A 502,544-nucleotide genomic window follows, 5' to 3' on the forward strand; every position below is an offset into this window, starting at 1 on the left:
GTAAAAAAGAGAAAAGAGGAAAAAGCAGAAGTCAATCTAACTACTGTTTCTTGGAACAGCAGTGTTAAAGCTGTAGCCCTTGCGCTGGGCTTTACCTGCTATATGGTCTGGTTGAATGAGGTTAATGATCTACTGCTGGGCTGCCTGTCTTTGCAGGCCAATCTGGGGGTCAAACACTCCAGTCAGTTTGGGTTGATTTGGGGTGGCCTCTGGGACTGTTGCGCCGGGAGAGCAGCGAATTCTCCCATTCCCTCCTCTCTGCTCTAATTCAGGCACGCCCGGTTGCCCTGGCACCGAAGGTCTGTCTTCCTGAGTTTCGTCTCTTCCGAGTACAGCTTCTACTCCTCCATTCTTCACTGTCAACTCAGGTCTTCCCAGGTTGCAATACCACACTGAAGGATTACTGAAAAGACCAACCCATGTTCAAACCCTACCTGAGGACCAGGTGGAGGCACTTAATCTTTGAGTCTCGCTTTTCCTCAACTATGAAAAGTGTACATGTATATGTAATGCCATAGTAACACATTATTACTTATACACATTGTAATAGTACTGTTGTGAGGAGTAAATCAAGATTTAAACACAGTACTAGGTTTTCAAGAAATATTTGTTCTTTCCATCTCTCAGTCCTAGAGTTAACATGGCCGTCCATTTAGTAGTAAGAGCTACCACCTGGTTGCTTTCTCGTGGGTGGGGCCTGTTTTCTTTGCCTTTGTTTATGAAAGAGCTTGAAGTAGGGTGAGCAGGTGTTGTTGATATTGGTGTCAGCAAACTATGGCCCCTGATCAAATCTGGTCCATAGATCATTTTTATAGTCCACAAGTTAAGAATAGCTGCTGCAGTTTTAATTGGTTGAAGAAACCAAAGAGAATTTTATATCAGACACTTTTAAAAGTGAAGTCACTCAGTCGTGTCTGACTCTTTGTGACCCCGTGGACTGCAGCCTACCAAGCTCCTCTGTCCATGGGACTCTCCAGGCAAGAATACTGGAGTGGGTTGCCATTTCCTTCTCCAGGGGATCTTCCCGACCCAGGGATCGAACCCGGGTTTCCCACATTGGAGGCAGACACTTTAACCTCTGAGCCACCAGGGAAGCCCCTTGAAAATGATATAAAATTCAAATTTCAGTGTTTGTAAATTTTCATTGGAACACAAGTACTCACTTATTTGCATGTTGTCTATGACTGCTGGCATCCAATGTCTGTTGAGTATGCATAACAGAGATTCTACAGCCTACAAAGCCATGTTTACCATCTGATTCTTTGCAGAAAAAAAAATCTACTGACCTCTACCCTAGGCTCTTTCTTTCTTTTGTTCTTTTTTTAAAAAGTAATGTTTCCTTATTTTGGCTGCGCTGGGTCTTCGCTGCAGCTATGCTTTCCTCTAGTTGTGGTGCTCGGACTTCTCATTGCAGTGGCTTCTCTTCTTGCAGAGGCTCTAGGGTTCATGGGCACAGTAGTTGTGGCTCCTGAGCTCTAGAGCACAGGCTCAGAAGTTGTGGCTCACAGGCTTAGTGCTCCACAGCATGTGGGGTCTTCCCAGATCAGGGACCAAACCCATGTCTCCTCCATCAGCAGGCAATTTCTTTACCACTGAGCTAGTGGGTCCTTAGGCTGCTTCTTATCTTAAGTATTTCTAAAAGACAAGCTTTAAGAGACATGGTACTCATTCAGTTCAGTTCAGTCGTGTCTGACTCTTTGTGACCCCATGGACTGCAGCACACCAGGCCTCCCTGTCCATCACCAACTCTCGGAGCTGGCTCACTCATGTCCATTGAGTTGGTGACACCATCCAACCATCTCATCCTCTGTCGTCCCCTTCTCTTCCCGCCTTCAATCTTTCCCAGCATCAGGGTCTTTTGAAATGAGTCAGCTCTTCGCATCAGGTGGCCAAAGTATTGGAGTTTCAGCTTCAGCATCAGTCCTTCCAATGAATATTCAGGACCAATCTCCTTTAGGATAGACTGGTTGGATCTCCTTGCAGTTCAAGGGACTCTCAAGAGTCTTCTCCAATACCACAGTTCAAAAGCATCAATTCTTTCATTCGTTCAGCTTTCTTTATAGTCCAACTCTCATATCCATACATGACTACTGGATTGGATTGCATTTATTAATTAAAAGAAATGTCTCTTGAAGGCTTGAGTTTTGAAGTTTCCATGTCCACCCCTTTTCTTGAACTTCATGCAGTATGTGATAAGTTTGGGTTTGCAGGCCTGGCACAGATAAGAATGCATGTCTGTTTCTAGATACTCTGCCCATCTGTTGGCTAAGAGCCACCAGTTTAGTGGTAAAGACTAGCTTTTAAGGTGTATGTATATAGGTTCAGTTCAGTCGCTCACTCGTGTCCGACTCTGTGCTACGCCATGGACTGCAGCATGCCAGGCCTCCGTGTCCATCACCAACTCCCAGAGTTTACCCAAACTCATGTCCGTTGAGTCAGTGATGCTATCCAACCATCTCATCCTCTGTCATCCCCTTCTCTTACAACTTTCAATCTTTCCCAGAATCAGGCTCTTTTCAAATGAGACAGCTCTTTGCATCAGGTGGCCAAAGTATTGGGGTTTCAGCTTCAGCATCAGTCCTTCCAATGAACACCCAGGACTGATCTCCTTTAGGATGGACTGATTGTATCTCCTTGTAGTCCAAGGTGCTCTCAAGAGTCTTCTCCAACACCACAGTTCAAAAGCATCAATTCTTTGGTGCTCAGCTTTCTTCACAGTCCAACTCTCACATCCATACATGACTACTGGAAAAACCATAGCCTTGTCCAGACAGACCTTTGTTGACAAAGTAATGTCTCTGCTTTTTAATATGCTATCTAGGTTAGTCATAACTTTTCTTCCAGGGAGTAAGGGTCTTTTTATTTCATGGCTGCAGTCACCATCTGCAGTGATTTTGGAGCCCAAGAAAATTAAGTCTGCCACTGTTTCCACTGTTTCCCATCTATTTCCCATGAAGTGATGGGACCAGATGCCATGATCTTTGTTTTCTGAATGTTGACCTTTAAGTCAACTTTTTGACTCTCCTCCTTCACTTTCATCAAGAGGCTCTTTAGTTCTTCTTTACTTTCTGCCATAAGGGTGGTATCATCTGCATATCTGAGGTTATTGATATTTCTCCCAGCAATCTTGATTCCAGCTTGTGCTTCCTCCAGTCCAGCATTTCTCATGATGTACTCTGCATAGAAGTTAAATAAGCAGGGTGACAATACACCGCCTTGATGTACTCCTTTTCCTATTTGGAACCGGTCTGTTGTTTCATGTCCAGTTCTAACTGTTGCTTCCTGACCTGCATACAGGTTTCTCAAGAGGCAGGTCAGGTGGTCTGGTATTCCCATCTCTTTCAGAATTTTCCACAGTTTATTGTGATCCACACAGTCAAAGGCTTTGGCATAGTCAATAAAGCAGAAATAGACGTTTTTCTGGAACTCTCTTGCTTTTTCCATGATCCAGCGGATGTTGGCCATTTGATCTCTGGTTCCTCTGCCTTTTCTAAAACCAGCTTGAATATCTGGAAGTTCATGGTTCACGTATTGCTGAAGCCTGGCTTGGAGAATTTTCAATATTACTTTACTAGCATGTGAGATGAGTGCAATTGTGTGGTAGTTTTAGCATTCTTTGGCATTGCTTTACTTTGAGATTGGAATGAAAACAGACCTTTTCTAGTCCTGTGGCCACTGCTGAGTGTTCCAAATTTGCTGGCATATTGGGTGCAGCACTTTCACAGCATCATCTTTTAGGATTTGAAATAGCTCAACTGGAATTCCATTCCATCACCTCCACTAGATTTGTTCATAGTGATGCTTCCTAAGGCCCACTTGACTTCACATTCCAGGATGTCTGGCTCTAGGTCAGTGATCACACCATCGTGATTATCTGGGTCATGAAGATCTTTTTTGTACAGTTCTTCTGTGTATTCTTGCCACCTCTTCTTAATATCTTCTGCTTCTGTTACATTTCCTTCTCCAGGGGATCTTCCCAACCCAGGGATCGAACCCGGGTCTCCTGCATTGCAGACAGACGCTTTACCGTCTGAGCCACTCGGGAAGCCCCTGTCTCCTGTATAATGTCATGAACCTCCATCCACAGTTCATCAGGCAATCTGTCTATCAAATCTAGTCCCTTAAATCTATTTCTCACTTCCACTGTATAGTCATAAGAGATTTGATTTAGGTCATACCTGAGTGGTCTAGTGGTTTTTCCTACTTCTTCAATTTAAGTCTGAATTTGGTAATAAGGAGTTCATGATCTGAGCCACAGTCAGCTCCTGGTCTTGTTTTTGCTGACTGTATAGAGCTTCTCCATCTTTGGCTGCAAAGAATATAATCAGTCTGATTTTGATGTTGGCCATCTGGTGATGTCCATGTGTAGAGTCTTCTCTTGTGTTGTTGGAAGAGGATGTTTGCTGTGACTAGCGCAGTCTCTTAGCAGAACTCTATTAGCCTTTGCCCTCCTCCATTCTGTACTCCAAGGCCAAATTTGCCTGTTACTCCAGGTGTTTCTTGACTTCCTACTTTTGCATTCCAGTCTGCTATAATGAAAAGGACATCTTTTTTGGGGTGTTAATTCTAGAAGGTCTTGTAGTTCTTTGTAGAACTGGTCAACTTCAGCTTCTTCAGCATTACTGGTGGGGACATAGACTTGGATTACTGTGATATTGAATGGTTTGCCTTGGAAACGAACAGAGATCATTCTGTCATTTTTGAGTCTGCATCCAAGTATTGCATTTTGGACTCTTTTGTTGACCATGATGGCTACTCCATTTCTTCGAAGGGATTCTTGCCCATGGTCATCTGAGTTGAATTCACCCATTCCAGTCCATTTAAGTTCGCCAATTCCTACAATGTTGACATTTACTCTTGCCATCTCCTGTTTGATCACTTCCAATTTGCCTTGATTCATGGACCTGGCATTCCAGGTTCCTATCCAGTATTGCTCTTTATAGCATCAGACCTTGTTTCCATCACCAGTCACATCCACCACTGGATGTTGTTTTTGCTTTGGCTCCTTCTCTTCATTCTTTCTGGAGTTATTTCTCCACTGACCTCCAGTAGCATATTGGGCACCTACCCACCTGGGGAGTTCCTCTTTCAGTGTCCTATCTTTTTGCCTTTTCGTACTGTTCATGGGGTTCTCAAGGCAGGAATACTAAAATGGTTTGCCATTCCCTTCTCCAGTGGACCACATTTTGTCAGAACTCTTTACCATGACCCATCCGTCTTGGGTGGCCCTACATGGCATGGCCCATAGATTCATTGAGTTATGTATATATATACACCCTTATATATATATATATATATATATATATATATATATATAAAATTGAGTTATGTATATATATACACCCTTATATATATATATATATATATATAAGGGTGTTTCTAGCTAAATACTACAGATTTGTTTATCATTGGTTTTAATTGGTAGTTAACATGCAGTGCCTTAGAAGACTGTCTTTGTCATTGCCCTCCCCCCATTATTTAATTTATAAACAAGCATCTGAGAAGATGCTGCTTCAAAAAGACCCTGTGATCCATTTGTCATTTGAGGGTTCCTGTGCAGTACAGCCGCTGTCACCTCCATGTTCCTCTGTAGGAGAGATGTTCAGATGCTAATAGTAAGTATTCTGTTGCATAGTGCAAAGGGCAGTCTCCTAACAGGGACAGTAGAGTATTTTAGGTAGAGCCTTTGCAGATTATTTTTTCTTTTTTTTCTCCTTCTCTGAGAATGGGTATTTTGGTAGAGATTCTGCAACCAATGCAGAAGACGTGGGTTTGATCCCTTGCTTGGGAAGATCCCCTGGAGAAGGAAATGGCAACCCACTCCAATATTCTTGCCTGGAAAACTCCATAGGCAGAGGAGCCTGGCAGGCTACAGTCCGTGGAGTCACAAGGAGTTGGACATGACTTAGCAACTGAACAAAAACAACAAATCTGCAACCTGGGCAGCTCTGGCTGCATAAATTATAGCTGTTCTGGGCCTAAGTAATAGGAGGGTGAGTCCAGCATATTGTCCATTCTGTTTATAGTTCTATGAAAGTAAAAATCTGTTAAATGCAACTAACTCAAAGCAAAACAGTATACATATGAGCAGGATTGAAATGGCCATTGCCTATTTTTGAGTGATAATAAAGCCAAACTGAATTCAATTTGCTTATTCTAAAAGAGACCTTTCTGTTGTTTTCAGACAGAGAAAACCACACGCAGAGCATGCAGGTTTCTTCTGATGCTAGCTCTCAACAACCATATTTGCCCAGCTTTAGAATATGTTTGCTTTCTGTTAGCATTTTCTGTTTCTCTAGTTGCGGTGAATGGGGGCTATTCTTTGTGCTGTGCCGGGGCTTCCCGTTGTGGTGGCCTCTCTTGCTGTGGAGCAGGGGCTCTAGGCGCATCGGCTTCAGTAGTTGCGGCTTGTGGGCCCTGGAGCATGCAGGCTGCAGTGTTGTGGCTCACAGACTTAGTGGCTTTGCAGTGTGTGGGATCTTCCCAGACCAGGGATGGAACCCGTGTCTTCTGCATTACCAGGCAGATTTTTTTTTTTTAACCACTGAGCCACCATGGAAACCCCCTTCTTTGCATTTTTACCAGCTGCAAACCAACAGTGTTATGCGGAATTTCCTCATCTTCCTAAAACATCAGGATACCAGTCCTTCCTGACTCCCTTCAGCTGCTTGATTTCAGTGTTTGTCTCTCCTGGTCTGTTCCCTTAGTATCCCCCTGCCTAGGTCAGACTTTGCATAAAAGTTCTAAATAGACAGGCATCTCCCACAGAGGAAGTGCTGAGTTGTCTGTAGCTTCTCCAAGCTTTCATTATTTTCTAGGATCAGTTCAGTTGCTCAGTCGTGTCTGACTGTGGCTCCACAGACTGTGGCATGCCAGGCTTCCCTGTCCATCACCAACTCCCGGAGCTTGCTCAAACTCATGTCCATTGAGTCAGTAATGCCGTCAACTCTAGGATACGTTCAGTAATTTTTCTAGGATACATTCATTATATAGCATTAATGGTGCCCAAGATTCCAGCTAACTTTCCAACTAACTTTAAGGGAGCCATGGATAAAGGCATTGTAAATGGCTTGTTTATCTTTCTGGGTCGAGATCAGCATCATGCAATGTATTGTTCCTAAGCACCTCTGGCAATGTCTAAAAATGTTTTCTTTTCCTATGGAAATCAAAGTCACTTTTTAAAAGCCTACCATCACTTTCTAAGTTTCTCTGCTGGTCTTAGGAAATCAGCTTTGGGCATCCTAAAAACTAATTTTGTTATCATCACCCATGGAAATGCCAGTTGGGCTCTGAGGAATTTACCTAAATGAGTCAACCTTTAGGCATGCTTCAGTTCTGCTTATTTTTATTATCAAATTTTATCATTTATATTTTGTTTTCTCTTCAGAATCCTATGAAGAAATGTCTCAACATTTAAATATTGACTTTTAACGTGTCCTTCAATTTAAATATCTGAGACTTTATATGTATTCCAAAAGGCATTTCCGAATGAGGCTGCCTGAAGTTTACTTTTTTGTTGTTCAGTTGCTGGGTCATGTCTCACTTTCTGCAACCCCATGGACTGCAGCACACCAGGCTTCTCTGACCTCCACCTCCCGGAGTTTGCTGAAATTCATGTCCATTGAGCTATCTAACCATCTCATCCTCTGCCTCCCCCTTCTCCTTTTTCCTTCAGTCTTTTCCCAGCATTAGGGTCTTTTCCAGTGAGTCAGTTCTTTGCATCAAGTAGCCAAAGTATTGGACCTTCAGCCTCAGCATCAGTCCTTCCAACAAATATTCAGGGTTGGTTTCCTTTAGGGTTCACTGGTTTGATCTCCTTGCAGTCCAAGGGATTCTCAAGAGTCTTTTCCAGCATCATAATTTGAAAGCATCAATTACTTTCACCACTAGACACATCCACAACTGAGTGTCGTTTCTGTGTTGGCCCAACTGTTTCATTCTTTCTGGAGCTATTAGTAATTGCCGTCCATTCTTCCCTGGTAGCATATTGGACACCTTCCAATCTAGGAGGGGCTATCTCCCAGGGTTATATTTTTATTTTTTGCTTTTCATACTGTTCATGTGGTTCTCCAGGCAAGAATACTGAATTAGGTTGCCATTTCCTTCTCCAGGGACCACATTTTATCAGAACTCTTCACTATGACCCATCTGTCCTGAGTGGCCCTACAGAGCAATGCTCACAGCTTCATGGAGTTACACAAGCCCCTTTGCCACAACAAGGTTATGATCCATGAAAGGGGAAGCTTACTTTAGAAACTGGCGTTTATTTACTTTTTCTCACGCTTCTGTGCTCCCTTGTTCCCCCTCCCCCCCAAATACTATTTGAAATCTTAATGGATGATAATGTATACAGAAACACCTGAAAAAAATAAGCTTGACATATCTGGGGAAATAGACTAGAAAACATTGCTCATTTGAAAGTCAGAATAAGCTTCTTTTATCTTCTTGAGATTAGGGGCGTGGTGGATGGGAGGAAGGTAGGGGAGGAGGGTTGAGTAAGCTACAATACAGTTTTGCATGAGAAAATGTTGTACTTAAGAGAAATGAAGTATAAAGGTCAAGTACTATGCATGTACTCAGATGAGGCAACGTAGATATTAACCATGGAAGTTGGGTCCATTTTTAAAAACAAAGATTTGGGTGCTCACTCTTCTGGTCTTCCGAGCACACAGTGTCACAAAACTACAGTTTTCTGTTTACTCTTGTCTTTATTGTGTAACTTCAGTTCAGTTGCTCAGTCATGTCTGACTCTTTGTGACCCCATGAACAGCAGCATGCCAGGCCTCCCTGTCCATCACCAAACTTAGCTTTATATATATATCATCCCTCCAACCCCGTCCTTTGGGGGCTCCCATACCCTGTGTCTCTGAAATACTCTGGCCCAACCAAAACTGAGAAGGAGAAGTAATTTTATCTGCTGCATTTGCTAAGTTGGACTATATGAATCTGGTCCTACAAAGGGCCGTCTTTCCTGGCTGCATGAAAAAACTGCAGGGAAAAAGAGGTAACATATCAAGGCAGGAGAGCTCAGAAGTCAAACCGGAGTGAGCCCCGAGAACACATGAAACCTTGAATACAGCTGAGCCAGTTTCACACTGTACTTCCTAGCTGTGTGTGAGTGAATTTCCTGATTTGTCTCAGCTGGTTTAAATTTGGCAACTGTAACTTTGTTAACGGAGGTAAACTAAGGCAAGCATGAATTATCAGAAATTGAGTCAGGAATAGCAGAGGAACAGTGATTTGGAAAACAAGTGCTCAGCAAGCTGCAGGCCAATCTACTGAGGGCTATTTTTATTGGCAGGGAGTGCAAAGAGGGGGATGGCCAACCACCATCCAAGCAGTGAGTTCATTGCCTTGAGGATGGAGAGAAATTCTTGGCGGATATTCATTGGTCAGGAGATAAATCTTGGTTCTGTGAATCAAGTATTTATGGGAAACCAATCTCCCAGTTCTTCGGAGGGCACATTCATGAGATTCTCTGTTCTCTATTTTTCCAGGTATATTTCACATTTTCTTAGACTGTGATATTTAGTTATCTTTTATAAATCAAATAACAATTCAGTGTTCAATTGACCAGTGGTTCTTTGGGGACTGTTCTTTTCAGAATGAGAGGAGGTATGGGACCCAGGTGATAATTTTAATGAACCAAGGATTCTTCCTAGATGTTTTTGCTCCTCTCAATCTGAAATATTTGAGTTGTTTTAAATTGTTTATACTTATTCTGCTATGTAAGCAATACTTTCATTGTTTAAAATTTTTCATCTTTTAATTCCTAGTAAATTGTCCAAGAGCAAATGGTGAACAAGCACAGCTTCCTACAGTCAATTCACAGATAACATCTGTTCATTCCTGGGAGATGTGACAAATTTAAAAAAAATTAAGTGACCACTGTGTTCTAAAATACTTATTTTTTTTTTCAGTCAGGGATGCCACTTTGGCTGTTTGTCAATGAGTGCCACACTTTTTACTGGTTATTTCATGTTTAAACAACTTTAATAGGTTTTCTTCAAAATAGAAAACCCCAAACCTGTAATAGGATGATCAACTTTTATGGCATATTCCTAAAAAAAATAAATTGCAAGCATCAGAGTGTAAAAGCAACATGTGAGAAGCATTGTGTTATTCTCATTAATTTAGTCTGCTAAGAGAAAAGGTCAGAAAGAACCTAAATATTCATCACACAGCCTCAATTAAATACATTATGACAAATTTAGAAAATGGAGTAAAATTTGCTGTTAAAAAGAATGAGGTAGAATGTATATGTGATATGGGACACTTCTCAGGATAGATGTTGTGAAATAGCATTTTTCATTCATTCAAAAATTATTGAGCACTTTCTAAATGCCAGATAGTGTCCGAGCACTAGGGACATAGAATTTAAGATAGACAAGGTCTCTGACATTCTCATGTCCACATTAAGATCACATATTTCTATTTGTGAAGTTTATAAAAGTGTTTCTCTAAGTATATATAAAAGTATAATTTTAAAATATGCTTGGGCTTCCCCGGTGGCTCAGCAGTTAAGAATTTGCCTGCCAAGGCGGGAGACACAGGTTCGATATTTGAGGAACAGCTAAGCCTGAGTGCCACAGTTATTGAACCTGTGCTCTAAAGAGGCCAGGGACCAAAACTACTGAGCCCATGAGCTGTAACTACTGGAGCCCATGCCTCGAGCCTGTGCTTCACTATAAGAGAAGGAAGCCACCACAGTGAGAAGCCCGCCCACTGCAACTAGAGAGTAGCCCCTGCTCTCTCTGAAACTAGAGAAAAGCCCGCGCAGCAAGAAGACCCAACACAGCCAAAAATAAAACCTTAATTTAAAAAAATTTAATGCTTATGTATGTATATGTACATATTACACATATATATACACATTTATAAACACTCATTTATATGTGTATATATAAAATGTTTGCTTTACACTCTTCTTGAAGTATACCTAATAAAGCGTTATAGTGATTGCCTCTGGGGAAGGGGAGGGGAGTCTGAAGTAAGAGGGAGCCTTCCTTGTCTACCATTTGTGTACCATACATATATATTATCTTTTCTTCCAAAATAAATTAGTTTTCACTAAAAATAAGTTACTTTAAAAATAACTTTCCAATAATTACAGCCAGTATTTGTAACTGTCAGTAAATATATAATCACTGTTAAGATAGAACAATCATCGCTGGTTGCAGAATTGTGGAACCATGACTAGAAATACTCATTTCTCAATAAATCTGCTTTCTTCTGTATGATCGTATCTGGCATTTGATAATACTCAAAGTGAATAATTGTGTGGTAGTTTGAGCATTCTTTGGCATTGCCTTTCTTTGGGATTGGATTGAAAACAGACCTTTTCCAGTCCTGTGGCCACTGCTGAGTTTTCCAAATTTGCTGGCATAATGAGTGCAGCACTTTCACAGCATCGTCTTTCAGGATTTGAAATAGCTCAGCTGGAATTCCATCACCTCCACTAGCTTTGTAGTGATGCTTTCTAAGGCCCACTTGACTTCACATTCCAGGATGTCTGGCTCTGGGTGAGTGTGAGTGATCACACCATCGTGATTATCTTGGTCATGAAGATCTTGTTTGTACAGTTCTGTGTACTCTTGCCACCTCTTCTTAATATCTTCTGCTTCTGTTAGGTCCATACCATTTCTGTCCGAGCACATCTTTGCATGAAATGTTCCCTTGGTATCTCTAATTTTCTTGAAGAGATCTCTAGTCTTTCCCATTCTGTTGTTTTCCTCTATTTCTTTGCATTGATCACTGAGGAAGGCTTTCTTATCTCTTGCTATTCTTTGGAACTCTGCATTCAGATGCTTGTATCTTTCCTTTTCTCCTTTGCTTTTCACTTCACTTCTTTTCACAGCTATTTGTAAGGCCTCCCTAGACAGCCATTTTGCTTTTTTGCATTTCTTTTCCATGGGGATGGTCTTGATCCCTGTCTCCTGTACAATGTCATCAACCTCAGTCCATAGTTCATCAGGCACTCTATCTATCAGGTCTGGTCCCTTAAATCTATTTCTCACTTCCACTGTATAATCATAAGGGATTTGATTTAGGTCGTACCTGAATGGTCTATTGGTTTTCCTTATTTTCTTCAGCTTAAGTCTGAATTTGACAATATATCATGATCTGAGCCATAGTCAGCTCCTGGTCTTGTTTTTGTTGACTGTATAGAGCTTCTCCATCTTTGGCTGCAAAGACTATAACCAATCTGATTTTGGTGTTGGCCATCTGGTGACGTCCATGTGTAGAGTCTTCTCTTGTGTTGTTGGAAGAGGATGTTTGCTATGACCAGTGCATTCAAGCTGGTTTTAGAAAAGGCAGAGGAACCAGAGATCAAATGGCCAACATCCGCTGGATCATGGAAAAAGCAAGAGAGTTCCAGAAAAACATCTATTTCTGCTTTATTGACTATGCCAAAGCCTTTGACTATGTGGATCACCATAAACTGTGGAAAATTCTGAAAGAGATGGGAATACCAGACCACCTGACCTGCCTCTTGAGAAACCTGTATGCAGGTCAGGAATCAACTGTTAGAACTGGACATGGAACAACAGACTGGTTCCAAATAGGAAAAGGAGTACGTCAAGGCTGTATATCATCACCCTGCTTATTTAACGTATATGCATCATGAGAAACGCTGGGCTGGAAGAAACACAAGCTGGAATCAAGATTGCTGGGAGAAATATCAATAACCTCAGATATGCAGATGACACTATCTTTATGGCAGAAAATGAAGAGGAGCTAAAAAGGCTCTTGATGAAAGTGAAAGAGGAGAGTGAAAATTTGGCTTAAAGCTCAACATTCAGAAAATGAAGATCATGGCATCTGGTCCCATCACTTCAATGCAAATAGATGGGGAAACAGTGGCTGACTTAATTTTCTTGGGCTCCAAAATCACTGCAGATGGTGACTGCAGCCATAGAATTAAAAGATGCTTACTCCTTGGAAGGAAAGTTATGACCAACCTAGATAGCATATTCAAAAGCAGAGACATTACTTTGCCAACAAAGGTCCATCTAGTTAAGGCTATGGTTTTGCTAGTGGTCATGTATGGATGTGAGAGTTGGACTGTGAAGAAAGCTGAGCACCAAAGAATTGATGCTTTTGAACTGTGGTGTTGGAGAAGACTCTTGAGAGTCCCATGGACTGCAAGGAGATCCAACCAGTCCATTCTAAAGGAGATGAGTCCTGGGTATTCTTTGGAAGGACTGATGCTAAAGCTGAAACTCCGGTACTTTGGCCACCTCATGTGAAGAGTTGACTCATTGGAAAAGACTCTGATGCTAGGAGGGATTAGGGGCAGGAGGAGAAGGGGACGACAGAGGATGAGATGGCTGGATGGCATCACTGACTCGATGGACGCGAGTCTGAGTGAACTCTGGGAGTTGGTGATGGACAGGGAGGCCTGGCGTGCTGCGATTCATGGGCTCGCAGAGTTGGACATGACTGAGCGACTGAACTAAACTGAACTGAAAGTGAATAAAGAATGCACTGTAGAAACTGGAGCAAGAAGCAACCCAAATTAAAATCATAAACACAGAAGAAAGGCAAATGTTAATAATATTAAAGAAGTACAAATAAAGAATAGGTGGGTGAGAAGTTTTGGTCCACACCAATAAAGCACCCCCTGCCCCCCCCAAAAAAAAATGAGATACAGGGAGTTCAAGGGAGATTTAGGAGTCAGCATTAGAACAGTGGTCAGATAGTCGAGCAATTTCTGGTAACAAACGTTATAAGATCACAAACTCAGAAGGCAATTTATGAGAGGAAGAAGAACAAGGCTTCCTTTAGTACAAGGTGCTATGGAGCCTCTACAGGAACAGAATGGACCCTCCACCCCAAGTTTAGTTCTGATGTCAAGATTAATGCTGCGTCCATGACACCAAAAGGTATGAAAGGTTTATTATTCTTCTAACAAGACTTTCTGGAGAGAGCAGAGGAGGCTCCTGAGTCAATTCAAAATGGCTTGAGAATGAGGAGAGGAGTGGTGTGGGTTTTATCATGGTTAGGGGTGAGGTCAGGGTGAAGCTAAGAAGTGAGATTTGAACTACCTGCTGGCACCGAGGAGGGAACGACTGAGCTGCCCATCAGCTTGCCCAAGTGTGGGACACAGGAGTAGGCTTACAAGCCTCAGAAGTCAAACATCATCAACCGAGTCAGGCTACTGCACAAGGTCCAAAGAATTTAGCATCATTTTCCATTATTCCATTTTCATGTGGCAAAGATGGAATGGGACAGAAAATTCTGAATTTCTACTGCCTTATGTTTTAAGATTGGTAAAAAGGAAGTATGGTGCTGGAGAGAAAAAAGATACCCAATGGACAGTGTGAAAAAGGCATGGGAAAAAATGAGACAATTTGAAATGCCAGGCACTCTCAAACATGACGTAAGGGGTCTATGAATATGCAAGCAAGGTTACTACTATGTCAAAAAGTGGCTACAGAATTTGAAGTTTGAGACAAAGATGGAAACTCATGGAAAAGGTTTTATACCAAAAAATAAAGCACCCTGTTCATTTCAGTATTAAATTTGTTAATTTATATCCATTTTGCTTGCTAAATATTTGAGACAATAAAACCATTATAAAATCAAAGCTAGAAAATGTGTCTTGAACAAGATGGAAAACATGCTCTCTCCAGAAGAAAAGTAGGGAGGTCAGAGGTCAGTCAGATACAGAAATTCAGCAAGAAGGCAGTCAGTACACCAGGGCTCAGGCTCTGAAACAAGACAAGGCACGTGTGGATCTCGACTTGCCACTTATCCTCTGAGTAACTTTGAATCAACACGTAACTTGATTTTTTTTTTTTTCTTTTTTAAGTCTTAGTTACCTCCTCTGCAAACTGGACACAATACTAGGACTTATGCAGTGGTTGTAAGGATTAAATAAGATAGTATATATAACCTACTGAGCACAGGGTGTGGAGTTCAACCAGTGCTGGTATTAAGGTTAATATAAAAAGATTTTGAAAGTACTTGGCAAAAAGTGGAGAGTGAGGGTGGTTCTGTTTTGGAACATACATCATCTCATTTAATCCCCAAGACAACACTACAAGGTGGATACCATTACTATCTCCACTTTACAGAGGCTGAAAGAGAAACAGAAGTGTTCTATCACTGCTCCAAGATAGGTACCGGTGCCAGCATCCAAGTACAGGTCTTCATGGCTCCAAAGCCCCCAGGCTGTCCCATACTAAGATGCTTTTCTTTGCTACTCATTAATGGATATGTTTCAAGTGAAACAGAAGAAGAAGAACAATGGCCCTTCGAAAGAATAGAAACGTGAAAGTTTACAAATGTGTATGAGTCAGAAGAATGGAACCAGAATATAAAATACATTCAAGAATGTTTTTTTAAATAAAAAGGATGGGAAAATAATGGCCATATGTATATTGTGTTTTTTAAAAAATCTGCAATGCTTTTGGAAAATTTCTTGGCTAGGTGATGGAGGAAACTGTATGTAAATGTGTAAAATGTTAAGGACAGCTTTTATAATTAAAACCTGTGAGAAAGAGATACAAAATGGCTTTAATAAAATTAAAGGTACTTTACCAATAAGGTAGCATTAGAAATGAAGTATCCTTTAAATGCTTCTTGATAAAGTTCTAACTAAAGCGGGTTATAATGGCTATAATCTTTTAACTGTTTGTTTGTTTGTTTGTTTGTTTGTTTTTAAGGAGAGGTTGGTACACAATAAATGGAAAGAAGGCATTTACCCAAACAACTCCACTTACCTCATTTCCACATTCTTGTTTTTGTTGATTTGGTTGGTGGAGGAGGGGGTGGTCTCTTCAAATGACTTTTCCAAGACAATCTCAAAAGACATCATTGTTATTTGAATATACATACAAAATTTATACCAATAGCAACTAATCTTGGTCCTAGTTTTTAATATTCCATGCATCTCACAGCTTGCTCCTCATTTTAATTCCTCAACATTTAGTTTCTAAAGAGCCGCCATATTTGGAATTGAGCTGCAGAAAGAATGTGATGAGAATACAAGATGAAAACAGTAATTGTGTACTACAATTCCAGAATATTATAAAGGTGGGTCAAATAGCAAAGTCCAAGCAAGAGAGCAAGTCTTGGTGTCCTGTCCTGTGGTCCACCTGCTTTTCATGATGCTCCCTGAGCCATAACCCAGCCCTCTCTCCATATTCCACCCCTGTGTTCTTAGACTCAAATCCAACAGACAACTGTATTCATGGTAATGGAGGCTCTCTGTGTTGGGCAGGAGGATAGGTAAAGAAGAGGATTTTTCCACCTGACCTCCGTGGATGCTGGAGGCTTCCTGCTTATTTCTGTAAAATGAATCCAGACTTATACAGAGTAGTTTTATATTGGGTTGGCCAAAAGGTTTGTTTGGGTTTTTCCATAACATCTTACAGAAAAACACAAATGAACCTTTTGGCCAATCTAGTATTTCCACATTAGAATATAAAAGTAGAATAGACTTAGTCTCCTCAGAGACACAATGTAATCAACTTATCAAGCTGGGTATCCTGCTTGTTTACGTACTATTCAGTTTGGCCGCTCAGTTGTGTCTGACTCTTTGCAACCCCAAGGATTGCAGAATGCCCAGGCTTCCCTGTCCATCACCAACTCCTGGAGCCTACTCTAACTCCTGTCCATCACGTCAGTGATGCCATCCAACCATCTCATCCCCTGTCATCCCCTTCTCCTCCTGCCCTCAATCTTTCCCAGCATCAGGGTCTTTTCAAATGAGTCAGCTCTTCACATCAGGTGGCCAGAGTATTGGAGTTTCGGCTTCAGCATCAGTCCTTCCAATGAACATCCAGGACTGATTTCCTTTAGGATGGACTCCAATACTGAAACTCCGATACTCTGGTCATCTGATGCAAAGAGCTAACTCATTTGAAAAGACCTTGATGCTGGGAAAGGTTGAAGGCAGGAGGAGAAGGGGATGAGAGAGGATAAGATGTTTGGATGGCATCACTGATGTGATAGACATGAGTTTGAGTAGGCTCCAGGAGTTGGTGATGGACAGGGAAGCCTGGCGTGCTGCAGTCCATGGGATTGCAAAGAGTCAGACACAACTGAGTGACTGAACTGAACACAGTCAAAGGCTTTTGCATAGTCAATGAAGCATAAGTAGATTATTTTTGGAATTCCCTTGCTTTTTGTGTGATCCAGCGGATGTTGGCAATTTGATTTCTGGTTCTTCTGCCTTTTCTAAATCCAGCTTGTACATCTGGAAGTTCTGGGTTCACGTACTGCTGAAGCCTAGCTTGAAGGATTTTGAGCATAATCTTGCTAGCATGTGAAATGAATGCAATTGTATGGTCATTTGGACATTCTTTGGCATTGCCTTTTTTTGGGATTGGAATGAAAATTTACCTTTTCCAGTCCTGTGGCCACTGCTGAGTTCTCCAAATTTGCTGGCATATCAAGTGCAGCGCTTTAATAGCATCATTGGAAGGACTGATGCTGAAGCTCCAATACTTTGGCCACCTGATGCGAAAAGCCAGCCCACTGCAAAAGACCCTGATGCCAGGAAAAGTTGAGGGCAGGAGGAGAAAGGGGTGACAGAGGATGAGATGGTTGAATTGCATCGCTGACTCAATGGACATGTGTTTGAGCAAACTCTGGGAGATAGTGAAGGACATGGAAGCCTGCCACGCTGCAGTTCATGGGGTTGCAGAGTCAGAAAGGACTTGGTGACTGAACAACAAAAACAGCCATGTTGATTTTAACCATTTCAGTGAGTGTGTAGTTGTATCCAGTTATAGTTTAATTCATTTCCCTAATGACTAATGATGTTGAGCACTTTGTAATATGTTCATTTGTTTGCATATCTTCTTTAATGAATTTTCTGTTAAAGCTTTTTGCTTATTTTAAAAAATTAAGTTATTTTCTAAGACACATATGTACCCCAGTGTTCACTGCGGCACTGTTTACAATAGCGGGGACATGGGAGCAACCTAGATGTCCATTGACAGATGAATGGATAAATAAGCTATAGTACATATATACAATGGGATATTATTCAGCCAGAAAAAGAAACACATTTGAGTCAGTGCTATGGAATGAGGTGGCTCAACCTAGAGCCTATTATGCAGAGTGAAGTAAGTCAGAAAGAGAAAGATAAATATCGTATTCTAACCCATATATAGAGAATCTAGAAAAATGGTACTAATAACCTATTTGCAGGGCAGCAGTGGGGATGCAGACATAGAGAACAGATTTGTGGACACTAGGGGGAAGGAGAGGGTGGGGAAAATGGGGAGAGTAGCATGAAAACATACATACTACCATATGTAAAATAGCCGGTGGGAATTTGCTACATGACTCAGGGAACACAAGCCAGGGCTCTGTGATAACCTAGAGGGGTGGGATGGGATGGGAGGTGGGAAGGAGGTTCAGAAGGGGAGGGTATATATGTATGCTTATGTCTGATTCGTGTTGTTGTGTTGCAGAAACCAACATAATATTGTAAAGCAATTATCTGTCAATTATAAATATATATTTTAAAAATTAGATTTAAAAAAAATTGAAAGTACTTTATATACTCTGGATATAAGCCCTGTATCAGATGTAAGCCCTGTATCAGATGTAGGCCCTGAAATTGTTTTGTAGCAGTTTGTGGCTTTTTTTTTTTTTTTTCTTTTTTGCAAATGTCAGATAGTTGTTTTTTTAATTCAAATACAGTTGACTTACATTGTTGTGTTAATTTCTGCTGTAAAGCAAAGTGATTCAGCCACATATATATACACATTCTTTATATGATATTCCATTGTGATTTATCACAGATATTAAATACATCAGTTTCCTGTGCTATACAGTAGAACCTTGTTTATCCATTCTATATATTAATATAATAGTTTGCATTCGCTAAGCGCAAATTTGCGTTCCATCCCTCTCCTACCCCCTCCCTTTGGCAACCATAAGTCTGCTTTCTATGTCTGTGGGTCTGTTTCTGTTTTGTGGATAGGTTCATTTGGGCCATATTTTAGTCCATATATAAGTGATATCATGTGGTATTTGTCTTTTTTTATTTACCTCACTTAGTATGATAATATCTAGTTCCATCCATGTTGCTACAAATGGCATTATTTCGTTCTTTTTTATGGCTTAGGTAGTATTCCATTGGACACACATACCACATCTTCGCACATTCATCTGCTGATGAATGTTTAGACCGTGTCCATGTGTTGGCTCTTGTGAATAGTGCTGCTATGAACAGAGGGGTGCATGTGTATGTTCATATTATAGTGTTGTCTGGATATATGTCCAGGAGTGGGATTACTAGATCATATGGTAATTCTATTTTTAGTTTTCTGAGGGACCTCCATACTGTTTTTTGTAGTGGCTGTACCAGTTGACATTCCCACCAACAGTGTAAGAGGATACCCTTTTCTCCAATATTCATCACTTGCAGACTTTTTTTCAGTGCTGTCCATTCTGACTGATATGAGGTGGTAACTCACTATAGCTTTGGTTTGCATTTCTCTAATAATTAGTGAAGTCGAACATCTTTTCATGCTATGGCCATCTGTATTTCTTTTTTGGAAAAATGTCTACTTAGGTCTTAAGTCCATTTTTTGATTGGGTTGTCTTTTATCGTTGTTGAATTGTATGCACTGTTTGTATATTTTGGAAAGTAAATCCTTGTCAATTATATCATTTGCAAATATTTTCTCCCCTGTTTTGTAGGTTGTCTTTTTGTTTTTGATTTCCTTTGATGTATAAAACTTGTAAATTTGATTAGGTCCTATTTGTTTATTTTTGCTTTTATTTCTATTGCCTTGGGAGACTGACCTAAAGAAAATATTGCTACAATTGATGTCAGAGATATTTTGCCTATGTTCTCTTCTAGGAGTTTTATGGTGTCATGTGTTATGTTTAAGTCTTTAAGCCATTTTGAGTTTATTTTTGGGTATGGGGTGAGGGTATTCTAATTTCACTGATGTACATGTAGCCGTCCAGCTTTCCCAACACCACTTGCTGCAGAGACTTTATTCATCGTATATTCTTGCCTCCTTTGTCAAAGATTAAGTACCTTTAGGCGTGTGGGTCTATTTCCCTGCTCTCTGTTCTGTTCCATTGATCCAATTTTGTGCCAGTGCCACATTGTTTTCATTACTGTAACTTTGTGGTATTGTCTGAAATCTGACACAGGGCTATGCCTCCTGCTCTGTTCTTTTTTTTTTTTTTTTTTTTCAGTTTTGCTTTGGCAATTCTGGGTGCTTTATAGTTCCATAGAAAGTTTAGGATTATTTTATTTGTGTGAAAAATGTCATGGGTAATTTGACAGGGATGCTTTGGGTAGTATGACCATCTTCACAATATTGACTCTTCCCGTCCAAGAGCATGGGCTCTCTCCATTTTTTTGAATCCTCTTCAATTTCCTTAGGGTTTCCCTGGTGGCTCAGATGGTAAAGCATCTGCCTGCAATGCAGGAGACCTGGGATCCATCCCTGGGTCCAGAAGATCCTCTGGAGGAGGTAATGGCAACCCACTCCAGTACTCTTGCCTGGAAAATTCCATGGACAGAGGACCTGGTAGGCTACAGTCCATGGGGTTGCAAAGAGTCAGACAAGACTGAGCGACTTCACTTTCAATTTCCTTTATTAATGTTTTATAGTTGTCAGCATATAAGTCTTCTACCTCCTTGATTACATTTTTCAGCCCAGTGTATCTCGGGTCTGGCTCTTCAGGGCACTGCCGTAGCAACCCCCAGTGGTTCCACGGCCAGACTTTGGGCCTAACCATGGTTTCCATTGTTTCTTGTCTGAACAACACAAGAGAAGACTCTACACATGGACATCACAAGATGACCGACACCAAAATCAGATTGATTATATTCTTTGCAGCTAAAGATGGAGAAGCTCTATGCAGTCAGCAAAAACAAGACCAGGAGCTGACTGTGGCTCAGATCATTAACTCCTTATTGCCAAATTCAGACTTAATTTAAGAAAGTGGGGAAAACCACTATACCATTCAGTTATGACCTAAATCAAATCCCTTATGATTATACAGTGGAAGTGAGAAATAGACTTAAGGGACTAGATTTGATAGATGGATTGCCTGATGAACTGTGGGTGGAGGTTCGTGACATTGTACAGGAGGCAGAAATCAAGATCATCCCCAAGAAAAAGAAATGGAAAAAGGCAAAATGACTGTCTGAGGAGGCCTTACAAATAGCTGTGAAAAGAAGAGAAGCAAAGGAGAAAAGGAAAGATATAAGCATCTGAATGCAGACTTGCAAAGAATATCAAGGAGAAATAAGAAAGCCTTCCTCAGCAATCAATGCAAAGAAATAGAGGAAGATAATAGAATGGGAAAGACTAGAGATCTCTTCAAGAAAATTAGAGATGCCAAGGGAATATTTCATGCAAAGATGGGCTCAAAAAAGGACAGAAATAGTATGGACATAACAGAAGCAGAAGATATTAAGAAGAGGTGGCAAGAATACACAGAAGAACTGTACAAAAAAGATCTTCATAACCCCCAGATAATCACGATGGTGTGGTCACTCACCTAGAGCCAGACGTCCTGAAATATGAAGTCAAGTGGGCCTTAGGAAGCATCACTATGAGCAAAGCTAGTGGAGGTGATGGAATTCCAGTTGAGCTATTTCAAATCCTAAAAACTGATGCTGTGAAAGTGCTGCGCTCAATATGGCAGCAAATTTGGAAAACTCAGCAGTGGCCACAGGACTGGAAAAGGTCTGTTTTCATTCCAATCCCAAAGAAAAGCAATGCCAAAGAATGTTCAAACTACCACACAATTGCACTCATCTCACACACTAGTAAAGTAATGCTCAAAATTCTCCAAGCCAGGCTTCAGCAATATGTGAACCGTGAACTTCCAGGTGTTCAAGCTGGTTTTAGAAAAGGCAGAGGAACCAGAGATCAAATTGCCAGCAACTGCTGGGTCATCGAAAAAGCAAGAGAGTTCCAGAAAAACATCTATTTCTGCTTTATTGACTATGCCAAAGCCTTTGACTATATGGATCACCATAAACTGTGGAAAATTCTGAAAGAGATGGGAATACCAGACCACCTGACCTGCCTCTTGAGAAACCTGTATGCAGGTCAGGAATACTGTTAGAACTGGACATGGAACAACAGACTGGTTCCAAATAGGAAAAGGGGTACGTCAAGGCTGTGTATTGTCGCCCTGCTTATTTAACTTATATGCAGAGTACATCATGAGAAACACTGGGCTGGAAGAAACACAAGCTGGAATCAAGATAGCTGGGAGAAATATCAATAGCCTCAGATATGCAAGTGACACCACCCTTATGGCAGAAAGTGAAGAAGAACTAAAGAGCCTCTTGATGAAAGTGAAAGAGGAGAGTGAAAAAGTTGACTTAAAGCTCAACATTCAGAAAACTAAGATCATGGCATCTGGTCCCACCACTTCATGGCAAATAGATGGGGAAACAGTGGCAGACTTTATTTTGGGGGCTCCAAAATCACTGCAGATGGTGATTGCAGCCATGAAATTAAAAGACGCTTACTCTTTGGAAGAAAAGTTATGACCAACCTAGATAGCATATTAAAAAGCAGAGACATTTCTTTGCCAACAAAGGTCCGTCTAGACAAGGCTATGGTTTTTCCAGTAGTCATGTATGGATGTGAGAGTTGGACTGTGAAGAAAGCTGAGCGCTGAAGAATTGATGCTTTTGAACTGTGGTGTTGGAGGAGACTCTTGTGAGTCCCTTGGGCTGCAAGGAGGTCCAACCAGTCCATCCTAAAGGAGGTCAGGCCTGGGTGTTCGTTGGAAGGACTGATGTTGAAGCTGAAACCCCAATACTTTGGCCCACCTGATGCAAAGAGCTGACTCATTTGAAAAGACCCTGATGCTGGGAAAGATTGAGGGCAGGAGGAGAAGGGGACGACAGAGGATGAGATGGCTGGATGGTATCACTGACTCGATGGACATGCGTTTGGGTGAACTCCGGGAGTTGGTGACGGACAGGGAGGCCTGGCATACTGCAGTTCATGGGGTTGCAAAGAGTCAGACACGACTGAGTGTCTGAACTGAACTGTCTGTTTAAAGGAATATTATCACATCTATTAGTCAACCTGTCATAGTGTGATCAAATCACTCATACTGGTAATGGACTAGGACTTTATCAGGCTGTTAAAACAAGTTGTATGGACAGTTTTGTGCTTGCTTATAATAACACGTTTCTTTTTTTTTTCCTGGAAAGATGTATTGTGCACAGAGGGGAAGGGCTCGATCCTTCTTGGCTGCCCCTTTCCTCATGGCTACCAGAATGTTGCTCAGCTCCTCTCTCTTCCTCTTGGCGCGGATGTGTGTCCCCACCCTTTATTTGATGAACTTGAGTGCCCACTTGTCCCTGGAGACCTTGAGCAGCTCCTTGTCCTGTTGCTCATAAGGGCTGAAGCTGCACACCTCCCAGATCATGTCCCACATGCACTTGGTGTGTTCGGTGAGGTGCCCACCAGCAACGGCTGTGCCTCGGCTTGCTCATGCTCTCGGTCACAGAGGCCCTTGTTGAGGCCCACAGCCATTTGGTAGTGCAGAGCCATGGCTGCTGTTCTTCAGTGGCTGATGCAGCAGAAGTTGTAATAATGCTTAACAAATATATGTGCTAGGCAGAATTTGATCTAAGACTTACTTTCATTGTATCCTTTTAAACAAGGTTATGGGGAAATAGCTAACTCTCATCCATGCTAAACTTAGTTTTTCTCGCCAGTAGAATCACTAAGAGCTGTACATGAAATCATTGTCTTGAATCAGCTGGAAATAATTGGATGTATATTTTTAACAGCATGAACATCTTTCCATTTCCTATAAAACACCTTAAAACACATGTTCTTCTTCCACCTTTTGAAAGGTCCACAGTGATTATCCAGATTCTTTGTCTTCCTGAAGCTTTCCCAGTCCTCTAGCAGATCCTATCTCCTCTCAGTTCTGATACTATTAAATCTGCATATCACTGCATTTCAAAATTTGTCTTTGTGGTTCACTTCATACCACTTGATTGACTAAGTTTCTTTAAAAAAAATTGTTTTTTTAATTTTTTAACCTTTTTTGCCCTTTCCCCTATTTATGTCACCTCCCCCACTCTACCACCACTGGAACCATCAATTCAGTCTCTATGAGGTCATTTTTTTTGGTTTTTAGTTGTTATTTTGTTAGATTCATGATTTAAGAGAGACCATGCAGTATTTGTCTGGCATATCTCACTTGGGATAATGCCCTCAAGGTCCATCATGTTATCACAAATGGCAAGATTTCAATCTTCTTTTATAACTGGATAATATTCCATTATATATATATATATATTTTTTTTTCATCTTTTCTTCATCCATACAACTGTTGCTGGACACTTAGGCGACTTCTGTATTTTAGATATTGGAAATAATGCTGCAGTGCATTTGGGGATACATGTATCTGTTTGAGCTAGTGTTTTTATTTTCTTCAGATAAATACCCAAAAGTGGAATTGCTATATCATATAGTAGTTCTATTGTTAGTTTTTTGAGAAACCTCAATACTGTTTTTAATAATGGCTGCACGAATTGACATTCCCACCAACAGTGTACGTGTTCCCTGTAATCCACATCCTTGCTAATAACACTTGCTATTTTTTTGGATTTTTGACAACAGCCTTTTTGACATGTTTGAGATAATAACTCTGTGGTTTTGACTTGAATTTCCCAGATCATTAGTGATGTTGACATTCTTTTTTAAACAAGTTATTTTTAATTTAAATTTATTTTAATTGGAGGCTAATTACTTTACAATGTTGTATTGGTTTTGCCATACATCAACATGAATCTACCACGGGTGTACATATGTTCCCCATCCTGAACCCCCCTCCCTCCTCCTTCCCTGTACCATCCCTCTGGGTCATCCCAGTGCACCAGCCCCAAGCATCCTGTATCCTGCATCGAACCTGGACTGGCGATTCGTTTCTTATATGATATTATACATGTTTCAATGCCATTCTCCCAAATCATCCCACCCTCTCCATCTCCCACAGAGTCCAAAAGACTGTTCTATACATCTGTGTCTCTTTTGCTGTCTCGCATACAGGGTTATCATTACCATCTTTCTAAATTCCATATATACACATTTGTATACTGTATTGGTGTTTTTCTTTCTGGCTTACTTCACTCTGTATAATCGGCTCCAGTTTCATCCACCTCATTAGAACTGATTCAAATGTATTCTATTTAATGGCTGAGTAATACTCTATTGTGTATACGTACCACAGCTTTCTTATCCATTCGTCTGCTGATGCACATCTAGGTTGCTTCCGTGTCCTGGCTATTATAAACAGTGCTACGATGAACATTGGGGTACATGTGTCTCTTTCAATTCTGATTTCCTCAGTGTATATGTCCAGCAGTGGGATTGCTGGGTCATAAGGCAGTTCTATTTCCAGTTTTTAAAGGAATCTCCACACTGTTCTCCATAGTGGCTGTACTAGTTTGCATTCCCACTAACAGTGTAAGAGGGTTCCCTTTTCTCCACACCCTCTCCAGCATTTATTGCTTGTAGACTTTTGGATTGCAGCCATTCTGACTGGCGTGAAATGGTACCTCATTGTGGTTTTGATTTGCATTTCTCTGATTATGAGTGATGTTGAGCATCTTTTCATGTGTTTGTTAGCCATCTGTATGTCTTCTTTGGAGAAATGTCTATTTAGTTCTTTGGCCCATTTTTTGATTGGGTTGTTTATTTTTCTGGAATTGAGCTGCAGGAGTTGCTTGTATATTTTTGAGATTAGTTGTTTAAACAATTTTTTAAACTGAAATGTTGATTTATGATGATGTGCTAGTTTGAGGTGTATAGCAAAGTAATACATATATGTGTGTGTATTTCTCTTTTTATCCCCATTCTCTTCAATTGTAAGTTATTACAGATATTGAGTATAATTCTCTTTGCTATACAGTAGGTCCCTTTAGGTTATCTATTTTATATATAGTAGTGTGTATATTTTAATCCAAACTTAATTTATCCCTCCCCTTGCTTTTGGTAACCATAGTTTGTTTTCTAGGTCTGTGAGTCTATTTCTGTTTTGTAAATAAGTTCATTTTGTGTGATATTTTATAGCCCACATATAAGTGATATTATATGATATTTGTTTTTCTGACTTTCCACTTAGTATAATAATCTCTAGGTCCATGCATGTTGCTGCAAATGGCATTATTTCATTTTTTTATGACTAATACTCTATCGTGTATATATACCATATATTCCTTATCCACTAATCTGTTCATGGACACCTGTTTCCATGTCTTGGCTATTATAAATAGTGCTGCAATGAATAATGGGGCACATGTATCTTTTTGAATTATGATTTTCTCCAGATATATGCCCAGGAGTGGGAAAGCAGGTTATATGGTAACTGTCTTTTCTAAATTAATTAATTAAAAAAAAACATACACACACTGCATGGCATGCAGGATCCCAGTTCCCCAAAAAAGAATCAAACCTGTGCCCGCTGCAGTGGACTGCCAGGGAAGTCCCAGTAGCTGTATTTTTAGTTTTTAAGGGAACTTCCATTTTGTTTTTCGTAGTGGCTGTATCAATTTACATTCCTACTGATAGTGTAGGAGGGTTCCCTTTTCTCCACACCCTCTCCAGCATTTATTGTAGATGTTTTGATGATGGCCATACTGACCCATGTGAGGTGATAGTTCACTGCAGTTTTGATTTGTACTTCTCTAATAACTAGGGAATTATTCTAGTTCTATGCTCTAGAACTAGAAATATGAGCAAATATGAGCATATTTTCATGTACTTTTTGGCCATCTGTACATCTTTGGAGAAATGTCTATTACATCGTTTGCCTGTTTAATGATTTGGTCATTTGGTTTTTGTATATTGTATGAGCTGTGTGTATTGCATATTTGGGAGATTAATCTCTTATTGGTCACATCATTTGCAAATATTTTCTCCCAAGCTCTAGGTTCTCTTTTCATTTTTAAAAAAATGATTTCTTTTGCTATGTTGTTGTTCCTCAGTCACTAAGTCATGTCCACCTCTTTGTGACCCCTTGGACTGCAGCACACCAGGCTTCCCTGTCCTTCACTATCTCCCAGAGGTTGCTCAAACTCATGTCCATTGAGTTGCTGATGCTATCCAAGCATCTCATCTTCTGCCATCCCCTTCTCCTGTCATCAATGTTTTCCAAGATCAAAGTCTTTCCCAATGATTGGCTCTTTGCATCAGGTGGCCAAAGTATTGGAGCTTCAATTTCAGGATCAGTCCTTCCATTGAATATTCAGGGTTGATTTCTTTTAGGTTTAACTGGTTTGATGTCCCTGCACTCCAAGGGACTCTCAAGAGTCTTCTCCAACACCACAGTTTGAAAGCATCAGTTCTTTGGCACTCAGCCTTCTTGATGGTTGAACTCTAACATTCGTACAAGACTACTGGAAAAACCATAGCTTTGATTATTCAGACCTTTGTCAGCAAAAGCTTTTAGGCTGAATTAGGTCCCACTTTTTTATTTTTGTTTTTACCTTCATTACTCTGAGAGATGGATCCAAAAAGATATTTCTGTGATTTATTTCAAGGAGTAATCTGCCTATGTTTTCGTCTAGGAGCTTTATAGTAGCTGGTTTTACATTTAGGTCTTTAAACCATTTTGACTTTATTTTTTTATGTGTGCTACAGTGTTTTAATTTCATTTTTTTTCTACATGTAACGGTCCAGTTTTCCCAGCATCACTTATTGAAGAGACTGTCTTTCCTCCATTGTATATTCCTGCCTCTCTTGTCTTAGATTAAGTGGCCATAGGTGTGTGGGTTTATTTCTGGGCTTTCTCTTCCATTCTATTGATCTACATTTCTGTGTTTGCACCAGTACCAAACTGTTTTGATGACTAAAGCTTTGTAATATGGTCTGAAGCCAGGGAACCTGATTCCTCCAGCTCCATTTTTCTTTTTCAAGATTGCTTTGGCTATTCAGGGGCTTTTGAGTTTCCATATAGATTAAGGGGAAAAAAATTGTTCTAGTTCTGCCAAAAATGCCATTGATAATTTGCTAGGAATTTCATTAAATCTGTGGATTTCCTTTGATAGTATACTAATTTCTAATACTGATTATTTCAATCCAGTAACATAGCATATCTTTCCATTGGTTTGTGTCATCCTCAGTATTCTCATCAACAACTTACAGGTTTTGGAGTACAGGTCTTTTGCCTCATTCAGTTCAGTTCAGTTGCTCAGTCGTGTCTGACTCTTTGCGATCCCATGAATCGCAGCACGCCAGGCCTCCTTGTACATCACCAACTCCCAGAGTTCACTCAGACTTATGTCCATCGAGTCAGTGACGCCATCTAGCCATCTCATCTTCGGTCATCCTCTTCTCCTCCTGCCCCCAATCCCTCCAAGCATCAGAGTCTTTTCCAATGAGTCAACTCTTCACATGAGGTGGCCAAAGTACTGGAGTTTCAGCTTTAGCATCATTCCTTCCAAAGAAATCCCAGGGCTGATCTCCTTCAGAATGGACTGGTTGGATCTCCTTGCAAGCCCAAGGGACTCTCAACAGTCTTCTCCAACACCACAGTTCAAAAGCATCAATTCTTCAGCACTCAACCTTCTTCACAGTCCAACACTCACATCCATACATGACTACTGGAAAAACCATAGCCTTGACTAGACGGACCTTAGTCGGCAAAGTAATGTCTCTGCTTTTGAATATGCTATCTAAGTTGGTCATAACTTTTCTTCCAAGGAGTAAGCGTCTTTTAATTTCATGGCTGCAGTCACCATCTGCAGTGATTTTGGAGCCCCCCAAAATAAAGTCTGACACTGTTTCTACTGTTTCCCCATCTATTTCCCATGAAGTGATGGGACCGGATGCCATGATCTTCATTTTCTGAATGTTGAGCTTTAAGCCAACTTTTTCGCTCTCCTCTTTCGCTTTCATCAAGAGGCTTTTTAGCTCCTCTTCACTTTCTGCCATAAGAGTGGTGTCATCTGCATATCTGAGGCTATTGATATTTCTCCCGGCAATCTTGATTCCAGCTTGTGTATCTTCCAGTCCATTAGGTAGGTTTATTCCTAGGTATTTTATTCTTCTGATGTAGCAGTAAATGTGATTGTTTTCTTAATTAATATTTCTGATCTTTTGTTAATATATAGGATGCAAGAGATTTTTGTAGTATTGATTCTGTATCCTGCAGCTTTACTGAGTTCACTGATGAGTTCTGGTAGTTTTCTGCGAGAATATTTAGGATTTTCTGTGCATAGTATCATGTCATCTGCAAATAATAGTAGTTTTGCTTCTTTTTCAATTTGTATTCCTTTTATTGCTTTTCCTTCTCTGATTGGTAGGAATTCCAAAATTATGTTTAATGTGGCAAGAGTAGGGCAACCTTGTCTTGTTCCTGATCTCAGAGGAAATACTTTTATCTTTTCACTGTTGAGAATGATGTTTCTATGGATTTGTCATGTATCTTCTGGTCAGTTCACTAGCTCAGTGGTGTCCGACTCTTTGTGACCCTATGAACCACAGCACACCAGGCCTCCCTGTCCATCATCAACTCCTGGAGTTCACCCAAACTCATGTCCATTGAGTCAGTGATGCCATCCAACCATCTCATCCTCTGTCATCCCCTTCTTCTCCTGCCCTCAATCTTTCCCAGCATCAGGGTCTTTTCAAATGAGTCAGCTCTTTGTGTCAGGTGGCCAAAGTATCGGAGTTTCAGCTTCAGCATCAGTCCTTCCAGTGAACAACCAGGACTGATCTCCTTTAGGATGGACTGATTGGATCTCCTTGCAAGCCCAAGAGACTCTCAAGAGTCTTCTCCAACACCATAGTTTAAAAGCATCAATTCTTCAGCACTCAGTTTTCTTCACAGTCCAACTCTCACATCCATACATGACCACTGGAAAAACCATAGCCTTGACTAGGTAGACCTTTGTTGACAAAGTAATGTCTCTGCTTTTTAATATGCTGTCTGGGTTGGTCATAACTTTTCTTCCAAGGAGTAAGCGTCTTTTAATTTCATGGCTGCAATCACCATCTGCAGTGATTTTGGAGCCCCCAAAATAAAGTCTGCCACCGTTTCCACTGTTTCCCCATCTATTTGCCATGAAGTGGTGGGACCGGATGCCATGATCTTAGTTTTCTGAATGTTGAGCTTTAAGCCAACTTTTTCGCTCTCGTCTTTCACTTTCATCAAGAGGCTCTTTAGTTCTTCACTTTCTGCCATAAGGGTGGTGTCATCTGCATATCTGAGTTTATTGATCTTTCTCCCAGCAATCTAGGTTCCAGTTTGTGTTTCTTCCAGTCCAGTGTTTCTCATGATGTACTCTGCATATAGGTTAAATAAGCAGGGTGACAATATACAGCCTTGACGTACTCCTTTTCCTATTTGGAACCAGTCTGTTGATTGGTTCAACAGTTGATTCCTGACCTGCATACAGGTTTCTCAAGAGGCAGGTCAGGTGGTCTGGTATTCCCATCTTTTCAGAATTTTCCACAGTTTATGGTGATCCACACTGTCACAAAGACTTTGGCACAGTCAATGAAGCAGAAATAGATGTTTTTCTGGAACTCTCTTGCTTTTTCGATGACCCAGCAGATGTTGGCAATTTGATCTCTGGTTTCTCTGCCTTTTCTAAAACCAACTTGAACACCAGGAAGTTCACAGTTCACATATTGCTGAAGCCTGGCTTGGAGAATTTACTTTGAGCATTACTTTACTAGCATGTAAGATGAATGCAATTGTGTGGTAGTTTGAACATTCTTTGGCATTGCCTTTCTTTGGGATTGGAATGGAAACAGACCTTTTCCAGCCCCGTGGCCACTGCTGAGTGTTCCAAATTTGCTGCCATATTGAGTGCAACACTTTCACAGCATCATCTTTTAGGATTTGAAATAGCTAAGCTGGAATTCCATCACTTCCACTAGCTTTGTTCGTAGTGATGTTTCCTAAGGCCCACTTGACTTCACATTCCAGGATGTCTGGCTCTAGGTCAGTATGAGTGATCACATCATCGTGATTATCTGGGGGTTATGAAGATCTTTTTTGTATGGTTCTTCTGTGTATTCTTGCCATCTCTTCTTCATATCTTCTGCTTCTGTTAGGTCCATACCATTTCTGTCCTTTATCGAGCCCATCTTTGCATGAAATATTCCCTTGGCATCTCCAATTTTCTTGAAGAGATCTCTAGTTTTTCCCATTCTATTGTTTTCCTCCATTTCTTTGCACTGATGACCTTTATTATATTGAGGTAGGTTCCCTGTATTCCTACTTTGTAAAGTTTTTTTTTTTTTTTTTAATTATAAATGGATGCAAGGAGATCCAACTAGTCCATCCTAAAGGAGATCAGTTCTGGTGTTCACTGGAAGGACTGATTTTGAAGCTGAAACTCCAATATTTTGGCCACCTGATGCAAAGAGCTGATTCATCTGAAAAGATCCTGATTCTGGGAAAGATTGAGGGCAGGAGAAGGGGATGACAGAGGATGAGATGGTTGGATGGCATCACTGACTCAATGGACATGAGTGTGAGTAAACTCCAGGAGTTGGTGATGGACAGGGAGGCCTGGCATGCTGCAGTCCATGGGGTCGCAAAGAGTCAGACATGACTGAGCAACTGAACTTAAATTGATGTTGAATTTTATCAGAAATTTTTTCTGCATTTCTTGAGATGATCCTATAGTTTTTATTCTTTAGTTACTATGGTGATTGATTTTTTGACACTGAAGAATCCTTGCATTCCTGGGATAAATCCCACTTGATCATGGTTTAGCCACTAAGTAGGGCCTAACTTTTTACAATCCCATGACTACAGCTTACCAGGCTCCTCTGTCGTCCACTATCTCACAGAGTTTGCTCAAACTCATGTCCATTGAGTCAGTGATGCTATCTAACCATTGTATCCTCTGCTGCCCCCTTCTCCTTTTGCCTGCAATCTTCCAGCACCAGGGTCTTTTCCAGTGAGTTGACTTTTCACATCAGGTGGCCAAAGTATTATTGCTTCAGCTTCAGTATCAGTGCTTCCAATGAAATGAATATTCAGGATTGAGTGCCTTTAGGATTGATTGGTTTGGTATCCTTGAAGTCCAAGGGACTCTCAAGAGGATTCTTCAGCACCACAATTGGAAAGCATCAATTCTTGTACGCTCAGCCTTCTTGATGGTCTGACTCTCACATCCATACATGACTACCGGAAAAATTATAGCTTTGACTATACAGACCTTTGTCAGCGAAGTGATATCTCTGCTTTTAAATATGCTGTCTAGTTTTGTCACAACTTTCCTTCCAAGGAGCCAGCATTTTTTAATTTAATGGCTGTAGTCACTGTCCACAGTGATTCTGGAGCCCAAGAAAATCTGTCACTGCTTCCATGTTTTCCCCTTCTCTTTGCCATGAAGTGATGGAGCAGATACCATGATCTTAGTCTTTTGAATGTTGAGTTTTAAGCCAGCTTTTTCACTCTTTTTCACTTTCATCAAGAGGCTCTTTAATTCCTCTTCACTTTCTGCCGTTAGTATGGTATCATCTGCATAACTGAGGTTGATTTATCTCTCAGCCGTCTTGATTCCCGCCTGTGATTCATCCAGTTCAGCATTTTGCATGTTGTACTCTACGTTTAAGTTACATAAGCAGAGTGACAATATACAGCCTTATCTTACTCCTTTCCCAATTTTGAATCAGTCCATTGTTTCATGTAAGGTTCTAGCTGTTGCTTCTTGTCCTGCATACAGGTTTCTCAGAGGACAGGTAAGGTGGTCTGGTATTCCCATCTCTTTCAGAATTTTTCACAGTTTGTTGTAACCACACAGTCAAAGGCTTTCACATAGTCAATGAAGCAGAAGTAGATGTTTTTCTGGAATTCCCTTGCTTTTTCTATGATCCACTGGATGTTGGCAGTTTGATCTCTGGTTCCTCTACCTTTTTTAAACCCAGATTATACATCTGGAAGTTCTCAGTTCACATACCACTGAAGCCTAGCTGGAAGGATTTTGACCCTAACCTAGCCTGTGAAATGACTGCAATTGTGTGGTAGTTTGAATATTCTTTGGCATTGCCCTTCTTTAGGATTAGAATGAAAACTGACCTTTTCCAGTTCTGTGGCCACTGCTGAGTTTTCTAAATTTGCTGACAAACTGAGCACAGCACTTTAACAGCATCATCTTTTAGGATTTTAAATTGCTCAACTGGAATTTCATCACCTTCATTAGCCTTATTTGTAGTAAAGCTTCCTTAGGCCCACTTGACTTCAGAATCCAGGATATCTGGCTCTAGGTGAGTGACCACACCATCATGGTTATCTGGATTTTTAAGACCTTCCTTGTATAGTTCTGTGTATTCTTGCTATGTCTTAATCTTTTCTGCTTCTTTTATGTCCTTGTCATTTTTTGTCCTTTATCATGCCCTTCCTTGCATGAAATGTTTCTGTGATATTTCCAATCTTTGAAGAGATCTCTAGTCTTTCCCATTCTATTGTTTTCCTGAATCTCTTTGCATTGTTTATTTAAGGAGACCTTTTTATCTCTCCTTGCTATTCTCTGAAACTCTTCATTCAGTTAGTTATATCTTTCCCTTTCTCTCTTGCCTTTCGCTTCTCTTCTTTCCTCTGCTATGTTTAAAGCCTCTTCAGACAACCACTTTGCCTTCTTGCATTTCTTTTTCTTTGAAATGGTTTTGGTCACTGACTTCTGTACGATGTTCCAAACCTCTGTCCATAGTTCTTCAGGCAATCTGTCAGATCTATTCCCTTGAATCTGTTCACCACCTTCACTGTATAATCATAAGGGATTTGATTTAGGTCATACCTGAATGGCCTAGTGGTTTTCCCTGCTTGCTTTGATTTAAGCCTGAGTTTTACAATAAAGAGCTCATGATCTGAGCTACAGTCAGCTCCAGGTCTTGTTTTTGCTAACTATATAGAGCTTCTCCATCTTTGGCTGCAAAAATAATATTCAATCTGATTTCGGTATTGATGTCCATGTGTTGAGTTGTTGCTTATGTTGTTGGGAAAGAGTGTTTGCTATGACCAGTGTGTTCTTTTGGCAAAACTCTTCTTAGTTTTTGCCCTGCTTCATTTTATACTCCAAGGCCAAATTTTCCTGTTATTCTGTGTATCTCTTGACATCCTACTTTTGCTTTCAAATCCCCTATGATGAAAAGGACATTTTTGGGGGGTTGTTAGTTCTAGAAGGTGTTCTAGAGAGTGCTGTAGGTCTTCATAGAACTGGTCAACTTCAGCTTCTTCAGGATCAGTGGTTAGGGCACATGGATTTGGGTTGGATTACCATGATATTGAATGGTTTGCTTTGGAAATGAACTGAGATCATTCTGTCATTTTTGGATTGCACCCAATTACTGCATTTTGGACTCTTGTTGACTGTGAGGGCTACTCCATTCCTTCTAAGGGATTCTTGCCTACAGTAGTAGATATAATAGTCATCTGAATTAAATTTGTCCATTCCTCTCCACTTTAGTTCACTGATTTCAAAGTGATGATATTTTCAATGCCATCTCTTGCTTGACCACATCCAATTTCTCTTGATTGATGGACCTAACATTCCGGGTCCTAATATTGTTCTTTAAAGCACTGGACTTTACTTTCACCAACAGACTCATCCACAGTGGAGCCTTGTTTCCACTTTGGCCCAGTTCCTTCATTTTTTCTGGCACTATTAGTAATTGTCCTCCACACTTCTCCAATAGCATATTGGACACCTTCCAACCTCGAGGGCTCATCTTCTGGTGTCATGTCTTTTTGCCTTTTCATATTGTCCATGGGGTTCGTCAGTCAAGAATACTGGAGTAGTTTGCCATTCCCTCCTCCAGTGGACCACATTTTGTCAGAACTCTTCACTCTGACTCATCTGTCTTTGGGTGGTCCTGCACTACATGACTCATAGCTTCATTGAGGTATGCAAGCCCCTTCACCATGTGAAGGCTGTGTCCTTCTAATGTATTGTTGAATATGGTTTGCTCGTCCTTTGTTGAGAATTTTTGTGTCTATATTCAGAAGTGGTATTGGCCTGTAATTTTCTTTTTCTTTTTGTTGTATCTTTGTCCAGTTTTGGTGGCCTCATAGAATAAGTTTGGGAGTATTCCTTCCTCTGTAATTCTGGGCAATAATTTCAGAGGATAGATGTTACATCTTCTCTATGTTTGATGTACTTCACCTGTGACGACATCTGCTCTTGAACATTGTTGGGAGTTTTCAAATCACAGTTTCAATTTAAGTACTTGTGATTGGTCTGTTCATATTTTCTATTTATTACTGGTTCAGTCTTGGGAGACTGTACCTTTCTAAGAATTTTTCCATTTCTGCTAGGTTGTCTTTTTATTGGCGTATAGTTGCTTTTATTGTTGTTCAGTTGCTATGTCATGTCTGACTCTTCGTGACCCCGTGAACTGCAGCACCCTAGTGTTCCCTGTCTTTCACTATCTCCCTGAGTTTGTTGAAACTCATGTCCATTGAGTCAGTCATGCCATCCAACCATCTCATCCTCTGTCACCCTTCTCTTCTTGCCCTCAAACCTCCCCAGCATCAGTCTTTTACAGTGAGTTGGCTGTTTCTATAAGGTAGCCAAGGATTTGGACCTTCAGCTTTAGCATCAATCTTTCCAGTGAATAGTCAGGGTTGATTTCCTTTAGGAGTGACTGGTTTGATCTTGCAGTCCAGAGGACTCTCAAGAGTCTTCTCCAGCACCACAATTGGAAAACACCGATTCTTCAGTGCTCAGGTTTCTTTATGGTCCACCTCTCACATTCGTATGTGACTACCTGAAAAACCAGTTTTGACTATACAAACCTTTGTTGGCTAAGTGTATCTCGACTTTTTAATACTCTCTCTAGGTGTGTCACAACTTTTCTTCCAAGGAGCAAAAGTCTGCAGTGATTTTGGAGCCCAAGAAAATAAAATCTGTCACTGTTTCCACTTTTCCCCCATCTATTTGTCATGAAATGATGGGACTGAATGCCATGATGTTTGTTTTTTGAATGTTGAGTGTTTTTTTTTTTTTTGAAACAAAGATGAATATTTTTAATGATAAAAGATAAAATTCACAAAGAAGATAGACATCATAAACCATTAGACACCTAACAACAAAGAAACAAAGATACAGAAAGCAAAAATTGGAAGAAATAGAAAAGAAAAAAATACATAATCATATTGAGACATATTAACATTTCTCTGAGAATATATTTCTCTGAGTACAGAAAAAATAAGAACAGGAGCATCTTGAATGATGCCATTAATAATTTAAATATTATATTTAATTATATTTAATTAATTTAATCATATCTCACAGAAACATATTTAAAATTTTTATCTCATATGTTGTTATTAGATGTCCATAGGGTCTTCCCTGGTAGCTCAGATGGTAAAGCGTCTGCCTACAATGCAGGAGACCCAGGTTCGATCCCTGGGTCAGGAAGATCCCCTGGAGAAGGGAATGGCAACCCACTCCAGTATTCCTGAATGGAAAATCCCATGGACTGAGGAGCCTGGTAGGCTACAGTCCATGGGGTCGCAAAGAGTCGGACACAACTGAGCGACTTCACTTCACTTCATAGGATATTTAGAAAAACTGGCATAAAGATAAGTAATACTAAATTTCAAAAAGTAGAATTCTTTGTGTGTGATTCAGTTATATCTATATACATATAATACTTTTGAAATTATTTTCCATAACAGATTATTACAAGATATTGACTATAGTTCCCTGTTTTAGACAGTAAACCTTTGTTGTTTGTTGCATATCTATTTTTCTTAAATTAGAGATCTAGCATTCTATTCATACTAAGTCAAAAAGTAAAATCAAAATGTCATAAATTTTTTAGTTAGGCAAAAATTCATATTCTATACATATTATACATATTATCTATATATATGTATAGAAAAGCCCCTCTAGTACTCTTAATAAAGGCTTGAGAAAGGATGTAAAAAGAGATGGAGAGATTGGAAAACATAAATGAAATGGGAGCATTGAATATGAAATAGAAAAAGTGAAAGTAGATAAAAGTAAAAGATCCTCATATAGTCCAGTTGTTTTTAAACATGGCTGCTGATTAGAAACATATCTGGCATTCTGGCAAAAAGGAAGCAAGCAATACCTGGGCATTTGTATAATTCAGAAAATTCCAAGATAATTCTGCTATCTGGATTTTAAAACTTGATTACAGGCTTTTCTATTAAATGGTAGTTTTGGTGACATAGAATTCTATTATTTTTCTGTTGACCAATCATGATACAATGGTATTGAGTAATACATAATCACAATAGTACAAGATGTTTATCAGTTTTCACAATTTATAGCCAGACAAAAAATTAAAGATAATTAACCATTGCAAGCCATAATGGGAGCATGAGTAACCTAACAATATAAAATAATTACATACAATCTGGGGGGTCAAGCAGAGTGATGTGGTAAGTGAAAGTCATACATGCACACATTCTCATCTGCTCAGCCAGTCTGTCTTTTGGTTGGTGCATTTAATCCATTTACATTTAAGGTAATTATCAATATGTGTGATCCTATTACCATCTTCTTAATTGTTTGGGGTTTATTTTCTGTAGGTAGGTCTTTTCTTTCTCTTGTTTCTTGCCTAGAGATGTTCCTTTAGCATTTGTTGTAAAGTTGGTTTGGTGGTGCTGTATTCTCTTAATTTTTGCTTGTCTGGAAAGCTTTATTTCTCCATTAAATCTAAAGGAGAATTTTTCTGGGTAGAGTATTCTTAGTTGTAGGTTCTTCCCTTTCATTACTTTAAATATACCATGCCATTCCCTTGTGGTCTGTCAAGTTTCTGTTGAGAAATCAGCTGATAGCCTGATGGGACTTCCCTTGTATGTTGTCATTTTTCCCTTGTTGCTTTTAATATTTTATCTCTTTAATTTTTGTCAGTTTGATTACTATGTGTCTTGGTGTGTTCTTCCTTGAGTTTATCCTGCCTGGGACTCTATGCCTGCCGGACTTGGTTGATTACTTCCTTTTCCATGTTAGGGAAGTTTTCAGCTAGTATGTCCTCAAATATTTTCTCAGGTCCCCTTTCTCTCTCCTCATGCTGGGACCTCTGTAATATGAAAGCTTGTGCATTTATTGTTGTCCCAGGGGTCTTTTAGGCTGTTTTCATTTCTTTTCATTCCTTTTCCTATGTTCTGTTCTGTGGCAGTGATTTCTACCATTCTGTCCTCCAGGTCATTTATCCATTGTTCTGCCTCAGTTATTCTGGTATTGATTCCTTCTAGTGATTCATCTCTGTTTGTTCTTTAGTTCTTCTAGGTCTTTGGTAAACATTTCTTGCATCTTCTCAATCTTTGTCTCCATTCTTTTTCTGAGATCCTGAATCATCTTCACTATCATTCTGAATTCTTTTTCTGAAAGGTTGCCTATCTCTAATTTAATTGTTTCTCTGGGGTTCTATCTTGTCCCTTCAACTGGAACATAACTTTCTGCTTTTTCATGCTGATTAACTTTCTGTAATTTTGTCACTGTGGGGTTGTGGTTGTTCTTGATTCTTCTGTCTGACATCTGATGGAGGAGGCTAAGAGGCTTGTGTGGGTTTCCCTGGTGGCTCAGCTGGTAAAGAATCCACCTGTAATGCACAAGACCCCGGGTTCAATTCCGGGGTCAGGAAGATCCCCTGGAGAAGGGATAGGCTACCCACTCCAGTATTCTTGGGCTTCCCTGGTGGCTGAGACAGTAAAGAATCCACCTGCAAGGTGGGAGACTTGGGTTTGATCCCTGGGTTGGGAAAATCCTCTTGAGAAGGGAAAGGTTACCAACTCCAGTATTCTGGCCTGGAGAATTCCATGGCTTACATAGTCCATGGGGTAGCAAAGAGTTGGACATGACTGAGTGACTTAAAATATAATGTAAGCTTCCTGATGGAAGGGAGTGGTGATGAGAAGCACTGAGTCTTGCTCTGGTGGTCAGGGCCTTGCTCAGTAAAGCTTTAATCCAGTTGAGGAGGGTTGTGCTTTCTCCCTGGTAGTTTTTTGGCCTGAGGCGACCCAGCCCTCTGGTCTTCGAGGGCAATGGTTGGATTACTGGAGACCTCCAAGAGGGTTTACACCAAAGGGGACCTTCCCAGACTGCTGTTGTCAGTCCCTCCTCCATCCCTGTGGTGAGCCCCTAGTGACCCAAGCCTCTACAGAGACCCTCCAACACTAGTAAACTAGTAGTTTTGGTTCAGTCTCTTGTAGAGTCACTGCTCCTTTCCTCTGAGCCTTGGTGTACACAAGGTTTTGTTTGTGTCCTCTAAGACTGGAGTCTCTGTTTCTCCCAGTTCTGTGGAAGCCTTGTAATCAAATCTGCTGGCCTTCAAGGTCAGATTCACTGTCACTTTGTTGCGTCCCCAGGCTGGGAAGCCTGATATGGGGTTCTGAACCTTCACAACAGTGGGAGAACTTCTTTGCTATTATTGTTCTCCACTTTGGTATTATTTGTTCTCCATTTGGTGGGTATTGGATTTGATTTTATTGTGATTGTGCCCCTCCTGCTGTCTTGCTGTGGCTTCTACTTTGTCTTTGGACACGAGGTATCTGTTTTTCATCAGTTCCAGCACCATTCTGTTGATGATTATTCAACAGCTAGTTGTGATTTTGGTGCTCTTGCAGGAGGAAAGGAGCCCATGTCCTTTTACCCTGCCATCTTTGAAGGTTGAGTTTTAAGCCAGCTTTTTCGCTCTCCTCTTTCTCCTTCATCAAGAGGCTCTTTTAATTCCTCTTTGTTTTCTGCCAATAGAGTGATATCATCTGCATATCTGAGATTATTAATATTTCTCCCAGCAATCTTGATTCCAGTTTGTGTTTCATCTAGCCTGGCATTTTGCATGTCTTCTGCATATAAATTAAATAAACAGGGTGACACTATACAGCCTTGATGTACTCTTTCCCCAGTTTTGAACCAGTCTCTTATTCCATGTCTGGTTCTAACTGTTGCTTCTTGACCTACATACAGGTTTCTCAGTGGGCAGGTAAGGTAATCTAGTATTCCCATCTCTTTCAGAATTTTCCACAGTTTGTTGTGATGCACAGTCAGAGGTTTTAGCATAGTCAATGAAGCAGAGTAGATGTTTTTTCTGGAATTCCCTTTTTCTATGATCCAGCAGATGTTGGCAATTTGATCTCTGGTTTCTCTGCCTTTTCTAAATGCTATTTGTACATCTGGAAATTCTTGATTCATGTACTGCTAAATCCTAGCTTTTGAAGGATTTTAAGCAAAACCTTGCTAGCATGTGAAACAAGTGCAATTGTGTGGTAGTTTGAACATTCTTTGGCATTGCTCTTCTTTGGGATTAGAATGGAAACTGACCTTTTCCGGTCCAGTGGCCACTGCTGAGTTTTCCAAATTCGCTTACATGAGTGCAACACTTTCACAGTATCATTTTTTAGGATTAGAAATAGCTCAGCTGGAATTCCGTCACCTCCACTAGCTCTGTTTGTACTAATGCTTCCTAAGGCCCACTCAACTTCACATTCCAGGATGTCTGGCTCTTGGTGAGTGACCACACCATCATTGTTGTCCTGGTCATTAAGATCTTTTTTGTGTAATTCTTCTGTTCTTGCCACCTCTTCTTAATGTCTTCTGTGTCTGTTAGTTCTTTACCATTTGTGTCCTTTATTGTGCTCATCTTTGCATGAAATGTTCCCTTGGTATCTCTAATTTTCTCAAAGAGATCCCTCTGGTCTTTCCCATTGTATTGTTTTCCTCTATTTCTTTGGATTGTTCACTTATGGCTTTCTTATCTCTCCTTGCTATTCAGTTGGGTAGATCTTTTTCTTTCTCCTTTGCCTTTTGCTTCTCTTCTTTTTCTCAGGTATTTGTAAGGCCTCCTCAGACAACCATTCTCCTTCTTGCATTTCTTTTTCTTGGGGACAGTTTCCATCACCACTTCCTGTAGAAAGATATGAACCTCCATCCATAGTTCTTCAGGCACTGTCTACCAGATATAGTCCCTTGAACCTTATTCGTCACCTCCACTATATAATCATATGGGATTTGATTTAGGTCATATCTGAATGGCCTAGTGGTTTTTCCCTACTATCTTCAATTTAAGCCTGAAGTTTGCAGTAAGGAGCTGATCATCTGAGCCAGTTAGCTCCAGGTCTTGTTTTTGCTGATTATATAGAGCTTCTCCATCATAATCCATCTGATTTCTGTATTGACCATCTGGTGATGTCCACATGAAGAGTTATCTCGTGTTGTTGGAAAAGAGTGTTTGCTATCACCAGTGCATTCTCTTGGCAAAACTGTGTTAGTCTTTTCCCTCTTTCATTTTGCACTCCACGGCCAAACTTGCCTGTTACTCCAGGTATCTCTTGACTTCCTACTTTTGCATTCCAGTCCCCTATGTTGAAAAAGACATCTTTTTTTTGGTGTTAATTTTAGGAGGTCTTTTACGTCTTCAGAGAATCATTCGACTCCAGCTTCTTCAGCATTAGTTGTTGGGGCATAGATTTGGATAATCATAGTGTTGAATGGTTTGCCTTAGAAACAAACCAAGATCATTCTGTCATTTTTGAGACTGCACCCAAGTACTACATTTTGGACTCTGGTTGACTGTGAGGGCTACTCCATTCCTTCTAAGGTATTCTTGCCCACAGTAGTAGATATAATGGTCATCTAAATTAAATTTGCTCATTCCCATCCATTTTAGTTCACTGATTCCTAAAACACTGTCTTGCTATCTCTTGCTTGACCACATCCAATTTCCCTTGATTGATGAACCTAACATTCCAGGTTCCTATGCAATACTGTTTTTTACAGCATCAGAGTTTACTTTCACCACCAGATACCCACAACTGGGCATTGTTTCTGCTTTGGCACAATCTCTTCATTCTTTCTAGAGCTGTTTCTCTGCTCTTCCCCAGTAGCATATTGGACACCTACCAACCTAGGGAGCTCATCTTTCAGTGTTGTATCTTTTTGCCTTTCCATATTGTTCGTAGAGTTCTCAAGGCAAGAATACTGGTTTGCCATTCTCTTCTCCAGTGGACCATATCTTGTCAAGCCCTGACTAGCAGGGATATCTGCTTCAGCTTCTACATAGCTGGATGACATGCCCGGTGCCCTAGTTGTCCCACTGCTGGTCCTCATTAAGTGTGTAAACCTTTACCAGCCATTCATTGGATGTTGGTCATTGTGCTGTCCTGGTGCTGAGGCAGAAGCCCTGCAGGGGTCGTTGGGAAGGGGGTCTGGGTAAGGCTGGAGTTGATGGTGGATGATGCCCAGGAGCAGAGGGTGCCCCAGCTTTTCCACTGCCGTTGCCCACCCTGAGGTCAATCTGCTTGCCCAGGAGTGGAGGGCAGCCTGCGGTTATCCAGGTCATTAAGAACTTCTTTGTACAGTTAGTTCCAGAAAAACATCTATTTCTGCTTTATTGACTATGCCAAAGCCTTTGACTGTGTGGATCACAATAAACTGTGGAAAATTCTGAAAGAGATGGGAATACCAGACCACCTGACCTGCCTCGTAAGAAACCTGTATGCAGCTCAGGAAGCAAGAGTTAGAACTGGACATGGAACAACAGACTGGTTCCAAATAGGAAAAGGAGTACGTCAAGGCTGTATATTGTCACCCTGCTTATTTAACTTATATGCAGAATACATCATGAGAAACGCTGGACTGGAAGAAACACAAGCTGGAATCAAGATTGCCGGGAGAAATAACAATAACCTCAGATATGCAAATGACACCACCCTTATGGCAGAAAGTGAAGAGGAACTAAAATGCCTCTTGATGAAAGTTAAAGAGGAAAGCAAAAAAGTTGGCTTAAATCTCAACATTCAGAAAACTAAGATCATGGCATCCGGTCCCATCACTTCATGGGAAATAGATGGGGAAACAGTAGAAACAGTGGCAGACTTTATTTTGGGGTGCTCCAAAATCACTGCAGATGGTGACTACAGCCATGAAATTAAAAGACGCTTACTCCTTGGAAGAATAGTTCTGACCAACCTAGATAGTATATTCAAAAGCAGAGACATTACTTTGCCAACTAAGGTCCATCTAGTCAAGGCTATGGTTTCCCCTGTGGTCATGTATGGATGTGAGAGTTGGACTGTGAAGGCTGAGCGCCGAAGAATTGATGCTTTTGAACTGTGGTGTTGGAGAAGACTCCTGAGAGTCCCTTAGACTGCAAAGAGATCCAACCAGTCCATTCTGAAGATCAACCCTGGGATTTCTCTGGAAGGAATGATGCTAAAGCTGAAGCTCCAGTACTTTGGCCACCTCATGTGAAGAGCTGACTCATTGGAAAAGACTCTGATGCTGGGAGGGATTGGGGGCAGGAGAAGGGGACGACAGAGGATGAGATGGCTGGATGGCATCACGGACTCGATGGACGTGAGTCTGAGTGAACTCTGGGAGATGGTGATGGACAGGGAGGCCTGGCGTGCTGTGATTCATGGGCTCGCAAAGAGTCGGACACGACTGAGCGACTGAACTCTGTGTATTCTTGCCACTGCCTGTTAATCTCTTCTGCTTCTGTTAGGTCCTTGCTGTCTTTTTCTTTATTGTGCTCATCTTTTCATGAAATGTTCCCTGGGTATCTCTAGTGTTTTTGAAGAGATCTCTAGTTTTGCCCATTCTATTGTTTTCCTCTATTTCTTTGCATTGATCACTGAGGAAGGCTTTCTTACCTCTCCTTGCTATTCTTTGGAACTCTACATTCAGATGGATATATCTTTCCCTTTCTCCTTTGCCTTTCACTTCTCTTCTTTTCTTGGGTATTTGTAAGGACTCCTCAATCACTTTGCCTTGTATTTCTTTTCTTTGGGATAATTTTGTTCAGCACTTCCTGAATATTATGAACCTCTATCTATAGTTCTTTAGGCACTCTATCAGATCTAATCCCTTGAATCTGCCACTTCCACTGTATAATCATAAGGGATTTGACTTAGGTCATACCCAAATGGCCTAGTGGTTTTCCCTACTTTCTTTAATTTGAGCCTGAAATTTTCAATAAGGAGCTGATGATCTGAGCCACCCACAGCCAGCTCCAGGTCTTGTTTTTTGCTGACTGTATAGAGCTACTCCATCTTTGGGTGCAAAGAATAGAAACAGCCTGATTTCGGTATTGACCGTCTGGTGATGTCCATGTGTAGAGTCGTCTCTTGCGTTGTTGGAAGAGGGTGTTATCTATGACCGGTGCGTTCTCTTAGCAAAACTGTTAGCCTTTGCCCTGCTTTACTTTGTACTCCATGGCCAAACTTGCCTGTTAATCCAGGTATCTCTTGACTTATCACTTTTGCACTCCTGTCCCCTATGATGAAAAGGACCTCTTTTTTGGGGGGGGCAATTCTATTTAGATAGTTGCTTTTAGTAGTCTCTTAATGTCTTTTGTATTTCTGCGATGTTGGTAATAACCTATTTTAATTTCAGAATTCTACTGATTTGGACCCTTTTCTGTTTATTCTTGATAAGTCTGGCTAAAACTGTATCTTCTTTGGAAAAATGTCTATTCAGATCCTTCATCCACTTTTAAATAGGCAGACTTATTTTTTCATATTAAGCTATATGAGTTCTTTATATACTTTGAATGTTAATCCTTTATCAGATATATTATTTGCAGATATTTTCTCCCATTCATTAGGTTGCCTTTTCATTTTGTTACTGGTTTCCTTTCCTGTGCAGAAGCTTTTTAGTTTGTTGTCCAATCTGTTTACTTTTCCAATGTCATTTCTTAAAGAGATTGCCCCTTCCCTGCTGTATATTCTTAACTCTTTTGTCATAAATTAACTGATCACATACGTGTAGGTTTATTTCTGGGCTCTCATTTCTGTTCCACTGACCTGTGTAATTGTTTCTATGCCGATAAAGTTATATATACACACACACACAATAATTCTGTAATGTTAAGTGGACCCTTACAACATTGGTTTGATCTGCATGGATTTACTTATACCTGAAATTTTCACTGAATACATACTGCAGTACTACACAATCATTGAATCCTTGGGTATGGTACTGCAAATATGGAGGGCTGGCTGTTACATTATACACACAGATGACTGTGAGGAAGGTTGGTCCCCTTCAGTTCAGCTCAGTTCAGTTGCTTAGTCGTATCCGACTCTTTGCGAGCCCATGAATCACAGCACGCCAGGCCTCCCTGTCCATCACCAACTCCCAGAGTTCACTCAGACTCACGTCCATCGAGTCAGTGATGCCATCCAGCCATCTCACCCTCGGTCGTCCCCTTCTCCTCCTGCCCCCAATCCCTCCCAGCAACAGAGTCTTTTCCAATGAGTCAACTCTTCGCATGAGGTGTCCAAAGTACTGGAGCTTCAGCTTTAGCATCATTCCTTCCAAGGAAATCCCAGGGTTGATCTCCTTCAGAATGGACTGGTTGGATCTCCTTGCAGTCAAAGGGACCCTCAAGTCTTCTCCAACACCACAGTTCAAAAGCATCAATTCTTCGGCGCTCAGCCTTCTTCACAGTCCAACTCTCTCATCCACACACGACCACTGGAAAAACCATAGCCTTGACTAGATGGACCTTAGTCGGCAGGGTAATGTCTCTGCTCTTATTGAAGGGCCACCTGTAGTTTGAAATGAGGGTGTGTGATGCTCCAGCTTTCTCAAGAATGCTTTGGCTATTCAGTGTCTCTTTTGGTTCTGTATGAATTTTAGAATTGTTGCTTCTACTTCTGTGAAAAATGCCATTGGAATTTTGTTAGGAATTGCACTGAATTAGATTGCTTTGGGTAGTTTGGACATTTTAACAAAATCTTCCCATTAACAGAGAGTTATCTTTTTATTCAATTTCTTTCACTAATATCTTGTACTTTTCAATATACAGGCCTTTCACCTCCTTGGTTAATTCATTTCTAAGTATTTTATTCTTTTTTATATAACTGCAAGATTGTTTTTATTAGCATATAAAAATGCAACATTTTTTGCATTGATCCTGTATCCTGAAACATTTCTGAATTCATTTATTGTAAGTTTTTTTCTAGGGTCTTAAGGGCTTTCTGTATCATATCTTCTATAACTAGTGACAGTTTTAGTTTTTTCTTGCCAATTTGGATGTGCCTTTTATTCGTTTTTCTTGGTTAATTCCTCATTAGGGCTTTCAGTACTCTGTTGAATGTAAGTGGTGAAAGTAGGCATCCTTGTCTTGTTCCTGCTGTTCAGAGGAAAAGCTGTCAGCATTATACTGTTAAATATGATGTTAGTTCTGGGACTGTCATATATGGCCTTTGTTATGTTGAGGTATGTTACTTCTGTCCCTACTTTTGAGTGTTTTATTACGAATTGATGTTGAAGTCTAGATATTTTCTTGCATCTAATGAGATGCATATGATTTATATTCTTCATTTTGTTAATTTTTGTATCCCTGGAATAAATCCCACTTGATCTTGGTGTATGTGTGGCCCGCTTATTAGCATATTGTTGAATTTGGATTGCTAATATTTAGGTGAGGATTTTTACATTTGTGTTAACTAGGGATACTGGCCTTAAGATTTCTTGTGGCATCTTTGTCTGGTTTTGGTATCAGGATAATGCTGGCCCTGTAGACTGAGTTTGGAAGAGTTTCCTTTTTTTTTTTAAATTTTGGAAGAGTTTGAAAAGGTTGGGTGTTAATTCTCCTTAGAATGTTTGGTTGAATGCACCAATGAAGCCACTTAATTCTGAACTTTGTCTGTTGGGGAGTTTCTGATTACCAAATATAGTCTCATTATCAGCAATCAGTCTGTTCAGATTTTTCACAACTGACTTGATAGGCTGTTATGTCTCTAGGAATTTGTCCATTTCTTCTAGATCATCTAATCTCTTGGCATATTATTCATATTGGTCTTTTATGATTCTTAGTATTTCTGTGGTACCAACTATAAAATATCTTCTTTCATTTCTGATTTTATTTATGAGTCCTCCTTTTTTTTCTTGCCTCAGGATGCTGTTTCCTTACCTAGTTTAGGCAAGCTTTGAGCCATTTATCTTCAAATAATTTCTCTGCCCATTTCTGTCTTCTTTCTGGGAGCTCTAAAATGTGAATGTTAGCCTTATTTGATAAGTTTCCCATAAAACCCTTACCCTATCTTTTTTTCATTTTTTTTCCCTCTTGCTGCTCTGATTGGGTGAATTTCACTGCCTTGTCTTCGACTTGGTGATTAATTCTACTTAGTCTCCTGCTGAACTTTTCAATTTCATAGTGTACTTTTCATATTCAGTTCAATTATTATTTTTCAGCTCTGTGATTTATATTTGATACTTTGTCTTCCAACTCTTCACTGAAAGTTTCACTGTATTCATTTATTCTACTCGTTTGGTGAGCATCTTCATAATCATTTCTTTGAACATAAATTACTCATCTCCATTTTATTAAGTTTGCCTCTGCCCCAACCCCTGGAGCTTTTATCTTATTATTTATCTTATTGTTTATTCCTCTCTCTCTCCATTTCTTGACTCCCTGTGTTGGTTTCTTGCAGTAGATAAAACAATGACCTCTCTCAGTCTAAAAAGAATGGCTTTTTGTGGATGAAACTTATTCAACCCTGCCCTAGCCTCTTGTTCTCTCAAACTTTGGTGATTGTCCACACAGCCTATCATATTGTTAACAGCTCCTAGTAGTTGAGGGTGTGCCTAGGGAGGTTCTCATTACCTAGATTCAGGCTGATTAGAAGTCAGATCCTCAGGCAGCAACTTTTAAGAGTATGGACATGTATGCAGTCCTATGGGACTGCAAATGTAAACCTTGTTGGCCACCAGAATCAGGAAATTTGGAGGTGTGCCTGGGTGGCAGTCAAAAAAGCTGTGCCTCCAGACACATGTATAAGCTCTTTTCTGGGAAATACCAGCCATCTGGAGCAAGGCAGGAGTGCCAGGGTGGCATCTGTAGCCTATATGCCCTGAGAATAACTTTGGAGGCCTCAAAGTGTATGCCAGACCTGAAGCCTGCTTCTCAGGTCATAGCTCCAGGACAGATAGAAGCTACATCACAGAAAGACTAGGGTGAGAGGTTACTTCAGTCTGCTGTCTGTGGCCATGCTCTGCCTAGAACCATCTCTATGATAATCACAGTCCTGTGGGACCCAGGAATGTAAGCCCCCCCGGCCATCACAGCCAGGCATCCCCCGCTAGGCAGAAGCTGCAAAGAGTAAGGACTGGGTGGGAAAACGAGGATACCAAACATGTAAAGCTCCCCTCTGGGAGGCACTGGCACTCTAGAGCATGGCAAAGGGAGAGCCTGAAGATAGTACCTCTCTCCCAGACTTCTGCAAAATATTCAGACAGCCCCAGATGAGTGATTAATCGGAAGACTGTCCCTCAGGCTGCAGACATTATTTTTAATAGGCCCTCATTCTTCATAAAGACTGAGCTCCTGGGTCCAGTGCCTCTTGCTGTGCTCTGCAGATGGCAGCTTTTTAACAACTTTTTCTCCATTCACTACTGTTCCATGGGACCCGTTGTCATAAGTCCCATGGTTACCAGAACCAGGGAGTGTGGAGGTGCCCACTGGCAGCAGCCACAAAAATCAGAACACAGATTTTTCTGGTGACACTGATTGTTATAGTCCCAAGGGTCCAGGAACATAAGCTCTCCTGGCCTCCAGAGCTAGGTGGTCCAGAGGTGTCCTCTGGGCAGTAGCCAGCAAAACCAGGGCATCAGATGTGAACCCTCTTGTCCAGGAGATACTTGTATTCTGGGGCATGGGCATGAAAACAGCACTTGCCTGTTCTCTGTCCCCACCAACTAACTCCTACACGTGTATGTCAGAGTAGATGCTTTTTCTCAGGCAGACTGATGCTTCAGTTTAAGCAGGTGAGCCTCCTTCACTTTATGTCTGGGTGTGATCTGTTGCTTCTGAGCTGGGCCCTGGGCAGGAGAGAGTCTGAGAAGACTGAGAGTCTAGCCTCTGAAGAATCACTTCTCAGATCACTACAGTTTGGGTCTCAGGACACAAGCCTCAATGGTTATCAAAATCAGATGGGGGCTTCTCTTCCAGGTGCAAGTCTTAAAAGTTGGAGCGCCTGATGTGGGGTTCAAACTCCTCATTTTTCATCAAGAAGCTCTGGGTTTTCAGTTCTCTTCCAATTTGGGACCCACTGGGGGTGGCGGTTATGGTGAGTTTGTTCCAGCCTCTCCTACCTGCTTGCTTGATGTGTGATTGTCACTCAGCCAGTGATGAGGAATTTTCTATTATATAACTGTAGACACAGTTTGTCTGTGGTAAAAGGTAAGTTCAGGATCTTCAGGATGGGGTTTGACATCTTGAACTGGAATCACCACCCTGAACTAAGTTTCTTGACACTGTAGGCTGTATTTTTTATTCTTCAAAATATACATCATTGTGTTTTGCCAGTGATATATATTAGTGGCTTAGGGATGATACTTTAGATGAGGGCAGCGGGGGGAGATACATAGAAGTCTTGAAGGCTGTGACAACTGGATTTTTATGACTGTGATGAAAGCCTACCAAGTCTTTTCTCTGAAAACAGTCAGCAAACCACAGGGTGACTCTCTGGATCACGGCAGAGATGCCTCCTTGTCTCCACTATTCACCCTCTCCCTTTTGAGTAACACAGTGGCTCAAATTTGACTAAGTACACAGCCATATAGGTAAAGATGCCATATTCAAGGCTCTCTTCAGGCCATCTAAGGTTTCAATCTAAAAATATTTATACTTACCTTGTAATTGGTTTCTTTAGATGATTTAAATACCTTTTTGTCCTGGAATTTATGGCTTTATTTAGACTAAGATCACCTTGCAGCGAGACAAGGGACTAAATTTTCTAACCTTTTGAACATAGACTTCCAAACAGTATTCTGTAAATGGTAGGCATTCAATAGACTTTTTAGCAAATCTGAAAACCAAAATGACTCTTACAAAGATTCAAAGTATATAAAAAACAGTGCTCATTTAAAAAGACATACACTAAAAGAACATGAAAATACAGCATTTATTACCAACAAAGTAGCATTTCCCACAAAGAGTTTTTTTCCAGTTATACCTGCAGATACATACTAGCAGGACAAAATTACACCTTTTTTTTTTTTTTTTTTGGCCATGCTGCACAGCTTGCAGGATCTTAGTTCCCTGACCAGGGACTGAACCTGGGCCCTTGACAGTGAAAGCACAAAGTCCTAACCACTGGACCACCAGGAATTCCCCCAAATTACATTTTTTTAGACACTAAAGATTCATACTCCAAAGAAAATAAACACACGTCCAAAAGATAATTAGAAAACAGCAAGAAATCTTTCCTTTTAATGCAAAAACCTTAGGCAAATCAATTAAGATTTTGTCATTACAAATAATTGCTTGTCACCTTTTAGGGTTTTAAATATTTTATTCATCAAACAAGACTATTATATGAAGTTTTTACAATTTTTAATTAAAATCAACTTTTTCAGAAAATATGTGAAGTTTCAAGTGGCTGAGTTATTGTGCAGAACTTACTATTTTATTAATGTTAAAATACATAATTTATTCTTCGAAGCTCAACTTTCAGTGTAAAACCAAGTATTTGTCCACTAGAGATAAAAATGCTTATAAACAAGGTTTGGAATAATTACTGGCATATGTAAACTGAAAAAAATCTTCAAACTTTTCTCACATTGATGATCATTTTGTAGAAATAAGATGACTGGCACTTAGACAATAAATGAACTACACCAAGCACATATTAAGTAAAGGTACTTTGATGGAAAACAAAGTATTTAACAACAAAACATTTGGTAACATTCATTTACTAACATGTTACCAGCATTTTCAATGTTTACATGAGTTGTTTGCACTAGTAAAAATGTTATTTTAAAATATTTTCATAGTATATGCATTAGACTTAATTTAAGAGGGGAAGGTTCTTTTAAAATTTTTATAAAGAAAAAAATAGCTTTTTAAAGAGAAAATGTCCAAATAAGAGGATGAAGACTTTCATTACTTTTTGACTTAACAAGAATATAAATTTCAGTAGCTATTTAAGAACATATAAAACCCAAACTGAATGCAATCTTTCAATTTAGTCAAGCTACCAAGTCAAAAAAATAATTGTCATTACCTCTACAGATCCAATCCACCGTTTAAAGATATGTCCTTGCTCCAGTTCTTTATTTTACAAGATTTTAAAGAATAGAATGTTTTGGCACTGTTAATTAGTATAACTCAGAGATAAACAAATGATTTTCTAATCTGATTCTTCCATGCTCCAAGAACAGTTTAAATTAGATTTTCTAAGATACTGGGGTAGGATCAACACTGTAAATTAAAAGGACCTACATAAGCTTAAGGTCTAAAAATATTATGGTTTTAAACAAATCAATGCTTTTGCTCACTCTACGTAACACTGAGAAATTTTAAATATAAACTGTAGAAACCAGTGTAAGAAATGTTAAGAAAAACTTTACTAAAAATAATTATAAAAATGCTGTAGAAATTTAAGATGTAAAAATTGACTTTAAATTAAGAAAACAAAAATGATTAACCCTAAAAAGACCCACCCACATTTTATAGGGTTATTCTTTAAAAATTCTTGCCACTTTAGTCTCTGTCAATCTTTTGGTTGCATTCTGCATCATCTAGTGGCCATCTTGTGGCATTTCAAAGAAGTCCTGCTCCCAGTACTTCTCCCTCCTTTGAGATACCAATACAATTACAGTATCAAGTTTCATAAAACTTTTTTTTTAAAGGTCCCTAAAATCCCATTTCCTAGTGGAGATAAGGTAATCTTTTTAATAGGAAGAAATGAATAGATTTGTCATAAATTATTACTATACATTACACATTTCCATACCAAATTTTAAAAATTATAACACTGGGAGAAACTAGGACTTACGCTGTAGAGTCATCTTTAGACTCTAAAAGTAGTTAAAATTACTTTGCAAGTAAAGCTCAGGGTTCCCATATCAACTAAACTTCTTGTAACTGATAATCCCTTCCACTGTAGTTCTGATTTGAGTAGCAAATACTGTAAAAGTGGGGACCCAGTCACTTATTGTCAGAGTGCTAAGGACACAATATTTAAATTTTACTACCAGATGATGTTCCACAGAAAGAAGTTATTATGGTCTCTCTTCATCAACCCATTTGTATCTAATAGCAGGTTTCAAAAGTAACTGATCCTTTAGTCTTAATGAATCTAACTTTTATTCAGTTGAGCCACACTTACATATAGGATTTAACAGAAAAGTCCCAAAGTTCCTGCCCTTCACTTTCATTGAGAAGGCTGAGTGAATGTAATACGGCGCCGCCGCCTTTGGAAAGCCTTTAAATTCCATCTGTTTGGTTCCAGCATATGAGGACCATTGTAAACAAACAATACTGTCATCTTTTCAGAATAAGGAAGATTTTGAAGGAGCTGTGAAGTGTTAAAACAAACTGTCATAGAATGCTATATATTAAGCACAACTTTCTGAACTTGCATGTGTAGAGTCAAATATATTTTATTTGTAAAATTAATGAAACTCTTAATGACGTTCTCAACTCAACATACACCCTGCCAGATGGTGATTTTTATTTGAATTACCATATCTGAAACCTGGCCTAAGGATTCGTCAACATATCTTGGGAGCCCTCTATATTCACAGGCCAATGGGATCACACTGCTTCCTAGGCTGACCCTGGAAAAGTATATCCTCCAGAACTTTCCTAGGATAATTTCACTCTTTTATCCACAAAACACCTTTCAAGCAACTTCTATAGTCCAGGTACTGTAATAGATTGGTAGCCTGAAAAGTGTATTAACAGGGTGGTTTGATTTATAGGCCAACTAACAGATCTAGCTATTCCACACAGTATCTGCTGGAATAAGAAAAGATTATACTATTTGATAAAAACTGAATTTAAGATAGGATCTCCAATGAAATTTCTTTTAAAAAATCTGGTTACATTAATAAAAACATCTTTGATTGCTATACAGCAGTTTCATAATTGACCCATAGCACAAGAGGTAACAAAAGAAAATTTCCCATTGTAATGGTTCTGTAAAGGTAAGTCTGTTTTTTATGTGAACAGATGATTTTGAGGATACTTAGGATTTCCTCTGAGCCAGGACAGAGCAAAACAGGCCTTTCTGAGGAAATGAGGAGGACCAGTGCTTTCTGGCATTTTTCAGTGCTAAGAGAGGAAATTCCCTAGAGGAAGAATAAATGCCAAAAAAGCAGAGGCACTCTCAGCTCTAGAACATAATGCTATGCCTACTACTTTCTTCCTCTAATGATAAGGTTTCTGATTAAGTATGTTATTGGAACTTGTCCCCCTTTACTATAATCTATTTTGGGACTGTTCCTCCTCTTATTTATACATACTGGACCAAAATCTGCTACATGTTTTAGCCATAAGGGACTTCCAAGTAACGTGAGTATTTTTAGATTCCTTATTACCTACCTTTGGTGTAATAAAGAAATACTGAGATGTGTTTTCTTTACAAGCAGTATTTACAACCATTTCAAACACTCTTCGTTCATTAATTGGGTCCATTCCCTAAAGAAAGACAATAATAATGATTAGATTTAAATCTATTACAAGATACAGTGAAACCCAATAAAATAACCACCAATACCTGATTGATTTCATCAACTACTCGAAATGGACATCTATTAAGCTCCTGAAGTGCCATCAAGTATAACATAGTAGAAACACTTCTTTCACCTCCACTTTGATGATGAGGAGTTAATTCATGCAGTTGAGTACTACTGCGAAATTTAACTCTAATTCGAATTCCATATTTATCATAGTCTTCCTGCAAAACATTTAAAAAGTTGATGAAAGGTGAGAGTTTTCTCTGGCAATTTTATACTGTTTTTTGAAAATAAATTGAAGTTCTTTACTCTTATAAATTGACTTATTCATGATATCAGTTTTATCTAAATAGATCTTTGGAGACCTCTAGAGCTTGTAGAGAGCAAGTGGTTCTAATATTGTTTCAGTTTATTTATAACATAGTCAATAAAAAGTACCTGCTTTATAGAATGGTTCTGAAGATTAAAGAAGACAAACCTAGAAATGCTTGGCACAGTTTCTGGCACAAAGGAAATATATTATAAATTACAAGTTATTACAATACATTTCTTCCTTCTAGCAAGCCCAGAATATGTAGATGACAATTCTCTTGGCAGGTCTAATATTCTACTAAAACTTACAGTTACATGATGTTTGCAATCCTTATGTTTCATAATAAACAGATAAAGGAGTAATGGGACAAAATTCCTAAGGAGAAATAAAGGCACTACCTTGCTTCACATTTCTTCCTCCTTAAAAGAAATGCTTTATTAGGGAAAATTTTCAACATTTACAAAATTAGAACTCCCAAATAAGCTCAATCAACTGGTCTCAACTGTGATCCATACATGACCAATTTTGCTTCGTCTATAGCTCCACCCACTCCTCTTTCCCAATTATTCTGAAGGACATCCTTGTTCATCTCTTCATATAGTTCTTAATGGAAATCTTATTTTACCCACAATTGCAATGCATGAAACGTATATAGTTCAAGAAATCAGTACCAAATTTTTAAAGTATTTTTGTTCTTATGAACTCAAATTCTTGATCAAAAGGAAACCACTGATACTATTCTATATTTCAGTTATGTTTGCCAATTTGTATATGACTCTTCAAACTTGAGGAGTAGTGATTTCAAAAAGCAATGCATTTGTTCATCACAACTGAATAACCATTACTTAGACTGGATATGGAAAGAGTCTGTAAGGTATTAGTGGCTAATCTCAGATGTCACCAAGAAGAACATCCTCAAAACAACAAGTGACCCTGATGGAATCCTATATACGGTCTCTTCTTTCGTTTGGACATTTTTTTTTTTGTAAGAACAATTTTCAGATATAACTTTAGAGTAAATAAACAATTTAAATATACTTTTAGCATACAATTAAAATTCTTGTCAGGAAACATATCAAATGCAATTTTACCTCATTTTCTGTATGGAGGTCAACTTCACCAGCACACTGCATAGAACTAAAAAAATAGCTAAATTTTTCATTAATTTTTTCTACCAGCTCTTTTAAAGGATTAAGCCACCTTTCTTTTACCTGTAAGTAAAAGCAATATAAAAATACAAAGTAAAAGAAGTGTTATTACATTGATATAAAACTTTATATAAAAAAATTATATCAATCTAGTCCTGAGAACATACATTTTTTTCTTAGAAATGTTATCATTTCACTTTGCATTATTCTACATTCCCATATTATTAATGCACATGAGAAAAAGTTGAATAATTACCTGTGAAATGTTTTCTCTATATTTATCCAGTTCAACTTTCTTTATCTTTAGTTCCTCAGTTAATTGCTCTATTTCTTCTTCTCTTTTCGTGTATTCCTCAACAACCTGGCAGAAAAAAAATCTTTAAGAATAATCTACCAAAGGATAAAGGTACAAAAAATTTTGCATCAATTAAAACATTAATTGAAAATGCTACTGTTTGTATGCAGTTAATTTATGTTCTTACAACATACTAAAAATGTCATCTTTTTATTAAAAAAAAAAAAAAGACATCTCAGTATTTCAGGTTAGCCCAAGTATTCTTTTTATAAAGAAAAGGAACAGAACACTGTGTTCCTTAGGAAGAATCTATTTAAAATTCTAATAGATTCAGAATCTGGCATTTAAAAGTACATTGTACTAGAGTTCTTGGTAATAATAAGCTAGACAGCAGGAACAGAGTGGGAGGCAAGTACTGGAGGGAACTGTGTGTGTGTGGGGTGGGGGCAGTTGTGCTGGTGGTGGCGACTGCCGGAGGCATTAGGGAAAGAAGCATACTGTAGGATTGAGTCCTGTGAAGCAAGATGCTCTTGATCTTTCCTCAGTTAATAAAGCATCAATTTCATCCAAGGTGTTCGGAAGATCTTGGAAAGCCTAAAGAATGAAAAAACTGTCCATTATTATACGTGGTACAGTGAAAACAGTTCAATTCAAATAATTAAAATGAAAATATTCTGTTGAGTGTCTGCTGTATGTTGAACAGCATGCTAGCACAACACAGTAAGGAATCAAAGGAATTACAAACATGGCTTTTTGCTTTCAAAAAGGGGTTTATACTTTAGAAGAAAACAAAATGTATATACTTAATAACATGAGCTAACACCTTAAGGCAATGTATTGATGTTGAGTATTAAAATAAGCAGTACACATCATACTGGTTATGGAATTTGGAGAAAGGAATTATCAGTTCATGCTACAGGAGCTACAAGAAACAGAATTCAGAGGCCTAGAATTCATCTCTGGGCCTTAAAGCAAACAGCTAGGGAAAAGTAAGGCAAAGGAGAGATAGGAGCTTGGAGAAAAAGAAAAAGCACTGCATACCATGGGGGGTGAGGAGTTGTGTCCATTTGGAATGGTGGGTACTTGCTGAATTGGTAGAATGGGTCCAGAATATGTGGGGCATTGAAAGAGAGCAAGAAGTTAGAACTTTATACTGTACTTGTGAAGAACTATAAAAGCATCCTAAGAATCCAATTACTTTGACAGTAGAATTTCACCATAGTACTATCTTCTGAGACTATACAATAGTGACAAATTAGAGCAGTGTGGGGGCAGGCAAGCAGTACAATGTTTTGTCGGCACAACTTGCAAAAGTTTATGTACTACAATGTACAAAATGAATCTTAAAACTCTGTAAAAGATCCTAACATGCTACATTAATTCTTAACCTGTCTTTTTTCCCTCTAACCATCTGGAAAGCAGTTCAGCTTCTATAAGCTTTCAGATATTTATAGTTTATTTTGTTGAATCTAACTTGCCCTTTGAGCTTTGAACTCATGTGCCACACACTTATTTCATATCTTCATTTGATTCTAATAGACAAATTTAAGATGGTGAAACAAATCTGCAACTTAGCCACCTTCCCCACCAATTTAAGCAAACCTATCTGTCCTTCGATCTTTCCCATCTCAGTAATTAGCAAAATTTAGGGATTCTCTCTCTACCCTTCAATTCAAAACCATTAGTAAGTCATGCTGGTTCTGTCATTAAAAGATACCTCAAATCTGTAAACTGCTCTGTCTTTTGTGCTTCCACTCTAATCCACACCACAAGAGTCTCTTGCCTGGTCCAAAGCAATAATCCCCTAAATGGTCATCTTCCATTCTTGTATCCCTACTTTATTCTCCAGATTGCAGCTGGAGTGCTCTACAAACAGCTGTCCTACCTCTATTGATCTTCTGTTTAAAACTCCAGTGGACTTCATCTCAAAGTAGAGCCCAAATTCCTTCTATGGTCTATAAGGCCCTACAGGATCTGACTTCTGCCCTCCTTGGATAATAAATTTTAGCCTAAGATTCTTTCTATTCTGAAACAAGCCAAACATACTTCTGCCTCAAGAGCTTTGAATGAGCTGTTTTCTCTACCTGGAATGCTTTTCTCTCAAACGTTCACTTGACTGATTTCTTCTGTTCATTCAGGACTCATCTAAAATAGTATCTTCTCAAAGGAGCCTTCTCTGACACTGGCCTCTTACCTTGTACTATTCTTCTTCTTAGCACCTCCTGCTATTCCCAACATAATCTATTTGCTTTTTGATTTGTTCTCCCCACCCTCCAGACTAGAATATAAATTTCAAGACAGAACAAAGTATGTGTTTTGTTCAATGTGTGATAGAAGGTAATCAAGGCATTACCCCTACCTGTCAGATAAAGCTTCAGGTCAAGGGGCTACCTACTCAGTGTAGAACTGGCAGGAAAGGGCAGTATCTTCTCATTTTACTAACTAAATGATATGTCAGTATATAAAGTACACATAATGAGAAGAAGGAAAGGCTCTTTTCTTTACCAACAGATGTTAGTCATAAAGAATCCACTCCCAAAGAATGCTAAATAAACACCCCGATTTCCAGGAAAACATTTTCATTTTGTCTTTGTTTTTCTATTACCTCTATGTACTGTTTCTTATATATCAATTACTAGTACTACCTTTCCAGGAAAAATTATATCCCATCTCCCAAACCTCTCCTAAAACGGTGCTTGGAGAAAAAAGCTTTTTATTGGATGAATGTTTTGGTAGAAATAATTTTGCAAAATGGTACGCGTATCTGAATAACTTTAGTACTAAGCAATAAGACTAAATGGTGTCCATTTGAATATCATGAAGAAAAAATTTGTTGAGCAAAATTACATGCATACTCAGTTTAAAAATGGCGGCAGGGGGGAACTCTCACTTTTTATGGCAGATCATGTTTTACATGGCCCTGTACAATGCCTAACACACTTTAAGCTTAAAAATACTGTGTTAAATATATTAACTTATAGCATTATATATTTTTATACTTACTGTCTGATATTCTTGAGGAACAGTCTGCTCTGCACCCAGGTTACATACTTGCTTGGCTCTCTTCATAAGTTCCTTGCATTTCTGCAATAATCTCAGTCTATTTTCATCCAACTCAATGAAATGTTGCTATTTTAAGAAAAATAAGTATGTTGAAAATTTGTAAGTTACTGTTAAATCAGAGGGTTCTTTTATGAATAAATATCACCACACTATATCACATGTATTACTGAATTTTGATAACAGTGAGCAAATCATCCAAAAACCATATCTCAAATTATGACTGATTTTATTGCTAAAATTTGAACTTAACTTCAAAATATATTAGGACATTAATAATATGGCATTCTTGAATCCCTAACAGCTTTGAAATTTAAACTTAATTGCCTTTTTATGAACGTTTAACCTATGTATAATTATACTCTAGTAAAACAATACATACAATACATAGGCTTCCTATCAGAAAACTCAGCAGAACCTTTCAATGTTTTCCAAGTGCCTCTCATGTAGATCATTTATTCATGGACCCATTCATTCCTTCACCAAATAATTACTGAGAACCTATTAAATATCAGTATTTTATCATGTATTAAGCATAGAAAGTTGAATAATAAGATGCACAGTCATTTTCATAAAGACACAGCACAGCAACATTATCCTTTGTATTTTTGGAGATTAAATAAAAAAGGAACTAAACTTGTGTAATCTTATTCACATCCCTCACACAGTGTGTGTCTGGTCCTTCCTCCCTCCATTCCTTGTCAAATTTGGAGTTCAGACATCAGTGATCTTCACAACGTTTAATATACAAGCTTGCAAATTCTACTTCAATCAATCAAATAGTAAACAATGGTAGTGGAAATAATACTGTTTACTTGATAAAGGTCCCCCCACCCCACACTGCGAAATACATATATATCATCTAAATCGAAAAAGTCTTTCCTAAAGTTCAGTTTTTGTGGGAGAGTAGCAAGCAGCTAGGTAAACAACATTAGATGAAAGCACAGTTTCTAAATTTGATAGTAGGATAAAAAATAAATTTAACAACTTCCAATTTTTATAACATGAATCTTTATGTAAATCCATACATGCTTCATGCTAGGGAGCGCACTAAGCATCTTGATGTATTGTTAAACTTACTATCAGAATAGCCCTGCAAGTTAGGTATTGTAATATCTGTGGCTGAAAACAACAGGCTTGGAGTGGTCAGGAAACCTGTTCAAAGTTAAAAACTAAGTAACATGTTCATCCATCTGTCTACCTCCATATCTGGATTTAGGTGTAGTCAGTTTATTAACTTGTAAAAATATTCCAGATGATAGTGACATACCTCTGGAAATGTTTAATGGGTTTGGATCCCTTTTCCACTATTTGCCCTCCAATAATTTGAGGAAGTTATTAAACTCAATGGTGTTTTGTTACCCCTAAGTTCCTTCATGAACACAACTCTACTGAAATTCTGTGTCAATCTTTTTTGTGTGTGCATTTTCATGATCAGGGTAAAAGACAAATCCCAAAGTGGGGTGGGGGAAGAAAAGAAGGAAGGAAATGATCTCCCTTTGTTTCAAATGAAGACCAGCAAAAGAATAGCTAAGAGCAAGCGTGGGTAAGTGACAGAAAACATGAGAAGGAAAAAGAGCAAATGAAAGACAAAATGAACTACTAGAGACTTACTCTTCTCTGTATCTCTCACTTGTCATTCTTGACTATTTAAAATGCATAGTTGGTGACTATGATCAGTTAGTAACAAGCACTTACCAAAACACAGTACAAGAAAAGAGCCCTACAAAAGGGTTGGTAAGACAATTATAACTAAAAAGTATTTAATAACTTTCAGATTAACATATAAAAAAAAGAGAAACAATAATATAAAATATTGCCAAGGAAATAGAAAATAAAGTCAAGAAGATCAGTAATGGAAAAACCTGTCAGGGAGTTTGTGTGTATGTCCAGGTAAGAAAATCTAGTGTGACAAGTAGCTAATGAGATTATTTCCCTAGAGAGTACAATTAAGAACCTTTCTACTCTCCAGAGTAATCAGCTGAACTCAAAAATATTACTGCTTCTGCTGCTACTAACAATATGGACAGGAAGACTCCCCTGTCAGGTTAGGGAAGGCAGCAGGTGTAGAAGTCTTTATTTTGATTATGTATGTATGCTAAACATCCTGCCATTTTTATTTGAAAGATTATTTATGCACAAGTATCTTATATCCTTGTGGCCTGAGTATCTTTGACATACTCAGTTCAGTTCTACTATAAACAATATTGAAATTCTCCCTCATTTCCCTCTCCCAAAGCATCTAACCTGAGGTAGTATCCTTTTATTTCCTAATAGTACCTACAGGACAGTCAGCAAATATATTGTTTTACTTACTTGTCTCCCTTCTTCTGTGTTTAAGTGTGGTGCCTTTAGCTACCGTGTCAGCCTTCTGACCACATAACACATGCTTGCTGTCTCCTTAGCCTGCCCAGTAGTTCTAGTTCTCCTCAGTAAGCAACTTTGTTCTGCAAGGCAGTTTCACGTGAGTTGCTAGTTCACAGGACCTGAATCACCCCAGCACCACCTGACCTTTCTGCAATCTAAAAGTCACCTTCCAGTTTCAGCTGCTCTGAAATTGGTCTGCTGAGCTTTCTACACCAAATGGGGCCTCTTTTCTTAAAAGATGAGAACCTGCTGGTGACTTAGTTTTTGGGTTCTTTGAGCCTTCCCTCTGTTTCTTACCACATACTTTCTAATACCATACCAGTCTTGCTGCTGATTATCTCACCTACCGGTATTCTGGGGTTCATGGCTGTCGTAAAACACAGAACTTGACTGATGTTTGTCCCTGGTTCTTGGGAGGAAGACTAAAATCCTAGGAAGTTTCTGAGTGACAGAGGGTCTGAGTTTATGCTAAGGAGTGACTCAGGATGGGGGAAGTCAATGCCAGAAAGACAAATCATGTGACTAAAGGGTTGGGGCTTTGAGTCTTATTATTATCCCCACCCAGTCTCTTAAACTGCAGAGAGAAGGGCTAGAGACCGAGTTCAACCATATGGCCAATGATCCAATCAGTCATGCCTAGGTAATGCAACCCGGTAAAAATTCTAAACACTGATGTGCTAGGAGAGCAACAAATTATTTCACCAGAAAAGAGCATAGAAACTGTGTGCAGGACCCTCCCCGCCCTATAAGCCTTTTGACCAGTAGGGATTTGTATTGTTTATATAATAAAACTGTAATTGTTGAGAACAGCCTTTTCTTCAGTTCTGTGAGCCATTCCAGTAAATTAATGAACTTGGGGGAGCCATGAGAACCCTTGAATCAGTCACCAGTTGGTCAGAAGAGCAGGTGGCATCTGAAGGGCAATTTTATTAAGGACTAAGCCCTTAACCTAGCCTCATGCTAATCCTGGGTGATGAGTGTGAGAATATTCTGCAGTACACCTACAGGGACAACTTTAAGCTGAGTCTGTTGTATACATTGCCTGCGGGCTTGCTGTTACATCATCATAGTATCCCAGTTGCTCTTCTATTTTGGGGAACGGATTTGAAAGACTCAAAAACTATGTCACTCTTACGACCTCATTTTGTTGCTTGTTCTTCTCTGGAATTTATGTTAACTTAGTACATCACCCCCTGTCCTCCCCCATTTCAATATTTATCATTAACAGAAGATTAAATCACCGGGATCACTAAGGCCATTCTTAGTGTTGACCAGAACTCATCTGTAGTTTAGGGGACACAAGCTGCAATAAAAGCTACTAGTTGCTTCTTGGCAATAGTACTAACTATAATTTGTATCAGCTAAGAAAGCAAACATGGTAAGATTTTGGTTTTCAAATGACTAAATCAGGTACTCTTTGTTATTTAATTGGGGGAGGGTGGTAATAATCAAAAATGTACACAAAGGGTTTCAAATATTACTTCTTAATCAGCAGAGTACATGAAATCTGTAAACAGCATACCCAAAACTGCACACTGCAAGGCATGATATATACATACACGTGTATATATAGTTTTCAAACTGAAGTCCTCAAATAAAAAATAAAAGCAATAATTTTACCTCTGTGATACGTAGCTGTGATGAGGTTGCTATATAATCTGATTCCAATTTGTTCTTCTCAGAGATCACTGTAGTATTTTGAAGAATTAAATCTACTTTTTGTATGTGTAAAGCAGTACAATTCTAGGAATAAAAACCTCTATGAGTTTTATTTTACAACAATATAGTTTAACATTTTTCTAATGCGATTGATACTTCTCTCCAATCTTAAATAGTTCTCCTTTGAGTCATTTTGAATAAACCAATTTAGCTTAATGAGTACTTTTAATCAATTTACTGATCTGTAAATAGAAATGTCAAACAGAGAAAGTTGAAATTACCTATAAAAATCTCTTGCTAAGATTTTACTATCGACTTGCAACAACAAAAACATGACTAAAATGAAAATGTCTTATTTACCTTTATCAAGTTTGTTAATTCAGTAACAAGTTTTGCTTTTTGAACATTTATTTCTTTGATTTTGGTACTTGCTTTTCGTTCTTCCTCTTCAAGATTGCAAGTATCCTGTTCCATCAGCTTTAAACTGTATGAAAAGCATAATGATGTAGAAATCAGAGAAAACACAAGGATTGAGCCCAAATTCTCAGGTTTCTTGCTGCTTTATGGTCTATGTAGCAATACTATTCAGATGTTAACTGATAGCTTCCTGATTAAACATTTCATGTAATCACTCAGGATCAAAAACTATTTTTTGAGATGTATCAAGTGCCATAGGATCTAGAGTCAGAAACTTGGGTTTAAAATTCCTCTTTGCCACCAATGAGCAGTATAACTGAACAAGCTACTCTTCTAAGCTTTGATTTCCTCATCTATAAACTGTAAGTAATAATAGTACTTCTGCAGGGCTTTGGTGAAGACTAAAAGAAGGCGGCAAATCATGCAACACACTTAGTATAGTGTCTGGTCCATAAGTGATAAGCACTGTTTATAAAAACAGTCCCTTCCCTTAAGGAGCTTAACTGTGGCAATCTAATACATAAAATAATAATGATGAAAAGACAATACAACAATTCTAAAAGTTAATACTTTGCTTTTCAATATGGAGACACTAAGGCTGTAGAAGTTTACTTAAGTTACCTAACATTACATATACTAAGTTGTAAGGTGTGTTTGACATCAAGGGCCAAGTTCTTTCCACTACAGGGAAAAATCAAAGATGGAAGCAATGAAAATAAGAATAAACAAGTTCAGTGGATATTGTAGAGAGTGGACTGAATGGTGAGTGAAGAGTGTGTCGGGGCAGAGAGGGAGGAAATTAGAATGTGTGGAGTGCAAGAAGATTTTGAAAAACGTGAAGGACAATCTAAAGGAAAGCAGTATTTAAATTTCATACAGCAAAGGTAGGAAGCCACCACAGATATCTTGAAGGGGGCAGGAACATGAAAAGATGATAAACTTGATGACAGTATTCTGTATGCCCTGAATGGAGGAGATGAGTCATGGAGAGACCACCAACCATGTCACCACTGCAGTATTCCAGAGTAACTGTAGATATGAGACAGCCAGGATGACAATGGATATGAAAGGATATTTCACTACAAAATTCAACATTACCAGGAAAAAGTTTAGTTTCAGACAATGAGTTCAATACAGCAGTCCAACAGTAAAAGGTTGACTTGTGGATGACTGAAGATAAAAGTGAAGGGTTTATATAGAAAAGAATTCTAAGCAGTTAAGACTCAGCAGATATGTCTTCTTTTAAGCAACCAAGGTATATACGCTACTGACTTTTAAAAGTTAACAGGCAATTTGCTTTATTAAAAAAATTTTTTTAAAAAGCATTTAAAATATTCAACTTATGTGTTTAGAAACACTATTAAATCAAGGTAAATTTATACTGTACTCAAGGCAATGAGCTGTCATTTATTATGTCTTTAATACCTATATCTTTGTTCTTTTATGCTTCTTTCCTATAGAATAATCACCAAAAAAGGTCTGCATTGTGTCCTGAAATGGGCATGGAAAAACTTTGAAACTGGAACTCACTTTCCTCTCCCCTAGACTGAACACCCTAACAGCTTTTATCTGATCTTATATATCAGATATATAAGTTTCTACAAAACATCTAAGTTCAAAATAAAACTTACAATCAGTTCTGAGAACAACTGCCTGGGATTTCACAGTAAGCTAGCATAATGTAACAAGGTCATTCATGGGTAAAAGATGCACTTATGGTAATGTAAGAGTATATTCCTTCACTAATGATTTCAGATTCCATGTTGCAGTTAAACGTTAACAAACCACACTTTGGCAAGTTCTGATGTGACATTAAAGAATACATATGCTGACACGTCTATTAAAGCAGTCTTCCCTTTTCCAGTTACATATATATGTGGGGCCAGGTTTTCTTCATATACTTCTCACAACCAAGTGAATGCAGAAGCACTTATGAAAAAACAACTAACTTCATCTAAAGAGATTTACAAATGTAAAAATAATGTCCCTCTTGTTGCTAAATGCATTTTGTTTGGAAAATTGTTTCTCATAAATATTTTTTGTTAACATATAATGAACTTATCATGTTAATGTACTATTTAATTTCTAATTTGGTAAATATCAATAGATATAATCCATATAAACAAAACTTCCTCAAGGTCCTCAATAATTTTTAAGAATAGAATGAGTTCCAGGGATGAAAACAGCTGATCAAGGAACAGAAAAATTCATTACACTTAAGACTCCCCCTGCTTTGTCCTGTGTTTTGGGTAGAAGGGTTTGAGTTTGAGAGAGAAACTCTACACAGCATGCTGGTGGGAACTGTGTGGTCATGACAAGGTACATATAACTAATAATATCCTTATAGTACATTTGTATCGCCCTCCCAAACCCCCAGCCCAGAATGGGCTGAAAGTTACCTTCCTAGTTTGGAACTAATTTTTTGTTCCAGTTGTCTTTTCTTGGTTTTCCTTTCAAGAAGCTCCTTCTTCTTTTGTCTAAGTTCATTATCTTTGTGTTCCAGATGCTTGTTTGTCTCACGTAAGGCACTCAATCCTGATTCTACTGCTTGCAATTTTCTATTAATTTCCTATGGAATATGCAACATTGTTAGTATATTTTAAAGACTAAAGTATTATAAACTGAGTTAATATTCTTTTTAAATACTCAAATCAAAATAACAAATCTTTAACTTCAATAGAAGACGTAACACTATAATTCTCTGACATGAATCACACCAATGTTTTCTTAAATCAATCTCCCAAGACAACAGAAATAAAAGCAAAAAAACTACAAATGGACTTAATCAAACTTATAAGTTTTACACAGTAAAGGAAACCATAAACAAAAAGACAACCTATCGACTGGGAAAAAATATTTGCAAAGGATATGATGGACAAGGACTTAATTTCCAAAATATATAAAACAGCTCAGTAACATAAACACAAACAATCCAAACACTAAATGAGCAGAAGACTTAAACGGATATTTCTCCAAAGAAGAGAAACAAATGGCCAATAGGCACATGAAAAGATGCTCCACATTGCTAATAATATTAGAGAAATGCAAATCGAAACCACAACAGAGTACCACCTCATACCACTCAGAATGGCCATCATTTTAAAAAGTAAACAAATAATAAATGCTGGAGAGGGTGTACAGAAAAGAGAACTCTCCTACACTGTTGGTGAGAATGTAAATTGGTTCCGCCATCATGGAAAATAGTATGGAGGTTCCTCAAAAAACTTAGAATAGTTACCATATGGTCCAGCAATCCCACTCCTGGGCATATATCCAGACAAAACTATAATTTGAAAAGATACATGTACCCCAATGTTCACAGCAGCACTATTTACAATAGCCAAGACATGGATACAATCTAAATGCCCATCAACAGGTGAATGGATAAAGAACAGTACATTCAGTGTACCTTTGGTATATTCAATGAATGGTATATTCAATGAAATAATACTTAGCCATAAAAGAATGAAGTAATGCTATCTACAACAATATACTAGGTTAAGTAAGTCAGAAAAACAAATACCATATCACTTATATGTACAATCTAAAATGTGACACAAATTTCTTAATAAAACAGACTTGGATGCAGAGAATAGATTTGTAGTTGCCAAGGGAAAGGGTGAGGTGGGGTCGGATGGATTAGGGTTTGGGATTAACAGATGCAAACTATTATATACAGAATAGATATACAACAAGGTCATACTGTATAGCACAGGGAACTATATTCAATATCCTGGACCAAACCACAATGAAAAAGAATATAACTGACTCAGTTTGCTGTATACCAGAAACTAACACAACACTGTAGATCAACTGTAAAATAAAAAATGACCAACCTTCAGCTGTTCTTCTAAGTGTCGTCTTTGCTCTAGATCCACGGTGACTGTGAGAAACTGAGCTACTTTTAGGGATGTGTTACTTGAAATGAGTTTGTTTGAATAAAAAGAAGTTTTCACCACGTACTTTTCTTCTGCTGTATAAATTTGTTTTAATCGGGTTTCCTGTATTACCTATAATGTAAAATAAACATTTAGTAGACATTTAAGAATTATTGGATGGGGCTTCCCCAGTGGCTCAGATGTAAAGAATCTGCTTGCAGTGCGGGAGACCTGGGTTTGATCCCTGGATTGGGAAGATCTCCTGGAAGAGGGCATGCCAACCCACTCCAGTATTCTTGCCTGGAGAATCCCCATGAGAAGCCTAGTGAGTTACAGTATGTGGAGTCGCAAAGAGTCAGACATGACTGAGAGACTAAGCACAAGAATAATTATAACATTTAAAAAAAAGGACTAAAGAATTAAAAATACTGATCAAGTGAAATATAGATCAAAATATATTAGATTTATTTTCATTCTTTAAATGTAACCCAACATCTCTAAAAAAGTGAGTGATAAATTTCAGGTTATTATTTTGGAAAACAACACTAAGGAAGAGAACTGGGAGAAAACCAAAACAACTACCAAAGTTGGCTATACTTCTACTTCACTATACAATCTCTCCCAAGTAGGTGTACTTTTGGGGAGTCAGTTGCCCAGAAGAATGAAGTCTGTTATCTCAACTAATACATTTACTCCCCCTTCCCCTTAGTTATATTGTTCAAAGATACATAATCTTATATTTAATTCCTATATATTTGGGGAATACTTAATGCACATACTTTTTCAAGGATTTCAAAGACTTCTTTTTGCATTTTTGGGGAGAGTTGTTCTCTCAAGAATTTATTAAGGAGTTTCATAAACTAAGCACATTCTAAACACAACATTGTTGGATCTGTTTCTGCATAAAGAATAGGCTGCTGTAACGTATTTTTTTCCAGTCTCTAAAGGTTTATTACCAGTATTCTTGTGGCTTGTTTCTCTGCAGAAGTTTATAGTCTAGGTAATGAGATATGACATATTTAAGTATACTTAGCTTAACAGGGTATAAACTGGCATCCACAAATGCTCAGTAATTTGAAATGAAAGGAGATCCCACATGACGTTAGCCTACCCCCCACATGTCATGAAAATAATCATTTACAGAGTCTAAAATGTCAGAATTTGATAATAAAGCAAAACTTACACTAAAGAATGTTATTTTTTTCTAAGGGAGAAAATATGACCATTGTTGTCAGGAGGTAGACATGAAATGTTTAGATAGTAAATTTCCTCAGTGCAGGTTTGTATTTTCTGAAAGATGGCCAAGACTATGTTAAGGGCTTTACTAGGTGTCTGACTTTGCTTTTCTATATACCATGTTCTTTTTTCTAGTAGAGACAGTAGACTTAAAGTCTCTAGGTGACCTAAACAGAATGTTAAAAAGTAAAGCACACAAAAATATTTCAACTTGAAGAACTGTTCAAAAAGTGAAAGGATTTTCCAAGTGCATTACTATCCCTTTTTGCACCAGAGTAAAGCTATGAAAGCCCTTAGCAAATTTTCTAGTCTTCCTGCAATAGTAAAGCAATGCCTACTATCCTAAGCTTAAGAGGTAGCGCCCTACCTACCCCTGAAGTTATGACAGAAATTGGAAGATCTGTGCATATTGTCTTCTTTTTTTAAACTCCATCAATGAGTATTAGAGGTACACACACATGGAGAGTTCTATTTTTTTGGTTTCCCCAAATGATCACCATAATATGATACGCAACTTAATAATTTGCTTATCTTCGCAAAATGGGTTAGTAATGAGGCCCCATTTCTATCTTCTGTTAATGAGGTATACAAAAGCACCAGACTACAAATGAATATCCTAGGATACTTGTAGACTGGCTGTTAAAAACTTAAAACACATTCTCTAATAAATTCAGTATTATAAATAGCAGTTAGGTCTGTAAATGCATACCAACAGCACTAACATGGTAACTTAGTATTATGGAAAAATCTGTTCTAGAAAGACTTCTTCGCTGTTTCTGCCTATGATGAAAGCACTGAAGGTGGTTTGGAGTCTTGGAGACTACTGGTAAGGAGAAGAAAACTCGACGCAGCATCAGCAGAACACAGGAACCTACGAGTTCATGGGGCTCTGTCGGATAAGAAAGGAGATCCTCCTAAGAGTGGCCATTCACTTAAGAGATAACCTTACATGGAACTTTAAGGGGAGGGCTTACCAGAACAGTTCTATATCCTAGCCTATCATCCTAAAGTATAATCTGTCTGAAAAATAATCTAGAATACAAGAATTTAAATGAATAAACCATTAATGTTTGAACAAATGTTTGTTAAAGCAGAATTCAGTAAGAGAGTCAGGTGTCTCTTTTCAGGCTTTAATTTAGTTACCCTACAAGTATTAAGTATTTATTTAGGTAACTCCACATCCTTACTGTCATAAAGTATTAGTCAGCATTCATTGTCCTATGTAATATTAGAAATGTAAAATATCAAGGTAATTCCTGTTTAGTTAAAAACAATGACACGTTTCTTTAAATTTCTCACAAGTTTTCCTTGCCGTTAAGAAGTTTTAACAAAACTACATTTTTGGTACTGATTGATTCAGTGTTTTCTTACCCGTTCAATTTTTTCTCTGGTTCTTTCAGTTCCTACAGGAACTTCATGAATGTGATACTGGCAGCAAAGATAACTCATGACAGGGTCAGGGGCATCAAACAACTCTCGCAAATAAGAGAAAAATCCATATTGTCTGAAACGAAGAGCACCTTTTAGGATTTTCTTCTTAAAACAGCATTAAAAAAAAAAATCTCATAGTTGACAAGTGAATAAACAATAAATAAAATATAAATGAATGATGGTACAGGAAGTTAGTCACTTAAGTGATTTTATTTCCTGATCAGAAAAGTTTAATATTTATAATTACAAACTATTGATCTCTTCTTTTGTGGTTTCTACCATTGCTTTTATACAGAGTTAAGACTTTATTTACTTGTAGTAGTTTTATAATTGGAGGATTTCCATTTGATCCTTCTGGAAATTACTTTTACATTATGAAGCGATTTATCCTATTTCCCCAATAACTAACCAACTATTTCAGGAGCTCACTAAATAGTCCAATATCATTCCAATGATTCGAAAAATCACTATCATATACTAAGAATGCCACAGTCTATTCCTGGGCCTAGATTTTGCCTTTTTAGACTTAAGAAGAGATCCTAAAAGAGAATAATACAGCCTATAACAAATATATTTGTGTGACAAAGAGATAATTTAAATATATTTAAGAGATAAATGATGATTCAATATTCAAAAAACAGCTTAGTTCTAATACTATTTTCAAGACTTACTTCAGGTCATTCAAAGATCTTGAAGGCGCTTTGTCTGCATATGAATTCTTAGGAGCAATAACAGCATTTACTCTTAATTTTTTATTGTCACGAACCTTAATATCAGGAAAATAAAATACTACTTTAATTACCATATACTTTCAATGAAGATTTTTAAAATTATGATATTATTCTTACTGGCATTCATGGGATGATCAAAAAATTGAACAATGACTAGATATTTAATGGTACTCATAAAAAAAACTTTTTAGTGTGATGATATTAATAGCTATGTGTTTTCACAGAAAGTACATTTCTTTTATTATTTTCACTGATAAATTCTATCAAACAGATAAGGAAACAGTAACACCAAGACTCCTTTTCAGAACACAGAAGGACGGGACACTTCCCAAGTCATTTCATGATTCCAGTATAATCGTAACAAAAACATTACAATATCCCTCCTGAACACATATACAAAAATCCTTAACAAAGTATTAGTAAACAGAATCTAGCAATATATAAACACTATACATGACCCAGTCAAGTTTATCCCAGGAATGTGAGATTGGTTGACTTGGAATGCTACATGAGTCTAACTTACTGTATTGTCAGAATAAAGTACAAAAGCCATAAGATTATCTCAGAATTTTCAGCTAACTAGGAACAGAAGGAAACTTCCTCAATGTGATAAAGGGCATCTATGATAAGCATAGAGCAGACATAGTACTTAATTGTGGATTATTAAGTGCTTCCCCCCTAGGCTTGGGAACAAGTAGAGATATCAAATCTTAGCACTTTTTTTCAGCATTGTCCTAGAAGAGCTGGACAATGCAGTGAAGCACAATAAAGAGGTAAAAGATTGGAAAAGAACAAGTAAAAAGATCTGTCAACTGTTCTTCTGTTTGTAATTATGTACGTGGAGAGACTTTAAAAATATTCTGTTGTTCATGGAACTACCTAATAGGTTTAAGAACCATTAATGATTCTAATTGTTCTTTCTGTAGTTATTAGTTGGTAATCTACTGTATGAGGAAGTGCCTTTTCTTCATTTATCTGGACTTCACTGGTAGTTCATATGGCAAAGAATCTGCCTGCAATTCAGAAGACCCAGGTTCGATCTCTGGGTCAGGAAGATCCCCTAGAGAAAGGAATGGCAACCCACTCCAGTATCCTTACCTGGAGAATTCCGTGGACAGACCACGGCATTGCAAAGAGTCAGACACGACTGAGCAACTGACACTATATAGGTCATGACTGGTGGGGCTATGTTCCCTCCCTGTATTGCGGCCTGAGGCCAAACTATGGTAGGGGTAATGGCAGTTAATGGCAACCTCCTTCAAAAGGACTTATGCCAGCATGCCCTGCCTCCCAGGACTGTTGCAGTCAGAGCCCCCAACCTGGCAGTAGGCCACCATTGACCCACGTAAGTCTGCCTCAGTCTCTTGTGGCATCACCACTCCCTTTTTCCTGGGTCCTGGTATGCACAAGGTTTTGCTTGTCCTCCAAGTGTCTCTGTTTCCCAGTCCTATGGAAGTCTGTAATCAAATCCCACTGTCCTTCAAAGTCAAATTCCCTGGGGATTCTCAGTCCCTCTTTGCTGGATCCCCAGGTTGGGAAGTCTGTTGCGGGGCCTAGAACGTTTGCAGCAGTGACTCAGAACTTCTTTGGAATAGTTGTTCTCCAGTTTGGAGAAGAGGAGAGAAATAGCTTCAGAAGGAATGAAGAAGCTGAGCCAACGTGGAAACAATACCCAGTTGTGGATGTGTCTGGTGGTGAAAGCAAAGTCCACTGCTCTAAAGAACAGTATAATATAGAAACCTGGAATGTTAGTTCCATGAATCAAGGTAAATTGGAAGTGGTCAAACAGAAGATGGCAAGAATGAACATTGACATTTTAGAAATCTGAACTAAAACGGACAGGAATGGGCAAATTTAATTCAGATGACCATTATATCTACTACTGTGAACAAGAATCCCTTAGAAAGAACGGAGTGGCCCTCACAGTCAAAAAAAAAAAGAGACTGAAATGCAGTACTTGGGTGCAGTCTCAAAAATGACAAAATGATCTGTTTTTCTGCAAGGCAAACCATGCAATACCACAGTAATGCCAAGTCTATGCCCCAACCACTAATGAAGGCCGAAGAAGCCTAAGTTGAAGATCTACAAGACCTTCTAGAACTAACACCAAAAAAAAAAAAAAAAAAAAAAAATGACCTTTTCATCATAGGGGACTGGAATGCAAAAGTAGAAAGTTGAGAGATACCTGGAGTAACAGGCAAGTTTGGTCCTGGAGTACAAAATGAAGCAGGGCAAAAGCTAACAGTTTTACCAAGAGAACACACTGGTCATAGCAAACACCCTCTTCCAACAACACAAGAGAAGACCCTATACATGGACATCACCAGATGGTCAATATAGAAATCAGACTGTTTATATTCTTTGTGGCTGAGGATGGAGAAGCTCTATATCGTCAGCAAAAACAAAACAAGGAGCTAACTGTGGGTCACATCATGAACTCCTTATTGCAAAATTCAGACTTAAACTGAAGAACATAGGGAAACCACTAGGCTACTCAGGTATTTCCTAAATCAAATTCCTTATGATTATAGAGTAGAAGTGACAAACAGATTGAAGGGATTAGATCTTCAGGCAGGCAGTCTCCTGCCTGAAGAACTATAGATGGAGGTTCGTCACACTGTACAGAGGTGGTGACCAAAACCATCCCCAAGAAAAAGAAATGCAAGAAGGCAAATGGTTGTCTGAGGAGGCCTTACAAACAGCTGAGTAAAGAAGAGAAGTGAAAGGCAAAGGAGAAAGGGAAAGATATACCCATCTGAATGCAGAGTTCCAAAGAATAGTAGAGAGAGATAAGAAAGCCTTTTAAATGAACAATGCAAAGAAACAGAGGAAAACAACAGAATGGGGAAGATGAGAGATCTCTTCAAGAAAATCAGAGATACCAAGGGAACATTTCATGCAAAGATGGGCTCAATAAAGGACAGAAACAGTATAGACCTAACAGAAGCAGAAGATATTAAGAAGAGGTGGCAAGAACATGGGCTTCCCTTGTGGTTCAGCTGGTAAAGAATCTACTTGCAATGTGGGTAACCTGGGAAGATCCCCTGGAGAAGGGAATGGCTACTCACTCCAGTATTCTGGATCGGAGAATTCCATGGACTCTATAGTCCATGAGGTTGCAGAGTCAGACATACAGACAACAGTACAAACAAAAACTGTACAAAAAAGATCTTCATGACCCAGATAACCACGATGGTGTGATCATTCACCTAGAGCCAGACATCCTAGAGTGTGAAGTCAAATGTGCTTTAGGAAGCATCATTATGAACAAAGCTAGTGGAGGTGACGGAATTCCAGCTGCTGCTGCTGCTAAGTCGCTTCAGTCGTGTCCGACTCTGCGCGACCCCAGAGACGGCAGCCCACCAGGCTCCGCCGTCCCTGGGATTCTCCAGGCAAGAACACTGGAGTGGGTTGCTATTTCCTTCTCCAATGCATGAAAGTGAAAAGTGAAAGTGAAGTCGCTCAGTCGTGCCTGACTTTTGGCGACCCCGTGGACTGCAGCCTACCAGGCTCCTTCGTCCATGGGATTTTCCAGGCAAGAGTACTGGAGTGGGTTGCCACTGCCTTCTCCGGGAATTCCAGCTAAGCTATTTCAAATCCTAAAGGATGATGCTGTTAAAGTGCTGCACTCAATATGCCAGCAAATCTGGAAAACTCAGCAGTGGCCACAGGACTGGAAAAGGTCAGTTTTCGTTCCTATCCCAAAAAAAGGCAAGGCCAAAGAATGTTCAAACTACTGCACAATTGCACTCATTTCACATGCTTGCAAGATAATGCTCAAAATCCTTCAAGCTAGGCTTCAACAGTATGTGAACCAAGAACTTCCAGATGTACAACAAGCTGGATTTAGAAAAAGAGAAACCAGAGATCAAACTGCCAGCATCCACTGGATCATAGACAAAGCAAGAGAGTTCCAGAAAAATATCTACTGCTTCACCAACTTTGACTGTGTGGATCACAACAAACTGGAAAATTTTTCAAGAGACGGGAATACCAGACCGTCTTGCCTGACTCCTGTGAAACCTGTATGCAGGTCAAGCAATAGTGAGAACCAGATATGGAACAACAGAATGGTTCAAAATTGGGGAAGGAGTACATCAAGGCTGTATATTGTCACCCCACTTATATAACTCCTATGCAGAGTACATGATGTAAAACGTCAGACTGCATGAAACATAACCTGAAATCAAGATTGCTGGGAGAAATATCAATAAAGATACGAAGATGACACTACCTTAACGGCAGAAAGCTTAGAGGAATTAAAGAGCCTCTTGATGAAGGTGAAAGAGGAGAATGAAAAAGCTGGCTTAAAATTCAACATTCAAAAAACTAAGATCATGGCATCCAGTACCATGGCAAACAGATGGGGAAACAACAAAAACAGAGACAGACTTTATTTTCTTGGGCTCCAAAATCACTGAAAATGGTTGACTGCAGCCATAAAACTAAAAGACGCTTGCTCCTTGGTAGAAAAGCTATGACAAAGCTAGACAGTATACTGAAAAGCAAAGACATTACTTTGATGACAAAGGCCCATACAGTCAAAGCTCTGTGGTTTTTCCAGTAGCTATGTATGGACGTGAGAGCTGGACAATAAAAAAGGCTGAGTGCCAAAGAACTGATGCCTTTGAACTGTGGTGTTGGAGAAGACTCTTCAGAGTCCCTTGGACTGCAAGATCAAACCAGACAATCCTAAAGGAAATCAGTCCTGAACATTCATTGGAAGGACTGATGCTGAAGCTGAAACTCCAATACTCTGGCCACCTGACAGAAGAGCTGACTCACTGAAAAAACCCTGATGCTGGGAAAGATTGAAAGCAGTAGGAGAAAGGGACCACAGAGGATGACATGGCTGGATGGCATCACTGACTCAATGGACATGGGTTTAAGCGAACTCTGGGAAATAGTGAAGGACATGGAAGCCTGGCATACTGCAGTTCATGGGGTCACAAAGAGTCTGACACAACTGAGTGACTGAACAACAACACAGTTGAGCAACTGGTTTGTAAGTTACCAAAGGATGGGAAATGGTATTCCAGAAGACATAATTACAGGAGGAGATTACATACAATTAACTTCATAATTTAAAATATACACATAAAAAAATCACACATGCGAGCAGTTCTAGTCCTAATAATGAGATGCAATGGATAATTCTCATAATACAAGAAAAATAAAAGGTCAAATTTCCTGGAACCTATGTCATATTACTGGGGCTTCCCTGGTGGTTCAGTGGTAAAAGAATCTGCCTGCCAATGCAGGAGATGCAGGAGACACAGGTTTGATCCCTTGGTTGGGAAGATCCCCTAGAGAAGGGAATGGCAACCCACTCCAGTATTCTTGCCTGGGAAATCCCATGAACAGAGGAGCCTGGTAGCTACAGTCATGGGGTCACAAAAGAGGTGGACATGACCTAGTGACTAAATAACAAATGTCTTCTTATATGGTTCAAATTCTTAGCACAGATGAAGCATGAGTTTTTGAGGCAAATCTAGTTACTCAGTGTAGGCTAAGCTGGTCATTTACAAAACAGAAATCATCTAATTACACCTGACTCTAGGCCCTTCACACTGTGCCATGTCTCACAGACTTGTAAACCAAGTAAACTACTTTTTCAGTGACATCAGGTCAAGAACCCAACTGCTTAGACTTAAATAGCTCTGAACTACACAGATGCCTAACTTTTTGGAGTCCATTTTATACGTCTGTAGATTCAGCCTTTTTATCTGGTCATCATATATTCATATTCCCTGCCAACTCCCAAACCAGAAGGAGGTCAATATAGTGAAAGCCAAAGAAAGTAAAGATTTGTTCCAGTAATTTGTGTACCAGAGAAACAGAGGACCACTTAAGCTGATTCAGGGTCCTGTCCTTACTTAGACTTACTAGAAAAAGTTAAACCAAAACAAAATCTAAACTTTATCTTTCCAGGGTTTTTTAAAAAATAGAAGGCATATTGCAAAAGGAAAAGATAGTAACATACATAGCTCACAATATATATTATTATACAGTGAAAACTACAGTACCTAACACTGCTCTTAACTTTTTCATTTAATATTTAATCATCATGACCATATTTTGAAGTAGATATTATCTCCATTTTATAGTGAAGAAATTAAGATACAAAACACTGAGTTTTTTAAAACAGCAGTAAAGCCAGAATTCAAAGTCTGGTAGCCTGTCTGTTCAGTCTATGCTCTTAACTAAGTCATGCTGGTTTCTAGTGGCTTAGATTCTTGGTCAGTGGTATTTTTCTAGTCAGACATAGGATTCTCACTCTTTTTAAAGTTTTATTTATTTGGCTGCACCATGCAGCCCATAGGACCTCAATTCGCCAACCAGGGACTGAACCTGTACTCCCCGCACTGGAAGTGCAGTCTTATCCACTGGACCATCAGGGAAGTGCAGATGTTTTATTTATAAGAAGAAGCAATATTATATTATTTCCCTCTCCAAAGAAAAACTGAGTTCATTCCAATACATTTCCAAAAAGGATGTCCAAGACCAAAGGCTCATCATCAAGATGTTTCTCTTTCTTAATGTGACAGAACTACTTCATGTTAACTCCAAATCATAATTTCAAAATATGTTACAGATGGAATTATGGGTTGTTTGTCCTCTTGTAAAACAAATTCAATCCTCAATAATGGCACAAAAAAGAAATTAGTGAATCTGAATGATTTTACACAAGAGTTATTGCTGGTATAATAGGTCATTATCATTTTTTGCTCCAGATTGAAGTTAAAAACTCAAGCACTGGAAAATAAGTGTGAAGTAAGTTAAAATATTATGCTGGTTAGTACTTGCCTCTTTGAGGAAAACCTCCATATCTTCTTGATTTTCAAACACAAAAGCCCTCAGGTCATTCGATGGAATATGATTTTCAATGTATTTGGCATTTTTATTATCTTTCATATTTATCTAAACAAAACAAAAAGAAAAGCTGATTTTCATGAAACCCAAACTGATTACTAGAATGTAACTATATCTAACTTAGAATTATTTAATTAGGTTAAATTCAATCCTTGAGAAAAAAGTAGATTAAAAAAAGAACAGTTTGGTATTGAAGAGTCAACATCTGGAAATATCTGTTTAATTTACTGTCCATACATAGTAAAGCAAAAGCTAAGACTTTAACAGCACCTAATGCATACTGTCTTTAAGAGAAATTCATACTGTCCATTGCAAACACTAATTAGTATAAAAACACAAAGGCCTAAATAAAATTTTGAGACTAATGAAAAAAAACTGGCTATGGATGAATTATAACTCTGCCTACAATGCAGGAGACCTGGGTTCAATCCCTGGGTCGGGAAGATCTTCTGGAGAAGGAAATGGCAACCCACTCCAGTATTCTTGCCTGGAAAATCCCATGGACGGAGGAGCCTGGCAGGCTACAGTCCATAGGGTTGCAAAGAGTTGGACACGACTGAGTGACTTCATTCACTCACTCGTTAGTGCTTTCAAGAGAAACCTTAGGTTTATACTACAAGTGCATAAACTTAATCACTTATTTCAAAAATATTGACTAAGAGACACTTCTGCATGTGAGGCTCAGTGCTATGGAAAATACTAAGATATCAATAGTTCAAGAGCCAGGGCTCTAGGATCCAACAGATGTTACTTCAATTCCTATCCTGATCTTGATCAAGTACCACCTAAATCTCTGAAAGCTTTAGTTACTTCATCTGTAAAATGGGTAGAGTAAAACAGTTTATACTTCATGGGACTAAAAGCGGATTGAAAGAAATAATATAAAAAAAATTAGTACAGTGTTTGTCACATAAATTGTTGGTCAGTATTACTTGAAATGACAGAATATCAGTCAGTATAGAAACATGGGGAAACTGATACACAAGCAAACAGAAAAAAAAATCACAGCCATATAAAATATTGTTACACAGACATAAATGCTATAGACATTAGATGTCTACTGTTCCACAAATTTTTTGGTATCAAACTACTTTGCTGGAAGAATAAAGTAGATAAAGTAACTCCAATATCACCAAAGGAAATTTTTTTTTAAAATAGATAAGCCAACCTAGGACTTAGCTCTCATTATCATTCTCCCCCAGGATACACTTATCAGAGATTTTCTGCCATATGAGACTCTGGGGCCCACACATTCTGTAAAGTTGGTTACATGGACATCTAACTCTTAGATGAACTTCACCTGCTTGTTTAGGTAATGAATCTCAAAGAAGCCACATAAGTAGGGGTCATGTTTGTCACTGGTCAGTTTCTGCATTTCCTATAGTAATTGACAATTTTTTCCAAGTGTATACACACTCCATTGCTGATATCCTGAAGGAAGATTTGGCCACCATGTTGGTTTTGCACCTTGATCAGCTTTTTAGTGAGCTCTTATTCCTTATGAGATTAGTGAAGAAAATATTTGGCAAAGTTTTTCAAAGCAACATCTTCACAAAGTACTAAGACATCAACAGGTACCCAAAGAAGGTGTAGCACTCCAAGATGTTCTGGTAGTTAATGGCAGACTCCTGTTTTGCTATTTTAAAAAATGAAACCTTTCTAATATCTATCCTGTAATCTCTTTTAAAATTCATGAACGTATCATAAATGCACCCTTATATTAGTAAACAGAGACCTGTGGCAACACTTTAAGGCCTTTGAAGGTACAGTTAAGTGTGGGCAGGATACTGCTGGAAGGTGGTGGTAGGAAAGGTAAAAGGTTGTTCCAGGAAAGGATAAAATAACAAAAGTATCTCCCTTTATCTCAGACTCAAATGTAATTTAAGTAGTGAAAAAAAAAAAAAAAAAGAAGAAGTAAATACATGCCAGCTAGTAATCTAACTTGGTGACTGACTACTATCAGGAAATTAAGTGACAAGAAGATGACAGTATTTCGAGGTTGGCATTTTAATAAAAAATCTGTTGAAAATAACACTTGCATTATAATTTATTATACTAAGAGTCACGTATTTTTTTCTTGTGTTTTCTTTCAATTCTTACTAGATTAATAAAAACGATAATGCCTGCATCCAAAAGAGGTATTCCCTTCCTGATCTGGCAAAAATATTCTAATAATACATATTTGAGCAAAAAGAGAACACAGTATTACACCTACTAATTTTGCTAATACAATGCATGCTCTAATAAAAGACAAATAACTATATTAAATGATTTTGAATAAAGTGTATTATAAACAGGAGTTACAGAAAACAGAACTTGTCATGTAATCGTGCAAGGATCTACAATGAATTCTTTCCCAAAGTTAAGAAAGAATCATCTAGTAAAAATGATCCTTTTATCGTTTTGGGGTAAGTTTTAATGTCTGACATATCATTAGCAAAGAATGGTTTAAATTTTTTCATTCCTTCTCATAGCCCAACTTACTATTTTAAATATTTTAGATGGAAATCTTCCTATTAAATCCACACCCACACTTGATTAAATAATTTACCAAATACAGCTTGCCCCATTCTTGATGACCCATGGTCACCAATAAGACCTATCAAATGTTTATGAGGTCAATAAATTGTTGGTTTTGACTCTCAGAATCCTCAGAATGATTCATTTTTGTAGCAGATGATTTTCTTGTTTGTCCTGTCAGGTATCCCCTTATCAGTAGCCTGTATTTACAGAAGTTTTCTACCCCTTTGGCAGAATTTACTATATTGTTTATTATAACCGAAAAATAGCAATTGCCAAAGGAACCAGATAACCAAGTCTATACATGATTCTTGGTCAATAAGCTGCCAGTTTCATACTTCTATCAAGAAACAGTTCATAGGTTTATTATCAAAGACCCTTTAAAAAGGGTACAGATTCAGCAGCATACCAGATCTCATGTGCAGATTCAGCAGCATACCAGATGCCACAAGTCTACTAATAGAAAACTAGGGTGTTAATAAGACTAAGAATTCTTAAAACAACAAAATCTACAATAATTATAATAATAAAACTAACAGATATTACTAAGGTGAACAAATTTCTTACCGTGAGCATTATGGGCTCACAGACTCTTTGCTTAAATTTGTCTCTGTTATTTCTTAGCCACAGAACAGCATCATAGGTATCACGATACCTCTGTCTCAGTTTATCTTCTTTTTGATTCATAAGATTGTCAAAACGTATAATGTGATCATCTACACCTACAATTAGGGGAAAAAACAAAGGCATTATTTCTCTGAAAACTTTTAATTAGTAAAATAACCTATTAATAATACAAAAGAATATCTTAGATCTAAAAGCTATAAATACCACTCAGCAAGTATCCAGCCCAGTGAAAAAGACCCACCGTGGACAAAACATTCTCAAATTTCCAAACATCTGGGATAAAAGATGATCTTCAAGCTATCAAAAATAAACAGATCATGTACAAAATGATGAGAAAACACTAGACTTCTATCAAAAAACAATCACAATAGGTGTTTAAAATTCTGAGAAAAATTGTTTTCAAGCCAGATTTTTATATACAACAAAAAAGGGAGGGACAAAGTAAAGATTTTTCAGGGATGCAAAGACTCAATTCTCAAGTATCTCTTCCTAGGAGGTTACCTGAAGATGTACTCTTAGAAAATAAGGAATTAAGGAAAAAAAATGAAGACACAGAATTCAGCAATAGCTATTTATCCAACACAGAAAAAGTGTGAGACAAGTCCTAGGTATCATTCATGTAACAGACCTTGAGAACAATCAGTTTAGATGGGAGGGGGAGGATTCAAGTTTTCAGAACTTGAAGTTAATTTTTTTCCCAATTAAGGAAATGCCAAACTAAATGGCATTTCTAAAAAATGGTAAATTAAAATCTTTTAAAAAAAAATATCAATGAATGGAAATAAGGTCATAATATACTACTTGGCTCTGTTGTGAACAAGTTTTACTGTTGTAATAACATAAATAATATTTAATATTTCTAGCTGTTTGAATTAACCCATAAACAGAACATATAACATTTAATTATGGTTCTCAATAAAGTATATTTCAGCCTTTAAACTATAAAAACCAGAGTACACATTACAGAATTAGATTATGAGAAAGGAGGAAAGTAAAAAGAAAGGCTAGGAGTACCAATATTTTTAGCTTATAAATATGCATTCAAGCATTATCAACAAATGCTAAATGACAAAAAAAGAATAATAATATTTATAGTAAGTCACATTAATATATGTTATGATGACTAATATTAACAATAATAATCCCACTTGAGAATTACAACAATAGGTAAGGGAGGTGTCATAAGTTGAAATCCACATCTAAAGTAACAAACTATTAAAAGATGATATCTAAAGTTGATTAACCAAGACATGGAGAAACAAAAATATTAAGATATATGAAAAACCATTAGAAAAAAATTTGTTGAAATAGTTAAAGAGTGCTTACTCTTGACAGTGGATCAGGAAGCTGTCTCATCTAGTTTTGTCTTCTCTTAAAACCATACACCTAGGATTTTGCTAAATACTTTTTAAAATATTTTTTAACTGAGCTTAGTCATATATACTGAGAACATAGACTGTAAGATCTCCTCTGTCTGAATAATGATCTAGCCATATGATCTATAGGAAAAAAATAATTATGAAACTGGAGAGGCTTCTAGGAATAAAGCTAGTAGAAGGTTATGAAAGCTAGAATAAAGAGCTTAAATTTGACCTGAGAAGTAACAGAAAACTGAGTGACTGTACAGAAAACAAAGTATTTTTAGGGAATTTAATCAACTTAATCTGACCTAAGACAATGGTCTGCTAGAGGCAAATCATTACACAACAGATACAGGTATTAAATGAGCTTCCTCAACAAGCAGAGCTGAACATTTAGACATGATCAGGGAAAGAACAAAGTCCATCAACAGAGACATATCTCCCATTTTACAAACATGTCTTCACCCTAAGTTTAATAAAACTTACTCCTCTTCTCCTTCTCTAGAGTTTCCCTCTCTCTTCGCTTATCAATCATCTCGCTTTCGCATAGTGCCTTCTCATCTTGGACTCGTCTCAGATCATTTGTAACGGCATCAATTTGGGGTTGGAGGTTCTCACAGCTTTCTGTGGTCTTCAGCTCATTTTGCAAATCTTCTATCATTTTGCGGGTGTTACTTATTCTCCTCTGTCGGTCATGCTCTTCATTTTGTTTTACTGTTAAAGCCTGCTGAAGCTCCTCAATCTAATAAAACAAAAGCAGATTAGTATTAGAGATTGTTTTTTCCTTCTGGTTTATAACGTTTTTATAGTGATAATAGTTTTAAAAATGCAAACAGTCTAAGAATATGGGTTTTTTTCTCACTAAAAGGTATCCTGCTAGAATTAGACTGCTACTCCTACCAGACTACTTGTCTCTTTATTTGTTCAGTAATACATACCAAGTATCTAGGGCAGTGCGTAGTATATAGTAGCATTCATTATATATTTGCTGAATAAGCAAAATATTTATAAAGCCAATCTGCAGATCTCTAAATATTTACAGGAAGATTTCACATACATCATAATGCTGAAAATAGTTATATGGTACAACAGACATTCAGTAAAGCAGTAATAATAGAAACGATGATGAAGATTATATCCTACTAATTTTAAACCAAAATAAACCATTTTCTTTCAGTTACTTTCTACTAGCAATTCAAATTAGTATTTTAAGATTTCAATCCTCAACCTATACGCTTATGTTCAGGGTACATGCGTGCTAAGTTGCTTCAGTTGTGTCCTACTCTTTGCAACCTTATGGATTGCAACCTGTCAGGCTCCTCTGTCCACGGGATTCTCCAGGCAAGAATACTGGAGTGGGTTGTTGTGAACTTCTCCAGGGGATCTTTGGAAATTTGGGTTGGTATCAGTTTTCCTTTTTAAAAGTTTAGCTTTGACAGTATCAGACAATGAACTGAATATATGCCAAAATTCCCTCCCCTACAACAAACACACAGAAGTGAAGAAAAAATATTTGAAAAAAAAAAAAAGATATATGTATGTGTGTGTCTATGTGACTGAAAATAATTAACAATGTTCAACAGGCCTGAAAGAAGGAAGCAGACAAGAAGCCATAGTGTTCAGCCAGGAAACCCATGTTTTAGGAGACTAAACTGGCAGGTCATGGGAGACAAGGATGGAATTAAGAATACACCAAACACATGAGGAATTCCAAGTCAATCAAAAAGGGACAAGAAATTTAACAAATATAACTTTTGCAATCCCAGCAAAAGAGACCACCAAGCTACCAAAAATCACTGAGCTGCTGAAACAATTTTACACCAAGAAGTCTCTTGACACTGACCTGAGAAACTGAAAAGCAACCGGATGGTACCCTGTCCTTCTAGCTCAGTTCTGAGTTCTGTCTTTAACTCATTCAACACCTTCATCCAACAAACTCCCATAACTGACTAATTCTGTACACCCAAGTTCAGCTCAGGCACAGGAAGTCCAAGCCTCCATCCATGTTTGCTAGGACACTATCCACATACTGCTCTGAATGTCCTCTCTTCTTGTTCTAAGTAAAACTTGGTGATTGCTGGAAGACACTTCTCCCTGGAGCCCTTTCAAATGGGGACCTTTTCCTGCCATAATCCTTCAGGACACTTCAGGACTCAGGTGGGGAAGGTGTCCTCATTAATCTCCACTGTACTACTTTCTCTGTCAACTGAGCCCCACTTCAGATCCTTTGAAGACCATGTGATCAGACATTACCACCCATTATCTTTGTGATGTTAACTGCCTCCCTCAAAATCTTTCCTCACACCCTTCATTCAATCATGACTTTAGCATCTGACTACGACTACCTTTTCTCTCCATCATTATGCTGGCCATCATGGTATTTCAACATACATACAGAAAACCAGTTTAAGTCTTTGGCCTTTGTGTTCCTTGACATCTTCAACTTCAACCATCTTTTCCTAAACACCACCTCGGCCAACCTCTCCTATGGTTATATTTAACGATATCTATTCACCAAAAAAATCATACCACGTCCAAAAACTGTATTTCCACAATCCTGCTCTTTGATCACCCCCCTTTTTCCCTTCCATTTTACTTCCATGGTATTACAACTGTTGTTTGACTACAGAGTCCTGCAAACCACAGAGCCTACTATCTTTTCACCATCAACCATCCCCCTTCTCATTTCTTTCCTTCACCCGCTGAGGTTCCACAACTCAGCATGAGAATCACTCCCAAGCAGACCTCCTGACCCCGCACCATTCCTAACTTACATTAGCAAGGGAAAAGGTGAGTCCTTATCAAACCTAAATATATACCTTCTATTTATCTGGATCTAAACAACTGAACTAATTGGAGAAATTTTTGAAAACAGGTCTTACTTCAAATTTATGGCCACATAACTTCAACAGGCACTCAGAACTCCCCCCCAAAACTACTACGTTTGTCTAGTAAATGTACGCTCTCATTCTGAGATGAATTCACATCTTCTCCTCCTTCCTCAATCCAATATTGCTAAAGGCCATCTACTCACTCAGTTAATATGAGACTCTGTCTCATTAACAGCAGTGTTAAAAGCAGACTACTCTGATCAGAGTACTTTCCTCCTTTTAAAACCAACATCCTACCTCCAAGTGTAATCACTCTGCTTTATCTTATACAATATAAGAAGAGTTCTTATAGCTACCTGAATCTAACCCTCCAAGGCTACTCCAAGCAATGTTTCTCAAGTTATTCATGGTGAAAGAACAGTAAAAAAATTCTTGGCAACCACAAGTCACTTTTATCAATTGTTGTTCAGACGCTAAATTATGTCTAACTCTTTGTGACCCCATGGATAGCACTCCAGGCTTCCTTGTCCTTCACCATATCCTAGAGTTTGCTCAAACTCACGTCCACTGAGTCCGCGATGCCATCCAATCATCTCATCCTCTATCGTCCCCTTCTCCTCCTGCCTTCAATCTTTCCCAGCATCAGGGTCTTTTCCAATGAGTCAGTTCTTTACATCAGGTGGCCAAAGTATTGGAACTTCAGCTTCAGCATCAGTCATTACAATGAATACTCAGGATTGATTTCCTTTAGGATTGACTGGTTTAATTTCCTTGTTGTCCACGGGATTCTCAAGAGTCTTCTCCAATACCACAGTTAGAAAGCAACAACTTTTAGATGATCAGCCTTCTTTATGGTCCAACTCTCACATCTGTACGTAACTACTGGAAAAACCATAGCTTTAACTATACAGACCTTTGACAGCAAAGTAATGTCTCTGCTCTTTTGTACGCTGTCTAGGTCTGTCACAGCTTTTCCTCCAAGGAGCAAGCCATCTTTTAATTTCACAGCTGCAGTTACCATCCACAGTGATTTTGGACTGCCAAAAAATAAAGCCACTGTTTCCATTGTTTCCCCTTCTATTTGCCATGAAGTGGTGGGACTAGATGACACGATCTTAGTTTTTTGAATGCTGATTTTCAACCCAGCATTTTCACTCTCCTCTTTCACCTTCATCATGAGGCTCTTTAGTTCCTCTTTCACTTTCTGCCATAAGAGTGGTACCATCTGAATATCTCAGGTTATCAATATTTCTTGCGGCAATCTGGATTCCAGCTTCTGTTTCATCGAGCCTAGAGTTTCACATGATGTACTCTGCATATAAGTTAAATAAGCAGGGTGACGAAATACAGCCTTGACGTACTCCTTTCCCTTCTGAAACAAGTCCGTTGTTCCATGTACAGTTCTAATTATTGCTTCTTGACCTGCATACAGGTTTCTAGGGAGGCAGGTAAGATGGTCTGGTACTCCCATCTCTTTAAGAAGTTTCCACAGTTTGTTATGATCCATATAGTCAAAGGCTTTAGCATAGTCAATGAAGCAGAAGTAGATGTTTTTCTGGAATTTTCTTCCTTTCTCTATGATCCACTGGATGTCAGCAATTTGATTTCTGATTCTTACGTCTTTTCTAAATCCAGCTTATACATCTGGAAGTTTTCGGTTCACATACTGCTGAAGTCTAGCTTGAAGGATTTTGACGATTACTTTGCTAGCATGTGAAATATAAGGAACTGTGCATTAGTGTGAACATTTTTTGGCATTGCCCTTCTTTAGGATGGGAATGAAAACTGACTTTTTCTAGGTCAAAACCCTGTGGGCACCAGGTCCCAGGATAAACAAGCAGTGACCCCACAAGAGACTAAGCCTGACTTGCCTGTGAGTCTTCAGAAGTCTCTGGTGGAGGCGTGGTCAACAGTGGCCTGCAGCAGGGTCAGGGGCAGTGACTGCAGCAGTCCTGGGAGGTGTGGCAAGCTGGCATGAGTCCTTTTGGGAAGGCTGCCATTACCCCTACCATAGTTTGCCCTTTGGTCAAACTACAGGGAGGGAACATAGCTCCATCAGTTAGTAGAAAATTGGATTAAAGATTTACTGAGAACAGCCTTGCCCAGTTCAGTTCAGTTCAGTCACTCAGTCATATCAGAACCCTCTGCAACCCCAAAGACTGCAGCACGCCAGGCCTCCCAGTCCATCACCAACTCCTGGAGCTTGCTCAAACTCATGTCCATTGAGTCGGTGATGCCATCCAACTATCTCATCCTTTGTCGTCCCCTTCTCCCCCGCCCTCAATCTTTCCCAGCAACAGGGTCTTTTCCAATGAGTTAGTTCTTCACATCAGGTGGCCAAAGTATTGGAGCTTCAGCACCAGTCTTTCCAATGAATATGCAGGATTGATTTCCTTTAGGATGGACTGTTTGGATTTCCTTGCAATCCAAGGGACTCTCAAGAGTCTTCTCCAACACCACAGTTCAAAAGCATCAATTCTTCGGCATTCAGCTTTCTTTATAGTCCAACTCTCATATCCATACATGACTACTAGAAAAATGATAGCTTTGACTAGACGGACCTTTGTTGGCAAAGTAATGTCTCTGCTTTTTAATAAGCTGTCTAGGTTGGTTATAGCTTTTATTCCAAGGAGCAAAAAAAAAACAAAAAACAAAAAACCAACAACTCACTGCCCACCAGAGTAAGATGCAGTTTTTCCCACAGCCAGTCCCTCCTATCAGGAAGCTTCCACAAGCCTCTTATCCTCACTCATCAGAGGACAGATAGAATGAAAACCACAATCACATAAAACTAACCAAATTGATCACATGGATTACAGCCTTGTCTAACTCTATGAAACTATGAGCCACGTGATGTAGGGCCAGCCAAGAAAGATCATCTGCATATCTGAGGTTGTTGGTTTTTCTCCCAACAATATTGATTCAAGCTAATGATTCATCCAGCCTGGCATTTTGCATGACATATTCTGCATGTAATTTAAATAAGCAGGGTGATGGTATATAGCCTTGATGTACTCCTTTCCCAATCTGGAACCAGTCAGCTGTCCCACGTCTGTTTCTAACTACTGCTTCTTGACCCACATACAGGTTTCTCAGTAAACAGGTGCAGTGGTCTGGTACATGCATGTTGTTAAGAATTTTCCACAGTTTGGAGAGACAGAAAAAGATGGCAGAGGAGTAAGACGGTGAGATCACCAGCCTCCCCACAAATACATCAAAATCTCATCAAGATACAGAACAATTCCTACAAAGAACCTCTAGGTGACAGGCATTACTATGGCTTAGAGGAAAAAGCGTCTGCCTGCAATGCAGGAGACTCAGGTTCGATCCCTGGGTTGGGAAGATTCCCTGGAGAAGGAAATGGCAACCCACTCCAGTATTCTTGCCTGGAGAATCCCACGGATAGAGGAGACTGGCAGGCTATAGTCCACAGGGTCATAAAGAGTCAGACACAACTGAGCGACTACACACACACACACACACACACACACACACACACACACACACACACACACACACACAGAGTCAGACACAACTGAGCGACTACACACACACACAGAGTCAGACACAACTGAGCGACCACACACACACACACACACACACACACTCCAGAATGAGATAAGAGAGAGTACAAGGCCTCAAAAAGGGAAGAGACAGAGAACTTCTGGATCGGAGGGAGGGAGGGAACAGTGAAGGAGGAACAGTTCCCAAGCACAGGAACTCACAGGTGAGCCCAAGGGGAGCTGCAGAATCTTGGAAAGCCGGGCAAAGCAGGGACCTAGAGGCAGAAAACAGAGAAAGCTGCTGCACTTCTCAGCTCATAAACAGCTCATGGACTGTGGTCCCGACTAGACAGTGTGCCTGGGGAACCCAGAGAAGCCCACAGAAGCCCTGCAGGGAAGAGGGTGCTGAGAGAGGCGCAGCATACAAACCTCAGAAGTACAGACAAACCTTGCGGTGTAGAGGGTGAGGGGGGCATGGTGTGAGAGGCACAGGGCACATACAAACCTCTGTAGGGCACACAAACCTTGTGGCACAGAGGGTGGGCCCTGGGGGCTGAAAGAGGGGCACACAAAATCCCTTGCAGGGCACACAAACCATGTGGTACAGAGGGTGAGCTCAGAGGGCTGAGGAAAGCCCACACAACTCTCCACGATGCAGAGGGCAGGGGTAGGGAGCCAAAATATGATCCACACAAGTCCCTACCTAGAGAACAGGTAGGGGGCTGGTGGCAGTGAAGATATGCTGAGAGGGCCACTTCGAGGTGGCTGAAGAAACAGATGTATCTAACACTGCCAAGCCAGAAGGGCTGCCCAAAGACATACTGAACCCACAGACACCAGAAACCTACTACTGGACATGCGCTGCCCTTCAGAGACAAGACCCAGTTTGATCAACCGGAACACAGGCACAAGCTCCCCAACCATGAAAATATTACAGGACACTAACCCAACCCCATCCATGGGGGCAGACTCCACAACCAAGAACTATGATCTTGAGAACTTTTTCTTCTTTTTCAAATCATACTGTTTATTCCCCCTACATATTTCTACCTTTACATTAGACTTGTGGTGCTAGGGAGTTTTCCTCTTTTTCTTGTTAAAAAAAATAATAATAAAATTTTTTTCACCCTTGAGTGATTTTTCTGATTTTATTTTTTATATATTTGTTTATATATATAATATATATGTTTTTATGTATATATTAAAATATATTAAAAGTGTTTATATATTTTTATATATTTGATTGCTTTCTTATAGTTCTTTACCAGCTGTAGCTATTCCTGAATATATATAAATCTTTTTCACATATGTCTATTTATTTTTGTTTTTCTACTTTTCTCTCCCTTCTCCTTTTCCTTTTTCTTAGCCTTCACTCTTTCTTTTCACCAATTACACTGCTGTGCTCCTGGCTGTATTCCTCAGCTGGCACTCTGCTTGGCCTCAGTTTTCCAGACTGAGCATTAGTTAGCTCTGCTTTTAATTGGTTGATACCTTAGAATACTTTGGTTATAACTGTGCATGGAAGTATGTGTATATGTCCTCTTATTTCTGTAATCTTGATTTTGTATTTACCATCCACCTGGGTTCATCTTTTATTTCATGTCATGTTTTACTTTTTGTCTTGGTGTGTTTGCTGTAGCTCCCTTTAATCCCATAACAAGTGACTTATGGAGGCCCAATCCACTGACCAAGGATCACACCTGAACCGTGAGGCGGGAGCATTGAGTCCAAAATCCCAGACTGCCAGAGAACTCCTAACCCCAGGGGTATTAACTACTGAGAACTTTGACACCTGTACACAAAGCCTAGTATCATCCAGCTGTTGACAGCATCCACCCAGGACACTTTATCAAAACAACAAGCAAGAAAAAAACCAGAAAAACAATCAACAGACAGGAGTCCCACAGGCACTCCAAAATATACCATCCTTCCCACTGGGGGCAGGGGGGCCAACCTCCCCTCTTTCCACTAGAATGCAGGCACAAGTTACCCCTAATAAGAAGTCAACACACACCACTAAACCAACCTCTCCTCCAAGGACAAAAACCAAAAGCAAAAAGGTATACATCCCTAAAGGCTGGAAAAGGAGACCTCAATCAGAGCACATTAGAAAAAAATAAAAGGACAGAGAAATACAGTACAAATGAAAGAACAAAGGAGAAACTCACAACACCAAATAAAGAGGAAATAAGCAATCTGTCTGAAAGAGAATTCAGAATGATGATAGTAAAGATGTTCCAAAGACTTGAAAATAGAATGGAGAAAACACAAGAAACAACTGATACAGTTGCCAAGGACATAGAAGAAATAAAGAATCAGCAAACTGAGATGAATAACACAATTACGGAAATTAAAAATATTCTAGAAGGAACCAACAGCACAATAACTGAGGCAGAAGAACAGTTAAGTGAGCTGGAAGGTAGAATGGTGGAAATAACTGCTGAAGAGCACAATAAAGGAAAAGAATGAGAAGAACTGAGGATAGCCTCAGAGACCTCTGGGACAATATTAAACACACCAACATTCAAGTTACAGGGGTCCCAGAGGAAGAGGGAAAAAGACAGGCACTGAGAACATTTTAAAGAAATTATAGTTGAAAACTTCCCCAACATGGAAAGAAAACAGTCCATCAAGTCCAAGAAGCACAGAGAATCCCTTACAAGCTAAAACCAAGGAGAAACACATCAAGACTCATATCAAACAAGCTAACAGAGATTAAACAGAAAGAATGAATATTAAAAGCAGCAAGGGAAAAGCAACAAGTACCATAAAAGGGAAAACCCATATGATTAACAACAGATCTTTCAGCAAAAACTCTGTAGGCCAGAAGGGAATGGCAGGATATATTTAAAGCACTGAAAGAAAAAAAATCTACAACCAAGATTACTATACATGGCAAAGATCTCATTCAAAATTGATGGAGAAAATCAAATGCTTTATAGACAAATAAAAGTTAAGAGAATTTAGCACCACTAAACCAGCCTTACAACAAATATTAAGGGACTTACTTACATAGCCAGTAAACACAAGAGAAAGGAAAGATTACAAAAACAAACCCAAAACAATTTTTAAAAAGCCAATAGGAACATATATATCAATCATTTCTTTAAATGCAAATGGATTAACTGAACCATGTTGCCTACAAGAAATCCAAGAGACCTAGAGACACATACAGACTGAAAGTAAAAGGGTGGACAAAGATATTCCATGCAAATGCAACCCAAGAGAAGCCAGAGAGGCAATCTTTATTGCAGACAAAATAGATTTTACAATAAATAATGTTACAAGAGATAAAGAAGGGCACTACATAATGATCACGGGGTCAGTCAAAGAAGACACAGCAATTGTAAATATTTATGCACCCAACACAGGAACATCTCATATTGTTAGTGTTTGTACAAGGCAAACACTAACAGGCATAAAAGGGAAAATCACAGTAACACAATAATAGTAGGGTACTTTAAAACTGCACTTGCACCAAGGGACAGATCATCAAAACAGAATCAGTATGGAAACACAAGCCTTAAATGAAACATAAGATCAAATGGATCTAACTGTTATATTCAGGACTTTCCATACAAATGCAGAAGAACACAACTTCCTTTCAAGTGCACATGGAACATTCTCCAGGAGAGACTACATCTTGGGCCACAAGTCAAGCCTCAATAAATTTAAGAAAATTGAAATAGTATCAAGTATCTTCTCTGACCACAAAGCTATGAGACTACAGGGGAAAAAAAATGCAAAAAACACAAACCCGTGGAGATTAAACAATACATTACTAAATAACAAAGAGGTTACTTAAATAAGAAGGGAAATAAAAAAAATTCCTTGAAACAAATGACAATGAGAACACAACCCAAGACCTATGGGATTAAGCAAAAGCAGTTCTAAGAGGGAATTTTATACAGCAATACAATCCTACCTCAAGAAACAAGAAAAACATCAAATAGATAACCTAACTCCACATCTAAAGCAGCTGGAAAAATAAGAACAAAAATCCCCAGAGTCAGCAGAAGGAAATAAATCATAAAGATCAAAGCAGAAATAAATGAAAAAAGAAATGAAGGAAACAATAGCAAAGATTAATAAAACCAAGAAAGCTGGTTCTTTGAGAAGATAAACAAAACTGACAAACCACTAGCCAGACCATCAAGAAAAAAAAAAAGGGAAGAAAAATCAACAAAATTAGAAATTAAAAAGGAAAGGTTACAGCAAACACAGAAATACAAATGACCATAAGAGAAGTAACTATATGCTAATAAAATGGATAACCTAGAGGAAATGGACAGATTCTTAGAAAAGTTCAACCTCCCATGACTGAACCAGGAAGAAAGAGAAATTATGAACAAGACAATTGCAAACACTAAAACTGTGATCAAAAATCTCCCCCAAAACAAAAGCCCAGGGTCAGATGGCATCACAGGGCAATTCTATCAAACATTTAGAGAAGAGTTAATGCCTACTTTTCTGAAACTCTTCCAAAAAACTGCAGAAGAAGGCACACCTCTAAACTCATTCTAAGAGGCCACAATCATCCTGATAGGAATACCAGGCAAAGACAACACAAGAATAGAAAATTACAGGTCAATATCACTGATGAACATAGATGCAAAAATCCTCAACAAAATTCAAGCAAACAGAATTCAACAACACATTAAAAAGCTCACACACCAGTGACAGCTTATGGTGAACAGTGTTGGATTCGAGATTTCCAAAGGAGAGAACTTTGCTTTGGGACCAAAGACACGGCTGCAGTTACTCAAGACCTTCATAAGGCATAAGTTTCATTAAAGTGGAAATGGACAGACAGCTTCTGACAAAGACACCAGAAGGGGCTGAGAGGTGCCACTCACTAGGTTTATCAAGATCTTACACACTTCAACTGGTTATTACCAATAGAAAGGTCTTACCAGACCCACTCCCACAACATACATCTTTAGATAACAGGATTAGTCAGAAGTTCCTTAAGAAGAAAATGTCCTTCAGCAAGATACATTGTTGTTACATAATCATTAGTACAGAGTTTAAGGAAAAACATACACTTGAGCAACATGAGTTGCTTTGCTGACCATTAGCTCTGGGCTTAAAGAAAGTTAAGTCTTAGAAGAAATAGACTGTTGCCATAACAACTTAAGCTTCCCTGGTGGCTCAGACAGTAAAGTGTAAAGTGTATCTGCCCACAGAGCAGGAGACCCAGGTTAGATCTCTGGGTTGGGAAGATCCCCTGGAGAAGGAAATGGCAACCCCCTCCAGTACTCTTGCCTGGAAAATTCCATGGACTGAGAGGCTCCTCAGAGCCTGGTAGGGTACACAGTCCATGGGGTCGTGAAGAGTCGGACACAACTGAGTGACTTCACTTTACTTTAACAACTCAGAGCTTAAGAAAAAAATGTCTTAGGTGACTAAGACAAAGGAATGTAGGGAAAAAAGGTCTGTCTCTTTCTCCTCCTCCAGGGTCAAGGACCCCTTTCTCCTTGAGGGCCCCAGACTCCTTATCAACCTACCTAAGAATTAACTCCCTCACCACAACCAAGTCAGGTTTATTTCAGGGATGCAAGGATTCCTCAATATACGCAAATCAATCAATGCGAAACACCATATTAACAAATCGAAAGATAAAAAACATACGATCATCTTAATACACACAGAAAAAGCCTTTGACAAAACTCAGCACCCCTTTATGATAGAAACACTTCAAAAAATGGGCATAGAAGGAAACTACCACAACACAGTAAAGGCCATATATGATAAGCTCACAGCAAACATTATTCTCAATGGTGAAAAACTGAAAGCATTCCCTCTAATATGAGGAACAAGACAAGGGTGTCTACTCTCACCACAATTATTCAACATAGTTTTGGAAGTCTTCGCTATGGCAAGTAGAGAAGAAAAAGAAATAAAAGGAATCCAGATAAGAAAAGAAGAAGTAAAACTCTCACTGCAGATGACATGATACTATACACAGAAAACCAAAAAGAAACTATCAGAAAATTACTATAGCTAATGAGTGAATTTAGCATAGAGGCAAGATATAAAGTCAATACACAGAAATCACTTGCAGTCCTATGTACTAATGAAAAATCAGGAAGAGAAATTAAGGAAACAATCTCACTCACCACTGCAACAAAAAGAATAAAATATCTAGAAATAAACCTACCTAAGGAACAAACCTACCTACGGAGACAAAATAACTGTATATGGAAAATTATAAAACACTGATGAAAGAAATCAAAAATGACATAAACAGATGGAGAGATATTCCATGTTCCTAGGTAGGAAGAATCAATCAATATTGAGAAAATGAGTATACTAGCAAATGCAATCTGCAGATTCAATGTGATCCCTATCAAATTACCAATGGCATTTTTCACAGAACTAGAACAAAAAATTTCACAATTCATATGGAGACACAAAGACCCCTGAATAGCCACAGCAGTCTTGAGAAAGAAGAATGGAGCTGGAGGAATTAACCTTCCTGATTTTGGACTACAAAATACTACAAAAGCTACAGTCATCAAAACAGTACGGTACTGGCACAAAAAACAGACCAATGGAACAAGATAGAGAGCCCAGAGATAAACTCATGCACCTATGGATGTCTTATTTTTGACAAAGGAGGCAAGAATACACAATGGGGCAAAGATAGCCTCTTTAACAAGTGGTGCTGGGAAAACTGGACAGCTCCGTGTAAAAAAGGAAATTAGAACACCTCCTAAAGCCATACACAAAATAAGCTCAAAATGGTTAAAGACCTAAATGTAAGATAAGAGACTATAAAACTCTTGGAGGAAAACACAGACAAAACACTGGATGAAATAAATCAAACCAATATCCTCTATGACCCACTTTCTAGAGTAAAGGAAATAAAGCCAAAAATAAACCAGTGGGGCCTAATTAAACTTAAAAGCTTTTACACAGCAATGTGATGTGACGTGAAGTTGCTCAGTCGTGTCTGACTCTTTGCAACCCCATGGACTGTAGCCTACCAGGCTCCTCCACCCATGGGATTTTCCAGGCAAGAATACTGGAGTGGGTTGCCATTTCCTTCTTTACACAGCAAAGGAAACTACAAACAAGTTGAAAAGATAACCCTCAGAATAGGAGAAAATAATCACAAAGGAAATAAATAATAAAGAATTAATTTCCAAAATTTGCAAGCAGCTCAAGATCAGAAAAATAACCCAATCAAAAAGTGAGGAAAAAGACCTAACAGACATTTCTCCAAAGACATACAGATGGCTTACAAAAACATGAAAAGATGCTCAACATCACTGATTATTAGAGAAATGCTAATCAAAACTACAATGAGATACCACCTCACACCAGTCAGAATGGGCATCATCAAACAGTCTACAAACATTAAATGCTGCAGAGAGTGTGGAGAAAAGGGACCCCTCCTGCATTGCTGGTTAGAATGTAAACTGTCACAGCCACAATGGAAGATGGTACAGAGATTCCTAAAAAAACTAGAAATAAAAGCCACCGTATGACCCAGCAATCCCACTCTTAGGCATATAACCTGAGGAAACCAAAATTGAAAAAGACACATGTACACTGTTCTTTGTACACTGTACCCCAATGTTCACTGTAGCACTATTTACAACAGCTAGAACATGGAAGCAACCAAGATGTCGATCGAAAGATGAATGGATAAAGAAGCTGTGGTACATATATGATGGAATATTACTCAGCCAGAAGAAGGAACACATTTGGGTCAGTTCTAAAGAGGTGGACAAACCCTAGAGTCTATCGTACAGAGTGAAGCAAGTCAGATATATGGAAATCTAGAAAGATAGTACTGATGATAGGGCAGCAAAGGAGAAACAGACATACAAAACAGACTATGGACATGGAGGGAGAGGAGGAGGGAGAAGGTAAGATGTATGGAGAGAATAACATAGAAACTTACAATACCATATGTAAAATAGACAGCCAATGGGAATTTGCTGTATGACTCAGGAAACTCAAACAGGGGCTCTGTAACAATCTAGAGTGGTGGGATGGGGAGGGAGATGGGAAGAAGGTTTAAGAGGGAGGGGACATACGTATACCTATGATTGATTCTTGTTGATGTTTGACAGAAAACAACAAAATTCTGTAAAGCAATTATCCTTCAATTAAAAAAATAAGTTTTTAAAACAACTTTTCAGTTTGCTGTGATCCACACAGTCAAAGGCTTTAGCATAGTCAAACACAACAAAAAATTGTTAATCATTTTGGAAAACAGTTTGGCAAATCCTGCAAAAGTTACATGTATACCTATGATAGCTTACTTATAGGAAATTATCCAAAAGAAATGAAAGCACATCTTGTATTACATAAGAACTTCACAACAGTTTTAGTACTAGCACCAAACCAGAAACAAACTAAACATCTGTGAACAGATAAATGGATAAACAAATTGTGATCTCAAGAAAAGTGGAAAATAAAACCTGAACAAAAATAATACAACATATCAAAATCTGTGGGACACAGGGACAGCAGTGATGAGAAGAAAACATAGCATTAAGTGCATATACACAAGAAAAGGAGAAAATTCTCAAGTCAATAATCTGAGTATCAACCTCAGGAACCTAGAAAAAGAGCAAAACAAATCAACATCAAGCAGAAGAAAGGAAGTGATAAAAATATGAACAAACTTCAATGACATCAGAAAAACAACAGAGAAAAGTCAGTGAAACAAAGAGCTAGTTCATTGCAAAAAACAATAAAATTAACATACCTCTACCAAGACTGACCCCATCTTCACAATCCACCAAAAGAAAAAAAAAGGTAAGACACAAATTACCAATATCAGGAATCAAACAGGGATATCAATTATTACTACAGAACCCATTGAAATTGAAAGAATAGTAAGAAAATTTATGAATAGATAAATTTAACAACTTAGATAAAATGGACCAATGGGGGAGGGAATCACTAGCACAAGTAAACCAACTGAAAGATTTGAACTTCCCTATAACTTTACTAAATTCATAATTTTAAAACTCTAAAAACAAATTACCAGGCCCAGGTAAGTGTCATTTGAGAATTATTAAGAATATTTAAAGAAGAATTAACTCAAATTCTACAGTCTCTTCCAAAACTGGGGAAGAGGAGAGAACACTTCTGAATTAATTTAAAAAAACTAGCTATTATCCTGTTATCAAAAGCAGACAAGCATGAAAAGAAAACCAGAGTATGTGCCTCATGAATATAGATACAAAAATCCTTTAAATGTTATTTAACAGAATTTAACAGTGTGTAAAAGGAATTATAAATTTATATACCATAACCAAGCAGGGTTTACTTCAGAAATGTAAGATTGATTTGATATTCAGTAATCAATGAAATTCATAAATTTCGATTCATCAAGCTAAAATTGAACATGTGCATGACCATATCAATAGATGTGCAGAAAAAGCATCTGACAAAATCCAACACTCACTCATGATATTCTCAGAAACACAGAAATAGAGAACTTCCTGATCTATAAAAAATCTACATCTAGCATTATACTCCACAGTGAAAAAATGAATCCTTTCCTCCTAAGACCAGGAATAAGGCAGGATGTCCACTCTTACCATCTTTCGTCAACACAGTGCTGGAATTTCTAGCCAGTGAAGTAAGGAAATAAAGAGCATAAAAATCAGAAAGGAAGAAATAAAGTTGTCTCCATTTGTAGATGACAAGCTTGCCTCTGAAAAAAATTCCAAGTAAATTATTTCAAAAAAAGAGAAAAAAGAAAAATCAAAGGAAAAATTTAGGTGTAATCTAACAAACACAGAGAACTTATATGCTGAAAACTATGTAATGCTGATGGGAAAAAATCAAAGATCTAAATAAATGGCGACACGCTGTGTTTGTAGATTAGAAGATTCAACATGGTATTTTCTATTCTCCCCCAAACTGATATATATGTTTAATGCAGGTCCTATTAAAATCCTAGCAATGTTTTTCTGTAGATACAGAAAAGATTTGGATGTCAACAAGATGACAAAGTAAGGAACTCTGAAAATACTTTCCTCCAAAAGAGTAATGAAAACGTTAGCAAAAACTGTCAAAAAATCAACTCTTTCAGAACTCTGGAATTACTCTGCATGTAAGTTAAATAAGCAGGGTGACAATACAGAGCCTTGACACACTCTCCCAATTTGGAACCAGTCCATTGTCCATGTCCGGTTTTAACTGTTGCTTCTTGACCTGCACACGATTTCTCAGGATATAAGTAAGGTGGTCTGGTGTTCCCATCTCTTCAAGAACTTTCCAGTTTGTTGTGATCCACATAGTCAAAGGCTTTAGTGTAGTCGATGAAGCAGAAGTAGATGTTTTTCTTTTCTGGAATTCTCCTGCTTTTTCGATAATCCAATGGATGTTGGCAATTTGATCTCTGGTTCCTATGCCTTTTCTAAATCTAGTGTGAATATCTGGAAATTCTCAGTTCCTGTAATGTTGAAGGCTAGCTTGGAGAATTTAGAGTATTACTTTGCTAGCATGTGAAATGAGTGCAACTGTACAGTAGTTTGAACATTCTTTGGCATCGCCTTTCTTTGGGACTGGAATGAAAACTGACCTTTTCCAGTCCTGTGGCCACTGCTGAGTGTTCCAAATTTGCTGGCATATTGAGTGCAGCACTTTCACAGCATCATCTTTTAGGATTTGATATAGCTCAGCTGGAATTCCATCACCTCCACTAGCTTTGTTCATAGTGATGACTGTTTCATTTCCATTTCCAACTGTTGCTTCTTGACCTGCACACAGGTTTCTCAGGAGGCAGGTAAGGTGGTCCATTACTCCCATCTCTTTAAGAACTTTCCAGTTTATTATGATCCATACAGTGAAAAGGTAACTTGTCAGGGACTTTATACAGCTTCAGGATAGAGACTGATTGCCCAAAGAAACAACAACATGATTAAAAGCTGGATTACAATTTTCAGTCCAACTCCATGCCCTCCAGGAGGTGAAAGAGGCTGGAGACTGACTTCAATCACCAACAGCCAATAATTTAATCAATTACACCAAGTTAATGAAATTTCAATAAAATCTCTTGAACAACATGGCTACTGAGCTTCTGGGTTAGTGAGCGCGTCCATATGCTGGGAAGGTGATGCACCCAGAAAGGGAATAGAAACTTTGCAGCACACTACCTTGTCCTACACATCTTTTCATTTGGCTGTTCCTGAGTTGTATCCTTTATAGTAAACCCATAATTGTTATGTATAATGTTTTCCTGAGTTCTGTGAGTCGTTCTAGCACATACTGAACCTGAAGGCAGGGGTAGTTGTGTGAACCTCTGAATTTGTACCCAAGTCAGAGAGAAGAGTAGGAAAACTGAGATCTGGGGACTTGAGACTGGCATGAAGCCAGGGCTGTCTTGCGGGACTAAACCACGAATCTGTGGAATCTACTTAAATTCTAAACAGTATCAGAACTGAATTGAAGTGTATAGAACAGAGTTGGTGTCAAAGAATCAATAACTGCCACATAAAATGAAACTTCATAAAGAAATAATTATAAAACTATTTTGACAGGCTTATAATGCTTAAAAATGTAACTGGTATGACAATAACAGCACAAAGGAAGGAGAAGGGAATAGAGCTACACAGGAGGAAAGTTTTCTATACTACTCAAGTACATATTTATATGAACTAGACTATTATAAATTAAGATGTTATTTATATTTCTAAAGGCAGCCACTAAGAAAATAGTTCAAAAATATACAAAAAAAAAGACATGGGGATTTAAACGGTACATTAAAAAACAACACAAAAGAAGGCAATATTGGAGAAAGACAGGAGCAACAAAGTCCTAAGACATATGAAAACAAATCACAAAATGACTTACTAGTAATTACCTCAAATGCAAATGGTTTAAACACTCCAATTAAAAGGTAGATATAGGCAAAAAGGATTAAAAAACCATCACGACCAACTAAATACAGTTTTTAAGAAACACATTTTAGATTTGAGGATAGAAACAGGTATAAAGTAAAAAGATGGAACTCTTCTACACAGTCAAATAGAATTCTTTATTTTTCCTCTCCTGGTGGTGGTTTAGTCACTAAGTCAAGTCTGACTCTTTGGGATCCCATGGACTATGTAGCCTGCCAGGCTCCTCTGTCCATGGAACTCTCCAGGCAAGAATACTGGAGTGGGTTGCCATTTCCTTCTCCATTTCCCTCTCCTAGCAAATTTCATTTCAGTAAAAGGCACCACTATCAAAGGTCAAAAGGTTAGATCTGATCCTTGATTCTTTCACAATGTATTCTTATATTCACCTCCTGAGCAAATACTGTTGGTTCAATTTTCTAAATTATCAACTGCTACCACCTTAGATGAAACCACTATTATCTCTTGCCTTTATTACTGCAATGGCCTCCTAAATGAAACTCCCACGTGCGGGGCAAAAATGGACTATAGCCCATCTTCCATAACACAGTCCAAAGTATTTTAACATGTATGATATACTGTTTCTCTATGGCTTAAAAACTTTCAAACCAAAGCTTTCTTACAGTTTCTCACTGTAAGAAAGATTGTATAGTTCATTTACAATCGAGTTCAATTCACTTTTTCTTCAAGGGTCTACCTAATAGGGTCTCTGTCTACCTCTCATATCTGCTACTTCTTAGGAACAATACATTTGTCTCCTGGCATCCTTGGGGGATTTGCTCCAGCACCTCGCTATCCCTCCCCACTTGCTACAGCTACCAATATCCATAGATGCTTAAGTCCCTTATATAAAATGACATAGTATTTGCATATAACCTACACACATCACTATTATGGGGTGCAAAAGTACATCACTATTGTCTTTTAAATGTTGTCCACAAGACACACCTTGACTTGACTTTACGCTTTTACTAAATGATCTATTCCCTATCCCAAAGCAAACATGGATAAAATGAAATGTTAAATATATATATCATCTGTAGTACAAACTAAATGCTATGAATAGTTTCTGGTATACAACAAATTCAAGTTTTGCTTTTTGGAATTTTCTGGAATATTTTTTCCCAAATATTTTTGCTCCGTCTTTGGTTGAATCCACAAATACAGAATCCACAGATGTGGCAGGTCAACCATATTAGACCCAGGAAGACACTGAGACAGACTGCCAAAGTCCTAAAGAAAAACAATTTGTAATTTAGAGTTCAACATCCAGCCATTTTAATATTCCATAGTGACTGCAAAAAAGATATTTCCTAACATACAAGGACTCAAAAAATCTATCACCCAAATAAGCTCTCTAAAACACCTACAGAAGAGAGACAGTATGAAAAAAAACCTAAATTTCTATCTCTTCAAAGGAATCACAAAAAATGTGATGTAAGCAGTAACATGATAAAATAAGCCAATAAAATATATTAAAACATCTAAATATATTGAAACATTAATATGTAGTAAATATTAGTAAGTATTAATAAATATCAATATATTGAAATATCTAAAATACAGACAGTAGAAAATAATACCTTAAATAACAGACAAGTAAAACTTCTAATGACACTGGCACAGAGTGGAGGAAGAGGAAATAAAAGTTTGCTAAGATTCTGATCTTTCTCAAATAGAAGAATAAAAATACAAATTAACTTTTTCTACTAAGAAAAATATGTTATTTAAGCTTTTTAAGGGTAAGTAGAAAGCAGTGGTAAATGTGGACTGGTTAAACTCCTTTACTGTATGAGAAAGTGCGTCATACCAAATTTAAAAAATTACAAAGCAAAACCCAGTGTATGTTAGTTATAGCAGATAAAGAACAAACAATAAAGCCTTAATATCTAGAAAGCAAAAATACAATTACAAGAAAAACAGAAAAGTCTACATTCAAAGAAAAAGAATTGGCACTTTAAAGTGGATAAATCAGGGTAGTAAAAAAAAAAAAAAAGAGCAGAACATTTGTGTAATATAATTATAGTAAAAGTCCAAAAGAGGGTTCCAAAAATTTTAATATAAAGTCATAAAGGTCACATCTATTACCTGTAAAGCAATATAACTGGGACTAAACTTTTTTTATACAGATTAAAAATTCCATATCCAAGTAAATGAAATAGTAAGAACTCCTATATAAACTTAAATGAAAACATGTGAATGAGAATTATAAAATCTTGAACCAAAACAATACAAGCACATACCACACATGTTAAGATGTAACCAAACGATAATCAGAAAAAATTTATATGCTATAATGAATTATATTAAAAATTAAGAAAATCTAAAAATTCAAGAACTTACAGAAGTGATAAACTGACACAGGAAAAAAAAAGAAAACATTGGTTCTACGAGAACTACTTAAATGTTGGCTTAACACTGAAATAAACCAGTTAAGGATGGAACAAAAGAAAATTTTAGGTCAATCTTAGATGGTACAAAAAATGGTAATGATAAGATTTTCTATTTGAATCCACCAATGTATTAAAATATTAAGTGAGATTTATGTCAGAATGTAAGCTGTTCAGCTGCTCAGTCGGGTCCAACTATCTGCAACCCCATAGACTGCAGCATGCCAGGATTCCCTGTCCTTCACCATCTCCCTGAGCTTGCTCAAACTCATGCCCATTAGTTAGTGATGCCATCCAACCATCTCATCCTCTGCTGAACCCTTCTGCTTTTGCCTTCAATCTCTCCCTGCATCAGGGTCTTTTCCAATGAGTTGGCTCTTCCCATCAGGTAGCCAAAGTATTGGAATTTCAGCTTTAGCATCAGTTCTTCCGATGGACATTCAGAATTGATTTCCTTTGGGATTGACTGGTTTGATTTCCTTGATGTCCCAGGTATGCTCAAGAGTCTTCTCCAACACCACAGTTAGAAAGCATTAATTCTTCGACAACCAGCCTTCTTTATGATCCAAATTTCACATCCATACATGACTACTGGAAAAACCATAGCTTTGACTAGATGGACCTTTATTGGCAAAGTAATGTCTCTGCTTTTTTATATGTTGTCTAGGTTGGTCATAGCTTTTCTTCCAAGGAGCAAGCGACTTTTAATCTCAAGGCTGCAGTCAATATCTGCAATGATTCTGGAACCCAAAATAATAAAGTCTCACTGTTCCATTGTTTCCCCATCTATTTGCCATGAAGTGATGGGACTGGATGCCATGATCTTAGCTTTTTGAATGTCGAGTTTTAAGCCAGCTTTTTCACTCTCCTCTTTCACTTTCATCAAGAGGCTCTTTATTTCTTCGCTTTCTGCCATAAGGGTGGTGTAACCTGTGTTATCTGAGGTTACTGATATTTCTCCCAGCAATCTTGACTCCTGGGCTTCATCCAGTCAGGCGTTTGTCATGATGTACTCTTCATATAAGTTAAATAAGCCAGATGACAATATACAGCCTTGACCTACTCCTTTCCCAATCTGGAACCAATCCGTTGTTCCTTATCCAGTTCTAACTCTTGCTTCTTGACCTGCATACAGATTTCTCAGGAGGCAGTAAGGTGGCCTGGTATTCCCATCTCTTTCAGATTTTTTCAGTTTGTTGTGATCCACACAGTCAAAGACCTTAGGCACAGTCAATCAAACAGAAGTAGATCTTTTTCAGGAATTCTCTTGCTTTGCTATGATCCAAGGAATATTGGCAATTTGATCTCTGGTTCCTCTGACTTTTTAAAATCCAGCTAAATGTTAGACAACCTATCAACCTAGCAGTTCCTGTTTGGGGTTTTAAAGATGAATCTTTACGCCTTTTCCCTTCTAAACTCTAAATAAATAATACAAATGGAGCTAAAAGGGCTCGGTCCCACAAGGACAAAAGGAATAAAGGAACAACTGGAGAATTCAATAAATATTCAGAAGAGTAAAAGTAGTAGAAGGACAATTAATTTAGCACCCTATTATAGGAACCACAGTATAAGGAGTGAATGAAAGAGAAAAAAACAAGAACTGACTCTTCCTAAAAAAAAAAAAAATCCTAGAAGATTCTTATAGCTAGGAAATGTCAAATATAAAGACCTCATATATTAAGTAATATTTTTGTGGAAATTTTTATTTTATACTGTGGAAAATAAAGTGCAGCACTCGGAGCCACTTCTGAGTTCTCTAAGTCATTTAATTTTGTTGAGCCACTATTTCTCCACCAGGTATTTGGATATAATAGTGATTGCCCTGTGCATGCTTGAGAGAGATTTAGAGTAAGGAAATGATTGCTGAGCCTTCCGAAATGTTAAAAAAAAAAAAAAAACACACACACACACACACAGAGACATCACGTAGAAGAGAAAGATTCCTACCTACCCCACCTGGCTTCCCAGGTGGCACAGTGGTAAAGAATTTGCTTCCCAGTACAGGAGACAGAGGAGACGTGGGTTCAATCCCTGGGTCAGGAAGATCCCCTGGAGAAGGAAATGGCAACCCATCCAGTCTTCTTGCCTGGAAAATTCCATGGACGGAGGAGCCTGGCAGACTACAGTCCATGGCGTTGCAAAGAGTCGGACACAACTGAGCAACTATACATGCACACCACCCTACCTTTCCACTACAATGCATCCACACCCCCCATGCACACACCTTGAGCACTACTGCTATCAAGCAAGCTTCTGTCAAGAAAATGTAAGGTTTATCCTCTGAGAGAGGATTGGAATTTGAAGATAAAGATATAGGAAAAGGGATGAGGTTGAAATGGACAGATTTAATATAATGCTTTAAACACCAGAAATGCTTCAAGATGTGCATCCCTCTCTAAGAAAGGTAATTCAAGCTTTAGTTTCTGAATGGTTCTGGAGAACAGAACCCCAAAAATATCTGGGGATCTCTCTGAGCCATCAGAGCTACAGCATCTAAAAAGCCCACTTTCTTGCACAATTATCCTAAAATAATTTTGCTATCAAGCTCCATCCATGCACAATGAATTCATAATCAGCTCTGAAATATCCAACTCTTTAATATAAAGAAACAACAGAATCAATCCTTTGCAATTTAATTGCTGCTATGGAGACAACTAAATCCCATTTTACTATCACCCTATTAAATGCATATCTATGAGTACTTTTGAGCCATTCTCCCCAATTATCCTCTGTGCAACTGCTATACTTTCAAATTTTAGTTCTCCTCACAATTTAAGACAAGAAATAGAGAACAAGGAGGATCTCAGGAAATTCAAAAACAAGAAACTCTCTCATAACCCACACCTGAAGACAAAAGTTAGGGTAGATTAACATAAAAATTTCAAATTCAATGTAAGTCTTACTTGTTTATCTTTTCTTTCTATAACATCTTGCTTATATTTGCATTTTTGAGATGTCTCCGTAATAGCTGATGCCTGCAAGATTGAATCAGAAGGGAAGTTAGTTTTAAAAAAAGCAAGGCAATTATGTGACCCTGCTCATCCAAACATAAAATTGCTCTGTAAGTTTACCCACAATGCTCTTCTATGACTTCTTTCAAAGTAAATTCATTATCACCCAAAACACAAACAATTAAAGGTTATTTCTACAGATATTAAAAGTAGTTGCAGCTATATGCATACATATGTTTCTACATTTCTTCACATTTATTTCCTCATGTTATTTTATCTCAACAGCAATCATATACAATAGCAGGGTCCATAGTTTAAAACACTCTCAAAACAATTACGTGACTCCAAAATCTTCCCTAAAGGTTAAAAGCTATGATTGCAAAATTTTTTAGCTACGTTTTCAAGGTATAGAGAATATTCCATATAACATTATATTACTTATTCTGAAAAACATGAGGTTTTTTACATTATGTTCTACAAAGGGGAATGTAATTATATAACATGTATAAGAAATTCATAAAAGGAGATCAGTGTTTCTGGGAATATTGCTCTGAATCCTCCTGTAATTAGAACAATCACATTTCATTTTTTCTCTTTATATATCTTGGAATTTCTATAGAGTAGCAAGTTTCTATAAAGTAGCAAGTGATGATTAGGATCTTGAAAGATCTGTGGTAGTAGAATTCCTAATAAAAGAACTTAAAGAACTAAAGTTACAAGTAAATCCGCAAATTTAAAAACCTACAAAATATTTTTTGTATTTGCTAAAATAAATGACAAGAAACCCAAAACTGAGCCAGAAATATAACCTTCTCTTTGATTCGAGCCTCCAAAATGTGACGCTGCCTTTCCATTTCTTCAATGCGTTCTGTTATAGGAATCTGACTTTCTTTAAGTTTTCTGACCTCTTCCTTTGCTTGGTCCCGAGCTAGTTTTACTTCTTCATATTCCTGACGAACATTTTCATATTCCTTACAATGAATTTAAGAAAGAAAAGTTAATATACTCTTAACTTAAAGTAACACATATACTAAAATCAAGCTACAGGCAGAAACCAAAACTATGAAAAACACAATTTTGAATCCCTTTAGGAGGTCTATTAATTAAAAAAATATGCCCTCTGAAACAACTTCAGAAATAGTAAATATCAAATAATGATGAACTTAGTGATACTATACACTTATATCATTAGGCCAGATTCTGTCTTCCATCCCTTCCTGTTTCTGAGACATATATCCTAATGACTACTAAAGGGAGGATCTCGTTTAATCTCTGAATAATGAAGGGATTCAAAAACATATAAAGAACCAAAAGAAACTCACTCATGAAAAAATTTTAAAAACAAAAAAAGAAAATGGTCCAACAGAAAAACAAAATGAATCATCCAGGTGAAAATGAGGCTTTTCACATCACAGGAATAAATGAATATTTGCTAAAAAAAAGAAAAAGTGCTAAGAAAGCATATAGTAAGAATGAGTGGGATGAAGAAAGCTTAAAAAAAAAGAATACAAATAAACATTACAAATAACTGAGAAAACAAGAGCAGTAAGAGGCAAAGGAAAAAAGGAAAGATATACCCATCTGAATGCAGAGTTCCAAAGAATAGCAAGAAGTTAGAAAGCTTTCTTAAGTGAACAATGCAAAGAAATATAGGAAAACAACAAAATGGGAAAAACTAGAGATTTCGTCAAGAAAATTAGAAATACCAAGTGAACATTTCATGCAAAGATGGGCACAATAAAAGGGCAGAAAAAGTATGGACCTAACAGAAGTAGAAATATTAAGAGGTAGCAAGAATACAAAAAACTATACAAAAAAGGTCTTAATGACCCAGACAACCAAGACAGTGTGATCACTCACCTACCGTCAGAAATCTTGAAACATGAAGTCAAATGGGCCTTAGGAAGCATTACTAGGAACAAAGTTAGTGGAGGTGATGCAATTTCACTGAGCTATTTCAAATCCTATGATGCTGCATTCAAAAAAAGAGCTGCATTCAATATGTCAGCAAATTTGGAAAACTCAGCAGTGGCCATAGGACTGGAAAAGATCAGTTTTCATTCCAATCCCTAAGAAGGACAAGCCAAAGAATGTTCAAACTACCACACAATTGCACTCATTTCACATGCTAGCAAGGTAATGATCAAAATCCTTCAAACTAGGCTTCAACAATACGTGAACTGAGAACTTCCAGATGTACAAGCTGGATTTAGAAAAGGCAAAAGAACCAACATCAAATCGCCAACATCTGCTGGATCACAGAAAAAGCAAGGGAATTTCAGAAAGACATCTATTTCTGCTTCATTGACCACGCTAAAGCCTTGGACTGTGTGGATCACAACAAACTGGAAAATTCTGAGAGAGAAGGGAATACTAGACCACCTTACTTATATCCTGAGAAGTCTGTATGCAGGTCAAAAAGCAACAGTTAGAAACGGACATGGACAACGGATTGGTTCCAAACTGGGAGTACATCAAAGTTGTATATTGTCACCCTGCTTATTTAACTTATATGCAGAGTACATCATGTGAAATGTCACGCTGGATGAAGCACAAGCTGGAATCAAGATTGCCAGGAGAAATATCAATAACCTCAGATATGCAGGTGATACAACCCTTATGGCAGAAAGTGAAGAGGAACTAAAAAGCCCCTTGATGAAGGTGAAAGAGGAAAGTGATAAAGCTGTCTTAAAACTCACTGTTCAGAAAACTAAGATCATGGCATCCGGTCTTCATGGCAAATAGATGAGGAAAAAATGGAAACAGTGACAGAGTTTATTTTCTTGGGCTCCAAAATCACTGTGGACAGTGACTGCAGCCATGAAATTAAAAGATGCTTGCTCCTTTGAAGAAAAGCTATGACAAACCTAGAAAGTGTATTACAGAGCAGACGTACCACTTTGCCAACAAAGGTTCATAAAGTCATAGCTATGATTTTTCCACTAGGCATCTGGATGTAAGAGTTGGACTTAATGCTGACGCTTCAATACTTTGGCCACCTGAGGCAAAGAGTCAACTCACTGGAAAAGACCCGGATGCTATGAAAGAGCAAAGACAGTAGAAGGGGACAACAGAGGATGAGATGGTTGAATAGCATTACTGATTCAATGGAGATGAGCAAACTCTGGGAGATAGCGATAGACAGGGAAGCCTGGCATGCTGCAGTCCATGGGATCACAAAGAGTCGAGCATAACTAAGCGACTGAACAACAATAAACATTATAGGAAATCAAAAAAGGAAATACTGAAAAATCATTAAACTCAATCTTTAAAGAGAGAAATCAAAAGACTTCAAGATACAAAGATAAAGCAGGTGTCAGAATAATAATAAACATAGGAAAAAATTATGAAATTGAGCTGAAAAAAAAAAGAAAAAGTTTAAGAAAAATGGAATTACGGAAAAGGATAGGGTGAAACGGGTGGGACAGGCTGAATAAAGTCACAAATACAGCCACACATTTTTCCAATCTAATAATTATTTCCATCCTGGCATTAAAAATATTATTAAACTTCCTTATTTTGTTCCACCCACTGAAAAATAATGTACTGAAGGAAATGAATTTTTGGCCCAAACTGTGGTTCCAAATCATATACATCACAGTGATTAAAACAGTAAACTCAGTAAACTTATGAACCATAATGAGTAGAAGATTACAGTTAATATCCTTCAGCTTTGTCTGTAGCTGAAGTTGATACTAGTAGCCCACTCCAAGTAAATATTCAGTGACCCAAGGACATTTCATTCTTACATATGTAAATATTTTTAGCTCATTAATATTGTATAAAACAAAACTATCTGTTGACTCAATTCTGGAAGAATTAAGGACACAGACTAAATCAACTGTTACCTGTTATGCAATAACAATAACATAGCACACAGTTGCAAAATAACACAGAGACAGATAAATATTACTATGCACGATACACAAAGCAAAAATGAACAGTACCTAATTTGAGTATTTAGTGTCTCCTTTATAATTTTCCTGATACTTAATCACTATTTTACTTTAGCAACTCAGACTTACCACCCATGGCCTTTTTGCTTCAAGCATCTCAATCAAATCTAAATGTCGCTTACGTTCATAGAACCTGTCCACATCTTGTTTATATCTTTCATTCCTCTGAATCATTTTCTCTAGACATTCAGTTTTCTGTTTGCATGAGGTCTAAAATAAATATTAATTTAACAATTAGCTTAATCAAAGAAAGACAAAAGGTCAAATCTTTTTATAATGAAAAATGTATCATGCTAGCAAAATTTCACAACAGGAGTTCTTAAGAACTGTGTAAAACTAAAGTGCACACCTGACTTCTGGTCTAGGATCTACTATTTATCAATTATGGGACCATGAGGAAGCCCTGCCACATCTCTAAGCTTGGACTCTTCTTGCCTAAAGAGAAGAGAGATATCTGCCCCATTCACTTCACTGGAAGAAGGTGTTCCACTACTATAGGTGAAAGCTCAAAAGCTGTAACATGACATACAGAAAAGTGGTATTATTAGTAGTATGTTATGAATACCCATGCCTGAAGGATTTAGAAATGAGATAAAGGAAAGCTAAAATCTAGCCTTTATCCTGTGAATTAACAAACACGTAAATTGTACTCAGAACCTAGAAGAATATGTGCTTGTTTTCTTTCAGAAGTTGGTAGGTAGGTAGTATTTCAGAGGGGAGTATTAGACGATTTGATGTGCGGAAAAATAAAAGGACTAACAGGGGTATCTAAAGTAGGATTAAAATAATTACAACTTATTTTGCCATTCACTCTGAGTAAGTATAACAATAACAATAGCATTAAATCAGAACCTATCACATTATCAAGTACAGATAGTTCCAGTTTGTATGTGCTTAGTCACTTCAGTTGTGTACAACTCTCTGCAATCCCATGGACTGCAGCCCACCAGTCCCCTCTGTCCATAGGATGTTTCAGGCAAGAATACTGGGGTGGGTTGCCATGCCCTCCTCCAGGGGCTCTTTCCAACCCAGGGATCAAACCTGCACCTCCGGCACTGCAGGCAGATTCCTTACTACTGAGCCACTGGGAAGTGCCAGTTACAGTTTAAAAGAAAGCATTAGTTTACTAGATTTCTCATTACAAAAATTTACTGAATTGTAGCTGCTGAATTATGAAAAATGATTCATTAAATAAACATCTTTTAATGTGATATACTATAAAAGGACATTTAAATTTATTAAGGGTGAAGATAAAAATCAAACACTGCAACTAAATGTACAGTTCTTTTATAAAGTCTATCCTCACACAACTGAATAAAACATAAGAATGGGCTTAAAAGAGACACTAACTAAATGCTATATATATGCTGTATTACCCAAAACCCTATACAGCGCCTGAAATATCACAGGTGTTTAGAAAATACTCAATGAATAAAAGAATAACACTGAAACTTCCTGAGAGAAAAAAGTACTTTGTAATACTATTAATTGGCTCTTTAGAAATTCAATTAATAACACATATTTGATGACATGATAGTCAAAACTTTGTATCAAACCCATTCTTACTTTTTAGTAACCTAATTTAATTACTGAAAATCCTTGCTGAAAAAAAAAATCACAAATATATGAATTTACTCAATGAACTTATTATTCACTGAAAGACATTATCCAATGTCTTTCATTATCCAATGAAAGACAATAAAATGAGTTGACTATAAATTACCTCTAGTTGTTTTTCTTTCTCCCTGAAGTTTTTCAGTTCACAGTGGTATTTGTGCATTTCTGGAGGACCAATTGACTTCTCGGTAGCTTCAAGGAGTTCAATTTTACTGAGTTTAGCAAACTCTCCAACTTTATCCTAGAGCACAAAACTTAAATATCAACTAATATTATCATTTACAAATATCTTCAAAACATTTTTCACTCGATACTTGTCAAGAAGAAACTCATTCAAAAGAAAAAAAAAAAAAACCTTTGAGATATGAATCTTAAAATAAATCCTGTCCTTTGATATTATTCTTTACACTAATAAACTTAGGGTATAAACTACCACATTTTTGAGAACTTTAAAAAAATTTCAATGTCAGTATTTCCAGGTTGAAACTTTTATATACATTTAACACAGTTTGGAAATAAAAAATACTGCCCTGGATTGCAATGATCATTACCACATGTCAACTGGAATGAAATTATTAGAACCTTAAAAAGAAAACAAGGATGGCAATTTCAAACAACTATTAGTATTTCTGGAGACAGCTTTAAATCAGCTGATAAATGCTTTCAAATTTTAACTTTTACTTAACTTGGACACAGTAATCAAATCACCATTGTTTCTGAAGAAATAAACTAATTCAGTCACTAGAATAACATCCAAAGACAAGTCTAAAAGATATTTGACTTTAATATTTAACATGGAATATCAAGAGGTTTTATCGTTTTTGAACAAACTTAAAATATAAAACAGTTCTAGAAGGCATACGCATAGATTTAAGAGTCCTGGTATATAAAGCATTTTATACAAATACACTGATTAAGAAGTTGTTTATTAACACAATTTTAAAAGCCTATAAACTGAAGCACAGAACTATTCAAGCTACTTTCTGTACTTATAAATAATACCTTCATTATTTACAAGGAAATAAATAAGGGAGATAATAACCTCACTTCCTTATTTATTAACTGAGTATTTCCAAATTACTAAAAAGTAGTAAGATTCTACTATAAGAGATGAGATATTACCTTTTACAATACAAAGAACTGTTAACTATTAAGACCACTATGCTCCTTTTAAATAGTAATAGCTCTCAAAAAGTATTTATATTCTTATATAACTTAAAGAGGAAACATTATATAGAAATGTTTCCCACTTTTACATTTAATTTTCTCATACCTGAGGTAGAAACTGGCAAAGATTGCCCACTTGAATATTTAAGGCTGCAACTTGCTCTTCTACTATTTTTTGGTTTGCAGATTTTTTGTTGATGAACCAAAGGGACTGATTTTTTGCCACATCAATCTCGCGAGTGATTACAAGATTTCCAGAAGTCCTGAACCTATTTAAAAATTAAAAATCTTTATACTCAAAATACATACATTATTTTAAAAATTAAATTTCTAAAATTCTCTTGCACCAAAGGTTTCCACATAGGATTATTATTATAATTTTTATTTAACATTATAGCCCCTCCAAAGAAGGAAAGCCTGGCATTTTATCAGTGGTAATACATAACTGACCACATATAAGTTACTTCTTTCCACATCTGCAATTTAAACCATTGAAATAAAATTAAAACACACTGATATTAACTCCCAAACATTGCCTGAGGATTCACATATCTGGAGTTATTTATCTTTTAATCATTATGCTATTCTCTAATCACATGTGCTCACTGCAATTCAAACTGGGTTGATATATTACAGCATGAAGAGCTCAACCTTGAAACGCTCTCTACTTGGAAAATGTACAAATGCAAACCAACTACTGTGTATGTATTTCCAGATATCAAGTAGAAATGCATACGGGTGGCCCATGGCTTCCTCATCTTATACTCCACCACTCTGAATTCAGAAGAAACTGTATCACATGACTATAAAAGAACACTGAACAAAAGAAAACTCATCTGAAAGAAGGGTATTTACTTTTTGCTTTTAGAAGCACTACTGTGCCACACCTCCTACCTATTCACCCATCTTCACTGAAAATCAGCAGCATGTGGCATAAATATAACTTATTGATATCCAATGGCAAAATGACAATGTAAATACTGTATATATCTAGATTATACTGTAATCAAAACACTCCAAACCGTAAGATTTTAGGATGTTAAACGAGGTATTCTAAACTTTCATTTCCAGGAGCATAACTAACAAAGTATTTTCTGATTCTCTTAATGAACAACTACTAAAAAAAACTGGTCAAGTATCTTTATAAATGTATTTATAGGTTAGCATGAAAGTAAGGAATTCTGGCCAAAATACCAGTGCAGATGGGAAACCAGCAGTGGAAAAAAGAAACTGCCTTTCATTCGGAGGGCATCTGGCCAGCCAGGTAACCTGGTGTATTTATTTCTATGATCCCCTGAGAGAGGGGTGTTGAAGACAAAGCCCAGAGTTCTCTAAGGTAGAGTCTAACAGAAACCATCCCAAGGATCGGATCAAGAAGGCAGAGGAGAAGGACAAGGGGAACACCTTCTCAGACAAATACATCAAAAATACATCTACATGCAGAATTATTTACACAGAACATCTACTGAACATTGGAAGAAGACTTCAGACTTTCTAAAGGGCAAGAAAATCTTCATGTAACTAAGTAGGACAAAAGAAGAAAGGGAAAGAGAGAGAGAGGAACTGGGATGGAATCTGAGTCCCTGGGAGTAAGCTGTGAAAGAGGAAAGGTTTCTGCACATTGCGAAGTTCCCTCATTGGTGGTGAGATCAACTGGGACAAAGGGGTAGCTTTGGAGCCTCAGAGGAGAGTGCAGCAACTGCTTTGCAAGGGCAAAGTGGAAAGACACCTTCAGACAGTAGGTGCCACCTGGCAGACCCCAGCCTGAGACACTCATCTGCTGGGGCAGGTGGAGTGAGGCTTGGGCTTTGGAGGTCAGACCCCAGGAGAGGACCAGGGTTGGCTGTGTAGAGACAGTCTGAGGTGGGTAGGGTGTGGTGTGCCACTACATAGCGAGTATGGGAAGAAGCCTGGGACTGATAGAGAGGCAAGGTACCACTGTGGGTGGCACATGAAACGAGCAGCAAGACCATCAGAAAAACTTCCTTCTCTGAGTTCATGCTCTTAGGCAGCAGAGCACTGCCTACATGGGGTTCAAGGATGGGCATGGGCTACCACTGTCATCTTGGACTCCAGAGATGGGCATGGGCTGCTGTTGCTGAGGGTCCTGTGAGAGGCAGCTGCTCGTGGCCCCCACTTCCTGGGAGCATGTGTGGGCAGCACACCTGCACACTGCCCACCAATATCCAGTATACATTGAGGGAAGATATGACAAGCATCCAAACCAAAAGCAGCCCTCACACCAAAAAATATTAAAGCCACACAAGCTATGCAAGGACGCTCCCACATATTAGTAGCCCTCCGAGAGAGGAGAATGAAAAAGTTAGCTTAAAACACAACATTCAAAAAACTAAAATCATGGCATCCAGTCCCATCACTTCATGGCAAAATAGATGGGGAAACAGCAGAAACAGTGTCAGACTTTATTTTGGGGGGGCTCCAAAAGCACTGCAGATGGTGACTGCAGCCATTAAATTAAAAGACACTTACTCCTTGGAAAGAAAGTTATGACCAACCTAGACAGCATATTCAAAAGCAGAGACATTACTTTGCCAACAGAGGTCAGTCTAGTCAAGGCTATGGTTTTCCAGTGGTCATGTATGGATGTGAGAGTTGGACTGTGAAGAAGGCTGGGCACCAAAAAATTGATGCTTTTGAACTGTGGTGTTGGAGAAGACTCTTGAGAGTCCCTTGGACTGCAAGGAAATCCAAACAGTCCATCCTAAAGGAAATCAATGAAGGAGATCAGCCCTGGGATTTCTTTTGGAAGGAATGATGCTAAAGCTGAAACTCCAGTACTTTGGACACCTCATGCGAAGACTTGACTCGTTGGAAAAGACTCTGATGCTGGGAGGGATTGGGGGCAGGAGGAGAAGGGGATGACAGAGGATGAGATGGCTGGATGGCATCACGGACTCAATGGACGTGAGTCTGAGTGAACTCCGGGAGTTGGTGATGGACAGGGAGGCCTGGCATGCTGTGATTCATGGGGTCGCAAAGAGTTGGACACAACTGAACGACTGAACTGAACTGATGGCTAAAATCTTCCCAAACTTAAAAAGTGGAAACAGATATCCAGATACACGAAACACACAGGGTTCTAAACAAGATGAACCCAAACAGACCTACACCAAGATATATTATTTTTTAAAATGACAGAAGTTAAAGACAGTATTCTTAAGGCAGCAAGAGAAAAACAAAGAGTTAATGACAAGGGAACTCCCATAAGACTATCAGCTGATTTCTATATAGAAATGTTACAGCCCAGAAGGAAGTGGCAAAACATTCAAAGTCTCAAAAGGAAAACTCTGCAACCTAGAATACTCTACCCAGTTAAGATAACCATTTGGAATAGGAGTAGAGAGAAAAAATTTCTCGGACAAGCACAAACTAAAGGAATACAGCAATACTAAACCTATCCTAAAAGAAATATTGAAAGGTCTTCTCTAAATAGAAAAGAAGCAAACAGATATAGGTAGGAAGAAATCACAATTGAAAAGGAAATCACTTAAGCCAGTGTACATACACATTAAAAAAAAACCTATTTGTGAAAGCAATGATAAACATAATAAACAGCAAAAGGATAAACATGAAGATATAAAAAATATAAAATCATAAAATGTGTGGAAGAAGACTAAGAGAATGTAATACTTTTTTTCTAAGAATGTTTACCTATGTGACTATTAAAGCAAGCAGATATGGGAAAGGGTTAACATACTTGAAAAATAGAGCAACTACAAATTAAAAAACATACAAAAATTCACAAAAACCAAAAAGAGAACATAAGCATAAAATTTTCATCAAACCAGACAGAGGAAAAAAGAAGAAATATAGTCAACTGGAAAACAAAGTTTAAAATGGCAGTAAATACTTATGTATCAATAATTACCTTAAATGACAGTGGACTGAATATTCCAATCAAAAGACAGAGTAAAAGACAGGATAAAAGAAAAATAGAGCCTCCCACATTAGGACAAAGGACACACAGACTGAAAGTAAGGGGATGGAGAAAGTTATTTCATGCAAACAGAAACGACAAGAAGGCAGGAGTCACAATACTCATATCAAACAAAACAGACTTTAACAAAGGCCACAAAAAAAGATGAAAAAGGATACCATATGATGATAAAAGGATCAACGCAAGCAGAGGATTTTACACTCATTAACATATATACCCCCAATATAGGAGCACCCAAATATATAAGACAAATACTAACACGACACAAATGCAGAAACTGATAGGGACACAAGAGGAAGAGACTTTAATACCTCATTCACATCAGGGGACATATCCTCTATAAAGAAAACCAATAAGGCAGTAAGATCTCATATGATGCAATAAAACAGATTTAAGTGATATTTTCAGGATACTGTATGCAAAAAAACCCAGGATACACATTCTTTTCAACTGCACATGGAACATTCTTTCAGTTCAGTTCAGTCACTCAGTCATGTCCGACTCTTTGCGACCCCGTGAACCGCAACACGCCAGGCCTTCCTGTCCATCACCAACTCCCAGAGTTTACCCAAACTCATGTCCACTGACAGAGAAGGCAATGGCAACCCACTCCAGTACTCTTGCCTGGAAATTACCATGGATGGAGGAGCCTGGTAGGCTGCAGTCCATGGGGTCACTAAGAGTTGGACACGACTGAGCGACTTCACTTTCACTTTTCACTTTCATGCACTGGAGAAGGAAATGGCAACCCACTCCAGTGTTCTTGCCTGGAGAATCCCAAGGAAGGCGGAGCCTGGTGGGCTACCGTCTATTGGGTTGCACAGCATCAGACTCGACTGAAGTGACTTAGCAGCAGCAGCAGCAGCATATTCATTGAGTCAGTGATGCCATCTAACTATCTCATCTTCTGTCATCCCCTTCTCCTCCTGCCTTCAATCTTTCCCAACATCAGGGTCGTTTCAAATGAGTTAGCTCTTCGCATCAGATGGCCAAAATATTGGAGTTTCAGGTTCAACATCAGTCCTTTCAATGAACACCCAGGCCTGATCTCCTTTAGGATGGACTGGTTAGGACTAACCAAATACTAGGGCACAAAATTAACCCCAACAAATTTAAGAGTATAGAAATTATTTCAAGGATCTTCTCTAACCACAAAGGCATGAAACTAGAAATTAACCACAGGAAAAGAAATGAGAAAAAAACAATTACATGGAGACTAAACAACATGTTACTAAAAAACCAATGGATCAAAGTGAAAGTCGCCTCAGACTCTTTGCAACCCCACAGACTATTCCGTCCACGGAATTCTCCAGGCCAGAATACTGGAGTGTGTAGCCTTTCCCCTCTCCAGGGAATTTTCCCAACCCAGGGATCGAACCCAGGTCTTCCACATTGCAGGTGGATTCTTTACCAGCTGAGCCACAAGGGAAGCCCAAGAATACTGCAGTGGGTAGCTTATCCCTTCTCCAGCGGATCTTCCCAACCCAAGAATTGAACCAGGGTCTCCTGCACTGCAGCCAGATTCTTTACCAACTGAGCTATGAGGGAATAAGGAAATCAAAAAAGAAACAGAAAGTAAACAAAACTGACAAGCTGTTGGCCACACTCACCTAGAAAGGATAGAGAACCCAAGCAAATAAAGAAACAAAAAAGAAGTCTCAACTGATACCCCAGAAATACAAAACACTGTAAGAGAATACTATGAACGTTTATATGCCAACAAATTCAACAGCCCAGAAAAAAGGGATAAGTTTTTAGAAACATACAGTCCACCAAAATTCAATCAAGAAGAAGCTGATAATTTGGACAATCATTGTAAGTGAAATAGAATCTGTAAATAAATTGAAGAAAAACACTCCCTACAAACAAAAGGGCAAGACCTGATGGCTTCACCGGTTAATTCTACCAAACATACAAAGAAGAACTTAAACCCATCCTTCTCAAATTCTTCCATATGAATGAAGAGGAAGGAACACTCCCAAATACATTCCATGAAGCCACCATCACTGTGATACCAAAGCCAGACAAAGGCACCACCAAAAAAGAAAATTACAAGCCTGTATCTTTGATGAATACAGATGTAAAAATTCTCAACAAGGAATTAATAAACCAAACACAACACGTAAAATAAAAAATCATACACCACAAACAAGCTGGATTCATCCTAGGGTTACAAGAAGGGGTCAACATATGCAAACCAATTAATGTGATATAACGCATTAACAAAAGACAAAAACCATATTATCATCTCAATAGATGTAGAAAAAGCATCTGACAAAATTCAGTATCGATTCATGATAAAACTCTTACCAAAGCGGTATCGAGGGAACATGTGTGTTAGTTGCTCAGTCATGTCCAACTCTGCAACTCCATGGACTGTTGTCCACTAGGCTCCTCTGTCCATGGAATTCTCCAAGCAAGAATACTGGAGTGGGTTGCCATTGCCTTCTCCAGGGGGCCTTCCCGACCTCAGGATGGACCCAGGTCTACTGCACCGCAGGCAAAATCTCTACCATCTGAATCACCTGGGAAGCCCAGAGGGAACATATCTCAACACAATAAAAGCAATTTATGACAAACTCACACCGAATATAACACTCAAAGGCAAAAAACTGAAAGTCCTGTTAACATCTGAAACAAGACAAGGACGCCCACTCTTAGAAGTCCTAGCCAACAAACAAAATGAAAAACTCTACTCAGCTTATCCTTGCTTAAATGGGATACAAAAGATATTAAAAAAATGAAATAATTTTTTTAAAAACAGGAAAATATTTAAAGAGAAAGCTGCTAACTATATTCATTAATGACAAACAGATTTTAAGGCAGAAAGCCTCAAAAGATGAAGAATTCAGTACATAACAATAAAGAGTTCAATACTGTCCTATAAATATATAAAGGAAAGATGGGCAGAACAAAGGTAATTAATAAATCTACATAAAGAAAGGGATAGTGTAATACATTTTTCTCAGTAATAGTCAAAATAACTAGTAATCTTGCACTAATGGACAAATAAACAGTGCACACACAACAGCAGAATACTCATTCTTTCAACCAAACAGGTTAACAATCACAAGAGCTCAGTATGTAAGCCTCAACAAATTTCAAAGGATTGGGAACATAAACATCACCTTATTTATTTTTTACCACACTACTATCAAGGTGATGATCTATACTAAAATATAATAGGAAGATCACTACATTAGAATTTGAAACAGCTCTTAATTTGAGCTCAAAAACAAAATGAAGAAAACATTCACAACTGAAAAGTAGAAAAATACTGCACCAAAATTTGGGAGATGGAACTAAAGCAGTACTGATAGGCAGGTTTTCACCCTTCACTATTTACATTAGGGAAAAAACAAGACTGAAAAATGAGTACAATATCTATTTCAGGAAATGAGAAGAACAAAAGAAACCAAAAGTTTAAAGAAGAATTAGTACAGGGAAGAGTAAACATGAATGAAATACAAAACCATGACATAAGACAGAAACAACAATGCAAAAAGTTAAACTCATTTAAAAAGAGATGAATAAAACTGACAAATCAATTTTTTCCAAATCATGAAAAAAAATGAATGAAAGAGGGGAATACAACTACAGGAGATACTTAAACAATATATTTTATATATGAGAAGACATAATACAAATATAATAAAGTTACATAAGAACATATTATTTAGCCAAATAAAATTAGAAGCTAAGATGAAAATATTTTTTAGAAAACTATAAATTACCATGATGACTCAAGAATAGAAAAACTAAATAATTCATTACCATTAATTAAATCAATAGGCCCAGATGATTTTATCAGTAACTTTAATCAAATATCCAATCAACTAATATTTCACAAGCAAAATACAGATGTTAGAGAAGCAAGTCAACCAATGCAAAAACTATGACTGTTGAATTTATTCTAAGAATGCAAAATAGAGTGAACATTAGGAAATTAACTGAATTTAAATAATATGATTTTAAATTAAATAATTTAAATTAAATTAAAATAATATGATCAATTCAATACACGCTGATAAAATTCACTTGCTAGTTATAATTAAAAGAACATGAAATCAGGAACAACAAGGAATACCTCTAAACAAGTAAATCATATCTTTCAAAGTCCTACAACAAGTATCTCATTTCACTCCAGCCTCACTATCATTTTTCTGTTCCTCAGCAACAACAAATTTAATTTTGCCAGAGATCCTCAGCACAAACTATTCCATCTGCCTGGAATACTCTACTCCCAGTTATTATGGTTCTCATTCAGTTCTCACTTCCCAACAGGCCTTTCCTGAACATACAATAGGAATAAATAAAACACCACTTCCCCCAAACCCTACAATGAACTAAATCTGATGAAAGTTCTTTGTCTTTATTTTGCTCCACCTGTCAGAAGTACTGGACAGGTCAACAGCATCGGACTCCTCCTTGAGTGCTTTCCAGGTACTGCATTCTTCTCACTCACTAGCATTCTTCCCAGTTTCCTTTCCCCATGCTCAGCCTCTAAATGCAGCAGTACAACAGAATCTACTTCTTACAGACTTCCTTCCTACATCTGCATCTTCTCCCTTGGAGATTTCAACCACCCTATTTCAACAACTCCCTATGGCCCTTTGGCCCAGACTTCTCCTCTAATAAGAAGGGGGCGGGGGGGAACTAACTGCCCATTCCACATTTCAATTTACGTAAAATGAAGACACAAAACTGAATGAGATTTAGCTCATCACAGGCCTTGGCAACATTTTTGCCTGAATGTCTATATAAGCATTTCAAACTTTACTCTGTATTTTACTGACCCTTAAAAGCATCTATTTTTGTTGCTGTTCTTTTCCATCTTAAGAGTTCTGAAACTAGGTTGCATATTTCAAACTGTTTCATAGTTTAACTGGAAGTTGCATTTTACAATGGTGGCATCTTAATTCGATGAAATATGGTTTACTTCAAAATGACCTTCCTGATCTTACCCTAAAACCTCCAGATGCAGGTTTCGTTACCTCAGTTAAGAGAAACTCCACTCTTAAGGATGCCAGATACCCTATATTGGTATACTTCCTCTTCAATGCCCCTCTCTCTTTCATATTCTATATTCAATTTGTGAGCAAATTTTAGACTATTTTACTTTCTCTTAGAATTATTACATTAGAAGCTTCATTGATTTCCTTGCTTTTGCCTGTTTTCTTACAGTCTATTTTTCACAGAGCAACCTAAATGATCTGATTAAAATTTAAGCTATTAAATTATGTCACCTCTCTGCTCAAATTCTGATGGCTTCACAGCTTATTCAAAACAATTCCTTACATTAGTCTACAAAGCCTAATGAGCTGGCTCCCTTATATTTTCAGAACTTATCTCTTACTCCTCCTATTTAACAAAATCCAGTGACACTATGTACCACTTCAGGGTCTTAGCATTTACAGATTCCTCTACCTGAAATGCAGTACTTGGGTGCCATCTCAAAAATGACACAATGATCTCTGTTCGTTTACAAGGCAAACCATTCAACATCACAGTACCAAGTCTATGTCCCAGCCACTAATGCCAAAAAAGCTGAATGGTTCTAGGAAGACATACGAGACCTTCTAGTAGTAACACTAAAAGAAAACAAAGGTCCTTTTCATCATAGGGGTCTGGAATGCAAAAGTAGGAAGTCAAGAGACAACTGGAGTAAATGTATGGCAAAAACCACTACAATGTTTTAAAGTATTTAGCCTCCAATTAAAATAAATAAATTAATTTTTTAAAAAAGAGAGAGAGATACCTGGAGTAACAGGCAAGATTGGCATTAAGACTACAAAACGAAGCAGGGCAAAGGCTAACAGAGATTTGCCAAGAGAATGCACTGGTCATAGCAAACATCTCCTTCCAACGACACAAGAGATGACGCTACATGTGGACATCATCAGATGGTAAATACTGAAATCAGACTAATTATACTCTTTGCAACCAAAGATGGAGAAATTCTATACAGTCAGCAAAAACAAGACTGGGAGCTTGACTGTGGCTCAATTCATGAGCTCCTTATTGCAAAATTCAGACTTAAATTGAAGAAAGTAGGGAAAACGACTAGGCTATTCAGGTACAACTGACATCAAATCCCTTATGATTATACAGTGGAGGTGATGAATGGATTTGTGGGACTAGATCTGACAGACAAAGTGCCTGAAGAGCTACAGACATATATTCGTAATATTATACAGGAGGTAGTGACCAAAACCATCCCCAAGAAAAAGAAATGAAAAAGGCAAAATGGTTGTCTGAGGAGGGCTTACAAATAGCTGAGAAAAGAAGAAAAGCAAAAAGTAAAGGAGAAAAGGAAAGATATACCCATCTGAATGCAGAGTTCCAAAGAATAGCAGAGAGATAAGAAAGCCTTCCTTAGTGATCAAAGCAAAGAAATAAAAGATAACAATAGAAGGGGAAAGACCAGAGATCTCTTCAAGAAAATTACAGATACACCAAGGCAACATTTCATGCAAAGATGAGCACAATAAAGGACCGAAATGGTATAGATCTAACAGAAGCAGAAGATATTAAGAAGAGGTGACAAGAAAACACAGAAGAACTAAAGGTCTCAATGACACAGATAACCATGACAGTGTGATCACTCGTGTAGACAGAGCCAGACATACTGGAGTGTGAAGTCAAGTGGGCCTTTGGAAGCATTACTAAGAAAAGGCTAGTAAAGTCATGGAATTCCAGCTGAGCTATTCAAACTCTAAAAGATGATGCTGTTGAAGTGCTACACTCAATATACCATCAAATTTGGAAAACTCAGCAGTGGCCCCAGGACTGGAAAAGGTCAGTTTTCATTCCAATCCCAATGAAGGGCAATTCCAAAGAATGTTCAAACTACCATACAGCTGCACTCATTTCATATGATAGTAAGGTAATGCTCAAAATCCTTCAAGCTAGGCTTCAACAGTATGTAAACCAAGAACTTTCAGATGTAAAACCTGGATTTAGAAAAGGCAGAAGAAAAAGAGATCAATTGCTAATATCTGCTAGATCATACAAAAAACAAGGGAATTCCAGAAAAACATCTACTTCTGCTTCATTGACTACACTACAGCCTTTGACTGTGTGGATCACAACAAACTGGAAAATTCTTAAAGAGATGGGAATACCAGACCACCTTACCTGCCTCCTGAGAAATCTGTATGCCGGTCAAGAAGCAATAGTCAGAACTGGATATGGAACAATGGACTGGTTGTTCAAAACTGGGAAAGGAGTAGGTTAAGGCTGTATATTCTCACCTTGCTTATTTAACTTACATACAGAGTATATCAAGCAAAATGCCGGGCTGGATGAAGCACAAGCTGGAATTAAGAAGGCCGGGAGAAATATCAATAACCTCAGATATGCAGATAACACCACCCTTATGGCAGAAAGCAAGGAGGAACTAAAGAGCCTCTTGATGAAAGTGAAAGAGGACAGTGAAAAAGCTGTCTTAAAACTCAACATTCAAAAAACTAAGATCACCGCATCCAGTCCATTACTTCATGGCAAACAGATAGGGAAACAATGGAAACAGTGACAGACTTTATTTTCTTGGGCTAAAAAAAAAAAATCACTGCAAATGGTGACTGCAGCCATGAAACTAAAAGATGCTTGCTCCTTGGAAGAAAAGCTATGGCCAACCTAGACAGTATTAAAAAGCAGAGACATCACTTTGCCGACAAAGATACACAGAGTCAAAACTATGGTTTTTCTGGTAGTCATGTATGGATATGAGAGCTAGACAATAAAGAAGGCTGATTGCTAAAGAATTGATGCTATGGTCTGTGGTGTTGGAGAAGACTCTTGAGAGTCTCTTGGACAGCAAGGAGATCCAACCAGTCCATCCTAAAGGAAATCAGTCCTGAATATTCACTGGAAGGACTGATCCTGAAGCTGAAGCTCCAATACTTTGGCCACCAGATGTGAAGAGCCAACTCATTACAAAAGACCCTGATGCTGGGAAAAACTGAAGTCAGGAGGAGAAGGGGATGACAGAGGACGAGATGTTTGGATGGCATCACTGACTTAATGGACATAAGCTTGAGCAAGCTCCAGGAGATGGTGAAGGACAGGGAAGCCTGGTGTGCTGCAGTCCACAGGATGCAAACAGTTGGACATGACTGACGACTGAACAACAACAACAATATATTCCAGGATGGCAGAATGCTGTTCCCCCCAAATAAGAATGCTGTATCCCTCAATGTACTAAAACATATTTGAAAAATGACTGCATAAATGCATTTCAGAGACCATTTATTCTACCCACCATTCCCTTCAATGAATATATGATCAGTTATTGCCTCCATTCAACAGCAGTGACAGTTTTGATGACTGATAGCAGCCATTTTGGGCTTGGTATTCTCAAAGCCACAAGGACCCTAACTGAACAAAAGAGCACAACATAATCATGTTGAGTATGGGGAAAGGAAATCTTCCCTTGTGTTAGACCTGGTAACAGAACTCTGGTTAACAGTCACTGGTTAGATTATTAGAGCAAGTAGCTACTGAACACCAGAATAGTTAACCTCTTTAGATAACAGGAAGACAGCAGGGCTTTGATGACTCAGAGTAAAAAGTCAGGAGTGCTTAAGACCTACAGCCCTCCTTAATGGACTTCTGAAACTTAAATGTTAATATTCCCTCTGTGTTTTATAAACATACTTGGTTTAGTATACTTTTACAGTTTCGGTATCTAGGAAACCATCATGATCAGTGCTAACCTAGCAGTATCTTTGCAATTACAGTCATATCTCAGATGCATTGCAGGTTTGGTTCCAAACACTGCAATAAAGTAAACATTTCAATAAAGTATACTGTATCAGTTTTTTGGTTTCCCCTTACAAATGAAAGTTATGTTTATACTATACTGTAGTCTACTAAGTGTGCAAAAGCATTATGTCTAAAAAAAATAACCTACCTTAGTGAAAATACTTTATTTCTAAAAAACGCTAACCATCATTTGACAATGCAGGGTTGCCTCAAAACTTTAATTTGTATAAACACATCTGTAAAGCACAATGAAACAAGGTATGCTTGTGTTTTTTAAACTGAGATATAATTCACAAATCATAGAATCCACTATTTTAATGTGTACAATTAATGTTCTTTTTTTTTAAAGATGATAAAATTTACTATTTTAGCCATTTTTAGGTGTCAGTTAAGGGTGTGTATCAACAGGGGTTAAGTACATTCACAAAGTTATACAACCATCACCATCATCTAATTTCTGAATATTTTTATCACTCAAAAGAAAAGCCCATACCTATTAAAACCAGTCACTCCTCATTCTTTCCTCCACTCAAACCCCAGCAACCACTAATCTATTTTCTGTCTCATGAATTTACTTATCCTGGACATTTCATAGAAATGGAATCATGCAATATGCAATCTTTTGTGTCTAGTTTCTTCACCAAGCATAATCCTTGCAAGGTTTACCCATGTTACAGGATCTATCAGTACTTCAGTCCTTTGTATGGCTCAATAATGTGTTATGGTATGGATATATCATAATTTGTTTAGCCATTTTTCAGGCAATGGACATCTGAGTTATTCATAATTTTCATCATTATAATTAGGAAAAAGCTACATTATGCCAGTGAGCAATCATTTTCTAGAACAGTGACTGAACCAAAGAATACTTGTTATTTAAAATTTAACAGATACTGCAGAATAGGATATAGTGCCTATACTCCCATGATAGTGCATGACAGGATTCTCTTTTCTGTAACTTCATATGATTGAACTTTATTTTAAATTTTTCTGAGAGGAAAACAATCTTCATCTTGATTTCCTTTGTAACTAGTAAGATGTAGTCTTTTTTTAAAAATACTTGTCATTTATATTACTTTGTTTAAACTTCTTTGCTTATTTCCTATTAAGTTGTATATAATTTTTACTGACTTAATGAGACACTAAAATCTTAAGTCATTTTAAGACATGTACATATGATCTGTGCTGAAAATGTTTCCTCCCACCGATCACTCATTTTTAACTATGGTGCCATTATTTTGGGCTGAATTTTTATGGAGCCTAAATTTCCTATCTTTTTTTTCTTTTCCAGGCAAGGTTTTACAGAGCTCTTGCTGCAGCATGAAGGAGTGAAAACATGAGTCTGGTACCCATGCTCACTCCAAAAGAGGAGCTGTTTGGGTCCAGGTAACAACAGGGGCTAATGTGGGTTGGGCAGGCGGTATAGCTTAGACAATCTGCTCGCCACCCTGCCCACCACCTTGGTGGTGCTGTGTGCAAGAATCACACACAGTGCCCTGCTTTTGCTACTGGTACTTCTATTGATTTATGGCTTTTTCTGTATCTTACTGTTCATGATTGTACCAACTTCCATGTGTGCAATTATTTTCAGTCCCTTACAGTTTCTCTGTATTCTGTTGCTTCAGGGGATATCTGTCCATGTTCAAGTATTCTGAGAAACAATCCCAGGTCCCAGGCTATCTTAAGTGAAGACCAGCTATCCTCAGCCTACCTTTCCACATGGTTGGGCAGAGGCCAAGCAGTTCCAGGCATCGAAACAGCCTTCTCTTCCTTCGAGTTCCTTCCATCTTCCTTTATATGGTTATTGGCTATCCTGTTTTACTGAGTAAGGTCTTTCCCTCTACTGAGATTTAAAAAATATTCTACACCATTTTTCTGTTCTTTTTAAACCTACATATTTTTTCACTCAGTCTAAAGACTTTTAAAATCAAGATTTTACTTATGTACAGGACTACCTGATAAAATTATAAATTTATCTGTTTTAAACAATTAACAGCCAATTATTTCAACTCAGTTTGAGTAATTTATTTGCTAAGCCATGTCCAACAGACTCTTTGCGAACCCACAGACTGCAGCCTGCCAGGCTCCTCTGTCCATGGAATTTTCCAGGCAAGAATACTGGAGTGGTTTGCCATTTCCTTCCTCAGGGGATCTTCCTAACTGAAGAATTGAACCCACATCTCTTTCATCTCCTGCCCTAGCAGGCGGATTCTTTACTACTCTGCCACTTGGGAAAGGAACCTGAAATGTTAGGTCCAGATATCAAGGTAAATTAGAAGTGGTCAAACAGGAGATGGCAAGAGTGAACATCAACATTTTAGGAATCAGTGAACTAAAGTGGACTGGAATGGGTGAATTTAACTGACATGACCATTATATCTAGTACTGTGCATAAGAATCCCTTAGAATACATGGAGGAGCCATCGTAGTCAACAAGAGTCCAAAATGCAGTACTTGGATGTGATCTCAAAAACGGCAGAATGAGCTCTGTTCATTTCCAAGGCAAACCATTCAATATAGTAATCCAAGTTTATGCCCCAACTAGTAATGCTGAAGAAGCTGAAGTTGAATGGTTCTATGAAGACCTACAAGACCTTCTAGAACTAACACTCAAAAAAGATTCCTTTTCATTTTAGGGGACTGGAATGCAAGGAGCCTGGTAGGCTGCAGTCCATGGGATCGTGAAGAGTCGGACACGACTGAGTGACTTCACTTTCACTTCTCACTTTCATGCATTGGAGAAGGAACTGGCAACCCACTCCAGTGTTCTTGCCTGGAGAATCCCAAGGATGAGGGAGCCTGGTGGGCTGCTGTCCATGGGGTTGCACAGAGTTGGACACGAATGAAGCAACTTAGCAGCAGCAGCAAGACGTACCTGGAGTAACAGGCAAATTCAGTCTTGCAGTACAAAATGTAGCAAGGCAAAGGCAACAGTTTTGTCAAGAGAATGCACTGGTCACAGAAAATGCCCTCTTCCAACAGCACAAGAGAAGACTCTACACACAGACATCACCAGATACCAAAATCAGACTGCTTATATTCTTTGCAGCCAAAATTGGAGAAGCACTGTACAGTCAGCAAAAATAAGACTGGGAGCTGATTGTGGCTCAGATCATGAACTCCTTATTGCCAAATTCAGACCTAAATTGAAGAAAGTAGGGAAAACCACTACACCATTCAGGTTATGACCTAAATGAAATCCCTTACGATTATACAGTGGAAGCAACAAGTAATTTCAAGATTAGATCTGATAGACAAAAGGCCTGAAGAACTATGGATGGAGGTTTGTGACATTGTACAGGAGGCAGTGATCAAGACCATCCCAAAGAAAAAGAAATGCAAAAAGGCAAAATGGTTGTCTGAGGAGGCTGAGAAAAGAAGAGATGCTAAAGGCAAAGGAGAAAAGGAAAGAAAATTCCATTTGAATGCAGAGTTCCAAAGAACAGCATGGAGAGATAAGAAAGCCTTCCTCAGTGAGCAATGCAAAGAAACAGAGAAAAAAACAAAATAGGAAAACTAGAGATCTCTTCAAGAAAATTGGAGATACCAAGGGAACATTTCATGCAAAGAGGGGCACAATAAAGGACAGAAATGGTATGGACCTAACAGAAGCAGAAGATATTTAGAAGAGGTGGCAAGAAAACTCGGAAGAACTGTACAAAAATACTCTTTATGACCCAGATAACCATGATGGTGTGATCACAAACCTAGAGCCACACATCCTGGAATGCGAAGTCAAGTGGGCCCCTTAGAAAGCATCACTACGAACAAAATTATCGGAGGAGATGGAATTCCACTTGAACTATTTCAAATCCTAAAAGATGGTTCTGTTTATTAAAAGTACTATATTCAACCTGCCAGCAAATTTGGAAAACTAAGCAGTGGCCACAGGACTGCAAAAGGTCAGTTTTCATTCCAATCCCAAAGAAAGGCAATGCCAAAGAACGTTCAAACTACTGCACAATTGTACTCATCTCACATACTAACAAAGTAATGCTCAAAATTCTCCAAGCCAGGCTTCAACAACACGTGAATCGTGAACTTGCAGATGTTCCAGCTGGATTTAGAAAAGGCAGAGGAACCAGAGATCAAATTGCCAACATCCACTGGATCATCAAAAAAGTAAGAGAATTCCAGAACATCTACTTCTGCTTTATTGATTACGCCAAAGTCTTTGACTGCGTAGATCACAACAAATTGCGGAAAATTCTTGACTAGATGGGAATACTAAACCACCTTACCTGCCTCCTGAGAAATCTGTATGCAGGTCAAGAACCAACAGTTAAAACCAGACATGAAACAATAGACTTGGTTCAAAATTGGGAAAGGAGTACATCAAGGCTCTATATTGTCACACTGCTGATTTAACTTACATGCAGAGTTTATCATGTGAAATGCCAGGCTGGATGAAGCACAAGCTGGAATTAAGATTTCCAGAAGTATCAATAACCTCAAATACGTGGATGACACTTATGGCAGAAAGCGAAGAACTAAAAAGCCTCTTGATGAAAGTGAAAAGGAGAGTGAAAAAGCTGTCTTAAAACTCAGCATTCAAAAGACTAAGATCATGGCATCTGGTCCCATCACTTCACGCCAAATAGATGAGGAAACAATGGAAACAGTGACATACTTTATTTTATTGGGCTCCAAAATCACTGCAGATGGTAACTGCAGCCATGAAATTAAAAGATGCTTACTCCTTGGAAGAAAAGCTATGACCAACCTAGACAGCATATTAAAAAGCAGAGACATACTTTGATGACAAAGGTCCATCTAGTCAAAGCTATGGTTTTTCCAGTAGTCATGTATGGATGTGAGAGCCGGACAACAAAAAAGGCTGAGTGCCAAAGAATTGATGCATTTGAACTGTGGTGCTGGAGGAGACTCCTGAGAGTCCCCTGGACTGCAAGGAGATCCAACCAGTGAATCCTAAAGGGAATCAGTCCTGAATATTCATTGGAAGGACGATGCTGAAGCTGAAACTCCAATCCTTTGACCACCTGATGTGAAGAAGTGACTCACTGGAAAAGACCCTGATGCTGGGGAAGATTGAAGGCAGGAAGAGAAGGGGATGACAGAGGATGAGATGGTTGGATGGCATCACCAACTCAACTAACGTGAGTTGAGCAAGCTCCAGGAGTTGCTGATGGACAGAGAAGCCTGGTGTACTGTGTTCCATGGGGTTGCAAGAGTCAGACGTGACTGAGCAACTGAACTTAACTAAAACCTGGGAGAGTGAAAGTCACTCAGTTGTGTCCTACTCTTTGTGACCCCATGGAGTATACAGTCTATAGAATTCTCCAGGCCAGGATACTGGAATAGGGAGCCATTCCCTTCTCCAGGGGATCTTCCCAACCCAAGGGTCGAACCCAGGTCTCCTGCACTGCAGGTGGATTCTTTACCAGCTGAGCCACCAAGGAAGCCTGCATAAATTTATACCCCATGCTTATATAGCCACCTTTATATACCTTTACGTAGCCACCTTACATACCACCTCTCATAAACTCTTATGTGCATTTAGAACTGTTATTATTTTCTTCATTCTGTTCCTCTAATTTTTCTGTACTAATACCATACTATTAACAGCGTTATTAACTTGACAGCTACATGTAAAAAAAATGAAATCAGAACATTCTCTAACACCACTCACAAAAATAAACTTAAAATGGATTAAAGACCTGAATGTAAGGCTGAATACTATAAAATAAAACTCTTAGAGGAAAGGAAAACATAGGCAGAACACCCTTTGACATAAACCACACCATTATCTTTTTGAACTGATCTACAGTAATAAAAATAAACAAATGGGACCTACTTAACTTGAAGGCTTTTGCACAGCAAAGGAAACTATAAACAAGACGAAAAGACAATCCTCAGAATGAGAGAAACTATTTGCAAATGAAGCAGCTGACAAGGGATTAACTTCCAAAATATACAAACGTTCACGCAGCTCAATATAAAAAACAAACAACCCAATCAAACAGGCAGAAGACTTAGACATTTCTCTAAAGAAGGCATATAGGTGATCTCAACAAACACATTTGAAAAGATGCTCAACATCACTTATTATTACAGAAATGCAAATCAAAACTATAATGAGGTATCATTTCACACTAAAAAACTCTACAAACAATAAATGCTAGAGAGGTGTGGAGAAAAGGAAACACTCCTATACTGTTGGTGGGAATGAAAACTGGTACAGCCACTACAAAAAACAGTATGGAGATTCCCTAAGAAACTAAACACAGAATTACCACATGATTTACACTATTTGAAAGAGCCAAGAAATGGAAGCAACCTAAACGTCCATCAACGGAGAAATGGATAAAGAAGGTGTGATACATCTACACAATGGAATATTACTCAGCCATTAAAAAGAATGAAATAATGTCATCTGCAGCAACATGAATGGACCTAGAAATGATCATACTAAGTGAAGTAACTCAGAGAAAAATAAATACCATATGGTAACACATATGTGTGGAATCTTAAAAAAAAAAAAAAAAAAGTGATACAAACGAACTTATTTGCAAAACAGAAACAGACTCAGATTCCCAAAGCAGATTTGTGGTCACCAGGTGAGGGCATGTGGGGGAAAGGGACAAACTAGGAGTTTAGGATTAACATACACACACTACTATATATAAAATAGATGATCAACAGAGATCTCCTATTTGCACAGGAAACTCTACTCAATATTCTGCAATAACCTATACAGGAAAAGAATCTGAAAATGAATAGATATATGTGTAACTGAATCACTTAGCTGTACAGTGATGGAACTAACCCAACACTGTAAATCAACTATACTCCTATGTAAAATAAAAATTAAATTTAAAAAAAGCTTTACTGTTCAGTTTAACATCTGTTACACAAATGTCTTATTCACGATTGTGCTTTTTCAAAACCTCTCGGGTTTCTGGCACATTTATTCTTCCAGATGAACTTTATAATCAACTTATAAACTGTTGAGACGCTCACTGGAATTTTATCAGATTTATGCATTAGTGTGGAAATGACTGACATGCTGATGATAATTGCAATTTTATATTTTTAGAACATAATAAGCGTCCCCATTTATTCAGGCCTTAGTTTTATATCCTTCAGTAAAATACCATTATATTTTAGTAAGTTGAACATAATCTCTTAACTGTTTCCTTCTATGTGGGCCTCTTTCTCATCTCTACATAAGTTTTAATAATTTCCAACAATTTTTGAACAAAAAGACCATTTCTTTATATCCCATAAAATGACAGGGCTATTAGGTATTTTTTAAGAGCTATTTCAGCTATGAAAATTCAATAATTCTCTATAAACATTCCAAAAATGATCCAAAAATCATCTAAAGAATGCACATATTGTACATGTTTTTTACGTATAAAAAACAAAGTATATACATGAAGGATATACTGCTTTCATCTTGGAGAGGAACTCTCATCCATCAGAAATTGCTGCCAAGAGCGGTAGACTTGGAATATCTAGTTAAGGGAAGAGAATACTATAATGAATTATTGATTTCTGCCATAAGGGAGGGAACAGAAAATGGTGATATAAATGCCAAGTTTTTACCATATATGAAATTGACCAAACTACTAACAAAGATTGTTTCTAGAAGTGGAATTGTCAAGAGGGCCTTCATTTTCATCTTTTACAACCCTAGATTAAGTGTTTTTTTTTTTCTAACAATCAAGTATTTTGCTTTCAAAAATCAGAAAAAAAAAAAAATTTCCCTGCTGGTCCAGTGGTTAAAAATTTGCCTTCCAATGCAGGGGATGCAGGTTTGATCCCTGGTCAGGGGACTAAGAACCCATATGTTGCAGAGCAACTAAGCCAGTGCACAACTAGGGAGCTGAAGCCACAAATAGAGAGACTGTGTATCACAGTTACTGAGTCTGCATGCTCTAGAGACTGCATGCCACAACTAGAAAGAAGCCTGCACGCCTTAACAATGATCCTGTGCATGCGATTGAGATGCAGCCAAATAAATAAATATTTCTGAAAGATTAAAAAAACGCTTAAGTTTGTAAAAATACTGCAACTTCTTAATGAATAATGAATATTTAATAGTGGTATGGAGATCATACCACTAGGGTATGGTGGTATGAAATAATACTCCCATATCTCCCATAAATTTTATCATTTCATTATCTCCCATAAATTTCTAATTTCTTATGAATTTTTCCAGAAAAAAGTCCTTACAATTCAGGTTTTAAAAGCTGCATTAAAGAAAAAAGAAACTTTTCTGGATGAAGTATTCCTTAAATATTATTTCTAATATTAATGTCATAATATAGTATTATACCACTGATGCTGAAGAAGCTGAAGTTGAACAATTCTATTAAGACCTCTAAGACTTTCTAGAACTAACCAAAAAAAGATGCCCTTTTCATCGTAGGGTACTAGAATGCAAGAGTAGGAAGTCAAGAGATACCTAGAGTAACAGGGAAGTCTGGCCCTGGAGTACAAAATGAAGCAGGGCAAAGGCTAACAGAGTTTTCTCAAGAGAACACACTGGACATAGAAAACAACCTCTTACAACACCACAAGAGATGACCCTACACACACACATCACCAAATGGTCAATACTGAAATATGACTGATTATATTCTTTGCAGTCAAAGATGGTCAAACTCTATATAGTCAGCAAAACCAAGACGTGGAGCTGTGGCTCAGATAATCACCTCCTCATGCAAAACTCAGGCTTAACTTGAAGAAAGTAGGGAAAACCACTAGGCCATTCAGGTATGACCTAATTCAAATCCCTTAAAATCATACAGTAGAGGTGATGAATAGATTCAAGAGATTAGATCTGGTAGCCAGAGTTATGAAGAACTATGGACAGAGGTGCATAACCTTGTACAGGAGGCAGTGACCAAAACCACCCCAAAGGAAAAGAAATGCAAGAAGGCAAAATTGTTGTGTAAGGAGGCTTTATACATAGCTGAGAAAAGAAAAAAAGCAAAAAGCAAGGGCAAAAGGGAAAGATATACCCAACTGAATGCAGAGTTCCAGAAAACAGAAGAGATAAGAACAGTGAACAGTGCAAAGAAGTAGAGGAAAACTTTTCAAGAAAACTGGAGATATCAAGGGAACATTTCACACAAGAATGAGCATGATAAAGGACAGAAACAGTAAGGACCTAACAGAAGCAGAAGAGATTAAAAAGAGGTGGAAAGAATACACAGAAGAATTATACAAAAAAGGTCTTAATGATCCAGATAACCAAGATGGTGTGGTCACTGACCTAGAGCTTGACATTCTAGAGTGAAGTCAAGCAGGCCTCAGGAAGCTTTACTACAAACAAGGTTAGTGAAGGTGATGGGAATTCCAGCTGAGCTAATTAAAATCCTAAAAGATGATGCTATAGAAGTGCTGCACTCAGTATGTCAGCAAATTTGGAAAATTCAGCAGTGGTCAGAGGACTGGAAAAGGTCAGTTTTCATTCCAATCCCTGAGAAGGGCAGTGTCAAACGATCTACAAACTACTGTATAATTACGCACATTTTGCATGCTAGTAAGGTTACACTGAAAATTCTTCAAGCTTGGTTTCAACAGTATATGAAGTAAGAACTTCCAGATGGGTTTAGAGAAGGCAGAAGAAACAGTTCAAATCGCCAACATTCATTGGATCATAGAGAAACCAAAGCAAGTCCAGAAAAACATTTACTTCTGTTTCATTGTCTATGGTAAAGCCTTTGAATGTGTGGATTACAACAAACTGAAAAAAATCTTAAAGAGAAGGGAATACCAGACAACCTTACCTGCCTCCTAAGAAACCTGTATGCTGGTCAAGAAGCAACCTTTAGAACCTTTAGAACCAGTTAGAACTTTTCATGGACTGGTTAAAACTTGTAAAATGAGTACCACAAGGCTGTATACTATCAGAGATCAAATTGCCAACATCCGCTGGATCATGGAAAAAGCAAGAGAGTTCCAGAAAAACATCTATTTCTGCTTTATTGCCTATGCCAAAGCCTTTGACTGTGTGGATCACAATAAACTGTGGAAAATTCTGAAAGAGATGGGAATACCAGACCACCTGACCTGCCTCTTGAGAAACCTGCATACAGGTCAGGAAGCAACAGTTAGAACTGGACATGGAACAACAGACTGGCTCCAAATAGGAAAAGGAGTATGTCAAGGCTGTATATCGTCACCCTGCTTATTTAACTTATGAGCAGAGTACATCATGAGAAACACTGGGCTGGAAGAAACACAAGCTGGAATCAAGATTGCCAGGAGAAATATTAACCTCAGATATGCAGATGACACCACCCTTATGGCAGAAAGTGAAGAGGAACTAAAAAGCCTCTTGATGAAAATGAGAGAAGAGTGAAAAAGTTGGCGTAAAGCTCAACATTCAGAAAACGAAGATCATGGCATCTGGTCCCATCACTTCATGGGAAATAGATGGGGAAACAGTGGAAACAGTGGCAGACTATTTTTTTGGGCTCCAAAATCACTGCAGATGGTTGACTGCAGCCATGAAATTAAAAGACGCTTATTCCTTGGAAGGAAAGTTATGACCAACCTAGACAGCATATTCAAAAGCAGAGACATTACTTTGCCAACAAAGGTCCGTCTGGTCAAGGCTATGGTTTTTCCTGTGGTCATGTATGGACGTGAGAGTTGGACTGTGAAGAAAGCTGAGTGCTGAAGAATTGATGCTTTTCAACTGTGGTGCTGGAGAAGACTCTTCAGAGTCCCTTGGACTGCAAGGAGATCCAACCAGTCCATTCTAAAGGAGATCAGTCCTGGGTGTTCATTGGAAGGACTGATGCTAAAGCTGAAATTCCAGTATTTTGGCCACCTCATGGGAAGAGTTGACTCATTGGAAAAGACTCTGATGCTGGGAGGGATTGGGGGCAGGAGAAGAGGATGACAGAGGATGAGATGGCTAGATGGCATCACTGACTTGATAAGTTTGAGTAAACTCCAGGAGTTGGTGATGGACAGGGAGGCCTGGCGTGCTGCAATTCATAGGGTCGCAAAGAGATGGACAAGACTGAGTGACTGAATTTAACTGATACAGAGTACATTATGAAAAGTGCTGGGCTGGAACAATCACAAGCCGGAATCAAGATTGACAGGAGAAATATCAACGATCTCAGACATGCAGATGATATCACTCTAATGGCAGAAAGTGAAGAGAAACTAAAGCACCTCTTGATGAGGATGAAAGAGTGAAAAAATTGGCTTAAAACTCAACATTCAAAAAACTTAAGATCATGGCATCCAGTCACATCCCCTCATGGCAAATAGAGAGGAGAAAAGTGGAAGCAGACTTTATTTTCTTGGGCTTCAAAATTACTGCAGACAGTGACTGCAGCCACAAAATTAAAAGACACTTGCTCCTTAGAAGGAAAGCTATGACAAAGCTAGATACCATATTAAGAAGCAAAGATATCACTTCGCCGACAAAAGTCCATCTAGTCAAAGCTATGGTTTTTCCAGTAGTCATGTATGAATGTGGGAGTTGGAAAATAAAGAAGGCTGAGCACTGAAGAACCGATGCCATAGAACTGTGGTGCTGGAGATGACTCTTGACATTCCTTTGGACAGCAAGGACATCAAACTAGTCAATCTTAAAAGGGAATCAACCCTGAATGTTCACTGGAAGAACTAATGCTGAAGCTCCCATATTTTGGCATCTGACATGAACAGCCAACTCACTGAAAAATACCCTGATGCTAGGAAAGAATAAAGGCAAAAGGAGAAGGCAGTGTCAGGGGATGACATGGTTAGATAGTATCATCAACTAATTAAATGTGAATCTGAGCAAACTCCAGGAGATAGTGAAGGACAGGGAAGCCTGGAGTGCTGCAGTCCATGGGGCTGCAAACAGTCAGACATGACTTAGCGACTGAACAACAACAATAAATACTGTATTATTACTCTTGACTAAAGTTATCAGGAATGCATGAACATAAACTCAGAAATTATGCAGAAAAAAGTGGTTTCAGTACTTTTAACACTTACAATTCAATTTCAACCATGCCTTTAGAACATCCTCTCTTCACAAAAAAGCCAACCTAAGATATAAAAAAAGACAAAGTGAGCTGTATGGTGACATTTCCAGGTGAGATGTAGCAAAGTCATTATTATTTGTCAGATCAAGATTCTTTCAATAACTATTCTGTAATTCACTCCCTTCACTTTCTAACTGTACCCTTTCCAGATTTAGGCTCCTCCACTGTTTCCACTCACAGATGATAATATTCTAAGCTACCAGTATTTTAATATTCTAAGAGTTATTGATCTTTCTGTGTGTCTAAGAGCCTCTTACAAAGTTCATGACAAAGCTATTAACAGTAAGTAGTGCAGAGCAAAAATCTGAGCCCAAGTTATCAAGCTCCAGACCCAGTACTTCTATGGAACTGCACAGATTAAATATTATTAGTAATCACTCTAATAGTACCCATCTTGCTATTAATTAGTATACACCTATCACCAAGCACTTTCTAAATAGTCCAATAAATATAGTAAATACGATTTAAGTGAGCACAATTTATATCATAAAATAGATGTATTTAAGCTGCTTTCTATATGTATGTGAGTGTAAAGTATGAAAAAAGATCCTGGACCTAAAAAAATCAGATTGGATCTTAAATCAGGCTATAATTAAGTAATACTCAAAAAAGGTAGGAAATACACCTTGCAAATAATTGTTTTTTAGTAGTGGTAATGACAATGATGATGACAATTATAACCACAACAGTTAACATTTATCAAGCATTACTATGTTTATGTTCTAAGCACTTGATATACAATTTTCTCATTAATACTCGTGAGCAAATTTATGAGATATGTATTATATCCATTTTATAGATGATGAAACTGAGAACCAGAAAGATGAAAAAGAAAGTCTGTTCCTGTAACAAGAAAGTACAGTTTAATGATCAAGAGTACAGGCTTCAACACAGACCATGTCCAGTTCAAATCTCAGCTCTGTCATATACTAACTGTTTCACCTTGACCAGGTTACTTAACATTTCTGTTTCAGTCTGTTCATAAATAAGGAAAACAATGGCATTTTTTTTAAGAGTGGGGCATCTGCTCATTAGGTTGCAATAATTAAAATACTTGGTACCAAATGGAAGAAATGAAAAAATCAGAAGGCAGTTCTTATTATAAAGTATTTGTACCAGTGGTGCAGAACATGCTTACACTAAATTTTTATATTGCATTTAAACAGAAATAGAACATTAAAAATTTTTTGCTAAGAATTTGGACATCCCCTGAACACATCTGTGGATACACAAATGTCTGCAAGCTGTCATCTAAGAAAACTGCACTTCACAGCCTCCTTTAAAAAGCCTACCACTCAAGGGTGAGGACAGATGTATCTTCATTGACAAAAATAAATAAGAAGGTTGGTGAAAATTGTTACAGCCCAATCCATTCTGACTATGGCAGCCCCTGGAATACAATCCAGCAGACCATTACAGAGAGATAACAATTTAATAAACAATTTCTGACAATTTAAAAAACTACAGTTTAAAAAACTCCCTGGCAGTCCAGCAGTTAGAATTGGCACTTTCACTGCCAAAGGCCTGAGTTAGATTCCTGGTTGGAGAACTAAAATCCAACAAGCTGTGCAGTATGGCCAAAAAAACAAACAAAACACAATATTAGTAAAAATCTGAGTATGTCCCTGGAAATTACCTACTCCAACCCGTGTTCTCTGAAATAAAAACTGAATTCCAGATGACTCAGGTTACAAAATTAATCATTAATAAAGCAGTATCTTTTCTATCTCATAAATGCCTCCTTTATGGCATTAAAAATTTTGTTTTGAATAGGTTATTTATAATGTTAAGGGATATACAAATCAACCTTGTATCCTACATTAAACTTTGCTGTTGTTTATTCGCTAAGTTGTGTCTGACTCTTTTGCAATGCCATGGACTATAGCCAGCCCGGCTCCTTCTGTTCATCAGATTCTCCAGGCAAGCATACTGGATTGGGTTGTCATTTTCTTCTACAGATTTTTCTGACCCAGGGATTGAACCTGCATCCCCTGCGTTGGCAGATAGATTCCTTCTCATGGAGACACCACATAAGCCAGCACATTAAATATTAAGTCTTGCTTAAAAACCTGGAATATCACTTTGATTATATTACATTTACAATAGTTTTTGAAAAATAAAAAAATCATTTCAAGTTTTAAAAATATTTTACAGTGAAGTAACCCAACTTTTAGACTTTCTTTTTAAAACATGTTTTCATGTGAAATATATACCAACAGTATATACAAACTTCATGAACTGTTTAGAAATAATAAAACAACTATCTATCTACCAGTTTACGGAACTGATCACTACCGGTGTTTCTGACATTCCTTAATTCATGCTAACTGCATCCTTTTTCTCTCAACTAATGGGGAAGAAAGAGGGAAAGGAAGTTAGGAGTTTGGGATCAACATGCACACACTGTTATATATTTTAAATAGACAACCAATAAGGTCCTACTGTATAGGACAGGGAACTCTACTCAATGTTATTTGGCAGCCTGGATGGGAGGGGAGTTTGGGGGAGAATGGATACATGTATATGCATGGCTGAGTACCTTTGCTGTCCAGCTGAAACGTGATCACAATGTTGTTAATCAGCTATACTCCAACATAAAATTAAAAGTTTAAAAAATGAAACAACAAATGTAATCGCTAAACTGATTTTATTATCTCTAAACTGATTAATTCCTTTGCTTTTGTTTTTTACTGTATGAGACTCCAAATGTTTTTGACGGTTCTAGAAACAAACTCACATTACATGTATTTTTCCAAGATGGCATTTTTCCTTAAAATTATGTTTTTTATATTTAACCAATGAGCCAAAGTTTGTTTTTATTGTCATATAATATTCAATTGTATTTGACTATTCCAGAATTCACTGCAAACAATACTTCTCTAAGTATTTCCATGATTTCACCTAGTATAAATGCACAAAAGCTGACTAGGGTACCTAGAAAGCAGAATTTTTGAGGCACTGGATGTAAGCATTTACAGATCTACTAGGTAATACCATAGCACTTTCCAAGGGGGTTGTACAAATTCATATTCCCACCAAGAATGCATCAGAGTTTCCACTGCTTTATATCCTCATAAGCACATGGCACCAATAGAATTCTGGTGGGTCTGACAGATATACCTTGCCAGGGCTAATGTGCGTTTCTCTAATAATTAATGAAGTTGAGCATCTTTTCTTATCTGTAGGAATGTACTGGTAGTCTGGGTTGCTTCTTGACTGTGAAATATTTAAGCGGATCTTTTACTCACATGTCTTATGAGTTGTCATTATTTTGCTTATTATATAGTCTGTATATCAATCTTGTTATATGTTCTATATATACGTGCTCCCAATTTGTGACTAGTCTTTTCTCTACAAGGTGTCTTTTAGATGAAGAGAAGTTCCTTAGTTTTATTATAGTTGAAATCATCAACTTTTCCTTTTGGGTCTATACTTTAAGACATTTTCTTAACCTGAAGTCACAAAATTATTCTCTTCTACTACCGATCTCTTCTAAAAACTTCCTGGTTAATCACATTTAGATATTTAATCCACCAGGAACTAATTTTTGTTAAAGTATGAGGAAAGGACTCAATTTTATCTTTTCCTATACCAATAACCAGTTGTCTCAGTACCATTTATCCATCTCTTCCTCACTCACCTACGATGTCAGTTCTGTCATAAACCAAGTTCTTACTAAGCTTTGTATCTTGGCTCTTTATTCGGTCACATCACACTAGTCTACCCTACATCAACACCACAATTCTTAATTTACCATGATTTTGTATCATCTTGATATCTGGTAGACAAGTTTTTCCACTTTATCCTATTTCTTTAGAAGGGGGTTGGCTATTTTAGGCCCTGTTTTTTCATCTAAATTTTAGAACCAGATTGTAATTTTTATAGACGGTAACAGAATTCTGACTGGAATGACACTTAACATGACATGAATCAAACGTTAACATTTTTAAATAAAAACTATAATCTCTTCATACATATCTTTTATTTGCGGCTATGTAACTTATACTTTGTTGCTATAATATCCATTTTAATTGCATTCAATTGCATTTACTGTTCACTGTTAGTGAACACAGAAATGCAACTGATTTTTGTTAATCAACTTTTTTAGGGGGTTCTCAGTTCTTATTTCTAAACTGCTAATTATTTCTAAGTTTATTATTAATTCTAATCAATAGATATAACTCACAGAAAAGGTTTTGGAATCCTTAGTAAGAATGAAAAAGGTCCTTGCCTTAGTCTGGGATTTTGTAACGAAAGTCCCACAGAGTGGGTGGCTTAAACATACATTTCTCAGATATCTGAAGGTGAGGATATGCAAGATCAATGCATTCACAGATTCAACGTCAGTGTCACACTATCTTACACCTCAGTTCAGTTCAGTCGCTCAGTCGTGTCTGACTCTGCGGCACCATGCACTACAGCACACCAGGCATCCCTGTCTATCACCAACTCCCGGAGTTTACTCACACTCATGCACACTGAGTCGGCGGAGCCATCCAACCATCTCCCCCTCTGTCGTCCCCTTTTCCTCCAGCCTTCAATCTTTCCTACCATCAGGGTCTTTTCAAATGAGTCAGTTCTTCACATCAGGTAGTCGAAGTACTGAAGTTTCAGCTACAACATTAGTCCTTCCAATGAATATTCAGGACTGATGTTCCTTAGGATGGACTGGTTGGATCTCCTTGAAGTCCAAGGGACTCTCAAGACTCTTCTCCAACACCACAATTAAAGGCATCAATATTTGGGCACCTAGCTTTCTTTATATTCCAACTCTCACATCCATACTTGCCTACTGGAAAAACCACAGTTTTGACTATGACTAGATTGACCTTTGTCATCTAAGTAATCTCTCTGCTTTTTAATATGCTGACTAGGTTGGTCATAGCTTTTCTTTCAAAGAGCAAGTGTCTTTCGATTGCATGGCTACAGGAATGTAAAGTCAAGTGGGCCTGAGGAAGCATCACTATGAACAAAGCCAGTAGAGGTGATGGAATTCCAGTTGAGTTATTTCAAATTCTAAAAGATGATGCTGTGAAAGTGCTGCACTAATTATGTCAGCAAATTTGGAAAACTCAGCCACAGGACTGGAAAATGGGAAAGGTCACTTTTCATTCCAATCCCAAAGAAAGGCAATGCCAAAGAATGCTCAAATTACTGCACAACTGCACTCATTTCACATGCTAGTAAAGAAATGCTCAAAATTCTCCAAGCCAGGCTTCAGCAATACATCAACCGTGAACTTCCAGATGTTCAAGCTGGTTTTAGAAAAGGCAGAGGAACCAGAGATCAAATTGCCAACATCTCCTGGATGATCGAAAAAGCAGGAGAGTTCCAGAAAAACATCTATTTCTGCTTTATTGACTATGCCAAAGCCTTTGACTGTGTGGAGCACAGTAAACTGTGGAAAATTCTGAAAGAGATGGGAATACCAGACCACCTGACCTGCCTCTTGAGAAACCTGCATACAGGTCAGGAAGCAACAGTTAGAACTGGACATGGAACAACAGACTGGTTCCAAATAGGAAAAGGAGTACATCAAGGCTATATATTGTCACCCTGCTTATTTAACTTATGAGCAGAGTACATCATGAGAAACGCTGGGCTGGAGGAAGCACAAGCCGGAATCAAGATTGCCGGGAGAAATATCAATAACCTCAGATATGCAGATGACACCACCCTTATGGCAGAAAGTGAAGAGGAACTAAAGAGCCTCTTGATGAAAGTGAAAGAGGAGAGTGAAAAGTGGGCTTAAAACTCAACATTTTGAGTTTTAAGAAAACGAAGATCATGACATCCGGTGCCAGCACTTCATGGCAAATAGATGGGGAGACAGTGCAAACAGTGGCTGACATTACTTTTTTGGGCTCCAAAATCACTGCAGATGGTGACTGCAGCCATGAAATTAAAAGACACTTACTCCTTGGACAGAAAGTTATGACCAACCTAGATAGCATATTAAAAAGCAGAGACAATACTTTGCCAACAAAGGTCCATCTGGTCAAGGATGTGGTTTTTCCAGTAGTCATGTATGAATGTGAGAGCTGGACTATAAAGAAAGCTGAGAGCCAAAGAATTGATGCTTTTAAACTGTGGTGTTGGAGAAGACTCTTGAGAGCCTCTAGGATCACAAAGAGATCCAATCAGTCCATCCTAAAGGAGATCAGTCCTGGGTGTTCATCGAAAGGACTGATGTTGAAGCTGAAGCTCCAATACTTTGGCCACCTAATGTGAAGAGCTGACTCATTGGAAAAGACCCTGATGCTGGGAAAGACTGAGGGCAGCAGGAGAAGGGGACAACAAGGATGAGATGGTGGGATGGCATCACTAACTCAATGGACATGGGTTTGGGTAGACTCTGGCAGTTGGTTATGGACAGGGAGGCCTGGCGTGCTGCAGTTCATGGGGTAGCAAAGAGTCAGACACGACTGAGTGACTGAACTGAACTGACTCACCATCTGCAGTGATTTTGGAGCCCCTCAAAATAAAGTCTCTCACTGTTTCCATTGTTTCCCCATCTATCGGCCATGAAGTGACCAAACCAGATGTCATGACGTTAGTTTCCCGACTGTTGAGTTTTAAGTCAAGTTTTTCACTTTCCTCTTTCACTTTCATCAGGAGGCTCTTTAGTACTTCTTCACTTTCTGCCGTAAGGGTCGTATCATCTGCATATACGAGGTTACTGATATTTCTCCCAGCAACCTTGATTCCAGTTTGTGCTTCACCCAGCCCAGCATTTCACATGATATACTCTGCATATAAGTTAAATAAGTGGGGTGACAATATACAGCCTTGACATACTTCTTTCCCGATTTGGCACCAGTCTGTTGTTCTGTGTCCAGTTCTCACTGTTGCTTCTTGACCTGCACACAGGTTTCTCAGGAGGCAGGTAAGGTGGTCTGGTATTCCCATCTCTTGAAGAATTTTCCAGTTTGCTGCGATCCACACAGTCAAAGGCTTTGGCATAGTCAATAAAGCAGAAATAGATGTTTTCTGAAACTCTCTTGCTTTTCTGATGATCCAGCAGATGTTGGCAATTTGATCTCTGGTTCCTCTGCCTTTTCTAAATCCAGTTTGTACATATGAAAGTTCACAATTCATGTACTATTGAAGCCTGGCTTGGAGAATTTTGAGCATTACTTTGCTAGCATCTGAGATGAGTGCAATTGTGTGGTAGTTTGAGCATTCTTTGGCATTGCCTTTCTTTGGGACTGGAATGAAAACCGACCTTTTGTAGTCCTGTGGCCACTGCTGAGTTTTTCAAATTTGTTGACATAATGAGTGCAGCACTTTCACAGCATCATCTTTTAGGATCTGAAATAGCTCAACTGAAGCTCCATTACCTCCACTAGCTTTGTTCGTAGTGATGCTTCCCCTAAGGCCCACTTGACTTCTCATTCTAAGATGTCTGGCTTTAGGTGAGTGAGCACACCATCATGATTATCTGGGTCATGAAGATCTTTTTTGTACAGTTCTTCTGTGTATTTTTGCCACCTCTTACTAATATCTTCTACTTCTGTTAGGTCCATACCATTTCTGTCCTTTATTGTGCCCATCTTTCCATGAAATGTTCCCTTGGTATGTCTAATTTTCTTGAAGAGATCTCTAGTCTTTCCCATTCTTTTGTTTTCCTCTATTTCATTACACTGATCATTGAGGAAGGCTTTCTTCTCTCTCCTTGTTGTTCTTTGGAACTCTGCATTCAAATGGAATTATCTTCCTTTTCTCCTTTGTCTTTCAGTTCTCTTCTTAGCTATTTGTAAGGCCTCCTCAAACAATCATTTTGCCTTTTTGCATTTCTTTTTCTTTGGGATGATCTTGATCACTGCCTCCTGTACAGTGTCACAAACCTCCGTCCATAGTTCTTCAGGCACTCTGTCCATCAGATCTAGTCCCTTAAATCTATTTCTCACTCCCACTGTATAGTAGTAGGGATTTGATTTAGGCCATAACCTGAGTGGTCTAGTGGTTTTGCCTACTTTCTTCAATTTAAGTCTGAACTTGGCAATATTTATTTTCATGATCTGAGCCACAGTCAGCTCCCAGTCTTGTTTTTGCTGACTGTATAGAGCTTCTCCATCTTTGCTTGCAAAGAATATAAGCAGTCTGATTTTGGTACTGACCATCTGGTGACATCCAAGTGTAGAGTCTTCTCTTGTGTCATTGGAAGAGGGCATTTGCTATGACCAGTGCATTCTCTTGGCAAAACTGTTAGCCTTTGCCTCGCTACATTCTATAGTTCAAGGCCAAATTTGCCTGCTACTCCAGCTATTTCTTGACTTCCTACTTTTGCTTTCCAGTCCCCTAAAATAAAAAGGATTCTTTTTTGGGTGTTAGTTCTAGGTTTTAGAGGTCTTCATAGAATCATTCAACTTCAGCTTCTTCAGTATTACCAGTCAGGGCACAGACTTGGATTACTGTGATATTGAATGGTTTGCCTTGGAAAGAAACAGAGATCATTTGTCGTTTCTGAGACTGCATCCAAGTTCTGCATTTCAGACTCTTTCGTTGACTATGATGGCTACTCCATGTATTCTAAGGGATTCTTGCCCACCGTACTAGTAGATATAATGGTCATGTGAGTTAAATTCACCCATTCCAGTCCGTTTTAGTTTGCTGATTCCTAAAATGTTGATGTTTACTCTCACCATCTCTTGTTTGGTCACTTCCAATTTGCCTTGATTCACAGACCTAACATTCCAGGTTCCTCTGCAATATTGCTCTTTATAGCATCGGATTTTACTTCCATTACCAGTCACATCCACAACTGAATAGTGTTGTTGCTTTGGCTACATCTCTTCATTCTTTCTGGAGTTATTTCTCCACTGATCTCCCATAGCATATTGGGCACCTACCGACCTGGGGAGTTCTCCTATGTTTTTGTCTTTTCATACTGTTCATGGGGTTCTCAAGGAAAGAATACTGAAGTGGTTTGCCATTCCCTTCTCCAGTGGACCACGTTTTGTCAGAACTCTCCACCATGACCCGTCTGTCTTGGGTGGCCCTACATGGCATGGCTCATAGTTTCACTGAGTTAGACAAGGCTATGGTCCATGTGAGCAGATTGGTTAGTTTTTTGTGATTGTGGTTTTCAGTCTGTCTGCCCCATCATGGAGAAGGATAAGAGGCTTATGGAAGCTTCCTGATGGGAGAGACTGACTGAGGGAGAAACTGGGTCTTGTTTTTGGGCCATGCTCAGTAAATCTTTAATCCAATTTTCTGTTGATAGGTGATTTAACCCTATTAAATTTGTATATTAATCCATCAGGAGGCTCAGCCAGAATTTATGGTTTTTAAGCAGACATTCCTACAACCTGTGATTGAGAGTTTTCTTTCTTTTCAACACATATCTTTTCTCTTCTATCTAGAACTTCCAATACAATGTTTAATAGTAATGATAGTAGGTATCTTTGACACGTACATTTTCATAGATATATCCTGAAATTAAGAAAGGTCCATTCTATTCCTAGTTTACAAAGAGTTTTTAATCATAAATTACTGTGGAATTTAACTGAATGCTTTTTATTTGTTGAGAAATTATTGAGTTCTACTTCTTTAAAATATGGTTTATTATGTTAATTTTTTACTAATAATCTCTCATTTCTTGAATAACTTTGATTTGCTCACAATATATTATATATTATTAAATTCAACATGCTAAAGTTCCTTTTTTGTGTATGATTTTTGCCTCCAGATTCATGAGCTTGTTATTTTCTCATGCTATCCTTGATTGATTTGGGTACCTAAAGTCACATTTCCGTGTAAACAGCAACTTTTGCTGTTAGGACTAATCCACATTTTTTTTTTGGTATGGTGTTCTCTATGAGAAAAAACTTACCAGCTAATTTATCGTCTCTACTTAGAGTTAGTTTTGATAATTTAAATAGCTATAGAAATATATACAGTCACAACTTTTAAAATATTTACGCTTTAGTGGAATGATTCTCATAATATTCTTATATTATGAATATATAAACCTCTGCTGCATTCTTATAATGCCCTGATGACAGTCATAATTATTGTGAAATGTATTGTGCATGGATTTCCACTCTTTTTATGTTTTCGAATGATGTCCTTTTTCACATTTCTGTTTCTTTTCTCTTTCTCCTTTCTCAAGACTCCTTCTGGATTGTTTGGGCAGTGGTTATTTTTCCTCTACTTCGCTCCTCCTACTTTAATCTTTCCTGTTTGGAAGTTACATATTTTGACTTCTTTTTTTTTTAAACTAGTTTACTCTATAAACTTTAAAATGCATATTTCACTTAATAAACTCTTAAGCTAACTAATTATCTTAACTTTCTCCCAACAATACAGAGAATACTTAAACTCTGATCACAGCTTTGACAACATTTAGTTCTATCTTCTTTAAGAAATTAACAAATGAGAGATCAGTATTATTTTATACAGTTTACACATAACTTTACTACATGTTTTAGTAGGCTTCACTGGTGAGATGGTGAAGAATCTGCCAGCAATGTGCGAGACCCGGGTTCGATCCCTGGGTTGGGAAGTTACCCCGGAGAAGGGAATGGCAATTCCAGTATTCTTGACTGCAGAATTCTATGGACATAGGAGCCTGGTGGGCTACAGTCCACAGGATTGCAAATAGTTGGACACAAGCAACTAACACTTACTACATGTTTACCATTTCATTGATCACATCTTTTTACCTCTCAGACTTTCTTCTGAGATAATTTTCCTTCTTCCTAAATTAAACACTTTCAAAGTTCCTTTATGAGGATCTCAGACCGTTCTTTCAACCCCTTCATATTCTGAGACCATAGGACTACCATGTTTGGTATTCTAAAATTTACTACAATGTGTCTATTTGTGTATTTCTTTCTTTTACACCATCTGGAATATATTTAGGTGCAATGGATCTGAGGATTCAAGTTTTTCAACATTTCTGGAAAATTCTTAGTCATTCTTTCATTGAATACTGCCTCTTCCTTAGTCCATTATTTTCCTTCAACTATCAGGTCTCAATCTTGATTTCATACTTTTAATTTTTTTGCTTTAGCTCTATATTTCATGTTTAGAAAAACTGTCAAGTATCTTGGTTCACATATTCTCAAATATGTCTGCTTTGTTGTTTTACCTGTCCATCAAGTTTCTCTCCCATGTATTTTTATTTATATTCTGATTCTTTTTCAAATTTACCTTATCTTTTTGTTACTTACTCCTTTGCAACCTTCTTTCAGTTCCTAAATAAACCAAATATTCCTCGTTTACATTCTATATATACAAGCTCTATAGGTCAGCCTGTTGTTTTTATTAGCTCTCATTTTTGGTGTTTCATTTCCTCCTATGCTTTGTGATTTTGCGGGGTATGGATTCGTGAATTTCTTGGAACTTTACAATAGGTTTCTTTTGAGGACTGTATTGAAAGCATTTTCCTTCAGAGGATTTCATTTGCTTCTGCCAGAGATATTACTAAGTGAGGCCACTTAAAATTACAATGTATGTGTTGAGGCTTGTTTGAAAGATTTTTTTTCTTTTTCCTTCTACTACTGTATTCAGAGATAATACTGAGATAAGTAGCCCCACTTTGCAATTTTTTGTTTTTCCTGCTACACACAGTACTCATAGTTTTATCTTCTAACTCTTCCAGACCCTCAGGACCCCAATTTTATGCAACGAATTCAAAACCAGGTTTCAGGGCACAAGGTAAGCAAATAACTCTGGGAAAACAACTTCAGAGCTTGCAGCAATCTTCGGATCCAAATTACTTTGTTTGTGCCCTTTGGAAACTTACTTCTCCTTTTCACAAGCCCATCCATACATTTAAACAGCTGTATCTTACACTATTTCTAAGGCTGAAGGTGTTACACACTTGGAGAATTCTCTAGGTATATAGCAAACTACTTCTGTAAAATGGAGATCTTCCCTCAGTGTCTCTATCTGCCAACTTATTATTTATATTCAAGCACAACACATTTGCCATACCCAAGGAATTAAGATGAAGAAATTGATTTGTTACCAAAAGCGATTCATGGTTTTGAATTTTGTTAAAAGTACCTATGTTAACTTACCTTATCTGCCCGTCCCATGAAAGCAGGTTTGCCTGCTAATCCAAGGCAAATGGCACACACAATGCTGGACTTCCCTGTTCCATTAGCTCCAATAATCATATTCAAGTGGGGCCCAGGAGATACTTCACAGACATCATATGTCCTAAATTATAAAGAGGTGAGATTACTAAGTAGAAACAAGAAGTGAAGAATATTTTCCTACTAAAGCACTTTTTCTTGCTTTACCCGTATCACTAACTATAGGTTTCCTCAAATTCTTTAAAAAGCAACGAACCTTATAAATTTTAATGTAACATTAGTTTATAGGTTGTTAATAATTTACAGGGAAAAAAAAGTCTGTCAGTGAGAGAAATTAAAAAGTGACAAAGTATATCTAAAATTAGAACATTCATGGGAAAATAAAACTTCACATAATTTTTCTCAAATATTAAGTCTGCTGAATAGAGTGAAGTTTGATATAATTTATTCTTTAGTAATTCTAATACATGAGAAAGTCCATCAAAGCTACTGTACAAATGGTTTTTAAACAAATTATATGTAAGTAAAGTGACAGCTCATTCTAAATTTGTGTATTTTACGTTTATATTTCTCTTGAATTAAAATGCTTACTAGAAACTTATCATAGTCAATCGAATTACTTTTATTATAATTAGAAAACTGAAGATATATCAACTCAATAGTTTAATTTATTAATTTTTTAAAATAACATGAATTTCCTTTAATATGCTGCCAGACATTCACCAAAGGATCTATTTGTAGCACAAATTAAATTTTATTCCTATGAGAGGAAACAAGAGTGCATCATCACCAAGCACGTCCGTAACTTTCCCTCATACTAGAAAGCAGCATGCTGTCCTGCTCTCTACCTGCAACAGGAGCATCTAACCCATATTAGTCTTCAGGGAGAGCTATGGCAAGATGTGAAGGAAACTGACTCAGTATCTTTGTACCATGTCCTTGAATATCTGGAACTGGACCCCATAAGTAATGTCCCGTGCCCACAGTTTCAGTTGGCTACCAACTAATTCCCCAAGAGTAAAAGCTTAGCCTATTACTAACTTGCTAAGTATTCAAATAACTTAACCAAGCACACTTCAACTTTAATACTCCAAGAAATTTACAATTCTGAAATTCCAAGTCGTAATAAAATAAATACAGGTGGTAAATAAAAGTATTTTCCTGGCAGGTTTCCAACCCCACTTCTCCGCAGAGCATCCACCTGTCTTTTCAGAAGCTTTATTCTAGTAACAGCAGAGTCTTGAAACAACCCTTTACAACACTGAAAATAAAACTAGTTTGGGAATTTCAGACATCTGGAAAATTATCTGACTTGGAGCTTCTTAATCAACACATGCAGCTCCATTCTTTTAATATTTGATTTTCCTGCTGTGAACTGTCTTACTAAAACAGTGATGCAACTGGTATTTAAGCAAACAAATACAGCAGAAAAAAGCATGAAAACTTCTGACCTATATTGTTACACACAAACACTATAAACACGAAAAGCTGCCAAAAACTAAATAAAGCCTCTGCATTTAAAAGAGAGAGAAAAAAAGAAACCATTCTGACCCTACAATATGTTTATTGGAAATTCCCTTTTGTGAGTTCCCTTTTCTCTGACCTCCCCCTGAAAAAGCTAATTTCAGAGGCCACCCTCTTCTGAGTTTACATACTTTATCTAGTACCTCATATATTCTCCATGGCCTCAGGTAACATCTACATACTGAAAGTCGGTTCAGATGACCTACAGATGCAATTCCCACCTCAAGAACTCTATTTGGATGTCCTACAACGGTCACTTCAAACTTAACATATTCAAAACTATTACACTGGTGCAAAAGTAACTGTGGTTTTGCATTGTTGAACTTTGCTGTTTGATATTGGAATAGATTTTCAAATAAATGTGGTTACGTTATACATCATTTTAATGCACATTTTTTTTTTTTGCTAATGACTTATCACTCGCTGTTTATTTTATATTTATTTTAGACCAGGGAAATGATGTTAAACAAAATGCAAATTCGAGCAATTTTCTTATTCGAGTTCAAAATGGGTTCAAAATTGGTTGTAAGGCAGCAGAGATAACTCACAACATCAACCACGCATTTGGCCCAGGAACTGCTAGTGAAACTGCACTGGCTCAAGAAGTTTTGCAAAGGAGATGAGAGCCTTGAGGATGAGCAGCACAGTGGCCGGCAACTGGAAGTTGACAACAACCAATTGAGAGGATTATCAATGCTGAACCTCTTACAACTACACCAGAAGTTGCCCAAGAACTCAATGTCAATCCTTCTGTGGTCATTCGGCATTTGAAGCAAATTGGAAAGGTGGAAAAGCTCGTTAAGTGGGTACCTCATGAATAGACCAAGAAAAAAAAACCCGTTGTTTTGAAGTGTCATCTTCTCTTATTGTATGCAACAACAAACCATGTGATGAAAAGTGGATTTTATATGACAACCGGTGATAACCTGCTCAGTGGTTGGACCACGAAGAAACTCCAAAGCACTTTCCAAAGCCAAAATTGCACCAAAAAAAGGTCATGGTCACTCTCTTGGTGGTCTGCTGCCCATCTGATATACTACAGCTTTCTGAATCCTGGTGCAGAGAAACCATTACATCTGAGAAGTATGCTCAGCAAATCGATGAGATGCACAGAAATTGCAATGCCTGCAGCCAGCACTGGCCAACAGAATGGGCCCAATTCATCTCCATAACGCCTGACCATATATCACAAAACCAACTCTTCAAAAGTTGAAAGAACTGGGCTAAGAAGTTTTGCCTCAACAGCCATATAACCTATCACCAACCAATTACCACTTTTTCAAGCATCTCAACAACGTTTTGCAGGCAAATCACTTCCACAACCAGCATGAGACAGAAAACACTTTCCAAGAGTTCGTCGAATCCTGAAGGACAGATTTTTATGCTACAAGAATAAACAAACTTATTTCTTGTTGGCAAAAATGTGTTGACTGTAATGGTTGCTATTTTGATCAATAAAGATGTGTTTGAGCCTAGCTATAATAATTTAAAATTCACAGTCCAAAACCGGAATTACTTTTTCATAAACCTTTAAAAAAAAACATCTAAAACCACTCTTGTAGTCTCTTAGTAAAGGATATAATTATTCATTCCTCTGCCCACAGCAGAAACCTAGGCATCATCTTTGACTCTTTTTGTCTCCTCACCTCTGTTCACGCTACCCACCCATTCATCATTCCATTTATCACCAAATAATGTTGGTAAACAAGAAAATCTGACATACCTTGCTTTTAAAAAAAGAAACAAATAGGACCCTTCATGATTTAGGTCTAGATCATCTTTTTCTACTTTCTATCTCCTTCCCCTATTCTCTAATTAGACCTCTAAAGTTTACCTATAAGGAATTTCTTTCAATTTCTTGACTATCTTATGCTTCCTTCTTTCTCAAAGCCTTTGCATATGCTATTACTTCTGCCTAGAAATCTCCTCCCTCTACTCTCAATCCCAATGGACTTGGTTAACTCACAGGAATCTTTGCCTTGACTACTCTCTTCCAGGCCCTTTTAGTTCTCTAGGCCTAGTCTTCCTACTGCGTTCCTAAAACTCAAAGTCCTCTCATAGAAATAAACAAAATCTTACTCAGTTCTGCGCTTTCCAGCTACCTTTTCTTTCTCCTCTTCACATCCAAGCGTTACTTCCTCACACTTATTCATTCTTCTATGACTGCAAAGTTTTCCACTTCGCCTACCTCAAAGCGCCAAAGATTTCCTGACTGCTAAATGCAGCAGGTTCTTTTCTGTACTGTTATCTGACTTCACTGTATCATATATTTTTTGAAGTACTCTTTTTCCTTGGGTTCTCTGATAATACTCTCCCACAGTTCTCCCCTTACTTCCCTGAACAGTTCCTTCTCAATCTGTGAGTTCTTCTGTTTACCCTTAAATGTTGGCATTCCTCTGGAACTCTGTACTTGGACTTCTACTTATATTCCCTTCGAGGCAATTTCAACCATTTCTGCAATTTCAACAATCACCTATATGCATGATTCTTAAGTCTCTCATCTGTTAACATTTTCCTATAAGCTCTGAACCCCTTATAAATACTGCCCACAGAAGACCTTTTAGATGTCCCACAGGAAACTTCAATACACAAGATACAAAAGGCATTTATTATTACCCTCCCAGAATTACCTCTTCTTTAGCACAGCTCTATACCAATTAGCCAAGAGAGAGACTTGAGAAAAAATACTCCACTTCTCCTTTACCCCGATGCCTCGCAATTAATCTGCAGACAAAATCCTGTCAAATCTATTCTTTCTGCTCCTACTTCCCACTGCGAGACTCAAATCCCGATCATCTCTGCCTTCATACTGTAAAAGCCTTCTTGCCTCCAATCTTGCACCCTTTCTAAATCATCCTTCACACTGCTTCCAAAGTAATATAAACCACATGAAGGTGCACGCGTGTGCGCTATTTCAGTTGTGTCCAACTCTTTGTGACCCTATGGATGTAGCCCGCCAGGCTACTCTGTCCATGGGATTCTCCAGGCAAGAATACTGGAGTGAGTTGCCATGCCGCCCTCCAGGAGATCGATCCCCTGTCTCCTAACCCTCCTGCGCTGGCAAGCAGGTTATTTACTACTAGCACCACCTGAGAAGCCCAAGCCACATATGATGCCCTACTCAAAATGCATCCTGGCTACCTACAGGATAAAGCTGCAATTTCTCAGCACAGGAAACACAGACCCTCAATAATGCTATATATCGTCAGTATCACTCTATCCATACACTCACTCACATCCTATGTCCTAATCATACTAGGATACTGGAAACTTACTAAATACAGCAAACTGTTTCAGGCAGTTCCATGCTCTTCCCGTAAGACTTTCATATCCTCCAGTACAAGGCCCTTCTCACAACTGTGGAGGAAATTAATCATTTCATCCTTTGCGCCCCCAGGGCATCCTGATACACACACATATATATATATATAATTATGGTAGGTACTTCATTTGATATTTATCTTTCCTGATTTGAATTAAAACAACAATTCAGCTACTTATCAGCTGAGTAAACCTGGGCAAATCAACCTCTCTGAGCTTAACAGTGGAGATGCTATAAACAGTTATGAGGAATGAATGAGGGTACTGTGCAAATAAAGTACCTATTTCTATACCTGGCACAGGATAGATGCGTTAAAGAAAATGTCGTTATTGTTACTCTAATTGTTTTCCTTAGGCCACTGTGCAAGCTTAAAATATAACAGACAAATGAACTGCAAGGTGCTAGACGGATACACGGTAGTTGTGTTACAACATCCTCACTAAATTCTAAAGTGAATACTATGATTAGCTGTCTGAAGGGTGAGAAAGCAACCAGGGAAGAAAGTCAGATTTGAAGAAGACAAGGCTCTGCTGGGTAGCGCAACAACTGAGAGCAGGGCTTAATTTTCTGGTACATTTCAGGAAATGTCTCCATCCATGACAACCATCACCATCTATGTCCACCTGGCAACTGCCATCTCTTCACGAAATGTGCCACAGCGTCACTGTCGCACTGATTTAACCGTTGCTTTTTGACTTCCCAGGACCACAGTTTTGTGAATTACAGATTATGTCTACAGGCCGTGACTCCCAGCGGGAGGAGATGTAATTCCTACTACGTCCACTGCCCGCCATTTGACGCCTTCAAACAACTTTGGCATTAAGAATTTAAAAACTGCAATACACAAGGCACACACCTACCACATCAACAAACACGTCAATCTCCACGGCCCACAAGTAAATATCCTCACAGCAATCCCCGGACGAATTTACCAAAAGCTAGGCACACCTCGACCGACCCGCCCCCCGCATGCACGCAGCTTGCGGCCCTCGTGTGCCGGCCGCTGGCCTCCCACGCCGCGGCTCGGCCTCCGGTCACTCACAGGAAGTTCTCCATCGCGATGCGGACTATAGAGCCTTCCACGAAAGGCCCGGACGACGGCAGTGGCGGTGGCGCAGCCGGTGGGACCGAACTCTTTTTCTTGCTCGGGACTTCCGACGAGGGATCACTCAGGAGAGCTCTCTTGGAGGCCAGGGGGCTTTGAGTGGACGTTTTCCTGCTCGGTGTCGCCATCCTGGCGGTCTCTCTTCCTGGCTGTGGCTTCCGTTCCCACCTACCTACAGCCCCAGCGCGCCGCCGTCCCACTCCCGCGCGAATAGCGCGGCGCGCGACTGCGCGAGAGCCGGCCCCGGCGCCTGCGCAGTCCCTTCCTGGTAGCGTCACAGGGTATGCCCCACCCCTCCACCCCTCCGCCCCTTGCGGGTCCTGGGAGACCTGAGCTGGCGGGAATCGGACGGGGTGGCATACAGGACCCAGCGGGAAGCGGGCACGGGACTGGTCTGTACGTTTCTGCATTTTGCCGATTTTTTTTTTTTTAACTCAGAAAAAAATGTCAGCTGCATTTAATGTTTTGAAAGCCTTTTCAGCGCTCCAGGAAACATCCACGAGGGGAGGGAGCGCGGGACCTCTTCATCTTCTGACTGTGCTTTTAATCAGGTCCCCGTGTCAAAACAGAAACCCCAACAATGCAAGCTTTCGAATGACTCTATGCCAGCTCTTCCCTTAAAACATAGCGTTCGTGTCTGTTGCGCTCTCCAACAGGTGTAAAGGTTGCACCGCACAGGTTTTCTTCACTACCCCCACCACCACCCCCTCTCCCTAGTTCCCTAGTAAGAATTCCTCCTTCGAACTTTCTAGAAATGCCCCAGCGAGCACGCTGGCATCGTTGAGAGGATGCTTCCACTTAAACCTAGTCACGTTCATCTAGTTAAATCCCTTATTAAAGATGAGGTTCACTGAGGCCTCTGCAGGTCTTTACTCACTCTAATAATGTCTGATCTACAGTAGGCTAGGCTGAGGCAGTGAGGGAACCAGGCAAGCAGGTCTCAGAGCTTACGTTCTGGTGTGGAAGACAGGAAAAGAACAAGATAACCTACATAGGATCAAGATAATTCCAGGCGGTGATAGGTGTCATGAAGGGAAAAACAGAATGAATGTAAGAAGCAGGGAAGGCCTGTCAGAGAAAGTGATACTTGAGCTAAATCCTGGAGAAGGAGCTAGCGGAGGAAATGAGAAAAGAGCATTCCAGGCAAGGACAGAGGCTCTGAGGTGGAAACCAGCAGAATGAGGAACAAAGGGAAGGCCGGCTAAGCTGTGCTGAAGTGAGCAAGCTTGCTTAGGGGGGCCTTGCCCATCATGCATTTTATTTTAAAAGCAATGGGAAGCCATTGGATGGTTTTAAGCAGGAGAGAGACAAGATCTGATTAAAGTTTTTAAATGGAGCACTCTGGTTTCTGATTCCTCAGAGTCAAGCATGGAAGTTGAGAGGGCATTTAGAAAGCAATCGCAGAAAACCCTGATTCCCCACTTCAGGATAAAGGCTCCTTTCCCAAGCCCCTGCTTCTTCTCACACAACTGAAATCTGTACTCTTTAAAAGTTGTAACCAAAGAAAGAATAAAAAATTTTTTTTAAATGTGAACATGTCTTGGTTGTTAGAAAATTTTTAGTTTTTCAGCAAATTAAATAATACCTTTAAAACTGTTCAAAAGGCAGGAAATAATCTTTTTAAAAATAGGGCTTAGGAGGGTACTATACCCTCATTTGCTACATTGCTAGTACAAACTTTTTGAGAAGTGACTTGGTAACCTGCTTCAAGAGCCTTAGAAGAGTCAAATTCTTTGAAGAAATCATTACATTTAGGGAAACCTAATGGTAAAATGGCACCCCACTCCAGTACTCTTGCCTGGAAAATCCCATGGATGGAGGAGCCTGGTAGGCTGCAGTCCATGCTAAGGGTCGGACACGACTGAGTGACTTCCCTTTCACTTTTCACTTTCATGCATTGGAGAAGGAAATGGCAATCCACTCCAGTGTTCTTGCCTGGAGAATCCCAGGGACAGGGGAGCCTGGTGGGCTGCTGTCTGTCGGGCTGCACAGAGTCGGACATGACTGAAGTGACTTAGCAGCAATGGTAAAATAATACATGCAGTGATAATGAGGGTTGAGAGCAGGAAACCAATCTAATCATTTTATACTATCATTAGATCTCAGTGAACCACTCAAATTGTGCTTATAAAGTTGAGTTGGGAAATGTGTGTGTGTGTGTTTGTGTTTATGCTCAGTCATGTCCAACTGTTTGTGACCCCATGGACTGTAGGCCACCAGGCTCCTCTGTCCCTGGGATTTTTCAGGCGAGAGTACTGGAATGGGGTGCCATTTCCTCCTCCAGGGGATCTTCCCGACCCAAGAATCTAACGCGTATCTCCTCTGTGTCTTGCCTTGCAGGTGGAATCTAACCCTAAGCTATCAGGAAATGACACCACATATTATGCATATGGATTGTGAGTTCTTGTCTAGACTGTCCGTCAGTCATGCTCTACCGTCATCCTTTGAAAAGGAAAATGTTACTGGTTTTACTTCTAACCACAAGCACAACATGTGTTAAATGCAGAAATTTAGGAAACACAGAGAAAAACAAACATACACAAGGGGGAAATTACTCATAATTCCTCTACCCAGACTGATCACTGTTAAGATTTTGGTGTATGTTTGAATATCTTTTTTCTCTGTGTATATATGTTATGGTCCTTTTGTTGAAAAAGGTAGAATTATGCTGCACAACTTATATATACTGTTATTTAACCCTCTTTTTCTCACTTAATATATTTCAATTCAGTTCAGTTGCTCAGTCGTATCCGACTCTTTGCGACCCCATGGACCACAGCATGCCAGGCCTCCCTGTCCATCACCAACTTACGGAGTCCACCCAAACTCATGTCCATTGAGTCGGTGATGCCATCCAACCATCTCATCCTCTGTTGTTCCCTTCTCCTCCTGCCTTCAATCTTTCCCAGCATCAAGGTCTTCCAATGAGTCAGCTCTTCGCATCAGGTGGCCAAAGTATTGGAGTTTCAGCTTCAACATCAGTCCTTCCAATGAACACTCAGGACTGATCTCCTTTAGGATGGACTGGTTGGATCTCCTTGCAGTCCAAGGGACTCTCAAGAGTCTTCTCCAACACCACCTTTCAAAAGCATTGATTCTTCAGTGCTCAGCTCTCTTTATAGTCCAACTCTCACATCCATACATGATCACTGGAAAAACCATAGCCTTGAGTAGACAGACCTTTGCTGGCAATGTAATGTCTTTGCTTTTTAATATGCTGTCTAGGTTGGTCATAACTTTCCTTCCAAGGAGTAAGCATCTTTTAATTTCATGGCTGCAATCACTATCTGCAGTGGTTTTGGAGCCCCAAAAAACAAAGTCTGTCACTGTTTCCACTGTTTCCTCATCTACTTGCCATGAAGTGATGGGACTGGATGCCATGATCTTCATTTTCTGAATGTTGAGCTTTAAGCCAACTTTTTCGCTCTCCTCTTTCACTTTCATCAAGAGGCTCTTTAGTTCTTCTTCACTTTCTACCATAAGGGTGGTGTCATCTGCATATCTGAAGTTATTGATAATTTCTCCCAGCAATCTTGATTCCGGCTTGTGCTTCCGCCAGCCCAGCATTTCTCATGATGTACTCTGCATATCAGTTAAATAAGCAAGGTGACAATATATAGCCTTGATGTACTCCTTTTCCTACTTGGAACCAGTCTGTTCCATGTCCAGTTCTAACTGTTGCTTCCTGACCTGCATACAGATTTCTCAAGAGGCAGGTTAGGTGGTCTGGTATTCCCATCTCTTTCAGAATTTTCCACAGTTTATTGTGATCCACACAGTCAAAGGCTTCGGCGTAGTCAATAAAGCAGAAATAGATGAATATCTTTTTATGCCATTAAGTATTTTTCTAGGTGAGAAGGAGGTTCAAGAGGGAGAGCATATATATATATACACTTAATGGCTAATTCACACTGATGTATAGCAGAAACTAACACGACATTGTAAAGCAATTATCCTCCAATTAAAAATAAATAATAATGTTTTTCTGTAACATGGTTTTAAGTAACTATATAGCATTCCATCAAACAGATGTAGTATAATTTATCTAAATACTTCTCTTTTGTTGGGCTCTGTATGACTGGAAGTTAGCATGAACCAGACAGATGCTGGCAGGTTATACAAGCTTGTGCATGCTCAGTCTCTAAGGCCTATCTGACTCCTTGCAGCACCATTGACCGTAGCCTGCCAGACTTCTCTGTCCATGGGATTTCCCAGGCAAGCATACTGGAGTGAGTTGACATTTCCTCCTTTAAGGGATCTTCACACACACACACACTTTCTCTCTCTCTCTCTGATCAACTTAGTGAAGGAACTGTTCTGGAGGGCTAAAGATAATGATCACCTTTCTCACAGAGAGCTAAAACCCCAGACAAATTCTGCTAGAGGTAAAAATATCTTATCTCTGCAGTTCTTAATTTTTAAAAATTGGTTTCTAACATCATACTAAAGTTAAAAACAATCGAAATATCTGCTTCTTCTTGGTGTAGCTACATTAGTATTGGAATGGACTGTAGTATTATCTAACACAGCATTTATCATATACAAGTTGCTGCTCTAAGCACTTTTTCATAAATTAATTTTATATTCTGGATCAATGTCTCAACAGATTTGTGTCTTTCTCAAATTTTCATTTCTTGAATACAAAATCCAACTGAAAGATTCAAGAAATTGTTAGGAATTAATGTAAGGTTTCAAGTGTTCTTTGTGATATGTCATGATAGGAAGCCTAGATCTAAATGGGCCTTCATTTCTTTGGAGGATATCAACTGGGAAAACAATATTAAATTACTCCAGAAGGAATTTACCCTCAATTTCAAATCTAGGGGAGAGCAAGCATTCTCCCTCACACCCAGTTACTTCCTACAGAAAAGAAAGTTGGTAATTGTCAGCACTGTTCTAAATCTGTTGATATCAGCTTCATAAATTATAAGTGAATTTTTTGATATTAGGAACTGAGAGTGACATTTCATCTCATTATCTCTACAAGCTGGGATGCTGAACTCTCCCATAAGCTTGTTGGTTTTAAGGTCAATTATTTTTAAATTCAAAAACAAACTCACAGGAAAAAAAATCAGATTTGTGGTTACCAGAGGCAGAGGGTGGGGAGAGGGAAAATTAGATGAAGGTGATCACAAGGTATAAACTTCTGGTTGTAAGAATAATAAGTACTAGGGATGTAACATAAAACTTGATAAATATAAGTAAAACTGCTGTGTGTTACATATGAAAGTTTTAAGAGAAAATTTTCACTCTTTTTAATTTTATATTTATATGAGATGATGGGCAAAATCACTGCAGATGGTGACTGCAGCCATGAAATTAAAAGATGCATACTCCTTGGAAGGAAAGTTATAACCAACCTAGATAGCATACTCAAAAGCAGAGACATTACTTTGCCGACTAAGGTCCGTCTAGTCAAGGCTATGGTTTTTCCTGTGGTCATGTATGGATGTGAGAGTTGGACTGTGAAGAAGGCTGAGTGCTGAAGAATTGATGCTTTTGAACTGTGGTGTTGGAAAAGACTCTTGAGAGTCCCTTGGACTGCAAGGAGATCCAACCAATCCATTCTGAAGGAGATCAGTCCTGGGATTTCTTTGGAAGGAATGATGCTAAAGCTGAAACTCCAGTACTTTGGCCCCCTCATGCGAACAGTTGACTCATTGGAAAAGACTCTGATGCTGGAAGGGATTTGGGGCAGGAGGAAAAGGGGACGACAGAGGATGAGATGGCTGGATGGCATCACTGACTCGATGGACGTGAGTCTGAGCGAACTCCGAGAGTTGGTGATGGACAGGGAGGCTTGGCGTGCTGCGATTCATGGGGTCGCAAAGTCGGACACGACTGAGCGACTGAACTGAACTGAACTGAGATGATGGATGTTCACTAAACTTATTGTGATACTCATTTCATGATGTATATAGGTCAATCATTATGCTCTACACCTTAAGCTTAGTGCTATGTGTTAATTATATCTTAATAAAACTGGAAAGAAAAAAGAGGAATTAACCCTGAAACAATTGGCATAATGTAACTGTCTTTTTAAATCTATTTTAAAAGTTACATGTGAAATAACATGAATACATTCTACTCTTAAAAATTAGAATACAGATAAAATTGTGTGCATTCAACATTTTTTTCTTCAATCTTGTTGCTGCACTCCTTATCTTCCAGAGTTAACTATCTTACACTTGTTCAGTGTGTAATGTAATGTCTTTTAAGGCTGTTTCAATATTTATATGCATTTTATTTATATAAAATATGTAATCATATTTTGAGTGTGAAGCATTATGTAAAAGCATTATTATATAAACAGTGTATTACATGCATACATATCTAAATGTATTAACATAAAAATATGGTATGAATAGTTATGCAACTTCTTTTTCTGTTCAAAAATATATTTTTGTGATGTATCCATGTTGACAGATATATTGATAAGTCTGGCTCCCTTTTACCTGCTATAGAGGTTTTGTATGAAAATATCACACTTTATCCACTATTCGAATGATTTGACAAGTAGATTGCTTCCAATTTTTCATTTTTACAAGCACTACTCAGGGAATATCCTCAGACCTGTCTTTATGTGTATGTACTAACATTCCTCTAGGATAGGTATCAAGAATTAAAACTGCTAGATCATGTACCACAGTAATTACTTTGCTTCAGTTTCTTGAAATTGTTGCTTATGTCTAATTTCTTAGTAACTGTGATTATTTGAAAATTATGTCTAAAAACAAAATTTCTCTCTTCCACCCACGCCCTTTTCTAGCATTGGTTTTGACTCAATGATTTCTCTCTCCCCCTCCCCTACGTACACACACACAAACCCCTGTGCTCTATATAGTGCCCTCTTTTTCTCCCACGACGTCCAGGTTCTATGGGGCCTGAAGCTTATATAAGTTTTTAAGCCTTCTCTGAAAAAAAAAAAAAAAACGTATTTCAAATACAAAATGAGAAGAGTGATTATTAATTCAGAATGAAAAAATAAATCACAGCCTCAGCACCACTGACCATTGAAAATTCGGGTAAGGTAAAGTTGTTTGCTGGCGGAAAAGGAGGCAGCTGTCCTGTGTATTGCAGAATAGTCAGCACCATTGTCGGCCTCTACTCATTAGATGCAAGTAACGCCTCCCCAGTTTTGATAACCGAAAAGTTCTCCAGACTTTGACAAATGTCTCCTAAAGGATAAAAGTGCCCAAGTTGAGAGCCACTGCTCTAATCCTACCCACTTTTTCAGAGACTAGAAAAAGGGAAGAAAGATTTTTTCATTCAGCTCTGCTTATGAGTCTAACCTTGTCTAAATCCCCTAATTTCTAAAGAAATTAAAGATAATTCTCTGTCAATCTTACTCATGAACATATTTGTACACATGTAGCAGTGTTTAAAAAAGTAAATATGTCATTACCTAAATGGGCTTATTACAGAATTTGAGGGTGATTAACTATTGTCAAATCAAATCAATTAATATGATTCTTCATATTAAAAGACTGCAGGAGAGAGACTGAAGCAGGAAAAATCATTTAATTATTTTCAACACACATTGATGGTTAAAGTTTCTAGGAAATTATGAGTAGAAAAAAACTTCATTTAATGAATAAAAGGCAATACCAGAAATCTTCAGCTAATTCATATTCAATGATGAAATGTTCAGAAATATTCTCAAGTTCTGGAAAGATGATACTATCACTACTTCTTTTGAGCACTATATTGGATGTCTTAGCCTGCCAGATAAGTTATGAAAATAAAGCAAATAGAGTTGAAAAGGAAAAACCAAAATTGGCCTTTTAAAGAGATCTGATAAAATAGCAAACAAAAATTGTGGTAGGCAGAGCAATGGCTCCCCAAATATGCCCACATCCTAATCCCTGGAGTGTGTGAATATAATACCTCCCATGGTAAAAGGGAATTTGCAGATGTGATTAAAGATCTTGAAATGGGGTGATTATATTGAACCATCCAGGTAGGCCCAATATAATCACAAAGGTCCTTATAAGAGGGGGGGAGGCAGAGGAGATATGATAATGAAAGCAGATGTTAGAATGATGACACAGCTGGAAGGGGACCGTGACATCTTGGGGATCTCATTCTGCTGTTTGTTGACATCTGATTTGTGCTTCTAGTGAATTGTTTCACTAAATGTTTTGTGTTTTTGATTTGTGAGCCCTTCCATGCGGTTTAATATGTAGGAAACTTGTACAGCCTGGGCTGAGTGTGTAGCCTTCCAAAGAGTCTTTATATTTGTTTCTACCAGGTGCCCCAACTGGCCAGTGACATATTTTTAAGTTAAACTTTTAGTGCATGGATTTCCAGATCATAAAATTTTGATAAGCCAAAGAGAATCCTTATATCCTTCATGAATCAACATATGTATTTGTACTAAACTAAATGCCTTTATTGAGAATTTGTTTATTTACTTCAGCAATATTTGTTGAATATGATAGGCAGAGTGGGTACATAACTGAATATGCAACCAGCCTGAGATGGATGTAAAAGCAAGAATTTAGGTTTAGCATGATAAATCTTGTGAGGGATATGAATACAGGTAAGCAGCACAATGGCTGGAGGAGGAAGAGCAAAGTGGAAGGCATTGCCCACATGCTGATTAAAATGAGCCTTGAATAGCAAATAATAAAAAAAAAGATGAAAAATGACAAGAGCATATGGTTGCTTTATCCTTAAGATGGCACTATAAACTCACAATTCCTTTGTAGAGAAATGCTATATAAAAACAACTGTGATATATCCAAAAATCTCAGTCGACCCTTATGAACTAGAAATGCTTTTGTGTGTCAGATACTAAGGACTCATATGTATCACCTTCATTTAAATTAATCTTTACAGCACCCTTACGAAGTAGAGATGAGTATTTTGCTGCCCTGTTTTGCAGACTAGGAATAGGAGTCAGAGATGGTAGGAGTGACTTGCTTTCAGTCACAAATCCTGTAAGTGGCAAAGCCAGGATTTAAACTGAGACAGCCTGAATCTGGAAACCATGCACTTAAATAATTGTATTTTATCTCTTTATAGTAATCCACGTGTTGAAAATACCATAATATTAGAATGGTCAGTTACAAAAATTCTCCCCACTCCCCTGTTCTGGTTAAATCACACTGGAGAACACGTCCCTTGCATGAGAAGTCAAAGAGCCCATGCCTTAGCCCCCAGAGTGACAGAAGACGTCCAGACACCAGAACACTCTGTTAGTGTTGGTTCTCTCTGCTCTGCCCAGACAAGCTGGAGGCTTGGCCTGCCCTCCCTCTCAGATGCCCTTTCTAAGCACTCCCTGGAAATATGGTTTCTCCAATTTGGCACTCTGCTTATGATAACAGGTTTAGATCTCTATTTTCCTTGCCGACATGTGAGGACTTTTATGATCTCCACGCTTAGTATAATACCTGAAGCATAGATTTCTTAATAAATCTTTGTTAAACATTTTCTTCTTCCTCATTTAACCAGACCTTGCATCAGAGCCCTATTTTCCTTAGACTCTCCTTTGCTCCCTTCTAAATAATTTCCAACACAAACAGCAAATTATAGGAGAAAAGGCAATCTGTGTGAAAAAGTAGTTTCCATCTGAAGCACTTGTGTGTTTAGGTGAGAACTGGAATAAATGCTAACACTGGGTTTAAATGGTTAAGCAGTAATTATTAGCTAGTATGCCTTTCTTGGTGGCATTTCTAAACCTGAGAAAACTACACTGTGCTTACAATACTTTGCAAATTTTCATCCAGGTGAAATATAGTTAAAATAAAGGCCAAGGACAACCTGGAAAAGGAAGAGTGGCTTCCAATCAGTGAAACATGCAAACGGGGCATAAGCGAGAGAGGATAAGTAAATCCTCTCACCTTCCATCTCCTCTCTTCGCTTCTATGAACTTCACGTTGTATTTCAGCAACAAATGGTAATAGTTACTTCCTTTTTTTCTGCCCTAAGTCAATAATTAGCCCCCAGCCCCTACCCCCTCTACTTCCCACCCCTGCTGTTAGGGGAAGCACACTGATTGAAACTGCCCCACCCTGGCCAGGCGCCATAGTAACTATTTGCATGAGTTGTTTTATGACAGGAGGTCCTGGTAAGGAACAGGGGACTAATAAGCCTCCACCAACCAGAAGAGTTCGGGAAAGGTCAAAAGGAGACACCACCTGTCTGACCACCTCCCAGAATCCTTCTCTCTGGCATCCATTTTGACTGAACAAGGTGTGCACCACCAGGAAGGACTCTGAGTCAGAATGATTGGCTAAAGACAACCCAGAAACTAATCCCATCACTATAAAACCGGAGACTGCAAGCCATGTGACAAAACTGTTCTCCTGGATTCCCTTACCCTACTGTTCTCCACCCGGGTGCCCTTTCCCAATAAAATCTCTTGCTTTGTCAGCAGATGTGTCTCCTTGGACAATTCATTTCCGAGTGTTAGACAAGAGCCCAGTTTCGGGCCCTGGAAGGGGTCCCCTTTCCTGCAACAGTACCACCATCAACCCCACCCTCTCCCCCACCCCCCACTTTCCAAAGCTGCTATCCCAAGTAGTATTTCTGGTTTGGCAACCTCCAGGGTAGCCAATAAATCCTACCTGTGGGAAACTTGGAACCTTAGGTATTAGGAATGGAGTTGGTAGGGGAGCTGGGAGGTTCAGGAGGCAGTCTTGTGAGGATTAGATCACAGGTTTGGCAATGTTGAGTAAAAATTCAACCAAGTCGACTATAATGATATAAAGGCTTTACTGAACAATTCACGAATTGGGCAGCATCCCAACTAGTGAGCAGAGAAGAGTTCCAAGGATTTCTACAAAACGGAAGGTTTTTATAGACAGGAGGGGAAAGGGAAAAGGAGAGAATGGACTACTTCATCTTCCTTTTAGGGATGGGAAGGGCCTATGTGGCTGATTACCTCACTGCTGCTGACCAGAAAATTCCAGACTGATCTGTTAAGACTGCAATCCTAGGGAAGGTTATAACTGCAGTTAGGTTAGCTATTAAGAATTGGTCTGCTGATGTGGGACTTAGTACAAGCAACTACATTTTGGGCCTGTCATTTCTTTTTTAAAGAACAGTGAAATCAAGGTTCAAAGCCAAGCCCTACACTAGTTGCTAAACTTGAACAGATTTAGTTTCCTACTTACAACATGTAACCACCATCACTAGCTCTACCTTATGATTGTTATAGGATTAAATGAGCAAATTCATGTAAAGCTCTTTGAACAATGTCTGATGATAATAAATATTCAATACATATTATCGATGGTTATTACCACGTGTGCCTGTGCAGTTGCTCAGTTGTGTCCGACTTTTTGCAACGCCATGGACTGTAGTCTACCGGGCTCCTCTGTCCATGGAATTTCCCAGGCAAGAAAATTGGAGTGGGTTGCCATTTCCTTCTCCGGGGATCTTCCCGACCCAGGAATCAAACCCTCATCTCCTGCATCTCCTGTGCTAGCAAGCAGATTCTTTACCACTGCTTCACCTGGGAAGCTGATTATTACTATGGGTTTATGTAATCTGTAAGCAGAGTCTGGTGAATGACTTCATTCATTTATGGAATCATTGTCTTCACAGAGTTTACATTCTAATAAGATACAATTTGGGAGAAAATTGAGATCACTTATGTGAAATGAAACACTTTTTAAAAATTAATTATGGTATCTATGTTTGCAGTGCTTATGCCACTAACAAAAAGGATTAAGAAGCATTTAATTGTAGCAGAGTAGAGATTCAAATTAGAATCAGCAGTTATACAGTGAAGATATTCATTCAAAAAAATATATTGGGACTTCCTGGCAGTCTGGCGGTTAAGACTTTGTGCTGATCCCTCATCAGGGAACCACCCATGTGTTATTCAGCCAAAGAATAAAAATAGAAATTTTTTAAAAACAGAAAAAGATGTTGAAGAAGGTTAATTGCTAGTGAGAGATTTTCAAATTATTTTTTATTAGGTAATCATAATTTCATAATAGCTGTTTGAATATATAAACATGTCTATATAATTTTCTAAACATGTAAATAAAAGATAGTAGTTTACTACATCTGTTTGAATTTCATGTAACTCAAAACATTACCAAAACATTTATTTTAAAAATCAGTAAAATTGTTTAACACACTAGAAAAATTTAGGGGTGTGTGTACATAAACATTTTCAAGCTTACTTTACCAAAAAAAAGAGTGCAATTTCTATCCAAGTGTTCAGAATGACTTTCAAAAGTAAAAAAAAGAAGGTAGCACTGCTTTGTAATACAGCATTAATTAATACTTATCCCGGAACACTGATAAAAGATCCTTTGTTATCACATATGGTAAACATATTTAAAAATTAATACTCCATTTCTATGAATAAAACATAGAAAAAAACCTTTATTTTCTTAGAGTAACTTGTTACCGTGAAAAACTGCATTCATTCTGCAGATATTACTGACATCACACATTATTACTTTAAAAATATTTATGATACTTGAACTTCAAAAGGAAACCCACAAGACCTATTCTCTTCCCAGTACATTCACTGAATGCAGATTTAAGTGAGCACATCTCATTTGATTGTGCCCTTTATTTGTATACTTTAAAATGACTACAATATAGTACATTTGTATTTTTAACTGGTACCAAAGTTAAGATGTATGATCTAGGTAAAACCAGCAGCCTGTACTTGTAGTAACAGTTGTCATACGCAAAAGGAAAAAACAAAAAAAAGCCCTGAGTCAGTATTTTTTGCAAAAGTAATGAAAAAGAGTGCTCTGAAGTCATTTTATAACTTATGAAATGGTTAAGACTGTCCAGTATTATTTTGTTTTCATTTTGATTGAAGAGAGGTATGGCTTTTGTTTAGTTAATCCGATTCAGATCATTGCTTAATACTCAATTTCATTTAAGTCCTCAGAATATCCTGATGATTGCTGACTTTTATCTTCCATTTCTGTCAGGAAAGACAAATAGACAATAATAGTTTTCTCTATTTTTAATGTAGAAAATACTGAATTTGCATTCTTATGATTTGAAACTACTGCAAATTCTCTTTTCAGTCAAACTTAAATAATTTGGAAAACTATTGTTACCTGCACAGGATCCTGCTTGAAATTTAATATCATCAATGGCAATATCACTTCTTACTGACACTCCCCGAATGGCTTCAAAAATTATCTGAAAAATAATGAGATATGAATTTAGAAATAAGAGTCATCCTGCTAAAACAATGCTTGTCAGAGGCAGATCTAGGCTGTGTGGGTTTGGAAGCTTAGATTATTCTCAGGGGCCCACTTTCAGGAAAAGAATACAAAATCACCAATTCAAATTGAGGTACAAAAGGGAATTCTTATTTGGAATGTAAAGAAATTCACAACAAATTACTGGAGGCTTGGAAATTCAAGTTCCTTTCTTCTGAGACCTCTGTAGGCAATTTTCCAGGAATGTCCACCAAGAAATGCCTCTAGGTGGTGACCTGTTTTCCCTTGCTACCTAGAATATTCTACTCCCGTCACTCACAGGCCCTGTGAAAGTGAAGGGCCCAGAAGCTTCAGCTTCCATAGTCTCTCCCTAAATCTACCTTTGTACTAGTTCTAGGTGGGAGAATTAAAACAACAGATGAGACCCAAGTATGAACAGCACTGTATAATAGATAAATTTACCAAAAAGACAATGGTTCACTGAACATGTTAAATACCATAACATCCAAGACGCAGCCCAAGAAAAAGAGGAAACCAGTTTCATGACTTTAGATCCTAGAAGAAAATAACTGATAAAATATTCAGGTTCTAGGGAAAATATATTATCAGCTCTAAAAACGCTTTAATAATAGCTAATAAACCATGGAATACTCCAGGGAGGCTTGTGGATAATGAAAATTGTCTAGAAGACACATTTGCTCTACTAATTTTATGAGCAAATTACTCCCATTGGACTAGTTCATGATTTAAATTAAATAAACAATATAAAGTGGATAATTAATAAGCATATGAAACTATCTTGAATTTAATGACTCAGAGAAGCTTTAACAACAGAAACGTGGCAAGATAACATTAATAGAAATTCTAAAGATATAACCCTAAACAAGAATTCAAATAAATGATAAGAAGAGGAAAAAGTGTCCTAATACATCTAGATAGGAGGATATATGAATGTAGTTAATAAGTGTTCTGGTTTTCTGGACAGCAGTGAAATCTGTTTTTTAACCTCCAACTCTGCAATGGAAGTACAACAGAAAAATCACCTGATGGAATTATATTCTGAATAGTCTGTTGCTGGGCCAAAACCTTGATTTCATACAACCCTCTCTTTTGAATTTCCTAAATATTTGAGTGATAACCATTTTATAGCATTACGATTTCCCCTTTGTATTATTCCCCTATTTGTATTTGTAAAAATCCTATTAAATAATTGTGGTTATTTTAGAACTAGATAAAAATGCAACTTTTTCTTTCAGTTTAAGTGTATTTTATTTTCAAATGGTTACTAAGTCATTATGCATGCATGCTAAGTCGCTTCAGTTGTGTCTGACTCTGTGCAACCCTATAGACTGTAGCCTGCTGGGCTCCTCTGTCCATTGGATTCTCCAGGCAAGAATACTGGAGTGTGTTGCCATGCCTTCTCCAGGGACTCTTCCCAACCCAGGGATCAAACCTGCATCTCTATCTCTTGCATTGGCAGGCGGGGTTCTTTACCACTAGCGCCACCTGGGAAGCTCAAGTCATTAGGACATAAATACTTACAGTTTTGACTCAACTACTTGATAAAGGGAACATTAGCTATCTTTTGGTCCAGGGGCACCAGGAAAAAATTATTGAGATTAAGGGCACCATAAGCAAGAAAATTTGAAGACCTGGTCTTAGTTCAGTACCAGCACATAATAATTCCTACTAAATGTCAGGCAGTATAATGAACAATATGAATGACAGAACTATTTCAGTGAGCTGAGAATTTGTGTAACAGTCTCTTTCAATGACATCAAAAGATAAGAAATCAGGAGGAAAACACCTGAGAGCAGAGGAGGAAAGGTAAGCAAGGAATTCAAAGGAAATAAAATCATTCTGTGTTTTTGATCAACAGTGAGTCAGGTTCTGCTTAGCACTTTAATAAATCCCTTAGGAAAGGACATGATTAAAATTTTGCTACTTCATGCATTTTTTTCTACAAAGAAAATCTGATGACTGGAATATCATCCAGAGGCCACCCACATACTTCTATATTGGGGGTCTACAGCCTCCAAGCAGCAGACTAAGTACCTCCTGTCTTTTTCTTTAAAATTTATTTAATTGGAGGCTCATTACTTTATGCTATTGTAGTTGTTTTTGCCATACATTGATATGAATCAGCCATGGGTGTACATGTGTTCCCCATCCTGAACCCCCCTCCCACCTCCCTCCCCATCCCATCCCTCAGGGTCATCCCAGTGCACCAGCCCTGAGCACCCTGTCTCAGGCATCAAACCTGGACTGGCGATCTGTTTCACATATGATAATATACATGTTTCAATGCTGGCAGATCAGTGGTGGCATTAGATTAGAAATAAAGTGCACAATAAATGTGCTTGAATCATCCAAAATTATCCCCTGCCCCCCTATCTGTGAAAAAAAATTTCTTCCATAAAACTGGCCCCTGGTATCAAAAAGGTTGGGGACTGCTTCCCTACAAGATAAATCACAAATGGCAGCAGTACCACAGTATTCTAAAAATCAATACCTGCCCACTCTTACAGATTGACTTGACTTCTCTAGTTCTGTGCATTTTCCTGATCGCCTGGCTCACAGCCCACTGTTCATTGGACATACCCACTTTGGATGTCTGCTACTGCTGCTGCTGCTGTTGCTAAGTCGCTTCAACCGTGTCCGACTCTGTGCGACCCCAGAGACGGCAGCCCACCAGGCTCCCCCGTCCCTGGGATTCTCCAGGCAAGAACACTGGAGTGGGTTGCCATTTCCTTCTCCAATGCATGAAAGTGAAAATGAAAGTGAAGTCGCTCAGTCATGTCCAACTCTTCGCGACCCCAGGGACTGCAGCCTACCAGGCTCCTCCGTCCATGGGATTTTCCAGGCAAGAGTACTGGAGTGGGGTGCCACTGGATGTCTAGTAAGATCAAAAACTATGTGTGTTAAAAACAAAAGTAACTGTTAATTTGCCTCTTGCATCAGCTGCCTTCTTTCTTCCAGGTCTGCTCCACCTAAGGTCTTCCTCATCTCGATAAACAGCAACTCCATTCTAGCAGTTGCTCAGGCCAAAACTTTGGAGTCATCCTGGCTCCTCTCTTTCTCTCAAACCCCACTTTCCACAAGGAAGGAAGTCCTGTGGGCTTTCTGACGACATCTCACCTCTGCTGCACAGCCCCGCCCACCATTTCTGTTGCCAGGCCCACTGCTGCTGCTGCTGGTAAGTGTCCGACTCTGTGCGACCCCATAGACTGCAGCCCACCAGGCTCCCCCGTTCCTGGGATTCTCCAGGCAAGAACACTGGAGTGGGTTGCCATTGCCTTCTCCGAAGCCCACTGCAGTAGCTCCCAAAGTCTCCTCACCCACCAGCCCCACCACCATAGTCTATGTAGTAAGTAGCTCCAGGTGGTAGCTAGAATGATCATTTAAAAGTATAAATCAGAACATATTGCCTTAAAAGCCTCTAATGGTTTCTTATTGCTCTTGAAATAAATTTCAAACTGTACCATGTCCTCCAAGGCCTTTCATGAGTATTTCCTGATACTTTGACCTCATTACCTGATCAGCTTGACTTACTCTTTTTCATAGCACTTACTATCACTTGATGTTACATTATATATTTTTGTTTCACATTTTCTACCTCTCTCCCACCACTAGAACGCAGACTTAAAAAGTGTAAGAACTGTATGCTATGTTCATTGCAGTATCCTCAGCACTTAAAAAGAGTAAATAGTCAGTAAATACTTACTGAAAAGAGAGATTTTGGCCTGAGCTCCTATAGTAGCTCAGACTGATAACTGATATAGCTATTGAGAATACCAGGTCTGCCATGGTTATAAAGACCAGAAAGATTTGGGAAAGAATATATTTCTAGAAACAATTAATCTTTTTTATAGTTTGGTACTTTAAAGTTTGTAAAACCCTTTCACAAACATAACCTCATTTGACTGTCACTTCAGTGATGTCAGCATGGCAGGCATTATTACCCCATTTTGAAAATGTATTAACAGGCTTCCCTGGTGGCTCAGATGGTAAAGAAAGAATCTGCCTGTAAGGCAAGAGACCAGGGTTCAATCCCTGGGATGGGAAGATACCCTGGAGAAGGGAATGCCTACCACTCCAGTATTCTTGCCTGGAGAATTTCATGGACAGAGGAGCCTGGCAGGCTGCAGTCCACGAGGTTGCAAAGAGTTGGACATGAATGAGCAACTAACACAAACAGCCTCAGAGAGACTGACGTTTCTCCAAGATCACCCAGTGCTTGTGACATCCAGGGCAATGAGTATATGTTGGGACTTCTATGGCAGGAGAGAGTGTAAAACAGGGACTTAGGGATGCAAACATTGGAACCAGTTAGATCTGGGACTGAGTTCTCACTCTGCCACTTACCAGCTGGACATTTAGTTTTCCCCATCTTTAAAGAAGAGCTACAAGGTCAACTGGAAGAACTTATGCACAGCTTTTAGCGCTGTGAGTGCTTGGCACACGGAAGATGGCCATTAGCATATGGGTGTCTCTGTGTTTTATTAGACACTAGGATGTTTTGGAGAGACTAGTTCATCCTGGTCTCCAGATAGTCATTTGAGATTCCTGAGGGAATCACAAAATCAAGAAGAACATTCCTCATGGCAGATTCATATCCGTTCCATTCTAAGCCTAAAGGAATGATCTGGAATCTTTTTTCCCAAATTGGGAGCCAAAAATCTCTCAGGTCATTTTTTACCCTTTGAGCTTAAATATCCCAAGATGCCACCCAAGGTGCCTCACTACTTTGTGCTCAAAAAAATTTTCAGACAACAAGTCACCTGGCAAGTCTAGTATATGCAAGGACCTCTACCCAGGGCTCAGATGCTGTGAAGTCACCTGTTCCACAGATCTCAAGTCCTAGAGCTCTTGTGCATCAGCACCATTTGGGCGTTTTAGAAAACATCAAGGCTCAGGCTCTGCCTGAGAAACTCAGATTTGTTCCATCTGTGACACAAATTCTCCATCTTTAGAATGCTCCAGAATCACCACAATTCTTGTTAAGACAGATTGGAGGGCCCTAAGCCCCATAGTTTCTGGTTCAGCAGTTCTGAGGCAGGGCCTGGGAGTGTGCATCGCAGGTGAGTTTCATTTTAGATGAATATACATTTCAGGTGTTGCTGCTGGTGTCAGGACCACACCTTGAGGACCTTTGAATAGTGTGAGTGCCATGATAACCTAAAAAAATTAATCCATCACCTCTGAATGATTATCAGTGATATAAGGAAGTTTATGAGTGATCCATTTTCTTTCTGTAAGCAGGCATTAAATCACTATCAAAATTATTCCTGGGGCTATATGTTTTCCTTTACTAAATGTTTAGATAGTTTTATCCACACCAAGATAATGGGCCATCCTTGAATAATGTGCATCTTCCCTCTGTTATTTGTTCTTAGCAATAGCAACCTAGATGGCACTGCAACCTGGCCGTTCCTATTTAGATCTGTAGAAAATCAATTTTGGTTAAGGGGTGGCATAAAATAATGTCTTTATTTTGGATACTTCTTCCTGGGAAGACTTGCTTAAGCCAAGTAGGCAGTGGTTAACATTAAGGGGTACTCTGGTCCAAAAGCAAGGATGAGGAGGAAGTAGGGCTTTTAGCTAAAGGTCACTCCTGGAATTCTATACAGCAATTTCAGGAATAGTCAAGGGTCTAATGTTATCTGCCCAGAACTTTCTGGAGCTTTGACTCATGGTAGGCAGGTAAAGGCTTCCTTGCTAGTTCAGCGGTAAAGAACCTGTCTGCCAATGCAGGAGACACGGGTTCCATTTCTGAGTTGGGAGAATCCCCTGGAGAATGAATGACAACCCACTCCTGATTCTTGTCTGGAAAATCGCATAGACAGAGGAACCTGGCAGGCTACAGGCCATGGCGGTCACAAGAGAGTCAAACATGACTTAGTGACTAAAGAAAAACAACAGGCAGGTAGTCACAGGCTTTTAGGAGGCTTCTGCTGATTCCTAGGCTAATTGGCTGCTTGATCTCACCCACCGGAATTGAAAAGGCTCCTTCTTATTGCTGTTCAGATTCCGTTATAATTGGGATCCTGCAGGAAGGAAGTCTCCTACTGCCTGTGAGCAGACTCAAGGGAGGCCCAGGACGTAGGATCAAGATTGTTTCTTTTGCATCAGTGCAGACAGAGGCTTAAAATTTTACTCTGGATCATGTACTCTGTTAAATAGAAGCCTACAACAGCAGCCCTTGCATATGGCTAATGATGAATGAAAGAAGCAGCTGCAGCAACTAATTAGGTAATACCAGGTTTAGAAAAAGAGAAGCTGTTTTAGAGGTTTTCAGGACACAGACTATAACTGACACTCAAAATGTACCAAGATGAAAATAGCTACAGTTTCACTATTGAGTTACAAAAATTACTCTATGTATAAATACCCAAAGCTCTCTCTTTCTAATTTCCCTTTCATTGCTTAAGTTCAATCAATACAGACTAATTATGTTTGCTCTTAAACAAGTACTGCCTCTATCTTTGACCCTGAAAAAGAACAAAACATTCTTGATGGTAGCAAGAAAAAGAAAGAGCGTCAGAAGAGTATAGGCACATTTCCCATGATTTGATTCTTGTCTCTCTTGGCTTACCTGGTGCTGCCTCTCACAGCTATATTCAATCAGCGCCCGTAGCCAGGAGATGCTCTGTTCACCTCTTCTTCTCCATAAGAGAGACTCTTCACTGTCGCCTTCCTTTTTCAAATAAACATTCAGGAGGCCAGTCCCTGCTCCATACATGTGGTAGAAAAAGGTCAAACAGTGTTTCCCAGTGACTCCTCGTAGAGGCCCGGACAAGAGTCTTGCTTTTTGTCCATATACCAAGTGGGAAGCCTCGATGTACATGTAGTAGCCTTGAGAGCAATGGAACATCAGGTATTGTTAAAAAGGACACATCATATTCTCTTCTAACATATATATATGCAGATTATTTTCCATTATAGATTGTTACAATATATTAAATACTGTTCCCTGTGTTATACAGTAAATCCCTGTTACTTATCTATTCTATGTATAGCAGTTTGTATCTGTTAACCCCATGCTGCTGCTGCTGCTAAGTTGCTTCAGTCGTGTCTGATTCTGTGCAACCCCATAGACGGCAGCCCACCAGGCTTCCCCGTCCCTGGGATTCTCCAGGCAAGAATACTGGAGTGGGCTGCCATTTCCTCCTCCAATGCGTGAAAGTGGAAAGTGAAAGTGAAGTTGCTCAGTCGTGTCCGACTCTTTGCGACCCCATGGACTGCAGCCTACCAGGCTCCTCCGTCCATGGGATTTTCCAGGCAAGAGTACTGGAGTGGGATGCCATTGCCTTCTCCAGTTAACCCCATACTCTGAATTTATTCTGCCCCTCATTTCTGTTCTGAGTACTGTTCCTGGAAACAAATTAGAGTCAATGAACAACTTGACTACAGCACTGAAAAAGGAGTTCATAATTTTAGAGAATGTGTATAATTCAAAAAAGATAAATATGCTACAATATTTTAACCATCAAAATAAGTGTCTTCATGTGATAATTTATAATTCAGTTTAATATACAGGAAGTAATTAATATACTAGTATTGTGCCACTGAGGTGGTAATTAACATGAGAATTTATCCTACTAATCCATGGACAATATTTTTAGCTTCCATCATTGGTTTAGGGGAATGGTCAGGTAGATGAGGTTCAAGTCTTGGTTCTAATAGTTATTGTCTGTGTGACTGTGATCTAATGGATTATCCCGTCTGAATCTATGTTCAGTTTAAAAATTCGTTGTTGTTCAGTTGCTAGGTTGCTCTTTGCAACCCCATGAACTGCAGCACTCCAGGCTTCCCTGTTCTTCACTATCTCCCTGAGTTTAAAAATAACGGTTAATAAACCTGTGCTACAGAGTTATTAGAATTAAATAATGTGTGTGACATATGTCCACATGTAACATGTATTCAAATATGTTTTCCGCCCTGCTTTCCTGATAATTTTCTGTGATACTTCTTGAAAATATAATTGTACAATATTTCAGTTCAATTCAGTTGCTCTTTGCGACCCATGGACTGTAGCACACCAGGCTTCCCTGTCCTTCACCAACTCCCAGAGCTTGCTCAAACTCATGTCTATCGATTAGGTGATGCCATTCAACCATCTTATCCTCTGTCATTCCCTTCTCCTCCTGCCTTCAATCTTTCTCAGCATCAGGGTCTTTTCCAACGAGTCAGTTCTTCGTATCAAGTGGCCAAAGAATTGGAGGTTCAGCTTCAGCATCAGTCCTTCCAATGAATATTCAGGATTGACTGGTTGGATCTCCTTGCAGTCCAAGGGACTCTCAAGAGTCTCCTCCAACACTACAGTTCAAAACCATCAATTCTTCGGCACTCAGCTTTCTTTACAGTCCAACTCTCATTTCCATACATGACTACTGGAAAAACCAGAGCTTTGACTAAATGGACCTTTGTTGGCAAAGTAATGTCTCTACTTTTCAAGATGTTGTCTAGGTTTGTCATAGCTTTTCTTCTAAGGAGCAAGCGTCTTTTAATTTCATGGCTGCAGTCACCATTTGCAGTGATTTTGGAGCCCCAAAATAAAGTCTGTCACTGTTTCCATTGCTTCCCCATCTACTTGCCATGAAGTGATGGGATCATATGCCATGATCTTCGTTTTCTGAATGTTGAGCTTTAAGCCAACTTTTTCACTCTCCTCTTTCACTTTCATCAAGAGGCTCTTTAGTTCTTCTTTGCTTTCTGCCATAAGGGTGGTGTCACCTGAGTATCTGAGGTTATTGATATTTCTCCCAGCAATCTTGATTCCAGATTGTGCTTCATCTAGCCTGGTATTTTGCATGATGTACTCTGCATAGAAGTTAAATAAGCAGGGTGACAATATATACCCTTGACGTACCCCTTTCCCGATTTGGAACCAGTATGTTGTTCCATGTCCAGTTCTAACTGTTGCTTCCTGACCTGCATACAGATTTCTCAGGAGGCAGGTAAGGTGGTCTGGTAGTCCCATCTCTTTAAGAATTTTCCACAGTTTATTGTGATCCACACAGTCTACCAATATTTAATATAATTATTTGTGACATTTAACATATTTATATCTTATACTTTATACATCATACACTATATACTATATGTTAATTATATAACACTTTACATTTCCATTTTCCTTTCCTAATTTTAGTTTTGTTTTTTTTTAATTTGCTTGTTTTAGGCAGAGGCAGGATTAATCTGCACGTAAATAATGCAGTGGTGTGTTGGAACCTGTTTCCACTGGCTCCAACAGTCAATTATGTGAGTTCTGTTGGTAGGTCCAAATGGCTTCACTTTGGTAGTTTGAAAGGGTCTACAATGGAAGTATTCATACTACAGAAATGGGACACAACTACAAGTCAGCCCCCCAACATAAAAAAGAGGTGGTTGGTGTTAAAAAATTACCATGGAGCCACTAAAATAAGCAATATAAAATAAATTTCCAGAATAATACACCCATAATGTAATTCTAGGTACTTGTGGCTCATTTTTTAAAAGAGCCGTGGACTCTGTATAAATAGTTCTTAACCTTTCCTCATTTGATGAAAAGCTTATATCTCTTCAACCTGAAAAAATATGCACAAATTTTTATATCCAACTGCATCATCTTCTTTGCCAATATGGATTTTTTTACATACATGATGTAAAAATTTTTACATAGTGTTATCTCTCTGTTATTTCACATGGAAATCAATGGCTGTACTGAGGGAAAAAAAAAGTTCCCAAATATTGCGTACAAATGAAATGGCTTCTAGAGCATCTTTAAAGTTTCAAGGTTAGTCAATGAAGTCTTTTCATTTCTCAAAAGGCAATGCTTGAGACACCCCAACCAGAATTGATCAGAGGCTCCATCCTTGCTCCTTCAAGGCATTCCTCCTTTTCCTTTCCCTCATTTCCACAGATCTGAGAATCCAACCGGCTATTATAAGAGTGGGAGAAAAAGTCCTGCCCCATTTGGTCTTATCAGATCTTGCGCACTGTGCAAGCCCTTCCTCAGTGTTTCACTCAGTAAAGTTACCACCCTGCCAAACTGGGCAGTCAGTCATGGGCTTTGTCAACCAGTCACCCGCATGATCTACTCTAAACTGCTGGGATACTCTCATGTGTCTGCTGTGCTCGCCAATGACACCCTCATTACTAAACCAAGGGTCAGTTTTCAGCTCTTGTCGTTCTTGTCATTAGTAGCACTGGACACGGTAGATCACTCCTGCCTCCTAGAAGGACTTTCTCATTTTGGTTTGCAGAATGCTGACCTCTCCTGGTTTTTCTCTCACTTCGCTGGTCACTCCTTTGCTAGCTCACCTTTTCTTCTCTGACCTCTTGATCTTGGAGTGCTCCAAGACCCAGTGTTTGAATCTCCCTGTTCTCGCTCACTTCTTTGGTGATCTCATCTTATTTCATGGCTTGAAATACTATATGTGTTGTTATATCTCAAATTTTAATTTTCAACCTCTTTCCTAAAATCCAGGCTTGTTATTGAAAGTAATCTCCTCTTATTGTCACGTAGATATCTCAAACTGAACATGGTTAAAACTACACTCCTAACAGCCTCACTCTAAAGCTTACCCTACCCTTTTTAGTTGTCCAGGCCCCAAACCTGGCCATTCTTTATATCCTTTCACTCTTCACATCCAGATGGTCAGGGATTTCTGTTGGTCCTACCTTCAGAATATGTCCAGAATCCAATCACTTCTCTCCTTGCCGCCTCCACTGCTACCTCCCAATCTGAGCCAGTATTATCTCTAACTTGGATTAATCCAACACCTCCCAACAAGTCTGCCTGCTTTTACCCTAGTTCTCTGCAATCTAATCTAAACACAGCATCCATAGTAAACTTTCTAAAGCAACAGCTAAATTTTACCATTCCCCTGTTCAAAACCCTCCACTAGTTAGCATTTCACTCCGAGTAAGAGCTGAAAGCCTGACAACATATAAGGCTCTACATAACTCCTGCTCATTCTCTTACCTCTCTGATTCCTCCCGCCTTTCTCCTCACTCACTCTGAGTCTCGAGGACACACTTGAGTTCTTTACCTTTCCTGGAATGTAGGGCCTTTCCTGGAATGTAGGGCCTTTGAATGTGCTAATCTCTACCTACAGTGGCTTTTCTTTCGTATAATCTCATGTCTCACTCTCTCACCTCTAAGTCTTTGCCCAGATATTACCTTTTCTATTAGGCCTATTCTGACTACACTGTTTCAAATAACAATCGCCCCTCCTCTGGTACTCCTTTTTCTCTGTACCCTAATTTATTATTTTCCATCTCATTTAATTGCCTCTTGCTGCTGTTGCTGCTAAGTCACTTCAGTTGTGTCTGACTCTGTGCGACCCCATAGATGGCAGCCCACCAGGCTCCCCTATCCCTGGGATTCTCCAGGCAAGAATACTGGAGTGGGTTGCCATTGCCTTCTCCGAAGTGCCCCTTAACATACTATATAACATTCCTATTTTTAAGTTTGTCTGTCTCCTTCCTCTAGAACACTCAAAGGCAGAGGTATTTCCTTGTTTACTTTACTACTATGCCCCCAGGTCCTAAAGCAGTGTCTGGAACATAGCAGATGCTCAATAAATATTTGTTTAATGAACAAAAACCACAGACCAGTCTGACCATTTCCGGAGCACATGGCTCTACGAAGGTTACTCCAGTTGTGTGAAGATCTTGGCAACGAGACATGTACTTGACGAGGATGCTCCAAAGCAAAGCAGGAACATGTCCAAGTTTTGATAAAGTCATATTTTAAAGAAAATGTTCTCAACCTAGTTACACACCATCTGACTTTTTTTTTTTTTTTAGCCAAACACATATTCTTTAACTTCATTACCTTCATTCTTTCACTGGCAAGAAAATTGCTACACAAGAAGCACTGGGGTTTTCACACTTTCAGCAATGAAAGAAAATCTTATTGTTCTTTTCTTTAATACTTTCTAACTTAAGCTAGGCTGGATGTAAACAAATATTGTTACACAAAACCCTAACAAAAGGGTGTATTTAATTTAATCCCATGGAAAATAAAGTCAAAACGTGAACATGGTTTATCACCTACTATGCACAACGGTGTTATGTACTATTCTACACGTAAATTAGTACAGCACAACGAACTGAAACCCTACCTTCATACATGTTTAAACTGAAAAATATTTCCTCCGAAAATAATTCTTAGGGAAAGAAGAAGAAAGTCAAAGAAAAAGAACTTTGGTACCTGCCTTTGGGACTCTCAAAAGGTCCACTTGAATCCCAAGAAAAGGACCTTAGCTAAAGACAAAACACTTAATGGGAGGGGGAGGATAGGGGACAGGGGGGCTCCTCTGAAAGATGCTGTCACTGGGAAACTGGAAAGAAAAGACTATTGTGGCCCTACAACAGGAAGTCTTTGCAGAATGGAAAGAAAGCAACAGGTCCATTATAAGTGAGAGATGACGCAAGAAGTATCTTCCATCTAGTGATGGTAGTATGTAATCCCAGTGATGACATATGCTGTGTGCTGTGCTTAGTCACTCAGTCATGTCTGACTCTTTGTGACCCCATGACTGTTGCCCACCAGACTCCTCTGTCCGCAGGGATTCTCCAGGCAAGAATACTGGAGTGGGTTGCTATTTCCTTCTCCAGGTGATCTTCTCAACCCAGGGATCGAACCCAGGTCTCCCGCATCACAGGTGGATTCTTTACTAAGCTACCAGGGAAGCCCAAATCCTGGCCAAAATCATCTGAGGTCCTGCGAGAGGGGTAAACCTCCAGGATTATCCAGCTGAATTCTTCCTTGTGTGAGTACAGTGCACTAATCAGTCAGCCTCAACTGGGTGAAGCATTACTCTGGTAATGCTTTCCTTTCATGAATCTCTGGGTCTTGGGTATCAGGCTAAAGCCATTACCTAAGCTTTCTAGTTCCAGAGATCATTGTGTTTAGTACCATGAAATATGAAAGGAAAGCTCCTAAACTGTTTGACATGTGTAACTGCTGCTTTTGGAAGAGACGGGGAACAGCCAGGGGAACATTAGTATAATTACACCTCTCTGGGGCACAGGCACTAATCTACTTTTCTTGAGTTTTGACCTTTCTTGAGTTTTGACCTTTTTCTTGAGTTTTGACCTTTCTAAAACTCCTTCAGGATATAGTTTCTGTTTTAAGCCCATACATATATATCCCTTCGGAGAAGGCAATGGCACCCCACTCCAGTACTCTTGCCTGGAAAATCCCATGGATGGAGGAGCCTGGTAGGCTGCAGTCCATGGTGTTGCTGGGAGTCGGACACGACTGAGCAACTTCACTTTCACTTTTCACGTTCATGCACTGGAGAAGGAAATGGCAACCCACTCCAGTGTTCTTGTCTGGAGAATCCCAGGGACGGTGGAGCCTGGTGGGCTGCCGTCTATGGTGTTCCACAGAGTCGGACACAACTGAAGTGACTTAGTATATATATCCCTTAAGGCAATACTGATTTAGACTAATCTAGCCCAACATCTATACCTAAAAATAATTGTCATGTATCTTTCAACCGATCAGAATCTGTCTGATGCCCAGACCAATTATTCTTCTTGATTCCAAACATGTCTTTCTTCTTGATTTGCACGTGACATTTCCTTTCCCCAGAAAAGATCAGAGCTTCGTGGAGAGACAGTCGGCCTCACATGTGTTTGGAAAGCAGAGAAAAGCCTTGTGTGTCGACAAGCTTTGCCACATTCCAACTCCAAATGCTGTCTGTCTCAGCAAACAAAAGCTCTCTGGATGGGAGCCAGGAGCCCCAGCGATGAAAGCTCAGACTGGCTCATGTGTCCTTGCACATGAAGGATTCCAGTCTGTGGAAGGGATTATTAACTGGAGAAGACAAATTACTTTCTTTCTGTGGATCACTGTTTAACATTCAAGATAGGGGTTCCAGTGGGTCTCCTGGCAGATCAGGGTCCCATCTGTTCTCTGTTCAGCAACTGTGATGTGTTGAGACACAGCATATTTGTAATTGGGAGCAGTGAAGCAGCTGTTCCTCTAGTCTTGCGACCCTCTCGCACCAGGGCTGGGAAGGAGTGGGAGGCCATGTGGAATGAACAGCTAGCTGCTTCATTAAGCTGGAAGATGATTCTTAACAGTCAGGGGAAAAAGATATCAATATTTTGGAAAGAACAACTGCTAAATATGTCTCTCTCTAAAATTATTGTTCTTTATTATATCTTTTAAATGACTTTTAAAGCGTGTCATAAATGAATGGTTATTAACTTACTGGGGACAGAGTTTCAACTTGGGAAAACTTTTAACAGTTCTGGGGTGGCGATGGTTACAAAAAAGGTATATGTACTTAATACCACTGAATTATGTACATAAAAATGACTAAAATGGTAAATTTTATGTTATGTATATTTTACCACTATTTTTTTAAAAAGCTTGTCATAGAAGTCTTCTCTTGGGTAAGTAGGGTCCAACAATACCAGAAATTAGTGTGATAAGATAAATTATGAAAAAAGTGAGAAGACTGGAGATTTTAATATTCTAGAGCTAATTGCTCTTATAGTTTCCGACTAGTTGAGTAGCACTGTTACATGTCTGGATATTAGCTAGCAAAATTCTTAAAAGACAAGGACTTGAATGAGACTGCTATTAAATTTCAGCAATTAATATATGACCAACACATTAAATATATAGTTTTGATTTTCTTTTGTGTCAACAGCACAATTTATAAGTAAATGTCATTATTTGGTATTTTAATGTATCACTCATATTTCTACTACACAAGAAGGTTCATATAAGACTCCTACCTTTACTTAGTAGTGTGTTGGAGAGAATTTAATTGCCAGAAGTACATAAGATGTATTGAAACACTGAACAGTACCACAGAAGAAATTGATGCTGTCTCTTTATTTGGAAATTATTATTTTTTAAAATGATGAAGAGCTACTTTTCTAGGACGTAGCTGTGGGAAAGAGGTAGGGAAAACTGAATGACTTTTAATCTATTCACTGGTGGACTCAGTGAGCTAGGAAATGTTACAGTTGAAGGCATTTTCTCACTAAACTGGAGAGTTATCTGTTGATTTATTTATTCTACTATCTCTTGGTCACAAAACCCATGTAAACTCTAGGACAACTAAAACAATTATTTCAGAAGAATTCTGACAGCATGGTATCACATTAATAATATAATATTATTATATAAATATAATTCGGAGAAGGCAATGGCACCCGCACTCCAGTACTCTTGCCTGGAAAATCCCATGGACAGAGGAGCCTGGTAGGCTGCAGTCCCTGGGGTCGCTAGGAGTCGGACACGACTGAGCAACTTCACTTTCACTTTTCACTTTCATACTTTGGAGAAGGAAATGGCAACCCACTCCAGTGTTCTTGCCTGGAGAATCCCAGGGACAGGGGAGCCTAGTGGGCTGCCGTCTATGGGGCGCACAGAGTCGGACATGACTGAAGTGACTTAGCAGCAGCAGTAGCAGCAATCATATATTAAAATTGTAATAACCAATAAAACCCTTAGGACTTTGTTAAGATTTGTCTTTACTGTCTTGCAAAAGAAATAGCATCAGTGTCAAGGAACTTTCTGATTCTGCCAGGATAGAGCTATTCAAATAGATGGTGACAAGAAATGGATAAACAGGTTCTGCAGAGTCCATTTCAGCTCAGTGCAAGTCAAGACTTATCTGTCACAAGTACTTTTATTATTTTATCAAACAGGGAGCCAAATGGTTGGGCTACAATATTGTCTTTGTTGTTGTTCTAGTAGAATGACATGTTCTATTAGATGACTGACAAACATTGGAAATGTTTCCCCAACTTTAGCCACACAAATACCACTATATATATATTACTTATCCACATAGTACCTGTACTATTACTCATTTGATATATTTCTTTAAATAGATTTCATTTTTTACTCCTTAAATCCATTATTCAAATAGGAAACTGCATATTAGCATGAAAACAGAAAACAAGCTATAGATTTGTGAAGTAATGGTGTTGCTGTATTGATTATATATTTTGCTTTTACATGAATAGTACTATCAAATTAAAAATATTCATCCACTTAGCCCTTAAATCACCCAGTGGTACTTTGGAAAACACTGGCTTAAGGTCTACCAAATCTTCTGGTTACTACTAAGTCATTTTATTTGTAATCATATGCCATGATTTTCTATGTATGAAAGCACAAATGACACAAAACACTGAATCCAAGAAAGTATCCCAGAAATGAACACCAGATGAACATCAGATTTTGTGAATGAGTCACTAACTACAGAAATAGTAATATCATTTTCATTTCAGTGGAGCTTGTATAGTATTAGTTCTTTCAGAAATACAACCTTGGTTAATCATCACAGTAGCCCTAAGAGATTAGCATTGCATCTGCTGTTGTGTGATGCATGACGCATAGTAGGTACTTAGAAAATACGGAGTAAATCAAGATCGTAGAAACTCTGCTCTATATAACATTACAATCGCTCCCAGTTCTAAGATGTTTCATCTTATAAACATGTAGCATATGACACTGGTGGCTTTAACAAACATTCGTTTTAAAGGGGTATTTAATTGCTTATACTTTATGAATGGGTGATCCTTGTTATATTGTAATCTGAAAGCCAATATATCAGCCCACATTAGGCCATTAGAGGCCATTGTGTATCCTAACCCTCAAAGGCGAAGCTACCCTTTGAGGGTTCAGGCTACACAATGGCTGCGGGGACTGTGGTCCTGGAGTTAAACTGCCGATATTGGTTCACAGATCAGAAAAAATTTAGATACTTTCTGACGGGTTACATTTCAGTGGATGTCTAAAAATACCATCAGTTTGAATATATCCTCTCCAAGAGCCGACCCTTTTCTCTGGTATGAAGGGTGACAGGTATGAGATTGCGTGGCTGTGTGAAGACTTGTGTTTTTCCCACGTGAGCCGTCACAACTGTTTGAAGTCGTGTGTGGTCTCCTCCTATCATGTGGGTTGGAAAACTCTGGTGAGACCGTGTGGACAGAATATGGACGTTAGAGCCCAACACTCCTGAGACACAGTCCCTACTCCACCAATCATTGCTGTGTGGCCTTGGAAAGGCATTTCTCCAACCTTCAGTTCTTTCATATGAAAAATGGATACTTTCACTTACAAGTCATTGTAAGGGTGTGTTATTGTTTGAATATTCATTTCCCCTCTTTGCAAATGGATATGTTGAAATCCTAACCCCTACTATGATGGTAATTAGAGGTATGATCTTCGGGAGGGGTTAGGTCCTGAGGGCCAAGCTCTCATAGGTGGGATGCGTAGCCTTATAAGAGTCCTCTGACAGCTCACTTGCCTCGTCTGCTGTGTAAGGACACAGCAAAAAGACTGCTGACTGTGAACTAGGAAGTGAGCCCTCAGCCGACCTCAAATCTGCCAGCACCTTATCTTGAGCTTCTCAGCCCTCAGAACTGTAAGAAATAAATGTCTGTGTGTTGATTTTATATCCTGCAACTTTACTATATTCATTGATGATCTCTAGTAATTTTCTGGTGGAGTCTTTAGGGTTTTCCATGTAGAGGATCATGTCATCTGCAAAGAGTGAGAGTTTTACTTCTTCTTTTCCAATTTGGATTCCTTTTATTTCTTTTTCTGCTCTGATTGCTGTGGCCAAAACTTCCAGAACTATGTTGAATAGTAGCGGTGAAAGTGGACACCCTTGTCTTGTTCCTGACTTTAGGGAAATGCTTTCAATTTTTCACCACTGAGGATAATGTTTGCTGTGGGTTTGTCATAGATAGATGTGTATAACGGACTTTTGGACTCAGAGGGAGAGGGAGAGGGTGGGATGATTTGGGAGAATGACATTCTAACATGTATACTATCATGTGAATTGAATCGCCAGTCTATGTCTGACGCAGGATGCAGCATGCTTGGGGCTGGTGCATGGGGATGACCCAGAAAGATGTTATGGGGAGGGAGGTGGGAGGGGGGTTCATGTTTGGGAATGCATGAAAATAAATAAATAAATAAATAAATAAATAAATAAATAAATAAACAAAAACAAAAAAAAATAAAAATAAAAAAAAAAAGAAATAAATGTCTGCTATTTAAGCCTCTGAGTCTATGGTATTTTTGTTATAGCAGCTCAAACTGACTAAGGATATAAAGGTCCCAGCACAGTGCCTGCACATGGTAAACACTCCATCAATGATCAGTAGATGTTATTATTTCCCTAGAAGAATAACTGTTAAAGTAATTTAAAGAACAAGACAAAGACAGAAAACTCCACGCCATATTATCTGTAGGTAACCCTGGGCACAGCACAGCAAAATTTGCAGCCTCTGCATTGTTATACATAGGAATAAAAAGATATAATCTGGAAAAGATTTTATGCGGTTAGAAAATTGAAAGATGTCCTGAGACCCTTTAGAAAGTTTGCATTGAAACAGGTGAAATAAATGATGGAAAAAAGGGAGACCCTAGAAAAATTTACTGTTAAAAAAAAATCAGAATGCTCTGTGTTGTTCACCAGAGAATCTGATACTCTGTGGTCAAGTATTTTCTGGGAATAAATATTGAACACACCAAGAAGTTTTTACATTACAATTTTTGTTATGAAGTTTCACCCCAGTCAGCTGAAATATTCTTCAAACTTTTCAGAGAGACAAAGAAAACACAATCATACCATTTTCTTTAAACAAAGCCACACCAAGTAAACTAACATGTGCCCCTACATGTAAATAAAGGAGCAAAATCATGAGTAATGGAATATCTACAGGGTGTACTTTTGTCAGATTTTCATAGATTTTGTCTTTAGGCAGGAGGGAGAATGTCATCCACAAGTTGATTAAGCTTAAACTCAACCATCCTTTGAAGTACATAAACAGACAAGTAGCTATAGTTATTCTCATTTTCTAGATGACATTACTGAGACCTAGAGATTTGAAGTAACTTTTTCAAGGTCTCATACCTAGTGAGTGGGGAACCTTGACTCCAAAGTTCATAGGTCTGTTACATCCTGGCTTGGTAACCCTCCCTTGCTCTTTTCAGAGACTCTCTCCCTCCACGGCTCCCTATTTTTGTTTTGTCCTCTCTTCCGTGTCCAAGACATTGCACAGACTGTTACCCAGAAAATTCCCCTGTGCTACTCTACCACGGCACAACCCTCTTCTCAGATCTGTTGTTACCAGATTTTTTGGTGTCCCTGAAAAATGGAAGAGAAGCTATCAACTCCCTCCCCAGAAAAATGTACATATAGACAACATCGTGATTATAATGGACTCAAACTAAAGCTGATTTATTCTTGATATTTCTCTATTCCTCTCGTAATTTAGCTTCTCCCCATTACTACATTTTCTATGGGTCTTGCTAATTAAGTGGCTATTCTTACATGTATCAGGGAGGGCTTATTGGTTCATTTATTCCTTCCAAGGACTTTTTTGAGCCTCTGTAGTGTGTAAGATACAACAGTAAGTCCTGTGGGGATTCATGCAGGAATTTGATAGTATTCTGCCCTCATGAGGCTTCCCTCATAGCTCAGTCAGTAAAGAATCTGCCTGCAATGCAGGAGACCCGGGTTTGATTCCTGGGTTGGGAAGATTCTCTGGAGAAGGAAATGGCAACCCACTCCAGTATTCTCCCTGGAGAATCCCATGGACAGAGGAGACTGGCAGGTTACAGTCCATGGTATCACAAGAGTCGGACATGACTTAGTGACTAAACCACCACCTACCCTCATTACCAGAGAAGGCAATGGCACCCCACTCCAGTACTCTTGCCTGGAAAATCCCATGGATGGAGGAGCCTGGTAGGCTGCAGTCCATGGGGTCACTGAGGGTCGGACATGACTGAGTGACTTCACTCTCACTTTTCACTTTCATGCATTGGAGAAGGAAATGGCAACTCACTCCATGTGTTCTTGCCTGGAGAATCCCAGGGATGGGGGAGCCTGGTGGGCTGCCGTCTATGGGGTCGCACAGAGTCGGACACGACTGAAGCGACTTAGCAGTAGCAGCCCTCATTACACTGCCAATCAGTTAATGAGGCTCATTTTTCGTTTGCTGATTTATCTCTTTTCACTAGATTCAGTGTTGAAAGGCCATGAAGCTGCCACTGCAGCAGCCTCTTGCTACCATGAGAGGACAGACTGTGATCGGAGCCAACTCAGAAAAACCAGAGCAGAGAGGTGGAAAGGAGGAGGTCCCAGTGACATGGTTTTATCCTCTACATCAAGCTGTGCCTCAAGTCAGCCCTAAAATGGCATTTTTTTCCTGTTACAAAGAGCAATAAACTATCTCCAACCAAAATAGTCTTAACATATACACATCTTTTAATTATCTTTTTAACTTCATTGTCTTTCCAGATATAGCCTCACACTCTCTTAGAATCTTCTACTCAGTGCTGGAAGTAGAAATCTGATCTACCTATAAACAAAGGCTGAATCTCTTCAACAGCTACCCTAGCTGATGCAACACTGTCCCAGCATCTCTGAAGTAACGGAAAGAAAAGAGGTCAGTGGTGGGACCAAGCTTCACATCATCTTCTTAGACAAGGGTGCGTTTAGGATCCAAGGCCAAATGGATACTCAAATGGATAGTGGCTGGAACCAAGTGTTCTTGAAAAGACCCATGTCAAAACTGCCAGGAGGGATGCAAGTAGAAAATCTACGTGAGTTCTATCTCTGTAGTACAAGTACTAGGGGAAAAGAGTGTAGTCATAGATCATCAGCCAGAGAGTACAGTGCCCAAAAAGGTGAGATGCAAAAGAGCCAGTGCTTAGATATCTGTCATAACAGAAGGTGTCCAAGAAGGAATTTGAAGAAACACTAAACATTTTAGAAGTTATTTTCTTTTAATCCATCCTCCACTCACTCTGGCTAAAGGATCCTGACGATGCTGGGCAGAAGAGGAAGTAAAACAAAGAAAGTTCAAGCACAGACAGTCTTCTCTTTTATCGTCTCCAAACTATGAATCAGGCCCATGCTGAGGGGGAAAGATGATTCGATGGAATGAGAAACTGAAGTTGTCATTTGAATTGGACATCTTAACACCTCTGAATGTGTGACTGCTCCACTACCTCAACAGGACTGGGAAACCGTGGGATCTGCAGGGGTGGGAAAGGGAGAATTCTCTAGGGTATGTTTGAAGAGAGTGTTGGAAAGAAAATACAAAGCTGTTGCTGACTGCACCCTACCAAGTTGAGTCAATACAGCCAATATTTTTTTGTTGTATTGCTGCTGTGTGGTGTTATTCCCTAGGCTTATTTTTGAGGTAGACCATAAGAAACAACACTATGCCACTCTCTGTAAGGACCCTTCAGGAAATATCTCTTTCATATTAATATCAGGGATAGTTCTGAGTTGCTGGACCAAATGATGTACTTTTATCCAACTGGTATTCCTAGAGAAATTGAGAGCCTCAGTGGAAAAGGTCTATTCTTCAAGGAGTATTTTGTCTTGGACATTGTTTGCAATCACTGACACATGGTGATAATAAGAAGCAGAACAACTTTTAGTCTGGTTTAGTGTAGTTTACACATTTTCTACAGAAAAATGTACCCCTTTATTGCCTCCATCCCTTGGTGGACTGCTTCATCTGTTTCTATCCTAAGAACACAGTAAATCATGTTTTACAGATGACTTTTCCATCTTTTTCAGCTTCTGGAAAGTGAGGACTCACACTGATACATCTTCCCTGTCTGCCAGATATTACTATACTAGGCCTCAGTCCTGGGCTTCATTTTAGACCACTATTTTATTATTTTCATTTTTGCCCATCTCCGTTTTATTTTGAAACCTTACTTCTAATTATCTTTGTTTGCACATGTTTGTAAGCTCATTTAAATCCTTTTTGCATCTAGATAATGAGCAATTTAATAAACAGAAAGAATGAGTTTAAATGCACATACTGAATTACCTTTCCCATGTGTGTAATATCCCACATGCAGTTCACTCTAGACACCTTAGTTCTCACATATCACAATGCAGTAAACAACCCCTAGAAAGCTATTTCGGGTTTCCTTAGGAAACAGCACCATGTGGCATAACTCACCTACCCCAGTAGTGTGATCTCCCTTTGGTCCAGTGTAGGAGGTGGGAGTTTCTCCCCTCCTCCTCTGCCAACTGCTCCGGTTTCTTCTCTCCTGAGTAAATACACATTCATCTTGTTCGAAAGTACACTCTCCTGGTGGAGGTAGGAGCTTCTCTGCAAGGAAACAGCAGGTGTTGTGACTGCTGAGGCTCTTTCAATGAATGTATATTCCAAGGCTCACTGGAAACCCACACTAATGTGTGGTTATCATCTGGCCACATGCGCCACATAGAGAGGCAATCCAACTATCAGCACTGCCTCTAAGCCAAGCTCTTGCCTCTGGCTAGAGTCTGGACTTCACCCCGGTTCTGCCATAGAGGCAGAGAACAATCAGAATACTAGATCCAAAAGTACTGGAACACTTTGAGAAAGCAACTTTCTCTGACTTGTGAATTTATTTGTATGAATGAGATTATAAAACTCTCTGACAGTTGGAGGTATATTGCCTTTATGGAAACATAAAAATAATAAAATCGCAAGCAGGAGGTTTCTTCAGAAATCCAGAATGAGCGAAGGAAATCCTCAGAGCAAAGCTATCTATAGTCGCTTTGGAAAAGGGAGAGAATGTGAAAGAATTAAATGTGATTTTAGAGACAGATTAATACATGTGCAGCAGGTTACTGAACTTTTCTGTGCCTCGGCATTCTTATTTGTAATGTGGGAATATTAATGGCATCCATCTCAGGGGGTTGTGAGGATTAAATGAGATGATGTATGTAAAACATTTAGATGTAAAACTCAATAGATATTAGCTAAGTAAATATTAGAACTTGGTGTTTTTCTACCTGGAGGCTTATTTTCCATTTTCAAAAACAAATGTTTCTGACTTTGGGTGCTATCTTCAATAACTCTAATAATGATTATATTAGAGTGGTGCCACCTCCCAACTTCCTGGGAACTTCTTTGGCTGAACTTGGTTGTACCTTCCTACATCTAGATTCTCCAATAAACAACCCATCTTTTCCTTCTCTAGCATGATAATTATTTTACTTCATTTTATTTTACATATACTATAAGCTAATGAAGGTTCATTCTCTTTTCTATGCCTTGCGTGTAGAGTTTTTTATCTTGTTTTATGTTGTCCTTGCAGTGCCACACAAATCAAGGGACTACAAATTGTCTTTTAATTAAATAAACATGGAGATTATTCTCCAGTGCCAGATAGATACCACAATATGCCTGCTTGTTAAAGAAATGGATACCTTGCGACTTAGGATGCAGTGGTAATTAATAGATAGATACCAATGATCTGGGTTGAGGTACGTATAATTTTCTCATTAGACATAATGTCCAACACATAGCCATAATATTTGTCACTATCATCAATGCTTGGTCCATTGTTTCATTGTCATTTAATCCACTTAGAAAATATTTATTTTATTATGATTTAGAAATGATGTGCTTAGCCTAGTATAGTATAACAATTTCATCAATATAGCTTGAAAATCTGCATTCAAGTAAGGGAAAAACAGTAATCATAACAAGAGTAATTATCAAAGAAGGTATCTGTTTTTAAAGCACTGCTTTGTGCCAGCTCCAAAGCTAGGGTGTTTATATGCGTTATCCTCACTACTCAAGTAGGTATTACCACCTCTCTTAGAGATGAGAATATAGGGGTCAAGTCATGTGCAAAGTCATACATTGCATTTAAGTCATCACTTCTAAATGAGAGAGGCACTTCTGGCAAGCAAAGCAAAGGACAGACTAGCAGAGATTAAACCCATGTGGTATATTATTAGAGAAACAGGACATGCCAAGAATTGGCCAGGGAAACAAAGAAAGCTGAAATGACAGTCATCTTACCTGGAGACCAGCAGCTTCCCAATTCTATTGTAATGTCATCCAAGGCTACTAGACCACAGTCCCATAAACTTTTGCACAGGCTCATGAAAACCACCTGCAATGAAGAAAAATAAAGCTATGAGTTCAGTTAACTGAAAATTGGAAACTCTTACATCCTGGGATGTACATAGCACAACAGGAGTATAGAAGCAAACTACAGGCATGTCTTCACTGTCTGTGAACTACAGATACAGTGGCATGAGTAATGGTTAACCATTTATATATGACCCGGAATCACTTATTTTTTCAGCAGAGTCAAGCTCACAATGATACAGTGTATACACTAATGCTGAAATTAGTTTGCATTCTTTACTGAGAGAGGAAGGCAAGAGGTTAACTGGTTGACAGAGGAAAATCTGTCAGCTTTTAAATATTTTCCCCCAAATAGTCCACAAAGTGTATACAGGATTGATGGCAGTCCAAGCATTTTTACAAACATTTCCAGTGCAGACAGTACTGATTTTTTGGAAGTGACTTTCTTACAACGTGGTTCATTCATCTGGTGAATGAAGTCTCAGCGATTTGCCACCTGAAGACTCAAGTTCCATTTCCAAATAAAGATCTATATCCCTGAGTGTTATCACTAATAAAAGCCCTAAATGCAGTTATTTTATCAAGTCAAACATTTTGCATGTGAAGGAAAAATAAATCTCTACAACAAATTATTAAGTTCATTGTGCCAAAAAGAGAGAAATGTTTTGGATTTCTTAAATCAATTTAAAAGTCTCCTTTTCATATACAGGATGAGCAAAGAGCACTTTTCGAAACATTTTTGTTAGATTTTCACTGCACTTTGCAGTGTACAAAGTTGCTTCACATGTATAACCTAATGTTTAATGAGCACAAAGTCTCTAGTCCATGCTCAGTCCCTCAAATACAAATCTTAATTCAAAAACAAAGAGATACAATGAAAGAACAACCCAAATTATGAGCAATGAGAACATTTGATTTTTATAGGTTCTTCAACGTAAAAAGCCTAAAAAAATTTTTTAGGTTCTTAAACCTTTTTTAGGTTCAGGATGCAATGTCTTCAATTTACTTGCGCTATTAGTAGGATCCCTTTGGTCTTTGATGATCAGAGCCACCAGAATATAGAATTTATTTAAAAAGAAGCTGAAAAAATCACATGACAGTTTATCACTATGCAAAATATAAAATGTCTTAGGCCAATATCTTCAGAATAACTAATTATAAGATGTGTAAAAGTTTACTGAACTGGATTCATATTACTATAAATTATAAGAAAAAGACAGTTTAGAGATGTAATAATACATAGCTATGTGTGTGTGTGTTAGTAGCTCAGTCATGTCTGACTCTTTGCAACGCCATGAACGGTAGCCTGCCACACTCCTCTGTCCATGAAATTCTCCAGGCAAGAATACTGGAGTTGGTTGTTATTGCTTTCCAGGAGATCTTCCTGACCCAGGGATTGAAGCTGGGTCTCCTGCATTGCAGGCAGACTTTTGACCCTCTGAGCGACCAAGGGAGCCCTAATATAAAACTGTATGCATCAATATTTACAAGGAATGAACTAAAAGGGGTGTTTCATTTTTTTTCATTTAACTTTTGTTAATTTTCTTATCTTTATAGATTCTAGGGATGATCTGACTATGTAAAATATATTATTTGCAGGATTTATACATAGGAACTTATTCTCCATTTACAAAGCAGAGGTCTATGTCATCAGCCCTGAGTGCAATTCCATTTTTATCAGCAATTTTTCTTGTTCTATGGAAGGAATAGTAATCTGCCTTGTAATTTACTGAATTAATTGTGCTGCAGAGAAAAATCTTGGCTTTCTTTTCCTTTGGCAGCTTTAAAGTCTATTTTTGACATGAACAGTGAAAAAGCACTTTTTCAAAAAGATTCTGTGGTACTGAAATGATTCACCATATAAATTATTACCTAAATAAGACTCAAACATATGGCATGTAAACATATCCTAAAGAGGAGAAATGTTATCACGCTTTCACATGTTTACTACACCATTATTTCATAATGACCATAAAACCAAGGAAGCAAGCAAACAAACAGCCCAAGATTTCAAAAACAGAAGAAATACACAAATCATGGTGCTGCAATCTAAAAAACAGGCCATTATTAACTCTGATGATTTGCAAATATTATTTAGTAGTAGAGAATATATTCCTCTCATAATGTTAAGTGATGAAAGCTGCTGATAATAATATTAAAATGAGATAAATTACATCTAACTCATCTAAAAATACATAGGAAAAAACCTTGAAAATTTACTAAATATATAACACTTTTATTAGGTTTGAGAAATTATGGGTATTGAATAGAATTTCCTTTTAGTTTCTAAACATTCTTTAATTTTGTTATATTTATAATTGAGAAAAAAGAAGGAATCAAGATATCTATAATTAAGTTGTGAAATAATGGGCTACTGTTTTTCAGATTGGCATTTTTTTTTTAGTTTTTTATTTTTTAAATTTTAAAATCTTTAATTCTTACATGCGTTCCCAAACATGAACCCCCCCTCCCACCTCCCTCCCCATAACATCTCTCTGGTTCATCCCCATGCACCAGCCCCAAGCATGCTGCATCCTGCGTCAGACATAGACTGGCGATTCAATTCTTACATGATAGTATACATGTTAGAATGTCATTCTCCCAAATCATCCCACCCTCTCCCTCTCCCTCTGAGTCCAAAAGTCCGTTATACACATCTGTGTCTCTTTCCCTGTCTTGCATACAGGGTCGTCATGCCATCTTCCTAAATTCCATATATATGTGTTAGTATACTGTATTGGTGTTTCTCTTTCTGGCTTACTTCACTCTGTTAATCGGCTCCAGTTTCATCCATCTCATCAGAACTGATTCAAATGAATTCTTTTTAACGGCTGAGTAATACTCCATTGTGTATATGTACCACAGCTTTCTTATCCATTCATCTGCTGATGGACATCTAGGTTGTTTCCATGTCCTGGCTATTATAAACAGTGCTGCGATGAACATTGGGGTACATGTGTCTCTTTCAATTCTGGTTTCCTCGGTGTGTATGCCCAGAAGTGGGATTGCTGGGTCATAAGGTAGTTCTATTTGCAATTTTTTAAGGAATCTCCACACTGTTCTCCATAGTGGCTGTACTAGTTTGCATTCCCACCAACAGTGTAGGAGGGTTCCCTTTTCTCCACACCCTCTCCAGCATTTATTGCTTGCAGATTTTTGGATTACAGCCATTCTGACTGGTGTGAAGTGGTACCTCATTGTGGTTTTGATTTGCATTTCTCTAATAATGAGTGATGTTGAGCATCTTTTCATGTGTTTGTTAGCCATCCGTATGTCTTCTTTGGAGAAATTTCTGTTTAGTTCTTTGGCCCATTTTTTGATTGGGTCGTTTATTTTTTTTGAATTGAGCTGCAGAAGTTGCTTGTATATTTTTGAGATTAGTTGTTTGTCAGTTGCTTCATTTGCTATTATTTTCTCCCATTCAGAAGGCTGTCTTTTCACCTTGCTTATATTTTCCTTGGTTGTACAGAAGCTTTTAATTTTAATTATATCCCATTTGTTTATTTTTGCTTTTATTTCCAGAATTCTGGGAGGTGGATCATAGAGGATCCTGCTGTGATTTATGTCTGAGAGTGTTTTGCCTAATGTTCTCCTCTAGGAGTTTTATAGTTTCTGATCTTACATTTAGATCTTTAATCCATTTTGAGTTTATTTTTGTGTGCGGTGTTAGGAAGTGATCTAGTTTCATTCTTTTACAAGTGGTTGACCAGTTTTCCCAGCACCACTTGTTAAAGAGATTGTCTTTACTCCATTGTATATTCTTGCCTCCTTTGTCAAAGATAAGGTGTCCATATGTGTGTGGATTTATCTCTGGGCTTTCTATTTTGTTCCATTGATCTATATGTCTGTCTTTGTGCCAGTACCATACTGTCTTGATGACTGTGGCTTTGTAGTAGAGCCTGAAGTCAGGCAGGTTGATTCCTCCAGTTCCATTCTTCTTTCTCAAGACTGCTTTGGCTATTCGAGGTTTTTTGTATTTCCATACAAATCTTGAAATTATTTGTTCTAGTTCTGTGAAAAATGTGGCTGATAGCTTGATAGGGATTGCATTGAATTTGTAAATTGCTTTGGGTAGTATACTCATTTTCACTATATTGATTCTTCCAATCCATGAACATGGTATATTTCTCCATCTATTAGTGTCCTCTTTGATTTCTTTCATCAGTGTTTTATAATTTTCTATATATAGGTCTTTAGTTTCTTTAGGTAGATATATTCCTAAGTATTTTATTCTTTTCGTTGCAATGGTGAATGGAATTGTTTCCTTAATTTCTTTTCTACTTTCTCATTATTCGTGTATAGGAATGCAAGGGATTTCTGTGTGTTGATTTTATATCCTGCAACTTTACTATATTCATTGATTAGCTCTAGTAATTTTCTGGTGGAGTCTTTAGGGTTTTCCATGTAGAGGATCATGTCATCTGCAAACAGTGAGAGTTTTACTTCTTCTTTCCGATTTGGATTCCTTTTATTTCTTTTTCTGCTCTGATTGCTGTGGCCCAAACTTCCAGAACTATGTTGAATAGTAGCGGTGAAAGTGGACACCCTTGTCTTGTTCCTGACTTTAGGGAAATGCTTTCAATTTTTCACCATTGAGGATAATGTTTGCTGTGGGTTTGTCATAGATAGCTTTTATTATGTTGAGGTATGTTCCTTCTATTCCTGCTTTCTGGAGAGTTTTTATCATAAATGGATGTTGAATTTTGTCAAAGGCCTTCTCTGCATCTATTGAGATAATCATATGGTTTTTATTTTTCAATTTGTTAATGTGGTGAATTACATTGATTGATTTGCGGATATTGAAGAATCCTTGCATCCCTGGGATAAAGCCCACTTGGTCATGGTGTATGATCTTTTAATGTGTTGTTGGATTCTGATTGCTAGAATTTTGTTGAGGATTTTTGCATCTATGTTCATCAGTGATATTGGCCTATAGTTTTCTTTTTTGTGACATCTTTGTCAGGTTTTGGTATTAGGGTGATGGTGGCCTCATAGAATGAGTTTGGAAGTTTACCTTCCTCTGCAATTTTCTGGAAGAGTTTGAGGAGGATAGGTGTTAGCTCTTCTCGAAATTTTTGGTAGAATTCAGCTGTGAAGCTGTCTGGACCTGGGCTTTTGTTTGCTGGAAGATTTCTGATTACAGTTTCAATTTCCGTGCTTATGATGGGTCTGTTAAGATTTTCTATTTCTTCCTGGTTCAGTTTTGGAAAATTGTACTTTTCTAGGAATTTGTCCATTTCTTCCACGTTGTCCATTTTATTGGCATACAACTGCTGATAGTAGTCTCTTATGATCCTTTGTATTTCTGTGTTGTCTGTTGTGATCTCTCCATTTTCATTTCTAATTTTATTGATTTGATTTTTCTCTCTTTGCTTCTTGATGAGTCTGGCTAATGGTTTGTCAATTTTACTTATCCTTTCAAAGAACCAGCTTTTGGCTTTGTTGATTTTTGCTATGGTCTCTTTTGTTTCTTTTGCATTTATTTCTGCCCTAATTTTTAAGATTTCTTTCCTTCTACTAACTCTGGGGTTCTCCAACTCTTCCTTTTCTATTGCTTTAGTTGTAGAGTTAGGTTATTTATTTGACTTTTTTCTTGTTTCTTGAGGTATGCCTGTATTGCTATGAACTTTCCTCTTAGCACTGCTTTTATAGTGTCCCACAGGTTTTGGGTTGTTGTGTTTTCATTTTCATTAGTTTCTATGCATATTTTGATTTCTTTTTTGATTTCTTCTGTGATTTGTTGGTTATTCAGAAGTGTGTTGTTCATCCTCCATATGTTGGAATTTTTAATGGTTTTTCTCCTGTAATTGAGATCTAATCTTAATGCATTATGGTCAGAAAAGATGCTTGGAATGATTTCGATTTTCTTGAATTTATCAAGTTTAGATTTATGGCCCAGGATGTGATCTATCCTGGAGAAGGTTCCATGAGCACTTGAAAAAAAGGTGAAATTCGTTGTTTTGGGGTGAAATGTCCTATAGATATCAATTAGGTCTAACTGATCTAATGTATCATTTAAAGTTTGCGTTTCTTTGTTAATTTTCTGTTTAGTTGATCTGTCCATAGGTGTGAGTGGGGTATTAAAGTCTCCCACTATTATTGTGTTATTGTTGATTTCCCCTTTCATACTTGTTAGCATTTGTCTTACATATTGTGGTGCTCCTATATTGGGTGCATATATATTTATAATTGTTATATCTTCTTCTTGGATTGTTCCTTTGATCATTATGTAGTGGCCTTCTTTGTCTCTTTTCACAGCCTTTGTTTTAAAGTCTATTTTATCAGATATGAGTATTGCCACTCCTGCTTTCTTTTGGTCTCTATTCGTGTGGTATATCTTTTTCCAGCCCTTCACTTTCAGATTGTATGTGTCCCTTGTTTTGAGGTGGGTCTCTTGTAAGCAGCATATAGAGGGGTCTTGTTTTGTATCCATTCGGCCAGTCTTTGTCTTTTGGTTGGGGCGTTCAACCCATTTACGTTTAAGGTAATTATTGATAAGTATGATCCCGTTACCATTTACTTTATTGTTTTGGGTTCGGGTTTATACACCCTTTCGTGTTTCCTGTCTAGAGGATATCCTTTAGAATTTGTTGGAGAGCTGGTTTGGTGGTGCTGAATTCTCTCAGCTTTTGCTTGTCTGTAAAGCTTTTGATTTCTCCTTCGTATTTGAATGAGATCCTTGCTGGGTACAGTAATCTGGGCTGTAGGTTATTGTCTTTCATCACTTTAAGTATGTCTTGCCATTCCCTCCTGGCCTGAAGAGTTTCTATTGATAGATCAGCTGTTATCCTTATGGGAATCCCCTTGTGTGTTATTTGTTGTTTTTCCCTTGCTGCTTTTAATATTTGTTCTTTGTGTTTGATCTTTGTTAATTTGATTAATATGTGTCTTGGGGTGTTTTGCCTTGGGTTTATCCTATTTGGAACTCTCTGGGTTTCTTGGACTTGGGTGATTATTTCCTTCCCCATTTTAGGGAAGTTTTCAACTATGATCTCCTCAAGGATTTTCTCATGATCTTTCTTTCTGTCTTCTTCTTCTGGGACTCCTATAATTCGAATGTTGGAGCATTTCATATTGTCCTGGAGGTCTCTGAGATTGTCCTCGTTTCTTTTAATTCGTTTTTCTTGTTTCCTCTCTGACTCATTTATTTCTACCATTCTATCTTCTATTTCACTAATCCTATCTTCTGCCTCCGTTATTCTACTATTTGTTGCCTCCAGAGTGTTTCTGATCTCATTTATTGTGTTATTCATTATATTTTGACTCTTTTTTATTTCTTCTAGGTCCTTGTTAAACCTTTCTTGCATCTTCTCAATCCTTGTCTCTAGGCTATTTATCTGTGTTTCCATTTTGATTTCAAGATTTTGGATCATTTTCACTATCAATATTTGGAATTCCTTCTCCGGTAGATTCCCTACTTCTTCCTCTTTTGTTTGGTTTGGTGGGCAACTCTCCTGTTCCTTTACCTGCTGAGTATTCCTCTGTCTCTTCATCTTGGTTATATTGCTGCGTTTAGGGTGGCCTTTTTATATTCTGGTAATTTGTGGAGTTCTCTTTATTATGGAGCTTCCTCACTTTGGGTGGGGTTCTATCAGTGGCTTGTCAAGGTTTCCTGGTTAGGGAGGCTTGTGTTGGAGTTTTGGTGGGTGGAGCTGGGTGTCTTCTCTCTGGAGTGCAGTGGAGTGACCCGTAATGGGTTATGAGACATCAAAGGTTTTGGGATAATTTTGAGCTGCCCGTATATTGAGGCTCAGGGGAGTGTTCCTGTGTTGCTGGAGAATTTGCATGGTATGTCTTGTTTTGGAACTTGTTGGCCCTTGGGTGGAGCTTGGTTTCAGTGTAGGTATGAAGGCATTTGATGAGCTCCTATTGCTTAATGTTCCCTGAATTCAAGAGTTCTCTAATGTTTTCAGGCTTTGGATTTAAGCTTCCTGCTTCTGGTTTTCAGTTTTATTTTTACAGTAGCCTCTAGACTTCTCCATCTATACAGCACCGATGATAAAAACATCTAGGTTAAAGATGAAAAGTTTCTCCACATTGAGGGACACTCAGAGAGGTTCACTGAGTTACAAGGAGAAGAGAAGATGGAGGGGGTAGTTAGAGGTAACTGGAATGAGATGTGGTGAGATCAAGAGAGGAGAGAGCAAGCTAGCCAGTAGTCACTTCCTTATGTGCGCTCTATAGTCTGAACCGCTCAGAGGTATTTACAGAGTTATACGGGGAAGAGGAGAGGGAGGAAGTAGACAGAGGTGACCAGGAGGATAAGAGAGAGGAATGAGTAGGAGAGAGACAAATCCTGCCAGTAACCAGTTCCTTAGGTGTTCTCTACCGTCTGGAACACACAGAGATTCACAGAGTTGGACAGAGAAGAGATGGGGGAGAAAAGAGACAGAGGCCACCTGGTGGAGAAAAAGGAGAGTCCAGAGGAGGAGAGAGTGGTCAAGCCAGTAATCTCGCTCTCAGGTAAACTTGGGTAGTGAAGTTTGGGTTTTTAAATGTACAAAATTGACAACAAAAACCTAAGAGCAAAGATTAAAAATCTGTTTTTGAAGACAATGGTCTGCTTTTCTGGTTGCCTGATGTCCTCTGCCAGCCTACAGAAGTTGTTTTGTGGAGTTTGCTCGGCGTTGAAATGTTCTTTTGAGGAATTTGTGAGGGAGAAAGTGATCTTCCCGTCCTATTCCTCCGCCATCTTTCCCTCCCCTCGGCATTGTTTATTGTAATAGCTATGAGGACACATGGCTATTGAAATTAAAATTAAGTAAAGTTAAAAATTTTCTTTCCTTAAGTGTGCTAACCACATTTCAAGTACCCGATAGCTATATATAACCAGTGATCAAGTGAGTTGGTCATAGCAGATTTGTAACATTTCCTTATTGCAGAAAGTTCCACCGGATAGAGCTTCATTTCGGACATTTCAAACAAATTTGTGAACTGTCATAGTGGGTTAAGTGAAACATTAAAGATATTCTGGACAACAGCAGGCCACTAGGTTATTACTGTCTTAGAACTCTTTCCGCACTTAGAGTACTGGCCAGACCACTTGTTGTTCTGTCTGATGTCTGAAGAAAGATTCACAGTCTGCTACGTACTATATTCCAACTATGGCCTCAAAGCGCAGATCTGTTTGGCAGCTGTCTATCAGCATTCTGACATACAAAAGAAACCTGACAAGATCATTTGTTTGCTCTAACACATTGGATTTCCACCCTGCTATTAATAGCGATGATAATGTCAGTTCCTATTCTTGTGCTGCCATCTTTCATTTTGAGGGCTACTTGAGGTGGAGAGGTTATTTTAGGGTAGTTGATGACTGGGTAAGCTTATGACTGGGCCTGGCTGCAATAGACAAAGAGAAAGCAAACATTTTGGTCTGTTCTTAAGAACTCTGTCCTGGGTCCTGTTAAGAATGTGACAAGAAAAAAATTCCCCATAGTCTAAATTCTTAAGGGGACTGACCTCTTGTTTAATTACAGATCTTAAAAAAAAAAAACCAACAACAGTGTTTATTTCATTTTAGGCAGTATTTCAAAGCAGACAATACCTCTTAAGACTGGGAAAAAGATCTCAGGCAACTCAAATGTATACTAGTATCTATTTGAAAGAGGAGAAGAGGGACAAAGCAAACTGCTGTCCCTTAGACAGATCTTCTTGATTTTATGCAAACCTCTTAAAAGTTAGGAGCAAATTAGATTTGTGTAAATCAGTTTGTTTTAGTGTACTAAAGGTTCCACTCCTTTGGGACTAGTGATACATTAAAATTTTTGTTTTGATAGAGATTAATTGTTGAAAAAACTTAGCTAGACTAATTTTGGAAGGCAAATAGGCAGTGAATGGAGAGCTATAAACACACATTTGCAAACAAATCATTTTAAATATAGTCAAGTAAGGTTAAAAAACATGATTTAACTTACTTTTTATCATACTAAAAATAGGCTCTATACATGATCATTTATCTACAGTAAGGTGTTCCAGTCTTAGCACTACTGATGTTTTGGGTCAGATAATTTTTTGTTGTGAGAGATGGCCCTGTGCATTGCAGGATGTTAAGCGTTCCTGGTCTCTACTCACTGGATACCAATATCACTCCCAAAATCATAACAATAAAAAAATGTCTCCAGATGCCCAGACATGCTCCTTGGGGAATGGGGGGGGGGGGTCAGGGAAAAATTTTGTCTGGCTGAGAACCACTGGTTAAGGGTAGCAGATAACTGTATGGATTATCAAACCCCATTTGCTAAATTCCTATTATGTGTATTCCTATTGCCTCCCTATGTGAGGCACTTTCAGATCTGTTACCCCCCTGAATTCTCAGTTTCAACCTGTTCATTCTCCCCGGTCAGTTGCTTAGATTTTAAAAGCAGACTAGATTGAATTAGTTTGCTCTTCCTCACACCATCAGGTGGTAGCTCTAATGAGCATGAAATATCCTTAAGCCCTAGAAACAAAAGGCAAAGGGACAAAACAGCAAGGGAGATGAACTAACTCTCCAGCTGAATAATCATCACCAAGTCAATCAGGGCTTCGCTGTTTCAATTTCCTATTTCAAAAAAATTCAAATTGTCAAAGGGGAATAGAATCTCTTCTTTGTTTTCACTCGTCTTCGTTTCAAAAAAGAAAGATCTACTCCCTCAAAATAAAATAATGACAGGGAGCAGATCTGAAGCGTTAGGGTAACTGAGCAAACATTCCTCATAGTATACAAATTATAATTCTCTCTTAAAGTTATCTTTTTTTTTTCCCAAGGAGTGGGAACAGTGGGGTGGAGGGAGAGTCTGTACAGACATCCAGCTACAAGGCTGCCTTAGTCAGATGGTCTAGACTGCTGCTAAACCAGTAGAAGTCCAGAGAAGTTCCTGGTTAAAGTATGAGGGAGAGGAAAAGCAGAGAAACAGATAAGTCAGGAACTTATTTTCTCAAACCAGATCAAGCTGGATTTTCAAAAAATAATTAGGATTACTAATTTTAACTTTATTAAGTGTCATATTTTAAGTGGTACCCAACACAATAAATAGGATTTTGCTGAGGGAGGGAAGATATGAAGCTTTGCAGGGAACTGTGGAATATATAACAACAAACTTTTGTTGTGTAGTTAAAAACATATGGTTAGTATTAAACAGCTCAACATTAGCTGAATTGACTGGTTTTTCACTGTCTTTTAAAGTACTGGGCTGGCCAAAAAGTTTGTTTGGGATTTTCCATTGGAAAATCCTCAATGAACTTGTTGGCCAACCCAATAGTTTCACGGCCTTCTGAAGACACATGGTTGGCCAGATTGCTGGATTAATCCACCACCTACTTTACCAACTGAAGAGCCCAATGTGGGCCTATAATTAGAATGTAAATGATAGTTTCCAGAAATGGCCTCCTATCTTCACATAGAAACATTTCAATCCTATGCCAACAATACCATAAAATACTCAAGTTCATAAAACAAACTTAGGTTGTTATAAGTGGTAGGCCTCAATAATTTACCAGAGGGTTTGATTCTGGGTTAAATTTAACTTCTCTTCTGATGAAGTTTCAAGTCTTTTGGAATCACTTGCACAGATAAATGTGGAAATGGTGACTACAGAGTTGGTAGAATAATTATTCACTAAATTACTATAATCCAGTCAGTGAAGTTCCAGAGCCCTTCATTAAGATGGTATTGACACAACTGCAGGATATATGATACTGTATAATGCAACAGCATTCATTTAACAATTTGACAATAAATTGTAAGAGAATTAAAACAATTAAAAAAAAAAAGCAAAACAAAAATTCTGACATTAGACACTTGGCTAAAAAGATGGAATTTTCACAGATCTCTAAGGACAGACGGACTGGAGCTTTATCTAGAAAAATGAGTGTAAGACTTTAATATTTTTAGAATCCCAGCCATGTTTGGGGAAATAGTTGCTGAACTGTAATAGCATGCCTCTTGTAGATACTATATTTGGTCTTCAGATCCCACAAAAGGCAGAATGACCATGTGTTTTTAAATAAGTCTTTAACTGACCAACCCTTTTTCTTAAAAGATCCATCTGGTTTTGGTTTTGTCTTTTTTAAAAGACCCATCTGATTTAATTCTGCTCTTGGGTTTCACAAGCAACAAAGGTTGAGCAGCTTCCAGCTTTACCCAGCATGAGTCCTTCTGCTCATAGAAGTCTTCTGTTTTAGGGTAGAGGGCGCCCTGTGGTAGATTTGCAGCCCTGCAGCCAAAGATTTTCATGGCTGTTTGGGTGGTAAACACCCACATAACTCAGTTCACTGATTTTAGAAATTGACATTATTTTCAAATCATTTGGTCACAGAAAAGGGAAAGGAGACCTCAGAAGAGACCTCAGAATCAGATATTTTTTAGAATGAGGAAAAGAGAGACCCTATGATATGAACTCAAGGTCATACAATAGCCAGCTGTAGACCTAAGCATGAAATATCATACTCTGAATGTCTGATAGAGCATATTTCATTATACCAATCAGCTCATTTTCTCCTTTTCACTTTAGGTATTTCAAAATATGATTATGAAAGGCTCAAAACTCCCCAGTTAACAGCATAATTAACAGCAGTGGACAAGTATGTCTCTGAGCAGCATTTAGAACTAGCTTCCAGTCATTTTGCCTTATGTATGTTATAAACAGTTTTTGGTCACCTGATGCCAGAACCTGAATCTTACATCAGTTGGGACTAAATCTCATGGCTGGTTATTGGTGAAACCTCTCCTCTCCACAGGAGATGCTCCCTCACCTCAGTGATATCCTTCTCTCTCTTAGCTGATGACCTTATATTTGCTCCACGTGGAAAATTTACTTCACACAGAAAAAAAAGAGGAAAAAATGCCCTCAACTCCCCACATCTACACCGTCAATCTTATCTTCATTTGCACTCATTTTCACTTCCTTTCCTTTGTTTTGGAAGCAAGGTCTGTCTGATTCCAAAGTTCATGTTCCTCTTTTTCTGGGACATAGATCCTGTACAATCCTGACAACTAGTATTGGGGGTCTAAATGGAAAATAAACATGAAAAGCCTCTGAAAAAATGAACATCAGACAAAAGCAAGATGGTATCATTTTTAGTGTTTTAAGGTCTAATTCCACACCAAAGTAATGAGGACATAATTACATATAATATTCCTATAAACCTTTCATCATTAGTAAAGGAAATAGGTGTGAATGCCTTCCTCAACATACAATGTGGTTTATCTCTGGTCAACCTTCCTTAGGGAGGACCTCTAGTTAAACACTTTCCTGACCAACATAATGTAAGGACCAATTTATTTATTATGGATGGAGATCAAAATACAGACCTATTGTGACTACTTGGATGGAGATATAAAATGTCGGTCTTTCCAGAAGACTCAGAGAATACAATCAACTGCAAAAAAGGTGGAATCTATGTTTTTGCCTTGACTCTCAAGGGCTCACCCTTGCTCTGTATGAATTTTTTTGGGTCAGGAGAAGACAGTGACTTTAACTAATACCCAAATAATGACTTCACTCTGCTTGTGTATGAACCATAGAGACAGTTGTGGGTCTAATTTTCATTGATTCCCAGGGAAAAGTGGAGATCCTTGATGCAGAGCTGTGACTAAAAGCTCATATAATGTTAAGCCCCTTTTAGCTGTGTCACGAATTACTTAAACAACATCTACAATTACGCTGATTTCACGAGCTAGCAAGGGAATGCCCCAAATCCTTCAAGCTAGGCTTCAACAATATGTGAACAGAGAACTTCCAGATATACAAGCTAAATTTAGAAAAGACAGAAGAACCAGATATCAAATTGCCAAAATCCATTTGATTACAGAAAAAGCAAGAAAATTTCAGAAAAGTATCTCCTTTTGCTTCATTGACTACACTAAAGCCTTTGACTGTGTGGATCACAGCAAACTGGAAAATTCTTAAAGAGATGGGAATGCCAGGCCACCTTACCTGCCTCCTGAAAAACCTGTATGCAGGTCAAGAGGCAACAATTAGGACCAGACAAGGAACAATGGACTGGCTCCAAATTGGGAAAGGAGTACGTCAAGGCTGTATATTGTCACCTTGCTTATTTAACTTATATGCAAAGTACATCAAGCAAAATGCCAGGTTGGATGAATCACAAGCTGGAATCAAGATTGCTAGGAGAATCAGCAACAACCTCAGATATGCAGATGACATTTCTACCCTAATGGCAGAAAGCAAAGAGAAACTAAAGAGCCTCTTGATGAAGGTGAAAGAGGAGAGTGAAAAATCTGGCGTAAAATTCAGCATTCTAAAAACTAAGATCATGGCATCTGGTCCCATCACTTCATGGCAAATAGATGGGGACAAAATTAAAACAATGGCAGGTTTTCTTTTCCTGGACTCTAAAATCATTGCAGACAGAGACTTCAGCTATGAAATTAAAACATGCTTGCTCCTTGGAAGAAAAGCTTTGACAAACCTAGATAGCATATTAAAAAGCAGAGACATAATTTGCCAACAAAGGTCCATCTAGTCAAAGCTATGGTTTTTCCAATAGTCATGTAGGAATGTGAGAGGTTGACCATAAAGAAGGCTGTGCTGTGCTGTGCTTAGCTGCTCAGTCAAGTCTGACTCTTTGTGACCCAATGGACTGTAGCCCCCCAGGATCCTCTGTCCATGGGGATTCTCCAGGCAAGAATACTGGAATGAGTTGCCATACACTCCTCCAGGGGATCTTCCCAACTCAGGGATCAAACCCAGGTCTCCCGCATTGCAGGCAGATTCTTTACCAGCTGAGCCACCAAAGAAACCCAAGAAAAGCAGAATGGGTAGCCTATCCCTTCTCCAGTGGATCTTCCTGACCCAGGAATCAAACTGGGGTCTCCTGCACTGCAGGCGGATTCTTTATTAGCTGAGCTACAGGGAAGCCCAAAGAAGGCTGAGCACCAAAGAATTGTTTCTGAACTATGATGAAGACTTTTTTAAAAAGTCCCTTGGACAGCAAAGAGATCAAGCCAGTCACTTCTAAAGGAAATCAATCCTGAATATTCATTAGAAGGACTGATGCTGAAACTGAAGCTCCAATAATTTGGCCACCTGATGTGATGAGCCAACTCACTGGAAAAGACTCTGATGCTGGGAAAGACTGAGGGCAGGAAGAGAAGGGAGTGACAGAGGATGAGATGGTTGAACAGCATCACTGACTCAATGGACATGAGTTTGAGCAAACTCCAGAAGATAGTGAAAGACAGAGAATCCTGGTGTACTGCAGTCCATGGGATCACAAGGAATCAGACATGATTCAGTGACTGTACAGAAACAGATAGATGGGCTTCCCTGGTAGCTCAGTTGGTAAAGAATCCACCTGCAATGTAGGAGACCTAAGTTTGATCACTGGGCTGGGAAGATCCTTTGGAGAAGGAAATGGCAACCCACTCCAGTATTCTTGCCTGGAAATCCCATGGACAGAGCAATCTGGAGGGCTACAGTCCATGGAGTTGCAAGCACAACAGCTGGACGTGACTGAGCAACTAAACCACCACCATATACTACATAGCAGCTTCCAGTTTCTCAGTATTACTAACAGTGCTTGATAAATGTGGTAGGTAGATCTTTGTACATAACTATGATCATTTCCTTATAATAAATTCTTAGAAGTAGAATGGTTATCTCTAAAAATTTGCATAATTGGGTCTTTCTTTTTGGTACATATAATTTAATTGTCATCTAGTAAGATTATATTGAGCTTCCCAGGTGGCTCAGTGGTAAAGAATTGACCTACCAGTGCAGGAGTCGTAGGTTTGATTCCTGGATCAGAAGATCCCCTGGAGGAGGAAATGGCAACCCATTCCAGTATTCTTGCCTGGAAAATTCCATGGACAGAAGAGCCTAGTGGGTTACTGTCCATGAGGTCACAAAGAATGGGACATGTCTTAGTGACTCAACAATATTACATCAGTTTACTATCACACTAGAGCTTATGAGAATTTTTATTTCCTTGAATTCTCACCTCTCTATGGCAATACTTTATATATCATATACTTAAATTTGTGGGATCCCCTGGTGGCTCAGACGGTAAATAATCTGTCTGCAATGTGGGAGACATGGGTTCAATCCCTGAGTTATGTAGCTAAATACATAAATATTTAATAAATGTCTATAACTCATATATATATATATATATATATATATATATATATATATATATATAGGGGCCTAAATGAAAGATCAATTTTTAAATTGATAAACTGAACAATATGAATATGAATGCAGCTATTAATACAAATACACTTCTTCAAAGTATTATATTTTTAAAATATCTTTATCCATTTGATGGACAAATGGACTGTTTCGCTATTTTTCAGATTTCTTTGGTTATAAATGAAGTTGGACGTGTTTGCATATTTATTTTCTAGTAATGGCCCTTTTCTTCTGATTTGCCTGTATATATTCATTGTCCACTTTCCTATTGCTTAGTTCATCTTTTGTTTATTGATTTATTAGAGAAAATTTAAATCTTAAACATATTAGGAGTTTGTCATATATGTTGCAAACTTTTTTTTCTGGCTTGATATTTGCCTTTCAGACATGTTTATTAGGCAATCCTTACTTGGAGAAAGAAATTAAGGGAGAACTAAATGTCTTGGCTTGGAGACTGAGATGAATTAGGCAGGCCACAAACAGTAATGATGCATCCTTGACCATTGCATACATTCCCATGTAAGTTGATGTTGAATAGAAAATAGGACTTCATGACCCTTCAGGGTGTGGTGACAGATGCCATTAGGAAGAGGCTTGTAGACTACCTGGAGAGAGACTTCCACTGGAGTTATGCACTGCAAAGAGAGACCACAAAGCTCCCAGAGAACAAGAGAGGGAAAAAAGATGGAAATATCTATGCAGAAGGAAATAAGGTGTTCTTCCATGCAGGAAAGCAGAGTCTTCACTAATGTGTGAATTGTCAATTTCCAAGTAAGTGACTTGAGCTTATACCTAAAGTGTACAGGAAATACCTAAATGATCTGTGAGTTCAGAAAATCAGAGGATCTCCAGAGAATCTCAGTGTGAGCATTAAAATCAATATTGTCTCATCCAAAATACTTGCAAAAAGGTAAAATGGTTGTCTGAGGAGGCCTTACAAATAGCTGTGAATAGAGGAGAAGCAAAAGGCAAAGGAGGAAAGGAAAGATATACCCATCTGAATGCAGTTTCAAAGAATAGCAAGGAAAGGTAAGAAAGCCTTCCTCAGTAATCAGTGCAAAGAAATAGAGGAAAACAATAGAATGGCAGTTGCCAACATCTGCTGAATCATTGGAAAGGCAAGAGAGTTCCAGAAAAACATCTATTTCTGCTTTATTGACTATGCCAAAGCCTTTGACTGTGTGGATCACAATAAACTGTGGAAAATTCTGAAAGAGATGGGCATACCAGACCACCTGACCTGCCTCTTGAGAAACCTGTATGCAGGTCAGGAAGCAAAGTTAGAACTGGACATGGAACAACAGACTGGTTCCAAAGAGGAAAAGGAGTATGTCAAGGCTGTATATTGTCACCCTGCTTATTTAACTTATATGCAGAGTACCTCATGAGAAATGCTGGGCTGGAAGAAACACAAGCTACAATCAAGACTGCCAGGAGAAATATCATTAACCTCAGATATGCAGATGACACCACCCTTATGGCAGAAAGTGAAGAGGAACTAAAAAGCCTCTTGATGAAAGTAAAAGAGGCAGGTGAAAAAGTTGGCTTAAAGCTCAACATTCAGAGAAAATGAAGATCATGGCATCTGGTCTCATCACTTCATGGCAGATAAATGGGGAAACAGTGGAAACAGTGTCAGACTTTATTTTTGGGGGCTCCAAAATCACTGCAGATGGTGAATGCAGCCATGAAATTAAAAGATGCTTACTCCTTGGAAGGAAAGTTATGACCAACCTAGATAACATATTCAAAAGCAGAGACATTATTTTGCCAACAAAGGTCCGTCTAGTCAAGGCTATGGTTTTTCCAGTAGTCATGTATGGATGTGTGAGTTGGACTGTGAAGAAAGCCGAGTGCTGAAGAATTTTGAACTGTGGTGTTGGAGAAGTCTCTTGAGAGTCCCTTGGACTGCAAGGAGATCCAACCAGTCCATCCTAAAGGAAATCAGTCCTGAAAATTCATTGGAAAGACTGATGCTGAAGCTGAAACTCCAATACTTTGGCTACATGATGTAAAGAGCTGACTCATTGCAAAAGACCCTGATTCTGGGAAAGATTGAAGGCAGGAGCAGAAGGGGACAATAGAGGATGATGATTGGATGGCATCACCGACTCACTGGACATGAGTTTGAGCAAATTCCAGGAGTTGGTGATGGACAGGGAGGCCTGGCGTGCTACTGTCCATGGGGTCGCAGAGTTGGACACGACTGAGCAACTGAACTGAAGTGACTGAAACTACTTGAGAAAAGATTCCCTAAAAATCCACCCATTATGAAATACCAGATTAGGAATTTGGAAGTGTGGAGGGAGGTAGTGTTCATAGGCTCATAAACAACCTTTGGAATAAATATTTGCCTAAATTAAGCTTATTTATAAGACTATGGGGAAAGAATATCTCAGATATTTCCATGTTGCTGCAAGGATGAATGTGGTAATCCAGCAATATTCCATGAAATTAATTCCTTGGGAAAGCCAAGTAAGAATGCACTGGCATGAATATCACCCTCATGTAAGCTGTGTTAGCAACGACCAGTTGTGCTAGTCAGCCTTTCCAGTCATTCCCCTATAAACTGATGTGAAACACAGAAGCCCAACAATGAATATCTGAAAGGAAATGAAAGAGAAGGAAAACCAGAGTAGATTAACTCTGCCTTACTCATATTTAAAATAATTTATAATTCCTGTACTGACAACTGACACTGAGTTTTGCTTGGAAAACTCAACAGCCTCAAACAGGCTCCTTTCCCATACTTAGCTCCTCTATCCAATTTCACATTAAAACTTATTCCACTTGACAGTATAATTTTCCTGGCTCTGTATATGGAACTATCTTAATCTATTCTTAAATGTGTTGATTACCTTGTCAGAAATTAACGATCCTGCTATTTCTACTTTGCACTCAGCTGTCCTGCTTTAATTATGCTGGAACATTAATATCCTGGAGCAGCCATTTCCCAGTGTTCCCAGACATCATGAAATACGATAGGAAATTTATCTTTTCTCATATATCTTGTCTACACATTGACTTTCTTGTTCCTTAGTCCCTTTATAGCAGGGTGTCTTGTTATTAAATAGGCATCTAAATCTATCCAGAAATTTATTAGACCTGCTCTTCTATCTGAGTGAACTGCTAAGTGTCATCTTTAAAAATTTCAGAACCCTAGATATTTTATATCTAGTGGCATTTCCATTATTAAAAGGCAAAGTGAAAAGGAAGATTTTAAAAGCAGAAATCCAAAACACAGACTTAAATTTCATTGATGTTTTACTAAAACAAAAAGATTGTGAGAGAAAATAAACAGAGAAAGCTATGCACAAGGACAGTGCTGCATGATATTAAAAAACATTTTTTGACACTAAGATGCTTAAAAATATCTTAAAGAAGGTAGAAGAGACTTAGCAGACATAAGGAAACATGTTTTCATTTCATAGAGAGATGACATGGCATTCTGATTTGCCAAGTGTGTGCATGCATGCTCAGTTGCTCGGTCATGTTCAACTCTTTTGTGACTCCCAAGGACCAGAGTCAGCCAGCCTCCTCTGTCCAGGGGATTTTTCAGGCAAGAATACTGTAGTGGGTTGCCATTTCCTCCCCTAGGGGATCTTCCCAACCCAGGGATGGAAATCACCTCTCCTGCACATCTCCAGCATTGGCAGATTCTTTACCATCTGAGCCACCTGGGAAGCCTCCTGATTTATCGTGACTTGAAGCCAAGTCTTCCTACTCCTGACTGGGATCTGTTATTTGTATAATCTCAATCTAACAAAACACAGATTAATGACTTGTACAAGATTCAAAGAGGAAGGGACTCTTGAGATGGACTTTGAGAGAAAGGTGATTTTCTCAGGTTGGTTCCTGCAGCATGATCAATGAAAAATATTTACTGTTGATGAATCAAAATTCTCCAAGCTAGGCTTCACCAGTACGTGAACTGAGAACTTCCAGATGTTTCAGTTCAGTTCAGTCACTCAGTCATGTCCGACTCTTTGCGACCCCATGAATTGCAGCACGCCAGGCCTCGGTGTCCATCACCAACTCAAACTCACGTCCATCGAGTCAGTGATGCCATCCAGCCATCTCATCCTCTGTCGTTCCCTTCTCCTCCTGCCCCCAATCCCTCCCAGCATCAGAGTCTTTTCCAATGAGTCAACTCTTCACATGAGGTGGCCAAAGTATTAGAGTTTCAGCCTCAACATCAGTCCTTCCAAAGAACACCCAGGACTGATCTCCTTTAGAATGGACTGGTTGGATCTCCTTGCAGTCCAAGGGACTCTCAAGAGTCTTCTCCAACACCACAGTTCAAAAGCATCAATTCTTTGGCACTCAGCTTTCTTCACAGTCCAACTCTCACATCCATACATGACTACTGGAAAAACCATAGCCTTGACCAGATGGACCTTTGTTGGCAAAGTAATGTTTCTGCTTTTCAATACGCTATCTAGGTTGGTCACAACTTTCCTTCCAAGGAGTAAGCGTCTTTTAATTTCATGACTACAGTCACCATCTGCAGTGATTTGGAGCCCAAAAAATAAAGTCTGACACTGTTTCCACTGTTTACCCATCTATTTCCAATGAAGTGATGGGACCAGATGCCATGATCTTCGTTTTCTCAATGTTGAGCTTTAAGCCAACTTTTTCACTCTCCTCTTTCACTTGCATCAAGAGGCTTTCTAGTTCCTCTTCACTTTCTGCCATAAGGGTGGTGTCATCTGCATATCTGAGGTTATTGATATTTCTCCTGGCAATCTTGATTCCACCTTGTGCTTCTTCCAGCCCAGCGTTTCTCATGATGTACTCTGCATATAAGTTAAATAAGCAAGGTTACAATATACAGCCTTGACATACTCCTTTTCCTGTTTGGAACCAGTCTGTTGTTCCATGTCCAGTTCTAACTGTTGCTTCCTGACCCACATACAAATTTCTCAAGAGGCAGGTCAGGTGGTCTGGTATTCCCATCTCTTTAAGAATCTTGCACAGTTTATTGTGATCCACACAGTCAAAGGCTTTGGCATAGTCAACAAAGCAGACGTAGATGTTTTCCTGGAACTCTCTTGCTTTTTTGATGATCCAGTGGATGTTGGCAATTTGATCTCTGGTTCCTCTGCCTTTTCTAAAACCAGCTTGAACATCTGGAAGTTCACAGTTCACATATTGCTGAAGCCCGGCTTGGGGAATTTTGATCATTACTAGCATGTGAGATGAGTGCAATTGTGTGATAGTCTGAGCATTCTTTTAAGCTGCATTTAGAAAAGGCAGAAGAATCAGAAATCAAATTGCCAACATCCATTAGATCATAGAAAAAGCAGGAGAATTACAGAAAAACATCTACTTCTTCTTCATTGACTATGCTAAAGCCTTTGACTGTGTGGATCACAACAAACTGGAAAATTCTTAAAGGAATGGGAGTATCTGATCAACTTACCTGCCTCCTGAGAAATCTGTATGCAGGTCAAGAAGCAATAGCTAGAACCAGACATGGAACAACAGACTGGTTACAAATTGGGAAAGGAGTACATCAAGGCTGTATATTGGTCAACTCACTTATTTAACTTGGATGCAGAGTACATCATGTGAAATGATGGGCTGGATGAAGCACAAGCTGGAATAAAGATTGCTAGGGAAAATATCAATAATCTCAGATATGCCGATGACACCACACTTATGGAAGACATTGAAGCAGAATTAAAGAGCCCATTGATGAAAGTGAAAGAAGAGAGTGAAAAAGTGGGCTTAAAACTCAACATTCAAAAAACAAAGATCATGGCATCCAGTTCCATCACTTCGAGGCAAATAGATGGGGAAACAATGGAAACAGTGACAGAATTTATTTTGGGGGGCTCCAAAATCACTGCAGATAGTGACTGCAGCCATGAAATTAAAAGATGCTTGCTCCTTGGAAGAAAAGTTATGACCAACCTAGACAGCATATTAAAAAGCAGAGACATTACTTTGCCAACAAAGGCCCATCTAGTCAAGGCTATGGTTTTTCCAGTAGTCACGCATGGCTGTGAGAGTTGGATCATAAAGAAAGCTGAGCACCAAAGAATTGATGCTTTTGAACTGTGGTGTTTGAGGATGCTCTTGAGAGTCTCTTGTACTGCAAGGAGATCAAACCAGTCCATCCTAAAGGAGATCAGTCCTGGGTGTTCATTGGAAGGACTGATGCTGAAACTGAAGCTCCAATACTTTGGCCACCTGATGCAAAGAACTGACTTATTGGAAAAGACCCTGATGCTGGCAAAGATTGAAGGCAGGAGGAGAAGGGGACAACAGAGAATGAGATGGTTGATGGCATCTCTAACTTGACGGACATGAGTTTGAGCAAGCTCCAGGAGTTTGTGATGGACAGGAAGGCCTGGCATGCTGCAGTTCATGGGGTCACAAAGAATTGGACGTGACTGAGCAACTGAACTGAAATCCTTTGAGGAAGCAGTGGGGGAGTAAGGCAAGGATTTGAAGGATGAGAAACTGCACTGGATCCTAGACAGTAATTGAAAACATTTTCCAAAGAGTTTGAAGACTAAAGGAATAGGATAGGGTGACAACTTAAATGGATAAAAAGGTAAAAAGAAGGTTTGCTGTTCATTTGTATGATCAACATTTGCTGGCAGTATGTAAAGAACTAACAAAAATTAAAAATTTATGAGAAAGAGAACAATTTATGAAATCAGGGTGGCAAGATGGTGAAATCAAATAAACAACTGGTTGATTTTGAATGAGAAACCAACTGTCAGAGTCAAAGAGACACAGGTGAGGATTTGGAGAGAAACAAAATTGAAGGGGCTTATTCTCAATGCCTTCATTCTTTTGGGAGATGAACCCATGAGGTCACATCCTAAGAATGAGGCAGAGAAAATCAAGTTGGAGACTTGTGACTGAAATGGATCTGAATATCTGGGGTAAGGAATGGGAAAGGAAGTCAGTGAGAGATGATCTGAGTAAAAGACTTTCCCAGCAGTTTGGATCCAGTAACATGGAGGGGACAGTGGAAACTAATCTTATTTTCTCCAGTTGTGCTGAAAAGCTCAGGGCAAAGAAGATGAAAATAGTTGCTTAGGTTCCCAGGGGTTCAGAGGACCAAGGAGGAAGAAGCCAGAGGACGTGTGGAAAGGAAGACTGATGTGGAGGTGAGTGCTCCATAGACCACAGCACAGAATGGAGGCTTGAGAAACATGGAGGCTGTATTGGGAGATAGGAAAAGGATCAGGTAAATCAAGAGGGCTGGGAAAAACCTCATATCAGTCTTTGGGAATAGGGAAATGGAGTGATGTAAGTTGTTCCAAAGAAAAGGGTTACAGCTTTTGGTCTTAATAAAAATCATCATAAGAAGCCTCAATCCAGACTCAGCATATATGTGTCTGTGTGAATCCTTATATCTACTCCAGCAGGTTATTCCTGCTTTTAATTGTTCATATTCAAATTCTTTGCAGGACCTATGGCTCTGGGCTATAAGAGATTACGGTTTATATGATTCAAAAGCAGAAAGAGTTAATCTTCCTTCTTCCTGTGATTGATTTACATTGTTCTTCCTTGCCATCAACACATTTTCCTTGAAAGCTCAGTATCCTTTGACTACTCACTCTGTTCTAGAAATTGTGTTACATTAGAAATAAAAAAAAAATAAGATATAGGTCTCTGGTCTCCAGAAGCTTACAGTCTGATGTAAGCTAACAAAGATAGGTATGTAAGGAGATAATTTCAGTACAATGTATGATGCTAGGATAGTTCAGTTCAGTTCAGTTGCTCAGTTGTGTCTGACTCTTTGCGACACCATGAACTGCAGCATGCCAGGCCTCCCTGTCCATCTCCAACTCCCAGAGTTTACTCAAACTCATGCCCATTGAGTCAGTGATGCCATCCAACCATCTCATCCTCTATCGTTCCCTTCTCCTGCCTTCAATCTTTCCCAGCATCAGGGTCTTTTCCAATGAGTCACTTCTTTATATCAGGTAGCCAAAGTATTGGAATTTCAGCTTCAGCAGCAGTCCTTCCTATGAATATTTAGGACTGATTTCCTTTAGGATGGATTGGTTGGATCTCCCTTGCAGTACAAGGGACTCTCAAGAGTCTTCTCCAACACCACAGTTCAAAAGCTAGGATAGTAGTATTTCATTAAAAGGTGCTACACAAGGGGTCTATGTCACATACTCTGAGAAAACTGCCACCTTACACAAGGTTAAACAGGATTCTTTAATGTAGAACTTATCAGAGTTTCTAACATGTTACTGTGCAGGGCAAACCTTCCTATGTGTATGTGGAAGAGTAGAGATCTAGCATGCAAAATTTCTCCAACTCATTTGACCACGTAACCGGTTTTCAATAGAACAATTCAAGGGATTTGTACTCCATGGGACATACTCTGATAAGTGTTGACATATGGAAGCACTTTGAGACCCCAAAGTGACTCTTTGTGACCCCATGGGCTATACAGTCCATGGAATTCTTCAGGCCAGAATACTGGAGTGGGTAGCCTTTTCTTTCTTCAGGGCATCTTCCCAACCCAGGGATCAAGCCCAGATCTCCTGCATTGCAGGTGGATTCTTTACCAGCTGAGCCACAAGGGAATTCCAACAGTACTGAAGTGGGTACGTTATCCTTTCTCCAGTGGGTCTTCCTGACCCAGGAATTGAACTGGAGTCTCCTGCATTGCAGGTGGATTCTTTACCAACTGAGCTATCAGGGAAGCACGCTGACATAAGGTTCTTGCCTGGTTAAAGTAGGAAGTCAAGAAACACCTGGAGTGAAAGACAAATTTGGCCTTGGAGTACAGAATGAAGCAGAGCAGAGGCTAATAGAATTCTGCCAAGAGAATGCACTGGTCATAGCAAACACCCTCTTCCAACATCACAAGAGAAGACCCTACACATGGACATCACCAGATGGTCGACACTGAAATCAAATTGATTATATTCTTTGCAGCCAAAGATGGAGAAGCTCTATACAGTCAGCAAAAACAAGACCAGGAGCTGACTGTGGCTCGGATCATGAACTCTTTATTGCCAAATTCAGACTGAAATTGAAGAAAGTGGAGAAAACCACTAGATCATTCATATATAACCTAAATCAAATCCCTTATGACTATACAGTGGAAGTGAGAAATAGATTTAAAGGACTAGATCTGATAGACAAAGTGCCTGATGAACTATGGATGGAGGTTCGTGACATTGTACAGGAGACAGGAATCAAGACCATCCCCAAGAAAAAGAAATGCAAAAAAGCAAAACGGCTGTCTGAGGAGGCCTTATAAATAGCTGTGAAAGATGGGAAGTGAAAAGCAAAGGATAAAAGGAAAGATATACCCATTTGAATGCAGAGTTCCAAAGAATAGCAAGGAGAGATAAGAAAGCCTTCCTCAGTGATCAATGCAAAGAAATAGAGGAAAGCAATGGAATGGGAAAGATTAGAGATCTCTTGAAGAAAATTAGACATACCAAGGGAACATTTCATGCAAAGATGGGCTCGATAAAGGACAGAAAAAGTATAGACCTAACAGAAGCAGAAGATATTAAGAAGAGGTGGCAAGAATACACAGAACTGTACAAAAAAGATCTTCATGACCCAGATAATCATGATGGTGTGATCACTCATCTAGAGCCAGACATCCTGGAATGTGAAGTCAAGTGGCCCTTAGGAACCATCACTACGAACAAAGCTAGTGGAGGTGATGGAATTCCAGTGGAGCTGTTTCAAATTCTGAAAGATGATACTGTGAAAGTGCTGCACTCAATATGCCAGCAGATATGGAAACTCAGCAGTGCCCACAGGACTGGAAAAGGTCGGTTTTCATTCCAATCCCAAAGAAAGGCAATGTCAAAGAATGCTCAAACTACTGCGCAATTGCACTCATCTCACATGCTAGTAAAGTAATGCTCAAAATTCTCCAAGCCAGGCTTCATCAATACTTGAACCATGAAATTCCAGATGTTCCAGCTGGTTTAAGAAAAGGCAGAGGAACCAGAGATCATATTGCCAACATCCACTGGATCATCAAAAAAGCAAGAAAGTTCCAGAAAAACATCTACTTCTGCTTTATTGACTATGCCAAAGCCTTTGACTGTGTGGATCACAATAAACTGTGGAAAATTCTGAAAGAGATGGGACTACCAGACCACCTGATCTGCCTCTTGAGAAACCTGTATGCAGATCAGGAAGCAAAGTTAGAACTGGACATGGAACAACAGACTGGTTCCAAAGAGGAAAAGGAGTATGTCAAGGCTGTATATTGTCACCCTGCTTATTTAACTTATATGCAGAGTACCTCATGAGAAATGCTGGGCCAGAGGAAGCACAAGCTAGAATCAAGATTGCCAGGAGAAATATCAATAACCTCAGATATGCAGATGACACCACCCCTATGGCAGAAAGTGAAGAGGAACTAAAAAGCCTCTTGATGCAAGTGAAAGAGGAGAGTGAAAAAGTTGGCTTAAAGCTCAACATTGAGAAAACAAAGATCATGGCATCTGGTCCCATCACTTCATGGCAGATAGATGGGGAAACAGTGAAAACAGTGGCTGACTATTTTTCTGGCTCCAATATCACTACAGATGGTTATTGCAGCCATGAAATTAAAAGATGCTTACTCCTCAGAAGGAATGTTATGACCTGCCGGGAGCCAGCGTGAGGAATCCTGCCCATGACAAGGTCATGAGGAAGGAAGCCTGACAAAACGCAAGGATGTGATTAGGCTTCAGGGGTTCCCCTGGAATTTCCTGAGCATCCACCCCCCCAAAAATAAGAATCTGCCTGCTTTTCCACTCTTCTGATATTCTCTGGAAACAGTCAAATCAGGGCTTTAGTCTGCATTTGAAAGGGATGTTTCAGTTAAACCCCCTCTGATAACTCTCTAGCTTGCCTAACAGGTTCCCCTGGACCTCTTGCAGCTTGTGAATTGCTTACAGCCCCCCAGCCATGAGAGGCACAAAGCTTAAACCATCTTAAAGATACAGAGCCTTTTCTAAAGAGTTAAAAATCATATTGGTAGAGGGTTTTCACTGTTGACTCAATGACTACTGCCAGGCCTCCATATTCTTTTATCTTTTAGGCACCTGGGAGGATGTTAATCAATGTAAACGGGATATGGAAAAAGATATATGGTAGTTTTGATGTTAGCAACACTAGACTTTTGAGTTAATTACTTTTCTTTTGTTATAAATCACTGTACTCCTTTTACTTGTTATAAGTTGCTGTATCTTTGCTATGTAAGAATGTAACTTTATTTAGTGCTTTCTGGGAGTGGCATCAGACTTTGGGAAGATCAACACAAATAAGTCTTCTGGTTGACAAACCCTTATCAGAAAAAAATGCTGTAAAATGTTAATTGGCCCTTTTGGCCGGAAGATGATGTAAATTACCTAAGACTTGTGTATACAACTAGGTATGCAGAGAGAAAAGCCTGGTTTTGATAAGAGTCTGGGGTTGCTAACACTGCATAATTTTGCATTACCCATTGATCTCTATGTACAATCAAAAAGGTATAAAAGGCCTTTCTAGACAATAGAGGCCGGGGCCAGTCGCTGGACTGGTTTCCCCCGTGTCTCCTCTCTAATTTCTGGCTGAATTCCCATCTGGGGCGTGGAGGCTCACCATGTATACTTACTTGTCCCGGCTTTTAAGATTCAGGTGAGGGGGAGCCCAAGGCGGGGCACCCCCGATATTCAAGAGGACTCCAGTGGCCTAACGTCGATGGTGCAAGCTCCTTGTCTGGAACTTTATTGGCTTCCCACGTAAACCAAGTTATTCAGCCTTCTGTCTCCACTTAATTTTCCTACTACACTATTTCTCCCTAATCTAATCTTATATTAATAAATAAATAAGTCTTTCCTCGCCAACGCCGTCCTTGCTTCGAATTCCCTGGATCCACTGGGGCTGGACCACTGCAATGACCAAGCTAGACAGCATATTAAAAAGCAGAGACATTACTTCACCAACAAAGGTCTGTCTAGTCAAGGCCATGGTTTTTCCAGTAGTCATGTATGGATGTGAGAGTTGGACTGTGAAGAAAACTGAGCACCGAAGAATTGATGCTTTTGAACTGTGGTGTTGGAGAAGACTCTTGAGAGTCCCTTGGACTGCAAGGAGAGCCAACCAGTCCATTCTAAAGGACATGAGTCCTGGGTGTTCATTGGAAGGATTGATGTTGAAGCTGAAACTCCAATACTTTGGCCACCTGATGTGAAGAGCTGACTCATTGGAAAAGACCCTGATGCTGGGAGGGATTGAGGGCAGGAGGAGAAGGGGACGACAGAGGATGAGATGGTTGGATGGCATCATGAACTTGATGGACATGGGTTTGGGTTGACTCCGGTGGTTGGTGATGGACACAGAGACCTGGCCTGCTGCGGCTCATGGGGTCGCAAAGAGTCGGACATGACTGAGCGACTGAACTGAACTGGTTAAAAAAATGTATATTTTTCAAACTGGCTATATGAAGGTTTTCTCTATATTCTTAAGTGACTTTTGAAGTTTGTTCTTTAATCTTACAACAGAATAAAGATGTAGATTTTGAAGGGTTTACCATGCAGATGTTAATGACTACTGAGCTGATCATTAAGCCTGACCCAGATGAAAGAGTATATCTGGTCATGCTCTCATTTATGGGCCATTTAAAATTTTTTTCAAAAGAAATATTTAATGAGCATGATACTGAGTTCCTTCCAGTGCCTCTAATTAACAGACTACTTAGTGATTTTTGTTAAAAGGAAAATTCTTTTTTTTTTAAAAGGAAAATTCTTTTCCAGTCAAAAGATATTGCAGGACCTAACATAGGTTCTTTAGTGACCAAGCACAACGTCACCCCAAGGATTTGAATATAAAGGCTAATGTTTGTGCTTCATCATTACACACTTTCTGACAATGACTCTAGTCTCTCCTGACTTTTGGCTTTCAGGAAAAGCATTCTGGAGTGAATTGTTTGCTCCCCTCATGACTATTTCTGGTGTGTGAAAGTTTCAGTGTAAGTCTTGATTACTGTTCTATATTTAGTAATGTGCTAAGGACAATCAGATCAAGAAAACCCATTTCATAGGACTTCTCTGGTGGTCCAGTGGTTAAGAATCTGTCTTGCAATGCAGGGGACTTGGGTTAGATCCCTGGTCTGAGACTAAGATCCCACATGCTGTACAGTAACTATGCCCAAGTACTACAACGAAAGTTCCTGCATGACAGAACGAAGATCCCACAAAGGCCCAAAGCAACCAAATAAATACATTTTTAAAAAAGGAAAAAGAAAACCATTTCATGATTCATGGTTTTTCAAAATGTTTCTAAAACATTAACAAATATATTAGTTGATGATTATGTAAGCATAGCAGTCTGGTACTATCAAAATGAATGTTTAACTCAGACCTGATTTTTAATTTAAAGAAAAGTTAAGGTACAGAATTAGTCACATACTGAAGAGATGATACTTTGGCCACCTCATGCGAAGAGTTGACTCATTGAAAAAGACTCTGATGCTGGAAGGGATTGGGGGCAGGAGGAGAAGGGGACGACAGAGGATGAGATGGCTGGATGGCATCACCAAACGGTGGACATGAGTTTGGGTGAACTCTGGGAGTTGGTGATGGACAGGGAGGCCTGGAGTGCTGCAATTCATGGGGTCGCAAAGAGTCGGACACGACAGCGACTGAACTGAAAGAGATGATGCTTATGAATCCTTATGAGGATCAGGACCTAGAAAAAAAAATCCTGTAGTCTCTTTGTTCAAAAGAGACTAAAGAATTCTCTTTTCTCTCTCACTCTTGCTCTCTCTCTGGCTACATTTAATCAATGGCAATTACGTGCCAGGTGCTAAGCTGAGGGCTTTACATGCACCATAAGCCTATGAGGTAGGTACTGCTAATACACCCATTTTGTATAAGAAGAGCAAGGCTCAGAGAGACTCACATACCTAGCCCCAAGTATAAAGGCATAAAAGCCAGAGAATCCACAGCCAAGTCTCAGGCATGATGCCATTCTTCCTTCTACCCCACAGATCTCCTTTGTCTATGTTGAAGCACCTTGAATTTTGACCTTTGGAGCCAAAGTTTTGACCTTGGAGCCTTGAATTTTGGCTCCTTGGAGCCAAAGTGATTTCTAAAATAGAACAACTGAGAGTCAATAATAAAGTCCCGGAAATCTTTGGAAGTCTTGAGTTAGGGCTGGTTTCTCCTCACCTGATCCTATAGTTTTGACATAAGCCAGAAGAGAGCTAGGGGCATAAAGCATAGTACAAAAGGCGTGGCTTCTGGATTGAAAAAGACTTGGATTTACCTCTCTGCTCTGCCTCTTAGTAACTGTGTGATGTTGAATAAGGTCCTTAATTTCCCTCATCTGTTAAATGCAGCTATATAGCCTTCCTTCCTAAGGTGTTGTGGAACCAAATGAAGTAATGCATGTCGAATATTTAGCATTGCTCCTGGCACATGGAAAGCAGTCAATGAAAGTCCCTAGTCCTGTTGGCAGCTATGACATTATACATAATCCACCCATATGGCTGTTTGGCTAGAATGATCTCAGGAACATTCTTATCATTGCTACTATTCCTTAAATAGAAATATTAATATATATTATAGTTTCTATCAAACATTAGACTTGGGAGCTAGCAGGGACTTGTTAATCAAATCAACCCATTGTCCTTAAAATGGTCTGGTTAAGAGCAAATGTTGAAATAAAGGTAAAGAAGCATTCAGAGTGGAAGCTACCTGGGAAGGCACAGATGAGGTAACATGTAGGGACAAACAAAAGGAAAGAGGGAAAAAAGTCCTGACTTTTTTACAGTTCTGTGCAGGCTGCCCTTACTCAGCTCATTTCTAGTCTCACAAGCCAACTCACTGAGAGGTGAAGATAATGTTCATGAAAGCAGGTCACACTCAGGAGCAATGTGAAAGTAAGAGATTATTGTTGTTATTATTTTGACTATGCAGCACAGATACTCACACATATGTACCAAACATCTCTACCAGTGAAAAGTAGGCTGCTGCTGGTGCGGCTGCTAAGTTGTGTCAGTCGTGTCCGACTCTGTGCGACCTGACAGACGGCAGCCCACCAGGCTCCCCCGTCCCTGGGATTCTCCAGGCAAGAACACTGGAGCGGGTTGCCATTTCCTTCTCCAATGCATGAAAGTGAAAAGTGAAAGTGAAGTCGCTCAGTCATGTCCGACTGTTAGCGACCCCATGGACTGCAGCCTTCCAGGCTCCTCCGTCCATGAGATTTTCCAGGCAAGAGTACTGGAGTGGGGTGCCATCGCCTTCTCCGGAAAATTAGGCTAGGTGTATTCAAAATTCACATACAAGGCTTTCAGCCAGGGAACAGGTACAAAAAGGCAGCCACTCACTCTTGATGAGTTGGTCCCTGACCACTGGCCCTTGATTGGCTTCAGGAATGGGGCAGTGAGGACTTGAAGCAGAGGCAGGGAAGGGTTTTCCTCACAACAGCGGCATATGTGCAGCGAACTCTGAGCTCAGGCATCCATTTCTAGTAGGATGTGACCCGGAGTTGGTATAACTTTGACTTCTAGAAGGCCAAGGGCACTAAAAGGAGACACTTCACTTCCCTTACAGGAATGTTGTGAGAATTAAATAAAATAAAAGATGGTGCCCATGCCCCAAGGCACATTTGGGAGCCTCACATTCTCCACTACAGAAGAATAGGCCTTCCCCAAAACTGGATGGAAGTCCTGAGCACCCAGGATTGCCATACCAGAGGCAAAGGGCAGGATTCTGACAGTCTATAGACCATGGATCAAACCCCAGCTCTGTCACTTACCAGCCTTAGAAAGTCCACTCTCATTCTTTTACTTACTCATTTTTCAGTGTCATATTTTTATGGGAAAAGAGATGGACAATGAACAAGTGGACAAACAAATGAGAAAATTTCAGATCAGGGTAAATGCTATGCACAAAATAAACTAGGTGATATCTTGTAGAATAATCTGGGCATGGAAAAAGCAGTTGCAGACCAGGTGGTCAGGCAGTTCCTGTCTAAAAGGAGACATCTGACCAGGACAGAAGAACAAGAACCATCTTGACATAGGATAAGTGGGCGAGGGGACTGCAAGCATGATGTCCCCAGTGAAGGAAAGGCCTTGGGACTCAGGAGACCGAGAGAAGGCCAGCGGGACCATGGGGACTGTGTGACCATGTGATCATGGGCAGAGCAAAGGAAGGTGAAGCTCATGAAGGATGCAGGGGCCAGATGGTACAGGGCCTGATGAGCCACAGAAGGGAATGCGGCTTTATTCTAAAGACCACAGGACAGTTTCTGGCAGGAGAGTGGCCTGATCCTATTTCCATTTCAAGATGATGATTCTGGTGGCTGCATGCGAGTGTCGAGAGCAAGGTGGAAGCAGAAAAACCAGATAGAAAGATACGGAGCAATTTAGGTAAGAAATGATGGTGGCTTAGACTAGGGTGGTGGTTGGGGACACAGAAGTAAACATAACTGAGATGTATTTTAAAGGCACAACTGTATAGGATTTTGTCTGGGGTACAGCGGCAAGGTAACAGCAAGAATAGTACTATATTAACTTTTGGAAACTTCAGTTTCTTCACTTTTAAATTTATAGAGCAGCAAGGTGAGTATATTTAGCAAACTGCATTGTATATTTGAAAGTCGCTAAGTGAATAAATCTTAGAAGTTCTTATCACAAGAAAAAATACTCATGAACTATGCGAGGTGATGGATGTTAACTAGATGCACTGTGGTGATCATTTCACAATACATACACCAAACCACTACACTGTGCCCCTCAAACGCATGTCAATCATGTCTCAATTAAGGGAAAAAACTAAGATTGCAAAGTCATTTAAGTGGTAGAATGGAGATTTGAAAACAGACTCCTCAATCATTTCTTTTAATTGCTGTGCTATCCTGTCTCCAGAATGATGGAGAAGAGGCCTAGGAGGCCCAGGGAACACTAATCTATTCTGAGGAAAGAGCCAGAAAAGGAGTTTCTGCAGAAGGGAAGTTCAAGCCAGTGACTGAATTAACAAGAGTGTAGGCAGAGGAAACTGGGTGTGCAATGGCCCAAGGTGGAAGAGAGCAGTGTGTTCCAGGAACTGATCGCAATGTTATTAGAATGGGGGGAGTAAGAGGCAAGGCTGGGGAGAGGCTGATGTTAGAGCAGGCAAGCCTTTTCCCAGAAGAGCAACAGGAAGCCAGAGGGTCATTGAAGGGGAGGCTCCCTCATTACCACTATGCTGCTCCGCTGAGCACAGATCCAAGCAGGCAAAGATGGATTGTGGGTGGGGCTAGATCTTAATTTCAATTTTCAGAATCAACTTACAAAGCCACAGTTCTCATCCAAGGATGGCCTGGCACCTCTGGGGCCATATGGAAACATGTGGAAATAACTTGGGTTGTTGCTGTCATTGCAGATGACAAAATCCCAATCATGTGAGGTATGGCCGCCTACAGAGGCGGCACTGTCCCTTCCAAATTGCCAAGGGGGCCCATACGGGGAAATCCTGCTATTGGCAAAGCTCAAAGTCTTCACTGGAGGAATTAGAAATGTTTTAAGCCATTTCTATGTAGAAGCAAATGTATTGCTGAGAAAACTGAGAGGTGGAGAGGGTAAGTGAGGGGAGGGGGAACAGAGGGGTGAAAATGTATTCACCATACATATTGGAGTGTCATAGGATACGACCTGAAGTCGATGGGAGCAGAAACAGATGATGAGGTGTATCAGAGTTACAAGGGAACCAAGTTAAAAATAAAAATACAGCTAAAAAATTATAAGGAGGATAGAGAAAATGAAAGGAAATGGTATAAATAAGCCAAATTTCTTTTTATAGAAGGGAGTCAGCAAATACTGCTAAGGTTAATGAATCAAGAAATGAGGCAGAAATAGAATATCTGGAATTATAGAGAAAACATCAGAAAATCAGGGGTGAAAACGTTTAGAAAAAGAAGTAGAATTGGAGTTTGAGTACAGGGGTGGTAAGGGGAACTCTGACTTTCCATTTTGCTTCTTCTCTGAAATACCATATGTACATTTGTCTCTGCCTGTATATGTTCCATATTAGTTTCCTCCCTTACTCAGTGCAGTCTGTACGAATGCCAGATGGTTCTCTCACTCTCTGAGAAACTGGTTCTGTTTAGCAAGGACCTTCCAAAAACTATTCACCTCTTTCAGACACGTGTCCAGAGTTTGCTTGTGTTGAACTGTCCCGTCTCCTCATCAGCTCTGGGACTGAATCCATACTAGCTCCTTCTGAGGCTATAAGAACTTCTCTGCCCCCATTGGGTCTAGAGCAATCTTTCCTGAAGTAGGTGGGTAGGATTTGTGTGGTTGTTGGGAGGGTTGGAAGTCAGTCAAAGAAGAAAAGGACAAATTCTCTGGGGCATCTGTAGTTGCTGGGTGGCTTCCTTCCATTCCATGGGAGTCAAATAAGAGCAGGGACTGACACCTAGGAGCAGATAAGTTACTAACAGCCTATCTTTTGTGAGTAAAGATGAGGGGCTGAGGGCAGGCAGAAGAGAGGAGTCAGGTGGGTAGTGCATGAAAGGAGTTAGAATCCGGCATGGCCTGAACATTTACCCTCCAAACACCAGCTCAGCTGGTCCTCTGTTCATCTTTATTTTTATGTGTCCAGTTGGTAGAACTCCTCCTCTATTTTTCTGTATAACCTTTCTGTGAGGCAGTGAGATTGCACTGTTGTTAGTTGTTTACATATTTGTATCTTAACATTCTATCATCTGTGATCTCATTCTCAAAAGTAGAATCTGAGCCTCATTGATCTTTATATCCCTTACACTGAACTTATACCTAATAACGTATGGCCGAATAAAAGAATAAATGAAAGTCAAACAAGTGAATGAAAGGCTTGTTATACTTTCCCTCTTTAAAAACATTAGCAACAGAGGGTGTGGAGTACAGTAAAAATTTTATTACGTGCATCCCTGATTGTATGGATTAGGTACATGTTTGGTGTGTGTGTTACCATAACTATTTGAGAGAGTCAAATAATTGGTAATGGGGACTACCTATTTAGTTAGCATGAAAACAATAAAAGCAGTGCCTATGAGAATGTGTTAAAACTTCTGTGCTTATATTCTACTACAGGTATCATAAATTGGTTTGACTCTTTTAGAAATCAGTAAGTTAAGGAGGCTGTCATGTCATTATAATCATCATTTTTTCTTGCCTAGCAATGGGGAAACATTTTTTTGGTAAATATTTTCAAAGATCTTTGATTAATCATTGTAAAGATTTAATCATGCCCTGGTGTGTATTCTAATGGACTAAGAGTAACCAAGCAACATCATGATGGAAAAAGTGTGCAAAATTTCTTTGCCAGGAAGTTATAGACAAAGCTATGTTTCTGTCCAAATGGTATAACTAAGAGAAATTTGGACCATTAATGTGTGTGAAGAAAGTTCTACTGCTCTGCTGTGTATATCTTTTCTTCAGGAGCCTAGTTACGAACATGATCAACTGAACAGCCACTCTTCAATGATATATCTATTGAGCTTCCATTGTGAGGCATCTGCTTGAAGGAAGGGACCTTCTTTCTTGCACAGAGGGTGCATGAGAGAGATCTTCTCACCAACTGGCAGGTGAAACAAAACAGGTTTTCCCATTCCAGTTGTAATCCGGGTTGTATTAATAGTTAACAGAATTTATTGTATCTGTTAAGCTTCCTTAAGTTTATGAGCTGTAAAATTCAAGAGATCACAATTTTGTTTTGCATTTCCTTTGCGATAAAGATCTCTGTTTTCTTACTTCTATCAATAAGCTTCTGATGGTTCCCTTATGTAAATTCTTTCTGTCTGAGTTGGCTCTCCTATTTTACTGAGCTTCCCATCCTGTGTTCAGCTAGAGGTTTAGGGTGTTGACCTTAAAGCCTCAGTGTAGAACTTTACTCACATTTTCTCTCTCTTTGGACTATTCTCAGGGAGTCTAAGAATTAAACAACAAGCAAACTCCTATGTGGCCATGATTCCGAGAGAGAGAACATTGAAAAGAAGTGAAGGATATAACTCACACATGCCTGGGAACAGGATGTGAGGGTGGGACTTTCAGCTTGAACAGAAGAAAAACAATGCATCATCAGTTGAAAATAATTAAACAGAAACTCACTAACCCAGTCCAGTGACTGGAAATTGCAGAAAGATTCCACTGTACCTTGGTGGGCATGGGCTTCCTAAAGGTGATTTCAGCTTGCATCCAAACGCCCCTTGGGGACTCCAGCACAGACCAGATCTTGTCTTGAACCACATGGTTCTCTTCAAAGATATAAACTGCTAGGGTGTCACTCATTTTTAAAAATCCAGAGATGGCATAATAAAAACGCAAACAATACTGCAGGTTTCCTCGCAGGGAGGGACCGTAGAGCCTTCCAATGTAGCCAGGCTGTGATGTAAGCTTTGTGTTGGCCAGCAAGAAATACCCTGTGAATAGGACAAAGCTTTCAGTGCATCAGCAATGAAAAACCTAAATAATTCAGCCCAGATCATCAAGTGGAAAAATTTGGTTAAAGTAGTGGAATTTGCCAAAAGAGACTATTCTATAGGCTTTAAGGGGTAGCATTTAACAATGTCTGTGGCCTGGGTGATAGAAAATATCTGTGTGACTCTTTTGCTAATAAACCTCCAATTTTAAAGTAACTTCATAAACCAGCATAGATTTCCAACTGCATATGCTCAGGTTTTAGCCATCAATTAGGATGTACACATTTTTTTTTTTTTCCATGCCATGTGGCTTACAGGATCTTAGTTCCCTGATCAGGGATTGAACCCTAGCCCTCAGCAGTTAAAAAAAAAGTAGCATCCTAACCACCAGACTGCCAGGGAATTCTATAACCTTTCATGAAACAAAAAGGATGAAATCATCTTGTGGTTCTCTATTTTTTAGACAAACAGCTGACAACTAGACTGAGTAGTACTGGGTTGCAGAGAACACAAGGCCCAGAGCAGATTTTCCTATTATCTCTGCAATTGTTGCAGGAAGGGGGACCCCTTCCAGGGCCCGAAACTGGGCTCTTGTCTAACACTCGGAAATGAATTGTCTGAGGAGACACATGTGGTGACAAAGCAAGAGATTTTATTGGGAAAGGGCACCTGGGTGGAGAGCAATAGGGTAAGAGAACCCAGAAGAAATGCTCTGTTTCAAAACACGTGGTGTTTCCTTTCTACCTTTCACGAACTCTTCCGGTTGGTGGTGGCTTATTAGTTCTGTATTTTTACCAGGATCTCCTGTCATAAAACAACTCATGCATATGGTTACCATGGTGCTTGGCCAGGGTGGGCGGTTTTAATCACTGTGCTTCCCCTAACAACTCCCCGCTGAGAGACTTCATACTCATACGAAACTAATAAGCTGCCACCAACCGGAAGAGTTCAGGAAAGGTCCAAAGGAGACACCACGTTTCTATCCACTTTCCAGAATCCCTCTCGCTAACATCCATCTTGGCTGAGCGAAGCATGCACCACCATGAAAGACTCTGAATTAAAATGACTGGCCAAAGACCACCTGGAAACTAATCCCATCACCATAAAAATGGAGACTGCCATGCAGCAGAGCTGTCCTCCTGGGTTCCCTTACCCTACTGCTCTCCAGCCGGGTGCCCTTCCCAATAAAATCTCTTGCTTTGTCAGCAAATGTGTCTCCTCAGACAATTCTTTTCCGAGTGTTAGACAAGAGCCTAGTGTCGGGCCCTGGAAGGGGTCCCCCTTCCTGCAACACAGTGACCAGTGGAGTGGGAGAGGTTGCAGGGTCTGGCAGTCCTGAGGGGTAAAGGGTAGGGGTGGTTTATGTATCCAGGCAGAGCTTACTCTCTTGGTCATATGTTAAACTGGATCCTAAAAAGCAGGTTTTTAATCAGACAGACCCTCTCAGGTGCTGAATATCTGATTTTCCCCTACTTCTTTTAAATAGCATGAAAAAATAGGATCAAGAACCTCCCCTACCACCTGCTCTACCACCCCCACGGTAAACTTAAAACAGGTCCTTGTGTCTTACAAAGATGGGGCAGAAAGAAAAAGCCTAATACCTTACTTTTTTCCCCTTTCCTTTTTCTGAGCCTCCTCCACCAGTTCTCTTTTGGGAGCAGTCTTTGGTATACAGTTTAGTTTCATTTAACCTGGCAAAAGCTTCTTTGGTAATTTCATGAGTGTTGTTATGGACTGAATCATGTCCCCTTCCAACCCTTATTCATATGCTGAAGTTTTAACCCCAATGTGACCATATTTGGTGATGGGGCATTTAAGGAGGCAATTTAAGGTTAAATGAGTTACAAAGTCAAGGCTTTAACACCTATGCAACTGGTGTCCTTGTAAGAAGAGGAAGAAACAACATCTCTCTCCCTCTCCTCCCCCAACCCCTCCGCCCCCGCCCCCACCCCCATCTCCCCCTGTGCACACACAGAGGAAAGGCCATATAAAGACACAGTGAGAAGGTGCCTTGTCCAAGTCTGGAAGAGATATCTCACCAGAAACCAACCCCAGTGGTGCCTTGATTGTGGACTCCCCAGCCTCCATAACTGTGAGAAAACAAACTGTTGTTTAAGTCACCTAGTCTGTGATATTTTGTTATGGAAGCCTGAGCAGACTAACACAGGTAGCCATACACCGGCCAGAGCAATCTTTTTAAGTCTAAATTTAATCCTTCACTGCTCTACTTAAAACCTATCAATAGCTTCTCATTTCCTTTATAGTAAAATCCCAGTTGCTTACTCTGGCCTGCCACATCTATGGTCTACCTCCCTTTCTAACTTCATTTTACTTTACTTCCCTCTCAATGGTGCAGCCACACTAACCTAATTCCTGGCAGTGTCTGGCTCTTTCCAAACTCCAGGCCCTCAGAGATGCTGTTCCTTCTGCCTGGGTTGCTCCCATTCTTCCAGCTACAACCCACTTCTCTGAATCTTCGACCAAAAGGAGGTTCTTTATTCTCTCTCAGCTAACTCTTTATTTCTTTCACAGCACACACCACAATTTGTAATCACGCGTCTATCTGTATATATGTTTGTCGTGTTTTTCTTGCCCACTGAAATAATGGTCAGCCAGTGAGGGTGGGATACATACCTGATTTGTTCACTATCATATCCCCTCAGGGGTTAGGCTGGCCAAGGTCAGAATAGGTGTTTATTCTGTAATTCTTTAAGTTTTGCAACCTCTCAGCAAAGAATATAAAATTACAAGTATAAAATTGCAAGCACCTGGTGAAAGTGAGGGGCCCTGAAACCAGCTTCATCAGCTTTCTGGTAAGTCACCCCCATACCCAGTATATAAATATTAATTAGACAGTAACCCTTTGAAAACAAGCCCTTTCCCTCAGTCTCTACTGGAGTGGACTTCACAAGGGCTGTGTTTATGGTGATAGATAATCCTTCCACTGGGGCAGCTCGCACTGATTTCTAAGAGCTTCGTGTAGGCCCATCCATCAAGTGCCCACCCAATACTTCCCAACAGCTGTGATAGCTTTTATGTCCCACCATGTATTATTTACTGCAATAAAACACATATAACACAAAATTTAGCATTTTAACCATTTTAAAGAGTGCAATTCAGTGGCATTTGGTACTTTCACAATGACTGTGCAACCACTATTACCCACTTCCAGAATATTTTCATTACCTCAAAAGAAAATTCTATACCCATTGAATAGTCACTCCCCACCCCCTCTCCCTAGCCCCTGGCAACCGTTAATCTGCTCTCTGTTTCTATGCATTTGCCTTTTCTGGATATCTCATGTAATTGGAATCTAATAGGTTTTTAAAGGTACTTCTCTATCTAAAGTGAAGAGCAATTTCCAAAGGCTTAACTACTTAATTAACTGGTAAATACATCTGCTAGAACAGCAACTTGAATTCCAGTTTTGAAAAATGGTCAAACCCAAGATTACCTATTGTCTTTGCTTCTTCACAGCTGTCCCCCCACCCACCCCCCTCTTTCAAGCTGGTGTCTTGGTGAGAACAACTGGAAAATGGAGCATAATACTAACCCCCACCCCCACCACAACATCCCACACAACAGACTCTGATTTACCTAGGCCTGAAGTGTGGTCTCCTGCCCGGTACATGTTTGGTTTTACTTTCACTCGGGTCCAGCCTGAACCTTCTTTGTCTTGGTAAAAGTTGCAGAGGTCTTCCTCAAAATTGCAGCTTGCTTCTAGGGCACTAAAAGGACGCTCTGAGCAAAGGAAAATCAAAGTTAAAGTAGGCCAAACCCAAGGATCTCAAAGGATGACAACTGATTGACAAATATGCACACATTTGTACTAGGGGAGCTTGCAGAAGCAACACACAACAAAAATATTTTTACCCTAATGGCATGCTGACAGGTTAGCATCAAACCCACGTTTCAGCATGACAGGAAAATTGTTCTTTTCCTCCCTCAAGGGGTAGAAAGAAGGAGCTCTGTTCACATTCTCTACAAAAAACCCAAAGGACCAGACTTCTAAAGAAATTTCCTTTCCTGATGTAAAGACTGAGAGCATTTATTCACATACTTCTTCACAAATCAAATTTCACTCATACAAAATTAAAAAGAAAGAGAAAAAGTACGGATTTTATAGAATTCTTAATTTCTTTCTGACAGATATATAGAAATATTATTTTCCAGAAATAATTTTCCTTTGTTGATCAATCTCTATGTCAGAAGCACAGCCACTGTCTGTTTATAATTGACGTTAGTAGCAGGAGCTGATTTGCTGGAAGAGAATCATTATTCAGTATAAATCACACTGTTCAAACACCGATTCTGTCACTGGTTCTGCTTTTATTTTGGCTTTTGATGAATTCTGGTGTCATTTACTCTGGTCTATAAACATCACCTCATCCCAGATTACCTGGAGGAAATGGAACAAAAAGGTTTCTGCTCTTTCAAAAATAATGTGGTCCTGGCAACAAGTAACTCTAAACCTCACTGTTCATATTGCTCACTGAGTCCAGAGGGGATGAGACTGCAGCGGTTTGGGACACACTCACTGTAGCCAAGTATAATCTTATTCTGCATGCTGACATATACTGGCTTAACCTTTTAGAGCCAGAGAACAGCACTGTTTTGAATAAGCAGAAAATTATCTTTAGACTCAGTGGTAAGAATTCGCCTGCAATGCAGGAAATGCAGGAGGCAAGGGTTTGATCCCTGGTCCAGAAAGATCCCCTGAAGGAGGAAATGGCAACCTAATCTAGTATTCTTGCCAGGGAAATTTCATAGATGGAGGAGCCTGACAGGCTACAGTCCATTGGGTCACAAAAGTGTTGGACATGACTGAGTGACTAAGCACACACAACCTTTTAGGGCCAGAGGTAGCACTGTTCTGAATAAGTGGAAAATTATCTCTGGAGAAACACTTGAGTTCTAGGCATGGGAATCTGATGAAACAGAGAGCTGTTTAGGGACACAGACTCACTATTCTCTCAATTTGTCAATATTCAAAGCAAGAAAACATTCCAGTGGTCTGAGGAGCTGGCCCAACTAAGTGGATGAAAGACACATGGCAACCAAATGCTACAAGGGATCCAAGACTCCATCCTGGTCTAGGAAAACAAACAGCTATAGAAGACTTTATTGGGGCAATTGGTGAAATTAGCATACGGACTATAGATCAATTGATAATATTGTATCAGTGTTAAATTTCTTGAATTTTATAATCATCCCATAGCATGTTGGAGAATGTCTCTGGTTTTAGAAAGTACCTAATGAAGTATTTAATGGTAAAGTGAAGTGAGGTTGCTCAGTCATGCCCGACTCTTTGCAACCCCATGGACTGTAGCCTACCAGGCTTGAGGAGCCTCTCAGTCCATGGAATTTTCCAGGCAACAGTACTGGAGTGGGTTGCCATTTCCTTCTCCAGGGGATCTTCCCAACCCAGGGATCGAACCCGGGTCTCCTGCACTGCAGGCAGACGCTTTACCATCTGAGCCAACAGGGAAGCCTTTTAATGGTAAAAGGACATAATATCTATAACCTATTCTTAAATGGTTGATAAAGCAAATATAGATTTGGCAAAATCTACGTTTGTAGATCTGGGTGAAGAGTATATGGGAGTTCCTTATCATAATCTTGGAAATTGGGTCAGAGTTTAAAATGATACAAAAGTAAAGAGTTTTAAAAATGCTAAATTAGAAAGAAAAGTAAGTAACCACAATACAAAAAAAGAATGGGAAGAAAATGCTCCTACATAACTGGAATCTGATCATATCTGAGACAATATGCCTTAGCAACTGTACAAGGAGAGGCCCCTGAAGAACTAGATAGAAGGAAAGAAAGAGAATTTTCAGTGCTCTAAGACTGGTGGTAACCCACTGTTCTGCCTGACTCTGTCAGCATCAAGTTGAATCTTGAAGCTGTGCAGATAAAGTCATGAAGATATACATTTGAAAATGATTATGAAAACATGCAAACAAAGATCCTTCGACATCCCCCCCCAGAGATCTGAGCCCATGGGAAACCCCATAATGGTCTTCAGTCTTAGTCACCCCTCTTCAACCTGGTAATGAAAAAGCAGATGGAAATTCAGACCTACAGATAGCCACTCAGATAAGAAAATAGGGCAGCACTCCCAAAAGCCATGGATAAAGAGAGTGGAAGGTCAGTGACATTATGCATCAGGAATATATCCCAAGGATAATCTTCTTGGTCATCCAAAAGAGATCCATAACCCATTTCCTAGGTGTGTGGGAGGAGGTGAGAGGTGATAGTAAAACTTGTAAGTAAGCAAGGCTCTGTTGTCTCCATAGTGACAAACTGAGTCACACAGAGAAGATTTTTCTGAGGACACAGTTATATTCTTTTGCTAAACACTTAGTCCTAGCAGTGGATTTGTCGGGGGTCCTGAGACAGTTTTCTGATAAAAAGAAAACCTCAAAAGCATAACTTAAAACCTAAATCTTTTTTGTGCTTATTCTAGCATAAGACACTATCTAATTCCTGAAGATGGGGGCCAGAGGGCTTATTATATATGACCTAAAGTGAGATCCCCAAACACATGAGGTGAATGAAAAGCCTTTGCTTCAGGCTTGTTTCAGAAGTATGTGTCAAGTGGCGATTGAATTTGAGGAGTGTTAATAACATATTTGAAGCATAGGAAGGAATCAGAGGAAATTGGAAGCTCCTGAGCATCAGTTGATCACCCTGTCCCATCAAAAAGAAAAAGAAAAAGTTCTCTTTGAGCCTCACAATGTACCATTTAGTTAATTACTTGATTTCCAATGTCTGAACTTTTTAGAATCAGGAGGCTCTGAAGATAAACTAATCTGATAGAGGGAGAAGATAAACTAGTCTCCATTGGAGAAGAATGGTTGGGAATATTTTTCATCTTTTCCTCTGCTTCATGGAGTTCATAGAGATGAACTCAGTATCAGTCCTTGAGATCTAAGAGGCTTATCAGCCCCTGTAGTACTAGAGAGACTTTGGGTGTGGTGCTTTTTAGACTGTTAGACTTGCGCAGTAGCTCTTATTTTAGCACAGGCCAGCCTAAAAGCAACCTACTCCAGTATTCTTGCCTGGGAAATCCCATGGACGGAGGAGCCTGGTGGGCTGCAGTCCATGGGGTTGCTAAGAGTTGGACACGACTGAGTGTCTTCACTTTCACTTTTCACTTTCATGCATTGGAGAAGGACATGGCAACCCACTCCAGTGTTCTTGCCTGGAGAATCCCAGGGATGGGGGGAGCCTGGTGGGCTGCCGTCTACAGGGTCACACAGAGTCGGACAGGATTGACGTGACTCAGTGGCAGTAGCAGCCTGAAAGCAGGCTGGGACAGCTCAAAGCTGGCAAGGGAATACAGCGAGTGGGACCTAGCACCAGACTGAGGAATCACGCCGGAGCAGGGCTGGGCCACTGATCAGGCAGTGGAGATGCTTGAAGGCCTCTGAGTTAAGGAAGACTGTGACACCTGCAGCTGTAGCCTAGGCAACAACTGGAGCCACATTTCCAAACCAGACAAGAGGTCTAGGCAGTGTGTTGTTGGTGAACGGCCAATTTTGGGACTTAGGCCCACACATATCCTTTTAGAGGTAAATCTGTGAGTGTTAGTACCCTCCCAGAGCCTGGCCTGGGTGTGGGGTGAATCCAAGGCCAGAGAGGAAGCTAGGTCTGCATATGGCAGAGACTGGAGGTCTCTGTTTGGCAGCTGGGCATTAAGGCAGTATTTCGAGAAGTGAGAAGTGAGTGGAATCACCTGTTAGGTATTCAAGGACTTACAGATTAAAATGAGAGCTTATTCCTATGGTCTAGGTTCTGGGTCAAATGTGGTGGATGGGGAGTTTTCAGATGGGAGAGGCCTGGAAAGGGAAGGATGGGGTAAGGTTTCACTATACTCTGTAAGCATCCTTGGGAAATATCTGGGGGGGATGACAAGCAGCTGGTGCTTAATACCTGTGACTCTGAGATAGGTCTCAGGTCTGGGAAACTAGATCAATCTAAGAGCAACCAGATGGTGGGAACAAGATGCTTCATATGTTGAAGTAATTCCTGTCTCAACCTACTAGGGAGATGAGGGAAGAAAATGTCAGATCCAGCTGGGAAAAGCAGAGACAATAAGTCTGGAGGTAACCAAGATGAAGAAAAAAATGTTGGTACCTATTATGAAACAGAAGGACATAAACTATTTGTGAAATGTAAAAGGAAGTAGAAAAACTAGAGGGCTCAGCCTCTAAGACTCAGAATCTGGCCAACAGGTGCTTAATGAAGGGCACAAAACAGGCTCCAGCTTACACATTCATCAAGGCAGTGCCCTTTGCTGGTTCTCTTTAGTTTCTATCTGACTCCCTGTTCTCTAGGGAATGAATGGGAGTATTTTGAAAATTATGTAAATAATATTAGGTCTCATGACCAAGCATTTTCTGTGTGCCATACTGTTCCAAGTCTATCACAGACATTATTAAATCATCAATCTTCCTGACAATTCTATGAAACAGATTCTTCCATCCTTGTCCCATAAACGTGAAAACAGTCTCAGAGACATTAGGTAACAAGCTGAAGGTCACACAGCTTGTAAATGGCAGAGTAGGGATGTGAGTCCAAAGTCCTGGTTCTTAAGCACAATACTTTGATTATGCAGTTAAACCATTTAAAGGAAAGCTGGTATACTAGGAAATTCTGAAGACCAATAGGGAACCTTGGTTAACTATATAAAAATGTGAATCCCTGGTAGTCCCTATGGAGGAAGGGTCTTTATCTGGGCTGGATTTCACAGGCTAAGGGGTCACCATCTCTCTTAACAAATGGTCCTTATTTTGCTGGAATCTTTCTTTTCTTTTCATCAGTCAGTAGAAAAGAGTTCACATATATTCTGTATCTTGGTGGTTCAGTAGATTCTATCACCTTCCAGCTGCAGCTTTACTCCACTTGCTCTCCAATATAGATGCTAAATAAACACCTCTTCTTCTATATGCATAACTTGGAAATATTTTTAAAAGTTCAATGTAAATGTCCAGCGATTGAGAAGAGAAAAAAATAATGTTAAAGAGGTTGTAAAACTATTATTAACATCACTGAAACATTAACTGATGGAATTAGGGAGCAATCATATTTAGAGAAGTAAAACCACTTTGGTTTCTGTGTTCTGCCAAATTTAGAGACTCTTAATTTTTGATTACTGTTAGGATTAAATCATTTTAATTAGAGCATATAAATATGTAAATCAAGTCTGTTCTGTTTCACTAGTTTTTTTTTTAAAGTAGAATTAGTTAAAACTAATATTTGATTTCAGCTAATTAGTAAGTTTCTCTGTAATTTGGAGGTAACAATTTAGCTTGAGTGAAAAATATTCTAAGCTCCTCTGCTTATAGAATATATTCAAAATTGGGGGCACTCTCTGTCCCCCTTCTGATGTCTATGTCAGAAGCTTTCTCTGTCCCTTTTTATCCTCTAATAAAACTCTGCTTCAAAAAAGCTCTTGAGTGATAAAGCCTGGTCCCTGGTCCCGAAGATAAATCTTCTTTGGAGATCAAGAATCCAATATTGTTCACCATAAGATATCATCTTGGGGGCTTGTCTGGGATCTTCAGGACAAGCTTTCAGCTTTTCAACCTCCTCATCAATTGAAGGCTTCCCATGGTGGGTTTCTCTACTTCAAGGAAAGGACTTTCTTCAACTCTGTAAATATCTTCACCAACAGCAATCGTATGTGACACCTCTTCTTGATCTGATGACATCTAACAATCCTAAGATGGACTGATGTAATGATGGACATAATATGAATTTGTGACTGTTTTGCCCCATAAAATCCAGAGGAAGCGATGCTATGCAACTTTTGAGGCTGGGTCATAAAAGGTGCTACAGCTTCCTCCTGGTTCTCTTGGAACATGGCTTCGCCGGAAGTCAGCCAGCAATGAAGTCTGACAACCCTGAGACCACCTTCCTGGAGAGATCATGTGTAAGTGGTTCAGGAGACAGGCCTAACTGAGCTCCCAGACAACTGCCAGCAGCAACTGCCAGTCACGTTTATGAGTTGGCACCAAAACACTCTTTTCATGGTTTTTCAATCTTTTCTGAAGAAAAGGCATTTTGCTTAAGAAGGAAAAGGGAAATTTTATGGAAACCTGTGAGGATGTAATAGAAGAGGTCGAGAAGGCTGAACAGGAAGGAAGCTGGCAATTCCAGAATGCCTTGGTAGAAGGAACTGCTCAACTATCTCCCCCTAGAATTTCTTCCATCTCTGGGTCACTCCAGATAAGATTAAAAGTCCTGAAGAGAGTTTGGTTGGCCCCAACTTGAGGCATCTGACAGCTCTTTGGTTGATCCAGTGTGATCAGATTTGCAAAGATGTAAAATTTACCAAGACCCGTGGTTGGTATAGGTGTGTAGAAACAGGCATTCTCACATGTGACTGTTGCAAGTAAGTTGTCTTGGCTTTTTCTGGAGGCTGATAGTACCCTAAGATACACACACACACCAAACACACACAACATATTCTTAAGGACATACTCTTCAATCAAGATATTTCACAATGTAGAATTTTTCTAAGAGAAAAAAAATTTAGTTAATTGAGTGATGATATAGATAATTGGTTATTTTATTATTGCTTGGAATAGCAACATTTGTTATTGTTGTTCAGTAGGGAAGCTAAGTCATGGCCGACTCTTTGCAACCCATGGACTGCAGCATGCTAGGTTACTCTGTCCCCAGCTATCTCCTGGAGTTTGTTCAAATTCATGTTCATTGAGTCAGTAATTCTATCCAACCATATCATCCTCTGTCTTCCCCTTCTCCTCCTGCCTCCAATCTTTCCCAGCATCACGGACTTTTCCAATGAGTCTACACTTTGCATCAAGTGGCCTAAGTTTTGGAGCTTCAGCTTCAGCATCAGTCCTTCCAATGAATATTCAGGGTTGATCTCCTTTAGGACTGACTATTCTAGTCTCCTTGCAGCCCAAGGGACCCTCGAGAGTCTCCTCCAGCACCACAGTTCAACAGCACCAAGTCTTTGGCTCTCAGCCTTCTTTATGGTCCAACTCTCACATCCATACACAAGGACTGGGGAAAAACCATAGCTCTGACTCTACAGACCTTTGCTTGCAAGGAGATATCTCTGCTTTTTAATATGCTGTCTGGGTTTGTCAATGCTTTTCTTCCTAGGAGCAAGCATCTTTTAATTTCATGGCTGCGATCACTGTCTGCAGTGATTTTGGAGCCCAAGAAAACAAAATCTGTCTCTGCTTCCACTTTTTCCCCTCTGTTTCCCTGAAATGATGGGACTGGTTGTCATGATCTTAGCTTTTTTAATGTTGAGTTTCAACCTAGCTTTTTCACTCTCCTCTTTTACTCACATCAAGAAGTTCTTTAGTTCCTCCTCAATTTCTGCCATTAGAGTGCTATCACCTGCATATCTGAGGTTGCAAAATTAGAATGTCCTAATCGTCCAACAGTAGGAAACTGTTTAAATAAATGATGATAAAGCCATATGCTAGAGTGCTTTATAGCCATTAGAAATTACGATGTAGTCCCATATTTGTTTACATAGATACATATCCATTGTGTACTATTATATGAAAAAAAGCAAGTTATATATAATATGTATAGTATGACCTTATTTTTGTAAAAATAGATACACACATATATGCACATTAAAAAATAATATATTCAAAACTATATTAAATTAGAGACCAACTCTATCTTAAGCAAAAGTTACACTACCAAAACCAAATTCAAAAATTTACTTCCCACACTCCAAAACCCAGAACAAAGTCTCCTTAATAAGATGGATGATCACTGTGTCTCCCTGGGGCCTCTCAAGGAAACAAATTCATTAAAAGGTAAGGTCAACTGCATTTCTTTGTACATGCTAAGTCACTTCAGTTGTTTCCAACTTTGCGACTCTATGGGCTATAGCCCACCAGTGCTCTGTCCATGGGATTCTTCAGGCAAGAATACTGGAGTGAGTTGCCATGCCCTCCTCCAGGGGATCTTCCCGACTCAGGGATCAAACCCACGTCTCTTATGTCACCTGCATTGGCAGGAAGGCATTTATCTCGGTTATCAATTATAGTGTCACCCTTCTAATTCTAAAGTATTTGTTTTCTAATTCACTTTGAATTGATTTGCTTACCTATTTCCCAGAAAGTAAAAATTCCCCCTCTTTTTACAAACACAAAGTTTACGGAAATTACAAAATTGGTCATGATAAAATTACGTGAGCATTCACTTAGAAAGAGAAATTGAATACGTACTCTGAACAAAACCATCATACAGATGTATGCTCCTGCTGCTAAGTCGCTTCAGTCATGCCCGACTCTGTACAACCCCATAGACGGCAGCCCACCCGGCTCCCCTGTCCCTGGGATTCTCCAGGCAAGAACACTGGAGTGGGTTGCCATGTCCTTCTCCAATGCATGAAAGTGAAAAGTGAAAGTGAAGCTGCTCAGTTGTGTCTGACTCTTAGCGACCCCATGGACTGCAGCCCACCAGGCTCCTCCGTCCATGGGATTTTCCAGGCAAGAGTACAGGAGTGGGTTGCCATTATCTTCTCTGATACAGATATATACCAAATACTAACATCTTTAAACAGGAGGACATTTAAAAATTAGATTCATAAAATTATAAAGAGTTCTTATAATTCTACTCAGTAGATTTTGAGAGTTTTTTCTGTCTACTCTACACACATGTCTATGGACCCAAGATTTAGTTTAAAGAGAAAGATGGAGTGGGTGGGGGGAGTTATTTAATTTTAATTTCTTAGTACGTAGAGAAGATAAAATCTCCTTAACTCAGGAAAACTGACCTCTGGTCAGGAAAATCAGTTTCATTCTGTGAGAGGAAAAAAAAGAGTAAAATAACAGAGAAATGACTATTTGGCTAAATAATTTTTTAAGGATGAGATAAAAAAGGAAAAGAAGAGGAAATTAGAAGGAATTAAAGCAAGTCCTGACCACAGGCATCTGTTGAGAAAGGAAAATCCCAAACGGGAGGAAGAAGAAAAAGAGAATGCTTACCTGTCTGATTTTGGCAGTGAACAGGAGAGAAAGAAATATCATCCAAGGCCACATACCCTCCTTTAGGACCATTGAAGGCAACTTCAAAAATAACCTGCAGAGGAGAAAGACATGTTACTTGTTTACATATTTTCTTTTAGGCTTAAATGCTTGTAACTATGACTTAAAATGGTGTGTTGGTTGAGCCAGGTATATAGGTATTTGAGCAGCTTCCCTCCCTCACAGTTTCTTCGGGGGAGAGTGACTACTAAGCCTTAAGTTGCATTTTATTGGTGGAATTTTCCCCCTCCTTTGCATGTCAAAGTACCTATATTACTTGCTGATAGAACTGCAGACTCAATAATCTGTTTTATGAACTTCAATTAAAGAGGCAGCATGCTGCTTGCAGAAGGTGATCCTGCCCTTCACAGAGCCCTAAGCCCTTTCCAGGTTCTCTTTTTCATGCATAAAATTCTACGTCCATCTGGACAAAGATGCAGCAATCAGAGATGATTACCTGATGCCTAAGGCAGAATCAGGCCCAGAACTCCAGTGTACAAATGCTAGGATTTCGGCATATCCTGACATGCTCAAATAGAGAGAAAATGGGATTATTAATGAGTTCAGGCTCCTTTAGTTATACTGTCTTCTCTGCCACCAGCTTTGAGTTCAATGGATGACTTTCTGCTTTCCATGGGGATCAAGTATGGTGAACACAACACTCACCTGTGTTGGGAAAACCACCGAAATATGCAGACTACCCTGCTGGATTGATAACATAAGATACGCTGTTGAGCAGGGGTGGAAATCCAAGTGCCCACCCAGGCCAGTTACATAATGTAAATGCGTGATATGGGTTTCATCTGATGCAGCAGGAAATGGTGTGAAATGGAGAGCCAGGCTCATCTACTGGGGGCAGCTGCTACTTAGCCTTGTCAGTTGCTGGCAGGTGCAAATTTAGGCCTAACATGCCTGGACTCACCAAATTGTCAAGAGGACTTGATCACTAGATTTTTATTTGAAATCTTCAGATTTTTCAATGTTGACAATTCATTCAAAAACTAAAACAAATATGTGTGCAAAATAAAACCAAACAAATACCACTATAGCAGCTAGACAAATCACTATAGGCTAGATCTGATCCATAGGCCTCTAGTCTTCACCCTCTGCTAAGGAGAATGGTGTCTTAGAGGCAGACAGACCAGAGTTCAAATCTTGTTGTGGTCACTTTACTAGGTGACCTTGGGGACATAGCTAACCCTTTCAGAGAAACACTTTTCTTGTTATAAAATAGACATTTTAACATCTTCCTTGTAGGACTGTAGATGTGATTAAATGAGATACTGTATATATAGATCCTATGGAGTCAGGTACATAACAAGCTCTGAACTAAATCCATGCCTTTTTCTCCAGGGTGACCCCCTCCTGAACTGGTATTCATATTTGAGTCTAGTTGGCCACTAATTAACTCTAGTTTGTCCCTTTTATCCTCTAGGTCTCAACTTCTTAATTTTTGAGAAGAGTTTGGATAAGATTGTCCGTTTCAGTTTTGACAACAGTGGTCCTTAGACACTTGGCCTCTCCAAAATCTAAGACAACCCTGGAAATTTGTCTCTGGCAATGGAGGAAGGGCTGAGAACCAAGGGGACAGATTTGGGTGAATGAGGAGGAGCAAATTCAGTTTACAAGCTCAACATAGGCCTATGACATTTCATTTTCAAGGTGATAAAGCCAACAACAGATTGATCTTACTGACTGATCTAAATACCCTTACTGAATAAGGATATTTCCAATCATAATTAGCAAATCACAGCCTCTGTGTCATTATGTTCTCTATTGTTCAGATATTTGTCTTCCTTTAAAAAATTCATTTGAGAATATGGGGACATTAAATTCGCTGATTTCCGCAGGGTAAGTTTCTTTTCTCGGAAATTACCAGGAGCCAATAATCCTGATGTAATGAGTCCCAACTGCCAGGGCAAATTCATGCATGTGTGACTCAAAAGGATATGTACTTAAGTTTAGTAGTAAACTTAAGCAGTAAACAGAAATGGTAACTTTTCAAGCACTGATTAAAAAGAAAATTCAGCGAAGTCTCACTCGTATAAATGTTGCCCCAGGAGTTTACGGTTGGATGAAAAGAATTTGCAAGGACAACGCCTTCACTGTGCATGTGACTTGTGACTCTAATAGAAGGAAAACTTTCTCAAGCAGCATGTGAATTTCTTTTTCTCCTTGTAACCCACACTCACAGAAACTTTTCCACTGGGCTGCAAGAGCAAATCAAGGCCTGGCTAGACTTTGGAATAGGAAATAGCACACATACTACAAAAGTCCCCTCTCTGGGGCTGTCTGGGGTAGGGGGAATTGGAAGAAGGAAAGGGAGGGGCAGGCACACAGTCCATGGACAGAACACTTCTGAAACCGAGACCCCACCCCAAGACTCACTGAAACACCACATCAGGTGAGCAGATGGCACTACTGAAAAGCATCCAAAGGATCATCGGCCTCTTTTGCACTCTAAACGGAACTAGGCAAGATACTGCAAAAAGTGCAAAGTGAAAGCCGGGGATGTTCACAAGCTGTGGGGACTAAGACTCTCTTTAGAGCTCCAGATCTGCAACCACAGAGCTCCCCTCTTCCTTCAAATTTAAATCAGATTTAGTGCAGGAAACTTTCTCAGCACCCTGGCACTCCCCAGTGGTGTGACCTAGAACAAAACAGCAAACATCTTGCACTTTGCATTTCCTCCTCTTTCATCTGGAATACGGGGATAATTTTATCTACTTGGTTGGACTGTTGTCAGTACAGAAATACATGCGTGCGTGTGCGTGTGTGTGTGCGTGTGTGTGCTCAGTTGTGTCTGACTCTTTGCAACCCCATGGACTGTAGTCCGCCAGGCTCCTCTGCCCATGGGATTTCCCAGGCATGAATACTGGAGTGGGGGGTCTCCAGGGGGTCTTCCCAAATCAGGGACTGAACCCGAGTCTCTTGCGTCTCCTGCACTGGCAGGCAGAATCTTTACCACTGTGTCACCTAGGAAGCCCAGAATACATGTATAGATATGTATTAACAGATGTGCTTACAAAAAGGTCTTCAAGGATGAATACCAAGATGTTAGTTCTTTTCTTTGCAGGGCTGGTGTAGGGCGTTTTAGTTTGTTTTGCTTCTCTGAATTTTCTAATTCTTTTGCACTCCACATTTACCACTCATGTAAATGAATAGTTTTAAACCATAAAAAGTTTAGAGGCCCCAAGGCTTGTTTCAAATTAGGGGCAAAATCATATTTATTTCTGACTTTTATGATGTTATTTATACTACAAAGGAGAAAAGAAAAAATTAGTCTTTTTTTTTTTTTTTAATTTAGAAGGAGTGTTCCCTCAGGTAAGAGGAACCTTCACAGCTGCTGTCAGGAGCTGAAGTTTGAGAGTGAGATTCACGTAGAAGGAGTTTCACTAATCTCATCTGAACTCACATGACCACAGTGCAAGTTCAGAGGGAGAGTGTGGCCAAGAAATCTAGTTGGTTGACTGGCTTTCCCATGTTTGTCTTTATTAAGAAACACTCTTCTAGAAAATGAAGTGATAGAGGAGGAAGGCAGAGAGAATACAGAGGAAGGGAGAAAAGTGGGAGAGGCCAAGGAAGGGAAAAGGGAGATGGAGACTGAGACACAAAGGAGGAGGGATGAGTGTGAGGCTGCAGTGTCTCCTGCGCCACGTCTGGGTGCGGTGGCATCTCTGCAGAGTGGCCAGGCCAGGGCACACCAGGCACACGTACCTCCTTGGGGTATGGGGCACTGAACTCCACCTCAGCAAGGTTCCAGACAGCATTCCCTGGGTCGCCCGCTTTCCAGATCTCCTCATAGAGGCCAGCTGCATCCCTCGTGTACACAGAGAAGATGTTGCCATTCCTCTGCTGGAGTTGGTAATAAAATGACAGGCAGCCAGACATGGGGGCCGTGGTCATCGGGGAGATGAGCTGGGCCACCTCCTGGAAGTGCTTGATGTAGACAGAGTCCACGTACATGTAATGGCCTGAAATTGCACAGAGAAAACAACCTAAGACAGGGAGACAGATTCTCAGACGCAACTACACAATTTGGGATTTACTTGAAAATAACCCGGTGGGGAGAGGAAGAGAGTGAGCTGTAGATGAAAGAAGTTTGGCAATAGGTTGATGAAAGTTGCCGCTGGGAGATAAGTAGTGGAGTTTACTGTGCTCTGCTTAATATAAGGACCATTCTTTCCCTTTCCTTTACCCTTGACTGAAGTAAAACATACATATAGAAAGGTAGGTATGTCATCTGTAAAGCGTTTGAATGTTTATAAGCTGAACACAGTTGAGAAAAAAAGCAGAATGTGACCCCGACGGCTCCTCCAACAAGCCTTCGAGTGATAAGGTTTCTAAGAGCACGCCAAGCGCACCATCTGTTCTCCTCTACATCTTTGCCACATACATGTAATGTCACTGTGCGTTCTTTCAGTGAAACAGAGATTTCGAATTCAAACTAGATGACAATTTGTGCCTCTTTAATAGGGCATGTGGGTCAGTCAACACTGTCGACAGGGTTAGGATTTGGGAAGTTGAACTTGGGACCAAGCCCCCTTCCCTCAATGGTTGGCAAGGCCTTGGCGGACTTCAGACCTAATAGCTGATCTTCATTAGAGGCATTTTGGTAAAATAAAGAAAAAGAGAGGTGGAAGTGGGAGAACCTGGATTTTGGCATTAAACGCACTGGCTTTGAATCCAGCGCTACATCTTATGCCCTGTGACTTTGAGCAAGTGACGGAATATCTCTGGACTTCACCTTCCTGATCTCTAGAATAAGAATCAAATATTTCTCTCACAGGGTTGATCTGAATGTTAAATGAGATTGTGTATGTGAAGTGGTTAGTGTGTACCTGGCACATTATAATTGCCTAAGATAATTATAATGAAGTAAAGGAATGCCATTGGTGTTTTTATACCATGCACCTCCCTTATGGTACCATTAGTATCAGCAATTTAATTTATTTATTAGTCTAAATTTATTTGAGCTGCAGTGACAGAGGCGTGTGAGGCAATGCAGCTGTGATAGAATGGCCTTTCTATTTATAAGCTCAGAACAATTACAGCTTAATGTCTTTGCTTTTATTACATGGTACCTGGTTTATAATCTTTCCTTTTATCACCAGCAAAATAGCAGTAAGTATATTAGGAAGAATATATGCATTCACATGCTGGACACTTGCTTTGCAGCTAACACACCGCCTGGAATGTGATGGGCCCTCAACAACTGGTGATTCAAAGCAGAAACATGGTCTCAGAACAATCCTCACTGCAATATGGCAGAGGGGAAAGGTGGATAAATCAAAGCTCCTTTCTCCTGGTAGCAAATTGTTCAACCCACTCTGAAAAATCTCCCTGGCTTAAATAGAATTGTCTGACTATCTTGCCAAGCCATGAGACTGTGAATAAACAGAAATCACAAACTCAGATGATCAGAGGAGTCAGTCAGATCAAGTGTATGTCTGAAGTGGAGTGGGTCAGGGAGAAAATGGAGAGTAATGGATTAGCCGCCAACAGTGGAAATCACATTTCACCAGCAACGGGAAGCAGATATCAAATTCCCCTGAAAACAATCAGAAAATCTGATAGTGCTGGGTCTGTATTCTTGGCCTGTGACAGCCAGCTGGGGGTGAGGGGTGCTGGCCCTGTGCGTGGACCCGTGCTCCTTCCTGAGAGCCCATCCCTCTACTTCCTGCCGATGCCCTCATATCAGCCAGGGGCTGCAGGCTTCTCCCGCTGAAACTCAAAATCCAGATTTTTTCTGGCAAATCCATTGATTTAAAAATGATACCACCCCTATTATTTTGTTAGGGTTACCATAACAGTATCTTAAACTGGATGGCTGAAACTAAAGAAATTTGTTGTTCCACAATTCGGGAGGCTAGAAGTCCAAGGTCAAGGTATGGGAACAATTAGTTTCCTCTGACAGATGTCAGGGAGACCCTGTTCTATGCTTCTCTCCTAGCTTCCATGGCATTGGCAACCTTTGACCCTGACTGATAGATCTCTGCCTTCAGAGATCACATGGTCACATGGTATTCTCCCTTCTAAGCTTGTATCTCTCTGTGGCCACATTTCCCTTTTTTTCATACTGGACTTGGGCGGGGCCAGGGCCCACCCCACTTTAGTATGACCTCATCTTAACCAATTAATCTTCAATGACCCCATTTCCATTCCCCCATTCTGAAGTTCTGGGGGTTAGGACTTTAACATATGGATTTTGAAGAAATACAATTCAACCTATAACACCTGCCATCACAATTTTTTAAACTTTGTGAGTGCCAAATAAACGTAACTGCAAGACTGGCAGCAGCTGATGAGCTCCCAGTTGGCTGCCTCTGGGGAGGGATTTTAAAGGAAGAATCAGAATGTTGGACTGAGCAGAATCCAGGAACTTCTGATGAGGAGGCAAGGCCACAAGCAGCCCTCCTAAGCTCAGTGTCCTCTGAAGCACTGCTGGTGGCCAGACAGACATGAAGAAGGAATTCAGTCTACCCAGGTGAAGCACACCTCCAAAACTCCAGGAGACCTCAGGACGTCTAGGAGACCTCACAAATCCACTGGAAAGTATTTGTTCTGTTTCCAGAGTACATGTTTAGGAGCAATGTCTCACACTCCTTCTCATTATGAATATATTTTCCTCACAGCTGACAGATATCTGACAGTGGTTCTTAAAGGCTACTTACTCACCTCCTGGGTGGACAAAATTTAAATACCTGAATTTGCAGCTAGTGCCTAGTTAACAACCGATGCACAAGACATGAGGCCAGTGAACCACAGTCCCACTCCTGCTCCCAAACAACAGCAAACACAATGTGACCTGCCCAAAGTGAGTCAGAGAGGCTGCTGGGAATCTGACCAAGCCTGCTGACACCAAGTCTCGGATGGAACCACTAGACCAGACCACAATCTATTGCCTCCCCACCCTTTCCTCTCTGTCATTCACTTGTTGCCAAAGTTGGGTACTATTTACTATCTGAGTAAGACACTTTCTGACTGGGAAACAGAAGGTAACTCATCAGAAGCATATCATCTCAGTTGAAGGAATGTGGATGATTCAGAAATCACCAGGTGTCAGCCCCAGGAGGCTGGGCCAGAGGAATGACCACCAGCCCGGCTGAATATGTGTCTTCACGTACAATCTGCTGTGCGGTTGGGAGCAGGTGGTGGTGCAGGCACTGTTTTGTGTATCCTTCCAAGGGGAATGAAGAAGGCAGCCTAGAGTGCTTGGAAAATTATGGCCAGTGTCTTATAAGAACTTTTCTGCCCAGCTCAATGAGGCCAATTCCTCAACTGATCCAGGGTTCTGGAACCTCCAGAATCTCTAGAAGAAGCCTTTTAGAAAGAAAAATCAGATCCTTTATCTCTGAGTAGATTAAACTAGGTATAGATAGATCTTAGGTGGAAAGGATCCTTATAATCAACCAAACCGTTGGGGATCCTATTAAAAGAGCAAAACTCTCTGTGACCCAAGCCAAAGCTCAGGCCCTCTGGCAAAATGCCTGTGCTAAGAACACACGCACACTCTCTTCTGAAGAGGGCTTCCCTCCTTTCTTGCAGTAGCTCTCTGTATTAGCTCAACGTTTCATGTGGAACCAGTGGCTCACTGGTAGTCAGCCATTTCCCCTTGAATTAGGGAAAGAACTTTGAAGGCAGCTCCTGAACTTCTATTTTCAAACAGTGTGGCTAACCAGCATTCCACAGAGATTGCCCTTGGCTTGGCTGCGATGCCAGTGGCACCCTCTGACTCAGCTGTGATTCAGTCCTATTGGCCACATTTGTGCTCCAGTTGCGGTGTCTGCATCTGTGTCACGGTTGTCTGGATGAGCTGTCTTCTGGGTGTGGGGGAAGACCCAGAGAAAGGCATGCCAGTGGGTCTGCTGCCACTGTGAGGAGGCAGCACCCAAAGGCATCTAGTTACCATGCCCGCTCTCCAGTCTACAGGTCTGGCAGTTACCTGCTAAACCTTTAGTTCCAAGGGTTTGGTTAAATTTTACTATAATAGAGTCTGACTCTACAGTAGAGTCAGTATATGAAGTGGGACTTCTAGTTTCTGCTAAGATCTCAGTGATAAGAACAATGGGGCACAAGGCCCTCTATTTTCTACACGGTGGTGCTAAACTATCCCTGTTGTATATGCTACATTGTGGCAGACCTGGAATCTAAACCTGCTCTACCAGATTAGACCCTTTCACCTCCCCGCTAATCCTAACCCTCCCTCCTCACCCCGCCTCTGCCGGCCTGTATATATGAGAAGGCCAAGGAGGGATCAGAGAGACTGGAGGCAGAGTTTCTTTGAAGAGACCTGTGGAGCTGACCTGCCATGTGTTTCCTTTTGATCCCCCAAGGGAATGGGAGGGGATTGCTTCCCCTTTCTTACCTTTACCAAGGGAGGGGGTTTCAGAGAACCACTTGCAGAGAAGATAGGGGAGGGAAACTACCATCTAATCTCATCCCACCCATGCTTGCAAGCTCCTGGGTTCTGAGCCAGAACCCAGGGCCTTGAGAGGAGGGTGGGAGCTACTGAGAGAACTCCAGGGGTAACTGGAGTTTGTGGGTTGCAGAGGCTGGGCCTCTGTATCAGAGCCTTGACGGCATGCAGCTAGAGGCTGTAGGGACCTGGAGGTAGAAGGGACAGAAAGGATTTTTGTTGCCAGTGAGCTGGACTTCTAGAGTTTGATGGGGGAGACATCTGAGTTTTCCCGAAGCCTAGGTGGAAAACTCAGAAGGTAGCTGGGCTAGAGTGCCTGAAAGGACTCTTCTCAAAAGGACTGCATCCAGGGCGGTAACCCTAACAAAAAGGGGCTGGTGGAGTCTACCCCGTAACAAGCACTAAGGGGGATTCACAGATGGCCAGTCAGAGTGCATCATTTTTGTCACTGGCTATGAGAGACATAGCCAGCATCCAGCCACCTGCAGCATGAAGGTCATCGACTCCAGATTAAACAGCACAGGTCACATGTGACCTTTCGTCCCCTTCCCTTTCCCATCTTGCCTCCCCCAACCCTGGAGAAGCCAGAAGCAGCATCGTGAGTGGGGGAAGACGAAGAAAAGACCAAAGGGAAGAAGTGTGAAGAAGTAAAGCCCAATCCCTTCTCTACAGCTGATCTGTGTTCTGGTTGAAGGATCGGAAATTGGGGTTCCGAATCAACTGAACTTAATCCTTAAAAATGAGGCGGTTTGTTAATATCAGAAGGTGCCTGGAAAGCCATGGTGAAGTCACCCAAGGACAGAGAAAGGAGGTCCAGCAGAGCTTGCACAAAGGTAATGGTGAGAAAATTAATAAAGCTGCTTCCCTGCTGAGTGCTTTTGCGATGAGCCAAATGGATCGGTGCAGAGAGAGAACGAATAAGTGCTGTGAAGATGATGCTTGAACTCAATCCAAAGTGAAACGAGGAAAGAATGTTGTGAGTTATGGAAAGATGATCCATCCATCTCAGGGTCTTTGATGGAGTAAAACAACTCTGACCTTATTCTACATTTTGAAACTTTGTTCAGCTCCTTCTGTAGCAGCACCGTATGCAGACCTGATTTCTAAAATTTTAGCAAAGGAACAGATTTCCCTCATTATCTTTCCAGCAATTATCTTCTTTTTGCTAAGACATGTAGGAAACAGTAATGATCTGAGCTGTCAGTAGCTTATCCCCTGAAGGATTTTGTTTCACTTCATAAAATATTAACAAAGGAGAGAAATCTACATGTGATGAATGCAAATTGAGTAAGAAAAAGCAAGATAATAGCCCAGCCCCTCCAGGAGTCTATCACACTCCTACTGCATTAGTCATTTCCACCATAAGTCAAGAATTTGAACACACAGTGATCGTTTGAAAAATCTGACTCACTGTTTGAGGCTGTTAAAAACACACAGACAAGTGAAGGAAAACTGACATCCACACAATATTTTTCAGATATTACTTTCACTGTTCTCTTTTCTAAAACACGTAGGCCAGAGCCCTCCAGAGAAGACTTCCTTCGGCATCTCTGCAGCTCTGAAGTTTCTGAACAGGCACATAGCTTCCCTCACCCCTGCTGTTTGTTTCTCCAGTTTTTACCTGAAAGCAAAAGCATAAGCTGCTTCCAGGATATGAATGAACAGGAGATGAGTTTATATAGAGCCAAATCTGCTGCTGCGGGCAGACAGCTGAACCATTTAATCTTTCCTCTGCCACCCAAATTGACGGAGCTCAAGGAAAATCAATATACCTGGTAGAAGGCAAATGTAATAAGAAAGGCAGCCTTTCTCTTATTTAGAGCATTGGAGGCTTTTTTTCCCCAAGAGTAATCCTGGTCAAACCTTTGAGTCGTATGAGCAAAAAGTGTTTCAAATAAAAAATTTAAGAATTTTTAGAACTCATCTTTTTTAGCCCCATCCTATGTAGGGAGAAGCCTCACCTAGGAGTCTAAGCGTAAGGAGTGTGAATGTCTGTGTGTGTTGGGTGGAAATGAGAAGGCTCTTTGGTTATTCATTGGGCAATACCTTACTCCAAAAAGAGAAGCCAAAGTGAGATAGCAGAGAACAGTTGGAAGAAGTGAATGGAAGGTAGGCATCCAGGCTTCCTGCTGATCACAAGCAGAAATACAACCTAGGATCTAGGCCCTATGCTGCCATTATCACATGTGCCACCATCTTTAAACACTCCAAACATCAAAGAAACTATCTATTCTCATGCCTGGACACCTCTGCATGCACTATTCTTGTCTTCTCCTTATCCATCAGGCCAAGTATCAGTTCTGATATGACTTCCTGTAGAAAGCCTTCCCCAAATTCCAAAACCAAGGTGGTCTTTTATTTTCTGTGGTCCCATACCATTTATTTCATAATTCTACTAATCATACATCCCTATGCATATTTACATAGTATCTCAGTATTTGAACATTTTGAGAAAGGCCATAATATATGTTAACACAGAAGTATATTAAAGGCACTGAGAAGCCATCAAATAGAGGTGTCTGTTGAGCATTCTTTAGCTCAGCATTTCCCCAGTTTACTTGATGACATATATAGCCCTTCTTCTTACATAAAGATTATTATACTCAAATAGTGGCATTCTAGGGAACAGTTGGAAGTTTTTGTATCACTAGGTTATGCAAGAATACCTGTTCTATAAAGAGGGCTTATTATGTATTTGTTGAATGAATGAATGAGTGATCAGTGAAAAAGCCTCATTGTGATCAATGAAGAAGGCTCTGACTAGGCTGATTATAATTCAGGATTGCTGGAAGCAGGTAAAAGTCTCCCTAGAGTTCGTCCCTTCAGTTCAGTTCAGTTCAGTCACTAGTCATGCCCGAATCTTTGTGACCCCATGAACTGCAGCACGCCAGGCCTCCCTGTCCATCACCAACTCCCAGAGTTCACCCAAACCCATGACCATTGAGTCGGTGATGCCATCCAACCATCTCATCCTCTGTCATCCCCTTTTCCTCCCGCCCTCAGTCTTTCCCAGCATCAGGGTCTTTTCAAATGAGTCAGCTCTTTGCATCAGGTGGCCAAAGTATTGGAGTTTCAGCTTTAGCATCAGTCCTTCCAATGAACACCCTGGGCTGATCTCCTTTAGGATTGACTGGTTGGCTCTCCTTGCAGTCCAAGGGACTCTTAAGAGTCTTCTCCAACACCACAGTTCAAAAGCATCAATTCTTCGGGGCTCAGCTTTCTTCACAGTCCAACTCTCACATCCATACATGACTGCTTCAGGCTCAGGCTCAAATACTTCGTTGGGCCTTCATACTGATGTCAGAGGACTAAGCAAAGCTAGTGGGCAAAGCTGCCTGTCTTTGGGAGCAGTTCTAGAATAGCCAAGGAAGAAGAGAAAAGATAGGAAAAACGGAGAGGAAGAGATGGGATGGGGAGAGGGAATAAGAGGAGAGCAGTGAGTGCCTACGGCAGGGCTGACATGCTCTGCCACCAAGTCTTTGCGCTCCTCAGGGATGACCACACCATCACGCCTTGATATAGACGTTAGAAAATCTACTGGTCAGGATATTAGGGGGTCCTCTTTTTCTCATTCCTTACTCCCTTTAATTCTCTTTTTTCTTTTTTCTAATGCCAAATGCAATGTGTTTATACATATTAAGGAGGGACTCAAGGCATTTTATTTTTAAAATTAATTTTTATTGGTGTATAGTTGACTTAAAGCCAACTTTTTTTTTTTGGCTTAAACTTTGGAAAAGTTGGCTTAAAGCTCAATATTCTGAAAACGAAGATCATGGCATCCGGTCCCATCACTTCATGGGAAACAGACGGGGAAACAGTGGAAACAGTGTCAAACTTTATTTTTTGGGCTCCAAAATCACTTCAGATGGTGACTGCAGCCATGAAATTAAAAGACGCTTACTCCGTGGAAGAAAAGTTATGACCAATCTAGATAGCATATTCAAAAGCAGAGACATTACTTTGCCAACAAAGGTCCATCTAGTCAAGGCTATGGTTTTTCCAGTGGTCATGTATGGATGTGAGAGTTGGACCATAAAGAAAGCTGAGTGCCGAAGAATTGATGCTTTTGAACTGTAGTGTTGGAGAAGACTCTTGAGAGTCCCTTGGACTGCAAGGAGAGCCAACCAGTCCATTCTAAGGATATCAGTCCTGGCTGTTCTTTGGAAGAACTGATGCTAAAGCTGAAACTCTAGTACTTTGGCCACCTCATGCGAAGAGTTGACTCATTGGAAAAGACCTTGATGCTGGGAGGGATTGGGGGCAGGAGGAGAAGGGGACGACAGACGATGAGATGGCTGGATGGCATCACTGACTCGATGGATGCAAGTCTGAGTGAACTCTGGGAGTTGGTGATGGACAGGGAGTCCTGGCGTGCTGCGATTCATAGGGTCGCAAAGAGTTGGACGCGACTGAATTGAACTGAATTAACCTCTGCTGAAGAATAAAGAAAACAGCATACAATACCAGAAGGACAATGTAAGTTGAGAAATGAGAATTCTAACAGAGGACCAAAAATCAAAGCTACATCAAGTACACTGTAACTGAAATGAAGAATGACTGTGATGCACATATTATTCATAGGCTGAACACAAGTGAAAAAAGGATGTCTCAGCTTGATGTTCTCTTAGTAGAAACTTCCAAAACTAAAAAGCAAACAAAAAAACGACAGAAAATAAAATGAAAAACACCAGAACATTCAAGACCTGTGGGAAAACTGCAAAAGGTTTAACATACACATATGGAAACATGACAAAGAGAAAAAGAAAAAAGAACAGAAGAAATTCTTGAGGCAATAATGATGAAGAAATTTCAATCAAATTAATGTTAGATGACTCACTGGAAAAGACTCTGATGCTGGGAGGGATTGGGGGCAGGAGGAGAAGGGGACGACAGGATGAGATGGCTGGATGGCATCACTGACTCGATGGACGTGAGTCTGAGTGAACTCTGGGAGTTGGTGATGGACAGGGAGGCCTGGCGCGCTGCGATTCCTGGGGTCGCAAAGAGTCAGACACGACTGAGCGACTGAACTGAACTGAACTGAACTGATAGTTGACTTACAGTATAGTTTTTGCTGTATGGCAAAGTGAATCTCACAGATATATATATATATATATATATATATATATATACACACACACACACACATACATATATACATACATGTATATCCACATTTTTAGATTCCATTCCTATATAGGTCATTACTGAGTACTGAGTAGAGTTCCCTGCACTATACAGTAGGTTCTTATTATCTTTGTATATATAGTAGCGTGTATGCGTCAATTCCAATCTCCCAATTTATTCCTCCCCTACTTCCCCCTTGGTAACCATAAGTTTCTTTTCTGCAACTACGACTCTATTACTGTTTTGTAAACGGGTTCACTTGTACCATTTTTTTGATTCCACGTATAAGTGATATTGTACAATATTTGCCTTGTCTGACCTCACTCAGTATGGCAATCTCTAGGTCCATCCATGCCGCTGCAAATGGCATCATTTTGTTCTCGTTTTGAATGGCTGAGTAATAGTCCGTTGTGTGTATGTACCACATCTTCTTTACCCATCCCTCCATCGAAGGACTTTTAGGTTGTTTCCATGCTCTGGCTATCGTTAATAGCGCTGCAATGAATATTGGGGTACATATATCTTTTTAAATTATGGTTTTCTCCAGACATATCCCAGGAGTAGGATTGCTGGATCATATGGTAGTTCTATTTTTAGTTTTTTAAGGAACTTGCATACTGTTGTCCATAGTGGCTGTACCAATTTACATTCCCACCAACTGTATAGGCTAGTTCCCTCTTCTCCACACCCTCTGCAGTATTATTATTTGAAGATTTTTTGATGATGGTCATTCTCACTGTTGTAAGGTGATACCTCATTATAGTTTTGATTTGCAGACAAGAGAATGTTGGAGCCCACCAAAGATAGGCCACGCCCAGGGGCAAAGGAGAAGCCCCAACAAGATGCTAGGAGGGGCGAAATCGTGTTTAGAATCAAACCCCATACCCACCAGAGACACTCAGAAGGCTCAAACAAAACCTTGTGTACACCAGGACCCACAAGAGACTGAGCCAGATCTTCCTTTGAGTGTTTGAGTGTCTCCTGCAGAGGAATGGGTCAGCAGTGGCCTGCCACAGGGACAGGGACTCTGGCTGCAGCAGACCTGGGAGGTGTGCCATGTGGCATAGGTCCTCTTGGAGGAGGTGGCCATTAACTCCACCATAGAGCCACTGAGCAGACAACCCACAAACTGGAGAACAATTATAACAAAGAAGTTCTCGTACTGTTGCAAAAATTCTAGGGCCCACAACAGATTTCCCAACCTGAGGACTTTGACTTTGAAGGTCAGTGGAATTTGCTTACAGAACTTCCACAAGCCTGGGGAAACCTTCCCCAGGCACAGGCCTGTGCCTTCCAAGAGTCTTCTTGGAGAGCACAAATAAAACCTTGTGTGCACAACGACTCAAGAGAAAGGAGCAGTGACCCCAGAGGAGACTGAGCCAGACCTGCCTGTGAGCATCCAGAAGTCTCTGGCAGAGATGTGGGTTGACAGTGGTCTGACGCAGTGTCAGGGGCACTGAATACAACAGTCCTAGGAGCCACAGCATGCTGGCATAAGTCATTTGGAAGGCGGTCACCATCACTGCCATTACCCCTACCATAGTTTCGCTTCAGGCCAAACTATGCGGAGGGAACACAGCCCCACTCATCCACAGAAAACTGGATTAAAGACTTACTGAATATGGCCCCACCCACCAGAGCAAGACCCAGATTTCCCCACAGTCAGTGCTTCCCATCAGGAAGCTTCCAGAAGCCTTTTTTTTTTTTTTTTTCCCACGCAGAAGCCTCTTATCCTTATTCGTCAGAGGGCAGACAGAATGAAAAGCACAATCCCAGAAAACTAACCAAACTGATCCATGGATCACAGCCTTGTCTAACTCAATGAAACTATGAGCCATGGCATATAGGGCCACCCAAGATGGATGGGTCATGGTGGAGAGCTCTGACAAAATGTAGTCCACTGGAGAAGGGAATGGCAAACCACTGCAATATTCTTGCTTTGAGAACCCCAATGAACAGTATAAAAAGGCAAAAAGATATAATCCTGAAAGATGAACTCCCCAGGTCAGTAGGTGCCCAATATGCTATTGGAAAAGACCAGAGAATTAGATCCAGAAAGAATGAAGAGGCTGAGTCAAAGTGAAAACAACAGCCAGTTGTGGATGTTACTGGTGATGGAAGTAAAGTCTGATGCTGTAAAGAACAATATTGCATAGGAATCTGAAATGTTAGGTCCACGAATTAAGGTAAATTGGAAGTGGTCAGACAGGAGATGGCAAGAGTGAACATCGACATTTTAGCAATCAGAAAACTAAAATGGACCAGAATGGGTGAGCTTAATTCAGATGACCATTATATTTACTACTGTGGGCAAGAATCCCTTAGAATAAACGGAGTAGCCCTCATAGTCAACAAAAGAATCTGAAATGCAATATTTGGATGCAATCTCAAAAATGACAGAATGATCTCTTTTTGTTTCCAAGGCAAACCATTCAATATCACAGTAATCCAAGTCTACGCCCCAACCACTAATGCTGAAGAAGATGAAGTTGAATGGTTCTAAGAAGACCTACAAGACCTTTTAGAACAAACACCAAAAAATGATGTCCTTTTCATTATAGGGGACTGGAATGCAAAAGTAAGAAGTCAAGAGATACCTGGAGTAACAAACAAGTTTGGCCTGGGAGTACAAAATGAAGAGTTTTGTCAAGAGAATGCAATGGTCATAGCAAACACCCTCTTCTAACAACACAAGAGATGACTCTACATGTGGACATCACCAGATGGTCAACACTGAAATCAGATTGATTATATTCTTTGCAGCCAAAGATGGAGAAGCTCTATACAGTCAGCAAAAACAAGACCAGGAGCTGACTGTGGCTTGGATCACTAACTTATTGCCAAATTCAGACTTAAATTGAAGAAAGTAGGGAAAATCACTAATCTATTCAAGTATGATCTAAATCAAACTTCTTAGGATTATATAGTACAAGTGACAAATACATTCATGGGATTAGATCTGATAGAGTGCCTGAAGAACTATGGATGGAGGTTTGTGACACTGTACAGGAGGTAGTGATCAAAACCATTCCCCAAGAAAAAGAAATGCAAAAAGGCAAAATGGTTGTCTGAGGAGGCCTTACAAATAGCTGTGAAAAGAAGAGAAATGAACAGCAAAGGAGAAAAGGAAAGATATATCCATCTGAATGCAGAGTTCCAAAGAATAGCAAGGAGAGATAAGAAAGCCTTCCTCAGTGATCAGTGCAAAGAAATAGAGGAAAACAATAGAATGGGAAACACTAGAGATCTCTTCAAGAAAATTAGAGACACCAAGGGAACATTTCATGCAAAGATGGGCACAATAAAGGACAGAAATGGTATGGACCTAACAGAAGCAGAAGATATTAAGAAGAGGTGGCAAGAACACACAGAAGAACCGTACGAAAAATATCTTAATGACCCAGATAACCATGATGGGTGTGATCACTCACCTAGAGCCAGACATCCTGGAGTACAAAGTCAAGTGGACAATAGGAAGCATCACGACCAACAAAGCTAGAGGAGATGCTGGAATTCCAGCTGAGCTATTTGAAATTCTAAAAGATGATGCTGTTAAAGTGCTGCACTCAATGTACCAGCAAATTTGGAAAACTCAGCAACGGCCACAGAACTTCAGTTTTCATTCCAATTCCAAAGAAAGGCAATGCCAAAGAATGTTCAAACTACTGCATAATTGGACTCATCTCACATGCTAGTAAAGTAATGCTCAAAATTCTCCAAGGTAGGTTTCAACAGTACGTGAACCGAGAACTTCCAGACTTTCAAGCTGGATTTAGAAAAGGCCGAGAAACCAGAAATCAAATTGCCAACATCCGTTGGATCATAAAAAAGCAAGAGAATTCCACAACAATACCTACTTCTGCTTCATTTACTACGCTAAAGCCTTTGACTGTATAGCTCCCAACAAACTGGAAAATTCTTAAAGAGATGGGAATACCAGACCACCTGACTTGCCTCCTGAGAAATCTGTTTGCAGGTCAAGAAGCAACAGTTCGAACTGGACATGGAACAACAGACTGGTTCCAAAATGGGAAAGGAGTATGTCAAGGCTGTATATTGTCACTCTGCTTATTTAACTTTTATGCATCATTAGAAATGCTGGGATAGATGAAGCACAAACTGGAATCAAGATTGTGGGGAGAAATATTAATAACCTCAGCTATGCAGATGACACCACCATTATGGCAGAAAGCAAAGAGGAACTAAAGAGCCTCTTGATGAAAGTGAAAGAGGAGACTGAAAAAGCTGGCTTAAAACTCAACATTAAAAAAACAAAGATCATGGCATGCAGTCCCATCACTTCATGGCAAATAGATGGGGAAACAATGGAAACGGTGACAGACTTAATTTTCTTGGGCTCCAAAATCACTGCAGATAGTGACGGCAGCCATGAAATTAAAAAGATGCTTGCTCCTTGGACGTAAAGCTATGACCAACCTAGTCAACATATTAAAAGCAGAGACGTTACTTTGCTGACAAAGGTCCATATAGTCAAAGCTATGGTTTATCCAGTAGTCATGTACGGATGTGAGAGTTGGACCGTAAAGAAAGCTGAGCACTGAAGAATTGATGTTTTTGAACTGTGGTGTTGGTGAAGACTCTTGAGAGTCCCTTGGACTGCAAGGAGATCAAACCAGTCAATCCTAAAGGAAATTAATCCTGCATATTCACTGAAAGGACTGATGCTGAAGCTGAAGCTCCAATACTTTGGCCACTTGATGTGAAGAACTGACTCATTGGAAAAGACCCTGATGCTGGGAAAGACAGAGAAGGGGAGGAGAAGGGGATGAAAGAGGGTGAGATGGTTGGATGGCATCTCCGACTCGATGGACATGAATTTGAGCAAGCTCCAGGAGTTGGTGATGGACAGAGAAACCTGGCTTGCTGCAGTCCATGGGGTCACAAAGAGTGGGACATGACTGAGTGACTGAACTGAGCTGAGTAGTAATGTTGAGCATCTTTTCATATGCCTTTTGGCCATCTTTATATCTTCTTTGGAGAAATGTCTATTTAGATATCCTGCTCATTTTTTGATTGGGTTATTTGCTTTTATGATATTGAACTGCATGAGCTGTTTGCATATTTTAGAGATTAATCCTTTGTTGGTTGCTTCATCTGCAAATAATTTTCCCCATTCTGTGCGTTGTCTTTTCATTTGTTTATCGTTTTCTTTGCAGTGCAAAAGCTTTTAAATTTAATTAGGTCCCATTTGTTTATTTTTGTTTTTATCCAAAGCATTTTTGAAATAGATCTCAGTGGGTGGTGAATTTGGAGATTTTGATGTATAGCATTAGGTAAAGAAAAAACAGTAAAATATTATAACTCAAAGGCATCTTAGGGATCATTGAATTCAAATTTCTCATTTTCAAACAGGCTGGTGGAGACCCTCAGAAGTTAAGGGACTACCCAAAGCACTGAAGGACACTTGGTCCTTTGTGCACATTTAGTCTGTGGACAAAGCTCCTTGATATTTGGTCCTGTCTAAAACCAAAGAGTCAGACACAACTGAGCAACTGAACTGAACTGATTGAACTGAAAACCATTTGACACAGACCAAATAATGCTCACAGGTGTTTTAGAAGGGAACAAATTTCAAGGACCTTATGGGATAGACCAAATACCTTATAGACATTCTAGACAGGATCAAATATCTGCAAATCATCTAAAGTAATATAGCACTCTTATAACTGGGTCTGGAGCACAAGCATTCTGACTCCTGGCCTGGTCCTCTTCTTTATCCCTTGTTGATACAAACATGGTTGGAATGTTCTGTGGTCACAAATGAGAGAGAGGAAGAACTAGTGGTGACGCATTTTTCAAACAATGGGTTACATGCAATTAACATAGGCTTCCCTGGTATCTTAGATGGTAAAGAATCTGCCTGCAGTGCAGGAGATATGGGTTTGATCCCTGGGTCAGGAAGATCCCCCGGAGGAGGATATGGCAACCCACTCTAGTATTCTCGCCTGGAGAATTTCAAGGACAGAGGAGCCTGGTGGGCTACAGTCCATGGGGTTGCAAAGAGTTGGACAGGACTGAGTGACTAACACACACACACACACACACACACACACACACCATAGTCAAAGGGATGATTTGACACTAGTCCATAGGTCTGCTGCCTCTCCCAAGAATGTGTGTTCTCCCAGCCAGCTGGTCCTTGGCATCATTAAGAATGAAAAATTATGCACTGAACAAATAATCATTGGATTATGACACTGGTTACCCAGAGGATCTGACTTTAGAACTAATTTTTTAGGGATTTGTGAAAAGTTCTCTAACACCAAAGGTTGTATCTCTGTGGTAAGGACACCAAGGATTATTACAATTTTAATGCACTAGTCTTTCAAGATTCTCTCTATTCCTTGCACTAGAATTTTGAAAGATGGCAGAAAACAATCTCAAAATCAGCCTACTTCCATAAATTAAGAAATGTCATCTGGCTTTTCTTTTTGAAACCCCAAGACAGTGTTCATTGTTTTATTCATTTAAACAAAGGTTTCAAGAGGTAGTAACATTTTATTATTTTGAGCTAACCCTATTGTCATTTACGGAGAAGGCAATGGCACCCCACTCCAGTACTCTTGCCTGGAAAATCCCATGGATGGAGGAGCCTGGTGGGCTGCAGTCCATGGGGTCGCTAAGAGTCGGACACGACTGAGCGACTTCACTTTCACTTTTCACTGTCATGCATTGGAGAAGGAAATGGCAACCCACTCCAATGTTCTTGCCTGGAGAATCCCAGGGACGGGGAAGCCTGGTGGGCTGCCGTCTATGGTGTCACACAGAGTCGGACACGACTGAAGTGACTTAGCAGTAGCAGTATTGTCATTTAAAATACTCATGCAGATTCCTGAATTAATCTGTCATAACAGCTGATCATTCACCCTATACATAACACTTATTATAGGTGTGGCTCCTACAATGGCCACAAGGAGAGAGGGGTTGTGTGTCTCTGGGACCAAAATATGTATATACATTTGGAAACCTGAATCTTTTGTGTAACACCTAGGAGCAAAGAGAACAGTAAGGACAGGATGAAGACCGTCCAAGGCCAAGATAAGTAACAAGATGGACACTTAAAAAAGTTGGAGACGTGGTTAAAAATACTCACAAGAAGAGAAACTACAGTGACTGAGGAATGATGTAAAGTTGCCATAAAAAGTTGCCACGTGTTTAGGCAGCTGAAGGGGACACACTGCCATCGTCAGCCATTTATTGTGACTGAGCAGATCACCTAAATATCCACATGGCAAAGGATTAAAAGGGAAAATGTTACTGTGTGTTGCAGAATCAACATTCCTATTCTGTCCCTGATGGGAAGCCAGTCACCAGAACCTTCTCTCTGGTCAACAAGAACTTGGAGTTGACAAAAGGAATGTGTTGCAACCGTGAGGAGACCTAGGTTTTCATGAAGCCACCAAAGCCCAGGTGAGAGCTGCCGTAATCCACAAGGAAGCAGGCCCTTGCCTGGCCTTCCTATGTAGGGTCTTTCTCCCCCAGGCCCGTTGATTACTGATACCCTCTCCTCTCCATTTTCCCTGCAGAGAACCAGCTCACTTGGCCACTAGGGGGCCCAGTTGCTCACCACATTCAGGACTGATCATCCGTAGTGGCTCACCTCCCTGCCAAGAGAGAAGTTCTTACGGACTCCTTCGCATCATTCAATCTATTTTTAGTGAAAAGTAACCTAGGGTTATTCCAGCCTTGTCTTTAGAAATGCTGAACGATAAACAGAAAAGAAAATAAACCACAGTATGGAAATGCGAAAATAGCAAAGCCCAGTCAGAGGGCAAGAAAAGCCCTGAACCGGGTGGCGTTCTCGGCTACAGCGCTCGCGTCTGCAGTTCGTCCCTGTCTCAAGGCTTACTCTTCCTTACTCTCCTGCCAGGCCTCTCCGTGCCTACTCACCCTCCTCTCACTGCTTCCTTTTCTGTTGACAGAGCCGTGGACAGGTCAATATAGCGGGGAGAGGGCAAACAGTTATCCTGGAAAAAGGCGTCCCCAGCTCACCCAGTTCACTCTTGAAGGTGTGATCCTGCGGGAGAGCAGACTGGGAATTCCGCATATTTCCTCCTCCAACAAACCAGTTTACGTTGGGGTTCCAGTGGTTCACAAAGCCACAGAGATGGTTTTCTTCAAAGTCACATTCTGGCAGAAGAGAAATAAAAACGGACTTGATGGAGATGTAGTTATGCCTGCAGCTGCCCAGGCTCACTGCAGTTTGCTCTTACTCAGATATGTTTCTCACCGCCTTCTCCCACTGGGGCCTTTGTACCACGAGCCCTGGACAAAGTCAATCAAGAGGAGAGATTCTGTAATGAACAGAGACTATAATTCATCATTGCTTCTTTGGATTGTGGCCCATGTGGCTTGCAGTGTGACCTCTCCTAGTCTCCATTTCTTCCTATGTAAAACGGGGGGACACTCCCACCACGCAGGGCTGTGGTAAGGTGGACAGCTGCCAGCACAGTGCCAGGCACGTGGTTAGTGCTTGGTGGATCAGCCAACTCTGTGTCAGAGCACTATTCAGAGCTACACTTTTAGCTCCAGAAATTTTATCCACCACCTTTCTGGGAACCCATTCTTTCATTCCCTTCTCTCTTGATGGCAGACAAGGTACTAAGCTGAGGGCTAAGGCGCATGTTTCCTAGATGCTAGAGTTCTCTGCTTTTCTTATAAACAAGATCTTAGAATAGTCGAGACAGGAATATCTTAGGCACTGGGCCCTTTGGCAGCTACTGAGTAGAGAAAACAAGAGAAGACAAAGAGACCCTCTCTCTCATTTTTAGGTGCATTGACATGCTTGCACAGATAAATTGTTCCCAGTCAACAGACTCCTTTGGGGGAGCAAGAAACTCATAAGCCAGTTCCTCCATTGACCCCCATAAACAACAGTTAAAAATACAAAATTGTCATTGTGCTGGTCATCTCCTATTGGCTCCTCCAGACCCACCCACCTTTCTTCCACCCTACTCCATCCTCCAGAGATTGATGTCTATGGACCTATATGAGCTTCCTTGCCTGCTGGCTTCTAAAATGAATTCAACCAATGGAAGAGAAGAGGTGAACAAGGTTGGGGTTGTTTATTCCTGCAGTTCCCGTTCTGCTAGGATGCCATGAGTTGGCTGTGCCCCTCTATCGAGGGACCACACAGCTCTATGTTCTGTAAATCCTCCTCTCTTGCCCCTTCAGACCTCCAGTGCTGATGGTTCATGAGTCATCACTCTGACTAGTCTTGGATTACTGCATTTTGACAGGCTTCCTTTACCCGCCCACACCTTTGTAGTCCCTTTGGTGAGTTTTCCTCAAATTACTAAGGTTGAATGTAATCTGTTTCCACTTTCTTGCCAGGGTCCTGACTGATAGTTATCAGTGTGCTTTTGTGTTAGCAAGCACTCAACATTTTTAAGATTTTCATTTTCAGCTTTTCTACTACAGGATCCACTGACCTATGCCCAACAGTCAGTGCTAAAGACTGCTGCAGAGTAAAAGAAAAAGCAAAATATTCTCCAATGCACCAGGCACTAATCTGAGTACTTTATATGAATTAAATCATCTAATCCTCAAAACAACCCCACAAGTATGTAATATTATTTACAGATGAGGAAACAAGAGAGGCAAAAGGGGTGTACAGAAAGAAAGATGAGGTGAGAATAAGATCATACAGTTGAACAAGGTAAAATATCAGGGCTCCTTTTGTGTTTTGAAAAACAAAACAAAACAGAAGCCATCCAGTGATTTGAATAAAGGAAATTAACATTTTTGACTGCCAAGCACAGTGACAATCACCTTCATATCCGTGATCTTACTGGTCTCTACAACAGTCCTTTCCTATGAGGGAAATATTTGAATCCCCATTTTGCAGGTAATGAAACAGAGGCTGCGGGGCACAGTGCATTGACTGAGCCAGCAGGTGGTGCTCCACCAGGTGTGTCTGACTGGCCTACAGTTTAAGCTCACTGTGTTTTCATGAAGTGGTAACAGTCTAGGTCTGCTTTCTTTCACTTGCATTAGCACCATCACCAGCAGGTCAAAACAGAGAAGGAAGACTCAAGGAATTAGTAAAGGCTCCTTTTTGTTCAGAATTGCCCTTGACTCTTGTCTCTTCCTTTCCACAGCCATTCAGCCTCCAGTATTGTCAGTGCTAGAAAAAATCTCTCAAACCTACCACCTTTATCCCATTCCACTGCCGACCCCAATTTTAGGCTCCTATATCCCCCTCTTGGAGGGTGCAAGCACTTCCGAAGGGTTTTCCTATCTCTTATATACTTTCCTTGTTCCCAGCTCATTTTCCAGGTGGCAGCCAGAGTCAGCATCTGCGAGCCCAGCTGCAGGCCCCTCCCCACTGAACGGCTTCTGGTGCCTCCCAACCACATAATCCAGGAACCCAGGCTCCACAGCTGGGATCCAGACTCTTTCATAACAGCCTCCCTCAGCACTGCTGACTCTCACTTCAAACACTACCCAGCCCCTGGCCTTCGCCAGGACACTCACTGCACTGTCCCTGCAGTGGGGTCTGCCCAGAATGAGTGCTTTCCTTCCTGCCCCGCTCCTTCACCGGCTGAATTCCTAAACTTCCCCTTCTTGAAACAACAGCTCAAATGCATCTCCTAGATTCAGTCCTGTCTGGTTTCCTCCCCACCCCTCTCGCCTGCACAGCATGGTGTGTCCTTCACCTGCAGAACTGATCATTTATGGAGACAGCTTCAGTAGGAGACAACGGAAGGTGAGCGACCTCAAGCATAGAGACTGTCTGCTCTTGATGCCCTCCAAGAAGCTGGCACATAGGAAGCACCTCGCAGCCCTGCTCGAGTGGGATCTAAGTGGCACTGCGATTGTAAACACAGAGCAGCGGTGTGTCAGAGAGGAAAGGAGGAGAGTGAGGAAAGGAGGCAATATGGAGGTAAACAGGATGCCACCTTTCTGGCAAATGTTACAAAAAGCTGAATCGACAGCCAACTGGAAATTATGTTTATTGGAATATGGAATATGTTGGGTTTAAGGCAGCAACTCAGGTTACAGTCACTTCACCTACTTTTCTTTCATCAACCTAGTCAGTCCAGGCAAACTCTTAATGACCCTTCCTCTGCTAAAGACAGAGAAACATCATACAGCATTCAAATGATGTGAAATTCAAAATGCACTACAGAGTGTAGTTTATAAAATACTCTGCCTTTACCATTGATTCAATTACTTCTGGCAACAGGAGATTTTAGAAAAAGATGCATGTTCTGATACAATGAAAAGGAAACCCACTTACCAATACAGTAGCCGGTTGTCATCTTGATTTCAAAGAGTGCGATGCTGGATGTATTTCCATGTCCTAGCACACCTGCTATTAAAATCTGCACAACACATGGGGTAGAAGGGAGTTAGACTTTAAAACACCATGTGTCCATTTTTAGTATTTCATCTACTAGTCAGAAGCTGTTCAGCAATTCAAGGCAAAATGAGATTGTCTCAGCTCGTTGCTGTTGGATACTAATCCCATGATGGACTTTACTGAAAGAAGGCAAGTGTGTGCGTGTGCATGTGTGTACACAAACTCATACACATATTCTCAGAACTTTGAGGTGAGCAAGGGATCCAGTAAGAGCTCATTTGTCTTCCAGTCAGTTGCCTTCCATTGTAACCCCAGCCACCACCTTCTCCCGCACCTGTGGTGACACCAGTTGGCTGCAGATGGAAAGGAGACTTAGGTCCCTGGGCAAATCCATTCTGAACATGGCCAGGAACTGAAGGCAGAGTCCTCAGAGGGGTAAAAAAAAATTCCTTGAGAGAGGAGGCAGGTATGGCAATTTGACCAGTGGTGGGGGGATCTTTGTATGAATGGAAGAGGCTCAAAACTCAACTCAACTTGTAGTTTCTATATTGATGAAAATTTGATAATTTTACATGAAGAATAGAGATTTTTTTTTTTTTGCTTCAGTAGTATCCGACTCTGTGCAACCAGGCTCCTCTGTCCATGGCATTCTCCAGGCAAACATACTGGAGTGGGTTGCCGTGCTCTCCTCCCAGGGATGTTCCCAACCCAGGGATCGAACCCAGGTCTCCTGCATTGCAGGTGGATTCTTTATCATCTGAGCCACCAGGGAAGCCCCAAAGAATAGGGAGAAGCATAAACATGTATGTGGCTGATTACAAGCACTGTTTACCTTGGGTCTTGCTTCTGAAAATATTTGCCTTTCCTTATGTGATTTTAGTCCAATATTTTGCAGCTATTCTGGTAGGTATCAGGTGTGATATACTGTTGGGGGGACACTTTATAATAGGGAACTCAGGCCTCCAGTGCTCCTTCCCTCAATCCACCCTGCTGTCTGATGGGAGGACTATATGCAGATACGGAATGTAGAGTACTGTATTCCAAAGCTTGTTGAGGAAGAAGAGATATGGGATAAGGAATTGAAAAGAGGACTAGAAATGGAGAAAGCTTTCTGGAAGCCTCCACTTTGTCCCTCATGACAGGTTTTCACTAAATGTCATACTTCATGGCCAACTGAGTCCAGGCTTCATCCTCCTTCCTGCTCCAATCTACATCCAACTTTCTGTTACATTCTCTACCTTACTTTCCCAATACTTTTGATGGGACAACTTTCATCTCTGAAATCAGAACATGTTCTTTAAGTATCGTTCCTCTTTCAATGTATTTTCATTTTGTTTTTATCATAGTTACTGTTTTGTTAAAAATTATAGCAAAGGAAGCATTAGGAAGACAACACAAACATAAACACCCAACTTAGGAGAATGAAACAAAATTATAAGAAATGAGAATACTCGCTAAAGCCCATTGGAAAGTAAATTTTCATTGAAGAGGTTGGTTTAAGCCCCATTTAGATTCTTACACAAATCCCATTTAAATAGAAAACAAATCTGGGAAGAAACTCTTCTAAGGAGTAAATAATATTAATCTCCATTACTGATGTTTTTCTGTGATGCAGCTCCTTCAAAATGTCACATCCTAACACAGGAGAAAACTAACTGCAATGAATGGCCGAAGTCTTCATACGATCTCAGAAGAGTATAATGTCAAACAATAAGCCTGCTTCTAGATTTTGTCTACCTTGAATTTTTTGGAAGTATTTTGCAAATCCAAGCTGGCTATGAGCCAGCTGTCTGAAGGGTTCTTGGCTGACCAAAGCAAACGATCAAAGCTTTCATCTTCAAATCTCATGTAGAGGTTCAGCCGGCTGGGATCTGATGGAGACCCTGAAGATGTGGCTATCTGGTAGACCAATCGGAGGCAGCTCCATTCTTCAGCCTGCAGATCAGGACTCAGCAGCACGGCTTTCTCCCCTTGCTTGGCAAAGGAGGTGTCCACATAAATATAATGGCCTAGAAGAGAAGGGGACCCAGGGAAGAAATCAATCTTCTGTTTGTGACTCAGGAAAATGCACAACTGCAGTCCAATAAACCTGAGGGCAGACACAGCCAGCACATGCATTATGTGGCCCCACTAAATGTTGCCTGAACACTGGATCTCTGCTTCTGGTGAGAAATCAGGAGGTCTGGTGACATGGAGGCTACTTTCACACAACCGCAGCAGCCCGGAGCTCAGTAGTGCTGCCTCTTTAGAGCTGGCGTGTGGGCTCTATTTGCCATTATCCCCACCTCTCCCTATCACCTCCTGGCCTTGAAGCAAAACTAGTACCTACCATCACCTTATAACCGGCCCATCTAGCACCCTGCTTTCATCTCCCTGGCTCCCATAGGCATATGAGTTTGAGAACCCAGGCTAAGGAGCTTCCGAATCTGGAGGAGCAGTATTCCTCTACTGAAATCAGAATACCTTGGTGGGTTCCTTCCCCTTCCATCGATCCCCTCATACCTAATGATTCAATCTGTATTTAATGTGCCTCATTATATTAAATTGATTTGGTTACTTCAAACGTGGGGCTCAGGCAGAAGAAAATTTATCGCAAGCTAATTTTTAATTAGTCTAGGACTCTCCTTCTCTGGGTCAGGAAGATCCCTTGCAAAAGGGAATAGCTATCCATTCTGGTATTTTTGCCTGGAGAATTCCATGGACAGAGGAGCCTGGTGGGCTATAGTCCATGGGGTCACAACTGAGTGACTGAAACTTTCACTTTCCTCCTGCTCTAGACTCTTCCTCAATTGAATCTTCTAGTTCTGATAGCTAAATGAAAAAGCACACGTAAAACATGTAGGACAAGTCTTAGAAATCAGCAGAAGCACTGATTACCCCCACCTCCACCCCCTGCCCCCTTCCTCGCCCTCTCTTCCCTTCCCTTCCCTTCCCTTCCCTTCTGTCTTCTCCTTCCTGTCCCTCCCATCCCCTTCACCCTTCCTCTTCTCCTTTCCCTCTCTTCACTCCTCCCCCCTGCTCCCTCTCTCCTCATTCTCCTGATACTGTCAAGGGCTCCACTGGCTCCACTAGGATGTAAAATAGCATTTCTATGAACAAAAAAGGAGGGTGGAACCAAGAACTCTCACTTGAGTTTTCCCAATCTAACTCTGGCCATTGGCTTCCTGTAGCAATGATCTGACCTGCTGGTGGGTCTTGAGGACCCTCTGCCCTTCTAACCTGTACCCTCATGTTTGTTCAGAGGCTCCCACATTCACGGCCAGCATCTAACATGCAGTCTTGTATACGTGACCACCCACCTCACCCCTTGCATTTGGGACTCCCCAACACTAAATTCTTACTGGAAAGGCCCTAAAAGGCCTCTTTGCTTTTCATGATGTTCTTCAGCCCCTTCTCCCACACTTGCTTTCCCAAATCTGATCCCAGCCCGAATCCTGTGGTGAGTGCGGACAGGCTAGTGGTAGCTCAGTGGACGGCCAGCCTCACAGTCAGGACACAGTTAGGGCATTATCTTCAAGGAGCCTCACTTGCCTGCAAAAGCTTTCAAGATCAAGATCTATCTCCAGCTGGCAGTCTTCTCAACATAGCAACAACCCACTAGGTGCAAATAGCAACTACTTGTAGGTGCCAACCCAGGCACTCTATGAATAAATCTGGTCCTTGCAGTAATCACCAGCAATACCACTACCTCCTACATACAGCAAACACTCATTATGAACCAGGTGCTGCTCTAAGTGCTTCATATATATTTACTAGCTGCGGGGCCTGTTGGGTTTTGAAGCACTACCTAAGCTGGGGTTTGTACTGTTGCTTCATTGTGACATGAAAGAATGTATAAACATATCCTCCTTGTCCCACTCTGCCACTGCCATAAAGGAAAGGATTCTAAAAAGACTAGTAGTGGGATAGGGCAGGGATGGGAATTGAGGGAGATCCTGAGAGCACTTCAAACCTTTCCCGAGGAAGTAGAGAATTAAAACACGGGGTATAAAAGAGGGAAGAAACAAAGAAAGTCCGTGCTGTGTCCTGTGACTGTTTATATCGCCTGCCAACTTGGCTGCCGAACAAGGCCCACTTCTCCCTGGATACTTGCCCAACTTCTCTCCCTCCTGCCTTTCCCCTTCTAGAAGGGAAACAACTCACAGCAGGGGCTCTCAAACTTGAGCTAAGTCACTTGGAGGGCTTGTTCAAACCCAGTGGCTTCCTGGACCCACTCCTTGAGTTTCCAATCCAAGTAGGTCTGGGGTGAAGCTGCACTTCTGACAGACCACATTTCTGAAAAGTCCCAGAGAGTGCTGATGCTGCTGGTCTGGGGATCACAACATAAGAACCGCTGATTTACATATCGGACAGAGAAACAGGACTCACTCTCAGGACACTGCTAATCTATCAAAGAAAGCATGCAAAGGAGGGAGGAAACAGTTTTACTTGGAGGTAAAATTCAGACATATGTACATGTGTATTATAGGACGCTGAATGAGTACATCTACTGGTGACTATCTTGACTTTTCAGTGAATGCCATAAAAAATCTTTCGCGACATAACCTTTTATCAGGTCAGATTTTATTATAAGCATACGCTAATACTCTTCTGTTAAAAACCTTTGAAAGCACACAGTATATAAAATGTATTATTTTAAACACCCTGATATTATAAGAAAGCTAATGCTATTTATTCAGTGACTTTGACATCTTGACCATAAATATTAGCTATTTAAATCATAGGATTTTACATGTAAATTGCAGACCTCAAATCACTCTTAGGTCATGCTGCGTGGATATGTGAATTAGCTGTACTACAATCCATCCAAAGATTTATCCACCCAAGTGATTTTGTAGCCCCTCAGTAGAATAATGTATTTTCCTAGATCAAATAATTAGTCCAATTGCTAACTACCTCCACTACCGCTGTCAATCTCAAGTCAGATTTTCTTAATTAATTGTATGCCTAGCTTGGATATAGCCTCAGAATCCTTTTAAATATAGTGTTCCATATAACTACTACCAATCAATCTGATTTGGGATCTAAGCTGGAACATCCCTGCTTGGGGTCATATTATATCTTGCGGTCATATTAGAGCTAAGTTGAACCAGAAGGAATGTGGCACATTATGAAGACATTTTAGAAAATTAAGAAAGAATGAGGAAGATACTGATATCAGGATGGTGCCTTTCCATGGACTGCCACTAATAAAACTGCCATTCTAGAACAAATTGATAATGGTTTTGGTGAGTTTCTTACTTTATTAAAAACAATCTTTTCAATAAACAAATGGGGCCTAATGGAACTTACAAGCTTTTGCACAGCAAAGGAAATGATAAACAAAACAAAAAGACAACCCATAGAATGAGAGAAAGTATTTGTAAACAATGCACTGGAACAAGGGCTTAATTTCCAAGATATACAAACAGCTCATACAACTCAACAACAACAAACAAACAACCCAATCGAAAAATGGGCAGAAGACCTAAATAGACATTTCTCCAAAGAAGACATATAGACAGCCAATAGGCACATGAACAGGTGCTCAACACCACTAATTATTAGAGAAATGGAAATCAAAACTACAATGAGGTACCACCTCGCACCAAAGAGAGACATTACTAAAATGTCTACAAATAACTAATGCTAGAGAGGGTGTGGAGGGAATGGAATGTTCCTATACTGTTGGTGGGAAAGTAAGTTGGTGCAGCCACTGTGGAAAACAGCATGAAGAGTCCTCAAAAAAAAAAACAAACCAAAAACAGAATTACCAATATGATCCAGCAATCCCACTCCAGGTCATATATCTAGACAAAACCATAATTCAAAAAGATACATGTGCCCTTATATTCATGGCAGCAATATTCACAATAGCCAAGACATGGAATTAACCTAAATGTCCATCAGCAGATGAATGTATAAAAAAGGTGTGGTACATATATACAATGGAAATATTACTCAGCCATAAAAAGAATGAAATAATGCCATTTGCAGAAACATGGGTGTAACTAGCTGTGATCGTACTAAGTGAAGTAAGTCGGAAAGAGAAAGACAAATACCATATGCTATCACTTACATGTGGTGATATGGTAAATATTTTAAAATAGGGTAAATATTTAGTAAAAATATGGTAAATATTTTTTCCCATTCATAGGTTTTCATTTCACTTTCTTAATGGTATTCCTTGCAGTGCACACTTTTTCATTTTGATGAAGTCCAGTTTTCTATTTTTTCTTTGTGTGTGCTTTTGGTGTCATGACTAGGAAGTCATTGTCTAATTTAAGGTCATGAAGGGTTTGCAACTCTTTTCTTCTAAGAGTTTTATAGTTTTAGCTCTTTAGGCCTTTGATCTATTTTGAGTTGATTTTTGCTCATCGAATTGTCTTGGCACTTGTGCTGAAAATCAATTGAGCATGGATGTAGAGGTTTCTTTCTGAGCTCTCAATTCTATTACATGGATTTACATCTATCCTTCTGCTACTACCACATAGTCTTGCTCACTATAGCTTTGTGGTGGTTTTGAAACTGAGAATTGTGAGCTTTCTGAGTTTATTCTTCTTTCTCAAGACTATTCTGAGTATTCTGGGTCCCTTGCATTTCCATGTGCATCTAAAGATCAGGATAGGAATAGAGCAAGTTAAAATACACACACGTTTCAGTGTCCTTGCTGATATTCAGTTGTTTTTCTTGAATAAATGCTCCCAAATATTGCAAGTCTTTGGTTAATTTCAAGTTCTTAAAAAGCTGATTTTGACAATTGTTGCCAGTGCTTCCATCGCTTTTGTGGGGAAAGGATTTTCTGAAGCCCTTACTCTACCATTCCTAAAGACACCACTCCCTTTCCCAACTCTTTCAACCATTGGAAGAGAGACAAGTAAGAAAAAGGCAAAGGATGGCAGAAATCACATGTGGACAGGGCTGTTGATTGTGACACATGGGGCAAAGGGTCTGGGGGAGATTTAGTAGCCACAGAGTTGAAAACATGATGATAGGAAGAGAAGGAAGGATCTTTTTCAAATACAGCTACTTAGGTAATTTGATCTAATTTATGAGACAGTTATTGGAAATGATAAAATCTTTATAAGGGGTCAGAAGAGGGCCATACATTTCCAAATAGATTCTTAAAAAGTAGGATGGCAATCAAAACCAGTAATTAAACTATCTTGCCAAAATGGTTAGGCTCCATATGCCTCAAGGGTCTGAATGTGTCTTCTAGTCACATGCAGCATTTAGAAAACAAAAGAAAAGGCTTCTCTGTTTCAGTGAAGGCAGGCTAAAGAACTGACTTTGAGGTTATGCCCCAAAGTTAGACATATCTGCATGGTTTGAGTTCAATGGTTTGAGTTAATGACTTCTAACAGCCAAGGCACAGTGTGATGGGTCTAAATCCCAGGCAATCACTATGGGAGACTTCTTGGTGACCCTTGCAGTTCTCTTTGCTAATGAATGTGCTGTCATTCCTATGTAAAGATCATGGTGGGGTGATCATATGGGGACCCCACCCAGGATTTGCATAACTTTGGCTTAAAATTTCATCATGCGTATGCTAACTGTATCATCAATTTCTTCATCTACAAAATGGGAATAATAAACAGGGAAGTCCTATTACATACACATTCAATATTTGAGAAATCACTCAATGTACTTAGGAAAAGACAAACCAACAAAAAAAATCCAATCACTGCAATACATACTTACTTGTATGAAATAAGTTTTTTATATAAATACCCACTAAGTGGAACTTATGTATTTCAACACAAAAAGGAAAATCAGCTGTGTTGTACATAAAAATGGTAATAATACACAGAAAATCATGTATACTACATTCCATCTGTAATTTAAGGAATATTCAAGGGCAATTTTGATGGTGTTCCATTTTCATTTTTCATGTTGACTTTAGAATACAAAGCTCAGGTGAGAAATGACTTCATATCTACAGAGTTGTGAGAACCTGATGAAAATGGCATATATAAAAATGCTTTGTAAAGAATAATGTTAATTGTTAATTATTTCTCTTATTATCAGGGGAGGAGTCCTTTAGTTGTTCCAGAGATAGAAATTTCTATTGTCTTCTTATTTCTGTTATGGTTCAGAGATGCTATTTATTCAGGGAACAGACCAACAGCACATTCACAGTGCTGATATGAGAATAATCTTCATTCGTTTCATCTTAATTGACTCTTTGGTGCTGAAATCTATACCTTTGTCCTCTTGAGTACTGGGGTTCTTCTGGCTGCCCATCCTCAGCAGTTCCCTTCCTCGCAGCTAAGACACCCCCTTGCTCCCACCCAGGCTTAACCACCACCTGAAGTACTGATAAAATTCAATATATTTACCCCAGTATGATTCTGGCTGAAACCTCTGGTGACCCAGGTTTGATAATGATGCCTACTTCTCTATTTTTTTAGCTCTCAGCATCTTGCATGTCTAAGGCAAGGACACTGCCTTCTTTTTGGCAGCTTCCTTCCCAGGGCTGAAGTCCAGTCCCTGACCTAAGGCAAGGATCTTCTTGCCAGATTTCCTGAATGCCTTACTGCCTGCCCATCTGGACTGGGCCCTGTCTGTGGAAACAGAGTGCTTAAAACTTGGTGGTCATCACCCCAGCCAGATGTTGGTTGAAATCCCAATTATACTACTTACAAATCATGTCACTTTCAGCCAGTCGCATTTGCTGTCTGAGACACTTTCTTCACTGGTAAAATGAGGATGCTAAAATACTGACTTTGCAGTTTTACAAAAGATTATATAAGATAAGTAAAGCTCTTAGCACAGTGCCCAAGGGCACGTGATAAGTGTTTAATAAATGTTAAGTCTTATTTTTCCAAATGTTTGACCAGCACGATTTTCCTGATGGCTAGCCCATCTCATCATCTCAAATTGGCCCTCCTTGATATTAACTGCTACTAGCTCTGCCTGCTGCCCTTTGTCTTGCCCTTCTGATGTCGGTTTCTGCCCACTATTTCAAAGATCTGTATGCATCTGTATTCATTCTCCCTAGTGCCTGCTCTACTCCTCTGGGCACAACTTTTTCTATGTCCCAGCCCCTCCCAGTCTGTCCTGTCCCATTGCCGAACTATGCTATCTGTTGACAATCAACTTTACCCTCCACTAGCTGATCAAAACAGCCTGGACAATAATACATGCAAAGCATCTGGCAGATGCTCATGAAGTGTTTTGCAAAGAACCCGATTCCTATCATGGAAAGAGGAGGCTTCCAAATAATTGCATCCTCAATTATGTATGAGCCATCAGTTTATATTTTGAAGGAATCTTGCTTTCTTTGCACATCAAAGACTGTTCAAAAATTAAAAAGTATAGAAAATGCAATGGGCATAGGGGTTCCCAAAAACAGCTGATTGTGCTATTAGAAAATAAATGTCATAGCATTCACCAAATGTAGAAATCTGTGTTAAATACTTGTTAATCAATCAGATTGATGATAATTTATAAATGTACTGGTTACCTCTGGCAGAAGAATGTTTGTTTTGAAAATATCTAAGAAAAATTGCAAATTTCTATGACTACATAAAAATAGTCTTATCCTCTGTTTGAAGTTCCCAATTTTCCTATTATCCTCTAGTTTATTTAGTAAATCACTATATGGATATAATTTTGATCATATGAAAATGAAGACAGCTTTCAAGAATTCATCTTAAATCATCTGTTAACAGTCAAAGATTCAAAGGGAACTAATACTCATTGAGCTGTAGGCATTAGGTTCTCAACATAAGAGAGATTCTTCTCTCTTAATCCTGATGAATGATCCTGCCACGTGGGAGTTACCACTTTACAGGGGAGGAAACAGATACTCACAAAGGCTAATTGAGCAGTCCAAGGTCACAGCTAGTAAATGAAGGTTTGGCTCCAAGTCTACTTAATTTCCTCAGCTCCATACTGTTTCCAAATACTTTCTTGTATGCTCTATTAATTTATCTATTTAGAATTGTATCAATCTTCCTATGGCAGGAGAGCAAAGTTTCCCTCCTTTTCCTTACTCCGAGATCCTGAAGGTGTGGATGCTTTTATATGGAAGCCTGTATAGGCAGGAGAAGAAGGGGATAACAGAGGATGAGACGGTTGGATGGCATCCCCGACTCGATGGACATAAATTTGAGCAAGGTCTGGTAGTTGGTGATAGACCGTGAGGCCTGGTGTACTGCAGTCCATGGGGTCACAAAGAATTGGACACAACTGAAGTGAACTGAACTGAACTGACAGGCTTTTCTGCACATACTGTTCCTGTCAATAACACAACAAGCAGATTAACTTTTCTATCACATTGCCTCACATCTGAAAGAGTTATAAATACATAGTTTTCTAAAATTTCTAAAATTGGGGTATGCCTTGTACTTGATCCACAGTAGGGCACCTTTCCCCTACTAAAAGGATGTTAACAAGTCAATGGTTAGAATTAATGCATACAGAGTAAGTTTTTGCATCCATACTTTGGTTAGTGATGGTAGACAGAGACCTCACTGTCTTGGGCTCAGAGAATCCTAGGCCATCCCAGCAAGTACTGCTGGGAAGTGGGGAATGGGGCAACATGGAAATGAAGAGTTTTCAAGTCACTCAGAATGAGGGCAATACTGACAGGTCAGAGAACTATAAGTACAAGAACAGCCCAGAATTTCAACCCAGTGTCTTAACAAGTATTTACTAACTTGCATGGAGCAGAAGGCACTGCATGTGCTTCTCATGGGTAGCCCATTTCCAGACTGGATTTGGACCCCTACATGGCAGACACCAGGGTGCTCTGTGCTGTCCAACATAAAACAAATCCCCCAGATTCCCAGGCTCCCTGCTGGGTTAGAAAGAATCTCTCTACAGAGTTTTGCAAGGCACATCTGCTTTCAGTAAATGTTTTGATGAGAATGGCTTCTTTTCTTCCTTCTGTTTTGCCATATGAGGTCCTTGCTAATGACAGTTTCAAGAAATTTCTCATTCTCATTCAATAAAACTGAATGAACCCCCTGGATTTTGGTTAGCTTCCATGGATAAGGAGATGAATGAGATTTAAGAAATATGAGCTTAAATCTAAATCCCCCCAGAAATCAGTATACCGAGGGTGGTTGATGGGTAGCACAACTTTATAGGCAGGACCCGCTTCTGAAATGCAATGGAGAGAATAATTGAGACGTGAGTGCATTTACAGTTCTGTTTTGGTTCCAAGGAGTAAGAAACCCCTCCCAGAATAAAACCTTTCATAGTGCAGTGAAGAGGCTCTCAAGTCGAGGAACATTTCAAATATCACCTTGCTTAAGGAAAAAGGAAAGCCTGCATTTAAAGAGCAGCATAAAACTGCCACAAACAGGCTTCAGTGACATCCTAGCACACAGGGCTGGGGCAGGGCGATCCCTATTCCTTGATGTGGAAACTGACTTTTCAGTTTTCCCAGTATTCATGTATAAACAAGAATTTGCTCCTCTCACCAAGGGAGCCAAAGCAATGTTTTTTGACTTCAAACTTTTGTAGCAACTTAACATGTGGGGCTGGAAGGAACCCTTTTGTGCAACAGTGGCCATGCAAGGCTTTTTCACTGATGTCACTTTGGATTAAAATTAAAGAAAACTGTGAGGCCCAGAACAGACCCACTGAACTGTATCACTATCAGTCCTGCCTGTGCTGGTCATGGGAGAAGGCCGGTGGAGGGGGCAGTTAGGATCCCAACTTTGTCCTTTAACTTACTCAGCAACTTCTCCCACATATGGGGTGTTTGGCTTTCAGAAAGGAAGGGGAATTTCCACAGGAAGCTTGTGGCTCTTTTTCAAAGTGGCCCTTAATAAAATCACCCTGGGGCAGCATTAACCTCTGGACCCTCCCTCCATCTTAAAGCACTTTCTCCCTCTAAATTCCTTGATACCTGGGGCAGTAGTTCTGCTCCTGCCTCTACTTCTATGTCCTTTCTGTGGGATCATCTAGCTTTGTCTGATCTTCAGAGTCTGTGCTTCTCCGGGTCTGGGTCTGGTTTCTCTGCTCTGAGGAGTCTTCCTCATTGGGGCAGGAACTGATAATTGCCCACCCAATATCCATTCTCTCCTTCTTCCTCTCTAGAGAACCAAACTTTATGATGGGGCTGCCAATGTGCCCAGCCACGACACTGCTGTTGCCATTCACCCTTGAGAGGAGAGGTGGCCAATGACAGTTTTAGATGGAGATGTAAGAGAAAGTTGTCAGGTGGGGCTTCTGATAGAACTCCTTAAAGAGGGGCTCAGTCAGCTGACCTGTCCTTTTTGCCCTCCTTTCTTACTTCTTCTTCCTGTCTGAAGTGTGGGTGCAAAGGGCTGGAGTTGCAGTGGCCATCGCAAAACCAGGAGGTGCAGAGGTAACCAACTCATCCCAGGTAGCCTGGGAATTTCCTGGTTTTCAAATGGAAAGTCTCATGTCCTGGGAACCCCTTCAATCCCAGGCAAACCAACACAGTTGGTCACCCTGGCAGGTGGCCCTGAGGATGGAAGCCATTGTAGTGGGCAGGGCAGAAACCCAGAATGAGCTGGATTACTACTCATGCTGTGGAGTCTTATAACCAGTTTAACTTCCTACCTCTGCACTGTTCATTATGAAAGAGAAAAACAGATTCCAGTTTTAACCACTGTTATCTTTGTTTTTTGTTACAGGCTTCCAAACTACCTGATTCACCACCCCCTATAGAGTCATTTTTATACAAGTATTTCCCAAGTCTAGTTCACCAACTGGATCCCTTATTAACCTCCAGACCCACGCATCTACCTTCCTGTTGGTGTCTCCATTTGTACAAGTCATAAACACAAAGGCCTCTCTTCCCTCAAAACCCTGCTCTTCTGTGTTCCAAATTTAAGTGAATGGAGCTCTGACTATCCAATGACCTGACTATAGATGACTATTGATATCAGACTATCCAATATCAAGAAATCTTAATATTTTCATTGATTCCTTCACCTCCTTCCTTCTCCAAATTGTATGGATCTTGATGACTTAATTTTCTAAATTTCTCTCAAAGCCATCCATTCCACCAAGTTCCCTCTACTGTTTCAGTTCAGACCCATCTTTTATCTAGACTGTTGCAAGAGATTCCCAATAGGTCTCCGTGCTTCAGTCAATCTTGCCCCACTAGAATCTGAACTCCACACTGTGTCCAGAGTGTTACTTCCACTGTGCTAAACTGATCGTATTATTTTCTGGCCTAAAACACTTGAGGGGTTCCCCACTGACCTTGATTTACAAGGCCCTGTTTTTCTAACCCTCATATTTAGCCACTACACTCTTTTCACAGTCTACACGGCAGACACAAAATTTCTTCTAGTTCCTCTATGCTAAGTTATCACATACTTTCTTGTTTCCAGGCCTCACATGCTTCTCCTTTACTTGGTACACCTTCCTTCACATGTTCCACTCCACCACCTCCTTTCCTAGGTTGCTACTAAGTGTCATTAAGGTCTTAACAGAGTCAAAAAGTATAGTTCTGCAATGTATCACTTAGACAACTGTACACAGCGGTCCTGTTAAATACTGCCTTTGCCAGTAGTCTTTGCTAACTTCCACCTCCAAACTTGTTTAAATGTCTCTTCTAAGTCTGTTTTACTATCAGTATTATAACTTTTATTCTTAATTTTCTGATCACTTGTCGATATTCCTCGCTAGGCTTTAAGCATCTAAGGACATATATCACATCTACCTGGCTCCCAGTAGCTACTTTTCATATTTGAAAATAAGGTAAACTCCTTCCCAGATTTAGTTATGTTTACACATCAAGGACACCTTAAGACTCGTTTTTTAATTATGGAGGTTTCTCATTAGGTTTGGATTTCATAAATGACTATTTACTATTATTTTACTATTATAGTAAAATGACTATTTTACTATTATTCTGGAAGCTGTGACATTTAATGAGAGTTGTAACTTTCCTGGAAACTCACAGGACACAATATTTTCACATATACTTCCACTGTTAATACTTTCTGAAACACAATTCTCATTATGTCAAGGTATACATAGGATTGTTAAAATGCATAATCCTTTGCCTTTCTGGAATGCAGAATTTAGGAGACACATTCAGGAAATGTTTCAGTGTGTACATTTCTAGATTAAAGAGAGCTATAGTTTTATTAGCTTCACATTTCAAGGAGTTCCATAAGTGCAGGGGTCAGCGATACATCAGGAAGTGATGAGGTCAGCATTGCTCAGATGTCTTGAATGCCATTTTGGTTTCCCGTGACAACAGGGAAATTATTCTTATACCCTGACTAACACTGCAAAAGTAGTCTTAAAAGATTACAGAGCATTAAGCCTAGCAAAAAGAAAACAAATGCCAGGAGGCAATATCCAGTGTAAACAGTACACCAACATTTGAAACCACTACCGCAGATGTTCACTTCACTGTTTTTCACAGGGTCTGGGAAGGGCATAGCTTTGAACCCTGTTGGCCCCAGTGGCAGTTTTAAAAGAAAAGTTTACCTTAGCAACTACCAATGCAAAACCAAGTGGTAAGTCCACAGTGAAAGGTCATGGGGTATTTGGAAAGGGAGCTATACTTTACATAGTATTTAACAAAGTATGAAAATTAAAAAAAAAAAAAAAAGGCTGCATCACCAGATAGTGTTTATTCTACCAAAGACCAGTTCTCAGAACATATTTTCTACTACATGAACTTCCAGGTGGGGAAGATATTTCCTGGAAACTTGGAAGTGCCCCTCTATTTAAGATTAAGAAGGCAGAGGGTGATGACATCGGGGGATGGTTATGCTTAGGTAACTGAATTCTCTCTTCAGTTTCCCTGGGTGTACCTGGAGGGAAACAAGTACTGTTCTTCCATGGAATATGCATTCATTTACAAGGAAATGTTCCTCTTTTGATTTAAAAGAGACCCTAACTCTCTATCTTACCAGTTTTGTTAATAACACCACCGAGAGCACAGCTGAATATCTTTGCTTATGCATTATGCAAGGCACTTCTGTCAAACAAAAGGAGTTATACACATTTCAGCTTCACTGACACTGAAACTGAAGTTGCTCAGTCGTGTCCGACTCTTTGCGATCCCATGGACTGTAGCCTACCAGGCTCCACAGTCCATGGAATTTTCCATGCAAGAGTACCGGAGTGGGCTGCCATTTCCTTCTCCAGGGGATCTTCTCAACCCAGGGATCGAACCCGGGTCTCCTGCACTGCAGGCAGACGCTTTACCGCTTCATTCAAATCAGAATAAAGTAGGAGTGACTATGAAAATGTCACCATGGTACAGGTAAATAAATCTGAATTTAAACAAGCATTTATACACATATGTGTATGTGTGTATATAGATATATACATATGTTACATTTATTTGCAAAGTCTCATTTCAAATTCTGCATTTTATGCCTATTATACAGTATGCAAGCTAGTTCAACTTGAAAATATATCTAGAGAGGTAAACACATTTATTTTGTTGCCTTACAAAGAAGATATAGCTTTCAACGGTGTGAGCATAATAATAGAAAGAGGAGTTTAGATAGAAGTAAACCCCATAATATCTGTAAAATGACTGATCCAGATTTGTGGCTTCTTCTGGGTTTTCTATCATAACTGAACACAGATGTCTGTCTATTAACAGATCAAAGAAAATAGGCTGCGACTGCCAGGTGGATTCAATAGTTTTATGCAGTTATTTGCATCAGGGCAATTTTGCCTCCCAATCAACCTTCTTTCCAGGAGCTCTGAAGCTTACTCTCAGGACCAGATTTAGATGGTCTTGAGTCTCCCCAGTAGGGCAGTCTAAGAACATCACTGGACTGCCCACTCCAAGCTGGACTCTTGCTTCTCTCATGTCTGTTTTATCCAAATCACTAGGTGTTGGGTCTAGTACATGCACTCACTCTCTACATGTCCATGTAAGCAACCACATTCGTATTGGCTGAGAAGTCCTCATTTGCCAAATCGTCTCTATTGAATTTGAGGGCCATCATGCTCTATACTCCTTCTAAGTCAGGCATTCTTAACTGTGGTACATCTTGAAATCACCGAAGGAGGCCTTGGTCTGCAGTGCAGACTTGATTGACATCAGTCCACATCCTCAGGAATCCCTCCAAACTAGATGAATTGGCCTGGTTGGTCACCCTACTAATGGTAGAGTTTTCAGAATCCCTCCCCAGGTGATCTAAAGTCAAGCCAGGCTTGAGAGAAACACTCATCTTACCTATCAACCTCCTTTTTTGGGCCTACCATGGCTGAATCTCGGTCAGCCCATGCATTCAAAGAAGGCAGGATCTAGGTCTGTTTCTTCACTCCTTTCCTTCTAACACTTGCCATATACTGGGTGTTCAATAAATATATGCTAACTGAATTAAGCCATACACTATGTCACTCAACTTAGGATAAAGGTGGTTTAAAATAAAGGCAAAAATTTTAAGTCCCAAAACAATAATAAAGTCCCTGTTAACGTATTTTAGAAATCTTTCTTGCACCTAATGAATAGCCAGTTTCTGGCTCCCACTAGGATAAATGAAATGTGTAACTAAAGGCCTATGGCTTATAAGAAATCACAGCAAAACTGGCAGAAAACAAGACACTGAGTTTCAATAAGTTGTCTACCATGGAGACTAGGGTTTTGATAACAATAACATAGAAAGCAGCTGTGTTCATTCTTGATAATTTTAGAACACTTAGTTATTCAACAAGCACTGGGGCATATTTAATCCTCAAAACAACCCCATGATAAAGCTGGAGAGTTGTTATCCTTCATTTCACAGCTCACAAAAGGCAGGCTCAGAGAATACATGGAAATTGATGAGCATCTGGGTTCTGGATCCCACTCAAACTGCCAGATTAAGCAATTAAAACTACTTATTGTGTCCCAAATTCTGCAGGGGACATCCTTATGCTAAAAAAAAATTACCTTTTTATTTGAAATTCAGATTGAACTGGATTTCCTCTATTTACTAGTAACCCTAGGCTACAGGTCAATTTTTTTTTCTGTGAAAATAGAATATTTGATTGGAGGGTCACTGTGGACCTTCTCAGATAAAAGGGCTCAACTGTGGCTCTTTCCTCTCCCATTCTGACTGCTCTGGTATTAGGCCTTCCTGAAGGTTCCGTGCCTGCTGGCCTGAGATGTGCACCTTACTCCAGTGCAGCAGGGAGCCAGACCAGGCAAAAAGGACACGAACAATGACTCAGGACTCCAGGGCCACACTCTCCCTGTGGACTCAACGCTTGATTATTATTTGAATAGGTGATACTGAATGGTATAAAACTTGAAGCTATAAGATAGTGAAGGGAATCCTCTTTCTCACTCTCAGTTTCTGGGACATCCTTCCAGAGACTTTATTAATATATTAATACCTGTATGTATATTTAAACATAGCTTTTTGAGTTCTTATACAAATGGTTAACAAAAATATTCCTCTAACATGCTTTTTTTTTTGTACTTAATAGATGTACTTGAAGATGATTATATTATTAATATCTATCAATCTATCTCTATGTATCTAAAGCTGCCTCATATTTTTAAACTGTTTCACAGCTTTCCACTGTATGTGCGTGTATGCTAAGTCACTTCAGTTCAGTCCAACTCTTTCCAACCCTATGAGGTATAGCCCACCAGGCTCCTCTGTCTATGGGATTCTCCAGGCAAAAATACTGGAATGGGTTGCCATGTCCTCCTCCCAGGGATCTTCCCACCCCAGGGATCAAACCACTTCTCTTCTGCCTCCTCCATTGGCAGGTGGGTTCTTTACCACTAGAGTCATCTGGGATTCCATTGTATAGCTATGCCATTAATTTCATTATTGGTGCCCTGGTGGTGTGCATTCACAAACCTCCAATCTTTAGCTATTAAAGCATAGTGGCAAGAAATCTCCTTGAACCTATGGCTAATGCACATTTCTAAGTATAGCCCCTGGGAGAAAATCCTAGCAAGGGAATTGCTAAATAAAAGGGAAAATGCACTTATACTTGATTTACATAATACCTAATTTTCCTTCTTGAAGTACAAGTTGGTGCTTCCAGCCACAATAAGTGAGAGTATTTTTCCTGTCCTCATTAATCAAGTGTGTATTACTGAACTTTTTGATATTTATCTCTTATAGAAAAAATAGGATAGAATTCTAGTTGCAATTTGAACTTTTCTCACTATGAATGAAGTTGAACATATTTTTACATGCTTTAAAACCATTGATATTTCCTTTTTCTATTGTCCTTGGCCAATTTTTAGTTTTTCATCATTAATTTACAGAAATTCTTCACATATTAAGGCCATTAACCTGATACCTGTCATATGCATTGCAATGCTTCCCAGTTTACCATTTGTCCCTTGACTTATGACTTTTGTTTACAAAGAAATTAATGAGTTTTCAAACATCTTATATTTAAGGGAGCATAAGATGTATCACGGAGAAGGCAATGGCACCCCACTCCAGTACTCTTGCCTGGAAAATCACATGGACGGAGGAGCCTGGTAGGCTGCAGTCCATGGGGTTGCTAAGAGTCGGACACGACTGAGTGACTTCACTTTCACTTTTCACTTTCATGCATTGGAGAAGGAAATGGCAACCCACTCTAGTGTTCTTGCCTGGAGAATCCCAGGGACGGAGGAGCCTGGTAGGCTGCCGACTATGGGGTTGCACAGAGTTGGACACGGCTGAAGCGACTTAGCAGCAGCAGCAGCAAGATATATCAAGGTTAGAAAAAGATTTTCAATGGCACATGATATTATACCAGAACTATGATTGCTACCATTTCCAAGAGGGATAATTATGGGTCAAGCCTTGGGCTGATCACTCAAACATTTATCTCTTTACCTCATAAAAGCAGCCCTATGAGGAAGGCACAATCAAGTCATTGTACAAACTGTCCCTAAGATTTATTTTGGACCTAGAGGTAGACTGAGGAAAAATTACAGAACCACGTGGGAGTTTGTCTTTGGTATCATCCCAAGGTTTTCATCAATCTTCTTCCTTCACCATGGGATTTCATTCTTCTCTCTCCCTCCACCATCCCCACTCCTCTCCTGACACCTCCTGTGTACACTCTGAGGAACTGCCTATTTATAGTTCCCTGGGTTTTCCTGCCAGCTCTCAGCTGTTTCCTACTAGGGTATGAACTATATGGTAATCTAAAACATGTAGAGCAGGGAGACAATTTTTTGAGATGTAAAAAAATTCATATATATATATATATATATATATAGAGAGAGAGAGCTATAATTATGAATTGATAGGATAGAGGGCAGAGAGTTATCACAGAGTCAGACAAGTAGGAAGCTTCATATTCTGTCTGCTCACATGTCTAGCCCTGCCTAGGCTGTAAAGAGCTTCAGAAAGCCCCTCCTGAATCTGAAGCAGTGAATTTTAGAGAAAAGTCTGCAAGGAGTTGAAGTCAGAAGATATAGGGTTCCGTCCTGGTTTTACTTTTTGATCAACCGTGAATCCTGAAGAGAAAGTGTGGCTAGTGGAAAGGAGCATGGTTTTAGAATCAGCTTGTTCCTATTTAAGTAACAACTCAGCCGACAGCTTCCTGACTTCAGGAAAGTTAATCTCCTCCAAGCTTCAGTTCCTCAGGTGTAAAATGGGGATAAAAATATGTTCTTTGAAGGATGTTTGTAGAAATGGATAATCTCATGCTTGGGAAGTACCTAGCATAGCAACAGGTGTAATGTAGGTTCTCAAAGTGCAGTCTCAGATTTCATATTTGTCAAATCATGATTATACTACTGTATCAATTTTTTTTTTTAGTTTTGAGGTTATGTATAGCAGAGCTTTCAAATTGCATAATTCAAATACCATGTTTGGGGTTTTGCCATATCTATGTACCAATGATACTAATATTTTTTTTCTTTAACTGTACTCATCTTTGAAAAAACATATTGATTTTATCTGGTTCCTTAGTAATACTATCCATGCAATTGGGGAGTTGCTGTCCTGGCTAATCTAGTATACATACATAAATTGCCTGTCAATTATATCTCAATAAAACTGGGAAAAATAAATACACAATTATAAAAATTTAAAAATACAGCCACATGCCATCTAAAATAATCTTATGAACCATCATGGTATGCATGGTAAAAACTCTAATTTATGTGAAAGTTAGTTGTTATTATATTTTCAACCTTTCCTTTCCAAGGCTTGGACACTAAGGCCCAGAGAGGGTAAGAAATTTAATCAAAGTCAAACCAACAATCTACTGTAGAATTGAGACAAGACCCAAGTGTCTGCATTTCCAGGGCTACATTTCCATTAGCCAGTCTCCTGGCTGGCTACAGGATTAACACTGTAATATCATAAAGCAATATTGTTCTTCTACCACTGTTAATATTTTGTCACCTAGGAAACCTGAAAGGCAGGCTTTCCTTCTCCGAATGTGCTCACCTGAGCCAACCTAGCCAAGAGCTTTGCTCAATTTATAGCCTTGCTTGGTATAGGAAAGCATTCCACCTGGGTGGGTGGTGATAGAACGGAGGAGAGCAGAACAATCTGGGGTTGTCAATACTATGGGCTGTTAAGAGATTTTCTGGAAGTTTTCTGACTTTGTTCCATCCTCTCCCAAACAAACACTCACAAATGTATCATGCCTCTAATAGATTATATGGACATTTCTACCAACTGTCTCCAAAAATAAAGGATATACTTAAATTCTGTGCTTTTTTAAAAAAAATCAAGAAATCCCTATATGTTCTCCAGTTGCATAATAATAAAATAAAGAGTCCATAATACAGAGGAATCTGGGGTCCTACAGAAATAGAAACTGAGCAGGCAGCTATGTGGTGAGCCCTCTCACCTCTGATATCAGTCTCACAAGCCAACTAAGAGTTGAGGGTGTTTCAGTAGAACATATTGTTTTTACCTTCCCAGCCTCCATTTCCTCCTAGTCCTGACGAACAGCAGCCTGTTTCTTCCCTCAAACAGAGGCCCTTCCTTATTTTCAGTCCAAATGATTTGACTGGGACTGACCTCAACCTCCCCTTGCAGGGATGGCCACTTGACCCAGGCTTGACCAATCAGATCATTCAAACCCTTTGGTCACAGAGGTTGGTTCAGGAATGGGCACATAGACCAACTCAGGTAAATGAGGCTCAATTGTGAGAATGTTGATGTTGGGAGAAACTTTCTTTTCACAGGAACGATCTGCTATAAGAACACTGGAAGCCTCCACCTGCTGGAGTCCATGAAGGAGGCCCCCTGGAAATGAAGCCAGCATAAGAGAGGCTAGAACCAAAAGATGTGAAAAGAAGGAGATTGAAGTGGATGCAATTTTAAAATCTTTTAGATGCACCTGAAGTCAGATATCCCTGCACTTCTAATTTATATTCGGCAATAAAGTCCTTTAATTGAAGCCAGTTTAAATTAGAGTACTTTTTCAGTTCAGTTCAGTCACTCAGTCATGTCCGACTCTTTGTGACCCCATGAATCGCAGTACACCGGGTCTCCCTGTCCATCACCAACTCCCAGAGTTCACTCAAACTCACGTCCATCGAGTCAGTGATGCCATCCAGCCATCTCATCCTCTGTCGTCCCCTTCTCCTCATGCTCCCAATCCCTCCCAGCATCAAGGTCTTTTCCAATGAGTCAACCCTTGGCATGAGGCGGCCAAAGTATTGGAGTTTCAGCTTTAGTATCAGTCCTTCCAAAGAACACCCAGGGCTGATCTCCTTCAGAATGGACTGGTTGGAACTCCTTGCAGTCCAAGGGACTCTCAAGAGTCTTCTCTAACACCACAGTTCAAAAGCATCAATTCTTCGGCGCTCAGTTTTCTTCACAGTCCAACTCTCACATACATACATGACCACTGGGAAAACCATAGCCTTGACCAGATGGACCTTTGTTGGCAAAGTTATATCTCTGCTTTTGAATATGCTGTCTAGGTTGGTCATAACTTTCCTTCCAAGGAGTAAGCATCTTTTAATTTCATGGCTGCAATCACCACCTGCAGTGATTTTGGAGCCCCAAAAAATAAAGTCTGACACTGTTTCCACTGTTTCCCCATCTGTTTCCCATGAAGTGATGGAACCAGATGCCATGATCTTAGTTTTCTGAATAAATTGAGGACAAAAAAGCCCTGTTAATACAAAAGGCAGAGTGAGTGCATGATGTGCCGCTTTCAATCATAGCACTAAGGAAAATGGAAAGGAAACAGGCAGAGGTTGAGTACTGGGCAGCAGAGGATGGTCAGGAGACAATATTTTTTGTCTCATCTTTACTCCTGCTTAGCAATGTAGCCTTGAACAGTGAGTTAATCTCTTCAAGCCTGAGTTTATCCATCTGTAAAGTAAAGGAGCTGAATAATCAGCAGTTGTCAGAGCTTCATGGAGCCCTGCAGTGCCTCAGGTGATGGGACAGTAAAGGGGAGCCAAGTTCCCAGACTTTCATTCTGTGGAATTCAGTCTCCTTTTATCGATATTATTTGCCAGGCTCTTTAATAAGGTTTTGGGTTTCCCTGATGGCTCAGCCGGTAAAGAATCCCCCTACAATGTGGGAGACCTGGGCTCAATCCCTGGGTTGGGAAGATCCCCTGGAGAAGGGAACAGTTACCTACTCCAGTATTCTGGTCTGGAGAATTCCAGGGACTATACAGTCCACGGGGCTGCAAAGAGTTGGACACAAAAAGAGTCGGACACGACTGAGTGACTTTCACTTTTTCTAATAAGCTTTTACTGGAAGAATAGGCTCTACTACTACAATGGATTAGTTGACCATTAGTTCTGTTTATATTGAAGTTTAAATTGAGTTAAGACTAACTCAGGTGGATAAGGAATGTGGTCCCTCTTTGGTAAGAGTTGGTCAGAAGCCAAGAGCAAGAGCTCAGTCCCTGGAGGACTGATTAGCTTAGTGCAGACATAAAAAATTTTAATAGCAATGATCTGCATCCCTAATCTTCAGAACTGTCTTAGAGATGTGGGTCATTTCTCACACAGGGACTGGGAAAAGGAATGGGCATTGTTCCATATAGTCATTAGCTTTGCCTTAAAAGCCAATACAAACACCACTGGTAATACTCAAGGCAGACAATCTCTTCAGAGCTAGAAAACAGAGGGTGTTGTGCTTGAAGGTTTGTTTTTCTTTCTCAAGACAGTGTGATCATTGTAGAAGAAGTGGAAGAAACACAGAGCAATTGTTACACAATCAATTGCACAATACCTGGTGTGTGTCCACAGTGCTCCAAGTTAGTATTTGATTTTCCTTATAGAGACGACATACACATGTAGAGGAAATCAAAGGAAACAATAATTCTTATGGGAATATAAATTATTATTCTTATATTTAAAATATATTTACTTACAGGCAAATTTGACACTGCATATAAATTTGGAGTGTTCCAAGTATTTTTAAAATGCATCTTAAAAATACATTCTAGCACCAATTGCCAGAATGGATTGTCTCCTACTATAGTCAAAACAATTTTCTTTGTTTTATTTCACATAAAAACTGAAAATGTGACTAGAGTCTTTATAACAAATACATGTTTCTGGAACAATATTTCTTGCTCCTTGGAAGGAAAGCTATGACAAACCTAGACAGCATATTAAAAAGCAGAGACATTACTTTGCTGACAAAGGTCCACCTAGTCAAAGCTATGGTTTTTCCAGTAGTCGTGTATGGATGTAAGAGTTGGACCATAAAGAAAGCTAAGCACTGAAGAATTGATGCTTTTGAACTGTGGTGTTGGAGGAGGCTGAGAGTCCCTTGGACTGCAAGGAGATCCAACCAGTCCATCCTGAAGGAAATCAGTCCTGAATGTTCATTAGAAGGACTGATGCTGAAACTGAAGCTCTAGTACTTTGGCCAATATTTCCAATACTGATGTGAAGAGCAGATTCATTTGAAAAAACCCTGATATTGGGAAAGACTGAAAGCAGGAGGAGAAGGGGACAACAGAGGATGAGATGATTGAACGGCATCACCAATTCAATGGACATGAGTTTGAGCAAGCTCTGGGAGTTAGTGATGGACAGGGAAGCCTGGTGTGCTGTAGTCCAGGGGTCTCAAAGAGTCAGACACAACTGAGAGGCTGAACTGACTGACTGAGAATAGTATTGATCTTGTCCGCAATAACTGAATATTGAATTTACTTTAGAAAACATGATGGAAGATAATTAAGAATGAAAATTATTTTTCATTGTGTCCATCTAGTCTGTACACTTAGAAGTTTTCTCATTAGGGAACTTTTTTTCAACTGTATATAACTTAGGCAATTTATATTAATACAAAAATAAAAACATATACAATGGGGTTTAATTTCTCTTATCAACTAACTTCTGATTTATATTACTTTGCTTATATGTGCTATAGATACTGAAAGCCCAGATGGCGAACAGGGTGACAGAGGACAAGTGTTAAGTCAGACTAGGCAGAGTCGAGACAAAATGAGGGCAAAGGGTTAGTTGAGGGCAGGCTATGAATGCGTCACAACATATCTCAGGACTTGGAAGCAAGTAGTGGTCAGGAAAGATCCAAATTGGGAAAGACAAATGGTTTCAGAATTAGACAAATGCGGAAGGGTGAGGCTCAAGAGAGGCAGAAATATATGTCCACACTGGGACAAAACATTCAGATCTACCAGAAGACAAGGAGTTTCAGATAGCACCTTGGATAGCTCCCTGGGCAAGAGGTGCACTGACAAGGCTAAGACCCTAAGAAATGAAGGCTTGCATGCTCTCTGCCCCAGAATTTTCAACTGGTACCTTCACAGATGGAATGAACTTGGTCCCTGGAGGTTTAGGGAGCCAATTTCAACACTCTACTGAAAGGTTTGGCTTAACGCTCTAGGGATGATGTCTGTGCCTTCTGGTAATAGTCCCTTTGGTTATGCGCCAGGCAGGCTGAAGGGGTGGGGAGCAGATGAAGTAGTGATGGAAAGTACTGTCCTCTCAAAGTGCAGATAATTTGTTTTCCAAGAGTCTATCCCACTTGATTTGGGAACAGAAGTTCATCCCTGTACTAACATTGGTGTGAACAACAAGGGGCTTTGTGGTGCAGTTTTAATGTGTTAATGTGTAACCTTTGCATATTGATTCTCCTGAGCACCTATACTGTAGATGAGAGAAAGTAGGATATAGTATCTATTAGATGTTATAAAGTCTTTTATTAAAACAAGTTTAATTTTTCCCATTACTCCAACTTCATTTATAGTTTATAATAATAATGATTCCTGGGTGTGACTTTCTTGCAGGCAACTGTCCCGAGACTATATTCCCCTCTGACCAAGTACTATTAATAACATAGAAAAATTTGCTCCAGTTGACTCTTTCCTAGTAAAGCCCAGAGTCTCTTGGGTTCAAAGACAAGCAATATCAGTTCTCTTAAAGCTCTCTGGATGTATTCACTTTATGCAGCCAGCCAGTGGACCATAACAATAGTTGGGAAACCAAATTCAATCCAAATGGCTTACTCATTAAATGAAAACATGACATTAGGATAATAGATTAACTGACTAGGAGATTTTTATAGATTAACCTAGGAAAAGAATCAGGTAGAAGGAAGAAAAAAAAAAAAACAAGTTTTAAGTAGAGTGATGGTTGGGCATGGGATGGGGTGGTAACAGAGAAGAGACTGACGGGTGACACACATCCAGCATGTGATTGTGACTATGTGAAGCCCAAGGCATTATTACGTGATGCTAGCTCTGAGTTTAACAATATTGAGATACTCTGTACAAGACATGTTCTAAGATCCTGGAGATGTAGCTGTAAACAAAATAGATGCGCAGAGCATTATTTACTCCTTTCTGATGGCCTTAAGTCCAGTCACTTTGATTGAGAGCTGTCTGAATGGCAACTCTTCAAAGACTATAGCCAAGCTACAAAATAAGGAAGAGGCAAAATAAGGAATAGACCTGGATAATAAATTTAGGAGCTGTAAGTCCCTCACAAAAACCAGCCCACATTACATAAGTTGAGAATGTGCAAAAAAAGAGAAGTAGGTTCCAGTTGGTACTTTTGAGCTCAGGGGGATTTGACATACTAAAGGAAATGTTGGTAATATCTAGTTGGGTTTCTTTATATGGTTTCTTTGACATCACAAAATATTGACAATAGGAAAGACTTAAGATGTCATTGAGTTCAACACCCTCTTTTCAACTCTTAAGTTTCTCAGCTAATTATCATTAAAGGCAAAATATGCTCATGTTTATTAAAATAGAATCAAGATGTTTAGCTGTATGACTTTTATATCTCAACCATGTCTGGCTAAAGAATCTCCTTACTAACAATAACTAACTGAATCCACATTAATAAATATAAACTTGAGGGAATACAAGGCAGTTGGTCTCTGTTGCTTCCTCAGGTCCCTCCCTCAGGGAGGATGGGCTTTGGGTTGTGATGAGGGTTGTGAGAAAGAAGGAATCATGGGTAAGGAGGGAAAGAGGAACAAAGCCATGGGAATAGGATGCAAGGTCTGACCTGGAGCTCACTGGCTTCTCTCACTGAGACAGATCATCCTTGTTTTTGGCTACAACTCCCTCTGGCCTGGTGATTGTTACAACTTTTTAACAAAAGAGACTGTCATAAGTGATCCATCAGACATGACTTTCTTTGTCTTAGAAGACATATTATATCCATGTAGAACACTGCTGCTGAACTATGGAGCCCTTCATTGCTTTAATTATAGAACAAACAAAAGAAAATAAAAAACTGAAATGTGCACTATTTTCCAAAAACTCAGTTCAGAACAAATATAATATTATAAGACTCAAATTAGAGAATCCCTTAGATATAAACTTTTAAATGAATTGGACTAGAGAATTTATGGCTAAACCAATGGTACAACATGAATATAAAGAGAGAGGTGACGGCAATAACAAGCAAACCACCTGTTCATATCTGAAATTGTTCTGATTCTTGGGAAAAGACAACCCAGCCACTGTTCACTTTCACAGTTTTCAAAACTTGGTCACACTGGCTATTCTGGGGATTTTACTCATAAAATAAAATGCCTTATGTTTCCTTCTTGTTAATTCAATTCAATTCTTGGTGGAAGATGCTAGGAGCTAAAAAAAAAAACAAAACCATGCTTTGAAATTTCACGATGATAGTGTCTCCTAGAATATTCCAATGGTAGTTTTAAATATAAATACTTAACATTTTCAACATTTCTCTGGTGCAAAAGGGCTGGCATTTATCAGAAAGTTCCAATTTGCAGGTAGTGTTGTATTAAGTGCCAAAAGTAAATCAGGTAGAGGAAATTGCTTGTTAGGTTTGCATGTCTGAAAGAAGGGAATTCTCTCTTCAAAGAAAAGTAACTTCCATGATTGGCACTATTTCCTAAACAGGAATGACACCAGAGAGAGACCCAAATCTGGACTAACTTTATACTTGTTGTAGGCTCTTTAGATATATGGCTGCAGGAACATGTGAGTTGCCTTTCAAAGAGAAGCCCAGCCACTTTGAATTTTTGGATTAAAAGACAGGATATATATACAGAGAAAAAAGTATATCCCAATATTTTTTGCAGAGATTAAAAGAAAACACTAAAAATCAGAAATAATTGAGGCAAAGGCATAAACAACCAGTGACATTAGATGAGAAAACATACTTCTCACCAAGTTTTCTCATATGTGGATAACAGACTTTCATGGGGAAATTACAGTAGACTGAAGCTAGACTTTTGAAAACAGCTTTTTTTTTTCTTTTTTAGAATATTTTACCTAATGAATTTTGCATTCTAGAACAAGTACTAAGTATAATTCACAGAGCTTTCCTTCTTTTTTCACAGAGTTTTCTGAAGTTTACAGAGAACTTCTGCCCACACTCTTTTATTTGAGTTTTGCAATTCTCATTTGAAGTTTCTATCATTCCTTCATGTTCTTCATATATTAACTCTTCATGGTCTGTATCAAGGAGCAAGATGGAAAGCACTATTTATCTTTCTCTTTGCATTTTCCCCTGCCTGTTAGGCTTAAGCCACACCTATCTCATGGGCCTCACTAGATCTGGGACAGCCTGGTATGTCCAGGTGTCCAGGCAGAATATCTTTTATTTTGCCTAGAAATTAGGTCATCACAAGTAAGAACATCCAGAACAGGCATAGTAGGACAGAGGCAAGTATTAGGTAAATCAGTTTAAGTTGGTTTTATATATTCCTAGGAGGAAGTGTTGGCCTGTAAGGACCTCCAAAAAAAAAGAAAAAAAGATGATCTTTGAAGCTTGTTAGTGAATTGAGTCTAAGCCTAGCTCATACAATGAGTTATATTAATAGCACGGATCCCCGACCTCTGGGATCTAATGCCTGATGATCTGAGATGGAGTTGATGTAATAATAATAGAAATAAAGTACACAATAACTATAATGTGCATGGAAAAATTGTCTTCCACAAAACCGGTCCCTGGCACCAAAAAGGTTAGGGACTACTGAATTATAGGACTTCCAATTTTCTGAATCTATCCCCAAGTTTCTACAGCCTTTGAGAGGCTGGCTAAAATTTTGGAGGCCACCAAGAAACTCAGGAGGATTGAGGACTAGGAAGGAAGTTTCATCATTCTTGAAGGGTTTTTTAATTGTTCCCCAATTTAAAAATTATATTTTTAGATAGAATATAAAATAAAAATTATATATATAAAATTGTATAAAAAATAATATAAATAAAAATTATATTTTCTTGATGCATTTGCGGAAATGAGTGGTATGTATAAAAGTCAGACTACATACCAATTCACAATATGAAAGCTTAGAGTTTTGTTTCTATTGTTACCAATATTCTTTGGTGTATAGAAACCTGGTAGAACAAGCTATAAAAATAAGGTATAACAAACTGATTCCATGCAACGGGCAGGAGAGAACAATCCCAGGTCATCAATCATAATGACACGTAAAAAGCCTCAGTCAGCTTCTCCACTCACTGATTCGGCCATTCCCTCCCCATCCCCATCCCCCCAGAAAGGTTCTTGTGGCTTTCCGTTGCTCTCAGGCCCAAGATAAACATCCTCAAGATCTGATTTAGCATCTATCACTAGAGCAAACCGCATTACCTCATTTTCCTGGTCTCTCCTCCTACTCCCAAACAGAATCTTATGCCAGGGCTGGCCTTTCCCTACTGTCTTACTGTTCATGTCTCACATTACACAAAAATACATAAAGAGGCCTACCTTGGTAAGCTAACAGCCTGGTGCAGAAGCTCTATGTTAAAAACATTCTCAGTCTTTGCATCCAATGTAAATACTTAAAGGGAATTTTTTTAAAATTACGTGTTTCCAGGCTATGTTTCACAAAACAAAAACTAGGCCTTTCTTGCAATTAAAACCTTCCTGACCATTTAGAAACTTTGCAATATTTTCCATTCCTTGACGTCCAGTCTGCATTTGGCCACAAGACGTGGTTTAGGAAGAGCTATTGGCCGCCAAGTCACACAGATTGGCAATGACACACAGAAACCTAGGAAACGACCATGTAAACAAACAATACTCCCAAATACTCACGCAACCAACCGACTACCCTGTAAGCGCTACCATTGTACAGAAAGGCACTTTTCTCTTCCTCTTTTCTTAATAAAGGGTACTAAGATGAAAATACACATATTTTTAAAATCCACCTGCCATGTGATGGAAAATCTAATTAAGAGGAGCTTAAAACAAACTAAAACTCAAAATGAAGTACATGACAAAAAGTCATAAAGCCAAGATAACAACCTTTGCTTTTGTTCTTATCACTTAAGAATAGAGGAAACACTAGAGTGGCCAACTCTGGGGAAATGATTCAACAAATTATGGACCACATTATAAACTATTAGGCAACTACTAAAAAGAATGAGGTATTGCTGTATTGACTTGGAAATATAAGTCTGTAAAAAATATACATATATATATATATACACACACATACATATATATATATTTGTATATGCATATAGCCATAGCATATTAAAGGCATATCAGTGCTTTCATAAGTGATAAAAATAAGAATTTCTATTTCTACACACATAGAGAGATTATGAAAAGTTACTTGCAGTGCATTACATCGATAACATTAGTTACCTCAAGATGATTCAGTCATTTATACAATTCTGTACTACTTGAATTGTTCTGATCATTTAAAGCAAAAACAGGAGACTGGGAAAATATCCTTTTTTTCTAGAAAATGCATGATCAATTTTAAATGTTTTAACATATACAGAATAAATCAGGGTAATATTTAGCAGTAACACTTATAATTGCATAACATCTAACCACCAAGAAATTCTGTTTGCAGACAAACATTCATTGGTTCTAATCTACTGCAGCTGCACACTTTCCCACTCAGCCAGATAAAGAGCAGGTGTGTTTTGCTTGTGTTGGGGAAGACAGAAGGCACACCTGGCCAAGACTTTCTCAAGGTCGTGCCGTGGGCTGTGGATCACAGGGAGGGCCTCTAATCTCACCCCAGAGTCCATTCACATGTCCATGCTGGGGCTCTGATTTATAATGGGTGGGTATATTATGACATCTGAGAATAAACAAGTAGCCATTTTCCTATCAAAAATTCAAAAGTGGCCATTAAATGTGCAGTTTAGGATCAATTAGTCAAGTGCTCACAAATAACATGTGGAGGCTGACCAAAGAACAAAACCTTTTGGCTTTGATTCATAACCCCCAGCAGACCACCCACACTGTAGGCGCAAGGACCATGTGTGCTCGTCAACAAAACAATAAGATATGAAATTCCAGGGCTGTTTATATTCATGGTACTCTGCTGGGTGGCTCACTCAGTAGGAGAGGAGAGTAGTTAATGTCATTGTTACAGCAGCTTGTAAACGCGTTATGAATTTGTTCCTTGAATAAGCCGTTTGGAGAGTTTCTATGTCTCAGTGTCACAAAATCATCTTAGGTCCGTGAGATGTACATAGCAGTCTATGCCAAGAGGATTTCCTCTTTCAGGAGTTCTAACAACTGTAGTTGTTACTGGTCTAGAGTGTTTCAAGACTTCCTCTTAGGGGAACAACTAAAGCATGGCTTATTACCAATGGACATGCATCAGAAGACAAGAGATGGTGGCCCAACACTGGGACCTGACCGTAAAGCACACAGGCTAAGTGGAGGTGGGAGAGAAGACTGGTTCTGGAGGATGGTTCCCTCTGGGCTAACCCTGAAGGTCTTGGGATTCCCAGAAGGACAATCTTAGGAATAAAGATCAATGGGACTGAGGACCTGAAGTAGACTGGGTTTGCTTTGGTCCATCCAACCTCCCCACTTCCTAAGGAAACAGAATTCCTAGGGGAAAAAATGATTAGACTCATCTCTTAAAAATTCTGGAGTCTAGGCCTAGAGATGTGAGTGTATGGGGTTGAAGATGAAGACTTTTATTGATAAGACCTCATGGATTACATGATGGGAGGCTCAACTATGCATTGTTTTTTAACCAAGCAGCATAAAACAAAATATTAGGTATCAGGTAATTTGGAAAATACCGCTGATTAGACTAAGATACGGAGAAGACAATGGCAACCCATTCCAGTACTCTTGCCTGGAAAATCTCATGGACGGAGGAGCCTGGTGGGCTGCCGTCTATGGGGTTGCACAGGGTCGGGCACTACTGAAGTGACTTAGCAGCAGCAGCAGCTGCAGACTAAGATACAGAGAAGGCAATGGCAACCCACTCCAGTACACTTGCCTGGAAAATCTCATGGACAGAGGAATCTGGTGGGCTGCAGTCCATGGGGTCGCAAAGAGTCAGACACGACTGAGCGACTTCACTTTCACTTTTCACTTTCATGCATTGGAGAAGGAAATGGCAATCTGCTCCAGTGTTCTTGCCTGGAGAATCCCAGGGATGGGGGAGCCTGATGGGCTGCTGTCTATGGGGTTGCACAGCGTCGGATGCGACTGAAGTGACTTAGCAGCAGCAGCAGCAGACTAAGATAAAACATGAATACTCTGAAGGGAGAAACAGGAAGTAGGGAAGAGTGATCAGACTGACTTAGGGTTAGCAGGATACACAAGACTGAATGATGTTTGCTTTTACAAAGCCACCTTGGATATCTACTTTATATACAAGATGGCTTTATAACAATAAATTGGCCCCTAGTTGTTACAACCCCTAAAACTTTGCACTATGGCAATTAGTTCTTTTCTATTTCCTCATAAAATTTATAAGCAAGAAATGGGTGGAGCTCAGTTTCATGTAAGGCAAGGTTATTCTGCTTTGAAGGAATATACACACATGAAAGAAGAGTTCTCACTTGTGATTATCAGGTGCAGTGTTGTGATTTCATACCTTCTGCTGTTTGAGCATGCTTTCATATCAGTCTGCCTCTCCAGGACTGAATTTCTTGTTCAGTTCTTGCATAAGGACCAACACAGTCAAAGAATAGCTTGGCACTGACATCTCTGGTTCACAGAACCCAATAAGGAAGTTGGGAAGGCCCACTCTTCTCAGAATACCCAAGTGGGGAGGCAAGGGCCAATTATATCTATTCTAGAAGATGAACAATGAATGCACAAGGCACTAATATGACAATCCTGTCATTTTAATTTGGCATACAGACTGGTTCCAAATAGGAAAAGGATTACGTCAAGGCTGTATATTGTCACCCCGCTTGTTTAACTTATATGCAGAGTACATCATGAGAAACGCTGGGTTGGATGAAGCACAAGCTAGAATCAAGATTGCCGGGAGAAATATCAATAACCTCAGATATGCAGATGACATCACCCTTATGGCAGAAAGTGAAGAACTAAAGAGCCTCTTGATGAAAGTGAAAGAGGAGAGTGAAAAAGTTGACTTAAAGCTGAACATCCAGAAAACTAAGATCATGGCATCCGGTCCCATCACTTCATGGCAAATAGATGGGGAAACAGTGGAAACAGTGTCAAACTTTATTTTTGGGGGCTCCAAAATCACTGCAGATGGTGACTGCGGCCATGAAATTAAAAGACTCTCACTCCTTGGAAGGAAAGTTATGACCAACCTAGACAGCATATTAAAAAGCAGAGACATTACTTTGCCAACAAAGGTCTGTCTAGCCAAGGCTATGGTTTTTCCAGTAGTCATGTATGGATGTGAGAATTGGACTGTGAAGAAAGCTGAGCGCTGAAGAATTGATGCTTTTGAACTGCGATGCTGGAGAAGACACTTGAGAGTTCCCTGGACTGCAAGGAGATCCAACCAGTCCATCCTAAAGGAAATCAGTCCTGAATATTCATTGGAAGGACTGATGCTGAAGCTGAAACTCCAAAAATTTGGCCACCCGATGTGAAGGGAGGCCTGGTGTGCTGCAGTTCATAGGGTTGTAAAGAGTCAGACATGACTGAATGGCTGAACTGAACTGAACTAAAAGAGTTCAGAAATCATAATTCCTGACCCCTGTTCCAGGCTCTGGGAGGTATGCTATCCAAATTGTAGCCACTAGCCATTTAAATGAGACTATTTAAAGTAGTTGAAAGTGAAACTGAAAGTTGCTCAATCTTGTCCAATTCTTGGTGACCCCATGGGCTGTAGTTCATGGGATTCTCCAGGCCAGATTACTGGAGTGGGTAGCCTTTCCCTTCTCCAGGGATCTTCCCAACCCAGGGATCAAACCCAGGTCTCTTCTCATTGCAGGTGGATTCTTTACCAATTGAGCCACAGGGGCAGCCCAAAGTAGTTGAAATGAAATACAATTAACAATTTGGTTCCTTAGTTACACTATCTACAGATCAACTGCTCAATGACCATTGGCTACCGGACAGAACATGTTCACAACATTCTCATCATCACAGAAAGTTCTACTGGACATGGCTGGTCCAAATTAACCTTGGATATAACTTTGGGCCTTTGTGACAAGAATCATCTACCAATTAGAGTGCCAAGGTGAGGCCTGAGGGGGTGGTGAAGGAGAGCTTTCCCTATACTGTCCATCAGCTACCCCTTTACTCTTTGCCACAGTCAGTTTATACTTCTTTGATCTTACATAAAGAGCCATGAAAATGCAGCTTCAGACTCTCCCACTCCACATTCTGGAACCACTACTGGCCTTGACAGTACCCAGAAAAAATTAATCCAGGCCCCAAACACAGGAAACAACAAAAATTTTATTGTGCTAACAGATCATCTACTATTTATCTACTTCCTGATGCTAGAGTATTTTTTTAATCCTTATATTTTAAGTAAAGAAAAAAAAATTGACCTGGCATTTGGGTTTCTCTCTGCTTAATTTGTGAAGACTTCCAAGTTCTGCCTTCCTGGGGCTTCACGGCCATATATGACAATCTCCAAGGGAACACTCTGTGCTGCTTTTCCTCTAATAAACTGCTCTGACTCTGAGCTTTGACACCTAGTTTAATCGGAAAAACTGAAGGGACTATTTCTAGAGAACAATCTGTTATTGAAACTCCCTTGTGTTTCCAGTCAAGAGTGTAAGCCTTCTCTTAGGTACAAAAGAAAACAACCTAACAGGAGAGAGCAGTCCAAATGCAAGAGGAGACAGGCATCGTACAGAGCTAGAAGAGCACCGATCCTCCAAATGCATTTAAAAAAAAAAAAAAAGTAAATACAAAATGTCTGTTCCCCCCAAAGGTCTGAGGCAGCAGCCTTTCCAGCAGGAATGATGAAAAGGTTAACACAGTCTAGGAATCATTCAACACCCAAGAGCTAGGTTTACTGTTTCCAAGAGATGTGACAGAATGGTTTTCTTTTGCCATGGAACTGATGAACAAGACCTGCTCTGCCTAGGGCACAGAGGCCCTAAGTACCTCCACTACTTCTAAAGACAGTTCTCAGGGCACCTTTAAGAATCTAAGCTTTACTAAGAGGGGCCACAGCTGATGGTACTGCCCTCACCTGCCACGCCAGCCCTGAGATCAGAGTCTGTAAAGAGAGAACTGTTTGTGGGAGCACTATTCCTGCTGACAGCTGATTCTCTGACCTGTCTGTACTATATACACTGTTGGCACCGTGCTTTCTTCACCTCCCAAGACCTCCTGGAACCTTCCTACATCGGAACTCAGTGCTCTTCCTCATTCTGTGCCACTGCGTGGGTGGACTTGGCCACCTCTCCGCGGGATGCTCAGGGTGCTTCCATTATTTTGCTGTGGTGAACAATGCCACCATGAACAATCTTGTACCTCTGCCGTTTCACACACGTGTAGGTCTATTTGCAGGATAAATGTCAGGGATTGGGACTGCTATAACATAAGGCCAATGCATCTGTAGTCTCCATAGATATTGGCAAATTCCCTTTCATTAGGTTGTAACATTTTGCTTTCCTGCCACAATGTATTACTATGAGTATCCATTTCCTCAGCTTCCCTGGTGACTCAATGGTAAAGAATCTGGCTACAATGCAGGAGATTCAGGAGATGTGGGTTTGATCCCTGGGTCAGGAAGATCCTCCGGAGAAGGAAATGGCAACCCACTCCAGTATTCTTTCCAGGGAAATCCCACGGACAGAGGAGGCTGGCAGGCCACAATCTATAGAGTCACAGAGAATCGGACACAGCCATATGACTGAGCAGGCGCACATACCCACATACACTTCCTAATTCCCACCGAACACGTCTCTCAGGAAGTTTACAGCAACCTAAAATCTTTGAGCAACATTTCTTAAAGTTGCTAAGAATCACCTGGAGGAATTTGCTTAATATGAAATTTCCTGTGACCCATCCTCAGACATTCTGGTTCACTGGCCTGGATCAGTGCTCAGGAAGCTGCATTTTAAACAAACATTGCAGCAATTCTGGTACAAGTGATCCCATGATCTAACGTTTTATAAGGCTGTTCACTGTCTTAGTAAACTAGACCATGCCTGCTGAGCCACAGAGGATGGTTTTTGCTGAACTGCAAGGGCAGTGCCACACAGAGATCCTCAACTCAAAATCCAGATTGCCCAGGTTTGAATCTTAGATCCATCATTTGTGAAACTGTGTTCTGGGGCAAGCGATTTCATTTCTGAGTGCTGCTGCTTTATCTGTAAACTGGAGCTAATAGTACTACTGCCTTCAAGATTAAATGAGGTAAAATTTGTAGACATTTTCAATAATCCTTGATTCCTGGTAATTAATTTTAAAGTGTTAACTTACAAGGTGGAAACTGCTAGTTATCTACCCCAATATCCATTATCCCCATCTTCCATTGTAACAGAACTCCTGCTCTGGGACTGGGCACAGTCACCTAGAAAAAGACTGTATTTATCAGTCAGTTTTGCAGTTCTTTGTGGCTGGCCACTGAGACAGAGCAGACTGACTATATAATTTGTAGGGTTTGGTGCAAACTTAAACTGCAGAGCCTCTTGTTGAAAAAGCAGGAAAGGGTGCTGCTGGGGCTTCCCAGGTGGCACTAGTGATAAAGAATCCACCTATGCAAGTGGGAGCCATAAGAGATGCAGGATTGATCCCTGGATCTGGAAGATCCCCTGGAGGAGCGCATGGCAACCCACTCTAGTATTCTTGCCTGGAGAATCCCAGGGACGGGGGAGCCTGGTGGGCTATATAGTCCATAGAGTCACAAAGAGTTGGATACAACTAAAATGACTTAGCATGCATGCAAAGGTATAAAAATAAAGATTTCACCTTTCTTCCAAAATTTCTCTTGACCTGTCATAATGATTTTTATTTGTTGCTGGTTATTCTCCTTCGGATGGAGGAGCCTGGTAGGCTGCAGACCATGGGGTCGCAAAGAGTCGGATACGACTGAGTGACTTCACTTTCACTTTTCACTTTCATGCACTGGAGAAGGAAATGGCAACCCAGTCCAGTGTTCTTGCCTGGAGAATCCCAGGGACAGGGGAGCCTGGTGGGCTGCTGTCTATGGGGTCACACAGAGTCGAGCATGACTGAAGTGACTTAGCAGCAGCAGCAGCATTCTCCTTTGGGCACACAGATATACTGGTGGGGAAGAGAAAATACAGGCACCAGGACAGCCCAGGGGCTGTGGGGTTTCCCTTCCTGTTCAACACTGGGGGGCTGGGAAGTCAGGCTAGACATCTGCTTTCTAAGGTCCCGCTGCCCCACCCACTGCAAATGTAGGCCTTCCAAGTATGTTATGACCTCTATGTACTGGGATGGTCTTGGTGTTTATGGGTGAAGGTGAGTGAATTACTAAGTCCCTAGTGAGTCCTGCTTTGTGCACTCTGACACTGGCACCTCAGGGTAGGGGCTGCAGTAGCCAAGCCCTGCCCCAAGTCGTCTTGGGACATTTCACCTGACACCAGTCCTCCATGGGTGCACAGGCCACTGCAACTGTGCACAGAGGGCCACAATGGCTGCTGAGTGGAACAGGTGATGGGGAAGCTGAGATGGCCCAGGGTACTGGGGGAGAGGGGCTAGCTGTGGAGAAATAGTCCTGGGGGAATAAGAAGAGGCAGAAAGTGGACATTCTCCATTGTTCCATTTGAACTTCACTTACAAAACACAAATTCAAACATGAATTTATTAAGAAAGTCAGGATGGTGGCTACAGAGCACTAAACCCGAGCCAACAGGCCTCGTGTAACTGTACTGGTTGCATGCTCACGGAGCCAGTCCTGCACAAAAGCATATGTGTTTAGGCAACTTTTGGGAGATGCCCTTAAAATTATCTTTCTCATCTACCTCTTGCCTGGAATGCATTTACAATGGCTGGCACATTTACTACTATCTGAGACCATGAGGATAAGGGCTACAGCTGGGGATGGCAAAGTGTGAGCTACGAGGAGCCTGGATCCCAAAATAAAATATTTCATTTAAAGTTATCAGGGCCAGGATTCCTACCCTGGTTACAGGAATGGTTTCACAAGTTCATGACATTGTAGACATCATTATATGCCTGGATATTTTGCTGGGAGAGAATCCATGACTTTCATCAGATTCTCAAGGAGGCCCATGACCCTAAGAGTTTAAGGATTGAGCTTTGAGCAGCTGCAGACAGAGTTCTCTTTAGCTGTTTACATGTTGAAGTAATACCAAGGCATTAACCAGAACCGTGTAAGATACTGAAGTGAGTAACATGGATAAGATATCAACAGGACTGGAATGATGAAAGAAGGGGATTGTGGCCAGGCCAGAAGAGAGATTCTAACCCCTTTGTCCCCAGCACTGTTTTGGTGAGACGAGATTCATGATTTACACCAGAAATATAAAGGACTTCCACTTGATCATGATCTGAAAATTGCCAGGTCCCTGTGTATAATTCATTATTCAAAAGCTGCTTCACATTGCCTATAAATCACTGCAAAGTAGTCACTCTTTCCGAAAGTCTTTTCAATGTCCTTGGCCAAAGGCCAGGGCTTAAGAATCTCTCCTGGAAGTTCAGTGGCTGCATCTGAGCTACAGGGACCATAGCGACATTTGGAGTGGCCAGCATGGCCGCTGGACGAGTCCGTCGTCACCTCTCACATGGACTTTCTGTTGCCTGGATGGAAGTCTTCCCTTTGGAATAAATCAGCCCTGACACCAACTCTTGGTTTTATTTTGGTTTTAAACCAACTAGGACACTTTATTACAAATATTCAGTGCCGCTCAGGTACAAGATGTACAAGTACTACAAATTAAAACAAACTTGGCTTGTCAAAAGTACAGCCTTCTCCCTTCTAAACCACATATTTGCACATACTTAAGCTTGGAAATGAGAGCTTTACCCTTTTTTAGCTGATTTTTCATTCCCTTACATAAATCTCTGTTGCATCTTAAATAGAAGTAATAAAAATGTTATCATCTTTCCCCTTAAAATGTGCCCCTCTTGACTTCAATATTAAGTGTACATTTTTGAAAATTCTTTGTTTCCCCCATCCTGAACCCCCTTCTATCTCCCTCCCCATAGTGTACATTTTTATCTCAGACTTGTCCATTATAATATGGAAGAGATAGCAAAAAATACTATCTTTTAATCTTCCAATATTTCAAAAGTTTGGGAATGCATATATTTAGAGATAATAGTCTATAGGTCAAGAACTCAGTTGCCTAGATTCAAATTGAGTTTAGTATAATCAGGTTATTTAACTTTTCCACTGTGCCTCAATTTCCTTATCTGCAAGTGGGAATACTAACAGTACCAATATCTAGCTCATGGATTTGTTGTGAGGATTAAATCAGCTATAGCTGGTATGTAGAAAATGTTTCATAAGTCTGAAACTACCACTATTATTCTAGCACATATATAATTCTAAAATGAAGACAATTTATAATCTACATTGAAAGGGACTAGAATTCAGGGTGTTTTATGGAGAGCTTATCCTGAGGAAAGAGGGCCTCAGCTAGAAGCAGACATTTTTCCTTGGGAACTTGGGATCCAGGCAGATGAGTCACACAATGGTGGGACCAGTAAAACTGTAAGCCAGATTTCTTTGAGATTGGTTGTATACGGAGATAGTGTTGCTGGGCAGGTAATCTCGATACCTTGTTCTTCTCAAGAGAATTAAAAACAAGACATACTAGATGAGTCAATATCTTCTACCCTCTCTAACTTACCACAGCACTAAAGACTTCCTAATAACAAACAATTCTTAAGCTATTATCATCAGTCATAATATTGATGGCATCTACTTAATGGGTAGCCAAGCTGTAATATATTCTTTAAGGTTTTAATCCCAAGCAGTTCCTAAAATAGTTGAAATGAGGGCTCTTTTAAATATTCCACATTTATATTTTACATTCAAGCTTACAATATGACCTCCTTCATATTACATAAGTTCTCTTTGAAATGTATCCCTGGGAATTTTTGGCAAATTAAAAGAAAAAATGTCAATTTTATTTTGATCCCTTCTTTTGGCCTCTTTATTCATCAATTTATAACCAGTCTTCTCTAAGCCCTTCTACTCCCTAACTTATTAGTTTCTTTAATATCATCACCTTGCTTTCCTTCTATAATTTCTGACTCTTAATTCCTTCCTCTATCTGCAGTTCCCCAGATAGAAATGATTTCAACTTGTGCTGGAGCAAAAAATTACCCAAAGGTTCTTCTTTCCTTGGCAAATAAAAAATAAAAATAGTAAGACCTCAGGTGCCTACAGAACATTTTATATCTCCATTGTCTCCATTTATTTCACAATAATCCTGGGAGGAAGGGAGGGCATATGATAATTCAGAAAAATTAAACAAGCAGGCATTTTGATCTTATAAAATTTGAGGGTCATAAAAAGAAAGAACATTTTCACCAAAGTCCTAGAATTATGACTCCTGTTAGATTCCTTAGCTAATTATTTCTACTTGAACAGAAAGAAAAATAGAGCAATCTCTTAATTCTGAAGCCCCTGGGAAGTAGCACGGATCCCATCAATGGATTTTCTGGTTCATGAAAAGAACCAATGACATCTTGGGTAAATCTGGTAATGCTTTCCAGTTTTCCTTCATCTCACAGTTGGTCTCCATTTTGAGGAAGAATGGGTCAAAGTGTATGGTAGAATACACACTATTAACCCAACATAATCCAAGTTAACTGTCAAAACTAGTGTCAATAAAGGCCACTCCCTCTGGTAAACCAGTGCTTTCCTTCTGCTGAAAATCACTATTCACAGAAGAATTCTGGTAAGTTCTTTTTTCTTTCCTGCAGTTTTACAGCATTCTAGATTTGGGATATCTAGTGTTAAGAGATTAATAGAATTGACCATTGGTATTCAAATATTTAATTGGTCATGATTTTTTTGAACACCTTGCAACATTGTTTATTGAAAAAATATTTTACTGATATTACATATCAAATGTCAGAATATTTACCATAAAAAGGCAGGAGGAGACAATTGAGTCTGCAAATGGTAGAAGAATATATTCTGCTAAAATGGGCAAAAGAGAAAAGGGATAAGACAGTGAATAGATTAGCTAAGGATCTATGGCAAATAAACATCTAAAAAAAGCCTAGAAATGGCCTGGAGTTTGAATATAATTTACTACTCAAGGTCTGAGCCAAAAGACCACATCATACGTGAAATATATTATTGGAAGATCTTTTTGTCTCTCTAATCAATTAAACATGCGGTCAGCAGGAAGTTACTAGACATCTATGGTGTTCTCAGCCCCATACTTTCAGTGACTCAAGTCCTGGATATTGCTCAACACTTCCAGCTATTTATACCACACTAGCAATGTGTGTGTGTATGGGAAGGGTAGAGTTGAAGGTACAATCTCCTTACCTCTTACTTTCCTTATTCCAAAGGATTAATGAAAGTAAAAAAAAAAAAAGCTCCTCAAATTGACATTATATATCAAATGTGAGAGAATGACTGAGTTACAGTTTTTTAGTGGTGGAGCTTTCTAAAGTCCCTACGCCCATGTTGGCTTAGTCTTTCTTCCCTTTCTTCCCTATGCTTGTATTAGAAAAGATCTGGGCCCAGTCATCCATAGGATAAGTGTAGATTTTGTTTCCTTTCCTCCCAAGGAGCAGTCAGGTCAATGCCCACTGTGCACATATATGTTTCTCAGGAACCTCAAGAAGTCAAGTGGTCACTGGACAAGGAAGGTTACAGTATTGGTGGATCTCCCAATTAGCATGACTATTTCTGACAACATACAATGAAACTATCACCCACCAGCAGCCCTCACTCACCTGATACCATTTCTCAGCTTGTCCCTTTTGAAACCACTCCCCTGTGAGGGACAGAAGAGCAGTCTCAGACATGGCTTCAAAAAGGTACAAGATGATTATTCTTAGCTGAGGAAAATGTTAAGAGGAATAAATTCTTTTTCAGCCAAGATCATGCTGACATGAAAATAATGTCCTAGGAAACGAGGTGGGAGTGACAAAAAGGACAAATGTTTCTGGCTAAAATTCTTCTCCAACTTTTCCTGTAACTCTTCAGGAACAGGAAGTTCTGGAAAGCAAAGCAGTTTCCTTCTAGGCACTACTGTGTGGGTCAGTGTGCAAATGTTAAATATTCCCGATGATTTTCGAAAAGTTCCCCACCACAGGAATAAGAAACATTGTGCTAGCTGCTCAGGAAGAAACTAGTGTTCAATTCATACAAACTTGTCAGGTAACCTATTCTAAACAAATTACCAGGAGGCATTGTAAACCCACAGTTTGCTTCTGACCCCATCATGTATGAAATGTTACATGAAATGTTTACAAAGATATGTCCCAACTCTTTGACCCACAAAAGTATGGAGGATCCTGAGGTTTAGTTCAGCCTATTAGCCAAGAAAGAAGCTGGGATAAGCAAGAAAGCTGTGCTATGATTAGAAAAACACATTAAAAATACCTTTGGATATACTAAATATAATTTCTTACAATTATTTTCAGTAATTATATGAGTCTTTAACTTGACCAGCAAAATAACAGATACAGTAACAGAAAAAAAAATTCACAGGAACAATAAGAATAAAGATTTTTTCTGGTGTGCATGGGAATAAAATGCCATATGAGACGGAACAAGTGTGGAAAAAGAGAAGGTAATGTCCAAGAGACTCTTACCCAAGAATGAATCTAGGGTTTATTTCATTCAGCTCATCCCTCTTACTCTTGCACTCACACTTCTTCCATCATTCCCTGCCCTTCCAGGCAAATATCAAATCCTACCTACTCTGTCTAGGGACTTCGCTGGTGGCTCAGATGACAAAGCGTCTGTCTGCAATGTGGGAGACCTGGGTTCAATCCCTGGGTTGGGAAGGTCCCTTGGAGAAGGAAATGGCAATCCACTCCAGTACTCTTGCCTGGAAAATCCCATGGACAGAGGAGCCTGGTAGGCTACAGTCCATGGGGTTGCAAAGAGTTGGACACAACTGAGCGACTTCACCCATTCTGTCTAAAAATGTCTCCAAAAGGGACCATCTACATCCTGGCTCCACCCGCCCTTGGCCCTTCCATAATTACTCCCTGAGAGATTAAGGCTGGAATTCTAGCACTGATGCTGATCGTGGGTGGGCCTTTTGGCCTCCCCTTTCCCTGGCTCTGCATTGCACCGACTGTGTTTCCTACTTCAGCCAATGGGAGATGCCAGAGGGAGGAGGTTAGAGAGTTGGGAGGAGGGAGAAGCAGGAGTATTTCTCCCTGTTCCTCTCTGCCTTAGGGTCTTCCCTGGTGGCTCAGAAGATTAAGAGTCCTCCTGCAGTACGGGAAACCCAGATTTGATCCCTGGGTTGGGAAGATCCCCTGGAGAAAGAAATGGCAACCCACTCCAGTATTCTTGCCCAGAGAATTCTATGGACAGAGGAGGCTGTCGAGCTACAGTCTACGGGGTCTCAAAGAGTTGGACACGACTGAGTAACACTCTCACTCACTCACTTAGCCTTAAGTGATGTCACCTGTAGCCATACACCTGTAGCTCCGATGTGATTCCAGTTTTGCCAGTGACCTTGATCCCTGGGGGTCCAGCATGACCTTTTCCCTTTATCCCTGCAGCCTAGGGGTGGAAACTGCTTCTTGAGCTGCTGCAGTATACCCACTCTGGCTCCTCAGCTCCTGTATCACCTATGTAACCTAGGCACTCTCTCCACTAAATCTCCTTGCTGTAGAGACTTAGAAGGACTTCTGTCTTCTTGGCTGAATACTGACTGATAGAGTCGACTGAAACAGGACCCCACCTCTTTCACTGTTGGACCTTTTAATCAATCCTAAATCTTGGGACATAATTAACCTCCCATAGAGGATGTTTGACCATTATTCTCCCTTTTCCAGAAACTTTAATTGCTTGCATTGCCCATCCAGTGCATCCTCAAACTTTAAGCATCCAAAGGCTACTTTCATGGTTTTTGACATATCTGTACATCAACTGTACTATTATTTACTTTTTCCTTAATAACTTTCTTTAATAAAGTTTTTCTTTGACCCATCTTAAAAAATATAGCATCATTCTAAGTAAAAATTTCCATGATCAAAGTTTTGACATGCAAAATACATATTAAGATAAATACATAACTTCTTAAAACTAATGGGCAGTGTCTGAAGTATCATCTCACTAGTAGCCTGTGTGCCAATTTAGAGGAACACTGGTCTTTGAAATAAGAGCACACTTGTACCTGCTCCTAATATGTGCATGTTAGTATAACCCCAGAGGAGATATTCAGCCTCATTTCATTCTCGTTTCAGCTTTTCATCTCTTAGAATCTGAGAATGTGACATAGCACAGTGGTATAAAGTTTAGACTCCTGAATGACACTATTTGGAGTTCAAGTCTTGCTTCAGTCACTTACTAGCAGGGTAACTATGGGTTTTTTACTCAACCTGCCTGTGCCCCACTTTGCTCATCCACTCAATGACATCAATATCTATCCCATGGGGTCACTATGATGATTCCTGAAGAAGCATGCATAATGCCTTTAGGACAGCCTGACATGCAGTAAGCACTCAGTAAACATTCACCGTTATAATTTTTCCATTTTGACCTTTGCTCCTTTCATGTTGGACCACTCTTCAGTTCAGTTGCTCAGTTGTGTCCAACTCTTTGTGATCCCATGAACTGCAGCACACCAGGCCTCCCTGTCCATCGCCAATTCCTGGAGTTTACTCAAACTCATGTCCTTTGAGTCAGTCATGCCATCCAACCATCTCATTTTCTGTTGTCCCCTTCTCCTCCTGCCTTCAGTCTTTACCAACATCAAGGTCTTTTCAAATGAGTCTGTTCTTCACATCAGGTGGCCAAAGTTTTGGAGTTTCAGCTTCAGCATCAGTCCTTCCAAAGAACACCCAGGACTGATCTCCTTTAGGATGGACTGGTTGGATCTCCTTGCAGTCCAAGGGACTCTCAAGAGTCTTCTCCAACACCACAGTTCAAAAGCATTAATTTTTCAGCACTCAGCTGTCTTTATAATCCAACTCTCACATCCATACATGACTACAGAAAAACCATAGCCTTGACTAGATGGACCTTTGTTGGCAAAGTAATGTCTCTGCTTTTTAATATGCTATCTAGGTTGTTCATAACTTTCCTTCCAAGGAGTAAGTGTCTTTTAATTTCATGGCTGCAGTCACCATCTGGACCACTCTTATACTGGCATAAACTTTGCAACACACTTTTGTATATTTGCCCTGTACCTGGCTTGCCTTACCCAACTTTCAGCATTCTATCCACCCCTCACAGCACATCAGAAATCCCACTTCTTTAAGAAAACTCCTCTGCTGCCCTCTCTTACCTAACAAAACTGCTCCACTCTTTGGACTTTGTGAACCTTCATATCTCTTCTGCTACACATATCACATTCTGTCCTGGAATTTGGATGTTTGCCTCCTAGTCCCTTTTGGTTTGAAATCTTTCACAGGAAGGATCCTTGTCTCCATACTGGCTAAATCCTACCTAGCCCAAAGCCCCCCATCCCACCCCCGCCTGCAGAAGAGATACACAATAAATGCTATTTCCCTTGATCCCCAGTTCCAGGTAGTGCCACAGAATACAGCCTTTCCTAGATGCAGAGTCTTTACTGTGCCTTTTAAGAAGCAGACATGTGTGCCTTCACCTAATTCACAAGTTAACTACAGTAAATATTTTCCTTACTTTTATAGTCTCTCATACTTTTGAGATGTTAAATTGTCAAGCTTAATTTGGTTCTGGATTCTCTTTGTAAGTCTTATAACAGCTCACAATTGTATAATGTTTTACAGATTATAATGTGCATCCACTCAAATCAGTTCATGTGAGCCTCACGCACTCTTTATGGAAATTCTCCTCCTTTTGTAGATGCTGAAAATAAGACTTGGGATAAATGCCTTATATAGACTACATGGCTAAGTATAACCAGACCCCAGATGGGGCCGTGCCTGGTGGTAGGTTGAGATCTGGTTCTCTGATCCAGCTTCTGGTAAAGAACTGTCGCCATAGTGATACCATACTGGTGAGCCATGTATAACATGTATACCACGATACCATACTGGTGAGCCTAATAGGCAGGCAGGTCTATTAGAGCCACAGAGGGAGGCTAAGAGGTGTTCTCCTCACACATAAAGTAATTTTCTTAAGGTATCTGAAAGAGCTACACTTGAGTTTTCCACTTGTATTACCAAAGTGGAAAATCCTATCTTTAAGTAATAAGTTCATATAAAGACCATGCCAGTCAATGACTGGTGCTGAGGACCACTTGAGTGTCTTGATCTCAAAGACACTCAGAGATCTTCAAAGATCTCTGAATCTATTATCCTTTTGCTCAATGTACGGTTTTCACCATTGTGCATCGTAAGCTTGCTAAGGCTAGGAGCATTCGCAATTTCCATCCAAAATGTGTAAGAAAAACAGGCTTCACTCAGTCATGTGAGATGTTTATTGGTACCTGCCTGGAAATCTGCATGAGGCTGTATCTGAGCAAGCAGGAAAGAGTATCTTAGTAGTGTGCATGCCATAGACACAGGACATGGAGTGTTTTTCAGACTTTCATTAATGGAGTCTTCTGTAATATCCTAAAACATGACCAATCAATGAAGCAGATTCCATTTGATAAGTACCATCTCAGATCAGAAGCAATCTAGAAGGTAGAATGCCTGTCTCAAGCTACCTGGGACCACTGATCTAATATTATTCAATTGGGTGCATTTGGGAATGAGGGGTAGAATTATATGAATCATAAGGGCTACATGTAGTGAAGCTGAAAGATTCCTGGATTCTACCCTGCCTCTATCATTCTACTTTTCCAAGCTTCTTGTTTCCTCATCAATAAAATAAAGGGGTTACCAACATCCTTACCTCTGGGCCCCTTTATGAGCCCCATAATTTCAAAATTAATAGTCAAATGAAAAAATAAGTACAAGTGAAGAAATAAGACTCTGTTTTTTTTTTTTAATGAAACAGAAGATACCAAAAACTAGTTAATTCTATACCAGAGAATGTAACCATTTTCAGTCTGCTCAACAGTAGAAGGAAATTGGTATATTTCTCTGTACTCCAAGAGATAAAAATTTACAAGTGACTTCATAGAGGGGTCATGAAGCCTACCTTCAGCCAAAGGGAAACTACTCAAAATTGGTTTCTCTATTATACTCAAGCTGTTCTTGCCAAGATCACCAAAAATGTTCAGTGGTCTCCAAATCCAATATTTTCTGTTTATCTTCATCTCATCTCTCCACTGCATTCAACACAGCTGGATATGCACACCTGGAAACCTCTTTTCCTTTAGAGTCTACCACACCCCTCTGTCTTGGCTTGCCTTCTGCTTACCTGTCCCTCTTCTTAGTCCTTCTGGTTGGCACCTTTTCCACATCTCCACTCTAAATTTTGGAACATCCTTAGGGCTTAGTCTTATACCCTCTTGCTCCTCTTTATATTATTTCCCTAGATGACCATCTAGTCCTGGGCAATAAATACTAATTGCATGCTGATAATTCCCAAATTTTTGTCTCACCCTCAGACCTCTATTCTGAACTCCAGAAACCTATATCAAATTGTCTGTTGGACATCTGCACTAAAAGCTCCATCAAGGGTCTCTTTCAAATGTAACACGTCAAATGAGAACTCTTGATTCCCCTTCCTTCATTATCCCTTCATTATCCTATCTGTCCCTCTCTCATTCTTCTCCATCTCTATAAATGGCACACCTCTACTCAGTTGCTCAAATCAATTACCTAGAAGTTATTCTTGATTCCCCATACTTCCACATCCATTGCATTAATTGACTGTTGACTTACTCCAAAATATATCCCCAATCCGCTCTTCAACTCTACAAGCTCTACTAGTATTGAAATCACCATTATCTCTTACATATATTATTGCAAAGGCTGGTGTCCTAATTTCCATTCTCAGGGCACATTTATTTATTCTCCACAAAGTAGAAGAGAGGCCCTTTGAAATAGAATTCATACTTAAATACCTGCAGCGGCTGTCCATTTCAATTGGAATAAAATCCAAACTCCTCACTGTCACCTGAGTGTCTCTCCAGGGTCTGGCTCTGCCGCTCTCTTGACCGCTCTCCCTAGTTCGCCCCTACCTCAGGGCATTTGCACAGCTGGCCACGCACCTGGCATACTCTGTGCCCTCCCTCACTGGTGCATGATTGCTCTTCCTCCTTACTCTGTTCTCAGTTCAACATCACCTCTCTAGGGAAGCTTTCCTAACCATTAACTACAGCAGACAGTCCCATTCTTCCTGATTTCCCATCACCCTCTTTCATTTTATTTAGAATGTACCCCAACTGACTTTATTTCTTTATGTGCCCATTGCCAAAATTCTCCATCAACTTATAAGCTCCACAAGGGCAAGATTATACCTGGCTTCAGGGTACCCAGGCTGAAGCACTGGCTCTTCTCCACTTAAAAGTCACAGTGATTTTTATAAAACATCATATCAGGTCATATCAGGTCATATATCATATCAGGTCATTACTTCTAAAAACCTCCAGAGGCTTCCCATCTCTCGGAATAGAGTCTTAAGTCCCATGGCCTGCACTAGGCTGACATGATCTGGCCCTCAGACTTCTGTATGGCCTCCTCTCCTCTCCCTACCCTCCTCTTTCACCAGGCTGCAGCTATACTGACCTCCTTGCCTTTCCCAAACACACCATTCCAGCCTTAGGTCACACGGTCCTGCCCACTTGAGCCAAAACAGCTATCCTTACCCTGACTCATTTCCCTCCAAGAAGCTTACACCATCTGCCATATCACACTGTTGTTTGTTGTATCATTTATCTCAAGCTCTCCCTGCCAAGATGCACACTCCCTGGGACTATTATTTTGTTCACTAGTGAATCCCCAGCACCTGGCATATGTAGGTCCTCAGTAGGCATTTGTTGAATGAATGAATGATCTGCTCTTCTGAAAACTGTGAAGTCTTTCTGAATTGAGCCTGTCTAGGTAGATTATACCTAAGCATAGAAAGATTTATTCTGATGGCAATTGTTCCCTCTTTTCAACAGTCTAGAGCCCAGAGCAACAACAGCCAAGCTACAGATCAGACAGCCACACTCGAGGGACAGAGACGCCTCTCCCAGTCCCTCACTGGCACAGTGGCAAGGGCACCTCTTTCCCCATTTCTAGTCGGTCTGACCATTTGGGACTTGAAGCTTGTTTTCAACATTTTAATTCTATGACTTTGAGAGATAAGCCTTTGGAGAGACTAAAGTTCCCCTGAAAGTGGTGATTCATTCTGTAATGAAGCCAGTTTACTGAGATGAGAAGCTGCCCAGTGGGCACTTAGACCCTAGATTTCTGTCTTATTAATTGCTACTGTGAATGACAATGCAACTGCATTCCATTTACAGATTCCTTGTTTGGCTAAGTCTTCAATGTTCCTAACACAAACAATGGAAACAGCATGAAAGAATGGGCTTAACTGAAGTGAAAGCAAATTAGATCTGCTGGTCTTTTTGGAATAAAGCTTTTTGTCAGCTATAAAATGGTGACTTCAGATGAATCTAATAGACTCAAAATTAAACTATTCTTTTCCTACAGTTCATGTCCTACAATCCAATTGATAAATTCACACATATTTACGGAGCTTCTTATTATTTACTGAGCCCTGGTGGAGCTCAATGGGAACAGTGAGAGAGATATCAATACATACACACAAAATCTATATATCTCACACACACACACACACACACACACACACACACATACAGACACACACACGTACATCTTACAGTGTGTCTTTCAAAATAACTATTCCAATTTCCTTAAACAAGAAGAATAAGAAAAGTGGGAAGATAACAAAATGAAAGAGAAATTTCAGGAACTTCAGTATCTTAGACAACCAAGAACAGTTTTTAATTTAGAGTTGTTAAGAAAACTCCCCCTGTTGGGTAGACCGCTGCTCAGGCTAGTAAGGAAGCAGGACTATGGCGGGTTTTCCAGGCTGGGGTGAGCGTGACCAGTACAGCTGAATCAATATCTTCATGGACAGACGGACAGCAAGAAAGACCAGAGTTTTAGTCCACTTGATTCACCAATGAATTCTGAACACTAATACGTCACTAGATCATTAATGGCACACTTAGCTCATGTAAGCCAAACACCAATTCTACAATCCATTCATTCAATATATTTTAAGAGCTCTTATAGGGCTGGGACTAAGCAAGGGAGGCCAAGTTCAGGATCAGGGCCTCTCTTTATTTTTTTTTTAATTTCAAAATCTTTTATTGGCATAAAAATGAAGAGAATTTTGTGGTTTTCTGTCATACATCAACAAGAATCAGCCATAGGTACACCCGCGTCCCCTCCCTCCTGGACATCCCTCCCACCTCCCTCCTCATCCCACCCTCCAGCCTGTCACAGAGCCCTGTTTGGGTTCCCTGAATCGAACAGCAAATTCCCACTGGCTATCTATTTTACATGTGGTATTGTAAACTTCTATGTTACTCTCTCCATATATCTCCCCCCTCTCCTCCCCCTCCAGGTCCACAGGTTCTGTTCTCTATGCCTGTTTCTTCGTTCCTGCCCTGAAAATAAATTCATCAGTGCCATCTTTTTAGATTCCATATGTATGTGTCAGCATACGATAGTTATATTTCTCTTTCTGACTTACTTCACTCTGTATAATAGGCTCTATTTAAATTTTAATATTTTGTTCATCATGGAATCTTTGTATTAATTTTACATTTTTAAAATAGACATTTTTTTTCCAAAGAAGACATACAGATGGCCAACTGGTACATAAAAAGATGCTCAACATCATTAGTTATTAGGGAAATGAAAATCAAAACCATAATGCGCTATCACCTCACACCTATCAGAATAGCTATAATCAAAAAGAACACAGATAACAAGTATTGACAAGGATGTGGAGAAAAAGGAACCCTTGTACACTACTGGTGAGAATGTAAATTGGTATAGCTACTGTAGAAAACAGTATGGAGACTCCTAAAACGTTAAAAACAGAACTATAATCCATATGATCGAGCAGTTCCATTTCTGTGGATTTATGCAAAGAAAAATGAAAACAGTAACTTGAAAAGATACATGCAGTCTCACTTTCACTGCAGTACTCTTTACAAAAGCCAAGATTTGGATGCCCATCAATGGGTTAATGGATTAGGATAATGTGGTACATATATTCATACACAATGGAATAATATTCAGCCATAAAAAGAACACAATCTCGCCATTTGTAACAATACAAATAGACCTTGAGGGTATTATGTTAAGTCAGACAGAGAAAGACATGTACCAAACCATGTGATTGCTGTTATATGTGAAATGTAAGGGGAAAAAAACAAGCTCACAGACATAAAGAACAGATTGGTGATCGCCAGAAGTGGGGATGGAGAATGGAGCAACGTGTCAAGGGCCAAAAGATAAAAACAGCTTTAAAAAATATGACTGTGACTTTAAGAGTGTTCCCTTAAATTTTACACTCCAAGTGAGTGCCTCATTAACTTCTCCCCAGCCCTGGCCCTGATTTATTATGTGCAGAGCATTTGGTAAAGTATATAGAGGATTAAGAGAAGGAAGAGACATGGATGCTAATTTCTAGTGAAAGTGTTAGTCGTTCAGTTGTGTCCAATTCTTTGCAACCCCATGGGCTATAACCAGCCAGGTTCCTCTGTCCCTGGAATTCTCCAGGCAAGAATACTGGAGTGAGTAGCCATTCCCTTCTCCAGGGGATCTTCCTGACCCAAGGATGAAACCTGGGTCTCCTGCACTGCAGGCAGATTCTTTATGGTCTGAGCCACCAGGGAAGCAAAATAGAAGGGAAAAGATAAATTCTTGAATAAAGCCAATGAAATGAGAGTAAATAGGTGCTTTGCCTGAAATGCAGGAGACCTGGGTTCAATACCTGGGTGGGGAAGATCCCTAGGAGAAGGGAATAGCAACCCACTCCAGTAGTCTTGCCTGGAAAACCCCATGGACAGAGGAGCCCAGAGGGCTACAGCCCATGCTGTTGCAAAGAGTTGGACATGTCTGAGCAACTAACATTTTCACTTTCAAGTGCTTGAAGAGAGGTTTGAAAATACTGCCAGGGCTATGGGAGTGCTATGACAGGGTAGATACCATGATACCTCTTGCCCAGTCCTGCCACTTCTAGCTATGTGACATCAGGCAGGCCACTTAGCCACTAGAGACTTCCATTTCCTCAACTGTAAACTAGAGGGAATGCCACCTACCTAAGAGAGTGATTGTAAGATGAAATGAGTGAAGCACCCACGGGCCCACAATAAATGACTAAGATCCGTAGTTGTGATTCCAAAGGGGCCTGGGAAACACAAATCTAAAACATTGGTTGTGATACTGGTTATCACATACCTCCAGAGAGAGAAGGTGGAGAGATGCAACATGCTGTGTGCATTTTTACAAGAATATATGAGAGCTACGGGCAGACTTCATGTCCACTATTTATTAATTTCTTTTCACACTGCTTCAGGGGCTCCACACTGAGGTTTCTGTTTGGGGATCTTAAAAGAAAAATCTGTGATAAGGGAAAATCTTTTCCATATGATCTGGAATCTGATTACCCTGATAGATTTCAGGTATCAGCTTGGCCAATCTTAGGGGAAGAGAAAAAAGTTACAACAGTTGCTTGAATAATATACACACAACCAGTACTAAGAGAAACTAGCTAGTTTTCTGAAAAGTCATTCTCACACCACAGACTAACTAAGGATTTATTGCTCACACATGGGCACATGCACGCACACACACACACACACAGCTTCTTATTTTTGTTTGGGCAATGTTTTAGAATTTAGTTTTTAAATGTTCTTCCATATTTTTTTTTGTTCCACAAATTGCTTAATACATTTGTTAAAAGAAGAAAATACTATCCTGTATCTGGGTGAGAAATCTCTGTTCTCCCAGTAGAACACTCACTCCGACGGGCAGACAAAGACAAAGTTGGTAGCTCTGTAAGAGCAGCACCAAAATGTAACTGAAAAATTCACCTGTTTTATGTGAAGTCTCTGCCTAGACATATCCTAGAGATAGTCACATCACTTACACAGAATGTCTCTGTGATGCCCAGGCTCATCTGGCATTTCTTTTCATTCAACAAATCCTGATAATGCGTTGGCCTTTGTACATTTCTAAGGCAGAAGTTCCACAGTGACTAAGATTGGTTCATCCACTTATCAAATATTTATTGGGTTTCTGTCTGGTTGTAGACACTGTGTTGGGCATGGGAGAATCCACAGTGACACAAGTGAGACAGTTTCCTTGAGACAGTTTCCTTGCTGTCGCAAAGCTTACAGTTTAACAGGTTGGCAGACAATAAATATTTGATTGGATAAACAAGAAAAATATCAGAGCTAATGTGCTACAAAGTGAATTAAAATTGGGCAATGTGGTAGTGACCATGAGGGAGGTCAAATGGGAACTGGGGTGCTCTGGGAAGAGGGTAACACTTCAGCTGAGGCTGGGGTGATAAGAAGGAGACAGCTCTATCAAGGTCTGAGGGAAGAGGGTTCCAGGATAGGAAATGGCACTAGAGCACATTCCCACCTATTTTATTGATCAGTGCCCTGAGTACCAGGAAAGGATCTTGTGAATTGGTATTAGGTATGGGAGGGCAGGCTTCATGGGGACAGAACCATTGAGGCTTGTAAGCATTTCTTTCAGCTAACAGAACTATGAGTCATCACACTGTCCCTGGAGAAAGGATGAAGAAATCTGTTTTTAAGGCTTGAGGACCAAAAGAACTAGTGGCCAAAAGCTTTCTCTCCACTTGAACTTTACCAAAGCCAGCTTTGGGAAGTGGGACATGATGTTGATTTTGTGATAATAACACCAGGTTCCCTAAAAGACTAAATTTTTAGGTTTGGAAGAGCAACATAAATGACTGAGAACCAACAGGAGGGAGCAAAAACGGGAGAGGATCATGAAAGCTGAGCTTACAGGAAGCGAGGGAGAAATATGAGTGGAACTGCTTCCTGATAACTCAGTTGGTAAAGAATCCATCTGTAATACAGGAGACCCTGGTTTGATCCCTGGGTCAGGAAGAGCTGTTAGAGAAGGGATAGGCTACCCACTCCAGAATTCTTGGGCTTCCCTTGTGGCTCAGCTTGTAAAAAATCTGCCTGCAATGTGGGAGAGCTGGGTTTGATCCCTGGGTTGGGAAAATCCACTGGAGAAGAGAAAGGCTACCCACTCCAGTATTCTGGCCTAGAGAATTCCATGGACTGTATAGTCCATGGGGTCACAAAGAATTGGACACAACTGAGCAACTTTCACTTTCACTGTTGAGTCTAATAAGCCCTCCCTAAATGTCTAACCATGATGAGGTCAGGTACTAGGGAGCAATCCCTAGTCCAAGGGGAGTTTGGGAGAGACGTTCATGATGGATGATGGCAAAGACCAAGAGGTAGAGAGGCTGGTTTGGGAGAAGAGGTTGTCAAAATAGCCTCGGAGAGGCTGGAATCCTACTCCTTCTAGAAGGCAGAAGTTAGGTATTGCCCTTCTTTGGAAGCCCCTGCAGCATCAAATCCAGTGTCAGACACCCAGTGGCAAGACAATGGAACAGACACTGGCTTTGGCACAGACAGACCTGGACCTATTCTGCTATGGCTGTGTGATCTGGGGCAGGCTGAGTCACCTTGCTGGTTCTCAGCAGCTGTGTCTTTAAAATGGAGATGGCCACATGGATCATATAAAATTATAATAGGATTTGGAGATAACATGGCCATAGTATCTTCAGCATAGAGACTAAATGGTCATTATTATTATTTCATGCCTGAGGATCTCATTGACAGATAATTTTCCATACTATATATTATAGCACCATATAAACAACTGACCAATCATCTAAGAATTGAATACTGAGCCTCTTAGTATAATGTCCATCAGGCCCTTGCATTTTATAGACAGATATAAACTCATTGATCAACTGCCTAGGGCTATGCTTTCACTGCTAACTACTCATAAGTTTTTATATTTTCAGTCAAAACTCAAAACCAAATATCACTCTTATGTGGAATCTAGAATACGACACAAATCAACATATCTATGAAACAAGAACAGACTCACAGATATAGAGAACAGACTTGCAGTTGCCAAGGAATGGCAGCAGGTGGTGGAGTGGAGAGAAGGAATGGGAGTTTGGGAGTAGCAGAGGCAAACTGTTATACACAAGATGGATAAACACCAGTATCCTACTGGATAGCACAGGGAACTATATACAATATCTGTGACAAACCATAGTGGAAAAGAATATGAAAAGAATCTATGTATATCTCTCTCTCTACATATAGATATATAACTGAGTACTTTGCTGTACAGAAGAAATTAACACAACATTGTAAATCAACTGTACTTCAATAAAATTTTTTAAAAAGTAATTAGACATTAAAAAGTAAACAAATAAATATGTAGTCATGACTGAAAAGAAAAACTTGAGACTGAGATGCATGTATTTCTTTAGCTAACTTACAAAGTAAGTTTGATCAGGGGGTCATTCGTTGCCTTTGTTCCAAGGATGAGGGATTTTCATTGTCTTTCTGCTTATATGGTGTCTCCTGCTTATATCCCTACTGATTTGAGCTCCTTGCTCCATAACCCAAGAAGACAAATATTACACTTCTATCTCTTTTCTTTTTCTTGGTATGAGGATACTTGACACATTTTCAAAACAAGACCATAAGATTATCAGGGAACATAAATTCTACTGGAATTTGTCCAGAGAATGCGGGGCAGTCATGGGGGTGCCTGGAGTATGAGTCTCTCACAGGAGTTCCCATTGTAACCTCATTTAGAACTTGGAACCAGGCAGGAATTCTGTTGTCCCAGGGTCCCATGCCATTTCTAAAGAAAAGGACTGATTAAAAATTTCTTCAGATTAGAATTTATTTGGTGATAGGGCCCTTGTGTATGAAAGAATCTGAAAGAATGTCCTTACATGGTTCTCTTAGTCATTCACATCAGAACTTAAGGAGAAAAGCTTCTCACCTCAAAGTGCAGTGGGAAAAAAAAGAATATTATAATTGCTATATCCTTCACAGAACACAGACTGGAGCCAGAAGACCTGTTACAAAATATAGTGTTGCCAGCTGGGATCACTGTGACTACAGGTATGTTACCTGTGGATGCCTCACTTCCCTTAACCCTAAAATGAGAATGAAAATAAGACTCAACTCATTAAGCTGTTGGGACAATTAAATTAGTTAATAACATCAAACATAGAATAGTATATGCTGCTGCTGCTAAGTCGCTTCAGTTGTGTCCGACTCTGTGCGACCCCAATAGTATATAGATGAGTATTTAAGAGTTAGCTACTTATAAGTATCATTATTATTTCTATCCCAAAGATGCTTTGAGGCTCCATGTTAAGGGAGAGTGTGGAAACAAACTGGCAGAATGATTCTTTTCCCAGTCTTTGGAGAGAAATGTAGGTTAAAATCCAGGCTTCATCATTTACCTGCTCTGTGACTTTGGGAACGTTAAAAAAAAAAAAACCCAAAAAACTCTAAATCCCAGTTTCTTCATCTGTAGTGAGTATCTCCTCACTGGGTCACTGCAAGAATTCAGTGAGATTATACATGCAAGGCATCTACCAAAGTGCTTGGTATATAAGAACTGCCCAATAAGTGTTGGATAAAATAGTTGTCATTATTCATCTACTGGGTCTTCTGGCTCAATGCCAACACATTCACCCAGTGCTCAGTAAATGCTTGCAAATGGTCTTTATGAAAAAAGATCTATGGGTAAACATTTAAAAAATGGTTAAAAAAACATTAAAAAAATTGATGAGTCCATTCTTCAAAATATTTAAATAAAATACACCAGTCATCATCCTCAGTGCTTGGCTAGGGAAACCTTGATGGCAAGTCATTCAGCTGGTGACTGGTGATCAAGGCTAAAAGAGATTGGAACTCTGAGTCTCTGCTGTTTACTCTCCAGGATCTTTCCTTTGTCCAGTGTTTCTAAGGAGAAGTTCTTAAATCACTTGAGTGTCAAATTCAGTGTCTACTGTGCAAGCCATGATTCACTGCACATTTGGATGGAATGATGGTGAATGTTATCTATTTTTCCAAGACTCATTAATTTTCTAACAAATCTTAGACTACTAGGCCAATATTATGCTCAGCAAGAGATCGCCCATTAATGTGTCCAAACTTATTTTATGACAGAATATTGTCGCAAACTTGTGAATGACTTCCTGCTCGCCAAAATGACAAATGAATGGAATTAATTAAAGATATAAACCATTTCACACCCTTTTCATCTCCCAGCAATTTTTATTGTGAGTAGCTGAGTTCATAGAAAGGCAAGAGGCATGAGAGATATTCTGAGAGGCCAAGAAACTTTTTTGACAACTAAGCTGTCCATTTTCAGCTGTTATGAAGCGAACAGGTTGCCTTCATCCTCTCCAAAAGTCGCTTAATGGCATGCTTGACAGACAAGAGGCCCATCTGGGTCAAAATGGAACATGACATCATTGATAATTATTGATATGTTTTTTTAAATAATGGGAGTGGTTTAAAAACCTGGAATTTATGCTCTATAGCTTTCAGAGTCTCATTTTACAGAACACTCTTTAGAGTTTATGTGTATGTAAAGCAAATAAGTCCTATTTCACAAGCGCAAGATTAAAAATGACACATGCATGCCTAGTAGCCAAGATATGGAAGCAACCTAAGTGCCCATCAATAGATGAATGGATAAAGGAGATGTGGTGTATGCAGAACGGAATACTACTCAGTCATAAAAAAGAATAAAATAATGCTATACGTGACAACATGGATGGGCCTGGAGGATATTATGCTGAGTGAGATAAAACAGAAAAATACCATATGATTTCACCTATATGTGGAACCTTAAAAAAAATGAATAAACCTAACAAAACAGAAACCCATTTATAGATACACAGAACTAACAGGTGGTTGTCACAGGGGAGAGAGGTAGGAGAATGAGTGAAATAGGTGAGGGAGATTAAGAGGTACAAACTTTCAGCTACAAAACAAATAAGTCATGGGGATGAAATGCAGAGTGCAGAGTGCAGGCTAAGTCACTTCAGTCATGTCTGACTCTGCAACCCTAAGGACTGCAGCCCCCCAGGCTCCTCTGTCCCTGGGATGGGATTCTCCAGGCAACAATACTGGAGTGGGTTGCCTATTGTTTCTCCAGGGGACCTTCCTGACCTAGGGATAAAACCTGTGTCTGTTACACATCCTGAATTGGTAGGCAGATTCTTTACCACTAGCACCACCTGGGAAGTACACTGTACGGAATACAGTAAATAATACTGTAATATGTATGTACAGCGGCAGATGGTAACTAGACTTACTGTGGTGATCATTTTGTAATATAAAAAATATCAAATCACTATGTTGTGCAACAGGAAATCACATAGTGTTGTAGGTCAATTATACTTCAAAAACAAACAAACTCATAGAAAAGGAGACTAGATTTGCAGTCACCAGAGGTGGGGTTTGGGAGGGAGGGGGATTTGGGTGAAGGTAGTCAAACCTAGGCAGTGTATTAAAAAGCAAAGTCATCACTTTGCCACCAAAGGTTATGGTCTTTCCATTGGTCATGTATGAATGTGACAGTAGGGCCATAAAGAAGCCAGAGTGTCAGAGAATTGATGCTTTCGAACTGTGGTTCTGCAGAAGACTCTTGAGAGTCCCTTGGATAGCAAAGAGATCAGAACGGTCAATCCTAAAGGGTGACTTTCTCTTTCACTTTCAAAGGCAATCATCCCTGAATATTCACTGGAAGGACTGATGCTGAAGCTGAAGCTCCAATACTTTGACCACCTGATGTGAACAGCTGACTTACTGGAAAAGACCCTGATGTTGGGAATGATTGAAGGCAAAAGGAGAAGGGGGTGACAGAGGATGAGATGGTTGGATGGCATCATCAATTCAATTGACACGAACTTGGGCAAAGTCTAAGAGATGGTGAGGGACAGGGAGGCCTGGCATACCACAGTCCATGGGGTCCCAAAGAGTTGGACCTGACTTGGTGAATAAACACACACATGGTCAAAAGGTACAAACTTCCAGCTACAAGATAAAGTACTAGGAATGTAATGCGCAGCATAGGTATAATTAGTGCTGTTGCTATGTTACACAGGAAAGTTAAAACAGTAAATCCTAAGTGTTTACATCACAAGGAAAAAAATTTCTTTACCTGTTATTTTGATTTGATATGAGATGATGAGTGTTTATTAACCTTACTGCGGTAATCATTTCATGATACATATGTAAGTCAAATCATTATGCTATACACCTTAAACTGATATAGTACTGTATGTCAACTACACCTCAATGACAAAAAAACAAATTAAAACCCAAGACAAAACTATGCATCTTCAGGTATGTTATCTTCAATATAATTTCTCTTTTATTATACAATATTCAGAGCTGACTTATTTGAAAAGACCCTGATGCTGGGAAAGATTGAGGGTAGGAGGAGAAGGGGATGACAGAGGATGAGATGGTTGGATGCATCACCAACTCAAGGGACATGGGTTTGGGTGAACTCCAGGAGTTGTTGATGGACAGGGAGGCCTGGTGTGCTGCAGTTCATGGGGTCACAAAGAGTCGGACACGACTGAGCGACTGAACTGAACTGAACTGATTCAGTAAAGAACCACATGTAGGTAGGTTATTGACTATTTCATGTTGACAATGAAGATGAAAATCTTCAAAGATAACATGTAACCTATGATATATTAGAGCTTTTAAAATGTGAGTTCAAAAGGTTCTACTCTTCAGTATTTTCTCTTTTTAAACAAGGTACCAATGCATAACTCACATTTTCCGCAACAGAATTTGTGGAAAAGGAAAAAGATTTTCATATGCTTATTCCCAATTTTTAGGATTTATAGTGGAAAGCCAAAGGCTTTCCATAAAGCTTATATTTTAAAACGGGCTAATGTAGAGTCACAAAACAATTTAAACACTCCAGTCTATTACCCATTTTTTTCATAAAGTCAAAATTAGAAGAAATCTGCAGAAGCTTAAAAAAGAAAACATTAAGTTATGATATCAGACAATATGGTTTTAGTCATAAAACATTGGTAAGCCAAGAATGCAGCTTCTCGGTGAAGTTAGAGCATATTAAAGTCATCTTCATTACAAGCATGGCCCCAAATAACACTTCAGCTCTCCTTGGCAGTGAGGCAAAAGTTTTTCAAATAAGGAATGGAAATTTTTCTGAGCATAGAGCTAAGTTATATATCACAATATTGTATAATGTTGCTGGATAGCAATATTGCCATTCTGTTAAGAGTAATGGAATAAGCGCTCGTGTAGTGTAGTGGGGCAACTGGCTTGCAAAAACACATCTATCTGTGTACTCTTTTAATTTGTTCACAGTAGGAATAGATGAATTTGAAGTTGAGGAGTATTCCTTAAGACTGCCAAAGTATTTTAGGTCAGGTCGTAAATTTTCCCTGAAGTTCTCTGCCAAGATTATGCTGAGGACTGAGAAGAGAATCCTCAAATAGTTCCAAAATTAAACTTTATAATCTATTATGGAAAAAATAAGTAAAAGTATATTTCCCTATCTTGGCTTGATTCCAAAGGCTTACTACCATATAGAAGGCACGCTGGCTGTAGCTGGGGCCTGAAACCCAGGGCAGAGTGGGAATGCTGGGACACCATGAGAATTTTGCAGAGGATTCCCACTGTCTCTAGGGAAGCACGAATCTTTCAGGTCTGTCTCCCATGGTGATGACCTCTGGAAGTATGAAGGTATCAACCTATTCTGATGGGAAGGTGCCCAGGGTCCAGTGAGGCGCAAGTCTTTTGAGTTGGATATGCTTGGGTCCACATCCTGACTCTGTATGGCGCTGGGCATGTTACCTCCATCTCTCTGTGTCTCCTACTTTCGCATCTGTAAAATGTTGATAATAACCACCTCGGGGATGGTTGGTTGTTATGATGGTTACAGATAATGACAATAAATATACTAGACAGGCACCATGATATGCCACCTATGGGTCACAAACCATGGCGGCACAGGAAGCTATCGTGTCACGGTTTCACTAGGTATCACTTCACACTTCTCACTGGGAACCGTTCCTAACACAGAAATACAATATGCTACGCTGTTAAAGTTTCCCAATACCCAAACATTCTGTAACTTCTAAAGGTTTGGTTTTGCTTTTTATTAAGTAAGTTCCAGGATGCATCCTAACTACCGCAGATTCAGCCCAATTTCCTATACCCTCTAGATTTACAATAGGAATAAAATGTCACACATTTTGAAGCTGACACAAATGTTATCAAGCCACTCAATGGAGGGTTCTAGGGTTATGCCAGTTGAAGAAATCTGTATGTTCTTGGGACTTCCCTGGTGGTCTAGTGGTTAAGAATCCACATTGCTCTGATCCCTGGTCAGGGAACTAAGATCCCACATACTGCGGGGCAGTTAAGACTGTGACAGAACTAGAGAAACCCGCACACCACAATGAAAGATCCCGTATGCTGCGATGAAGACCTGATGCAGCCAAAAATAAATAAATATTTTTTTTTAAAGAAATATTCTTGAGGTTTCCAAATTGTCAAAGTGGAAACTGGGTCTACTCTAGGGCTAGTGAGGAGGTCCTACTGTCTCCTGAACTTTCTTTCTTGACTAATCCTTTCCTCTCACTCTACAAACAGGCACAAGTCTTCCTAAGAAACAAGGAAAAGAAAAACAAAAACTCCTTCATCACAAGTTTCTTCGGAGGTATGGGTAAACCTCTTTCTGAGAAACAGGGAACATTGAACTTCTTTGCTGAGAGCTCCGCTGTCAACACTCTCCCTTCATTCTTCCACCAGGGCATGCAGGGTCTGTCCTGAGCGCTTTACTGACACTTCACTCATGTGAGCACCTAACTGTTATTTTCAACAGGCAAGTCGTAGAGCGCCCACCTCTCGGCTTCCCTGGGCCCTGTTCATCACCTCCTCCTTTTGACCCTACAAAGTCCTTTGGCTTATGCGGCCCTGTATTTTCTTAATTCTCCTCCTCTATGTCTAAATTTCCTTCTGTTTCCTTTTTTCCGCCATCTCCTTCCTATGCCTGATCCTTAAACATGAATTTAAGGCTCCACCTTCAGCTTCCTGCTATCTTCACTTTCTACATTCTCTTTGGGGGAATCTTGTCTATACTCAAGGTTTCAACCACCATCTTTACACTGAAGATTCCCACAGCCATAGTGGGAATAGTCCTACCCAGACTGTTCCTGACTTTCAGCTTCTTGCATCAGAGTCCTGCTCAACACCTCCACCTGGATGTTTCCCAGGTAACTCAGAATTGAACACACCTTCTTCTACTCTAATACAACTTTCCTTTTGAAATTCTTCAACTGTTGACACCCTCAAACATATGTCTGCCCAAACTAGAAATCTGGAAGTCACTCTCTATCTGACTCATTACTCCCACCCAATCAATAAGCAAGTCCTGCCAGATGAGTCCCTGTTCTCATGCTTTATTTACTCTCCCTTTACCCCTACTCCCTTTTTCCTGTTTCAAGCCTCATCATCTCTTAGCTGAACCACTGCATAGTTCCCTATCTAGCCTTCCCATTATCATCTTGTCTTCCTCAAATCAACCCTTTTCTCAGCTACTGAACTGGAGAGCAGACTGCATCACACTGCTTCTTGTCTACAGTATAATGAACAGGCAGGTCCAGAGGTGCAATAGTAAACAATCATGGCAAAGTCACACAAATGGTTCCTTCAGTGGGATCTCGCCAACACATTATATCTCTTTACTCTTGCCCAAATGTAACTCAGATCTCTAGACTTCCTGCTGATTCGAAGAGCTAACTGATACCCTTCCAATAAACTTCTTTTGCACTTAATTTAAACAGTCTACTTATGCTGTTTGCAATGAAGATCCTGGGCTAGTATACAATTCCTTTTGCTCTCTATCATAATTACAGATTTGTGTTTGCTCCTGTTGGTCTAAGGTGCCTGCAAACGGCAGGGATCATGACTGTGAATGTATTCCATGTACTATCTGTACTCCAACAACCAACATAGTGCCTGACGGATAGTGGGTATGCAAATATGTGTTGACAGAATGAATATTCTTTAGAAGTGTTTTTTGTAAAAGATATGATTCATTCATGATACTATGAAATTATGGCATGATACCACTTGTTTTATTTTATTCATAAACTCAGAACCCTCCCTAAAAACACAGATAAATGTCTCACAAGGTAGAAAAAGCAAATATTTTTGCAGACGTCACTGAATTTCTCCATAAGTCACATCAGTATGGAAGATTCCTTTCTTCAAGTAACAGACAAATATCCCTGTATGCTTTTACCCATCAGGGTAGGTACTATTTATGTCTCCCACATGAGTTCCTTAGAAACAACAGCTCTCAATAGCTAGTCCAAAATTTGATCATCTTTTGCCAAAAATACTTTTTAGACCATCAGTGTCTCTCTCCAGGTTGCACTGTGATTGTTTGTGATGGCAGAGGATCAAAGGACTCAGGCAGTCCTGATGGGTAAATAATCCAAGGGCTATTTGTCCATTGGTATGTCAGGGATGAAACAGATCATGTATTGGTGAGGTAAACTGAAATACTGCTTCACTGTTATATTTGGAAATTGCAACAGAAGACTCCAAAGTCTTTGAAGTCTTATGGTAGGAAGGATTATTAAACACAACCTCTTTCTTTACAGGGGAAAATGTCAGGAACTTTTTTTTTTTTTTTTTTTAAGAAATTGATCTCAATAAGCGCTTTCGAGATTGATTAAATTCAAAATGTTTGTTGATACCACACACTGTCAGGTGCTGTGGGAAGTATGTGATCCCTGTTCTCAAAGCATAACTCAGATGAGGTGAAGAGGTGGGGACTCCAATAAGGAGACACTAAGAAGAAGATTTACAAAATGGAAAGTGAAGAGAGCCATGGGAAGGGGAAACAAAGGGGAAAGGGAGAAGTTTATTTACTTGGGAAACTCAAGGACTATTTCAAAAAAGAGCCATACATTAAAGCACAGATAGATTTAAATAGGCCAGGATGGAGCCAGGGAATGAAAAAGCAGGATAACAGGGATGTACAGAACAGCACAAATAGAGCAAGGAGGCGAGAAAGTAAAGAGCTCATTGAGTGAAGAGCATGTTGGGGATTAACGGGGGGCGGGGGGGAGGAATAAAAATATAACTGAGGGTAAATTACAAAGGCCCCTGAGTGCCAAGCTAGGCAGTTTGTACTTTATTCTATTGGCAATCGGTAATCATTAAAGGATCCTTAGTAACAGCACGTTCCTTCTTTCTACATCTGGCTGGGGAGAGGAAGGAGGAGTTGGCCATTCTTCTCGTCACTGTCCTCAACCCTGGCCACGTATCAGAATCACATAGGGAGTTTGTTCATCTACTAATGTCTGTTTGTTAACAGTGCCAAGTCTGGCCCTGTATGTGGTCAAGTAAATCAGAATCTCTTGTGGTAGGGCCTGCGTACAACCATTTTTAAAGAAAAATTTAGGTGATTTTAATGTCCAGTCAGAGTTAAGAACCATTGGCATAGGTGTAAGAATTTCTCGATAAATTTCCATTTTTGTCAGGAGTGCTTTGTTGATATTAGGTGTGACATTATGCTTTACTTAATTAGGTTATGGCCTAATGGATATGATGGGCTCCCCAGGGGGCTCAGTGATAAAGAATCCACCTGCCAATGTAGGAGACACAAGAGACGCAGGCTCAATCCCTGGGTCCAGAAGATCCCCTGGCATAGGAAATAGCAACCCACTCCAGTGTTCTTGCCTGGAAAATTCCTTGGACAAAGGAAACTAGCAGGCTACAGTCCACAGGGTTGCAAAGAGTTGGACAAGACTAAGCGACTGAACACACACACACAATGGATATGATAGAAATTTCTGATATACTGTGGAAGTTCTTTGCTCTTAAATAACTTCCTCATTTATCACCAGCAATATGTTCTGTGTTCAGCACCACCTTCTTTCTCTAGATATTTCATACACATACCTACATATGTATAAAATTAAACATATAATCAAACACCGCAAGAGCCTAGATCTGAATGTATGAATACACTTATATGACTGAGTTGATTAAGACACACACAAGAGAAATTGAGGGAGAGTGGTGGGATAATTGGCAGAGGTGAAAATCAGGGTTGACCAACCAAAATGCTCAGTTCAGTTCAGTTTAGTCATTCAGTTGCATCTGACTCTGTGACCCCATGGACTGCAGCACGCCAGGCTTCCCTGTCTATCACCAGCTCCCGGAGCTTGCTCAAACTTATGTCCATCAAGTTGGTGATGCCATGTCAAAATGCCCAAGACACATTCAACTGTCTGCTGATCTTATGCATCGAGATACCCACCACTTCTATTAACATACATGCATTTTAATCAACTTCTTAAAAATCAAATGCTATTTAATAAGACAGAATTAGGACTGTTACTGAGATGACCTACCAAAAAGGTTCTGTTATTTTAAGAATCAGGATTTTTTATGAATACCATATCCCAAAATGCAAGTCATAAAACATGGGGGTTGCTTGCATGCTAAGAGATTTGAAGATGACAATAAAAGCAGAAAGTCCTATGACAAGAGATTACTTTTTCCTCCCAATATATTGTGACCATAGCTGACTTCTGTGATTATGAGAAGGCAAACATCCCAAATCTAGGACACCTTGTTAGGGATCAGGCCAGGAACTAGGTAGCAACTTCCCATTCAGCAATTCTAACCTGAGTAGAGAAGACCCAGACTGGGTGTTGGCTTTGATAGGAAGAAGGCTGGCTAGACAGTGCCTATGTTCAGAGAAGTGAGTCATGGCAGGGAGGAGCAGGGAGAGATTACCAGTCCAGGTAGGTTAAGTCCCAAGTGGAGGAGCCATGTAAGACAACCTGGGAACTCAGATTGATATGGAGGCCAAGGGTTAGGAACATGCCCCAAAACTGAGGGGTTGAGAGCTCAGGGGCCTCCTAGAAGGCACCAGCAGCATCAATATAGAGCCTGATTAATGCTGAGCCTTTCTGGGCTCCAGTGTGCTCCTCCATAAAATGAGGAGGTTGTACTGGGTGAACTCCATGGCCCAGCCCTAGGATCTAGGATGCTGGGCAGAGCCAGGACACAACTGAGGTCATGCTTAGGCACAGCTCACAAGAGCCAGGTTCGACTGGACATCAGAAGTAGCCTGGGTGGGCCCAGGAATCCCTTGTGGCACTGCAGGAAGAATGTGGCCTGAGGTCGACTCTTTCTCCAAGAGGCATACAGGGAACACCTCAGTCTTGTGCTGCTCCCAGCCTTTGCACAATGTGGGGGCTGTGCTTCAGCAGAGAGGGTGTCAAGAGACCAACCAGCAGAGGTGATGCAGGTTCAAACAGGTCCAGAGGGTGGGAATTCCCTGGATGAACTCAGGGTGATGTCAGAGTGGGATGCTGAGCCATTCTCCCAGAATCAGGAAAAGAGCTATAATCTGCAGAAAGGGAAGACTGATCATTCTCCTTCAGGAAGGTCTTTGGGATCCTGACCAGACTTTGGCTTTAGCTGGGCCTCAAGAAATATCACGCAGGATTTATCACTATTAATAATAACTAGCACATGACTGAGTAAAGAGCTGAAACTCAGCTGACCAAGTGACTGTAAGTGTCCTTAAGAGAGAAGTAAGGGGTTTGGTGAAGAAAGGAGGGTGACAGGAAGAGAAAAAGGCATGTACTTACATTGAGATTTCAGCACACTCTACCACCACCCCACCACCCTACTCTCACCCCCTTGGTTAATGCAAACGTCTAGCTGGCCAGCCTGCCACAGATACTATCACTTGCTCCGAGGTACAAATACCATCCAAATTCTTCCTGTATTAGACATTTCCTCAAACCTTGACCCCCACTGCTGTAGGAAAAAACCACCTCCTCTACAACAAGTGTTTTGAATTTCCTTTTTTACCTGACGTATGTCCACATCTGCCTTACTCTCTGGGGTGCTTTAGTGCCCCAAACTTCTAATAAACGAGTAGTGCCTGGATTTGGATTTTACTTTCTTCCTCCTGCAGTTCCTCCAATGACTTCCTCACAGAGCCAGCTTAAAGATACTAAACCGAGGTGCCCAAAAATCAGAACAAAGCCAAAATCCATCCAATGGCTAATCTGAATCATGACTATTCTGATGTGAGGCCAACTTTACAGTCTCCAAGAATCCTCAGCCGAAGGGCTTCGGCCCCCACAGCTGGCACTGGGCAAGTGGAACTGACAATCTTGATTTCTGCTGAGGATGACTGTTAAAGGGGTTCCAATATTCTCTGAACTGTGAATAAAGATTTTTTGAGATAATGAATGAATGAAGATTTTTATAGGATAAAATAGGTCTCTTCTTTCCAGGACTTAATTCAAACCTAAATCTTAGAAGCAATTTCAAAGTTTGATTCTGATACAATCTCACTTGCTTGACAAGTGAGAGAAAATGAAAATATTCTACCAAAAACATGGAGGTAAGTCAAGAAAACAAGACCACATTGCCAAAACTGGAAAGTAGATGAGACTAGGTTCTAGTACATGCTCGGCTACTCTGATGCCATCCTCTGTTCCCCGGGGGCACCCTCCATGGTGGAGCGCAATCAAGTCAACACATTGCCTTGTCAAAACTCATCCATTTTGTGAAAGGAGATCAAGCATATTTCAAAATGGCCATGAGCTACGGATACTGGAATTGTAACTAGAAAGGCTTAGAGACCTAATACACTAAATAAATCAAAGGGGTGGACCTCACATACAATTTTGGGCAGCTGGGAGGTATTTTGAGACAACTCCTGATGTGAATCTCCTATCCTAAAAAGGCAAAGGTGTTAATCGCTCGGTGGTGTCTGACTCTTTGCAACCCCATGGACTGCAGCTCACCAGGCTTCTCTGTCCATGGGATTCCCCAGGCAAGAATACTGGAGTGGGTTGCCATTCCCTTCTCCAGGGGATCTTCCTGACCCAGGAATCGAACCCAGGTCTCCTGTACTGTAGGCAGATTCTTTACTGACTGAGCTATCAGGGAATGAAATTCTAATTGGCAGATTTGTTTCTCCACTTAACCCTCTTCACTGGGCTTTAGCATTGATTGCTCCACCATAAATTAACCTACTGACCAAGGACATCAAAGAAAGTGCTATTTGCATTCCAAATTCTTTAGGCAAAAGTCACTGAAACTTACAGCTCTATGCTGCCATGCAACACACAGAGGTGGATGGAACTAGTTTCAAAGGGTTTTTACAGCCAGCTGAAGTAAATTTGCAGAAAGGCTGGCGAACAGCTTGCCAAATTTCAGCTTGGAACAATTTCATTATCTTTAATTTACCAACCTAGCAATGGGTTTATAATAGAAATTCTTAGTGATGCCTTCTCAGGAGGCAACCACGGCAGCTGGCACACACCTACCTCACTGCACCTCTGGAGTGGACTGCTACGTCCAAATTCTGGCCACTGAAAAACACGATCTGTAAGGACAGAAGCCTAATGGGCCTGCTCCCATAGAAATGCTCAGAGGCGACTGAATTACCTTCCCCCAGCCAAGCCAGGAGTCCCAGCCTTGAGCCAGAAAGCAGTGACTGTTAGATGTTAGAAAGAAAGCAAAGAGGAAAGCAACAGTGCCTTCATTATACGCTGTAAACCGCAATCACCTTCCCCTATAAGCATCTTCCTGTTTTCCTGGAGGGGCACTGTTAAACTGCCACTGGTGCAGAGGTGCCAACTCAGCAGAGAGTACTTCCTGTGGGTCTGGACAGCAGTCGAGTGTGGCGGGATGTGGCCTGCCCACTGACCCAGGAGCAGGCTGCCTGGGGCCACCATCCTGACAGAGGCCTGACAATGGGGGCACAGGACTGAGGCTCCTGGATTAAGGGGTGATGCTGATTTCCTTTTCTCAGTGCCAGACTAGGGTGAAGCAAAAGGGGTGTCTAGGGCACAAGATTGAAGGAGGTTTTCACTCTCAGGGTCATGCAAGTGGCTCTTTTACCCTGGTCCTAGCCCTGCGCAGAGCCACCAGCAGAGGTAGGGGGATGTGTAAGGTCAGTGATTCTCAAAGTGTGATCTCCTGACTAGCAACATCACCTAAGTACTTACTAGGTATGCAAATTCTCAGCACCCTTCCAGACCCACAGACTCTGAAACTCAGAGGTGAGGCCCAGCAATCTGTTTTAATACCACCACAACCCCCCCCCTCCCCCGCCCATCCCAGACAATTCTGATGCAGCTAAAGCACTGTGCTAGAGAATAATGCTCTCCAAAGCCCGTTGTGTGGCCCAGGCCATTGCTCAACATGCTTCACACACAATCAGAACAGGGAAAGGAGTAGGGTGATGAGATGAAAGAGATTTCCCTACGGCAATCAGCAAGGTAGGAATTCCTCAAATAATAAATCAGGAATTGATTTTTTTCCAGCTATCCTTAAGTATTTGGTACTGAAGACTTAGCAAGTGTTGGCAATAAATAACGTTTACTACTGTGTAGTTTCCTCCTGTTTTTTCCCTGATCTAGTCAGTTCAGAGTTGGCCACTGACTGATTACCTTGGTACGTGGGCCAGTTGTCTATTCTAAGACTGAGATTCCCTCCTCTGGAAACTGGGGTTAACATCACCTTCCTGCCAACGTCAGGGAAGCTAAAATATGCAAAACCCCAAGGATAAGCCTGAGGCAGAAAAGCTGTGATGACACTTTATACATCCTGAGCAGGGGTCTGGGCCCCCACCTTCTCCAGGGAGATTAGATAATCTGGGGGCCTGAAGACAACTGAGAGGGGAAGGAGATTAACTGATCTCTTTTATGCTGCAGCATTTTTTAAAAGAGGCTATTTTCCAGTCCCGGTGACCTGGGACATCAGGCTTCTGAATGGGGTGGCACAAGCAAAAGAAAGGAAAGAAGTAGAAATATATATATATTTACTAAATAAATAAAGGGCAAAAAACTGTATCACATTTAAGATCCCACATTTAAACTTTGTCACTAGACCCCAAACAGTATGAGCAGTGAGGCAATGACCAATGCAAGCCAGCTGAGTGACCTCAGACACACAGCCATACACTCGGTTTCCTCTTTTGCCAAGTGCTGAATTATAAATCAACAATAATATGAGGATGATGTCATGCAACAAAACGCTGTCAAGCACAACACAAACGTGAGGTTCACACTGAGGTCTCATCACAGAGGAGCAGCACCACCGTTTCTGTAGGATGAAAGGAAAACTTATCTCACCCAACTTGCCCAACTCACAAAGGTGTCTACTGAGGACGAGAGAGCCTGTTGACCTGCAGAGGGCACATAGCTGGTGGGAGACAAGCATCAGCTGTGTCCCCTTTCTCCCTTTCATTAGGGAGTAGGGGGGAGGGGCGAAATCTCAGCGCTTCTCGCCAAGGGCCAGGTAAACAAAGGACGCCCAACCCAACCCCCATCTCGTCATTGGCCATTCATGCAGCACAGCTGAGAACTGGAAAGATGATCCCTGACACACTTTTTCTCCCGAGAGTATGTAACTCCAAGATAATAACATTATCCATGCGGAAAGGGCTTACCTTGTGGCTCCGCTGGTAAAGAATCCGCCTGCAACGCGGGAGACCTGGGTTGGGAAAATCCCCTGGAGAAGGGAAAGGCTACCCACCCCAGTATTCTGGTCTAGAGAATTCCATGGATTATATAGTTCATGGGATCACAAAGAGTTGGATACGACTGAGCAACTTTCACTTTCATGCAAAAGAGCCACCCAGCCAAAAAAGTTCAGGTTGGGCCCCTGTGCACGAGCCCCTTACCTTCCTCATTTAAAATCCACGGCAGGAACTCGAACACCGAGTCAAAGCCGCAGGTGTTCTCCTCGAAGGTGCAGGACCCCGCGGGCAGGTCCAGGGTACTGGCAAGCTGCAGTGCTGTGGATACAAAGCGAGTTTCAATTCGGGCTGGGTCTGGGGAGCGTTGGCAGCAACTCAGGGCACCCTGGGGAACTACCTGGTGAAAGTGGAGGAAGGCGTCCAAGATGGGGCGGGAGAGGGATGTGCTACTGCCGCCCCCGCCCCGGGAGCTTCCACGGCAGGACCTGTGCGCAGCCGCTGGGCTGGGGAGGGACGTAAACGGCTGCTGAGACGCTGTCCGTAGGCACCCTTAGATGGCCCAGCCCAGGACCGCAAGCTGGACTACCGGGGCTGCAGGATTGGGAGAGGGTTACGAAAGCGCCCCTCGGGGATAGCCCCCGGGTCCAGGCCTTACCTTGCACTGCCAGGAGGACGCTCCTGAACAGCATGGTCGGGGAGGACTGGACAGAGGAGCGAACCGCCAGCCCGCCGGGACAGGCTGCTCCCGGTGGAAGGAGCGTGGGAAGCAGAGGCACCTCGAACCGGGGGAGGGAGAAATCAGAGGCAAAGAGCACTCGAAGCTGCCCAACTTTGCACCGCGGCTCGGGAGCCGAATGGAGGGCTGAAGGTGCCTGAACTGGGAGCGGCGCTTCCTGAGCTGCAGCCGCGAGGCAGCTTGCGTCCCAAGTGAAGCCGGCCGCACAGCTGGTCCTGCGCGAGGATGGGGCTGGGCGGGGAGGAGACAACTGCACACTTTTGAAAAGCCAGCCAGGACTGGCTGGGACAGGAGAGGTCGGGAGGCAGTGACACGGTTCGGCTTCTTTTTTTTTTTTTTTCTTTTTCTTTAACCTTTGTATTTTTTTTAAACTTTATTTTACTTTACAATACTATATTGGTTTTGCCATACATCAACATGAATCCGCCACGGGTGTACACGTGTTCCCAATCCTGAACCCCCCTCCCTCCTCCCTCCCCATATCATCTCTCTGGGATTCTTGACGCTTGGGACCAGACCCCTGTCAGCCGCTGGAGAGGGCAGGCGTCCCAGGAGCCCCTGGGGATGAGTTGGGGCTGGAGGCGCCCCGCCCCTCCCATCCGCAGTGGGAACCAGCTTATTTCTGGGTACAGCCTCTCTCTATCTGGAATGCCAGTCCTGCAGGACTGGCCCTAATTTTAACCTTTTTTCCTCAGGATGGAAAAGGGTGGAATTCTCTTAGGAAAACCTAGAGGAAAATTTGGAAAGTGTTGTGTCGAGTGGAATAAGGTTTATATCTATCTAGGAGTTCAGCATTTATGGCCCATTAATGCTAACCTTGGAATGCCGACCCCCCATACACACACTTTTATTTAGCCATGGAATGTCTGGCATGCCTGGTGCTCAGCATTGCCTCGGTCCCTAAAATGGGGGCATTCCTCTTCTCCAAAGAGTCATGATAAATTAGTAGAAAGTTTCTAAACTGGGACATGAGAGATGGGAGTAGTGATGTTAGGAAGGGGTTACTCCTCCCTAATACCCACTGGCTACACATTTCCCTTAAGCACTAAGTGGGTCTTTAAAAATATTTTCTTCCAGCAAAGAAAGTGGTGATGGTAGGGTGAGGGTCTTAATGCTGTTTATAATATTGGGTAGGCAACTGTATGACTAGGGCAATGGTTCTTAAATCTTTTTTTTAAAATATAAATTTATTTATTTTAATTGGAGGTTAATTGCTTTACAATATTGTATTGGTTTTGCCATACATCAACATGAATCCGCCACAGGTATACACGTGTTCCCCATCCTGAACCCCCTCCCTCCTCCCTCCCCATACCATCCCTCTGGGTTGTCCCAGTGCACCAGCCCCAAGCATCCAGTATCATGCATTGAACCTGGACTGGCGATTCGTTTCATATATGATATTATACATGTTTCAATGCCATTCTCCCAAATCTTAAGGTATATCAGAAACCCAGCATCAGAGTTTCTGATTCAATAGCTTAAGCTTAGGGTGCAAAATTCTGCACATTCCTCACAAGTTTCTATATGTTGACCCTGCTAGTCTGGGACCACACTTTGAAGACCACTGGCTTAACAAACTCTTGTTTAACCACCAGAGCCCTGCACACATGCTTCCACTTGGTTTCCAGACTCTCCTTGTTCTTCAGTCTTTGTGCTATTTCTTTATTTCTCTCTCTGACCCCTTGGATATTAGGTTACCTCCAAGTTCTGTTATTTCAACTCTTGTTGCCCTCTCTCCTCACTTCTTCAGTGATTTCATCCAGTCTCATAGTTTGAAACACCACCTATAGCCCAATATTTCCCCAACAGACATTTCTAGTCCAGATGGCCCACTAACTCCCCTGCATCTTCCTCATCTCAGTTAAAGGAAACTTTCTCCTTCAGCTGCTCAGAAAAAATATTTAAGAGTTACCCTTAACTCTTCTCTTCTTCTCAGGACATTACCAAATTCTGTCAGTTCAGGATTCAAAACGTAGTAGGTACTGACCATTCTCTATTCCCATGGTGACTGAAGCTGCCATTGCTGTTTGCCAGGGATGCTACAGTAGCTTCTGGAAGGTGGTCTTCTTGCTTCTTCCGCCTCATGCAACTCCATTCCATTTTTAACACAGTTGTCAGGGCATCCCTTTAATACAAAAATTGGGCCATGTCACTCCTTGGCTCCAGACTCCTAACAAGCCCGTCAATTACTTAGCAAACCCCAAAATCTTCACAAGGGCCTATCAGGTCTACAGAACCTGTCCCTGCCCCTTTATATCTCTAACTTCATCTGCCATGCTTAGTCCCCTCCAGCCTCATGAATTTCCTGGCTGGTCCTTAAATATAGTCTAGGTGTCCTCTCAGAATTTTGCACTGCAGATGGTGATTGCAGCCATGAAATTAAAAGACGCTTACTCCTTGGAAGGAAAGTTATGACCAACCTAGATAGCATATTCAAAAGCAGAGATATTACTTTTCTGACAAAGGTCCATCTAGTCAAAGCTATGGTTTTTCCAGTAGTCATGTATGGATGTGAGAGTTGGACCATAAAGAAAGCTGAGCGCCAAAGAATTGATGCGTTTGAACTGTGGTGTTAGAGAAGACTCTTGAGAGTCCCTTGGACTGCAAGGAGAGCCAACCAGTCCATCCTAAAGGAGATCAGTTCTGGGTGTTCATTGGAAGGACTGATGCTGGAGCTGAAACTTCAATACTTTGGCCACCTCATGCGAAGAGTTGACTCATTTGAAAAGACCCTGATGCTGGGAGGGATTGGGGACAGGAGGAGAAGGGGACGACAGAGGATGAGATGGTTGGATGGCATCACCGACTCAATGGACGTGAGTTTGGGTGAACTCCGGGAGTTGGTGATGGACAGGGAGGACTGGTGTGCTGCGATTCATGGGGTTGCAAAGAGTCCGACACGACTGAGCAACTGAACTGAACTGATTCCCTCTGTTTGAAATGATCTTCCTGGGAGAGCCACATGACCCACACCTGCACAACCTCAAGGTCTTGATGCAGATGTCACCAGGAGAAGAAAACTTAAAAGCCTTCTCTCTAATAAGAAAAACCCTTTAAAAATATGTTTAGACAAGTTTTTGTGTGTGTTTGTTTTGAGTTTTCTGTAGGCAGTGACATAAATGATCTAAAATTTGTTTGGTGTGTGTATTTATATGCTTTACATCAGGAAGTACCTAATAATAATAAATTACAGTTATCATGCTTACTAGCATAAACATTTTAGATAGATAATCTTATCTAATTTTCTCAAAAACTCTGTGGGGTATGCATCATTATTATCACCATTAATCGATAAAGAAACTGAGGTGCTGAGTTCAGTAACAGCGAATGGTAGAGACAAGACTCAAACTCAGATAGATTTATGCAAAAGTCTATCTTCTCACCTTCTCAATCTATACAGTAACCTGTCTCCTTTTTCCTTCTTTTCTTATTTCTTGCTCACAGATGGTGACAAATATCAGTTTCATCAAGTTACTTAAACATTTAAAGGTGGATATGAATCCAGTTGAAACTTCAAACCACTATTTTCAACTAAATACATTTTCAGCAACTATCAAACTAGTGTTCCTTTCCCCCAAGTACATATGGAATCTTTCAAAGCTTTAGGATTGCCTTATAGTCATCTGCATGTCCTCAGTGTTAACAAAATGAAAAATTGCAAACCCCTAAAGAGATCTCCAAAAATTTAAAAATATAATTCTTAAAAGTGACATCATTTATTGCCACCTACAGAAACTGAATCATTACACACAAGTGCAAAATTAGTTGGAGTAAAATTTCTATTTCACATATAACTGCATGATCCCAATAACAAATGACTCTTTGACATGGGCACAACCTGGGAATTCTGAGCAGCAAGGGTCTGAGTTGGAGTTTAGTGTAGAGAATGTTCACTAGGGGGCGCCTTTGGGCCCCACGTCTGTGGAAAGTGAAAGAAGGATTTGGCCCAGGGAGAAGTGACAACGAAATGCAAGTCCCTTGAAGCCCTTCTGATCCCACAAGAAATTTTGGGGTTTAAATGGCCCATTTGACTTACCCTAAGCGTGAGTCTGAATGAACTCCGGGAGTTGGTGATGGACAGGGAGGTCTGGCGTGCTGTGATTCATGGGGTCGCAAAGAGTCAGACAGGACTGAGCGACTGAACTGAACTGAACTGAACTGAAGGTTAAAAGGGCGCAGCTCTTTGTACCACAGCCTTTGTCTGTCACTCGATGTGGCCCACATTGGGACAGTGAACTCCAATGAGGCAGCCCTCCTCATGGAGGCCAACCTGAAGGTGCTAACCGGTGAAGGCTGTTTGATGACAACACTCCCAGCAGCTGGGACAAGTCCTTTCTGGAAGACATTTTGCAGAGAAGGGAAAAGATATTGTACACGGAGAGGGTCAAGGAGGGAATCTGGAAAATCTAGAAACTATGTGTGTCAACCCACTTTCTTCTGTCACTAATCATGAAGCCATAGGGCCATTCACTGCCACATTACTTGGGAAAACAGCATAAGGCCCCAAGGAAAGAACTTCCTGGGCCTCTCCCTCCAAGATATAGCTTAACTGAATAATCAAGTATCACACATAAAGCTCTGATTTTAGAAAGCACTCAATAAACATTAGGTAGGATAGGGGGTTGAATGGTAGCCCCCCTAAAAAGACATGTTTACATCCTAGAAGGTGTGGATGTGACCTTATCTGGAAAGAGGGCCATATAGATGTAATTAAGTTAGGGATCTTGAGATGTGATAATCCTGGATAATGGGGTGGGCCTAAATTAATGGCAAGTGTCCGTATAATATGGGGCTTCCCAGGAGGCTCAATGGTAAAGAATACGCCTGCTAATGCAAGAACACACAGGAGACACAGGTTTTTGTTTGTTTTTTTTTCCTACATACCTATAAAAAAATTTTCGTTTCTGTTTTATTTCTTTCTTTTTTTTTTTTTCACTTTACAATATTGTATTGCTTTTGCCATACATTGAAATTAATCAGCCATGGTTGTACATGTGTTCCTCATCCTGAACCCCCCTCCCACGACCCTCCCTATCCCATCCCTCTGGGTCATCCCAGTGCACCAGCCCGAAGCATTCTGTATCATGCTTTGAACCTGGACTGGCGATTCATTTCACATATGATAATATACATGTTTCAATGCCATTCTCCCAAATCATCCCACCCTCGCCCTCTCCCACAGAGTCCAAAAGACTGTTCTATACATCTGTGTCTCTTTTGCTATCTCACATACAGGGTTATTGTTACCATCTTTCTAAATTCCATATATATGCATTATTACACTCTATTGGTGTTTTTCTTTCTGGCTTACTTCACTCTGTATAATAGGCTCCAGTTTCATCCACCTCATTAGAACTGATCAAATGTATTCTTTTTAATGGCTGAGTAATACTCCATTGTGTATATGTACCACTGCTCTCTTATCCATTCATCTGCTGACGGACATCTAGGTTGCTTCCATATCCTGGCTATTATAAACAGTGCTGTGATGAACATTGGGGTACATGTGTCTCTTTCAATTCTGGTTTCCTTGGTGTGTATGCCCAGCAGTGGGATTGCTGGGTCAAAAGGCAGTTCTATTTCCAGTTTTTAAGGAATCTCCACACTGTTCTCCATAGTGGCTGTACTAGTTTGCATTCCCATCAACAGTGTAAGAGGGTTCCCTTTTCTCCATATTCTCTCTAGCATTTATTGCTTGTAGACTTTTGGATCACAGCCATTCTGACTGGTGTGAAATGGTATCTCATTGTGGTTTTGATTTGCATTTCTCTGATTATGAGTGATGTTGAGCATCTTTTCATGTTTGTTAGCCATCTGTATGTCTTCTTTGGAGAAATGTCTATTTAGTTCTTTGGCCCATTTTTTGATTGGGTCGTTTATTTTTCTGGAATTGAGCTGTAGGAGTTGCTTGTATATTTTTGAGGTTAATTCTTTGTCAGTTGCTTCATTTGCTAGTATTTTCTCCCATTCTGAAGGTTGTTTTTTCACCTTGCTTATAATTTCCTTTGTTGTGCAGAAGCTTTTAAGTTTAATTAGGTCCCATTTGTTTATTTTTGCTTTTATTTCTAATATTCTGGGAGGTGGGTCATAGAGGTTCCTGCTGTGATTTATGTCAGAGAGTGTTTTGCCTATGTTCTCCTCTAGGAGTTTTATAGTTTCTGGTCTTACATTTAGATCTTTAAATCTGTTTTGAGTTTATTTTTGTGTATGGTGTTAGAAAGTGTTCTAGTTACATTCTTTTACAAGTGGTTGACCAGTTTTCCCAGCACCACTTGTTAAAGAGATTATCTTTAATCCATTGTATATTCTTGCCTTCTTTGTCAAAGATAAGGTGTCCATAGGTGTATCGATTTATCTCTGGGCTTTCTATTTTGTTCCACTGATCTATATTTCTGCCTTTGTGCCAGTACCATACTGTCTTGATGACTGTGGCTTTGTAGTAGAGCCTGAAGTCAGGCAGGTTGATTCCTCCAGTTCCATTCTTCTTTCTCAAGATTGCTTTGGCTATTTGAGGTTTTTGTATTTCCATACAAATTGTGAAATTCTTTGTTCTAGCTCTGTGAAAAATACCATTGGTAGTTTGATAGGGATTGCATTGAATCTATAGATTGCTTTGGGTAGTATAATCATTTTCACTATATTGATTCTTTGGATCCATGTACATGGTATATTTCTCCATCTATTAGTGTCCTCTTTGATTTCTTTCACCAGTGTTTTATAGTTTTCTATATATGGGTCTTTTGTTTCTTTAGGTAGATTTATTCCTAAGTATTTTATTCTTTTCGTTGCAATGGTGAATGGAATTGTTTCCTTAGTTTCTCTTTCTATTTTCTCATTATTAGTGTATAGGAATGCAAGGGATTTCTGTGTGTTGATTTTATATCCTGCAACTTTACTATATCCATTGATGAGCTCTAGTAATTTTCTGGTGGAGTCTTTAGGGTTTTCTATGTAGAAGATCATGTCATCTGCAAACAGTGAGAGTTTTACTTCTTTTTTTCCAATTTGGATTTCTTTTATTTCTTTTTCTGCTCTGATTGCTGTGGCCAAAGTTTTCAAAACTATGTTGAATAGTAGTGGTGAGAGTGGGCACCCTTGTCTTGTTCCTGACTTTAGGGGAAATGCTTTCAGTTTTTCACCATTGAGGATAATGTTTGCTGTGGGTTTGTCATATATAGCTTTTATTATGTTGAGGTATGTTCCTTCTATTCCTGCTTTCTGGAGTGTTTTTATTATAAATGGATGTTGAATGTTGTTAAAGGCTTTCTCTGCATCTATTGAGAAAATCATATGGCTTTTATTTTTCAATTTGTTAATGTGGTGTCTTCCATTGATTGATTTGCAGATATTGAAGAATCCTTGCATCCCTGGGATAAAGCCCACTTGGTCATGATGTATGATCTTTTTAATGTGTTGTTGGATTCTGTTTGCTAGAATTTTGTTAAGGATTTTTGCATCTATGTTCATCAGTGATATTAACCTGTAGTTTTCTTTTTTTGTGTGTGGCATCTTTGTCAGGTTTTGGTATTAGGGTGATGGTGGCCTCATAGAATGAGTTTGGAAGTTTACCTTCCTCTGCAGTTTTCTGGAAGAGTTTGAATAGGATAGGTGTTAGCTCTTCTCAAAATTTTTGGTAGAATTCAGCTGTGAAGCCTCTGAAGTCTGGTCCTGGGCTTTTTTTTTTGCTGGAATATTTCTGATTACAGTTTCAATTTCTGTGCTTGTGATGGGTCTGTTAAGATTTTCTGTTCAGTTTTGGAAAGTTGTACTTTTCTAAGAATTTGTCCATTTCTTCCAAGTTGTCCATTTTATTGGCATATAGTTGCTGATAGTAGTCTCCTATGATCCTTTGTATTTCTGTGTTGTCTGTTGTGATCTCTCCATTTTCATTTCTAATTGTATTGATTTGATTTTTCTCCCTTTGTTTCTTGATGAGTCTGGCTAATGGTTTGTCTATTTTATTTATCTTCTCAAAGAACCAGCTTTTGGCTTTGTTGATTTTTGCTATGGTCTCGTTTCTTTTGCATTTATTTCTGACCTAATTTTTAAGATTTCTTTCCTTCTACTAACCCTGGAGTTCTTCATTTCTTCCTTTTCTAGTTGCTTTAGGTGTAGAGTTAGGTTATTTATTTGACTTTTTACTTGTTTTTTGAGGTATGCCTGTATTGCTATGAACCTTCCCCTTAGCACTACTTTTACAGTGTCCCTCAGGTTTTGGATTGTTGTTTTCATTTTCATTCATTTCTATGCATATTTTGATTTCTTCTGTGATTTATTGGTTATTCAGCAGCGTGTTATTCAGCCTCCATATGTTGGAATTTTTAATAGTTTTTCTCCTGTAATTGAGATCTAATCTTACTGCATTGTGGTCAGAAAAGATGCTTGGAATGATTTCAGTTTTTATGAATTTACCAAGCCTAGATTTATGGCCCAGGATGTGATCTATCCTGGAGAAGATTCTGTGTGCACTTGAGAAAAAGGTGCAATTCATTGTTTTGTGGTGAAATGTCCTATAGATATCAATTAGGTCTAACTGGTCTATTGTATCATTTAAAGTTTGTGTTTCCTTGTTAATTTTCTGCTTAGTTGATCTATCCATAGGTGTGAGTGGGGTATTAAAGTCTCCCACTATTATTGTGTTATTGTTAATTTCCCCTTTCATACTTGTTAGCATTTGTCTTACATATTGTGGTGCTCTATGTTGCGTGCATACATATTTATAATCATTATATCTTCTTCTTGGATTGATCCTTTGATCATTATGTAGTGTCCTCCTTTGTCTCTTTTCACAGCCTTTGTTTTAAAGTCTATTTTATCTGATATGAGTATTGCTACTCCTGCTTTCTTTTAGTCTCTATTTGTGTGGAGTATCTTTTCCAGCCCTTCACTTTCAGTCTGTATGTGTCCCTTGTTTTGAGGTGGGTCTCTTGTAGGCAGCATATATAGGGGTCTTGTTTATGTATCCATTCAGCCAGTCTTTGTCTTTTGGTTGTGGCATTCAACCCATTTACGTATAAGGTAATTATTGATAAGTATGATCCCATTGCCATTTACCTTATTGTTTTGGGTTTGAGTTTATACACCCTTTCTGTGTTTCCTGTCTAAAGAAGATCCTTTAGCATTTGTTGGAGAGCTGGTTTGGTGGTGCTGAATTCTCTCAGCTTTTGCTTGTCTGTAAAGCTTTTGATTTCTCCTTCGTATTTGAATGAGATCCTTGCTGGGTACAGTAATCTGGGCTGTAGGTTATTTTCTTTCATCACTTTAAGTATGTCCTGCCATTCCCTCCTAGCCTGAAGAGTTTCTATTAAAAGATCAGCTATTATCCTTATGGGAATCCCTTTGTGTGTTATTTGTTGTTTTCCCCTTGCTGCTTTTAATATTTGTTCTTTGTGTCTGATCTTTGTTAATTTGATTAATATGTGTCTTGGCGTGTTTTGCCTTGGGTTTATCCTGTTTGGGACTCTCTGGGTTTCTTGGACTTGGGGGATTATTTCCTTCTACATTTTAGGGAAGTTTTTGATTATTATCTCCTCAAGTATTTTCTCATGGTCTTTCTTTTTGTCTTCTTTTGGGACTCCTATGATTCGAATGTTGGTGTGTTTAACATTGTCCCAGAGGTCTCTGAGGTTGTCCTCATTTATTTTAATTCATTTTTCTTTTTCCTCTGTTTCATTTATTTCTACCATTCTATCTTCTACCTCACTTATCCTATCTTCTGCCTCCGTTATTCTACTGTTGGTTCCCTCCAGACTGTTTTTGATCTCATTTATTGCATTATTCATTATATATTGACTCTTTTTTATTTCTTCTAGGTCCTTGTTAAACCTTTCTTGCATCTTCTCAATCCTTGTCTCCAGGCTATTTATCTGTAACTCCATTTTGTTTTCAAGATTTTGGATCATTTTCACTATCATTATTCGGAATTCTTTATCAGGTAGATTCCCGATCTCTTCCTCTTTTGTTTGGTTTGGTGGGTGTTTATCCTGTTCCTTTACCTGCTGCGTATTTCTCTGCCTTTTCATCCTGTTTAGACTGCTGTTTGGAGTGGCCTTTCTGTATTCTGGCAGTTTGTGGTTCCTCTTTATCGTGGAGGTTCCTCACTGTGGGTGGGGTTGTACAGGTGGCTTGTCAAGGTTTCCTGGTTAGGGAAGCTTGTGTTGGTGTTCTGGTGGGTGGAGCTGGATTTCTTCTCTCTGGAGTGCAATATTGAAGTGTCCAATAATGAGTTATGAGATGTCAGTGGGTTTGGTGTGACTTTGGGCAGCCAGTATATTGAAGCTCAGGGATATGTTCCTGTGTTGCTGGAGAATTTGCATGGTATGTCTTGCTCTGGAACTTGTTGGCCCTTGGGTGGTGCTTGGTTTCAGTGTAGGTATGGAGGCATTTGATGAGCTCCTGTAGATTAATATTCCCTGGAGTCAGGAGTTCTCTGGTGTTCTCAGGATTTGGACTTAAGCCTCCTGCCTCTGGTTTTCAGTCTTATTCTTACAGTAGCCTCCAGACTTCTCCATCTGTCACTTCCAAGGCAGTTCCCTCTGTTTTAACTTCTTCTGTTTGCTGGTCTCTTCAGTGTCTAATTTCCACCCCTGACACAAGGGGGCGGTGGTGGACACTTTTAGGCTCACTTGTTCAGTCGTGCTGTGGGGAGGGAGGAACACTGCAAACAAATAACACTGGTGTGTGCTGTCGGTCTCTTAACCACACTGGGTTTGCCGCCAATTACTGCGTGTGTGCTTTCCTTGTCTACACTGCTTTGGCTCTAGGTTGCTCTGCAGGGAACCGTCTGAGGCCAGCCCTGGGTTGTATGCACTTCCCAGGTCTAAGCCGCTCAGGTTCAGGTGCTTGCGTACTCCACAAAGGCACAGACGAGGTTGGGCCTGCATTTTGTGCCCTTCTCAGGTCCAAGCAGCTCAGGTGACCAGGTGCTTGGCGAGCACAGTCGCTGCGACTTATCGCCTCCCCTGTCCCTGCCACTTGGTTTTCTGGGTGTACACCTGCTCAGGTGTGCTGTGTGTGTCTTCTAGGGAGCTTATCTCTGGCTGCGACCCTCCTGGTGGATGGCGACCATCCAGAATCCCAAGAAGTCTTAGTTAGCGACGAAGTCTGCTTGCAGTTTGGTATAGGTTGCCTCTCTGGGGCCACGATTGCCCCCTTCTGGCTCTGGCTGCCCTCACCTGCCTGTCTCCAGTGGGGGATGGGCCAGTCCGCCGCCGGCTAGCTCTGCTCAGTCCTTTGTTCTGTGCACGGGCCTGGAGGTGTCTTAGGTTCGGGCTTTTCGTGGAATAGCTATACCATAGACTGGTTTGCTATCTCAAGTTAGTTTCCTCAGGGTGCCCTCAGGGCATTCAGGCCTGGTCTTTACTCTAAACAATGCAGCCTGCGCTTCCCTGCCCAGCCCCCACTTGCTAGTGGTGGATGCAGGTGTCTGCGCTGCTTCTCCGCTGGGAGTTACCGTTGGGCACGTAATCTGCGGGTTTTAATTATTTATTTATTTTTCCTCCCGGTTATGTTGCCCTCTGAGGTTTCAAGGCTCGCCACAGACTTGCTAGTGAGAGTGTTTCCTGGTGTTTGGAAACTTCTCTTTTTTTTTAAGACTCCCTTCCTGGGATGGATCTCCGTCCCTACATCTTTTGGTTTTTTTCTTACCTCCTTTCAAAGACAATGGGCTGCTTTTCTGGGTGCCTGATGTCCTCTGCCAGCATTCAGAAGTTGTTTTGTGGAATTTACTCAGCGTTCAAATGTTCTTTTGATAAATTTGTGGGGGAGAAAGTGGTCTCCCGTCCTATTCCTCTGCCATCTTAGGACTGCCCCTGAGATACGGGTTTTATCCCTGGTTTAGGAAGATCCTGTGGAGGAGGAAATGGCAACCCACTGCAATATTCTTGCCTGGAAAATCCCATGGACAGAGCCTGACAGGCTACTGAGTACATACGCACATCTTTATAAGAGACAGTAGAACAGTAACAGACACATGTAAACATAGAGACTGAGACTGAAGTGAGGCATCCCCAAGCAAAGACTGCCTTGAAGCTGGAAGGAGCAAAGCACATTCTCTCCTAGAGCCCAGAGAAGTGCAGCCCTGCAAATACCTGGATTTCAGACTTCTGGCCTCCCCCGTTGTTTTAAACCACCCAGTTTGTTGTAGTGTATTCCAGCATTTGTAGGAAACTAAAAGAGTATTATACATCAAGCAAGCACATGCCAGGCACTCTTGTGCATTATCTCATGTAATCCACACAACATTCCTATGAGATGAAGACCACTGTTATCTCCATTTACAGACAAGGAAATGGGACCAGAAGGTTCACTTATCATCGTGCTCAAGGTTACACATCCAGGCAGTGTGAAGCTGGAATTTGATGTCACACACTACACTGTCCCTAAAATCTTCTTTACAAAGGCCTCTCTCCTACAAGGGCTGCTTGGACCACAGGCCGGCAAAGCAACCTTACCTGTGGGCTCTGTGGGCACAAGCCTCACCTCACACAGAGCCTCAGGCATCCTCCTGCTCTTTGCTACCCTGCCTGCATCTCTGTCTCTGGGTCTCTGGGGGTCTCCGAATAGGCTCGCCTCTGCTTCTCACGCCCACTTGACACTCAGCATTTTGCTACCTTACTTTCACATTGTCTCTCTCTCCATACACACACACACACACATACACACACAGACATGCACACACACACACGCACACACAGACATGCCCCCACTCATTGCACACCATCAGGTTGAAAATGAGCTGATAAAACAATTCCAGGCTCTGTGGCTTGTCCTGCCTGTGACCTTCATTGCATTCCAGCAGGAGGTGTCTAGGGGCTCTGCCCCGAGGCTGGTTGGCAGTATCATTGCTTCCTGCCCAGCACCAGCTGCCTCTCACCACGACAAGCAGTCACGTGCCTGCTATGGGTCTGAATCATCCCCTGTGAGGGATCAAGGCCCAAAGTTAACCAGTTATTACAAATCTCCTCTTATTACAAAACATATATCCCACTTAAACTGCCACACTCAAATGAACTGAACTGTAAAGCAGATATTTCTTTCAGATACACATTTAAAAGGAAATAGATACTGAAATAAATACTTAATCTCCATCATTAATCTTTAATTCACCAACTTATTCTAAATCCTAGCTTGAGAGTCAGACATCCTTCACGGTGATTTGAATGGAACCTTTCTTTCTTTTTTTTGAGGGGAGGGGTCAAAGTTCCTTGGGCTGACTTGTGACAGTGATTATACTACCACTTTTTGTTGAGTGTTTGTGATGTGCCAGGTGGTTTCATGCTTACTTTGTGGAGGAAGAAACTATACCCAAAGGGTTTAAGTGACTTGCCCAAGGGTAAGGGGCTGGATGTGAGCTCATGTCTAGCTACCAGCAAAGCTCTCTTGATCTCTCTAATCTTCCAACCCTGGGGAGGTGTGAGCAGACACTTTGAAATGTCCTGTTCTCAGATCCACACCTCCTTCCTCAACCCTAAGCTGGGCTGAGGCCAGGAAGGCAAGTTTCTCCCTGCCCTAGTGAAGTGTCTATATGCAGAGTCCTGATAGAAAAACCCCTTGTGATCAGAGTTGAACCTACCTTTCCACCCCTGCCCATCCCTCCTCAACACCCACCCCTCACTTGTTTCCCCCAGACTGTGTCCTCTTTGCCCTCTCCTATGTTCACATACACTCCTTTTTGTTGAGAATCAGAAAGCCTTCCTCCTCCTCTCTTCTGGGTAAACTTCTTGTTATGGGTTGAATCGTGTCCCCCACTTCCATGTTCATCTGTTCAGGTCCTAGCCCCTAGTACCTCAGAATGTAACCTTATTTGGGAATAGGGCCACTGAGGACGTAATTAGTTAGGATTAGGTCACATTGGAGTATACTGGGCCCTAATCTTATATGACTGATGTCCTTATAAAAAAGGAGAAATTTGGACACACACACACAAGGAGAATTCCATGAGGATGAAGATGACGGCAGAGATCAGGGTGATGCTTCTACAAGCCAAAATAAGGGCATGATAGCCAGCAACCAACAGGCCTGGAACTGACTCTCCCACATAGCCCTCTGAGGGAACCAACCCTGCAAACACTTTGATCTGGGATTTCTGGCTTCCAGAAGTGAAATTTCTATTGGTTATACCACCCGGTTTGTGGTACTTCGTATGCAGCCCTAGGAAACTCATGTGCTCTTCTTCATTTAAGACTCAGTTTCAAGGTCCCTTCTCCATGCCTGTGTTTCCCTGTCCTCCCTCAAGCTGTGGCATGTATTGCGCTATATTGCAGTGACTTTGTCTGTGTCTCTATTCTGCAATGGAAGCTGAGATTTTGAGAGTGGAGAACAGGTTTGCTTTATCTTTGTGTCTACTCCTGTGCTGTGTCTGTGCACTGTGGATTGTAGATGCTGAATAAATGCTTGTTGAAGGAAAGCCTAAGGAACAGCATAGCTCACTAGTCCACATAGCCTGGAGGCCTGCCTAAGCGTCATCCTGTGGTTAGGAAAAAAAAGAACTAAATCTAAACCGTAGGTCATTCTGGGGACATTTATAGAAATGAAACAGCTACACAGATATGCACTTCCACACAGTCTGAACGGGGAGTCAGAGCAGGCTTGTTGGTATCAGAGCAGCACAGCTGGTGAGCTGGGGGTGGAGAGGCTCCCAGAAGCCTACTTTCAGGAGAGGGAGGTGCCAGGGAGAGGGCTCGGCCCCTGGAAGGAGACCTTGGTGTTGGAGGGAAATTGAGATGATGCAACAGGCTGCTTCCTGCTTCCTGAGTTGTCCCAGCCCCCACCCTGTGGACTCTTGTCTGGGTCCAGGAGGAAGGCTAGGCTATTGGGAAAGCCAGGAAGATCTCTTCTCTACCAAACACTGGGCCTCAAAGAGCTCTAGACTCCTGTGGCCGTATTTACAAAAAGAGCAGGTGAGCAGGGTCACAACTCACTTTGCTGCTGATCCCAGCCCTTTGGCATTTTGGGGTTCAGTGCAGTGAGAATGGGTGCAGGCTGGTTTGTGCACATGTATGTTCTCCCTGGGCACCCCCCTCAGTCCTGGGAGTTGAAGCTCTATATCAACTGTTGGGGCTAAGAGGGAGGTGAAGGACACTGGAATTTAACTTATTATAGCTAATGGTGACTCCAGAGACTGAGGAGGCCTGTGGGCAAGTTGGGCTAAACCCAGGTGATGAGCTTTCTCCTCTACAAATTTTGTCTGAGTAATGTGGCATGGGAAAAAAAGAGGAAGAATAAAGCATTCTGCAGCCAAAAATATTTCCAACAAAGAGCAATGAAGTGCCAGCTTAGCCCCTGACCTTATTAACGTGCTATATTGGAGATCTACACGTTAGGTGATTTGATCTAAACTGAACAAGGACAAGATGACATTCACAACTAGTAAGTCCTGGCCACTGAGACACAGAACAGCACCAAATGAGAAGGTAACAGGCAGCGAGTACTAGCTCTGAAGAGGCATGTGAACTGTATGCATCCATGCATGAGTGCACGCTGTGCAAAGACACATTAACCATGAAAAGCCAAGTCACACTATTACTACAAATATGGATGATCAAAATGCAAAGGACTGAAGCACTGGGGATTTAGAGGCCCAAGTAATTGGTTAGAATGAAGAAATTCTACCATCAGACATCACAAGGTGCCTCAGTGAGCTAATCCAGTGCATCACAATTTCAGATGCACAACAGAACCATCTGGGGAGTGGATTCTTTTAATGCAGAGATTAGGCTCCACCTGACCAATGAAATCATGATTTCTGGGATGGGACCAAAGCACTGCTATTTCCTTACAGCTCTCCAAGGTGATTCTATTGAGCCAGGGTTAAGAATGCACTGACTTAATCTTTTCATCATCCGCAAAATTAAATACCATTAGTGTTAACGGGGGGAAAAAAAGCTGTTTAAAAGAACAAGACACTGTTGTATCAGAACAGGGAATTAATTCTATCATTGAGACTATGCACTCTGGAGCCAGACCACTAAAATTCAGCTTGTCTTGTATCACTTACTATCTGTTAACCTTTTGTGCTTGGTTGCTCAGGCATGTACAACTCTTTAGACTGTAGCCCACCAGGCTTCTCTGTCCATGGGATTTTTCAGGCGAGAATACTGGAGTGGGTTGCTATTTTCCTCCTCTAGGGGAATCTTCCTAACTGAGGGATTGAACCCATGTGTCCTGGGTCTCCTGCATTGCAGGCAGATTCGTTACTCACTGATCCATCTACAGTACATCATTTGCCCTCTCTGTGCCTCAGTTTTCTGTAAAATGAAAACAATAACGGTGCCTTTCTCACAAGGTGATCATGAGCACTGAAAGTGAAAGTTGCTCAGTAGTGTCTGACTCTTTGCGACCCTGAATTCTCCAGGCCGGAATACTGGAGTGGATAGCCTTTCCCTTCTCCAGGGGATCTTTTCAACCCAGGGATCAAACCCAGGTCTCCCACATTGGAGGCAGATTCTTTACCAGCTGAGCCACAAGGGAACCCAAGAATACTGGAGTGGTTAGCCTATCCCTTCTCCAGTGGATCTTTCCAACCCAGGAATCAAACTGAGCTCTTCTGCACTGCAGGCAGATTCTTTACCAACTGAGCTATCAGGGAAGCCCAGTCATGAGCACTAGGTGAGTTTATATTGTTAGGATACTTTAAAAAGTACCTGGCACTCTGTAAGCACTATATAAATTTTACTATTAATTGTCTACAAACTTAAGTTTTTCACAGGTCTAGGCTTATGGTTGAAACTGAAGATGTAGTCTATCCATCAAGATAGCCTTTCCTATAGTGTCCTGCCTTTGGAAGTCGAGTATGGGGGTACAGAAACTAGAAATGTAAACTGGACTATTGGTAAACTGTAGCTTTGAAATTCTATCAAATAGAAGAAAAGTCTAATCTATTGGTTGAATTTCATTATAATTACCAACAATTAGAATATTAAAAACAGTAATATAGAAAACAGTTTTAGTCTAAGAAGGCGAGAATATATAATGGAGAAAAGACAATCTCTTCAACAGATGATTCTGGGAAAACTGGACAGCTACATGTAAGGATGAGATCAAAACATTTCCTCACACTACATATACAAATAAACTCAAAATGGATTAAAGACCTAAATGTAAGACCTGAAACCATAAAAATCCTAGAAAAGAAACATAGGCAGAACACACTTTGACATAAATTATAAAATAATTATGTTTTATAAATATATAATTTCCCTAAGGCAAAAGAAATAAGATGAAAAATAAAGAAATAGAACCGAATTAAACTTAAAAGCTTTTGCACAGCAAGGGAAACCACTGACAAAATGAAAAGACAACATACAGAATGGGAGAAAATATTGTGATTGACAAATAATATGATTGACAAGAAGCTAATATCCAAAAAAGTATAAACAGCTCCCACAATTCAATATCAAAATCCAAACAACCCAGTCAAAAAATGGGCAAAAGGGAGAACAAGATGTGACTAGGGAGATAAATCAGTGATGTGGCTACAAGCCAAGGATTGCGCTCAGCTACCAGAAAGTAGCAGAGGCAAAGAAGGGTACCTTCCTAGGCCCTCAGAAGGGGGTTTTGTCCTGTGTTACTAGTTTACTAGTAGCTAGTCTTGGTCCTGTGTTACTTCTGGCCTCTGTTACTAGTTTACTAGTTACTAGTTTTGGTCCTGTGTTACTTCTGGCCTCTAGAACTATGAAAGAATAAATTTCTTTTGTTTTAAGCATAAACAATAACCAGCAAAACAAAACCTTCAAAATGGGCAAAAGACTTGAAGAGACATTTTTCCAAAAAAGATATACAGGTAGCTAATAGGCACATGAAAAGATGCTTAACTCTAATTATTAGAGAAACGCAAATCAAAACAAGAATGATATATCGCACCTGTCAGAATGGCTATCATAAAAAGTATAAAAATAAACTTTGGGGAAAGATGTAGAGAAAAGGGAATCCTTCTATACTATTGGCAGGAATGTAAATTTGTGCAGTCCCTATGGAAAACAGTATTGAGTTTCCTCAAAAAACTAAGAATAGAACTACCATATAATCCAACAATTCCACTTCCACGTACGTGACTGAAAAAAAAATGAAAACGCTAATTTGAAAAGATATGTATACCCTACCATTCATAGAAGCACTACTTATAATAGCCAAGATGTGGAAGCAATCCAAATGCTCATCAACAGAAGAATGGATAAAGATGATGTGGTGAGATATATATGTGCATGTATGTATACACCCTTATGGAAGAAGGTGAAGAAGAACTAAAGAGCCTCTTGATGAAAGTGAAAGAGGAGAGCAGAAAAGTTGGTTTAAAGCTCAACATTCAGAAAACTAAGATCATGGCATCTGGTCCTGTCACTTCATGGCAGATAGATGGGGAAACAATGGAAACAGTGGCTGGCTTTTATTTTTCTGGGCTCCAAAATCACTGTAGATGGTGATTGCAGCCATGAAATTAAAAGACGCTTACTCCTTGGAAGGAAAGTTATGACCAACCTAGACAGCATATTAAAAAGCAGACATTACTTTGCTAACAAAGGTCCGTCTAGTCAAGGCTATGGTTTTTCCAGTGGTCATGTATGGATGTGAGAGTTGGACTATAAAGACAGCTGAGTGCCGAAGAATTGATGCTTTTGAACTGTGGTGTTGGAGAAGACTCTTGAGAGTCCCTTGGACTGCAAGGCGACCCAACCAGTCCATCCTCAAGGAGATCAGTCCTGGGTCTTCATTGGAAGGACTGATGTTGAAGCTGAAACTCCAATACTTCGGCCACCTGATGCGAAGAGCTGACTCATTGGAAAAGACCCTGATGATGGGAAAGATTGAGGGCAGGAGGAGAAGGGGACGACAGAGGATGAAATGGTTGGATGGCATCATCGACTCAATGGACCTGGGTTTGGGTAGACTCCAGGAGTTGGTGATGGACAGGGAGGCCTGGTGTGCTGCGGTTTATGGGGTTGCAAAGAGTCGGACACGACTGAACAACTGAACTGAATGTACATAAAATGAAATGCTACTCAGTCATTAAAATGAATGAAATTCTACCATTTGCAGCAACATGGATAGAGATAGGGAATATTATGCTTAGTGCAATAAATCAGACAAAGACAAATGCTGTATGATATCGCTTATATGGAAAACATAAAAAATGATACAAATGAATATATATGCAAAACAGAAGAAGACTCACAGATGTAGAAAATCAACTACTGGTTACCAAAGAGGAGAGGGAAGAGGGGAGGAGCAAATTAGGGGTATGGAAGTAAGAGATACAAACTACTATGTATAAAATAGATAAGCAACAAGGATACATTATATAGCACAGGGAATTATAGATGTTTTCTTACAATTACCTTTAATGGAGTATAATCTGTAATACTGAATCACTATGCTATACCTGAAACTAATGTAAAATTTAAGTCATCTATATATTTAAATTTAAAAAAGAAGTAAAGAAGATAGTTTTAGGATTAAAATAGAAATCTTTGACAATGCTTGAGGTGGAGAAAACAAGATGGAATCATCTATACCAAAAGGCATCTTACAGGACTTTGTTTCTAGAGGCTAAAGGAAGTATCTTGGGCCCTGGTCATAGTGGAGCCTGAGTGATAAGTCTGTCTGTACCCAGTGAATATGTCTTCTGAGAAAAAGAAACACAGAGAACTTTTAAGGGAGATATTTTGTTTCTGAATTGCTGGAAGCCCCCATAACTCTTTCCGAAGTGAAAAGGTGATTTTTTTTTTTATGACCAATTTGACAACTTTATATACACATTTTAAACTTATTTTGTTATCAGGAAGTTTTATTTATTCACTCACCCAGGTTCAAATTAGACATCTGGATATCTAACTCATTGGGTGCAGAATTTCTCTAGTGATAGTGGGGGATGGGGATGTTCAATGGGGAAACTGATTCCTTCACCTCTAGGCTTCATTCCAGAATCAGACAATGGACAGGAATGGCTTCCCTCACTCTAGTTTTGGAAATGCTTTAGAGTGGGGGCTGCATTCTATATGCCTTCTGTATCTTTTCTAGGTTTCCATACTGGGCCAAAAACATCCCCACATTCTTCCAGAAGATGGGATACATATATACAATAAAACATTAGTCATATAAAAGGAGAAAATAATGCCATTTGCAGCAACATGAATATAACATGATTATCATACTAAATGAGGTAAGTTAGAAAGAGATAGACAAAAACCAGTGATATCACTTACAAGCGGAATCTAAAATATAACACAAATGAACCTATCTCAGACGGTAAAGCATCTGCCTACAATGCAGGAGACCCGGGTTCAATCCCTGGGTCGGGAAGATCCCCTGGAGAAAGAAATGGCAACCCACTCCAGTATTCTTGCCTGGAGAATCCCATGGATGGAGGAGCCTGGTTGGCTACTGTCCATGGGGTCGCAAAGAGTCGGACACGACTGAGTGACTTCACTTCACTTCACTTCACAAAACATAAGGAGACTTGCAGACATAGAGAACAGACTTGTGATTGCCAAGGGAGACGGATGGATTGAGAGTTTGGGGTTGGATGCAAGCTATTACATTTAGAATGCATAGAAAAGAAGGGCCTGTTGTATAGCACAGGGAACTATATCCAAATTTCTGGGATAAATCAAAATGAAAAAGAATGTATATATATGTGTGTGTGTGTATATATATATGTACATATATATATGTTGTACATATATATACAACTGAGTCAAGTTGCTGTACAGCAGAAATTACTACAACATTGTAAATCAGCTATACTTTAATAAAAATAAGTAATTCAAAAAATAAAGAAAGACATCCCCATATTCTTCCAGAAGGGAATAACTTCCCCACAGGTGGCATCTACCTGGATCTCACCAGGTTCCCAAGTGTATTGATTCTTGCATTCTGTGCTTTCTTTCAAGGTTCAGTTTCCGATTTTTGAAATATATCCTTTAGTAAACTTTTCCGGCAAAGATCTAGAGAGGTCAATTCTCCAAACCTCTGAAAACATCTGTCATAAAATATAGTTCAGTTGGATGTAGGCGTTTGGATTAAAGTTCTGGGTAAATATGGAGCATTGAACATACTCATCCAAATTTTACTTCTCTTGAAACCATACAAAAACCACAATGAGTAGACATATTATTCAGAGATATATAAACACTAAAATAATCTAAATAATATTATTTAGAAAAATATAAACACTATAATAATCTTCCCTGATGGCTCAGATGGTAAAGCGTCTGCCTGAAATGTGGGAGACCCAGGTTCAATCCCTGGATTGGGAAGATCCCCTGGAGAAGGAAATGACAACCCACTCCAGTACTCTTGCCTGGAAAATTCCATGGACTGAGGAGCTTGGTAGGCTATAGTCCATGGGGTTGCAAAGAGTCAGACACGATTGAGTGACTTCACTTTCACTTTCAAACACTAAAAATATGGAAAATGGAGAGGAGACAACAACACACTTTTGGAAGCTATAAAGAAGATGGATAAATAAAAACTAGATCAATGAAAGTCAGATTTGAAACTGGCCTGCTTAATTCTGCAGTACCATCAAGAGTTCAGGAGATGGTGACACCATGTCAGGTTGGAAATGGGCATGAGGAGGGTGGTTTAAAATAAGGAGGACTTAAAGCCATTTGGGAAGCACTAGCTTCTTAGATCCCCTCCATACTCCACGCTATGGATGACCTGTCCCCCCAACCTGTATTAGTCAGTTCTCCAGAGAAACAGAACCAAAAGTATATAAAGAGATTTATTATAAGGAAATGGCTTATGCAATTATGAAGGCTAAGAGGTCCCATGACCCGCTGTCTGTAAGCTGAAGGCCCCAGAGAGCCAGTGGTGGAGTTCCAGTCCAAACCTGAAAGCCTGAGAACCAGGGGAAGCCAGTGGAGCCACCTGATGCAAGTCCGTGGGCCTGAGGACCAGAACGCTGATGTCCAAGAGCAGGAGAAGATGGGTGTCCCAGCTCAAGCAAAGAGTAAATTCACCCTTTCTCCACATTTTCTCTCTATTCAGGCCCTCAATGAATTGGATGATGCCCACCTAGCATTGGTGAGGGTGACCTTTTTCACTCAGTTCAATTCAAATGCTAATCTCTTTCAGGTGCACCCTTACAGACATATCTAAACATAATGTTTTATCAGTTATCTGAATTTCTCTTAGTCAGTCAAGTTACATGTGAAATTAACCATCACACCCCCCCCTCCAGCAATGTATGGATGTTTACTCTCTATAAAGGGAAAAGCAGAAATATACTGGACTTGGAAGACACAGGCTGGGTCAAGAGCAGGAGTACCACACTGAAAACTGGGTGAGTAAATGAGTATGCAGACGCTGTGAGCTGAGTGGGATCCCACCTCCAAGCCCTGTGCACCCACCTAGATTCCAGAATGGTTGTCACCAAACCTTTTCTCTTCAGGTGGAAGAATTAGAAGACTAGAATTATCTCTGGGGTATCTGATCAGCCCAAGAGAGAAAACTTCAGATGATATTGAGTTTCCCCCAACAAATAGTCCAGACCTATTAGCCTCCAATGAAATCCACTCAGATCTTCCAATCAGCTTTTTTACTTACCCAAAATTAAACATGAGCAGATATCTAACTATTGCCAGACAACTGAAAAAATGCCTCTAATACGTAAGATAAAGATTGAAAAAACAAACCACAAACAGAGAAAAACAGCTTGGAGGAAAATTACACTATGAAGGAAAGAGAAAACTTCAAAATAAAGCTATTACTAATATCTTCAAAGAGATAAACAATGATACTGAATCCCAGAAACAAAGTCAGAATATTATTTAAAAAGGAACATTCAGAGAACATAAAAGAGCCCTTAGAAATTAATAACATGAGAATTAATTGCTCTAAGGTAACCTAAACGGGAAGAAAATCCAAAAAGGAGGGCGTATGTGTATATGCACAGCTGATTCACTTTGCTGTACAGTAGAGACTAACACTGCAAAGCAACTGTACTCCAACTATACAAACTAACATCGTAAAGCAACTATATTCCAATAAAGATTAGCTTAAAAGAAAGAACTTAGTGACATGACAGCAGAACTGAAACACTCAATAGAAAGTTTGACAGTTCAGGTAAGTCAACCTTCCCAAAGGTTGAGCATAAACCAAATAAAAGAAAACATGAGAAATGTACAAAATATATGATATTATATACATCTATATTTGTATATGTATAATTTTATATAGAAAATATAAACCCTTACATTATTTTATAAAGCATTGTATAAAGCATTGTATAATGCTGTCTAGGAAGGCCAATATCTGAATATTGAAAGTTTCGGAAAGAGAAAATAGAGAAAATGAATGAAAAAAAATCAAAGAAATAATTTGAGGAAAAATATTCAGGTAAAAGTGAAAAGTGAAAGGGAAAATCTCTCAGTTGTGTCTGACTCTTTGTGACCCCATAGACAGTTCATGGAATTCTCCAGGCCAGGATACTGGAGTGGGTAGCCTTTCCCTTCTCCAGGGGATCTTCCTAACCCAGGGATTGAACCCAGGTCTCCCGCACTGCAGGCAGATTCTCTACCAGCTGCACCATGGAATGGATATAATAGATTGCTAAATGGAACGTGAACAATTGTTCAGAGATTACAAGAATATTCAGGGAATGGGTGTAATAGCATGTTGATGGGACATGACCAAGTGCTCAGAGAAAAAGGAGGTGTGAAACACCCCAGATTTGAAAGAGAAACAAGACCAAGTGGCAGTTCTTCCAGGGTTATTAAGAAGTGGCCAAGTGGACTCTGGAATCATCCACTTCTGCCCCACATGTCCTTCCACATCCAGATTCTATGAGAAGAGTAGGGAGAGAAAGGAGAAACCTGAGAGGGGGTGCTGCTGAAGGATGGGGGCACTGTGGCTTTTTCCTCCTCTCCCCCTGGGAGAGAAAAGGGAAGCTGCTTTTGTTCAAATCCCTACGTTGTAAAAAGGACTTCAAGTGGAAACTCTCAGGGGTCTGTGTCTTACTGACATTTTATTCCTTAGTTTGGGTTCTGTTCATACAATGTGCTTGCTGATCTGTGCCCTGTACCTATATAAATAAATGGAAAAAGTTGTCTTGGCAGAGGATGCAAGTGTAGTAGTCTGTTTCTCACTATTTGGTGGGGCCAAAGCTGTGCCAGTTGCCTGCAAGTTGACAAGCAGCCAGGCTTGAGCTGTCTTGTTAGCACTGCAACCAAGACAGTGACCCATCAAGCAAGGACCCCGGTAGCTGGAATCTATGAGGTGTTCTATCATGGATTATGCTGGGGCCCAGGGTGGGGTGATAAAGTAAAGTCTGAGTGGATCTCTCAGGTCAGAAGATGGATACAGGCAATGTGAAAAGTTGGAAGCAAGATCAGCATATATGCACAGGGCCCTCTAATGGAGGCAACTAGCATGTTAGACAACCTGAATTCAGAGAGGCATAAATACACAGACTGGTTTGATATTTGTTTCCCCATTTACTGCCTTCAGCTTGGTTTTAGTTATTCTCCCTTGGCTATTCTTTAATGACATCTTGTGCACATTCCACAGTACTTTCTGGTCACTTGCATATATAGAAAAGTTCACCAGCAGAGAACCAATATTTACACCCAGGCAACAGAGAGGGTAATGCTTGCTCCTTGGAAGAAAAGTTATGACCAACCTAGATAGCATATTCAAAAGCAGAGACATTACTTTGCCAACAAAGGTCCGTCTAGTCAAGGCTATGGTTTTCCAGTGGTCATGTTTGGATGTGAGAGTTGGACTGTGAAGAAAGCTGAGCGTCGAAGAATTGATGCTTTTGAACTGTGGTGTTGGAGAAGACTCTTGAGAGTCCCTTGGGCTGCAAGGAGATCCATCCAGTCCATTCTGAAGGAGATCAATCCTGGGATTTCTTTGGAAGGAATGATGCTGAGGCTGAAACTCCAGTACTTTGGCCACCTCACGCGAAGAGTTGACTCATTGGGAAAGACTCTGATGCTGGGAGGGATTGGGGGCAGGAGGAGAGGGGGACGACAGAGGATGAGATGGCTGGATGGCATCACCGACTCGATGGACGTGAGTCTGAGTGAACTCCGGGAGATGGTGATGGACAGGGAGGCCTGGCGTGCTGCGATTCCTGGGGTTGCAAAGAGTCGGACACGACTGAGCGACTGAACTGAACTGAATGCTATCTGAGAGGGAACCACAAGACACCAGTTTACCAGGTGACACTCTTTTTTTTCCCCTTCATCCATCATCCCTGCTCCTCTACTGCAAGAAATTAGAGGAAAAAAACAGAATGCAGTGAGAATGTGTGCATGTTAAGTTGCTTCATTCGTGTCCAACTCTTTGTGACCCTGTGGACTACAGCCCTCAAGGCTCCTCTGTCCATGGGATTTCTCCAGGCAAGAATGCTGGAGTAGGTTGCCATGCCCTCATCCAGGAGATCTTCCTGACCCAAGGGTTGAACCTGCATCTCTTACTTCTCCTACATTGGCAGACTGGTACTGCAAGAAATTAAATCAGAGGAAAGATTCGACAGAAGGAAGTGTGAGTGTATAGACAGTGCCTTTTCCTCACTCCAGGGCCCCCAGGTGGAAGCATAGCTGGTGGCAAGGGGCAGGGTGAAGATAAGTATTCAATTGGCTATGAAACTGAAGTTTTAAATTAGACTGTAGTAGAATTTTTTGGTTGCAGGAAAATGGCTGATGCTGGGTTTCCAGGAACAATGCCTCAAATCATGCCACAGAAGTAGAAATTGATGAGGAAATTTCACTGTCATCCTAGATTTCAAAAATTTGACAGCATTAAACCTATTGCCACTGTGAATGCCCCCCAAAGACAGGCTCCATTGCCACCACCCAGGCCAACAAAATGGAAACACTAAACTGAGTTTATGTTTTTATTAGTCATTTAGAAATTAAAATCTTGCATATGTACATCTACTTAGAGAATCATGCAAGAATTTAGCTGCAAAAGAGCTTGGGGATTTGAACTCTGAACTCTTTGTTGGAGAGGTAGAATTTGTAGAAACTCTCCATATTTAGAAAAGCTATTCAGAAAATGGGTCTTCCTAGGTGGCTCAGTGGTAAAGAATTCACCTGCCAATGCAGAAGACGCAAGAGACGTGGGTTTGATCCCTGGGTTGAGAAGATCCCCTGGAGGAGGAAATGACCATCCACTCCAGTATTCTTGCCTGTAAAATCCCATGGACAGAGGAGCCCGGCAGTCTACAGCCAGTGCGGTCACAGAGAGTCGGCCATGACTGAGCACAGCAGCACAGCACATTGAGGATGGGTCACTGCGAACGTGACACGTGTCCACTATAGCTAATATTGTTTAAAATCAAACTGATTAACCGCTTCATACCCTCTAGGACGGCTATTATCAAAAACACAACGTCATGAATGTTGTTGAGGATGTGGAGAAATTAGAACCATTGTGTCTTGCTGCTGGGAATATAAAATGGTGCAGTTGCTGTGGAAAACAGTATTGTCTTTAACAATATATAGTATATGTGTGTGTATATATATTGTATATACACACATATATGTGTATATATAATGGAATTACTCAGCCTCAAAAGAAATGAAATTGTGGCTCATGTTACAACATGGATGAACCTTGAGAACATTATACTAAGTGAAATAAGCCAGACACAAAGGGACAAATATTACATGATTCCACTTATATGAGGTACCTAGAACACCCAGATTCATAGACAGAAAAATAGAATAGTATTCACCAGGGACAGTTCTTGAGCAATGAAAAAAGATTTAAAAGGCATGAAATCAAGAACAGGAGAATGAGCTTATTGATAAGAAAAATATGAAAAGCTGGTTTTCTTTTGTAAAGGTCTTCAGACTCATTTTCTCCAGCTTTAAAGAAAACCAATTATTAATATATGCATAAATCAGAGAGAAAGAATAACTGAATAATAATTAGCCCGGGAAGTTTGGAGCCAAATATTTCCTGATTGTCAATTGACCTTGAGCAAAGCACTTAAACTCTCTGCTCTTCAGCCTCCCTGACTCTACAATGAAAGATACAGCTTCCTCAGAGAGGTGTTAGGAAGTTTCCTGAATTCACCGTTGTCAAGTAAATCCATGGCATGCAGAAACCCAGGGGAGGCATTTTGCTCCTTTCAAATTCATAGAAAATCTAAAAGCAGTATATTCTGTGAGAATCATCAAGTGTTCATTTTGGACACATAAATGCTCCAAATAAGAAAATAGCAGCTTTATATATAATTGTTAGTTTTCTTTGTTGTGGCAATCAGAAGTCCACACACGTTTGTTGACAGCTGCAGTGCAGTTCCACCCTCTGCTCCTTTGCCTTTGTCTTGGTGACTTGTGGTTGTAGTATCAAACATTCAGGACAAGTAGTTGAGCCAAGGGTCAAAAGTGCCACTCTTTTCCTTTCTTACCAGCACGCCTTCTTTGCTTTTGTTTTTTCCCCTAATTTTGTTCATCCTGGTGCAACTATGGTGTGACCCTAAATCCAAGCATGTGTTCACAAGAACCTCTCAAACGTATGATTTACAAAGACTGCTTTGGAGCTGAAGCAAGCTGCTGTGCTTAGTTGCTCAGTCATGTCTGACTCTTTGAGACCCCATGGACTGTAGCCCACCAGGCTCCTCCCATCCATGGGAATTTTCCAGGCAAGAATATTGGAATGGGTTGCCATGCCCTCCTCCAGGGGATCTTCCCAACCCAGGGATTGAACCCAGGTCTCCTACATTACAGGTGGATTGTTTACTGTCTGAGCCACCAGGGAAGCCCACAAATACTGGAGTGGGTCGCTTACTTCTTCTCCAGAGGAACTTCCTGACCCAGGGTCTCCTGCATTGCAGGTGGATTCTTTACCAGCTGAGCTGTCAGGGAAGCCTAAAGCAGGCTACCTTGATGCTTTAAACAGAAGTGGCATTTTTACTTTAAAAGGAAAATAATAAAGCTATCAAAAGGACTTTTAGGCTTAAATTCTTTTTTGAGGATACTAAGTTAATTTAAAAGGACAATATACAAAAGAAGGTGACCTTTTTTATAAAAACTATAAACATGCCATCATTAATGAATTGCATTATAGGCAAGAAAAGAAAATGAGCAGTTCTGGTTAAGGTCAGCATTTAACTTAAGATGATGGAATGGCAGACAGAGTAGTTAATGTTTTAAGTAGTTAAGATATTCTGTAAAATTAAGATCATATTATACTAAACCATTGGGAGCATAAATGTGCAGAGGTAATATATTTTAAATTCCTTGTAACTATTGTTAGTAATAGTTTAGAGACTATTAACATAAAAAGAATATTAAAAATAAAAAATAAAAAAAACAAACCATTCTTTAGAAATAGATATGAGCATTAAAAATAAATGAACATACTCTGAGGCAATAAACTTTTGTTTAGACTTTGGGATCATATTAGCAATTCATCTTTCTTGTGTCAGCCAAAGATAATTCAAAAATATTAATCAGAAAGAATTATGGCATTGACTACATCTGATTTACAACATCCTTTCTTGCAGTTAGGTAGCTTTTTATTATATTACCTTGGTGAAGGGAAATTTGTTTTACTTTAATGGCAAAGCAAAACAAATTCAGCTTTTGTGGTGAGGGGAAAATGCTGTATTTCTTGAGCAAAATTATATTATAATGTGCTGACAAATTCAAAACAACTGTTCTGAGTAATGAATGCATAGGGAAACTCCAGACCAAAGGGACTGGAACAGTAATGACAGAAAGGAAATACCCTGATTTTTTTTTTCCCCTTGAAACTGAGCTGAAGTTCCAAGTGCTTTTCACTCTTCAGTTCCAAATATCTTTCAACAGTGTCACTACAAAAAAGAAATAAGGGGAAAGAAAGAGCCATCTGTATGCCCAATCTGTTTGCCTTAGAAATACATAGCTGATTTTCACCATTAACAAGTCTTCTTTCGTTAAGCCCAACTACCTCCCATCCAGACTAGTGTTGGGGGAATCTGGAACTCCATGCCAGGAGCACCACTGTAATGTTATTGTACTCTAGTTTCAGTACCATGGTGTTTGCTGTCAGATACCTGGGTTTGCATCCCAGCTCCACCACTTAGCAGCTCTGTGACATAAGAGCTGCTTAAGTTCTTTAACCTCTCTGAACCTTAGTTTCTTCTGTAAATGAGAGATAGTAACAGTCACTGTGCTAAGATGAAATGAGGTGATGCTTGTGAAGCACTCAGCACAGGCCTGACACGAAATAAGCAGTTAATAAATGCTTATTTTTATTTTTGCTATAAGCTTGGACTTCCCTGATGGCTTAGACGGTAAAGCATCTGCCTACAATGAGGGAGACCCGGGTTCAATCCCTGGGTTGGGAAGATCTCCTGGAGAAGGAAATGGCAACCCACTCCAGTACTCTTGCCTGGAAAATCCCATGGACGGAGGAGCCTGGTAGGTTACAGTCCATGGGGTCGCAGAGTCGGACATGACTGAGCGACTTTACTTACTTACTCTGGATGACTTAACAACTCCCAAATGCACAACTCACTATTCAAAAAGTATTTGGGTAGGGGACACCCTTATAACCAAATTAGTAGAATTCATGATATATTTCAGATGCCAGGATTACTTTCTGGCATAAATTAGAAGCACAGGCACAGAAGTTTCAAAGAAGGAGACAGCATAGCAGAGTCCATACTACATTGATCTTGGAATCAGAAAGAACCTGGATTCCGTTCTTAGCTTGGTCACTATAGTGGATTGAACTTGGCCTTCAAAAGATATGTCCAGTTCCTAATCTTTGGTACTTGTGAATGTGATCCTTATTTGGAAATACTGTAGGGTCTTTGTAGATGTAATGAAGTTACAAATCTTGAGATTAGATCACCCCAGATTCAGGGTGGGCCCTAAATTCAATGACTAGTGTTCGTATCAGGTATAGGCAAGAAGACAGGCATACACAGAGGTGAAGCCCGTGTGCAGATGGAGGCAGAGCTGGCTTATAGATGCCGTGATGCTTCTATAGGCCAAGGGATCCCAAGAACGGTGGGCAGCCATCAGAAGCTAGGAGAGAGGCGCAGCATGCATTCTCCCCGGAAACCCTAGAAGGGATCAACAGTGCTGACACCTCGATTTTGGACTTCTGGTCTCCAGAACTGTATAAATATATATTTCTGTTGTTGTAAGCCATCCTTCTTATGGTAGTTTGTTACGGCAGCCCTAAGAAAATAATAACATCAGTAAGTTGGAAAGTTACTGGACCTCTCTGAGGACTAATGAGATCAAGAATACAAAGACATCTGGAGATGAGAGGCATTCAATGAATGTTAGCTGAAAACATTTTTTCTCTTCATCTCCACAACAACCCGGTTTTGTAAGTTGAGTATTATCCTCACTTTCTTATGAATAAGTGGATTCCCTGAAAAAGTTGACCAACCAGCACATGGCCAGGTGAGTGAGTGAAAGTTTTCTGGTCCAGTACTAGTCAGCTACGCCAATTCGTTCTCTTTCATGTCTCCAGAATTTTGCCAAAATTCTGTTTGTTACTTATTACATTATGTTACTGCACCAGACTAAACTGCTATGTATCTCATGAATCCAAAAATATAAAATATTAGCTGAGGAGGTAGAAGAAGAGACAATAAAAGTGGAGTGTAAAGAGGAAGCTGAGGGAAAGTACACAAAATCCAAAGGCAGATTGCTTATCTCAAACAAAGATGTTAGAAAAAGGTCCACAGAAGTAATAAAAGTTTTATAGTAAACCCTAAGGGATAGAGAGGAAGTCTTTCCTAAATTAATAATTTTCCTGATAAAGAGTGACAATGAAGATCGCTCAGTCATGTCCAACTCTTTGCGACCCCAATTCTCCAGGCCAGAATACTGGAGTGGGTAGTCATTCCCTTCTCTAGTGGGAAGAGGATCTTCCCAATCCAAGTCTCCTGCATTTCAGGAGGATTCTTTACCAGATGAGTCACCAGGGAAGCCCAAGAATACTGCAGTGGGTAGCCTATCCATTCTCCAGCAGATCTTCCCAACCCAGGAATTGAACCAGGGCCTCCAGCATTGCAGGCAGATTCTTTACCAGCTGAGCTACCAGAGAAGCACAATGCAAAGAGGGCTGTGGAAACTGCAGGTTGATGAGGATGGGATAAAGAGTGGTTATCATCTAGTTGTAATGTCTCAAAGCCGTTACTGCCCACCTGGAAATTTCAGGCTGGGTTTGAGAGACTCCAAGAATCACAAAGGGACTAAATCCTCATAGCTTACTCATTTATAGAAGGCAGGAAAATAGCACCTTTTGAATGACTGAAAGGTCTTTAGGTTTACCTGAAATGTGCGTTATCTCACTTTCATTCATCTCAAACATTTGTTTTGTGTTAAATTTTTCAGGAGTTGAGAGAAATACAAGTAGTTCTTAAACATAGAAAAATAAGTACTCAAATTCACTCATAAAAAGAATGCACATTAAAACCACACTAAATGAAAACTAATTTTTTACTTAGCAAAACCCAAAACATTTGAGAAAATTCTGTTTTGTAAGGATGTGAGGTAGTGGACTCTCTCATGGTAGAAGTAAAATATTTGCATTCCATATAAAGGGCAATGTGGCATATTTATCACAATTTAAAATATTCATATATAATTTTTTTCAATTTATTCATTTTTAAAAATTTATTTCTTTATTTTTTTACTTTACAATACTGTATTGGTTTTGCCATCCATCAACATGAATCTGCCATGGGTGTCCATAAGTTGCCACTCCTGAACCCCCCACATATGTCATCTTGGATATATATAAGCCTATTTGCATTATAAATTCCTAGTTACAGAATTACAGGGTTAAAATGATATTCTGTATCTAGGAATTTATAATGCAAATAGGCTTATATATATCCAGGATGACATATGTATATCCAAAGTAATTCATATTGTTTGTAATATTAAAAGGTTAGAAATGACCTGAATATGCATTACCAAGGGGATGGTTAAATCATTATGGTACATCTATGTAATGCAATACTGTAAGGGTATTTTAAAAATAAAGATACTTTTTATGGACTGATTTGAATAATCTTCATGAAATATTGTTAAGAATAAAACAAGACGCAGAACACCGCATACATTATGCTAAGTGAGAAGAATATGTATGCTTATCTTGTCAGCATACAAGGTAATCTTGCTTCACAAGAAACTGGTGACATCGGTTGCACTGATAAAAGTGAACTGTGTGACTGGGCAAAAAAGAGCATGAGAGGGCACATGATGATTTTGAAGCATCAAATTCTTTGACCCTGCTCTCATAGGAGGTAGAGTCCATGACCCTTCTCTTGGAACCAGCTGGGCCTTTGGGACTGCCATGCTGAGTGAAATGCAGTAGAGGTGCTGCTGCTGCGTGATATCCAAGGCGAAATCTGAAGAGTCTGCACCATCTGCAGGATCCCCTTGGGAGAGTCACTCCAGGAGAGAGAGAGAGAGAGAAATACCCCCAAAGCCCCAGCTTCTTGAGTCTTCCTGACTTCAGAATCAGACACATAAGTGAAAAAACCTTTGAGATGACCCCAGCTCTAGCCACTTTCTGACAGTAACTGTAGAAGAGACCCTAAATGAGAACTGACCCATTGACCCCTAGCTTCCTTGCCAACTAATGACATACTGTTTTAAGCCACTATTTTGGAGTGGTTTTTGTTGTTGTTCAGTCATGTCCAACTCTTTGTGACCCCACGGAGTGTAGCACATCAGGCTTCCTTGTCCTTCACTGTCTCCTGGAGTTTGCTCAAACTCATGTCCATCGAGTCGGTGATGCCCTCCAACCATCTCATCCTCTGTCGTCCTCTTCTCCTGCCCTCAATCTTCCCCAGCATCAGGGTCTTTTGCTTTTCACATCATGTGGCCAAAGTATTGGAGCTTCATCTTTAGCATCAGTCCTTCCAATGAATATTCAGGGTTGATTTCCTTTAGGATTGACCTGTTTGATCTCCTTGCTGTCCAAGGAACTCTCAAGAGTCCTCCAGCACCACAGTTCAAAAGCATAATTCTTTGATGCTCAGCCTTCTTTATGATCCAACTCTCACATCCATAATGACTACTGGAAAAACCATAGCTTTGACTATATGGACCTTTGTTGGTGAAGTAATATCTCTGCTTTTTAATACACTGTCTAGGTTTGTCATAACTTTTCTTCCAAGGAGCAAGTGTCTTAATTTCAAGGCTGTAGTCACCATCTGCAGTGATTTTGGAGTCCAAGAAAATAAAGTCTGTCACTGTTTCCATTTTTTCCCTCATCTATTTGCCATGAAGTGATTTGTTTCATGGTTTGCTAGGCAGTAAAAGATAACTGGAAGAGAGGCCCTTCACTGTTAACCCTTTATACATTTTGAACATTGGCTCATGTGAATATATTTCCATTTAAAAAGTAAGTAAAACTAAAATTATCCCCCCAATTTCCTGGCTTAATCTTTTTCCTATATTTAACCCTTAAGATAGTTTTAATCATGAAATTGTCTAAGATTTCCATGGCCTGATTATCCTCAAGGACTTACTGATAAATAGGAATCTGTCTGGTGTGAATTGAGAAGAGCTGGAATCCTCCATACCTGCTCCAGACAGACAAACAAAAATCTTTGCTTCCTCAACAATGGAAGTTAAATCCTTAGCCAATAACATATGCAAATATGATTAATATTCTTAACATTAAATAAAGCTTTCTATCAATTACCTTCTAATTGTGAAGTGAAAAGTGTACTTTTACAAGGGAGGGTACCATCAGAACTGAGCATTATGAATAGAGGGTCATGTGGCATGATGTGCCCAGGACGCAATGCAACATGAAGTATACAGCATCACCTATGAACTATTTGCTCCAAGAATGTTAAACTTGAAACTGCGCAGGCTTTTAGATCTAACTTCAAGTTTATGGGAAGTACAAGTGATAGAGAAACAAATTAAACACCTCCATGAGAAAACAATCAGACAAATTCAGAATATGGAACATTCTACAAGATAACTGGCCTGGTCTCTTCTAAATGGCATTGTTGAAGAGATGGGGAAACAGGCATTCTTATGCATTATTATTATAACTCTAGATTTATTTCCAAGGCCATGTACATCCCTGGCTTAGAAAAATCCCTCTATCCATCCTGAATGCCAACACACATTCACAAATAAAATTTGTGTTCATCAGGATATACAACAAGAGGAATAATCATCTAAGAACTGACAAAGCAGATGTCATTTAGGGCAAAACATTAAAGATTTGATGAAATTAAACTTATTTCAAGTATACTATGTAATATCACTTGAGGTAGCAGGTATTAGTGCCTAGATTATAACTTAGCCACTATAAATATTAGTGAAATAGAGAATTTAATCAATATCTTTATGCTTCTCTCAAACTAGAGTCTTTTTTAAATTTATTAATCCTTCAGGCTCATGTAGAATTCCTATAACAGTGTCAAATTGTTTTATGTACTTAAAGCAGCCTAAGACTAAGTTAGAATTGCTATGCTAAGATAGCTAGTAGTTGCACTCAAATGAGTTAATTATATCCAAAAAAGCTCTTCATATATCTACCGCCCACGGTTGTTCTGAGATTTACTATGCCATCAAAAGTGGGACTCAAGCAACCTAATGAAATTCACTATTTATGCCTATAATCACAGCAGTGATATTTCAAGGCAGTCTCATTAGCGGAAATATTTGTAGTCAACTCATTTGGGATGCCCTTGGAAAAGAAATATGCGAAGCATATCAAAAGGGCATTGTTCCCTTTGAGAACAGGGATTTATTTATTAAAACCTTAGAGTAAATACCAAGATTAGATTAGTGCAACTGTCTCATTCTTTTCCCAGACAACAATAGAAGATGTCAGGCAAGCTAAGAAAGTGCTGAATTTAGAGTAACGCGAAGTTGTAAATAGTACTTTGCATTGAGAGAGAATAAACATTTAGGAGAAATTAGAAGCCAAGATTATTGCCTCTATTTTTTTTAATCTAGTGGCTTCCAATCAGTTAACACAGTACCATCCACAAACCTATTTAGCTGTATTACTAAATTTTAATTTAAGAAATTAGGATCTATAAATTGTTTGCTGCCCCATGGCTTCTGAAAGTACTGGTTTAGGGTCCATAAGCAAGAGAAGAGTCTCATTCCTGGGATAATGAGAGTGAATTCAGATTCAAGCATCTCAATAAACATTGTATCCTACTCTCTTTCTGTGACACAATCAAATGACATGTTCAGTGCCTCCCGAATCTAAGACCAGTTTATCTACTCAAAACACTAAGACTTGGTCTTCATGGGCTTAAATTCTCTCTCTTACCATTTACTTCAGTTAAACAGGCAAATCACTCTGGAGGCCATGGTTTCTGAGTTTGTAAAATGAGAATAATGACAGTAATGACCTCACAGAACTGTGAGGACTAAATGTAAAGCGCTTAGAACTCTGATGAGCACATAATACCCACTCCTCTTGTGCTCAGCATTTACTTTAGAAGGCACCATACGAGACACTGGTATCCGATGATGGATAAGACATCTTTCCCTCAGCGATCTCACAGTCCAACGGAGGAGCAGACACGGAAGTAAATCATTACAACATTATCACTGAGACATAGCAGTGTAGAGGACGTACATAGCCCTCCCTGATTTGCTGTGGATTATGCCAGGACCCCAGAAGTATTGCAGAACCCCGCATGATAGAGGTACTTCAGCAGGCCCTTAAAAGATGAATAAACCTTTCCCAGGAGTTGAATGACCTAAAATTATACACATCCAGTAATTTAGCATTATTTTCAATTAAACTACACTGCATAATGCTGCTACAAATAAGAAGCAGGGGCAGGCTTCCATTGCTCTCTAAAACCTTCATTTTGGATAAAGAACATTTGGTACATATACACAATAGAATACTACTCAGCCCTAAAAAGAATGAAATACTGCTATTTGCAGCAACACTGATGGACCTAAGGATTATCATACTAAACCAAGTAAGTTAGACAGAGAAAGATAAATACCATGGATATCACTTATATGTGGAATCTGAAATACAACATAAATGAATGTATTTACCAAACAGAAACAGACTCATAGACAGAGAGAACAGACGTGGTTGCTAAGACAGAAGAGAAGTGAAGGAGAGAAAGATTGGAAGTTTGGGATTGGCAGATACTATGAAGTACATAATGGATAAACAATAAGGTCCTACTGTATAGCACAAAGAACTATATTTGATAACCTATGACAAGCCATAGTAGAAAAATATGGAAAAAGAAAGTGCATATATATATATGTGTATACCTCTATTACTTTGATGTAAAATAGAAATTAACACAACACCACACTGTAAACAATTATCAATTCAATTCAGTCACTCAGTCATGTCTGACTCTTTGCAGCCCCATGGACTGCAGCAAGCCAGGCTTCCCTGTCCATTACCAACTCCCAGAGCTTGCTCATACTCATGTCCATTGAGTCGGTGATGCCATCCAACCATCTCATCCTGTCATCCCCTTCTCCTCCTGCCTTCAATCTTTCCCAGCACCAGGGTCTTTTCCAATGAGTCTGTTCTTCACAAAGTGTTGGAGCTTCAGCTTCAGCATCAGTCTTTCCAATGAATATTCAAGGTTGATTTCCTTGAAAATGAAAGTGAAAGTTGTACAGTCATGTCCAGCTGTTTGTGACCCCATGGACTACACAGTCCATGGAATTCTCCAGGCCAGAATACTGGAGTGGGTAGCCTATCCCTTCTCCAGGGAATCTTCCTAACCCAGGAATCTAACTGGGGTATTCTGCATTGCAGGTGGATTCTTTACCAACTGAGCTATCAGGGAAGCCCTTTAGGATTTACTGTTTTGATTTCCTTACAGTCCAAGGGACTCTCAAGAGTTTTCTCCAACACCACAGTTCAAAAGCATCAATTCTTCAGCACTCAGCCACCTTTATGATCTAACTCTCACATCCATACGTGACTACTGGAAAAACCATGGCTTTGACTAGGCGGACTTTGTCAGCAAAGTAATGTCTCTGCTTTTAATATGCTATCTAGGTTGGTCATAGCTTTTCTTCCCAGGAGGAAGTATCTTTTAATTTCACGGCTGCAGTCACCATCTGTAGTGACTTTGGAACCCAAGAAAATAAAGTCTCTCACTGTTTCCAGTGTTTCCCCATCTATTTGCCATGAAGTGATGGGACTGGATGTCATGATCTTAGTTTTCTGAATGCTGAGTTTTAAGCCAGCTTTTCACTCTCCTCTTTCACTTTCATCAAGAGGCTCTTCAGTAGTTCTTCACTTTCTGCCATAACGGTGGTGTCATCTGAGTATATGAGGTTATTAATATTTCTCCTGGCAATCTTGATTCCAGCTTGGACTTCACCCAGTCTAGCATTTCACATGATGTACCCTGCATATAAGTTAAACAAGCAAGGTAACAATATATACCCTTGAAGTATTCCTTTCAATTTTGAACCAGTCTGTTGTACCATTAGTTCTAACTGTTGCTTCTTGACCTGCATACAGATTTCTCAGGAGGTAGGTAAGGTATTCTGGTATTCCCATCTTTTAAGAATTTTTCAGTTTGTTGTGATCCACACAGTCAAAGGCTTCAGTGTAGTCAATGAAGCAGAAGTAGATATTATTCTTGAATTCTCTTGCTTTTTCTATGCTCCAGTGGATGAAGCAATTTGATCTCTGGTTCCTCTGCCTTTTCTAAATCCAGCTTGAACATCTGGAAGTTCTCAGTTCAAGTACTGTTGAAGCCTAGCTTGGAGAATTTTGAGCATTACTTTGCTAGCATGTGAGGTGAATGCAACTGTGTGGTAGTTTGAACATTCTTTGACATTGCCTTTCTTTGGGGTTGACATGAAAACTGACCTTCTTCAGTGCTATGGCCACTGCTGAGTTTTCCAAATTTGCTGGCATATTGAGTGCAGCACTCTAACAACATCATCTTTTAGAATTTGAAATAACTCAGCTGTAATTTCATCACCTCCACTAGCTTTGTTCATGGTGGTGTTTCCTAAGGCCCACTTGACTTTGCAGTCCAGGATGTCTGGCTCTAGGTGGGTGATCACGCCATCTATACTTTAGTAAAAAAAAAAAAAAAAACCCTCATTCTTATGTCCACACATAGGAGATCATATGTTATAGCTTTGTTCTATCCATTCACATGTGAAAACTGCCACAGAGTTTTCCTAGGCCCAGGACAGCTAAAAAACTGTCCCAAAGATTTTGCATTATCTAGCAATTCAGGTCAAGCTAGCACTTTGAGAGTCATTGCTTTTCTTAGGGAAGGGTCATACAGAATTCCCTGTTGGCTTGAGAAAAACTTTAGATTTATATTATCAATCTGTATCAGTTAAAACTAAGGGAGTTTTCCTCTTTGCTTTGGTTACTGGGAAGCTTGGAAACAAACTGGCTAACTGACAATCTTGACTACATATGGCAAGGTGGTACTCTTTCCTCTTGTTTTGAATTCTTACCACTATCTGACATCTTTGAAATTTCTTTAATTTATACAGCCTGTATTTTTTGAGACAAGTTCAAATCTTCTCTCGATTATAAGGAAACTAATATGGTTTTAGAACTCTCAAATTATGACTAAGTCATAAAGTAGCACCTCAAAGAGTTAACACCCTGCCCAAGGGCTTTATTAATTCCTGGGAATTTATTCATTGATGAGAGATCAAGCACAAAGTTCCAAACCATCAAACACCAAGGGGATATTTTTCTGGGGAAAAGAAGAGTACCTTAACAAAACTTTTCTGGCAAAAGAAAGCATTCAGATGCATTTGCTAGAGCAAACAGGCCATCTAGCACTCTACTAGCTAAGGACATTCTGAAGGAGAATGGCTGTTTGAGGCCAATGGAAATTCTGAAATCAGTGAGTTGGAATAGCTCCACTGGCCAGACCAGTTGGACGGCCACCAGGACTTCTAACAGAGATTTCCAGAAGACAAACCGACAGTGGAAAGAACTGGAAAATTAAGACACACACACACACACACACACACACACACACACACACACAACAAGCCTGATAAACCCATGGTGTCTAAAAAGAAGGCCATTACATTTTTTTAATGGGCAACTCACTCTAGAATTACCACTGGATCAGCATCAAATTCCAAATGATCCCTATGATTAGAGAAAGATATTTATATCAAATGGCCCACCAAAGGAAGGAGGATATTAAGTGACTGCATTACATAGACCCATATAGACACAAGGACACATACCATTCTTGAAGATACCTGTACACACATCACACACTCATGGCTCGACTTTGTGCTAGTATGTTACATATTTTTACTCCTATAACTCTCCCAAGAGGTAGGGTTTAGGTCTTATGCCTTGTTGTCAGGAGCTATAGAAATTAACAAACTTTATTTGGTACACACACAGGGTGTCAGTGTGTGAGCTGGACTTCTATCTCGGGTCTGAAACCCCTCTGTAGATCACGCAATCTCTACTCCACCATGTGAACTGGGGAGGAGTGGGTAGAAAGAAGACTTGGAGGTTCCTTGGAGGCCACCGAGGAAAACGTTATTTGACAGAGCATGCTTCTTTGCTCACATGAAAGAGAGTAAATGTGCCACTGTCTTATTACTAAAACCTACTTAAAACCCTGGTGAAAACTACATGGTCCAATTTTGTCACTGGTCTGAAAATACCTCTTTGGCTACTTGTTTAGAAAAGGTGTATTTCATCAGAGATGATTCCAGAGTCTGTGCTCTGAGAGATCCTGCTCTTAATTTGCATGAGTCAAAGGCTGTGCCTGCATGATGCCACATCAGGAGGAAAAGTTAACAAACAATTCACTCAGGAACAGGAATTTGCTACATGATCAAAACTTCTGGGTGTGGGGAAACATCTGGAGGTCTGACATTGAGAGACAGTCTAACCTAAGCCTCAATTGCTATTTTGTTCGGTACACGCCCCTGTATGAATCATAAGAGAGCTAAAAACCATATATAAAAATAAACTCAAAATGGATTAAAGACCTAGATGTAAGACTGGAAACCATAAAAAACTAGAGAAAAACATAGGCAGAACATTCTTTGACATAAATCGTAGCAATAATGTTTTGGATCTGTCTCCTAAAGCAAAGGAAATAAAAGCAAAGACCTAATTAAACAAAAACTACAGCAGAGGAAACCATCAACAAAAGGAAAAGACAGCCTACTGAATGAGACAAAATATTTGCAAAAGACAATGGGTTAATATCCAACATATATAAACAGCTCGTGCAACTCGACATCAAACAAACAACCTGATTGGAAAATGGGCAGAAAACTGAACATTTTTCCAAAGAGAAATGCAAATGGCCAACAGGTATATGAAAAGATGCTCAATATCACTAATTATAAGGGAAATGCAAATAAAAACCACAATAATCTATCACCTCACACCTGTCAGAAGAGTCATCATGGAAAAGAACACAAATAACAAATGTTGACAAGGATGTGGAGAAAAGGGAACCCTTGTGTACTGTTGATGGGAATGTAAATTGGTGCAGCCACAGTGGAAAACAGTATGGAGGTTCCTCACAAAATTAAAAGTAGAACTACCATATGATCTAGCAATTCTACTCCTCAGTATATATCCAAAACCAAAAACACTAATTTGAAAAGACACATCCACTCCAATTTTCATAGCAGCATTATTTACCATTGCTAAGATATGGAAGCAACCTCGGTGTCTATCAACAGATAAATGGATAAAGAAGATGTGGTATGTATATACAATAGAGAATTACTCAGTCACTTTTTTAAAAAATGAAATTTTGCTATTTGCAGCAACATGGATGGACTTGAGGGTATTGCACTAAGTGAAATAAGTCAGAGAAAGATAAATACCATATGATTTCACTTATATGTGGAACTAAAAAATACAGTGAACTAGTGAATATAATGAGAAAGAAGCAGGCTCACAGATATAGTGACCAAACTGGTGGTTACTAGTGGGGACGTGAATATGGAAGGGGCAATACAGAGGCAGGGGGTTAAGGGGTACCAATTATTATATATATAAAGTAAGCTCCAAGGATATACTGCACAACATGGGGAATAGAGCCAGTATTTTATGATGACTACAAATGGAGTATAAGCTTTAAAAATTGTGATATACTGTACACTTAAAATTTATAATATTGTGCGTCAACTGTACTTCAATAAAAAATAAAATAATTCCCTCCACCAGGAAAAAAAAAAATCAAAAGCAAGAGCTGGAAATAGGGGGTGGAGTGGAGGAAGGCAAGGCAGCACAAGCCTGAGGAAAAGCAATGCATCCACCGTGAATTACAAGGGCAGGACCCCGCGGACCTTAGTTGGACCTGAAGTTTAGGGCTGAGACCAAAGTGGTCACAAGAGCCAGAGGTTCCACTAAAACAGAGGTGATGAGGGAGTGCTGGGGTCTGATAGCAAAAGAAAAAGGGTGAACAGTATTCCAGAGAAGCAGAGGTGAGGGAGGAGTTGAGAGTTCAGAGCCAAGAAACAGGCCAAAAACCAAAGGAGGCTGGGATGAGAGGCAGGAGGGGTGGATGCTCAGAACCCTCATGAGGGCCAGCAGGGCATGGACATGGCAGGAAAGGGCACTGGCCATGATTTACTGAAGTCCTATGTGTTGCATTTCATTCATTCAGTTTGAAGAACAAAGAGCCTTAAGTGCCTGTTCTACTCATACCGAAAAATGTTCCTGTTAAAAATTGATATTAGTAATCAGCTTTCCTTCTGGCTTTTGCTTTCCAGTGGGAATAAGAAGTAAATAGAAGATGGCATGTGTAAGTTGAGGAAAGGGTGTGAGCATTATTTTCTCTAATTTAGAACCAGTACCTTAAATCATCCTCCCAACAATACTAGCAGTGACAAAACCTACGGGGGGCTACCACGCCAAGCACTGTGCCTTGTGCTTCACACATGCAATTCCATTCTATCCCCAAGATAATCCCAGGAGGTAGATACCCTTAGCATCTCCAGAGGAAAAAACTGTGGCTGGAGAGGGTGAGTAACTCACCTGACACCCAGCCAGGACTCTCTCCAGTGATAAAATCCTCTGCTTTTGAATCATTCTGGTTTGCAGTCTCTAGATTTTGGTGTTCAAAGCCCTTCCACATACAATACAATGGTCTTTTCAACAACTCTGAAAACAGGCCTGATTTCAAATGTGAGTTTGCCCCTTCTCAACTATGTCACCTTGGTCTCCTAAGCACTCTGAGCTGGGAGCTGACCATCTGTACTGTAAGGAAAGCAATAGTGTTTAACCACCCACTGGGACGCCTTGAGGAATAAGTACGCTACTTGATGCATGAGTGTGCCCATCGCAGAGCAGGAGGTAAAGAAATGACAGCTCTCTGGATGGGGCAGGAGTTGGGGTCTATTCACCGACAAGCAGGATGGAGCTTAAGGAGGCAGAGATTACCCGAGGCCACTTGCCAGGAAACAGTAGCTGCTGCTGCTAAGTCACTTTAGTCATGTCCAACTCTGTGTGACCCCATAGACGGCAGCCCACCAGGCTCTTCTGTCCCTGAGATTCTCCAGGTAAGAGTACTGGCGTGGGTTGCCATTTCCTTCTCCAATGCATGCATGCATGCTAAGTTGCTTCAGTCGTGTCCGACTCTGTGTGACCCCATGGACAGCAGCTCACCAGGCTCCTTCATCCACGGGATTCTCTAGGCAAGAATACTGGAGTGGGTTGCCATTTCCTTCTCCAGGAAAGAGTAGCATGAGAAGTTAAACTCAGATCCAAAATCCAGCATCCTTTCCCCTGAGACTTGGCCCCAAGTTGTCCATGACACCGTTTTGTGGCGCTCAGTCTGGCTTGCCTTCCCAAGGGATCCTGGCAGCCGCGGTTACAAGCAGCCCCTACTGCAGGTGCACTTTAGCTCAGTGGGAACATCTGGATGCTCTTCAAGGCAGTGCTGAAAGGAAATTTCCCCCATTCTGTTGGCACAAGTGGACAACAGGTTTTGAAAAGTGCAGTTCAGAGCACTCCTATTCCCGACTCCCCCTGAATAAGGACATGTGTTTGAAATGCTGCCTCTGGCAGGCCCAATGATGTGTGAACTACAGGCAATGTTGTTGAAATGATTGAGATTTAACTGACGATACCTGGCACCAGTGACAATTGGCAGCATCTGTCTCTACCCAGTGTAAAGGTTTGGAGGGAGAGAGAGGGAGAGGGAAAGGGTGGTGCGGGAAAAAAGAGAGAAAGAGGGACATGGGGAGAGAGAAAGGGTGGGTGGTGATGACTGCAGGAGGGAGAGGACTCTTAGACTAAAGACCAAATCTTCCAATCTTTGACCTTTAAAAGACAGGGTCAAATTTCTCCCAAAGAATGTATGCTGAGCTTGATAATGAATCCTCTGAAAGTAAGCCCATTCCCCTCACATTAGAATCTAGCAGTATCAGCTGCAAGCAAACGTGTGAAGTAGGCACTGTTTGCTACACTCATCAATCTTTTAAATTCTTACTCTGCCTTCCTTCTCCCTGTCCTCAGTCTGTGCAGTGAGGCCACACTCCCCATTCCAACCCCTGGCCCATGATTCTTCTTTTCCTTTGCCTCATTCTTCTCCAAATGTGATTGATCTCAACTCACGGGGAGGAGGAAAGCAAACCCAGGGAGAGGAATACATATTAAGTTGTGAATGGCTGATGGCCTTCCCAAGGTGCTCGTGGTTAAGACCTGTATACTCTATATCAGAGAAGGCAATGGCAACCCACTCCAGTACTCTTGCCTGGAAAATCCCATGGGCAGAGGAGCCTGGTAGGCTGCAGTCCAGGGGGTCGCTAAGAGTCGGGCACGACTGAGCGACTTCGCTTTCACTTTTCTCTTTTATGCATTGGAGAAGGAAATGGCAACCCACTCCAGTGTTCTTGCCTGGAGAATCCCAGGGATGAGGGAGCCTGGTGGGCTGCCGTCTACAGGATCGCACAGAGTCGGACATGACTGAAGCAACTTAGCTCTATATGGTGAATTTCAGATAAATTTCATCAAGCCCTGAACCAGTTTATTTTCACAAAAGTAGATGATTACACTGAATTCAAAATCCTAACTTCAATACATAGTTAATCACTGACCCACTGAAAAAAATTTATACTGACTGACAGATACTGTGCTGGGGATTAACTGGTGAGAAAGAATCCTTGTAAATATTACAGTAAAAGAATCTACAGCTTCTAGGGAATAAACTGGTCACCCAGCTTGCACTGTCTTGTTGGTCCAGTGCTTTGTAAATAGCAGAGAAGGAGGAGGTTATGGAGGAGGAAGAGGAGCTGAAAGATGAGGATGGGGAGGAAGGGACCTGAAGGCTTACCAGCAAGGCTTACAGTTCCAGTTTGCGAGAAACCCCTCTACTCTATTGACTCTATACCTCATTACTTTCCTGTCTCCATAGTTTACTACTTGGAATAGGAAGATATTCCTGTAATACATATTAGTACATGTTAGTGCCAAGGTTATTTTATAATGTGAAAATTTTTGTTAAATATCAAATTTAGTGATAAAACTTTAAATACAAAGTTAGAAAATAGGCTTCCTTAGAACATAAAGTTACCACAAATTTATTTGTTTCGTTTTCTCTATCTCCTTCCCATACTCTCCCACCCCTGCTAAAATATGCACGCTAAAAATTAGGAGAACTGGATTCTAGCTCTCATTTTGTGTTACTTGTTAGCTGTGTGACCTCGGACAAGTCACACCTCTCTGAGCTCTTTCTTTATCTGTAAAGACACTGGATTGGATTTTACAAAGTTTCTTTCAGGTCAAATAATGTTGTAATGCTGTGATTCTTCACTGATCTCACAGACTTCAGTGAGATTTTAATAAAAGAACTTGGCAGAGTTCACTGGTTACATGACTCAGGAATCTACCTCAAAGAAACACAAAATAAAGATTGTCAGAGAAAACAGCAGACTTTCATTTCCTGGGAAAATGCTTCCTCTAGGACTAAAGAATGTCCATGTATTAATTCCCGTTACACAGAAAGCTCAAGGAACTATAGAAGAGTAAAAATCAACAGAAAGCATAGCTGATCATGAGTCAGATATATCTACAAGTAAAGATTTATATATAATGGATGCTTTTTGGAACCAAAAATGAAATCTACAATTCAAAATTAGTTTTATAGTAACCTTTGTGTTTCAAATCACAAAACAGAAATACAGCTTGTCTCATCAGGCTGTGTTAGCATGTCTGAAAGTGGACTATTTTCTTCATGCAGAGAAAGGAAGAATCCTCGCACCAGACTCTGTCTTGCTAATGGGCAGAGAGATGATGGCTAGGGAGAAAGACCTGTTTCTTATAAATGGATGGTTTCTGCAAGAGAAAAGAAAACTGATGAGCAGGGGCAGCACAGAATGGTATATCTGGTGAACCAGTTGTAAATGGGCCAGTATTTAATCCCCAGGCACTACCAGCCTACAGTACACCTGTCCACATGCTGCTTGCACTGAACCATGTGTGGAGGGAATAGAGCAAAAGAAATAAATAGGCCTATAAAACACTAATCAGAATGTTAGAACCAAAAGAAAATCTAGAGGCATGCTAATTTCACTGTCTCATTACACACGTGAGGAAATGAGACCCAAAGAGGGAAAGTGACTTGACCAAGTATGAGCAACTCATGACACAGCCCTGCCCCATTCAAGTCAATTTAAACAAAACACTAATTGGTATCAATTAATTCATTCCTTCCTTTCTCAGCAGACTCTTTGTCTGAGGAATGCTATTATCATTCACTGCTGTAATACTCAAGGTTTTATTTAACATACTTACTCTTATTTTAGCCCTAAAATGTCTGGACTGGAAATTGAGCCCTAGAGACAGTTGAAAAACTAAATGGATGCAAGTGATACACTGTGATGGGGCTGCGTGGGACTAAGGATTGTGGGAGTTAATAATACAGCAAGAGAGTGTGTGCCTGTCATGACCAGTGGGTCAACTGGTGAAGAGGACAGAGTTGAGGCACTCTGAGCTGGTTCTGAGACCAACGTGACCACAATCAATTTCCAAGTGGTCTTGAGTCTCAGTTTATGGAAATCTCAACAGTGTCCAAGGTTACTAGAATAACATTCCCTACAGCTATGAGGAAATGCATTCCTAACATTCGCCCTTCCTTTTCCCCCACCTCCTTACTTCTACCGACTCCCATTTCCCAAATCTCTTTGCCTTGACAAATATATTATAGCTATTCATAATGGGGATGAAAAAGGAGGATTCTTTGTTATATGACAAGGGGTCTACGTTGGGTTTTGCTTCTTGATCAGTTTGACCAGTTATATCCTGTTGAGTCCTAGTTCTAAATGTGCTTGTTGCATGATCTAACAAAGCAATCTTTGTAAGCCTCAGTTTCTTCACCTATAAAGTAGACTAGGAAGCTTCAGATTCCTAATTCTAAAATTCCCAAATTTAATAACATTTTCCTGATATTATAAGTAGGCAACCAACTTGCAAAAAACTTGTCATTGTTTATTAAATATATATAAAGTTGTAAATAGAATGAAAGATTTAAAAGCTGCATGCTTTAAAAAAGTTGGTTCTGCTCCTGCAACATACCCGAAACACTTCGTTTTATTCCACCCTCACCATCAATTACAGACATGAGGATGCAAAAAACATCTGAGATTATGGGTCCATAACCAGAAGAGAGCAAGCTCTGACATAAGGTGAAATCAATATTGAGTTCACTATCAATCACCAGATATAGCTCCTTTTACTAGACAAAACCTGAATGAAACTAAAACCAAGATGGGCCAGATTTGCATGACAGAACAAATCATGGTTCAGCCACAGATGGCAGAGGTTGTTGTTGTTGGCCCTTCATCCATCTGTCTATTCATCTTTCCATTCATTCTCTTATTTTTTTAATAACTTCAGGTAGCTTATCTAAGGTATTAACCAAACCCTCAAAATGCTCAAAGGTGTCAGCTAAGACATGTTACTAGAGGATACATAGTAACAAGGAAAAACATTGCAACACAAGGGGTGACATTCTTTCCTTTTGGATAGTTATAACTCTGCCTGCTCTTGGAGCTCAACCACGCATAGCCAATAATCAAGATGAGGGAAATTCCCATGAAGAAACAGGTCTAAGTGAAAATACTGTCCAAAGTAGACACCTGTGTGCAGCTGTGCACTAATTTCCCTTCCCAGGGAATAGGAGAAAGGAAGAATAAGAGCCATTAAGCTGTCTTCTCAGTTTGGAATATTTATAATCCTCTCATTAGAACAATTTTCTTATTTGTCTTGTATACAGCTGCACACATTGTTCTGTGGACTTGGGGTCTCACACGTACAGGCAAAGGACCCGCTTAAGCTCAGAGTCACATTTCGGTACAAATACAAAGCTCACAGAACTGAACAGTCTGGAGTTGAGCATTTCATCCACTACAAGAATGGCCAGTTTTGTCTCTTTGCCAAGGTCAATGGGCCAAGCTTTCCCCTAGTACTAGAGGAAGCTGAATCTATCTTAGAAACATGAGCAAATTGGAAAATCTGAACAGAAGTTACTTGTTTCACAAAAAGCAGCAAATGTGGTACAACTTTAAAATCCTAATGATTTCACCCTAGCCCTGGACTTCTGTAGCCTTAGAAGGGCTGCCGCCTCATGCTTCCCAGCAGAGCCTAACATCACCCCTCGTCTCCCCAACCCCTCCCCTGCCCCCTACACACACTGCTAGCAGGGAGGCCGCCCTCTAGATAAACCCTTCCAGGTCTGCAGTTTGCTGACTGGAAGAATACAGCCCTTCTCGTCATTTCCTTTGTCTCAGTTAAAGTGGTATCTGTAAAACTGTAAATGCTAAGTGCTCCCAATTGAATTTACTGTACATTTATTGAACAATTACTATGTGTCCAGCTTGATAGCTAGCTTAGCAAATGCCAGCCTTAACCAAACAGTACAATCACCTGGGAAGCTTTAAAAAAAAAAATCTGCCAATGCCCAGTCCCTAAGAGATTCTGATTTAATTGGTCTGGAGACTTGGACAGCAGTACTTACACGGCTCCATGGTGTTTGTAAGGCAGTCAGAGTTGAGACCCCAAGCTAGGACCTGGAGATGCAGAAAGCAAGGCAGCGCAGGCTCTCCCTTGTAACAGACCCTGTGTCTTTGGCTGACTTATGACTGGCACTGACATTTCACCCTGGGTAAAACAATCCTCAGTTTTGTTGACACTATGCGCACAGGACATCGGTCACTTCAGAAGGACTCACTATCTGCTAGCCAAACAAATGGGCCGCATGGTTCTTTTAAAAGGTCTGCGACTTATTTCAGTGATTGTTCCTCACAGGCACAATTTCCGCTCACCGCTGAAGAAGCCCATTAAAAACTGAGAGCTGCTCTCTCCTGCTCAAAATTCTCCCGGTGCCTGGCATAAAAATCGGCGCAAAGACAACACACCATCCGTCCTGGTTCAGCCAAAGTCACCCCGCAGAGCCAATCACAGAACATAAATTTTGTCACAGGAGACATGCCTAGCGAGGTGCTTATGACTAAACTGTTTATAAAACTCTGCCACAAATACTATTCTTAATCACATGGGATAGGTTAAAATATCCGCCCCCTCCTTTTTTTTTTTGTCTCTTATCCTTTTAAGCAGGAGTTAATGATGTGTTCCACCAGCTCAGAGTCTGGCCGGTTGTGACCAGTGTAGGAGGCATCCCAGGAGTCTTGGCCCCTCTGGCCAGCGGGAGCTTGTATCCAGGGGTGCCAGTGTTCCGCTGGGCCACCAGGGGGCAGATATGGCAGGCATCGCCTGTACTCTCCTCTCCTCAACCACCACCATCACGACCCCCAACTGTGTCCAACTGAACAGATGTCTGCCTTGGTGTCCCTATTTGCCCTTAAATTCTTTCCTGATTGGAATCCTGACCCCAAGCCAAGTTTGCTTACCCTTGACCTCCACCACAGAACCACTGGTTGGTGAGAGCAAATCCCAGACCAGAGCCATAACCAGAAATCTTGAGAACAAATGTTTTGAAATCAGTCTTCCTATATTCCCTGCCTCACCCTGCCCTGTCTGGACACAATACACACACAAGACCCTCTCTCAACTGGGGAGGAGATATTGTCTCCATTCCTCTCAACCAGACCCACAGCTAATGTTCATGGGGTCCAGAGCAAGGATACAGTTGATGACTGCCACATCATAAGTGTAACTATTTAAAAGTTACAAATCAAGTTAACTGTTAAATAAAACACATCTTACCCTCCTGCCTTGACAAATACATCTCCATAATGATGTTAAGTTTTTCCTCTTTGGCTACTGGATGGAACTACATTTTGGTATGTTTATTATGCTTGCTTTTATTTTGTCATGATTTTATTATCATGATAATGATTGGTAACTTATACTCATTTATCATGATTACAACCTGTAGTCACTCCCAATGATGTAAAATATTAAAATATAATTTATTCAAAGTACAAAATCTTTAATATATTTTTATTGAAAATTTAAATGCTGAAAAATAAAATTTTTCATGGCTTTGGAATTTTATTTCTTCTGACATCCAAAATTATATATTAAAATTAAAAGGTAAATGCAAACAATAACTAAATGAGCATCAGTGTTAAATTAAAAAATTTTAATAATGCTGAAATTGTAAAAATTGCTCTTTTGAAAATTTGTTTAAATCTTAATTTTTAAAGAAAACCAATTCCAAATTCTAGAATTAAACATTGGTCTAGCTGGTGAGGTTACAAATCAGTATCACACTTTACACATGATATACCTACATCTGTGCTGTGTGCACAGTCACTCAGTCATGTCTGACTCTTTGCAACCCCACTGTCTGTTACCCACCAGGCTCCTCCATCCATGGGGATTCTCCAGGCAAGAATACTGGAGTGGGTTGCCATGCCCTCCTCCAGGGGATCTTCCCAACCCAGGGATCAAACCCAGGTCTCTCTCAATATAGGCAGATTCTTTACCATCTGAGCCCCCAGGGAAGCACATCTGCATACATACAAATTTAACATAAATATTAATATTTTACTATTTCCAAGCATTCTTCAGCTGCCATGTGCAACTGATGCAAATACTACAACAATTTGTGAGTAAATCTGGTACAATATATTGTAATACAAAGAGAGACCAAAAAATGAACATTTGGTACTATTGGCATGTGATAAGAATTTATTTCATTCATGCTGTATAAGAAGAACTTGACAGGTTAATTTGTCTTTTCTCTCAAAGTGCTTCTGCCATTCAAATCCTCGCAGCTCCCTAAACCAGTGTTTGCCCCGAAACCATCAGTGGTACAACCCACAAATCTTCCTGACATTCAACTGTAGTCATATTTGGGAACATTTTGATTCAAGGACATAGGGGAAAGATGTAAAGAAGCAGTACCCTGGGCCCTAAACAGTGTAAGTCACTTGGAATCAGATCTCAACTGCCAAAGGCACCACTGTCCAGGTACTAGTAAATTCGTTTGTGTATGTGTTTGTTTACTCCTCTAGAGGGAGTCAGAGGAGATATTTCTCTTGCCTAGGTCTCTTGCCAGTTATCAAATGGGGCTGGCTCATAGTTGGAATAGTTCTCAGCCACATTTGGAGAACAGTTGAATAACTTTAAAATATTTAATACTGGATATTCTGTTTCTAACCATGGTGAAATAGTTAGAACCTAGAAAAATATACTAAATAACATTTTTAGATATTGAACAACAGGCAGGACAGGACTGTAATCATTTTGAGAAAAAGGAAAAAAAAATGAAGAGTCTTATGATTGCCCTGACTTTTCTTTATGGACTCACTGTCAGGAAAGTGGTGCAGGGAGGTGGTTCACAGCAAGGACAATAAAATCACTGAGTCCGAGAGACAAAGTGTGAAGTTCAGGAAGGAGAAGGCAGCTGGAATGCATGCGGCAGAGAACGAGCTCCAGATATCTGCACAGAGCTCCTCTCGAGTCCATTGCCAGTATTAAGCTTGAGTGCAAAGGATGAAATTCTTCTATGTCAGGCAAAGAATGACGGGGAAACTGCAGACTGGAAAACTCCCAAGAGCTCACACAGGACATCCTCAGGGCATTCAGGAGAAACTCCAGGAGGGTCACACTTACTGCTAAGATAAACTAGCCCTAGATTAAAACTTACTCCAAATCAGCATAACAGAGCTTTTAAACAAATCTTGAAAGGATAAAGCTGATCAGCAAATATTGCTACCTAATAGAACAAAATATAGAGAAAACAAATTCAGTATTCAGTACCCTAAAATTCACAATATCCAGGATTCAATAAAAATGACAAGGCATGAAAAGCAGCAAATTATGACCCACAACTTGGGGGGAAGTCAGTCAATCATAATAGACCCCCTATTTTAAAAAATTAATGGAAATAACAAAAATATTGAAATATCTATTTTAAATATTTTCAAGTATATAAAGGAAAACATAATGAGAAGAGAAATTGAAAATATAAAAAGAACCCATAGAAACTCTAGAAGTAAAAATATTCACTGTGTAGAAAGAAAAAATTCACTGGGTAGGATTAATAGCTGACTGGATACAGCAAAAGAGAAGATCAGTGAGTCTGAAGATAGAGCAATTAAAACTATCCAAACTGAAATACACAGAGAAAAAAAGACTGAAGCAGTGACCACAAGTTCAGTAATCTGCGGAAAATATGAAGCATTCTAATATGTTTGTGTGTGTGTGTGTTAGTCACTCAGCCATGTCTGACTCTTTGTGACCCCCGGACTGTAGCCTGCCAGGTTCCTCTGGCCATGGAATTTTCCAGGCAAGAACAGAGGAGCTGGTTGCCATTTCCTCCTCCAGGGGATCTTCCCAACCCTTGGATCAAACCTGGGTCTCCTGCATTGCAGGTGGTTTCCTTACTGTCTGAGTCACCAGGGAAGTCTATATATCTATATATAATTTTATTCCCAGAAGGACAGGGAACAATTTAAATATTTGAAGACTAAGAGAATCCAAAGACAAGCCATGGACTGGGAAAAATTACTTACAAAATGCACATTTGTAAGGATTACTATACAAAACATACAAACAAAAACACTTTAAAGCTCAGTTCAGTTCAGTAGCTTAGTCGTGGCCGACTCTTTGCGACCCCATGAATCACAGCACACCAGGCCTCCCTGTCCATCACCAGCTCCTGGAGTTCACTCAGACTCATGTTTGTTGAGTCAGTGATGCCATCCAGCCATCTCATCCTCTGCCATCCCCTTCTTCTCCTGCCCCCAATCCCTCCCAGCATCAGGGTCTTTTCTGATGAGTCAACTCTTCACATGAGGTGGCCAGAGTATTGCAGTTGCAGTTTCAGCATCAGTCCTTCCAATGAACACCCAGGACTGATGTCCTTCAGGATGGACTGGTTGGATCTCCTTGCAGTCCAAGGGACTCTCAAGAGTCTTCTCCAACACCACAGTTCAAAAGCATCAATTCTTCGGCGCTCAGCTTTCTTCACAGTCCAACTGTCACATCCATACACAACCATTGGAAAAACTATAGCCTTGACTAGACGGACCTTTGTTGGCAAAGTAATATCTCTGCTTTTGAATATGCTATCTAGGTTGGTTATAGCTTTCCTTCCAAGAAGTAAGCATCTTTTAATTTCATGGCTGCAATCACCATCTGCAGTGATTTAGGAGCCCCCCCCCCCCAGAATAAAGTCCGACATTGTTTCCACATCTATTTCCCATGAAGTGATGAGATCAGATGCCATGATCTTCATTTTCTGAATGCTGAGCTTTAAGCCAACTTTTTCACTCTCCTCTTTCACTTTCATCAAGAGGCTTTTTAGTTCCTCTTCACTTTCTGCCATAAGGGTGATATCATCTGCATATCTGAGGTTATTGATATTTCTCCTGCAATCTTGATTCCAGCTTGTGCTTCTTCCAGCCCAGCGTTTCTCATGATGTACTCTGTATATAAGTTAAATAAGCAGGGTGACAATATACAGCCTTGATGTACTCCTTTTCCTATTTGGAACCAGTCTGTTGTTCCATGTCCAGATCTAACTGTTGCTTCCTGACCTGCATATAGTTTCTCAAGAGGCAGGTCAGGAGGTCTGGTATTCCCGTCTCTTTCAGAAGTTTCCACAGTTTATTGTGATCCACACAGTCAAAGGTCAATGGTAGTAGTCAATAAAGTAGTCAATTTGGTGTAGTCAATAAAGCAGAAATAGATGTCTTTCTGGAACTCTCTTGCTTTCTTGATGATCCAGCACATGTTGGGAATTTGATTTCTGGTTCCTCTGCCTTTTCTAAAACCAGCTTGAACATCTGGAAGTTCATGGTTCACATACAGCTGAAGCTTGGCTTTTAAAGTTCAATAAGCTTTAAACAAACAACCTGGTATTATAGTGGGCTAAGACTTTAACAGACATCTCACCAACAAGACTTGCAAATGGCAGATAGGCATAAGAAAGGATGCTTAACATCACGTCATTAGGAAATTGCAAATTAAAATAACAATATGATACCACTACATACCTCTTGTGGTTTAGTCACTAAGTCCTATCCAACTCTGTAACCCTATGAACTATAGCTCACCAAGCTCCTCTGTCCATGGAATCCTCCAGGCACGAATACTGGAGTGGGTTCTTCCAGACCCAGGGATTAAACCCAGGTCTCCTGCACTGTAGGCTGATTCTTTACCAACACACCTATTGGAGTAACTAAAATCAGGAAAATGACAATACCAATGATGTGGAGTAACAAGAACTCTCACTTATTCCTGGAGAGACTGCAAATTGTGCAGCCACTTTGGAAGAAAGCTTTGCAATTTCTTAACAATTAATCATCCATTGGATCATCCATTAAACCTCATTGGAAAAGCAAGAGAGTTCCAGAAAAATATTTATTTCTGCTTTATTTAAAGCAGAAATATATTTCTGCTCTATGCCAAAACCTTTGTCTGTGCAAACCACAACAAACTGTGGAAAATTCTTAAAGCGATGGGAATACAAGACCACCTGACCTGCCTCTTGAGAAATCTGTACGCAGGTCAGGAAGCAACAATTAGAACTAGACATGGAACAAAAGACTGGTTTCAAATAGGAAAAGGAGTACATCAAGGCTGTATATTGTCACCCTGCTTATTTAACTTATATGCAGAACACATCATGAGAAATGCTGGGCTGGAGAAAGCACAGCTGGAATCAAGATTGCTGGGAGAAATATCAATAACCTCAGATATGCAGATGACACCACCCTTATGGCAGAAAGTGAAGAGGAACTAAAGAGCCTCTTGATGAAAGTGAAAGAGGAGAGTGAAAAAATTGGCTTAAAACTCAACATTCAGAAAATGAAGATCATGGCATCCGGTCCCATCACTTCATGGCAAATAGATGGGGAAACAGTGGAAACAGTGGCTGATTTTATTTTTGGGGGTTCCAGAATCACTGCAGATGGTGATTGCAGCCATGAAATTAAAAGATGCTTGCTCCTTGGAAGAAAAGTTATGACCAACCTAGATAGCATATTAAAAAGCAGAGACATTACTTTGCCAAAAAAGGTCTGTCTAGTCAAAGCCATGATTTTTCCAGTAGTCAGGTATGGATGTGAGAGTTGGCTATAAAGAAAGCTGAGCGCTGAAGAATTGATGTTTTTGAACTGTGGTATGGAGAAGACTCTTGAGAGCCCCTTGGACTGCAAGGAGATCCAACCAGTCCATCCTAAAGGAAATCAGTCCTGAATATTCATTGGAAGGACTGATGCTGAAGCTGAAACTCCAATACTATGGCCACCTGATGCGAAGACCTGACTCATTTGAAAAGACCATGATGCTGGAAAATTCTTAAAGGGAAGGGAATAGCAGACCATCTAACAAGTCTCTTGAGAAACCTGTATGCAGGTCAGGAAGCAACAGTTAGAACTGGGCATGGTTCTGCTTTATTCACTATGCCAAAGCCTTGGACTGTGTGGATCACAATAAACTGTGGAAGATTCTGAGAGAGATGGGAATACTAGACCACCTGACCTGCCTCTTGAGAAATCTTGTATGCAGGTCAGGAAGCAACAGTCAGAACTGGACATGGAACAACAGACTGGTTCCAAATAGGAAAAGGAGTACATCAAGGCTGTATATTGTCACCCTGCTTATTTAACTAATATGCAGAGTACATCATGAGAAACGCTGGACTGGAAGAAACACAAGCTGGAATCAAGATTGCAGGAGAAATATCAATAACCTCAGATATGCAGATGATATCACCCTTATGGCAGAAAGTGAAGAGGAACTAAAAAGCCTCTTGATGAAAGTGAAAGAGGAGAGTGAAAAAGTTGGCTTAAAGCTCAACATTCAGAAAACGAAGATCGTGGCATCCGGTCCCATCACTTGATGGGAAATAGATGGGAAACAGTGGAAACAGTGTCAGACTTTATTTTTGGGGGCTCCAAAATCGCTGCAGATGGTGACTGCAGCCATGAAATTAAAAGATGCTTACTCCTTGGAAGAAAAGTTATGACCAACCTAGATAGCATATTCAAAAGCAGAGACATTACTTTGCCAACTAAGGTCAGTCTAGTCAAGGCTATGGTTTTTCCAGTGGTCATGTATGGATGTGAGAGTTGGACTGTGAAGAAGGCTGAGCACCAAAGAATGGATGCTTTTGAACTATGGTGTTGGAGAAGACTCTTGAGAGTCCCTTGGACTGCAAGGAGATCTAACCAGTCCATTCTGAAGGAGATCAGCCCTGGGATTTCTTTTGGAAGGAATGATGCTAAAGCTGAAACTCCAGTACTTTGGCCACCTCATGTGAAGAGTTGACTCATTGGAAAAGACTCTGATGCTGGGAGGGATTGGGGGCAGGAGGAGAAGGGGACTACAGAGGATGAGATGGCTGGATGGCATCACTGACTCGACGGACGTGAGTCTGAGTGAACTCCGGGAGTTGGTGATGGACAGGGAGGCCTGGCGTGCCGCAATTTATGGGGTCACAAATAGTTGGATATGACTGAGCAACTGAACTGAACTGAACTGAATATCATGGCATCTGATTCCATCACTTCATGGGAAATAGATAGGGAAACAGTGGAAACAGTGTCAGACTTTATTTTGGGGGGCTCCAAAATCACTGCAGATGGTGATTGCAGCCACAAAATTAAGAGACGCTTACTCCTTGGAAGGAAAGTTATGACCAACCTAGATAGCATATTTAAAAACAGAGACATTGCTTTGCCAACTAAGGTCTGTCTAGTTAAGGCTATGGTTTTCCAGTAGTCATTTATGGATGTGAGAGTTGTACTATAAAGAAAGCTGAGCACTGAAGAATTGATGCTTTTGAACTGTGGTGTTGGAGACGATTCTTGAGAATCCACTGGACTGCAAGGAGATCCAACCAGTCTATCCTAAAGGAGATCAGTCCTGGGTGTTCTTTCGAAGGACTGATGTTGAAGCTGAAATTCCAAAACTTTGGTCACCTGATGCAAAGAGCTGACTCATTGGAAAAGACCCTAATGCTGGGAAGGACTGGGGACAGGAGGAGAAGGGGACGACAGAGGATGAGATGGCTGGATGGCATCACCGACTCGATGCAGATGAGTTTGAGTAAACTCCATGAGTTGGTGATGGACACGGAGGCCTGGAGTGCTGTGATTCATGGAGTTGCAGAGTCAGATATGACTGAGCAACTGAACTGAACTGAACTGAACTGATGCTGGGAAAGATTGAAGGCTAGAGAAGAAGGAGATGACAGGGGATGTGATGGTTGGATGGCATCACTGACTCAATGGACACGAGTTTGAATAAATTCCTGGAGTTGCTGATGGACAGGGATGCCTGGCGTGCTGCAGTCCATGGGGTCACAAAGAGTCAGATGTGACTGAGTGACTGAACTGAACTGAACAATTAATTAATCATAGTCTTCCCACGTGATCCAGCAATCATGCTGTTAGGTATTTACACACATAAATTGAAAAACAAACACCTACACCCAAATGTTTACAAGAATTTTATTCATAATTTTCAGTAACTGGAAATAACCATGATGCTCTTCAAAAGGAAATGGGTAAATTATGTTTCATTCATACAAAGGAATTTTATTCTGAAAAAAAAATAAGCTACCAAAAATACAGAGGGATTTTAAATGCATATAGATCTCTGAAATGAAACATTTGTAAAAGGCTATGTAGTGTATGATTCTAACTGTATGACATTCTGGGAAAGGCAAACCTGCAGTGACAGTAAAGAGAGCAGTAATTGCTGGGGGAGACGGGTGAATAGATGTTGCAGGAGGGGTTTACAGGGCAGTGAGACTACTCTTTCTGTATGATGCTGTAATGGTGAATTCAGGACACTATGCATTTGCTAAAATCCATAGAACTATACAGTACTTAGTGAACTTTAATGTAAACTACGGATTTTAATTATTGATAATGTGTCAATATCAGTTATCAATTATAACAAGTGCACCACTAATTCAAGATGTTAATAATAGGGAAACTGTGATTAAGGAATAGATATTTACAGGAACTCTCTGTACTGTCTGCACAGTTTTATTTAAACATAGGGAGGCTCTAAAAGAGTCAATTAAAATAATAAAACAAAACCCTGGGGGTCAGCAAGGGTTTTTCAGCACCATGCAGCTGATTACTGTCATGGTGCAAGCTACAGGTCTAATGTCTTCACCCCAATTCAGGTAAAAATGCTCATTTCTAAGAAGAAGGGAGAGAGCTAGAGGGGAGAAATCTTACTTTATACTGGAGCTGTCCACCAAGTTACAGATGGGAGCTATACCAGGCAGCTTTATTCTTATAGCCAGGGTGACTATACGTGCTGGTTTGCCTGGAATAGTCTTGGCTTATGCCTGTGACCAGCATAAATATTAATAGTGCTCCTCTTGACATGAAAACAACCTAAGTGTTCATCAACAGATGAATGAATAAAGAAGATATGGCAGATAGACAGAGAGAGAGAGAGAGGAGAAGGGAGGGAAAGATATTTCAGTCATAAAAGAGAAGGAAATTCTGCCATTTGATAGAATAGAGATAGACTTCAGGGCTTCCCAGGTGGCACTAGTGGTAAAGAACTCACCCATCAATGCAGGAGGACATAAGAGACTCAGGTTTGACCCCTGGGTTGGAACGATCCCCCGGAGGAGGCAACCCACTCCAATATGCTTGCTTGGAGAATCCCACGGACAGAGGAGACTGGCAGGCTACAGTCCATAGAGTCGCACAGAGTCAGACACAACAAGCAACTTAGCAAGCACGGATGAACTTCAAGGGCATTATGCTAAGTGAAATAAGTCACATACAGAAAGTCAAATGCTGTATTATCTCATTTATATATGCAATCTTAAAAAACTGAACTCATAGAAACAGAACAGATTGGTGGCTGCCAGAAGTGAGGGGGGCGGGGTGGGTAAGAGGTGGGGAAATTGAGAGAGGGTGATCAAAAGGTACAAACTTCCGGCTATAAGATAAATAAATCCTGGAGATGAAAGGTACAACACAATAAATTTAGTGAGCAATAAATATTAAATTATATATTTGAAAGTTGCTAAGAGAGTAGATCTTAAAAGTTCTCATCACAAGAAAAAAAATTGCAAGTATGTGAAGTGATGGGCGTTAACTAAAGTTGAAAGTGAAGTGAAAGTGTTAGTCGCTCAGTCGTGCCCGAGTCTTTGTGATCCCATGGACTGTAGCCTGCCAGGCTCCTCTGGCCATGGAATTCTCCAGGCAAGAATACTGGAGTGTGTAGCCACTCCCTTCTCCAGGGGATCTTCCCGACCCAGGGACTGAACCTATGTCTCCTGCATTGCAGGAAGAGTCTCTACCCTCTGAGCCACCAGGTGAGCCCTATGGTAATAATTTCACAAAATTTGCAAATATCAAACCATTATGTTGCATACCTTAAACTGATACGAAATTATATGTCAGTTATATCTCAATAAAACTGGAAAATATAGTATCCCTTTCCAGTCTCAGAACGGGCCAGTTTTTTACAATTCATTATATGACATTCTACTGGAAGCAGACTTTTAGTACCTTCAATAATTACTTTATAAAATATATACACTGTTACTATTTCCATCTCATAGATGAAAACTGAGGCACTAAAAATATTTGAAGATATAATGGCCAAAAAAATGTTGAAATTGGACTAAACCCATAAACCCATAGATTCAAGGAACTCAGTGAATCCCAAAGAGTATCAATATATATACACAACCCACACCAAAACATCTCATAATCAAATTGCACATCAGTGAAACAAAATCTTAAAAGTGACCAGAGGAGAAAGATAGACTTCAAAGATAGTGAAACATAGTGAAACAAAAGAAAGATAGTGAAACATAGAAAGATAGTGAAATCAAGAATGATTACATTATCAGCAACTATGCAAGTGAGGTAATCATAAAACACCATTTTAAAGAGCTAAATGAAAAAACTGTTGGAATTGTATATATAATGGAGACACCCTTCTGTGTTCTGGAAAAGTCCATGCATATCTGTTGTGACAGAAAGTAACCAAGTGGTTGGCTTACACCAGAAATGGTGGGTGGAGATTGATTGCAAAAGAGGCACGAGAGACTTTGGGGCATGACAGAAATGTTTTTTATCTTGATCATGGTAATAGCTGCACATCTGTATATTTGTCCAAAATTATTGCACTATACACTCAAAAGAGGTGTGTTTAATTAAATTGAATTAATTTTTACCTCAATTTTATTTTTTTTAAAAAATTATTTGACGACTGCAACACTTTAAATTTCCAAACAAATCCTTGGTTGCTCTACTCTAGTTATAACTCAGCTCTTTATCTTCTAGCTGAATAGACACTTGTGAATGACCTGGAGCTAAGCCTTTGAAAGCTGCCTTGCAGTCACCCCACTCTGTCTTTCAACAAGCCACTATGCTCTCTGAAAAGTAGTACCCAATACCCCACCAGAGATCCAAACAATATTCAGAACTATTCCAGATGTGGTCAGAGTTCTCTGAATTCTGAAGCCTGGTGAGATTCAGGTGACCTCTATCCCAGTCACCCAGTCACTGATAGCAAGTTGAAGCCCCAGTATCATCACCAACAGGAATAAATGCATTTTCTAGTTGGTTTGGTCATGAATTACAAATATCTCTAACAATTATATAACAACTGATCCCACAGGCAATTTCAAAACACTTGTCGCTGTTTCTGTTCAGTACATTCCCCAGATTCTGAGTAAAAGATTTTCAAATGTTAGTGGCTGATTGTTTATAATACAGATTCTGTCCGCTATGACTCTACTCCTCCACCTGAGTTAGTAGGCTGGAGCCTGTTATCTGAATGTTAAAGAAGCACCTGGTTCAAGGAGTCTGAGGACCACGTCTTAAGAACTATTTGTGAACTGGAGGAGCCTCAGGAGTACTAAAGACTCACAGGAAAGTCATCTGGAAGTAGAAGCACAAGAAATTCCTAGAATCCCCTGAAGGTAGGAATGGCTGAAAGGCTTTGGAGATTGTCAGAAAGAGGATTGAAAGGGTAAAAGTGTTCTAGGTGAAAAGTGCTAGAAGGAAAGGTTCAGATGTGATTGCTTTAATCCTGGCTTCTCATCCTACTGCCCTTTAGGGAGTTCAGGTCTCGGTGGACTCTTGCATATCAAGATGTGATATTCTACATCTTCTTTGATGCTATAATATTTAGTTATCCCTCTGTCCCTCAGGAGAAGGCACTGAGATAGAGCTTGGCATGCAGGAAATTTAGTAGAGACTGTTCTGGGATCAACAGACATGGAAAGAGATGGAAGCAAGACTGGGTGGAGGAAGAAGCTGGGCTGTGATGCAGATAGACTCAGCCAGTCCCTGGGGGAGCTCTGAAATAGGAATGAGCCCTTCAGCACTGTCTCAACCTGGGGCACCTCCAGCTGGCCTGTTATTGCCTGTGCCCCAGAGAAAGGGTGAGAACATCAGAAGGGGAAAGCCTTTCAGATGAGTCCTCCTGTAGAAGGCTGATAGCTGATCCCCGCATCACTCTCAGCAACTGGGGAATAAGTCCATAACGTCCAAAGCAGGATCTGAGTGGTGCATTGTTGCAGCCATGATACTTCCTCACTTTCTTTTGCTGATGTTTTTCAAGAATAATATTAATATTTTAGCTGAACATTTCATCAGAATAAGTTTCTCAATCTTCTAGGCGATGGTTGCATATATAGATAATTCCATTGAACTCATGACCTCTTGGTTCCCTTTTTCTGCCCTCTTCCACCTGATAAACTCCTACTTGTTCTTCAATTATCAATCCAATGTGACCTTCTCTGTGAAGTCTTTCAATTTCTACTAGTAGACACAGGCTTTGCACCCTCTGTGTTCCTAGGGACCTCCAGCTATCTCTGCAAAGACATAGTCTGTGGTATTTTCATGTCTGCATGTGTTTCTCATGATTAGAACATGAGATCCTGGGGAAAGGAACTGGGTCACTATTTTATTTGTATGACCCCAGCACTCTGGTGCTGGAACAGTATCAATATTTAATTATATCAGTTGATATGAATGTAGTAATGGCTCCATGATCTTGGAAAAGCCTCTCCTAAGTATTGTGGGAATCTAAGGAAAGCTAATGACTTGGCACTTGGTCAAACATTATTTTTTCATGCTTGTTATTTTTTAAGATTAGAGAGAATTTGAATTTGAAAGCCTTTGCTTTCAGAAATAAATTTAATTAATAATGTATTTTCTCACATGCTAGTTAAAGTAATGCTCAAAATTCTCCAAGCTAGCCTTCAACAGTACACGAACCGTGAACTTTCAGATGTTCAAGCTGGATTGAGGAAAGACAGAGGAACCAGAGATCAAATTGCCAACATCTGCTGGATCATTGAAAAACCAAGAGAGTTCCAGAAAAACATCTACTTCTGCTTTATTGCCTATACCAAAGCCTTTGACTGTGCAGACCACAACAAACTGGAAAATTCTGAAAGAGAGGAATACCAGACAACCTGACCTGCCTCTTGAGAAATCTGTATGTAGGTCAGGAAGCAACAGTTAGAACTGGACATGGAACAACAGACTGGTTCCAAATAGGAAAAGGAGTACATCAAGGCTGTATATTGTTACCCTGCTTATTTAACTTATATGCAGAGTACATCATGTGAAATGCGGGGGGGGGGGCGGGGGGAGGTGGGGAATGAAGCACAAGCTGGAATCAAGATTGCCGGGAGAAATATCAATAACCTCAGATATGCAGATGACACCACCCTTATGGCGGAAAGTGAAGAAGAACTAAAGACCCTCTCGATGAAAATGAAAGAGAGTGAAAAAGTTGGCTTAAAATTCAACATTCAGAAAAAACTAAGATCATGGCCTCTGGCCCCATCTCTTCACAGCAAATAGATGGGGAAACAGTGACAGACTTTATTTTGGGGGATTCCAAAATCACTGCAGATGGTGACTGCAGCCATGAAATTAAAAGACGCTTGCTCCTTGGAAGAAAAGTCATGGCCAACCTAGATAGCATATTCAAAAGCAGAGACATTACTTTGCCAACAAAGGTCCATCTAGTCAAGTCTGTGGTTTTTCCAGTAGTCCTGTATGGATATGAGAGTTGGACTGTGAAGAAAGCTGAGTGCTGAAGAATTGATGCTTTTGAACTGTGGTGTTGGAGAAGGCTTTTGAACTGTGGTGTTGGAGAAGACTCTTGAGAGGCCCTTGGACTGCAAGGAGATCCAGCCAGTCCATCCTAAAGGAGATCAGTCCTGGGTGTTCATTGGAAGGACTGATGTTGAAGCTGAAACTCCAATACTATGGCCACCTGATGTGAAGAACTGACTCATTTGAAAAGACCCTGATGCTGGGAAAGATTGAAGGCGGGAGAAAAAGGGGATGACAGAGAATGAGATGGTTGTATGACATCACCGACTCAATGGACATGAGTTTGAGTAAACACTGGGAGTTGGCAATGAACAGGGAGGCCTGGCATCCTGCAGTCCATGTGGTCGCAAAGAATCGGAAATGACTGAGCAACAGAACTGAACTGAACTGTATTTTCTATTGATCAAAATAAGATCATTGTTCTAAAAGCTCTAAGAATACACTACCATGTGTAAAATAGATAGCTAGTGGTCAAAAAAATGAACAAACAAACAAACAAAAAAGTTGTTTTATAACACAGGGAGCTCAGCTTGTTGCTCTGTGATGACCTAGAAGGGTGGGAAGCTCAAAAGGGAGGGATATATGTATACTTACAGCTGATCCACGTTGATGTACAGCAGAAACCCATACAACATTGTAAAGCAAATACCCTCCAATTAAAAATAAATTCAAAAAACAAATAAAAGCTCTAAGAATGTGCCACCCCTTCTTCTGTACTTCTTCTCATTTCTTTTGTGAATTTAAAAATAAGTGTGTTTGCAGGCAGATTGAGGAAACTGAAATCAGATAACTGGTCACTTATACTTGGTTAACATATTATAACAAGCATTCTGTAGTTCCAGATTTTTTTAGCAGACTCTCAACTTCCAGCTGTCTGTACCAATAGAGAGCTGTACGTGAGCACCCAAGCTATCTGGTTCTGATTTCTCATTTACCTTAGTGATGGTTTAGTGCTCTTTTTAGATTGGCAGCTGAGGCAAAGCTATTAATAGCTAGCTGTCCTCCTCATCGGCTTGTGTTTTACTTCTGTTTCCTCATCTGTAAAATGAGAAAAGCTCCCCCAGAAATTCTAATATTTCTTCCAGTTCTAACATTCTTTATTTTACGTTCTGTCTATATGGAAGCATAGAACTGCTAATTCTTAAATGTTTTGATATTTACATATGATTTAAAACTTAGACAATGTTGCCCTCATAGGACATGATTTCTATTTAAAGGTAGTTAAGATTTGGAACCCTTTTTCAGAATGGTCATTCCTATTTTTCTTTGGATAATCTAACAAAATGTTGCTGCATTAAAAATTTCATATGAATGCATAATAACCTAAAATATTTTTAGAACAGTTTTCTGTTTTTTTGTTTGTTCATTTTTTTGATCATGCCATGTGGCATGTAGGATCTTAGTTACCTGACCAGGTATCAGATCTGCGGCCCCCGCCGTGGAAGCATAGAGTCTTAACCACTGGACTGAAAGGGAAGTCCCATCCTGAAATATTTTTATCAAGAAATATGTATATGAGACAAGGGGAAAGGGAGATCAAAATGGGAAATAGGTGATGTAAGCCTGCTACTTAGAAATAACTTTATTTCTAAGCCCTGGGACTAAAATTAGAACCCTTACTCATGGATTGTATCTATGGCACTTGGCAGAGGACAGAAAAGTGGGAGCTTGAGGATGGTATTTAATCTCTCTGTGTGTATCTCTGTCTCCCTCTCTGAATTCTCACATAATGCATTTTATGCAGTTACAAATAAAAGGCTCATTTCTGGGGAACTAGACATACATGGGGAATCTCTGAGAAGAAATGACAAGAAGTTAAATTAAATGGTGTGTGCAGAAGAGAAAGTTGGAACAAAACGATGTGTTTTTGGAGATGTATGGCATCTTCAAAAACATCACACTAGCGGTTTCCTGGTATCTGTGAAACTTGGACCAATTTAAGGTGCCATATTTGATAGATTATTGGAGAAGGAAATGGCAACCCACTCAAGTATTCTTGCCTGGAGAATCCCAGGGACAGAGAAGCCTAGTGGGCTGCCATCTATGGGGTCACACAGAGTCGGACACAACTGAAGCAACTTAGCAGCAGCAGCAGCAACATTTGATAGATTATGGCAGAACTGAAGAGAAACTGGAGTGGTGATATTTTTTTTTAAGCTTTATTGCTTTCTGAAAGATAAATTTCTTCTTTGAACATTATCTATATCCTTCTATGAGATATATTTCTATACTCCTTGGCCAGTTGGGAGCCAATAATAGTTAATTTCTTTTTTTGGCGGCCTCCTGATCTTACAATGAATTTTTTAGGTAACGGTCTTAAAACACAAGAGATGCAAGGATGATATATAATCAGAGAATTCTGAAGTTGGAAAGGGCCCCTGAGGACAAAATTTCACAGCTGCTCTGTGACTTTGTTTCATTCCCTGTACCTAATAAACCATCTAGTCCAACTGAGATGCAGAGACTGAGGTTTGTGTGGGAAGCAGGGCTACTGAGTTTTAGCTCTCATTTTTTGGCACAAATTACTTAACATTTGGTTAACTCTCAGTGAACCCCTGGTTGACCTTGAGCAAAACATTTAATCTTCAGTTTTGTTCATCAGAGAATAGAGTTGAATTAGAAAATTGCAAGAGCCTCTTTCAGTTGGGAACATTCTGTCCCTTCTTGATGCCACACCCAAAGCTAAGCGATGCGTATTTCCCTCTCAACTGCCCGATTCGGTTGCCCACTGCCTTAAGAAAACTTTATACACACAAAAAACAATATTCAAAGAAGTTAGGGGATTGCATTCATATTACAAAAGCACTCTCTGCTTTAGAGGCATAAATTTCCTTTAAATAGTTAACTACTAAATACATTTTTATTTTATGACAATTACATTTTTATACTTTTTGGTAATGCATGTTTGATGAAAAGTCCAATGTACCCTCCAATAATCAGCACCCTCAAGTTTATCATATCCCTCCCACTCCGACCTCATGTTTATAGCCTGAGCAATATCTTCCCATAACTTCCATATTATCCACAATTCCTCGTATACCCTCCATCCCCATTCTTTTCTCTATGCCACATCCCTCTGCACCATTCTTTCTTGCACTAACTGATTCCTTTTCTCATCATTCATCATCCTTTTCTTCCATTTCTCCTGCTTCAGCTGACTCTTATAGTTCACCCAGAGTTCATTTCTTATGCCTGGTTCAAGTTCAACATCAAAACCAGCTCTGTTCCTTAAATCTGTGTTGTTGTGGTTATGGATGTTTTGAAAATCAAGAGGAGTTCCCTTCTCTATTCTAACACTAAAGCTCACCCCATTTCTTGCTTCTCTCTGAGTTTCAACTGATTAAATTAAACACTCTCTGTGATCCATAAGTAATACATGTTTTTACATTATCACTGAGACAAGTCAAATTATAAATTTTATAAACAAGAAAAAGAGAATTTCTGACTTGAATAAACTAAATTCTTTTGAGAAAGGTACCATAAAACTCTAGGATGTTATTACTGATTTGTCGGTTAATAAGGAAGCAATGCTTTTCTTTTTTTTTCAGATTTTATTTTATTTTACTTTACAATACTGTATTGGTTTTGCCATACATCAACATGAATCTGCAACGGGTGTACACATGTTCCCAATCCTGAACCCCCCTCCCTAATTTAGAAAGATGGTAACGATAACCCTGTATGTGAGACAGCAAAAGAGACACAGATGTATAGAAGAGTCTTTTGGACTCTGTGGGAGCAATGCTTTTCTTAATCAACATTTTTAAAAAAAGAAATACGCAGCATTCTTCACTCACCTAGAGCAGGACATCGTGGAATGTGAAGTGAAGTGGGCCTTAGGAAGCATCACTACGAACAAAGCTAGTGGAGGTGATGGAATTCCAGTGGAGCTGTTTCAAATCCTAAAAGATGATGCTGTGAAAGTGCTGCACTCAATATGCCAGCAAATTTGGAAAACTCAGCAGTGGCCACAGGACTGGAAAAGGTCAGTTTTCATTCCAATCCCAAAGAAAAGCAATGCCAAAGAATGCTCAAACTACCACATAATTGCACTCATCTCACACCCTAGTAAAGTAATGCTCAAAATTCTCCAAGCCAGGCTTCAGCAATATGTGAACCATGAAATTCCAGATGTTCAAGCTGGATTTCGAAAAGGCAGAGGAACCAGAGATCAAATTGCTAACATCCTCTGGATCATGGAAAAAGCAAGAGAGTTCCAGAAAAACATCTATTTCTGCTTTATTGACTATGCCAAAGCCTTTGACTGTGTGGATCACAATAAACTGTGGAAAATTCTGAAAGAGATGGGAATACCAGACCACCTGACCTGCCTCTTGAGAAATCTGTATGCAGGTCAGGAAGCAACAGTTAGAACTGGACATGGAACAACAGACTGGTTCCAAACAGGAAAAGGAGTACATCAAGGCTGTATATCGTCACCCTGCTTATTTAACTTATATGCGGAGTACATCTTGAGAAACACTGGGTTGGATGAAGCACAAGCTGGAATTAAGATGGCCGGGAGAAATATCAATAAACTCAGATATGCAGATGACACCACCCGTATGGCAGAAAGTGAAGAAGAACTAAAGAGCCTCTTGATGAAAGTGAAAGAGGAGAGTGAAAAGGTTGGCTTAAAACTCAATGTTCAGAAAACTAAGATCATGGCATCTGGTCCCATCACTTCATGGCAAATAGCTGGGGAAACAGTGGAAATAGTGGCTGACTTTATTTTGAGGGGCTCCAAAATCACTGCAGATGGTGACTGCAACCATGAAATTAACAGACACTTGCTCCTTGGAAGGAAAGTTACGACCAACCTAGATAGCATATTCAAAAGCAGAGATATTACTTTGCCAACAAATGTCCATCTAGTCAAGGCTATGGTTTTTTCAGTAGTCATGTGTGGATGTGAGAGTTGGACTATAAAGAAAGCTGAGCACTAAAGAACTAATGCTTTTGAACTGTGGTGATGGAGAAGACTCTTGAGAGTCCCTTGGACTGCAAGGAGATCCAAGCAGTCCATCCTAGAGGAGATCAGTCCTGAGTGTTCATTGGAAGGACTGATGTTGAAGCTGAAGCTCCAAAATGGCCACTTGATGAGAAGCTGACTCATTGGAAAAGACCCTGATGCTGGGAAAGATTGAAAGCAGGAGGAGAAGGGGATGGCAGAGAATGAGATGGTTGGATGGCATCACCAACTCAATGGACAAGAATTTGAGCAAGTTCTGGGAGTTGTTGATGGACAGGGAGGCCTGGCGTGCTGCAGTCCATGGGATCACAAAGAGTCAGACACGACAGAGCGACTGAACTGATTCTACATTTTACCATATAGATTAAGAATCTCAGGAATTTTCCCATCTATGCTGTATGGGATTTAGCCTTTATAGTCCTGTACCAGAGTGTCAGGCCATGTCTTAACAGAAATCACATTTTAAGAGAGGAAGTTGATCCAACATGGGAACAAGATGCATCACTTTTTCTATAAAAAGTGGACAGCTACTTCCAGAATTTATTTACATTGGAATAAGGCTGAAATCTGTGGTGTCATTCATGGTAGGACGCTTTAGCATTTTCCTAAATTTACTAAGCTTTAAAGCTTTTTATAAAATATTAATTTCAAACACAGAAAAAAACTCATCTCCAGAGAGTTAAACTGACTTGCCTAAATTGACACAGCTAGCTGGTGACAGGAAAAAAAATGGGCTTTCAGATTTTTTGATGTAGTTTCAAAGTCACACAAACAGGGAAAAGAGGAAAAATGAATACTCATTTTTCTACTTCAGTTCCTATCATTTTGGCCATGCTTACTGTTTTAGCTCAGCTCAGACTAATCCTCAAATTCAATCTTGTCCATTTTAATTTTTTTTCTGTTTCCATTTCGACAAGTTCAATTTTCAAAGGAAGTTTTAAGGTGCTCACTGATATATGTTCTATGATAACCTCAAGTTCTAAAGTTACATATTTTATTTTTGCTTTTGAACTGTGGTGTTGGAGAATACTCTTGAGAGTCCCTTGGACTGCAAGGAGATCCAACCAATCTGTTCTGAAGGAGATCAGCCCTGGGATTTCTTTGGAAGGAATTATGCTAAAGCTGAAACTCCAGTACTTTGGCCACCTCATGCAAAGAGTTGACTCATTGGAAAAGACTTTGATTCTGGGAGGGATTGGGGGCAGGAGGAGAAGGGGACAACAGAGGATGAGATGGCTGGATGGCATCACGGACTCGATGGACGTGAGTCTTGAGTGAACTCCGGGAGTTGGTGATAGACAGGGAGGCCTGGTGTGCTGCAATTTATGGGGTCGCAAAGAGTCGGACACGACTGAGTGACTGAACTGAACTGAACTGAACTGCTTGGTTTAACTACATTAAAGCTGAAATTAGCACTCATTTTTAATTTAGAATGACAGTTTTCCTGTTATTTTACTAAGTTCACATGTGGGTAGTATAATTATTCTATTTACTTTAGCATCTCTAAAAATCATTACAAATATGTTGTTTTAATTGTCCATGGAAATCAATTAATGTGTAAATAACTCAAAGTCTATTTTCATTTCTTACAATTTGCATTTTCATACTCCAGATATGCTTGTGCAGGAAGATATGAAGTCTGATTACTAACTGCTTAAATACATAAGGTAGTTTCAAGAGGCACAGAACAAATCTGCATTAGAAGGAGCCTGTTCAATGAACATAGGAAGGCATACCTAAGAAGGCTAGTGTTCACTGGGGCTTATTCAAAGGCCCGTAATGACAGCTGATGAAAAGGTGGCGTATTGATGGCTGGTGATTCATTCTTTTCATTTGGTTCCCCTATGACCCATGGCTATCATTTTGTTATCTATATATGAACATAAAAGGTAAATAAGAAGGTGGTATGAGAGCGCATTGATTCTCTCCACTTACCTTCAGAATATAATTTCAGAATAGCCCCTGAGAGTTGAACTCTTTCAGGTAAACTTGATGATATCCTGAGGAGTAGTCAGTGTGAGACTCTGATGCCTCATACCAGCTTTCAAGTTTGGGATCATAGCATTTAAAGTTGGAAGGGCCCTGGGCTGTCCTGGTGGTCAGGTGGTTAAGAGTCCACCTGTCAGTGCAGGAGACATGGGTTCAGTCTCTGCTCCAGGAAGATCCTACATGCTGTGGAGCAATTAAGCCCACGTGCCACAACTACTGAGCCCAAGAGCCACAACAAGAAAAGCCACTGCAACAAGGAAGCCACTGCAGTCAGAAGCTCACACACCTCAACTGCAGGAAACCCCTGCACAACAATAAACACCAGGGCAGCTGAAAACAAATTAGTGAACAAAAATTAAAGTTGGCAGACCCCTAAAAATTCATCCAGTCACTCTCACTCATTGTCTACTTGAGAAAGCTCAGGCCCAGAGAGACTAAGCGACATACTCAGTGTCCCACAGGTGGCTAGTAACAAAAGTAAGAAGGAGAACCCAAGTGTCTGGGTTCCCAGACCAGCGCTTCTTCCCTCAATTCCACTCCAGCATCCCATATTGATTTCTGTCTCAGCTGTATCTTTTATGTACAAGCATACCTTGTACAACTCAAAGATACCTACGTGCTCATGTGATAGCCTAGTAGATGTCGTAGAAACAAAGCAAGATAATGGTCAAAGGTTTAAAGAGGCAGCGCTCTGACGCAGAGCCAAGAACAATAAGTTATGTTTCTGAAGTTCAGGATTCTTTCTAGTCATCATTCCCTATGATCAAGTACTTCAGCCTTGCTGAGCTTCTGATTTCCTCAGTTATGAAATAGAAAGGTAAGGGGATGATCAGTGATCATCAGTGTAGCTGGAAGCAGCTGACACATAATGATGTTCAATAATAATTGTCCAGTCTGGATTGATTGAATAATTCAGGCACCCAAATAAATGGCAGCATAGGGCTCATGAAATCACTTTAGACATATTCTTTGGACAAATTGTACCAAGATACCCATTTTGTGAAGTGCCAGTCAGGCACTGTGCTAGGTACAAGAGGTAAAATGGCAACGTAAAGACATGGTCTCTATTCTCAAAATTCTATGGAGTAATGGAGGAGACAGTGACTCACCATGATGACGCAACACGGAGGGGTGGACCTTAATCTAGAGCAAGTGGATTTGAGAAGGCTCCCCAGAGGAAGCTACTTGTGAGCAGAGATCTGACGAATAAGAAGGAATTACCTAGATCAAAGTTAATGGGTGCAGTGTTCCAGGAAGAAAAAACATAACATGAAGACCTAGAGGTGAAAAAGTTTCATGCTCTGGAGGAAATGAAAGAAACTGAACGTATTCTGGTGGGAGTGTGAGGTTTGAGTCTGCAGCAGAGGCATGGGCCATTGCGTCTAGATCTGATAGACCAATTTAACTGAAAAATTTTAAGTACTAATTTGAAACAATCACAGAAATGGCTTTCTTGATGAATAATCAAACACATTTTTTTTTTAAACTTTGAGAGCTTTTTCCCCAGTGGCATGAACATACCTATATATGCTCATTTCAATATTTAAATAGCTCATTCTCTTTTGCCCAGAATCCATATAAATCATTATTCAAATAATAACCACCCCCACAAGGCCTGCATCTTTAAAATAAATAACATAAGCAAATTTGGTTGATTTTACTCAAAATGATAGCAGTGACCACAATCACAAGTGACTAAGGTTAAAAGAATATGGGATAAATACATGCATTGCAAAATTATAGTTAAAATTTCCAGCATTTGATATAAGGAGAAAAGACAAGAGCAACTAGGGTAAAAAAACAGAGTAAATAAGCAAAAGGAAATGTGAAAATACACTCTAAGCTGTGAGCTTATTAAAGTTGCCACACCCACCCTATTTACGGGATATGGGCAGCTCTGGAAAGCTACACCACCACTAACTTTGCTGGATAAACCAAATCAGGGCCTCAGTGGAAAAAAGACTTACTTGGGTTTGCCAGAGTGATGCCATGACCAACTTTTCCTGAACCTCAGCCTAGAAACAGTCTCCCCCTATGCACTCAATGGCTGCTGTCCTGGGCAGAGAGCTGGTGAGTTGGGGTCCATCTCCTATGCATATGGGGGCCTGGAAGGGCACCAGGCTTTTATATCAGAAGCCCTCTTGTGAATAGGAGACTTGTACTGTTCAAGGGTACCCCAAATGCTGTGGGCTTTGTTTCTCTTGATAAAATACATGAGCTACTTTCTTGTCAGCTTTGCTTGAACATCTTTTACATATTTAAGATCTATAAAGCAAATAGAAACAGCAATAATTTATGAGTATTTTCCCTTCTAAAGGGCTTCCCTTGAGGCTCAGCTGGTAAAAGCCTGAAGCTTCAGAGTTTGAACACAATGTTGTTTGGGGAAAGCAATACCCTCAAGCTGAAGATTTTATTTTATGGAATAAAAAGATTTATTGACCACAAGCAAGTGGTAGGTGGGTGGTAGCAGCTATAGGGGAAAGTTGAACATCAAGAGGCCCTCAGGTGGAAACAAGAATAACAACAACAACCAAGCCTTCAGGTTAGAGATGTGACGACTATCTAGCAGATGGAAGTAGGGAAGGGCTCTTTGCAATTTCCGTTAAGTTCTAACTTTTAGTGCTTAGTTGTTTAATTGCACACACTATACACAACTTTCTAAATATTATATATAAAACATAAGTTTATTGTCCCTAAACTTGGAAAATACAGATAAACAAAATGAGAAAAGATAATTCTGGCACTGAAATACAATCACAGTTAACATTCTGTATCTCTCCTTCCAGATTTCTGTTGCTCTAGCTCTCTCACTTTCTCTTTAAGTGTAATTATACACACATGATCTCATTTTTTAGTGTATTAATTTATATATTCAAATATATGTAAAAAATGTATCATATTGCACACGCCATTCAGAATCTTTTTCTTCTTAACAATCATGTACATTACTCCCTGAAATAGAAATTTGATAATGGTAGAGCCTTTGCTTGTTCATGGTTCTGTCCTGAGCATCTAGAATAGTACCTTCATGTAGGCATCCAATAATACCTACTGACAGAATGAATAGTGCATGAGTATTGTTCCAGGGAAATCAAGTATAGCTATGTATGCATGTAGCATATGAATATATAACATGCATAACTAAATACAGGTATACAATGAACGTCCCAGCACCGTCATCCGTATGCACTAATCCTGCCTGCCCCAGGTCAAATGCTACCTCTGTCAAACCCACCTCAGCTTCCCCTGACTCTCTCCTTCCAGCTATTCCTTCTCTGACTACCATCGGTTGTTTCTTTACCTTTCATTGGCACTTTACATTTTCTATCTTGTTTCACAGTTATTTCAGTCTGTGTTTCTTCATCTGAACTCAGAGTAGTTTCAGTATAGCATCTAAGTCTGGTTTATTTTTGTAATAATAATAATAGCAAAGATAATTCTATGCATGTATTCATCATCTTATGCATCAGGGATTGTATGTTTACATGTACATTCTTATAATCACAGAAAGTAGGTGTATTAGTTTGCTATGAGGGCCATAATAAAACACCACAACCAGCTAACTGAAACAACAGAAATTTATTTTCTCACAGTTTTGGATGCTTCGAAGTCTAAGATCAAGGTGCTGGCAGTGGTGAAGTCCTCTGGCCTACAGATGGTCACCCTCTTGCTGCTTCTTCACATGGTCATTTCTATACACACATGCACCCCTATGTCTCTTCTTCTTCTTAAAGGGACACTAGTAATACTGGATTAGGGCCCTACTCCAATGGCCTCATTTTAACATAATTATCACTTGAAAGACTTTATCTCAAAACTTCCCTGGTGGCCCAGTGGCTATGATTCCATGCTCCCAATGCAGGGGGCCTGGGTTTGACCCCTGGCCAGGGAACTAGATTCCACATGCCACAACTAAAGATTCTGCATGCCACAACTAAGACCCAGCCCATATGCAGCTGATCAGTCATTTCTGACTCTTTGCGATCCCATGGGCTATAGCCCGCTAAGCTCCTCTGTCCATGGGATTCTCCAGGCAAGAATACTGGAGTGGCTTGCCATTTCCTTCTCCAGGGGATCTTCCAGTCCAGGGATTGAACCCAGGTCTCTTGCATTGCAGGCAGATTCTTTATCGTCTGAGCCACCAGGGAAGATTAATATCTGGCACTGCCAAATAAATAAATGTTTCTTTAAAAGACCTTAGTTTGCTACTTAACATATGACTCTAAATAATAATTCTACCTATAACAGAGTATTATGATTTTTCATATTTTATAGATGAGTTATCTGAGCTTCAAAAAGACAAAATGACTTGCCTGAGGTAGAAATGAGCCTTTCACTCAAGCCCATCTCTCCAGAATCTGTTCTCTGGAACCGCTGTCCCCTCACCCTTACCTCTCACCTCCTACTCCCAGATCATTTGCAGTAGTGCCTGTGTACATGGTAGCTGGTCAAAGAGTTCATGTTGAGTAAGTAAATGAAACACGGAATGTGAGTTGGCTAATGATGAAAGAATAGGCCCTGAGATTGGGATGTCCAAGTGGTTTACCTGAGGGCTGGGAGGGAATTGAAAGCATAGATTTAGGGAAATGGTTCAAAGTGGCCCATCTAATATTCTCCTCTTCAGTAGTCAGAAGACATGAGGACAATGAACCTTTCTCCAGAAAAAATAATTCAGGCAATTTAGAAAGGAGATTCCAGCCCAACAAAAGCAGGAACTTGACAGTAACAACTGTGTGTTTTCAGAAGGGCTAACATATTGTTTGGTGTAAAAAGCAGATGAGTAAAAAATCTGAGACCTAGATTTGCTGCTACGCTGCTAAGTCACTTCAGTCGTGTCCGACTCTGTGCAACCCCATAGACGGCAGCCCACCAGGCTCCCCCGTCCCTGGGATTCTCCAGGCAAGAACACTGGAGTGGGTCGCCATTTCCTTTTCCAATGCATGAAGGTGAAAAGTGAAAGTGAAGTCGCTCAGTCGTGTCTGACCCTCAGCGACCCCATAGACTGCAGCCTTCCAGGCTCCTCCGTCCAGGGGTTTTCCAGGCAAGAGTACTGGAGTGGGATGCCATTGCCTTCTCCGAGACCTAGATTTAGGTGAATACAAAAGATGAAAGTTAAACCGGCAAACAATGGGAAACAGATCATCGGGATATTGTCTGAAAGAAGGGAAGTACAGGTAAAATTCTAGAATCTTGACACAGTGAACAGAAAGGTGCCACTCTATCAGAAAGTCTACCTTCACAATAAACAATAGATTTTAAAAGTAACAATGTTTCTCTCCAGCTTTCTCAGCTTCCAAACTGTAGCAGACACTTTCAAGCGCCCCACCCTTACCCGCCTGGTCCTTAACCAGTCAGCCCGACTTCCAGATGCCAACCCCTGAGTACCTCTGCCAGCTTTCTTCAGCCCCTGGAGTCTGCTCTGTTAATGTGGGTGAAAAACAAGCAGTGCCAGAGAATTAAAAGGAGCAGCCCTCAACTAGTTACTGGAAGGAGTTGGTGGACAAATGCCCCAAATCCCTTGGCCCTTTGGTAGAATAGCATGTAGATACAGAGTCTATACTACCTCCCAGAGGTCCCCAAAGCCTCGGGTGTCCCTAGTAAAAAATCGCTGCAGAACACATTATTTATCCACTGCCTTACCTTCTTTGCTTTACTTTCTCACTTCACCGTGAATGTTTCCTGGGATCACTTCCCAGATAAATTACTTGCTCTTAAATCTTTGTCTCAGAGACCTGCTTCTGGAAGTAGAGGAAGGAAACAGGGCATGTCCTGGGGGCAGAGCATGTACATAGATTCCTGATCCAGCTGCCCCTTACATTATGGCTTTCTCTTCTATGACTTCTCCCCTTCTGGGAAAGTTAGCAGAAGGTGGCAGTTAAGGAACCAGTCTTGAAAGATCCCCTCCCACAAAAGTTTCCTCATGTTTCAAAAGATGAAACAAAAATTAAATGTGCCCTATATTCCAGGGTCCCAGACTTAACACAGATTTTCCAAAGTGATTTTTAAATATGTATTGTAGTTCTACCACTAAAGAATATATATCCAAAAAGTTCCTTGGATATATATTTGAGAAATGCTGAGTTTAAGTCAATCGGGATTTTAAAAGCAGGAATTCTTCTAACATTTTTATGCTAAGGGATACTCAAAATACCCAAGAAGGGGATAGAGTGTGGAACATCTCCCAGTTTACTTCCCTAAGAGCCTCTTCTGGGGCTAGTGGTCCACAGAACATGTAGAGGGAAACACTGCCTATTTCTAAAACAATCCTTAGGAAGCCCTTCTACAGTCGAGTCTTGGTCTCCTTATTTAGCACCATCTCCTATCACTCTTCTGTCTGCCCCCATCTGCTGCCCGGACTTCAACACAAAGGTGTTTCTCAGAATCTTCTAAACATATCAGGCCTGTTCATGACTGGATTTTTGTGCATGCTACTTCTCAGCCTGGAAAGGCATCATTCACTTTCTCACCTGGTGAATTCCTCAGTTGATCTTTCCAGACATGCCTAGAAATTACTTCCTGTGGAGAAGCTCCTCTGGCAACCTACATCTTATTTAGTTTTCTGTTCCCAGCTTTTTCAAGGAGCCTAGAACCCTCATGGCAGAGACTTGTATGAATGAATGCAAGAAGCATACGAGGGAAGTGAGGTATAAGGCAGATAAATGACGCTGGACAAGTCATACTTCTTTGAGTCCAAAGCCAAAAATAGAATGAGGGCTTCTCTCTCATAGCCTGGGCTCATCCCACTACCTCTGTCCATATTCCAGAAATCAGTGATATTCTTCAGGGAATTTTAAAACTGTGATAAAATATACATAGTGTAAATTTTACCTTCTCAACCATTTTCTACTGTATAGTTCAATAGTGTTAAGAACATTCACATTGCTGGGCAATAAGTCTCCAGGTCTCTCTCTCTTCATCTTTCAAAACTGAAATTATATACTCATTAAACAATAACTCCCCATTCACCCCTCCCCTAGCCCTTGCACCCACCATTCTACTTTCTATCTCTATGAATGTAACTACTCCAGGACCTCATATAAATGGAATCCTACTGTATTTGTCTTTTTGTGATTAGCTTTATTAGCATAATGTCCTCTAGTCGCGTCTATTGTAGCATGCGACAGATTTCTTTCCTTTTTAAGGCTAACATTCCATTGTATGTATAAATCATGTTCTGTTTATCCATTCCTTTGTGATGCTTGCTTTGGTGGCTTCCTCCTTTTTGATACTGTGAATAATACTGGTATGAACATGAGTATATAGATATCTCTTTAGGACCCTGCTTTCAATTCTCTGGGTATATCTAGTGCATCTTCTTTGACTCACATTTAAGTTTAACATTTTCTTTTATGATAAGAAAGGTACTGAATAATGATTTCAACCTTTCCCTTGTTAGCTATCACCAGAAGCATGAAACCAGCAATTTGATTAAAAAAAAACTGTGTCAATTAGAACATTTTGATTATCTGTAAAAGAAAACAATTTCCACTAGTCTAAGCCAACATGACATCTGGTCCCATCACTTCATGGGAAATAGATGGGGAAACAGTGGAAACAGTGTCAGACTTTATTTTTTGGGGCTCCCAAATCACTGCAGATGGTGATTGCAGCCATGAAATTAAAAGACGCTTACTTCTTGGAAGGAAAGTTATGACCAACCTAGATAGCATATTCAAAAGCAGAGACATTACTTTGCTAACTAAGGTCCGTCTAGTCAAGGCTATGGTTTTCCAGTAGTCATGTATGGATGTGAGAGTTGGACTGTGAAGAAAACTGAGCGCTGAAGAATTGATGCTTTTGAACTGTGGTGTTGGAGAAGACTCTTGAGAGTCCCTTGGACTGCAAGGAGATCCAACCAGTCCATTCTAAAGGAGATGAGTCTTGGTGTTCTTTGGAAGGACTGATGCTAAAGCTGAAACTCCAGTACTTTGGCCACTTCATGCAAAGAGTTGACTCATTGGAAGACTCTGATGCTGGGAGGGATTGGGGGCAGGAGGAGAAGGGGACGACAGAGGATGAGATGGCTGGATGGCATCACTGACTCAATGGACGTGAATCTGAGTGAACTCTGGGAGATGGTGATGGACAGGGAGGCCTGGCATGCTGCAATTCAAGGGGTCACAAAGAGTTGGACATGACTGAGCAACTGAACTGAACAGAACTGAAGCCAATGAGGAGATTTATTGGAAAGGTGTGAGGATATCTGAGTTACCCAATAAAGAGTCAACCTCACACAAGAAAAGGCAGTACTAGGCTGCAGGAACTAGAAGCACCAGACCTCCAATTTGCCCTCGGGACTCTCCATCTCTGTCTCCTCTCTTCTCTTCCTGCATGCCTGTTCTAATTTTTTTCCCCGTCATTGAGCTCTGGTTCCACCTGGAAGAAAAATGGAATCTGAATCCCCTTGTAACCACAAATGAGGTCTGGTTGCTCTGTCCAAAGCTGATGAAGAGGCAAGATTGGTGGAAAGGAGGAGGGGTGTGTTGAGGGTGGGATTCTGTCCAAAGGCTGACTCCCCCTGCCCCCCATCCCCAACATTAGGAGGCAAGAGCTTTTATAGACAGAAGGAGGCAGCTGCATGGGGTTACATGCAGAAACAGCACAGCCAACTCTGATAGTTATCTTGAAATTGGTCATCGGTGGTCTGACCATTGTCATCTTAACTGCATGTTTTACAATTAACTGTAAAAGTACAGTTAATCTTCAGTGCCATGGTCAGTTCCTGTTTCTCTGAGGTCAATTCTGGAAATTTTGACAGCTTATGTCGTGGCTACAGCCTGGTCATCATGTAGCTAGCTTCTTCCACCTGGTGGGGGTTTCAGTGTCTGTAAGACAGCTCACAGGACATGGCTCAGAATGTTGCCTATAGCCCTTGAGGAGGCACTGAAAGGTCCTTGACTTTGCTTAATGACTGAACTGTTATTATTTGGTCTCCTTTGACTGTTTCCCTTTGTTTCTGCATTTTCCCACTTCTCTGATTGAACTAATCCTTCGACTAAAGTTTCTCTGCAGACGAAAGGCAGGCTGAGGATGGAGGGGAAGGACCACGGAGTCCTGCTCGGTTTCACCCTTGCTTTCGCCTTCTTGGCTTTAGACCCTGTAAAGACACTGGCCTAATTCAGTCTCAGACTCAGCATCCCAAACCCGATACCCCGAAATCTCAGTCCCAGATCCAGTATCCCAGGGAAGACTGTTTTTGTTGAGCCCCCAGCCTCTGATAAAGTATGACTAGGAAGGCAGAGTCAAGTTGTATAAAATGGCTGCTCTCAGTGCAACGATGTGAATATATACATTGAAGAAGAGCAGACAGTTACCAACACATCCAGAAGGTCCAGAATGACAATATGTCTGCTAACACCTTAGTATACCGAGCTGAGAGTGAAAGCAATGGAATGAGAAAACATTCAACCACATCTGCCTCTCATGGAGCCAAGGGGACCGTACTGTTTAGGCAGCCATGAGCTCCAGAGTGGAAAAACACTTTAATCAAAATTCTGCTTCAGCAACCAAATGAATCCACAGATAATGAGGCAGGAAAAATGCCTGCAAGTCCTAAGAACTCTTTAGGTAAGTGTTTGTGTCATAGGGCAATTCTAACAAGAGACTCATGAGAGGAAAAGAAAAAAAATAAAGTTTTTCTATGGTATCAAACAAGTCCAAAGGCCAAGATTAAAAGGAAATAATAACAACACCAGAGAGATCCTGGACCATAACATTTCCAGGAGAGAAAGCCCAAGTTCACGTACCTCCAAGGCATCTTATTTGATAATTAGATGGAGAAATGCAGTTGGCTATAGGAAGCAGAAAGAAGAGTATAAAACTAGGACCAAGAATCAAAGCTAAAGCTCACATCCCGTGTGGCCTGTCTCTGGGAAAATGTTTCTCCTGTTTGTTCATTGATTCTGAATGTTAAGTAAGTCTTTCCAGCAGTGGTTCCAGAGTGCTGGAGCAATGCATCTCAGACAGCAAATGAAAAATGAGGGCTGCAAAGTTCAGAGAATAATAGAAAATTAAATCTTAACTGAGCTGCTGTAAATATCACAGCCAGCAAACAGAGCGCATCAGCAAACTCTGTGGGCAGTGAGGATAATAAATTTCTCCCCTCCACACAAAATTTACCAGTGGTACATAATAGGGTATTCTAGGTTTGGGGGTAAGGAGGTAGTAATGAGGAGAGAGAAAGGAAGGAAAACAAGTGAGATTTGTAAATTAAAAGAGCCCTTTAGTAAAGAGCTCCTTTTCTCAGCCAAAGCCAACAACCCAGCTTAAATGACCCTCTTGTCCAGCTTTAATGACCCTCAACAACTGCAAACTCCCACAGCCCATTAGTTCTTTCACAGCACTCATCATTTTAGGGCGTCTGTTTGTGCACATGTCATATCTCCATAGCAAGACTGTAAACCCCTGGAAGTCAAAAGAGAGGGCTTGTCTCCTTTGTTCATCTTTGTATGCCCCACAGCATCCAGAGAGCTGATATTTATTCACTGCTTCCAACATGCCGTGTGCTGGGTGATACCTTATGGTACGGTATCCCCCTGGGGCCTGCCAAGCACCCTGCAAGGGACGGAGGGCTAGCACATATGGCTGAAGAAGAGACCGAAGCTCAGAGCAGTAACCTGCCTAAATCCACACCACGATGGAGCTGAGATTGGAGCTCAGCTCAGTTCAGTTCAGTCGCTCAGTCATGTCCAACTATTTGCGACTCCATGAATCGCAGCACGCCAGGTCTCCCTGTCCATCACCAACTCCCGGAATTCACTCAAACTCATGTTCGTCGAGTCAGTGATTCCATCCAGCCATCTCTTCCTCTGTCATCCCCTTCTCCTCCTGCCCCCAATCCCTCCCAGCATCAGAGTCTTTTCCAATGAGTCAACTCTTTGCATGAGGTGGCCAAAGTACTGGAGTTTCAGCTTTAGCATCAGTCCTTCCAAAGAACACCCAGGACTCATCTCCTTTAGAATGGACTGGTTGGATCTCCTTGCAGTCCAAGGGACTCTCAAGAGTATTCTCCAATACCACAGTTCAAAAGCATCAATTCTTCGGCACTCAGCCTTCTTCACAGTCCCACTCTCACATCCATACATGACCACTGGAAAAACCATAGCCTTGACTAGACGGACCTTAGTCAGCAAAGAAATGTCTCTGCTTTTGAATATACTATCTAGGTTGGTCATAGCTTTTCTTCCAAGGAGTAAGCACTCAGATCTACCTAATTCCAAAGCCTAAACTTTTTCCTCCTTGCTACATTGCTACTTAGCAAATAGCCATCATATTTTTTCTAATAATCTTGCAGATTACAGGAACCATAGCTAATACCAAAGACTTTCTCTAAACCAGGTCCTGGGGTAGATGCTTTCCATGAATTATCACATTTAATCCTTACCACAGCCCAAGAGTTCTTTTTTTTTTAATCTTTATTTTTACTTTATTTTACCTTACAATACTGTATTGGTTTTGCCATACATTGACATGAATCAGCCACGGGTGTATATGAGTTCCCAAACATGAACCCCCCTCCCTGTTCCCACCCCATATCATCTGTCTGGATCATCCCTGTGCACCAGCCCCAGGCATCCTGTGTCCTGCATCGGACATAGACTGGCTATTCATTTTTTACATGATAGTATATGTTTCAATGCCATTCTCCCAAATCATCCCACCCTCTCCCTCTCCCTCAGAGTCCAAAAGTCCGCTCTACACATCTGTGTCTCTTTTGCTGTCTTGCATACAGGGTCATCATTGCCATCTTTCTAAATTCCATATATATGTGTTACAGTATACTGTATTGGTGTCTTTCTTTCTGGATTACTTCACTCTGTATAATCGGCTCCAGTTTCATCCATTTCATTAGAACTGATTCAAATGTATTCTTTTTTAATGGCTGAGTAATACTCCATTGTGTATATGTACCACAGCTTTCCATTCATCTGCTGATGGACATCTAGGTTGTTTCCATGTCCTGGCTATTATAAACAGTGCTGCGACAAACATTGGGGTACACATGTCTCTTTCAATTCTGGTTTCCTTAGTGTGTATGCCCAGCAGTGGGATTGCTGGGTCGTAAGAGTTTTGTAGTATTGTTGTCCCTGTTTAATAAATGAGCAAACTGAGGCACAGAGAGGTTAATAAAATCATCTAAATCTTATAGTGTGTGCTTTTAATCGTTGTCCTACATTGATTTCAAAATAAAAATAAATAAATAAACACATATACACAAACCAGCCAGCATGTTTGGAGTAATTACTGGGCATCAGACTTTGTGAATTTTCTAACTTAGTCCTCATTACAGTCCTTGGGGCAATTGTTCAGTAAATTGGGGAATGAAAAACAACTGAGGATAAAAACAGAGCCACAACTATCAGTAGTTGTTAAGGTAGAAAACTCCAGAAACTCATTTGTGTTTGCATTGGCAAACCACAGGTCCCAAGCTATGAAGGGTCAGCGAATGAGTATGAGAAGCATAAGAACAATTCAGACAGTAGAAAGGATTTTAGTTTGAAAAATGAGTGCTGTATAAGATCAATAACAACCTACCCAGTATGAACAGGCCTCTGTTATTACTGTAGCATCTTAAATGAACTGTGCCAGAAAATCAGCATTTACAAAAAAGACAAATAGAAGCCTTCAACTTTGTCTTGATTATATTTCAGAAATTCAGCCTTCCCATGCTGATAAAAAAATCTATGGGATACACCAAGAAGAATTAGATTATTCTGTAGTTGCCTCGGGAGTCTAGAGAGCACTGGACAAAAAATAAAAATGCTGGGGGTTCTACTTCTGGCCCTCCCAGCTTTCGTCATCATTTGCACTATCCACCAATGCTTCTGTACCACCCTTGAGGTTAGGAACGGCCATATGTCTTGCTTTGGTCAATGAAATATGAACAGCAATGATGTGTTCCTTTCAGAGGGAAGCTTTAGAAGCAGTGCATTGTTCGCAAGGCTCTCTCTTCCTCTGCTGTGATGACACATGATGCTCTAGATGACATCCATCTAGATGTATTCCAAAGTAAAAATTATATGGAGCAGAGCACCTAGTTCACTTACAGTAGGAACATAGCATGGATGAGAAATAAACGTGTTGTTTTAAGACATGGACATTTTGTTGTTTGTTACTGTAGCATAGCCTGGCCCAACCTGACTGACACACCAACTAATGATGCATGTGACCTTAGGCTGGCTAGTCATTTAATGCACTTTACTGACTGGGTATCAGCTTCATTTGTGCCAACCTAAGGATTGAGCCTAGGATAGGGAGGTTTAACATGGAGGGCCAATGAGTGGGCTTCAGGATGACAATGAACCCTTAAATCATAGTTAATATTCTCTGTGTGTGTGTGTGTGTGTGTGTGTGTGTGTGTGTGTGTGAGAGAGAGAGAGAGAGAGAGAGAATTTGTAATTTTAAGGGAAGAGGGTTCACAGATTTCCCAATTTTAAGAGGGTTTATGTTACTCAAAATGAGGTTAAGAATCTGGATAATCTCTAAGGCCATTTCCAACTCTAATGTGTTTTGTAGCATCTAGAGTAGAAAAAAAATACCTAATTAGGCTTCATTCTGATCTGGTATTTCAGGACTTGCCTTGAGTCAGATTTTATTAAGGTTGTTTTCAAATAATTAAGTTTAAGGGTTCTGCTTAATAGGATTGCAAATATTGAAATCTCAGGAGGTATTCCTTAGTGAAATGAGGGAATAGTTTAAATTCTTTTAAACTAAAGAAGGAAACATTCTTCATAAACTGAAAATAAGGTCCCAGATCATATGTGGTGGGTGGAACAGAGAGGGACCTACTTCTGGTGGAAAGAAAAAAGTGTTTCTCTTCCAAAAATACATCCCCAAATATGAGTTAAGGCCTGAAAGTCCAGTGTAATATGTTAGCTGAAGAACATGAGCTCTCTTAAATATGAAGACGGTTGAATATACAAGGTTAGAAGAGAGTCTGAGACTTGTAGACAGATAACCTGATTTCAACACTGTTGGGCCAGTTTTTCACCGACACAATAGGGATAGTAATACTCAGCTGGAACAGGGAGAGTCCCAGCAGCAGAGAGATAACACGCTGAAACAGGGTGAATGAGGAGGTTGCATGAGGGACTGATTACAAAGCTGAGTTAGGGGTTCAGAGAAACCAAAAGACACTGAAGTACTGGGGGAAGGGACAGAGCAGGCAGCCCTCACCACTCCTAGGTCTGAAGGGACAGGAGAAAGGACAATTATCATGAGAGGAGAGAGCCATAGCTGTAATTAGAGGGAAGGGCTACAAAGCAGGAGCTGGGCCTTTCAAGAGAAACACAGATAGTATTAATCCCTGGTCCAGCATGGAGGGAGCCAGAGGAAAATGTTACTTTGTCTTCTCCTCTTGCCCACTTCTATCCTTCTGGAGTCTCCCATTGGCCAAACCCGAGGATAAAAAGGGAGCAAGGGAGTCTGTGATATAGTCCACAGAAGGTCCATCTCCTGGGGACAGACAGGACAGGGAAAGTTAGAGAGAGGATATGAAGGGGAAAATGATCATTCCAGCTCTTGGGGTCATTGTAAAGATTCAAAGAGATAACATTTAGAAGCATAGGAAGCATTATATAATAATATGAGCTGTTGTTTACTCTTTTAATGAATGAATACTTCACACCCTTTGCTAAAAGCAGATTCTGCTAAGGCTGTGTAGAGAGACAGTCTTTGGCTCTGAGAATGTAGGCGAGGGGACAGGGATAAGACATCCAAGCCTCAGAGTGCAGCCACTTTGCTTAGGGAGGTGGGTTGGAGGTTGGAGAGCTGTTTCTGAATGCTTTTACTCAGGATGAAGCGGAATATTGCACTGCAGGAATGGAACTGCTGAGACTTGTCTGCCATTCCCCAGAACCCTGTTTATGGTGGCCAAGACACCAGCCCTTCTGTGACTCTTCCTGCTGCAATCCCTGTTAGCTCCTGTTTTCCAGTTGCTTAGAAGATATACCTTTCTAAGCAACAAGACCTAGAATCGAAAAAGCTTCTTGTTTACACGTCAGGAGATGTATTTCCAGATACGTGCAGAGATGCCAAAATACTGACTTCTTGCTCAAAATGTGGTCCTGCAATGTTTGGGCTGTGTGAGACTCAGTAGCAGTTTTCAGATTAGATTACTCTGAAACGTGTTCCCTCACTAACAGGCGCACATGTACTTAGCTCAGGAGTGATATGCCAAACATGGACAGGTTTTGGTGAATTATTCTTTCACAGTACTCGGTAAAGGCAGCTTCCTCCAAAGACTGTGGGGCAGCAGCATCAGGAGATCGTAACTTTTCTACTGAGAGTCCTAACCTGAGGAGAGACAGTCAACCTTTTGATCTACTCAGTTTTCCTTCTTCCTTCTTGAAGAAAACGCCCCTCCTTCATTGCATGGGGTCTGGGTGAGACTGTGAATATGTGACCTAAACTGGACAAGTCAGAATTTTTTCCCCAAGGATGTTCCCAAGTTTGGGAAAATCATTGAAACTTATCAACTCATTGGTGGAACCCCGAAAAGCCTGCTCAGTCATTTCTGCCTCCTGTAGATCTCAAATAAGCCTAGACTCTCTTCTGTGGGGGCTTGCCTGGTGGCTCAGTGGTAAAGCAGGAGATGTAGGTTCGATCCCTGGGTCAGCAAGATCTCCCGGAGAAGGAAATGGCAACCCATTCCAGTACTCTTGCCTGGGAAATCCCATGGACAGAGGAGCCTGTCAGGCTACAGTGCATGATGTTTCAAGAGTTGGACACAATTTAGCAACTAAACCACCACTTCTGCCCTGCTATGGTTGCTCAGCATTTCTCCTCATCCTCTGACATACTCTGTATCCTTCTAATTCATTATTCTTTGGTTTACATTAGTTACCTAGGCCAGACACACAGGGATGGTCCAAGTGTGAGGACTGACAAGAATGATAACTTGGATGAGGTGCAGTTGATTCCCAAACCAGCCAATAAGCAAATTATAGACACAGGAGAGGATACATATGAGTGAGTGGGTCCCAGCTCTTCATAGAGTTATGTCTGAGGTTCAGAGGAAAAGGCATCCCACGTAAAGTAAAACCTCTGCCTTTTATACTTTTAGGCTGAAGTAAGGACCAAGCTTGCATTCAAGAGTTTAACAATGACCTCAAAAAGAATGACATAGTGCCATTGGCAGCAACATGGATAGACCTTAAGATTATCATACTAAATCAGAAAGACAAATACCATACATCGCTTATATGTGGAACCTAAAACATAACACACATGAACTTATCTATGAAACAAATAGACTCAAAGATGTAGACAACAAACTGTGGTTGACAAGGGGGAGAAGTGAGTGGGGGAGGGATGGATTGGGAATTTGGGATTAGAAGATGCAAACTACTTTGTAGGGAATGGATAAACAACAAGGTCCTAGTGTGTAGCACAGGGAACTAATTGCCTGTGATAAACCATAATAGGAAAGAACATAAAAAAGGATGTGTGTATGTGTGTGTGTGTGTGTGTGTGTATGCATGCTCAGTTGCTCAGTCATGTCTAACTCTTTGTGACCCCATGACCTATAGCCCACCATGCTCCTCTGTCCATGGAGTTTTCCAGGCAAGAATACTGGAGTAGGCTGCCATTTCTACTCCCTAGGACCTTTCCAACCCAGGGATCTAGCCCACGTCTCTTGCGTCACCGGCACTGGCAGGTGAATTCTTTTCCACTGCACCCCCTGGGAAGCCATACATACACATATACATGTAAGTATAACTGAACCACTTTCCTATACAGTAGAAATTAACACAACACTGTAAATCAACTGCATGTCAGTAAAAGAATTTTTTAAAAATAAAAAGGCTATGGCCACATGGTAAAAACTTTGTTGTTCTAAAGTGTTATATTTCCTACGAGCTTCCACTAAGCTAACAGTAGGCTTGGTTATGCCATTATCACTGTTGGTCAAAGCCCATCTATATCCCAGCGGCCAAACATCTTTGCAGGCAGGGCTGATAATATACAACTCCTCCATAATCTGAGTCCAACTTCCTTTCTGTCTTATAACTCGTTGTTCCCTTTCACCTACTCTATAGAATTATTACAGGGAAAATACATTTATGAACATTATCAGTAATTCTCATAACATATCAGCAAGGTAAGAATTATTTAACCATTTTATAGATAAAGGAATGAAATCTCAGATAAGAGATTTAAGTTCTTACACTGCACAGGAATTCAAACTCAGATCTTTTTACCTTCAAAATACACACTCCTGCTTTATCCTATCCTGCCCAGTTTTTGATTCCAGTTCTGATTCTAATTATTTCATTCCCTTGAACAAGCACTTCTCCAGGCTCTGTTGTGAGGAAGCTCATTACCACATCTCTCTACAAAATTACTGGGACAGGATGGAGAGGAAACAGATGAGAGTATAGGGTGATGTGACCAAGGGATTTCTGATTATGAAACTATATAGCTGTTTCTATTATTTTTGCATTTTTCAATGGCTACTTCTTTAAAAAAATATGAGACACAAATATTCTATCTTTGATTTGAAATTAGAAATTTTCCTACTCACCCTAAGAAAATGAAAAGCCCCAGAGGAAAATGTTTCAGGCTATTTTATTTCTCTCTGCATGCATTTCTTTCTATATTTGCTTTCCAAGGCTTAGACATTTTCAGTGGCAGCTTCTCTTTACAAATTACCCTTCAAGGGACTTCCCTGGTGGTCCAGTGGCTAAGACTCCTTATTCCCAGTGCAGGGGCCTGGTTTCGACTCCTGGTCAGGGTACTAGACCCTGCATGCTGCAACTAAAAAGATTCCACATGCCACAACTAAAGATCCCACAAGCAGATCCTGTGTGCTGCAACCAAGATCTGGGACATCCAAAAAAATATTTAAAAAGAAAATAAACCCCAAATATCTCCTATACTGACAGTAAGTTGCTGGGATCACCATTATCATTGTCCTAGGATATTTAATGCTAGTTTAACCACTCATCTTAAGCCCTAAAGGAGTCAGAAACTTAGACTAAAGGGTTCTTTCATCCTGTTTCCTGAATCCCAAGTGTGTTCAGGTGGTCAGCACCAAGCAGGAGAAAAAAGGGAGCCTCTGTGATCCAAAAATCAGGCTGCATCTGAGAACCTGTCCGTTGTAGAACACATTCTTAGATCAAGCAACCCTGCAGCAGAAGCCCTTCCCCCAACTCCAAAGTACTGGTTTTCATCTCAGACAAAGGAAATAATTGGATTTCTGCACAGAGTTCTGTGATATACTGCTGCCAGCTGCATGGCCATAAAACCATTAATTCCTTGCAGAGCATTTTATCTCTGCAAGAGGAAGAAGAGGGAGAAACACTTAGCCCAAGTGAAAGGGAAACATTTTCTAAGTGGCACAATGTGAATTCCATTAACACAGAATCCATCTCAATTGGACTGAAGTTCTGGTCAACATTTTAGAATAAGAGCCAGAGAAATTGGAACAGAACAGAGTTCTACCTTCAAGAGCAGCCATGTCCGTCATGCAGCAGTTTCTGGCAAAGAGTGTAGAATTCCAGTTCAAGCTGTGTCTTTCTCTCCTTCTAACTCTTGGCTTTGACATCCGTTTCCAACACATCATCACCCACCAAGTGAGAAACAAACCAGTCTCTCCACTTCCTCTCCCTAGGTTTGCTTTCAACTCAACGGGGCTTAAAATGTTCATGAGATGCTCCCGGGTCAAATATTTGTGAATCAAATATACTCCAGAAAAGGTTGCTTAGTTGCTAAGTTATGTCCAACTCTTCTGTGACCCCTTGGACTGTAGCCCACCAGGCTTCTCTCTTCATGGGATTTCCCAGGCAAGAATACTGGAGGGGGTTGCCATTTCTGTCTCCAGGGGATCTTCTCGACCCAGGAATTGAACTCATCTCCTGCTTGACAGACAGATTCTTTAACACTGAGCCATCTGGGAAGCCCCCAGAGAAAAAGCAGGGGCTGGAGAAACACAAAGGCGTATATGCAACACAGCCTTTGCCCCAGGAAGCCTCCAGAAGAGCACATTGAATTAGTTATTTAAAAGGTTTATGGGGAAATGGAAAACACAGATTGATAAACAGTGGGACACTGAATACACCCTCACTGAGGGAACAATGTAACAAGGACCCTCACCAGGCATCTCATTGCAGTTATCTGTAATATTCTTACCTATGCAAATAAGGTTCAAAAAAATTAACTCTGCATTCTGTTTAATTTTTTAAGACTCAGTCATATTTCAGGCTGATGAGAAAACTTTCAAGGGTGTGACTAGTTATGGGTATCACTCCAAATTTTTTTTTTTTAGTCTCCCCAGTGTTACCTATGCAATAAAAAATTGAGGTCATGGAAGCCAGTACTTCTCTCTCTAATGGTACTAACCCTCTGCAGGCAAGAGACCAAACATAAGTTAAAGTTTGAGCAAGATAACTTAAGTTAAGGAGTATCCTCAGATCCAAACTTTGCTGCATAATCCTTCAAACTTGGGGATAAATTCTTGTCACTTGTTTTAAACATTATTTTTTCAACCACTTTTAGTTAAGACAATTGAGGTTAGCACCTCTGTTTGAACAGCTGCTCACCATTAGCAGAGTAACTACTCTCTGCACCTGGGGGGGATCCTAATAAAGGGGCAAACAGACTGACATCCTTTTCCCTTCAGTCAGAGCTCACTGACCTTGGCCTTGCATCCTTTTGCTCAACTCTTTCTTCTCACCTTCTAAAAGAGTCTTCAAAACAGATCTCCTTGGGAGATTTTCACAAGGAACATGGATTTGCCTTGCCATCCTCTTGGAGTTTCAATAGTTGAATTTAAGGGATTTTGGAGGAGGGGGTTTGTAGCTGGAAAAGAACTCAAAACTAGCCTTCAAAGGATGGTCCTACATTATGTTAACTGAGCACCAGACACCATTAGGGAGTTTTCATATAATCACTGCGAAAAGAACCACAAATGTTGAATGTCAGCCAGGAAATAAGTAGGTTACATTTGTGCAGATGGTTAATATTAGGGGGAAGGATATCCAGATTCATGATTTTATTTTTCCTTAACAGCAATATCAACAAAACAAGGCAATTCTTTTCGGGCATTTGAGGTGAAGAACTCAAGTTCTCAAGTTGTTCATATTTAGGCTTCGTTCATGGCTAATTTCTATTAGTCAATTGTTGTCTATTGACCATCACTGCACGCCTAGATTGTTCCTAGGATGAGATGCCTAAAGGGTTGTTTTATTCAACTGCTGGCTTCCACATTCATCAGGATTGTTAAAACTGTTTAAGTCTAGCTAAATAAAACACTGCACTTGGACTTGCAGATTTCCCTCCAAAGTTAACTGATGTTCTTAAAATGTCCCCTCTGAATTATAATTGTGAATGGTTACACACAGTATTAGGTTGATAGTCTTTTTACCCCAAACAGTTTACTAATGTGCTGATTGATGCAATGGTACACATCTGCTGAAGGAATGAAGAGCATTTCCTGAATATTCTTTGCTTTCTTCTCCTGTATGAGTATATTTGAGATAGTGAAGAAAGTAGAGAAATAACTATGGAGAGAAGAAGGGAAGATTTAAATGTATGGAGGGGATTCACCCTCCCTTTCACCTCCACACCAACTTCCAAGCCCAGCTCTGAGTGAAAGGCATATTTAATGCCATTTGTTTATTTAGATTTTCCAAATGATGGGCCATTTACCCCTTTTGTTGTTGTTCAGTCGACTCTTCATGTCTGATTCTTTGCAATCCCACAGACTGCAGCATGCCAGGCTTCCCTGTCCTTCACTATCTCCCAAAGTCTGCTCAAATTCATGTGCATTTGAGTCAGTGATACTCTCTAACCAGCTCATCCTCTGCTGCCCACTTCTCCTTTTGCCTTCAATCTTTCCCAGCATCAGAGTCTTTTCTGATGAGTCAACTCTTAAAGTATTGGAGCTTCATCTTTAGTATCAGTACTTCCAATGAATATTCAGGGTTAATTTCCTTTAGGACTGACTTGTTTGATCTCCTTGCAGTCCAAGGGACTCTCAAGAGTCTTCTCCAGCACCACAGCTTGAGAGCATAAGTTTTGTGGTGCTCAGCCTTTTTTATGATCAAACTCTCACATACATGACATCTATACATGACTACTGGAAAAACCATAGCTTTGACTCTACAGACCTTTGTCAGCAAAGTGATGTCTCTGCTTTCTAATACGCTGTCTAGGTTGTTATAGATTTTCTTTCAAGGAGCAAGTGTCTTTGAATTTCATGGCTGCAGTCACCATCCACAGTGAATTTGGAGCTCAAGAAATAAAATCTGTCACACCTTCCACTTTTTCCCCATCTATTTGCCATGAAGTGATGGTACCGGATACCATGATTTTAGTTTTTTGAATGTTGAGTTTTAAGCCAGCTTTTTCACTCTCCTCTTTTGCCCTCATCAAGAGGCTCTTTAATTCCTCTTCACTTTCTGCCACTACAGTGATCTCATCTGCATATCTGAGGTTATTAATATTTCTCCTGGGAATCTTGATTCCAGTTTGTGTTTCACCCAGCCTAGCATTTTGCATGATGTACTCCGCATAGAAGTTAAATAACCAGGGTGACAATATACAGCCTTAACATACTCCTTTCCCAATTTTGAAGCAGTCCATTGTTCCCTGTCCAGTTCTAACTGTTGCTTCTTGACCTGCATACAGGTTTCTCAGGAGACAGGTAAGGTGGTCTGGTGTTCCCTTCTCTTTAAGAATTTTCCACAGTTTGTTGTGATCCACACAGTCAAAGGCTTTAGCATAGTCAATAAAGCAGAAGTACATGCTTTTCCTGGAATTCCCATGATCCAGTGGATGTTGGCAATTTGTTCTCTGGTTCCTCTGCCTTTTCTAAATCCAGCTTGTACATCTGGAAGTTCTCAGTTCACGTACTGTTGAAGCCTGGCTTGAAGGATTTTTGAGCATCAAAATGTGAAATGAACACACTTGTGCAGTACTTTGAACATTCTTTGGCATTGCCCTTCTTTGGGATTGAAAAGAAAACTGACCTTTTCCAGGCCTGTGACCACTGCTGGGTTTTCCAGATTTGCTGACAGAGTGAATGCAGCACTTTAACAGCATCATCGTTTAAGATTTGAAGTAGCTCAGCTGAAATTCTATCACCTCCACTAGCTTTGTTTGTAGCAATGCTTCCTAAGGCTCACTTGACTTCACACTTCAGGATGTCTGGTTCTAGGTGGGTGACCACACCATCGTGGTTATCCAGATCACTAAGACCTTTTTTGTATACTTCTTCTGTGTATTCTTGCCACCTCTTCTTAATCTTTTCTTCTTCTATTAGATCCCTGCCATTTGTGTCCTTTATTGTGCCCATCTTTGTATGAAATATTCCCTTGATATCTCCATTTTTCTTGGAGAGATATCTAGCCTTCCCATTCTATTGATTTTTTTCTACTTCTTTGCATTATTCTCTTGAGAAGACTTCCTTAACTCTCCTGGCTATTCTCTAGAAATTTGCATTCAATGCATGTATCTTTCTCTTTCTCTCCTGCCTTTTGCTTCTCTTCTTTTCTCAGCTATTTGTAAGGCTTCCTCAGACAATAATTTTGCTGTCTTGCATTTCTTTTTCTTGGAGATGATTTTGGTGCACCTCCTGTACACTGTTACGAACCTCTGTCCATAGATTTTTAGGCACTCTATCTACAGGATCTAATCCCTTGAGTCTATTCATCACCTCTACTGTATAATCACATAAGGGATTTGGTTTAGGTCATACCTGAATGGCCTACTGGTTTTCCCTAGTTTCTTCAATTTAAGTCTGAATTTTTCAATAGGAGCTCATAATCTGAGCCACAGTCAGCTCCCAGTCTTGTTTTGCTGACTATATAGAGCTTCTCCATCTTTGGCTGCAAAGAATAAAATTAGTCTGATTTCAGTATTGACTATCTGATGATGTCCATGTGTAGTCTTCCATTGTGTTGCTGGAAGAGGGTGTTTGCTATGACCTGTGCATTCTCTTGGCAAAACTCTGTTAGCCTTTGCCCTGCTTCATTTTGTACTCTAAGACCAAACTCGCCTGTAATCCAGGTATATCTTTTTTTTTTTTTTTGCTCAATATTTATTGTAGGTTACAATTGCAGTTTTGAGTCATTTCTCCTCTTTCACCTTTGCCGTAAATTACTTAGTATGGGGGTAAGCAGCAACCGTTGGATGATTAATATGTTATTTTTCATACTAATATTGAACACTGATGTCTAGAACTCAGTTCCAATTGATTATACCTTTCTTCATCTAAAATTATTCATCTTTTGCAAAATGTGATTTCAATAAATGTCATAAATGGATCCTATTTTTCTCTTTAATTCCATTATTTCTTCTATCTGGTATCTAAGTTAATGTTTTTATGTTATTCTGTGATGATAATGCTAAAAAAGACTAGAAAATCTAATCCAAAGATTATCAGATAATAAATTCTTTTGTATTAGATGACACATATTTCCACCCCAGACTAGCTTCCACAGATTGAATCAGGTATGATAAAATTCAAAGTATGAAATTTATTTTGAATGTCATTCTATTTTACATTATGAAAAACACAGCTATGATATTTTCAAATTCTGATCAAAAGTGTAATGATTCAGAAGAATCAGAAATATTCAGATTCAAAATTAGAGTTTTGTAATTAGCAGCTAAGTAAGCTTTGACAATTCATTTTTAGTCTTAGTTTTCTAATTCCTATTCCACAAAATATGATATATGGAAATATAGTTAATATGATATATGGAAACATTTTTGTTAGATGTATAGAACGGACTTTTGGACTCTGTGGGAGAGGGAGAGGGTGGGATGATTTGGGAGAATGGCATTGAAACATGTCTACTATCATGTAAGAAATGAATCGCCAGTCTATGTTTGATACAGGACATAGGATGCTTGGGGCTGGTACACGGGGATGATCCAGAGAGATGATATGGGGTGGGAGGTAGGAAGGGAGTTCAGATTGGGAACTCATGTATACCCGTGGTGGATTCATGTCAATGTATGGCAAAACCAATACAGTATTGTAAAGCAAAATAAAGTAAAAAAAAAAAAAAAAAAAAAGATAGTATGTTGACTCTCCAAATTAGTTTACAACAATTTTAAATAAAATTTTACTATTTTTCTTGGTGACAATTAGCCAATCAGAAATTGCAATATTGTGGTGTTTATAAACCATAAACTCTATGCACTATCCTTACTCTATTCATGGCAAAGGAAAGTCACATTAAAATTCAGCTTATTACTACAATTAATATAGGCACCTGTATATTATTACATAAAAAAATGCTATTAATGATATAGTTAATGAAGGGATTTCAGAGATTACCTGATGTAAATTTCTCTCTCGCTAAGTAAAGATTTGGAAATTCAGGTATCTCTTGACTTCCTACTTCTGCATTCCAGTTCACTATGATGAAAAGGGCATCTTTTTTGGTGTTAGTTCTAAGAGGTCTTATAAGTTCTCAATAATTGTTCAACTTTAGCTTCTTAAATATTTTTTACCTCTTTCAGTCAGTTCAGTTCAGTCACTCAGTCATGTCCAACTCTTTGTGACCCCATGAACTGCAGCACGCCAGGCCTCCCTGTCCATCACCAACTCCCGGAGTTCACCCAAACCCATGTCCTTCGTGTCAGTGATGCCATCCAGCCATCTCATCCTCTGTCATCCCCTTCTCCTCCTGCCCTCAATCTTTCCCAGCATCAGGATCTTTTCCAATGAGTCAGCTCTTCGCATCAGGTGGCCAAATTATTGGAGTTTCAGCTTCGACATCAGCTTCAACACCTTCCAATGAATACCCAGAACTGATCTTCTTTAGGATGGACTGATTGGATCTTCTTGCAATCCAAGGGACTGTCAAGAGTCTTCTCTAATACCACAGTTCAAAAGTGTCAATTCTTCGGTGCTCAGCTTTCTTCATAGTCCAACTCTCATATATGTACATGACTACTGGGAAAGCCATAGCCTTGACTAGATGGACCTTTGTTGACAAAGTAATGTCTCTGCTTCTTAATATGCTGTCTAGGTTGGTCATAACTTTCCTTCCAAGGAGTAAGCGTCTTTTAATTTCATGGCTGCAATCACCATCTGCAGTGATTTTGGAGCCTAGAAAAATAGTCAGCCACTGTTTCCACTGTTTCCCTATCTATTTGCCATGAAGTGATAGGACCAGATGCCGTGATCTTAGTTTCCTGAATGTTGAGTTTTAAGCCAACTTTTTCACTCTCCTCTTTCACTTTCATCAAGAGGCTTTTTAGTTCCTCTTCACTTTCTGCCATAAGGGTGATGTCATCTGCATATCTGAGTTTATTGATATTTCTCCCGGCAATCTTGATTTCAGCTTGTGCTTTCTCCAGCCCAGCATTTCTCATTATGTATTCTGCATGTAAGTTAAATAAGCAGGGTGACAATATATAGCCTTGATGTACTCCTTTTCCTATTTAGAACCAGTCTGTTGTTCCATGTCCAGTTCTAACTGTTGTTTTCTGACCTGCATACAGATTTCTCAGGTCTGGTATTCCCATCTCTTTCAGAATTTTCCACTGTTTATTGTGATCCACACAGTCAAAGGCTTTGGCATAGTCAATAAAGCAGAAATAGATGTTTTTCTGGAACTCTCTTGCTTTTTCAATGACCCAGCGGATGTTGGCAATTTGATCTCTGGTTCCTCTGCCTTTACTTCTTTAGGTGACATTAAAAGGGCTGATCCATGTCAATGTATGGCAAAAACCACTACAATATTGTAAAGTAATAGCCTCCAATTAAAATAAATAAATTAAATTTTAAAGGTTATCAACCAGTAACCAACAAGGACCTAGTGTATAACACATGGAACTCTGCTCAATGTTATGTGGCAACCTGAATGGGAGGAGAATTTGGGGGAGAAGGAATATATGTATAAGTGTGGCTGAGTCCCTTTGCTCGCTGTTCTCTTCAAACCACCACAACATTGTTTGTTAATCGGCTATACTCCAATACAAAATAAAAGGTTTTTCTTAAAAAAGGTTATCAGCCAGGGAGTCATGAAGCATTAAACCACCCACCTAAAGTCACAATGGAGTCCAATGTATACACTATGAAGATGCATAATTCATAAGACCCACTCCAAAGAGATGCAGACAGAAGCTGTACTGTATAATCATAAGGGATTTGGCTTAGATCATACCTGAATGGCCTCCTATTCACCTCCTATTTTTTAAATATACATTTATTTATTTTAATTAGAGGCTAATTACTTTACAATATTGTATTGCTTTTGCCATACATCAACATGAATCCACCACGGGTGTTCACGTGTTCCCCATCATGAACCCCCCTCCCACCTCCCTCCCCATACCATCCCTCTGGGTCATCCCAGTGCACCAACCTCGAGCATCCTGTATCATGCATCGAATCTGGTCTGGCGATTCTTTTCTCATATGATATTATACATGTTTCAATGTCATTCTCCCAAATCATCCCACCCTCGCCCTCTCCCACAGAGTCCAAAAGACTGTTCTATACATCTGTGTCTCTTTTGCTGTCTTGCATATAGGGTTATCATTACCATCTTTCTAAATTCCATACATATGTGTTAGTATACTGTATTGGTGTTTTTCTTTCTGGCTTACTTCACTCTGTATAATAGGCTCCAGTTTCATCCACCTCATTAGAACTGATTCAAATGTATTCTTTTTAATGGCTGAGTAATACCCCATTGTGTATATGTACCACTGCTTACTTATCCATTCATCTTCTGATAGACATCTAGGTTGTTTCCATGTCCTGGCTATTATAAACAGTGCTGCGATGAACATTGGGGTACACGTGTTTCTTTCAATTCTGGTTTCCTTGGTGTGTATGCCCAGCAGTGGGATTGCTGGGTCATAAGGCAGTTCTATTTCCAGTTTTTTAAGGAATCTCCACACTGTTCTCCATAGTGGCTGTACTAGTTTGCATTACCACCAACAGTGTAAGAGGGTTCCCTTTTCTCTGCACCCTCTCCAGCAATTTACTGCTTGTAGACTTTTGGATAGCAGCCATTCTGACTGGCATGAAATGGTACCTCATTGAGGTTTTGATTTGCATTTCTCTGATAATGAGTGATGTTGAGCATCTTTTCATATGTTTGTTAGTCATCTGTATGTCTTCTTTGGAGAAATGTCTATTTAGTTCTTTGGCCCATTTTTTGATTGGGTCTTTTATTTTTCTGAAATTGAGCTGTAGGAGTTGCTTGTATATTTTTGAGGTTAATTCTTTGTCAGTTGCTTCATTTGCTAGTATTTTCTCCCATTCTGGAGGCTGTCTTTTCACCTTGCTTATAGTTTCCTTTGTTGTGCAGAAGCTTTTAAGTTTAATTAGGTCCCATTTGTTTATGTTTGCTTTTGTTTCCAATATTCTGGGAGGTGGGTCATAAAGGATCCTGCTGTGATTTATGTCGGAGAGTGTTTTGCCTATGTTCTCCTCTAGGAGTTTTATAGTTTCTGGACTTACATTTAGATCTTTAATCCATTTTGAGTTTTTTTTGTGTGTGTATGGTGTTAGAAAGTGTTCTAGTTTCATTCTTTTACCAGTGGTTGACCAGTTTTCCCAGCACCACTTGTTAAAGAGATTGTCTTTAATCCATTGTATATTCTTGCCTCCTTTGTCAAAGATAAGGTGTCCATAGGTGTGTGGATTTATCTCTGGGCTTTCTATTTTGTTCCATCGATCTATATTTTTGCCTTTGTGCCAGTACCACACTGTCTTGATGACTGTATTCACCTCCTATTCACATACCCAGGAAAGCATAACCTTTGGTGCAGCATGCCCTCTAAATAGAACCCAATAACTTTATCTGTATTCAACTTAAGAGAGAACGACCAGTTCCAATGCAACCGAAATCCCTTATAGACTTTGAGATATAGGGATTTAAATGGCAATTTTCTCTACATTAGATTTCAGCTTTAGTGTCTTTGGAACTAACCCCAAGTAATTTATGACCTCACTATACCCCAAAGATGAACACGTTGACTTCTGAAGCTAATTGTTTCTCACTGTGCTTCATTCTTTCGTCTCAGGCACCAGCATTTCCCCCATAAGAAATGCTTGGAAACTGGGAATCATCTTTAACTTAACCTGTACCTTTATTCAGTTTTCTAGCATGCACTACATGCAAGACACTGCGCCAGATGCTGTGGGAGATAAAAAAAATATGTAAAATAGTCCCTGACCTCATTAAGGCTGAGTTGAGCAGAGTCAGACATGCATACACATGAAAAGATAATTAATAAATAAAACGTAAGAGCTAAATGACTATGGAAATCATCTGGGTATGGGTGAAGAGCAAGACTTCAGGTGGAGTACATGCTGACCCATCCCTACAACCATGATGAGAGCAAAGGGTGGAGCACACGAGAGAGACGGATAAGAACAGGCGAGGGTCCAGGAAAGCAACAAGGCCTCTGGATTTTGTCTTCTTCATGCTCCATGCAGTTGTCCCCTCCTGTCAGTAGTTTTTACTCCCCCGTACATTCCATGCTTGAACTTTTAATGGTAGTGACTTGCTAGAATTTTTTGAGCACTATTTTACATAAAGAACTGTTCCAAATACTTCACACATATAAATTATTTAATCCTCAAACTACTTTATAAGGTAAATTCTCTTATAATTCCTATATCACAGGTAAGGAGACAGGAAGGTAAAAGAGGCAGAGAGATAAACAGTCTTGCTTAATGTTAAATATCCAGCAAACTGAACACCAGAATGCCATCCCAGTCTTACTTTTCCATCACACTGGCTCGTGTCATTCAAAATGTCAGTTTTAACCTCAAAAACACAAATCTCATTTGCCTTCTACCACTTAAGAATGTCTGAAACCGCCTTCATTGCCTAAAAACTGACTTACCTTCCTTCTGGTAATTCAAGAGCTGAGCCTCTGCAATCAGCTTTAACCTATCCTGCCAACATGATTGGAGAAGGAAATGGCAACCCACTTCAGTGTTCTTGCCTGGAGAATCCCAGGGACGGGGGTGCCTGGTGGGCTGCTGTCTATGGGGTCACACAGAGTCGGACATGACTGAAGCAACTTAGCAGCAGCAGCCAACATGATTCTTTTCATCTTTTCTCCAGTGAGAGCCCTCCACTCTAACCAAGTTGGTCCACACGTTGGCCCCACAAGGCACTTATATCTTCCCGACCATGATCACAGATATGGCTTCCAGAGTCCTTTAGATTACAGCCTGCTTGTGTGGTGACAAAACCAGATCCTTACTCCAGCAGCAGTCAGACCATTGCAGATCTGAAGGTTTAGCTTCCAAAAATGCAACTCAAGGTTAACTTGTAGTTAGACCACATTCTTCTTAATTAAAAATTCATTCATTATCAACTAAAATTACCAAGTATTGCTTTTCTGAAATAAGAATTTCTGCCATTCCAGATCTCTTCTACACAGTAATTTTGAAAAAAAATATTTTAAGAAAAGTGCCAGATATTACATACATCCCTTTTCAATTTTGTCTTACTAGCTTCTGTCCAATTTTCCCACCCTGAGATTTTAAAAATACTAATCCTTTCCATTCACCTATTAATATTGTCTTAGTAAGATACATTTACATAGCCATCCATATTGTTAATTTTGAAAACTCTTGATAGGATTTGGTCCAGAAAGTAGGGAACATTTTTTTTCCAAATTGGTTTTGATCCACTAAATCAGCATACTTCAGACACATTTGTTCAGTCAACTATGAATCCACCTAAATTTTCTGTGGTTTAGTCTACATTTATTTTGTCTGCATAATTATCATAGGGCACTTTATCAAAAACTTTGCTGAATCTTTTGTTTGCTCCATGCAGACATATCCCTGATAACTCTAATAACTTGGAAACCTCAGTGACCTACTTAGAGATAATTGAGTCTTCGTTTATTTATACTTGCTCCTGATGATTTCCACCTTTCTAAGTGCTTTCAAACTACTAGTTTAGTAATTTAATTCAAAATTTCACCAACAATTAGTACCAAGTTTGTTAATTCTCCCTATAAAACTGGAACATGCCCACCACCATCCTTTGGTAACTTTTATTTTTGCAGTGGATTTCCAAGTCTGATGTAATGATCCCGTATTAGTTTCCTATTGCTCCTGTAACAAATTACCATATATTTATTGTTTTAAAATAGTATAGATTTGTTGTGCTACAGTTCTGGAGTTCAGAAGTCAGGAATCAATACCACTGGCTAAAATCGGTACCGACATACCGAGGTATCAGCACGGCAGCATACCTTTTGGAGTCTTTGAAGGCAGAACACATTCCCTTGCCTTTTCCAGCTTCTAAATGCCACCCATATCACATCTCTAACCTTTGTTTTCATGAATGATCTTCTCTTCTCTTCTCTGGTTTTCCTGCCTCCTTTTTATAAGGATCCTTGTGATTACATTTTGCCACCCAGATAACCAGGTACACTGTCCATCTAAAGATCTTTAAGTTAACCACATCAGTAAAGTCCCTGTAGCCATGTCAGCAGAGGTCACTGTCACAGATTTTGGGGATAAGAATGAGGACATCTTTGGAAGGGGCCATTATTCTGCCTATTACAAGATCCCAAGATAAACACATAAGCAAGTTGCTTCGATATCTTTGGATATAGGGCATTTGGCTTAAGTACTAAATGCATTTTAATGGGCTAATACTCTTACTATCATCTTTACTGTCTTGGACTATAGTATTCTTTGACATATTAGCATTTCTGTATTAAAAAACCTTTTCCTTAAGAGGGGAGAGGCATGTAAAAAAGGCAGCTGAGAGGTTCTGCTTTGTCTGTCATTTCATTTGATATCATCTTCCCCAAACAATGCTCTCTTCCTTTTTCGTGTCTGTGTGTGTGTGTGTTTTTTTTTTTTTTACTTTAAAAAATAACTGAAAACACCAAACATTTTTAAAAAGAATTTTTATTTATTTTTACTAATGTAACATTGGATTTGGAAACAGTGACAGACTTTATTTTCTTGGGGCCTAAAATCACTGCAGATGGTGACTGCAGCCATGAAATTAAAAGACATTTGCTCCTTGGAAGAAAAACTATGACCAACTTAGATAGCATATTAAAAAGCAGAGACGTTACTTTGCTGACAAAGGCCCATCTAGTCAAAACTATAGTTTTTCCAGTAGTCTTGTATGGATGTGAAAGTTGGACTATAAAGAAAACTGAGCACCAAAGAATTGATGCTTTTGAACTGTGATGTTGGAGAAGACTCTTGAGAGTCCTTTCAATTGCAAGATCAAACCAGTCAATCCTAAAGGAAATCAGTCCTGAATATTCATTGGAAGGACTGATGCTGAGTTGAAACTCCAATACTTTGGCCACCTGATGCGAAGAACCGACTCATTTGAAAAGACCCTGATGCTGGGAAAGATTGAGGGCAGGAGGAGAAGGGGACGACAGAGGTGGAGATGGTTGGATGGCATCACCGACTCAATGGACATGAGTTTGGGCAAGCTCCAGGAGCTGGTGATAGACAGGGGCGCCTGGCATGCTGCAATCCATGGGGTCACAAAGAGTCAGACACGACTGAGCGACTGAATTGAACTGAACACTGGATTGCAACATTATGTAAGTTTTATGTGTTCAGTTCAGTTCAGTCTCTCAGTCGTGTCCGACTCTGTGACCCCATGCATCACAGCATGCCAGGCCTCCCTGTCCATCACCAACTCCCGGAGTTCACCCAGACTCACGTCCATCGAGTCCGTGATGCCATCCAGCCATCTCATCCTCTGTCATCCCCTTCTCCTCCTGCCCCTAATCCCTCCCAGCATCAAAGTCTTTTCCAATGAGTCAACTCTTCACATGAGGTGGCCAAAGTACTGGAGTTTCAGCTTTAGCATCATTCCTTCCAAAGAAATCCCAGGGTTGATCTCCTTCAGAATGGACTGGTTGGATCTCCTTGCAGTCCAAGGGACTCTCAAGAGTCTTCTCCAACACCACAGTTCAAAAGCATCAATTCTTCACCACTCAGCCTTCTTCACAGTCCAACTCTCACATCCATACCTGACTACTGGAAAAACCATAGCCTTGACTAGACGGACCTTAGTCGGCAAAGTAATGTCTCTGCTTTTGAATATGCTATCTAGGTTGGTCATAACTTTTCTTCCAAGGAGTAAGCGTCTTTTAATTTCATGGCTGCAATCACCATCTGCAGTGATTTTGGAGCCTAGAAAAATAAAGTCTGACACTGTTTCCACTGTTTCCCCATTTATTTCCCATGAAGTGATGGGACCGGATGCCATGATCTTTGTTTTCTGAATGTTGAGCTTTAAGCCAGCTTTTTCACTCTCCTCTTTCACTTTCATCAAGAGGCTTTTTAGTTCCTCTTCACTTTCTGCCATAAGGGTGGTGTCATCTGCATATCTGAGGTTATTGATATTTCTCCTGGCAATCTTGATTCCAGCTTGTGCTTCTTCCAGTCCAGCGTTTCTCATGATGTACTCTGCATAGAAGTTAAATAATCAGGGTGACAATATACAGCCTTGATGTACTCCTTTTCCTATTTGGAACCAGTCTATTGTTCCATGTCCAGTTCTAACTGTTGCTTCCTGACCTGCATACAGATTTCTCAAGAGGCAGGTCAATTGGTCTGGTATTCCCATCTCTCTCAGAATTTTCCACAGTTTATTGTGATCCACACAGTCAAAGGCTTTGGCATAGTCAATAAAGCAGAAATAGATGTTTTTCTGGAACTCTCTTGCTTTTTTGATGATCCAGTGGATGTTGGCAATTTGATCTCTGGTTCCTCTGCCTTTTCTAATGTGTACAACATTATATTTATACTTCTATATACTTTACAGTGTTTGGTTTTAACATTTTCCCAAGCCTCAACTTACAGTCAAAGTTCTGGATATAGCATCTGTCCAGATTTGTGCCACGTCTGCAGTCTTACATGCATCCTTAGCTATGTGCCCTGTTTCTACGATTCTGTTTTTGTTCCTTCTAAATCTAAGCTTGGATTTTTCCTTGAGCATGTTGTATTTCTTTAATGTCTTCTCAGAGTCCTTCTCATTAGGATAAACCAAAATTACAGAGTAAGCATGCCTTTTTTTAAAGCTACTTATTCTTCTTAAGTGATAGTCCCTTTTAGAAACTGACTATGGACTCATTTTACCTTTCTCTGATTAAAAAGAATTCAATGGATGTGTCTGAACATGGCCATTTGTTCCCTTTCTCTGCCCTTATGAATTCCAGGGTAATTCAGTCACTTCCTCCCACGTCTCCCATACCTCTGTTTCACCAACTGCTTTTCTTTTCTGGTCAGAATTCATTTTATCCTCCAGTCAGCTGTTCCACTTTTAGCAATAGGAGTCTCCCAGCAGATGTTTGGAGAGTTAAAGTTGTGACATCACCACATGACTATTATAGGGCCAAGCAGTCCTTACCTCAACCCCCATCACTTCTGTGCATCCTTTCATTGCCGCCCACAGGTTTCCATACACAATGCTGGACTTTTCCACATGGTACTTTGCTAACATGTAGTGCTATGATTCTAGTGGGAGGGCTGGAGCTAAGAAAAGTTAGAGCACCAACTAGACATAGGTTCGGAGAGGAGTCAGTAAACAGTCCAAATCCATCTGCATGTTCTGTAGGTGAATGAACAAAGGAGAAGCACTCTGGTTTAGTTTAAGGGAGTCACACCATTTCAGGAAAGAAAACTTCACTCCAGCTACAAGAGTAGAGCATGTAGCTGAGGCTATGGCAATCGTTACAGTTTCCTCCATAACCATAGCAGTTAGAGATGGGCACACAACCTGAGTCAGCCGAATCAGAGTAAACGTCAGGACTTTGGCTGGGGAGGCTGGAATGAAGTTTCTCTGGCCTGTATCAAAAGCCTACAGTTCGTTGAATGCTTGGAGGAATCTTGGGATCTTAAGAGCTCATTTTAAATAAAGTGGACACCATGGAAGGAGAAAAAGACAAAATAACAGCAATCAGGTTCTTGATGACATCAGTGAATCATAAAATCAAGTCTTCCCTGTGCACAGCCCCTCTTTTGGATTTTCATTTAATGTTGAAGCCCCTGTGAGTTGGGGTTGCTATTCAAAATGTATCCTTCTACTCTGCAAGTTGATCTGAAGCTCTGTTCCCTCAAATTTCAACAATAACTAGGAGATTGGGTTAAAATATTAAGTCCATTTTATTTTTACTACTAATATTTCTGAATATTAAACTTGGGCCAAAAAAGTGGTTTATTTTTGTAAACTGGAAAATGCCGATAGAAAAGGACAAAATATACAGATGTGTAGCATTATTAAAGGGACAGGTGTCAGGAAGTAGTCTTGTTAGGGGGCATGGTGGAATTTTGGCTGAGATGAAAAGGAGGTTTGAAAAGACAGAGACAAACTCCCAGGGTACAAGTCCCAAAAGAAAGCAAGGGTGAAACTTGTCAGGGATGAGGGGGATTGAGGGAGCTCCCCTTGAGCTGGAAGACAGGGTGGGAAGACAGTGAGATGAATAACTTGAGAATTGTTGGGGGTGATGAAACAACTGATTTGGAGTTCAGTCCACTCAGTGAGTCAAGTGGAGTCAAAGAGGACTGAAGGAGTGTCAAGAATCAAGAAGGACAGAGGGCTGAGAAGTGACATAAAGGAGAAGGCGACCTGGCAGGAAAGAAGGAGTGGAGAGTTATGGGGAAAAGCTTTGGTCAGTGAGTCAGCCCTGAGTTCCAGTGACATAAGGACACTGTCATCTTCTACTTTCTGTCTCTGTCTCTATGCAGGCTACAAAAAAGTATAAGGAGATGTTCTTTTAAAATGCTGTATTCCCTCCCAACATTTTGCTTCCACAGTCTCGATTTCCATCTCAGGCACAAATATACCAGATCTGGGCAGCTGGTAAAGTCAATTCGATCACTTAGTCAAATATCAGTGATGTATACAGAATTCCATTCTTCCTCTCCTTCAACCAGGTACATAAACATCCCTGAAGCCTACAGACACCCATAAGAATAAACCTGTAAAATATCCCTTTTTGGATACCAAGAGTGGCCCCCAATCAGAGAATTTAACTTTTGCTAGTAAATTTTATAGTTCTCTTCCCAAGACTCTCCTCCCTTATTAAAGCAATTCCATTTTCCACTATAACAGGAAAAACAACTTGTAAAAACCCCAAAGGGCCATGTGCGCTTTCTTGCTTCAGTTCTGCCCAACTCTCTGTGACCCCCATGGGCTGCAGCCTGCCAGGCTCCTCTGTCCACGGAATTCTCCACGCAAGAACACTGCTGTGGGTTGCCATGCCCTCCTCCAGGGGATCTTCCTGACCCAGGGATCAAACCCACATCTCTTACATCTCCTGCATTGCAGGCAGATTCTTTACCACTGAGCCACTGAGGCAGAGCCCTAAAGGGCTATGGATATTGTCTAATCCACCTCCCTCCCTTTCACAATCTGGAAAGTTGAGGCCCAGAAAATGACAAATACTCATACGAGAATGGCCAGCCTGGCATCTGCTTTAGTATCGTGGTGCCCTGAGCCCTGGCCTTGGTTTGTTCCTCCACATAACGAGGGGCTCTCCTCAGCCCACTTTTCCCAGCAAACTAAATTTTGCTTAAGGTCCATCTTTTGTACCAAAATTTATCCTCATTTCTGCCCAATTCCTGATCATGTATAGGGTTTACGTATGTGTATGTTTCTACTGATTTTAGTCTCTTTCCCCCATCAGATTATAAGTACCACTCCCCACCAGGCATGGACCACCTCTCAATGATGTCAAGCACCTTTTCATATGCTTATTTGCCATTTGTACATAGAGAAATATCTATTCATATCCTTTGCTCATTTTCTAAATTGAGTTGTCTTTTGTTGTTGGGTTGTAAGAATTCTTTATATATTCTGGATATTAGTCCTTTATCAGATATATGGTTTGCAAATATTTTCTCCCATGCTATATGTTAACTTTTCACTTTCTTTGATGACATCCAATTAGTTTTTTTCTTTCACCACTACGTTCTTAGTCCGTAGGATCTTTGAACTCCAGACCTCACTACCAGTGATGTCGTGTCTTCCTTACTTCACCTTCAGAGGAACACCTCTGGTGGATCATCGACTCGTCAAAGACTGGCTCCTACAAGGGCAGGTCAAAGGATCTGAAAAGCAGGACTAACAGAGGGGGCAGGGATCCCACGGAGAAACATGGTCACCAGATGAGTGCTTTCAGCAAGGGGTAGGGTAAGGGATCTTTCCAGACAAAAATGCACACACATGGTCGACACACACACCAGGAAAGCTGTCTCCCATAGCTGCCTATACCTGGAAACTGGCTGCCACCCAGTGGTGGAAATGGGCAAGGCTTTAGGGTACTAGTTAACAGCTAGTTACTAGTTGCTAACAAAAACATTTTGCTTGAAATTTCAGATAGGCCATTCTTTGGGACAGGATGTGTTTGGTTTAGGGGTTGTATTTTGTTCCACTGGGTTTCAGTGAAGGACAGGCTCCTCTTTCTAAGTTTGAAACTGCCACCCTGGAGAGTTGCTTCCAAAGGCACAGCACCACATTCCAGCAGGAAAGTGGCACTGTCTTGACTGGAGCAGTTTGCTTGGTGGCCCAGTTGTACCCATTATATGCTACTTGTACACTTTATAGATTTCTAACCTGCCAACAGTAGGCTCCTTAATTTGAGGTGATTTTCCAGCAGTGAAAGATCTGTTGGGATGATGTCTGTAGCTGTGAACCAGAGAGGACACAAGCCATAACCTTGGGTTTGACCTTCTTACTCCAAACTCTAAATGATCAGAATAGATAACACTAAATTTGGGAGGATAGAGAAGAAGCCTCACTTAATAGACTAATTATTTTAAGTTATAATTCAGTAGTAACATCTCCAAGGCACCTCAATTCAATTCAATTGCTTTTGATTGGCTAGTGGCAGAAATACATCTCAAATTAGCTAGAACAAAAGGTGGGGTTCATAGTAAAGATTTGAGGATATCTCATGAAATCACAGGGGGCTTCCCAGGTGGCACTAGTGGTAAAGAACCCACCTGCAAATGCAGGAGACACAAAAGACTCGGGTTTGATCTGTGAGTTGGGAAGATCCCCTGGAGGAGGGCATGGCAACCCACTCCAGTACTCTTGCCTGGAGAATCCCATGGACAGGGGGAGCCTGGTGGGCTACAGTCCATAGGGTCACAAAGAGTTGGACACAACTGAAGTGACTTAGCACATGTAATCACAAGTAAGTTGTAAAACCAAATTATTAACTGGTAATGTATGTTGTAGGGCCTTCTGGATAGTGGGAACCTAAATTCAGTCTTACTTAAACTCTGTCTCCATCTATGCTATAGCCTGTGCTGATTCCACAGAGAGAGAATTCTTAAGAGAATCCTCTCTCCATTCCATTCTCTCATAAAGCTGGAAACAAAAGCATTGAAAGGTCCCCTATTTCACATTGCAGCTCCTACCGTGGAGGGTCTAAATGAGTCAGGGCTCAGTCACAGATAACAGGAACCCCTCCTATAAGTTTAAGCAGAAGGTAGAAGGATTAAATTTTACCATGTGATGCCTGCTCCCTCCATCATTCCTAGAATTAGGTGCTTACAAAATCACTGGAAGAGCTGGAGATACAGACACCATGATGAGCTTCCAGGAATAACTTCTAGAATAATGCTATGTATTTGCTGCCACAATCAGAAGGCTTCCCGCTGCTTCTGCTGCTCTCCTTGCAAGTGGAATCGATGTCTCACATTCTGCTTCTGACACCCCCAAAGCTAAGTACCAGCCATTGGGACCTCAGCTACCTCAGTCACAGAAAAGCTAACATCTACATACCACGCTCATCCAGAAGTTCACAACACGCGCTTCTGCCTTCTCCATCTCTCAAGAGCCTCTGCTTGGTATCAGTTAAGTCACATGAAAACCCAGCTATAAGAGAGTCTGGGTAAGGATGTGCAAAAATAGGAACCCTTGTGCATAGTGCATGGGAATGTAAAATGGTGCAGCCGTTGTGGAAAACAGTATGGAAATTCCTCAAAAAAATTAAAACTAGAACTACCATAGGATTAAGCAATCCTACATTTGGGTATATATCCAATTAAATCTTAAAATAGGATCAGGTACAGTGCAGAATTACAACAGCCAAAATTTGAAGTAACCTAAATGTTCATTGATAAATAAAAGGATGTTTTTTTAAAAAAAAAATGTGGGACATACATACAATAGAATATTATTCAACCTTAAAAAAGAAGTAAATCCCATCACAGGCTACAACATGGATAAGCCTTAAGGATATTATACTAAGTTAAATAAGCTTACCATAAAAAAAAAAATACTGCATGATTCCACTTGCATGAAATACTTAGAATAGCCAAAAGTAGAATGGTGGTGGTCAGGGGCTGGGGAGAGGAGAAACTGGGGAGCAGTTTATTTTTTTTTTTAAATAAGTATAGAGTTTTGGTCTTGCAAGTGGAAAAAGTTCCAGAGATCATCCCCCTCCCCACACATGTGCTTGCATATGATAATTTACCACTCCAAAGGCAGCAAGGCTTCATGGGTATGCATTTCCACTGGAACAGGGAATAAGAAAGAATCCCTATAAACTCCAACTAACACAAAGGAAGCTCTCCAAGTTCTGCTCCAAGTAGACTTCACCTGTATAACCTAAGTGGGGTCAAAAGCAATGTTCTCTTTTTTAAAAGTTGACAAAACCAAGGAAAATTAGTAATTTCAGTCACATTGGAAAGTCTAAATTAGAGGTTAATTTGGGTGTGTAAATGTGTTGCAAGTATTCATGATAAATATTGGGTATATATACCTATGTTGTTGTTGTTCAGTCAGCAACTCGATTCTCAGAATTGGACACATCCAACTCTGCGACCCCATGAACTGCACAATCCCAGGCTTTCCTCCTGTCCTTCCCTATCTCCCAGAGTTTGCTCGAATTCATGCCCATTGAGTCAGTGATGCTATCTCACCATCTCATCCTCTGTTGTCCCCTTCTCCTCCCACCTTCAATCTTTCCCAGCATCAGGGTCTTCAAATGACTCAGCTCTTTGCATCAGGTGGCCAAAGTACTGGAGCTTCAGCTTCAGCATCTGTCATCTCAGTGAATATTCAGGATTGATTTCCTTTAGGATGGACTGGTTGGATCTCCTTACAGTCCAAGGGATTCTCAAGAGTCTTCTTCAGTACCACAATTGGAAATCATTAATTGTTCAGCACTCAGCCTTCTTTACGGTCCAAAGTCCATATTACTTTATAATTTTCCGCAACTTTCTTCTTCTGAATCTTTCCCATCTTATCCAAGTCTAGGAAGTTCTTTTATAACAAAAAGGCCTGCTAAGATCCAATGATGACTGTTTTCCTAACAGAAGTAAAAAAAAATTTCAATCTACTATGGAGAATTATATCAATTCCCTGGAAGACAGAAGAGGTTTCAGTCATTTTATGTCCATCATAGAATTTTTTTCTTCTAATTAAAATCAGTTCTCATGACCATGACCAGGCCACATAATGGCCCTCCAAAGACAGTTGTGTCTTAACCCCCAGAATCTGGAAATATGCTACAGTACTTCACATGGCAAAAGGGATTTTGCTGACCTGATTAAGTTTAGAGCCTTGAGATTGGGCATTTACCCTGGATTATCCATGTGGGCCCAATCACTTGGGTTCTTAACATCTGAAACCCTTTCCTAACTGTGATCAGAGGGTGACATGACCACAAAAGGGTCAGAGAGCTGTAACATTGCTGCTGGCTTTGAAGATAGAAGAAATGAGTCAAAAGCCAATTGATATGAGTGGCTTCTAGAAGTTAGAAAAGGTAAAATATTAATATGTACATACATTTCTTCCGTGGCCAACCTCCAGAAAGGAAGGCTTTCAACACTTTAATTTTATCCTAGTGAGACCCATTTGGACTTCTGACCTCCAGAGCTGTGGTGGTGGTAGTTTAGTTACTAAGTTGTGCCCGACTCTTGGGACCCCATGGTCTGTAGCCCTCCAGGCTCCTCTGTCCATGGGCTTTCCCAGACAAGAATATTGGAGTGGGTAATCATTTCCCTCTCCAGGGGATCTTTCCAACCTAGGGACTGAACTTGGGTCCCCTGTGTCACCTGCACTGCAGGTGTGTTCTTTACCAATGAGCTACCAGGGAAACCCAACCTCCAGAGCTATGTAATAATGAATTTATGCTAAGTCACTAGGTTTGTGGTAATTTGTTATAGCAGCAGTAGAAAATAAATATAATGACAAAAATTAACTTCACAGAGAATTTTTTTTTTTTTAATACATGATGACAGAGACCATGTGGGTGAAGCAGGAATATTCTACCCAACCCTGGTTTGACTCCTGGGTCAGGAAGATTTCCTGGAGAAGGGATAGGGTATCCAGTCCAGTTTTCTTGGACTTCCATGGTGGCTTAGATGGTAAAGAATCTGCCTGCAATTGGGGAGACCTGGGTTCAATCCCTGGGTTGGGAAGATCTCCTGGAGGAGGGCATGGCAAGCCACTCCAGTATTCTTGCGTGGAGAATCTCATGAACAGAGAAGCCTGGTGGGCTACAGTCCATGGGGCTGCAAAGAGTTGGACACAACTGAATGACTAAGCACAGCAAAGCCGATGTTCTAGTAACATTCGCTTGTGGATGGAACTCAGCACTTTTTTTGCATAAGCTCAATACACATCTCATTACCGTGAAAAGCAAGGACAGAAATACAACCAGAAAGAAATGGAAGGCACTCTCTTTCAAACGTTCATAAAGGGTGACTATGTTTTATAAGTTACATTATCTCATTTCTCATATTGTTTGAAGTTACCAACCTTGTCACCACTGAGTTTTAGGGTCAGGACAATCAAGTGTCCATCCATAAAAAGAAACATTAAATATCACACACAACTTGAATAAAATGACGGTAACTGGAAAATAATAGGAGATTCTTGAAAGAAGGATGATAATAAAAGAGTTAGGACCATGAGGTCCAGCCCCTTCACCTGGGAGAACTGTCCTCCTGTGCTGGCCATGGAGGACACACATTTTTATTTAATTTGCATCATACTATCAGAGGCTTCTAGAACTTTGAAATAAAAGAAAATTGTAGGACATCATGTGCTCCCTTTCCCAGAGCTGTTTTTCTTTCTTAAGCTCATCATTGGAAGCAATTGCTGCTCCATTTTTCCCTCCTTAAAGCTACAGTGAATATGTTTCTCATGAGATGACATGGAACCACTATCAAAGTTATAGGAAATACACAGAATACATCACAATCAAGAGACACAGGGCTCTAGTTATGAGGGTCAGCCTGTCTGATCAGACCAACCACTATATAGCCATCTACTTGCATAGTTCTTAGAAATCCCAAAAAGTGCAGGTAAATATACCTTCCCAAATCAACACATGTACACCCACCCCGACCCTATGCACATGGTCACAGCCGAGCTCTGCGAAGCCTTGCTTTGTAGTATAAACTTCCCAATACCATGGCCATAAGTGATTGGTCTGGGGGTGGGCAACTGACACAGATTAGTAAATCAGTCTCTTCTCCAAGAAAGCAGACCTGGGGAAAGAGAGGGGCTGGGGGTGTGATGCAGACAATGACAGAGAGAAATTTTCCTGGAGAATCACAACTATAACATTTAAACTCAAAGGCTGTGGGAAAAACTAGTTTTTTCTACCAGATAAATCAAACAAGTAGAGGAAACTAGACTGTAAAAAGAAAGAAAGGAAAATGAAGCAGACGTAGAGACACTCTTGTGGTTCCCTTCTGCTCTTGGCTTAGCTGCATCCCTACCCTAGAGTATTCTAAAACATCTCCTTGCCCTTTCAATAAATTCTTTTGCTCTAGTTGGTTTGAATGGGGTTTGTCCATATACAACCAATGACTCATGACGAATAAGGCCCAGTGCTGAGGAATGAGTTTGAGTTGTGATGATATGGCTTTTGGGTGGAATACAGCCTTGGCTGTCTTACCACCACCATTAGTGCCTCACTTCTGTAGGCAAATATGCAAAACTAACCAGAGAAGAAGGCTGCTTTATTTATTTATTAATTTATTTTACTTTATTTTACTTTACAATACTGTATTGGTTTTGCCATACATTGACATGAATCCACCACGGGTGTACATGAGTTCCCAAACATGAACCCCCCTACCACCTCCCACCCCATATCATCTCTCTGGATCATCCCTGTGCACCAGCCCCAAGCATCCTGCATCCTGCATCGAACATAGACTGGCGATTCGTTTCTTACACGATAGTATACATGTTTCAATGCCATTCTCCTAAATCATCCCACCCTCTCCCTCTCCCTCAGAGTCCAAAAGTCTGCTCTACACATCTGGTTAAATGCCTCTTTTAAAGATGTAAGGAGAAAGGTAAGAGATTCCCTTACTCATTTCAAAAATAACTCTGTTTTACTCTACTTTCTCCTGCATACATCTCAAGAGGAGAAATTAACTAAGGAGCCAATTGCTTTAGTCATGAAAGTAGAAACTTACTAGTAAGCTAAATAATACAAAGGGCTAACTCAGACCAGAATTCATGTGGTGATAAATTACTGCACTGTTTCTGAAAAACATCTACTTCTACTTCATTTACTGTGCTTAAGCCTTTGACTCTGTGTATCACAGCAAACTGTAGAAAATTCTTGAAGAGATGGGAATACCAGACCACGTTACCTGTCTCCTGAGAAATCTGTATGCAGGTCAAGAAGCAACAGTTAGAACAAGACATGGAACAATGGACTGGTTCAAAATTGGGAAAGGAGTACTACAAGGCTGTATATTGCCATCCTACTTCACTTCAGTTGCTCAGTCAGGTCCGACTCTTTGCGACCCTGTGGACTGCAGCATGCCAGGCTTCCCTGTCCATCATCAACTCCTAAAGCTTACTCAGGCTCATGTCAATCAAGTTGGTGATGCCATCCAACCATCTCATCCTCTGTCATCCCCTTCCTATGAGCCATGCCGTGTAGGGTCACCCTACTTATTTAACTTATATGCAGAGTTGCTGCTGCTGCTGCTAAGTCACTTCAGTCGTGTCCGACTCTGTGCGACCCCATAGATGGCAGCCCACCAGGCTCCTCTGTTCACAGGATTCTCCAGGCAAGAATACTGGAGTGGGTTGCCATTTCCTTCTCCAATGCATGCATGCATGCTAAATCGCTTCAGTAGTGTCTGACTCTGTGTGACCCTATGGACAGCAGCCCACCAGGCTCCTCTGTCCACAGGATTACCTAGGCAAGAATACTGGAGTGAGTTGCCATTTCCTTCTCCCTATATGCAGAGTACATCATGAGAAATGCCAGGTTGGATGAAACACAAGCTGGAATCAAGATTGCCGGGAGAAGAATCAATAAGCTCAGTTATGCAGATGACACCACCCTTGTGGCAGAAAGTGAAGAAGAACTAAAGAACCTCTTAATGAAGGTGAAAGAAGAGAGTGAAAAAGCTAGCTTCAAACTCAACATTCAAAAAACAAAGATCATGGCATCCAGTCCCATCACTTCATGGCAAATAGATATGGAAACAGTGTCAGACTTTATTTTCTTGGGCTCCAAAATCACTGCAGATGGTGATTGTGCAGTCACAAAATTAAAAGACAATTGTTCCTTAGAAGAAAAGTTATGACTAACCCATACAGCATATTAAAAAGCAGAGATACTATTTTGCCTACAAAGACCCATCTAGTCAAAGCTATGGTTTTTCCAGTAGTCGTGTATGGATGTGAGAGTTGGACCATAAAGAAGGCTGAGCCCTGAAAAATTGATGCTTTTGAACTGTGGTGTTGGAGAAGACTCTTGAGAGCCCCTTGGACTGCAAGATCAAATCAGTCAATCCTAAAGGAAATCAATCCTGAATATTCATTGGAAGGGCTGATGCTGAAGCTGAAGTTCCAATACTTTGGCCACCTGATGAGAAGAGCCAACTCATTAGAAAGGACCCTGAAGGTGCGAAAGACTGAAGGCAGGAGGAGAAGGGGATGACAAGAGGTGGAGATGGTTGGGTGGAATCACCAACTCAATGGACATGAGTTTGAGCAAGCTCGGGGAGATAGTGAAGGACAGGGAAGCCTGGGGTGCTGCAGTCCATGGCGTTGCAAAGAGTCGGACACTACTGAACAACTGAACAACAACAACTCTGAAAATTAAAATATGCATATTCTCCCTGTTCCCAAAACACAGAGAGCTTCTCTCTCTCTCATAAACACACACACACACACACACACACACACACACACACACACACACACACCCCTTCCTCAGTCTTAATGCCTCATATCCCACTCTGTCAGTTCATGGGTAGTATGACAGACTCTCCTAAGATCACAGAAATGATCATGTAGCAGAGAAATAGCTGTCAGATATAATGATACAAAATCTGACCTGAGCTAATATAGAGCATAAAGCCAAGATGTGCCTTATTAGCTGCTGGTTTCTGGCAATGTCTCACATAGAAAACAAACCACATGAAAATGCTGTTACACACCTAACATGAGGTTTAGAGTGTCAGATTTGGAGTCAGGTAGAATTTGTTTTGTGTACTTGCCATACTACTGACCAGCTATGCACTGTTCAAGCTCTCTGGACCTCAGTTTCCGCATCCTCTTGATTAGAGAGATAATATTAGCCTCATGGTAGTGTTGCTGCATCAGGCACTCTATAGGTACAAGATAGCCCTGGTGACGCCCCGCCAGTAAAGGACAAGGAGAATCCTTAGGCATTCTTGGGAACCAAAGAGTTTTTCTTCTCTCTTTTCAGGGTTTTTCTAGGCCAGGTTTTCCTTTCCTATAATTAGGCCTAAAGAACTGCCCCAAGCAAGAAATAGAAAGTCAGTACTCAGGAATCTTCAAAAAAGAAGATCAAGAAACCTATGCATGAGAAAATTTCAACTCAAACCTATCTACAATGTAGAGCATCTTTCCATTTTCTCTCCTTCCTTTCCCTTTTCTTCTTTCTCTTCCTTCTTTCCTCTTTTCTTCCTTCTGGCTTTGAAAAGAGTTAGAATAAGGAATATTTCCCATTTGTCTACTAAAACAAAACAAAAACCCTGTTCAGCTGTTCCTTATTCAATCTAGATTTGCAGACTTGACAAGGCTCATAAAGCATGAGCTTAAATAAATTCTTATTCTCACCTTCACCCCTGTCCTCTGCCGAGGCTAATTACTTCCATGACCCCTTCTCCCTTAGCAAGAAAGTAAGGATCATTCAGAAGATGTCACCTGGATGCTTCTAGTGGTTAAGTCAGCCCAGCCTGGCTTAGTGCAGACACACTCGTGTAAGTGACTCATGATTTATCTTGGGAGCGGTAGGTGTGCATGTCTCCAGCCCTGTATAATCTTCACTTCAATCTTGCAAGCAGCTATCATTTTACTTTCTCTCTGGGTGAGGGATCTGTGATCAAGAGGGATGGAATGACTTTCCCAAGGCCCTCTATCTGACTTCAGAATGCTGTGCAGCCTCAGTGTTCTTAGCAAGGATAATTCATATTATGTAATTCCTCTGCTTGAATCTTTTCAATGGTTTCACATCACACTTTCAGTAAAATCCTGACTCCTTCTCGCAATGTGCAGAACCCACCACGATTTGGCCCCTGACTTCTTCAAACTAGCCAGTCACTGGCAATCAAGAAGGCTGACATAATTTTGCTAATAGGATGAAGTCTGGTTAACATTATATCAAGTAATAAAGTATAGTGTTTAGGATTATTTTTTTTTTTGCAGTGCAAAAATCAGTTGTCTCTACATTCTTGCTGTCTGCCAGAATCATTTACATTGCAACCAGTTTTCTACAAAAGAACATCTATCCTTATCAAATTGTACAATATCCATCAATCAAAAGGCAACCAAAAGTATTCCTTCTATGTAACCAGCTAATCCCCAAAGCATCAACTATACAGTGCCTAGCACCCCACTGAAAGGACATTCAATAATCTTTTTTGCATATTTCCAAGTCTTGGATAAGTTTCCCAGACAATAACTTTGCTGTACCTTGGCTTTCCATATAGCTGGGAGAAGATTAGTGTCAGAATCTGCTTTCATGCCCAGAGTCAAATAAAATCCCTGAGTTGGAAGTGGTTCAGGGTAAAAAGAGAGGATTGCAGGTTCTGCTGATTTGGTCAGAGATGGTATTTTCTAAGTTCATGGCTCTGAATAATGCTTGGAAGATGACAAGCATTTAATAAACTTTTGTCAAATAGATAAATGAAGGAACAGAGAGTGGAGGGAAACAAACTGGGGTTTGAATACAATTTCTGTCATTTGCTGACTGGGTAATCCCAGCTAAGGGTTTACCCTCAGCTAAGGGATGGTCCCACCATCCCACATGGTGGCCCAGATGGTAAAGAATCTACCTGCAATGCAGGAGACCTGGGTTCAATCCCTGGGTTGGGAAGATCCCTTGGAGAAGGGAATGGCAATCCACTCTTGACTGAAGAATTCCATGGACAGAGGAGCCTGGTGGAGTACAGTTCACAGGATCACAAAGAGTCAGATACGACTGAACGGCTAACACACACATACAAACACAACCCCAGCAAACTTAATTTTCAGAGTCTCAGCTTCCACACTTGGAAGATGGAGAGAAATAAGACCTACCTGACAGGATTTTGTGAAGATTCAAAATAGTGTTTATGAAACACCGCACAGGCTGTCTGACATATTGCAGGCCTTCAGTGCACAATAGTTATGGGTTTACATGTAGGGGATATTTACTCTACATGTAGGCAACTAGCTATCTCCTGTAAAAATCTTATGGTGAATTTTCAACCATAAATTCTTCTTTGTTGTTATCCAAATAATCAAAATTATAACCAAAAACAGGAAACCAAATCAGCAAATACTTGGAAACAAAATAACTGAACTAAATTTTTAACCTAAACTCAACCTAGAACTTTTTTTTTTAAACTAAAAAGTATGGAGAATGTAAAATATATACAAAATTAGGCATCACCAGTTCCACCAATCTCAACCCATTGCCAGTTCCTTCCCACCCATTCTCTCCTTCCACATTATTTTGGCACATCCTAGACATAGGAGAAGAAATACTTTTCTTCTGCCATCTTAGGTTCAGTGTCAGGGAAGCCTGTAAGTTAAACTTAAAAGACAAAAGGCAGATAGACAGGAGAGAAGGCATATAAATTTATTAGTTTTTAAATTTACTTGCACATAGAACATCACAGAAGGAAGTGAATGCCCAAAGGAGTGATGAGATTTGAGACACTGCTTTGAGGCAGATAAGGGATTTCAGCAACTCAAATGCATTCAGCTGAAAATAATTCTTATGCTAAAGTGACATACTTTGAGATGGCATATCCTGATCCCCTTCGGCATCATACCACTTCATTGATAGATGAAATTAGCTGGTTTTTTTTTTTTTTAAGTTCTGTATGTAAAAGAAATGCTACGGGGATACAAACTCTCAAAAGAATTGAAGGGGAGGCACACTCGGAAGGTACACTCCTATGCTGGACAATGCAGTTCATGGTAAATGACGGGTTTCAGAACACTCAACCCTGAAATATAGCACCTTGACTGAAGGAGGTTGAGAAAACAGTAGAAGCAAGTTGTTCTCTATGACTTCCTACCCTTCTCCCCTAAAGTAGGTCATAAGACCATCATGCGAGAGGTGCCCTCTCTACTACCAGAGGAAGGAAGCATTCTGATCTCCAAGGCAGGGCACGGAGAGGAATCTGAATGAACAGGCCTTGCTAAGTTTCCCTCAGCTTACTACACTTATCTGATAGTCCTTAATTTACCTGTTCCTCCTCAAAATGTGCACTCATCATCAAACCTAGCATGAAAATACTCAGGTTTAATGGTTCTTTCAGATCATTTCCTTAATGAAAGCTCCTAATCACATAAAAAGTATAATAAATAAACTTGTATGCTTTCCCTCTGTTCTGGTTTCTGTTAATCTTTGTCAATTTAACATTCAGACTCAGCCAGGAAACTTAAAAAGGAGGAGGAAAACTTTTTCCTCCCTTACATAATCCTGGGATTTCACTGAGGCTTAATTTATATAAAGCTCAGGCAGTAAATTATGCATATTTTCTGATCACTTAACTGGAAGCTAGATCTCTGTCTGACAGGCCACTTTGAGCTTTCTCCTCATTCTTCCTTAAGGTTGACATCTTCCAGAAACTATAATCTGAGTCACTAAATGCTGAGTCCTCCACAGGATGTGTATTTGGGAGTTTTCCCAGTCCAGCCCCTAGAGTGAGTGAAATGTGAATTCAGCTGAAGAGAAGCTAAGGATCACTCTAATGTTATTCCTAAGGAAACTTTTGTCTCAGAGTGGTAGCTGCTTTAGAGATAACTGAGAGATCAGAGAAGTGAAATCCTAGGTGGAGTGGCATAGTGAGAGCTCTTCAGGAAATTTTTGGAGCAGGGGCCGTTAAGAGGTGCTGACCCCAAATCTAGGAGTATGGAGAAGGTGGGTCACGCTTAAGGTAATTTTAAGGAGTAAAGACTTAGATAGTGTAAGAGGCAAATGCAAACTGAAAATAAGAGGCCTAATTCTCCCTTGGTGAACATCAGGGAAGAGACTTTCCTCCCTCCCCTCTGCTTTCTTTCACAATTTCTTTCTCTATCCTTCTCAGAGGAATGTAATACTTCTTAATGACTCTAAATGCCAGTCTCACAACTCAAAAATTTCATCAAAGACTCAGCAGCCATTTCTTTGGAATGTAATCCTTAAGAAAAATAAGGCTCATCCCCCAGTGTCCTGGGAGGAGATGGGTCTAACCTATCTAGTGTAATCGCCACTCAGTTACAGAAAAGAGGGAGACTGCCCTCTGCCTTTGCAATCCCTTCAGTGGGTTGCCTGTGATGCTCATCACATTCTGGTTTAATGCTTTTTCAACATTAAAATTGTCTCCTTCTCTTACACCTTTGTGGCAAGATTTTTTGGATTGAGAGATTTTGCTTTTAATTATGTTTTCCCAATGACTGCTTGAAACCCAAAGATAGGGAAGAACAGGGGGACCGAGCGCTTTCCTAAAAGCCAGGGAAATGGAAAACATTAGCTCAGATTTTGACTGGAAAGTAAAAACAAACCAGAAGACACACTGTGTTTTCCTGTATTTGAGGAAAACACAGCATGGCAGCTGAAGTCACATATTTTGGTCTTAGATACCCTTCGGTTTAGGATCTAATTTTACCAGTTACTAGTTGGGCAAGGTACCTTCTCTGAATCCCAATTTTCCTCTGTAAAACTGGCATAACTAGCAGAGCACCTGTGAAAGAGAGATTTCATGAGGGTAAGATAATGCAATCAGAATACTTAGTCCATGTCTCCTACAAGGAGTGAGCTCCATAATTCTTAATTATTCATAATGTATAATTATAATAACTTCTAGGTTTGTTATAAAAATCTGAATTATGCTTAAATGAGTGGTGAACTATCTCTGGAAACTAATGGGTTTTGAACTGTAACCCAATGATTGGCCATGTTTCCAAGGTGACCTAGCCCTGCAATAAGTTGCACAGGCTCATAATAGACGTGGCAGAAGAGACTTAGGACAGATACAGTGGTTACGGACTGGGATTTTCAGAGAATCACTTTGGGAGGTTTTTTAAAAAACTGATTGATTCCCCAGATAGGAGAAGTAGAAAAATATCTATGTGTTTTAAAATCTGCACCCCAAAAAGGTCAGTTTTCAGGTGACAATAAACTTAGGTTTGTCACATACCTGTGGAGTAGGAGGAAACATTTTTCCTTCTGCCCTTTTACTTTTTTGACTGGGACCCCTCTTATCAAAGACAGATTAACAAGACAAAAACAAACAAGCTTATTAACATGTATCTTTCTCATATTACATGGGAGAGACTCAGGGGTGAGTAAATTCAAAGAGGTGGCTAGAACTTGAGCTTAGATACATCTTCAAGTAAAACACAGTAAGAATGGTAGAGGGGAGGCCAATTATGGGAAAATGATCAGAAAAGTACAGTAAACAAGGGTAAGATTTTTCATGCAGATGCAAGGGGCTTCTCCATTGGTTAGAGTCTTTAGTCAACCTTTCTTTTCCTGGTACCCAGAAAGAGACACCCCTACAAATGGTAGTTTCCTTTATAAATGTAAGTTTCCCTCACCAAAGGGTAACTTCTACTCTGTTTTCAGAGCTTTTCCTTTGTCTGCTGTGTCTCAAGAAAATCCTTATGCCAAAGAGTCCATTAAGCTGGCATATTCTGGGCTCCCACAGTTATAGTTTGGGGTGGCGTATTCCGGCCTCCTAGACCTACTTTTCCATGGTCATCTGACAGATGGCAGGAGTACTTTGACTTCAGACTCTGGTGTGGTGAGCACCACTCACCTCCAGGCTATCTGCATAAGTAAGTATGAATCCCTGACTGTGAGTGGTTCCCCTCTAGGAGTGTATGTCTGGCTTGGCAGAAGACACTTCAGTGCCATTCTCAAATATAAGTGGCCTTCCTATCACTCCTGAAATGATTTTTTAAAGAACATAAAATAGACATTATGTCTTGGAGCTCTCTCCTAAGCTCCAAAGTCAGCATTGGAATATGTTGACTATGGAGCCATAAAAACCTCTTTGGGAAGTCAGAATATCTGATTAAAATGTTCAGAACGTTTGTCAGAGCTCCCAAAAGCTGATGAAAAAAAAGTCATGCTCCGATGGGTTTCTCCATAGTCAAGGAGCCCCCTCACAAAGCTGGCTCTATGAGAAAGCCATAGCTCTGGGACCGGGCCTGCCAGGCTGACTTACAGGTCCACAAATGAGCAAGTCCCAAGCCCAAGCCCAGATGGAAAACTGGACTGTGCTAGGGGAAAACTCTGGGAGGAAGAAAAAGTCACCTCATTAAACTGCATGCCTGCCTGCCACAGAAAACACTGACAGATTTAGAGGTAGGGTGGTAGTATAATTCTCAGATCCAGAAATACTGATTTCAAGGGAACTCATCAGAGAGATGTGCTTCAAAGTTGGACACTGATCCTCCACTCCCAATAATTCTGCAGGAAACATATGTGCACAGATGCCACACACATCTGTTCTAAACTAAATTAACATGTTCAAGGGGGTAATGAAAATTTAAGGTCTCAAAAAACATCAGCAGTGGATAGGAGAGATATTCAAAGGGTAATTTTTAACACCTGGGCTTGGAATTCTGAACCTCAGGCTAAAAGATCTGACCCAGTTCTCACTATACAGCTCAATCTGTGTTGAACTATGAGTCTTAATCACATTCAATTTGATAATCAATAGATACAATTTATTCTATGTCAGCTTGGCCACAGACTCAAAAATAATAACCTTTATTTCAGTCATGTTTGATGCAACTGATAAAAACACTTCATTTAAAAATACATTTGTAGAGCCTATAAATACCCTCCATAACACTAAATTTAAAAATATTTTATAGTTGATGGCAAAATTTACTAACTACAACCTACAGCTATTATACTTGTGACATGGTTTTTTCCAACAAAATATAAATAGGCAAATTCCAGTGAGCATTGTGACTTTTTTTTACATTCTGGATGGTATAACCACCATGGTACTTCTTGTCTCATTATTAGCTGTGTTTTCTGATGGATATAATGATGTGAGCCCACAGAGCACAAAACTCTGTTAAAGGTACCAAGGCTTTGTAAACTCTTTCAAAAGGCAACACAGAGCCTCTCACTAAAGCATGAGTAGTAACACATCAATAACAGAAAGAATGTTGCTGCTAGCATTTAAGTTGCTATTCAAGGGTACTATTACCACTCAAATCCTCCTCTCACCCCACTTTCTTTTAATCATATTGATGTCCTTCTTTTATTTTATGAAACAGACTTTCCACTGGATAGTTTCATAAATCATCCCCTAGGCTTTTAATCTTTCAAAACTTATTTTGAACTTCTGAGTGGTGAGTTTTGCTCTCATGGCTCTTAGTAAAGACCAATGAAACAATAAAGGACAGAAATGGTGTGAACCTAAGAGAAGCAGGAGATATGAAGAAGAGGTGGCAAAAATACACAGAAGAACTGTACAAAAAAGATCTTCATGACCCAGATAATCATGATGGTATGATCACTCACCGAGAGCCAGACATCCTGGAATGTGAAGTCAAGTGGGCCTTAGGAAGCATCACTACAAACAAAGCTAGTGGAGGTGATGGAATTCCAGTTGAGCTATTTCAAATCCTAAAAAATGATGCTGTGAAAGTGCTGCGCTCAATATGCCAGCAAATTTGGAAAACTCAGAAGTGGCCATGGGACTGGAAAAGGTCAGTTTTCATTCCAGTCCCAAAGAAAGGCAATGCCAAAGAATGCTCAAACTACCGCACAGTTGTACTCATCTCACACTCCAGCAAAGTAATGCTCAAAATTCTCCAAGCCAGGCTTCAGCAATAGATGAACCGTGAACTTCCTGATGTTCAAGCTGGTTTTAGAAAAGGCAGAGGAACCAGAGATCAAGTTGCCAACATCCGCTGGATCATCAAAAGAGCAAGAGAGTTCCAGAAAAACATCTATTTCTGCTTTATTGCCAAAGCCTTGACTGTGTGGATCACAAAAAACTGTGGAAAATTCTGAAAGAGATGGGAATACCAGACCACCTCACCTACCTCTTGAGAAATCTGTATGCAGGTCAGGAAGCAACAGTTAGAACTGGACATGGAACAACAGACTGGTTTCAAATAGGAAAAGTAGTACATCAAGGCTGTATATTGTCACCCTGCTTATTTAACTTATATGCAGAGTACATCATGAGAAATGCTGGGCTGGATGAAGTACAAGCTGGAATCCAGATTGCTGGGAGAAATATCAATAACTTTGGATATGCAGATGACACTACCCTTAAGGCAGAAAGTTAAGAAGAACTAAAGAGCCTCTTGATGCAAGTGAAAGAGAAGAGGGAAAAAGTTGGCTTAAAGCTCAACATTCAGAAAACAAAGATCATGGCATCTGGTCCCATCACTTCATGGGAAATAGATGGGGAAACAGTGGAAACAGTGACAGACTTTATTTTTGGGGGCTCCAAAATCACTGCAGATGGTGATTGCAGCCATGAAATTAAAAGACACTTACTCCTTGGAAGGGAAGTTATGACCAACCTAGTCAGAATATTAAAAAGCAGAGACATTACTTTGCCAACAAAGGTCCATCTAGTCAAGGCTATGATTTTTCCAGTAGTCATGTATGGATGTGAGAGTTGGACTGTAAGGAAAGCTGAGCACCAAAGAATTGATGCTTTTGAACTGTGGTGTTGGAGAAGACTCTTGAAAGCCTCTAGGACCGCAAGGAGATCCAATGAGTCCATCCTAAAGAAGATCAGTCCTGGGTGTTCATTGGAAGGACTGATGCTGAAGCTGAAACTGCAATATTTTGGCCACCTGATGCGAAGAACTGACTCATTTGAAAAGACCCTGATGCTGGGAAAGATTGAGGGCAGGAGAAGAGGACAACAGAGGATGAGATGGTTGGATGGCATCACTGACTCAATGGATATGAGCTTGGGTAAACTCCTGGAGTTGGTGATGGACAGGGAGGCCTGACGTGCTGCAGTCCATGGGGTCACAAAGAGTCGGAAAACTGAGTGACAGAACTGAACTGAATGAAACTTCAAAAATGTGTACCTCTCATTCTATTCATTTGGAGCCACATGACCTCTTCACTGTTTAATAATAAGCATTTAAAACTGTTACTTTATATTAATCCATTTCAAATGCCAGGAAAATGGTAGACATACTTAAGAAGAATAACTAAAGCAATAAATCAGTGTTATACCAACATCCTTAAAGGTCTAGAGTCATATGCTTACAGTTTATAAATTTAATTGAATTCTGAGTGATTATGACTATCAAGTTTGAGGAGATTCCAGGTAAAGAGGTGGAGAAGGTAATGGCACCCCACTCCAGTACTCTTGCCTGGAAAATCCCATGGACGGAGGAGCCTGATTGGCTGCAGTCCATGGGGTCGCTAAAGAGTCAGACACGACTGAGCGACTTCACTTTCACTTTTCACTCTCACGCATTGGAGAAGGAAATGGCAACCCACTCTGGGGTTCTTGCCCGGAGAATCCCAGGGACGAGGGAGCCTGGTGGGCTGCCATCTATGGGGTCGCACAGAGTCGGACACGACTGAAGTGACTTCGCAGCAGCAGCAGGTAAAGGGGAAAACTTGAGACAGGATTGGGAGACAGGAATATGCAAGGTGTTTGAGGAATAGAAAAGTACTCAGTTTGGCTAAATCAGACAGTAGAGCAAGAGATAAGGCTGAAAGAAAACACTCAGAATGTAAATCAAGGGTTGAAAACCAGACTGAGGTATCTATGCATGATTCAGAGGGCAATAAGGGCATGCTGAATATTTTTTAGCCAGGATCTTGTTTGATTCGAGCCAGGCTTTGGAAAGATTAACAGAGCAGTGACTTGCAGAACAGAATGGGGGAGTTAGGGGAGGGCAGGGAAATGGAGCCAGGACTGGAATCATGGGGCCCCATTAAAGTCATTACAACACTTCTACTTGGATGGCTCCAGGCATCTCAAACCTAAGATTGCCAAGACAGAAGTCTTCATATTTTTCCAAAACATCCTCCTCCCTTAATCTGCCCCATCTCAATAAATGACACCACCACTGACCTAGTCCTTCCAGTCAGAAACTGGATGTCACGTTCGATTCTCCCCTACTCCTGCCCCCACATTTTATTCAACGACAGCCTGACCCCAAAAGAATGTCCTTTATCCAACCACTTATCTCCATTTTCCCTGCCCAAACTCCAGTCTGGGTTTATGCATCATACACCTCCACCAGGACAGCTAAAACAGCCTCCTGAGTGGTGACCCTTTGCTCATATTCTCCAAATGGCACTCCAGAGATTTCTGCACAAAGTGTAAATCAGATCATATCACCTCTCAGTTTATAACCCTAAAATGGTTGTCTGTTGCATTAAAAATGATATACAAAATTTACCTTAGCCTCTGTGGTCATGTATGGATGTGAGAGTTGGACTGTGAAGAAGGCTGAGCGCCGAAGAATTGATGCTTTTGAACTGTGGTGTTGGAGAAGAGTCTTGAGAGTCCCTTGGACTGCAAGGAGATCCAACCAGTCCATTCTGAAGGAGATCAACCCTGGGATTTCTTTGGAAGGAATGATGCCAAAGCTGAAACTCGAAGAGTTGACTCATTGGAAAAGACTTTGATGCTGGGAGGGACTGGGGGCAGGAGGAGAAGGGGACAACCAAGGATGAGATGGCTGGATGGCATCACGGATTCGATGGACGTGAGTCTGAGTGAACTCTAGGAGTTGGTGATGGACAGGGAGGCCTGGCGTGCTGCGATTCATGGGGTTGCAAAGAGTCGGACACGACTGAGCGACTGAACTGAACTGAACTGAACTGAAAAGGCCTTAACCAGAGAAGGCAATGGCACCCCACTCCAGTACTCTTGCCTGGGAAATCCTGTGGACGGAGAGGCCTGGTAGGCTACAGTCCATGGGGTCGCACAGAGTCAGACACAACTGATGCGACTTAGCAGCAGCAAAAGGCCTTACATATTCTGCTCTCTACTTAACCTTCAGATTTCATTTCTGTTCCTCTTATTTATGATTCTTTAACCTTCCTTCAGCCACTTGAACATATCAGGCTTATTCTCACCTCAGAGTCCTTTTAGTCTCTGGGAAGTTTTAGTCTCAGTAGTATAACTGAAAACAAAAGCCAGAGGAATAGCAACTAGAACTCATTTTTTCATTGTAAGTTTTTACAGAGCAAGGATGATATATCACTCGTGAAATCTATTCATAGATTTTCAACAGCTATTGTATTGATTTTTGGTTTGTGGTTATAGCAGCTATTGTAGAAATTGACTGTAATAAAGAGGGTCATTTTGTAGAGAGCTCCCAAACAAAAGACTCTGCTCGCTTGCTTCTTCCCCTTGACCCTCAGGAGTGACATTTGGTTGACCCAAACCAGAGTATCAAAGGTGATAGAATGGAGAGAAGGGATGGAATCTCCTCTCTAAAACCTACTCTGAGGTCTCATGGACTGCTCCTACCCCACCTCCAACACTTCCCTCCACCATGTCAGTTTCTCTCTAGAACCCCTGGTTTATTCAGATACGCAAACCTTCTTCTACTTCATGTTATGGTAAACAAATATTTTCCTTGAACATATAAACATCTCCTCCCTTTTCCTGCTATGTATCTTATCCCAATTACAGTCCCAAACACACCCATCCTTAATATTTTAAAATATATATATCCCAAACATTTTCTATGCATATACGCATCACTGAGTTTTAAAAGTCATCTCAAAATTCTGTGGCTGAAAAAAGTCATTTTTTTTTTTCAACTCAGGTGTCCTATAGGTTGGAACTCTAGATAGGGAATAATGAGGATGACTTGTCCTATTCTACAGTGTTCTGAGCTCAGTTGGTTATTCAGGAAAACTCTCTGACTTGATGCTGGAGACTGAAACCAACTGAAGATTTGGTCACTCATACTCTGGAGCCTGAGATGACTCAAAAATTAGGACTGATGACTGGAGTGTTCTGTTTGCTGAAGAAAAATCTAGACTAGGAACAAAGGTGGGGACTATACCCAGGCTGAAGGAAAAGCATCCACATACCAAGTTTCCCTGGTGGGAGGGAGCACAACACATTAGAGGTAATGAGAGGAAGTCCGTGAGGCTACACACACACACACACACACACACACACACGCACACGCACACACACACACACACACACACACACAGCAAGAGTGAGAAAGAAGTCTTTTGTGAGGGGACAGACCCCACATGGCCTTACAGCTCAGTTTTAAATTTGTATTTTACCTTAAGAGCAATGAGGACCCAGTTAAAGTCTTAAGCAAGAGGGTGAGCATTGGAGGTTAGACTCCAATATCTTTTGGGCAGGGGACACAATTCATTTCATAACACATGCTAACAGCATTCCACTGTTGCTAGTGCCTAGGTGCTCCACCACTGCTTGTAGGTTACCTTGAGCTTTCTCACGCCACTATAGTACCTTCATTAAAGTCTCTTAGGTAAAACAGTACAAGTTTGCCAGGGTTGCTTTGGGACCCTGACCCATAAATCCACTGTGAGAGCTATTTAATAAATAAAATGGAATGGACTTGGTGATGGGCTGCATTTGTAGGGAGTGGAAATAAGAGAATGAGAAATTAATTCCCAAGTTTCTATCTTGTTGTTTATTGATGAGTGCAGTGCTTTTCACTGAGATCAGGCGTGCATAGAAGGACCGCTGCACAGGAGACTAAGACATATTTTGAGACACATGAAGAATGTATAACACACACACACACACACATAAAATCTGAATGTCTGTGCATTACAGAGTTTATATCCTCTGGACATTAAAAGTCAGCGTGAATTCAAATTCTGGTCCTGCCACTTATTAGTTGAGCCATCTAAGACCTTATTATGTTCATTTTTATCTGTAAAATAAACATCATAATATCTGTGTCATAGTGCTGCTGTTAGGATTGATGAGAAGAGTCAATATAAAGCAATTAGCAAAATGTCTGACATTTAGTAAAAGCAATAAATGTTAGTATTAGCCAGTATTACTTTTACACACTTAATTTCCATCTGGAGAAAGTATCACCAACAATAAAGGGTTTGAAATGATCCACCTGAATGTGGTCTAATTTCTATTTTCCACTGAAAATTTAAAACAATTTTAAATGCGGTACAGGACTGGAAAAAATAAATCTTGCTAGCAGGCTTGTACTTCTAAAGCTTTCTCTTTTCTATTTCATTTTGAACTCAGTAAGCCTATTTAAAAGAGCTGCTAACATTGATGCTGGATATCAGCTGGAGATTTGGATAAATTTCAAAGCAATGTAGATACTTTAGGATGTCAAGGGGGCTTTGGAAACTTATGTAGCCTGACCTCTAATTTTTGGATGAGGAAATTAAGATCTGAGAGGTTAAATGACTCATTTGAGGCCACACAGCTAGAGGCAGAGTTGGGACTAACATCCAGGCTTTGTGATTCATCAATTGGCCCTTTCATCTCCAACATGGCAGCTTCTAGCAAAACAGTCCAGAAAAATGTTTACTGCACAGATTTTAAATTTATATAATGAATGCCTCAAAAATGATACACATTAAAATGAAGAATGAGGCACCAAAGTAGGATTTCAAAAGCATTTTTTGATAAATCCACTCCAATGATTCCTTTTGAAAAGTAGATGAATGATTAACTATCTTAGAGTTTTATTGGACAGCAAGGAGATCAAACCAATCAATCCTAAAGGAAATCAACCCTGAACATTCATTGGAAGGACTGATGCTGAAGCTCCAAAACTTTGGTCACCTGATGTGAAGAGCTGACTCATTAGAAAAAGACCCTGATGCTGGGAAAGATTGAAGGCAGGAGAAGAAAGGGATGACAGAGGATGAGATGGTTGGATGACATCACAAACTCAATAAACATGAGTTTGAGCAAGCTCCAGGAGATGGTGAAGGATAGGGAAGCCTGGCGTGCTGCAGTCCATGGAGTCACAAAGAGTCAGATATGACTGAACAGCTGAACAACAATTTTGTAGATTTGGTGGTTTTTTTTTTTTTTTCCCTCTGCAACAATGAATTAACTTAATGCAATGTTCAAAAGTCTTCATTCTAAAGAGATTCTATTTTAAAGAATTCTGACTCAATAAACCAATGAAATGGTTATGTACCTTTTAATAATCAATCTGGTTCTCAAATACTGAGTTCACTTTACACAGTGACTGGTATATACAGACATACAGCAAATATTTAATGAATGAAAAAAAATTTATTCTGTAACAGCAGTTAGTTATATGTGTAAAAGTCTCACCTCTGTCAATGGTTGAACATTCTGTTTAAAATATCTTTGGTCTGTCTGAGGTGGACCCGCCTAGGTCTAGACTCCCTTTCATATCAAGAGAGTCTGCATGGATGGAGAAGCAGGTGACCTATGGCTTGGCAGGATCCCAGAATATGCTTCTGAACATTACAACTGGGTCAATCATACTGTGACATGTGTGTGTACTTATGTGGAACCAATGAAATGAGTTTTCTTGCTTAGATAGAATTAAAACCAGAGATATCTATTTCTTCAAATCATCTTTACTAGTGTAAAAAAAAAAAGGAGCTGTAAGATAATGAAAAATTTAAGGGCAAAATTAGAGAAAAAATTAAAATATATTTTTTGATATTGGGAGGAAAAGATATAATTTTTTATTTAAAAAAGAGTGTGCTTGGTAGACATAATATTTAAGAAAAAAGCCAACCTAACTGAACTGGATTATGTTAAAAGAATTTTATCATCTCAAAGACTGGTATCCATAGCAACTGAGACATCTCTATACTTACTTTCTCTATCCACAACAAGGGAAATAAACAGCCAAAGAGCTTGCTATTTTCTGATATCATTATATCATAGCTAATAAATTATTATTTGACTGAGACATCTTAACTAACCATACTTTCAAAACAAGGCCCCTTCCAAAAAAAGAAATAAGAAAATGTAACCAAAACACAGAAATGAAAAATCAGCTCACAACGGAGAGTTGGAACAGCACATCTAAGGATGGAAGAAGTTATTCTCTGATCTTGGCCCCATGCTGGCTGATGTCCAACGCAGAGAAGCATATTCTGGGATCCTGCCAAGCCATAGGTCACCTGCTCCTCCATCCATGCAGACTCTCTTGATATGAAACGGAGTCTAGACCTAGGCGGGTCCACCTCAAACAGACCAAAGATATTTTAAACAGAATGTCCAACCCTTGAAAGAGGTGAACCTTTTACACGTATAACTAACTGTTGTTACAGAATAATTTTTTTTTCATTCATTAAATATTTGCTGTATGTATATATACACCAGTCACTGTGTAAAGTTCTAAGGATGTTAGATGTGAATGAGGCAGTCCCAGCTGACAAGAAGTTCACATCTTGTGTAGAATCTAGATATATCAAATTTCTGATTAAGAGAAGAGACACTGTAATATCCATCTATGATCAGCACATCACTATGCAATATCCTTAGTACCCAGGACAGCTTCTTGCACACAACTGACACAAAATTGTTGACTGAATATAAGAACTCAAAGGTATGATCAGGATGATGCTAATAAACAATATTGAAATTATCTGTAAGTGGGAGATCTTCAAAACGCAAAGCCTCAAGTTTTAGTTAATGAAAGGAATGCAGTTTAAAAATTGTTATAAGTATAATTAAAGTTCTCAGAAGTTTGTGATAAAGCTGTGATTTGAATTTGTGCACCCTGCCTCCAGAGATTTTTGTGCTTAACCACTATACTATGCCACCTTTTTGAGCAAAGCAGAACAGAAAGGGAGGACACGTGTTAAATTATTTCTACAGCTGCATTTATTAAAATAATAATAATATAATAATAATAATGAAGTGCAAATTGAAAACCGTTAGAAGCCAAACATACAGGCTGAACTACACCTATTCATTTATTCACTCATTTATTCAACAAATATTCATTGTGCCTCCTTGAGCCAGGCATTCTTCTGAGCATCGTGCTTTTCACATAAAAAAACATTAAACCATTGCCCTCATGGTCTATTTTCTGCATAGGATTGACTACCTTCAAACACATCTGTGATTTACCTGTTTATTAAGCTGTCTCTTTTTAACAGAATGTAAATTCTATGAGGACATAAAATTCTATATTTTGCTACCTGAGAAAAACTGTCTTTAGAACAGTGATTGGAACATGGCAATAAACATTTGTAGAATTAATGATTCATGGAATTTACTTTTTAGTGGGGGACAGTGTAGGGTTTTAAAATGAAATAATACTTAGGAATATGTGCGGGGCAAGATCATAAATGTACTATGCCCCATTTCTCTAAAATACAGCAGAGTGAAAGTATTAGTCGCTCTGTCTTGTCTGACTGTTTGCAACACCATGGACTGTAGCCCAGTAGGCTCCTCTATCCATGGAATTCTCCAGGCAATACTCTCCAGGAGTGGGTTGCCTGTTTCTATCCATGGGATCTTCCTGACCCAGGGATCAAACCAACAGCAAAGATAACTCTTAATTACTATTGGATTTAGAAGGACATTATAAGTTTTAAGCAAGATGTCAAAACACGTTGGAATCCTGGGAAGACTGTCATCCCTAAAATGAAGTCTGTTTCTGAATGTGTTCTATTTTAAAGTATCCGGGAGATAAATCTGAATGTGTACTGAATAATTTCAGCATTACTCCAGCAAGTCAATAAATGATACAGATAATGCAATCACCAGGAATTCTGCCAGATGCTCAAAACCCCACACTGGCTAACATCTGCACCATTTTACATATTCTATTCTATCCCTATATTTGTCTTTCTTCTTTCAGCAACCCTTCATATTTTTCTTTTTTTTATTACAAAGAAGTCCCACCTTTTTACTGAGGGTATACAAATTCTTTTGTTCAGAAGGGAACGAGCTCTCCCTTTTCTTGGGTGATAGATACGCCTCCTCCACAGTTCCCTGTTTTCTCTTCTACCAGTGCTTTCCATGTTAGTTAAAGCATTTGTAGAGATAGCTGATGAGTCTGTTAAGGTTGTGCAGTTCATCAGTGAACATCCTATTTATAACCATTCTCTTCTTTTGGATACAACACTGCAATCAATTCTCCTTCCAGCCTCAAAACCATATGGGGCCCTTGATCAGTTCTTTGGGGTGCTTTTCAAAGTTGCCCAGGATCCCAACATTGTCATATACCCTAAGCATGGCCCTCTTCTCTTTCCAATGGTCAGCCACTTTGGGGGCAGGAGGGTGACCGTTACATGGAACAATCTGGGGACACCCAGAGAGAAACTTCTGCAGGGCAGAGGCACTGGTCCCATAGATTACAGCCTGCCACCCAAGAGAGGTTCCCTGCCATTGTTCTCATCTCTCCCCTACAACAGCTTACCACAGGAGCACAGGAGGGAGGGCCAAACATAGCCTTCAAGGAGATAACAGAACCTTCCCCCTGGGGGTCATATGGGTACCAGGTGCAAGCAGCCATCTTGGGCTTTACTGCAGCAGCTCTTTATCTTTTAAACATTTTGAGGAATTCCCTGGTGGTCCAGTGGTTAGGACTCTGTGCTTCCAGTGCAGGGGGTAAGTATTTGATCCCTGGTTGGGGAAGTAACATCCCACAAGCCTGTGCAGCGTGGCCAAATAAACAAACAAAATTTCCTCCCCAGCCTTAACTAAACATTAATCTACTTTTTGTCTCCATAGATTTCCCTATTCTGGATTTTAATTTTGAGTAGAAGTGTAAATATGTGCTCTTTTGTGACTGGCTCCCTTCAGGTTAGGATATTATCAAGATTAATTCAAGTTATAGCATGTTTCAGTGCTTTATTTATATTTTTTGGCCAAATAATATTTCATTGTATGAATATACATCCTTTTGTTTATCCATTCATCTGTCGATGAATATTTAAGTTGTTTCCACCTTTGGGCTATGGATAATGCTGCTGCTGCTGGTGCTGCTAAGTCGCTTCAGTCGTGTCCGACTCTGTGCGACCCCATAGACGGCAGCCCACCAGGCTCCCCCATCCCTGGGATTCTCCAGGCAAGAACACTGGAGTGGGTTGCCACGTCTTTCTCCAATGCATGAAAGTGAAAAGTGAAAGTGAAGTCGCTCAGTCATGTCTGACTCTTAGCGACCCCATGGACTGCAGCTTACCAGGCTCCTCTGCCCAAGGGATTTTCCAGGCAAGAGTACTGGAGTAGGGTGCCATTGCCTTCTCCAGGATAATGCTGCTATGTACACTCATATACAAGGTTTTGTGTGAATGAACATGTGCTTTGTTTTCTCTTGGATATATTCTAGGAGTAGAATTGTTAGGGCATGTGGTAACTATGTTTAATCAGTTAAGAAACTGTTTTCCAAAGCAGCCACATTTTACATTCTCACTGGCAATTCCATTTTGAACTGATTGTTGTATATGGTGTGAGCTAAGGTTCCAATTGCATTCCCTTGTATGTCATCCCACTGTCCTAGCACCATTTTTTGAAAAGACTATTCTTTCCCCGTTAAGTAATCATTGGCATCTGTGTTAATCAGTTAATCATGGAGGTACTGATTTATTTCTGAACTCTCAGTTCTTCTCCACTGATCTGTGGTAGCCCTCCTTATCTTCAAGGGATACATTTGTTCCAAGACCCACAATGTATGCCTGAAACCATGCACTGTGCTGTGCTTAGTTGCTCAGTCATGTCTGACTTGTTGCAACCCTGTGAACTGTAGCCCACCATGGATAGTACCAAATCCTATATATACTATGGTTTTTTTCCCCTATACTTACATACCTATGGTAAAGGTTAATTGATAAATTAGGCACAGTAAGAGATTAACAACAATAATAATAAAATGGCAACCCACTCCAGTATTCTTGCCTGGAGAATCCCATGGAGGGAGGAGCCTGGTAGGCTCCAGTCCATGGGGTCGCAAAGAGTCGGACACGACTGAGCGACTTCACTACTATAATAATAAAATAGAATAAGAGTATTTAACAATATACTCTATTGGTCATACCATGTGAATGTGGTCTCTCAAAATATTTTATTATGCACATGTGATGCCGTTTTCATCTTAACTAAATATATATCATGCACTATGGCCGTAACTTCTGCAGTTCGGGGCACAGCAGCAAAACTAGCATGGATTTCTTTTTTCTTCCTCATAATTTCATGGACAGAAGATTTGTTTTTACTGTATATCTTAGCAACTTCAGCATATGATTTTTTTCTTTCCTTATTAAATTGAGAACTTTCACCTTTCCAGTTGAAGCATATCTTGGGCATATCCAAACTGCCAGCATCACTACTCTTCTTCTTTGAGGCCATTATTAAGTAAAGTAAGGGTTTCCTGAACACAAGCAATATGATACCACAACAGTCTGATAACCACAACAGTGACTAAGTGACTAACAGGTGGGATAAACTGGAATAAGGGATGATTCATATCTCAGGTGGGATGAAATAAAATGTTGTGAGATTTTGTCATGCCACTAAGAATGGCTCATGAATTTAAACTGATGAATTGTTTATTTATGGAATTTTTCCATTTATTATTTTCAGACTGTGGTTGATTGCAGGTTAACTAAAACTGTAGAAAGTGAACACAGGGATAAGGGGAGGCCACTGTATATGTTTATTATCAGGCTAGTAGTACTAGATTGTCTTTGTTGCCATTTTTTGTAGTAATCTTTGAAGTCAGAAAGTGTGAGTCCTCTAATTCTCCATTTCAGGACTCTCATTTCCGCTATTTTTGGCCCCTTTAATTTCATATGAATTTTAGAATGAGTCAGTTTCTATAGTGGTCAACTTCTATAAAGAAATCAGCTCAGAATCAGATATTGGCACAAAACAGACACATGTATCAATCCAGCAGAAAAGGGAGCCCCCAAAGTAAACCCACACACCTATGGTCAATTAATCTTCAACAAAGGAGGCAAGAATATACAATGGAGAGAATGGTCTCTTCAGCAAGTGGTGTTGGTAAGGTTGGACAGCCGCATGCAAGTCAATGAAATTAGAACCTACTCTCACAGCATCCACAAAAATAAACTCAAAATGGCTTACATATAAATATAAGCCTTAACACTACAAAACTCCTAGAAGAGAATATAGACAAAACATTCTTTAACACAAATCGTACCAATGTTTTCTTAAGTCAGTCTCCCAAGGCAACAGAAATAAAAGCAAAAACAAACAAATGGAACCTAATCAAGCTTCCAAACCTTTGTACAGTAAAAGGAAAGCATAAACAAATGAAAACACAACCTACGGACTAGAAGAAAATTTTTGCAAATGATGTGACCAGCAAGAGCTTGATTTTCAAAATATACAAATGGCTCATACAATTCAATAATATCAAAGAAGCAAACACCACTATCAAAAAATGGGCAGAAGGCCTAAATACACATTTCTCCAAAGAAGATATACATATGGCCGACAGGCACAGAAAAGATGGTCAACACTGCTAATTATTAGAAAAACGCACATCAAAGCACAATGAGGTACCACCTCACACCAATCAGAATGGCCATCATTAAAACTTTACAAATAGCAAATGCTGGAGATGATATGGAGAAAATGGAAATCCCCTACACTGTTGGTGGCAATGTAAATTGATACAGCCACTATGGAAACAGTATGGAGATTCCTCAGAAAACCAATGATTGAGCTACCATATGATCCAGCAATCCCACTCTTGGGCATACACTGGAGAAAACCATAATTCAAAGATACATGCACCCCACTGTTCATTGCAAGCACTCTTAATAGCCAATACATGGAAGCAACCTAAATGTCCATCAACAGATGAATGGATAAAGAAGATGTGGTGCATATATACACTGAAATATTATTCAGCCATAAAAAGGATAAAATAATGCCATTTGTAGCAACATGGATGGACCTAGATATTAGCAGACTAAGTGCAATGACAGAAAGAGAAAGACAAATGCCATATGATATCACATATACATGGATAAAATATGGCACAAACAATCTTACCTATGAAATAGAAATAGACTCACAGACATAAATAACAGACTTGAGATTTACCAAGGAAAAGAGGTAGTGATGGAGGGATGGATTGGGAGTTTGGGATCAGCAGAGGCAAGCTATTATACCTAGAATGGATAAACAACAAAGTCCTATTGTATAGCACAGGAACTATATTCAATATCCTGTGATAAACCATAACAGAAAAGAATTTGAAACATAATGTATATACATGAATAACTGCATCACTTTGCTGAATGGCAGATATTAATAAAACATTGTTAATCAACTATACTTGAATAAAGGAAACTTTTTTTTAAAGAAAGAAATGCTGAAGTCCTGTTTCTCCTGGGAAGAAAGCCTCCCAGCTGGGAACTCAGAGGAGAGAGATCCCTGTCTTCTGGCTGCAACAGTCTGGCATGAACTCTCTGCCTCACTGAGCTGGGAGAGGAGAAGGAGAGTGTGGTCCTGGTTCACCTTTCTTACCAAATTTGTGTTGATTTTCTTTAACAGATGTTTCTTCATTTGCTGTTCATTCTTAGGACCATTTCCAGAGGCTTTCATATTTTTAAAAATAACTTTCAACAGTTTCTCTGTGAAGCAACTCATCAGATATCCTTTGATGTAAGAATTCCAGCAAACCTTCATCTTAATTAGTTTATTCATTGCTCACTTATAGCAGAATGGCTATGGAGTATACGCTGTCCATTCATTAATTCCAAATAGGTTTGTATCAACTAGTAACATGATGTGAGATCAACGATTAATAGTAGCAAGCAGCATATGTTGAAACTGTGCTTTACCCTGGTGAGATCATAGGCAGTGAGAGAAAACAGCTCATAGAAAGTGTGGTTTTATGAGTGATTAGATAGACACCTGGGAAGGGCACAAAACGCATGCCCAACCCACCGAGACTGAACCAGAACTGTGTCTGAGTGTCTCCTGTGGAGGTATGGATCTGCAGTGGCCTGCTGCAGGGGCTCTGGGTGCAGCAGACCTGGGTATGGCATAAGCCCGCTTGGAGGAGGTCGCCATTAACCCCACCATAGAATGAACAGAACTTACACAGGACTGAGGAAGCAGACTCTTGGATGGCACAAACAAAACCTTGTGCGTACCAGGACCCAGGAGAAAGGAGCAGTGACCCCACAATAAACTGACCCAGACACGCCCATGAGTGTCCAGGAGTATCCAGTGGAGGTGTGAGTCAGCAGCGGCCTGCTGCAGAGTCGGAGGCACTGAGCGCAACAGGGTGTACATAGGACCTTTTGAAGGAGGTCGCCATTTTCTTCATTACCTCCACCATAGTGTGGCCTCAGCTCAAGCAACATGAAGGGAACACAGCCCACCCTTCAACAGAAAATTGGATTACAGATTTAATGAGCACGGCCCCACCATCAGAACAAGACCCAGTTTCCCTCTTCAATCAGTCTCTCCCATCAGGAAGCTTCCATAAGCCTCTTATCTTTATCTGTCAGAGGGCAGACAGAATGAAAACCACAATCACAGAAAACTAACCAAACTGATCACATTGACAACACCCTTGTCTAGCTCAGTGAAACCAAGCCATGCCATGCAGGGCCACTCAAGATGGACAGGTCACGGCAGAGAGTGCTGACAAAACATGGTCCACTGGAGAAGGGAATGGCAAGCCATTTCAGTATTTTTGCCTTGAGAACTCCATGAACAGTATGAAAAGACAAAAAGGTATGACACTGAAAGATGAACTCCCCAGGTCGGTAGGTGCCCAATACACTACTGGAGAAGAATGGAGAAATAACTCCAGAAAGAATGAAGAGATGGACCCAAAGCAAAAACAGCACCTAGTTGTGGATGTGACTGGTGATGGAAGTAAAGTTAGATGCTGTAAAGAGCAATATTGTATAGGAACCTGGAATGTTAGGCCCATGAATCAAGGCAAATTGGAAATGGTCAAACAGGAGATGGCAAGAGTGAATATCAACATTCTAGGAATCAGTGAACTAAAATGGACTGGAATGAGTGAATTTAACTCAGATGACCATTAGATATATTACTGTGGGCAAGAATCACAAGAATCTCTTAGAAGAAATGGAGTAGCCATCATAGTCAACAAAAGAGTCTAATATTCAGTACTTGGATGCAGACTCAAAAACAAAAGAATGATCTCTGTTCGTTTCCAAGGCATACCATTCAATATCATGGTAATCCAAGTCTAAGCCCTGACCAGCTATGCTGAAGAAGCTGAACAGTTCTATGAAGACCTACAAGACCTTTTAGAATTAATACTGCTCCCCCCCAGGAAAATATGTCCTCTTCATTATAGGGGACTGGAATGCAAAAGTGGGAAGTCAAGAGATACATGGAGAAACAGGTAAATTTGACCTTGATGTACAAAATGAAGCAGAGAAAAGGCTAAAAAAGTTTTGCCAAGAGAACACACTGGTCATAGCAAACACCCTCTTCCAACAACACAAGAGAAGACTCTACACATGGACATCACCAGATGGTCAATACTGAAATTAGATTGATTATATTCTTTGCAGCCAAGATGGAGAAGCTCTATACAGTCAGCACAAACAAGGCCGGGAGCTGACTGTAGCTCAGATAATGAACTTTTTATTGCCAAATTCAGACTTAAATTGAAGAAAGTAGGAAAAACCGTTAGACCATTCAGGTTTGATCTAAATCAAATCTCTTATGATTATACAGTGGAAATGAGAAATAGATTCAAGGGATTAGATCTGATAGACAGAGTGCCTCAAGAACTATGGATGGAAGTTCATGAATTGTACAGAAGGCAGTGATCAAGACCATCCCCAAGAAAAAGAAATGCAAAAAGGCAAAATTGTCTGAGGAGGCCTTACAAATAGCTGAGAAAAGAAGAGGAGCTAAAGGCAAAGGAGGAAAAATAAGATATACCCATTTGAATACAGAGTTCCAAAGAAGAGCAAGGAGAAGTAAGAAAGCCTTCCTCAGTGACCAATGCAAAGAAATAGAGGAAAACAATAGAATGGGAAAGACTAGAGGTCTCTTCAAGAAAATTAGACATACCAAGGGAACATTTCATGCAAATATGGGCACAATAAAGGACAGAAAGAGTATGGACCTAACAGAAGCAAAAGATATGAAGAAGAGGTGGCGAGAATACACAGAAGAACTATACAAAAAAGATCTTCAAGACCGAGATAACCAGAATGGTGTGATCACTCACCTAGAGTTAGACATCCTGGAATGTGAAGTCAAGTGGGGCTTAGGAAGCATCATTATGAACAAAGCTAGTGGAGGTGATGGAATTCCAGCTGAGCCATTTCAAATCCTAAAAGATGATACTGTGAAAGTGCTACACTCAATAGGCCAGAATTGAGAAAACTCAGCAGTGGCCACAGGACTGAAAAAGGTCAGTTTTCATTCCAACCCCAAAGAAAGGCAATGCCAAAGAATGCTCAAACTACCACACAATGGCACTCATCTCACATGCTAGCATAGTAATGCTCAAAATTCTCCAAGCCAGGCTTCAACAGTATGTGAACTGTGAACTTCCAGATGTTCAAGCTGGTTTTAGAAAAGGCAGAGGAACCAGATATCAAGTTGCCAACATCCACTGGATCCTCAATAAAAGCTAGAGAGTTCCAGAAAACATCTATTTCTGCTTTATTGACTGTGCCAAAGCCTTTGACTGTATGGATCACAGCAAATTGTGGAAAATTCTTCAAGAGATGGGAATACCAGACCACCTGACCTGCCTCTTGAGAAATCTGTATGCAGGTCAGGAAGCAACAGTGAGAACTGGACATGGAAGAATGGACTTTCCCTAAATGGGGAAGGGAGTACGTCAAGGCTGTATATTGTCACCCTCCTTATTTAACTTATATGCAGAGTACATCATGAGAAATGTTGGGCTGGATGAAGCACAAGCTGGAGTCAAGATTGCTGGGAGCAATATCAATAACCTCAGATATGCAGATGACACCACCCTTATGGCAGAAGTAAAGAGGAACTAAAAAGCCTCTTGATGAAAGTGGAAGAGGAGAGTGAAAAAGCTGGCTTAAAGCTCAACATTCAGAAAACTAAGATCATGGCATCCGGTCCCATCACTTCATGGCAAATAGATGGGGAAATAATGGAAACAGTGACAAAGTTTATCTTCTTGGGCTCCAAAATCACTGCAGATGGTCTGCAGCCATGAAATTAAAAGATGATTGCTCCTTGGTAGAAAAGTTATGACCAACCTAGACAGCATATTTGAAAGCAGAGACATAACTTTACCAACAAAGTCCATCTAATCAGAGCTATGGTTTTTCCAGTTAGTCATGTATGGATGTGAGAGTTGGACTATAAAGAAGGCTTAGTGCTGAAGAATTGATGCTTTTGAACTATGGAGTTGAAGAAGACTCTTGAGGGTCTCTTGAACTGCAAGGAGATCCAACCAGTGCATCCTAAAGGAAATCAGTCCTGAATATTCATTGGATGGACTCATGCTAAAGCTGAAACTCCAATACTTTGGCCACCTAATGCAAAGAACCAACTCATTGGAAAAGATCCTGATGCTGGGAAAGACTGAAGGTGGGAGGAGAAGAGGACAACAAAGCATGAGATGGTTGGATGGCATCACTGACGTGATGAACACGAATTTGAGTTGGTGATGGACAGGGAAGCCTGGCATGCTGCAGTCCGGGGTCACAAAGAGTCAGAGACGACTTAGTGACTGAACTGAACCGAGACAGACATCACACGTGTGTGCTCAGTTGCTTCAATCATGTCCAACTCTTTGGGACCCCGTCGACTGTAGCCCACCAGGCTTCTCTGTCCACAGGAATCGCCAGATAAGAATACTGGAGTGGGTTTCCATGCCCTCCTCCAGGGGAACTTATCCACCCGGGAACCGAACCCCTATCTCTTGCGTCTTCTGCATTGCAGGCAGATTCTTCACCTCTGAGCCATCAAGGAAGCCCAGACAACATACAGTAACACAAATGATTAAACTTCTAAAACTCAACATGTTGTATGGCCTTGAAGAAGCTGTGAACCAGCTAGTCTCTTCACCTTTCAGAAAGAGCTTGGAAAACAGGACCTTAATTGAAACTGAGCTTGATTTCTGTGCTGAAAATAAGCAATGTTGGTGATATAAAACATGAAATGTTGATTAAGTCTCATGTGAGTTTTAAAAGCTAAATGCTTAGAAAAACTCTAGTCATTTGCAACAATCACGTTTACATCTACACTGATGAAAATGAGGTAGTGCTCAATCTCAGAATCATTCTCAGCTCTGGAAGGCATTTCATATCGTCTAAAGTCTTAAGAGAGGTGCTGAGGAAGCACCTGATGTGACACGGTGAATATTAAGAGCACAGAGTCCTTTTGTTTGCAGTTGCGCCTTTTCTTTGATGTTAAAACCTAGCATCCAAGAATTACCAATGACTGAAATAGAAGAGCCTATGTTTTCTAAAGATACTTCAGGAGGAAGAGATGTGTTGTGCTCAAGTATAATTATTTGTTTTGACTCTAGAGGTTCTTGATCCCCAGTGGACTTTAAAAAATCATTTCCATAATGCTTTTAGAACTTCTAAGCAGAAAATATGGGAGCAGCAGGGGACTGACATTTAGTTTATTAGATCAGAACTGAGGTTTCTCGCCCTGATGCCTGCAATTACTGAAAAGGCACCCTTTCGCCAGATAAACTTTGCCCGCCCCCCTTCCCCCAACACACACATCTGTGTGTCCAGAACCACCAAGAAGTGGTATTTATTCAGTTGGGTTTCATTTTGTAAGTTGACTTTTGAATCCTTTCTTAGAATCTCTATACACCATATTAGTTTTCCTTGCACATACAAATTGATAATAATGTAAGTGATACATATATGTGCTTTCTATGTACCAGAATCTGTTCTAATGGCTTTGTGTACATTAATTGTTATTCATCACAACAATCTCAGAAGGAAGGTGAGGCATAATGAGAGTAACTTGCAACCCCATGGACTATAGCCCACCAGGTTCCTCCGTCCATGGGATTATTCCAGCAAGAACACTGGAGCAGGTTGCCGTTTCCTCCTCCAGGGGATCTTTCTGACCCAGGAATCGAACCTGTGTGTGTCTCTTATGTCTCCTGCATTGGCAGGTGGGTTCTTACCACTAGCACCACCTGGGAAGCCCTCCCAAGGTGAAACAGCTGGCAAAAGGCAGAGCTGGGGTTTGAAGCTCTGACAAACACTACAATGGACTGCCTCTATATAAATGTTGCTTCTTGAGGCATCAGAATAAATGAGCAGTAGAGTGGTCCAAACAAAGTCAGAATGGCTTTTGGTCTCTGTTCTCTCAGCGTAGTAGTTCACAATTAGGTGAGGGTCTGTATATATACATACAGTTAGGTAGGAATGATGTCATTATAATGGACTGTAAGTTCCAACTGGCAGATAAAACTCACATACTGAACTGATTACAAAAGATTTATACAGGCATTTTAGGATTGCAAGATAAGCTTAAGGCTGAAACAGCTGGACCAATAAATAGAACCAAATATGCAGATGTGCTTTCTAAGAAATCAATTAACTTATGAAGAGTCTGACATTTCCATTAAAAAACAACTTTAGATTATTCACTGATAATCCAAAATCATTTTCTACAGTAATAACAGAACCAAAATTTTGTAACCCACTCCAACACAAATTATCACCCTTTCATTATCACCCCCTCATTAAAATCACTAAATTCTAGTTCTAGTCCTCAAAGCTAGCTATATGGGAACCAATACCAAATAAAGGAGATTAAGTGGCTATGCAAAGAAAATATCAATCATCTGTCAAGAACCAGTGCTTCTTAATGTGAAAAAGGTCACTTAATTTGGCCATTGGAAGTTGCAGACAGGGAGCTATGTATACTCTGGAATCATCATTCATATAATTTAATTAACTATAAGCTCTCTGAGGAGCAAAGATCCTATCTCATACATCTTTGTATGTCCTGAGTCTGACTTACAGAGGCAATCAAGAAACACATACTAATTTGATACAGTAATTGCTGTAGAATGTTATTGATGCACATCATACATAATTTATTATATAAGCCCAGTTGATCAATCAGGCAGTTTCCATATGCACAAGGACTAGAAAAACCTGACCTGTGAACCCCAATCCTGCCAGTGCTTTTTGGACCTCAGTTAAAAGGAAAGGAGGAAAAGTATCATATCCTCCAGTAGAGGGAGCCAGATTTTAAGTGTTAACCAAATCACAATTTACTCTCTAGCACTGTTTGCCAGATTCAGAAAGAGGATATCAGCATTTTGATACATAATCTTCACTTCTGAATCTTACATAATACAGCAAAAAATGTTATCATAGAGGCCAACACTAAAGGCAAGATATTTCCTAGTAATTGTTACTTCTTTTTTAACCATTCTCAGTCAGTTTCATCAGAAGTGGTAGGAGATTTGCAACCATTTATTCAGCTTGTGGGTCTCTGAGTTCAAGTAAAACTTACAGATATATAAAGATGTCACTATAGCTTGGTATTTTTTTTAAGTGGGAACTTTTTCATAAACAGGTAAAGAGAAGTCTTTTGGTTTTTTACTGAGATATAATTGACATATAACATTGTATTTATTTTAGGCATACAACATAATGACATACAAAATACAATATATACAATATACAACATAGAACATAATATTGTGAAATGATTACCACATAAAGTTGGTTAACATCCATCACTATATATAGTTACAACTTTTTTCTTGTGATGAGAACTTTAAGATTTAGTTTCTTAGAAATTTTGAAATATGCAATAGAGTATTATTAACTATACTTCCAATGTTGTACATTACCTCCCCCAGGACTTATGCATCATATAACTGGAAGTTTGTACATTTTGACCACCTTCATCCACTTACCCCACTCTTCTGCATCTGGCAACCACTCTTTCCTCTGTATCTATGAGTTTGGTGTTTTTTTTTTGTTTGTTTGTTTTAGATTCTACGTATCAGTGAGATCATATAGTATTTGTCTTTCTCTATCTGATATTTCATTTAGCATCATGCCCTTAAGATCCATCCATCTTGTTACAAATGGCAGGATTTCTTTCTTTTTTATGACTAAATAATAGTCCATCCTGTGTGTATATATATACATATTATATAAAATGTCTATATGTACAATGTATATATATATAAAATATATTTTATCCATTTATTCATCAATGGACACTCAGGTTGTTTCCATGTTCTGATCATTGTTAAGTAATGCTATAATGAACAGAGTAGTGCAGATATCTCTTCAACATAGTGATTTCATTTCCTTTGGATAAATACTTAGAAGCTGAATTGCTAGATCGTATGATAGTACTATTCTTAATTTTTCTGAGGAAACTCCATAATGCCTACCTTATTTGCTGTCAGTCAGTCAGTTCAGTCAGTCAGTTCAGTCGCTCAGTCGTGTCTGACTCTTTGCGACCCCATGAATCGCAGTGCGCCAGGCCTCCCTGTCCATCACCATCTCCCAGAGTTCACTCAGATTCACGTCCATTCACTCAGATTCAGTCAGTGATGCCATCCAACCATCTCATCCTCTGTCGTCCCCTTCTCCTCCTGCCCCCAATCCCTCCCAACATCAGAGTCTTTTCCAGTGAGTCAACTCTTCGCATGAGATGGTCAAAGTAATGGAGTTTCAGCTTTAGCATCATTCCTTCCAAAGAAATCCCAGGACTGATCTCCTTTAGAACGGACTGGTTGCAGTCCAAGGGACTCTCAAGAGTCTTCTCCAACACCACAGTTCAAAAGCATCAAATCTTCAGCGCTCAGCTTTCTTCACAGTCCAACTCTCACATTCATACATGACCACTGGAAAAACCATAGCCTTGACTAGACGGACCTTTGTTGGCAAAGTAATGTCTCTGCTTTTCAATATGCTATCTAGGTTGGTCATAACTTTTCTTCCAAGGAGTAAGCGTCTTTTAATTTCATGGCTGCAATCACCATCTGCAGTGATTTTGGAGCCCCCAGAAATAAAGTCTGACACTGTTTCCACTGTCTCCCCATCTATTTCCCATGAAGTGATGGGACCAGATGTCATGATCTTCGTTTTCTGAATGTTGAGCTTTAAGCCAACTTTTTCACTCTCCTCTTTCACTTTCATCAAGAGGCTTTTAGTTCCTCTTCCCTTTCTGCCATAAGGATGGTATCATCTGCATATCTGAGGTTATTGATATTTCTCCCAGCAGTCTTGATTCCAGCTTGTGCTTCTTCCAGTCCAGCGTTTCTCATGATGCACTCTGCATATAAGTTAAATAAGCAGGGTGACAATATACAGCCTTGACGTACTCCTTTTCCTATTTGAAACCAGTCTGTTGTTCCATATCCAGTTCTAACTGTTACTTCCTGACCTGCATATAGGTTTCTCAAGAGGCAGGTCAAGTGGTCTGGTATTCCCATCTCTTGAAGAGTTTTCCACGGTGTATTGTGATCCACACAGTCAAAGGCTTTGGCACAGTTAATAAAGCAAAAATAGATGTTTTTCTGGAACTCTCTTGCTTTTTCGATGATCCAGCGGATGTTGGCAATTTGATCTCTGGTTCCTCTGCCTTTTCTAAAACCAGCTTGAACATCAGGAAGTTCACGGTTCATGTATTGCTGAAGCCTGGCTTGGAGAATTTTGAGCATTACTTTACTAGCATGTGAGATGAGTGCAATTGTGCTATAGTTTGAGCATTCTTTGGCGTTGCCTTTCTTTGGGATTGGAATGAAAACTGACCTTTTCCAGTCCTGTGACCACTGCTGAGTTTTCCAAATTTGCTAGCATATTAAGTGCTGGCATATTTGCTGTACCAATTTATATTCCCATTAACAGTGTACCGGTGTTTCCTTTTCTTCACATTGTCTCCAAAACTTATCTATTGTTTTTTGATAATAAGTCATTGTAACAGGTTTGAGGTAATATCTCATTGTGGTTCTGATCTGCATTTTCCCAGTTAGTTATGTTGATGTACTTGTTGGCTTATCTGTATGTGTTCTTTTGAAAAATGTTCATTCGCTTCTCTCCCCATTTTTAAATTGGATTGTTTTCTAGCTCTACTGAGTTGTATGAGTTCTTTATATATTTTGAATATTAATCCTTTATCAGATATATTATTTCCTTGTATTTTCTCCCATCTCTAAATTGTTTTTTCGTTTTGTTGATGATTTCCTTTTCTGTTCAAAAACTAAAGAGTTTTAACTTGGTATAGTCCCGCTTGTTTATTTTTGCTTTTGTTGCCTTTGCTTTTGTTATCAAATCTGAAAGATCATTGCTGGGACCAAAGACTAATGTCAAGGAGCTGGCTTTCTCCCAGGAGGTATATGGTTTCACGGCTTGGGGTCTTACATTTAGCTCTTTAATCCATTTTCAGTTCATTTTTGTGTATGGTGTACTTACACAGTTTCATTCTTCTGCGTGTGACTGTCCAGTTTTCCCAACACCATTCATTGAAGAGATTATCCCCTCTTCGTTGTGAATTCTCAGCTGAAATTCTTCGTTAAGGACAGTATTTGGGGCAAATGGACCACGATGGCAGAGTAGAAGAATGTAGAACTCACCTCCCTCCACAAACACATTAAAAATACATTTGTATGTGGAACAATTCTTATGAAAAGCTAACAGGAACTGGCAGATAACTGCACAGTCAAAGCTACAAGAAAGATCTCCATGTGACGAAGTAGGTTGGAATAGAGGCGTGAGGTTGGGACCTGTGCCCCAAAAGGGTTGTGAAAGGAAGAGAAGGTCCACGTTGGCGGGTCCTTGCTCTAGGGAGCAGGCAGGTTGAGCCAGTCTGGACAGCTCAGTCATGGGGTCCTGTACAAAGGAGACAACACTCCTTGGCTGCTGGGAGAACTGCTGGGACAGACAGAAGGGCTAGAGAAGCCTAGACTCTACTTGAGAGGAGTGTGTGTGCTGGCTTGCCAACAATCAGGGTGGAGAGAGCCTTGCACTGATGACTGTTGCTTTGTCAGTCTTCCCAATCCAATGGGACAAACACCTCAGCCTTGCTCACTCCATACCATAGCTTGGCATGAGATCTGGGCCAACCGAGCCCTGGAAAAAGATTTAGTCTAGCAATGCACAGACAGACTGGGGGCTTGCATGTGATCTGGGTGGGGCAGAGGTGGCCATTGTCAGTGCATGCACGGGGAGGTGGTGTAGGAACGTGCACGTGTTACTTCCCAGAGCACCCTGACCCTGCCCACCCCACCCTGCAGCTTAACACAGCATCTGGGGCAGACAGGTCCTGGGAGAAGACTGCCACAGAGGCAGCCCTGATCTCTGGCAGCAGCACAGACACCCCAGTCCTGGCAGCCACAACACCCTCACTCCCAGCCCCAGCCTGGTAGATGTTCTGGTTCCACCCACTCCACACCACAGCCTTGCACTAGATCTGGGATGACCACAGGAAGGGAAAGGATGCTACCTTGGGCTGTTCCTAAGTGGAGCCACAGATATCTACACAGGTGGCGCATCTGTCCTCAGTGAGCACATGAGCCCCACTTGCTTTAGAAATCACCTCTTTGGGGGCACGGCATGCACTCAAAGGAAATGGAGACTGGGTGACTTCTGCTCCAACAACTGAGGGGCAGACCACACTGCACCCTGACAAGGTGGTGACAGCTATTAAGAAGAGGGGAAGCCCCCACCTCACACCCTACATAGGCTTTGAATCCCCCGACACCAACCACACCCCCTTCAAGGTGAAAATGTCCAGCAAACCCTGAGGAAAGATGTGGTTGGTGTCCATATCAGAAAGAACTCTCACACCAAAGACATCAGACACACAGTGTACACAGGGATGCTCCCACATAAAAACACTCCTTCCAGACCACAGTAGATAACTGTTTCTCCTAAATTCAGAGTAAAAGAAAGTTAGGCAAAAAGAAAAAGCAGAGGAACTACTCCCAATTAAAAGAGCAAGAGAAATCCCCTGAAAGAACAAATAAAGTAATAGAACTCATAACTCTACCAGAACCTGAGCTCAAAAAAAGCGGTAATAAAAATGCTAACTGGGTTAAGCAAGAGCATTAATGGAAATGCAGATCACTGGAACAAGGAATTAGAAACTATAAAGATGAACCAATAAAAAATTAGATAATTCAACTTCCAAAAGCAATCTAGAAACAGTGAATAGTCAACTAAATGACACCGAAGAACAAATAAGTGTTGTGGAATATAGAATAATGGAAACCAACCAATCAGAATAGCAGATAGAAAGACAAATTTTAAAAATGAAAGCAACATACAAGGTCTATAGGGAATAATATAAAATGTGCCAACTTATGCATAATAGTGGTTTCAAAGGAGGAAAGAAAAAGGGATGAAAAATGTACTTGAAGAAATTATAGCTGAAAACTTCCCAAATCTGAAAAAGGAAACAGATATCCAGGTACAGGAAGCGCACGCATGCACACGTGCTCAGGAAGCACAGAGGGTCCCAAACAAGATGAACCCTAACCCTAACCCTAACCCTAATTATATGCATGGCATATAATTAAAAGGGCAAAGGTTAAAGATAAACAGAGGATTCTAAAAGCAGCAAGAGAAAAACAAAGAGTCATATACAAGTTTTCTAAGAATTTCACCAGACTTCTTTGATCTCATCTAATCTATTAACTTCCCCTCAGTCTACTCTGCACGCATGCTCCGTCGCTTCAGTTGTGTCCGACTCTTCGTGACCCCATGAACTATAGCCTGCCAGGCTTCAGCTCTAAATCTTAAACTTCTCTGTCTGCTGCTCTCAACAAATATTTATTGAGCATCAGTTATGTGCCACACTTTGTCCTACATACCAGGCATACAGAATTGAAATACTCCTGTCCTCATGGAACTCATGTTCTATTTATCCTCAGAACTAGCCCAGCCTGAATATCTTAAACCCTGGTAATATTCTCTCTTATCACAAGCGTTCACCCTCTCATTTTCTCATCCCCTCACTATTCCAAATCCCGTAACTTCACCTTACAAGGTCCTCCAGTCTCTTGGCCAGTCCATACATCCATGCCTGACCATGCTTTCCTTCTCACAGAGTTTGGACCCACGCATAATACAGCACTTCAGCAACACTCTTTATCTGCACACCCTCATGCATGAGGATTTTCTTAGTTTTAATTACTAACTATATATCCACCACATAAAACTCTCATAACTCCAGGTAATTCTTCTGGGTCCCATTCCCATTATATCCAAGTACCTGCTAGATGTCCCCACCTGGATGTCCCAAACTCAACATGTCTCAGATAGAACTCATCTTCATCCACATTCCCACTTTTCCTTCAGTGTTCTCTATCCTCATCAATGGTACCACTGATGTCATCTTGGATCCCCGCCTTCCCTCCCTCCATATCTAATTAATCACTAAGACCTGCCGACTCTAAATCATAAAATCTGTCTGCTGCTCTCTGTCCACAATGACATCATTTCTCTCCTCACTTTTATAATAGCTTTGTCACTGGTCCTTCTGCTTCTAGTCATGCTCCTTCCAAGCATTCTCCACATCGCCTTTATCTTTCTAATCATATTTCTTATCATATTCAGTTCAGTTCAGTTCAGTCACTCAGTCGTGTCCGACTCTTTGCGACTCCATGAATCGCAGCACGCCAGGCCTCCCTGTCCATCACCATCTCCCGGAGTTCACTCAGACTCATGTTCATCGAGTCAGTGATGCCATCCAGCCATCTCATCCTCTGTCATCCCCTTCTCCTCCTGTCCCCAATCCTTCCCAGCATCGGAGTCTTTTCCAATGAGTCAACTCTTCGCATGAGGTGGCCAAAGTACTGGAGTTTCAGCTTCAGCATCATTCCTTCCAAAGATATCCCAGGGTTGATCTCTTTCAGAATGGATTGGTTGGATCTCCTTGCAGTCCAAGGGACTCTCAAGAGTCTTCTCCAACACCACAGTGCAAAAGTGTCAATTCTTTGGCGCTTAGGCTTCTTCACAGTCCAACTCTCACATCCATACATGACCACAGGAAAAACCATAGCCTTGACTAGACGGACCTTAGTCGGCAAAGTAATGTCTCTGCTTTTGAATATGCTATCTAGGTTGGTCATAACTTTTCTTCCAAGGAGTAAGTGTCTTTTAATTTCATGGCTGCAATCACCATCTGCAGTGATTTTGGAGCCCCCAAAAATACAGTCTGACACTGTTTCCACTGTTTCCCCGTCTATTTCCCATGAAGTGATGGGACCGGATGCCATGATCTTCGTTTTCTGAATGTTGAGCTTTAAGCCACTTTTTCGCTTTCCTCTTTCACTTTCATCAAGAGGCTTTTTAGTTCCTCTTCACTTTCTGCCATAAGGGTGGTGTCATCTGCATATCTGAGGTTGTTGATATTTCTCCCGGCAATCTTGATTCCAGCTTGTGTTTCTTCCAGTCCAGCATTTCTCATGATGTACTCTGCATAGAAGTTAAATAAGCAGGGTGACAATATACAGCCTTGACGTACTCCTTTTCCTATTTGGAACCAGTCTGTTGTTCCATGTCCAGTTCTAATTGTTGCTTCCTGACCTGCATACAGATTTCTCAAGAGGCAGGTTAGGTGGTCTGTATTCCCATCTCTTTCAGAATTTTCCACAGTTTATTGTGATCCACACAGTCAAAGGCTTTGGCATAGTCAATAAAGCAGAAGTAGATGTTTTTCTGGAACTCTCTTGCTTTTTCCATGATCCAGCAGATGTTGGCAATTTGATCTCTGGTCTTATCATATTACTCACTGCTTAAAGCTCAAAATTTCCTGCAAAAGTCTTTTCTTCTCCATGATATACTTGGCTTTTATGATCTGGTCTCTGTCTTCCTCTACTGCCTCAGTATCTTAGTCAGTTTTGGTTCAGTTCAGTTCAGTCACTCAGTCGTGTCCAACTCTTTGCAACCCCATGAAACGCAGCATGCCAGGCCTCCCTGTCCATCACCAACTCCCGGAGTTCACCCAAACTCATGTCCATCAAGTCGGTGATGCCATCCAGCCATCTCATCCTCTGTCGTCCCCCTCTCCTCCTGCCCCTAATCCCTCCCAGCATCAGAGTCTTTTCCAATGAGTCAACTCTTTGCATGAGGTGGCCAAAGTATTGGAGTTTCAGCTTTAGCACCAGTCCTTCCAAAGAATACCCAGGACTGATTTTCTTTAGAATGGACTGGTTGGATTTCCTTGCAGTCCAAGGGACTCTCAAGAGTCTTCTCCAACACCACAAACAAAATACATAGACTGCATACTTTAAACAGTGAACATTTATTTCTCATAGTTCTGGAGGCTGGGAAGTCCAAGATTAAGATGCAGGATGACTAGGTGTCTGATGAAGTCTCTCCTCCTGCTTGCAGACAGACATCCTCTGCGTCCTCACATGGTGAGGAAAGCAGGAGGTAGTAGGAGCAAGCTCTGGTCTCTTCATTCATTCCAAAATAAAGACCCCACCCTCATGACCTCATCTAAACCTAATTACCTCCCTAACACCCTATCTCATAATACCATCACACTGGAGGTCAAAACTTCAACTTACAAATTTCCTGGAGGACATAGACATTTAGTCAATGACACTTAGCTTCCATCATTCCTTCCACTCTCCCGATCAAGGAATTTTCTAAAATTCATCCTACCTCTGTGACTTTTCTCTAGCTATTGCCTCTGTCTAGAATTCTCTCCTCCTCTCACTTGGCTCAATGTAAAAATAACCACTTTCTTTTAGGCAAATTTGTGCTCTTTCATCATGTTTCAACTCTTGTTTCAACTTATTGAGTAGCCTTCTCTGGCTTCCCCCAACAGACCAAAAATCATCTCTAGAATTCCATTACCTTTGCACACATATCTATTATAGAAATCACCATGAGGTGAGGTGAAGTCGGTCAGTCATGTCCGACTCTTTGCGACCCCATAGATTGTAGCCTACCAGGCTCCTCCATCCATGGGATTTTCCAGGCAAGAGTACTGGAGTGGGTTGCCATTTCCTTCTCCAGAGGATCTTCCCAACCCAGGGATCGAACCCGGGTCTCCCACATTGTAGGCAGACGCTTTACCATCTGAGCCACCAGGGAAGCCAGAAATCACCATATTGCTGTCTATTTATAGGTTTATTTCCCATATAATCTATGGTTTTAGATACAAGCCAGTCCTAGTTACTTAATAAATATTTGTGAAATGAGTAAGTAAATATATGGACAACATACACTTCTAACAACACAGCATACTAGATCTTCTGCTTTGAAATGGATTTACTATTCAGAAAACATTTATAGTACATATATTTTTTAACGTTGGAAAGCAATTTAGTCAACTCCTCAAGCTCAATGGTTTTCTTTAATAAACTTTCAAATTGAGGTATAATATACATATTGAAGGGGCTTCCCTGGTAGCTCAGCTGGTAAAGAATCCGCCTGCAATGTGGGAGACCTGGGTTCAATTTCTGGGTTTGGAAGGTCCCATGGAGGAGGGCATGGCAACCCACTCCAGTATTCTTGCCTGGAGAATCCCCAAGGACAGAGAAGCCTAGCAGCCTACAGTCCATGGGGTTGCAAAGAGTTGGACATGACTGAGCAACTAGCACAGTAGAGCATACATATTGAAAATAAGCATACAAAAGTTTACAGCCCAGTGAGTTTTCACAAAGTGAATACAGTGTGGTACCTACCAGCTGGATCAAGAAACAGAGCATTATGCTCCCTGAAGCAGCTCTAATGCCCTTCCTAGTCACATCATGACCCCCCAAAAGAATCACCATTTCAACTTCTAACACTGTAGGTTAATTTTCCCTTAATTATATGTTTTGAACTTTTTATAAATAAAATTACAGAGTACTTTTTTTTTTTACATCTGTGAACTCAACTATCTTTTCTTTACATTTTTTGCCTACCAGATTTCTTTTTTGGAACTGGTTTTACTGAATTCATGTAGAAGTGTTTCAGCCATTTAAAAAATAAGGCATTTAATCCAAGCAAATTGGCTTATGGAAAATACAAATTTCATATTACAAGCCTTGGCTATCAAATATTACATCTCTGTAACAATTTCTCAGTCAACATCTTCAGGTGACAGCATTCATCATGAACACTTTTTTAAATGTTTCAGTGAAATTTTCATTTTAGAATATTTTTAGACTTACACAAAAGTTGTACAGAGTTCTCACATACCTCTCACTTGGTTTTCCCTATCATTAACATTAGAACGGTACATATGTCACAGTTAAAAAACTAATGCTGATGCATTATTACTAAATCCTGACTTCATTCAGTTCTTAGTTTTTATACAATGCTCTTCTGTTCCAGGATCCCATGCACAATGTCACATTACATTTAGTAATCATATGTCCTTAGGCTCCTCTTGGCTATGACAGTTTCTCAGACTTTCCCTGTTTTTGATGACCTTGAAAATTTTGATGAATACTGGTTAGATATTTCATAGTGTCCCTTAATTGGGATTTATCTGTTTTCCCACGATTCAGCTGGAGTGAGGGGATTTTAGAGGAAGACCACAGAGGTCAAGTGCCATTTTCTTCATATAATATCAAGGGTGTGTGCGTGCTTTCAGTTGCTCAGTGGTGTCCAACTCTTTGCGACCCCATGGACTGCAGCCCACCAGGCTCATTTGTCCATGTAATTTTTCAGGCAAGAATACTGGGATGGGTTGCCATTTCCTACTCCAGGGGATCTTCTCAACCCAGAGATCAAACTCACATCTCTATATTTCCTGCATTGCAGGTGGATTCTTCACTGATGAGTCACTGGGGACACCTATCAAGGGTAGATACTGCTTATTATTGCTGATTTTGACCTTGATCACTGCATTGAGGTAATGTTTACTAGGAGTGTTCACTACAAACTTACTCTTCTTTCCCTATTTCCATACTATGGAAGAAAGTCACTATGTGCTGCATACACTAATAAATTGTATGTTATGCTCACATGCCCTACTGTTCTACTATCTCGTTCTTCTGTTTAGAACTAAAATTCTAGAAATATAGAATTATTTGCTGTTTAGCTCTAAACATCTAGAAATATTTAAAAATTCCATCACTGATATTTTCCCATGAATGATCTCCACCCTCATGTCATATAAAGCAGTGATTGAAAGGTGAAATGATCTGCTTACCCTCTACTCAGAAAAACTCCTTCCCTTACTCCAGGACTTGAACTGAGGCAGACTCATTCTTCAGAGAAATCTAAGGTTCTGTAGCATAACATCTGTCTGGCAATCTCTTGAGATACTTTTCTCTGCCTGATTTCTCTAAAGTGAGAGGCATTAAATTTGCCTCCACACTTACTTCATCTTCTTTTTAAAAATCATTTTATCCTGCCTCTCAATTACCCATTTCCTTGAGTCTTGTTTTTCATAGCCACTGTCTTACAATTATCCAATAAAATCAGAAATTCCAACAGCTTCTTTTCTTCTATTTTCCTGCTTTATGAAAAAGCTTTTTACACACTCCATTGGACTTTAAGCTGCTTATGAGAAAGAGGCATTCTGAAAAGAAATGCTCTCTACTTTATCATTTCCCTATGTTCTTTTCTTCAGTTGGCTTGAAAAGAGAAGTGTTTTCAGATTCCTACATTTGCTTGAGGCTTTTAGAAATATTTCTTTGTTTGATGTACTTCAGTTTTTAAAAAGTCACTATATACACTATGCAGTTTGTTTTTTAAGTAATGAATAATGACTTTCTTGTGGTCAATTCTGGGGTCTCATTTTTTTTAAAAAAGCCCAGTCAACTCTTTAATTGCCAGCGTCATATCAGCTATCTTATCAGTATAGTATCTGAAATAAGCCTACTCAGAGTTTGTATGCATATTTAATAAAAATATGAATTAAATACACCAAACATGTACAATATTGAAAAATACTCTATCATTAATCCATTTTTAAAATCTCTTCTCACTTTCCAATTATAACTTGAATTTATCCTCTCGCAAATATCTCCAAATTTGTTTTCTTATTTTGGCAACTCCAGCCATTTGTATAGACTTAAGTTTTATTAAATGCAATTTTTTTCTAACAGTTCTTAATATTAGGCCAAAAGCCTATAGAATCTAACATTCTCATGTTCAATAGATAAATGGACATATATTATGCACCTATATGCATTCAACACATTAAGTTTTAAGGGAAAAAAGACTTGTTAATCCTTAGTCTGGTAGTACAGTAGAGAATAAAATATTTATAATCAATGAATACTTGATCCTGCCTATATTAAAATGATAATTTGAGCCCTAGGCCACAAGTTTTAGTTGTGTTTAATGAAAATTTCAGAGTGAAATGTGACACAAATCATTTTTAGAAGGTAAAGCAGAGTTAGCCATTACCCTTCATTTAGAAAGATAAGGGAGAAGAGTCGAACATACACATGCCAGTTATCATAACATTTAAGGTGAATCTATCTGGTCCCATCACTTCATGGGACATAGATGGGGAAACAGTGGAAACAGTGTCAGACTTTATTTTGGGGGGCTCCAAAATCACTGCAGATGGTGACTGCAGCCATGAAATTAAAAGACACTTACTCCTTGGAAGAAAAGTTATAACCAACCTAGATGGCATATTGAAAAGCAGAGACATTACTTTGCCAACTAAGGTCCATCTAGTCAAGGCTATGGTTTTTCCTGTGGTCATGTATGGATGTGAGAGTTGGACTGTGAAGAAAGCTGAGCGCCAAAGAATGATGCTTTTGATCTGTGTGTTGGAGAAGACTCTTGAGAGTCCCTTGGACTGCAAGGAGATCCAACCAGTCCATTCTAAAGGAGATCAGTCCTGGGTGTTCTTTGGAGGGAATGATGCTAAAGCTGAAACTCCAGTACTTTGGCCACCTCATGAGAAGAGTTGACTCATTGGAAAAGACTTTGACGCTGGGAGGGATTGGGGGCGGGAGAAGGGGATGACAGAGGATGAGATGGCTGGATGGCATCACTGACTCGATGGACGTGAGTCTGAGTGAACTCCAGGAGTTGGTGATGGACAGGGAGGCCTGGCGTGCTGCATTTCACGGGGTTGCAAAGAGTCAGACACGACTGAGCGACTGGACTGAACTGAACTGATACTTCATCATCATGAAGTTGGATTTCTGTCTAAGTCTGTTTACTAAAAGAAGTACTTGGGCTCTTTTTCCTTATTAGTAGTACTGGAATTTTTTTGGAAATTAGAAAAATATCTTTATTATTTCTGCAATATTCCACTATTCACTGTAAAAATCATGATAATGGCTTTTTCACAACTTCATAAATTATGTAAAAATTATTTTCCACCTTCTTTACAGAAGTCCTCCCCCCAGCCACCCTCCTTTGCTAAGTCCCAGAGACCTGTGAGCCCTGTGAGGGAGGCTCAGCCCACACACATCTGTGGCACACTGAGGCAGGCCACCCACAGAAGGCTAGCAGCATGGCACTTGTGGATTACAGGACACCATACAGAAATTAAAAAAAAAAAAAGAAGTAAAGAAAAAGTCTACTTCACCTATGAATATGGTTTTTACTACACAATAAATATTAATTTTGTTCTCCATCCATATTTAGAAAATGCTTAGAGCAATGTTTTCCCTATTTCCCATGACATACTATTATCCTAGAATATATGAAAAAATATTCCTAGCAAAAAAGATTCTGTGATGAAATAAGCCCAGGAAATACTAGACTAAATAGGAGTAAACTGCCTTCTATTCTACAGAATTTCTCAGGGTCTTTGATATTTGAACATGTGTTGTAATGCTCCAAGATAGAGATATGGCATGTATTATTCCCCAATGACATTTGGCCAACATAACACTTCCTTCAAGAAACACCTGTTAAAATCTCCAGGCCAAATTTTTAGAAGTGAGAGATTAATAGAGAGAGCAATGGAGAAAGAAATTAAAATGACTATTGGGAAGATAGTGATGCTATTAATAGCAATAGGAAATAGGAGAGACAAATTTGCAATGGAAGATTATTTCATCTTGAACATAATGAGGTTCCTTTCCTGTCTGGTGGAGATGAGCAGCATATATGAGACTCAAGCTCAGGAGAGAGGTCAGGTTATTGATTATTATTAATTAGAAGTCTTCTACTATATAGCCTTAGCACTCTGATACATTACAGTGGCTTGTGAGATAGGTCACAAGTAACTTTTTACTAACATTGGTTAAAGTACCAAATTTGCAAAAGCTTTACACTTTTGAAGAAAATAATATTAAAGGCTTTTCTGCATGTAATGAATGATACAAAGAAAATTTATTTTCTCAGCAACTAGTGACTGAATGGGAACTTTGATAAATCTGAGGGTGGCACTGGGCTTCCAGGGCCTCACATCAATAGTAGTAGGCAGATTCCCTGCATGAGACCAGGAAAAGGGTATGAGTTCAAGTCTTAAAATAGGAAATGGTTTGGTGAATGGAGGGATGCAAGAGAAGGAGGGGGATGAAGAAATGTGAGAGCAGAGACACTTGGTGGAGGTTTTCAATTAAACTGCCATGTGCTATGTGATATAACTTACCCTCACATCCCAGTAACTGAAGCAAGTTTTCAAAAAATCATATACTGAGTATGGTTTGATTTTTTTTTTTTCAAGAAAGCAATGGTTTTTTTTTTTGGTAGAGCATCAAGACAACACTCAGATCATGAAAAGAAGGGACAGGCAGAAATAGGTGGCCAACTTGGTGGATTCTGTTGGCTACCTGCTCAACATCTGCTTTCTTCCTGACACCCTGCTCTACATCAGGTAGCCGTATAACAGAATCCAGTGGAAGCCAACACTATTTGTAGTTTAGGAGTAGATTCTGGCTTGTCTAAGCCAGTCATGGCATCTCCCTTACCAGGGATGTTTTTAGGAATGTGCAAGTGACCACATTCTGGCCACTGAGATATACATGAAGGAGACTCAGGGAAGTTTTCCTAGCTTCTGAGAAATGCATCCAAAGAAGAGAAAGTCATTCTCTTTCCTCTGAACATTTCATGCCTGGACATGAGGGCTGAAACAATTTTATCCATTATATAGCCAGTCTGAGGAGAGCAGAGGCAAGAGAACGCAGGAGCCAGGCACAGCAGACCAAGGGCCTGTCCTACCTTTGAACTTCATGTTACATGAGATCATAAAAGCACTTAGTGTTTCAGCCAATCTAAGAATTTTGTTTCTTGCAAGCAGAAGTATGTGAACTACGAATGCCTATAGTAATATCACTCTCACTGACCTACATTCTGAAAAGCTTTTCCAGGTGGGAGAGAAAGCAGCACAGTTAAACCCAGCCTGATCTAAATATTTCCTAATCTGTAGCCAATCTAATCTATATCATACCCTTATAAAATCCTTTACTGTTATGCCCACCCTCTTCTCCCACCTGAATGCATTCTATGCACTGTTATATTAGTCAGGATTCTCCAGAGAAACAAAACCAACAAGGTGTGTGTGTGTGTGTGTGTGTGTGTGTGTGTGTAGATAGATAGATTTTAAGGAATTGACTCATATGATTTATGGAGGCTGGAAAGTCCAAATTCTGCAGGGTGGGCTCTCAGGCTGTCAGGCTGGGGACTAGGAAGAGCTGATGTGGAAGTCTGAAGGAAGTCTGTTGCAGTATTCCTTCTTGTTCAAGGGAGGTCAGCATTTTTGTTCTATCCAGGCCTCCAAGCGACTGGAAGAGGCCCATCATATTTTAAAGGCAATCTGCTTTACTCCGTCTACCAATTTAATTGTAAATCTCATCCAAAAACACCCTCACAGAAAATATCCAGAACAATATTTGATGAAATATCTGGGCACCGTAGCTCAGTCAAGTTGACACATGAAATTAACCATCACAACTATTTTTTTTTAGTTTCCAACCAATTTCCTGGGACCTCATTGAACTTTGGGCATATTCAAGGCATTATGACATACATGTGAGTATTTTCTGTCATTGGCATCATAACAAATAAAAGAAAAAAATGAATTCCTCATAAAGGTAATAGTAGAGTCTAAGACACTGTATGCAGAGAGCAGGGTAAAAGTCAACCCAGGGCAACACCTGGGTATTACAGCTAGGAAAAGGAAGACATGACAGTGAAAGAGGAGTTGAAGGGGGCAGGGTAGTGCATCCATGACTCACAAAAAACTCCTGGGTCAATATTGTCACTGTTGTGAGAAAGGGAGGGTGTCAGGGTCCAGAAGACAATGTTGGGACTAGGTCTGTAAGAGCGCATCTGTTTAGGGATCCAGGCAGGAAACATAGCTGTTTGATTTGGTTTATTTAAGAAGCATTTAATATAGTATTGAAAGGTGTGGGAAATATTAGAAGGAAGCAGGGAAATGACAAGGTACCCAGGTACTATTAAGGACGAACAAAGAAATGTGAGCACTGGAGAAGAATTTACCTTCTCTGTGTTAGAAGAAACCTGGGAAAGGTGAGGCTTCTGGAACCAAGGACTGCATAACAAGAGACGGGACCATCTGTCAATGGATAAAATCAGCCTGTATCAACTTAGTCAAGAGGGAACAGGACAGGGAAATGCTCTGACTTCACTTCGATTTCCTTGATTACCTGTTGATGCTCCCACTGACTAAACCAATGACTAAGCCAGAGTGGGGTTGCCAGATAAAACACAACACATCCAGTTAAATTTGAATTTCTGGTAAGTCTAAGTATTCATATTACATATGACATGGGACATACTTGCATTAAAAACTTATCTTTTTACTGGAAATTCTAATTTAGCCTGATGTCCTATATTTTCATTTGCTAAACCATTCAACCCTAAGCCAGAGGGCAATGGAGTCCACCGAAGCGTCTCTAAAGCACAGCCTCTCAGGGTCCAGAACAGGAAGAGGAAGTGTGGGGAGTGGATCTGAAGGGCAATAGTTGATAGGAAGCACAGATGATCGCAGAAGCCAGACAAGAAGGAGTGGCTGGGGCAAAAGGTGCAGACAACCAAGTATCATCCACTTTTTGAGGATGCCACCGGTGGTTTGAGAGAGTAGCAGGATTAAGGGGTGGAGTGCATAGATGCAGCAAAGTGCAGAAGGGACGACCTCTCAAAAGCCTATTTGGAGAGGCCACAGCCCTTTACCTCCCCATTTGCGGGGCTCCTTTAATGCTTCTCCTCCAAAAGTCATTTATTTTGGTGCTCTGGATGCTCTCTAGAAAACACTCTTTATCTTTACCTTGAAGGATAAAGACATAGAAAATTATATTTGTGGACAGGCGAAAGTTTGGAGATTTCGTGTTTAACTTTTAACCAGATTGCTCATTAGTATTAAGCGACTCAGGAGAAGAGATAAATCTACTTTCTCTCAAGAATTCTCAGAACTGAACTTTTACAGGTTTTTCCTTGCATTGCTGTATACCAAGACTGCAGACTGTAGAAAATCTTCTCTTGTTACAAAGTTTACTATTTGGTCAGTCTCTGTATTTTTAAGATTTAGGTAATGTTAATATAAATTAACCTTTCATAAAGAGAATATAAATTTTAAAATAATATTTTTATCTGGAAGTTGGGAATTGGTACGTGGTGTGTTTTTTTTTTAGTTTTTTATTTTTAAATTTTAAAATCTTTAATTCTTACATGCGTTCCCAAACATGAACCCCCCTCCCCCTCCCTCCCCATAACATCTCTCTGGGTCATCCCCATGCACCAGCCCCAAGCATGCTGCATCCTGCGTCAGACATAGACTGGCGATTCAATTCTTACATGATAGTATACATGTTAGAATGTCCTTTTTCCTTCTAACTGAAGCTCTGTAGAGTACTCATTTCCATGGCTAATTCTTGGTCATCTATGGTGCTGTAAATAGGTATGCCATGGAGAAGCCAAATTTGAATGTCATTCATTTTGATATTTTGGTTACTTATTTCAGCATTTTGATTTCTTTGTTTTACTTCACTGGGACAGCTACTGTTCACTCCCAATATGTGATAGAAAGGTGACTTACATCAGTAAGATAGTTTGTGTTCAGACAACCAAAAGATGACAAAATCCTGTCACTTTTTAAATATTTCTCAAGCCCATAACACAAACAGAAGGCTTGAGTAGAGATAAAATGAACCATCACCAGGGACCTTCAGAGTACTTATGAAGCAATTTCATTTTCTACAGTAAGAAATTTAAGCAGGAAGGCTTGAGACAAATACAAAAAAGGCAAACTATTTATCCTCAAACATCCAATTCAGGAGCATCATTCTCCAAGTTTGTAGCTACCACGGGCAGTTGCACTTTACATAACCAAATCTGTACACAGACCGTGAACCTGAGAGAGCTAGTGAGCATGCTGATTTTCTTTCAGTGCAACATTTCTTCAAAACAACTTTCCTCTCCACTCCTCTTCCATGCCATCTTTTCAGCCTTCAGTCTTACTAGCTGCCTTCATCACACCTATTGTGCTGCATTGTTCAACTTTCACCACTTTGGGGACATGAGAAGTACTCATTCAAACTGATGCTCTGGCTTGTGAGCAACTTTTTTTTTCTTTTTTTACTTTAAGTAGGATTTCAGTCAGATTAATAGATGCTTTGGCAAACTGTTTACCATGCAGGGCATAAATTTTTTTAGGTCAATTTTGCTATGTCCTCCCATTTTCCCAAGATTATAACTGAAACTCTTGGTAATATAAACCTGTTAATTAACTGAGTCTTTTTAGCTAACCCCATTCTGATCATATGGATTGCAATTATTGTTATCCATACACTCACCATACCAGTATATGATTATGACAGATGTCTTCATATCAATTCCCTCAGCATTTCTGAGTGCCCACTGTGTTCTAGACACAAGTGGCCCCCAATGAGTAGACATGATGCCTCGTCTCCAAAAACTGTTAAATGGTAATCAGAAAAGCAGGTGAGTGCCATAATAGAGAGACACACAAAAAGCACAAATTGCTGGGGAACAACTAATATCAGACTTAAGGAGAATTTGGGGATAATGTTCAGAGGGAGAAATGTTTCTAAAACAGTCAGAAACGGTCACAATTCTATGTTTTGAGCCTCTAAGTCATAGCAAGCTTCTATCTTTTGGTTCATAAAAATAATGGCTGATAAATCATTAATACATGGAAAAACAAGAATTTCACATACAGGTAACATCAGGCAGAAAGTGGTCAGGCTAAAGAAATCAAGACCTAGCTTTCTATTAGGAAGATCAGGTGGGCCATGGATTGTGTGCCCAGTTGACAAACTGGCCACAACACAGGACTGGAAAGTCACAGGCTAAATGAACAGTATCTCCTTAATCTCTAAGAGTTGAGTCATACTTTGCTCAACTGTGAAGATGTGAAGAGTTCTGAGATTATTTTCAGATGATCTTGGTTTGAATTCCAACAAGTCCCTTCACCAATTTGAGGCTTAAGTGCCAAAGAGAAGTACTAATGATAATCACACACACACATACACATATACACACACAGTATTCACAGATTTTGTTGTGATGATGAAATGTAAATATACTAAAAGTGCTGGCACGTCTAATTATCAACTCTAAATCTGTACACTCTGTACTTTATCCCCTGATCACTTTTAAGAAACTGAATTTAGTTTTCTCACCTGCGTTAATTATCGCCTCCTACAACTTACAAGCCTGGATGACTTGGGTTCAGGGTATCAGCAAACCTCCTGAAATGGTAGCCCTGGATGGATGGTACTATCCTGTCGTTCCAGACACTAAGTCGTGTCTGACTCTTTGTGATCCCATGGACTGCAGCATGCCAGGCTCCTCTGTCAGCTCTTTGCATCAGCTTCAGCAACAGTCCTTGCAATGAATATTCTGGGTTGATTTCGTTTAGGATTAATTAGTCTGACTTCCTTGCCGTCCAAGGGATTCTCAAGAGTCATCTCTAGCACCACAGTTTGAAAGCATCAGTTCTTCAGCACTCAGCCTTCTTTATGGTCCAACTCTTCCATCCACACATGACTACTGGAAAAACCATAGCTTTATAGTTTTTTGGACTATATGGACTTTTGTCAGCAAAGTGATGTTTCTTCTTTTTAATATGCAGTCTAGGTTTTGTCATCAGCTTTCCCTCCAAGGAGCAAGCGTCCTTTAATTTCATGACTGCAGTCACCACTGCAGTGATTTTGGAGCCCCCCAAAATAAATCAACTCAATGGACATGAGTTTGAGCAAAGGAGTTGGTGATGGACAGGGAAGCCTGGTGTGCTATAGTCCATGGGGTTGCAAAGAGTTGGACATGAATGAGCTTCTGAACTGAACTGAAGAAAATAAAATTTATCACTGTTTCCATTTTTTCCTACAATGTGCTCAACTTAAGGGCTAGTTGCCTCCCTGAGTTAGGAACTGCTTTGATTCTTCAACTGCAGCGGAGTAGTTCTGGAACATCAGGAGATAGAAGTCAATGTAATATTTTTTCTTATCCCTTTTTTCTTTGTTTACACTATTCCAGATATGTGACAAAGAAAGAACTTCTCATAATTCTTAGCTATCCAGGACCCCTGAGTGGAGGGATTCACTTTGCCTTAGGAATGGATCCAAAATGTTATCCTAGCCCATAACTAGGTTCCATGAACACCAACAACTTGGGCCGCAAGTGACAAAAAAGCACCAAATTATGTTACCAATTCATGACAAATGGGAAAGGTTCCCTCTCGACTCTCTTGCAGAAGTACTGAGCAGGAAGAGGCATAATTTTTGTACAAAGGACTTTGCATAAGAAGCATGCAACAGCACAGACTGTGCTCAACTGCAAAAATAGAAATTACCCCCTCCTTCTACCCACACTCTTTGGTAGAGCCCACCCACACAGACTCCAGGCTGGCCTCCTGACTTGCTCCAGCCAGGCTTTAGTAAGCATGACACAAGCAGATATCTGACAAGCCCTTGTGCACAGAAGTATCCCCATCTGCTTCTTTGGTGATCCCTGCACTACTACCAAATGAATAAGCCCAGTCTGTTCTGCCACATGATGAACTAGTCAAGGCCAGGATGTCCCTTACATCCCAGCTGTCTTTGAACCAGGTGACAACTAGGGGAGGCCATCCTAGAACCATCCAACCCCAAAACAGAAACCACCCAGGGGGCCATAGAACAATAAGAAATAGTACTTTTTCTTTTAAGTCATATGCTTTTAGGTGGTTAGCAAAAGCTAATTGATAAAATTATGCATTCTCTTTCATGGTTGCCAAGTATAAATACATTATATGTATGTAAGTGTGTACATATATATATATACGTATATGCATGTATCCTTTATCTTCTGGAAATGGGCACCAGACCTTAATAGTAACTTGTTAATATTCACAATTGATTTAATCTTCTTCCAAAGGAAAGGAAAACTTCATTACTTAGTGATGTTAGAATATTTCTCAATATTCTTAGCAGGAATGTTTGTAACTTTTTCAGGGCAAAGGTCTGGATTTCATCAGACAGTCAAAGGAGTTCGTGAGCATAGCGGGTGAGATCCACATTTCAAAGGAAAATTCTAGTATGAAGGAAGAATGTTAGAGAATGAGCTGAGTTTGGGATATTTCTGATATTTCCAGGATATATCCTGGAAAACAAGCCCTAGTAACTATCCTGATAAATGAAAAGCAGAACTGAGTGATGAAAGTTAAAGAACAGAATTTTATGAATAATTTCAGTATTATTTACTGACTCACTGTATCATCACTATCATTATCAAAAATATTGGTTAAACTACATGTGTGCAATACAAATTTTCATTTGACAGTGCTTTCCTACAAGATCTTCCAGGTTCTATTCATTTTCAAATATTCTGTTGTGTTGGAACAGAAATACCAGTATTTGTTTATAAATGAAATCTCCCAAGCTACTTCTCAAGCCAACAAAACTTTTTTTTTCAGATTTATGTGTTTCAATTGCTTGAAAATTATATTACAAATAGGTTATGATCTTAAAAGCTAAATAACCCAATTTAAAATGGGAAATGGATCTAAATAAAGGCTTCTCCAAGGAAGATACACAAATGGTCAATAACCACATAGAAAGATGCTCAACATTACTAGCCATCAGGAAAACACAAATCAAAAATTGCAAATAGAACTACTACTGTATGACCCAGCAATCCCACTGCTGGGCATACACACTGAGAAACCAGAATTGAAAGAGACACATGTACCCCAATGTTCATCACAGCACTGTTTATAATAGCCAGGACATGGAAACAACCTAGATGTCCATCAGCAGATGAATGGATAAGAAAGCTGTGGTACATATACACAATGGAGTATTACTCAGCCATTAAAAAGAATTCATTTGAATCAGTTCTGATGAGATGGATGAAACTGGGGCCGATTATACAGAGTGAAGTAAGCCAGAAAGAAAAACACCAATACAGTATACTAACACATATATATGGAATTTAGAAAGATGGCAATGACGACCCTGTATGCAAGACAGGAAAAAAGACACAGATGTGTATAGTGGACTTTTGGATTCAGAGGGAGAGGGAGAGGGTGGGATGATTTGGGAGAATGGCATTCTAACATGTATACTATCATGTAAGAATTGAATCGCCAGTCTATGTCTGACGCAGGATACAACATGCTTGGGGCTGGTGCATGGGGATGACCCACAGGGATGTTATGGGGAGGGAGGTGGGAGGGGGGGTTCATGTTTGGGAACGCATGTAAGAATTAAAGATTTTAAAATTAAAAAAAAAAAAACTCTCCCCCCCCCCCGCCAAAAAAAACCACAATGAGACACTACTTCACACCCACTAGGATGGTTATAAGCAAAACAATAGAAAACAACAGATGTTGGCAAGTATATGAAGAAACTGCGATCCTCAAGCATTGCTGGTGGAAATGTAAAACACACTAGAAAATAGTTTGGCAGTTCATCAAAAGGTTAATCATAGAGTTAACATATGACCCAGCAGTTTCACTTCTACCTATATGCCCAAGAGAAATGAAAACATATGTCCACACAAAAACTCATACGTAAATATTCGTAGCAGCATTTTTTTAATAGTCAAAAGACAGAAATATCCCAGTGTCCATCAACTGATGAATGGATAAACTGTAGTATAGCTATAAAATGGAATATTATTCAGACAAAGAGGAATGATGCACTGATATTTCATTCAACATGAAACCTTCAAAACGTTGTAAGTGAGAGACACAAAAGACCAGGCATATGATTCCACTGACATAAAATATTCTGAATAGGCAAATCTATAAAGACAGAAAGGACTTCCCAGGAGGCTCAGTGCCACCACGCAGGAGACACATGAGACATGGGTTCAATCCTGGGTCAGCAAGATCCCCTGGAGGAAGGCATGGCAGCCCACTCCAGTATTCTTGCCTGGAGAACCCCATGGACAGAGGAGCCTGGTGGGCTACAGTCCAAAAGGGTCACAAAAGGTCTGTCATGACTGAAGTGACTAAGCATGCACACACGCACACGTGCACATAGAAACAGAAAGTAGATTAGTGGTTGTTCAGAACCAAGAGATGGAGAGGCAATGGGAAATGACAGCTAGTGGGTAAGGAGTTTCTTTGGGGGATGGTGAGAACATTCTAAATTGATTGTGGTGATAACAGCACATCTCTATGTATATGCCCCAAATCACTGAATTATACACTTTAAGAGTGAACTTTATAATTTGTGAATCTTATATCAATAAAGCTATTAAATTTTGATAAAGCTTATGATCTCAATATTTGGAACACTGTGTGGGGGGGAAACAGTTGAAACAGTGTCAGACTTTTTTGTGGGGGGGCTCCAAAATCACTGCAGATGGTGACTGCAGCCATGAAATTAAAAGACGCTTACTCCTTGGAAGAAAAGTTATGACCAACCTAGATAGCATATTCAAAAGCAGAGACATTACTTTGCCAACTAAGGTCCGTCTAGTCAAGGCTATGATTTTTCCAGTAGTCATGTATGGATGTGAGAGTTGGACTATGAAGAAGGCTGAGCGCCGAAGAATTGATGCTTTTGAACTGTGGTGTTAGAGAAGAGTTTTGAGAGTCCCTTGGACTGCAAGGAGATCCAACCGGTCCATTCTGAAGGAGATCAACCCTGGGATTTCTTTGGAAGGAATGATGCTAAAGCGGAAACTCCAGTACTTTGGCCACCTCATGCAAAGAGTTGACTCACTGGAAAAGACTTTGATGCTGGGAGGGATTGGGGGCAGGAGAAGAAGGGGATGACAGAGGATGAGATGGCTGGATGGCATCACGGATTCGATGGACGTGAGTCTGAGTGAACTCCAGTATTTGGTGATGGACAGGGAGGCCTGGCACGCTGTGATTCATGGGGTCGCAAAGAGTCGGACACGACTGAGCGACTGAACTGAACTGAACTGTGGGGTTTTGTTTGGGTTTTCCACTTTTATTTACAATATTTGCCTCAGGCTTACTCCA

At 40.1% G+C, this 502,544-nt stretch overlaps 2 protein-coding genes, 1 long non-coding RNA gene, 1 other non-coding gene and 2 pseudogenes across 12 annotated transcripts; 2 read left to right on the forward strand and 4 right to left on the reverse strand.

Annotated features, from left to right (window-relative positions):
• Positions 1-22,240: 22,240 nt before the first annotated feature.
• On the reverse strand, positions 22,241-26,845 carry LOC105607875 (large ribosomal subunit protein eL36-like; annotated as a pseudogene).
• Positions 26,846-36,292: 9,447 nt separating this feature from the next.
• Positions 36,293-36,365, forward strand: TRNAC-ACA (transfer RNA cysteine (anticodon ACA)). Its single transcript has one exon. It is a non-coding gene; the product is annotated as a tRNA-Cys (tRNA).
• A 13,449-nt stretch (positions 36,366-49,814) lies between these two features.
• Positions 49,815-154,574, reverse strand: SMC5 (structural maintenance of chromosomes 5). 6 transcript variants are annotated; one of them, XM_004004322.6, is made up of 25 exons: positions 154,282-154,574; positions 148,376-148,517; positions 136,297-136,349; positions 111,700-111,862; positions 110,533-110,667; positions 108,879-109,019; positions 105,663-105,824; positions 104,806-104,877; positions 81,795-82,050; positions 79,888-80,042; positions 76,735-76,848; positions 69,868-69,962; positions 69,137-69,269; positions 66,488-66,661; positions 65,051-65,220; positions 62,595-62,718; positions 62,196-62,318; positions 58,152-58,277; positions 56,190-56,234; positions 55,647-55,742; positions 55,110-55,214; positions 54,797-54,916; positions 53,434-53,613; positions 53,259-53,354; positions 49,815-52,230 (listed from the first exon to the last, which is right to left on the reverse strand). In XM_004004322.6, the coding sequence occupies exons 1-25, from the start codon at positions 154,470-154,472 to the stop codon at positions 52,087-52,089; spliced, it is 3,315 nt and encodes a 1,104-aa protein (XP_004004371.1). In that variant the 5' UTR covers positions 154,473-154,574; the 3' UTR covers positions 49,815-52,086. The 6 variants fall into 6 exon arrangements, with proteins under 6 accessions (XP_004004371.1, XP_011978715.1, XP_042099293.1 ...); XM_012123325.5 differs by lacking the exon at positions 56,190-56,234; XM_042243359.2 differs by lacking the exon at positions 54,797-54,916.
• Positions 154,575-154,657: 83 nt separating this feature from the next.
• LOC132659174 (uncharacterized) lies at positions 154,658-164,724 on the forward strand. The gene is made up of 2 exons (XR_009599228.1): positions 154,658-154,740; positions 156,685-164,724. It is a non-coding gene; the product is annotated as an uncharacterized LOC132659174 (long non-coding RNA).
• Positions 164,725-166,250: 1,526 nt separating this feature from the next.
• Positions 166,251-336,767, reverse strand: MAMDC2 (MAM domain containing 2). Of its 4 annotated transcripts, XM_004004323.5 has the most exons (14): positions 336,494-336,767; positions 336,043-336,156; positions 267,528-267,799; positions 265,728-265,812; positions 262,478-262,615; positions 244,636-244,892; positions 240,880-240,973; positions 231,485-231,628; positions 227,622-227,887; positions 191,313-191,406; positions 189,471-189,623; positions 174,091-174,350; positions 167,388-167,472; positions 166,251-167,248 (listed from the first exon to the last, which is right to left on the reverse strand). In XM_004004323.5, the coding sequence occupies exons 1-14, from the start codon at positions 336,525-336,527 to the stop codon at positions 167,184-167,186; spliced, it is 2,061 nt and encodes a 686-aa protein (XP_004004372.1). In that variant the 5' UTR covers positions 336,528-336,767; the 3' UTR covers positions 166,251-167,183. The 4 variants fall into 4 exon arrangements, with proteins under 4 accessions (XP_004004372.1, XP_060265366.1, XP_060265367.1 ...); XM_060409383.1 differs by having other exon boundaries at positions 166,251-167,472; XM_060409384.1 differs by lacking the exon at positions 336,494-336,767 and adding an exon at positions 336,236-336,325 and having other exon boundaries at positions 166,251-167,472.
• Positions 336,768-467,300: 130,533 nt separating this feature from the next.
• LOC121818507 (large ribosomal subunit protein mL51-like) lies at positions 467,301-468,375 on the reverse strand (annotated as a pseudogene).
• Positions 468,376-502,544: the final 34,169 nt, after the last annotated feature.

This window comes from Ovis aries, chromosome 2, assembly GCF_016772045.2.
Source record: "Ovis aries strain OAR_USU_Benz2616 breed Rambouillet chromosome 2, ARS-UI_Ramb_v3.0, whole genome shotgun sequence".
Taxonomy (NCBI): domain Eukaryota; kingdom Metazoa; phylum Chordata; class Mammalia; order Artiodactyla; family Bovidae; genus Ovis; species Ovis aries.

Coding starts and splice junctions, on each gene's coding strand:
- SMC5 (XM_004004322.6), bottom strand. CDS start 154,472: ATGGCGACACCGAGCAGGAAAACGTCCACTCAAAGCCCCCTGGCCTCC. Junction 148,518..154,281: donor ATCGCGATGGAGAACTTCCT/GTGAGTGACCGG, acceptor TTTATAATTTAG/GACATATGATGTCTGTGAAG. Junction 109,020..110,532: donor AGAAAGAAAAACAACTAGAG/GTAATTTATAGT, acceptor TATTTATTTTAG/ACCTCATGCAAACAGAAAAC.
- MAMDC2 (XM_060409383.1), bottom strand. CDS start 336,527: ATGCTGTTCAGGAGCGTCCTCCTGGCAGTGCAAG. Junction 231,629..240,879: donor TCACTGCCAAAATCAGACAG/GTAAGCATTCTC, acceptor TCCTTTGCTCAG/AGCGTCCTTTTAGTGCCCTA. Junction 167,473..174,090: donor GCTGTGAGAGGCAGCACCAG/GTAAGCCAAGAG, acceptor ATTATTTTTCAG/ATAATTTTTGAAGCCATTCG.